Source organism: Python bivittatus, unplaced genomic scaffold (assembly GCF_059951505.1).
Source record: "Python bivittatus isolate LINGU-HERP-01145 unplaced genomic scaffold, Pbiv_v1 ctg000080_np1212, whole genome shotgun sequence".
NCBI lineage: Eukaryota > Metazoa > Chordata > Lepidosauria > Squamata > Pythonidae > Python > Python bivittatus.
The window spans coordinates 55,301,642-55,794,212 of NW_028277035.1; the positions used below are offsets into that span (position 1 = coordinate 55,301,642).

General features: G+C 37.9%; 3 protein-coding genes across 14 annotated transcripts; 1 reads left to right on the forward strand and 2 right to left on the reverse strand.

Moving 5' to 3' along the window:
- Positions 1–7,194: 7,194 nt before the first annotated feature.
- On the forward strand, positions 7,195–63,936 carry CFAP92 (cilia and flagella associated protein 92 (putative)). Its single transcript, XM_088134689.1, is given in 20 exon segments — positions 7,195–7,372; positions 7,597–7,667; positions 11,422–11,687; positions 13,147–13,340; positions 19,698–19,905; positions 21,546–21,674; positions 24,361–24,487; positions 43,133–43,308; positions 45,598–45,777; positions 47,971–48,155; positions 50,332–51,233; positions 54,146–54,340; positions 55,082–55,364; positions 56,389–56,553; positions 57,380–57,589; positions 60,979–61,123; positions 62,143–62,300; positions 62,645–62,808; positions 63,752–63,863; positions 63,865–63,936. Coding segments are annotated over 18 exon segments (3,870 nt in total). The 5' UTR covers positions 7,195–7,372; positions 7,597–7,667; position 11,422.
- On the reverse strand, positions 63,219–95,090 carry ACAD9 (acyl-CoA dehydrogenase family member 9). 2 transcript variants are annotated; one of them, XR_015794865.1, is made up of 19 exons: positions 94,924–95,090; positions 87,463–87,556; positions 86,744–86,845; positions 85,757–85,863; positions 85,040–85,140; positions 82,304–82,382; positions 81,742–81,916; positions 80,674–80,747; positions 79,900–79,975; positions 78,750–78,820; positions 78,357–78,476; positions 77,259–77,387; positions 76,725–76,804; positions 75,460–75,580; positions 72,118–72,195; positions 71,658–71,786; positions 70,684–70,756; positions 68,780–68,979; positions 63,219–65,667 (listed from the first exon to the last, which is right to left on the reverse strand). XR_015794865.1 is itself a non-coding variant. In XM_007433035.4 (18 exons), the coding sequence occupies exons 1-18, from the start codon at positions 95,047–95,049 to the stop codon at positions 68,879–68,881; spliced, it is 1,836 nt and encodes a 611-aa protein (XP_007433097.1). In that variant the 5' UTR covers positions 95,050–95,090; the 3' UTR covers positions 68,639–68,878. The 2 variants fall into 2 exon arrangements, 1 of the variants encoding a protein (XP_007433097.1); XM_007433035.4 differs by lacking the exon at positions 63,219–65,667 and having other exon boundaries at positions 68,639–68,979.
- A 6,102-nt stretch (positions 95,091–101,192) lies between these two features.
- On the reverse strand, positions 101,193–429,521 carry IQSEC1 (IQ motif and Sec7 domain ArfGEF 1). 11 transcript variants are annotated; one of them, XM_088134141.1, is made up of 17 exons: positions 428,288–429,510; positions 374,146–374,175; positions 320,678–320,764; positions 288,579–288,623; positions 153,731–154,013; positions 149,207–150,471; positions 137,508–137,669; positions 133,241–133,363; positions 131,951–132,117; positions 127,639–127,778; positions 123,705–123,734; positions 123,255–123,380; positions 122,357–122,456; positions 116,891–117,064; positions 114,953–115,129; positions 106,802–106,851; positions 101,195–105,537 (listed from the first exon to the last, which is right to left on the reverse strand). In XM_088134141.1, the coding sequence occupies exons 1-17, from the start codon at positions 428,554–428,556 to the stop codon at positions 104,959–104,961; spliced, it is 3,807 nt and encodes a 1,268-aa protein (XP_087990267.1). In that variant the 5' UTR covers positions 428,557–429,510; the 3' UTR covers positions 101,195–104,958. The 11 variants fall into 11 exon arrangements, with proteins under 11 accessions (XP_087990278.1, XP_087990267.1, XP_087990268.1 ...); XM_088134142.1 differs by having other exon boundaries at positions 116,903–117,064; positions 428,288–429,509; XM_088134152.1 differs by lacking the exon at positions 106,802–106,851 and having other exon boundaries at positions 101,193–103,450; positions 428,288–429,521.
- Positions 429,522–492,571: the final 63,050 nt, after the last annotated feature.

Consider the following 492,571-nt stretch of genomic DNA (forward strand, 5'->3'; position numbering starts at 1 on the left):
CTAAATGAATCTTCAGCAAGAAGAATTAAAGCAAAAGGTTCCTGGGGCAGATGTTAAAACAATTATCATTGGTTTTGTCCTAGTTATTTTACATAATTGATTTGAAGTCTAACAAAATCTTTACCAGACTATTAAAATGTCAGCCTATATTTTACCACGCCACCTGCAGTTTCCACATGAGTGGCAATTGAGCTTCTCACTCATTTCTCTCACTGGAATAAAGAGAATAAAGAGACTGAAGTATTGTTGAAGGACACTGAGCCTTTGTTGAACTGTTAACTGCCCATCTGCTCTTCTTCTGATTTAAAGAATAGAGGTTGAATCTTTTGAAAGATAATTCTTTGATTTCACAATCAGGGTGTTAAAAAAAGAAAACACACATCAACACAAAGGCAATTTGTGTTCACATACACTGAAATACAATGATGCTGGGTGTTTGTGGTATAAACACTCTCTTTTTCCCTCTAAATAGGAAATACCATAATTGTTTTCAAGACTGAGGTTCTTCTACAATTAACAGAATTCATTGCAATTCACCCTAAAAGTACGTAACATGTTTAGCTCAGCTCACTGTTTATTTTAAACAAAAGCTTCACTAAGCTGTATAAGGGGGTACAATCTCTTGATCACATAAATGTATAATACTTATTAGTAATCAATTGTCAAGAATTTTCTTAAGACCGCAGGTAATTATCTAGTCAGTGGAGGCAAGAAGGTAAACATAGCACTATTTGCAATTAGGTTAACTCAGTTTAAGCCTACTGTTTACTGCATCTATTTTATTCCTGATAAATTTATCTCAGGTATGAGATATTTCTACTATTTATAGAGTCATAGAAAACATATTAGTTATAAAAACTGTTCATGTTTCAGGTCTCATAGCCACACAATCAATTGAATAGAGATAGGCAACACTCAGTTTGGGTGGCATCTTTTGGTGTTGTTTGGTTTCTGAGAGGGGGGAGTGATGTCACTGGAGGGAATTAGCATTCAAGAACAATGATGGTAACATCCCTGACCCTGGGGGGCCAAACAGGCCCAGCCACTCAGTCTTGTTAGGATTGAGCCGAAGTCTGTTCTGCCCTATCCAGACCTGAACAACCTCCAGATACTGGTTCATTACATTGACAGCTTCACCTGTGCAGCTTGGGGTTAAGATGTAAAGCTGGGTATCATCAGCATACTGATGATACTGAATCTAAACTGGTGGATGACCTCACCCAATGGTTTCACATAGATGGTTGTTCCCTAATAGGGAGCTGACCACTTGAAACACAGCTGCTGGACAACAATACATTGATGTAATCAGAGAGGAGAAGTAATGGTGCTTCGTCTCTCTTATCACCACAGATTGGCCTGAATACAGGCAGCATCCATAGTCAATCAGATTAACTTCTTGTCTTTCTCCAGCAGTGCTCTAGGTGTCCCTTCTGCTGCTTCATCTCACAAAACCTTCAACAAACCAAAGAGCCATCTGATATCAGTCAGGACAGACGAGCCCTCAGGAACAATTACGTCAAAGTCTCAGGTTGCCTCACACATTGCCAACAGTGAATCAGGTTCTCAGTGGATTCACCCACCAGATTGACAGGAAGCTCCCCAAGCACCTGCCAGAAACTACTTGAATCTATAAGGCACCTGAGTCAGACCATTTGAGTAGGTCCAACCCTACAGAGGTCCCAGGTGGCAGTCAATCACATCTGGAGCAGGAAGTGATCTGACTGCTACAAAGTGTTGATGATAATATCCTTCACATCCAGATTATATGGCAAGTGCTTCAAAATGCAGGCAAGATCTAAAGTGTGTATACTCACATGTGTCAGACCTGAGATCACCTGAGATAAGCCCATAGTTGCCATGGAGTCCATAAACTCTTGGTCCCGATCATATCGAGGTTGAAGTCCCCCAGCACCAAAAGGTGAGGGTCTCACCAGTCCAGCAACCAAGTTCAGAAGCCCAGGGAGGGATCCTGCTGGGCAGCAATGTGGCCTGTACACCAACAGGACTCCTTTCTTATCTCTATGGCCCAACTTAACACATAGGCATTCATAACCTGCCACTGCTGGAACAGTAACCGTAGCTACAGATAAAGTCTACCAGTAGATCAATGCCTGCTTCCCCCTTCCCTCCCTAGTCCTGCTCTTGAGGCTGATGTAGGACCCAAAACCTGGCTGGGCAGATTTCAAAGAAAGTGACATTCACTACCTTCACCAGCCAGGTATCAGTAATAGATGCCACGTCCATGTGTTCATCCACCACCAAATCATAGGAATGGATGCAGTCTTATTGGAGACAAAGCTGGTGTTCATCAGCAACACTTTAAGGCTAAATTCACTGACAATCCAGCGAGGCCACCAGGTGGGTTGCCAAATCAGAAGAGGAGATTGCTGACAGGTTGAATATCACCCTGGAACGGTCAACCCACTATGTCTGCCTTGACCTGATACTGTACCTATATGCCTCACTCCCATCTTCCAGACTATACATTCTCCCAAGGTGGGTGGCAATTGCACAACTCAACCACTTTTTACAAACACTCTGTGGTTGAGAGGTCAGCAATCTGGTAAGCCACTCACACCAACTGCCCATCCAGTCACAACCACACATCACATCCCCAACATCATTCCCCACCATCCATCACATCCCCACTGCCTTCAAGCCTTCTTATTGACTTAAGGGGCAGGGGAAGTAACTCAGAACCCTCTCACTATTCCTGGGGCTGTTCATTAAAGATGCTCTATTCCTGGAATGATAAGGATTGCACATATCTAATTTTAATACTCTCATTAAAAAAAAATTAATGCAATTCTCATTATTTGCATTGGCTACATTCAATAAGCCAGTATGATGGCAATAATATTGTGTCTGCCTATATTATGTAGTTATTAAGATAAGGAGCTTAAGAAAAGCAGGTGACAGGCCTTGTTCAGCACCACCAACATGATTGAATATAGAAGGATTCAAGCCCTAATGTTTAAGAATTCTGACTTCATGGCCATCTGCCTTGTTTGATGAATCAGTTACTTTTGCTTTTTCTCGTATTTGCTTTTTTCAGGTTCCTTTAGGAAGTGACCTGTAGATTTCACTAAGTTCTTATGATTAAAAACCTGAATCAAGTTCTCATCCACTCCAAGTTTCAAGTGAAGGAAAAGGCATTTTCTTAATGAACATAGATCTTTGCGTTCTGCTGCTGACTCACTTCCTGGTAATGAACAGCATCTGGCATCACTATTCACTACTCACAAGGAGCAAATCAAGGGACCTTGAACCTCTGTCTACTTATGAAATTTATCTGCTTGCCAGTTTGGTAAGACTCTGTGCAGCTTAATATCATCTGTCTGTTATTGACAGTGGAGACATAGATTTTACTGAGCTCACAGAGAGGTCTGTCAGCTTCAAGAACCAGCATCCCTTGTTTATCCAAGCAGAACTACACCAGAGCCACACATCATTACTGGTAGTAATGTCATTCCATCTCTGAGAACCACCATACTGTCTCTATTGTATACCTGCTCAGCTCTACTCATGTCTTTCAAGTGTGGAACAACCTCATTGATCAATCACTAAGATATTTGTGATTGGCAATGTTTGGATAATGAAGGAGACACAAAAGAAGGACTAGGTCTTATTTTTTAATATACCTCCTTCTCATTTTACTTTAATCCAATGAAAGATGCTTTGGAAAAAGGCTAATGAAAAGATTTCTGTACATCAGTTCAAAGTATGAACAAATTCCTTTCCTAATTAAATGATAATGCAAATCAAGAAAGTTGACACACTGAGAAGTTCACATATTTATTCTTTACAAAATCATAAGATATATAGGCAGTTCATACCCTGAATCCAGAATTCCTGAGACTCTGGGTTAATCCCTGATGCCCCCTAATTTGCTACTTAACTTTAGCAACAAACAACTTGAAAACAGTCTCTAAACTTTGATTTGTAAGGAAATATTGTAGACATATATAAAAATGGCCAATGGAACAGATATAATGCATAAGCACTCAATATATGCTCAACTATGTTACCACAATCTTTGGATATCTCATATATATTTTTAATAAAATGTGTACACAGATGAAATGGAAATAAAATAGAATTTGTGCCAAATCAAAACATTGCTGCGTTTTTTAAATAATTCAAAGTAAATCAGTAGTTCATCTATTGTATAATGCAAACTACCTCACTGCATATCACTTTTCCATTTATAGGTACAAGAAAATTGATTTAGAATTCATCTACTACCAGCTGTGGTTCTTCTCCAGTCTCATAATCCTCTTAAGAAGGATTGGACATATTTTGTAGCTGGATGGGAAATACTTGAAAGAATCAAGAGGTGTGTGTGATGGGTGTTGACTGTTTTCACTAACTCCAACAGATGATATATTTTAGCTGGGATTGCACTAGTAGAAAGTGATCAAAATGTTCCACATAATGAGTTGAAAAAAATTAATTATGGTAACATGCTTGATTTTTCTGAAGAATTGAAAGCAAACTAAATAGAAAGATTAAGAAATACTTCGGAAGTTATCCATATAAATAAAATAACTAGCTATATATTAATACATGAGAGCCAGTTTGGTGTAGTGGTTAAGGCACCAGACTAGAAACCTGGAGACTGTGAGTTCTAGTCCCATCTTAGGAACAAAGCATCTGGGTGACTTTGGGCCACTTTCTCTCTCTCTCAGCCCTAGAAAGGAGGCAATGGCAAACCACTTCCAAAATCTTGCCAAGAAAACAGGGATCCAGGCAGTTGCCAGGAGTCAACACTCACTGGAAGGCACCCCCCCCCCCAAATATTAATATATTGTTATGCACTACCTCCAATGTTTATATGATATATTTGGGGGTGATCCTCCAGTGCTTTGTCTCTTTAGATGAAAACGCTGGAGATTACTGTCTATGTAGTAGCTGTTTTATTTTCAAGTATGCAGGCAAAGCACTTTTGATTCAAATGCACTTTCTGTAGACAGCAGATCCTTAGTCTTCCTGGTAGACAAGAGTCCTTAGGGAAAGATGATTTGAAAAATGTCCAAGATTCAATCCCTACTATCTGTAGTAAGTATTTTCTTCCTGAAACTCCAGAGAGCTGCTGCCAGTTGGTATAGACCACAATAAGCTAGATGGAATTGAATCCAGATTCCATGGCTACACTCACATCTGCTATTCTGTGGTTACTAATACTCCGTCCTTGGATAAGGTACTCAGCCAAGAGGTTGTTGACCAATTTCAAACACTTTTGGGTGAAGCTGACTTTCCATATTGATTTCAATCCAGATATGGTCTAGCTTCAGGACAGAAACTATTGCCTGGTCACATGATCTTCGCTGAGAGCGGATGGGGAATGCAATTCTGTAGTTTCTTTTGGCTCATGCAGTGGCTTTTGATACCATCAATCATGGTATCCTTTCTATGGTTCCTTTCTATGGTTCTGCTCCTACCTGACTGGCTGTTTCTGGAATTTGGTGTTGAGGGCTTATAACAATGTTCCACAGAGTAGTGTCATGGAGTTCCTCAGGACTCAATGTTATCCCCAGGCTATGTCATATATCATCCAAGGAAGTGGGTTGAATTGTCATCAGTATGAAGATGACACCCAGATTTAATTCTACTTTCATCTAATTCATGGAGACAGTAGATGCCCTGAAGTGATGCCTGCATAATGAACTGGAAGAGGATCAATAAATGGAAGTTCAGTCCAGACAACAGTGAGTTATGATCAATCTGTCCTAGGGGGGTTGCATTCAGCACTCCTGGATCCATAACTGTCACTAAAGGCATAGGAAGAGTCAGTGCTTAACAGTCCTTTTAGCAGTTTAAACAAAAATATCAACTATGGTTACCCAGAAAGGGATCATGTGATGGGTATGGATGGATGCATGATTAAAGATTCTCTGGTAATCTTTCTGTTGGATTGCTGAATTGTGCTGAAAAGAGAGTTACCTTTGATGGATAAAAATGCCAACTCCAGTCTAAACATCTGGGTGACTGTGCAACCAACAATATTAATTTTAACGCCATCAAACAACATTTGCCTAACCCAGGTCTTTGGGAAGGACTCGATAGGTGGATAAAAAAAACCAAATCCAGTCTAAACATCTGGCTGACTGCGACCAACAATAACAGTAATAAATATGTCTGCCCAGCAGTGCAATTCCAGGTATATATGTACAATTTCTTAAAAGCCTACTATCCCTTACAAATATTCTAGCAATCTCTGGTTACTGCAATGCACTGGATTATAAAGGGAAGGTTTTCTCAATTATGTCTCCCCTTTTGAGGTTGCTTCTCAGAGATGTGTGCCTGGTCCTCATCTTGATTATCTTCAGTCTCAGTTTGATTTTAAATGCCTCCTCTCCACTAGGACGGTACATTTAATATATTATATACCTAGATTAATTGTATTTTATTGTTTTACTGTTTGGATTTTAATTTATTTTTATTGGGTCACTAAAAAAGTGTAATAAATAATTTTTGTCCCATGTTGCTTTTGCATACAGAGTGAACCCAGCCTTGTAAATCATGGTTTATGGCTCGGCATGTCGGCATGTTGTGTGAACTGTGTGGCTCATTCAACAAGCCAGTTAAGGAAATGTGGTTTAGTGCCCTGGAACATGATGAGGCCCCAAGGCTACCTATGACTTTGAAGCTACTTTCTGTGTTTCTCCTAGTTGGGGAGAAACCTAGATATGGAGAAGTTGGCTGAAGATGATTTGTGGGCTGGGTGAAAGAGTGGGATGAAGTGATTGGCACGCGCACACACACACACACACACACACACAAAGCCTAGTTTTAATTAAATGTCTGCTTTGGTGTAATAGAAAACTGGATTCTAGAGAGCATTTCCCTCTCAGGACTTAGGTCTGCTTTACAGGGCAGGTTACAAGACTTGATCTTCAGCTTCTGAGGTTGGTTATTTGCAAAACGGGTGTTTTGTGATCAGCCTCGTCCATTACAACAGCTATTTTGTGAACTCTTGCTCCAATGGATGGCACCCCACAACGCGTTCAAATCTCCAAAACGGGCCATACGCCGCCAAAGGCTTGAGAAGCCTGCAATAAGGGCAGACAAGGTCCCAGAACACGAATTCGATTATACGTCATAAAGCTAAATACGTTGGGAAGGTTCCATCCGGGTTCCAGTTTTTTCTAGCGGCGTTTGGAACGCGTCCGTTGCGCGTGGGGCTGCCTAGCAAGTCCTTTCACGAAGCGAGGCCACGTACACCGTAGGTGGTACTAGGAGCACGTACAGGCGTGGACAGTTGTATTCTCAGCTGCGAAGCCGGCCTCGTTGCCAACTTTGCTTCCTTTTCTCTGGATCCCTGGCTGGTTATCGCAACAGGACTTCTCGCGGGGTGGGAAGAATAGACGTCGTGAGTTCTCCCCTCTCCTCTTGTCGCTACCGGGTTGTTTGAAAAGTCACTAGCAGGACGGGGGGGACAGCGGCCTTAACAACCGCTGTTCCCGTGACGCCTCGCAGCGCCAAGCCCAACGCACTGGTTGCGAGGGCAACTTCCAGGGCCGAAAGGGGCCGAGCGGGATTCTTTGGCGAGGCGAATGAAGATCGGATCCCGCAAACGTTTGTCTTTGTTGCCAGGTGCTGCGCCGGCTGAGTGAGTTTCCTGTGGAGCTTTGTTGTGTGGCGACGTGCTTGCTCCGCCGATCCAGGTAAATCCCGCGAGTGGCCCTGGAGTTTTTAGAAGGGGAGGTTGCTGGCGTGGTATTGATCAACTTGTGGCGTTGATCAATAGGGCGGTCCAGTCCGTGTGACCCTGTTTACTGCAGGATGACATCTGGGGACTCCATTCATTAAGCTGATTGCCTCTCTCTCCCTGCCCGACTCAACTGGTAGCAGCGCTTGAGCGACCTTGTCTGAATTCGGAAGCTAAGCAGGATCAACTCTGGTGTGATGGAACAGGAGCAGGAAGTGCCTTTGCCAAGAAAACGATGCATGTGATTCCTAGAAGTCTAGCTAGACTCGAGAGCATCTGCCTTTTACTCTGCCTATCTGGAGGGGTAGCCTTATGCTTGATGTGCCTCAGCTGCTGGGACTTGGTTGCCTCAACGCAGCTTTCAGAGGTCCTAGGCCTGGGACACTGCCGAGGGGTGAGGGGATGTTCCTGTTCACATGCTGAACTTGCTTGTTTTCTTTAGGATATGTCGCTCTCCAAGGGGGTCGGTGGTGCCTTTCCTTAGCAGAGAGCAACTATTCATTGGTATGAGGTGTTCCCCTGGGAGGAATCTGGTGTGCTGTACCTAGCCCTGAAACTGCCTCCTGAGCCTGCATAGAAATTGCAGCCTGCAGTCTGAGTGGGTGTAGGCTTCTCCATTTAAATGGATCTTAGCTAGTTGTTACATACTCATTTTTAAAAATATTTCTGTCTGAGTCTAGGATGTGTGTGTGACTCCCTATATGCCCTTGCCAAATAGCTTTATATACTTACTTATACTTTCAAATTAATAAAGTGGTCTCCAGGGGTAACCTTATTCATGTTGGCATATGCTTTACGTTGCAAATGCTACACAACTTCCAGATTATATTTAAATTCCACAATTCCAGCCAAACCTTTTGTTTTGTTTTTATACAAATTGAAAAAAAGCCTTGCTTGTTGGTAATAGTCTGATTTTAATTGATTAATTAATTTTAACTATTTATATGGTATCATTTTTTAATGGTTCTTGGGTCTTTGGTTTTAATTGTGAGGTGCCCAGAGTCACCCGTTGGGGGAGATGGGCGGCATACAAATTTAATAAATAAATAAATAAATAAATAAATAAAATAATTCTAATCAATTATTTTCTTTCTGGTGGCTTTTAACTGCTTTGCTGCTGGAAGCAGTCAGATTGCATAAACTAGTGGCTGTAAATGTGATACAGATCTTCTTAATATCGCAGTTATTAGCTGCAGTACCAAGCAAGAGAATGAGAATCCCTCTTTAGTCTTACTGTTTATTTTATGAAAAACATTTCAGATAAAAGTTTGAAGCAGCTTAAAATCATATTTGAAAACTTAATAAAACAACAGTGTTAAACAGTTAAAGCATACACATTAAAATCAACGGGGAAGAAATAATACTAATTTCTGCCATTCACTTACGGAAGACATCTTATTGCTGGAAATCTTCCTGGGATGCTACACCATCTGTGTATGCTGAAGATGATAGAAACAAATCTGCTTAATTAATGTGGTAGAAATGTCCTTTGGTCTGATGTTTTCAGTAGATAATTAAACTTGATCCAGGATAAACTCTATCATTTTTATTTCTGGACTGTCAGAATCAGATCCTGCAGCAGTAGTCTTTGAATAGACTTTGTTGAAAATAACCAACCTTGGGAAGTTCTTGTAGGCTGCACAATGTATAGCTATCTTGAAAAACTCTAGCAAAGCGTGTAGGTTGAGAAGCTGAAGTCTGATTGGACATTCTAATCCAACTGATTAGAAATACATGCTTTTAAATTACTGTAATATTCTAAAGGCTAATTAAATCCAATTTACCTTGTTTATGCATGCTTATACTTATCAAGACTACCCTGGGCAAGCTTCTGTTTCATCAAGAATTAGTTTTATGTCTGATGTTATGTCCTTTTGCAATCTTAGAGGCCTTTCATCTAAGCAAAAAAAGATTGGTCTTTTACGCAGTCTAGTCTTTATAAATACAAGCCTTAAACAACAGGATAAATAATTTTAGGTACCCTGGCAAAATTGTTCTCTATTGTTCATAGTGAGTTACAGTTTTATGTTGGTAAAGTGGCTACTGATTCCAAAATGACTGTTTATAAATAACAACAGTTTCTGATTTGTTTTTTTTTAAGTAAGAGGAAGAACTTTTCTATGGGCTAAACATGTGTAATACTAAACTGCAGTTTATAATCATACTTACAAACATAATAAAGCAACAGTTCAGCAATTATCTGTTCTCCTTAGCAATGCTTTACCGATTTTTGCAGTATTGTACTCATTTCTCTATGCAACCAGATAGCATTATTTGTCTTTATGGGGAATATAGAGAATGATGGGTAAGTTTGCATATAGATATATATCAGTCCAGGGAAAGAAAACATATGTGTTGCTGCTCATTTAAATTCATGAGACAATTTGCTAATGGTTCATTGTTTTCAAAGTTAATCTCATTTATCTTTCTCTGCATTTTATCCATTATTTGCATTCCCACAGCTTTCTAATTTAATCCATTGGAGCGTAGTTTGGATAATGACAGCTTGGCTTTTTATCGTATTAAAATATGCTTTTCTTCCTTGAACTCACAGTAGAAATCTAAGAATGTGTTTGTAGCAAAGTTGCATATGTGCATCTGCTTGTTCTTATTGCCTAAGAAATTATTTCAAATGAAAGGTTTCAACTCCTAATCCCTGGATAAGATTTGTGTGGTTAAAGCTGTTATTTTTAATCTTCTGTCCACTCATAGCCTTGAATACTGGATGTAACAACATGGCAGCTTTCTGTCTGTCTGGTTTCTGATATATCAGGAATGCTTGAATGGAAGTTTGCTTGCTTATGTGCACTGCCATCGTTGGCTTGGAGTGCTTGATTATAGGTGTCAGTTCACTATAAGTCCCTTTGTGGTTGTTTTCTCTTGTCTTTACCCCTTTTGGCCACCTTGCTTTGTATCGATGGGAAACTTGTTATATAAAGTATATTTCAAGATTGGCATACCTTCATGTGACATTAAAAAATGATAGCTTACAGTTACTCAGGGTTGCCAACCAAGTCTAAATTTATGTATTACATATTGTTTTCAGACTTAGCCTCTATCTCAAAGTGGTTTTCAGGCTGTATCTCAAGACTAGCCCTGGATCTGCATATTGTAGCTCACGATGTTCCTTTATACCCGCTGTGGAGAACCTGCAGCTTTGCAGACTTAATCTTGAATGAGTCCACTCTGCTTCCTATCTTCTGTGGCATTCTGAGGGCCAGGCCTGATCTTAGAGTGTCTGTAAGTATGACTGTTTCCCAGTTGCTGAGTGTCTCCTGGTAAACTTGGCTAAAAGCCAGACAAGGAACTTATAAAGAAAATTTTTTAAAAAGAAGAATTTTGCCAGATTTGTTTGATGTAACAGCCTACAATAAAAACCAATAATGGGGGCTTTGCAGCCAGAGAAGCCACTTTGCCATTTTTAAATTACATTTGTATTACTTATATATGCTAGGAACAAATTCATCTTGTTCAAGGATGATCCAGGCCCAGAATGAAACATCTGTTCATGTTCTGGTTATGTGAATTTACTATGGGCTGTATGTTTGTTGGAAAGGGACATACAAATAAAATTCTTCCATCTTCTCTTTATGATAAGTTTTAATAGGGCATAGGGGTTGCTTACTGCCTTTTTCAAGTAGTTAATTTTAAAAATAAATGTACAGATTAGAAGAAATTAGAATTATTAGTAGTTTGGGTTTCTGTCCCAGGATGGCAAGTAATCTGCTGGATCTTGAGGGACAAAATGAGGATGAGGAGGAAGAGGCAGCCGAGGAAGATTTCAACACACAGTGTTCAGACAGCACCTATGGAACTGATTCCCCAGACATATGTGGTGGTGGTGGTGGTGGTCATCCCACTCCTGAAGATGAAAATATAACATGCAGTCACTCAGAGAGAAGCCAAGAATTTGATTTTCAGCATCTGGTTACCTGCACATTCTCAGTTTCATTGGCTATCCCACTTATTCTTCCAAGTAGGTAAATGGCATTGTAAGTTCTTTTTCTTTTTCTTCTTTTGAACATGTCATATGGGCTTACAGAATACTGCAGAGGAGACTGAACATATAAAGAATTGTATGTGTTTCTCATCATATTTAAATAAAAATCTCTATATCATATCAAATTAACATTATAAATCCTGTCCATTGCTGATCTTTGGGATATAAAGATGTGGAAATTGTAGCAGTTCTGTTTGACACCTAAATTATAATGTCATCTTGGCTATGGATAGATTGTTTTGAATTTTTAAGAATGGCTCAGCTCTATAAGTTCAGCACAATTTAACCTCACGTAAAACATTGATATAGGTTAGGGTGGTACTGTAGATATGGATAAATACCACATGCTGGATTGGTTTTTTGTAGACAAATAGACATTTGTTTGGATGAGGAAATAAGTGTCCAGCTATACCTATAGCTATATCTAATGCAGCACATCTTAGATATCCTGTAACTATTTCCTGGGGAAAATTGAGATGAATGTGGTGGCGCCTGTTCAGCGTCTAATGTTGGTACAGGCTGCTGTTTGGAAGGGTGAATGGAGGCTGAATGTTTATTTGAGCATCTTTCGGTAACCTTATCTAGGATGTATGGATAAATTTACAAATATTTAATCAAAGCTATGAGATAACTTAGTGACTAAATATTACTGTACTATTTTCTTTATAGTGTTTGTGGCCTTGGAATATAAGCTGTACGGGTTAATTCATATAATCAGTCTTGGGGATCCCTGGTGAAACAAAACAATAAGACCAATAGCAATTAAAACATCTTCAAGGAAAACTCCATAACACGGTTGGAGAGAAAGTGCAAAATAGCACATTGTGGACTGAGCACACTCCTTAGGTATCAGATGCTGTTGAGTTTTGAGGAAGTCAGGTGGGAGAGTGGAATTGAGTGAATACAGAAAGATGAAGAGACATGTAGGCATAAAGAGGAAAGTGATAAAAGTTCAGTGCGTAAATATCATATTTTGCAGTTTAGACTAAGACAGTATTTTTAAATATCCTGAAACTAGGAGTTCCCATTTGAAAAGCATTGAAGATCTCAGAAATTTCAATGTGTCATGCCTTTGGACACCACTTTACCTATTCTACCATACCTTACATGATTGTGTAAGAATAAAATAGTGGTAGGGAGAACCATGTATTGTGAAAATGGTAGATATTTGGCATGTTTGTTCCAATTTATTTTGTGGATAAATAAACATATTTAGGAGTTTACCTGCATCACCTCAGAATGATAAACCTGGAGTTCTGGATCATTGAAGGGTGATCTTATGATGTTATTACCTCTCTTATCGGTTCTTTATATGGTAGCATAATCTCTTAGACATGTGCATGTATACATATGGAGTTGTTATATTCTTTCATTCATAGTTGGATTTCTTTCACTCTTCCTACCATTGTTTTGTAATTTATTTATTTATTTTCAGCAAATAAGCCTTGGCAGATCACTAAACAAGAAGTGCAAGTAGCAGGATCTAAATTAAGAGAAGGACATATTCCAAAAATGCATCGTTTCTATCATATGGAGTATTTTCTTCTACCAGATGATGTTGAACCTCGAAAATTAGATTTGGTATTGTTTGGTCCAGTGGCTAAATTATTTCTGGAAACAGAATCTAAGGTAAAAAGGATAATTTTTTTTTTGCTATTCTTAAATAATCATTATAATATATTCCTGAAGTTTGGAGGTACTGCATTGCAGTTTCATATTATACAACTGACCTTGTTAAATATTGGGGAAATGAAATTCAATAGCTGGAAGCCTGAATTAGATCACTATTCTTTGCCGCCTTTGATGTCAGGTCTGCATTCCACCAGAAAATTATGAAGAATACGATAAAAGGGCAGCATTAAAACTTGATAGAAATGTGGTCAGCGTCAAAGGAAACAGGACATTGGAGAATCATTCTGAATATCAGAATGGAGTAAATTCAATAGATGTTGAGTCTTTAGAATGAAAAAATTAAAGTGGATAACCTTCTGGGTTTGGTGGATTTATCAGAGGCTACCTTATTCTTATCAGAAACTCCATGGAGATTCTTCAGGTTTACATTCAGGAATGATCAGTTTCAATTCAGAGCACTCCCTTTCTCCCTAGCATCAGCACTTAAGGTGAGGATGAGTCTTGTGAACCTTTTAAAAACACAGAGGGGGGAGGGCATGTTTTATCCTATTTAGATGATCTGCTTATCAAAGTGTCCTCTGTAGAAAAGCAGTGAAGAAGCTCAGAGTTCAATGTTTCGTGGAACATGGCCTTGGGGTGAACCTTGCCAAGATCATATTGGCATTATGCAAGTAGCTTCTGTGCCTAAGTCACCATTGAGTTATTTTTTTGTTTGTTTGTTTGTTTATTTATTTATTTATTAAATTTGTATGCTGCCCATCTCCCCCAATGGGTTATGCTGTTCTTGTCCCAAGAGTGCATTGTCAAACCATGAAAAAGATCTTGGCGTTCAGAACACTGACCCTTATGAAGCTGGCATGATGATTGTAGAACTGGACTGAGTCCCATGGGCCTGCTTCCACTGCACTCCACTACAGCGGCTATCTCTCCTGTTTCAAAATCAGGTCACTAGCAAAATACACTTGAAAATGCCTCATGGTATGAAACAAGTATTCTAATCCCTGCACTGTTGTCTTATCCCAACCGATTTGGCACATGGAATGTAACTTGGAGGACTAATTAGGTGACCACAGATTCTAGCCTGACTTGGTGGGAAGGCCGTTTCTAAACAGGTTAGGAAAAGAAACATCATCCCATTACAAGTCAATACCCAGTGAGAACTGAGGGGAGTGCAGCTGGCCTTGAGAACTCTATTAGATAGGGTGAGTGGACAGCAGAGACAAGTGTGAACAGAGCTTACAACAAAAGCCCATTTAAATCTTTAGGGCCTTCAGAAAAAGTCCATACATCTTGTCATAAGCAGAGAAAACACCTTCTGTCTCTACCCTTGAAATATACAAAGTGTATTGCTGATCACCATGGGAGACTGCTTAAATTGCTAGCACTTTGTACAGGGTGAATGAGTCTTACATCTGGAGATTTTTCATAAGTTCTTAATAAGATGAGGATGCCCCTCTATTTACCTGTCTCTGAGAGTGGGACAGCAGAGAGGTGAAACACTTCTTCAGATTTCAACATCAGAATAGAGAGGATTTTGCTTGGTGGTGCTGTGGTTGCAAGGACATCTGTATGCATTTCCATGCTTCACAGTGCTATCCAAAGTGATGCACAAGGTAAGGTGCTTAAAGCATGGATGATTCTTGTCATCTCATTTTCACTCAGTAGGCTGTGGTACTCTGCTCTAGTAGAGATGAGACAGGAGCAATCATGGCATCTTCTGAAACTCTCTACATCTTGCATCAGGCTCCAGTGCTGTACCGAGGTCCTTGGGTGTTTGGGTTTGGCAGTAGAGACCATCTTGGCCCCAGGGCAAATGGACACCACTAAGATGAATCATTTGACTTGGAACTCCTTGAATGATGGTACAAAAGACATAAACAATGGCATTGGCAGCAGGGGTCCCTGAACTATTTGGCTATTGCTTTAACAGGCAGTTATTTTAGGGTCTATTCTTGTACATAATTAAGGGGCACCACTTACAGGTCTTCCTCATGTACACCGATTTATTAGTGCACTTGTGATTCACTATTTTCCTTGTCTTTGGTACTTAGGATCTTAGTGACTGTTCCCCTTGAACCCATTACACATTTTTACAGAAGGCAACCATAGCTTGGAGGATTGAGGGATCTCTTTATGTTCCACCAGGACAAGGTGGTTCTAAGACCAGTTTCCTAATTCATGCTCAAGATCTGTTTCCAAGTTCCACTGAGCACAAAAGATTGACCTTTCTAATATCAGTCTGGGCCCAGCCCACTCCAGAGAATGCACTTGGCTTAATCTAAATGTGAACTTTTGAATATGTTTCAAAAGTATATTAGAGAGATGAAGAGATATTTGTCTCTTACAAAAAGGAAATGAAGGAAGAAGTGTTTCTCCTTGCACAATTAATGGATGAGTTCAAGAGGCAAGATATCATTCCCAATCCTGCATCATGGCATCCTTTGTAAGAGGGACAGCTATGTCAGCAGCCTTAACAACAGAAGTATGGTTTTATAGGTTAGCTCTGGAGCAAATCATCTCCCTTTATAGAAGATTGTAAAATAGATGGGTTTGCAGATTTTGCGCTGCAGTGAAACACAAGGAATGCTATAAGTTGTTACAGTAATCTACTCTGGGAATATTGTTGTAGTGTATCCTTTTCCAGTCAGCTCCATCTCCAGTGACTGAGAATGGTAGTTGGACATATCCTGAAGTACTTTTCTGGTCACCCAAAGATGGAGCCAATCCCTGTTTTCCAACAAACTGGCCAATATTTTGGAGGCAGACAAAAACGGTGTGCTTCCTTCCTGCTTCTGCAATTCATATTGTTGTCCAAGAGAACTAATTAGTCTGCTTCTACTTGTGATGATGAAAAAAAAAAGTGATGATGTCACAATGTAAACCCTGCCCTTTCATAGGTGTCCCAATGTCAGATGGAAGTATGCACGTCACAGTGTTTTTGCATCATGATACAGTGCACAAATCATTCTTTGCCCCCACCAATGATAGTGGCTGCAGTTAGTTTACTTTCAGAAGGCACACTGAACTAGACCAAGTGAGCCAAATACAAACTCTGGTTTCTCATTGGAGTTATGACTTTTGATGTTAACTGTAATCTTTATTGTGGTCTGCAGTCACTTGTCACGAAAACCCTGCCAGTAAGTTGACTTACTGTATTATGCACCCATAGTTGCAGTTGGGCTTGGGTGACAAAAAGAGTAGCAAGCTTGTTGGGAAAGGAGAATTGTGAGTTGATCTTGTGTTTTGGATGCTGGGAAAGATTGAAGGCAAAAGGAGAAGAGGATGGCAGAGGATGAGATGGTTAGATAGCATCACTGAAGCAATGAGCATGAAACTGAGCAAACTCAGGGAGGCAGTGAAGGACAGGAAGGCCTGGCGCAGTATGGTTCATGGGGTCACGAAGAGTCGGACACGACTTAATGACTGAACAACAAAATATATGTAGTTCTTGAGAATTTTAACTTCCTGTTGTCTGCTCAAAGCTTTAGAATCAGTGGCTCTAAATTAAAATGCTATAAAATGTGCATAAAATAAAATATTAATTTAAAATATTAGAAAAATAGAATTAATAGCATACTAATGGATAAGATCCTTCTGGAATGTATATGATTGAAATACTCTATTTTACATTTTCCATTGGTCTGTTTTTTTTATCATAGCCTTTTCCCCCTTTTCTTGCTTCTGTTGTCATTTTCATAGCCAGGGACTCCAAAAGACAGTGAACGAGGCAAGTCAAAAAAGCCAACCACGCTGAATATTTCAGTAAGTGCAGATGAGGTTGTGGGAAAAGGATGACGATGAATGATATGCTAAGCCTAGGACATAAATGTTGCTTTTCTTTGCTCATACATTGTGGTATACTAGAGACTTACTTTTGGTTTTCAGCTTGACAGTAGGTAGGCTTTCATCCAGTGGTTTCCCTTAGTGATATTTCCATGGATGCTAAAGTTGAACTAGAACATATGATGGGTGCAGTCTATATTTCAAATAATTTTAGTCTAGAAATTCATTGATGGAGGTAAGAGACAAAAAGGAACCAAGGTGAAAACTATCTATAATGATCACTGCTTGTTAAGTGTTACATATTGTTAATGATGTCTCAATTTACCTTTATTACGGTACCTACTGGCAAGACTTTGCACCAGATACAGTGTTTAGACTTCTCCCTGCTGTACTTTCCACGCAGAGGCAAGAAGGCCAGATAAATAAATATACTGCAGAGAATGAGGAAGCCTTATATATGAGGGTATATTATGAAAGGCTTTGGTAGTCCAATTGTCTTTCAGTCAAAGGTTGAGGACTTCAGTACTTGAGGGATTTTCTTTCTTAGCATGTACCTGTCAGGTTCGGCCCAAGAACCACAGCGAGACAATCCAGGAACAGCTCAGTTACTTTATTAGCTTACACCTATTAGACAGAACCTCACCAGACTAACTCTAACCCCCAATGACAGCAACTATAACCCTGAATCCCTTAGGGAGGGGCCAGTCTCCTCCTCTTCACTTTTACACACTCCAGCTGGGGGCTGAGGAGATGCTTGGAATGTCTCTCCCCCTCCCTGTAACCTTGAAGGTCCATTCCAGGATCCTCCTCGCTCATGCCTTCCATCACAGTACCTGTCTAAACATTAAGATCTATGGGAGAGTTCCTCAGTGCCCCTACATAAAGGGAGGTGCATTATATAAGGAACATCCCAAGCTTACATCAACATTGAGCATTTTGTGGCACCAAGTAAGGGTCTGACTTTTTACACTTGCATTTGGGACATTAAGTCAGCTACAGCCTGGTCATGCCCTGTTGTCCTTGATTTTTTTTAAAACTGCACTACAGGTAGTCCTTGCTTAATGACCACAATAGGGACTGGAAAATTGGTCATTAAGCGAGGCGGTCATTAAGCGAGTCACCATGTGACCTGACCTGATAAGTGATTAGTTTAACGACTGTCATTAAAAAGTCGCAAATTGTGATCACGTGACTGTGGGGGGTGCAACAGTTTGTGACAGTCATAAGCGTGAGTACAGGTTGTAAAGCACTTTTTCCAAGGCTGTCATAACTTTGGACTGTCATTAAATGAACAGTCGTTAAGCGAGGACTACCTGTACTGTATTCTCTGTAGTTGTAGAGAGTGTTATTGTTTTAAAAAATGAAAGTATTTTTTGTTTTATTACATTGTATTGTTTTATTTTTAGTATTTTACGGATTGTAATCTATCTAAACGTGCTTAGGATGGTAAGTGGGCTATAGATATTTTAAATAAATGAAAATGTCTGTATTCTGCATGCAGTTGTGTGCTTCCAGTAAATCACTTGCATTAAGAAGTGGCCTGATGCATTTTTTGTCATAGGAAACTTTGGAATACGTGTAATTAACAACCCATGTAGCATATAACAGGTTAGAGATTGGACAGAGGCCTTCAAATAAGATGCAGAAAGGAGAATGGCAGAATGATCTCTGTGATATTTTGGGTATGAAATGACCAAATAAAGAATATAAAGACTGAATGGAAGGTCCATGAATGACAAGAAAGTCCACAGTTCTAAATCCTGGACAATTTATTTTATTTTCATTCCAGCTTGCCATTAATGTGTTCAAGGTGGCTGACTGACTAGAACCACAAATACACAATATGCATAATTTGGCTTTAGTAACCCTAGCAGCAGTTTTCAACTTTGGATGAGCTTTCTGATGTTCCTACCCTGCTAGTATTTGTCTCCATCCCGTCCCACCACTAAAGCTTGGAGCGAGTGTGTTCATCCTTTGATTCTGTTTGTTGGGTAATGAACCAAGGAACTGAACGTCCATTGGAAAGAGAACATTCACAGGATTTATGTACATCAGGCAAAGTTCAGCTTATATTACATTTTGTGGGAGAGGACCATTGCTCAGTGAAGAGAGAACATTGTTTGAACGTGTAAAGTCTCAGGTTCAACCCTTGGCATCTGCAGCTGAAAGGAATTTCCCAGTACAACAAGAGGAGAGCTGCTGCCAGTCAGATGAGGTGCACTCATATTCTAGCCTGCCGTAAAGCTCTTTCTCTGTCTGTATTGAGTTTAATCATACCAGTTATGGGAATCTGTCTGAATCTGAAGCTTGATCACACTGAATTTATTTGGATAGAGCATAAAGGATTTCAGCTATTACAGCTTGTAATAGGTTTCTTTATACTTACGTGTGTCATAATTTTATGACTTGCAGCTTGATGGCCAGAGGTGAGAAAAATATGTTTAATGCTTCATTAATGTGTCTTTCTAGTGTTTTTAAAAACATGTTCTTTGATTGTATCCTGGAAAATATTTTTTGATAATATATTATTTTAGCAATATTTTTACATTCTTTTTTTTTAAAAAAAAATAGGTAGTGAAACCATGGCTTGAAAATGACCAGATATGGGTTTCATGGAACCACAGTGTTGAAATTAACGTTACCAATGACTTTCTAATAAAGCTAAGAGAACACAGCATAAAGTTAAGGTTGTGGGATCTCAAGGACAAGGTTTGTTCAAAAGCCAGGTTTAGTAAACTAAAGAGTAATCTAACACAATCAGATCAAGGAGAACTTGAAGGTAAGTTTATTTAAGGCATCACTACTCTTGAGTCATTCTCTAGTCAAATAAAACAATTAACATTTTTGATTTTAACCTGAGTACAGTCTTCAGTTATATATCCCTGACTGTGGGAGAAACTAATAAGTGTATTATGCCTTTTAATGGAATTTGTTAGTTGGAAAAGGCACTACCAGGGTCCCGATTTTTTGCCGCCATAGAGTAACACAGTTATCCTCCTACAGTAATAAGTGTATTGTTACTTTATTAAAGCTAACCAGATCTCCATCCAAACCAACTGAGGTCAAATCATCCCCATCAGTTATTATCCAGCTTTCTTTAAAGACTTTCTAAGAAAAAAGAGACTACAGACATAGGGGAATTATTAAAGTATACAACAGAGTTTTTAATATTAATATGTATTTCCTGCTTGGTAGAGTCTCTGGACAGATATCACTATAAAATTGTCAGCATAATTCCTGCTTACTTGCCCATCTTATTTTCTCTGCTTTGCTTTTTGTTCTACAATGCTGCTTTTTCTTTCTATCTGGCGTATTAAAATTAGAGGCATCTGTCAATTAGTTTTGTATCACTGTTTTCAAAATAAAACATGATTCACCTGTGAAACAGGTGATTTTGGAAATCTCTCCAAAGAGTGAACTGTGAAATGAAAAACCTAAATTGAAATAATCTGATAAAATGATTAAAAATGCTGGGCCCTAGGAATCATAAAAGATAAATAAATAAAACTGATTTGTTTAATTATTTCAGCCTTTTGCTGGGGAGCATAAAGTTGATCATTTCTTTCTGGCAGAATTTCCTATGGAAATGTTATATGGAGTCCAGACTATTGTCTGTAGAACTTGGGAAAGTATAGGAATAACATGACATTCACTCTCAAAGTTTTCACTCATCTCATCTCATCTCATCTCATCTCATCTCATCTCATCTCATCTCATCTCATCTCATCTCATCTCAGTCCCTTTGGAATTTGTCATTAGGTCCTTTATTTCTCATACCTTGCAGTTCCTGAGTCTTGTATGCAAACATCTGTCAGGAATTTTATGAGTGTTTGCTGCCTTTTCAGCATTTATTTGCAGCAATACTTTTAAAAGCCTCTGCTCCAATCTCTGCTTTTAGAATTTGTAGGGAAAGAAATCTGACAGCCCTTAGTGTGGAAGGAATTATTTGTACAGGCAGTCCCCAGATTATGAACGAGATCTGTTCTTAAGTCAGTCTTTAAGTCGAATTTGTAGGTAAGTCGGAACAAGTACTTCCTTAACAGATAAAGGGTAATAAAAGAAAAATGTATGTGATCCATCTTAAAATGGCAGACAGTGTTCTCCTTTGAGCTGATGAACCGCTGAAGCCGTGCAATGTTTTCATGAGCATCACAAAGTAGCATGTGCATTCGTTATTACAAACCATTGTATTTAACTCAAAATTTTAATATAATAGGCTTTATGGCAGTCCGTAAGTAGGAACTGTCTACAAGTCAGATGTTCTTCACCTGGGGACTGCCTGTATTATGAACTAAAAGAGCTGAGCTCTCCAAAAATCACCCCAAAATGAGTATCATATGGGAGATAATAGTGTAAGCACACAATAAACAAATTTGTTAGCTTTGAATGTAACTTTGTACTGCTTTTTTCCTATTCAAGGTAACGTCAGGTATATGGTTTTATATCAGAGAGAATTCTTAGAACGTAATCAAGTCAAACCCAGTATCACAAAGGTTAAACCAGTAGTACCCTCTGTGCAAAAGCAGCCAGCAGCCAGTGCTTTGTCAGGTATGATACTGTGAGCCTAGAGCTCCATTCTGTTACACAAACACTTTGCCATATATGAAAACAGGGAGTTCTGGCCATGCTCTTATTGCATCCTCTGTTGTTCCTGTGGTAACAGTTAATATAAAATGCAACAATTAATTGTTTGCCTGTTTTTCATTTCTCTCCTATATAAAAAATAATTTGCTTCAATACTAGTATCATGTTACAATGAGACCTCATTAATTTCTAGTAGTTAGTTGTCAGTTTTGGTAAGATTCTTTAATGCAAAAGTTGTTATATAGATACATGTTTGATGTGTACTAATTAGATGCTGTTGGGTTTTGTCTCCTGTTGTCCAAGCGTAGTTCTGGCAGAGCTATCTAATGAAGTTTATAAACTTACGTGATAAGATGACATTATAGGCTGCTTTTTAATTTGTTCTCATATAGACTTGTATAAGCCATTCTGATTTAAAAAAGGATGTACATAAATTAATTCAAGTACTTTTCTGCCTGACACTAATTTTCAAATTCAGGATATTTATATGTTGTGAAAGAGCAATTTCCTTTTTCTTGCTCCCTTACAGTAAGCTCATCAGGAGAATAGTTGATAAAAATGTGTTTTATTTAAACAGATTTCAGCTTTTTTAACTGGACAAATGTATCTGTTCAGTTGCTGTTTGAAGGATACAGCTTTTGTTCAAGTCCTGACCCAATTTCCACTGGGTCATTGCCTTTCTGTTGAGTGTAGTATCCTCTACTTCCTGCTTAAAATTGTGCTATCATATTGGTGTGATACATGACAAGTGGCTGAATACTTCTTAAATTGATAATCATCTTAGATCTTACATTAAGTTAGAATTTTCCAACCATCCATTATATTCCACCCCTCCTATTTAAGCTGTTCATGGAGCAACAGACTTGCAATAGTGGGTGAAATCCTGTGTCATATGAGTGGATTTTCTGCTCTCCTTTCCCCTGAAAATTTGCTGTGGAAGTTTGAAGTTCTCTGGAGCAGATTTTGAGAGTGTGCACGAGCTGCAAGAAGGAGAGGGCACCCTTCCTTTCAAGATAGGTCAGCAAAACTAGGCTCTGTCCATGAACCCTGAACTCCATGGACTCTATCCATGAAACCCTATCACTGGATTTCAGCCAAAATGCCAAAACGATTCTCAAGAAAACATATTTAACTAAAAGGCACAGATTGTAAAATCTAAGGTAAGCTAAGGTAGATTTCAATAAATATTTGGTGGGCATCAAAAAGACACCAAGGTAGGTAGTAATTGAACCTCTGTGAGGAGACTTTCATACAGCTGGGGTACTGCTGTTGAAAAAGCTGCTTCTTCGGTAGCTACTTGCCACTAGGAGCCTATAGAGAGAGAGGCTTCTGCTCCCAATCCATAAAGAAACCTAACATTAAGAACAGCCCTTTGAATTGGATCTGGAACTCTGTTTTGGGTTCCAGTGCAGACAGTCCCTAGCAAGATCCAGTGAAGATAGAAGATCCCTAGCAACAGTTGCTCATGTTGCTCAGCTCCGATTAGCTGCCTCACAGGCACCTTCTGAATGCCATGAGCCCTCTTCAAAAGTACTGCCTGCAGTGGTTCAGAAAGGAGGTGAATCAACTGTTTTCACCTCTTACTGGGTGTTTCCCAATATTTGGAGCCCATTTTACACATCTTTGAAGTGCTCTGTCTTTAGTTTATTTTTGTTTGCTCATCTGTGATCGTATATCTCCAGTAGAGAAATTCTTTTAACCAGATGAGGCTAATCATTTATCACACTTATTTATTCAAGGGAACTTAAGTCTAGGAAGACAGTTTGATTATGGTACAGGGCTGCGCAGCATTTTGGATTTGAAGCAAAAGTATGCTTCAGAGCATACAGGAAGTGCCGTGCCATACAACTCTACAATCTAAAGTTAAATATATGAATCTTGTGCGTTTGAGTACATGATTGAAAACAGTAGTTTGGCTTCGGTTCCCCAAGAAAGCTTTATTCGAATAGCTCTGACCAGCAGGATTGATGTGGAGGAGCCTATTTCTGTTAATTCACTCTTCTTTCTGCAGCCCCATAATTTTCTAAAGACTCCTCTGTCCCTTTTCTCGCATAACACTTCTCTTTATGCACTGTCACAGGTGCCAAAAAATATAACTGAAAAAAAAAAAGCTGGAGTCTATGAGGCCTCAAATCAATACAAAAAATCCTTAAGATCTGGTTATCTTGTGACATTTTGGCTGTTTCATTTTTTTAAAAAATGGAGGTTGCTGCTTACCATCTATTAGCATCATAGGTTTAATTATATCTGCAGGTGCTGTGCTACTGACTCTGATTTATCCCAATGGTTTTAAAGCAAGGAATATACATTTAATTTTGTGCTAAAGTTGTGCCATTTTATACTGCAGCCCTCTTAGAAGGCTCATTATCTTTGTGAGAGGAAATGGTCCTTTTGGGTGGGTGGTGGTGGTGGAGGGTTACTAGTCATTTCCATATTTTTAGAATGCCTGTAGTATCCATCTAAAATTTTTATACATTCTTTAAAAAAAACACTGCTCATTCATGGGTATTCAAATCTTACCCCAACTTACCTGGGAGCATATCCCACTCAGCTTACTGAGATTTATTCATGAGTAGGCATGATTTGTATTATGCTGCGTTCATTTGCTTAGTTTACTAATCAGTAACCAGCCTCTTACAATATATTACAGGTCTTCCCACTTCAGCTGTGAGCAAGCGCATGGAAAATGAATCCAAGGCTAGTGATCGAAAATACTCTCGGAAATTTAGTTCTCCACAGTCCCCTGTAAAACCTGATGAATTGCTCCGTTCACTGAGGTAAGTCTGCAGGATGTGCAGATATTAGAATAATTTCTGATTTTTGGGATACCCATTTACATATTTAAATAAAATTGAATGGCTCTTTTCTTCCAGTTCTGATGCTATGGTCCTGCTTCGTTTTCAGTTACGTGAAAAAGGTGTCTGAGCATGACGCCTTTTGCACGTCTCTTCCACAAACAAATCGCAACTTGAGTGCTGGTTGATGTGTAACTCTACCTTTCTACAGTATCTGTTCTCTGCTGTCCCTCGGTTTAGAGAGGGTTAAAGCTGAAACCTGTCTTTGACATCATACGGCAGATGGATTTGGGAGCTCTAGCCAACTTTCAGTTTGGAAACCTTTTATACCTGCAAACTACTCATTCAGCCTTATTTGCCCCCCACACTATAGAGACTTTCTTTGGCTTGTTTCAGTGCCTTACCCTCAGCAGTGCTAGATGGAGGTTCAGACCCCATGCACTGAGGGATGCTGTCTCTGCAGTTAGAAGGATGGTGGCAACTTTAAGATGGGTGGACTTCAACTCCCAGAATTCCCCAGCCAGCATTGAGAAACACTGCTCTGTTGCGTGCATTACTTCCTTCTGTCCTGGGTTAAATTTGCTTTTTTTCCCTTAGTACTTATCAAACCACTGTTTGTACTTAAACGTCTTTTAAGTTCTGGGCCTAATTGTGTTGTTTTTACTCCTGTATCTATTAACACTCTATCTAGTGTTAGAAAGGGCCCATTGTTGGTCTTTTCTCAAGTCAAGCAATAGTTTATTGTGCATATTGAATTTTAAAAGGAGAAATGTTATTTTTTCCTTGTTACCTGGGATGGGTAAGGAGGAGGAGGTAATGGGGGTGGGGGGTTATCCCAGAAGCTTCCACATAGTCAGAAAAAAAGATCCTGCCTATTCTTATTTTTTCAAGGGAATGGAATTTAATAAATATCATTAAAAGGTCTAGATGACTACCTATATGAAGAAAAGATAACCTTTTGATTTTATATGTGGCCTGTTTCTGACTGCCTTTCTTTGTGAGAAGACTAGGTGTGTATACCCCTACATGTATACAGTGGTAATAAAACAAGATAAAGTCCCAATGGCCTATAACTTATTTATGCTCTTTTGGCACTTCTTAGTTTGCAAAGTAGGAGAGGCTTGCTGTAGCTGGGGAAGGGCTAGCTGCATTAATTCTGCCTTGCATCTGACTCAGGTTCTTACTCTGCTTTTTTTCCTCAGCACCACCCCCAGCCCCAGCCCTTTTAGTGGGTCATTTTCTATGTTCCAGACTCTAAGCCAGTGTTGTCCAAACTTGGCCACTTTAAGATGAGTGGACTTCAACTCCCAGAATTCCCCATACAGCCATGCTGGCTAGGGAATTCTGGGAGTTGAAGTCCACTCATCTTAAAGTGGCCAAGTTTGGACAACACTGCTCTAAGGCAAACGTCTAGTTTGCTTCAAGATTATTTCTTCAACAGGAGCCGTTCCTTGTGTCAAGGAGCAGCATGGACTTACCCACTTGCATTTCCTTGCTTGCTCAGTTAGTTCTCTGACCACAATTTTGTTTGTGTGAACTTGTCCTGCCTTTGGGTCTGGGCAATTTTGGTGCTATCCCCTAGGTAACCCCACCTATGTCATCAACTTCTCGCATGTTGGCATCTTAGACTGTGTGTTCCAGAAGAGGATGCTCAGTGGTGATTTCTCTCCAAGGGTGGCTGAGATGAGAACAAAGGGAAGGAAGAAATCTGGGACAGGGTGGACTGTACTCAGTCCAAATGCTCAGCAACTGTTTGTCAGTATCTAGATGGAGAAGGACCGAAGCATATGTCATAATAAACTTACTTTTTAATTATTGTTCATTTTTAGATTATAGAACTCCTTAAGTTTTATTAACTCTCTTTCTTTGAAGGTAATTATATAGTATATTCAAGTGACCTTTAATTTGTTTGATAAACTAGGAAACTAGGAAAATTGTTCTCCAAAAGATTATCTATTTCCAGTACATTTCCAAACCTCAGATTATTGCTCTGTAATCATAATTGTTGGCCACCTCACTGATGGAATCTTGTAACTATAGTTTCATAGTGGTCACACAAGTTGCAGTAGAAATTTATGCAAGTAAAATGATTTCTGGATGTTAAGAAACCTCCTTAACATAATTTTGTAAAATCTTTATCAACTGTGGGGGTCTGGATGGGGAACAACAGGCTTCAGTTAAACCCTGGCAAGACCAAGTGGCTTTGGGTTTTGGGCCCTTCTCTGTCTGGGGATTTACCATCTTTGGTGCTGGATGGGGTGACACTGCCTTAGACAGATTCAGTGCACAATCTGGGGGTCTTTCTGACTCATGACTCTTTGAAGAGCAGGTGGCAGTCATGACCAGGAGGGCTTTTGCCCAGCTTTGTGTTGTGCACCAGTTGTGCCCATTCAGGAGGCTCTACTCTCAGTCCCTCATGCCCTAGTCACCTCCCAAATGGATTACTGTAATGTGCTCTACATGGGGCTGCTCTTGAACAGTATCCAGAAGCTTCAGCTGGTGCAAAATGCAGCGGTGAGGGCAGTTATGTGTTCTCCAAGAACGGCATACCTTACATCTCTGCTCCATAAGCTGCATTGGTTGCCAGTGTGCTTCTGGGTCCAATTCAAGCTGCTGGTTATGACCTTTAAAGCTGTACATGGCATGGGAGCAAGTTATTTGAGGGCTGCCACTCTCCAGTTATATCTACCCATCTTACCAGGTCTGGCAGAAGAGACATGTTATGGGTCCTGTCAGGGAGTTCCGTTGGGCGGGACCTAGAAGGAAAGCCTTTTCTGCCGTGGCCCTCACCTTGTGAAACATCGTTCCCCTGAGCTGAGGCTGGCTCTGACCCTGTTGGCCTTCTGGAAGATCCTCAAAACACGGTTTTGTCAACTGGCCTGGGGATCCCATGATAGAGTGGAGCCTGCTAGATGGTTACACAGTGGTTAACTGGAATGCACTCTCTGTATGGTTTTTTTTTTTTTTTTGCCATTTTTAAAAATCTTTTAAATTTATTTTGGTTCTATTTTTAATTGTTTTTTATAAATTTGGATTGTTTTATTGTGTATGCTGCCCAGAGTCATTCCATGAGATGGGCAGCTATATAAATGTAATAAATAAATAAATTTTGGCATTTTCTCTCAGTTTGTTGTCTGCTGTCCTGAAAAGCCAGTCATCTCCATGCAGTAGGTACATGGAACTTGGCATTTATTTAGCATCTGTCTTGCAGAACTGTTGGCTCTGTATTTACTTATTGTACAGATAGTCCCCAGTTTAAGAACGGGTTCTTTTCCCAAGGTCTGTCCTTAAGTCGAATTTGTATGTAAGCCGGAGCAGTATCATTATATAATACTGTATAAATAGTATTGTGTAATTAACTCAAACCATTGTGTATTTAACTTGAATTTTCATACAGTAGGCTCCATTCTTAACTATGGGTTGTCTATAAACCAGGGGACTACCTTTATTTTTAAATTTGCCCAGATTATGGATAGATTGCAGAATTATTAAAGCATTAATAAACAATACAAGGACTAAAATAAAGCAACATAATACATTAATAAGCAGCCTAGAAAAGATATAATAATGGGGACTTCCAGGGGAGGCATGGTGAACTAAAGACATCTCTGCAAAAGTAGAGCCGAGAACCATGACAAAGACCAAAGAACTGGTGAGTAGACTGGTTCTTCGGAACGTCTCCAGATAAGGAGAGGATGGGAGATCACCCACATATGCTCCGGATGACTGCTTCTCACGAGGCGCCTACAGGACAGTGGTCTTCCGCAGGTTTGAATGCTGGGAGATGAAGGGATTAGCCGTCTTGCTCACAACCGTAGTGGAGCCTTTTAAAGGATGCTAAGTTCACAAGCCTCACTTTCTAATCACTTTTGGAAATTGCCTATTAATTACTTTAAAGCTATTAGAGACTTTCAGAATGACAAGTCTGAAAAGTCGCCAGGTGAGTTTAGCCTCAATTTTGAACAAAAGAAAAATTAATTAAAAGCTTAAGAACTTAAAGAGTTTGAAATAAACAGCAAACAGCTAAATAAGATTTTGATCTAAGAAAGTTACAAATGGATTAAGGGTCCAGTTAAATTTGGAATATTGACTTTTACTGTAAGATTTTGGAATTAACTATAAAAAATAAATAGCTTCCCGTGGGAACAAGAGTTATTTTGGCTATATTGGTTCATAACAAAGATAAGTGACTTTATGATTTTAGAAACTGGACACTAGAGGGGATTAAAGATTCTAAGTAGAAGGAAAAATAGGGACGCGGTGGCACAGGGCTTAATGATGCTGGAGTTTGCCGGCCAGAAATGGCACTCCAGTGGTTTGGGCCCGGCTCTGCGGGATGGGGTAAGCTCCTGTCACTCGTCCCAGCTTCTGCTCATCCAGCAGTTCGAAAGCAATTTAATCTGCTAGTAGATAAATGGGGACTCCCGTCTTGATGGGAGGAACCAGCGGTGCTGCGTGGAGGAGCAAAATACCGGTGCTGGACCGAACTCTGAATGCAACTGGCATGAGCGATGAGCGATGCGAGTGGTGAGAAAGATCTACGGAGGAGGAAAAGCCCAGATGACCCCCTAGCGACCACTGCTGGTCACATAGTGTAATATATATATCACTGTAGATTTGTAATTGTAAGAATTGTTAGTCACCGTTAGGATTATATACTTTGTGAGCCACCCAGAGTTCCCCATTGGGGGGAGATGGGCGGAGAATAAACTGAATGTATAAATAAATAAATAAATACAAGCCAGCTTTTGGTGTCGATTAACTGGGACTTAAGAAATGACACAAAATGTCATAACATTGGAAATATTAAAGGGAGGTCTTTGAAGAATGGAGCCAGAAATTAGTAGCTACAATACCAACAGTGTCAGTAAAGTTGTCTGATCTATAGATAGATAATGTCCAAAAGATGTCAACGAGGGAATTACAGATGTGGAACAAATTTTGTCTGACAAGACAGAGAAAGTACCGAAAGTGGAAATACAAATGAAAAACCAAGGGAATGACCTGGAAATTGTTTTCCTATTGGACTTACAAAAGAGGCTTGTTAAAGCCTTGAAGAAATCTATGCGATGAGATAAAGAAGAATTGAAGAGAAATCAAATTCTATGACCATATTTGATTGAATTAAAGATTAAGGCTGTTAGAAGTAAAAGGAAGAGATATAAAGTTGGTTTATTTGATCAAGGTTAAAATAACACATTTATTTGCAAAGTTCTGGCAACCCTTTATGGACTTTTTGCTGACTCCAAGATTGAAAAGTTGATGTTGTATGGATTTGCTTATAGATAAGGGATGGGATATGGGATGAAGAGATATCTGTTTGTAACCTTATGGGGGTGAAGGGTTACTAAATTTGTCTATATTTGTTGTAATGAAGGTTTGAAGTCATTTCTTTATATATTTTCTTTTTCTTTATCATATTTTCCTTTTCTCCTTTTTCTTTTCTCTTGCACTTTTTATTCTTATTCTTATTTCTTTTAGTTGTATTTTTATTATTGTAATCAAAATCCCTAATAAAAGTTATATACTAAAAAAGGAAATATATAATACGATAAAAGTATATAAATACAACCACTTCAAGATAATTTCCTTAAAATCAAAAAGAATTATAAAACTGTCTGAGAAATGTCCTAATCTGAAACTTAAAGAATAGTTATATGGACATCAGGCTTACTTCTGCGGGAAAGCATTACATTAGTAGGCCCTATAATTGAGGTACAATTTCTCCTTTCTACTTAACAACACAGTTTCACCTAGGAACTGAGGCCTAGCCTCCAAGATTGATTAAAATAACTGGGCTCTAGTGGTAGGACAGAACCAGTAGGGTAAGAGGCTGGGGATCTCAAACCTGGATTTCCAGAAGTTCTCTGGATCTACAAACCTTGGCTCACTTACTTACTTTGGGGTAGTTGCTGTTCTGTCTCCAAGAGTGCGTCTCACCTTTTCCTCTAACATTGATGTATGGGAGAGATTGGCCTTTAATCATCTGTCTTGCATTATTGGCAGTAAAAAAGTAAAAGTTAGAAAAAATGAATTGATTTTTATATTGAAACCTCCTGGTCATTTTAAATAGTTTAGAGGTGTGTGGCTAGAGGCTGCAGCTCTTTCTTCCCTTTTTGGGTGATAAACCAACCTCACAAGAGATAACAAAATCAAGCTTTCTTTAAAAAAAATATGTAATACAAAAAATAATGTGCCGTATTTGTAGCAGACCACAAGATAGTGTTGGAACTGCTACAATTACCGAGCTAGGGCAGAATCTGTTTCCAAGTGAAATGTTCAGCTCATATAAAATGAATGCAGAGAAAATAAAACCATCTGAAATTACACAGAATGTCCTACTTGTGCAGAAGAATAAGAACAAGAGTCAATAAAATTTAACTAACACACACAACACAATAAATACAAAGTCTGTTGGCTAAAACAGAAAGAATAGCAGTTTCTACAGAAAGAAACCAGGCTCTTGAAACAGCTGTTCTACCTACTTCCCTTTAACTGGATTTCCCTTTACTCTGGAAATTCCTGTCAATTATTTCTGAAGCTGTGGAAAAGATGCTCAATCTCACTCATTTCATATCTTGGTTCAAGCAGATTCTGCTTCTCATTTTAAAAGAAAGCAGCATTTTTCCCCGTTAGGAGAGCAAGGGGTTGGGGGATCTTGAACTTGCGAGGTACTAAAATTATGTTGAGTTTTTGAGAAAATAACGATGCTTGTTACTGTTTTAAGATTTCTTGATTTGCCACATTTCTTATTTTAAACATAGCTTACTTTCCTACTTTGTAGACCAAATACACGTTTCTTAGTCACATATTTGCATTTTTTCTAATGTATCTATTTCTTTCCACTTTTATTTTCCCAATAGGATAACAACCCAATCCCACATGTTAAAAATGATAACTCTGGTAAAAATACTATAATCCTATAATCCCATTTTTGTAGATACGTTATAAATTAATGGTGCCAAGGAAATAGACTTAGAATATCCTTTGGCAAATAATTTGGATGGGGTGGGTTTGACATTTCTGAAAATCTGACAGTAATACGATTTGTTGCCAAAGAAAACAACTCCTTTTATCACACTAGCATTGCAAATGATACTCTGCCGGTCAGCGTAAGAATGTTCCCTCATTACTGCACACAGATTTTCTGGCACCGTTATTCAGAGCTGAGTGCCAAAAACTAAAATCCCATTTAAAATTATTTAATAGTTCTTGGACTATTAATGATGTTTTTGCAATGTCAGAGAGACTAGTTATATCATTATTAACCGTTATCAAATGGTTGGTATAGATAGAAATCAGAAGAGGCTTAGTGTGAGTTGATTTAACCTGTCATATGTATTTATACATCATATCTATAAAATGGAATAAGCATTCCAAGAATGATTATATCTTGGTGGTCTCTTTTAGAATAAGGAAGCCAGTTACAAAGCAAATTTCATTTTTATTAAGTGAAGGATCTGGATTTTGAGGAGACCTTTCTGCATTGAATAGTCCAAAAGTCGCTAGATTATGAAGCCATTGATGAAAGAGGCTTTTATTTTATTTTATTTTATTTTATTTTATTATTTTATTTTATTTTATTTTATTTATGTCCCACCCTTCCTCCTGGAGCTCAAGGTGCATGCAGAGCACACCCTTCTCCTATTTTTCCCACAAGAGAACTTTGGGGTAAGTTGGCCTGACAGAGACTTGCTGCTCAAAGTCATCTAGTGAACTTCCATGGCTGAGACCTGAGCTTCCTAGACCTGGTCCAACACCCTCATCACTTTAACTGCTACATCACACTAGCTCTGTTAGCATCTCAGATTTCTGCTTTTAACACAAGAAAAACCAGCACCTTTGATTTCTCCAGACTGATTGTGTATTTAGATTTGAGAGAACCACAAATCCATGCCATTTGATTTGGGAACACTGGCAGAGTGGGAATGAATTTGTTAGATATGTAAGTTATTATTTTGTTACATATGTTTAATTGAGTATGGAATTAGTAGAAATGTGTCATTCTCTGGTAACGATTAGGCAGAAATCACATGCAAGTATGGTGATATTAATGTATCTGACACTGCTACTAATGTGACAGATGTTACTTGTGCATATATGAATCTGTTCCTCAGCACTATGGAGTATGAAGAATATTCCCTTGGAGCTTAGAGACATGGGTGAAAGATGGTGCAGAACGTGGTAATTTCAAGAAAGACCAGGAAAAAAAAAAGTGAATTAGGAATTGGAGCTTTAGTTTTATGCAAAAGTAAAGTAAAATCTCCAAGTCAAGCTTGACTCCTAGTAATTTCCTAAACATTTTCATACAGTTTTATTGGCATCACGGAAGTGGTTTGCCATTATCTTGTTCTTGGATCTTTGTCAGTGATACAGTCTAGTGTACGGCTCTGGTATTCTCTAGAGTCTAGTGGAGTTGGGTGGCTATAAAATTTGAATGAATGAATGTCTCCCACCCAAGGAGACCCAAGTGGGAGACATCCTTGCTTAGCTTCCCAGCCCAGCCCACATCACCCACGTGTTGTCTCCTGCTGAGCTGATACAAGCAAAACTTGTGGCAATTTAAAAATTGATTCAGAACTGTTTGGGGTTTTTAATATCTGTGTATAGTATACACACTAAGTGCAACATAAAGGAATTCAAAGTGTGATTTGTTGCACTGGTCCCAAAGAGGAAAAGTAAACTATTTGGCTTGCTCAGTAAAGGCTGACAATGGGGGGGGGGCATCATTTTTATTTTTATTTATTTTATTACTAGATTTATGGTATAAGTTGTGATCTGGATAGAAAAGCAGAGGAGAAATAGGATTTCTGCACAATTATCAAACTGGCATTTCTTGCTGGAGATACAATTTGGAAAAGTGATAGTTAACACAATATGGGAACATTTTAAGCGAGGTTTGCAAATATTTACTTACTTAGCAGTCGATGGTAAAAACAACTCTGTACAATGCAATCAGGCAAAAATGCTTTTATGAACTTGAGGATGATGATTTTCCCCTCAAATCTCTTGATGTGTCACAAATAATGTGGCTGTTTAAAAACAGTCTAAAACATTTATTTGTGCAGGAAAGTATCCAGGATGGTACTGCTTTTCATGAGGAGCTGTTTGATTCATAGAAGCTGTCCAGTGATTGTTTTCTCCTGCTTATTCTGGAATCTTTTTTTCAGAGAGTCCCCCTACTTCAGTCAGCAAACATCTGCTCTCCTGCTTCTAGTCACCAGTGCCCCTGTCAGTGAGCAGGACATTGATATAACCCATAATGTTCTCTTCAGCTACTACTTCTCCAACAGCATTATAATTAAAAACATGCCCAAGGCATGATGGGAAGAACCCCAAGGTTGGCAGAAGTACTAAAATCCCATGAGGTGAAATTGCCTATCCTCCAAGAAGCAGCCCATTGAGAGAGAGGCAGGGATAAAGGAGGCAATGGAAAAGCAAGAGCAAGAATAGAATAGGGTCAGTGGCCTAGATTGAGAAATCTAGGAAGCAGAATGATGAAAGCAGCATTGTGACATCACAAAGTAAGCCCCACCTCTTTTGTATATGCATTATGACATTGCACATGTGTAAGAAAGGGGCAGAGCTTGTGGCAGAATGCCATGATGCTGCTTTCCTCATTGTTCAGATGCCTGTTAATGGTGTGTCCTGAAAAAGGCATTCATGGTTGGCCTCAGAGATGTACTCGTGTGTCTGTCTGTCTCTCTATATTTTACCATAGTGCCTTTTCTACTGAGTGTTGCATTGCTTGTACAAATGATTTCATAGATTAACTTAATTTTTCTTCCAATATATCTTATGTAGTATGACTGATTGCCCAGTAGCCCAAACAGATCAGTTTTTGTAATCCAGATTATATTGAAATGGAAATTAAGAGGAGCTATGGTTTAGGAAAGTGCTTGGAGGGTAAGTAGCTTCAGAATGCTCTAGTGGGAGGTCTAAGATATATGCCATAGGGGAATTTTTTTTTTTTTAATTGAGGATTTCTAACTTATTTTCTTTAGTAGGAACTGGTAGCATTGATCATTCAAACTATTACATTAGCAAATCTCACATACTAAGTTTAGTAAACACAGCTCTCCATTGGACACTGATCCACATTTCAGTGCACCCATTTAGTGTTTATAGTCAGAATTTCCATAGGAAATACTAGGAAAAAAACAAGTTGTATTTGGTAGGGGTTCTTTTGTGTCACTATTGATCCACAACAAAATGCTGTTTAGAAAATGGTTGAACATCTGAATAGCTAGTTGGTGAAATTCCCCAAGCATTGTGAGTTCCTTAGGACATGCGTCATGGCAAGCATGTTGATAAGAAGCTGTTCATTTATCGGTGCCTGCAAGTAGAAGTGATTTGTAGTGTACTGGTTAAGGTGGTAGCTTAGGATGGGGATTTCTTGTCCCCATTCATTGGGTTATTTGGGTCAATTGCTGTATCTCAATCCACTCTGTATTGTTGTGGAGAAAGAAATTAGAGTTAATTCCCCCATGCTTCCCAGCAGAAAGATAAAATATAAATAAATGTGTAGCATGCTCGCTAACTCTTACTGCATGGCTGGCTGGGGAATTCTGAGAGTTGAAGTCCACACATGAGAAACACTGGTCTAATGTATACACTAGGCCTGTTCAAATCATGAGACAAAGATTAGACTACACTCCCGAATGTTCTGTTCTGGAGCTTCTCCTGAGAGCCACAGTCATGCCAAGGCTTGGAGTGGCTGTTTCTGTAGAGAGTAAGGAAGATGTTCTTGACAGACATAGGCCAGATTCTGTTACTATAGCCAATATGGATAAAAGTAGTTTTAGCTTTGTGTGGAGTTGATTTATTGGTTTGGTCTACATAGTGGAGTTGATATCAGTCTTGCAAATCTGACCGTGCCTTACCCGCCCCCCAACATCATACTCATGTGAATTAAGGGGGTGTCTGCCAAGTCTTTTGTGCATTCTTTCTTGTTTTGAACTTAAGCCATGTTTTTTTCCTTGTTGCTTTGGTAACGGATCTGGCCTATCTCTGTCAAGGTCATCTTTCTTACTCTCTACAATTTCAAAGCCCCCTTGAGATCTTTTTGGCACATGTCTGGTAGACTTGGGAGAGCCTCCAGGTCTACTTTGCTGTACTGTGCTGAGTGTGAGCTTGTGGAAGTTGTAGTCTCTACACAGAGGAAAGAGATCAGGTTGGGAAAGGCTGGTCTACACATTTCTCTTAACATATTATGTTCACGAGAATTATCTGGGCTAGTCTGGTCTGCATTAACCTCCATAAATAAGGTAGTTATTAGGGTATAGGATTTGTTTTATCATACATGGAGAAGAACATGGATTTCCAGAAAGGCAATTTTTTCTAACCAGCATATAGCCTTTTTGTTATTATTTTATCATCAATTTTTATAAAAAATACCAAGAGCAATCAAAAGCGAAATAATTATTTTCATGCCAAATCCTTAGCAAAAGTTATATATTTAAAAAGAAAAATATTACAAATTAAAAAAAATAAAAAGGAGAAAAATGTGTGAAATTTTAAGACATCATAAAAGAAAAAAATGCAATTGAATAAAATGTCTCTGTTTCTATGACAGTAAAAATTAGATTGTCATGAATACACAAATCATTATTATTCAATTGATAAACAACAAATTAAACTTAGGTGGTAAAGAATCTTATTGTCTGATGTTGCCTCTCCACCAATGTAGAGCTAGCTTGAAGGCTGAGCGTTGACAGATGTTATTGAGCCAGTCTGTAGCATCTGGTTTGCACACGTCTTTCCAAGAATACATACCTTACTAGCACTCAGCCTTAGAATTCCTGGGGTGAGCTTGGCAGGTAGGGAGGTACAGACCAGTCAGGGCCATCCTATGTCATCTTTTTTTCTTTGGGTTCCAGCAAAGATCTTAATGGGGTTGTAAGTCCTGTGGGTTCCTTTGCCTGCAATAAGTAGCTGACAATGTGTTTTCAAAGAACCTTGCAATACATTTAGAGTTTGCAGCCACAGAACATACAATGATTAATTCTCTGTTTTAATTTGAGCACTTCAAGATTTTTATTATTACTGAATTCATTTTCAGTTACTAATATAAATGAAACCATCAATGGCTTCAGCTTTGGATGGTGCCTATTTTCTTCCTATTCATATCTACCGTTCTATGCAGGTAATGAGATACAGACAACTTAAGCATACCATTTCTATTCTGACTAAAGATTGTCAGAATAGGATTGTATTATCCTTTTGAATTGTTCTGGTACTTTTTATCTAAGAATTTAAAGGACTGTTTATCTCCAAGAAATTAGATTTTGATTTCTAAAACTGGAACCAAGGGTGGGAAAGAGGGCTTCACTGGAACATTCTCTACATTTTTTTCTACAACCAAATACATTTGTGTTTGGGCACTTGCACGCTTACCTTTTGCCCCACTCAAATTCAAAACGCTGTTTTCTCACCACCATGACTGTCCATAAAGTTGCTGGCTTAAGCCAGCCAGCTCACTTTCTGCATTTGTTTTTCATGATGAAGAAATAAATCCAGGAAAGCAGGCAGAATATGGCTTCTGGAATAATTTCTAATCTCTTGAAAATAGCTCTCTTCTTGGTTACATGACTGGGAAGGGAAACGGGGAGGGGCTTAGAACGGAATAGCAGACGAGATCCTGTGCTATGACCCAATCGCCTCTCTCATATGGCTGCATTGGGAGAATTATTTCAGGATTTTTTTCTCTCCATAGCCTCCAGCCAGATTAGGTCCATTCAATGCAACCTTCCTTTTGTCAGCTTCTCTCCCCCTGCCACATTTTATCCAGTTCTGTTTGGTTTTTTGAAGCATTCTCCTGTTGAATGACAGATGGGCTGAAAGAGAGAACCCTTGGCCTCTTCATATCATTTCTTTCCAACATTCCTTTGAGTAGGAGAGAATAAAAAGCAAGCTAGGCACCACCAGAAGAACAGTGGAGAAGGATGGGAGAAGACTCTGCTGTTGATTCTAGTGTGGAAGGGGAGTCCCGGGGCGGGGAGGTGGGATTAGGTAAGAATTCCTTCCAGAAGTAAGTGCTGTGCCCTTCCATGCAGCCCGACAGCAGGTACTGTACTGCAGAAATGTTCTTATGGGTTTCCTTGGGATTGAAAACTGAGCTGATTTACTTCTGCAGTTAATTGGTTTAGCCTTCACTGAGTTCTCAGTGCACCACAATATTGTTAGGAACGTGCAGGGATGGTACAGCCCTTGTGTGACAACCTTCCATATGGCCTTATGCAAGCAGTTGGACATTCACCAACTCTTGGCTTAAGTTTAGCAAATGTTTATTTCACAAATGGTTTTTTAGCTAACAGGCTGTCCTGCAGGCTCTGCTCTGGGTTTTGCATCAGCTGCAAGACTTGACAACATTTGTGTGAGAGGAAGGAGCATTTAAGGTACAGTCTACAGCTCTGAGCAAGTTAGATCAGAAACCATATGAAGAAAAATTATAAAATGGTTGGCAGTCCCATTTCAGTTCTGTTTTCCACTTTGCCGCTCTCTTCTTACTCTGTCCCATAAAGGTTAAAGGCTCCCATGTACTTGTTTCTTAAAAAATCTAGATCTCACCAGGCAAGAACTAAAGCCAGAGTTGGAAGTAAAGCATTCCAGACAGATGGCTGTCCAGCTTCTTCATAAAACTGTCCAGCAAGTGGAGACCCCCTCCCAATATTTAGCCCCACCATTGAACTCCTGCCAATAAGGAATTTTTTTCCTAACATTCAATCAGAATCTGAATTCCTTTATATTTGACAGCCATTTCATGCCCTGCACTCTGGAATGTTCATGGCTTTTCTCTTCTCTGTATGACAGCCTAGCATTATCATATTTCAATCATATTTACTAAATAATAATCACAATAACCAGTTCAGTGAAGATCACCTATCCCAATGTTATACAGTCTGCACCAGCACCATTGCACAAAAATATTTAATCCTTGAAGAAGTCAACATGCAGAGGACTTTTAGGGTTTAACTAGCAGGGTCTGCCCTCTTTCTTCTACATTTTTGCTGTAATTTGCGCAAGAGCTTGGGGGAAGGTAGTCATAAGAAAAAAAAATTATTTATTCTTTCTTGAATAAATTGGAAAGGGATTGATATTGCCATTGCCCTTTTAGAGCATTGTGGGGACCTGTGGAAGGCTTCCTTCCCTGCATAGCAAAATAATGATTACCTTCTATGGATTGAATAAGTGTTTATATAATACTATTCTGTGGCTGTATGTAGATGCTGTTGTGACTAATAAAACACCACATGAGTTAAAAACATTACTCGTGGTTACCAACCTTGTAGCCCCTTTTGTCATTATGTTTTATTTTGGCCAACAAGTATCAAAAGTACGGCTATGGTCCTACAGGGATATAAGAACCAGTAATCTAAATTACAGGCACATGCCCACGGAGATAGATCTTTTAAGTATTGAATCTGGTCATACATTCACTTTGGCACTTCATGACGCTCATACCCTCTGAGCTTCCCCCCCAGATCTGGATGGCCCCCACTCTGCTGTTGTTTAGAAGAGCCGGGAAGATCTGGCTCATCACTCAGGCCTTTGGCGACCGAGAGTGAGATCACCTCAATTCATCATGCTTGCCATCTTTTATCTTTTTTTGGTTTTATTTTAATTTTTTTGTTTGGTTGTGAGCCGCCCAGAGTCACTTGGCATACAAGTTTAATCCATTATTCTTATTTCCTTGTAGCTCGCCAGATTGTATGCATCCTGTGCGGGTGAATAATAGCCTTCCTTCCTGAAAATGGTCTTGAGATTTTGCTTCCATAAACTCCAGCTGGTATGGCCAAAGGAGTTGGGAAGATGGAGAACCAACTCCAAGGCCATTGCCATTGGGTTTCAGTTTAGTTTTCAGTCGATCTGTTTTTCTGTGTGTGCTGTGAAGCATTTTCCCCTTTTTCTATGGCTGCCCCTCATGCTCCTGTATTTTGGCTGCTCTTTTCCTCTCCCCTCCTGGGCAGTGTTTCCTTCCTTCCCTTCCACCCTTCCTCCTCTCTCACACAACATGCTGTTTTTTTCTTCTGCTCCTTCTTGCAGAGCGAGACTTGTTCTTTTTTTCTTTCCCAGCCCCCTCCTGCCACTGGTCCTCCCATCCTCTCTGCTTCAGTCCCAGTTCTCTTTACTCCAAAGAGCAGCTTGTCCTTTGTGTTGGACTGTCAAGCATCACAGCTCCGAAGTGCAGTTGCCCTGGAGGAGGCATGTGAGACTTGAGGCAAGGCAGAAGGAACAGTAGCTGGAGCTCTGCTGTCTGCTGCCCAAGGTTAGAAAACCAGGAAAAGGGCTTGTTTTTAAAATCAATCTTCCCTTCTGAGTGTGTGCAAGTCTGATAAACAAGGTAACTAACGTCATGAAAAGAAAAAGGGAGAAGAAAATACTGTCAACATCTATACTGTGATCGTCCTTAAAACATGTCAGAAACCCAGGTGAAGTTTTGAAAATGGGAATGTTCTTTTTTCTTTTAAGCTGGAGGGGACGAGAGTTTTAACAAGTGCCTAGAGGCTGTTCAGGCCTCATGATGTTGCTGGCTTCATTTGCTGGTATGTTCTCAGCATCCTCCTTCCAGCGTCCCAGCGGTCGTATGTGGTGGTCATTGCAGTGCCAGAAATGCAGGCCTGTTGCATGATCAAAACATACAGTAATCAAATTTGCTGTAAGAGCAGTGTGATTTCACTGAATTGTGTTTATTGTGAAGTCCTCTCTTCACCACAAAGTGTTCCATGTGCCTCAGCCTTTCTCCTTCCTTTCATGAAGGTGCCATGAGGACTCTGCAGCTCCTCTGTGAATTGTGGAAAAGACCTGGGTGCGTGCCACAATGGCTGCTTTTTCTCTCTCTGTCTTTGCTTGGGTTCCCTTTTATTCATGTTTCCTTACTTAGAATCCATCATTTATATTACATTATTTGCAGGAGGTGACCTTTCCAGGGCTTACCTTGAAATCTGGGGACAAGTCTTTTGGCGGTAGTGATTCTGGATCTGCGTGCACGGAATGAATTCAGTTCAATTCAGTGAATTTAATGAACTCGGATAATTTGCCTAGAGAACTTTAATGAGTAGTGAAGAAGTTTTAGAAGTATGTGTGTGTGTGTTTTAAATCAACCAGTAATACACTTAGGGAGTACCTTGTTTCTTAGATTGTTCCTTCATGCTTCAGAAAGCTTTTTAAATAATTTAATTACTCAGGTTTCGGGCCAGTTGAATTTTCATTCATTAGACATGTCCCTCTGTCTCTATAATCATGGGTCTGAAATGGAATTTAAATTTGACAGGTCTAATTATTGCTGGGACATTTTTAAGGAACAGTTTGCTAGGCTCTAGGGCCACTGGTAGTCACCCTAGTAGGCTGTTCATATTGGCTAATTCAGAATCTTGTATAGTGCAAATATTTGCTCGAGCGATATTAATGCAGATCCATTTTATGTGATTTTTTTTTTTTTTTTGTCTGCGCTCAGTCATTGCTGACCCTGCAGTGACTGCTTGGACGAGTCCTTGCAGTTTTCAAGGCAATTGTTTTCGGAAGTGGTTTGCCAGAGCCTCCTTCCTAGGGCAGAGCCCAGCTGGCGAGCGCAGGAGGCGGGGTTTCCGTTGCTTCGCGCCCTTTTCTGGCGTGTGCGGTTTTTCGCGCTTACCGGCAACTGCTCCCGACTCCTTTTTTCCAAGGCGCCACCAGCATTTTTCCTCCCACCGGAGTGAGAGTCCCCATTTATCTACTCACGTAAGTTGATACAATAAGTAATACTGCTTACGACTCATCGTCATAGTTGCAGGAAAATACTGCAAGCCAGTATTTCGAGCTAAGGGCTCATCCCTGCTGCCTTGTTGATGGGCTTTCTCCCCAACCTTGAGAGAGGAGGAAAGTGTGTCATTTTGAAAATTACTCCCTCTCACGGCGGTCTCTTTACCACACCTGCTTGTACTGCAAGTCTGCCTGCACGTACAGCAGTGATTGTTTGGCAGAAAGCAGGAAGGTAGGAACTGCTGATAAACCAAGGAGGTTGACTGGTGGGATGGCAGGACTTACGGTGGAGGTTGGTTTGTCCATGTGGTGGGGGCAGAGAAAAGAGGAAGCCCCAGTGCTGATGGATTTGTGCAGGAAGGAGTCTGTCTGTGGAGGAGGGAGGACACACACATGGACACAGACAACTTGACTATGCTGCCAGATTTCCAGCCCAGCTGCAGGTGCAGAAATGTGTTAGCTCCTGTTCCCCAGTTCCTGTTTCCTCCTCCATGGCCCTCTCATTAGAGCTTTGCCCTGGCAAGGGACCAGCAGCTGTAGGAGCAAGCCAACATTGGCTTGCAAGGCCCTCCTGTATCTCCCACGGTTACAGGTAGAGTGTAGAGGGAATAGGGAATGGCCTTGAAGGACTGTAGGAAGAGCCGTGCCAAGGGAGTGATCAGACAAGTGCAGCTGAGCCCCTTCCAAGAAACTAATTTGAGTAAATGACTCAGACAAGCCCCTCCCTAATTCACACTAAGATAAAGTGGGGGGGGGCGAAGCATATTCAGACTTTCTCTGGTATCCCTTATAGGCTGGCATAGAGTGAAGAAGAGATGAAGCTGGTATTCCCCCTTCTTTCTTCCCCTTTGTTGAATAGACCACATTGTTGCCTACAGTGTTCTCTTCCCCCTTCCCCCCACCAAAGGCACACTTTCTTTTGTGTTAAATATCAAAGGTTCCTCCAATCACAGTAACATTTAATAACTCCTAAAAGCAAAGTAGCCACCGAAAGGTGGCTGAAAAGAAGGTTCAGTCCAAAGGGCCTTGTTTCCCGTGTGCTGCTGCAGAGGTAGGAAAGATGGGAAATGGAGAAGGGTGGGGGATGAATAAAGCCAGGTACTTCTTCACCTCTTGTATCATTCATCAGTACAGAAGGACTCCGTGGAGGATACTCTTGCAATGACTAGAACATCAACCTCATTGAAGCTCTTCCATGAGGTTGTTACACCTCTGAGCCAAACTGAAAGAAAATAAAATGGGGGGTTCCCAGGTGAGATTCTGTTCTCTACAGCAACCAAAGGACCAATGGCCACGGAAGCCCAGAATCCCATGCTTGGATGAGAGGTGCTGGGCCAATTCGGGCCTGGCAGACTGCCAATTCTGGAGGCTCCATGCAACATTCATTTAGGAGGTTTTATCCCACTTCTCATGGAAAACATCACTTTCATTTGCCCAGCAACGGGTTGGTAACATCCAGGAGCTCTGAACATGAGGAAAAGTCCTCAACCAATTTGAGTATGTGTTTTGTTGTTTCACATTGCTATTTTAAATTGTGTTTCTTTCTAATGTGCTGTTTTTATAATTTGCTTTTTATTGTTTTGGAGTTCTGAAAATTATTTTGGTTCTTTGTAGGTAGACAAGTGGGATTAATACTGCATACTGAATTAATACTTAGTTTAAATTTGTAAATCATGAACAATTTATAATGTTTTGCTTTCCACAGTCCAGAGGATGCATAGATCTTCAAGAAACTTTCGAATGCCATCTGCATTTATCCCTACTATTTCTACTTTTTATAAGTGGAATCATTAGCTGATTTTTTTTTCAGCAGCAGCAATACAGATAATATATAATATTTTCTTCTGCATGACACAAGCTTTACTCCTTTCTTTCTTTGTTTTGAAGTGCAGTCAGTTTTTCTGGGAGCATAGCATCTTCTTTTAAAGAAAGAACCCTTCAGGAAGCTAAAATTATAAAACAGAAACGGCGTCACTCACTGCCTGCTAAACTGTCAGCGTTAACAAAACCTGATGGGGGGAAATTACAAAGTTTTTCAGACAGAAAGGAAACAATGTCTGGGGGTGAGTATGTCCTTGAGATTCATGCAACCCTATACATTTACTAGGAAGTAAACGCCACTGAAGATTTTTCTTTCCAAATGAATATATTTATGATTTCAGTTTTAAATAACACACAGAAATCTTTTTAAGGTAATAGGTTTAATAAGCAAGATAATAATGAACGTTGCCAATGTTAATGACAAATTTGTAGGCAGTATGTAGAAGACAAGCAAATTAATACAGTGTATTCACAAGCCAGTATTTCTGACTTTACCCAAAGAAAGAGGATTATGGGTAAATCTTCCAAAATACATATTTGGAATCAAGGTTAGAATTCTTTATTTTGATTTTCTTTCACAATTTACCTGAGGATCTGAGTTGTACAGAGGCATAAAATGAATTAACCACCCTCAGAGTTATACCTGGGGAGCATTCGGTTGAGAAAGTTGAGTTAAATTAATGTGAGCTTGTGATGTCACCCAACATTCACAAGGAATGGCAGCTGATAGGGAATATATATCTTCTCAGTCTCCAGCAGCAGCACATGAGTTTTTGTACATACACAACAGTTTTTCCACAAATGCTCCCTTTCTGCTTGCTGGAGAAAAGATTTGCTGTCCAGATGTTGCTAGAGAGGCTGGAAACAAGTGGGATTTAATCATTTTCCCTCAGCTTTAGATTTAAGCTGAAATTTGCGGGAAGAAAGATTTTCCAGGTAATAATTAAATCTAAGAGGAATTTGATTCAAGGCTAGTCTAGCCTGTAGAGGAATAGGAAAAAAGTTAACTAAGAATTGCAGTAAGTTGATTTATTTTCTGTGTCTGCTAGTTAATGCTTTGTTTCTGATATTTATGTTCTTTATACATGCTTAGTAAACTGCGTTTTTATGCAATTTGGGATCTCTTTACAGCAGAGCTGGTCTAAATTAGGGCAGAACGACAGTTTCTTGTGTCTATCTAGAACCTCAATTTGTCCTTTATTCTTTTAAAGGAGGACATTAAAGGGGCATTCTTTTAAGCTGCTCTTAGTGACTGTAGCAGCTCTGTCTTTTTATCTCCATCACCACTAGATGCTTTGCATGTGCCTCCTTTAAAAGTTTGATTTTATTTACATCGCGTGAGATTGATCTCCCAAGGCATGGGGACGGATGTCCTTAGTCACATGCCTCAATATTACAGGCCAGATGGCGATACTATAGAATTTATTTCATTTTTTCCCCTTTTTATTTGCCAGAAGATACATGGGCTACAGTGACCCTTTGTCTCTCACATGCCTTGATTAGGGAAAAGATGTCAGGTAAAGGCACCTCCTTGGAAGATAGTTGGCTGCAGCAGTCACCACAAAGCTGCTATACCAAGGCAGGGGGAGAGCTGGAATGTGTAATTCCTGAGTGCTTGTAGTGATAAAGTGAAGACTTCTAACCCTTCAGCACTGCCTCTGCAGAACTGTTCTAAACATCTGAATGTGCCTCTTGCCTCCAGAATCTACATTCAGTTTCATAACTTACCTATAATTCTTAATTTTTTTCATAGCCTCATTTATAAGGGGTACTTACATTGTCTGCAGAAAGTTTTATAAATTTGATGGCTGATATTTCTGTTGAAAAAAAACTGAAATATCTGCACAAGATAAGACTTGGAGGAGGAATTGCTTCTCAGAGTAGACGAGATTGGACAAATGGATAACTAGTCTGGTTTGCTATAAGGCAGCTTCCTTATAACACCCTTGTTACTTGGTATGTTTCCTTATTTATGTTATAATTAGATGCCATTCATTAATATGTATGAGTGATAGCCACATGCATCCATTTCCTGTCCTTTGTGACTAACTTAGCATATATTCCATCTAACCATTTTTGTGGGATCTTGTTGTGGTGTCTGTTTCCTGATGTTGTATTTTGGTCCTTTCCTTGAAGCCTGCTAACACTTTAGGGACAGTCATCATTATTTTATCAGAAGCAAAGGCAGGAAGAAAAAGGATAAATTTTGCAGCCTTATTGTCATCACACATACAGATTACAGTAGAAGCAGACACCTCTCCGTGCAGAAAAGGAATGGGTTTGACTGAGGCACTTAACTCCTTGGGACATCTGACATCTTGGTTGTTTTGTGGTCCTCTTTCCCAGGACTCCAAAGTCTGCTACCTTTGAGAACAGTTCTACACATTGCAGCTTAATCTTTAAGTTACTATTTCCTTTACAACTAAGCAGTTGAGCCTGCCCATCCCCGTATTCCCTAAGCATTTAACTACTTCCCTAGGTTTGCATAATGTTCAGTTGTCTTGACATGATTGACTTCTATAACTTTCCAGGTTTCCTCCAATTATCAGAAAAGCAGAGGCCATCACAAAAAAGCAGTGGTTTCACTACCGAAAAGAAAACGAAACAGGCCTCTCAGAAGTCAGCTGGTAAAGAGGCAGCTGCCTTGGCAGCACAGGCAAGGAAGTTTGGAATAGCGCTTTTGCAGCTGGACCTCATGCCCCTTCTAGCAGGTATTTTTCTCCCCAGAGATGAGTAGTGGGGGAAATGGGAATATTATGAAAGGAATGTCGGGGAGGGAGATAAATACTTGCAAGATGGCGGGCGCAGCATCAGGGTCCAAGCCCCACCCTTTGTACACACGTATGACAAGGAAGGGGGCAGGGCTTGGGTTGCAGTGCCACGTCTGCCCTCTGGCAGTTTTTGACCCTCCCCCCTCCCCCCCGATGGACGCTGCTCGCAATCAGATCGTTTTTTCTGGGAGATGAATGATTGCGTGGGTTCCTTTAATGGTGAGACGCAACATTTGAGTTGTGGGGCTGCCAGGACACTTCCATTTTTAGACGAAATGGGCAAAACTAGATTGTCTGAAACAGTTTCATCAGGACTAATGCCAAGCAGTGTTTCTTTGTGGTTGTTGTAAATTAAAATGCAACAGCCTTGACGGTAAATCTCCTGAAGTTGCTAGTCTTAAAAAAAAAAAAAAAATCCAGCCTTTCTGTGTCCATTTGTGTAAGTTACTCATCAACTTACGTAATGTTCTGGGGGAAAAAAAAAGAAGGGACCGATTCTTTTTCACTTCATAAAACTCCCTTGCGTTTTATGGCCAGCTTTCACAGGGCTATTTTCAGGACTGGAAAAGAGGCCAAGGGAGATCTCCATTCCTTAGTGCAAATTATTTTGCAAATTACACAGCCTGGAGTCAGGTGTCAAGTACCTGGTTGATTTTCTGCCTTGGGTGTTGCCCAGCAAACAGTTATTGCATCGTGGGGAAATACATTGAGCTTGCTGAATAAACCCACTGATGAAGTTTGTAAAGTCCCCCCATATTTTATGTGTCTCCTCCAAGTTGCTTGCAATGCTCCTTAAATTCTGCTGCTGATTTGTAGGCTCCCCCTGCTGACGACCCTTGGCGTATCCAAGTCAGAAACCAGCCTTGGACAAATTAAAATGCCTTTCGGAATCTAGGCTGGTGCCTGTCTATCCCAGACTGGCTGTTTAGTGATCTGGAAGCAGTCTAAATTAGAAGTGTGGACAGACCACATCTGTAGCACTCTGCAGCACTCTTTCCCTTTAAAAATTCTACAATAATAAAATAGTATTATAATAATTATATTGGTTATTACGATTCAGTTTTTAGGCAATCAATAAAACCTAGATGATATGGAAGCATATTGTCTAAGCTTGTCTCTTGGTTGATTCAAAACCAGTTTAATGATTTTGATTGTTGCATCCTTCCAAGCAAATAGAATCACTTTTTACAAGAGTCCAAAGCTCTTCCTAAATAGACAATTCTATATTTTGTGGAATATAATTTAACCACACATTTAGTGTACATACTTGAACCTTTATTTCCTTGCAAATGTTCACCATAGTAATATCTAACCAATAAGGAGCTACTTACTAAGGACATAACCCAAACATATATGGGACCAGCATAGGCATTGCTTTCAAAATATGCCTCAGTACAGAAGCCATATTCAGTTTTTTATTACGTATATTCTTCCCCACAGACTGAGAGTATTTCATTCATCTCTCAATATCTCCTTTCATCTGGGCAATACAATTTGAAATATTCATTTCTTCTAAACAAAATATTTGATAAGAAGAATTATTCTTGGTATGTCCCAGCCATGGTATATATCTTACTTGATTAGTCCCAAAGAAAGCTTTTGATTGAAAACACTTTGACCTTCAATTAATGTGTTGCTTCATATGCTTTCCTGGCTCCTCTTTTATTACTTCCTATACAACTTGGACTGGCCAGACCAGAATATCATACTAGGCTATCATAGTTATCTTCTCTTTCCTTTCTACTTCTTGGTATTTCCTAAGTAGCGAAAGTGAAAGCTAGAGTAGTTCACTTGTATTTTAAGCAGCAACAGGAATGTCTTGCTTCTTTAGCGTAGGCCCCTCTACAGTCAGCCCCAGCAGATAGCTGTGCTTGGTTGCACTTGGTGGCTAAGCAGGGTTGGCCCAGGTTAGTAATTGGTTGGGGGATCACTTGAGAATGCCAGAGTAGGAGGCTAAAGAGGAAATTTGGTGGGAAACACATTCTGGAAGAAGACAGTGACAACCCATGTTAGTGTTTGTGCCAGGAAATGTACATGGCCTTGTCCATGTAGACAGCAAGACTACTTGACAGAGACTTTCCCTTTTTTACCTGAATAGTCATAAATTATTCAAGCCCTTCTCTCCATCTGCAGGTGAACGCTATACAGCCAGTCGATTGGGAGAGAAGTCCCCCAAACTTACTGAAGCATACTTAGGTTTTGCTATTGACAGACCTATTATGAGTGAGAAACACAAACATGACTTAAATCCACTGATTATTAGGATTCAGTCTGCAAAATGTCTACCAACTACCCCAGTTACAGTTGAAGAGCTGCAGGTAATTCTTCTTTTCAGTTCTACATATTAAGTGATAATAGAGGACATTCTGGGGGAAAACAACATTTTGAAGAGTTTTTGGTTCCTGAATTTCTGACTTGCCATTTACACTTTTGGAGAGTATTTATAAGATATAAATGTCCTGAAATGAAATTTAGAAAACTTTAATTTTCATAATGCATAGCAGTGAAAAACCAGGTCTCCTTAATCTAGAACTTCAGCAATATGGTGACCACTATGGAAGGTCATTTTTTATTTTATTATTTTTCAGTTTCATTTAAAGGATAGCTTTGAATGAAGCATCTGTATCTTTTTAATGAACCAGCGAAGACTGTCTCACCCTCATTCTCTCGCCTGGCTCTCCTTCTCTAGAGAACTCATTTAAAAAGCATTTACCCTTCATGAACCTTCAGTTCTTCTTTCTACATTTTTTTTCATCAAAAGCCACTTCACTCCTTCCTCATGGTGCCATTATCATTGTTGTTTTGTTTCCACTGTTTTTTTCTGCTCTACACCTCACCTAGGGCTGGGAGAGGGTTCCTCCCTTCCCAGTCCTCTTGGATCCTCTCTGCACAATTCCCACTCCAGTGTGTCCTCAGTAACTGCTAAGTTATGGAACTACTGTATGTCCTATACTTCAAAATAGCATAGACATGATGGCTCTTGCAGCTGGCCTGGCTGATGTTAGACATGTTCTCTGTGACTATTTTAGTGGGTTGTCCTGAATTGGAAGTGCTGTAGAATTTCCTCTTGTTTGCCCTTTACTTAGTTTAGATCTAGAATGTATAGAAATCTGTTCCCACGTTGCAGTTCTGATAATCTGCAGTCTTTTGATCCAATTGTTTTTTCAAGATTCTTGTTGCTGATGAGGATAATAATTTCTGTACCATCCAGTTGCTTAATCTTCTGCTGTTTGTGCTACCTTCCAAACTATTTATGCCTTTCATCCCCAATCATTCCCTCCACTAAAGCAGATGAATCCCTGAAGATAAGAACAAAAATTTCTCTTAATCTAATTCATTATGAATTTACTCTTCTGCTTCGTAAACTTCAGGATTCCTTAGTTATTTTTAAGAATACCCAGCACCACACCTGAATCAGATGAAAAAGAAAAAAAAACCCTGTATATTGTGAACATACCAGTGACATCTCATTTCAATCCCCAGTCTGACATGGGTTTCATAAACAGATACTATATAGTGTGTTAGACAAGACAGCAACAGTCTGCATAGCTTAATATTCTGTCACCACCTGTCATGGCCTTGGACTCAGACAGAGTCCGAAGAAGCTTCTCTAGCTGAACCAGTTGAATGCCAGCCTCAGGAGACACTGAGCCAGGAATCCCTGAGGCTGATCAAACACAGGCAGCATCAGAACAGCCAGATGATGAGGTGCAGCCTCCAAGCCCTTGGACTTGGTGAGTAGAGCAGAGATCAGAGCAAAGATGTTCAGTGAGGCCCCTTGCCAAGCAAGGACAGGTGTCCCTTAAATACAGCTGGCTTCAACCTTATTTAAGAGGCAGTTTTGACTTACGTTTCCTTGTCGGAAACAACTGTCTGATTTCCTGTATCTGGTGTATTGTTGCCTTCTGCTCATGTAAGAAACCTGAAACTCTGACCCTTGGACTAGCTGACGAACCTTGCTTGGCTCTCTGAACTTCGGATTGAAATTTGACTACTCTTCTGCATATTCTTGTGGATAGTGAAACTACACAGGCAAGCCTTAGCTTCAGAGACTCTGATTTATGCTCCTTTGATTGTCTGCTCATCCTTGAGTAAATTACTTACCATTACCTAGCAACTCTGTGTGTGTGTTTGAAACCTGAAACAGGACACTACCTTCAGAAGTTGATCTATCAAGTGTAGCTGCACTATAGCAAAATCTTTCTATTCCCATATGAGATGTGAATGAACACAAGCCTTTCTTAAATTGTGGTATCAGATTAGGGAAAACCTTGCTTAGGGGTGTGTACTTGGAGTGTTCTCCCTGTCACCTTCCCTCTTGGACCATCGGTGCTTTTTTCCTTATTCAATTTCTTTAGATTTTATTTTTGGCTTTAGTTATTACTTTGGAATTGTTTTATTAGATGTCTTGAATTCAACTGTACACTTAATATACTTAGGGTCAACAGATAGTATTTATACTGAATATTCTTACTGTTATTCTCTCTTTTATAGAGAACTTGCATTCCCATTTACTGCAAATACACTTTCTACAATATGTGTCCCTATCAGACACAAGGTCGAGATCATGGAACTGATGTCTTCTTTAAGGATACCAATGTGATTCTTGTAGGAACAATAGAACCTGGAAAATTGAGTGAATACCTGAGAGGTCCACCTTTGGAAATTGAAGTTCATGACCGAGACAGGAAAATGGAAGATAGCAAGATGAAGCCATCTTTGTTTGGAGAGGAACCAGGAGACAGCAAGATAAGTGACTTAAGCACTGTTACTTCGAGATACATGGCCCAGAATCCCATTACAGCCACAGAAGGTGTTTGGAACCCATATGGAGTAGCTAAAATCAACCTGAGTGATTTACTACTAGGTGAAAAGACCTTGAATTTTTATGCACAAATTCACAACTGCTCAATTCAAGATACATCTCTATCCGAAGGAAAAAACACCAGCCCGAAGACTAAGAAAACAGATGAATCTCAAGATGTTCAGTTTCCAATGAGGCATTATGTAAATGCAGAATCATATCTTAAAGTGAGAGTTGAAATAAGCATACCATTAGGTCCCGCAGAGGAAGAAGGGGATGCTGTTGCTGCACATTGTCCATATGGCTGCATCATTTATCTTTTTGATTATAATAATACTTCGCTCTTACATTATTTGATGCAAGAGATTACAGAAATTAATGCAGAGGCTTTTCTGTTTGATTCCTATTCCACAGATGTAACTCAAAAATCTCTTAATACTTTGAAACTGAATCAGAAACTTTCCTTGGAAGAGATTTCTCAGCTAGATATTATTACTGGATTTCACATAATAGATGGGTCCATTCACCTTTTTATCCTGGAAGGTTTCAGGAATAAAGCACTCAAGAGGTTGTGGAATAAAAAGATTGATAGGTAATCAACACCATTTTACTATTTAAATTACTTTTCTCTGTGTTATCTACTTCTGAAGGCAATTTACAAGATGCATCCTAATAGAAAGTAGAAAAAGTAGTTGCTTTTGTTTCCTCTCTCCTCTCTGTCAAGGAGGGAGGGGGAGCAGTCTCTCACATCTCCTGATCATGAGAATCCTGCCTGTGCCACCATCTTCAAACTGAAATAATGATAATTATTATTTATTTTTTATGCCACCCAACTCCCAGTGACTCTATTAATCAATAACAGTGAGAAAATTCAGAATTCGTATCAACAGGCCTGGGGTTCTCCAAATGCCCAGCCTGTGAACATTTAATAGGTGACCATTTCATAGATTTATAAATAGAAGTACTAGATTTTACCTCCTTAGACTGTGGCTGGAATGCACCCTGATATTTTAAAAAAGTAATTGTGCATGCTGAACCAGTACATTGGAATGAAAGCTAAGTCTGAACATTAAAAAAAAAAAACATTAGTGTCATGGAAATTGGTAGCTTTCTTTATATAGCATGCTCATTTGGGTACAAGAGACAGGAATTTTGAATACATGCAGGAAGAACGGATAATTGAGGATGCTGTCACATTTAGAATTCCTGGGATAGATAGATAGATTTGAGTTATTTGGATATTTTGAATATCAAAACCAATTAAGATTACAAAAATAATAAGAGAAATTATTGTAGCACTATTTAGTAGTGGCTCTTTCTCTTTTTTGTGTATTAGGAATCCACTGTAGCCAAATCACATTTTCTTAAGAATGGTGGAATTCTTAAGTTTGACATTGAATTGCAATTGCTGAATCTTGGGTGCAAACTCAGCAAGATGCTATTTTATAGAGTTAGCAATTATATCCATTACTTTTTGAAAGCAAATACTAGGCATCAAGGGACCTGATGTAGTTCAGGATTCAGATGGGGGTGGATAGGGAGCCCACAGTTCTCCCCTGCTCCCCATAGCTTCAGTCGAAACTGGCACCCTTCACTGAGTTGGGATTGCCTGCCAGAATACCCAGCCAGTCGGGAGGAACAAGAGCGTTATAAAGCTGTACTATTTTCTTATCTATAGCACATTGGATTAAAACTTTTGTGTTGCAGTTAAGGGGAAATGCTTCTATTTTACCATTAGTCATCCTCTACCTAAAAGAATATAAAATGTTTAGAACATTTTTTTGACACTGAGTTCTATATTTTGTACTTCTACAGCACACAATGGCTGCTTTTAACCTTTCTCTGCTAATCCACAAAGAAAATAGAAGTATACCAATATGAGTTTAAACTTAGTTGCTTGTATGTATTCCATTATGTCCATCCTTTAGAGCTGACTATAGTGTTTGCCACTTGCTAGTTTGTAAAAATGTTTTTAAAATATTTTAAGTGTATGATATGAATACTTGATGTTTAGATCATTGCCCCCCTTTTGCAGGGGTTACTAATGGTAGTTCATTTGCACAATTCAGAGAAAGATAAATGCATTTAAGTTCCTCAAAGCCAAAGGCAAGCAGTTAGACCAGCCTTTGCTATCCTGTTAGATTAGAACTTTACAGTGGAAGACTGAATTAAGCCACAGAGGAAAAAGCTAGCTTTCTCCTACTGGGGGTATGATGTTCTTATTGTGCAGGGCCAGGAGATATTCAGTGAAGCTGAAATATTTACTTAACTGGGATAGTGTCAGCCCTTCAAGGTAGACCAGACTAGGAAACCAAAGTTATGCATGCCAGTACAGTACTATTTTTATTATAAGGTTACAGTAACAGAATCTTGCAAGTCTGAATGCCCCTCCCCCTTCCTCCCTTTATCTTCTTGAGAACTAGGGTTATGTCTGAGACGCTTTCTCAAATTACATTTCTGCCCCAGACTCAGATTTCTTTTATCTAACTGTTGCCTTGGCTGTGGCTCTTTCTCTTCCTCAAGGTTATTCCTACTGCCTGTTACAGGTCTCTGTTTAAAAAACAACAGAATGTCTCAAAACATACAGTGTATCGTTTAACGGGACCACAGTTATTTTTACTTGAATGTATTAAAGTGGCAAGGGCCATCATGTTCTCATTCATGCCCAAAGCTTCACATCTTACTTGCTTTTTGATGCACAGCTTTTGTTTTCACTCATGTGCAAATTTATGCATATTTACCTACCTAAAAGCCCCTTGAGTTCAGTAATATATGGATGCCAGCTAAATATGTATACAGTAGGAGTGAAAATAGCATTATCAGAAGTGCATAGATAGGAGTACTTTGCTGCATTTGTAGAATTAAAATGCAGTTCATTCCAACATAGCATTAGTGCAGTTCCAAGAAAGAAAGCTGAGCTGTTCAGGCAGGAGCTGAAGGACCTTATTTATAGTCTCACCTTTATTTCTGTAGCATGTTAAATCTGCTGAGTTTGGCAGTAGTTACATGTTAATTATTGCCGCAATCCTTTGCAAGCAGAGATCTAAACCTGCATATGAGTGGTGTGCTTAAAGCAGCTGAAAGGGTTCATAATTCTAAGTTGGCTTCAGTTTCCCCAGCTCAGCACACTGTATTCTCTTTTAGAGTATCTTTCAGAGGCCTGATCTCCCCAAATGAAGAGAAATGCATATTTCAGACCAGCAAACCATTGTTAGTGCTGTTCTTCCTTAGCGATGTTCTTTGAAAATACTGTGATTTATTCTGCTGAAATAACCCTAATAGGCAAATAGCTGGGATTTGCTTTGTCAGGAATGCCATTTGTGTCTTCTTTTGCTGCTTTTGCATGAAGAAGAGTTTTAGTGGAAAAGTTGTAGAAAACTGATATACAATGCAAAGATTTATTATTTATTTTGCAGGATTTGTGTCTGTGTTTTAAAAGTAAAACTCAACGCAAGAAATTAGGGATTTGTGGGTTAATATAGTTCTATTTCCTGTCTGTTACAGGATGCAGGAAACTAAACACGGCAGATTACAGATATTCTATAATTCACATTTGTCTTTTCACAAGCGCCTGTATATAGATCTTGAAGCTGTCCTGCTTCACATCCGTCTCTGCAAGCCACTGTCAAGTATCATGAAGCAGCCTTTGTTATACATCCGGGATATGGTTCCTCAGCCATGCTTTGAAGCTCTTTCCAGGTTACAGCTTTCTTAGATTTTGGCATACGAGTTACGAAGATTTGGAAGTTGAATGTGTTGAGGATAGATCTTGGTGGTAGGGTAGGGTCTGGCAGGGCTCAACATTTGTATCACCTCCCTTGCAGCCATGGGTCTGTCCCAAGTAGTCTGGGGCCTGAGTCACTTAGGTGGACATACAGTGGGCCTCGTTTTGTCTCCAAGTCATTGTCACCTACGATCAGATCACTTCCTGGTCCAGAAGAGATTTGTTGCCACCTGGAAGCTCTGTAGGGCAGAAGAACTGATTAGGATGCAATATTGTTAGTGCTATACCTGAAAAGGGTGGAGCAAGAATTCTGAAGATGATTTGACACATTGAAAAATAAACAGTGGACAATGTTTAATACAAACTTTCCAAAACTCAACTGGAGCTGCAACTTGGAGAAGTTCTAGACCTACCTGCAAAGGCACTAGGTTGAGGAAGGGAGTTTAAATAATCAAGTCTACCATCATGTATTGTTTCATATTCATTGTCAGTTTGAATGGTTTCACTGGTTTGATTGTTGGGCCAAAATAAACGGTTGCTATGTGATTTATTTATTAAGAGATATGCAAGCTGCTTTTCAGGGTGAATCAAATGGTTAAGGTGAAAAATGTAAATCAAACAGTAATAAAAATAAAGTCAAATTAATAGTTCCCTTATTTAAATGATAACACCTCACTTAAGTTGTTCATTCTTTCTCTCCACACTTTATTCTGTAGACTTGATTACATCTGCCACAGTAAGAAATTAAGGGAAGTGGTCCATTGCAGTCTCTTGCCCTCTGCAGAAATGATTACAGTCTTGAGTCAGGAGTTTGGGGTTCCCTTGACTAAAGCTGACCTGTTTGTACAGGAGCCCCCGGAGATCTTGTCATCAGTTGGTACAGTGAAAAAATATTCGCACATGAGGGAATACAGGTCCTCCTGTTTGGATAATTGTAATAAGAAGTATTTACTGAGAAAAATTGAACAAGAAAATCAGGGACCACAAGACTATATCCAGGTGGGTGAAGTGCAATAGTGAAAGGTTGCCTTAGAACAAGGGTAGACAACCTCTGCAGATTTTTTAAATGAACTTTTGGTCATGACGGCTGGGGCTGATCGCCAGATGCCCTTGTGTTTTATACCATACAGTTGCACGTACCACTGCTTCCCCAGTGTGCACGTCAGAGTCTGTGTGAAAGTACTTCCTACATTAAAATATCCACTGTAGGGAGATCTGACACAATAGGATTACACTTAAACACACTTTCCCCAAATGTCTGGAATAAGTTTGTGAATGATCTTTGTATTCAGTGAATCTGCTTTTGTGAGCAAATCCTATTCCAGCCATCAACTGTGTCATCCTATTTGGTCAGATATAAATTCAGAGGGTTGAGTTTCTAGTAATTGAAGGTTAAGCTACTGGTATTTTTGTTTGTATGGAAGCAACTCTGTCCTGAAAACTGTATTTTCTCAGAAAACAGATCATTTTGGGTTTGTGCTCGGCATAATGATGCTAGATCTGAAGATTCATAAAATGCCTGCTTAAAGGGAGAAGGTACATTCCATCACTTAGGCACACAAAGTTGTGTTTTAAAGTACTATCAAATGTTTATTGCAAATGTTTGAAGAATTGCTTTTAGGACTGTTTGTGATTTCTTTAACTTCTACCCATTTACTTCTAAAATGATATCACTAAGGAAATAATCTTGTATGAGGGATACAACTGAATTGCTATCTTTATTAAAACTGATTGGCTGCTAGCAGCCAACAAGACAATGTTAGTTCACAAATGGAATTGAGTTTCTACTTTTCAGTTACCTGCAGAATATTGCCTTTAAGATAGCATCTTAGGAAGTACTTTTTCAGAAAGTGGACAGAGAGGGAGAGGCTTAGTTTTGGTTTACTGTTCTAGTGCTTAATTGAAATATGTGTTATGTATCTGCCAGTCTAATTACTGATCTTCTGCAGAGTAGTTAATGTATGTTTCTTTGGGGGAATACATTCAAGGCTAGAATAATTTTACATGTTTACATGTCTTTCAGTCCAATATTGAGTATGTGAGCTTCCTCAGCGAAATGCTTGAAAGAGAAGTCCCAAGAACTGTCAGAGCTTTCCCTTTGAGTGAAAAAGCTATCTTTAACTATAGTTGTCAGACTCTGAATTCAGCAGAAATGGCAAAGCAGCTACTTCGCGAAGAAATGACACAGGCAAGAAAGCAAGATTTTTCTTTCTTCTTTAAAATATTTTTTCATGTTTTTCCTAGAAATCTAGATGGAACAGTCTAATAATCTAGGCATGTGGTACCAGGGCTGCCAAAATTCCAAATGCTCCTTGGACAGCAGCTGACAGCTGGACATTTATGGGCCTCTGGTGGTCCTCAGGGTTTGGGCAGCCTCAGTTAGCAGAGAGAGCAGAAAAATGTCTTGAGAAAAGGTGTACAGGTCGTTCCTGGGTTAAGAACACCCAGTTTAAGGACGACCCATAGTTAAGAATGGAGCCTATTGTAGCAAAATCCAAGTTAAATACACATTGGTTCAAGTTAAATACACAATGGTTTGAGTTAATTATACAATACTACTTATACAGTATTATGCAGTATTGTTCCGGCTTACATACAAATTTGACTTAAGGACAGACCTTGGGAATGGAACTCGTTCTTAAGCTGGGGACTACCTGTAATGAAAAGTAGTTCTCTGGGTATGAGATAAAAATAAGTAAGACTACCCATGTTAATCCATTAGATGCCTGCGTTTGTTCGTGAATGAAGGTGCTAAGCTTTGTTAACATCCTTTGTATTTATTTCAATGGATACAGAGCTCAGACAAGGGCACCCAAACCTGGTACTCTCCTGATAAGTTGGGACCATTAGTATCTTCTAGACATTTGGACTTTGTTGGTTGAGAAGTTTGGGGATTGTAGTATGAAGGACAGCAGGTTAGAGAAGACTGTTCTCTGCATTGCTCTAAGATGAATTCCATTAGAGTGGGGGGGATGTGATAAATATAATTATATGTATGCATTATTTTTTTTTAGATGCCAGGAAAAAGATTTGCTTATAATGAATATCTATCAGGTATGTTTGACCCAGTGGATGAAGACAGTATATTAAAGGAATCTGTTGAACACTCAAAGAAATTGTGGTTGTATCCTGGAGGGTTTGCAAATCCTGGATTTAAGAGCAGCATAGACTCCAACAAGCATCCCCGTATGCCTGATGAGGCACGACTGATGGAATTAAGAGAGGTAACTATGAATTTTAGGTTCCATCAACTTGTCATGTCTGTAAGCTACTAGGAACAGCATATTTCATCACCACAGCACTGTGAGGAAAATTCAAGAACTGATATTTGTCCCAGGTCAGGTTTATAAGCCGAATGCAGGAATGCAGACTTGAACCTCACTCCAGTGTTATTGGTAGATCTCTTTATTGTCTTGAGGACACCAAGCAAATTCCTGCAGACAGGCTGATCAACAGCATGTGCTTATTAGGTTATGCTTGATTTGTACCGATGCTATTGCTAAATTTAGTGTAGCGTTTTGAAATTTATAGTCCAATGCACATTTAGTAAGTCTGTCCTTGTTTCACTTATTCTTGAGAACAGGTTGCATTTAAAAAAAAATTACGATCTTACTTCTTCTGAATGGAAAGGTGGTATAGAAAAGTTTTAAAATAAACTTACTTCTAAAAGTACTGGTTAATGACTTAATCTTGGGGGCTGTATTATGTTTTGAACAGCTATACTTTGCAATGGATCTGAATCTTTTTTCACTTTAATTACTCCTTTAAGTGCAGGGATGTAGAAAAGGGAGTGACTTGCTGCTTCAATAAGCAAATCAATATTGGAATGAGGCCTAAATTTATAGTATTTCAGGTGTTTCCCTGAATACAGTTGTATGACTGAAGGATACCACTCTGTGCAGTATTGCAGCAGAAAGTGTATACAACAGAAAGGTGCATGGGTGTGTTAATGTAAGTGCTGCATTTCTTCTGGGTCTGAATCCAGGTAGCTCTTTTCATGTTATTTAATTTCAAAGTCTTCTGCAGATAGTAATATCTACAGATCCCATTACAATACAGTTGATATTGGAAATGAGATTTAGACTTGAATACTTTATCCCTTTTCCTAGGAAAAAGAGCCAGCGAACTCAGTATTTACTTCTGGTAAACATACCTAGGGTTATGCTGTTAAACATGTAGGAACAGCAATGAGACATCTCCGCTTCTAATCCATATTTCACTGCATGCATGATTATAGTTGCTCAGGACCAGTGGCTTGGTTTCTGGATCTCTCCATGAAAGATGAAAGATGTGGAAGATGCTGAAGATCCTCAAATTGAGGAGAGTTAGATTGCATTCACTCCTGTCCCCTGGGAGGGCGCAAACTGAACCTGGTAGCTGGAATGAGGCAGAGAATCTATGGGTGAAGAAGAAACAATTGATGTTGTTTTTAAAATTTTGGTTATTTTATCCAGTTTCTAATTGTTAGCTGCCCAGAGTCATGTGTATGAGATGGGCAGCCATATACATTTATTAAATAATGAATAAATATTTTTTCCCTTTTGTTCTTCTTGGACCATGTTACATGGTCCAATGTCTGAGGCACCTACAGGGGCGTCTGCTTGTGCATTTTCTTTCTCATCCCACACCCCAGATAGCAGCCATTCATTCTATTCAAAACTTTGTTTTTATCTTCTACAGAACAAAGAGCTCACTACTTACCACAGGTTTTCTAAAACGTTTCCTGAAAATAAGCACTTTGATCTGCATCAGGGTAATAGTCATTTCAAGGTTCTTTTTAGTATACAGAAATTAGTTATTCTAATTAGTCATTTCTGTTGTCCAAAGCATATTCTGACTTACGTAAATTTGATCAAAATCCATGCTCAGGGTACATGTGTATTAAAATGGTGTACAATTATAAATAGTGATAGAAAGACCTGATGGTATTTGACTGGTGTCCCAAAAAGCTTTGGATAGTACAGTTCAAATAGATTTCAGTGGTTATTTTGTTTTTAAAAGCTTTTTGCATAGTTCTGTCTTATCTGCTGGTTGCACCTGTTCCTGGATTGGCAGGCCCTGCTTACAGTCACTCATGTCCTAATTACCTCCAGATTGGACTACTGGATGGAGATTATCTATCTATCTATCTATCTATCTATCTATCTATCTATCTATCTATCTATCTATCTATCTATCTATCTATCTATCTATCTACCTACCTACCCACCCACCCACCCACCCACCCACCCACCCACCTACCTACCTACCTACTCTCATGTCTACCAAAAAAGGTTCAGGGAAAAGTAGTTAATATTAATTGGTTTTAAACTGCTTCAATTCACCAGACAAACAGCCTCTTCCAAACTTGAAAGGCATCCTAGATTCTTGTAGTCATTGGCACATTTTGCTTATTCCTTTTTTTTTTTTTTTTTTGGTAACAGCTTCTTCTGTTGTTATCAGCAAATATAATCTCCATTTGCAGGTAACAGTCGCTGGCAGTCAGTTATAAAATAATAATAATTTAAAAATTACAGTATTGGCATCGTTTAATACTTGTGCTAGCTGATTCTTTGTAACAAGCTTCAATGCAGGCAACCTTATTCTACTATTTTTGTGCTGTTCTAGATGCTCAGTTACTCTTTGTTTCAGTTCCTCTTGTGCTTTAGTTAGAGGGGTTTGTTCTTTCTGAGGAGAAGGCTCTACCATCTGAGCTACTTCTGGCAAGGCTTCGATTTCTTTCCTCTGGGTAGACCTTTGCAATTCTTCCAATTCTATTTCTGTGAATACTTTCTTTTGTGTTATAAATCAGTGTTGATCTGCTAGCCTCTGTTCTGTTATTTCTGATTCTGGATGTTGTTCTTTCCAGAACTGGTGCATTCTTTTCAGATATCTTCTTCTCATTGAACTTGATTTGTAATAGCAAATCATTATTTCTTTGTTTTCAGTCTTTGTATATTTTCAGCAGGTAAGCAACTTTTCTTCCAGTAGTTCTGCAGCTGCTGGCCCTGGTTGCTCAGCCAACAGTCCTGAGTCCTGTAGCCCACTTCTCACCAGATGTCCAGGAACTAGAACACCTAGTGCGGTCCTTGTTGACCCGGCAACAACCGATTCAGTATGGGTGTCTGTAAATTACGTCTCACCATATTGTTTATGGGAGAGACACTCTCAGTCTGGCTGCTCTGATGAGACCTGTCTGGTATGGTTGAACCCCTGGCATAGCTCTCATCCTCCTTGGAGCACGCAAGCCCCACAACCATGTCAAGGTAGTGCCTCACTGGGGGTGATGATGATGATGATGATAATAATACCACCATCGCCATTGACAAAATCACCAGTCAGTTGCAAAAGGCAGCTTACATCCTGTGACCATACCTTTAATAGTCATAAACAGAATAAAAGTTTTAATTAAAAAAAAATATTCGTAAACAGCAACATCTGCCTATCCCAGGTCCTTGGGAAGGTGGACAAAAATGCCAAATCCAATCTAAACATCTGACTGTGTGACTGACAACAACAATCATAATAATACATTTTGGGGGAAAACACTTCTCATTTTATGGGGTAAATTGGGTAAATTCATATTGCTGTATGCATTTTCAGGACATTTACTATGCTTCCTTCCTTCCTTTAGAAATGGCAGGAGAATTTTTTCAATGCTAACATTATGAAGCCAGTGTTGGATCGGGATAGATGGAGATGGGACAAACGGGATATTGATTTTGAGCTTTACAAAAAACCTGTGTACAGAACCCTGGCTCCTGACACTCGTGGAGAAGGTATGTACTATATTCCATTCCAGGGCAGTTCTAGATACATAAATGGTTATGCTTTCCTACAAATACAAATCAGGTATAAGGATACAGAGAATATTTACCGGTCTGAATTTTACTGAAACTATTCAGTTTGGTCTGCAGCTAATTATATTAATCTAAATTCATTGAATAACCAACTGAGTATCACCAAAGAAACTTACACAGGCATGCTTTTTGAGAAGGGTAGTTTTTACTCACTCACCTCACCTAAAGGGCATTTCAACACCACCAGTTTTGTTGGTTATAAAGTGAAATGCCGTTATATATTACTGTGAGTGAGGGATGTGCTTTTCCAGGGACTCATCCTGTAGCATTGCTGTAGTGTTTGAAGGCGATATGAAGATTGTCATCATAGATCTCATAAAAAACAACTGCACCAGCGGTGCTAAAAGGCACGCAAAGCACTCCTCCGTTGAGGGGAATATTGATACTTTACACATCTGGCTTTACTTATGAGGAAGATAGAAGACTTTGTCTAATTAGTTGTAACGGCTGCATTTCTGACTTTTAAAACATATACTGAATAGGTAGGTAGGTAGGTAGGTAGGTAAAGGTCAGAATCAGTAGGTCTTTTTCCCTAAGGGTCTTGTGTTGTGTTAAACGGGGCCACAGGCTTTTGCATAAAGTAATTTCTTATACTGTATTAGGGTTTCTTACGTTTCTTATCTAACATAAGCAGATTATCGGTTTGTTCACTAAGATTTGGGGGGAAAATATGGGGCTATCAATATTGGAGCACACTCACATTTAATATATTATGTAGCCTTGCTGCTATTAATTTCTAGATCTTTTATAGCATCTCATATTTATGCTAGATCTTCCATAGCATGACAAGCTAATTCCAGAATTAGGCAAGAAATTCTATTAAAAGTTAATCAGAAGTGCATTAGTTAACAGAAACTTTCTTTAAAGTTAAGAATCTGATTGATGTTCTTCTTCCTTCTTTTCTGTGTCATTGTTTAATGGGCACATTTGAACAAAAGAGCCTAAGATACGAATACCTTGCAACACTGCACTGAAAGTTCATAGGTGCTGCCCGGCAACAGAGCTCATTTCTAGTGGACCCAAAGCCAGCTGCCAGCTAGCTCGCCTTCAGGGTCTTCTGAAGGATAAACCTGTCAAGTTATCTCTAAAGATGCAGGTAAAATCTAAAAATTGCAAACCTTTTATAAGCAGCTGTTTCCACTGTGTGTGTGCTTGTGTGTCATTTTAGATAATATGCTATATATGGATTTCATACATTTGACAAAATATTTTGTTTCTATCAGTAGCAGTGAGGTTGTTCAAAATTCTAGTTTAAACATGGCTCTGTTAATCAGGAACCATTATTTTTATCATCATCTGCAGAAATACTCCAAAGATGTTTCAGATAGATTGGGTGGCTATAATCTTATAACGTATTTAACTTTATGTTGAAGCTCTTAAGGAAAACTGTCTATTTAAATCAAGCAGCATTTTTGTAAAACCTGATCTTTCTTACTTTAGCCTCCTCCAGCTCTGGGAATTTTAGATAACATGGAAGAGAGCAGTCCCTGTAAAGGATTTGTTCCTGGGCCTGACGTTCACCACAGCTTGATGTCAAGCCACAATATTCCATGCTATGACAGGGCACACAATGTATTTAAAGCTCTGAAAGGAGCAGATTTCAGGTGCGTCATCCAACAGATAAGTAAATGGCAAAAGAACTTAGAATGTTTACTGAATGCGTATGATCTTGTATAGAATTACAGATGCTTTCTTCTCAATTAGTCCCAGCAGGATTTAGTCATGGGAACATTACAACAGAAGAGAAGAAATTTAAATCTGGCCCCTCCATAGTCCATTTAGCATCTGAGACAAGATGTGCCGGTCTAATGAAGTCCATGTAATCAATGCAAAACAGGCTCACAAGGCCAGGCTTTCGGAGGTCATTCTCTGGTGACCGTGAATCTTGGATATTCCAAGCCGTACAGTTATTAAGCAGGCATCTTTATTCCTTTTCTATTGACACACGTACACGTACACATATACATACATACATACATACATACATACATACATACATTTTTTATTCTAAATCACTGCATTTGTGATGGGAAAAATAAGAAAGCTCCCTTTATGGACTTTTTTCTGAAAATGGAAAAAAAATAACTTGTGATTTATGGATTTGATAATTAGAAAGGGTAGAATATGGAAAGAAGGGAGCCATGATGCAACCTTAAAGAGAGAGGATAAAATATAAATGCAGTTATATCTGCTGTAAAGAAGATTGGAAGCCGCTCCTTTATATCTTCTTTTTTCTTTTCTCTTTCTTTTCTCTCTATTTCTTTCTTATTTACTTATCACTTTTTTCTTTTACTTTTTAAAAATTGTACTGTTTTTATTCTGTAAATATGTCTTTAATAAAATTAATTAAAAAAAAAGAAAGCTTTGATGTATGTAAAAGTTCTCTTCTTTGGGAGAGAATTTACATCATCAATTCTCAAGCCAATACTTCATCTTGATTTTACACCATTCAAGTTAAACTCACATTATAGAAACTTGAATATTTAGCATTTTAATTGTTTTTAGACATATGTTTCTTCTAGTCTAATTGTTGGTGCCTTTTTCCAGACTAATTTGTCAGAAACATTCATATCATTACAAGAGATATCCCCCGCAGGATTCACATTTAAAGAATGTCATCTTAGCAGCGGATAACACAGAGAATGCAGGTAATGTGGGAAATGGTAATTATAGGCAGTGTATCTGTAAAACAGTGGGTAAAAAGGTGCTGTATCCCAGAAATCTACTGGTAATTTATTTACAGGTAGTCCTCAGGTTATGATGATAATTGGGACTGGAATTTCTGTCCCTAAACGATGCAGTTGTAAAGCGTGACGTCACGTGACCGTGCTTAGTGATGGCAATACTGACAGTCCCTGTTGTGGTCGTTAAGTGTGGACCATGAGTCATTAAGTGAGGACCATGAGTCATTGTGAGTTGCATAAGCTGCGACTTGCAACTTCCTGTCAGCTTCCAGCAAGCAAAATCAGTGGGGAAGCCAGCAGGAAGTTGCAAGGTGTGGTCACAAGCCTTTCCTTCTTAGGTGGCTCATAAGCAGGCTGGTGAGTGAGAGCTATGGGCAGGCAGGTGAGCATGTGGGTGGGTGCTATGCATAGGCACGAATATGTGCGGGCCAGTGGATGCTATGAGCAGGTGCAAGTGTGGGTGCGTGCTGCAGGTGGATGCACAGGTAGGTGCTGTGGGTGGGCGCAAGTGCAGGTACAAGATGTACTCTTGCCACCTGGGGGATCCTTGGGAGAAAAAGTAGCAGGAGCGGGAGTGATTTGCAGGAATGACTTGCAGCTTCCTGCTGGCTTCCCCATTGACTTTGGTTGTGGGAAGCCAGCAGGGAAGGCTGCAAATGGCAATCATGTGACCATGGGACACTGCAACCATCATAATGTGAGCTGGTTGCCAAGCGCCCGAATCACAATCACATGACTATGGGGACACTGTGATGGCCACAACTTTGAGGACCAGTCGTAAGTCCCCCTTGTTCAGCACCATCGTATCTTTGAATGGTTGCTGAACAAATGGATGTAAACCAAGGACTACCTATATTTATTTTTGCTTCTGTTTGTATTCTTAGGTATGTAACCACCTATCTTAGAAAACAAACAAATCTGGAAATATGCAGACTTTGCCTGAGTCAGCAGGGAAAGAGTGTCAATGCATTTTCAGTTGTTAAACATCAGAGTAAGAAGGTGTTCTTGAAATTTGAGAACTGATCATATGCTGAGATAACATATAACTGTTGGTTATTGAGGTTGTGAAATTTATCCTGATTAATAGCTCAGATTTTCTTCAAATGTTCACCCATTTACTCTGGACCAGCAGAAACAGGCCCATCAGAACTTTTGCATGGCTAATACCAGCCTCTCATTTGCATGGCCTCTGTTTGTCTGGGAGGTGAAATGTCTGAAGAGCTGGCTAGAATGCCACTGGAGGAACATGAAGAGTGAATCTGCCAAATGCGTGTATAAGCCCACGTTGGGGCCTGTATTGTAGCAATGAGGATGGCATTGCATCTGCGTATCATCCAGTAGCCTTTCTTAAGGTGATCCAGATACCTTTTGGGAAGGAAAGGGAGGAACAATATTGGTAGTGCCACTGTAAGAAATATTTTAGGCATCTCATGGCAAAATTACTCAGACCCATTCAGAGTACACTTCCAGCTGGACAGATCCAACTGAGTTGATTGAGGATAGGTCATCCTTAGTTGTCTATGGAGAGTCTGAGTCTGAGTGTCAAAGAAATGAAGAAGATTCTCTGCACTGTTAGTGCCACCACCTGTATGTTGGATCTTTGTCCCTGTTAAAGATGCCTGGAGGGTGATCTGCACTTAGTTCTCCGATGGTGAATTCACCTTTGAGTCATCTGATAGTTCCACCAGCTTTGAAGGAGGCAGTGGTATATCCTCTCTTCCAGAAACCATTGCTTGACCCTGCAGATGCAAGATAATTTTCCACCAATCTCCAATTCCTCTGTGGGGGGAAGTTGTAGAGAAAGTGGGGGATTACAACTCTATAGAGGGCCCTGGATGAAACAGATTATCTGGACCATGTTTAGTTGGGACTTAGGACTGGGTACAGTGCTAAGACAGTATTGATAGTACTTGTGGATGACATCTGATGAGACAAGGATAAGGGTGGGTCTTTGTCCAACCTGAACTCTCAGTGGCGTCTGATGCCATGAATCATGGTATCCTTCTAAACTATCTCTAAAACCTGGGAGTGCTAGGCACTGGGTTGCAGTGGTTCTCCTCCTTACTTTAAGAGCAGTTTCAGTCAGTGTTGGTAAGGGAGAGTGAGCAAGAGTGAGTGTCCTGATTTATAGGTTTCTTCAGAGCTCTCCCCTTTTGTATCTAACAAGTACATGAGGTTATTGGACAACATTGCCTAGGAGCATGGGGTCAAAGTATCATCAATATGTGGATGAAACTGGTTGTGTATCTTGATCCCAGGCCAAATAAGTGATGCTATTGAGGTCATATCCTGATACTTGGAGATGTCTGATATTAGGATGGGGAGGAATACACTTGGGCTCAATCCTAATAGGACCAAATAGCTGTGGATACAATTACTCCCTGTTTTCAGGGATTTTTCAATATTAGTTATTGATTGGATTGCACTACCCCAGACAGAACTGTGTAATTTTGGGGTCTTCTTGGACTCTCACCCCATGCATGAGGAGCAAGTGGCAACCATAGGCAGGAGGGCCTTTGCACAGATACATCTGTTATGATAATTATGCCCTTTCCTAGTTTGGAAGGCTGTTTCTCACTGTCACTCATATCTTAGCCACCTCACATTTGTATTGCAATTCATTCTATATGGGGCTGCCCTTGAAGACCTTGTTGAAGCTACAGCTGGTCCAGAACACAGTGACATAAGAAGTCATGGATATAGCTCATTTCAGCAACATAACACTACTACTTTACAAGCTGCAGTAGTGCCCACTTGGGTTCCAGATGCAATTCAAGATACTGGCTTCACTTAAAAGTTCACTTCATGGTGTGGGGCCTGGGAACCTGAGACTACCACTCTTTGATGGTTTATGCCCATCTGGTAAACTCTAGCAGAGTCAGCATCCCATTGGCAAAACAGTGGCACCTTGTGAGATCCCAGTGATGGATTTTCTCTGTGGCTCCTATCCCATGGAATGGCATTCCCCCCTGAAATTCACATGGCCCCAACCCTGCTGGCCTTTAGGAAAGCCATTTGGCTCATCTAGCAGGCCCTGGAGTAGGGTAATTGGTAACCCCTGCTTGGTGAGCGTTATATGGTAGTTTGTTTCCCTGTTATATTTCCAATTGCTGTTGTGGATGTTTTCATTTTCTGTTTTAATTCTAATTACTTTCTATGCCATCTAGAGTTGCTTCAGTGATTGAGGTGGCTAATAAACTGATTAAAAGCCAAATACCCAATAGCTCCTCAATGCTTGCTTTGCTCATCAGATTCATCATCATTCTGGTACCATCTAGTTCCCAATCAGGGGTGTGTGTGACAAAATAAACATATGTGATGTGGGAATCTTGTGCGATTCGGAATGTGTGTGTATCTATGTATACACACACATACACGCACTAGAATACTTGAATGAATGAATGAATGAATGAATGAATGAATGAATGGATGAATGAATATTAAAAAAAAGAATCACCTCTCACCCCTGTGGGTGGTATGTGTCTTCCTCAAATCTCAGGTCCTCTACCAGAGGCCTGGGAGTTTGAGGGTTTTGTGCAGTATCTTAGCTGTTCCTAGCACTGTGCTCTTCTGGACAGAGAGCTCTGATGTTGTTCCTGGGATCTGTTGGAATCACTCTTCCAGCTTAGGAGTCACAGCCCTGAGTGCTCCTACCACCACTGGGACCATTTGGCCTTTACTTTCCACATCCTCTCTTAGTTCCTCCTTCAGGCCCTTGTACTTCTCCAGCTTTTCATACTCCTTCTTCCTGATGTTGCTGTCACTTGGCACTGCTACATCTATCACCACCACTGTCTTCTGGTCCTTCTCTACTAGCATGTCTGGCTGATTGGCCGGTACCTGCCTGTCTGTCTGGATCTGGAAGTCCCACAGGATCTTAGCCCTGTTATTTGCCATGATCTTCTGTGGAACCTCCCATCTGGACTTCAGAGGGTCTAGCCCATACACTGTGCAGATGTTCCTGTACACAATGCCAGCTACTTGGTTGTGCTGTTCAGTGTATGGTGTTCCTGCATCTTACACCCTGCCACTATGTGTTGGGCTGTCACTGAGGCCTCTCTGCACAGTCTGCGCCTTGGCTCATGTCTAGTGTGGTAGACCCCTACTTCTGGGAATCTGGTGCTTAGTGCTTGTTCTTGTGCTGCTATGATCAGTGCCTCAGTGCTGTCTTTTAGTCCAGCCCTTTCCAGCCACTGGTAGGATTTCCCAGTGTCAGCCACCTCAGCTATCTGTCAATGATCCCATGCAGGGTCTTGTCTTGCCACGGCATTTCCTCTGTTTGAACTTCCTCCCACGTCTGCTGCTGCCTCAGGCATTGTCTCAGCAGCTCATCTTTGGGTGCCATCTTACAGATATACTCCCTGATGCTCTGGGTTTCATCCAGAACAGTGGCTTTGACACTCACTAGAACCCGCCTGCCCTCTTTCTGGCTGGTATACAGTTTCTGGGTGTTGGACTTGGCATGGAAACCTCTCTACATTGTGAGGAGCTTCTGGGTCTTCACATCGGCACCCTCCATGTCCTCCTTTGGCCAGCTCACTATATTGGCAGGGTATCTGATGACTAACAGAATGAATACATGCATGCATGCATGCATTCATTCATTCATTCCAAAATTTTCTTTCCCGTGAAGGAAAACATTGGGAATCCATATATTAGTATTGTACAGCAGCCATCTTAAAAACATGGCCTCACATCTGACCACAGACTGCACTCTCTAGTGCTGGGGAGGGAGAGAGGAAGAGATAGATAGATGCAGTTTTTCAACTGGAAGCAGGCTTATACAATTTATTACTTTATTTTATTCTATAAAATTGCACTGTAGGATATGAAACCATATTTCATGACAATGTTATTAGTCTTGCATTTTGCCTCAGATCTAAGAATATACCTGAGGATCCAGTTTGTATACGTTCAGATACACTGTGCTCTCTGGCTCCAGCTGTATTGTTAAGTACACCTCAGACTGCAGTTTGTTCTTTTCCAACTTTCAGAATGTTCTGTTAAGTGGGTGTGAACAGATATAGGCTCTTTTTTCCAGCACCTGATTTGCCACTTTTTTAATGCTGTCATCCAGATTTTCAGGAGAATCTAGAGAGAATGGAAACAGAACTGTTCCTTTAAAGATACATCTAAATGAGAAACAAGACAGTAAACACAAGCTGTTCAGCTGGTGGCAACAACTGCACATTCCTAATGAAGGGAAAGAACATATTATGGGAAAAATGAAAAGGCACATGTATTCTTAAGATACACTGAAAGCATGTTTTAGAAAGGATGGCAGTGGTACTGATTCAGCTTTAGCATGTTTGCTTTGACAAATATTTACTATTTTGTTGACACCGCAGAGGGGTGACATTTTATTTATTTATTCATTCAATATATAGAGTCACATACATGACTCTGGGTGGCTCACAAAGTTAAAAGCACACAAAAAAAATAATAAAAAAATAACCAAAAGTATAACAACCAAAAGCATTAAAAAACATTGAAACAATAAAAACTATTAAAAAACATAATCTTTGAAAGTGTAATCCAACTACTAACAATACAGGCAGTCCTTGTTTAGTGACCACAACTGGGACTGGCAACTCGGCTAAGTGAAGTGGTTGCTAAGTGAAACTGTGACTGTGCTTACAATGTTACTTCAACTTTTCTTTGCTTTATAGATCTGCAAAGGTTCTAAATGTGAGGATTGGTTGCAGAGTTACTTTTTCATCACTGTCGTTAACTGCAAATGGTCGCTATACAAAGCAGTTGCTAAACAAAGACTACCTGTATAGCCATTTAGCAGGCTCCATGCCACCACTGCCGATCCCCAGGCCAGATGGCAAAGCAATGTTTTCAAGCCATTCTGGAAGGCCAATAAGGTTGTGGCTAATCTGACCTCAGGGAGGAAGATGTTCCCGAGGGCTGGTGCTGCGGCAGAAAAGCCTCCTGGGTCCCATCAGATGACATTCCTTACTGGATGGGGCCCATAACATGCCCCTTCTGCCAAACCTGATGGGATGGGTAGATGTAATTGGGGAGAGGCAGTTCCTCAAATAACCTGGCCCATGCCATGCAGGGCTTTATAGGTCATTACAGCACCTTGAATTGAACCCGAAAGCAAACTGGTAACCAATGCAGCTTGGAGAGCAGAGGTGTAGCATGCGCTGATCTAGGTGCACACATGAGTGCCTACACCACTGCATTTTGCACAAGCTGAAGCTGCTGGATGCTCTTCAAGTACAGCCCCATATAGAGCATGTTACAGTAATCCATGCAGGAGGTGACCAGGATATGAGTGACTGAGAGTAGAGCCTCCCGATGCAGGAATGGGCATAACTGGCGCACAACCTGAAGCGAAGGGTCTCCTGGCCACAACTGCCACCTGCTCATTCAGCAGGAGTCATGAGTCCAGAAGGACCCCCAGATTGTGCAGTGCTACCCCATCCAGAACCAAAGATGGCAAGTTCCCAGATCCTGATGATCCCAAAATCTAAAAACACTCAGTCTTGTCAGGTCTTGACAGTACTTGGCCAGCTTAGGCTCAGAAGCTGAGCAAGGTCAGATCCGGTTAGTACTTGGATGGAAGATTTTCAGAGGATATCAGGGTTGTAGGCCAGGCTGGGAAGTGGAAAAAACATCTAGAAAGAAGGCAGTGGCAAGCCATCTCCACAGCACTGCCAATAAAATTGCATGGCCTTGTCCATGAAATCACCAGGAATCAACCTTTACTTGAAGGACTTTTAAAGATATTTTGTTACAGCTAAAGCAGCAATACAAAATACTGAAGTCAATTGTAACACTTACTTTTTTGTAATGATACCATTGTGTAATTATTCACAAAACAAGCTTCAGTGCAGAAAATATTTGCAAGCAGCACCTAGAAGTCAAGTCAAGTCATTAGTAGTTTGAAGTAATTCTGTTCCTAAATATGCTTCAAGAATTTTAATCCATATACCATCATTAACTCATGATATACATGGCTTGCACACAAAATTGGCTTATTCAACTCTAGGTACACAAACTATCTGCTTAGTAAGTAGAAACTGACTCTCTCTCTCTTACTTCCTCCCCACTTCACAGTGCCTGTTGCCTCACAGCTGAATAACTCCATGGCTGAAGTCTGAAAGATTAAGAGAAGATTTTTTTTTTATATCGCTGCCTCTACAACAATTAGAACCTAATAATAATTTCAAATCTCCTGAAGAAACTCTTTAATTTCTACATTTCGTTCAGTGTTTGGTTTTGTAATCTGAAAATCAGTTTAAAACATTGGTTTTGTCGTGTCATCTAAGACATACAGGTTTTAATATCTAAACAACTCTAGAGGAAGGAGGGAAGAATGATTTTGCTAATTCATAGTTAAAAGCCTATCCTGGCTCATCAGCTAGTAGAGGTAGGATAATCAAATATAACGTGTTAGGCAGTAGTCACTTTCTACTCATCTCCAACATCCACATGCAAGCTTTGTACACCGGGTTCCATTTAGCTGAAAACCATAAGAAAATTATCACGGATACATTAAATCATTTCAAAATTATACTAACATTATGATGTACTGGAGAAACAAAACAAGAATCTGTGTGTGTGTGTGTGTGTGTGTGTGTGTTACAAAATCATCCTGTCACAGAACATTTTTTCAACCATATGAAATGCTACAATTGGAAATCTACATAAACCTTGCTCTCAGTTAAAGTAAAAAATAATCTGAATTTCTCCCCTTCTGTCTGCTTGACTGTGCTGTTGTTCAAGTTCATCACATCATTAAGACATAAACTCACCTCATGATCATGATTATTCAAGCCAATACAGATAGATCGACTAGCCCTGGATATGACTGCAGTCATTGCATATAGATTAATGACGATGTCTGCCACTTTTTTAAGAGTCATCTGCTCATCCACAATAGTCTAATATCAAAGAAAACATAATGAATCACTAGTCATAATGAATTGTAATGATTTAAATTAATATAGCAATCATCATTTCCCCATACTGACATGTGGTTAGTGAAAAAAATTGTCTTTTGTAGGCTATATTAATCTCAAAGTTGTCAGACTATGGAAAACAATCACTGATTTATGTATATTCCAAGATAGCGTTTTAGTGTCTTAAAACAAAATTGGAATGGCACTTCAGACATTTAATTTGCCTGCGTTAGTAGGATGAGTCAAGAAAAAAGTGAGAAAGACAAATAAATGAAAAGATTCTGTTTTATTATTCTGGTCAAGCTATGTTTACCTTGCCAAACCTCATTAGCAAGGCTTCAACTGTCTTTCCAAAATCACAGATGTTTAGTTCAAGTTTCTCGACACTTTCCTGCAAAGGAAAAAAAAAAAGAATGCTATATTTTTTCATCTCAACTTGAGACATGGACACAAAGTATATATTTGTATGCCTGGATGACTTTTTGCAGTCTTGAGTTTAATGGCTGATGTTCAGTTATGCACAGAGTGTAGATGGCTACTTAAAATCAGTATGTCAAGAAAATAACTGATCAACAACTGTTGATTTGTTGATTTTAATACAAGGAGGCCTTTTATTAAAAAAAGGGGTGGGTGGGCAGAGGGAGAAACTAGAGAATGTTAAAAATAAACAAACCAGTGTTAATGCTTTGACATGGTTTTCAGGATGAAGTTATCTTTAAGTTTCAGAACTCCTTTTTGATGGTTCTTTCTATTTTATTACTAACCCATAAAATATATTCTCTTTCTTAAACACATGTAGGCTGAAGAATAAGGCAAGGGTCAGTAAGAATGAACTTGCTCAGCCAGCAACTTTATCAGCTTTAAACCTGCAGCCAGTTGAAATGCATATTTAAAATAACTAGTCCTTATCCCAGAAAAAAACAGGTCATTTATCTATTTTCTTCACTATTAGGCATAAATATGATACTGGTACCAAAAGCAAGGAAGTGATGTATGACTGGAGCATTACAAGGCAGTTTAGTAAAGCAGTCTAACTGAAATTCAGTTTGTATTTATATAAATTGATACAGAATTTGGTAAATACAAATAATTGTATTTACGCCTAATTTCTCAGTGAAATCATGAACAATTATTTCTCAGTGAAACAGTGGGTATCCAAAGTTATGCAAAAAACCCTAATGTAAATGCCAAATTAGTTTTATCTTACTTATATCATTCCTTTCCTAAAAAGTGAGTTGCAGGGGTAAAAGCATATATTAATCATTTGAAAAAGCTACCACTAACTGAGCAGCAAGAATTAAGCATAAAAAAACTACCATGGAAAAATACATTAAAGCTGGAAACAGACCAAGCCAATTCAGTAAAAATAGCTAGACAAAGAGATATCTTCCTAAGGGGATGACACAAAAGGCTACATGTGCCGTTTATGTGCAAAGTTTCAGGTTCTCCAGGCAAGTTTATAACATGCTTGTCTGAGACCCTGAAAACTGTCTGCAACTAATTTGCAGGATGTGCTTAACCAAATCAACAAAAGACCAAGTGTATTGTGCAAACCCAGCAATCGGCCATTTGCAGATCTTGGCTAAACTAACCCCGAACTACTCAAATTTAACAGTAACGTGACTTAATCTAGCCAGGATCAAAATCACAAGAGTAATCACAACTACTATTACATTTCCTACCTTGCTTAGTTTTTTCCCTCTAAAAAATGTGAAAAAAAACCCCCACCACCAGAAGCTGCCAAGGAGCATTTGTAAAGGCCCTTCACAGCAAAAAGGGCTGCTCCCCCTTTAACAGGGAGCTGCTGGGAGCAGCAGCAGCTAGACTGCATAAAAGGGGGGCAGTGTCACCAATATAGTTGGTCCAGGATTAAATGGACCAACAGTCTAAACCAGTGTTTTTAGCCTTGGCAACTTTAAGATCTGTGGACTTCAACTCCCAGAATTCCCCAGCCACACATTGAAAAGCACTGGTTTAAACTACAGTACTGTGTAAAAGTTTTAGGCAGGTGTGAAAAAATACTGTAAAGTAAGAATGTTTTCAAAAATATATATTGTAATTGTTTATGTTTATCAATGTACAAAATGCAAAGTGAGCGAACAGAAGAAAAATCTCAATCAAATCAATATTTGGTGTGACTACCCTTTGGTTTCAAACCAGCATCGATTCTTACACTTGCACACTTTGTACACTTGCACAAAGTCAGGGATCTTGTAGGATTAGAGTCTAATTATACCAAGCAGGTGCTAATTATCATCAATTTCATATGTAGGGTGAAACACAGTCACTAACCAAAACAGAAACAGCTGTGTAGGAGGCCGAAAACTGGGTGAGGAACAGCCAAACTCTGCTACTAAGGTGGAAGACAGTTTCATGTCACAGGTCATACCCCATGGCAAGACTGAGCACAGCAACAAGACACAAGGGAGTTCTACTGCATCAGCAAGGTCTCTCCCTGGCAGAAATTTCAAAGCAGACTGGGGTTTCAAGATGTGCTGTTCAAGCTCTTTTGAAGAAGCACAAAGAAATGGGCAATGTTGAGGACTGTAGATGCAATGGTCGACCAAGGAAACTTAATGCAGCAGATGGAACATGCTTGCTTCCGTTCAACATCAGAAGATGTCCAGCAGTGCCATCAGCACAGAACTGGCGGAAACCAGTGGAACCCAGGTACACCCATCTACTGTCCGGAGAAGTCTGGCCAGAAGTGGTCTTCATGGAAAAACTGCAGCCAAAAAGCCATACCTCCGACGTGGAAACAAGGCTAAGTGACTCAACTATGCATGAAAACATAGGAACTGGGGTGCAGAAAAATGGCAGCAGGTGCTCTGGACAGATGAATCAAAATCTGAAAGATATGGCTGTAGCAGAAGGCAGTTTGTTCGCCAAAGGGCTGGAGAGCGGTACAATAATGAGTGTCTGCAGGCAACAGTGAAGCATGGTGGAGGTTCCTTGAACGTTTGGGGCTGCATTTCTGTAAATGGAGTTGGAGATTTGGTCAGGATCAATGGTGTCCTCAATGCTGAGAAATACAGGCAGATACTTATCCATCATGCCATACCATCAGGGAGGCGTGTGATTGGCCCCAAATTTATTCTGCAGCAGGACAACGACCGCAAACATACAGCCAATGTCATTAAGAACTATCTTCAACAAAAAGAAGAACAAGGAGTCCTGGAAGTTATGGTTTGGCCCCCACAGAGCCCTGATCTCAACATCATCGAGTCTGTCTGGGATTACATGAAGAGGCAGAAGGATTTGAGGCGGCCTACATCCACAGGAGATCTGTGGTTAGTTCTCCAAGATGTCTGGAAAAACCCACCTGCTGAGTTCCTTCAAAAACTGTGTGCAAGTGTACCTAGAAGAATTGATGCTGTTTTGAAGGCAAAGGGTGGTCACACCAAATATTGATTTGATTTGGATTTCTCTTCTGTTTGCTCACTTTGCATTTTGTAAATTGATAATCACAATATATATGTTTGAGAGCATTCTTACTTTACAGCATTTTTTCACACCTGCCTAAAAGTTTTGCACAGTACTGTATATAAAAGCAAGCATCTTTGTTTCCTATATGAATGGAGGAATTTGATATCGCACTACAAAGCCTGAAGAACTTTGATTTTGTGTATATTATTTTTCTGCATGGAACACTTACTTTGAGACTGGGATGAACTCCTCCTCCTTTTCCAATTAATCCTATGCTTGCAGTCCTGCTGCTAAACAGCCTGCTCATAACTATATTCCACATCACTTTTACATTTTTTTTCTTGAGTTCTCTGCAGAAGAAGAATTAAGTATTAATTTAAATGGTGCGCATGTGTAATGCTGAACATAATTGTCCTTAAACTTTAGGAGAGTTTTTTCCTCACCTAAAGTGGCACTAATTTTACTCAACATTTATCCTCTTGCTTCTCATTCCTCCAAACTAAGTGATGCTTCATTTGGCTGTAGCTTCAGTTCACTGGGGGAAATGGGTATGGGGTAACCCTTGCCAGCTCAGATGCAGCCCTGGACTTGGTATGATGTGACAAGGGCTCTGCTCTGAAAAGGCAGAACCAGGAGTCCTGCTTTTGGGAGTGTTCAATGGCAAGAAGTGAAACTGTACCTTAAGCCTCTGCAAAACTAAAGCACCCCAGATGCAAAGAATTAAAAGGGATCGTTTCGTCTGCTTTGGGGGCCAGTGTCAGGCCACCTGTTGTCTAGAAGCTGTGCTTTCGATATGCCTGGATTTATTTATTTATATCAATCAATCATCTATCTATCTACAAAATTGATATGGCTGCTCAACTTATATATAGTACATTACTCTGGGTGGCTTACAACAATCAACACGCAAACAATATAAGTAAAAGTTTATGGACAAAACAAGAAACAGAAATAATAATAAAATAACTGAGGCACCCTACAACAAATTCACAACACAAATCATGGCTATGTTGGACTCATGGTCTGGATTAGAGAGATTATGGCCTTCATTTCTTAATCGTTGCAATATATTCAGAGCATCATATGGATAAAATTAATTCTGAAACATCATAGCTATTGTGGTATCAGCAGAAACAGTAGAACTAAAGAATGTGAGTTCTTATATCCAGAATCACTGTTATCATATAAGCTACCTTGAGGTTCCCTTCATTACATACCCATTCTACTGAAATGATGCCAAGTCACAGCATCAATAGTTAACTGACCAACATTACAAGCACTTTTTGTAGTTTTAATAAAGTTACAATAGGTTTAACTTTAAAACTGTCCCTCCAGAACAATGCAAATAGAGCATTATTAAAATGGTCTACTAATGCATACTGTAAGAAAAAATACATTTGAACCAATCTTTTCCTTCAGTGCTGCTCCTACCTACCAATTTTCAATCTGTATTCAGTAATTATTAATTTAATATTATTTCAAAACATTACATACTTTATTTGTTCAGTTAAGATTTTGCCTGCATACTGCATGCCTGTCAAAGCAATATACATCCTCAAAACTTCATTTGTTCCCTGAAACAGAAATATTTGAGCAATTTAAATTTGGATTATCATACAGTCAGGCTTGTATTAAGTATTATTTCTGTCAACAACTTGAAAAGATACATTTAAATCATATTCAAGGATTAAAAGTGCCTAATTGTTACAAGACTACTAGAATAGTTGTTACAATGTATTTTCTCTGAAAAACCACAACCATTATTCCTAATACATTCAAATAATACAATCAAATACTTTAGAAAGAGGGAAGAGAAGGTACAGAAAATCATGCAGAAAGGAAAAAAATTATTCTCTTGTATTTGTCTAAAGATACTCAACTTGAAAAAACGTATACACTGGGCTTCATCTATTTCGGCAACTCCTGAGCTATTCCGATGGTTCTTAAAAAGACATGCATCTGTCTCCCAGTTTTATATAAATATTCTTGAGACTGAATGCAATTTATAGGACAAGCATTCTTATTTACCTCAAAAATCATAAGTATCCTACAATCCCGGAGATAGCGCTCATATGGATAATCTTTTATGTAGCCAAGGCCTCCAAGAATTTGCAACGCTTCACTCACGCAAACCCAAGCAGCTTCAGAACTGAACACCTGCAAATAATCATAGAAACATCACCTGTTATTCTTACATAAGCCAGCTTTTTTTAAACTTAGCAATATAAGAAGCACTTAGTTTTGGCTACTATTAAATTTTGTCATGCTATCGGGATGAAGATGTCAAGCCATATTTGGAGTTATGAAAAACAGCATGGGCTTTTTAAGTGGGCACAGATTTATTAGTAACCACTGCTAAACTCTACAGAATATGAAGATTATGAGCCATTAATTTACAAGAACAATTTTGGAATAATAATAATGATGATGATGATGATGCACACATTTTAGACTCATGATCTAAGCAAACAGGATGTACCATCCAGTTATATGTGCCTATGGAATATATTCTGCTCTCCTGTTTTTTTTGTTTTGTTTTGCTTTTTTCTGCTCCTTTCAGATATTTATACCTCTAGAAACTCCAGGATCCTCCAAACCTGATACAGTCATCTTTAGTGCTATTGAAAAGTAACACTCTGACAACCAAAGTTCAGTCAGTGTTCTCACAGAATGAACATACTCTATGTTCCCCCCCCAATACTGAATTTGAGCAAATTTGCATTTGTTTGCTAAATACATTTTCATCAATAATTTCAACAATCCTACCTGCAACTGGGAACCCTTCTAAAACAGATAACTACATAAGAGTATTAAGGATGGTGTTTATGGTCATCCCCAGGTCCTCTTCCTTTATTTACTTCAATGTGTGATGTAGGCAAATCTTAGTGACTGATATTTCAACGACTGTTTTCATTTCAGTCAGATTTACAGAGTCTTACAGATAAACAGGCACATCACGCCGTAAAGGACTGAATTGATACAAGTGCTATCGTTTAAACAAACAAGCTACAGTGTTTAACTGGAATAGTTGAAAACAAAGAAAGGGGAAAATATATTACAGATGTTTTGATTTGAACATTAGAAGAGATACTCATAGCGTTACAACAACATCTCAGGGAAGCTTACTTTAACAATGGCAGCTTCAACCGAGCAATCCGTGATCCCTGGCCTGTCCATCATGCCTGCAGTGAGATAGGCCATGCTTTCCATTACATAAGCTTTCTGAGCCATAAGGGCAAACTTCTCCTGAAAGATTCAATTAAAAAATCAATTCATATTTAAATATTCTGCATAAATTAAAAAATAACATTAGAATTTATTCTCAATTGCAAGAAATCATGAATACGTTATTCTTATTAAACTTGCAGGAATTAATTTTGTTTATAACTGTCATCAAGTATGTAAGCTATATGATTTTAAATCAGTACTGCTACAGACATAATTTGATATTATGAAAGCATTCTAAATTCCTTAACATTTCTTGGAACAATAAATTAAACTGCACAGTGTCTCATTTACCTGAATTAATCCAAATTCAGACAGCTTCTTATTGAATTGTTTTCTCGTACAAGCATACTCTGCTGTCATTTCTTTAAAAAGTGAGAAAAGGAGGCAATTGAATAGGGCTATGTATTAGGATTGACTCTGAAAAGCAACTTCTTGTTTAAATTTGTAAATGAGAAGCAATTTAGAATTAATGCAATGAATTAAACCGACTCATCTGTGAGATGGACAATTCGTACTACATGAAATCCAGATGAAACTTTTGCGTCTATTCGTGGCACTATCAATGCAATTATCAGCTGTATTTATATCACACATTTACATTGAGTTCATGCTTTATTCTCACTGATGCAAAAGATGACAATTATATTCCAGTATATTGTCTTAATGTCTAAAGCATTTATTTCAAATACAAAAAAACAGCGTGAACTTCAGGATATTTAAGGCAAAATCTCATTTTAAACATTCATATTTACCTCCGTTAAAATCAAAACATTTTTTAATGGTTTGCATGTGTTTTTCCCCCAAACTATTGTATAACGTAGCTAAACCAAGAACAACACTCTTTTTAAGCCCAGGACACACACAAGTTTTAAAAAAAAAAAAATGTTGTGTGCTCCATAAAAAAACAAAAAAACAAAAAACTGGCTAATCACAAAAGGCAAATCATTTCCAGGCGATTCAGTAAAAGCAGGTAATGGATGCCAGTCCCCAAATGCTAGGCATTTATGAGTGCCTATAGCACAACACAAACCTGTTTCCTCCACCAAACCTTGTGATTTTCATTAAAAATTATACATACCAAAAGCATGTATCAGAACATCCTCAGAAACTTTAGACAACACTCTCCAAACCACAACCCCCTTACAACATCTCCCCAACACTCTGGGGCTCACCGAACCTACAAAGGCACTAAGAACTTGCCTACCAGCCAACACCCTTCTCAACATTATAACTTGCTGCACTAATGAATAAAAACCTAGGCTGAGATCAAAATAAAGATCAGCATGTAATTCCTAAGAAAATACTATGCTAAAGAGATGCAATAACTAAAACTAATATTTATAAGGATATGGCAGTAGTCTTTGCACAAAAGGTCTTTAACACGACCAAGAACAATATGGAACTTTAATTGAACTTGGCAACCCAGAAAGCTTAGCCTTACCAATAAGTTTCTTAATCATTCCAGCAGAAGCACTGCCCATGCTAAATCTTCCACTGTTTAGAATATTCATAGCAACCTGAAATAAAGATAAGCAAGGAAAGTATATTTATATGGCTTTTCTCTCACAGCTCCCTTTTATTCAAGACCCAAGTGCCAGTTTTATTCATTTAGCTGGAATTCTGCACAACTGATCATGCTATATTATGATGAAGGGCAATTTCATTAACTTCTCTAAAATGTTTCTAATGACCTATTGTGGAATCACCATGATTTAAATTTCTCTTGATGACGTGTCTCTTGATTGGGCCTTGATTTTTCAGCCCTCATTTAGTCCTTTACCATCTTCAACTACACAGCTTTACAACACACAAATATGCCACTTTCAGCTTTATTCAAGACCCAAGTGCCAGTTTTATTCATTTAGCTGGAATTCTGCACAACTGATCATGCTATATTATGATGAAGGGCAATTTCATTAACTTCTCTAAAATGTTTCTAATGACCTATTGTGGAATCACCATGATTTAAATTTCTCTTGATGACGTGTCTCTTGATTGGGCCTTGATTTTTCAGCCCTCATTTAGTCCTTTACCATCTTCAACTACACAGCTTTACAACACACAAATATGCCACTTTCAGCTTCCCATCCAAACCGTTTCCTCTTTTATGACTACCTATTAACATTTCACTTTCCAAATTAATTCTCCTTTCCCATGTGAAATTCATTCTCTAAATGTCACAGTGAAGTGTAAGGAGTTACTCACTACATCTTACCTTAAATCCTCCTCCAACTTCTCCAATAACATTCTCTACAGGAACTGCTGTATTTTCAAAGTGAACTTCACAAGCTGTAAGATAAAAAGTATTCAATTGATTTTGCAATATCCTTGGAAATATAAGCACTCATAAATTAAGTAAAGGGACTTGAAGATTTCAAGGCTGGGAGTGAGGCCCAAGACTAAATATGGAGCCCATCATTTTAATTTCCAACTCTCCCTGTTCCCCAATTTACACATAACCTGTGACTGTTGCTGACAGGACTGTGTGTTATATTTGAAAAATCCAATTAGATGCAGGTTCTCAATGAGGTGAATACCAGATATAAAAAGACTGAGATGGTGAGAAGAAAAGAGGTATGTACAATTCTATAACTCCTGACCCTGTGTCCTGTGTTTAGTACTAATTGATTTAATTTATCAAAATGTGTTATTTTGAGAACTAGAATATAATATTTTGGAGAATATTAATTAACATAGGATGCCATAAAAAAATAGATCCCTGCTTTAGACTCCCGTACAAGAATATATTAATATAAAGTGCGCTAAGAGCTGGTGTGAAATGTGTTGTTCTAAATGTTATTTGTGTGGCATGGTTGCTATGAAAATTCCCATTTCCCATTGTATACTTGCTTATTTTGAACAGTAAGTTTAATTGCATAAATCTTAGTTACACTGAATTTCTAGTACAATGTTACCTTCAGCAGGACAAAGATCACAAAAGGACATAAAAATAAATATGTCATATGAAGTCCCACCATCAACCACTAACTTCTATTAATGGAGGGTACAGCATACAGAAGAGCATAATGGCAGTGGGGTTTTACCTGGAAAATCTTAAGTTGTTATAAATAAATGCAGATATGAAGTAAAGATGGTGAGTGTGATCATGCAACTAAAAACATTCAGAAAACATGTGCATATTAATAACTTTTTTTCCCAATTAAAAAAAAAGTGTCTCAGACATTTTAGAAAAAGTAGTTGACAAAAACACTGGAATTGCTTTTGCAGTCCAGTAAACAATTTACCCTTGTATCTTCCAAAATAATGTTAATATAATTCTTACTATTAGATCCGCGTATACCCAGTTTATCCTCTGGTTTTCCATTAGTGATTCCACCAAAAGATCTTTCTACAATGAAAGCAGTAATTTTGTCTTTTACTGCACCATCTTTATCAACAATCTCAGTTTTTGCAAATACAGTAAAGATATCTGCAATACCACCATTTGATATCCATATCTGCAATTGAAAGAAAAGGATTATTTTATGTTCTACTTGGAAGAAAAATGAAAGTTATTTCACTAAATATATATGAACTGATAGGCAGATTTCTTTGTTTGTTGTATCTTTGGTATGTTCTCTTCAGAAATCATTAGCTAAGACTGAACACAGATCTGACAAACTAGATTCAATACTGGGAAACGAATCCTTTGGAAACCCTAAAGAGTTAGAAAGTTCACACACAGAAAAGCACCTTTAGATACATCTGCTTTCTTATTAGGTTACTTTAGTGTTTGTGCTATTCACTCTTTTCATAACGGGGCTGATCTTATCCAGCTAACTTTCCCTTTAGACATGTAGATGGCATTGGTTAAACTGACACACACAAAGTAGCCCGTTCCGTACCTTTGAACCATTTAATATGTAATGCTTTCCATCTTCACTCAAGGTGGCTCTGGTCTGGATGGATGCAGCATCACTTCCACTGAAATACAGGTAAATCAGGAAAATGGGATTTGGTAGCTGAATTGAGCCAGTGAATGCAATATCCTTTCTCCCTGAGGAATCTAAATCTGAAAAAGCTAGGCATTATTATCATTCCAAACATTTCAAAATAATTCCTTAAAAATGGTTAAGTTGCTTCTGTGAGTAACAACAAATGGAAACCTAATCTGTGCTTAAAGACAGGCAGATAAAATTTGCACAGAATAAGGTGGTAACTGTCAGATACTCTAACCCAGCGTAAGTGGCAGCCGCCTCCCCATCTTGCCTGCTTTCCACCATTCTGAAGCTTCCACCCACTGAAGAAAACCAGCCAGCACTGGAATTTGTACCAGGCCTTCATGACTCACATGAGGGGGTCTCTCAGAATGGGACAGTGTGGATGAGGTGGCCTGTGTTCACTGCCACCTCATTATGCCTTGCTCCGAGTGAAGCTTTCGGGCTTGCCATATGCCTCTGTGACTGGGCTGGCCATTTGAAAAAAAGCAGCTTACGAACTCTCAGAATCATCTATCAGCTAGTTATGGAGGAAGTGACACAGGAAAGAGATCACCAGCTCCCTTTCAGTGGAGCAGAAGCAGGTCCGCATAATTTCTCCTGTCTCCCTTTCAGCCTCTTGCTTTTATCATTCAGCAACAGAGTGTTTCCATTTTGCCCCATCTCCTTGCTTTCAGCAGAGCTTGCCTTTCCTTACTTGTCTGTCCTTTTCCTTTATTCAAACTGAATATAAGATAACCTTCTCATTTTAAAGGCACAATATTTGTGTGCATGTCCTCCAGCTTCTCCCTCAAATGCTTTTTATGTTGGAGACAATTACAGCAAGAAAAATGTAATTACATATACAGATATGGTTCATTCAGATTCTATAAACAGATTAAAAACAAAGCAAGAACTACTTAGTAAAGGCTGGGATATACCATGGTCGATGTATTTACAAATAGCCGGTAGCATAAAATCAGATCTCAAGAAGGAAGGAGTGACATTAAGGAGGGGGGGCAGAATTTGAAACACTCATACAAAACCAACAGCACCTATTAGGGCACATATATAAACTTTTACTTAGATATGAGAGAGAGACAGAAAAAAAAACCCTGTATGATAAAATGGATCAAAACTTTAAAGAAACAGTCACAACACAACAATGAGGAAGAATTATGGACTAAAACTGTAACATTTACATCAAGCTATAACCTAAAGGAAAATTGATACAAACTGTTTTACAAATGGTATACAACTTCATCAATAATATCTAAGATAGACAAATCATCATACAGCAATAAATGTTGGAAATGTCAAGAAACAGAAAGAACATTTTAACCACGTGGTAGATATGTAAAAAACATCAAAAGTACTGGAAAGACATACATAGTACAATGTAGAAAAACTAAGAATTTAAATTTGAAATGGAACTACAACTCTTCTTCTTAGTACAAAAATCAACAAGAAACATAATTTAATGAGATATTGATATAATTTTGCTCAACACTGTGAAGGAAGACACAATTCCAACAATATCTGATTGGGAACTTAAACTTGGGGAATATGCAGCAATGGTAAAACTAACAGTATATTTGCACAATAGAAGTTTAACTGAATTTAAGCAAGAATGGTTCCCATGCATAAAACACATCATATAACATGGGAAATATAATCATTTACAGTCTGGCTTCTAAGGGGGCCTAAATTTCTACAAATATTGCAAATTAGCAGGTGTATAAAAAGGGGAAAGTCTGAAACCCAATAGTTCTTTTTTTAAATTTTCCTTTTTCTTTTTTTCTACTTTTTTGGTATTTTAATTCTTGTTAAATTTACTCCATTTATTTTTTCCTTTCATTAATATGTTACACACACACACACGCACTATGTAACAATACAATGGAGACATTAATATTAATCAGCTTAAGACAGAAACCTTTATGATAAACAAATACTTTGATGTTAGTTGTATCAGTTCCTTTTTCAGTTGAAAAAGCCAAATAATTTTATGCTTGTAATACTGACATCCTAAATTGTAATTAATATTGATATAATACTTTTTTCCTCTATTTTCAATACTGTAAGATATCTAAATAATATAATAATTTTAATCATATTATGTAAACATCACTGTACTGAAAAAATACAATGTATCAAGTTATTTATAATTAATAACTAATTGTGTGTATGTGTATTTGTGTGTGTGTGTGGCAAATTAAATATGGTATGTACTGATTTAGATCATTCAGAGTTTAGCAAGAATTTCTTGCTATTTCTTTGCATTTGTTTTGTAAGATAGGCAAATATCTACAACTCTGAGCTCCTGGCCAAATGAAACAAAATGCTTATCAGTCCCCTTGTCCGTAAACATATCTGTCTGTAGTGAGGGAAAAGTGGAAGCCTGCACTCTTGGATGACTTTTTTCAAGGAACCAGACTTTTCCCATTCTCACAAGGCTTGTCCCACTCACCACAGTGAGCAGGTTTGTGAAATCCCAGAGGTACGTGAGCATTATTCTGATAAGTGCAAATAGGAAGCAGGAAATGGCTTAGCTAAGGCCACAGGGCCAGTTCTTCACAGGAAATCATTCTCACCAGGGATCATTCTCACCAGGGATGTGTAAATAAATTTAGTATTTTAATGAATCCATTAAAAAAATGCTACCTTCCTGGTTCTGTGAGACAAAATGCTGCAATGTGCTCCCCAGAAGCCAGCTTAGGTAGATACTTTTTCTTCTGTTCCTCAGTGCCTGCAATCAGGAGTCCCTGCCAACAGCAAACAAATAAACCAACCATTCACTAATATGCAGTCATGCAGGCAAGCATTTTAGAAGTACAGGTACTAAGATCATAGAAACTAACTACTCCCTAGGGCCCTGTCATTCCAGGAAGTGGTGTTCTGAGTGCCATGGTCTCACTGGTGCGTTGCAAGTCTTCCTAATCTAGCACAGCACCTCTTTCCAGAAAGTGTGACATGAAAGGGGCATTGATGTGATGACCATTCAGTCAGGTAACTGAAGGCAATCTCACAAACAGCTAACATAAATTCTTCTGAAATCTATAAAAATTAGTACATGCTAAATTTGAAAACTTCTCAGAAGTTAAATGTATTTATCTAAACTGAATTAAGTCCATGCTGCTTTTGTTTTGGCCTAGTATTTATTTGCACAGATTCTTCCCAATGTTTCTAAAAATGGAGTTGAGGATCTTGCTCTTTATTGCTCAAATCTAAAATTTCAATCTATTATCAACCTTCAATTTAATCACCTTATACATACAGCATATCCTATGATCTTCTCTGAAATGTATGACCAGCTTTGAAATGTTGATTCTTATGGCCTTACATAAACAGAAATTAATACTTTAATAAAGGAAAAATTACCTTTAGCCCTATAGCCTGATGAGCTGCCAAAGTTACTGTAATAGCTCCGTCTTGAGAAGTTATTTCTCCTAAACGTGCATACATTGTATTTGAAAGACCAAGGCCACCTGAAAAAGATGTAGTCTAACAAAACAAATTGTCTACAACACAAAAATTAAACAAAACTGCTTTGTGATTTTTTTTTTAATCTTTAGAATCAATTGAGGCTTTTTTAAAGAAAACACTATGTTTATAAAAACAGAGAAAAAAATTAAAGCATTGATCCTCCTTTAACCTAAACAGAGATATAGTCAACTTTCTGTCAAGACTTGTTTTCCATAAAATATTTTTTAAAACCTATTCTAATTTTGTCTCACCAATGTAGAACAACTGTACATAGGGTCTCATTTTTCACATATCTGTCATGAAGACTCCAGTGCTGTATTCTATAATCTTGCTTTCATTATCAGCTACAGGGTAGGACTACTGTATTCATCAATGCCTTTTAACTCTAGGTGACCAGGCCAGAGACAGAAGCATGTGGAACATCTTATGACTGTATATGCTAATTTATGTAAAAGTGTATTAAATGGCTTGCTCAAAGAATCCTGCAATTTTAAGCAATGCCAGTAGTAGTAGTAGTAGTAGTGATGATGATGATGATGTTTTGAGGCAATATTAATAATTGTAAGTGAAAACTGAAAATTTCAATTTTTCCCAGCCCCAAAATACTACAGAGAAACAGCATTACCACATCAACTCAACGTTCAGACCCAGATAGAAATTTTAAATCTATAATGAAACAAAGGATTTTCAATTCCCAATAAAAATGCGTCTATGAAATAAATGATTAAAAATCTGTATAGGAGGAAACTAAAATTAAAAAAAATAAAATTAAAACAATTAAAATAAAATAATGTTTAAATAAATGTGTGTCAAAAGGTCAAAGCATCTCTTGCTCCAAAAGAACAAAAACCAACATCCAATTTTCTACATACTTTCACTCACCATATTCCTGTGGTACTTGCATGCCAAAGAGCCCCAGATTCTTTAGCCCATCAAGAGTTTCTTGTGGAATTTTAGCATCTTGATCAATTTTCTTAGAATCCACTAACAAACATGTAGAAAACCATATATTATAACTGATCAATAATTACATGTCTTAACAGTAAGATTCAGACATTACTTTAGCAAACTAACACAACAGAACCAAGCTTGTTCAGTTTATTTTAGTGACTTATCTCATGTTTTTATACTTATTTAGTTATGAAATAAGCACAAGATTTGTGTGAATATCATTTCTTTTGCTTTACAGTTATCTCTCCAGCTGTTTACAGCCATCCTGGCTTCCATAGTTCAGTTAAATTTAGGAGATCATGAAGGAAATTTTCCCTTTGGGAGAAACATACGTCAAATATTTTAAAAAATGACTCAAAATGCCACTAGGAAACATTTGAAATAAATTCTCAAACACTCAGAGAATAAAGGAGAAAAAAAGGTAACCTTTTGAAAAACTGCAACATAAGTTTCAACACAGCATTAGTAAAACTCCTTAGTATGATTCATGCTATTTTTTACTTTTTGCTAAAATACACATGAAAAAAATGCAGATAAGCAACAAGCTACATTTGATCATTTTACTGTTAGTATTATATTTTAGTTTTACACTTGGCATGATAAAAAGCTTTTCATAAAAAAAAAAAGTTTTGAAGAGGGCAAAAGTGTACCTTCTTCAAGGAAGAATTTTTCCACTGGTGCTATAAAGTGATTGATTTCTTCCAATTCTTCATTGCTAATTTCAGGATAAGGCAAAACTTCCTTCTGAAATGACAGATTTTAACGATTTTTGTAAAAACAAATAAATAAAAAGATTGTTTATTGTGTTCAAAGAAATGGCCAGGGCCACTTAGCTGATTCCTGCAAGTCAGCTATCTAACCTCTGCTTGAACGCACTCCCGTGCTGGGAAGCCCACTTTTGCCTTAGGTATTTGGCCTTACTATTAAACTATTCTTAATGTTTTATCACAATTTCATAACTTGGCAGATATTCTTTACCCAGGCATGGACAACACTATTTAAGGAAAAGGAAAATGGTAACTTCTAATGAACTCTCTCTCTTTCAACACTTCAGAGGCTCGTTTGCATTTTCTACAGCTTCGTGTAATTTGAAGCTGAACTGACAGAAGTTCCTTTAACTCAAGTTGTGGTGATCCTTTCCACATAAGTCTCCCTTTAAAATGTTTTTTGTCTCTTTCAGATGTGGGATACTTAAAACAGTCTCAAAATCCTGCTTCCCCATATAGTGACTTTGGGTGGCTTATATATGGTTAAAAACAGAAAAACCAAGAACAAAGCACACAGAACAACTCAAGATAAGATAAAGGCCAAATCGCAGCATATTCCAATTCAAAGTCATTTCAGGACATGTTTATCCAATGCTCTGGCCCAATCAATACCAGGGGGAAAAACAGGTTTTCAGGGTCTTAAGGAAGGCCAACAGGGTTGGGACCATCCAATCTTGGGGAGAAGGCTGTTCCAAATGCAGGCGCCACAAGAGAGAATGTCATAGAGCTTTAGTTTACTGGGCCTTCCCTAATTCATTATTCCAGTCAGGAATTGATGAAGCACTTTCAATAGTTTCAGTTTCGTGTGATGAAAAACAGAGATAGCACTTTGTGTAATCAACATATTGATGGCACAGCACTCTATGGCATCTTCCACATGGCAGCCCTAAACTTCTTTTATCCAGTGTGGGAACTGATTTAAAGTATGGCAGCTTAAATGAATGTCGACTGTACTATGAACTATGTACTATGTACTATTCTGGCACGGCAATGAAGCAGAGGTCTGCCTACAAAGAGATGGCGGTTGGGTGTGGAATGCCTCCTTTGGTGCCAGCTTGCAGAATTTGTTGGGGTAGGCTTGGGCAAATGTGAATGGCCTGACTAGTGTGAGTGGGTGCCTGGGATGGAGGCTTCAGCCTGCTTTCAAACTGGTCAAGCGACAAGTTGTGGGTTCAGAGATGCTCCACAATGGTACCCCCTCACATGGTCCATTTCTGAACACAGCTCTCTTAGTGTCCTGAAAGTGTAACTGACAGGAACAACAGAAGACCTGTCTGCCAGTCCACCAGCCTTCTGTAAGACTGATAAACCTCTGTCCCCAAATAGCCCAGTTGACAGTTTGGTGGGACCGAGGAAAGATGTGGAGTGAAGCTCCTAGTAGTGCTGCAGCCAACCAACCTACAAGCTGGGTTATCTTTGGACAGAGGTATACCAATATTACAAAAGACTGGTACATAGTTTTACTATTCTTCCTGTTGCTTGGGCTAGAAGGGGAATAAGCAGAATTCCATAATATAAGTGCTATGGGGTTTAAATGCCTCCCCCCCACCAACCAGCACTAATTCCTGGTGATGTCCACACAAGGAGGGGTAAAATCACTGCAAATTGGTAGCACCCACACAGAACTCAATCCCCTGCACAATGGTACTACTGTTAGTACCAAAATCTGCTGGATGTTTCAAAAGAATCAACAGATATATACATTCAGTGTTCTCTTCCCAATGAAGGTCATCCAACAGAGTGACCAATATTATTTCAGTGCCAAATCTAGGCCAAAACCCTTACTGAAGCAGATCTTGAGAGTCAATTAAAGCAAGAATGAGCAGGCTTGATCTGTTCCTTCCTTCAGAACGTATATTAACCACTAGCCTATAACTGAGACCTGATATAGTGATGATTCTTTTTCAGGACTGGTTTCTCTACAGTCTCTTTGAAAGAATGTATAATTGCCTAGACCAGTGTTTCTCAACTTTGGCAACTCTAAGATGTATATATATCAACTCCCAGAATTCCAAAGCTGCCAAGGTTGAGAAACACTGGCCTAGACGAAGCTGGCCATCCCTTCCCTACTATATGTGATAAGCTATTTCAGAGAAGGACCAAGCAATCTCTTTGTAGACCCTTGCCTCAAGAGGTGACCTTGTCTGTGCCCAGAAATTAAGCAAAGTCAGCCTTGGTTAGTATTTGAATAGAAGACTACTGGGGAATACCAGGATTGTATACTAGATTGGGAAGGCAAAAAACTTGGTGAAGAAAACAATGGCAAACATTTTGTATTGTTACAAGAAAATTTTCTTAGAGTTTACAAATTTCACTAAGCCAATATTTAGATTTTGGCACAGAAATACCCTTCCAGGAATATATCATTGCCTTTTTCATAACAATCCAAACACCATATATCAAACGTTTTTCAAAAATTGAGAGTCCAGATTTTTGGAAAATAGTTTGATAACACATTAACATATTTGACTTTTAATTTCCTTCCAGGAACCCAGTTCACTATAGTAATAATATCTAGCCCATAAGAAAGTAAACCTGTGCACTAAAATTCCTCCAAATTTATTCATCTCATGCATAGCAAGGAGGACAACATTCCTTAAAACACGAAGCCACCGATTGGGCAATATGGGATACTCTATTTCTCTATTCCAAAGTTCTTATCTTTGAAATTTTTTTTAAACTGTGATACTGTATATATTCACAGATAAGCCCATCCACGGATAAGCCGACCCTCAAATTTTTAACCAAAATCCCATGAAAAATGGGCCACCCATGGATAAGCCGACCCTCAAAGTTTTTATTTTCACAAATGGCTTATCTGCAGGTAGTGGATTTTTCATAATATTTTGGTTAAAAATTCAAGGGTCAGCTTACCACAGATGGGCTTATCCCCAACTATATATAGGTACTGTAAAAAACGATTACCCTATATACTCACAGATAAGCCTAACTGTGGATATGCTGAACTTATTTTTTGGGATGTATTTTGGGACCTAAAATTCTCAGTTTATCCATGAGTATATACATAATAAGAAATTGTCAGTTTAGATTCAATGAAAACTTTCTCCAATATACTCAATGCCTCCAGGTTTTAGAGGCTACAAGGGGATTGGGCCAAAAAGTGAACATGGTAAATGTTTTATATTCTCATTCAGTTGTTTCAGTGCTTTGAAAGCATTTGTTAGTTTTGAAAGCATTGAAAGCACTTGAAAGTTTTGACAGCAGTGTTACTTATTAGCTCCTTAACAGTAATAATTTAATTTTCAATCCATTTTTAAAAAAAATTAAAATAGGAATTACAAAGTATTAATTTTTTATGAGAACTGAAATAAATTTTTAATTTTCTGCCCAGTAAAGTCCAAACATGCCTTCAACACTTGAAAATTAACAAATTCCTATTGTATGAGAATCAAGGGTTTGGCAGTTCACAGGTGCTAATAACTCTCAAGTTGAGCCCACAAAGGTGAATAATCAGCACAGTTAAAAAGTGTACTCCGTAATATTTTTTAAAATTTGTAAAATTAAAACCACCATTAGAGAGTCATAACTTTAACAACAACAACAACAACAATAAAACTCTGGGTATTTGTTCCTTCCAGGGAAGAGGAACCCACTATTAATTTACTAATCCATTTAAAATATTTAGGCAGAACCAGAAGTATCCACAGGACAGGTTAAATGTCAAAAACAGTGCCACACTGTAACACCACCCCTTTTATACATGTGACATGATGTTGCATGTATATGCAAAAGAGGGAGAGTTCATACTGTGATGGCATGATTCATTTTTACAAATGCATCACATCTCTGGCTGGAACCAACACAGGTATTGTTTTCAAAATGTATATCTCTCCTAACACAATATTAATTTTCACCCTACTGATTTTTCCCCACAAACATAGGCATAGTTTCATCTACTTCTTAATTTCCTTTTATCTGGGTAATACAACTTGAAATGTTCTTATCCATTAGATAGAATATATCCCTAGGGATAGGCTGCTGAATGTTAAAGGAACTTGGAGCAGCAGGTTTTTCAACTCTCTCCTGGCTCAGTTCACGCATACCATTGCTGGGAATGTTGTCTAAAGACTGGTAGTCCAAGTTTCACAATAAATGCTACTGCTCTGTGATAATAATTACACTTGCCCTATAATCTATAGCCAATGATTTTCCCCAGTTCTCTTCCATCTTCAAAACTTGGTTGATGTGGATAACTTCATACTTTATGTAGCAAATGAATGGCAAACCTGCACTGATGCTTTCAGCAATAAATATACAAACCATGAATGACACAAGTTCAGGTTCATAACAGGAACCCTAGACTGGCTATTGCCTCCTCATATAAGTGTTTAAAGATTAAAAATTACATTGAGATTTATAAATTTCTGCAGAAATGACTAGTATTAAACTTTATATCATCAGGATGCATATTTTTTTGCATAAAGTTGCCCTGAATCTCTGCATAAAATTTATTTACTCATTCATTTAAATATATTTACAGGTAGTCCTCAGTTAACAACCACTTGGTCAACAACTGTCGAAGTTGCGATGGTGCTGAACGAGGCAGTTACGACTGGTCCTCAAACTTCTGGCCAACCCAGCACCCCTGCAGTCACGTGATTATGTTCTAGGTGCTTGGCAACCAGCTCATACTTACGATGGTTACAGCATCCCACAGTCACATAATCGCCACTTGCAACCTTCCCTGCTGGCTTTCCACAAGTAAAGTCAATGGAAAAATCAGCAGGGAAGGTCACAAGTTGCTCTGGTAAGTCAGTCCTGCTCGCACTGCTTTTTCTTCCAAGGAGACTGGATACAGAGTACGAGATCCCAGGGATTTCGTACTCTGTAGCATGCACACACCTGCAGCACCCCCCTGCCTGCACTCCGTAGCACACGCCCATTTGTGCGGTGCCATGGCAGCCACCTATGCACCCTCTGTCATCCTGCAGGAGCCATCCACAGCCTGGCTGTGTTCACAGAGTGCCACAGCATGCCCTCCCACACTCTGCAGTAGCCACCCCTGCCCTGGCCCCAGCACACCTTCTCCCATCCAGCAGCAGCTACCCCCAGCCCAGCCACACACATGGCACCGCAGTAGCCACTTACTTGCCCGCAGGCCTGCTTGTGAGCTGCCTGGGACTGGTGACTTTCTGTCAGCTTCCACATTGACCTTGCTTGTGGGAAGCCAGCAGGAAATCGTGAGGAGGTCCTCACTTAACAACCCACAATAAAATGGGCATTGCCGGGATTGCTGTTGCTAAGCGATGCAATCACATGATGTCGCGCTTTATGACTGTATTGCTTAACGATGGAAATTCTGGTCCCAATTACTGTTGTTAAGCAAAGACTACCTGTATTTCTTCAATTTATATGGCTGTTAGCTTGGTACACATCTCAGGGCAGTGTATATCATCAGTAAATACCAATTAAATTAATATAAAAACAATACAGTAAACAAATAACAAAAATTTAAGGACATAAATTGCCACGAAAGATTCATCCAACAAGATCATACTACTCCCTGACCCAGGGCCTGGGGAAAGAGCCAGGTCTTTAATGCTTTTCAAAAGGGCAGGAAGGGTTGGGGCCAATTAAATCTCAGGGAAAACGCTGTTCCAAAGGGTGGGGTCAGCAATAGATATTGTCCAAGTGATAGGACCTGGAGTATCTTGGCTCTGTCAGATCTTGGAAGAAATAATTGGAGATGTGTAGTCCAGCAAGTAGCCCAGCCCTGTGCCATAGAGGACGTTTAGAGGTAACAACTAGCATCTTGAATTGCAGCTGGAAGCTAACTGGTAACACTACAGTTCACAAAATAGAGCTGCTACATGGCCATACTGAGGTATGCCCATAACTACCTGCGCCATTACTCTCAAGTGGTCATCAAAGGCAACCCCTTATAGAGTGCACTGCAGTCATCCAATTGCAAAATGACCAAGGCATGAGTGACCATGAGCAGGGCCTCCCAATCCAGAATTGGGTGCACAAGGTGGAGCTGTGCAGACCCTCTAAGTCATAAGTCTAGGAGGACCCCCAAATGGCATACCAGATCTGTTTGGGGCACTGACCTCACTGAGAAACAAAGATGGAAAGTATCTCAATCCAAAATCCACAACCATTTGTTTTTAAAAGGGTTGAGTCTGAAAGAACCTCAACAGCATCAGTTGGAGCCCAGGGTTGAGATGTACCACAGAATATCATCAGTATACTGATGATAACTAATCCCATGCTGACAGGTGACTTCACTCAGTGATCTCATGTAAACATGTAGGAGTAAGGAGAGAATTAAGTCTTTAGGCACCCTACAAAGAAAAGGCCTCTCTCCCCTTACAAACATTGACTGGTACCAGTCCTGGGAGAAGGAGGAGAACTACCACAACACTGTGCCTCTCACTCCCAATCCCTGAGCTAGTCCAGAAGGATACCATGATGAAAGTTATGGAAGTTCACTGAAAAATCAAGGAGGGCCAGGATGGATACACCAAAGCATTATTTCTTCTCCAAAAAAGGTAACATTTTCAATAGGATACTGCGATGCAACAAAAGAGAAAAAATGATTCCATAAACTCCATAAAATGGATGTTAAGTATGACTTCCTCAGATAACAGGCACATGTAACAGAGAGTCATACTGCCAACTTAGATCTTTCCATCATCTTGCAATAGCAAAATTCTGTTTCAAACACACAATCATTAGGGCCCACTTAATAGCCCTGCCAGGAAAAAAGAATCAAAGTGAATGTGCTTGCTGTTTCTGAAATTAAAACAACTAAATAAGCTTGATGCAGATTTCCTCAGGAAAAAAAATTCGTTAAAAGCTAAGATTTTCAGTTCAATGGTAAGTTTGCATTTAAGAAGCTACAACATCTAGTCTTTTAAAAACTAACCAACTCCTGTTCTTCCCTTGTTGTTTGTTGTAAATTGCCCTGGAAAAGTTGAACATTACCACGCTCTGATCTGGCGTCTGAGTGGATTCTAATAAAAACCATCACTAAGTTATAAGCTTGGATCCCTCCCTTCCCATACGGACACTTAGCTTCAGCTTATTCATTTCATGCTTCTAACACCTCCCTCAACTATAGATCTACAGCCTAAAACCGCAGACAAAATTAGTCTGACAAGTGAACTCGCGCTGAAACACAAGAAAGGAGTAAAGGTTTCTCTGAGAAAGGGCAACGGGGAGAAACGAGGCAAACACCACCTGCAGTTATAAAGCAAACCAAGATCATAAGGGGCATCGCCAGGGGCTCCTGAGATGCCGGAAAACTGGGGTCTTCCTCTCCATCCCTTAAGACCCAACGTCGCAGGCCCAGGGAAAGCACGAAGCTCCCGGCAGCCTCACCGTTTGGAAGTTCCCCAAGAAAAGCTCCTTAACAAACGCGGGCCGAGGGCAGCCGGTGCGAAACAGCCTGGCCCTGGGCGGGAGCGCAGTCCGCGCCACTCGCAGAAGCAGACCGAGCCCACTCATGTCTCCGAGCGCTGCTCTCCCGGCGACGGAATGGGCGGCGCGCGCTAGTGACGCAATGCCGAATCGCCTGCTCAAAGTCCGGCGACGCCACCCCGCCCGCAGCCTTGAGTTAGAGGCTGGGGTGGAGGCGCGAGGAAGTCGGGTGTTTGGCACCTGCGTGCAAAGCAATTGTTAAGCACGGAAACTGCTCGGATTGGAAGGCGAACCGAGGCAGATTCAGGCTTACGTGGAAATAAAACCTGGATTTGGACCTGCAGCGGATGATTTGGACTTTCGTTGCCAAACATTTTGGAGGGTTTTCAGCCCCATCTCTTTTTAGCTGTAAGAGTCGCACTCTCCGGGGCGCAATCATCTGTTCAGCCTTCCTTGAGGCATTCTGAGAGTTTGGGCGATCTTGAAGTGTTCTTTTTTTTTTTTTATCACATTTTCCAAACCCTCCAAGGCAACTGAATTGTGATGCTCAGTATTTACTCTCTATTGGCACTCACACGTGCGCTCTCTTCTTCGCGCTATTTGGTTATGCTTTTAGTGATTCGTTTTGTGCTTTTTCCATTTTGATTTATGTACTGTATTCCCTAATAGTAGATTTAAAAAAGAAAGGAGCATCCTGAGTGATTTTTTTTCTCAAAAGCAAGGCTTACGGTAAAATAGGTCTGCTTTGGGCTGAGGACTTGATCGTTTGTTGAACCTAAGTGTGAGTTTGTTAAGAATGCAAGATGACCTTCCGTCTGGGCTGCCTGACTCCACTACAACTCTGGGGAGCTTAGAGTTAAAAAATTAAAAAGAAAACAATATATATGAAAGAAAAAATAGTATAGCTGACCAGAAGACAGAATCAAAAACCAAAAGGGTTCAACCAAGTTCTGAGAGAACCACCAGGTCTTTGACAATTGTCTTTGACATGACATGACATGACATGACAATACTGGATGCTCAACGTTCTTCTCATAGGAAGAATTAGGGGGAGTGACTTTTAGCAGAAAAAGTGCAGAAGGGGGGAGTTATCTTCTACAGGTTTCAGTTAACAAGTTTAGAAGAGGACAATACTTTTCCCCCCTCGCTCCAGGTATTTGAATACTTTAAAACCAGTTAATTTCCTTGCTGATTTCCTCTATATGATTGATTTTAGGTAGTTTCTCAGATGATACTTAATTATCTATCTATGCTTATTTATGAGTAAATTTTGATTTGAACAGCATGAGGGCAGATTGGAAAGCAGATTGACAGAACTGCATCTGATTTTTGAATATTTCTGCTTCCTCCTCCATCCCTTTGATACAACTGAACTAGATAAAGAATTCTAGAGAACTCAAATACTTGCAACTTTTAATTACCATTCCTTGTATGATGGGTCCGATGCAGATAATTAGGTTATGCATACCTTCTCTTACTAATTTATATAAGGCAAACCAGAACTTAATGTTGCAAGATGGACTGCACACCTCTGGCATTTCAGAACATTCGTCCATTTGACTATCATTTTTGTTTTTTGAACTCTTGAATATTTTTCACCTTTCAGATTGTTCTTTTTAAAATGATTTATAAAATTCTATTATTTTACCTAATACACCTAAATTAGATTACCTAGATTAAATTACCTAATTAGAACTGAGGAATTTATTCTATGGAAACATAGAATGAGAAATACCACACTAAATAATCCCTTGAGTTTAAAGTGTTTTGGATGAAGAGAGTTTAACAAACCAGTTAAAACAAATAAATAAAAGAAGCTATGCACAGAAGCTATATTTGTATGGTGAGAGGAGGTTTGTGAACTCCTGAGGATTAATCCTGCAGTACTTTGATGAACAGTGATCTGAATGTCATCAGGTTGTGTTTAGATAAAGTGATTCTGGTTAAACAACACATACCGAACAGGGTTTATTAAACACATGAGCCAATGTGTTCACTATCTTGGTTGGAAAAAAGTATATGAAGCCCAAGTATAAGGTATTTTAAATAGGTGAGTCAGATGTTCCTATCAATGAGATGACGCATAAATTTGTGGGGCTCTCTCCTATAAATTTATATATACACACACACACTTTTGCAACCATCAGTGTCTGCTATTTACAACAAAAACATTGCCAAACACTGCTACCATCAATCAGTGGCCAGGCAAACAGCACACAAATGGAGAAAATGCAACACCATTGTTACTTCTCCCAGGAGTGGTTGTCCAACAAAATTTCCATGAACAAAGTGTACAATATTCAGGGAGGTTGCAAAGAACCTCAGAGTAACAGAAAAGATCTGTAGGCTCCTCTTGCATTGTTGAATAACAATGTACATTAGACAAGTGTATGTTGGAGGGTACCAAGGAGAAATGGTCACCAGAACACTTCTCCCTGTCTCAAGTTTGCCAGAGATTACCTGGATTACATTCCAACTGGCTATTGGAACAATATTCTATGTACAGGATGGAAGTGAAACTTTTTGGCATTATGAGATGTTTGGAGAAAATGAAACATCAATGCCAACAAAAGAAATTAAGCCAGCCATGAAATCAGGGCAGTGGAAGTATCGTGATTCGGAGCTGCTTTACAACCTCAGAATTTGGATGGCTTGCAATCATTGAGAGGACAGTGGATTGTACCAGCAAATTTTACAGGAGAATGTCAGGGTATCCAACTGTGAGCTGAAGCTTAAATCTGGGCCATGCAGCATGACATCAAACACTGAAGGAAATCTACAAGAGAATGGTTGAAGCATAAGACATTTTAAAATGGCTAAGTCAAAGCACTGACCTTAACCTAGTTAAAATATTGTGGCATGACTCGGTGAGCAGCTCATGCAAAAGTATCAGTGAGTTGCAGTTCTGTATGGAGGAATGGGCCAAAATACCTCCAAGCTGGTGTATAGGATTGATCAACAGATAACAAGAAACACTTGGTTGAAGTCACTGCTGCTCAAGGGGATGCTAGCAGTCAATTGACATAGTGAATGTTGGCTTGGTATGTTCAGTTATGATACTGTTTTGTGTATTGTTTCACCAAAATCTCTTATTAAGAGGATTTAAATGGAGCTCAGATCCAATTGTACCACAATTACAATTCATTCAAAGAGTTCATGACCTTTCACTACTGTACTCTTGCTCACTAAATATGTCTCTTAATGCAGATATTTTAGTTTTATATGTTGGTGAAAGGAAATAGTGATTAGTATACCTATTGTCTACATGTGAATTCAGTTTTTAGGTATATAATGCCATATTTTTTTAACCATCTAGAGTTACTTTGGTGATTCAAGCTTATAAAATAAATAATATTTAAGCTATTTCAATAACATTAAGAGATTCTGTTTACCATCCAGAAGAACATGGTGAACTAAAGTTAAATTTATGACTAAATGACTAAAAAACTGTCTTTCAAATTACTGAGTTGTTTTGTGTAATTGTTATGTCTTCAAGCCATTCAATTAACATGTGTGATTTTTTTTTTCATAAAAAATCTCATCTTTGAATGATTTAATAACATTCAAAGATGAGATTTTCAATTTTTGGAGAGAGAGACAGAGTGCATACACTCACACACTCAATTTTATTTATTTATTTATAATTTTACCTGGAAAACTGGGACTCGGGATGTGATAGCACCCTCTAAAAATCTGAATACCTTCAGATTGGCTAAGAATAAGAAAAAGGAAACAAAATATTTGCAGAAATGCATAATTAAAAAGTAGGGTGGGCAGGTATGTTAGGAAAATTGTCTATGGTGTACATTATATAAATGGAAAAATACATTTATATTCATAGGAAAAATAAATTTCACTACAGTTTTTGTATATATTGATGTAATTATTAATAAATTGATCTCAGTGATTTGATGAGTCTCCCTTGTTTCACAGAATGTGATTATGACTTTTTTCCTTCAATTTAAACAACACATTGGAAAATGTAGAAAACAAAGAGCTTTTTAGAAAGTTAGTAAGGGGTTATTACTATGCTGAATATAATTTTGAAAGTGTTGTAGTGCTCTACAGTATTATCTTGTTATGCCATGCTAGACCTAACCCAGCCTCTGTAAGGCTGGAATATTCATTTTTAGCAGTTAATAAATAACTGCTATAGCAATAAACCCCTTTTGACACTAAAATCCACAATTGTTTAGAAGCGCCTTTCAGAATGGAAGCAGAACACAAGCTGAGGGAGACAAATATAATTCTGGTTCATAGATTGTTCACTCTTTCAGAACTTATTGTGCCTTTTCTAGAGACTATTTTCTAACTTAGTTTTTTGCTTCCTGCTTCTCTCCAGTGCAGGTGCAATAGAACACCAATTCATTGGCCAATCTATGCAATAGTGACTAGAAACTGAAGTTCACATTTTCTGCGAAAAACCTCTAACATGAATGCAACACTATTTTTTTATGGAGTTGACAAGATGTACAATGTTTTCTGTAGTTACTTAGTTACTGGATTAAGTAATACTGTACTGACAGTTATAATAAATAATAATGTATTAAATGTATATGCCACCCAACTCCCAGCAACTCTGGGAGGTTATATATGTAACTGATACAAATTAAGAGTGTATACTTCTCCACATCTTAAAACCTGCATCTTAATTGATTTTCTGTGATTTTCTTAACAAAGCTCAATACCTTTGAGTCAATTATTGTCTGGTACAGCAATGTTAGTCTTTAGGAAACTCTATTGCTTGGCAAATGACTATCTGACCTTCAATGTGATATATGCTTTTTAATAGCTTTGGAAAATAATGAAGAATAACACAATTCTTAGTATTATTTTTGTGCACAGGGAGGAGTGGGAAATTATTTGAAAGTGTAGATAAAAGGGGCAGATAGTCTTACCCTTGAACTATTTATCCTATGAATATGCAGAAATTATAAACAATTTTTAAAAACTTAAGACTACAAATTACTCAGTTTTTATGGCAGCCTTTGGAATGTGCTATTCTCACTTAAATGTTCTACTCTTATAAGCATAATCTTATACAGCCTATAGAGCAAAACTACATTAACCGGGGTTTTTTTTAAAAGGATATTTCTGAATTGTAATGCAAAAATTGTATTTTTGCTTACCTGATATCTGGGATAGAGCCAGTTTGGTGTAGTGGTTAAGGCATCAGGCTAGAAACCAGAAGACTGTGAGTTCTAGTCCCACGTTGGGCACAAAGCCAGCTGAGGGTCTTTGGGCCAGTCACTCTCTCTCAGCCCTAGGAAGGAGGCAAGGGCAAACCACTTCTGAAAAACCTTGTCAAGAAAACTGCAAGGATTTGTCCAGGTAGTCACCAGGAGTCAACACTGACTCGTAGACACAACAACAAAAGATATCTGGGATAATTGATTAGCATCTCCAAAAATCAGCCTCCATATTTGAGTTTCCTTTGAAATGTATGTTTCCTTGAAGACCATTTTTGGACCTTAGATTACAAAAAAACGCTCGAGATTAAAATGACTGGAGAAACATGTTCGTACTTATCAATGAATCCCCAATTCTGCTGGATTTCTATCTTCCTACTCTGTGCATAGAAAAAGGAGAAGGGTATTTCCAGATTAATCTTTATAGTGCAATCACCGTGTTCTACTTACATAATTATATGGAAGATGAGATAGTATTGTCTTCTATTTATATCCTTCCTGCAATACCTGTTCCTTTTTCTAGTTTTTCCTAACCACAAATATATCTGTTACAGAAGAAGAGCTACAGGATGCCTTTTGATTGGCATGAAGAATTGTCCACCTGGAAGCACTTCAGAAAACTGGGCATATGTTACTTGTTCTGAATGTTCTCACCTATATACTATTTCTTTACAGATATTAAGATTTAATATATCTAGAGGAAGTTTTTTTTTAGAGAACAGAATGAACTTTCCTTGTATTCCATGTTACTGCTTCTTTAAATATGGAACCCTAATGGCCTGTTTGTACTCCAGTCACATAGCCAATTCTCTGGCCAGAAATCAAAGAGAACACCTTATTTATTTATTTTTATGATTATAAGGGAACAGTAGCTGATGTGAAGCACAGGATCTATAGTGAGCACTACATAATGATAGCAACTAATGCTATGTAGGTTACAGAATCCCATTATCTGAAATGAATGAATAAATGCAGTAATCCTTCTTTCCCTACTTGGAATGTAATTCTTCTCCTTAAAACAATGCAAAATGAATTTCCAAGAATTAAAGTGTCATAAGTAATTTTATTCAGTTAGTATGGAAAAATATACGTTGTTCTACAAAGAATGAGAAACTGAGTGAGTTCAAAGTGATTTATTTGATTTCCCACATACTCACAGTTATAGTTTAACAATGATAAAGTCTGATACTACTTACAAACAAATGCATATTAAAATGAAAGCACTCCTTCCTTTACAAAATGAATCTTGAATCTCCCATTACAGAAGCTTCTCATGAGCATGATGTTCCTTGAAGTCTTTTAACAGTCTGCATTCAACCTAATTCTAACAGTTTAATACAACTCAAAGCTGGGATTAGTTCCTAGCAGGAGACAGGTACTGTATGTAACCTGAAAAGTGACTGCAGACTTATATTAATACTAATTTACACACTATATACAATTTAGAGAATTATTCCTCCTACTTGGTCCTGTTTCCACTACCTTTTTCCCTCCCTCAAAATTGTATCTTATTATTGGTCATTTTTTCTTTGAACTATGTACACAATTACTTTTTTGCAGGCAAGGTGTGATGATATTTTACAATGGAAACAGCGAAACTCATGCTTAAATGCAGAAAACGCACAGCTGTATATGAAACAGCAAGTCAACATGTAGAGTGTTATTGTTTAAGTAGCTGCTGACTGCTTTTCAGCTCATTTAAAAATCAAGAAACAAGAGGCTTCAGCTGCATGCAGTGTTTGATGGGAAAATCATCCTACAAGTTATGCTTTAAGACTTTTAGCAATACAAGACATTTACATTATAATAGGATAACTTTGGTTTTCTTTACATTGATTTACATTTCATTCTTAACTTAAAAGAAATATATAACTGATGGTTGTCCCAGAAAAGATATTTTTTACAAGGTCAGTTAGTTTTCCATTTTCTTCAGACTGATGCTTTATCTAGTTATAGTTTTCACTGAGAGAAAGAGATGTGGTTCAATAGTGCTTTGAACTGAGTTTTAATCAATAAGGAAATCAATGAGGAAAACATAATGAAAACTTTCCAATAACTACTTTTTAAAAATTAAAGCTGTTTTCTCCAGTAACATACAGATGGTAATAATGGTTACTTTTGTTTCCCAAAACAAGGAGAAATAGACTTTTTTTTTTAACTTACTAATCCTAAAGGTATTTCCCTTCCTTGGAAGGTTTCTCTAAATGGCAGTGACACTGGATTTTTATGCATAATATATTGATTTAATGGGTTTATTAAACAATTTGATGTTTACTAATCAAAATTTGTGATGATTACCTTTTCTGTATACTTTTATAAGTCATAACTTGTATCATACTAAATGCATATGAATCTAGAAACTTAAAATCTTTTATTGGGTTTCCTGGACTATCAAAACAATGAGTATAAATAGATGGATAGCATATTTCAAAAATTCATTAGATAATACAGATATTAATGCTTGAAATGTAAAATAATGACCATCCAGTCCATTGTTTTGAGTTTGATATATGCAAGTTATACAATGAGCAACATAAAGGAAAAGCCTATCTTATCTTTTCTGGAACAACTTATAAGTTACAGTTCAACTCTACTATTGGTACAAAGGTCTGAAGAAAAGCCTACATATTTAAATATGTTAACACTTTACTTCAACTAATATCAACAGTAACACTGAAATACTTTGCAAATATACGTTATGGAGAGTGTAGCTTCAATACTTCTAACATTAGATGACATGCATACAGTTGTATTATTCCTTATAAGAACAAAACCCAAATTTAAATGTGAAGAGATCCTTGGGTTGTGATGTTCCCTCTTAGGTAATCTGCACTATCTAGGACAGCTTGGATGATAATCAACGTTATTTTTATTAATGTTTCCTATGAAGTTAAATTAAATGGAGGGAAAACCAAGGACCAGGAAAAGGTACTGTATAATGCATACATAAGAAGTCCAATTTAAACATCAGACTCTAAGGGGTAATTTCTGCTGAATGAAAGTTAACAAAACTACTGAGGTTATTTTTGCTGGTAGTCATGGTATAATCCATATACAGAAGGTGGGGGAACAAAACTGGAGATCAGAAATCACCAATATAGGAAAGTTATCTTCATACATTATGTCTTCTTTCAGAAGCAATAATCAGTTTTTGTTTGGCTTTACCCATCTCTCACTGGAACATTTTTCCTCCTCTTCTTTTAAATCAACATTCACAATTCTGCTGGTGCAGCTCTGTAGTTCCTTGTTTCTGTCTTTTAGATGTAAAGTCGTGATTGAGGTGGCTCAAAATGCTGAAACTACAAAGTATGCTCCATGTATGATTTTATTTTTTTAAAAAAAATAGGATTTAGGTTTACAAAGAAATATAATATGGGCTTGCAAATGACTCAGTACAACACATAAGCAACAACAGCACAGTTGAATTTTACAAGATGTCTTGGACTAACTGGACTATGACAATCCGAGCATAGACTCAGCCTGCTGAGCGCTGGAGAAAACTAACAAATGTGATGAGAAAAATGGTGAGAAAATCCTGCTGCCGGCACATGGCTACATGGAATTACAGTTATAAAAATCTATACTCAATATTAAAATAAACCTTCAAGTTTCTGATTGCTTTCATGTGGAAAAAAAAAAGTCTGAACTTGCAGTCTGTTTTTATTGATTAAAAACTGAGTATCTTATGCTAAAGAGGCAATGTGGCTGAAAGGAATGGATGTGGGTTATTTTGGGGTCTGAGATGAATGTTCATGCAGAGTATGTAAATACCTTCCATGTAAATCTTTATGTGTATTTATTAAAACATACACAAATACAAAAGAAATGTAAACTATGTAAGTTCACAGTTATCACAGCCTTTAAAGTGTCTAAGAACTGGAGGAACCAATATGTGGAGAAAACCTGTAGTAAAGGTTGTCTCATGTTGCTACTGTATAGTTACTGCATCTTAACTAGTTTGCTTACCTGAAATAGCAGAGCAGTTATAATACTGAATAAGTATATTACCATACTAATAAAATACAAAGCATATTTGATTGCAACAGCTATATGCTATGTTATTTGGCACATTTTGCGAAGATTGCTTAAAGATTTTTTTCTTCTCTAGTCCAGAGAACTTTCAATGAGGATACTGAAATGCCTGGAATTTGTTGCCTAGTTTTTTGGTCTACACTTCCATTCACTATTCATCTATTTTACTGCCCTTTATCAGTAAGGGAAATTATGGTAAAGTATATATTGCTAGCTTTGTGGACTGAAAAAGCTTTGTTCTAAGCATAAATGTTAGCTATACAGTGTGTGTATGTCTGTGTGTGTGTGTATATATATATCTATATATCTATATTTATATATTTATATTACATAAAGTTTACTTACGTATTTTCATCAACCATATGAGGTCTACTTTTTTTGCCCATTGAAAATTAAAGAGCAAGAATGCCACATTTGGTTCTATTTCATATTTTTCCATTTATTTTGAGTAGTAATGTTTTCATTATGCATTAAAAATTGCCATGAGGATGAAAAAAGGTAGCTTAACGTTTTCAGCAAGCAGCATATTTTCAAGGCTACTAGAGAAAAAGGAGGGAAAAGGTCACCACCGAATTCAACTGTAAGACCAGCACTGTGAGGTTAATATGCATTGATCCATTGAATCCTTAAGGCAAAGGAGTCAATTAAGTTGCTTCTGGTTTGGATTTTTTAAAATAAATTTAAAAAAATAACCAGATTTATAGGCTGCTTCTGTTTCCTGTAAGTGCCTTTACATCTAGGTCTAGAGCTACAGCTGTGGCAGGGTTGCTTGCTTCTAGACTATTGTGCTGATGCCGCTATGCTTGGGCTTCGTGCTGGCGGAAGTGGAAGGGGGTGCGGGCTGGGCATGGTGATGTGAAGCATGGGAAGAATGTGCCAGATGAGGAGGGGGCAAGGGAGGATGAGGAGCATGAGGATACTGGGAGTGGGGCACGTAAGAATGCTGGGCATGAGCCACGTGCTGTGAATGCGGCACGTGATGGTACTGGTGTGGATGCTGGATGTGCTGAGGCGGATGATAGTGATGGTGATGGTGGTAAGGAGGGGGGTTCTGCATATGGCAGTACTGAGAGTGGTGGCTGTGCACCTGTGCCTGGGTCTGCCCTTCAGCCGGACCTGTGTGGTGCAGGGCAGGAGGATGCTGAGGGTGCTGCTGATGTGACATTACGGGAGGGTGCTGAGGTGGCGGTGGTGGGCCAGATGCTAAGTGGCCTTGGGAAGGCTTTCCTCGTTTACTACCAAATAAGGACCCTAGTAGTGAGGAAGAATTAGGCATAGTCTGGTGAGGGCGAGATGGACACTCTCGGGTTGATGTAGCTCTTCGGCGCATATGAGGACTGCTAATGATGGACCCCTAAAAAGAAATTAATAGAAAATAAAAATTAAAAAAAATCTTAAAAATATGTGTAAAAGAAAAAGTTCACAGTGACCATTATGTTTTCTTTAAAAGCTCATATGGAGAAATAGCTGTATGAACTGCAGGAGAAATTCTGTCTTTTTCTTTTTCTGCCAATTTCTTTTTTCAAGTTGTTAGTGGGCATTACTAAGTATGATCCATTTATAGATACTGGTGGCTTTCTTAAAAAAAAAAAAAAAGAACCCTGAAATTATTAAATAATAAAAGGTAATCAGTTAGCACAAAATCTCTGATTTTGCTTTACATTCTTCAGCTTACTAAAAATATAGTCATGTTATTTATTTTTCTCTTCAAGGACAAAAATATATACAGTTATGCTGAATTAATCTGAAGGTAGTAACACACTATTAGTAGTCAGATTTCATGCTAAAATTTTCAGTAGAATTATAATTAAAATAGCCTGTTTCTCTTTGGCAGTGTAGAAAAGAAGTGCTTTCTTGCAAATGGATTGCTTCTCTTTCAGGAGGCTGACGTGCTGCCTAGTATTTCAACTATTTATCCTTCAGCTATCCAACTTTCTTGTTAGTCTCTGGACGCTTCTGTTTTCTTTACAGACAATTAAATGGTGAGGCTTTGTGTGCTATATGTGGACTGTACTCTATTCAGTTTAAACACACATACGCACATACATACACGCACACATAAATCTGCAGTCTGAATTCAAAGACATGAACAATATATAAATGGTTTGAAGATGAATGAAATCTCATGAAATCCACATTGAATTCACCTGTCTTATTTGTTTTCTTTTCCCATGCCCTATCTATGCAATTCCATGATGTCACGACTGCATACATTTCACAATTTAACTAGAAAGTAAGCAATGTGAATGACTAAGCATGAGTTCAATACTTTGCGTTAAATAATAAACAGCACCATAAGTGTACTGTGTAACAAAGAACTATTGGGCCTTTCCACAGGGACCAGAGTGATAGTGGCAAAAGGGCACATCGTATTCATTTAGTCATGCTTGCAGGAACAGAAGGGGATAACAGCAGCTGAAGTAAAAAATGATGCATGATCTAAACAGACCAGAAACAGTGCTGGTTTTTTAAAGGCTAAAACTATAAAGCCTTGGCATGCATTTTATTTGAGGCAGGCAGGTTGTATGTTAGAAGAAAAAAAGAGCAAAATATGTATATAAAATAAAGGTTTGAAATGCACATCACATCCAGCTAGACATCAGTAACTTCCTACTTACTTCCATATTGCTGTCTAGCGATCCTGCACTGCTGCGACGCCCACGCTTGCCTGCCCAGGACATGCAATACCATAGATTAGAGACCAAGACAAGACCTGGGGAATCAATAGCCACTTTCCCTAATGCATCGTAGGACTTTTTCTGGCAGCCTGAAGGTTAATTCTGCATGTTGTGATAGCCCAGGAATTGTTATTCTAGAAGCACACAGTTAAAATCAAACCCTATGTTCTCTCTTTTTGCACTTTTTTCACTTCTTTCTTCTGTCTTTGCTCTTTTTACTCTTCATTAGTTTGTGTTAATTTTTATGTTCTTTGTAAAACTTTTGATAAAGTTTATTAAAAAAAATCAAACCCTATGCACACTGACCCAAAAGCAATTTCTCTTTTTTTCAGTGGGCCTTACACTCAAGTAAAAATGTACTTTACACTGCCCAGAAGTTGATGGGGAAATTTCTATTTCTTTTAATGAGGCTGAATCCAGACTTAGTGTAGACCCACTGGTAGCAATGGTATCTAATTTAATCATCAATAATTTTACATTCCATGTATTTCAATGATATCTGCTCTAAATATGACCAAGTCTGAACCCAGCTCATGATTTATAATGGAAGGATCAGAAGTTAAAGCCACTAGTTTCATTATAAATTTGTCTTAAATGTATTTTTGTGAATATTCATATTTGGGCATCTTAATAAATGTTTATAATTATACATATGAACAATAGTCTGTGTATATGTGTGTGTATGTGTGTGTTATCCTGAAAAATATTATATTAAATGGCCATACTGGATAGGATTTTAAAGTTTTTAAAATAATGGTTATGCATTTCTCAAAATCTATTTTAACCTTTTTAGTCATACTCAAGGTTTTCAAGGATGGTGAGTGCATTTTGACTTACTACAAATGTGCTACCATTAAATGCTAATTATGTGAAATATGATAATAGATTTCATATAATCAGGATAAAGAAAACTGAACTTAATTTTATATACAAAAAATTAATGTCATGTCCAGATTTGTTTGTTCATTGTGCAGTGCTTATACATTTATATGGATTTCCAGTGTTCTTTAAAGGAGTTTGTTCATCTTTCATAAATGTGGGTGATCAGATCAGATACTTAATGCTACTCACATATTCAAAGAGTTTGTTGGGTGCCCATTCCTGGCATAAAGGAACCCACTTGCACCTGGAAAAACACAGTTGCCAGAACACCTCTATGGTAATTTTACTTTATATGAAGTGTAACATTATGACATAATAATAATAATTTATCCAACTTGTATGCCATCTGACTCTCAGCAACTATGGGTGGCTCTAAATCTAAATCGAAAGGAGATAAATTTAAAAAGGGAAGAAGACCCAAGTTAACTATTAGATTTGGGAATGTGCTGGCTGTGGAAACAGTATGGAAAAGAACAACCAAAAATGCTGTTCCGTGACATTTCTTGTTTTGACCTCAGGAGAAAAGATGCTTTCTGTCTTAAGAAGTTCTGCCTCATTAAATGTGAATGAAGACTTAGAATGAATGGGGTGTGCCAATTAATTAATGATTTTCTGATAATTCTGATTATTTTAATTGTTATGCCTAGTAGCCAAACAATAAAGTAAGATGAATGTATAATATCTGCTTCTTTATTAAATAGTTAACAAAACACAGAAAGTCTAGCTCAAAGGAACAAGGGGGAAGCATTCCACTTCTTACTTTGAAAAGGGCACAGTGGATACCATGATAGTGAACATGATGCATAGTGAGAATATGCTAGTTCAATGATACTAAAGAAAAGAAGTTTCAATAGAAAAAAAGATTCTAAGTTCTGAGATGCTATATAATACCCTTTATTATTTTAAGGTAAAATTAAAACAGAATATTGTATAAATATGGTACCCAATTAAAAATATTAGCTTAAAATAAAAATCTGTCACTCAAGCGATTACTTTCCACAATAATATGCTATTCTGCATTATTCTGTGTAATGTGTTTTCTTGTTTTTACCTAAAACAAGTACTAGTCTGGTATTTATTATCATATTTTCACTTACGAATTAGGGCTGTGCAAATCCTTCCACAGAAGTGCTTTATATCACATGAGAGTACATACAATGCAACTCTCTTCAAATAATTAAAGCAGATAGTTCTTTTCCAGGAAACCAAAGTAATATGTAAAGGGAAGAAGCAGGCATGCAAGCTTGGAAGAAGATGAAGCTGCTTTAATGAATCAAGGAGTGTGCTTTTTAAGCACAATCACGTGTTACAAAGCATCTCTTCAAAGGATTTGCACAACCCTGTTACAGATTTGTGTAATCTTTTAGTCTAGTAAATCTTTTAGTCTAGTAGTCAAGATGATGATGATGATGATGATGATGATGATGATGTCGTCGTCTTGGGTGTAATTCCAAAATATCTGGAGCACCACTTGAACACCATCAGCACTGACAAAATCACCCTCAGTCAATTGCAAAAGGCAGCTTTACTTGGAACAGCTTACATCCTGCAACAATACCTTTAATATTATTAAAAAACAACATCTGCCTATCCTAGGTCCTTGGGAAGGACTCGATAGGTGTACAAAAATGCCAAATCCAGTCTAAACATCTGGCTCACTGTGCAACCATCCATAATAATAATAATAATAATAATAATAATAATAATAATAATAATTTTTAGTTTATTTAAAATATTGTAAAGTTGGGTTTTTTTTCAAATGGGCATCGCTCTCCTTAGAAAATCTCCATTCTAGAGTTATGGTCACTGTAAGACCTATTTCATAGCCAATGTCCTCAAGCTGGAGCTAGGTGATAGTCAGAATGAATTCACATGCTGATCCTACAACAGTTTTACTGAATGTACTTTCATATAAAGGTATTTAGGATACAAAACTTAGTCCAAACTAATATTTCTAAATAAATTCAGGAATGTTTTAAAGTGGCATGTTCAAGCTTCTATTAATGATAGTTTTTATACAATAACCGATGTAGTAAACAATATAAAGGAGTGATAAAAGGACAATGTATATTTGTTATGATGGAAAATTTGATTAGCTTCAAAGAGATCACACATGTATTAAAAATTAATATTTGCGGTACCCTATATAAGTCGTGCAAAGCTTTTTCAACTCTTTACTGAATCTACTGATCTACTCATTAGATTCAATTGGGAATGTAGAATAAAATGTTGCAAAACAGAAGCTTCAGGATTTTTAATCACTTTATTCTACTGTCCAATCTCGCTTCCAATTGTTCTTCAGCATTCTGTACCACTAGCCATGCTCACTCCTCACTGAGACATTAGGGGGTGGGGTGGGGTGGGGTATGCAATTTTTATGAGGATGTCTGTAAAAACTGTTCTTGGCATCAGTTCCATGAACTCCTTAATTATTCCTTGATTTTTAAGCAATTTCTGTTGTCGAAGACATTTTAAAATAGCTTCTTAGTATCAATCAGAAAATGACTGATGCAGAAGGAAACTTGCTATTCTTTTAATATTTATTTCCCATAATCCTCCTTTTCCAGTTTCCCCAGAATTCTGGGAATTGAAGTCCACACATTTTAAGTTGCCAAGGTTGGCAAACACTAATCTATGGTATTCCCCTTCTTTATTCAGTTTTTATTAGGGTTTTTTGTTTTAATTCAAAGGGCCTCAAGAGATTCCCTCCCTAATGTTTTCTTTGCTACAGATTTTTTGGGTAATTCCGCAAACTACAGGGTTACCTCAAGTTTACCCTCTTGTGCATGGATAGTGATGTTCCAGCCCCACAAGTGCAAGCAAGAAAAATGGAATCAGAAAGGAGAGATATGATGCTTGTAACCTAAAAGTATATTTATGGTATTGGGGATATTGCTTATTACTATGATAGGCAAAAAGCCTATATAATGATGGAAAACCAAAAGGAATTCTCATTATTCCAGGTAGAAACCTCAGAGACAATTAATATGACTGGCAAAGAACAAATAAAAAGTTAAACATACTATGCAATAGAAAGCAGATCAGATGATTTTGTATGATATATCTCAACAATTCCATAAAGGGTACTGTTACTATCAAGTTCAACTCCTGGGTGAAGTAGTGTATTTCTAATTTATATTTTTAAAATCTCACATTTTCATTGTTGCAGGCAATCCCAAAGCTCTTTATATAAGCACAGTCTATGGAAAGTGCAGTTGAAAAAGCCATCTTGAGATTTAGGTAAAGAAGAGGAGCTTTCAAAATAAATTAATATATTTCCATGCATATTCAATATTTTTAAGTTTTAGGTTTTCCTCTGCATAAAGTTTATTTCATACCCATTTTGGGGATTTTCAAAAAAATTGAAAGCAATCATAATTTTACTAGCAATTTAGCAACTACCTGTGAGTCAAAGAATTTTCATGACATATATCCTGTGCTGACTGAGTACTATTACAATACATCAATATTGCTGTTTTTTCCAGAAATGCAGAAACTGATAACTTTGGTTCTTTAAACTACTGGAGGGCTTCAAAAAGACACTAGATAGTCATTTGTCAAATATGCTGTAGTAGTTCCTGCATTTAACCTTAAGATTTGATGAATCTCATCTGTGTGTGTATGTGTGTGTGTGTGTATGTGTGTATCTATCTTGTAGCAGACTCATTGTCCTAAAACTAATATTTTGGCACATTTAGTTACCTTCTATGATCCAATGTTTCTAATTCCTTTTTCCAGACTTAAAAAAGATACTTAAACTGGATATTATAGGAAAATTAATACCCATAACTCTAGCTCATGTCAGTATTAGTAACTACCAAAATTACATAACATGCTATCAAGGAATATGACAACTGAAAAGATGCACTTTGTACAGATCGTATATTTCTTCTCAACCTATTTGTTCTCTTGCAGAAAAGAGGGATCTTCTAGATAAACCAATCAAAATAATTTTATCAAAAAACACAAGAAATCATAAAACACTATGTTACTGTTTTTATATACCTACTTTTATACATTATGGTGGTGCTTAAGGGCCATATTTACTGGAGAACACTCAGAAAATCTAACTTAAGTGCTTGGAATAACACTGGGTTTAAAGACACCAGAACAGCCTACATCAATAAAAGTTCTACATAGCTGAGACATTAAAATATGATAGTTACTACCATATGTTTGTACTGCATGCTATTATAACCCCCTAAAATAAATATTAAATAGCGGTAGTGCCCATTGTTTGATTTGGAAAATCAAACTCCAGCCCTGCAGCCTTGTTGTGGCTTCACTGCTTTCCACAACAAGGGGAGCCTTGAAGTGAGTAGGGGAGTTGCTGCTGTTGCTTCTGAGTTTCCCGGCAGTCAAGCTGTTGCTAGCAGCCCCAGCTCCTACAATAGAAGAAGGATGTGGTGGTGACCTCCTTTTCTCTCTCTCCTCTCCCTGAGGGTCAGAACTTTTAATGGTATGTGGGAATGATCTTGGGAGACAGGAGGAAGAGCCTCAGTCTAGACATTGGTCTGATAAAATGAAATTTGAGTCCAAAGGAGAAGGGTTGGCAAAAGCAGCTCAGAAGGGACCCTCCCTAGATTTTGGGAGAGTAAAAGTGAGGGACAGAAGAGGTACTTTCAGACTTCCAAGATGCTATAAATGTAACCTTACAGTAAAGACAGAGCTAGTACTCCTGGGTGTGCTTCTTGTCTGGACTACCTTGGAAAGCTGACACTACTCTAACTCAGTGGCTGAGTGGACAATCAGAACCTCCAGCTTTTCACTCCAGTTGGCCTGGCTCACTCTCCAGAAGCCTTCCTCGCCCGACCTGACTATGTGACTTCCCCTAGGTGGAGCTAAGGAGAAGAAGTTGTGGTATCTGCCTGCCTTTGGGTTCACAATCCCTGCTGACCCCTTTCCCATAGAAAGCCTTCAAGCTTTCTTGGAGGGAAAGGTTGCAAACAAGGTGCTGGGAAGAAGCAAGCAAGCCCATGCCAGCTGTTGGAGGTGGGGTGGGGTAAGCAGATTGAAGGTATGCAGGCTGCAGAAAATGAATAGGGGGCCATGTATGGCCTGCAGGGTTAGGGCCATATGTCTGAGACGCCTATCCTAACTAATCATTGTGGCGAGAACCAGTTCAAGGATAACATTTGGGAATAATTTTTGACAAGTTTTCTCTAAGATCTATACATAAAAAAGACTTTCATACAAGGTGTTATCCACACCTTTGCCACTAAGGTTCCAGGAATGAAATTTATCCATCTAAACACTGGTTCATGGGATCATCTTTGAGCTGATAATCATTACCAATATTCATCACAATTTATTTCATTATTTTAGCTGTCTGATTCAAAACTGCAACAGTGAAATTTCCTGTTGGAAAACGTTTTTATGCTTGAATTCATAACTGTAACTACAAAAGCTGTTTTATTATAACAGAAAAGACCCTGATTCTCTTTCTTGATAACAGCTAAAATAATCTATGATTAATACTCCCAAATTGACTGCATGTGTATTTTTAAATTAACTGCACTGCACAAGTCCAGACATAAAGATTTCATAATTTTAAGTTGATGAAATATTAAAGTTAAGTTTAGCAAATGTTAATATGTTCATCACTTAAGCCCTTCATCCTGACATCTATGTTTGGCTTTGGAGAACAATTGTCACTATTGCCTGTGCCAACAGATGGCATGTGCTGTTGGCATATTATTTTGGGATCATTAAAAATTCATCTTGTTTATTGTAAAGAATCTGGATGAAGCTATCTATCTACATGATAATGTCTGAAATAAGAAAATGAGAAGCTCCTATTAGGATGAAATATATTAATTCAGAATCTTCTCAGGTAATCAGTACAACAGTGGAATTCCTGTTTCTAAAAATGAATGTCATTCTCATGTAAAAAGCAAAAGCAAAAGGTGAAACCATTCTTACATGAAACTATGTAACAATTACTGAGATTTCATCGAAAGCATACAAGTACATTTTAATGCAATCCTTACAAGATTTAGTAAATCTGTTTCAGTGAAACTAAAAAATTTAAAAGTCACTGAATTGCCCTGTTTAAAATAAATAAAAAACTATGAAACAGAATATAACCTGTAAAGATTAAAAAATGCATATGCATATATTCTGATGATCAAATAGATGTGTGCATGTAATGATTCATACTGCATACTTAAAATTTATAGATAAAATATTGGCTGTAACCCTTTCATTGTACATTAAATCCAGAACTAGTACTAGTAAAATGAACATACAATATTTAAAAGAAAGCTGCATCTTACTTTATGTAGTAATAAAAACAAGAAATAGGAAAAATATTGATTAAATTTTATAATCATTTATTTACTACTGATATATTTAATTCAGAATGATGTGCATGATGTTAACTTGCAGGGCAATACTATTAGCAACAGTAGGAATCATTTCTGTGTCTAATATTATGCACGCATGGCTGAAATGTACTGCTCGACATGCAAAATACACCACTGATTTCCAAACGTAATAATAGAGGTATTTATCTAATTCCTGCATACATAGAAAAATGTATATAATCCAAAACCAGATATGTAACATATATATATTTCAATATATGTTAAACTGCTGTCACAATCCATTTTAAGCCACAAAGCAGTAGTGCAAAACTGGAGTTACTACTTTGCCATGATGGTTCCCCACCATCATACTGGTAAATAGCAGTACAATATATAGATAAGCCACATTTGGCAAAATCTAGAATCTGTTTTGTGAGCAATGCAATTAAATAGCATCAGTCACACAGGGATGTCTGATCTGTATTTCTCTATAGAATTTAACAGGGCTTCACTCAATTTCATTCATCAGTATTCTACATGGATACAAACAACCACAAAAAAGCATAAGCAGCAGCCAGTACACAGTGATTTTGGTGGATCATTTTTCCCTAATGACTTTAATAAGCAGAGGAAAGTGAAGATAAAAAGCAAAACTAATTATTCCTAGTAACAAATCTAATATGACTTAGTGATTGCATTATAAAATACACACTTCCTCTTATTCCTCTTTAAAAATACGTATAGAAAACCACCTACAGCAGTTTAATATTTTCAAATGCAAAGGAAAAACAGAAAAAAAATGACTACATAATTTTCCCACACTGATTTCTAGATTTTCATATTCACAAAAGCATTCTTCTAATACCCATACATTAATCTAAGAAGGAAGAAATGCAAAGCTTACCTGCTTCAGAAAGATCTCTAAGGGAGCTGCTAAGAGCACTCCTTTTAAGCCCTTCTCCAGTGGCGTAACTGTCATCAAGGCAGGCCCGGTTCAACGTTCCATTGCCAGACTCTTTTTTCAGGCTAGAGCACTGAGACATGCTTGGTCGCACTACACCTTTCTGCTTTTCTAATTCAGCTGAAAAAGGGTAAAAGAGAGTTCTGTCATGAATCAAAAACTTCTGTGCAATTTTAGGATCTTTCACATTCCATTGGCTCTTTCAGCTTGTAGCTGAAATGCGTGGAATCTTTTCAGTGTGGTGCTGTAATTAACATGTTGGACTTAGTCTGAGCTTCTCAGTGTGTATTTAACTCCTTTGTATGCTTCAAATCTGGGCTAGCTCCTCTTGTGGTTCACATGAGGCCAGGTTGTCTTAGATTCTGGTCCTGCTGATCTTTAAGCCAGGATCTCTCACTTCCTTGACAGTATTGGATAGTTATTAATTAGCAGTTATCAATCAGCTTGGAAGAATGGAGCTAAATTAGACTTAAATAGTATGGTTATAAATTCAGTGTTTTGTTTCATTGAGGGTGGAAGGAGCCAATTTGGAACTGAATTAAATGATCAGAAGTCCACTGCCCCCCATCGTTATAATTGGGGATGAGGCTGAAGACCCTTCACTGCAGCTAATTATCTAACTTTTTATGGTTGCTGCACGGGAGATCTTTCTTCCTGGCCTTCAATGTTACTGGAAGGGAGATACAAGAACATCCCAATTTAGACTGAAGATGCCCTTGTCAGCTGTGTGGCACTAAGATGGTTACGCATGTGTTATTGTGCTGCACTTTCTATATGGGCTGGTGCTCAGATATAACCGCCCACCTACTGTTAAACTGTTCTAGTAGGTCAGAAGTGCAGAAAGTATTATTATTTTGGGCACATAAACAGAACCTCTAGAAAAGTATCTTAAGTTCTGTGCTATTGTTACGGCTCAACATATATCAATATATAACTCCCCAAATATATATATAAGTACTCCTCCCATACCATGGACATGCTTACTCTGTTTATTTGTGAATTATATCTTTTACTTTTTTGTTTTATATTGTTTATTTACATACTCCTTTTGGACATGTTTCTTCATTTTATGATATTGGTCTATGATAATAGCAGACTTTAATTAACCAACTTATGCATTGCATTAGGGCCACTTTGGGCCCATTACTCTTACTCAGCCCAATCTATGTCCAGAGAAGAAGTTGGAGGAGGGAGTGCTAGATACACTGCCATTTCCTCCTGGAAGGAAGGCAGATATAAATCTAATAAATAAATAAAATTGGAAAACACCAAACAGACTATTTTTAACATTTGGCACTTGGACAAATAAACACTGTACTGCAATCCAGCAAATGTACATGACAGGACAAACTTCAATGCAGAGACCTCTATATGGTCACAGTATAATCCCCACTCAGTTCAATGTAGGGAAATGTCTGTGTGCTTCAAAGGTTATTTTCCTCTTAAACAGACATACTTGGGGAAGTATTACTACAATTTACAAAAACAGCTCAAAGTCAATGGTGGGCAGACATAAAATCCTAGCCCAGCACCTGTGAAAAGAGCTCAGTCTTTAAGGCCTGCAGGGTTGGGGCTGTACAGCCTCAGAGGGAATGTTATTTCTTACGGCAGCTGCACAACAGAGAAGTCATGTCTTCTGGGTCCTGCAAAATGACACTGTTTAATAGACGGAGCCTAAGCATACTAATCCTAACATATCTTTCTGGATAGGGATCCACAATTCTAGATAACTGGTTCTGCAAATATCCAAGCCTTATGCGATGTAGAGCTTTATATAAATGTGTGTATGTGTTATGTACAGTATGTATGTATGTATGTTTGCATTTCTATTAGAGCTGTGAAAAGCACTTGGAAGAATTATAAGTACTCTACTATATGTACCTTTGTACTTACACTCTATTCTGTGTTTTTCCATTTCTTGTACTTCTGCAACAGATTCCCTCAGATCATCTGTAAATTTCTTTCTGTCCTGGGGATTTGGAGCATTGAAATTTATTAAAACTTTTATATCTGCTCCTGGAACAGCTGATGTCAATCGTATGCCATTTGGATAATCTAAGAGGTAGCAAAAACAAAAACAAAAACACCAACATTTGTATTAATTTCATTTCAAGATTTCTCCACATCTTCATGTAGAAAATATAGTTCAGTAAATCAAAGATTTCTATTCCCATGTTAACACTCTTTTTTCCTATTGTCTTCTAAAGAAGACCTTCAGAGATGTTCACAAACTGCACTATAAATTTTTAACAAACTAAATCACAATTTCTTTTGAGATAAAATGGTGGTCCCCAACCACTCTGAGGAGCACCATTACAACAACAGTAGTGATAGTTCTAATGAAGAAACAGTGGGCCTTCTTTCTTCTGTCCCCATTCTCTTTGGGGCATATATCAATTGTAGTTGATCTAGTCATAATCAGGCTTGTGGCTTTCTGCTGGTCTACTAACTCCAAAGAAGACATTTAGAAGGCTTGTTTATAGCATTTACTGCATTAGAACTGATCAAGAAATTAGACATGATGGATGTATGCTGAACTGAGTAAATTTCACCAGGATTTCCTCCTGTCTATGAAACCAACAAACAAAAATCCATTGAATGACCCAGTTTTAAAGACAACCTGAATTCTTCCTTGGTAGCGACTGTTTTGGAACAACATCTCGATGTAGTAACATTGAGCAAATAAAAGTGAATTTTGTATAGTGTTTATACAGTACCCAAGTTTCCGAGAGCTTTCTGTATATGCCTTGAGGAAATAAAGATCAATACAATACAGTAAATGATAGTCCTCACTTAACGACCATTCACTTAATGACCGGTCAGAGTTATGACAGTCCTGGGAAAAGTGCTTTACCATCCCCACGGTCATGCGATCACGATTTGCGACATTTTTATGACAGTCGTTAAGCGAACCACTGTGGTCATTAAGTGAATCGTGGTCATTATGCAAATTCCGGCAAAGAAGTCCATTGGGGAAGCTGGATTCGCTTAATGACCTTCGTAAAAAATATCATAAAATCAGTTCTGATTTGCTTAATGATCAAATCGTTTAGCGGCCTAAATTCCAGTTCCTATTGTGGTCAGATAGCAAGGACTACCTGTATTTCTGACACTACATATCCAAAATTCAACTACTGGACAACATAAGTTCATGGCCACCATGACCACATCCCAAGTCATTCAGGACCCAACATGGGGTAGTGGTCATACCCCGATTTGGTTTTCTTGTCAGTGCAGTGACAACATGTTTTGGAGTTGGGGGAGTTCTTGGTGTCTCCCCATCATGGTCAGATCACATTTTGGTGCTGCCCCCTGCCACAGGGAGGCAGGACCTATTAGATTGGTCTGCCCCCAGTGACTGATGGACTCTGATGGGTTCCAGAGGGAGCTGGGGGTTATTCCTGATCATCTGCTGCACAGTCCAACTGAAGCCTTGGCCATCGCTTGGCATGAGAGGGCAGCTGAGGCCTTGGATTGGATCACACCCATGTGACCTCTCTTCTCTTGTGGATCCCGCTGGTCCCTGTGGTTTACAAAGGAGCTGAGAGAAATGAAATGAGAGAAGAGAGCGCTGCTGGAGGACAACAAGGGACAAAGTTGACCAAACATGGGCAATACTTCTCCAACCTTACTGCGTCCAGAGATAGCTAACCAGCAGCCTTATTTAAGGTGACCCAAGTCCTCCTGGGGAAGGGATACTCAGAGGTCTACCTACAAGGCTGTGTGGAGGAATCTGCAGAGCATCTGTTGGACAAAATCACTCTCATTCATTCTAAGTTGAATGCCAGCTTTGGTACAGGTCCAGGGGAGAAGATTGGGCTACAGTCTTGCCCAGTTATCTGGGAACAGTTTGATCCCATTGGGCCTGAGGAAGTGGACAGGGTCTTTATGACTGTGAGCTCAGCCACCTGCTCCTTAGATCCATGACCCTTCCTGGCTAGTTAAGGCTGCCCAGGGGGTGTTGTGTGGTTGAATCTTAGCAGTAGTTAATTCTTCTTTGAGAGAGGGGGTCGTTCTACCCTCACTTAAGGAAGCATTGGTTTACCCCCTCCTCAAGAAGTCATCGCTGGATCATTTCATACTGGACAATTTTCATACAGTATCGAACCTCCCTTTTTTAGGAAAGGTTGTGGAGAAGGTGATTGCACAGCAGCTTCAGTGGGCCCTGGATGAAGCAGATTATCTGGACTCGTTTCAGTTGGGATTCAGGCCTGGACATGGGATGGAGACAGCACTGGTCACACTTTTAGATGATCTCTGATGGGAGCAGGACAGGGGTAGTGCATCTGTCCTTGTTCTTCTTGACCTCTTGGCAGCCTTTGATACTATCGACCATGGTATCCTTCTGGATTGGCTCTGTGGACTGGAAGTGGGTGGCATAGTATTGTGCTGGTTCACTTCCAGCCCACTGCGGGGCTGGTTCCAGTCGCTGTTAACTGAGAGTGAGAGGTCCTGTCCTCAGCTCTTATCATGTGAGATCATCCATTGCCATGGGGTGAGGTATCAGCAGTATGCTGATGATTATAGTTATATATCTTTTATCAGTTATATACCTGTGCCCCTGGCAAGCTAAGTGATATGGCTGATATCTTGTCCCAGTGCCTGGAGGCTGTAGGGGTTTGGATGGGGAACAACAGACTTTGCTGAACTCTGACAAGACTGAGTGGCTCTGGGTTTTTGGGCCTTCTGGTTCTGGGACTTTACCATTTTTGGTACCAGATGGGGTGATACTACCCCCAGACAGACCTGATGCACAATCTGGGGGTCCTTATAGACTCATGACTCTGGCTCAAGGAGCAGGTGGTAGCCATGGCTAGGCAGGTCTTTGCAGAGATTTGTGTTGTGCACCAGTTGCACCCCTTCCTGGACCGTGTCACTCATGCCCTGGTCACCTCCAGAATGGATTACTGTAACACACTCTGCATGGGGCTGCCCTTGAAGAGCATCTGAAAACTTCAGCTGGTGCAGAATGCAGCTGTGAAGATAGCTATGTGTGCCCCTAGGAGGGTACATGTTACACCTCTGTTCCGTGAGCTGCACTGGTTGCCAGTATGCTTCCAGGTGCAATTCAAGGTGCTGGTTTTGACCTTTACAGCCCTATATGTCATGGGACCAGGTTATTTGAGGGATTGCCTCTTCCCCATTAATCTACCCATCCCACCAAGTCAGGAAGGAGGGGTATGCTGCGGGTCCCATCCCTAGAGGAGCTCTGCTTGGCAGGACCCAGATGGTGTGCCTTTTCTGCTGTGGCTCCCTCTCTCTGGAACATCATTACCCTTGAGGTGAGGTTAGCCCCATCTCTGTTAGCCTTCTGGAAGGTCCTTAAAGCATGTTTTTTTCACCAGCCTTGGGGATCCCAGGGAGAGCCTGCAAGGTGGCTGTATCAGATTAAGTGATGCTTTCAAAAATATATATTGTCATTGTTTATGTTTATCAATTTACAAAATGCAAAGTGAGCGAACAGAAAAAAAATCTAAATCAAATCAATATTTGGTGAGAGTACCCTTTGGCTTCAAACCAGAATCAATTTTTACACTTGCACACTTTGTACGCTTGCACAAAGTCAGGGATCATATAGGATTAGAATCCAATTATACCAAGCAGGTGCTAATGATCCTCAATTTCATATGTAGGCTGAAACACAGTCATTAACTGAAAGAGAAACAGCTGTGTAGGAGGCTTAAAACTGGGTGAGGAACAGCCAAACTCTGCTACTAAGGTGAGGTTGTGGAAGACAGTTTCATGTCACAGGCAAGATGGCAAGATGGAACACAGCAACAAGACACAAGGGAGTTATACTGCATCAGCAAGGTCTCTCCCAGGCAAAAGTTACAAAGCAGACTGGGGTTTCAAGATGTGCTGTTCAAGCTCTTTTGAAGAAGCACAAAGAAACGGGCAACATTGAGGACCGTAGACGCAGTGGTTGGCCAAGGAAACTTAATGTAGCTGATGGAAGACACATCATGCTTATTTCCCTTCGACATTGGAAGATGTCCAGCAGTGCCATCAACACAGAACTGGCGGAAACCACTGGGACCCAGGTACACCCATCTACTTTCTGAAGAAGTCTGGTCAGAAATGGAAGAATTGCAGCCCAAAAGCCATACCTCCCACGTGGAAACAAGGCTAAATGACTCAACTATACATGAAAACATAGGAACTGGGGTGCAGAAAAATGGCAGCAGGTGCTCTGGACTGATGAGTCCAAATCTGAACTATCTGGCTGTAGGAAGAGGCAGTTTGTTCGCAGAAGGGCTGGAGAGCCGTACAATAATGAATGTCTGCAGGCAACAGTGAAGCATGGTGGAGGTTCCTTGAACGTTTGGGGCTGCATTTCTGCAAATGGAGTTGGAGATTTGGTCAGGATCAATGGTGTCCTCAATGCTGAGAAATACAGGCAGATACTTATCCATCATGCCATACCATCAGGGAGGTGTGTGATTGGCCCCAAGTTTATTCTGCAGCAGGACAATGACCTCAAACATACAGCCAATGTCATTAAGAACTATCTTCAGCATAAAGAAGAACAAGGAGTCCTGGAAGTGATGGTTTGGCCCCCACAGAGCCCTGATCTCAACATCATCGAGTCTGTCTGGGATTACATGAAGAGGCAGAAGGATTTGAGGCAGCCTACATCCACAGGAGATCTGTGGTTAGTTCTACAAGACGTTTGGAACAACCTACTTGCTGAGTTCCTTCAAAAACTGTGTGCAAGTGTACCTAGAAAAATTGATGCTGTTTTGAAGGCAAAAGGTGGTCACACGAAATATTGATTTGATTTGGGTTTTTCTTCTGTTCGTTCACTTTGCATTTTATAAATTGATAAATATAAACAATTACAATATATATTTTTGAAAGCATTCTTACTTTGCAGCATTTTTTCACACCTGCCTAAAACCTTTGCACAGTACTGTATATTTTAAGCATAGCCTGTATGTATTATCTTCCTTCAGTTCAAAGTCTGTATTGTTTCTAACTATGCTGTAATTTACCATCTGGAAAAGTTACTACAGACTACTGTATAAATTCTAAATGTTAATTTTAGAAGCCACAGCAGCCAAGCAATATCTTAACATAGTGAGATAAAGATGTTGCATTTATCACATTTTCAATTTATATGAATCAGTTCCATTTCTATGATTAGCTAAGATTCCATTATAAAAAAATCTATTCCTATATATTTTCTCTATTCCTCTTGTTACTTTTATTTTACTGTAGCCTCTTCTCATTTCCCATGTTTTACTCATGGCCATCTTGAGAGTTAGAAAGATACAACTGAAAGATACAATTATTTTTCAAAATTACAATATAATACAATTAATTCTCAAATCAGATAAATGGACTTACACTGATTTTCAAAAAGGAGAACTTGCATTCCATAGAGGGTAAAGGACTGTCGAAAACTATACGTGACTGAATTTTTCTTCTTTTGAAAGATTTTAGTGACCTAAAAATATTAACAAATAAATAAAAATAACTATATTGTCTAACTAGAATATGAGTGTTCTAGTTTTACTTAGTATTACACAGCTTTACAATCTTAAATGATGTATATCAAATTTTGGTAGTTCACATCAGCAAGCATCCTGAAGATTAATTCTGCCTCAATGCAATACCTATATAATCAAGGAAAGAGTTGGAAAAGATACTCTTGGCAGAGTACAGCCAGGGAGGGAAGCCTTGAACAACAACAACAGCTATAATACCACTAAGAATGCATAGAATTGGGCCAATTTTAAACAGCAAAAGTTTCTAGGACCCTATTACCCTTGTACTGCTACCACTGTTTTAAACTGTAGTAAAGCTTTACTTTTTTAAATAAAAAAATGCAGCATTTGAGAATCCTGTTTCATACTATTTTCTTCCATAAGAAATCGAAATATAATTTATTGAACCCAGAAAACTCAATTCATTCCTTTTTGTGGAAGATTAATGCTCTTGCACCATTGATGAGTATACACCATGGTGAATGTGTGAGGAGGACAATGTTAGCTCAACACTAATGTGCACACAGCTTTTAATAGGTAAAATCTTGACAAATAAGTCCTGTGAAGATTTCAGTAGTTTGTTTTTTGTTTAATTAAGGGCTCAATGTGTGCAGCCCTGGATTACAGATTACAGACTGGAACTCTGAGATCCAATTTAATCCTATGTTTGTTCCTTATCTGCCAGGGCTACAGAAAGCTTCCTTACTTAATAATGGTTCTCCCTTAAAATAAAATAATCTAAAATATGTGGCACATACCACAAGGAGATCATTAAATAAAAATATTTCTCGCTGGTGTAATCCAAGCTTCTGAGGTTTATTTGGATCTGGAACCTCAAAGAGTCTACAGTAACAAACAAGTCGCCGATGTGGGAGAGACAGAACCTATAGATCAGAAACAGAAATGCAACATATTATAATTGATTTCACTGAAATTTATAAGGCTGATCCTTATAAATAATACCAACGATTTATTTTCCCCTCTCTTTCTTGAACTGAATCCTATGCAGAAAGTACAGATCAACTCCATTTATATAATAGAAATATTTTATTAGATGAGTGATTCACATTTTTCTATATACTAACTAGATTTAAAATTACTGTACCAAATAGCCAATACATAATGTTTAAATTTAGAAAGGGCTGATTTCTAAAACTATGGTGAGATCTGCTTACTGAATATACATAAATTTGATAGGAAATACTTACACAACCAAGCCCATGATGTAGAGATCCAATCTATGTTAAAAAGACACAGAAATTGTCATTAAACCTCAAAGAAACACATTATCAAGCAAAGATTTCACTGTCTCACTGTTAGAATTATATATATGTACTTTGTGAGCCGCCCAGAGTTCCCCACTGGGGGGAGATGGGCAGACAATAAATCGAATGTATAATCATCATCATCATCATCATCATCATCATCATCATCATCATCACCATCATCATCATCATCACTGCTATAATATTGAAAAGCAATTCTTTCCAAATTCTTTTGTATATTTCCAACAATCATTTGGTGATGATTGTACAAATCATCACCAAGTGAAACTGTTAGAAATACAGGATAATTGAAAAAACTGAATTATAAAGCTTGCATATTTATTTATTTATTCAATTTCTATGGCCACCCATCTCAGACAAGTGACAGGTGAATAATGAAAAAATCAATTAAAAACCAGATACAAACACAATACAAAGAATAAATATATATAGCAGCTGAGAAAATCATAACCATAGATGTTAATATAACCAGGAAATGGGGCCCTTGACACACTCGGGATCCCAGGCCTGGGCACACAACCAGGTCTTCAAGGCCTTATGAAAGGCCAACAAGGTTGGAGACATCCTAACCTCTGGAGGGAGAATGTTCCAGACCACAGGGACTATGGCAGAGAAGGCATTCCTCCTAGTCCTCACCAGCCGACATTCCTGGGCTGACGGGACCCGTAATATGCCCATCCCGCTGGACTGAATTGGATGGGTAGAAACAATGGGAGAAGACAGTCCCTCAGGTAACCCAGTCCCAAGCCGTGAAGGGCTTTAAAGGTGACAACCAGCACCCTGAATTGCACCTGGAAACACACTGGCAACCAATGCAGCTCCCAAAGCAGTGGTGTTACATATGTTGAATATCCGACACCATTTACATGCAGCTGCATTCTGTATCAGTTGAAACTTCTGAATGTTCTTCAAGGGCAGTCGCATGTACAGTGCACTGCAGTAATCCAGACATGAGGGCATGAGTGACTGTGAGCAGTGCCTTCCAGTCCAGGAATGGGCGCAACTGGCACACAACCCAAAGATGTGCAAATGCCCTCCTAGCCATGGCTGCCACGTGCTCTTCCAGCAGGAGCCATGAGTCCAAGAGGAGCCCCAGACTGTGCACTGGGTCCATCTGGGGCAGTGCCACCCATCCAGGACCAAAGGTGGAAAAGCCTTGACATCGGAAGGCCAAAATACCCAAAGCCACTCCATCTTGCTTGGGTTGAGTTGAAGCCCATTGTGCCCCATCCAGGCCCCCACAGCCTCAAGACACTGGGACAGGACATCCATGACATCATGCAGTTGTGGAGATATAAAGCTATCTCATCCCAAGCTGTTGGATCACCTCACCCAGTGGCCTCATGTAGATGTTAAATAATGCAGGGGAAAGGACTGAGCCCTGCAACACCCCACAAAGTAGGGGATGCAGGATAGACCTCTCCCCCCATTATCACCAACTGGAACCGACCCCAAAGGAAGGAGGAGAATCAGCACCACACAGTGCCACCCACCCCCCAACTTCTGAAGCTGGTCCAGAAAGATACCATGATTAATGGTATTGAAGGCCGTTGAGAGGTCAAGAAGAGCAAGGATGGATGCACTACCCCCATCCTGCTCCTGCCAGAAGTCATCCAAGAGTGTGACCAATACTGTCTCAGTCCCATAACCCAGCCTGAATTCTGACTGAAAGGGGTTCAGATAATCTGCTTCATCCAAGGTACTTTGAAGCTGCCATGTGACCACTTTCTCCACAACTTTCCCTAAGAAGGGAAGGTTGGAGACTGGATGAAAACTGTCCAGACTAGTTGGGTCAAGCAATGGTCCCTTGGGGAGAGGGCGCAGCACTGGCTCCTTAAGAACTGGCGGGATCACTTCCTCCCTCAAGGATTCCTTGACCCAATCATGCATCCTCTTCCTGGCAGCCTTGACCAGCCAAGAGGGACACAGATCTAATACAGAAGTGGCTGAACCTTGTCAGAAGCTACAAGAACCCTGTCCACTTCCTCAGGTCCAACAGGATTGAACTCCTCCCAGACAACCATGCAAGACTCAGCCCCTATAACCTCCACTGGTTCTGTCCTAAGGCTGGAGTCCGACGCAGAGCAAATCCAAGTGACTTTATCCGCGAGATGTGCAGCATATTCCTCACAGTGACCCTGTAGGTGAATACCAGTATTACCCACTCCAAGGAAGGACCAGGTCACCTGAAACAGGGCCACTGAGCGGCTATCTGTGGATGCAATAAGGGCAGAGAAATAATTACGTTTCGCTGCCCTTACTACCACAAGGTAGGCTCTGATAGCGATTCTAGCTTGTGTTCGGTCATCTTTGCTCTTTGTCATTTGCCAGTGGCACTCTAGGCATCTCTATTTGCAAAGTTTATATTTGTTCTGCTTTTGAAATGACAGTTTTAGCTTTATGACGATAGCCTGTTGACAGTATCATCTTAGCTTGAAAAAAAATGATATGCTAATACATGATAAGCTTGTTGTTCATCTGATATAGACCGAGGCTAGACAAATAGCCTTATAGGCATGTGGGCATGTAGAAAGATATTCTTTGCGTCTGCCTTACAACTCTGGAATTAATTTTTCTTTCTTTAATTTAATTTTCCTTATGTTCTAAAAGTATAGGATAAATTTCTTCTTATTACTATCTTTTGATTGCTCAGGTAAAGTTTGTGAATGGAGGAGAAAGAATTTGTATTGCCTTCTTCCCTACATGTTGAGGAGCTAAAACTATTCTGTGCTTCACAGTGGAACAGAATGGAATCCCAAAAAGAAAACTAATACAAATAGTTGAGAGAGCCCCCAACTCAGCAGAGAAGGTGTTATTGCAGAGGACCAATTATATATCCTCAAAAGCAAAGTATAGCATGCATTTGCATGCAGGATGTTTCAAGTTCAGTCCCTTATAGTCAGTGTTAAGTTACATGGGCAATGGACTGATAGCAGAAGGGAGTTCTAACCATCTCAAAGGCATACATTTGTATTCTTCGTCTTTCTTGATATAATTAATGACATTCCATAGAGCTTCAATAGAAGCACCAGATATGCCATCCAGAAATTCCCTGAAGATGAGGTAGACAACTTTTCTAGGACTGGGGATACATTTTTTTGCACTGGTGCTGCATTGTGGATCTCAATTAATGCAGTGGAAAGAGAACCATTCCTCTCATTTTGTTAGGCAGGTTTTCAAAGCAGAAACCAGGACCCTCACTCTCTACTTCCCTTAGCTCTTCCTGACTAATTTTTCTCCCTGTACCCATGTACAGGGAATGGAATGATGTAACATTTTAGAATAACTGGAATTTGCCATAATATCTTCAGAACACAGGCAAATGCTAGTTAATTTTAACTATGGCTTGCTGAAACAAACTAATTTCAAATCACTATTTAGATGAACCGAGGGAAAGTTAAAGTAAGATTTAAAAGGCCAGGGTGAAGTCAGATAATCCTAGAAAAAAAAATCTCTCTGTCGTTAATAACAGTTGACACCGACTTGACGGCACTTAATCATCAATCAATCAAATCTAAAGTTGAAGTGAGAGCTTCCCTCAAAGGCAAGTCAGAGGAGAAAGGAGCATACAACCCTAAGGCTTACTCTGGCTCTTTCTTATAATGCTGGATTACTTTTGGCCATTCCATTCAGACACAGCAATGCTTTTAAAAGCTATGAAATCCAAATCCTGCTATTTGTAAAAGTAATACACTACCAGTAATAGGTAATTCAATTTTCTTCAATTTTTAGACTTTCTGATTATAAATATACTATGATTTTTTAGAATAATTTCATTGTCCTGAAATATTCTGGCAATATTCTGAGACAATCTGCTCTAACTTTATGCATAGGATTATCCATAAAAGTAACTTACAGGTTTCTTTCCTACTATGAGTTTTTCAACCTTTTGGACCTGCGACACATGATCCTCGTTTGTCTTGAGTTCCCGTTTTCGGATTCTCTCATAAATCCCAATGAGCATCTCTCGTGGGATATCTTCACCATCATCTACACCTGGAAAAGCCATAGTGATCACTGCTGATTAATACATAGTACCATCTTTGCACTTCAATTACATTGTCTTTTCATATAACTCAAAACCAAGGATAGTATCTGATTTGTCTAGAATATCAACCCCAAAGCAGGTTTTGGCTGCTAATACTACTATCATGCCAATTAAAGCCTAGATTTCTCCATATCATGCTCCAAACAGCCATTTTGCAATTAAAAAAAATAATACATCTAAGGATCTTTGATATGGTAACATTTCCAGTGTTAAATACAGACAGACAAATAAGGTCTTCCATTCACACATAATTGTTGGCTGTGAACCTACAGCAATCAGAAATTGTAAGAACTTAAAAACCTTGCTGTGTTAGACCAAAGGTGCATCTAGTCCAGTAACCTGATCCTCTGCAAAAACCAGAAGAAGTTATGCAGACAACAGCCCCCTCTCAACCGTCTGCTTTTAAAAGTAGCTATTCTTTAGAGTTATATTTGGTCCGATCCTGGAAATGATATAAAACAGAAACAAGTACTTTGTAGACCTCAAGCCTGTTTCTGTAGTTTCTAGAATACTGTTACATCAGTATAAAATACTGGAATGTTGAAACAAAACTGCTAATTTCCATTAACACGATTTTAAAAAGTTTAGACCAAAAGAGGGGCCTCCTTAAACTTCTCCCTTCTTCTGGCCATTCCAATGATAATACCATATAATTTCCACAAAGTCCTGTCTAGGTCTACTTGGCATAGAGCCATCATAACTCAATATCAGTGACAGGTAACTTCATAAAATAAATCTAATTCTTGGTCCTCTGATTGCTTAATTTAATATGCATTTCTATTCTGCAACTCATAGGGATAGCTATCGTTAAAAGTATAGTTTATGGAATGCAAAAATATTAAATAAACAATAGTAGACTACTACTGTTGAATACTGATTTGCAGCTGTATAGTTTAATAGTAGTATACTGATTACTGCACTGAGCCCTGATCACATTGACAATATTTCTTCTATAAATCACTGCATTAATACATTGTTCACACTAACAGACCACCTGGAATAGGTATGTACAAATAATAGTATACAGGAAGTAGTTTACAGACGCTATCGCTATGGAATTATCCACACATTCATCACCATGTTGCTTAAGGGTGAGGTAAGGAAAATGTGCTTGGGGCTATAACCAGATTTCCTAGGGAGAAATTACTTCATGTTGGTGGTGGCAAACATTATTTTAAGCAAGAATCTGTTTGTACCTATCTTGTCTGTTTTGTTCTGTTTATTCTTTATAATATGGTTTCATTTTTGCAATTTGGTTTCTTATGGCATAAATGTTGCACAAATAACATTTGAACTGGAACTAAGAAACTATTATATAAGGGCTATAACATATATTTCTCTTCTACAGCCCTGTTAGTAAAATGCACATATACCAATTATTCTACTCTAAAGCAGGGGTAGGGAAATGTTTGGGGCCACCTGGAATTTTAAGAGCACTTTGCTCTCCTGAAGTGGTTGCTGGTTGTGGTTACAAACCACCAATTTACTAGAATACAAACTGGAGAAATTCATTCCCTTCACCTGTCTAAATCCTCAGGAAATTTGCTACCATCTCAGACTATTCTTGCTTCCCTCCCCCCCCCCCCCGCAGCTAGACACACTCCTAAACAAAGCACAGGGTTAAAATTACCTTTTAACTACCATACAATGTTATTTTGTAAGAAAGCCTATGGGGCCTATGTGAGGCCAGAGGCATCCTAGTTAAAAAAAGAAGATGCAACTGACTGAAGTTTTGTAGCATGCCAGCTGCCTGATTGTTTATTTTAAATTAAACAATTCTTAAAACAACAACAACAACAAAAAACCAACCACAGACTTCCAGATGAGAAATGGCGAGCTAGCACATCTCCGAATGAACGGAGGCGATGTCATGGCTATGACTGAAGGACCAGAGAGTAAACCAGTCCCACGGAACCTCTCCAGATAAGGAGACAATGGGAGATCACCTGCTTGTGCTCTGGACAGCTGCTGTTTGTGAAGATACTGCAGGACTGGGGTTTCCTGCAGGTCTGAGCACTGGGAAATGAAGGAAAGCCATCATACTCTCAACCATGGCAGAGCCTTTTTAAGGACATCGGGTTTGCTAATCTCATTTTCTAATCACTTTCAGAAATTATCTATTTATCTATCTTAAAACTAGTAGAGATCTTCAAAATGACAAGTTTGCAAAGCCACCTGGTGAGTTTGCCTTCATTCCAGAATAAAAGAAAAATTAGCTGTAAGTTTAAGAATTTAAAGAATTTGAAATAAATGGCAAAAAGCTAAATAGGCTTTAATTCAAGAAAGTTATAAACAAATTAAGGGACCAGAAAAATTTGGAATATTAGGAGTTTTGCTGTAAGATTTTAGAAATGATTCTATAATTAAACAGCACCTTCATGGGAACTAAATTGTTTAGTCTATCTTAAGTCATAACAGAAATTCAAGACTTTCAGAAATTGGACACTAGAGGGGACTACGTTTCCAGGCATAAAAGGAAAAAAAAATAAAATAAGAGAGACAAGCTTGCTTTTTGCCTTTGATCAGCTTTGGGACAAAATGACAGAAAATGGTATGACATTTGAAATACTCTGGGAGTTACTTGAAGAATGGGGGCAGAAACTAGCAGCTATAATGGCAGTGATGATGTCTCCTTCTATGGACAGACTATGTCCAAAATATGTTAAAGAAGACATGACTGATGTGAAAGAGAATACCTTGGCAGATCTACAGGATAAACAGATGAAACAAACCACATCTGATGCAGAAAAATTAGAATATAAAGAAATTGCTGAAATACTAGAAAATAAAAAAAAAAAGTGTATTATAAAACAGAGATGACAGTTAAAGTGGAAATACAAATGATAAGCCAAGATAAGCCTGGATAATGATGCCTTACTGGATTTACAAAAGAGGTCAGCCAAAGCCTCGAAGAAGCATTTGAGATGTAAAACTGAAAAATTGAAGAGAGGTCAAATCCTACAACATTGGAATGCATTAAAGATCAAGATTGCTAAAAGCAAAGGGAAGGAGTACAAATTGATTTGTTTGATCAAGGTTAAAATAAGATATGTTTCTATAAAATTCTAGAAACCCTTTATGGACTTTTTGCTGACACCAGGACTGAAATGTTAATGATTTATGGATTTGTATATGGATAAGGTATGGGTTATGGGAAGAAGAGAAACTTGCATAAGGGTGAAGAATTACTATGTTTGTACCTGTGATGAAGATTGGAAGATACTTCTTTAAATATTTTTCTCTTTTTTTTACTTTTCTCTCTTTCTTCTTTCCTTTTTTTCCTCTCTTCTTGAACTTTCTAGTTTCTCTTTTTTTTACTTTTCTTCCCCTTTCTGAGTTTAGTTTGTATTGTCTTTTATTATTGTTTTTTAAAAAATTCAATAAAAAAATTTAAAAAAATAAAAAAAATTAAGTAAGATATATTAGTGAATCTGGATCGTACTAAGAGAGATATCTACAGGCAAACTGGTATCCCTGGGCTATTCACTGTCACCTCCTGATTTAAATGCAGATAAGCATTTTGACACTCTGCCCTGACAGAGGACTTTTTTATATTTGAATGTTTACCTATATCTACCTGCATACATATACACACACAGACACAGACATGCACACTGTCCTTCACATAGATCCCCAAGCCACCTTACAATGTCAAAAGTACATTCAAAGCATTTGCAAATCATTGGACATAAAATTTGTCTTTTTATTATCTTGGATCCAGATATGGAAGGAAGCCAAGTAAAGGTATGATGCAGATTTTGAAATGATCAAATCTATCAATACTGTTCAGTCAAGCAGTAAAACTCATCAAAGAGTAATTTTATTTAGGAACTTCCCACACACTGTTTACTGGATCATTCACTTTAATGGAGGGAAAAAAAGTCTATATTGACACAGAAAGCAGTGCCAAAAGGTAGAGTAGGAGGAGCTAAGAGGAACATTCTTAGCCTGTTGATAGAAAGACAGAAACATAGGCAGCAGGTATGGTGGATTAGCTCCTTCAAAGCTTTTGAAGAAGAATGGCTAAGCTCTCAGCACTTGTTCCACAGTGTTCAGTACTGGAAGACAATATAATATACCCAGGTCTCTAGATACTGATAAATCTCCAAATTATGCTTACCTCTCAGATTTTTGACAAAATCTTCAAGCTTCATTTTACGTTCTGGTTTTACATTTGGACTATACATATCTGTGTTTAATAATATGATTGCAAAAGCAAGGATGAAGATGGTGTCAGGATTTCTGAACTGCCTTACAACACCTGGATTGCAGATGCAGTATCTCTGGCTAGAAAAGACATTGAAGAAAAATACTAGGTCAGATTCAAGGATAAGTCAATATGGCATTTAGAAAAAAACCAATACACTCATTCAGGATGCCGAATTATATTCCTATCATTATCCATTTGGCTCTATAAAATTATTTACTGTTTTATTCTATTCTCTCACCTAATAATAAGAGTCTATACTGCAGGATACTTTAAAGTAAATGCTCTCAGTCCCTCAAACTTCATGTATTAAATAGAAGCACCCAGGTATAACAATATGATAACTATATCATTTTATGAAATTAATTTCCTAAATTTGCACATTTCACCAACCCAACTGGAGTTTGAACATATATTCTTTATACTAAGTGATTTGAAGGCTATTGCAAAAGTGTAATATGACTTACATTTGCCAACTGGGTATGTAATACTGATTTTTGTGGATTGAACACTAGAATTCATATATAGTGTGCCATGACACTTGTAAAATATCCTTGCTTCAGACCAAGCTTACACAGCCTAAGTGAGTCATTTAAAAAAGTGTAACTATTCATTGATATATAAAACAGCTGTAATCCATAGAGATTCCTATTATATACCATATGCACAGGATTGCAAACTGACTTTAGTGGGCATAGAAGCCTTTTCCTTTTTCTGCTTAATGACTGCCATTGATTTGACAGCTAAAAATCAATGCCTGAGAGTGTATTCCTTTATTTTAGGAACACTGGATGACTTTTACATTTCTTCTCACATCTCCACCAGGATAAAGAACATTTGAATAGGCTTTAATGAGCTAATGTCTTTGCTCAGCTAAGCTAAACTGCTTAATTCAAGGTTATCACAGTAACTGTATAGGCCAATGCATTTTAACATGAGAGCATATATTTAACTTCTTTTTTAAAGCTTAAACTGAAATAGTACCATTCTTTTGTTTCAGTTTAAAATGGATGACAAAAGAATGAACAAATTAAGCTACCAGGATCTACAATATGTATACATAATTTTAGCTCATCAGGTTATCTGAATGACGACTTGTGCAAATTTTAAAAAGTAAGTACATTCAACCAAACTCTCATTCCTGAGTGTTAATGGATGAGAGGATAAGTATTTGATCAGCTTCTGTAACCTGTTATGCCATACCTAAAAGCTTCAATGAGTCGTTCTACTTTCTGAGCTTCTCCCTGGACACGGATATGAGCTTGAAATTTCCTGAGAGCTTCATCCAGTTCCATAGCTGAGAAGTCCATCTCATCCACAACACAGCTGAGACAAAGAAAGCATTCATGTGTTTTGGTTCAGCACCAACCAGTTTTCTTTTTGTAAATCCAGCCATTCTCCAATATATTCCCATTATAATAAAATGCAGACAAATCTTGCTAGATATGCTTTCTACTTTTTTCTCCATAATGTCAGGCCAAGGAGTGGCAAATAAAGAATAGGTAATTGTAAGAAAGGTTCAGTTATGATGTTGATGACAGGTTTGTCACACAAAATGTCAGCAACAAATTCAGAGACTTCTCTAACATGAGCAGATGTCCCTTCATTCGTGTTCCTCTGGATTCACGACTTCATTTCAAATCCTGCTCAGTCTTATTTTATTGATTTGTGTCTAGCATGTGTTATTGGATTTTTGTTCTAAATATAAACAAAAAGGATTGTAATAATAATAATAATAATAATGATAATAATAATAATGTTTAAAATTTGTATGCCATCTGATTCCCAATAAGACTGAGTGGCTCACAGCAATCAAATAAAGAAATTACAATAAAATCAATAAAGGATAAAAGATGACAGGAACGACAGACTAGACGGAATGAAGCAAGGGGCCTCACTCTCCTACATCAAAGGCTTGGGTAAAGAGCCAGGTCTTTATGGCTCTTCTGAAAAACAGCAGAGTGGGGGCCATCTGGATCTTGCGGGCAGCTTCATTCCAGAAGTCAGGTGCTGCTACAGAGAAGGTGTACTCCTGGGGTCCTGATAGATGACATTGTTTAATTGAAGGAACCCAAAGTGCGCCAACTGCAGGCATTATGGAACATTACAATTTATTATCAGTCCCAAAATAATTACTAAATATCATCAGGCTACAGAGAATTGTAGGGACTGTATTGTCCTGTCTCAGCCATCGGACTCAGCAGAGCAGACATAGTCACATAAGTTAAAATGTCTCCAATACACAGAGCTATGGGCAGAAAATATAGTGTAGAGGCAGCCAAAGAGTCAACAAAGACAAGTAATCAAAGCTCCAATCTAAAGATACATGATAAGACAAATTGCAAATCTGGTCAGAATTTAAGTAGTCAGCTGATTCAAGAGAGCAGATCTCATTAATATGCAAAGCATGATTATTTTCAACACTGGCTCCCTTTCAAACAGAAAGCCTTATATAAAAAGATTCACCCACTGGCACATCTCTAACGCAGCTCAGAATGCAAGTCTGTTGAGGACCAATAGAGTTTTCTGAGTAGATCAATACCCCCCAATAACTTTTTCTTGTAAATCTTGCAGTTTTGAATCTGCCAGTCTTTTGATTCTCTGCATGGTGATGCCACTGTTCCTGCAGGCTTTGAGTCTAAATCAGAATTTGGGCTGTACATCCTGCACTTATGGGGCCCAATTTTTCCCTGACAAACAAGTTTTAGTCCTCATTCAACATATTGTTGTTTTCTAAGGTCTCCCTGTTCATTCTCTTCTGAGATGGAATCTTCCTAGAAAGCTATGATTTGTATGAACCCACAACCAAGATAAGGCAAATAGGAACTAGTTTTTGAATGAAGGGTTACTTCTCCATCCATAAAATGTCACTAAAGAGAATGTATACATTGAATTTGTCCTGATTTTATCCTTTAGCATGGTGGAGTTCACCAATTAAACAGTTAATGGAATGCCTGAGTGTCAAATTAGATTCAAATCTATTTCTGATTTATTATTTTGCATTTTAATTATTGGACAATATATACCCATTTGAAAATCTTCCCTACAGCCTAATTAGCTATGGTACCAATGTATAAAATACAGATGGTTAACAAATGAAAACCCGTCTATGTTGTAGCTATCATACTGCAATGAAACTTAGCATTTTGAGTGGCATTTAATACCGAATTAATTTAAAAAAAAAAGTTGTTCTGACATTTACATGTAGGAAGAAAATATGAACTGCTTTGGCATGTAAATAGTATGTTTCTGCTTTCTTGCTCTATATAAATTCCACAGCACAGAGCAACATACTAAAATATAAGCTAATTAATACTGATTGATTTAAGTGCAGATTGTGATGGTATATTTAATTTAATGTTTTGGCTGTATTCCAGTGCTGCGTTAAGTGACTGAATCTCTACTGCATGGCTTAAAAGAAGAATAAAGTAATGAATGTTTAATCCATAAGAGTTTTAATCACTTGAGCAAATATAAAGAAGTGGCAGTAAGAAACAACTTTCCTAATTTGTATGCAGAGTTTTGGCAACATAAAATGTATCAGTATTCTTATACAGAACAATTCCTGCAAAAAATGTTTCATTTGATAGTTTTAAGTTTCCCACATTAGCACTTGAAACTATAGGACCGCTTTTACAAATACATAGCTTTGGAACTGAACTTCCATGTAGATTTTTTTCAGGAAAGATTGAGGACCAGGTAGGATTTTTTAAGTACAGTTAGCTTCAGTTTGCATTCAATTTAAGTACAGTTTGCATTCATGTGTGGTAATTAAACATAGGCCATATCAGTTCAGGAAGAGCCCACAAGGCACTTGTAATTAATTAATTAATTAATTGTTTGATTTCAAATTTAGTCATCGCCCATCTCACTTTACAATAATATAGATTGTGTTTCCCAATTACTGCATAAGAAAGTAAAGTCTACTTAAATCAACTCGTGATGACTACACAGACACCTCCATGCAAGTTTCTTGGCAAGAATATGCAAGTGGGTTTGTCACTGCCTTCTTCTGGAATGGTTTTAAATTATCTAGCCTACCCTACCCTACCCTGGTGGTCTCTTATCAGTGAACCAACTAGATTTGACCATTCATAGCTTCATAGCCCAGAAAATTATCTAATTGAAGTAAACTAGTACATTGTATACTTCTAAGATTTCAGATGCCAATTAAATGGTTCATTGGCTACACAAAAACCACAAGAGAGGACTGCTCATATCCCATCAACATCAGATGATCTTTTATTTTCCACAGTGATGCTTCATTAAATACTTGGCATATTCATGCAGTCCTACTGGACTTGTCTGATCTTGTGATGTCAATGGGAGCTTAATCTATTTCTGGCTCTGTGTTAATGTATTTGAAACTAAGGCAAAGCTTGATCTTTCTTTTGAATCGCTGTAGTTCCACAAAACTTGTGGGAGGTCTATTTTTCCACTGGTGGGAATTCTTGCTTTACATCAATTTCCAGCCTCAAGGAAACCATTATTATACATCCCCACAACACATTATAAGTGTCTTATTTCTGTGCTTATCCACAGTCATTCCTTTAAAGACGCCATTCTGTTTGTTTTTGAACAACCAGGCAAAAGAATACAACATTACTGAAAAGGTGGAGGGAATGTATGCTAGAATTGTGTGTGTATGTGTGTGTGTGCACGTAACTGTTGTTACAAAACTGGAGCACCTTGGATCAGGGCACTGACTGAATTATGTTCTCTGCGCTTTCCCATTGATCAACGGGAGGGAGTACTGATTGGTTCATTGTGCTCTTAGTATTTTCAGAGTGGCAGCAAACACTATGGCTGGTCAGCTTCAAATTATATGTGAGGGGTTATAATTAGAAATGATTGTGTGATCAGTTGTGTGGTTCTACTATTCACTGTTTCATTGACTGTTCTATTTCTATTTACTCCCTTAACTTTTTGTTTGATTGATTTTTCAGAAGGGAGAACACTGACATTTCTGAATAACGGGGGAGTCAGATGAATAGTTCAGTTTGCAATATTAGTTCTTGCTTCTATAAATCAACACTACCTTATATACAGTAATCAAAAATGTCACCTTTGAAAAGAAAACTGTATTTTGTTTCAAAAAATGAATATACCATTTTGCAACTGGATGAACTTATTCCTATCTATTTTAAATAATCATGAATTGCAATACAGCAAAACAAAACAAAAAAATAAAATAAACCACTTTATATACTTTCATCTCCATTAGTCCTGCTGATCTGGATGCATGGACGAAATAGTAAATGAAATGATTTCTTCACCTTGATTGTGTTGTTTAATTCTCATGAATTAAGGAAGAACTAATATTGCAATTTCAGTTTTGGCATTTTGGCAATTTTTCCTCCCTTCAATCGCTTTTGACTTAAACACAAGACACTCAGAAGCATCAGCTTTTTTTAAAAAAAATGTAGCATATACTTAAATGTGTAACAAGGGTTTCATATATGGTACTTACTCTAAAACATCCCTGTTGAACTGCTTTTGTCGATTTCCCAGGAACTCTCCAATCATTTGTCTGCTGAGTCCTTTTCTCTGTAAAAGGAAATGGGCAACTCCAACAGGCGTATCTGGCACAAAGCCTCTCTCAATCAGGTACTGGATTCCTTTTTCAGGTTTTCTAAAGAAAAAAACACCACAAGTCCAACATCCCCCATTTTGCTTTTTTCCCAATGTCAGAGGCCCTGGATTTTTCTAAAAGGGTTATAATCTGTACATTTCTAGCACCAAGATGTATAATCCAGATTACTTTGAGAATTGCTTTTATATTTGACAACCACAGGAGTATCACAATGCCAAATTTACTATGAAAGCTCACAGAACCCATTTTTATCCAAACATTTCTTTTTAAACCTATACATTGCGAGAAAGGATTTCTTGTTTTTTGTTTGAGCTAAACCAAAGCAGCATAGAGATTGGGTGTGATAAAAAACTAAATAGGACTCAGCTTTCCTTACTTGGATACAGCTTTTACTGTAAATCAGAGTATTTCATCTTATACATAAACAAATGCAACTACTTCAACTTACATAACCATATATCCCTGCCAACCTCACAGACCTTTGTAATAGTCAGAGTAAAGGTCACAATTATTCCTTACGTTGTGGAAGCCTATTCATAGAAATGTACAAAGTATTTTGAATACTGAATGTTTTGAGCTTTCAAAATTGTTTTGAACTTGAAATTTTCTGCATCTTTCTATCTATTTAGAAAGCAGAAAACTAAAGTCAAATGAATATTTTAGCCAAAGTAATTCTTCCATTGGGATTTCTATTCGTCTGAAAGGACCGTAGTGCGCTTTAAATTGTATCTGTATAGAGAGTCGTCTGGTATGATACTAGATGCATGCTTCACCTTGAAATTATTATAATAACTTCAGCAGTCAATATTCTGTCATGAAAAAAGCTAGTGGGGTAATCTCATGTAAAATTTTAAAAAGAAATTCATATCCCATAAAATACATAAAAAACAAAAAAAGCTAAATTGTTTACATCAACTCTTGCCTGTGCATTACTATTTAATTAACATGAGTAATTAAATTAAAAATCTGTTTTGTACATAAGCAGCAATTAAAGCAGTAAACAATAAAGAAAACTTTTATACAAATTTAAGATAGTCTAATTTTTTTTTTTTTGCTACAAAATAAACACTTTTCTCCCCTATTTTCCCCTTTAACAGCTTCGTGAATGTAGAAATACCCTTTATAGTAGAGACAGTGAACAAGAAGAATTATCCAAAGGGAGCCTCTGGGTATCCTGGTTTGAACTCAGGTTTCTCCTATCAGGTTCTATCCTTTTATTTTTGCAATATTATTTTTGGAATAAGACCATTTTTAGTAGTATACCAAAATCCATCAGTCAGAAGGAATGGAAAAATAGTGCCTCAAGGAGAAAGACTTAAGGAACAGTACACATGCTAAGCACAAGTATTTAATTTCTATTCAAATGTTTTCCTCAACAAATTCCATTTTAGCACCCGCAGCAAGAAGAGTTTTCCACCATTATAGCATCTAAACAATTGAAAATCAAAATTGGATTATGCCTACCCTGCATACCAGTTTGTGTTTTGATTCAGTGCTAGAAATGTAGACATTTGATTGATAAGCTCCAAGATTTCAAGATCTGGGGGACTCTATAAGTAGCTAAATGTATCAGTATTTTAAAAAACTATTTTTAAAAAGTTTATCTTTCCTTTTCTGAATGTCACAAGTTTGTGAGATGGGTTGCTATATAAATTAAATAAATAAATAAATGTTATAAAGTAGCATGTGACTCAAAGATTAAGGGATATGAAATAGATACTGATTTTTTTCAGAAAAGAATTATTTGATCAAGTAGAGAGGAACAGGCAAAAAACAAAGATTATATTTATTAGCATAATGGTAGACTTTCAAAAATAGTGATTAAAAATGCCATTTAAACATAATAGCATATTAATAATACATAAAAACAAAAGATCAAATAATTGCTACAGGAAAAAGAAGATTCACAGCCCTGTAGTTTGCTGGGTGCCAGTCTTAGTTAACGTAAATGAGACTCAGGCTGTGGTCCCATGAAGGAAGGTAAAAAGGATGGGTACATCTGTAAGGCAAGGCAAAGACTTTCATTTCACAGTGTCATACACTTTGAAAACAAATTAATATGTTGCAACAAAACAGTTTATGTGTGAAAGCACCTAATAGTCCTTGTCAGACTTATACAAGTATTATGCTATCAAGGGGTGAAGATAATCTTACTATATACATGCATCTGATCCAATTTCAAATGACATAGAGAAGCAGTGCGATTTGCATCATCATTGATAAGATAAAAAGTACCTTTATGAAATAAATATATGCACATCCTGGCAGATTATCACTCAAATGAACTATTATCCATTCTATTTTAAGAAGACACAGAGCATAATTTGCTAACCCTGTCATAAATGAACAATTCAGGATCAAAAGTACATAATCCTGTTCCCCCCGCCCCCAAAAAACTAAAAGCTTTATTTAAAAAAAAATAGATTTAAGACATTATTTTTGCTATTACTAGCCTCTACGTCACAGCAGGCGGCACTACCTAGTCAATCTTGGCTAATCTCAACAGTTAAGCAGGGATGGAACAGAGGGTGGGGTGGGGGTACCAGAAGGCGGCTATGGCAAATCATATCTACTTTGTTGCAGAGACAATATGGTTGTTCCATGTAGTCACCAGGAATTGAGCATGACGAGACTATTTTTATCTACTGCTGCAAATAATATTGATTATGTGCCATCAAGTTGTTGACTCAGTGACCACATATATTTTCTCCATGATGTTCTGTCCCTAACCTGGTCCTTCTAATGACACACCCACTGCCACCGTAACTAAGTCTATCCACCTCATTACTGGCCATCATCTTCTTCACTTTCCTTCCACCTTTCCCAGCATTAGAACCTTCTTCATGGAGCTACCTCTTTGCATAATGTGTCCAAAGTAGGATAATTTGAGCTTAGTCATTTGTACCTTGAGTGAGAACTCTGGGTTGATTTGTTTGATGATCCATTGGTTTGTTTTCTTGGCTGTCCATGGTATTCTCAGGAGTCTTCTCCAATGCCAAAGTTTAAAAGCATCAATACTCTTGCTTCTTCAAAGTCCAACTTTCACTTTCATAGAGTGTCATAGGGAATACCATGGCTTGCACAATTCTGATCTTTGTAGGTATAGACACATCATGGCATTTGAATATCTTTTTCAAGATCTTCACGGCTGCTCTACCAAGTGCTAGTCTGCAGTGTATTTCTTGACTGCTTGTTCCTTTACTGTTGATGGTTGATCCTAAAAGGCAGAAGCTAGCACCACTTCGATATCTTGTCAATTCTACGGCTGCTTATTCTACCTGTTGTCATTAGTTTGGTCTTTTACATTTAATTTTAGACCCATTTTTTCACTGCACTCCTTGATTTTTATTACTAGGGCTTGCAGATCCTTTGCATTTTTTGCTATCAAGGTAGTGTCATATCTTAGTACAGTGTTGATATTTCTTTGTCTAATTTTAAAACCATGCTCATCTTCTTCCAATCCAGCTTCCCTTAATATATATTTAGCATGTAGGTTGAATAAATAAGGGGAGAGTATATAGCCTTGTCCCACTTCTTTGCCAACCTGGAACCAATCTGTTTCACCATGTTCTATCCATACTGTGGCTTCCTGACCTGTATATAAATTTCTGATGAGGACAATGAGATGTTTTGGAATTCCCATTTTTCTGAGCACTGAGTTGCAAATAATAAGGCCAGCTTATAAAATTGTAGGGAACCTCAGCAAAAAGCCATTTGCTTTTTGAGCCCCCTCCAATGTCTATGAGTAGTGCCAGTTAGCATCAGCAGTCAGCAGCTGGGAATCTAAACTTAATAGAGGGCTTAAAGTGTTGTGGTTCCATAGTACTGTGAGAAATTTAAAATAATAGTTTCTCAGCAGTCTTCTGGGGATGTCAGATGCTGAATGATATGGAAGTCACAGAGAGGAAAGAGGCCTGAAGGCTATTTGTAAACTTTTAAAATAGAATACCAGATATGTAGGTAGCCTGTATTGAACTTTATTCCACTTGACAAAACAAGGGTTATTTTTCTATCCTGGAATGTAGAGATGTCCAAACTCTGGAAAAAGCAAAGTTTGTAGAGGGAAGAAGGGGAAACATTATTTTTCTTCCTGCTGCCTCTCAGCTGAAAATGTAGTCTCTGCATTATTATTCAATGTTATTCAGCTGAAGATACCATTTAATTGAAGCAATATATAGCTAAGTCCAACATCAGTTCAGTTTCACACCCCTCCTTTTTCCTTTTGGGATGGGTGTGTGTGTTTTAAATGAAAACTGATCTATTGAACTGAAGCTTGACAACCCCAAAATCTTGCTACTAATAATCAACATTGTGCTGATAGTAACATGTTACCCACAATGGTATCTATAACTCCCTAGAACTGAATTAGAACTAATAATAAAAATACAGTTTTTAAAATTGCTAAAATCTCGTAACAGCCATCAGTTCTCAGGAAGACTTGAACAAGGATGCCAAAATCTTGTTAGAGGTTTTGGCAGACTTGTATGAGATCCTGAGAGGTTTCTAGGTCCTTGCATAAGATTCAAGCGATTTCTGGGTATGATGGCTGAAATCTCATGATATATATATATATATATATATATATATATATATATATATATTACAGGTTTCAGATAATTTGGGAGGGAAATCTGAGCCATGTAAAAAGTTGCATAAGGGTCTATCTGGATTAGACTTTTCAAAGCATAAAATAATACATAAGCTAGTAACTACAATACCATACTGGTATATGTTATTACTATAATGAAATAGGGAAAACTACAAGCAGAACATGAGTACAACAACCCTATTCCACCAATGATACTGAAAGGCACACTAGCTCTGATACTGGAATTAATACATAGTCATTACGACCAGTACCATAAACAGCTTTATCTGAAGCTTCTCAAATATGGATGGTCTCCACATGTGTAGATTTCAGCTCCCAGAATTGCCCTGCCAGAATAGCCATTGTTAAAAATTCTGGGAGGCAAATTCAGTTTTGGAGAGTGCCCAAATTGGGGAAGATGGCCTTATATAATCCTCCTTATCAAGATCTGCACGGGCAAAGAAATGAAAGAGAATGATCACCATCCCGTTCTTTCTAAAATCAGATAGGAAGATTGGCACCCCCTGAACATGGAACTGGCAAAATCTGTTTTAGGAATTTGTAATCATGAGTTATTATAATACAGAGTCAGGTAAGTTGACACAACCTGTTACACAAAGCACTGTAAATAGTTTTTTGCACTCAGTTTGATGCATCTTTAGGAGCTGATTATGGTTATAAACTGTTTACTCTGATTATAAGAATAGCGATTTGGGTTAATATATTGACTATATTCCTGTAATTTTTGTTTGTTATTTATCTAATTGTGACAATATTCCTCTTTGCCTCTTGCTTTGTGTTTATCATTTTTAAACAGTGATTTTCTAAATAGCTGAAAAAGCATCTGTCTCTATTTTTCCTTTGGAAGCCCAGCTATCCTGAATTCCAAAGAACAAGAAATGCATTGGCACATTCTATCTTGTGTTAATCTAACAATTGCATAACTGCGCCAACCATCAAACCCTTCTTTTACTGGTTAGCATTTCACAAACCTGATCACTGGTCTAGGCAATGAGATGGCAACATCTTGCTGAATTCTAACATAGATATCTCTTTGAGCAAATAATTTGCCTAAAAAGTTTAATATGAGAAAGGGATGGGCCTGATAGGCTAGGAATGATATAATAATTCCAGTTTCTATGGGCTTTCCCAATGAAATAAGGTAGCCTTCTTCAACATTTGGGAACATTTATATACTGTCTTTATATGGTTGTAAAAGAAACCCTAACTTTGGCACCTTATTTTTAAAAAGAGCCAGTCCTTCCATTAAACTATAACTTGAATCCATACATGGCCTAAAAAACCTTATTCCTTTTTAGAGAGTTTTGAATATTTAAAAATGAAAGGAAATGTTACTTATACTTCTGTTGTGGAATAATATGTATTGCAGATGTTATAAATAAGAGAATTTTATTTATTTGGTTTATATGCTGACCTTGAGTGTCTTACAAGTAACATGTAATTAAAGTATAAAAATCAAAAACATGAACAGCAAGGCCCTTAATGTGTTGCCATTTGGGCAGTAGTATCTTCAAATATCCCAGATGCCTTTCTGAACAGCCATATTTTCATAGCTCTTTGAAAATGGGATGGTCTGGATGTCTGTGGGTATTTGTCATAGATTTTACTGAAATTGTCAGCCTGGCTACTGAGAAAGTGTTAATTTACTTTTCTCAAGTAAACATCTTAAGAGATTAACTTCTCTTAATATATGTTATTCAAGAAAAGTTAAGTGAAAAACAATAAAAATGCTACTATTAGGAGGCATAAGAAGTAAAAAACAAAAACAAAAAACAAAAAGACAAGAAGATTTATAGTGAATTCTGATTAACTTTGTGTGTGTGTGTGTATTCCTATTGTCCAGACTACTAAAAGGTCTGTGCAGCACTTCAGAAATAATTAGAAAAAGGTGCTTCAGAATATGGAGAAGCATAAATGTAGAATGTGTTGGTGATCCTTTAAAATACCTCCATTTTGTCCTAGGATCACATGGCTGTCTGCTCTAATAACAGCTGTACCATTTTGGAAAAGATACAGCTGCTTTAAAGAGTTGGAGATGGATGCTACATTTGTGCTCCACATGCTCTGAAGAACATTTTTGGATATGAATCTGAAATACTGCACAGCCTTGCTATTGAAAAAAAACAATACTGGAATGCACAAGAATAAAAATACTCAGCTCAAGATGAACAGGTTATGACGCCTCAAATTCGTAACCATATTATTCAAGGTCAAAGTTATAAAGTTTTTGTTTATCAATTAATGAGCAAAAATATTTTATGGAAGGTATTATAATTGTTTACTTTCCTCATTCCCTAATTAATAAGTATTCATTCCTGGACACCAACTAAAAAGTAGTATAGAATGCAATCCTGGGATTTGGAGCTCATTACTTTAACAAACTATGTAAAGTGTTTCTTTCTGTACCATTTCTTTGTGGGAATATTCAAGTAACATTAGAGAAAGGTGCAGGCTGCTCAATTTGCCTATGCAAGATTCTACTTCAATTTTGTGAAACATGGGTCAAACTGAAATTACATTAATATCAAAAGTATCTAAGTCAGCAGTGGTTGGTTTTTTTTGTTTTGAGATCTGGCTGCTATAGAATACAAATTATTAGTTCATTACTTTAAAACATATTTCATAAGGTAAGGGGTATAAATAAATATATGATGTCCAAACTTTCCAATGTGATTCACCAAACTGCATGTTTTGAATTCATACTTGTCTGCCCCATTCCTGGAATATATATTATTCAGCATTTGTCTGAAGAATGAGGAAATCAACTAGACAAGAAAGCTGAATTGGAAAAAGTGAACTAAAATGTCTCATGAAGCCAGCAGACTACGTTATTGCAAAGAATTCCAAGTCTAGTTTTTCAAAACCTCCCACGTCATTAACAAAAATGTGTTTTCTTCTGCCTATCGAGTAAAACAATTCTAATAGTTTACGAAGATCAACCCTCCCTTGAAGGAATGTTATTTTAGGATCTAATTTTCATTAATAACCTCACCCTGACAAGCCATCAAATGACAGAACACCTGATGATTCCTCATAGGTCCTTGTTATTTACCTGTGCAACCTTTTTCTTGTGAAACTACAAAATGCATGTACTGATGTCAAAACAAGACAAATCAGCAAGCAGAGAGAATCATATAAAGATCTCTATGAATTTAAGATAGAGAAGGAGAATCTTATATTAGAACTGTTCAAAACAATATAATCATATTGAACCAAGTTGTGAATCTTAAATGAAACTGAATATTCTGAATATTTGCTTTGCTATAAGTAAGTTATATAACAGTTTTAACTGAAGGTAACAAACACATAAAATATCATAGCAAACCATGAAATTGGGCAAACCCCCAAGACCAAATGGGTTTCCTGTTGATTAGTATACAACATTTATTGACCTATTGGCTCCTATAGTATTGGATGTCTATAATTACAGATAGTCCTAGTTTAGCAACTGCCTCGTTTAGTCACCATTTGCAGTTATGACGATGATGAAAAAGTAACTTTATGACCAATCCTCACTTTTACGACCTTTGCAAGTCTGTAAAGCAAAGGAAAGCTGAAGTGAGATCATAAGCACAGTCACGGTTTCATTAGTGACCACTTCACTTAATGATCAAGTTGCCGATCCCAATTGTGGTCACTAAATGAGGACTACCTGTAATCATTTAATCTCTGTATTTCCTCCATTGTATTATGAAACTTACGTCACAGTAATATTAAAGCCTGAGAAAGATTCTACAAGATGTGCTAACTACAGACCAATATCTCTGCTTAATGTGGATTCTAAAATATTAACAGCAACATTAGCTAGGAGGCTATAAAAAGTAATACCATCTACAATACACCCATTTCAGTATGGATTTATAAAAAATAGACAAGCATCTGATATCATTCTCCTGGTGGTTGATATTATGGATATAGCCATGGGTAAACTTGAAGCAGCTGTTCTAATTTTGTTAGGCTGAAAAGTTCTTTGAAATAGTCCAGAATTAATTTATGAAATGTGTTTTGAAGATATGGGTTTCCATTATTTTTGTTATAGTTTGATATCTTCATCCTGTGGCTAAAATTATTACCAATGGGTTCATCTGTTAACTCTTTAAATTACATTGTGGGACCCAACAAGGATATTTTTTGTCTCCTTTAATTTTCAATTTGGTTCTTCAACCACTGGCTTCTTCCACTAGACAGTATCAAGATATTAAAGGTGTGGTGCCACTTCACACTGAATATAAATGGTTCATATATGCTGATATAAAATTATGGTTATCTTTGACAATCCTTAACAATTATATAATATCATTAACCAAGATTGTTGAAGTTATATAGCAAAATGGTTTATTTTCTGGCCATACTATTAATTGGAACAAGTCTAATGTATTGCCTTTGGGATCTACTGTATCTACAGATTTTTGTAGGAGATTAAGAATTACAATTTGTATAGATTCTACAACATACTTGTTTATCAGAGTCTGGTGCATTAAGTATATCTAAATGAATAGATGTAATTTCAGTGGATATAACTTGATGGACAAAACTCCCACTAAATCTTTGGGATAAGATTATTATTAAAATGAGTATTACATCAAGATTAATGTATATCCTAATAGAAATTCCAGTGTTAAATCCCATCAGATACTTGATACAGATGAATAAATTAATGTGAATTTTTAATGGAAATTCAATTTAGGATTTTATTTAAACTACAAAACACGTTAAATAGGCAAGAAGAGCAAGAAGAATTCCCACAAATATCTTATTGTTCTATAGAGAATTTTAAAGCTTGGCAATATTCTGCAGAATATATATATAAAATTCTATAGAGAATTTTAAAGCTTGGTAATATATACAATATTTCACATTTTACAGATTTTTTTAAAAATTAGATATTAAAGTCTTTGCCATTACTTTACTCGCCTTCCAAAGCAGAATACAGAACCACTTTAAATTAGACTGCTTTGAAAAGCAAGTATAAACAATAGCTTGCAATATTATGTAATTTCCTTTTGCAGGGCAGAAAAAATGAATCCTGCATTTACATTCTGAAGATGCACTCATATAATGCTATGCCCTGTTTTCATATTGTATGTGAACCACTTTTATACATCTCACAGAAAATATTTCAGTGTTTAATTATTCTGATTCTCAATGCTAATTTATATAACATTAAACTATGATTTAGAGTTGCATGTGAAATATTTCTGTAACTCACAGAAAATATATTAGCATCCTAATTATAATGAGCTTGAGCCAAACAACTATGCTGATATTTCCCTCCAACTGTGCAAGCCACATTACCTCAATAAATTTCAGAAACTGTGCAGCAACTACTGATACTGCTGTGATTGCAGAAACAGTTGCAACAGCTCCTGGGCATGTAACAGTGTGTCATAGCTTCAATTCTTAATCAGCATGTATTGCTGTTTTCCTCTCCCCCAACTCACAACTGTTCCAAGTTTTTCATGGTCACTAGGTCACACAGCTTCCATATTGTAGGCAGTCTTACAGTTTAGTACAGGTAGTCCTCAATTAACAACAGTAATTGGGACTGGAATTTCCATCACTGAGTGATGTGGTCATAAAGTGCAATGTCATGTGACTTCCTTGCTTAGTGATGGCAATCCTGGTAGTCTCAGTTGCTGCTATTAACCAAATCCCACCCAGTCTTTAGGCGAGGACCCACCCCAATCTAAGCCATTCTGGCTTGGTCCTTCCCAGCCCCGAGCCTCAGTAAGGTAAGGGACTGCCTCCTCTTCAACTCCCCCCACCTGCCTGTCTCCCCCCGCATCTCTACCCTTTTAGCAGCCCTGCACGCCTCCTTGTGCTTCCCTGGCCCTGCCACCCTTGCTGCTCCCAGCTGACCTTCGCCGTCTTCTTCCTCCTGCTGATGAGGCGTGCCCAGCCTGGCCTTTTGCAAGGCAGCTGCTGGTCATGTGAAGGGCCACGCTGGATGTGCCTCGTCAGCAGCAGGAGGAAGAAGATGGTAAAAGTCAGCTGGGGCTGCAGGGCCAGTGGAGCGTAGAGCAGCAGGGATGGCAGAGGTAGCGGAGTGCAAGGTGGCCAAAAGGGCAGAGATGGGGGAGGGAAGATAGGCAGGTGTGGGGAATTGAAGTGCCCCTGCGGTCTTAAGTGCAGGTGGGCTGCCAAGTGCCTGAACTTTGATTGTTAACCGAGGACTACCTGTACAGAGAACACTGAATACATTCACTGGCACACTTAGTGTTAAAAACATTGATTAAAATGGAGACGGACAGTTTTATTATATTTGTACTGCAATTAAGACAATAGTACTGAGAAACAAACCTTACTGAGTTCAATATGACTTACTCCCAGCTGCATAGGATCACAGTCTTAGCTATGAAAACAACACTATAAAAAAATACTGCAGCTATTTATAAAAGCATATCGTACGTTGAAGGCATCCCTTGGAAAACATGTTTGTTTAATCCTAGTCTTTGGCCAGCACAAATAATTGTAATAACTGTTCATTACTATTATGAATGATCAGTTCTAATTATGACTGTTCTTTAGATGGCATATGGAACATCACAGCTGGATGAGAATGGTAAAATGATGCAAATGGAGAATGTGACCGCTTCCTTAATTGATTTTCTATTTTTGCATTGTCTACTTATATGAATTCTTGAAATACGCCTTCAACAATTTAATTTCTTTTGAAATTGATACGAAGGAAAACGAAGGGTATTTAAAAGTTAAAAAAGACCACCTACTAAAAATGCACGCCATGAAATTATGAAGAACAATGCAATTTTAGCAGGGCAGAAATGAAACATGCTGAACTAGGTAAAAGACAGGTCTGCAATCAGTATCTAGATGTACTTTTATAGTCACAATGGGATTGTAGTCAGTTTTAGCCTTCACTGTGGAGATAAATTACTTCTTGGTATATATCAAAACCCCAAGGCATCAAGTAAATATTTCATAAAAAAGGAAAAAGCACTGTACTCACTTATTAAAAAGGTTCAGTCCAATCCTATAATGACGTTTCCTGATGATATCATTACTGAAGGCAGGGGAATCCCAGCTATTACGAGTTTCTTTGTGGTATGTTTGCTTGCTCAAAGTTTGTTCCCTTAAGCTGTCTCGAGAAGAGGATTCTGAACTGCAGTTTATTGTGTCGTTAGAATTGGAAGTGCTATTGATGCTATCATTATCTCCATCAGAATAATCAGATTCAGATTTGCTTTGCCTGTTTGCTGTACCATTAATAGCTAAGTGGCTATCAATAGGCCTCGGTCTATGCCTAGTTTCTTGATCTTCTCGGGATATTACTTTGCTAGGGAGGCCATGTGATATGTGTTTTGGGCTACCTTGCTGACTACTAATTCCCCGATCATATGCATTTTGCCTCTTTAATGATCCTCTTTCAGAACGGTCACTTAAGTCAACTGAACTGTCACTTGGTGGTTCTATGGTTAGCAAAGGAAGATGATCCATCCTCATTCTCTGTTCTTGAGATTCCAATGAAGGGGTACTCCTACAACTTGTATCAGTGTCTATTTTATGATCTTTGTGTGTCATAGACCAGTATTCTTGAGAAGGGTTTATTGATCGAAGTCTTAAGTCAGACTCTGTGCTTGATGGTCTTTCTACAGAATGAGAAAGGGGAAGTGGTGGGGATAATTCTTCCTCATCAATATATAATGTAACATCACTATATGAGGCAGTCATTTCATCAAGTTTCCTATGATCAACGTTATGGCTTGTGGATTTAGTTGGACCACAACTATCTCTCTCTATTTCACGACTTCTGACTTGGTCAGGTATCTGTACCTCATCAGAGTGCAAACTACGACAATTTAATGCATCATCAATGGATTCTGCAAGAGATTTTACTTGTCTTGAAAAAGCATCCTCCAATTCTGTTATGGCATCAGCAAAGTCTGTGGAAGCTGCTGGAGATTTCATTGTAGCTGATTCACCAAGATCATTACATCCAGATTGGACTAGGGCTCCTATTTTTGATCCATCATTTGTAACAGAAACTTGCTTCCCCTCAAAGTAGGAACTGTGAACTTTCTCAGGTCCTTCAAATGAAAACTGCATTCTCATATTGGACAGCACAATGCGTCTTGACATACGATTTTCAGACATAGAACTTCTAAGCCGCTCAAAGTTTTTGTTCATCTGATACTGGCGGAAAGCAGTCTGTATAGTACGAGCAGCATGTCTAGTTATGAGACGGCCTCCATATTTTCGTTCTAGCATTTCAACCTAAAAAAGAATGTATTTTATAATATGTAAGGTCTAAAGCAATGGTTTCAAACTCAAATCATCATAAGAGCTGCATAAGAAGGAGTTCATTAGCCTGAGAACTGCCACAGAGAAGCTTTTCATATAGTGATACAAAAATCTCGAGTGAGTCAAAAAGGAAGAAAATCATTATATGCCATTAAACACAAATTTATTAAATAAAAAAGCTTCACTATGAAATAGAGGTACTTTTTTACCATCTCACTGTGGTTACTTATATGGCATTGCTTTTTAATTAGCCATATCACCATTATTTCACAAACAACATAAATCCTCTGAATTGAATCCTATCATTTGAAACTTGAATGTAATCCCCTTAAGAAGCAACTACAGATAGTCCTCAACTTACAACCATTTGTTTAACGACTGTTTAAAGTTACAACGGTGCTGAAAAAAGTGACTTACAACTGGTCCTCACACTTATGATCGTCACAGCATCCCTGCAATCTAAATTTGGGTGCTTGGCAACTGGCGTGTATTTATGATGATTGCAGCATCCTAAGGTCACGTGATCACCATTTGCGACCTTTCCAGAGGGCTTCTGACAAGCAAAGTCAATGGAGGAAGCTGGATTCACCTAACCACCATATGATTCACTTAATGACTGCAGCAAAAAAGGTCGTAAAATTGGGCACGACTCACTTAACAACCACATCACTCAGTGATGGGAGTTCCAGCCTCAATTGTGGTCATAAGTCAAGGACTACCTGTATGCCTGAAAATTATTTCCAGTTCTGCTAAGAAACAAATATTGGCAGTTGTTCGATGAAAAAATGTTTTGTTTTCAATTTGGTATGTGTCACCCTCTGTTGAAGTTATAATTCCTACAACTATAGCTTACTTTCTCATTATTTTTAATGGAAAGCAGGCTAAAAAATGATCAAATACATTCCATCACAGAAAAAAAGAAAACCAATTGCTATTTGGTATTTTCCAGTTATAATTAATTGGGAAGCATGGAATTTTGGGGTTTCCAATCAGTTAAGATTTCAGCTTATGGCTCATCTCCCTCATAAGGCTGTTGCAGATGGAAAATAGCCACCTTGAAGCATAAACAGGGACCTTTGGGATAACTTATTCTTTCTATAGGGTAATAGTGCCAGGAAGGATATAGGTCAGTGCTATCTGTGGGGCCAGTTCCTAGACCACTGCTGAGGAAAATTCTGGAAGGAGAGCTCAGTGGAGAAGGTATCTGTTTCTTCCCCTCATCTCCAAATGGCAGAGTACTGTGGCAGAGGCCGCACCAGAAGCACATATTTGTTCCTGTTGCTTGGCCAGGGATGGTGGTTCACCCTCCTACTGTCAGGAGCTCTTTTCCTAGTAAAGTCTGCTGAACGTTTCCACCTGGGGTGAGCAGAACTACTGGGAGGAACTTTAAAAGAGTGGGAAGCAAGTAAGTGGAGATCCCTGCTTTTCTTCCTCTCCACTCCACTGCCACACCTCCTTGCTACAAGCAGCTTCTTCCCTCCTGGCAGCTTCCCTCCAACCACCTTACTGGGAACAGCTGGGCAGGTGAAATAGTGCTGGAGTCACTCAGGTCTTCCTTATGCTCCACAGCCATTAGTTGTGTTATGAAAGGAAGTTCAGAAAAGAGAGAAGAGGAGGGTACAGCAATGGTGTGGCATCTTTCAGCAAACACCAGAGAAACTGGCCAGGAGGGAGGTGCCTTCAGCAAAGGGAGGGCAGAATACCATTCTTGTCCAAGTGTCAGGAACAAAGATACTCTCCTAGTGCTGCCTCTGCCACCTGCAAGTGGAGAGGCCCCAGTCTGAGCTAAGACAACTCTTTGATGAGGGATGCAGGCTGCACAAAATGACCCAGAGGGCTACATTTAGCCCATGAGTTGACACTCCTGTTCCAAAGCAATGCTTTTTTTTTTTTCAATTTAAAACCACACAAAAACATACTTTTAAAATGAGGAATAGACAGTTGTTTCTTTTAAAAAAGGAAGATAAATAAAAGGTATATTGAATTAAAATATTATTTTCTTTTATATGTAATACTTCAATTACAAAGCTAAATAGGAGACAGGAGCACGCATCATCTAGTAATGGTACAAGTGAAAGTATGGTAAAAAGAAAAATATCGCCCCTCTTTCCACAAATGGTTGGCATTTGCTATTGTGCCTGCTGTTCCTGTGGGCCTTATCAAACAGAGCTGTGGGTACTATACAAGAACAGTGGCAGCAGAGCAGGATTAGTTTGGGGATACTGATACAAAACAAATGGAGCAATGTAAACAAATATGTGAAAGAAGCTTTAAACAGGCCTTTTAATCTAAGCAGTACAAACCTGTTGTAAGGACTGAGAGTGTAAAGATAGTGTGGGCAATGTGGGGGGCAGCAGTTTCTACACTAAAGAAAGCCATTTGGTCAACTTATACAAACTGTTTCCCAAGGCCACCTAGAGACTGTACTAATTATTAAGTCCGAAGGATGGAAGGAAAATCCCATGGGTTTAAACTCTGGGCATGGATATATAAATCCATATATATGGATTTATAATATACCTTCTTTGCACTACAGTGGGCAATCAGCTGTTTTGTTTAAGACTCCAGTCTCATCTGTAGTGAAGATTCTAACTTTTCTATAAAAAGATTTAAATTAGTAAATCCCCTGGAGTCTTGGGAACTTGGTTATTCTTAATATGCTTAAAAATTGAAGCTTTTTAAAAAAATATTATTCCATTTAAACATGTCTTCAACTCTCAAAATAACATAGCCTTTCCAATATTATAAGGGTCTGCTTTCTAAAAGGCTTTAAGTTATTTTCACAAACCCAGCTAGGAATAGGCAGAATGCTTGGTCTTGCTACTTCAGAATTTGACCCATTTGCTATTTCAGATTTGACCCCTTTGCTTTGATTAGTATAAACCAGTATCAGAGGCCAATCAAATAATTTGTTTTATACTAATGAAATCATCCTGGTTTCACAAGCCACATTCTCTTACTAAAATTGGACAAAGCTTCACAAGTTAAGTAACAAGTGACTTGTATACAAACTCACTAGATAAATGTTACAAGGTATTAATCCTTTCTTTGAAAAAAGTATTTCTGGGTCAATTTGCAATGGGAAAAGACAACAGATGGAAACCACTACACAGAAATGCTAAATTCTAGAGGCTTATGAAAAAAAGGAAAAACACCTCAAGAAAGCTGATAATTAGTACACTTTTTTTAATAACAACTTGGCTTGATTAATACAGCACCACAGCTCAAATACCTGTTTATCCTGCAAGTCAGATGAGAGTTCATAGCTTTCTGAAAGGGACCGTGACCTTTTAATAGCTTCTTCTTCTGCTTGTTTTCTTAATATTGAGGTTGAGTGCTGAAGCTTCGGCCTCCGGGGCCTTTGCTGTCCAGGGGAGACAGAATATAGACCATATGGAGAATGGTCATAATGATCTGGACTTAGAGCTGAACTGTGAGTTATAGTTCCTTGATGATAAGTAGATGGACTATCCAGGGATGTGCCAGTTTCACTTCCAGGAGCTTCACCCTCAACACTGAAAAAAGACAGAAGAGTAAAGTGCAGTATGGTTAAGAAGTATACCTTTTTACTGCTGTAACTCCATATATAACAAATGCTTTATGAACTATTAATCATTTCTAAATTATTCACTTTCAAATATACATTTTGGGAAGCTATAAATGATGTTTACAAATTTCTGAGACTTTCTGAAATCTTTTGTGTGTTTCTAGTGTGCAAAATAGATAAAATGGAAGATTTAGAAATTTCAAACACTACTATCATTTCCTTGGCAACTCTAAACTTTGTCTCATGTAATTTTTAGTAAGAATTTCTGAATAAAAATATCAATGTGATATGTATTACATTATTTGCAACAAAAGCAATAAACTAATCATTCATTTCTGGAAGCCTATGAAACCACAGGAACTAGCATCCAGTAATGCAAGAGAGAGCAAAGTAGTGCCCACTGGAATCCCTAGAGGAAATTCAGCTTTTCCCCATAAAGCACAATAAAAGGTCAATCAAATTTCACAGATCTTATACTGGAACACTGCAATTATGCAATATATTATTTGCAGATACCAAAATCTCATGAGATTTGGGATTTCTCATGAAAGATCAAGCATGATTTTAACAACCACTGCTTGAGATTTCAGTAAATGCTGAGCAAGAACCGAAATGCTCCAATTCATGCAATAATGCAATGAATTCCCACATTACACAAAGAGGAATACTGTACAGGTTTCAAACTACTTATCTCATTTTAAGTACCTTCTCCATTCCACTCTTACTCAGTCTTACTCTTACAACTTTATAACGTAAGAATACGTATTAAACTTGCTTTTCTCTTTGCCAAAATATAAATAGTTCAGTGGCTCTAGAATGCCTCATCAAGAAGATAGGATTTAGAAATATGCCAAACCCACAAGAAAAGTAAGTTTCTGCCAAATCTCCATGGAGATGAATGAACACAGTACCCAGCAAGTATATGAAAGTTACTGTTAGATGAATGCTAAGCTAAACCATAATCATCATGCTCCTTATACAGAAAAAAAGGAATTTTAAGAGGAAGAGGACTTTATTTATTAGTTTTATGTAAATGTTAAACAGGTAAGGTAATCCTCAGAATTTATTTATTTAGTTATTCAATTTGTATAGTTGCCCATCTCACATATGTGACTCTGGGCAGCTCACAACAATTAAAAACAAGAATAAAAAATATAAATAAAAAACAACAAACACACAACCATATTAAAACCACAATAAAAAACTAAAAACACAATCAGTGTCAGCAGGTGAATGCACAATACATTTCATTCAGTATAAGCATTGAAAAGGCTCACCATAACTGTTGGACCCCCAAGCCCAGTGACAGAGTCATGTCTTCAGACCTCTCCTAAAGGCCAAAAGGATAGGGGCCAATTTAACTCCCAAGGGTTCCAAAGGGTGGGTACCATGGCAGGAAAGACCTTCTTCCTGGGTCCCATCAGATGGTATTCCTTAGTAGATGGGACCTGTAACATGCCTCTCCTGCCAGATATGAATCCCATAAGTTACTGACCAAAGATCAGTAATAAATGCACTGAGTGAGGTAAAGTGAGGATTCTTATGCCAGCGATAGGCAACTGGTAAACAAGTAGCCTAGAAAGAACCATGATCAATGGAATATTGCAATCTCTTTGTTTGCAGACATTATGCAAAGACCTAATTCTCCGCAGAAGGCTCTAATGCTGGGAAAGAAGGAAGGAAAGAGAAGAGGACGACCAGCAGCAAGGTAGATTGACTCAGTTATAGTGGCAATAAGTGCATCATTGGAAGACCTGAAAGACCAGGGTAGGGACAGATTGTCATGGAGAAAATCTATTGATATGGTTGTTAACTTGTTAACTCCTTGACACATGATCTCACATAATCAATCAAAAATCAAAATATCTTTGTCCATTTTCCTGTGCAAATTATCAATGTACAGTGGAACCTTGGGTTACGAACGCTTCTGTTAACAAACTTTTTGGGTTACGACCAGCTCCAGCCACAAAATTTTGCCTCGGTTTGCGAACTCTGCCTCGGGGTACGAACAGGATACATGGCCATTTTTCCTCCTGTGACACGGTCCGCGGCCATTTTTCCGCCCCTGACACGGTCCGCGGCCATTTTTCCGCCCCTGACACGTGGTCCGCGGCCATTTTCCCGCCCCGACACGTGGTCCGCGGCCATTTTCCCGCCCCGACACGTGGTCCGCGGCCATTTTCCCGCCCCTGACACGTGGTCCGCGGCCATTTTCCCGCCCCTGACACGTGGTCCGTGGCCATTTTCCCGCCCCTGACATGTGGTCCGCGGCCATTTTCCTGCCCGACACGTGGTCCGCGGCCATTTCCCGCCCCTGACACGTGGTCCGTGGCCATTTTCCTGCCCCTGACATGTGGTCCATGGCCATTTTCCGCCTGACACGTGGTCCGTGGCCATTTTCCCGCCCGACACGTGATCCGCGGCCATTTCCCGCCCCTGACACATGGTCCGTGGCCATTTTCCGCCCCTGACATGTGATCCATAGCCATTTTTCCGCCCCTGACACGTGGTCCGCGGCCATTTTCCGCCCCGACACGTGGTCCGTGGCCATTTTTCCACCCTGACACGTGGTCGTAGGGAGTGGGACTCTCCCTCCAAGCAATAGCCGCCTCCCTGTCCTCCATGCCAGAATGGATTAACGGTAATTACATTGAACCTTATGGGGAAATTTGCTTCGGGTTGCGACCAATTCGGGCTGCGACCAGAGTCACGGAACGAATTAAGTTCGTAACCCGAGGTACCACTGTAGTGTTGGCTTCCACCTAGAAGCAGCCCAAAGGTAGATTGAAAAGGGTCTTTATAATTACTATCATCCAGAAAACCAGAAGAATTGAATCATCAACAGATGCTAACACCTTGCCTTCCTCAAACAAATATTTGAATTTATACATTCAAATTGGATGAGTCTTTTAAAAAAACACAAACACACTTCCACCTCCTTCACTGACACAGGTGCATGCATACACACACTATCAAAAGGAAAACTGGTACTGGATTTTAAATTCTCTGAGATGATTGCTCTTTTCTGACTACACAGAATCATCAATATTTCAACAATAGCTGATTAAAAATAAATGTCACTTGATATTCTAGCATGTGGATTCAGAATGGATATGAATACCATAAATCCAGACTATAATAGCTAAACTACCTATTTCATATAACATAGAGACTTTATTATTTACTTTTAAAAATAGCTTCAAGTTGATGACTGAGTTAATATGGATAAAAATTTCCAACAAAGTTGGCATTCATACAAGTGTTTTCTAGATTTTTCACAGGAATCTAGATTTGACTTCCTGATTAAGTTCATGGCTTCTTCAAAGAAAGTTTAATAAGTCAAAGGCTGAGTTCACACCACACACTAAACCAAAATGGAATAAAATATATGATAACTTATGATGTGTGACACTGTTCTATTTTCTCTTCAATTACTTTATAGCTTTTGGGTTCCCTCAACTATAAATATTTATGTAAGACTAGCAGTTTGAGGGACAAATATACCAACAAATCAGAGGAACACCCATGGGATCACCACTCTCAGGACTCATAGCAGAGATTGTAATGCAGTGTCTAGAAACTATAGCACTTCTACGCATACAACCAAAAGTATAGATCTGGAATGTAGATGACACCTTTGTTAAAACAAAAAAGGAGCAACTAGAGAAAACACATGAAACAATCAACATCTTCAAAGGAATAAAATTCTCTAGGGAAGAAGAAAACAACTATCCTTCCTGGATATCCACATCAGCAAAGGAAATGACAGCAAATTAGAAACACAAGTCTATTGAAAAACAACCCACACTAACCAAGTGCTCCATTACCAAAGTAACAACCCCACCTCCCACAAGAGGAGCTGTGTAAGAACATTATTCAGATGAGCACCAATGCATTGCAGCAACCCAGAACAGCAGAAAAAGGAAACAGACCACCTATACATATCTTCCAACAAAATGGATACCCATACAACTTTATCAAAAAGTGCCTGACCACTCAACCTACTACAACACAACCAACCTACTACAACACAACCAACACAAGCTATGAAAAGAATAACACTGCCATACATCAGAAACATCTCAGAAACAACCAACAGACTATTACAACCACATGGCACCACAGTGACACACAAACCAACTAAAGCCCTACAAAACATCTTAAGCAAACTAAAAGACCCAGTGCCCCAAGAAGAAAAAACAGGAATCATCTATGACATACAGTGTAAACTCTTGTTCTAGTGGTTGCATCTGAGCATATTCAGTGGCAATCTAGATAAGGAATGTTAAGGCAATCTAGATAAGGAATGTCCTACTATGTAAGACAGACGGGCAAAAGACTAGCAGAGCACATCCATGAACACAAACTAGCAGTCAGAAGACATGATGAAAACTCCTTAATCTCACAACACATGGACAGACTTAACCATAGTTTCAACTGGGAAACTATCAGACTCTTAGACCAAGCTAAATCCAGAAATGCCAGGGAATTCCTGGAAGCTTGTATTCAGACAAGGTAGCCATCAGCAGGCACACAGAGATAAATAACATTTACACTCTATTCAAAAGAGACAATAAAAAGGAAACAAAAAGACCAGAACACCTCCTCGCCAGCAATCAACACCCAGATAAGCAGGGATTAACACCAGGATCAACACCAGACAAACTATCAAGCAGTAAACAACAGCCTAATCAAGGAACTACCAAGGGAAAAACCACACCCCCACCAACACTGGCAGGGCAAGCTACTATATATAAATAGAGAGCAAACCCCACTCCCTCTTAGCACTGAAGATGTTACCTAGCCGGGTAACGAAATGTCTGCAAGAAAACAACCAAGCTCAGAGAACCCCAATTTTTAAAAAGGGCAAGCAGCTTTTTAACATATCACTGATATTTTAACATAGTTTATATTTGGTAACACCACATCATTCTCTAAAAATATCCTTAAATGCTATGATAAAAACATAAATACACAACCATTTAAAATAATATGAGATCTATTTTGAATACATTTAAACCTAAACACACATAACAAAGAAATGCATATAAATATAAAAGAATAATGGATTTGAGTTTTTATGAAAAATTGAGAGAATTAGCAAAGATACTTGGGTGGTGATGTAGATTGCTAGTCATAATACAGCAGGTAGTGCCAAAGGATATAAACTCTTGTTCTAGTGGTTGCATCTGAGCATATTCAGTGGCAATCTAGATAAGGAATGTTAAGGAGCTGTCCTTCCACCAGGTTCGAGGATTAGGGCACTGAACCTGATGTAAAAGCACTTAAAAAGGTAGCTTGGAATAGTAAAAGGGTTGTGATAAAAGTTTCCTGAAGCCTAATTTGAAACTTTAGATCTGTCCACTTGTAAGTCAAGGCTAAAGACATGTTGTTTGACCTCACAGATAGCTTTCTCCAAACCCATAACTGCTAATGCTTAAACTGAGAGCTTGCAGTTTGCAGATTAAGAAGTCACTGGTTATGGGGTGTTTCCCATGAGGAATTAAATTTATCTATATCAACAAACTGCTTCCATAGTTTGAGCCAGTATATGTATAAAATGGTATATTCTTAGCCAGGCAGTTATGGATGGAGATCCTAATTCAAGCCCCATTAGGACACCAGGGATAAACTGAGTATTGGGAATGGTTTTCATAAATATGGACTGCCTTACTTTTTGTGTTATTAACTGCTCTGGTCTATAGAGCAGAAGTGAAATCACATTAGCTCTGAAAATTTTAATTGACAACAGTAACAATGTTGTTAGCATTACAACTTACACATCTAATCATCTTAGTGCACAAGATGAAGTTTCATGACTTTATTAATTCCATGTGGAGGATGAGTGCAAGGTGATACCTAATGTTTAAATCACTCAAGTTTTCTCCATATGAAAGCTGTTAATTTGCCATTTATATTGACAGAGTCACTTTTTATAACTAGGGCCACACATAATCACATAATTCAAGGTTTTGGTTTTTTTTTAGCAGCAGAAGCTAACTAGTTTGTGCAGGCGCCTCCAAAGACCTACCTGGGATAAGGAAAAAATAGTGGCATCATTGCAGTATAAAATATGAGCTTATGTACTAATGCTGTGTGTGTGTGTGAAACTCACAGCTGATAAAGATTGTACTATGCAAATATAAAGCCCAAATAACAGGGAAGCAAGAATACATCCTAGTTTGATATCCAATGTGATGGAAACAGGGTTGGTGAGATACATTATAAAAAATGATGCACATGTATTTATATATGTAGTATCAATGCAACATTTTTCTAAATGCTACTAATTTAAACTAATTAGTATTCATTTACAGGTAGTCCCCAGTTTAAGAAAGAGTTCCGTTCCCAAGATTTGTCCTTAAGTCAAATTTGTATGTAAGCCGGAACAGTATTATTGTATAATACTGTATAAGTAGTGTTGTGTAATTAATTCAAACCATTGTGTATTTAACTTGAATTTTGCTATAATAGGCTCCATTCTTAACTATGGGTTGTTCTTAAACCAGGTGTTCTTAACCTGGTGATTACCTGTAAATGCAGAAACAAGATATTTTTATATAACAAGAATATCTTTTTTAAAGACATAATATTAATTTTATCAGAAATGGATTGAGGGAACATTGACCTTTTACACATCTGTTGATTTTTGTTTAATGGAATTCTCAACTTTAGAGATACAAAAACTGGGGGGTTTTGACCAAGGGACATCAAAAGCATGCAACTCCAACTCCAATGCATGGTATCCAAAAGTCTATTTGGGTTGACTGACCATACAAATAAAATGTGGCACCAAAAAATGTTAGTGTCAGAGGGAGAAATATAAACTATATTATAATCTACATAAATTAGTATTACCAGTTAAATAGTGGTTTTGTCACTAAATAAAATATTGTAGTGAATCCAACTTCTATTCTCAGTAGAGCTGGTGAACCTACCCTTTGAATTGGACTAAATTACGTAAAATAACAAATAAATACATGAATTGTTTTTTAGTTGAGAGGTCTGTCAACTTTTGGAAGATGTTAAAAGGTAATGTATTGAGTGCATTCAGATGGTAAAATGCAGCACATTTTGTCAAAAGACAGTATTCACAGCCTATTCCATAAGAATGAGACCATTTAAAGCATGGCTGTGGTTTAATCTCAATTGCCAGAAATGGAATCCAAGACTCCGAGCAGTCTGCAAACTATGGAAGAACAAACAAAATCTTCTAAATCCTCTATGTGCCAAAATACTTGCTTTCTAAAATGCTTTACGCTATTCTTAATGTGATACTGCTAATTAAAAGCATTTTCAATCATTTAAACTTTAATACCCCATGCAAGATAAAAAAAAATATTTTGAAAGAAAAATCAAACAAGGCTAAACATCAAGAATATTTTGCAGTGAATTACAATATTTTTGCCTATTGTGTCTGCCAACTAAAATAAGTAAATTCTCCTTTGAGTTGAACTCAATTCCTGGTGACTTCAGGAATACACCCTTGTAGCTTTATTAACAGGGATACAAAAATGCTTTGCTACTGTGTTCTTTTCTTCTTCCAATACTTTTCTTTCTACTTTCCAGTCTAGCTCACCGCCCCAGTAGTCTCCCATCCAAGTGCTGTGAGAGCCTTTCTTTTATTATTCAACAGAGTGTGTCCATCCTTTCCAATTACTATCTTCAATATTATTGCGTGCAATATTGCATGCACACTGCTCTTCAGCCCTTTGAATCAGTAAGGATCTTCCTCATGGTCTACAGTATGTTCAAGCATTTTTCAGATGGCTGGAGAAAGAAGTTTAAATTAAGTAATTTAAGCCTTAAGTAATCACGATACATGTTTTGAGGAGTAAGCAGACTGGAAGCTCAGTAAGCTCAGTGAAATTATCTCGAGAGACTGTTCTTCTAATAATTAGTTTGTGGGTTTTAGCACAAAGCTTCTCAAACAGTATTGCCACCATGGTTTACTCTGATATTTCCTGAGATCCATACACAAACAAATAAAATGTTAATACTGACTTTTATATCAAAGTAGACAGAATACTGACTTTTATATCAAAGACAGTCATATACTCAATGGACATTTGTGCTGGTACATTTGCCTAATATCATATCTAACTACACTTCATAGTGAGCTTAAGTCTTCTCAGTGTTATTATGTGCTCTATGCTCAGCACTTCTGTGCTAGTACAGTGAGTTTTAGGACTAAACATCATAAGTCAACTTCTTAAATTCTAAGATAATGATAATTTAACTCTTATTTAATTTCATCTATCATAAATCACTTTAAACATCATCTTAAGGTGTTGTAAATATCTAATGGGCTTGTTTTTCATCAGAGCCAAGTTTCTCATCTGAATTAACCTGCATGCATTGCACAACAATGACAACTAAGTGAACACAAACCTAATAGTAAAACTCTGCCTATTTGGACTAAAGATGTTCCAGTCAACAAGTGTCAATATTTAGTTAAGCACATACTGAACATTTGTTCTGGCATGTATCTGCCTGCAATGATGATGCAGAAGTATTACAATGCTGAAAGCTAAGTTTTACTTCAACATTATAGGCTCTGAACATGCTAGAAGATCCAGAACAGTTTTCTACTCTTCAAAATATCCTATTGTTTCTAAATTTTACTTTTTGAAATAGAGTCAAGACCTCTTTCCTAGTATAGTTCATGAAAAATAATACAGTATCAGTGATCAGCAATGAAACACATTTGAAGAAACTCAGAACAAGTAAATGGCAGCTGTCACTATATTTAGAAGATTGTAAACTGAATCTAGGGAACAATAGCATGAGTATCAAAAGAGAAAAGAAGCTATATAAAAAGTAAATGAATTTTTACATATTATATGGTGCTAACTCATTTTGATATGGTTCTTTAGCTGGTCACTCCTGTAATGCCCACTTATCCTATGAATCATTCTTAAGTGTATTTATGGAGCCTTCTACACACACTGAAGTTCATTCCAAGACAGATGAACATACTTAAATTCTAAGTACTTATGAATCTCTTTGGCCAGCACTCCAACACATGGTGTATTTCCTCTTTCTAATCAGTAGGAACAAGCTTGCCATAATTATGACAATGGAGCAAAGGACCAGCTCTTAAAACTACCTCCAGTTGATTATTTCGTTCACTGAAGTATGAATGCTATTTATACATTAGCTTCTATTTATAACCAAATACGTGAGCTGTTTCTTATAGGAGGAGCCCTAATTTTTATGGGTTGATAAGGCACATCTGGGATTTTAAGAACATGCTAGGGTGCTCTCACAAGTTGTTGCTGGGGAGTTTTCTCACGCACAAAATGGGGACATAGGCAGTTATAAAATGCCAATTTTCCACCAATAATTCCCTCTCCTCCAGAATGAAATAAAAATTATCCGTTTGTGCTTTTTCTGAGCAGGTGAGCACACTTCCAAACAAACCACTGGACCATAGCCACCCACTATTTTTATCTAGGAGTAAAGTTTCTGCGGTTTATTCAATAATTTTCAATAATATTATTGAAAGTGAAGAAGATTATGGAGGCTGCCATTTGCTTTGCAACATGCTGTTTCCTATTTTTTTAAATTAAAATTATGGTTTAAAAATCAGATAAGGCAAAGGATTTGGAGAATGCTAAGTGAAGTATCTGTAAACACACCAATGCCAATGCATTTTACACATTACTTGACCACCAGGAGGCAGGGTATGATTTCGTCCTTACTGGAACTCATTCAGATACATACAGCTACTATAGTTAGTACTAGACAAACTGTGACCTGTTGGGTCATAGTTTCAGAGATATTTCTTTATCTAAACAGAGAAACAGAATGACCAAGGGCAAAAAACCAGTGGGAGTGTGAGCAACTTATAACTTGCTGCTGGATTCCCCACTGACTTTGCTTGTGGGAAGCTGGCAGGGAGCATCAGAAAACTTCCTCCCTTGTCAAAAATCTTCCTTCCTTCCTCTCTTTCTTTCAACATATAATATAGGCTTGCACCATTTGCCTTCCCCTCACAACCCTCAGGAGAGCTCCTCCTCGACTGACCTGTGGAACTGCCTGCCACTTTGCTGGAGGGAGGTGAACAAAGGAAGTTGCAGACCATGAGGGCCCCCTCCCTTGAGGGAAGAAGTGGGCTCACATGTCAACCACCAGCACCCCCCAGCCAGCCCTACTTTGCCAGCAGGCATCCAAGTTGCTCCCTCATCCTTCCCTCAATGCCACCACTGTTAAGAGATTTCAAATTTCTGCCTCGTTTCCAAAGCAGTCAATTGCTGCTCACCTGTTGGGCCTTGCTGCCAGCTGATTGGACACAGGGGACAGAGAGAGGGGGGGAAAGAGGTCAGGAATACACCCATGATGTTCACGTGACCTGGGCTGACCCCACTGTGCTGAAGCGGTCACAAATTTCTCAATTTTCAATAGTCATGGATCCCAGATTTTGGACACATTCTGTAAGTTAGCCCATTTGAGGTACCTTGGTTCAAAAATTGTTGCCCTGTGACTCACCATTTAGCCCAGATGAAGGTTACAGACATGAGAGTTTTAGTAGTATATAGATTAGATCTTATGTGGTTTTAACCCTTCTACTGGGAATTTAACTCTTTATACAGTGCACTTAACTTTATGAGCTACAGTGACCCTGGTTGTCAAAGATCTGACAAAGTGCTGATGGTGCCATTTTGGAGACCAGATTCTATGGCAAGCATGTAAGTAACAAGATTACAAATGAAGATAATTTATAGAAGGAAAAACTCATAAAGAGGATGGACTTCCTGAAATGTGATCAGCGAAAAATCTAATGTTTATTGGGATGTACTTTCAAAGATCCTGTTTTCTTTATTTCTATGTTATACCTCAGGGCATAATTTAAACCAACGCTCACTTTGGAATATATTATGAGTTGTGAGCCTGTTTTCAATGCTGAGATTCTATACTAAAAACTGGAAATGATGTGTGCTTATTGTGTTTATTTTGATACATATATTAACCATGATTTATTGAGGACACAGTAACATAAATGAAATAATAAACCACGTAATAATACTATATATATTCTGATCAACAACTGAGGAAATTATTTCAGATGCAGATAATTTCTTACTCAAAATTACCTAGAATATAGCCTATTAGGTATCTTGTTGTCCATAAGCAGAAACAAGTAAGACTGGAATCACTATTTAAGTTTTCATGAGAACGGTAAAGAAATTTCTGCAAGAATTATTTTGGATGGATAGCCTTATAGAAAAAACTCCAAGGATTCTTCTTTTTCTTAACTATTTTGAACAAGTGTTAGGAAAGACGTGAGTGTGTAGTAACATCTAAATAAACAGTGAAAATATTTAAACAAAATATTGCTTTAAAGCAGCAATTTTATCCATTAACTATTCTGTTTGTGGGTATTTAGTTCAGAGTTCATAGGATGACTACATGTGATTGCTATGTATTACCAAAAACACTTGTCAGCAAAAAGAACACTGGTCTGTTTTTCCTTAGAAATCCAAAAGTCTAACTGTGCCAAAACCAAAGAAAGAAAATCTTCAAAGCCACAACACAATAGAACTGTGTATCAGCTAGTTTTTAAAAATAAAATTGTTTAAGACTAAATCTCAACAAAATGCAGTATTTCAAGGACATGAAATGGTAAGAAAATCAAAGGTTGCCAGATGGGTTTATGCTAATTATAAATCAAAGGTCTATATAGTTGTGCAAACTAGTTGCACAGGAATTGCTTTCTAAGCTCAAAGACAAGAAGAATTCCAGTGCAGAATACCCACATGTGGATTGCAAATCACTTTTCAGCCACATGCACAGATTTCATGTAAACATAAGCTTCAGGCAACAACTATTCAACAGAAAGAACCAAGGATTAAAAAAAAATTACTAACTGGACTACAAGAAGGAGAGAATGCCTAGCAGTGTTAGCCTTAAACAGTCCCCGTCCCCACCTTCCAAGCACCCTCTTCCCATAATTTTTCACTTTTTAGATGCCATGGCTCTTAGTTTTAAGTACTAATAATATTAATCTAAAAAGAATTTTGTTAACATTACACTCAAATTCCAGGTGAATCAGCAAGCTTAATTAATTTAAAACTCTGCCTTCATCTACCTCAACCCATGAAGTCCTACTGTTGTTTAATGGACCTTTTCAAACCAAACACACAATTAAAAAGAAAAACAAATCCCAGAGATATTCTATTATTTTTAACATAATGGAAGGGCTCAGTAGCTCCAATGACCCTGAGCATGATGTTGATGACAATGTGAACTCCTGGTAAGGTGATCCTCACTGATAAGGTGTGAGGGAGGACCGTGGCAAGCCACATACACTGTGTTGCCAAGAAAACTTGAATATGAACTGAGAGAATATGGAAGTAGGAAAAAGGGAAAGACAACAGATAATGTCACTGAATGGAAACAAAGATATTAATAGAATGGCCTTGAAGAGGTGTTAGTTGTTCCTAAAAACTGGTGAAAATGGCAATCACTTGTCCATCCAGTCACCAGGAATCAAACTTAATTCAATGATACCAACTGTAGTAATATCCCAAAGTTATATTACTAAAGGCAAGACTTATAAGGCTATTTTATTATTTGGTTAATACTGTAGTTAAAATGTTATTAACTCAGGAACCGCCAATTTCACTGACTCTTGATTTTCTCAAAACATTTTGACTCATTATTGGTAGAAACAGATTAGGTGAACTTTTGGTGTAATTCAGTAAGCCTGTCTGTCTCAGCACATTGGAATACCAACACTGGAGATGGGTAGAAACTGAGTAAAGGTAAATGATGTAACATAAAACAAACTGACTTCTGGCTATTTGTTTATCCCAGAAATATCATCTAAAACTAAGGGGATTTTAATTTTTTAAGATGAAGGATAAAAATAGGTTGTTTGTCTTATTTGTCATGCATAGTATGCAACTTTAGTACTGCTGCCCTAATTATGGAAGTTGATTCCTAGAGCAGTTTCCCAGCCTTAAAAAAGGTTGGAAAGAAAAATATTTATGTCAATAGTGCCTTGTAACAAGTAAGTATAACACTGACAAAGATTTAAAACAATGCATTTTTAATTTAGAGATGTTATGTGAATTATTTATCTGTAGGTATCTTAAAGACTGAACTACAAGAATATAAAATTCATCAGCATAAATGATGAATCCTTCACCATAAAGAAAAAGAAAAAATGACATTTGATGGTATCTGCCTACCAATGGAACAAATATGAGAATCTGCCACTGCAGTTACTGTGGCTGATTATTTTCTACACTGAAGATGGAGATACAGGTATTAAGCTAAGAAAGTTTGCTTAAATCTATTCAATTAATTCATAGAAGAGACAAGATTAGAACCAGGGACATCCTGATTTTCATTCTTTTAAACTGTATCTCCAGTACTATTCCTATATTCACTTTCTTGAGAGTACTTAATGGTGTTTATTTCCAAGGAGATATATACAGTACTGAGGTTTTAGTTATCGTGTTTATATCTCAGCAATAAAGTCACTATGTTGTCTTATATAACCTAGATTTTTCCTCAGATTTCTTTTCTCCCTCCTTCACCATATCAGAAAATAAACTCTAGCAAGGAAGCTGAGGTTATTACTGGGAATCACACTGAATATTCATGGGCTAAAACTACTATTTACTAATATTTAGCATTTAAAAGCAAAGACTTACCAATTAATTCTAAACATAAGTTTTGTCTTACAGAGCTTATTTGCATTTTGCAAGGTAGAAGTCTATTTTATTAGTCCATACAACTTATGCTCAAGTTTTGTGTACAACACTTTTCTATTATTGGGCTCATTCAAACAAGGATTTGGGGTCAGTCTGAAAGCAACTCTGGACCTCTGAAATCCTATAGCATTCACCAGTGGAGCTGATTTACTTCTGGCTCAGTTTTTATGTATTTGAAATCTCAGTGAATCCATTATTTTATTTTAAAAGACACTGTTGAGTCAAGTTTGATTCCTGATGACTTTAGACACATCCATGTAGTTTTATTGGCAACACTTTGGAAGTGGCTTGCCACTGTCTCCTTCTGGGAAGTTTTCTTGATTTCCATTCATGGCACAAGATCTGCAAAAATCCAGAAAACCACTAGATATTAGCTAAGATATATAGAAAATTAACTGTAGTGGTCAACTGGATTTTTGCAGTACAGATCAGCTAGCCCTATTTAAAACATGGTGGTCTCCTATTCAATACAAATAGGGTCCAACCCTGCTCACTTCTAAGCCCAGAAAAAGTTGGCCAACTGCTGCCACCTGGTATGACCACTTTCTTTGGCAACACTTTGAAATGCTGCTTGGGAGCAATCTGCTTTCCTCATCAGAAGGAAGCTGTTGCCTCATCACAAGGCAACCATTTTTCTCCTGTCCCCTGCACAAAGCTTCAGTTTGCAATGTATCTAAGCAGCTGCCTAGTGCTTTGAAGCCAGTCCGTTCCCTGTCAAATAGGAAGGGAAAAAAGATTATTCTTGTCAATTTCAAACTTGCTTAGTTTGCACGAAAGTAATGAAAGGGCACCTGGGAAGAACTGCAAGGATCTGCAAATAATCAACACAGTAAAGATCTGTCCTGTTTGCTTTCCTCCATCCCTGCTGTTGCTATAAGAAAGAACCATGGTTCAAGCTAGGATGAAGAGCACCTGCTATCTTTCTGGCTTCACTGCTGGCACTGGCTTTTAAACAGAAGCAGAAAGAATAGTGCCTTTGTAGTTGGTTGGCTCAGGTTTTTTTGTGGCAAAAGGACCAACAAATGCATTGAACATGTATTGAGAATGTCCATATAGGATGGTACAGTTTCCTAACTTTTTGTGTGTGTGGAGGGGGGGAGGGAGTAGGGGGGAGGGAATTTTTGTGCCCAGTCTTTCTGTCTCTTGCATATACATGCACACAGTATTTTTCTCTGAACAAAGGGACAAAAATTTGGTTTCTTTGGATGCTAGAAGGTAATTAGCTGCATGCACACCTGAGATAGCACCTGCTTCAATGGAATAATCCTTTCCCTCTTACCAGCCAACATTATTTCCACTTGATTATGTATTCAGCTGTCTGCTGAGCCATCTAGAATGAGAGGCAACTTTGGATATCATCCTCAATCACAAAATATTCAATTTAGAATCTTTGGGAGGCAAATAATAAACTTCCTGCTTTGTGCCAGCCTCTTCATATTTTAAGACTAGACTCATTTAGTGCCCTTCAGAGAAGCCTTTAAGCATCAATTAAATTTCATTTAAACTTTCATGTATTAAGGTACTGTTAAACAATGTAATTATCCAAGATATAAATCAAATCAAGTTGATGAAATCTGCTACTTGATTCATTCTGGAAGTATTCTCCTTTGCTATTTGAAAGAAATGCTAATAAGAGATAGCAGAAACAGCCGGGAACAATTTTGACCAAATTGTACTCCCTTTTCAAATAATCTTTATATTCATAGGCTGAAGGAAGTATAAAGAACAAAATCAGCAGATTAAGAACATAACAGAAGCCTCAAGAAACAATAAACTTTAAAGCCACTTTGCACAATAAAAATCTTCACAAAAATACTGCAGTACAATGCTTGTAATATAGACATGCTGATCCAAAACATTATGGACCATACATAATTTACTGGGACTCACTTCAAAATTCCTTCCTTCCTTCCTTCCTTCCTTCCTTCCTTCCTTCCTTCCTTCCTTCCTTCCTTCCTTCCTTCCTTCCTTCCTTCCTCCCACCCATTCATTCATTCATTCATTCATTCATTCATTCTAAAAAATAAAATAAAAACAATTACAATAATACAAAAATTAAAATACAGAGCAGCTGAGAATAAATCACACATCATAATAACTAAAATAACCAAGAAACGGGGCCCAGCACACACTTGGGGCCCCAGGCCAGGGCACACAGCCAGGATTTATGAAAAGCCAGCAGGGTGGGGACCATCCTGATCTCCTGAGGAAGAATGCTCCATAGGGCAGGCTGTATAGTAGAAAAGGCACATCTTCTAGGCCCCGCCAAGCCGCATTCCTTAGCCAATGGGACACAAAGCATGCCCATTTTTAAAAGTTAATGCCATAGCCATGAGTGTTTAAAAAATTGATCATTTTTCTAAAAAATGTACATAATCATGTAAAGTTAATTGTTTAATCTATTGTCCAAAGCTTCTTAAACTATTCAAATGATCAATTTCATGAACTATAACAGCATTCCACCATGGATCACATCTCAGGAGAACAAACAAAAAACCAGGTTAGCAAAGCAAAGCTTCTTCACAGTACATTTTAGAAACAGCAGCTTGCTCTAGTCTTTATCTTTTGACATCAAAGAAAAGAACTCCAGTCTAGAACAGGTGTTGAAATTTACATTTTCAAATGTAAAAAAGTTGAAGGGTAACAATGCCAGTAATATATATGGCATAGGGAAGGGGTTCCTAAACATTTTGCCATCACACCTCCATTTAGTGTAATCTTAATGTATGCATGTTCCCTAAAAATCCAAACACCAAAATAAACACAAATGAACAATGAAAACAATACAATGAAGCTGGGAAAGGTGGATTTATTATAGCAATGTAACTAAAAGGTTCTTCATACATCCCCTGGCCTCACAGTTTCCCTCGCAGTTTGGAAAACCCTGGCATAGGGGCTAAGGTTTTGGACTAGGACTGGGGAGACACAGATTCAAGTCTATTCTGAACCATGGAAAGTCAGTGTGTAACTTGGGGCCAGTAACTCCCTCTACCCAACCTATCTCACAAATTTTTATGGAGAAAAACTAGAAAAAGGAGTGCTATGTATACAGGTAGTGCTCGACTTATGACCAGAATTGGAACTGAAACGTCCATCGCTAAGCAATGTGGTCATTAAGTGAGTCACACACGATTTTATGACTTTTTTGCCATGGTTGTTAAGTGAATCACATGGTCATTAAGCAAATCTGGCTTCCCCCATTGACTTTGCTTGTTGGAAGCCCTGGGAAGGTTGCAAGTGGCAATCACGTGACCCTGGGACACTGCAACCATCGTAAATACATGCCGGTTGCCAAGCACCCGAATTTTGATCACGTGACCGTGGGGATGCTGCAATGGTCATAAGCGTGAAGACTTTTTTTTCAGCCCCATTGTAACTTCAAATGGTCATTAAATGAATGGTTGTAAGTCTATGACTATCTGTACCACCTCAGACTCTGGGAGGAAAGGCAGAATATAAATCAATATGGTAAGCAAGGTACATATATGTTGCAAGAAGAGTCTCTAAATTAGGCTGTGTATGCAATCCCTTTGTGCTGCGGGACATCCTTAAGCACAGTTTAATCAGACTACAAGCACAAGCAATTTATCAGGGAGACCACACAGAAATTGCAGTAAGAGTTTAACTATGAGAAATACTTCATTCCACATTGAAGGCATAAGGACAGGTGAAGTCTGCAGAAAAAACGTTTCCCCTGGGACAATCTAAAATTTAACATGCTGATTGCTCTTTTGTTAGACGCTATTACCACAATTCCTCTGAAACTGATGTCATGCTATTTTACAGTCATGATCTTCTCTACCCCCACACCAAAAGGTACAATAGCACAGTAACAGTAATATATAATAAAGATTTCTGTATTATACAAAATTATTTTGTGGAATTCAATAATATTGAAAGAATATGTTGTGTTAATGAGTGCTATAAGATTTCTTCAGTAGAATGCCATAAGGTAGTTTAAACAAACTCTTTTCAGTACGATACATGAAATACATGAATAATTTCTTTGGGTGACATCTGATCAGAATTAAGGTTCTTAACTTTTATACAAAGAGATGTCAAGTCTTGAGCAACAACAGATGTTCTGGGACAATATAAATGATAAGCCCTTCCAGAAACATTCCTAGCACAATTTACTTAAAGCAAGATTATTGCTAACTGAATAACTGCACAGCTTATGACAGTTATGTCTTGCAGTATTCCTTTGCATGTGTTTTGCCCTCTTGTAATCCAACTTATCTCTACAATCATCACAATTTATCTATTATGGTTATACGTTTGGGCACATTTTAACACAACTTCCATATATTTCTCTAAAGAGATTACCCATCTTTACTCAGCTCAGAGAATCAAGTGAACTTTTGAAATATTTAGATATGGTACATGGATGTGAAACTTAATGTAGAGAAGACCAAGATAGGTGGGTTTTACAGAGAACACTTATGAACAATTGCAAGTTATAAGTAAATGGTGAAAAATCATTTTAAGTAGACGAATACCTATATTTTAGAACAGGGGTCGGGAACCTTTTTGTCTGAGAGAGCCATGAATGCCACATATTTTAAAATGTAATTCCGTGAGAGCCATACAATATGTTTAAAACTAAATACAAGTAAATGTGTGCATTTTATGTAAGACCAACACTTTTAAAGTACAATAAGTCTCTGAATTCTTTTTAATAACGTTGTTATGCTGTTGCTAACCAATGGTGAATAAAGTACTTCTTACCATTAATGCGACTTCTGGTGCTGCATGGTTTTGCTGATGGCTTTGTAGTCTGGTTGATACGTGGTGAGGTTAAGCTTCATGCAGGCGTTGAGACTTCCATCCGTTAAACGTGATCGTAGGTTGATCTTAATGTTCTTTAGATGTGAGAAAGACTGCTCACATGCATACGTGGAGCCAAACATTGTCAGTACAGCAATACTCACACGATGCAGTGTGTGGTATGTGACGGGAAGCGCGTTCCAAGTTTTGACAATCAGCTGGTCCGCGGGTTGAAGTTTTTTCATTTCTCCCCACTTGTGTTTGCTCGCCAACTCTGCTTGCTGTCATGCAAGTCTTTCCAAATCTTCATTCAGTGACTTGAACTTATTCACCCACATGTCTGAGGCCTTCAGGTCAGCAGCTTGTAGCTCAAAATCTCTGACGGAGACACCGGGGATGTAACTCAGGTCGGCGCTGTCCACTGCACACTCGTGTGGATGGGTGATGAACTTAAAAAGACGAGTGTGCTCACGAAATTCTCCAAAGTGCACCTTGAATGACTGCAGGAGATTAGATATGAAGCCCGCTAGCTACTGAAGATCAAGATGTTGAGCAGGGTCACTTGCTGTGCATGCATGTTTAAACTCTCCCAGTTTTTCAAAGTGTAGTAAACGACCTGTTTCAATGTTGGCGATGAAGACTTCTAGCTTGTTTTCAAATGCAAACACTGCTTGTTGAAGGGATAAGACTGTATTTCCAACGCCTTGCATTTTCACATTGAGTTGGTTCAGATGTTCAGTCACGTCCACGAGATAGTAGAACTTCAAGAGCCACTCAGTGTTAGCTAACTCAGGATGCTCGATGTTTTTCATTTCAAGAAAAGTCCGGATTTCGCTCAGACAAGCCGCGAAACGGCTGAGCACCTTCCCTCTTGACAACCAATGCACATTGCTGTGCAGAAGCAGACCAGGATAATTATTCCCACCTTCATCCAGCAGTGTTTTAAACTGGTGATCATTTAAAGCTCGGGCAACAATAAAGTTGACCACCTGAATGACCAGCGACATCACCTCACCAAGCTGCTCGCCACACATCTGAGCACAAAGCGCCTCCTGATGTAGGATGCAGTGAAAACTTAGGATGGGTCTCTTTTCATGTTCACGAAGAAGCGCTACGAATCCTCTGTTTTTCCCCACCATGCACGGAGCACCATCAGTACACACCGAAATAAGTTTATCCATCGGTAGATCTTGTTCTTCAGCGAACTCAGTGAAAGACTTGAATAAATCCTCCCCTCTTGTTGTCCCTTTCATAGGGAAAACAGCAAGGCTTTCCTCGCGTAGTGTGTCACCGACAGCATATCTTGCAATCACGCTGAACTGGGATAAATGGCTTACGTCTGTTGACTCATCCAAAGCGAGAGAAAAGAATGGTGCTGCATTTATGTCCTTCACTTGTGTTGCCTCAATTTGATTTGCCATCATGATGGTACGATCGTGAACAGTTCTTGCCAACAGAGGCATGTCTTTTATTCGTTTGATTATCTTGTCTTTATCCGAAAGTCGTCAAAAAGTTCATTGGCAACATCAAGCATGAATGTTTTGGCATACTCTCCATCTGTGAATGGCTTTCCGTTTCTCACAATTGCTAAAGCGCCAGCAAAGCTAGCCGAATTCCACTCACCTTGTTGGGTCCAAACACGGAGTTGCTGCTGACTAGCTTGCACTCTGCACAGTAGCTCTTGACATGCTTTCTTCCTGCTGTCCCCCGCAGGATATTTCGATGCAAATGTAGTATGGCGTGTGTCGAAGTGCCGCTTTATATTTGACCGTTTCATCGATGCAATTTTATCATTGCATATTAGACACACTGCAGAACCTGCTCTCTCCACAAAGGCGAATTCCTCTGTCCATTCCTGCTGAAAATACTCCTCATCTTTTTTTCTTTTAGGCATCTTCTTCAATAAAAGGGTTTCTGCAATTAGCTAGCTGACTGAGGTGAGGAGGATACCACCCCAGGTAGTGGTCCGTGGGGCAGGGCAGAGGTAATGAAGGCAGGGTAGCCAATTGCGGGTGTAGCTGGTGGGATGGACCCTTACAGGCCATCAAGGAGGTTAGGCCCAAGCCGGGGGCTCGATTTTCGGCCACTGGTGGAAAGTGGCACCGTGCCTGAAATATGTCTCGTACCTCGTTGGGGCCACAAACGAGGGGCCAGCCCAAGATGAGGACTCACCCAACAGAGCAGGGGCAGCGGAAGCAGGATGCAAAGCGGTGCACCCGGATCGCATTCGCATGGGCCGCTGACAGGAGCTAGGCCGAAGCCGGGGCTTCCATTTGTGGCTGCCTGTGGAGGACGATGTGGCTCCAGGCCCGTTCAGCCGCAGATGCTGCGGGGCAAGGTAGGGTGAGTCCCAAGGATGCCGGATGCAGATGCTATGCGGAGGAGGGCGTGGCCTGCGCTCGGCGGATAGAAGACGTGTTCTAAGCCTTACCCCGTTATTTTTTTTATTAAAGATTTGGCAGCGAGCCAGATGCAGCCATCAAAAGAGCCACATCTGGCTCGCGAGCCATAGGTTCCCGACCCCTGTTTTAGAAGAATGTTTACTAAAGAAGGGGAACTAGGTGGAAAAATTTAAGACATATTAATGTTGACAGTAAAATAGCATGTATACTACCTCTATAAAATTTTATACAATTTTCTATAGAAAGGTAGTGTGTGGACTTTTGTGAGGAATCAGTATTTGCCAAAAATAAAAATGGCTACATATAATACCATACTTCCTGCCCACTTTGTAATAGGGAAATGAGAATTGGGTGTATCAGAAAAAATATAAAAGTAAGTTGAATATAGTGGGAATGGGGTACCTAAGAAATGGGTTTGGTAAAACAAGAGGATAATAGGTAATGAATGAATGTGGACTGAATGCAAAAGTAAATGACCAGTCTGAAAGAAGTACATTGAGGAGGTTTGGTTATAAGAGGAAAAAGTGAATAGGGGAAGACTCTTTTGCAAAGGGAAAGACTAAGAAAAATGTAGTTAGATGGAATTGATGAGATCCTGAAAAAGAGAGCAGCGAGAAATTTTAAGAAAAAAAGGCAATATATGAATTAGTGAACTGAAACCGGGACAGTTTGCAAGGATACAATGCAATGAAGAAATATAGTGAAAGGTATTAGGGTAAACTAGATTTAGCCATATTTCCTTTTGTTTTTCTTATGTCATACCTTTAACTTCTTTGGCTTGTTTTTCTGATTCCTTTTTTGCTGTTTGCATAATGTTGCTTACGTTGAAAGGGTAAGCATGACAGGTATGCATGTATGATGTAAGCTACTTCTTACCGTACTGGAGAAAAATAAACTCCAACTTGTACTCATGCCTGTCAAATGATGAGGACAAAGCTCAACAAGTAGCTGCTCTTAGAATCAACAAAGGAATAATCAGCTCAGACAAGTTATTTACAAGTTTATTTTACACAAACAAAACAGCATGAGGAAATAATCCTTCATTTATAAACATAAAGCTTGGTTAGCTCCTTAAAGCCAATTAATTCTAAATATTCTAATCCTAATTTAGAGAAGGTTATTTATGTGGTTGCTAACAGCTAACACTATATTGATGGTATATAATCTATCAATCAGGTTTGAAAAGAGAAAATAAACAGCATTTTACATTTCATTTATGAAACACAAATGGAAAAGTGGGGCATAGGTTGGATGGCTATGTAGCCCAAGGATGGTTGGTTGCTGGGGAAATCAGAGATCACGGCAGAGAATGTTTTATGAAAAAGTGCAAGAAATAGAACAAAAACAGTTTTAAAATTATTCTTCCTAGAAAGAAAAAAGGACTTCATTATTAGGAAATCTAGAGCCCCAAAGAGTTTCATTAAAAAGAAAATTTAAAATAAACAAGTTATAAAAATGAAAGGTTCTTGAGACACTTTAAGGACTCACTAATATATGTCTTTGTGGATTACATTTCAGGAAATACCAGGAGTACAGTCCTGAGAAAAGAGTAATGTATATACACACAGCTGTTGTTGGGAGAGATATCAGCAGGAGAAGGGAATGGCAGGGATTCCTGTACCTTAAGTTTTGTTTTATGCTTTAAGTCTGATTCCTTAACTGAGCAGAGTTAGACATGACTCCTTCCAATTTATGTTTCTATTAATATTCTCCAACAAATATATTTTTTATTTAATAAAAAATTGCTGCAAAAAAATCTTTTTAGTGTAATGTAAATATAAGACGACATATCAGTGAATAAAGCCAGCTTGTTTAAGATGAGTGTTGAAAAAAATATACAGTTTAGTAAACCCAAATTGCATTTGATTTCATATGCTAGTCAATAAACCAGTACTTATATGAAGAGTAGACTGAACCAGCCATATATGTTCTTCATTACTGAATATGAATCTTAGTCCATTTTTTCTGTGAATTCAAACATGTCCATACATTGATCTATCATTAATCCAGTTCCAATTCTAAAAGCCCTAAATTAAATAATCAGGATAGCAAGATATTATTTGTCAGATTTGCTATCAAATTCATACTCACGCACATGATCTTTACAGTCATTAACAACATTTGTATCTTTAGGGTCAAAATATAGCTTATGCAAGATTAATGTTGCCATTTTTGAACTATTAAAGGGAACTTTCTAAAAACAGGGGAGTTTGCATGTCACACACATTTATTAATTTATATTCCTCTCCCTCCCCCTTCCCACCATGCATCTTGCCTCTGAAATCCTAAATCCAAAAGAAGAAGACACTAATAACAGACTGAAGCAGTACCTACTACTATTAGAACAATCTTTCCCAGTAGTGGCATAAGCAAAACTTTCTTCTTCCCACCTCTGTAAATAACTGACATAGGAGGAAAGGTCCCACTCACAATTATGTTAATTTTCAGGTTTCAAGGAAGCCAAAGGGATTGTTTTGGTTAGAATTTTGACAACAGAATGCCTAGATTTTGGTTGCATCCTTCACTCCCAATTCTGAATGCCAGTCTCATTTCTGGTATGTATGTATGTATGTATGTATGTATGTATGTATGTATGTATGTATTTTAATCAGCACAAGAGATGTTTATACCACTATGTAAAATTTATCCTTATCCAAAAATGCCAGTCTTGAGAAAGCCACAACCTTATCAAAAGAAAATTATGTTTTTACATTGCTTTTTATTTGTTTATTAGATTTCTATTATACTTTTTTTTTCCAAAAGCAAAAGGTGGCTATGCATAGCATTCCCTCTTCCCATTTTTCCTCACAACAATAACCTGGGGTGGGTTGAGAGTGAATGACTGGGTCAAATTCATCCAGTGAGCTTCCACACCTAAGGGTGGACTTCAACCTGGATCTCCACAGTCCTAGTCCAACACCTTAACTACTACACCACTCTATCAAAACAAGAACAAGAACGACAGAGACTGTGCATGTTTGTTTAATTATTAAACCCCACATAGGTTCGCCTCCCCCAATTTGATACTCTTCAGATGCTGTCTATGAAAAAGCTATCATGAATCTGTTACATGATTGATATTATTTAGCTGAGTGTATATTTAAAACATTCAGATGAGTTTCAGTGTCAGATTATGAGACTTTCCTAGGTTAGAAGGCCTCCTCTAATTTCTGGGAAAGAGCACAGTACTTTCATAAGTAGATATAGGAAGTGATAACATTGTCAAACTAAAGCTTCAGGTACTGGTTGTTGATGATGCCTGTACAGGTAGTCCTCGGATTATGACGGCAATTGGGACCAAGACTGCCGTTGATAGTGATGTTGTCATAAAGCACAATGTCATGTGACCACATCGCTTAGCGATGACAATCTCAGAAGTACCAGTTGCTGTCGTAACCCCAAGACACATGGGTTGTTAAGTGGGAAGTGGTGGGAGTCCCTGGTAAGGAGTGTGGGGATGCCGCAGGGAGTGGGGGAGGCCAGGGGAGGCTCTGAGAGGGCTGTTGCAGGCTGCATGTGAGTTGGGGGAACCCAGGGGAGGGGTTTTGGGAGGCCTGGTGCAGGCCGCACATGAACACAGGAAGGCCAAGGAGTGGATGGCACAGCAGGACATGAGTGCAGGAAGGCCGGGGTGGTGGTGGATGGTGCAGCATGAACACAGGAAGGCCAAGGAGTGGATGGCCAGCAGGACATGAGCGCAGGAAGGCCAAGGAATGGATGGCATGGTGCTGTGTGAGCACAAGAAGGCCGAGAGGACTTACCAGAGTAACTTCCAACCTTCCCTGCTGGCTTCCCCGTTGACTTTACTTGTGGGAAGCCAGTAGGGAAGGTCACAAATGGAGATCACGTGACCATGGGATGCTGCAGCTGTCATAAGTGCAAGCTGGTTCCCAAGCACTCAAATCATGATCAACTGATTGCGGGGGCACAGTGGTAGCTGGAAGTTTGAGGACTGGTCATAAATACCACTCATTCAGTGCCATTCCATCTTCGGTCGCTGAACGAGTGGTAGGTAAGCGAGGATACCTGTAATGAAAGGGTTCCTTCTTTTACAAGGGATGTAAATTGGAACATTAGAAGCATGAATGAAGGAAAGCTTGACATTGTTAAAATGGAAATAAAACATATTAATTTGGATGTTTTAGAAAGAAGTGAATTTAGGTAAATTAGAATGAGCTACTTGAAATTAGATGATTACATGATATACATATGAGGAAATAAAGAGAGAATAATACTAAAAAAATGCATTGCTAAGTATATGCTCAAATATAAATATGTAATAAAAATTAAGACTTGAACCTCAACCCCACATAGCCACATGTTCAGTAAGTTGGATGGTGGCTGGTTTTCTCACTGGGAGGTGATGATGGGTGGAAGGAAAAAGGATGGTAGGGAATGCAGTGAATTTCACTGTTCTGAAATTATGCTGCTTTAACTTGTGTGAGGGCAGCAACACCGACTGGCCTTTTTGTTGAAGTGTGTATTTGAATGGTCAATGCAATTTATCTTGCTATCTTTTCCTCCCAACTTAAGGATGTGTGGAAAGCCCAGTAACATGATTGTCAAGAGTCCTATGATAACAAATATGGAACAAAGCTATGTGACTTAATGAAGAAGAGAGAGGAAAGAGAATTCCTAGATCAATGATCCATTGCAGTAATTCCTTACACAAAGGAAGTTTTATTAAGACCTTAAAACAGAGCCATACTTAGAGAAAGAAATGCTAAAAGGACAAGCAGATTTTAGAAGAGGCAGAATGACATAAGATTGGATAGTATATTTATTTATTTACCTGGGCTTATATACCAATCGTCAACCAAGACTGAATGGCTTAGTTAACAAAAGAAGGGTAGCACAGAGACAAAAGAATACAAGATGAGAATTTAATTTTGTTTTGTTGACTATAGCAAGGCCTTTGATATTATATAAATCTGATACTATACAAATAATATCAGAAGATGAACATATTAAGGTTAATGAGTGCCATACATCTGATTGTTCTTCTGAGGAACCTTTACAAGAAGAAGCAACAGCTACTGTAAAGACTGCATTTAGACAATTTGTTCAGAATGAGAAAGGAAGTAGGACAAAAGTTAATATTTTCCTCATAATTTAGCACAACAAATATAAAAATGGCAGGATTAGAAGGGATGACAGTTGGGTTGGGGTTAGAAAAGTGGGTGTTAATGTTAACTATTAAGAAGACAAAGATTATGTCAACAAGTATGCCTACTGAGATTACTATTGATGGGGATGAATCAAGAAATAAATTTTGTTTTCTTGGATTTAATAACAGATAAAAACAGCGAGCTGGAACAGTAAAGAGGAGACTAATCCCAGGGAGGGAGGCAATACAAATTTAGACAAGATCATGAAAGATAAGGATATTTCTTTGATAACAAGGATCAGAATAGTTAGAACAATGATCTCTCCAGTGGTAATGTATGACCATTAAAGCTGGACACTCAGAAATAGGGAAGGAAAGAAGATCAATGCCTTCAAATTATGCATTTGGATATTGTTACTAATAGTACCATGGGCTGCAAGAATAGTCAATCAATTACATGTTCAAATAGAGTCTGCTCACTTGGGGCAATGATCAACAGGCAGAAACTCACATATTTAGGGCATGTAATATGAGTGGAGGTGAACTGAAAAAAAAAATCATACTTAACAAGACTGAGAGAAGTAGAAGTGAAATATAACTCATAAAATGGTTTCAAGAGTTTGCCCTTGAAAGAGCTACAAGTTATTATCAAAAAGAGGTTGAAACAGCAAGCATTTACTCATATAGTCACCAGGAATTGAGCCCAACTCTATAATACCTAATTAACTGTAAGCTTATTTTTAGTTACAGCTATTCAAAAGGATGGTAAACCTAATATATAAAGATAGTATAGGGTATTAGGTTTTCTTTTATCCAGCAACAAATATCCTGAGGGTATTTAGATGGGGAATGACCTTCCCCAGTGATCCAATATCAATCAAATTCAGTTGTAATTTGCTTTTAACTATCCAATAACCATGAATCTTCCAATGTCATGTCTAATTTGACTAACACTATGAATTTGGCCTGATCCAAGTGCACCCAATGTTTACTGCATTCCTTTTTTTAAAATAATAATTTTATTAAAGTTTGCAATTACAAAAATAAAAGACTACTGTAATACAAAGTAAAAAAGTAAAAAAGAATGAAAAAGGGGGATAGAAAGTACAGAAAAGAAAATATAAAGAAAAATAGAAAAGAAAGAAAAAATAAGAATATAGTAAAGAAAAAGAAAAGAAATATATAAAGAAGTGATTTCCCCCTTCATCATAACAAGTACAAACAATTTCAGCAACTTATCATCTTCTCTGAAAATACAACAAAAGGTCTTTTCTTCCCATATCTCATCTCTTATCTATAAATAAATTCTTAAAGCCTTGTCATTCAATCCTGGTCAGCAAAAATCCATTATGGATTACCAGAAACAACATATATATATTTTAACCTTGATCAAATAAACTAACTTTGTGCTCCTTCCCTTTGATTTTAACAATCTTGATCTTTAAATAATGTCCCAGAGCTTGATTTCTTTTAGTTTTTTCTTTGTCCCTTCTCACAAAATTTTTCAAAGCTTTAACAAGTCTCTTTTGTCACTCTTCTGGTTTGTTATTTGTATATCCCTTTTAATTATTAAGACATCAGCCAGTTTCATTTGAATATTCAGTGTAATATCTTTTTCCATACCATTCTTATAACTCATCATTTTTAAATCCACATTCAAATTGGCCTCAGTCTTATCCAGTAAATCTTGTTCCTCTTCTACAACCCCTTTTAAATCCAATTTGTCCATGATAGCAGACAATCTTAAAGTTAATCTTATATTAATTTTAACTTCTGAGTCCATTGTTTTCAAATATCCTTGAATTCATCCAAAGTTAAAATATTTTGCTCCATTCTATATTAGTGAGTTGAATTTAAGTGCTCTTCTCCTTTAATTATAATCTTTAGTTCTTTCTTGTTCCTTCTAGTATCCAACCTTTAAAATCCCATCTTATCATGGTTTTTATAAGCAACAGCATTTTCCCAAGGGAAGGTTTCTTCTAATTGATTTCAAAATAATTTCAAACCCCTCTAGAACCTTAATCCATTCATAACTTTATGAAATCAAGGTTCTAAACACTCATTTGCTGCTTATCCACCCCCCCCCCAATTTTTGTTAAAGTCCTTAATCTTGCACTTAAAACTATTCTCTCCAAGGATTGAAGGAGACTCAATGTTGTAAAAACTTGCTGATCCAAAGATTCTTAATAGTTGAAAAACAATTAAAAAGCAATTCCAGAAGTGACTAAGAAATGAGGCTTGACTGAGCTTTTTGTCCATACAGGCATTAATAGATGTGAGCTTGATGGACTCCCTCAACTCCCAGCCACTCCACTCATGAGCCAATCACAAAAATTTTGGTTCCTGCAGTCTACTCATGAGAAGCAGCTGTCCAGAGTACATGTGGGCAATCTCATGATCTCCTTTTCCTGGAGAGATTAAAAGCAGCCAGAATTTGCCTTCTGGTTACCAATCTCTGCCGCAATGCCACCCCACTCCCTTGAGGGCGTTCAGCTCTCCATGTCCTCATTGGAAGTTCCAGTGTTTACTGCATTTCTAACTTTCAGTGGATAATGAGCCCATGTTTGTTTTATAGCTCCAAGAATTTCTGATGTTCTACTTCTTACTGTTGGGGAGTCCTTGAAAATAGAATGAGATATGATACACTGATGGAAAAGAAGCTATTGGGAACAACTCTCCTCTGTCTCCTGAAAAGAAGAGCAATTTAGGATCCAAGTAAACTGCTTGCTGCTGTTAAACTAATCTTGAGAAGTATTAAATGACACAAGGGAAATAGAAGATAAAGCTAGACTGCAAGTTATGCTCTCAACTGTAACCTGAGGAATGATGGAGCAACCTGGCTTAACTATGCCTGTGATATAATGTCAGTGACAAAGGGGCTTTGAGTCATTTGGATCAGATTTCTAAGTAATGATTATGGAGCAATAACACAGTATTTCTATTTAAAAGATTATGTACTTTCAAAAAAGTTTGATCTTTCCTAGTGGTCAGTTAAGCTACTTACCAATAAAATTTCAATATTACTCTGCAGAAACAGATGTGGCCAATTTTTTTTTTTTTTTTGCTTTATGGATTACAATATACTATAATTCAATGCAAGCAATTAGTGGCATTTAAGAAAAAACAAGACACAAGATCCACTTGGGAACAGCTTGTTGAGGCCATAAAGAAAAAGGACTCATCTCTATTTTGGTGCTTAATAGCTTGCCAATCTGCTAGAACTTATACCCCATTAAGACTCCCATATATCATCTACAGTTTGGGAGCTACACTTTTGGAGGATGTTTGAAGATCCCTCCAGCAAGATAAAAATGCAACCAACGAAGGATTTACCTGAGTGGCCCCCAGTCTCAGTGCTTGAAATTAAATCTCTCATTGATCAACTTAGGACAGGGAAGGCCCCAGGAGCCGACTTCATTCCTGCAGAATTGCTGAAGAACAATAAGGAGTGGTGGATCCCAGTCCTGGCGTCGTTATTTACTTACATCGACAATACGGGATACATCCTGGATGACTGGGGGCTGGTGATTGTTGTCCCAATCTTTAAGAAGGGAAACAGAGATGACTCTGCAAACTATAGACCTATAAGTCTGCTAAATGTAATTAGCAAAGTTTATGCTAAACACCTACAAGACAAACTCAAGGACTGGCTAGACTGTGAGAACTTGACAGCAGAAGAACAAGCCAGGTTTAGAGAAGGGAGAGGCACCATTGATCAGTTTTTGGTCCTGCAGCATCTGATCGAAAAATATGCGATGAATTGATCAGTATCATCATATGCAGCCTTCATAGATCATAAGGCAGCTTTTGATTCTGTTACCAGGACCAAGCTATGGGAGAAGCTGGAAGCTGCTTCAATTGATCACAGGCTTCTCCACTTATTACATGCCTTACATACCAACACGACCCTCAAGGTTAGGTGTAGTAAGCAAGGGTCTCTCTTGATGCTGGTTCAAGTTCAAAAGGGGGTAAAACAAGGGCTCATTCTGGCCCCGTTTTTTAATTTTTACATCAATGATATGGTAAAATGGATAAATAAACCAAATCACCACCCCCCAAAAATAGGAGATTGCAGCATCGCCCTGCTGCTCTATGGAGACGACGTAGTAATACGCTCTAGGACAGGGGTCCTCAAACTTTTTAAACAGGGGGCCAGTTCACAGACCCTCAGAATGTTGGGGGGCCAGACTATTTGCTTGTTTGTTTATTTATTATTAAGCTTGTATGCTGCCTATCTGCCTCAACAGGTGACTCTGGGACGCTCACAATAATAGTCTGAAAAAAACATGAATGAATTCTTATGCACACTGCACATATTTTATTTGTAGTACAAAAAAAAAAAAAAAACCCAGGAAAAAAACAATACAATAATTAAAATAAAGAACAATTTTAACCAACATAAACCCCACCCTGCATTGGTGGTCAGTGTAATTAAATGTTATCCTCCCCCCATCCCATCCCCCTGCCCCCCACATTATTGGTCAGTGCCAGTGGCCATTCTCCTACTTGAGGGGCAACCACACAGCCCAAATGGAGAAAGTAATAGGGTGCCCTGGACCCCACCGATCACCCTGCACAGAGGATCCCTCCCGCAGAGTATGAGGAAGTATGAGTTGAAGTGCCCCTGTGGTTGTAAGTGTGGACGGGCTGCCAAGTGCCCGAATTTTGATCATGTGACTGCAGGGGTGCTGCAACAGCTGTAACTTTGGGGACTGAGCATAACTACTAAATGAATGGTTGTTAAGCGATGACTGCCTGTACAAAGAATTTGAGATGATGAAACAGGTCTGGGCAAGGAAAAGGAGTTTCGATATACTGTAAATGCAAGGAACAGAAGAGAAGAGAAAGTGAAACAGAAACTGAGTACAATACTTTCTGCAGTCCTGATAATTTGCAAAGAAGTAGGCTGACCTGATTTCCAAAAATAAAAACTTGGATATACGAATATTAAAAAATGCATACATGTATACAAATCTACAAGTCAATTTCCCCAAAGTCACAGGCAAAAATTACCAGAAAAAAAAGGACACAAAGACGTTTAGAAGAGCTTCTCTGGAATGAAGCAACTTTAAGTAGTTCCAAACATTCCTGTTCCCTGTTGTGCTTTTACACTCTGTGAAAAATTATTTCCAGGCCAAATTAATTTAATAAATGATTAACAATCAATTGACCACTCTCTCCATCATAAGGCTATCAGACCTGATCTGCAAAAATCCATTAGTTATCAGCAAAGAGATCCAGGAAACACTAACTTTGCTTCTTATTCTGAATTTCTGCAGACTAGTGCTAATCAATCAGCCAGTAAAATGGATAATGGAATAGCTTCATTCCCATGTTCCCTTCCACCAAAAGGTACCCCGAGTCTTGATGAGTAATGGAAAGACATCATTTCTTTGGCTACTTGTTCCCATAGTGTTCTGCCTGCTCTACCTTGAGCCCTCCCATTAGTTCGAGGATGCCTTCCCCAAAATCAGGAGTGTCCCTGTAAAACTGGAATTTAATCTTGGAAATAAGTTTCAGGCACTGCTAGTGCCTTCTGTTGACTAAACCCTAGTCATGGCAGCAGGTTATTGGTAATATTTTAATGACATTCCCAATGAAATCCATTGTGTGGGTAAAAGAGGAAGGAACATAAAATGCAAACGTGAAGCCCCATGAGAACGGGGCTCCTGCTGTTCTCCAAATAGGGCGCCTGTACTCATGAGAGCTGGGGAAGCCCAGATGGTTTTGGAGGGATTGCAAGAACGGGGTGGGCAATTGGGGGAAAGAATGAGACAAGCAGCTTGGAGAACGACACACCAATCACCCTGCACGGAGGATCCCTCCCGCAGATGACCCGGTATACCTGTAATGTAGAAGAGTCCAGCTCTGCGATCTCCCTCCTCGTGCCTTGCCTGCAACTCCCGATACAGCCCCGACACTTCCACTTCTGAGAGACAGCAGCGGCGGCCAATCGGGCAGGCAGGCCAGATAAATGACCCTGGTGGGCCGTATGCGGCCCGCGGGCCGTAGTTTGAGAACCCCTGCTCTAGGACATCAGTAGGCCTAAAAAGAGCCTTGCGAGCCCTGGTTCAATACTGTAATAATGATGAATTGGAAATAAATTACCAGAAAACCAAGCTTTTGCTAAAAGGACAAGACTTTGTTCATGGTATCTTAATGGTCACAATATAGAACAAATGACCACCTTTAAGTTTCTAGGTGTGGTCATACATGCCACCAGCTCAAGGAAAGCTCATTGTGAATATGCAGTTGCTACTGGTCAAAGATCAGCCAATGCCATTCTCAATTTTTTCCGTTCACAGGGAGGACGTTATGTTCCTGCTCCAATTAAGCTTTTTCAGGCCAAGTCTCTAGCACAGCTTTTTTATGGGACCTAGCTCGGACCCCCAGTTTCTTGTTTTACATATCTGGAAAGAGTACAAAATTTATTAGAGCAATTCTCCAGATGCCTCATTGTGTTTCAAACGCACACCTACATCTGGACACTGGGTTGACAAAAGTTGAATCAAGAATCTGTATAGCTTCCTTAAACCTTTGGCTAAAGCTACATTTTTTTCTTCAAGGCCTTGCACCATTAATCCTCCAAGATAAATTTTCCTTTTCATGGATCAAGGCTGTTGAGTCCAACCTTGCAAAACTAGGCTTTTCTCCCTCCTCAGTACCTGAATTGGACTATAACCAGGCAAAACAAAATCTGAGACAAAGGATAGAGGACATAGAGAGGTAAGTGGACTTAGAGAAAGTCCCATCGTTCTTGTCTCCAGATTATACCAGATACACTGTTAATCCTGCCAGATATCTTAGCCAGTTAGAGTCAGTGAATCATTGGAAAGCCTTCTTGCTTGCACGATGCCGTGCACTCCCCTCAGCTGTTTTGGATGGCAAATATAAAAAGATACCATTGGCAGAAAGGCTCTGTCCCTGTGATTCTGGAGAGGTAGAAACCACTGGACATGTTCTTCTTTGATGCTCATTCTATAGAGACGTTGAACAAAATTTATTTATCTGATGATTAATACGTATCCAGGGCGCTCTGACACCAACTATCTACAGTTTCTGCTTAAAGACGAATGGATTATAGTCACAGTGCAGGCAGCTAGATTCTGCATAGCAGCACTAAAGATCTGTCAGAATCGGATGAATAACTTATTGTAAACATTTTACATAATCCACACATTTCAATTTTAGATATTACCATTCTGTTGTAATTTTAGTAGATAACAATTAATAACTTTAGGATGTCATAATTTTAGGAGTAATAATATACTACAGTAGAGGCTGCTTGATTTCATGTATAAATGATAGCCAGGCTGCCAAATTATAATTATGATATGGATTTTATTTGCTATTATTATATCTAAGAATTTTTTAATTAGATACAGTGGGGCAAAAAAGTATTTAGTCAGCCACCAATTGTGCAAGTTCTCCCACTTAAAAAGATGAGAGAGGCCTGTAATTTTCATCATAGGTATACCTCAACTATGAGAGACAAAATGGGGAAAAAAATCCAGAAAATCACATTGTCTCATTTTTAAAGAATTTATTTGCAAATCATGGTGGAAAATAAGTATTTGGTCAATATCAAAAGTTCATCTCAATACTTTGTTATATATCCTTTGTTGGCAATGACAGAGGTCAAACGTTTTCTGTAAGTCTTCACAAGGTTTTCACAAACTGTTGCTGGTATTTTGGCCCATTCCTCCATGCAGATCTCCTCTAGAGCAGTGATGTTTTGGGGCTGTCGCTGGGCAACACGGACTTTCAACTCCCTCCAAAGGTTTTCCATGGGGTTGAGATCTGGAGACTGGCTAGGCCACTCCAGGACCTTGAAATGCTTCTTACGAAGCCACTCCTTCGTTGCCCGGGCAGTGTGTTTGGGATCATTGTCATGCTGAAAGACCCAACCACGTTTCATCTTCAATGCCCTTGCTGATGGAAGGAGGTGTTCACTCAAAATCTCATGATACATGGCCCCATTCATTCTTTCCTTTACACAGATCAGTCGTCCTGGTCCCTTTGCAGAAAAACAGCCCCAAAGCATGATGTTTCCACCTCCATGCTTCACAATAGGTATGGTGTTCTTTGGATGCAACTCAGCATTCTCTCTCCTCCAAACACGACAAGTTGAGTTTAGACCAAAACGTTCTACTTTGGTTTCATCTGACCATATGACATTCTCCCAATCCTCTTCTGGATCATCCAAATGCTCTCTAGCAAACTTCAGACGGGCCCGGACATGTACTGGCTTAAGCAGGGGGACACGTCTAGCACTGCAGGATTTGAGTCCCTGGCAGCGTAGTGTGTTACTGATGGTAGCCTTTGTTACTTTGGCCCCAGCTCTCTGCAGGTCATTCACTAGGTCCCCCCATGTGGTTCTGGGATTTTTGCTCACCATTCTTGTGATCATTTTGACCCCACAGGGTGAGATCTTGGGTGGAGCCCCAGATCAAGGGAGATTATCAGTGGTGTTGTATGTCTTCCATTTTCTAATTATTGCTCCCACAGTTGATTTCTTCACACCAAGCTGCTTGCCTATTGCAGATTTAGTCTTCCCAGCCTGGTGCAGGTCTACAATTTTGTTTCTGGTGTCCTTCAACAGCTCTTTGCTCTTGGCCATAGTGGAGTTTGGAGTGTGACTGTTTGAGGTTGTGGACAGGTGTCTTTTATACTGATAACAAGGTCAAACAGGTGCCATTACTACAGGTAATGAGTGGAGGACAGAGGAGCCTCTTAAAGAAGTAGTTACAGGTCTGGGAGAGCCAGACATCTTGCTTGTTTGTAGGTGACCAAATACTTATTTTCCACCATGATTTGCAAATAAATTCTTTAAAAATCAGACAATGTGATTTTCTGGATTTTCCCCCCCCATTTTGTCTCTCATAGTTGAGGTATACCTATGATGAAAATTACAGGCCTCTCTCATCTTTTTAAGTGGAAGAACTTGCACAATTGGTGGCTGACTAAATACTTTTTTGCCCCGCTGTATGTTTTGTTGCATTTTCAATTGTACTGCTCTTTGACTGTAATAAAGTAAAGTATAATTCAATGCATTTCAATGGTACCTCTTTTACAAAAAACATTCCATTCTTGCAATCATAGTTTCAATTAAAGTATTTTTAATTTTGATCTATGTTATTGGTTTTACTGGAGAATAAAACAATACTCACAGAAACAATGTTGAATATAAGGAATAAAGTTTGTGAGGCGAGAACCAGCAGTTCCCAGGCAAGACAGAACTACTATATAAACACTGAATCTCAAGGCCAGGTATAGTGAGGCCAAATTTCTACTGACTTGAAAGAACAGGAAGAAAAGGCCTAGAATTTGAATCTTGGATCCAAAACACATATATAGGCTTTGACTTCTGTATATTGTAAAAGGCAGATCTTCTTGATGCATATGGCTTCTTGTCTGAAAAAGGTAACTAATTTAACTGTTGTTTTTGTGATGTTCTGCTGTAAGCAAGTTCTAGAATACAGAGTAAAACCTCTAGAAAGTTGAGATTTATTGTCACGTCTAGCAAGACATCCAACAACAAGATCTACTTTCTCCTATTTTTAGCTGTGTGGGAGGAAAGCCTATACCTTAAGATCCAAACTGAACAGTGGATATGACACTCTTGCAATTCTGCTCACTGTTGATAAGTTGCCACTGCTTTACCCCAATATCAGAGCAAGTTGCAATCTAGATGGACCAGATAGCCCAAATAGTGAATCAAGAAGCCTCAGAGGTGGGAAAAATGTACCACAGCCACCACCCCCTGTATCAGTATTAATCTAAGTCTCAGCAGCTGTTGCTGGAGCAACTGCAGCAGTTGCAGCCCTCTAACACCAAATACCTGCCTCCCTACCAGACAAACGTGATGGGATTCCAACCAAATCTACTACCTTTATCCATCAGTATGAATTATACATTTCCTTAAGGTCCAAGGATTTTCTGCTAACTGATATTAGTGGGATTTATAAATGGCCTAAGAACAGAGGCAAAATAAACAACCCTTCTTCTTCTGCAAAACAGACTTTACTTGGACAATTATGTTAATTCTATGACTTGCCTGAGGGCTAACTTCGATGATTTAGTCAAGCAAGTAATCACCAACTGTGAACTCTGTTACCTTTTACATAGTAAGCACGTGATGCAGGAATATACTTCTGACCTCCTGTTGCTAGCTCAGGATGTGGCTAAGACTTTCAGGATGAAGGAAAAAAAACATAATTGCCCAATTTAAAGAGGGACAATCAATGAAATATGAGACAAACTAATTCATCAGGGCACTCCAGAGGCTTTGTTTGCATTTATCCAGGTCTCCTTGGGTATTCATAGAAGACTCAAGGAACTACGGCAGAGTGTGGGTGGGAAGGGAAGACACCATTATTCTCTTTGGCACCTTCCTCCTACCCTTCTACCTACAAATCTGAGAATTCAGAAGCTGAATCAATGCAGTTGAGAGCTAGCACAGTTCTGTTCTCTGCCCAAGAAAAGATGTTATAATCTGGAAAACATGACAACTCTGCATATATTGCCCTAAGATTTTCCTTCTGAAGCATCAACTAAATACTTGTACAGTTTGCAAGTAGATGCCCCAAACACTCCCAGTGTGGCCTGCCACAAAATCAGTCTGTTTCAGCCTCCAGGGACTTGGTAGATGGGGCAACCAAAAATTAAGTGAAGCCCAGAGATGGGAAGCTATCCATCAATATTTAGTCATTTCTGTTACTCTACACACAAGACTCTGAAACACAACTGCAGGTCCTAGGCATTATAGGCAATTTTCTTGAAATCTCCATTACATGCAAATATGCTCTACACACTCAGACTGTTTGACTCTGTTACAATGTAGAGACTATTGATGGTTAATTCAAAATGTGCTGTATTCTGCAACCCACATTAGCAAACATCAGAAGCACTCGCACCTTTATTTAGCCTCCTGTTATGTTTTCCTATAATTTGGAAAGTGGATTGGCTTTGGGCTTACGTATTTGCTGGCCATGATAACATAATCTTTGATTTTACAACATGCAAAATTCATAGCCTGCAGAACTTCAAACCCCCACCACTACCAACCCTCAGCTGAAGCCCCCTCCTACCTTGCCTCACAAATATGTGGGCTAAACTGGTATGTTTGGAAAGAGGGAAGTGCAGACCCTGCTCTAATTCTGTAACTATACTATCAGTCTCATTCCTGGAGCTCAGGTCCTGCAAAACACCATTATCTAATATTAATACAGAGTAGGCCTACTTTGAAGTGTTTATTGATAATTTGTAGAAAGCCTTTCTCAGCTCCTCATCCTCCCCTGTTAGTGCTTCTACTTTTGTTTAAAAAAAGATGGTTCTCTCTGTAGTAATGGTAATCATTAGGGATCATATTTTCTTCCTCTCATTTCTGTACTCTTGGGAATTGTTGCAGAAAGCATACATTTTTACAATTGGGTCTTACAATCTGATTTGCATGAGAGAAGGTCATGATTTGGTTTTCAACACAGGAAGTCTAAATATACAGTAATGGCTTCTGGACCGATCCAATGCCCCAATGGTCTCCATGCAATTTATAAATAATATTTTTCATGATTTTTGGAGAAATTTGTAGTTACTATATCTACTAATTTACTCAGTAGAAGTTACTTTCCACAATGATCAAGTTCAAGCAATTCTTCAACACTTTCATTATTACAACCTGTTACATTAAGCCAGAGATATAAGCCTTTGACTGGCCTGTGTTGGACTACTTGGGTCACTGTATTTTTTTGACAATAAACACACCGCTGGCTTGCCTTACCAAGAAGGGAGTTTCCTATAAATGGGATTCTGATGCTCAACAAATCTTTCTGCAAGTCAAACAGGCATTCACTTGTCAGCCCATTCCCTTTATCAAAATCCCAGCAAACCATGTGATATAGGCCAATGCATCTGACTTTCCTTGGGAGCTGTGGTTTTGCAATCCACTCCACAGTTTAACAATAAGGAACTGATATCTTTAATAAGAGCTTTTAGCCATCAAAGAAGCTTTTCAGCATTTGTGCCATTCCTAAAAGGTGTAGAATACACTACTAAGGTATAAAATGACAAGAATTTGGAATACTTTCAAACTTCTCACAAGCTTACACAAACGAGACCCATTGGGCACAAAACTTTTCTTACTTTAACTTTCATATGTCTTAATTTCTAGTTTTCAGAACAAGTATATGGGTGCTGTTCTGATGGCATTTGATTTCCTATCTAAGATGGCTTTTTTATTCTCTCCTATAGTCTCCATCTGCCCTGTAACTTCATGTTATTCAATTTTTCTAAAAGAATGAGACTGCTGACAGAGATCCATAATTCTCAGTACTTTTTTTGGAGAGTTCTGTTTCACCTATTGGATGTAAAATTCCACCTGTCCTCTGTCCATCGCCACTAAAGTCCAACCTATACATTAGTCATACAAGGGGTTGAGAGAGACATACTATAGGGATGCATACTACGTTTGTAATATCTGCCCCGTTAATATAGTGTACACCATAAATCATACAACTGTGTGGTGGATTCATACATTTTTGATAGTCCACATCAGTGCAACCATAAAGTAACAACAAATCCAGTTTACTCTGGGTGTCTTATATTAAAAAAAGTAAGAACAATAAAAAGTAATAGATTATAAGTATCCAGAAGGCAAACACAACATAACAATAAAACATCCTACAAGGGTTCAACCACCATTCTGTCCCAAGGCTTGGGAGAATAGCCATATTTTCAATTACTTTTTTAATATCATCAGAGTGGGAGCTGTACAAATCTCTGGTGAGATGCTGTTCCAAGGGGCAGGGGCTGAAAGAGAGAAGACACACTTCTTAGATCCCAATAAATAACACTGTTTTATCAAAGGGTCTGAAGCGCACCCATCCAATCTCACTGGCCAGGCAGAAACAATTGGAGATACATTGTCTCTCAAACAGCCAACCCCTATGCCATGAAGAGTGCATTACAGTAGTCCATTTGTGAGGTAACTAGGGCATGAGTGAAGGGCCTTATGTCTGAAGGGCCTTCCAATCCAGGAATAGGCAGAAGTGGTGCACTAGATGAGTCTGTGTGAAGGCCCTCATAGCCACAGCTGCCACCTGCTCTTCAAACAGCAGCTGTGAGTCCAAAATAACCTCCAGGTTGCACATCAGTCTTGAGTGGGAGAGTGCAACCTCATCCAAGATTAAAGATGGGAAGTTCCCAGAACTGGGGGGCCCAAATATCCACAGCTACTCAAACTTGGCAGGATTGAGATTGAGTCTGTTCCTTCCCATCCAGACCTGCCCAGCCTCCAAACACTACGATGGGATCTCAAAAACATCACTTGGTCAGTGTGGGGTCGAGATATTCAATTGAGTATCATCAGCATACCGATGATACCTGACCCTGAACCAATGGATAACCTTAACCAGTTGTTTCATGTGGATGTTAAATAAAAGGAGTGACAGCATTGAGCCCTGAAGCACCTGCAAATGAGGGACTGCAGGCTCTGTCCTGTCCTCTGCTGTCAGCAAGAACTGGGACTGACCACAAAGAAACAAGGGGAACTGTACAACATGGTCCCCCCTCCCATTCCCCACAGTCAGGCCAGAAGGATACTGTGATTGATGGTATCAAAAGCCACTGAGATATCAAGATGCACTAGGATGGATGCACCATACACACATTTCATCCTAAAGCCAGGATAAAACGAGTCTAGATTATCTGTTTCCTTCAGGATCCTCTGGAATTGTTGCCTGACCAAAAAGGGAAGGTTAGAGACTGGACAGAAATTCTCCAAAATTGTTGTGTCCAGTCCTAGCTTGGAGGGGAGGTGCACCACTGCATCCTTCAAGGTCAAAGGAATCACCCTTCTCTCAAATAAGCTGACACCACTACATTGACCCAACCACAGGTCACTGCCTATGCAGCCTTAATAACCCAGGAATCTAATAAACAGATGACCAAATTTACAGACTAAAGGACCCTGTCCACTTCATGAAATGTCAAAGCTCAAACTCACTCCATGTAATCCCACAATGCCATGCCCTGGGTACTTCAACTGGACCTGTCCAGTTGGATTGCCATTGTGAGCAGTCTGAGTTACTTTATCTGTCAGACAACAAGAATATTCTTCACAGTTGCTCTATAGATGTTCCTGTAGTTCATCCCTCCCCAGCAAGGAATGGGTCATCCTAAACAGAGCTGCCAAAAAACTATTGGCAGACACAATAAGGGTAGAGAAATAACATTGCTACAATGTAGTCTGGAATATGGGATCTTACATGTATTTGATCAGACTCACTTTTTGTCTCTTCTGACACTTCATTTCCTGGATATCCTCAAAAAAGCAAAGTGTGCCCTGGGATTGGTACACAGGGGGAGGCTGAATAGCGGCAATACAGTCCAAGGCTTCTGTCACCCACCCAGTCCAGGCTGTGACTAAGACCTCAGGTGAACTGTATACCAGAACCTCATAGAAAACCCCAAGTTCTCTCTAGAACCCAAATAGGGTCCATAAGTTGCTGATCTAACAGCCCTATTCCAATTTAGGTTGACACTAGCAAGCCTAAAAGCTTGTGATCTGTCTGTGGCAACAGACTGATGCTAATGTTCGCCAATGCCAGATCATGTTGCAGTTGCCCTGAGACAAAGACATCTAAAGTGTAATCTCCAATATGCTTCAGGCCTTCAATGACTTGGAACAGGTTCATGGTTTCCATGGAGGCCACAAACTCCTGGACTGCCCCAAACTCAATCTTGCCTGATAGACTAATAGCCTCAGGGTCTTTAAAGCCAGCCCAGCAATGGAAGCAGTTCAAGCAGGGATGATGCTGTGCAGTAGGGAAGGCAGTAAAGGAACAGCAACCCCAGATGTTCCCTAGACTCCAAATTCAACCAAGTCTCACATCTGGTTATTTGTGGCACAGAGCCTCTGAGAACCCTCAATGACTCATGGATAACAATAGCCCTCTCCCTCCACCCTCCCCAAAGTCTTGACTGATACCAAACCCCAAACCCAGATGGGCACATTTTCTGAGAGGGGAACTCCCCCTTCTGGTCCTTTCCAGGTCTTGATTATACATGCCAGGTTAGTGACCTCATCCATGTTTTTTCTTACTCTATCTTTCTTATACAGTACCAATTCAGGCATGCAGAATTAACATAATGCATTTGGAATCAGAGCATTTATTATTTTCATTGGGCCATATCAAAAAAGGCTAAGGTGCAGCTCTGCCAGTGACAAAAGGGGCCACAGTGGTTTTTCCAGTAAAACCAAAATTCAAACATTTACCACCTTGCAGATTTATCTATTTATTTAAACTATTATATGGCTGCCCATTTTGCAAATGCAATTCAAGGAGGCTAATGGTAAGTTAAAAACAAAAGCAATAGTAACTCCAATATTAAAAAACAATTGTAATAACAATTAAATACAATGTGCCTGAGTCCAAAAAAGTCCCCTCCATCTTGTGAACCTAACAAAAAATAATTGGGCTCATGTAACATTGTGGCCTGGTGTTTGAGGGAAAAGACAGGTCCTTAAAACCTTGTGAAAGACTAACAGGGTTGGAACCAGCCAGATCTCGGGGGTGGGGTGGGGTGCTATTCATATAGCAGGTGCTATGACAGAGAAGGCACTTCTTCTAATTCTGCTAGGTGGCACCACCTCATGGAAACAACCTGGAGTATACCCAATGTGTTGGATCTAGAGGGGTGAGCAGAAGCAAAGATAGGCAATCCCACAAATATCACAGAAAATATGATACGTGCAAACTTTCCTCAACTTTGTCTAGTATTAATCTCAAGCCTGAACTTAATTAAACATGCTTAGTTTAACTGAAGTCTCTGGCCTTCAGTATTTGTGTCTGAGTGCAGGATTGTGGTCACTATATGTGAGGTTAAGAGTGTGTTTTAAAAGAACAATTAATACTGGCATTTCTATTTTGAATGAAAAGCAGCCAAACTCTGCCAAGGATAAACAAACAGAAAACACCAATCTTTCCTTTCCCCTGCCCTGGAAGAAAACCTAGTAAGAGAACAGGTAAATCAGTAAATGGGGTGGTTGATCCTCCATACAGCAGCAGTATTTATTATCTGGACATTATCTCCTTTTGCTCCCTGGGTGAAGAATGGCAGCCATCATTTATTCAACCCTTAGAGTGGGAAAAGCTGAGTAACTGTAGGCAATCACTGGCTGGCAAGAAGCAGTCATCCCTTCTCTGAATTGTTTTTTCTTTCACTGGATAACTTGCTTCCAGAGCTAAGTGGGAAGTGTGCAAGCAAGCAAAAGAAGCAGTATATCGTAGGGCAGTGCAGAACTTTGCATTTGATTCTTAAAAGGTGCCCACTTCAAAGTGTGCAGGAACATGAGCACACACCTATCTCCCACTCTTTAATATGTGTGTCTTTTCCTGGGCTCCACAACTGTCCTCTGCAGCTGCTACATAATCTCAGGAAAAGACACGATTGCTTTGAAAAACCACAGACAGGTGCTATGTTCATGTTCCCATACACTCTGAAACATCTTTATGGAACTCAGTCCAAAACACTGCACAGTCCCACTACAGTATGCTTGATCATCTGCTTGATCATTCCTTCTCTCTTTCTGAAAGTGCAGTATATAGTCTTGCTCACAGAAGCAGCAGGCACTTTATCTTATTATTTGCTCACCAGAATTCTCCTTCTGAGTAGCCCAGTACTGAGATTCAAATTCTCTCTACTGTGCCCACTTTTCCTTCAAAATAAACATATAAGCATTAAACAACCTTTTTCCCCCCAAATAGGTGATTAATGTCATAAATAGTAGCTTTTTCTAAAGATCCTATCACAAATTCTAAGTGCTTACGCAGCTGTAAGTCCAACTGGTTTCAACACTTACTGTTTCAAATTGTAGCCTTTGAAGTGAAGAGGTTTGCATTTACGTTCAGAATACTATTTTTAAAAAAAAGAATAATGAAAATGCATAAAGAAAGTACTGAATTAAAGTAAATTGGAGAAGGTGATGATATAACTATAGACGTATAAAATATAAACTGCTGCCCTGTTATATTGAAGTAATAGTATCACTATAGAGTTAAACAACTTTTGCCTCTGTGTTCAAATGACTAAGCTATACATCTTAATCCGTAAGGATAGATGCAAATGCAGTACTGTTGTTTCTGAAAACCAAAGGAGTGTGCTACTGAGTATAAAAGTACCGCAAATGATAGGATATATATAAAAGCTACAGTTCCTTATAGTCAAGACACCTTTACAAAACATTTAAAACTTTGTGACAGTCTGTTCAACATTATATAATATTCAGAATGAATCTTTGCCTAGATATAATGCTGTCTAGAAAAGGCAAGAGGGTACACACTATGCATTCTCTATGTGCTTACACAGTTTCTGTCTATGGGTAGGTTTATGTCAAAAAAGAGCTGTAATTTATAAATTGGTATTTGTGCTATTTCTTATATTTGTTAGAATATATTTCTGCCAAGAATGCTGTAACTCTTACAATTAAAAAAAAAGCAAAAGTCAGTGAGACCAAACACTGTGAAACCCTTTGTGTCACCAGAATAGTATTTAGATGTGCAGCCGATCATTTTCTTAACCACACTCAGTCTCAGCCGCTCCCCCCCCCCCCACTAATCTCACAAAACCAGCGTTCAGAACTAAACAAAGCTGTTCTGAAATCTGAAACTAAGGAAAGGAAAAAAAATCCTTCCCCTCTAGACTGGCTGTTTCGCTTTAGGAAAACCCACGCTGCTTCCAATAGGCGGTAATGGCTTACCAGCTGTCAAGCTCCAGCTCCAGCAATGACTGAGTCCTCTCCGAGTTACAGTGCAAGCACCACATGGCTGGAGAGAAGTAAGCAGGCCCCCTCAAGCTTATAGCATATTTTTCCCCCGGGCTCGCCCACCACCTTCGCGTTGCCCTGAGACTGCAGAAAGAGTAACTAGAGGGCACACACCAAGCGGCGTCCCGCTAGTCTCCAGGGCGAGTGGGAACTGCTGAGCAAGGGGAGGGGGTCCGGAAAGGCACGAGCGCCCGGAGGTCCACCCTTTCCAGCCACAGCGCGCGCTTGTGCACGCGCATGCCCTCACTCAGTTACCCTCTCACATACATCCATTCCGCTAACAGAGCGAGCTGAGAATACAAATGCCAGAGGTTGGGGGGGGGGGTTATCTTATGAAGCAGATGTTGATTTTCAGAGCAAATGCAAAGGAAGAAAGCGGGTGCTAGTGGAGGGACAGAAAAGCGGGCGGTAGTCACCCCAAGAACAGAGCATTGTCGGGATGAAATAAAAAGCGCAAGCTTTCCTTGTCCTCTCTGGGCAGTGCAGGCATGTGACATCGTAGAGGAGGAGAATGCACAAGCAGCGGCAGCCGCCTCCTCCTCCTCCTCCTCCTCCCCCCCACTTTTCTCTCCGCTTCTTTTCACGTGAGGGAAACAGTGGAGGTTCTGGCAGTACTATTAATAGTTGCATTCAGACTGGGAAAAGCAGACCTCTTTGCTATTCAGCAGCTTTGGTGACTCGAAGCGGCTGTTTCCTCCGGTCGGCGGGGAGGCGCGCGCGCACGCACGCACGCACGCACACAACTTCACTTTGGTAGCAACAAATGTTTGTGCTGGCTTGAAGCTGCTTTGAAAAGGAGACCATCCCCCTTCTTTTTCTTCTTCCCCTTTTCTCGAGTTCTCTTTTCAGTATAATTCTTATCTTTCATAAGGACATTTTATGCACATAACTGCCCTCCAAAGTTAATTAGAACTAAAAACTCAAGATAAAAGACTATGAACATTTATTAACCGCAAAATGACTACCTTAAATAAGTGCTACTGGAATAGATTCAAATTGGTTTTAGCAGTTCTAAATCCGCTTATGTAAAAATGAATGAATAAAATGAATGTATCTCGTTTTAAAGATGAGGTAGGTAGGAGCCTTTTTTATGCCGATCCATATAGCTCATGAGCAGCCTTCCCTGATACAGTACTGTACTCTTCAGAAGTGCTGGACTGCAAGTCCCAGAATTCCCCTCATGCATATTTTGACTGAGAAATATGGGAGCTGTAATCCAACACCTCTGGAGGACACTAAGATGCAGCCCAAAGCCATATTAATTTCTTGGAAGATAATTTACAATCAAGATTTGGAATGGATTTCAAATTAATTTGTCCCATACACCTGTTGATGCAGAAAATTTACTATTACAGCATTTGCTTAAAATCTCCTATGAAGGAGATTCCACTACCTTGTCTGTTCACCTATTCCTGGCCAGTAAAGACATACACACTCTCATAAAATGCCTATACTTGAATGCATATCAAATGAAAAAATACCAATTTTCCTGATTGCTCCCTGAAACCTTTTCTTTATCTCCATGGAAACTCTGTATCTGGGGTTTCTGTGGGGCTCAGAGGCATAACATCAATAAATGTTGCAGAAGGCTGGGATGCTAACTTTATTTATTTTCATGAAAAGAGTATTTTTAAAAAAATATAATCAAATGGGTATAGAGTTTGATGAGTGCCAAGAGAGGTGGTGAGCAAGGACCAGGCCTCTAACCTTCATCTTAATATTTATCAATAGTTTTCCTCGTAGCTTGAACCCATTCATTCATAGAAAACACATTTGTTCCAGCATATATTTATCAAACTTTCAAATCCTTTATCCCTTAAAGATGACTGCCTTTTCATCTTTCAGGTTTATCTTTTTCATGGTGTACGTAACTCATTTTTATTTTTTTCCCCCCTTATATGACTTTGACACCTGTATTGTTTTTCCTATCCTCCTATGCACATGTGCCAGTTTCTTGGTAACTTTAATCTATGGTGCCTAAAATTAGACATGGTTAAAGTGGAGGAAAGGAAACAGTGGTATTGTTCTTTCATAAAGATGTTATACAACACTAAGTCCAGAACAGTAGTTCAGTAGCATCCCATGTGTACATCTCTCCAACTTGATGAATCATTAATGAGTATTTTGGGATGTGATGGTCCATCAACAAATATACATCTAACTAAAAGTAGCATCATTAGCCCATATTTTACCAGATATCCAGCAAGAATATGCAGGAAACTTGTTGAAAGCCAAGCTATAATACAAATTTGTAAACTGCTTCTTTGATTGGAAACCACAATCCTGACTCTACTGTAGGATTGGGAGGGATGGCAACAGATGCAGCGTAGAAATACATGTTTGCCTTTTGTTGTCACTTGGCAGAAGAGTTGAGTACCTGTGTCAAATAATACTCACTCATAACTTTAAAAACTTTGGATTCTATTATACCAATAACATTTCATACAACTGCTCAATTTTTTATGGGCAGCTCCCTTTTTTCTTTCATCCTTTCATGTCACTTATTGGCTGCTAGTAGAAGCAGCAATGAACTTGGCAGAAATGTAATACAAAAGATGCCATAAGTAGCTAATGGATACCACAAAAACATGCCACAAAAATAGGCACTGAAAGTTTGATAGTAGGTTACTCCCTCTAAATAATTAACATTATAATATAATGTATTAAGCCTTATTAAATATGCTGATTATTGGTCTTGCCTGTCTATGTCACATATCATGATTCCTGTTCACCACATCCTGGAAAAGTAACTGTTATGCCTGGATGAGAAAAGATGTGATTCTGAGTCATGACAAATATTTACCATGTCAGTTACAAGTCTGCCCATTCCAGTAAGAAACAGATTAACATGCCTTCTAAACAATCAGGCTTGTATCTTTATAAATTCTCAGTGAGGCTCATTCAAAATACTACATCACAATTTTCCACAGTTTGAAATTATTTTGAAAGAAACTAAAATAATCTATATACTTTCATGTTCACTTTGAATATTGCTTTAACTCATTTTAAATTTGTTCAATTAAGTTTTTACTCCTTTTGGCTACTTCTTTTAAAGAGTAGTTATATGAATGTATACATGACCTCTAAAACTAACTTCTCTGACTATCCACTTTTAGGGGGAAGGCTGAATTATATTAACATTAATGAAAAATGTTACTGAAGAATAAACCAAATTATAGAAAGAAAATATTTATTTTCAGCCACCCCTTTAAAAGAGGGGGGGAAGCTACAGATAAAAGGTTGCTCACATAAATTCACCTTAGTCAGCTATCGTGCAAAGGCTGGTAATAAAAAAATTCCTGTCTTCCTCCACACATTTGTTCCAGGCATGTGGCTTTGAAAATATAATTTGACTTAAATGGTAATATTAAAAATAATTATATCAAGTTCCAAGTAATTATTCAGGGCATTGTTACATTCTATGTTCAAAGTAAAGACATCAGGATTTTAAAAATAGAAAAAAAAGTTCTCTACATTTTTTACTCACCATGCTAACATTAAAATGTTAGTACTTTACAGAACAAAAGTATTTTTAGCCTACTATAGGGATAGCAATACACACACACACGCATACACACAATAACACAAGGAAGGATAGTGCTGATCATGAAAGACCCTCGCAAGGGAACAGCACCATCCAACTACCAGCCAATAACCTGCCTCCCCACAACATGGAAAGTCCTATCAGACATCATAGCCACCAAGCTGCAAGTCCATATGGGCCAGTACATAAGCACATCTCAGAAGGGCATTGGGAACAACACCAGAGGCTCAAAACACCAGTTACTCATAGATAGAGCAGTTGCCTGAGGCTCAGGGTCTAGGCAGACCAATCTGAGCACAGCCTGGACTGACTACAGGAAAGCCTATGACTCAATGCCACACACATGGATCTGCGAATGCCTGGCGCTATGCAAAGTCAACAGGACACTAAGGACCTTCCTCAATAACTCAATGGAACTGTGGAAGACAACATTGGAAGTCAACTCAAAGTGGTCCCAGCACTCAGGGCTGTGACTCCTAAGCTGGGAGAGTGGCTCCAACAGATCCCAGGAACAACATCAGAGCTCTCTGTCCAGAAGAGTGCAGTGGTAGGAACAGCTAAGATACTGTGCAGAACCCTCAACCTCCTAGGCCTCTGGTAGAGGACCCAAGATTGAGGAAGACACATACCCCCCATAGGGGTGAGAGGGGAATTTTTACTATATTGCTATCCCTAGAGTATGTTAAATATATATATATATATAATTTATTTATCAAATTTGTCACCGCCTGTCTCATGAAATGACTCTGGGCAGTTTACAAGAAGATAAAAATTCATTAAAATACAACATAAAAACAATCCTAAAAATAAATAGGTCCCAAGAAGATGGAGAATTGGTGGGTAATTCCAGGGAGCATCATCAGGGGGCTAGCCACCCCCAGGTAGAGTCCATATCACCCCATGCACAATGACAGTGCCAGGTCTTTAAACCTTTTTGGAAAGCTGGGAGGGTAGGGGCTCGCCACACCTCTGGGGGGAGAATATTCCAAAGGGTGGGGGCAATGGCAGACAAGGCTCTCTTCCTGGACCCCACCAGCCAACATTCCCTCAGTGACGGGATCCGCAACATGCCCTCTCTGCCTGACTGGGTGGGACGGGTTGATGTAATGGGAATAAGATGGTCCCTCAGGTAACCTGGACCCATGCCATGTAGGGCTTTAAAGGTAATAACCAACACCTTGAATTGGACCTGGAAGCAAACTGACACCCAATGCAGCTCCCGTAGCAAAAGTGTTACATGTGCCATCCTAAGGGCACCTAATATCATCCGCGTGGCTGCATTTTGAACCAGCTGTAGCTTCCGGATACTCTTCAAAGGTAGCCCCATGTAGAGCACATTGCAACAGTCTAACCGAGAGATGACCAGGGCGTGAGTGACTGACCGGAGAGCCTCCTGATCCAAGAAAGGGCATAACTGGTGCACCACCCGAAGGTGAACAAAGGCCCTCCTGGCCACGACTGCCACCTGCTCTTTGAGCAGTAGTCACAAGTCCAGGAGGACCCCCAGATTATTCACCGCATCTGTTTGGGGCAGTGCAACCTTGCCCAAAACCAAAGATAGTAAGTTCTTGGATACAGAAGGGCCTCCAATCCACAGTCACTCCATCTTACCAGGAGCCTGTTGTTCCCCATCTAGACCCCCACATCCCACATTCCGGATACTCTTCAAAGGTAGCCCCATGTAGAGCACATTGCAATAGTCTAACCGAGAGATGACCAGGGCGTGAGTGACTGACCGGAGACCCCCACATCCAAGAAAGGGCGTAACTGGTCCACCACCCGAAGGTGAGCAGAGGCCCTCCTGGCCACGACTGCCACCTGCTCTTTGAGCAGTAGTCACAAGTCCTGGCACTGCGAAAGGGTGGTCACAGAATCACTCAAGTCACCCAGAATGGAGATGTATAACAGTATCATCTGCATATCGATGATACCTCATCCCATGGTGGTGCGTGTACTCACCCAGTAGTTTCATGTAGATGTTAAAAAGGAGCGGAGAGAGCATTTTACCCTGTGGCACCCCACAATGGAGGGGCCGTGGGCTGGATCTCTTGCTCCGAATCAACACCAATTGGGATCGACCTTGGAGGAAGGAAGAGAACCAGTGCAGAATGCCATCTCCCTAAGTGAACCCAAAAGGATACCATGGTCGATGGTATCGAAAGCTGCTGAGAGGTCAAGAAGAGCAAGGATGGATACACTACCTCCATCCTGCTCCCGCCAGAGATCATCCATGAGTGCGACCAATGCTGTTTCCGTTCCAAATCCAGGCCTGAAACCTGACTGGAAGGGGTCCAGATAATCCATTTCCTCCAGGATCCTCTGGAACTGCAACGCCACCACCTTCTCAACCACCTTCCCTAAAAAGGGGAGGTGGGAGACTGGACAAAAATTGTCCAGTATGGTGGGATCCAGTGATGGCTTCTTGAGGAGGGGAAGCACCAGCACCTCTTTAAAGGCCGCTGGAAACACTCCCTCCCTCAAGCATGAATTCACCATTGCCTGGACCCACCCACTTGTCACCTCCCGAGTAGCCTTAACCAGCCAGGAGGGACATGGATCTAGTTGGCAAATGGTGGCATTTGGGTTCGGTTCCCAACCCAATGTTGGGTTCAACAGGATCAAACTGTTCCCAGAAAACAGGGTAAGTCTGTACCCTGTTAAAAAATGTTTGTAGAGACAAGTACTTTCTCAAGGTAAATCAGTGGCTTAGTATGTGTTTTTAGTCCCCTGTCCAGGTATACACAACTGGTTTGATTCACCATTGAACTAAGGCATAAATTATGATTTTCAAACTGTAATGAGTTCACATAACATATGAAGCCAAAACCATACACACTACATATTATGTAGTACCAATGTGTAATGGTTAATGTGTTGGATTAGGATGGGGGAATCTCAAGTTCAAGCCACCCTCAGCTATAGAAATCAATTAAAATTGTTCCCACAATCTATTAGGTCTCTCAGCTGTTATATTTCCAAAGTAGAGAAAACAGCTGTTTCATGGAAAGAGATTTCTATTAAAGATTTCTATTATTATTTGTATTTCTATTAAATATGGAGAAAAGTTTGTCTACCCTTTGCTATGAACCGCTGTGTCTATTGCTTGTGAATATGTTTGCTAAGTTTTGTCATTTTTAATCAAGAGATCTGACATAGATCTCCCTATTTGTCCTTTAAATATAGTGCTTGTTCTGTAAATGCTTTCGTTCATGATACAAGTCAACCTCAGGCAAGAACTTCATAGGCTTATTGGGAGAATAGTTAAGAATAATTTAGAGTCTTCTGAAGCTTATGTCTCTATGTTTTGATATACAGCACAAGGAGTTCCACTTTGGGACTGAATGCCAGATCTGAACTTAAGCATGTGATGTGATTGTTATATTAGGTTGGGATGCTACCACTCTATGCTTTCAGTAATTCAAATAATTACTAAAGCAAAACAGAAACAGGAAAGTAGGTTTGCTTGCTGATATATACAGTGAATGTGATTCACTTGAATTATAATATGGTTATTTTTCCTGAAAATCACACTACACTGAATGTTGTGGCAAGGCTCCAAAGAACTACAGTGGGGCAAAAAAGTATTTAGTCAGCCACCAATTGTGCAAGTTCTCCCACTTAAAAAGATGAGAGAGGCCTGTAATTTTCATCATAGGTATACCTCAACTATGAGAGACAAAATGGGGAAAAAAATCCAGAAAATCACATTGTCTGATTTTTAAAGAATTTATTTGCAAATCATGGTGGAAAATAAGTATTTGGTTACCTACAAACAAGCAAGATGTCTGGCTCTCACAGACCTGTAACTACTTCTTTAAGAGGCTCCTCTGTCCTCCACTCGTTGCCTGTAGTAATGGCACCTGTTTGACCTTGTTATCAGTATAAAAGACACCTGTCCACAACCTCAAACAGTCACATTCCAAACTCCACTATGGTCAAGACCAAAGAGTTGTTGAAGGACACCAGAAACAAAATTGTAGACCTGCACCAGGCTGGGAAGACTGAATCTGCAATAGGCAAGCATCTTGGTGTGAAGAAATCAACTGTGGGAGCAATAATTAGAAAATGGAAGACATACAAGACCACTGATAATCTCCCTTGATCTGGGGTTCCATGCAAGATCTCACCCCATGGGGTCAAAATGATCACAAGAATGGTGAGCAAAAATCCCAGAACCACACGGGGGGACCTAGTGAATGACCTGCAGAGAGCTGGGACCAAAGTAACAAAGGCTACCATCAGTAACACACTACGCTGCCAGGGACTCAAATCCTGCAGTGCCAGATGTGTTCCCCTGCTTAAGCCAGTACATGTCTGGGCCCATCTGAAGTTTGCTAGAGAGCATTTGGATGATCCAGAAGAGGATTAGGAGAATGTCATATGGTCAGATGAAACCAAAGTAGAATGTTTTGGTCTAAACTCAACTCGTGTTTGGAGGAGAGAGAATGCTGAATTGCATCCAAAGAACACCATACCTACTGTGAAGGATGGGAGTGGAAACATCATGCTTTGGGGCTGTTTTTCTGCAAAGGGACCAGGATGACTGATCCGTGTAAAGGAAAGAATGAATGGGGCCATGTATCGTGAGATTTTGAGTGAACACCTCCTTCCATCAGCAAGGGCATTGAAGATGAAACGTGGCTGGGTCTTTCAGCATGACAATGATCCCAAACACCCCCCCCGGGCAATGAAGGAGTGGCTTCGTAAGAAGTATTTCAAGGTCCTGGAGTGGCCTAGCCAGTCTCCAGATCTCAACCCATGGAAAACCTTTGGAGGGGTTGAAAGTCCGTGTTGCCCAGCGACAGCCCCAAAACATCACTGCTCTAGAGGAGATCTGCATGGAGGAATGGGCCAAAATACCAGCAACAGTGTGTGAAAACCTTGTGAAGACTTACAAAAAACGTTTGACCTCTGTCATTGCCAACAAAGGATACTGTATATAACAAAGTATTGAGATGAACTTTTGATATTGACCAAATACTTATTTTCCACCATGATTTGCAAATAAATTCTTTAAAAATCAGACAATGTGATTTTCTGGATTTTTTTCCCCATTTTGTCTCTCATAGTTGAGGTATACCTATGATGAAAATTACAGGCCTCTCTCATCTTTTTAAGTGGGAGAACTTGCACAATTGGTGGCTGACTAAATACTTTTTTGCCCCACTGTACATTTGATCTCCCACAGAGCTTCTACATAGATAAGGGAAATGTGATTCCCTTCCCTTTGACTTTCATATTATATGATAAATGAACTAGTATATGATACAACTGCAGCTGCTTTTCAAAGACAAAAAAATCCCCCAAACTTGGATTATTTAACTACCTGTATTTTTTAAAAGTACATCTTTCTATGTTTAAATCTAGATAGCAGCTTTATAAACAAACATTTTTCAGCATAGAGCCATGGCTTTTGTTTGTGTGCTGCTGGAATGTGGCTGGGGCCAAATGCTTTATTTGTGGCTTAAGGCACTCATTCTACTATGGGAAAAACTGGCCTTATTATTATTATACTGATTTTTGTTATCAAGTGATACAGTGGTTACCTTAGACCTCTGAAAGGAGTAACACTTCCATTTTTGACCTATAACTGAAAAAATTGTTCCAATTATTTCATCTTTGGCTATTCCAGGAAGGCTGCAAATAGGATGCTGGGGACTATATATGGGCAATGTTCTAGTACTGCACTGCACATAACCCAGATTTTAAAGAGTAAAATGTTCCATAGGTTTCTGCTATGTGGATCAGATTCATTCAGAATATATTTGCAGATAGCTATTTTTGTAACATGTGTGCCAAAGACAGTAAGTGTGTTTAATCATATGCAGACTTTAATGCAATAATCATTATATACGCACACACACAAACACACACATGCATATATACGTATATACATACATACACATGCACAGGCACCTATATTCATTCATTCATTCATTCGTAGGATTTTATAAGAGTTGAGTACCAAGAATTTTCTAAAGGAAAGCTGTATTATATGTAGCAAAAACAACCCACGTATACTAGACTGGATTAAAAACACTTATATGCATAATTGGGCAGGCTGGCAGAAGTGGACCTCTGCCCTCTTTTGATAGCTACCACATCCTCCCCAACGTTCATATACAAACTAACATTAAAAAAAAAAAAAGACAGAGAAGAGGTAAAATAATATGTATATGTACATTTAAAATTTCTTCAATCTTTTTTTTTTCCCCTGTGACCTCAAAATACCCAGAAACAATCAAAGCTGTGTTTTGTTAAATCTCACTTGGGCATCTGATAACTAAGCCACCCAACAATTTCAAGCAGTGTAACAAAACTATAATCTACATAGTTTGATTATGGATGTCACAATCAATAATGCTTTAATGAAAATATATTCATTCAGATTTGCTATTCCATGAAAATTACCATATTTGGTACAATCTAGACAAAGTTAAATCCATAAAAAAATTCATTGATTTCAAGGGCTTAATATGCTAAAGATTGAATATATAGATTTAAACTAGCACAGCACACAAAGCTTGTCAGATTTTAAATAATTTATTTGATTACTATTAGCAAAGTAAGATCAATATAATAATGTTAAAAATATTTCAAAATTATGTTACAATGCCTAGGGAAACTAAAAGGAAATTGTCCTTTTTGAGGAAGGGCAATTGATAATCACAGCACCACAGCTAAAGAAATCCTTTGGTAGCCATCCATCATATTAGTAAAAATGGAACCAACACTTTATTATGATTATGATACTGACAATGACTGGGAAGTGAAAGAGTGCATTGTCCTTTTCCCAGAATAAATTATCCCACAAGAAGTCCAAGACAATTCATATTCCAAAATGAACTCTAAATCTTAATAATCTAAAATGAAATTCTTTTTAATCCAAGAGTGGCTGGAACTGACCACTTTTAGCGAAAATCCTAAATACCTCAGCAACAGACTGTCCAGTGTCCATGAGTCTATTCTGGTGCAGAATGTTTCAATTCCCTCATCTAAGTCGTAAGAAAGCAGTTCATGCCAACTTCTTAAAATGTAATTGAACCTTCAATAAGGACCACATTCCAGATAAACTACGAGCAAGCTGACAGACCTTCTGACTGAGATAGAGAACGGAAAAGGGAAAATACTATCTAGGCGTTCAGCCATTAAATGGCTTAACATTAAATAAATGTGTCAAACCCTCAGTGACGTATTTCTTTGATTCTCGTAGGAGCATCTTCATGTTACCATTCACAGAGATTCTGAGGCGTATACCTTAATAGCTCATATAGCGAAACAGAGACTTTTTTTTTTAAAGAGGAGCAATAAACAAATCAAAATTAGCCTATGTTTATCATGTCACATCCCTTCCTGTATCACAACTGTCAGCAATCTGAAGGTTTTCTAATTCCTGAAAGGATATTGTCCATTTTCCCTTGCAGACCTTGTTGCATGGAATTTTCTTCTCAACATGAGCACCTCTCTTATTTAAGTTTTTTCAAAATTCAATTGTTCCCGGGAAGCCTCTAGATCATTTCCTTAATCCCTATATTATAAGTAAGGAAATTTGTGTAATGTAAGCAGTCACATATTCTGTCTCTGCTTACTCACATAATGCTACAATTGGTGCATCCTTCTTTCCCTCAGCTTATTCACAATGCAGCAAGTAAACTGAACTAGAACTAGGTGCTAATAATTTAGTAATCCACTCTTGAGTCTTCCTGGTTATTGTGTACTCCATGTGCCATCTGCCAAAGCTGTAATGAGCCCAGGAAAAATACAATCAACCATTGACAGCCACCCTTCCAGTCAGAAGTGAACATTCAGTCAAGCACTGGGCTGTTCTGGCAGGCAATGGTGATCTGCTAGTGTCACTGTCTTCCTCTCTATCTGCAGAATTGAAATTAAAAAAGAAGCCGGGGCTGGTATCTTGAAGTCCTCATCTGCTCATTGCATTACACATAACTGTTATTCTCAGTGCTATCTCTTGTTAAGTTTATATTTGAGCTCCCCCAATTGAGTATGAAACAGCACCTTTTCTATTCATCCCCCATAGGAAATAAATGAAGAGTACCTTCTTTTGAAGTAATATAATTAAGTAAAAAAACAGACAAAGAGTAAATTAATTATCTCAGTCAAATTAACCCATCAGCCAAAATAAGATTAATTTACTGTAACTATAACAACCTTAATGCTATTCCAAACAGTGCCTTTTTATGTTGCTCATGGAATCATTAATAACCCGAGGCCATAGTAATATAAATTAATTTTTTAAAGTGTCATTTCTATTATTTTTTGTAATATCTTTCCTAAATTGTATTGAAAATATAAATGTCTATTTTAACATGTTAGGAATATGCCAGTTCAAATATGTTCAACTCTTTAGCTTGAATTATTCCTAGCCAGGAATAATAATTACTGTTGATCTAGATGACATGTAATACAAACTATGTGCTTGTAATTACAAATTGCATTTATTGCACTCTAGGGGACTGATAAACATTGATATCTTGCCTATTAACTCATGAAATTACAATGATTTATTTGAAGTGCTGAAAAATCCAAAATCTAATTATGTGCCTCAGTATATGAGTCCTCATACACTTCTAGAAGAAAACTACATGTTTTTGCTTTTCTGAAATGTGTACTGTCTGTAATTTTAAGTTTGTTTGGAAGAACAATCCTACTTTTATTTAAAGTAGTTCCATGCAGACATGTTTAGAACAAGGATAGGTTATTTTTAGCATGTATGTAAATGCAATTCATTTTTTTTCAAGAAAGTTCCAAGTTGAGACACCATCAAGTTTAAGCTTTTAACAGGTGCCACCAAATTAAAAGCTAAAATACTGAAATTTAGCTCCAGAACAATATTGTAAACAGAAATGTAACTGAGAAATTTCATGAGACATGTTTAATGATACACAGCAGATGAAGAAAATAATATGGCTGTAATTCTACATATCATTTATGTATAAAATGAGTAAGTTTCTTCAGTTACAAGTGATCATTCTGCAGATCAAGAATAGCTTTTGTGAAATGCTATATTGTATAATATTTTAGAATCATAATGCCCTTAGAAGTGGTCATATGTTTGACACCTAACTATTACTGTATGGGGAATTATTATTTTGCAAAAATATGAAACTATATTTTTTATGTATTATGGCTTTTATGTATATTATTCAATTTGGAAATGTCCATATACTCAATTTAAATTGGGGAGACATTTGCATTAAAAATTGTCATTTTTCATACTTCAATAACAACCTAACCACCAGTGTATCAGCAGCTCTGTAACTCTGTAACTCAGAGAGGACTCAGTCATTGCTCTGAAAAAGAAAATCTAATGCAAGAGATTATTAGAAAAGGGATTGAAATAGAACTGCCAATATTGTAATGACCCTTATACAAATCTATGGCATGTTCACTAGAATATTGTGTACACTTCTGGTTATCATATTTGAAAACAGATATAATAGAACTAGGAACAATGGAGAAGAGGCAGCCAAAATGATTGGGGGATCAAATACAGTATCTTCCTTATAAGAAAAAGCTAGAAGGTTTGAAACTCTTTCTTTTATATCTTTATGCCTCTGGAGTAACCTGATTAGCTGGAACATAGTCATTTGGTTAATATTTTAATAAAGAAACTCTGACCATAAGTAAGTAAAACCATAGTTCCTATCTGCTAATAACAATAGGATAGTTGAATGGATAGATGGGATAATTCTAATCAATTGCATTGAATATAATCCAATTTTGGTTTGATAAATTATCCTAAAAGCTTTTTGTAAGGCAATGAGATATTTCACATAATAATTTCACTAACTGTACCTAAAATTACTTGCTTCACTGCTTTTGCTTAAACACATCTTTGGAATTACATCAATGCTTTGGAAAATAACATAAAGATAATAGAAATGGAAATGGAAATTGTGTGACTTTTATGATTGCACAGAAATTGATGGCACCCATCTACATCAATTATACAAAAGTCTCTGTGTGTATTTGATCAAGAACAAACATCACACACAAATGCACATACACACGCATACACTTAGTTTTGTTCAGTGCTAAGATGATGCATTTTGTGTTTTTTCTTTATTTATAACATTATGTACAGAATACATTTCATACTTACATTATATCTACTTTTCTGGTAGATCTTTCCTCCATTGGAGGAATTCTATTAACAGTACTAGCACTTACGGATTAATTCTATTAACACTACTAGCACTTACGGATAGCTGTTCTAAATTTGTCACAAGACCAATATATATATATATATATATATAAATAACTTCATTTGAAAGAATTCAGTTATTTTAATTCAAAATAATTGATTGAATATAAGGAGGATTAACTAGAAAAAACACCATTCTATACAACTCTTTTCACTTTCAAATGTCATAGTAATAAAGTTTATAATCACATTCTATTAATTATACAGAAATTACTAAATTGACAGTGCTAAGACTGATTTTCCTGAACATACTAATTATTTCATGTCCACTGCAAATCCAAAATAAAGAAGTCAGACAAACATTATATTAATTAGAAAGACAGTATTTGGAGTGATAAGTAAAACTATTTGTTTACAGAAAGAGAGTTTTCTTTCAATCCCACCAGAATGGGCAAATCAAAAGTATACAATATTCCTGTTAGCAACAATCCAGAAAAATCTATTTTTTATATTCTTCTAAAGACCATATACTGTTGAAAAATCGCTGTTACATGATTATACAGTTATATTTATTCAGATGGATGCACACCTGAGAACTCTCAAGGTTGCTCTATAGAAAGAGTAGCACCAGATCATTTTTCTATTCATTTGAAGTATGAATACTATTTGTTATTATCCTGCAAGGTTACAGTAAATGGAGGCTAATTAAATAGGTGCAAGTGAAATTACTGTTATTCTTGATAATATATCTTGTACTCACTGTATACCTATTATCATTATTGACTTCTATTTTAATACATTATATAGCTAGTTATAGCTTCAAAAAGACCTGATTTGCCATATTTAAAGAATTTGAAGACTTTTGGGGGACTGATATAAGCTGTCGGTTCCCCCTGCAATTAGTCTCTGTTTAAATGATTTTGGTATGCTATTCTTCAGCACGGTGTGATTTGAATTATATTATTAATAATATCCTATTATTGTTGTATCTTGTTATTTTAACCTGTTTACTGAATGAGTGTATACTGCTTAAAGTTGATTGTGACTGAAACAGCATGTAAGACTGAATAATAAAATGAATGACATTTATAAATATGACAGTTCTGCTTTTTTTAATGCCATTAACTTCATTCTCAACACTAAATTAATCCCTTTATAGATTTTTAATTTCATCATGTATTGAGATAAATAAAGTAAGACCTGACCATTTACTTCCTGGCAAATACCATGAAAATCTGATCCTAGGATCTTAAAACAGATGTAAAAGAGCAAGCCTCATTATATCAGTACTGAGCTGTGCTGAATTGGTAGCCAAAGCTGTAATTATACATTATTTTTAAAAGCATTTCCAGTTATATTTAACCAAAGTTTAATCTGCTCTTGTTTTTAATATCAACACTTTATTGATTTTGGTGGACTTTTAAACTTCAAATGTAGTTTTATAATTTTACTGTACTGTTATGTATATATTTTGCAACCATAATCATTTATCAAAACTGTTAGATCAAAGCAGGATAATACCCAATTTAAATCTATGGTGTATCCATAGTGTTTTGCTGGACAAATTTCCTTTTCAAATTTGCTAAGAAATGGCTGTAATGACTTGCCAAATCTCCTACCTAGGATTCCCATTTACTTGGGAAGAGGTAGCAAGAAAAAAGGCTTCCTAGTGATGCAGTTGGAACAGAAATAAAAACTGGAGAATGAAAATTATCCCCTAACAAGAGTACCTTTTGTTCCTTAGGAACATTTTGACATGTTCTCTGATCCTTCACTGTCCTTTACAATATTACCCTTCACAAGATGCCAGATAAGGTTTGTTGCGGCTGTCCAGCTTTATGGAGCCAGAAAACAGCAGCCAGCACTACCTGAGGTAGGTTACCCATATAATGCTTTGCAATGGCTGAACTCCTCTGCTTCAAATGCTTCTTTACAACCCCATCAGCCAACTGACTTGTTAGTCTTCCTAATCAGCAGATATGCACAAATTAAAAGAAACATTTCCAAAGAATAAAAAATGCCTCACTAGGAACATTGGGATAAACACTAGGAGAAACAAGCTGATTTTGTCTCCTAGCATTTGTAGGAAGAAAGCCAGGTTAGTCTGCAGCATCCTAAAATCAGAAGGAATCTGGTAGCATAACCATTTGCTGAATACATGTTAACAGAGTGTGTATGTATGTGCATGTGCGTGTCTACAGATGCATTCTGGGAGACAATTTTTTTTTTTCCCTGTCAGTGTAATACTGGAACTCTGTAAACATTCATCTCTCCCTTAATATATTTTTAGAGATTACTAAAGTGATTTATGTTGAGGTTTCCACTTTTCCAATATCTCCTCATTTGCTCCCATATGTACTTTCATCCATCTCCTCTTTTGTTAGTACATCAAATTTTTTAATCCATGAGCAACAACAGAATAGTGAAGTTCTATTAATTTTTCATGACATCTCACAAAAAAATACAAAATTTAAAATACTGCTTGACAATCATTTAAATTTTAGCTTTTGTAAGTCTTTATCCTTATATAAAAAAAAGTTTTGATCTTTGTCTCTGACTGAAATCTAATTTTCAAAGGAAATTGTAGTAAATATATATAACTTGTCCAAATGAAATAACATGCTTCTGTCCTTCTATGATTGTATTTGATTTGCTTGCTTTGAAGGAAACTATAAGGCTAATAATAAATACCAAATACCCTTAGCCTAGGCATGCTTGAAATGCCTGCCACCTTTTGTTTAAATTGTGAACTGCACTAGCTGAAGAACAAATAATTAAAATATATACGGTGATCAGTTCAAATTCAGTCACAGATTAACATCTCCAATCAGGTTTTATGCTATGTTTACCAAGTCAAAAACTGAAAGGTAGCACCACCTTTCTATTCTGCATATTTATTACATGTCATTTAATGATGGGCCTTTACATCAGACAAATACATGGAGGAGAGATTTTATTTATATCCCACTTTTTGTACAGAAGCTCATGGTGGCATACATCTTGCATCCTCCTCCTATTTTACAACAAGAAGGGCTGAGAGGGAGTGTTTGGCCTAAAATCACCCAGTGAGCTTCTGTGGTTGAGAGCGGACTAAAACCTGAGTCTCCTCACTCTTAGTTCACCACTTTAATCACCACATCAAAATGGCTATATAGGGTTACTGGTTGCTAATAGCCTTGATATCTATACACTACCTCTTGAATCACAGAAAGTATATTTTAAATACTGGGGAGTTTCTGCCTCCTGCCTATATTTATCAGCTTCCTGAATTACTACCAGGATTGGTAATTGTATCACATCATTCTAGCACAGGGGTTGGGAACCTATGGCTCGCGAGCCAAATGTGGCTCTTTTGATGGCTGCATCTGACTCACTGCCAAATCTTTAATAAAAAAAATAACAGGGTAAGGCTTAGAACACGTCTTCTATCCGCCGAGCGCAGGCCACGCCCTCCTCCGCATCGCATCCAGCATCCTTGGGACTCACCCTACCTTGCCCCACAGCCGAACGGGCCTGGAGCCACATCGTCCTCCACAGGCAGCCGCAAATCGAGGCCCCAGCTTCGGCTTAGCTCCTGTCGGTGGCCCACGCGAATGTGATCCGGGTGCACCGCTTTGCATCCTGCTTCCGCTGCCCCTGCTCTGTTGGGTGAGTCCTCATCTTGGGCTGGCCCCTCGTTTGTGGCCCCAACGAGGTACATGACATATTTCAGGCACGGTGCCACTTTCCACCAGTGGCCGAAAATCGAGCCCCCGGCTTGGGCCTAACCTCCTTGACGGCCTGTAAGGGTCCATCCCACCAGCTACACCCGCAATTGGCTACCCTGCCTTCATTACCTCTGCCCTGCCCCACGGACCACTACCTGGGGTGGTATCCTCCTCACCTCAGTCAGCTAGCTAATTGCAGAAACCCTTTTATTGAAGAAGATGCCTAAAAGAAAAAAAGATGAGGAGTATTTTCAGCAGGAATGGACAGAGGAATTCGCCTTTGTGGAGAGAGCAGGTTCTGCAGTGTGTCTAATATGCAATGATAAAATTGCATCGATGAAACGGTCAAATATAAAGCGGCACTTCGACACACGCCATACTACATTTGCATCGAAATATCCTGCGGGGGACAGCAGGAAGAAAGCATGTCAAGAGCTACTGTGCAGAGTGCAAGCTAGTCAGCAGCAACTCCGTGTTTGGACCCAACAAGGTGAGTGGAATTCGGCTAGCTTTGCTGGCGCTTTAGCAATTGTGAGAAACGGAAAGCCATTCACAGATGGAGAGTATGCCAAAACATTCATGCTTGATGTTGCCAATGAACTTTTTGACGACTTTCGGATAAAGACAAGATAATCAAACGAATAAAAGACATGCCTCTGTTGGCAAGAACTGTTCACGATCGTACCATCATGATGGCAAATCAAATTGAGGCAACACAAGTGAAGGGCATGGTGGGGAAAAACAGAGGATTCGTAGCGCTTCTTCGTGAACATGAAAAGAGACCCATCCTAAGTTTTCACTGCATCCTACATCAGGAGGCGCTTTGTGCTCAGATGTGTGGCGAGCAGCTTGGTGAGGTGATGTCGCTGGTCATTCAGGTGGTCAACTTTATTGTTGCCCGAGCTTTAAATGATCACCAGTTTAAAACACTGCTGGATGAAGGTGGGAATAATTATCCTGGTCTGCTTCTGCACAGCAATGTGCATTGGTTGTCAAGAGGGAAGGTGCTCAGCCGTTTCGCGGCTTGTCTGAGCGAAATCCGGACTTTTCTTGAAATGAAAAACATCGAGCATCTTGAGTTAGCTAACACTGAGTGGCTCCTGAAGTTCTACTATCTCGTGGACATGACTGAACATCTGAACCAGCTCAATGTGAAAATGCAAGGCGTTGGAAATACAATCTTATCCCTTCAACAAGCAGTGTTTGCATTTGAAAACAAGCTAGAAGTCTTCATCGCCGACATTGAAACAGGTCGTTTACTACACTTTGAAAAACTGGGAGAGTTTAAAGATGCATGCACAGCAAGTGACCCTGCTCAACATCTTGATCTTCAGCAGCTAGCGGGCTTCACATCTAATCTCCTGCAGTCATTCAAAGCGCGCTTTGGAGAATTTCGTGAGTGCACTCGTCTTTTTAAGTTCATCACCCATCCACACGAGTGTGCAGTGGACAGCGCCGACCTGAGTTACATCCCCAGTGTCTCCGTCAGAGATTTTGAGCTACAAGCTGATGACCCTCAGACATGTGGGTGAATAAGTTCAAGTCACTGAATGAAGATTTGGAAAGACTTGCATGACAGCAAGCAGAGTTGGCGAGCAAACACAAGTGGGGAGAAATGAAAAAACTTCAACCCGCGGACCAGCTGATTGTCAAAACTTGGAACGTGCTTCCCGTCACATACCACACACTGCATCGTGTGAGTATTGCTGTACTGACAATGTTTGGCTCTACGTATGCATGTGAGCAGTCTTTCTCACATCTAAAGAACATTAAGATCAACCTACGATCACGTTTAACGGATGGAAGTCTCAATGCCTGCATGAAGCTTAACCTCACCACGAATCAACCAGACTACAAAGCCATCAGCAAAACCATGCAGCACCAGAAGTCGCATTAATGATAAGAAGTACTTTATTCATCATTGGTTAGCAACAGCATAACAACGTTATTAAAAAGAATTCAGAGACTTATTGTACTTTAAAAGTGTTGGTCTTACATAAAATGCACACATTTACTTGTATTTAGTTTTAAACATATTGTATGGCTCTCACGGAATTACATTTTAAAATATGTGGCGTTCATGGCTCTCTCAGACAAAAAGGTTCCCGACCCCTGTTCTAGCATGAGTGAGGAAAATAATGAATTGGGTAACCTAGCATATTGTACAAAATATGAGATTTCAGACAGGAGCAGTTCTCTCTGTGCCCAGGGTGAAGTGACCCTTCTGTGGGTATTACCTTCACCCTGGGCACAGAGAGAACTGCTCCTGTCTGTGCTCCTGCACTCTGAAGATGCCGGTCACAGGTGCTGGCGAAACGTTAGGAAACAAGACTTCAAGACCACGGCCACACAGCCCGGAAGACCCACACCAGCCAACATATAACTATACTTCTCATACAGAGAAATTCTGCCCATTCCCTTTCTGAGCATGCAGATCTGTTCTAGAATATTCCCCAATCCTTTCCAACAACAGACACCATTTTGCAAGGAAAATTATGTTACAGCTGCTGTTTTTCCCAATTTATATTTTGTACTGTACTTATGATTGGTGTGAAGTAGGTTATTATTAGGCAAGCACCTCTGATTACAGTATTATCCTATGGAAATCTACTGAGAAGTAAGCCTCACAGAACTGGGTGGACCTTGCTCTCAGATAATAATGTCTAGGATTCCTGGCTAAATCAAGTGGCTTTCAAATAAAGTAACCTCTAATTTTCACTATTACTTTCAATAAGAGTGACATGATTTGATTTTGCCCTGTCTTTAAATGCAGGGATAATAATGATAGTAATAGAAAGTATTTCCAGATTAAAATGAGAGAAAACCTCCCTTTTAAGATTGAATTAACAGCTGGAATACCTCTGAGGACAATGGTTTAATCCTTCAAAATATATACCAAACCAATGCAGTATTTATAGTAAATGTTTATGTTACTTTTTTGTAAGTATTCATGGTGATGTAGATCTACATGCTACTTTCAAAACAAAATTGATTTTGAAAAACCATTTTAATTCTCTCTTTTTATATAACTGTAATGTTTTTGTTTGAAGAGCAACATGTTAAAAATAGAATAGACTAAATACTGTTTTATGTGGCACTGTCGAAGAACATATGAGCCTGTCTGCCTAAAGAATCAAAGGAAGACTGCTCAGAGTTTTCCTGGTATCAACAATTTGGCACTTCATATGTCCCAAACAGTTTTTTCCTTCTGCTCTTTCTTTTAGTAAGCTGTCGTTTTTCACATTGGAGAGAACTAAAAATGGAAATCCTCAGCATTTATGTTAATGTGGAATGGAAGCAAAAATAAAATAAAATCGTATCAGACAAAGAACATACTTATCTTCCTTCTTTTAATGACATTGCTAGTTTGCATACTTACAGCTTGACAAATGAAAGAGGAACTGAAATACAGGGACCACAGTACAATCTGGTAAAAATCATGTGTTAGATATCTCTCTTTGAAAATGAATGAATAACATAGATAGGTGTAGCAATTTACTAGTGAGATGACAAATAAACAGCAAATTCTAGCTAAAACTCAGATAGACACCAGTAATATCTTTTCGAAATGTTATGAAAAGGCACAAGCTTTCATGATGAAGTAAACTCACTTCATCAGTTTACTTCATCAGATGAAAGCTTATGCCATTACATAAAATTTGTTAGTCAGAAAAGACGCTAAAAGACTCCTTCTGATTTTGGCTACCATAGACTAATATGGCTCTCTTTCTACCATGTCAGTAAATTCTAAATGAACAACAACTGAAAAGTTTAAATGTAAACCATGATCTCACTGATAACGGAACTTGGCAAAATACAGTACAGATTGGGTCTGAAAATACAACGTAACATAGGAAAGAAAGGAGGAGGTTGTGACAGTGAAAAAATATTATATGCATTAAGATACATATGTTTCAGATTCAGCAATTGCAGAAACTAGATGTGATTTAGTGGACAGCAATGGGATATAGTTGAAATTTTTGAGTAACTAATATGGAAACCACAAAGATTTTTTGAACAATTAGTAATTTATATCCTATTCTTCCACACCTCAGAGATGTTAATGAGGGATATCTCTCTGTATCTTCAAAATATTCCTGTGAAGCAGCTTATATAGCAGTATAACAACTGAATCGAGGATGCTCAGAGAGCTTCATTATTACCTGGAAGTTTGAACTTGCATTTCTCTAGTCAAGATTAAACATTAATTACACTGATTGCACTGATTCAGCACTAATTACACTAATGTGATTGAACGTCAGAAGAATGTAGAACTATTATAGAAAATATATTTGAATCGTGGGAAAGATATTGTGAGAAAGAAACTCAAAACAACTCTGTGTTAGTTGTGTTAGGTATACCTGAAGTAGAAATGGCTTTGACAACCCTTTAAGGTAGGCAAGATCAGGAGTCTCGGAAAGTACTTTAGTGCAGTTAGGGTACTGTAAAAGAACCTGGAAAACCTGTCAAAGCCCCTTTCTACCTCGAATTACATCTTACACAATCAAGGTAGAGTTTTCTTTATTCTTAGCATAACAAGGCATTGATTCCCAAGTCAGATAGCAAAGCAAGTGGAATGTAGCTAATGCCTACAGACCTACAGTTCTCCTTCCTACCTCTGTCTTTAAAGGAGGCTAATATGTAACAAATTGCTTTATGATCTAATTGCTCCATAATTCAGATCAACTCGCTCTCTGTTGGCAATATTATTGCTACTGATAAAATGACAATGTGCCTATCCTAAAATGTAGTTGCTATTAAATTCCCCAAAGGTTAATCAAGGGCTTTAGTTAAAATAACTATAGCTAGCTATACTTAGATCTTCTTTTGGGGCTCTTCAATTCCTATTCTCCCTCTGCATAACTCTGCAGGATTGGATCCTCTTCTTCCCCTGGATATCTCTACAGAGTACACAGATCTCATGTTCTTCCTTGCGTGGCAAATCTAATGCTGAATCCTATTAGGCAGTCTTGAATCCCCTGGAACCTGCATCTCTTTAGCAGCCTAAGACTGCCTAATTAAATATTTCTTGGTAGTCATTTTCCCCCTTCTCCTCTCCCTATCTCCTGTTCAACTCTTTGCCATCTTGTTAGCCAGTTTCAACTTCCCTGCTGGCATGAGATACTCTCTCGGTGGAAAATCTCTTATCTATTCTTCTCTCAGTTCTTTCCTAGACTCAGATTATCAGCCAGAAATAGTAAGTTTGGCTGGTCATTTGAAAGGATGGCAGTCTGTCACAAGGACATTTTTATGATAACACAGATTAGAAAAATTAAAGCAATGGTCTTTCCAGATGATATTGGTGGCTATGAAAGAGTCTGAAAAAGAACGAGAGAAATAACACAGACATTTCTGAATTATGGATCTGGAGATGGTCAGTAGGAGTATAATAGATTGTAAAAAGAACCAGTGAAACAGTCCTGGACCAAATAAAGGTTAACTGTCTATCAAGGCAATGATCAGCAAGCAGACACTACATATTTTGGGCATATGATGCAAGTGGGTGACGAACTAGAAAAAAAAATCATTATGCTTGGCAAGGTTGAGGGAACGAGAAAGGAAAACAAGGGATAAGGAAGGTAGATGGGATCAAAGCCGCAATGCTCTTGGAAAAGCTGTAAGACAAGTCAAGATGGCAAGGTTCTGTCTATGTAATTACCAGAGATGTACCAGATTTGATGGCACTCTATTAACTGTTAAATAAACATGCGATGTCTGATTATTAAATAATTCAAACAAGTATGGACAAATAATGCTAACAGAGTAATCTTAAAAACAGCACTTGTGATAAACTGTTTGGAGATAATCTAAAGAAGAGAGCATTTAAAGGAGATTGAAACAATATTCTGCCATTAACATACTATTCAGAACCCAGAAGCACATTGCAACTTTTCTCTCAACGTTGATGTTTGCATGTTTAAGAAATTCACATATAGTACAGGTTATAGGAAGTGTATTTTTTCCACTTCTGAGCTTTGTATAGGTGGAAAGTCTGCAGGAAAATTCTAACTATGTTCAGCTAGATATAAATAGAATTGAGAATCATGATGCATATCACTGTGATTACAGTCAGCTGCCAATTTGCCACCAACTTGCGGAGGTTGGGGCAGAGCATATTCTTTGCTTCCTTGCATGTATATGTATTTTGAATACTTTAAGGGAATGACTGTCAGAGAAGACTGACAACAATACTCTCATAACCTAATTTTTAGCTGTTCACACTAGATATTGTAGGCGAAGTGTATAACCTCTAAGAAACAGGCTTTCCTTTCCTGTTGGAAAGGAAAATGGACACCATGGAATAGGTGACAGGACAGTGGATCCCTGGAAGCAAATGGGAGACAAGTGTACCTTGCAAGAAGATGAAGAGTAAATTTGTGATAGTTGGCAATTTGTTGCCACAAAAAAAAAAAAAAACCTATGCTGACCAAACTTACCAGTTCACAAAGTGTGCTATCTGCTAGGAATACAGATTATTGATGTGATAGAAGAGCTCTCAAGATTTATGATGCCCACAAACAGTTATTCCTTAGATATAACTAAACATTCAGTACTAAAACAGTATACACATTGTGACATAATTATCCCACTGTGTCTAATTTAAATTTGGCATGGTAGCTTTTCTGAATCGTTTTATTTTATGTAGCTGAAGGACTCATTCAGCACCTTCAACACTCTGTAAGAAGAGTAATTTTAAGGAAAGTACTTTGAAAGAATTCCTCAATCTAAAAAAAATTGACTTCCTTATGTAACAGTTTCATAAATAGTTCATTCAGTTTCCTTCTGAAATTTAGATACTTTAATTTAATCTGTGCCAAGCTTCAGCATGCGGTAGACATTCTTCAGATTTGCCAAGAAAGACATGCTGCCAAAAATCAACCAAATATGAAAACTTTCTGAACACACGTTTTCATCACATTTTGGAAACTTGCTGCTTGTTTTTGCATATATTTATAAAAATACATAAATTGAAGAGTTTGTCACAGAATAGTAAGTATATGGATGACCAATTCTGAACTTTCATTTGATACTTTCAAAAAGCAGGTGAGGTCAGATTATCACAACCCATAATAAGTCCAAGTAAAGTGCTTTGAGAACCCAATCTTTTTTTCCCCTTATATTGTGTAGTGCTTTTGGAAATTTTATATGTGTAACTAATGTAAAAATGTATAGTTCCTTTTAAATTATTACTGCTGATATATTTGAAACTTCAATTAATAGCTTAAAAAATTCTGGTGTAAAAAATGAACAAGTAAGATTATTCTTTCAATTATATGCTATTCTGTAAATATAAGTTGGTAAATCTAAAATGTAGCTACTGAAATCTGTTAAAATTTACTACTATTTACAAATCAACTGTTTGCATTATAAAAAATAATAGAAGACAGATTGGTAAGTATTAACAGCAATTACACGCACCACAGACACACACGTACCAGTTTCATTTTACCAGATTCTGGCTTGCTATGCATGAAGCAAAAATTCATGGTTTAAAATAATCTTTACTTGGTTGCAAAATAAGCCCATTACAAAATCTGGATTGCTTTGCTAGCATATTCAATCATTTTTTAAAAAGCTAGATTTAGAAGCAATATGGTGTTGCTGAGCCTCCGAATGGGGATCATATTGGCTTAGTTGGCCTGGGGAGCATATAAAGTGAGCTAGTAAGGGTAGAGTGGCAGTTGGGATGAAAAAAAGGTAAGTAAACTCAAAAAGTGTGGCAGTTAAGGTGGATGATGGGGAACTGAAAGGGATGAGATAAACAGAGGATTGGAAGGAAGAAGACTGGAAGAAATTGAGATGGTAAATGCCAGGTTCATCTGCAATAAGATTATGTTAATCCATGATCTGGTAGTGAATGAACAAGCAGACCTGAGGTACATTACCAAAACCTGGCTGGGTAAGGGTGGACATAGCAACCTGTCAGGGATTTGCCCTTCTGGGTGCACACAAATATATAGCTTTTGGATCACTTTCCTCAATAAATAAATGAACAAGTACAATGTTTTTCACTCATTTGTTTAACTGGGTTCTCTTTATCTAGTTTTAGGACTTGTGTGGAGAAAGATCGTGTTTTAGGTCATATTTATGCAGAAATATTGAACATTCAAAGGATTCCAAAACTTTTAAGCACCACTGTACGTATGAAATACAAAAACTCAGAAGACATGCCAGAGCTGGATCTTGAAGATGATTTCCAGGGCCTGCTGTCTTTCTCTACCCCAAGCCCAATTGGTAGCATGGCTAGGTAAACAAGAAAGAGCAGCTGATAGGGAAACTTGCAGTAACAACAACAGCAATGAGAGGAGATAGTCAAGGAAGAGCCACACCCAGTAGCCTTAAATGCCTGGGCTGCCTGAAACTTGGAAGTTTTGTTTGTAGTCCTCATCAGAACAAGGCAATATAACAGAAAGTCCTTTGGGATTGTGGTGGGGTATGTGATAGATAAATAAATAAATGCCTGGATTACATGTGCTTTGAAATGTATGATTTCCCTGACTCATAAATTGTCAGAGAAATCCCATTCAAATAAATGTATGATCTCCTGAATCATCTGGTTGACTCTTTCATAGTGACAGAATACATTTATTTTTTCCATTGTTTTTATTGAACTGTGATTAATGAATATTATCAAATGGCCAAATTAACATAAATCCAAGATGCACAGAGGAAAAAGAAAATAATAAAAAAAAACTACTAAAAAGCAAGTAAAGAGACAGGTACTCTACATCTACAAATTTATCATACAGGTAGTCCTCGCTTAGCGACTGCCTCGGACAGCAACTGTTTGCAGTTATGGTGGTGATGAAAAAGTAACTTTGTGACCTATCCTCATGGTTACAACCTTCGCTGGTCTGTAAAGCAAAGGAAAGCTGAAGTAAGATAGTAAGCACAGTTGCGGCTGCACTTAGCAATCGCTTCACTTAATGACTGAGTTGCGGGTACCAACTAGTCACTAAACAAGGACTACTTGTAAATGTAAAGTATTACCAATACATGAATAGGAGGCCTGTTCCTGCTTTCAAACTATATAGAACCATTATCTCAATAACTTTACAGAGAAAGATGGTTAGCAAGTGCTAGGAATACCCAGCGCTTGTTGACAAGTTGCTTTTTCTATTTTACATCAAGTTTTGAGGCAAACCTTATGCAAATAATTCATGAGCAAGATTCTGTGAATTTTTCCTTACTGGCAATTTCATCAATTACTTCATGTCTAGGAAAAATAATAAGTTGCCCACTAACTTTCTCTTAAATAAATCTCTGCTTTTGAAATTGGAAAATGCTCCGATAGCAAGGCTCCATTAAATTGCAAAGTGCAGAGGCACTCTATCCATTTAACTCTGCTTGTTCACTTTAGATCTTTACAGTTATAGGAGGACATGTCCTTGCAATGAAAATCAACAATCTTGAATTACATACCATACTGACTAGTTGACAACTAATCAATGCATTGCCCTACATATCTGTACAGTATCTAAAACGTGAACTTGCTCATCTTTTCTGCTTTTTCCCAATCCAGTACTGTATCGTCATGCAATGTATCAATAAAATCAATGCTATAATGTATTCTATTTGGAGCATGAGATCCTTTCTCAGTTGGTTTACTTATTGTTTTTAATGATTTTAAGTCACTGGTTAGCTTTTACATTCTGTTGTTGATACATTGTGTTTATGGTTTCTTTTTAAAGTTGCCTAAAAGGATTTGTTTTAAAAAGGTAGAACACAAATTCATTAAATAAATTAGACAACAACCTAATTTTGACAAGGCTTGAGAAAATTACAGAGTTTTGTTTTGTTTGATAGCAATCTATAGAATTTACTGTAGTATTACAACCTGATTATCCCACAGATTTAGTGTTTAATGTTCTCTCTCCCTCAGAGATACATGCAGAAAGAAAGAAAACACCACTGATTATTCGCTGTGTACAAAAATTATTTATGTCTTTCGAATAGACAACAGGGAAGAAAGTGTTTATAGCTTATAGTAATATGTAGCAACACATATATTTTAAAATATAGTGAATAACTTTTAAATTGGGTCTTATTTTTGGGTAATAATTAAAATGCACAAATGATAGGAGGATTTTTTTTGCTTATTTACTCTGAGCTTTTTCAGTCTCCGTGTGCTCTACATGGACATACAAAGGCAGAATATAACTGATTAGCATGCGTATATAAAAAATAATGTTATTTTCACAGGAGGACTTTCCACTGAAGTGACTAAGCTTCTAAACTTAATTCATTCTTTTAAAAGATTAATAAGCTGCCTTTTAGAATAGCCATTCAAGGCAGTATACACTAAAACTTTAAAATATAAGAAACTGACTTGAGTAGTTGGCAGTATATTAAGTTTCATAAAGTTCAATATATTAATAAATTATAAAATACTAAGTATGTTTTAAAAACCTAATAATAATGTCATAATAGTATTACAATAAAGCTAGCAAATGTGTTTTATACACAGATGGTCAAAAGAGGTAACTTACACAAAATTATTAAAAATTCTCTGAGTGGGTTAAACCACATTAAAGCATTGAAAGTGTTTACAAACTTTTAAAAAGAAGAAAAATAGATGCAATAAATAAATACATAAATAACACAGAAAACATAAAACCCACTGTTCTTTACTACAGTGGATACCTGAACTAAACTGAATATAAGACTATAAAAGTGACTAAGGAAAGAGGAATAGATGCCAAAGAGGCCCTTTGGGAAGGCATTCCATAAGATGGGCCCACAACTGAGAAGCCCTCTCCTATGGAGCCATCCATCTCGCTTCATTTGACAGGGCTGCCTGCAAAGAAGATGAAAGCAGTTGGTAAATTCATATGGAAGGAGGCATTCTGGTCCAAAGATATTCAGGGGCTTTAAAAAAACAGCATCAAAACAGGTCTGTGGAAAACAACTGAAAAGAATATTGGCAAGTGTGTTGGCATGAATGTCAAAGCAGCCATACCCTTTTAAAAGCTTGGACGACTGTTTTGAAGTCCTTTTCTAGTTGTCCTCATGCCTACGCCCATCTTCTTCACCAGCAGTCCCACAAAAATCAACTATGCTCTGTGAAACATCACTTTTGGAGGCTTAGCACAGCTCTAACCAAAACCTTGAATTAGGCCCAGAAAAAGACTGGCAGCCAATTTGTGCAAGGGAAGCATAGCTAGCTTCAGAAAAGGCTGAATAATACTCACCTGGGCCGAGAGTTCACCCACTAACAGTAATACTTTCTTGTCTGGACTGAGCTTTATTTACTACCCCTCCCTTCTTTTGGAATGCTCAAATCTCTGCAGGCTGTTGGTATATAAAAAATAATTGGTTCTGCTTTAGGATGAGAGCCTGATTGCATAACCTTTGGCTGTTTCATTCCTATGTTCTAAAAAGATTTTATGCTATGTGTTAAGAGAATTGCAAGGGGAAATTCCCAAAGCAATATACAAACCAAAACAGTTATCTTTCAGGTAGATTTTTAAAGTTTTGATATTTATATGATGATTTATATACCATCCTGCTCCCAAGATTTCACATAGTTTATAATACAGAATTAAAAACAAAACTTGTGTAATTCCAATATAAATACAACTAAAACCAAATCTAATACAAAAGGCAGACTGGATACCATAAACATTAAGAAAAAAAGCACTGAAAATCAACCACCAAGAGTCTACATAAACACAACCATATTTACAGCTATGGCTTTATGGAAAGAAAGGAGGGGGCTGCCTGTACCTCTGTGGCAAAGTATTCCATAATTGGGGGGGGGCATCATACAAAATGAATGTCTTCAAGGTCATTTGATTTCTTGTAGGGATGGGGCCCTTATCACGCCCTCACTGCCTGCACACAATGGATATACAGTCTGAATGTTCTCCGCATGCATTAAAAAAAAAGAGTTGTTTCAATGATTCTCGGTTTAAGAACAAAGCAGACATATAAAGAAAGCTTCAATCTCTCTTTGCAATTTCCACTGAAAAAGAGAACAAATGTAATGATTTTGTGTCTTGCTAAAAATAGTTTATAAATGTTTGTGTGTGTGTGTGTGTGTGTGTGTGTGTTTCTGACAATTCTAAGTAATCAAGGCCTAAATTCCTTTGCTTCCAATCCCTACCCCTCTCTCCCAACTGACCTCAATGCAACAGGTTCTAGCTCTGGAAAAGGGCAATGTAGATTCATGGAGTCTGCCCATGCTATTGTATTGGCCAGAGGTTTTATAAGCATTTGCTTTGCATTCTTGCTTCATTTCACTTATATAGTGTTCTGGCTTTCTGGTGGACCAGAGTCTTTCCAAAAGAGAACTACTGGTAAAAAACAGATGCAGTAAGGTCCATCTATAGGCTCTTCCTCATTAGTTCCAGTAAACACATGTCATCCAGTGATTTTGTACTTACCAGGAAATGTTCTCTCTTCTTCTGGGCTGTTAAAGAATCAGTCCAGCCCAGGGGGAGAGGGGGAGAGAGAGAAAGAGAGAAAGAGAAAGAAAGAAAGAAAGAAAGAAAGAAAGAAAGAAAGAAAGAAAGAAAGAAAGAAAGAAAGAAAGAAAGAAAGAAAGAAAGATCTCAAAAAACATTTCTTTTCTAAGAGAGTCGTATAAGAATCTTAGATGAAGCAGAATGGGGCTTGCAGCTGAACTAACACCCTCTATTATGCTCTCTAAAAAACATAATAAAGGCACAGTGTCATGATGGGCCATTTCTCAGACTGGGTCCCTTTTGATTCTTGCCGACTGTTGGCTTGAGGATTGTATAAAGCTAAGTCATTTGAAGCTTAAAGCGTAGAAAAATACAGCTGGAATGCATAATTGCATTTCAGGCAGCAAATGTAGCGATAGAAAAGCTTGCTATTTGTAACACTTCTGTGCATTAAAAGCATGATTTATTGTATGCTACAAGTGACACTCTCTTTGTACAAAAGAGCAATCAGAATTTAAAACGGAAAAGAATGATTAAAACAGAACACACCCTGCAAGCCCATCTGCTAAACATAACTGAATTAAAATGCAGCTTATTCTGTGTGGCTGCGCTTGACCCCACTCTTCTCTGGACATAGCAAGGGGTCCTCTGGAACAGTGTGAGAAGTGCTGCTGTGGTCTAGAGGGAGCAAGTGGGAACAGGGTCTAGCAGGAGCTTTGAGTGGACTCAGCCCATTCCCGAATGTCAGAAGCTCTGCAGAACAGGCGGCCTAATAGGGACATCACTGTTTTCAGGCTGACAGATAGTACTGTACTACAGTTTATGGCCGTTTTTTGCTCTGTGCTGTGTACCGCTAACTGTAGTCAACACAGTTTCTCCAAGTTGTGGCAGGCTGCTCCAGAGCCATGATTCTCGTTACTTTCTCCCAACATTAGACTAAACCTCAATAGAGTTCCACATAGCTAATCTTTTTAAAATATTTCTTGATCTTTAAAATAATTACTAGCAATTTAAATAACGTTAGACTGAAAGTGAAAATTGCACATAGTAACATGCATAAAATCCTTTAAAGAGGTCTTTTTCTTTTCCAGTAGCTAAGGCTGCATTTTGACCTGAAAGATAAGAATGTTCTGAACTCTGAAAAGTATTTTTATCTACTTTTACCACTGTGAGGAAAAAACCAACAACTTTTCTCTGGTTGTGTGTTTGAGCATATACAGTACAAGCACATTGTTTTCACTGCACATGTTACAGGGAAAAAGGATGAAGGACCTTACATATTTTTAGTTATCTTTTTCAAATTGTACCTTTACAACTTCATTGCATATGAAGTATACCAGGATTTTTATTCTGATGGTGCACATTGCACAAAAAGCTTTACTCGTTTATTTATAGTACTTGCCTTTGATGATCTAAGTTCCAAAACTGAACATGTGGCGATTTTATTAGTGACTTTTCTTTCATCTTTTATAAGAATTCCTTAGTAAGATAGGTATAACTACTTTCTCAAGTAGAAAGATTGCCAGATGTCCTCTCAGTTCAAACACTGAAGAACAGCTCAAAACATTCTACTTCTGAACTGTAAAAGAGCCTTAAAAGTTTTCAGTAGTTTCTGCCCAGCATTTGCATATGTAGTACTAAAAGGTGGCCTTTATAAAATCTTCTGTAAGCTACTCACAGCTGCCAAAGATAAAAGCAGTATTATAAAGAACACACAGTTATTGCAGAAGGCAATGGAATACTAAGTTTGTTGTTAAAGGATACCATGCTAAACATGAATATATTTTGACAGCTATTACAAAAATTTCACACACATACAGATATGCAGTGTAACTGCTTATGCACATTTTGCTGCTTATGAGATTTTTTCCTTCCATAAGGAGAGCAAATTTACCAAGTGAAAGAATTACATGGCAATCCATATACATGATAGAACCCTGAGTTACTAAAGAAAATGAGTATTCAGTTATTCATAAGATCTATCCGTTTACTGATACACAGCGAACCAAATTAGAAAGGGAGAAAAGTTAAATTTGGGCTGTTTAAAGGACAAAATACAGTCAATAGTTATTTTGCATTATGAATCTCACTCATACAGAAGCATCTATATGAACTACAAAATAAAGGTATCATTCACCTCTTTTTAATTTGCTAAGCATACAACCATATTTCATTGCAAGAATAATTGACAATAACAATATTGTACAATCTGAATAAATATTTCAAACATATACATTAAAATGGTAGGAACAATCTGATCTCCCATAGAAAAATGCTTTAACATACAATTGCCTAAAATCTAGAGTTATAAGTAGTATGTTGTAGCTATTCACATCTACAATAGGCCACATTTTATTCTGTTTGCATGGTTTCTCATAAAGCTTGTACTGGGTCATGAATTTTATTTACACCTATTTTGAAACCACTGACTATTTAAATATATTTAGTTTTTCTCACTTTTAGAAATACATTTCTAAGTATGCAGTATAATCCAATCCATGTTTACCCAGAGATAAATCCCACTATGGTAACTGAGGCTACTTTGTAGTAATTGTGTGCAGGATTGCAACCTTTAGAATGTAAAAGCTGTGAAAAATAAATCCCAGTCATTAATATAGTGCTTTCTTATCTTGGTGATTTTCATGTATTACTGTATGCTTTTTCCATTCACCTAATAAGAAATTGTTTTCTTTCACAATATTATGTAAAATAGTAGTTGGGGAAACATTGATTCTAAATCAAAGTATAGTGAACGCAACTAGCAAAACTAAATAATTCATTTTAATAGGGAATTCTATCAGAGTTTAAACATTAGAACATACCTGATGATATTGTTAGATCTTAGCAAGACATTTTATCTTACTGGCATACAAATACAAGCACATTTAAAAAACAACAACCTTGTAATATATTATTATTACCTTTCAGCTACACATATGGTCTGTAATCCATCACTTAACTATAAAAACATCTTGATATCTTAACCAACCAATAGCTAAAATGCATTTTGAAAGCTATATTGAAGATTCATCCTCAAATAGCCAGACTTGGGCATAAAGAGAATTTGTTCACAGAAGATTATAAACTAGAAGATAAGCTCCTCCTGTAAAATGGGCAGGAATCAAGAGATTTTTGAAAACAATCCTGATTTGCTTTTGTTATTAGATACAGCATCACACTTTCTCATATTAATTGGCTGAATAGCTTTGCTGATACCAACTGTTTTACTGTACAATAATGTTTTTAAAGGACACAGAAGGGGCAAACAACCTCCTATCTTTTAAACTACTGGTAAAAAAAAACTCACCAAAAGTGTTTCAGGATAAACAAATATATATAATTGATCAAATGCACAGAACGTGAGCACAGAAGCAAAAGGAATCAGTGTGGTGACTATAATTACAATAAGCATGTTTATTTCTAGGCAGGAACTGACACAGTATAGAGCAACAAAAAACTCTATTAATCTGTTTTGCTGAGAAATACACTGCTCTCTAGAAAATGCAGCCCTCTGTTTTCTCTTCAAGGAAAAAGAGAAGGAATTCATTTTCTACAGTTCCATTCTGAACACAATTCACGTACAACAGGAACAAGAGGGAAAACAGCTACAGCTCCAGTCCAATGCATGCAAAAGAAATAGAAGGTAAGTACGTAATCTTCCACAGCTATATGGGTTCGTTTAATTACATCCCTAGCAAAAGCTAGTGCTGCAGTAACTTCCTGCACTGCATCATTCACCTACCTCTGATTTCACTGTTCCAGAGGCCATGAAAAAATAAGCCCAAATAACCAGGTGGAGTTCTGTCAGTTCCCCTTTGCAGTGATGATCAAAGCAACTGGGGTGTGTGGGGATGGGGGGGGGCAGGAGCGAGGGAAAGAGAAGCTCTATTATGTCCAATAGGAGGATGAAGCTGGGTCAGTGCCTCAGCTGGAACAGAGTGCAGGATTCTTTGCTGAGAGATGTTCTGTGCTGATCAGCAAATTTGCCAGATGCTGTCATGTTGTGCTAGACCTCTGCCTTTTCTATCTCTACTCAGCAGCTTTCAAAGCAACTGTAATTCAACCAATACCCACTCTCTTTAGTGCTTCTGACAATCTCATTGGATGGATAATGGCCTTTATCAGTTTATAAAATGAGAAGGTGAATGTGTAGGTGTGTTTGTGTATTATACATGGAATGACAAATAGGAATATAAATATATGCATTTAATTACAGATGAATAAAGTCTCTTCATGCATCACTTTTAATATTAAGAGTGATGCAGGCTTAAATATCTTAGGCAAAAGGTTAAATATCTAACATATTAAACTTCTGCTTCTCCTCATAGTCCTATTCTCCCAACACCCATGCAACTAAAACCTGTATAATTTAGGAACACTGAACAGAAATTTAAGATGTACAGTATCAGAGCACTACAAGCATAAGCCTGCTTTAACATGCTAAAAGTACACCTGAACATCTCTTATACTGTGCCATGCATGTTAATTTACAGTAACAATGAATCAGATTAGATGTTAAATATAATATAAACTTAGGCAAGTAATAAAGTATTTCTTCAGAGGTGATTTAAACTATTAAAAAGCAAGGTTCAGTAACACCTTTACTAGGATCAACCACAATGACAGAAAAGAGCATACAAGCTTTACATCACTGTCCCATCTACTGTGACTCTTGGTCTCCCAAAAACCATTAAATGTAATCTCTCACATATCAAAAGATTTTACTCTTTGGCTACTGAAACCACTAAATATCAATTTAGGAAGCTTTCCATACTAGTGACTCCCTCACAGTTGGATTCTCAGCACTATAAAGTCACTCAATATAGTATGTAAAAAGACCTTGATGTTATAATCTGTAGTTAGTTTGCTGTTACAAGACCTGGATACATAAATGACGATGGAGTTGATTCTTGGGACAAACAAGCAATTAATTTAATGCTAGTTTAATTTCAAAGTTCTCAGTAGGTATTCCATATTCCAAAGAACACATGCACCTGCATTTGATACTTCTACCAAAAGCTCCAGTATTTGCCAAATCTTTGCAATGTGGAACATGTGACTAACTAGCACAAAGTAATAGGATATGTTTGTGCCCAACAGCTGTAACAGAATGCCTCAACTGACATGCTGGAGATACTGCACATGTACTGTAGGTACCTGTCATACTATTCTCTTTCAGAGTAAGCTACTCTGTACTGCCTTTGAGTAAACTGATTGAGAAGCTTACAAATATTCTTTGTAAAAATCCACTAGCATCAACCCCGTGTTTAGCATACACTGGGGCAGAAAATCAGTGAATAGTGGTTATTTGTATCTCACAGGTGTAGTTTCCCAATGTGGGATAATTACAGCAATGCCTTCTTTTTTGAAAATATGGTAGAAATCTACATTCCTGGTATAAATGAACTTGCACTCCAAGTTCATTAATAGACTTAGGACTGAAATTAGCAACAGTGATAGAGTTTCTCCACAGAGTTATAGATAGCCCCTACTCTACAGGTATTTAAAAAACAAGCCAGTGGACATTCGGCCCTTAGGTTAGTTGAATGGCACCTTTGATGTATTAGTTTATTTACTGTTGATTTATGACCAACATATGTTTTTAGTGCACTTCTTTGAACTTTCTTGTATTCTGCCCAGAGTCAGTTTCAATTGGGACAGGCTATGCATATTTTAAAATAAATGAAGAAATAGTGGACCCACAGTAGTAGGATTCTCTTATTATAGGAAGCCATGGCTGGTACTGAGAAGAGAGGCAGTTTAGCTCACCTATATGGTGGAAATTGGTTAGGCAAAGGGTAGAGAGGCAGCTAAATCTCTCTCGTCCTCTGCCCACGCTGGGAGGAAGCCATGAAGCAACCTAATCTTTTCTCCAGAAAATAACTGCTACAAGACTAGTGATAGTGACAGCCATTGGGGAGGTGGATGAACAATGAAGCTGGACAGGAATCAGTGAAGTGGGTGCTGCACTGTAGGATTAGACAGAAGGGGGCTTTTGGAAGGGAGGGTGATGCTGCACCAACTGAGAAGTTGTAAGATTTATGTGTCCCTGTCCGTGAATTAGGACTTGCAACATTGCTGGTTTTCCCATCTTTTCCTTTCTTTTTTCACACCCACTGCTGACCAATAGGGGAGATAATGGTGATGTTACGAACTCCCGCCAGGGCAATTCTAGTACAGGGGCTCATGAGATCTAGGAAGCTACTCAAGAAAATGAGCAGAGAATCTGATTCCCAAAATGCCAAGTTTTGACCCAGTTAATATGGCTAGATGGTTTGAACTACAGTCCTGGTAAGGAGAGTGGACTGGGTTACTAGACAATTGGTTTAAACCGATGTAAGCAGAGCCTATGCATGTTACTATCCGATATAAGACATGAGATAACTGAATGAATATGGGCAAAAAGGAACGAAGTAGCTGACACTGCTTCACACAGGCCTCTGGCAAGGACAACTGATGCCCCTTTCTTCTTTTTTGTTCCCCTCCGGGCTTGTTTTCTTTGCCATCATTGTTCGTTTGTCTGAAGCTGTTTTTGTGTTTTTTGTATTGTTTTTTGCTCTTAAATGTTTTTAACAATTGTAAACCTCCCAGAGTTGCTGGGAGTTAGGTAGAATATAAATTTAATAAATTAGTGTGTTTAAATTTTTATCCTTATGAAGCCTAAGCAACTAACAACTGAAAAATCAAATGATTGTTTTAAAAATTAGGGAAAAATGGAATTTGTTGTGAAATGATAGGAGAAAAAGAATGGATGAGAAATTAGTGGAATATAAATTGGGTAAAGAATTTTCAAGAAAGAATGGGTCAAGGGAGGATGGGAAGAGAATGCCAAAACACATGCTGTGTGCTAGAATGCCACCACACACATACTGTACATTCACACAACTGAGCTCTTTATCCATACATTTAAGGGGCTCAAATTAGAAGAAAATAACTAGAGGTCTGTTGATGTGATGGACTGGAATGGTGGGAGGGGAGTAAAGAATGTGCTCTCATCTCCAGAGGAGCGAGGAAGAGATAAGCGGAGGAAACTGGCACCTCCCTGAGAAATACCATCGGTATGAACTGGCTGAGCCTGGGAACTGGGCTCCAGTCTGGGAAGATTCCTGTAAATAGGCTGTAGCTAATAAACCTTGCTGGATAATTTCTGTATGGTCTCCTGGATTTCCTTGGGCTAGGCCTGACAGTTGATCTCTGATCCCAATATTTCACCATCCTCACACACTAGCAAGTGCTAAAAGATTGTTTTTTTTAACAGACTTTCTAGCATTCACTGCAACATTCTGCTCTTTTTATTGTGTGTTGAACTCTTGATTTACATATTGAAAGCAGAGCTGTGAAGGCTACTGAATTAGAAACAGAACAAGTTGTCAGTCCTGACTGGGATGAACTTAAAAACCTGGTGAATTTCCCCATTCTCCTCTGGGTTAAAGTCCAAAACTTAGTTGCAGCACAGCCCTAATGAACATACAGTCAGGTCCAGAAATATTGGGACATCGACACAATTCTAACATCTTTGGCTCTATACACCACCACAATGGATTTGGAATGAAACAAACACAATGTGCCTTAACTGCAGACTGTCAGCTTTAATTTGAGGGTATGTACATCCAACTCAGGTGAACGGTGTAGGAATTACAACAGTTTGCATATGTGCCTCCCACTTGTTAAGGGACCAAAAGTAATGGGACAATTGGTTTCTCAGCTGTTCCATGGCCAGGTGTGTGATATTCCCTCAGTACCCCAATTACAATGTGCAGATAAAAGGCCCAGAGTTCATTTCAAGTGTGCTATTTGCATTTGGAATCTGTTGCTGTCAACTCTCAAGATGAGATCCAAAGAGCTGTCACTATCAGTGAAGCAAGCCATCATTAGGCTGAAGAAACAAAACAAACCCATCAGAGAGATAGCAAGAACATTAGGCGTGGCCAAAACAACTGTTTGGAACATTCTCAAAAAGAAGGAACGCACCGGTGAGCTCAGCAACACCAAAAGACCCGGGAGACAATGGAAAACAACTGTGGTGGATGACCGAAGAATCCTTTCCCTGGTGAAGAAAACACCCTTCACAACAGTTGGCCAGATCAAGAACACTCTCCAGGAAGTAGGTGTATGTGTGTCAAAGTCAACAATCAAAAGAAGACTTCACCAGAGTGAATACAGAGGGTTCACCACAAGATGTAAACCATTGGTGAGCCTCAAAAACAGGAAGGCCAGATTAGAGTTTGCCAAATGACATCTTAAAAAGCCTTCACGGTTCTGGAACAACATCCTATGGACAGATGAGACCAAGATCAACTTGTACCAGAGTGATGGGAAGAGAAGAGTATGGAGAAGGAAAGGAACTGCTATGATCCTAAGCATACCACCTCATCAGTGAAGCATGGTGGTGGTAGTGTCATGGCGTGGGCATGTATGGCTGCCAATGGAACTGGTTCTCTTGTATTTATTGATGATGTGACTGCTGACAAAAGCAGCAGGATGAATTCTGCAGTGTTTCGGGCAATATTATCTGCTCACATTCAGCCAAATGCTGCAGAATTCATTGGACGGCGCTTCACAGTACAGATGGACAGTGACCCAAAGCATACTGCAAAAGCAACCAAAGAGTTTTTGAAGGGACAGAAGTGGAATGTTATGCAATGGCCAAGTCAGTCACCTGACCTGAATCCCATTGAGCATGCATTTCACTTGCTGAAGACAAAACTGAAGGGAAAATGCCCCAAGAACAAGCAGGAACTGAAGACAGTTGCAGTAGAGGCCTGGCAGAGCATCACCAGGGATGAAACCCAGCATCTGGTGATGTCTATGCGTTCCAGGCTTCAGGCTGTGATTGACTGAAACGGATTTGCAACCAAGTATTAAAAAGGGAAAGTTTGATTTATGATTATTATTCTGTCCCATTACTTTTGGTCCCTTAACAAGTGGGAGGCACATAGGCAAACTGTTGTAATTCCTACACCGTTCACCTGAGTTGGATGTACATACCCTCAAATTAAAGCTGACAGTCTGCAGTTAAAGCACATTGTGTTTGTTTCATTCCAAATCCATTGTGGTGGTGTATAGAGCCAAAGATGTTAGAATTGTGTCGATGTCCCAATATTTCTGGACCTGACTGTATATATCTCATTCAGCACTGCCCCTTTCACAGCCAAGATTTCCAAAGAATGTAACCTGATGTATTCTGTATTATTCATGTATTATAGCCATAACAGACTTTTCCTCCTTAATCACTGAGCCTATTTGCATTAAAAAGACATAATTATTCTTAATTTGTTCTTGCTACTTATTGCTCCATCAGAGCTTGCCAAAAGTCATGATGTAGATCACCTCAGCATTTATCATCTGAGATGTCACAGTGAAGATTTTGACCTCCAGGTGAGAAAGAATGTCCATACAGATAGTCCTCAACTTATGACCACAATTGGGACTGGAACTTTGGTTGTTAAGCAATGCACTTATTAAATGAGTCATGTCCAATTTTACAACCTTTTTTGCTGTGATCATTAAGCAAATCTGGCTTCCCCCATTGACTTTTCTTGTTGGAAACCCCCTGGGAAGGTTGTTCATGACCCCAGGATGCTGCAACCATTGTAAATATATGCCAGTTGCCAAGTGCCCAAATTTTGATCATGTGACTGGGGGGATGCTGTGATGGCCATAAGTGCAAGGACTGGTCATAAATCACCTTTTTCAGGGCTGTTGTAACATTGAACAGTCATTAAATGAACGGTCGTAAGTTGAGGACTACCTGTGATTTTATATTCTAGTAACAAACACTAGCGATCAAAAACATGTACATGTGTAGAATACCAGTTCAGCTAACTGGGAACTTGAGCATTTAATGACAGCCCTGAAACAAGAATTTTAACAGAAGTGAAAACAGTGCCATGAATTCATTGTTAAAACTAATTTCTAGTACAAAGCATCCTATCTATCTATCTATCTATCTATCTATCTATCTATCTATCTATCTATCTATCTATCTAGCTAGCTAGCTATCTAGCTAGCTAGCTAGCTAGCTATCTAGCTATCTAGCTATCTAGCTATCTATCATATTTATATAGCCGCCCATCTCACACAAAGTGACTCTGGGCAGCGTACCACAATTAAAAAGAATAAATAAAAACAATTACAAATAAAAAAACTATAAAAGCACACAAAACAGTAGGGGATAAAATTAATAAGGGAGCCATTGCAAAATCTCCCCAGTCCCCTGAAAGCCCCAGGCCTGATCACATAGCCAGGTCTTGAGGGACTTGTGGAATGTTAAGAGGGATGGAGCTAATCTCACTTCCACAAGGAGGGAGAAGATTCCACAAGGCAGGTGCCATGACAGAGAAGGCCCGCCTCCTGGGACCTGCCAAATGTAATTCTCTGGCAGACAGGACTCACAGCATGCCTTCTCTGCCAGACCTGATGGGACAGGCAGATGTAATCGGGGAGAAGCAGTCCCTCAGGTAACCTGGCCCCATGCCATGAAAGGCTTTAAAGATCCAAATCAGCACCCTGAATTGGACCCAGAAGCAAACTGGCAACCAGTACAGCTCGTGGAGCAGAAGTGTTCACATGTACCACCCTAGGGGCACATGCCTGCGCCGCTGCATTCTGCACCAGCTGAAGTTTCCAGATACTCTTCAAGGGCAGCCCCATGTAGAGTGTATTACAGAAATCCAAACGGGAGGTGACTAGGGCATGAGTGACACTGATTAGGTCGCTCTGATCTAGGAATGGGCACAACTGGCGCACAGCATGAAGCTGTGCAAAGGCCTTCATAGCCACGACTGCCACCTGCTCTTAGAACAGGAGTTGTGAGTCCAGGAGGACCCCAGATTGCACACAGGGTCTGTTTGGGGCAGTGCCACCCCATTCGGTACCAAAAATGTCCTATCCCTAGCACCAGAAGACCTCAAATCCAAAGCCATTCAATCTTGCCAGGGTTCAGCTGAAGCCTGTTGTTCCCCATCCAGAGCCTCACAGCTGCAGGCACCAGGATAAGACATTCACAGCATCACTTAATTCTCCAGGGGCAGAGATGTATAATTGGGTATCATCAGCATACTGATGATACCTCACCCCATGTGACAAATGAGCTCACCCAGCAGCCTCATGGAGATGTTTAATAGGAGGGGGAAGAGCACTGAACCCTGCAGTACCCCACATAACAGGGGCTCAGGGCGGGATCTCTCCTCCCCAACCACCACTGACTAGAATTGGCCCCGAGGAAGGAGGTGAACCAGCACAACACAGTGCTGCCCACCCCCAATCCTCTGACCTCATCCAGAAGGATACCATGGTTGATGATATTGAAAGCCACAGAGAAGTCAAGTAGGGCAAGGATGGATGCACAACCCCCATCCCGCCCTTGCCAGAGATCATCCAAAAGCACAACCAATGCTGTTTCTGTCCTATACCCAGGCCTGAATCCCGACTGAAAGGGATCCAGATAATCTGCTTCATCCAAGGTCCTCTGAAGCTGTTGCGAAACCACCTTCTCAATCACTTTCCCCCAAAAGGGGAGGTTAGATACTAGATGAAAACTGTCCAGTACAGTGAGGCCTAGAGATGGCCTCTTGAGGAGAGGGTGAACCAAGGCCTCCTTAAGAGTTGAGGGAACAACCCCCTCACTCAAAGATGCATTAACCATTGCTGGAACCCACTCACATGACACCCCCTGGGTCGCTTTCACAAGCCAGGAGGGGCATGGATCTAAAGAGCAGATGACTGAGCTCACAGCCCCAAGTATCCTGTCCACTTCCTCAGGTCCAACAGGTTCAAACCATTCCAGATAACAGGGCAAGACTCCTCCCTAGGCATCTCCACCAGACCTGCAGTAAAGCCAATGTCCAACTGAGAACAAATCCAAGCAATTTTATCTGACAGATGCTGGGAAAATTCCTCCGCACGTCCCTGCAGAAGGTTCTCCGAGCCATCCTTACTTAGGAGGGTTCGTGTCACCTGAAGCTGCAGGGTGGCTATCTGAGGATGCAGTAAGAGCAGAGGAGTATTGATGCTTCACCGCCCTTATCGCCATTAAGTAGGCATGAGTAGCAGCTCTAACCCATGTTCAGTTGAGTTTGTCCCTCTTCGAGTGCCAGCAATGCTCTAGACGTCTCTTCTCTCATTTCCTCTCCCTTAGCTCTTCCATAAACCACAGAGAGTGCCAGGAGAGAGGTCACATGGGCGTGATCTGATCTAAAGCCTCAGCTGCCCCTTTATTCCAAGTGGTGATCAAAGCTTCAGATGGACCATGCAGCAGACCAGCACAAACAACCCCAGCTCCCTCTGGTACACATCTGGGTTCATTAGTCACTGGGGCAGACTGATCTAATGGGTCCAGCCTTCCTGCAGTGGATAGTGGCACTAGGAAATCCCACTGTAATCAGGGCATGATCTGACCATGACAAGGGGGACACCAAAAGCTCCCCCAATTTCAGATCACATAGCCACTGCTCTGACAGGAACACCAGATCCAGTGTATGACCACTGTTCTGTGTCCGGGTCTGGATGATTTGGGATAGGCCCATGGCTGTCATGGTGGCCATGAACTCCTGAGCCACCTCAGACCCCACCCCTAGAGAAGGCAGACTGGAGTCCCCCAAGACCATAAGCCTGGGGAACTCCACTACCAACCCAGAAATGGCATCAAGAAGCTCCGGCAGGGAAGCTGCTGTGCAGCAGGGAGGATGGTACAACAGCACCAGTCCCAACTGATCCCTATTATTATCCAACTATCCTAAAGCTAGCTCAAATAAAAAATTCCTGTCAGTTGAAAAGAAATAGTTTTTTTTTTTAATGATGTAAATAAAGCAAACTTTTTGCCCATTGAAATATTCACTGAAAGTATTTTGTAGTTAATTTAAATGTTATATGATATAGAGACTTGCAGTTACAACTAGGATTCTTTCAGATTCTGATTTCTTATTAATGTATTTGTCCTTTACTAGCTAATGCAATGTAATTGTGTCTTCTACAGTTAAACATTTTACTTAACCATTCTCCAAAGACATTACATTTTTCTTCAGTACAAACTCATTTGCTCATCAAAACTGTGCCAGGTATGAATGCAATGACTCTTCTGATAATTCAGTGATACATTAGTAATAAAACAGATTATAGTAATCTGGTATAGCAAAATACTCAGATAAAGCAAATAAAAAATTGTGCTAATTCACCAATCAATATAAAAAGAGTGATTCATAAAATTAAGAACCAAACATGCCAAATTTACATAGATGATGTTCTCCAACGTTCACAAGGAAATGCTGTAATAACAGAAATTATTGTACCCTCCTCTACCAATTGCTCTGCAGGTTCATAAGAAATAATTCTCAAATACTGTCCACACAAGATCACTAACAAGTGTACAAAGTGGTCCTATAGATACACAATTAATTCATTATAAATTAGTAAAGATAAACTAAATATGCACCATTAAAGAAAAAACACAAATAAACAAAGCAGCTATAGACTAAATCATATTCTTCGAAATAAGGTGTCCTGGTAGGAACAGAAGGCACTGCAATTCATGCCACAGGAGCTTCCCTCACTTTTTGTAGTTCCTATGATAATACCTGCTGTATCCTGTGCTATCCTGGATGCTTTCTAATCTTCAAGCAACTTTCAGATGGCACAAGGGGAGGAATGCAGCAAAGGAAAGGCAACAAAACTGTGAACAGAAGTCACAGCACTTTAAAGATAGGCATGTGTTGGTATTCTTTTAATTATTTCAATAATTAATGCTTAATAGTAAATCTGAGATAATATATGTTTAACAATTTTTCAGTGCTGATTCAGACAACACAGAACTGAGAATTCTCAAAAAGGAGCGGACACACTACGTCTTTACCTGCATATACTACTATGGACTTGTTTTATCCATTGAAGTGAATGCTTCTTTAAACTGTGCCCTATCAACTCAGAATTCAGGGTATATAATCACAGCAGATTATTGTATTATTAATGGTATTATTACTGTCATTGCCAAGAACCAATTCCCAATAGTTAAACTTGAAGTTTAACTTGATAAACTTCAAGACACCATAAATTTATTAGCGCATGAGCATGAATAGCACTTACCAGAGGTTCCACATTACTCCCATGGTGATTACTGGATGATGTCTGGACCCAATTAAGCGGCTTATTACTTATACAGTTTAGGTCTAGGTTATTTGCAGTACTGCCTACTTCCATACTGTCTGTCTCATGTGCTTAGATCCTTGCATGTCCTGCCATAGAGACATCTAACATCAATAGCTAACATTTCTTTCTAGGCAGTGGAGTCTATGCTTTGGAATGACATGTCATTAGAATTGAGGCTATGTACATTCTTCTATAACATACCACTTACTAAACAAGTCAAAAAAATGTTTTTGGGGGGGGGGCTGGGCAGGAGAGTTAAACTAGAAAAATAAGAAATGAAAGGATTATTCATATAACTGCTCCAAACAAACTTAGAGTTCTCAGAAGCTGTGCTAGTTTTCTGATCAAATCTCCCATATATTTATTTTGGTCCTCTAACTGATACTGTATATGTATGTTTGCTGTCTTGTAAAAAATCAGATTTTCTTCAAGCATATTTCTATGTATTTCATATACATTTTATCTAATTTATTATTTTTCCTTCTGCTGAATACACAATGCACTACTATTTCATCTCTTTCCTTCTACATACTGAAACTCCCCAGGTTCTTCATCTTATCCTGTCAAGCTTCAGTTTTCCTACAATCTATAAAAATACAGCTGTCAATTTACTTACTTTTTCCACTTAGTGCTTTTTTCATTCACAGCTGAAACAAATGCCTATGTGGAAATTTATTTTCTCCTTGTCAGATTCTATTCATTTCCCACATACTCAATTATTTACCTAGAACAGGCAAGTACTAGGAAAGTATAAAGCTTCAAAGGGATGGTTTGCTGTGACAAAGCTTTAAACAAAGCACTCAATCCACCTTCCATGCTGTAAGATTTTTCACAAAGCAATATGTAGTTCACTTTGAAGAATGAAATGACCATTTTGCTTTACCTTGATCTGCTTCAGAGCCCTGTTCAGCTTTTACTCATGAGCCCAAAGACTTCCACGCTTCAGCAAATGTAGTGTTCGAATGCTATGGGCAATCTTGCAATGTGTGTCAAACTGCCCGACCGAAAGTCCTCTTGTTGAGCACTGAAGGTCTTCCAGGCTGGGCAGCTCATGTTTACTATGGGCAATCCCAAAGCCAACCCTCCTGGAAGCACTTCAACCAGGGCTGAGGGAAGCCTTCTTCTATAACATTGACTCAAAATGTTTTGTCAAGGTGAAACAAATCATGTTACCAAAATGTTTTGTCAAGGTGAAACAAATCAAAGCTGAAATTACATTGTCAGAGCAAATCTGTGTCACTCCCCCAGGCCTAGCAAGTTTCACACATTTATTTCTTAACCATGTTGATAAAACTCAATTTGATTTTACTAGTAAAACTTTAATTTAAAACTTTTTAAAATCAACCAATACTGTTCTTTAATAAAAAATAACAGAAATTACACAGAAGGAACACACTGACTCAAACAGAATAAATTAAACTAACATTTTACAACAGGTTCATTCCAGAAATTGTGCTTTACATATTAGCACAATTTTTTTAAAAAATGGGCCAAGTAGTTTATTTTAAAAGTACAAAAAATTGTTTTACTATACTATTATTTTAAATTTTTATAGTGTTTTATAGAAAATTTATTGTAGCAGTAGAATAAACTTTCTACTGATACAGTGTTCTCTTTAGCTTGCTGGACTAAACCTCAAGAACATCTCATCCATGCAAATGTCCTTAAATATGAACACAGAAAACTCTAACATGCTATAGTTCAGTATGGATTGGTTGTGATCCACCTTGATGCGACATCACACTTTTAACTGAAATGTTTATCATTCCAATTAAAGCAGGCAGGCATTTTGTTCCATTGTTTAAAATGAGGTGTCACTTCATTGGGAGTTTTGATCCAACAAAGCAAAGCACCTCATAAAACGCCTTCCCCAGGAGACCAAAGAAACTCTCTTGGCATATAAATGTGAACCAAACCAAGTAAGTCCCATGTTTTATATATGTGAGGGTGATCCTCTATTCCTCTGGCTCTAAGAAGGCTGTGGCACTTGAAACATTCTAAAATTCTTCCAGTCAAAAGGAGGTCTCACATACCTCAACCACTGAACCAGCTGAAGCAGTCACTGCAACTTCTTTACAGTGCTCAGCTGGGCCCCTTTTTCAATTTTACCTCTCTGGAACTTTTCTAATCCAAATTCCTAACAGCATTATTCCAGATATTCCACTGTCTCTAACACCATTCGATGACTGGAGGCTGGCCTGGTAAAAGGTATAGTTTTCAGGGTATAGTTGTCCATACTTAATTTTTGGTTAAGACCACCTTAACCCAGGTGCCAACCTACTTAGAAACTACACTAGCAATACTTAGGCTCTTCCATCCCATCCCTAGATTATGAGCTGACCAGTATACGTCTCAAACACATACTGTATAATAGATACAGAGTGCCAAGCCAACCTTGGCAAGACTCCACACCTCATTTCTAAAGGCCTATGGTACATAGTAATACTGGCTGCATATCTTATGCAGGTAAAACCCCCTAACTTTAGAAGGGTGTTGTAATGATATGTAGGAATTACCTTGAGACTGGGCCCAGAGACGCTGCCTAGGGAATGGTCAGATAAGAGACAGCATAGTCTGTAGCTGGATAGTCAGCAGGGCAAGAGGCTCAGAAGAGACCCACCCTAATTTCTCAGGGTGTAAAGGAGACAGGGGAGAGAACTGTACTTTCAGACTTGCAAGATTCTGTTAATGTAGCCTTACAATAAAGTAGAATTAGCTCATCTGGTCATGTTTCCAGTCTGGTCTATCTGGTAAGGCTGACATCAATCTTATAAAGGCGATGAGTGAACATTGGAAGACCTGAACAACCTGGTCAAGAACAGTTTGTCCTGGAGAAAATCTATCTATGTGGTCACTAAGAGTTGATACCGAGTCATTATGGCACATAATGAATCAAAATTCATACTACAGCATTTAGCAAATTATTTTAGACTGAAAATACTCTGCTTTGCAGAAATTCATATTTTAAATTCATCTAGAGTTTTTTAGTCTAAGAAATTGCTGACAGGTGCTATAGGCATAACCATGCGTGTTTTGAATCACTTTTTTTCCCACTGAATACAGATGTAACTGGTATGCATGTAACTGGTATGCATGATGTTTGCATGTTTTATTGAGCTGTTCTTCACTAGTTTCTTGAGCATTCCATTTTTTTAACTGAATGTTAAGTGGGTGGCAACTTGCTTAAATATAGGGTAGCATAAGCTTTTTGTTTAAGATCTTCTTACCGCCAAAGTGAATTAACTAAGTAGGCAAAAGTTTATAGTTACAAGATATAGCAATATAGTATTTTTGTAAACAATATTGTTTGTTTTTGTGCAATCTGTTATTATATGCTTAATTGCTCCTGGTTTCATCAGCACATTTGTGGTATCTTATGCTTAGGTCTCTGAATAGAAAGGGACATGTGTGTTATAACATTCGCTACAGATAAAACTCCGCACAATACAGAGAAAAGAACTGCATTTCTTCTAAAAGTAAATAAATATAGAATTTCTTCTTTGTGGACCAAAAGACTATTATCAAATATAACAACTTTCCAGAAGAGGAAGCTCTTGCCAACAAGACTCATTAAGAGGAAAATTCCTGAGTCAAAAGAGAATGTTCTGCAAAAGTATCCTGTAATTTACTGAAAGAGGATCATCACTGTAATATTATTTTTAAATGTCTAGGGCTTCTTCTTTTTATGGACTTCCAATTTTAAATGTTTTAAACATTTTATTTATTTATTTGGTAAATTTATATAGAAGCTTATCTCATATATGTGACTCTGAGTGATGTACGAAGTTAAAAACACAAAAACAATACAACAAAATAACCAAAAACATAACAAAAATAATTAAAATTTTTTTTAAAAACAATAAAAACCATTGAAAAAACACTTCATAATCTGTGAGACAGTGCACTCAATTTCTCTAGCAATACAGCCACTTTGCAGGATCCATACCCATGTTACTGAATCCCTAGGCCAGATGGCAAAGCCATATTTTCATGTCCTTCCAGGAGGCCAGCAAGGTCAGGGCCATTATGACCTCAGGGGGAATAAAAGGGCAAATGTTGCAGCAGAAAAGGCTCTTCTGGGTCCTATCAGATGACATTCCTTTGTGGATGGGACCCACAACATGCCCTTTTTGCCAGACGTGATGGGATAGGTAGCTGTGATTGGGGAGAAGCGGTGCCTCAAACAATCCAGCCCCATGCCATGTATGGCTTTATAGGTCACTACCAGCACCCTGAATTGAATCCGGAAGCAAACTGATAATCAGTGTAGCTCATGGAGCAGAGGTGTAACATGTGCTGATCTAGGTGTACACATAACTGCCCAGGCTGCCACATTTTGTACCAGCTGAAGCTTCCGTACACTTTTCAAGGGGAGCCCCATGTAGACCATATTACAGTAATCGATGTGGGAGGCAAGCAGGGCATGAGTGACTGAGCATAGGGCCTCCTGGTCTAGGAATGGGTGCAACAGACACACAACCCAAAGTTGCGCAAAGGCCCTATTAGCCACAACTGCCACATGCTCATCAATCAGGAGTCATGAGTCCAGAAGGACCCCCAGATTGCGCACTGGGTCTGTCTGGGCCAGTGCCACCCCATCCAAAACTAAAGTTAATAAATTCCTAACCCTGGTGGCCCCCAAATCCAAAGCCACTCAGTCTTGCCAGCATTGAGCTGAAGCCTGTTGTTCCCCATCCAAACTTCCACAGCCTCCAAGCACCAAGCCAGGATGTCAACAGTATTGCTTACTTCACCGGGGGTGGAGATATACAGCTATGGATGACCTCACCCAGTGGCTTCATGTAGATGTTAAATGTGAGCAAATTCTGTGCCACCTCACAATGTAGGGGTCGAGGATGAGACCTCTCACATGGTTAATAGTACTGAAGGCCGCCATGAAGTCAAGCATTCCTAGACTGTTCCACAAAAATTCATTAGAGGGCAAGAAATCTCCAGCTTACTTCTTCCAAGAAGCCATCCTCCTTGAGTTAACATTTTTAGCAATGTGCAGAAGCAGAATTAATACCTGAATTCTCCAGAAGTGATATTTTGGAACCTTAGTATTTATATCTTGACTTTAGATTCCCAACTAAATTTTAATGGGCTTTTTTCCTGTATGCAAGCAGGAGTCTTCCCCAAGCAAGTTGAATCTGTGACACTGTACTTCCAGCTTATGTTATGTTACAGAATCAGAATGTGTTCAGGCCTAAGGAAGTTAAACAAATATGGAAATTTTACAATGTAGATGTATTTTGTCACTCACAAGTGACAGGAGAATTAATTGGAATATTGTTCCTCTGGTGCAATTTTTACAAAATATATTGATTCTTGGTGAGAAATTGTTAGGAGTTTTCTTAATATGGTACAGAGCACAGACACAAAAGCTGCATTTGTTTTTCCCACAAAAACGGTTTTATTGTACAAAATTAAACTCCTATTCCTTACTTCTAAACTTTAATGCTAATTTTATGCTTTTTCCATTTTCCTACCTATCTTATTCCACAGTCTTCCTATTACTATAAGTTTACAACTATTTCTATCTTATTTAATCTATAAATTGCTGTCTTTATGTTCCATGTCTATGGTCCTATGCCTGTGTTTGTAGCACCATGTTTCCTTATCTTAACTATTTCTTAGCTCTTTAAATCTTTCCTTTTCCCACAGGCCTTCAGCTCTTTTGGCCAATCGCAGTCCATTTGCTTTTATATATAATTTTTTATTAAGGATTTTGATTACAATAGTAAAAATTAATACAAACTAAACTTAAAGAAAAGAGAATAGAAAGAATAAAAAGTATAAGAAAAAAGAAAAAGAAAGAATAAAGAAAAAGAAAAGAAATATATAAAGAAGTGCCTTCCAACCTTCATCCCAGGTATAAACAAATTTAGTAATTCTTCACCCCCTCTAAGGTTACAAACAGAGAACTCTTCATCCCATATCCCATCCCTTATCTATAAGCAAATCCATGAAACATCAACTTTTCAATGCTGGTCTCAGCAAAAAGTCCATAAATGGTTGCCAGAATTTGGCCAAAAAAGTCTTATTTTAACCTTGATCAAATAAACCAACTTTATATTCCTTCCTTTTACTTCTAACAGTCAATCTTTAATTCATTCAAATATTGTCGTAGGATTTCTCTTCAATTCTTCTTTATCCCATTGCACAGATTTCTTCAAGGGTTTAACAAGACTCTTTTGTAAATCCAATAAGAAAACATTTTCCAGGTCATTCTCTTGATATGTCATTTGTATTTCCCCTTTAATTTTTAAAACTTCAGCTAGTTTCTTTTGTATATTCAATAAAGTATCCTTTTCCAAACCATTCTCTTGGCCTGTCATTTGTAGTTCCACTTTCAGTTCTTTCTCTGTCTTGTCAGACAAAATTTGCTTCAAATCTGTCATTTCCTCAATAACATCTTTTGGACACAGTTGATCCATAGAGTCAAACATCATTAGTGACATTGTTAATATTGTAGCTACTAATTTCTGGCTCCATTCTTCAAAGATCTCCTTCAATATTTCCAATATTATGACTTTTGTGTCATTTTGTAAGTCCTAGTACTAACCAACACTAAAAGCAGGCTTGTATTTTTTCTCCCTTCTACTTAAAAACTTTAGACCCTTCTAATGCCCAGTTTCTGAAATCATAAAGTCACTTTGTTATGACTTACAATAACCTAAGATAGCCAAAATAAGTCTGGTTCCCATGAGAAGCTATTCATTTTTATAGTTAATTCCAAAATCTTATAGTAAAGTTAATATTCCAAATTTAACTGGACCCTTAATCCATTTATAACTTTCTTAGATCAACATCTTATTTAGTTTTTTGTTGTTTACTTCAAATCCTTAAGCTTATAATTAATTTTTCTTTGGTTCAGAGTTGAAGATAAACTCACCCAGCAACTTTTCAAACTTATCGTTCTGAAGATCTCTAATAGCTTTAAGATGATTAATAGGCAATTTCCAAAAGTGATTAGAAAGTGAGGCTTATGAACTTAGTGTCCTTTAAAAGGCTCCGCTGCAGTTGTGAGCAAGATGACTAATCCCTTTGTCTCCCAGCACTCAAACCCACAGGGGAGTGCTGTTTTGCAGTCTTCTCACAAGGAGCAGCCATCCGGAGCACATGTGGGTGATCTCCTGTCCTCTCTTTGTCCGGAGAGGTTCGGAAGAATCAGTCTACTCAACAGTTCTTTGGTCTTTGCTGTGGTCATCGGCTCCGCTTTTGCAGAGATGTCTTCAGTTCACATGCAAATGAACTGAGATTGGGGACTTCTGGGGGAGGCAGGGTGAAAACTCTTTTCACTCCTCTATAGACTTGCAAATGGGATTTTCTCTCTACCCCCCTCCCCCATTACTCACAGTCTTCTATTTCTGGAGCTTGGCACCTGGGCTGCCGCACACAGTGGGCTTGCTTGGGTTTTCAGGCTTGCTGGTCAAGAGTCTTTTCCTCCCCCATCTCTTAGTTCTGCTTCTCAGCTGGTCTTGCAGCTCCAAGAACTGCAGTTTTCTCTCACTGTCTGAAGTGCTTGTCTTTGGGATAGAGGTTTCTCTTTCCCACGACTCTGCTGTCTTCCTGGCTTGACTCCTTTCTTGACACACCCACACACATGCTTGCTTTCAGTTGCCTTTTATGAAACAAACTCTCCAACTAAGGAGGGGGTGGGGCTGTTTTAACCCTCCTTCCCAGGCAGCGCCAAAACTCTGGATCCTAGGAGACAAAAATGCCTACTCACTCTTGGGGGTGGAGTTCACTCTTCCACAGAAATATAATGCAATATAATAGCATATGCATATCTGTCTATCTGCTAATGTGTTTTCTTCTGTGTACTGCCTCATACTAATTATAGGCTAAGCCCTTTTTCATTCAGTCCTTTCATTCAAAGATACGTTGTTGTATAGGAAATCCCAGAGTGAATAAACGGACCTATAAACTGCCTATTTAGCTTGACAGTACCCTCTAGTATAACAAAAAACATTACAATTGTAAATACATAAATTATTGGGCTTTTGTTTCTATGTGAAAAGTTTAAATTAATTTAAAAGTTTAAATCTAATTGTTGTACGCCACCAAGAGTCAATTTGTGTGAGATGGGTGGCCACATAAATGTGACAAATAAATAAATAAATAAAACATACCTTAATTTTACAAGAAAAATGTTTTGACAAATATAATAGTAATATTGAAATGGTGATAAATAACTTTTAAAGGTCAAAGTGATTTCAACAAAATCTTATTTATTCAATGAAACCTACAGAATAAATGAAGCTATTGAAGCAATTAATAGTACATTTGTTACTCTTTGAAGCTGGAAAAAGCTTAACAAAAAGAGAAATTTTGATACATGTTTATTTTGTAGTTGAAAAGTTGAATTGCTTTCCTCTACTCAGACTTTTATTTTATTTCTTTACATTGTTTTTTTATATATAAGATGGCTTATATCCTAAAGATGGAATCCTGGTGGGGTGCTTTAATACAGTGCAGCAAATCACTTCAGAATAGCCATGATATCCACATTTAAAGTGTAGGATACAATTACTATAAGGGGTATTTTGCTGAGGCACCAAGCTGCTCAGGAATGACACTGAACAGGGTAGGACTTGGTAGCAGATCACAAGAAAATTGCAGGGTAATAGGATAGACTGGAAAATGACGAGCAAATGACTTTTGTGTAGAAAACTACACCTATGCTTTTAAATAAATATGTATAACATCAAAAATATAGTCTGTCAGTTATACAATCATTAACTTATTCACTATAGCTCAAGGTTATACTGAATAGCGGTGTAATTATGTTTCTCGGAAACACTCATGCCTGAATTTTGCCAGATCTCAAAACAGAAGGAAAGTTTGTAACTTCAGAGGTGAATACAATCAGTTTTTTCACAGAGGGGCTTATTTATTTATTTATTTTACTTATTCATTATTAAATTTTTATGCCGCCCATCTCCCCCAGAGGGTGACTCTGGGCAGCTTATAAACATGATACAGAGATACTACCAGGTTAAGGAAAAGAGAAAAGAGAGCATTGTCAGTCATACTCTCACATACTCATGTGTGTAATACTCTCACATACTCAGAAAACCCATGACAAAACAAATAAGATAAATTAAAGCCAGAAGGAATGCAAAATGAGACTCAGAGTAAGGACTTTTCTCAACATACGCTTCTATAATGCTTGGTATTTTATAGGCCAGAGTCACACATTACAGGTAGTCTTGCATGTGATGTTTAGTAATTTCAAACAATATACCACTGGAAATTAGGAAATAAATACTGTAGCATTAAATGCACATGAAAAATAACTTTTAATATGTCCCTAAGATATTTTTATGTATTTTCTTTAGCACAAAATATTACTTGGCAAGAATCATTCTCTTAAAATGCTGGAACACTTGGATTAGGAAAGAAAAGTTACAAATTAAAAACTAAAGCCCTATTCAGAACCTTTAAAAGGATCAAACATAGGAAGAGTTCACCTTCATTCTGGCACATGGCTGACTTTGTCTTGGCTTGGAAGTTAGGCAGGGCCAGGTTTGGTTAGTACATAGGTGGGAAACTATCAGGGAAAACTAGGTGAGGTTTGGAAGTCAAAGACTGGTAAGAAGATAGTTAGCAAATAGCTTCCTTGCTGTTGCCAAAAACCCCTGCATGATTGTCTCTATGTACTATGTACAAGCCTGGAATGGAATATGACTTGAAGGAATCTTTACCTTTACTTTATTCACTTTACTGAGTATTTCTCTCTGGTATACAGGGACGAATACACAGCTTAAAGTAACACTTGATAAAAAAAATGCTTGTTTTTATTTTCAATTTAATATTGCTTCTAAAATTAAGTTAGGAGCTTACTTTTAATTACCTTCCAGAGTTTAGCACTTTGGGAATTCTTCAAGCTCCTTGGAAACTAATACTTTAATAAAAAAATGAAATGAAATACAGATGGGGAAAAATAACTTGTTAAGACTTGTTTAGCTTATGCTTTTAATTTCAAAATATCTAATAAAATGAATATGGGTAGTAGAGAAAAAGTTCTGTCCTTGAGAAGCTTAATATAGCTTGCATGAAGGAAACTCTGTAATAAGATACTACATAATAAATATTTAAAATCAAACTGCCTAGAGGCAGATCACAACACTGCTATAGCAGAATTAAATTTCAATTTCACCCAATTCCTAAGCATCTTTTCATTTCGATTGAGGTTTATTTTAAAGATGCTTCTTATTGATGACATTATAGAATGTGTCATAAAATTAAATACATTTTACTGTTTTACAACACTGAGTACTTTTTTATGCATGGTGCTTTGGAGTAAGACAAATATCTGAATTAATGCTAATTACTGTTTGTATCAACTGGGCTTTTACCAAATATAATTAGTATTATATGAAATACATTCAGCTATAATGACCTTCAATCACTAATGTTAAACATTACAGGAGCACAAGTCTAAAATAACTGTATTTTCCATTAAAATGTGGAAAGACTAAACCTTGCATGATGTGCCCTCATCACATTTTTCTTCCAGACTTACTTTCTTCTCACAGCTGATTGGAAGAAAGCTATGGGAAGTAATTGTGTATAGCAGTGAAATAAATTGGGAATAGCTTTACACCTCTCATGCATGCAATTGATTCTACACACAACATATACTCTTACCCCTATTTTAATAAACGTTATAAATGAAATAATTAGTTTGGCTGATTTTTCATAGTGTTATAGCAATAAATTGACTAGGCTTTGTGCTATGAATGCTTATTTATTAATATGGTCTTTCAAACACCCCCAGACTTTAAGGGAATGCTAGAATTTTTCTCTCATTCAGTTTCACATATACATGAAAATCTATCAAAGTACTATTCAGCATAGCTGAATTTATCCAAGTGACAGCTTTAAGACTCATAAATATTTGACCAACACTGTAACAAACTGGCTTAACACTGGGAAAAAATACATAATGATGGGGACTCATCTGGTAGATAGGTTATATGCAGATAGAGACCATCTGTGATTTGAACTTTTTACCTGACCCATGGCTGGACTGTATGTGTTGTCCAAATTGTTTAATTAGCAAAATCTGTGCTTCAAAGAGAGAGAAAACCATACTAAAAAGGAAAAAAACCAAACAAACCTTAAGCTATCCTTGAGATTGTGTCATATGTTTTGCTCATTTTCATTTTCAAGAGCTGTACACACAATCCAGAATGCCACAAAAATAAGGTGAATTTAGAACTGAATTGTACAAGTCTTTCCAAGAAATGAAATGCATTGATTCAAAATGCCTGCCACCAGAAAATTCCCTGATATGAAATTCACTGGAAAGATAAGCATTATTTGTCCAAATCTTTGTGCATTCTAATATCATGAGGAAAATTATTTGTAATTTATTAATATTAGGAAATAACACAACTTAAGAACATTCTAAATGCTGTTTGAACTTCAAGTGATAAGATGTGTCATTTAAGAAAGATTAACTGCGCCGATAAACTTCCTTTTTTTTTTAAACTTATCTGTGTTAATATAACACAGTTATTAACTGTGTTAATATAATCATACATACATATATGTGGTCCAAGGAATGCTAAAGTTAATGATACTTAAAGTCTAAAATGAAGAACAATCATAGCATACTGGTATGTTGCCATATTAACTTTATAGCCCTATAACTATCAGACCCATGTTCATAAACATGAGTGCCTACATATTGCCAAACTAATTTTAGATATGAAAATTACTCTGTATATTAAAGTACATGTACTAAAAAAAGTAGTACATAATTTAAAACTTGAGCATGAAAGTCTCTTAGCAAGGGAGAATCTGGAGATCTTTGGATAACATGCAAAAGGAATACAATAATTCAACTTAATTTTAGTTTAAACAGATAAATATACTCTACATATATAAATTCAGGACATCAAGATAGCTTAGTCAGTGTGAATTCTAGATTTGGGAATACGATTTGCTTCTCATACACTATCTCCTAATTCACTTCCAATTACATATCAAAGTATTTACTGAGTACCTGAAAGAATTAATACTTCTTTATTAATTATCACTAAACTTCCTTAAAAAAAAATAGAGCCTTTTTTAGATGATAAAGCTGTTGTTAATGGTATAAAAGTATAAATTAATGACACAATATGACAGGATAAAATAAATTATTTAAAGGTACATCACCATGCAATAATTTTTAAAGGATTAGACCATACTGCAATTAATTCAAACCTATTTTGATTCAATAATCCATGGCACATACATTTTCAGAAAGCATAATGAAATATTCCTATTAGGAATGTCAAGAGGGAGACACATACAACATTTACATCTAAAGTTTGTAAAAAGCAAGCCATTTGAAGGGAATAAAGATTATTATGCAATATAATAAGTAGCAAATATTTGCCAGATTTTTTCCCCATAGGTAGAACTTTATATATTTAAATACTGTAAAACATATATCTGATAAAAATCTCAGTTTGCTTTGGTATTAAGACAAAAATAGAGGTTAGTATCACAATTCTGTTCCAGATATAAACAATAATACATTGGATTGCAATTATCTATTAAAACATTGTCATTATTTATTATTAAAAACATACTGAATGTAAATTTTTTGATTTAGAAAACATCCTTGTCATATAAAATATTGTAAGCGAGGTACTCCTATACTTACCCACTATTCAAAAGCCAGTTTTCTTAAGAATGCCACTTCATCAAGATGTCTAACACACTAAATCTGCATACATTCTCCTATTCTTGACTGAATCACAGCAACTTTAGCATCATTAATTGTTACCAATACCAGTCATACAATATGTGCAGTTTGGTTTCATTAAGTAATAGCTCAAAATTATAACAGTCTTGTGTCAGCACAAATACTGACCCTTGTATTCTGGAAGTACAAAAGAGGAGGAAAAACAATAAAACAAGCCAAAGTTTGATACACAGAGAACATCACAAAATATTGTTAAAATAACTCTCTTGTCTCAGTACTGTTTTACCAGTCTCTTGGTACTTTTGCTTCTACATTAAGAAACATTTTGTGAAACCACTGTGCAAATAAATAATAAAACTGTTTTGGTAACTTCTCCAGCTAGATTAGGTTTCTAACATCTAGTGTTACACAGTATAATGCCAGTTTCGGTTGCACGAAAGTGCGGATCTTCAGCATAGTTTAAGATTAAAGGCCATTGGAATCCATTAAAAAGTTTGAGAAAACCGCAGAAAAACAGGAATCAAGTTGAGTTAAACATACATATGTTGGCATATCATTTTGAGTTCAATCAGATTTGAGCATGGTCCAGAAATAAATACTTCAAATATCACTGTTGGCAATATGTTAACAGTGTTAAAATATGCTTAATCAGACCATCAAAGTTAGAACAAAAGATTTTCTGCCTGAGACAAAAGACAACATGGTAGCCTTCTACACTGTACATAGACAAATGCCAATTTGGCTGGTAACATTCATTATGGCTGACTGTCTGCTACCATACATGGCAACAGCAGACTAATTTAAGCCTTCCTCAGGTTGTGGCCTCACTTTTTTTTAAAACTCTCTAAGGCCTGCAGGGCAACTATAGGATTGTGGCTATGTTGGCTGCTGGATAAGAGGTTAGTGTTCTCTTAATCTTTCTGTTCTTATTCGCATAGCGCACAGGATCAGGGAAAATTAGTTTAGCTCCAAATGCCATTGGGCTGTTTTGTGCTACAACTCCTTTTAACACAAGTGCTAACACTGCTTTTATTGATTGAGTTATGCAGATCATATGAACACCACCTCTATATTTTTCTGCTTTTGTACTTGGTTATAAAAACACAGGTATCCGAGAGATACATTTGGCACATGCTAAAAAGCAATACAGAACTCAGTATGGGATTATTTCATTCCACTTTACATTAAAACATGACAAAGTTGACCGAAAATGGGTTAGAGTCATATTAAGGCCTACCTTGTGGTGGTAAGGGCAGCAAAGCTGCAGTACTTCTCCGCCCTTATTGAATCCACAGATTGCCATTCTGAAGCCCTGTTTCAGGTGACACGAGCCCTCTTGCATAAAGGAGGCCCAGGGAACCTTTTGCAGGGACGTGCGGAGGAATTTGCTCAGCATCTCTGGGACAAAATTGCTCAGATTTGCTCACAGTTGGACACTGGCCTTGTTGTAGGTCTGGAAGAAGTGCCTAGGGTGGAGTCTTGCCCAGTTATTTGGGAACAGTTTGAACCTGTTGGACCTGAGGATGTGGACAGAGACCTTAGGACTGTGAGGTCAGCCACCTGCTCTTTAGATCCATGCCCCTCCTGGCTTGTGAAAGCAGCCTGGGGGGTGTTGTGTGAGTGGGTTCTAGCGGTGGTTAATTCTTGAGTGAGAAGGTTATTCCTTTAGCTCTTAAAAAGGCCTTGGTTCGCCCCCTCCTCAAAAAGCCATCACTGGACCACACCATACTGGACAATTTTCATCCAGTATCTAACCGCCCCTTTTGGGGGAAGGTGGTTGAGAAGGTGATTGTGCAACAGCTTCAGAGGGCCTTGGATGAAGTGGATTATCTGGATCCATTTCAGTCAAGATTCAGACCCAGCATCTCTGGCATGGGGGGAATGGGGGTTATGCATCCATTCTTGCCCTACCTGACCTCTCTGCGGCTTTCGAAACCATTGGTCATGGTACCCTTCTGGATTGGCTCAGAGGATTGGTGGTGGGCAGCATGGTGTTGTGCCAGTTTTCCTCCTTTCTCCAGGGTCGATTCCAGTTGGTGGTGATTGAGGAGGAGAGGTCTTGCCTTCAGCCCTACTATGTGGGTGCCATAGGGTTCGGTGCTCTCCCCTCTCCTATTTAATATCTACATGAGGCCACTGAGTGAGCTCATCCGTCGCCATGGGGTAGGGTATTATCAGTACATTGATGATACCCAACTACACATTTCTGACCCTGGCGAATTAAGTGATGCCGTGAACATCTTGTCCCGATGTCTGGAGGCTGTGACGGTCTGGATGGGTAACAACAGGTTTCAGCTAAACTCTGGTAAGACTGAGTTGCTTTGGGTTTGGGGGCCTACTGGTTCTAGGACTATGCCACCTTTGATGTTGGATGGATGACACTGCCCCAGAGAGACCTAGTGTGCAATCTGGGAGTTCTCCTAGACTCACAACTCCTGTTCGAAAGGCAGGTAGCAATCCTGGCTGGGAGGGCCTTTGTACAGCTTCACATTGTGTGCCAGTTATGCCCCTTCCTGGAGCAGGAGGCTCTGCTCACAGTCACTCATACTCTAGTCACCTCCAGATTGGACTACTGTAATGCGCTGTACATGGGGCTGCCCTTGAAGAGTATCTGGAAACTTCAACTGGTGCAGAATGCAGTGGCGCAAGCAGTTATGAATGCTCATAGAAGATCATAAATTACACCTCTGCTCCCCGAGCTGCACTGGCTGCCAGTCTGCTTCTGGGTTCAATTCAAGGTGCTGGTTTTGACCTTTAAAGTCCTTCATAGCATGGGACTGGGCTATCTGAGGACTGCCTCTCCCTGATTACATTAGCCCATCCCATTATATCTGGCAGAGAAGGCAAGTTACTGGTACCAGCTGCCAGGGATTTACATTTGGTGGGTCCCAGGAGGCGGGCCTTCTCTGCCATAGCACCTGCCTTATGGGACATAAGTTAGGTTAGCTCCATCCCTGCTATTGTTCTGGAAGTCCCTCAAGTCCTAATTATGTCAGGGAACTGGAGACATTCTTATATGCCTCCACTGTGGTCGATATCTTTACTCTCTCTGTGTGGTTTGTATATTTTAAATTTTGGATAATATTTTTTATTTTTAATAATGACTTTTTATATTTTTATAATGATTGTTTTTCATGTATTTGTTGTTTTATTTGATTGCTGTGTGCCACTCAGAGTTGCTTTTTGTGAGACAGGCAGCTATATAAATGTAATCAATCAATCAATCAATACAATTCAACCCTGTGGAACTGGTCAGTTTCTTCAGTAAAAGTTGCCAGAGCCTTTCCTCCCTCCCTCCCTCCTTCCCTCCCTCCCTCATTCTCCTCCAATGGAGATCTACAAATTATGTATTTTGACTTCTGACACAATTTGAATCCAGTGCTATTTAGAAAGCTGCTGGTGTATTGTTTGCAACAGAAATGCAGCATAACTAATAGAAAGGAAGATCATTGAAACAAGATGGAAAAAGTCTGTACATGACAAAAGTACCATGACATCTCACAATGAAAGAACAATGTTTTACTTCTTCCAGATGTGTGAAGCTTTGAAAGCAAACCATCAAATCTTTTCTTTCATTCCTTGAAAATTGAACTTTAAGATGCAAGCATAAAGCTATGCATTACTCTCTTGTAAACCCTGCAATTTATTCCCTGTGGGTAGTGAGTATGCTGACTAAGAAAGTTCCAGTCTACTTTTCCAACCACTAAACCAAATCTTGGGAACAAACTACTTCATCTAATTGATTTTATCCCTTCCCTGGCAGTGTCTATTACTCTGTTTTTGTACTTGCATGATTCTGTAAATCTGAAATGCCCAGCACCACTAGGATATACAACAGAAGTGCTGTGAAGAATTTGATTTTTTAAATTTGCAGTACTTAATGTAGTCCTGGATGCCATTTATATACATCATGTATTTATTTATTTATTTATTTATTTTATTTATTCAATTTATATAGCTGCCCATCTCAGACCAGTGACTCTGGGCATCTAACAACAATAAAAACAATCAACAAAAAATAAATATAATATATATGCAGCCAAGAGATCTTAAAAAACTGTTGATGTCAACACAACCAACGGGGCCCTTCACACACTTGGGGCCCCAGGCCTGGGCACGAAGCCAGGTCTTCAAGGCCTTCCAAAAAGCCAAAAGGGTCAGGGCCATCCTAATCTCAGGAAGGAGGATGTTCCAGAGGGCAGGCACCACAGCAGAAAAGGCACGTCTCCTGGTCCCCGCCAGCTGACATTCCTTGGCTGATGGGACCATGCCCAACCTGCTGGACCGGATTGGACGGGTAGAAATAACTGGGAAAAGACAGTCCCTAAGGTAACCCGGTCCCAAGCCATGAAGGGCTTTATAGATGACAACCAGTACCTTGAATTGCACCCAAAAACACACCGGCAACCAGTGTAGCTCCCAAAGTGTTTATTACCAATGGTGTCACAGGTGCCAAGTAGCCGACACTATTTACAATCCAGGCAGCTGCATTCTGTACCAGCTGAAGCTTCAGAATGCTCTTCAAGGGCAGCCCCATGTAGAGTGCATTGCAGTAGTCCAAAATAGTATTATTTTGTGCACGACAGTAACTTTAAGAATCATAATCCTAAGAATGAAATGCATACCTCTAGATACTAAATCCATTCCATTTGACAAACTCTGGAGGCTCACTAGTTCTTCTGACATTTTAAAAAGCCCAGGCAAACACACTGAGCGTCTCTAGAGACTTTATCATTAGCTACTCTAGTTTAAGCAAATCATTTAAGACAATATTTTGATTATTTTGTTGCAATAATAGGTGAAAGGGATTTTTCAATACATTCTCCTTATCAGTGGAAGGAACAATGGAATGTCAGTTGGCAAGCATATGATACATAGGTAAACAGAAGTGTTGACTGAAATTCAGCAAGTACATGGATTAATTAATTTGATCAAGATCTGGTGCTTCTTGAGAAGCATGAAGAACTCCAATATAGTTGAAAGAATCAGTAGGATAAAGTAAGTTAAATAAAGCAAGGAGACCCTGCAGGCCAAGGAGATCTGGAATAGTATGGCTGGGCAAAGGAGTATATCAATATTTTAGTCTAACTTTTTAAGTGACTAAAATAATCCAGTTCTAATAGAAACACTACATGTCAGATGACAAAAATGGGATTCTTTTACATCCTAGAGATGAAGGAACTTCATTTTTATAATTGTATACTTGTTCCTGTAATTGATAATATCTCTGCTTGATGAAAGTTTGGGAATCCTTCTAGACAGAAAAATGTTGCTGAAAATGAAAGTGGCCACAGCAATGGACAGTTAATTTCCCAGTTGTATCCTTTTCTGAAATGTGGTAATCTGGCAGTTATGGCCTCTTGAAATGATTTAAATACTCAACCTTTTGGAAATCTCTTGACCTGGACCCAGCCAGAAAGGGACGTCTGTCTCTAATACTAAACTGACTATACTAGCTCATTTCTTTGTTTTGATTAGATCTAAAAACAAGATTTCAAAGCTTTTGATGGAAAGCATGCACATTAGAAAGAAAGAAACGAAAGACCAATGTATGAAGAGCTTACCCCTGGGTTGGGTAATGTGGGTGGGCAGTTCAGGGCTGCAGTAGGCTAGGTGATGAATATATTGATGTCCTACAAATGGGCAGGACTGGGATTTCTGAAGGTGGGAGGAAGAAAGGGAGTTAGATACCATGTGCAGCCTACTGGTAGCCCATCTGTGGTTTATCTTATCTTTCAAGTGTGTGTGTGTGTGTGTGTGTACACAGAAAAGAAGAGAATTAACAAATTTGACTGGTAAGCTGCTTTAAGAGACTGTGATTCTTATCAAAAGGGGGAATTGTGAATGCATTTGTATAAGCAAAAGCTAATTTCAGTGCTGCTTCACAGAAGATGCATGATTTCTAACTAACATCTCACACTAACACTTTATTCCAAACATCCAAAGGACTGTATTAAGATTATTAATTTAAAATGCAGTAACTGGGGCACGCTAACACATGACCATACTTGAAAACACAGTAAATCTAAGTTTAGTCCTCATGCTTAAAGAATTTCTTTTCTGTAGCAAAGATAGAAGTAATTATTTGTCAGCTATATAAACAAATACCAATCCCCTTTCCATGCTCTAAATTTGCAGTGCTTTTACTTATTTGTATATGACACACTACTTCTGCCTTACTGTTTATTTTTTGTGCATACATTTAAAGTTATTTTTTAAATGTCTTTAAGGTCAGGGTTAATATTCTTAATAAGATAATGGAAACTATTTCTGTATAAATTTTGTTAACATCACATAGCCACTCCAGTAGTGGCCCTAAACCTGACCCCAAACTATTCGTTACATTTATGGAAAACTCAAGCAATCCATTTATTTATTTATACATCACACTTATATAGCCGCCCATCTCACACAAAGCAACTCTGGGCGGCGTAATCCTTTGCCCTTTGGACCTCTTGGGATCTACAGCTACAACAGTTTCCCCCCACCCCCAGGACTGAAAGTGAAGTCCTAAGGTAAATGCTTAGCCTCTTTTGTTTGTTTAAATGTGAAAAGTCATGCAAATATCTAGACTAGACTATTTCTTTAGCACAGTTAATAATTACACAGTGTGAAATATAGTGATTATTTAGATATGTATTTCCTTGAGAGTGCTTAGCTACAAAAATCCCATTCAAAACATACGCCACAGATTAAAGAAATCATAGCGTGAAATAAATAAGGAAGAAACTCCCAAGCCATTGCAAGTACTTGCTTAATGGTATGCTTCACCACATCAGCTTCTTTCAAAGTTACAGTATCAGAGCTTGGAAAAACATTCAGTATAACGAACAAGAAAGGTCCAAAGAAAAAGGAACAGATTGTTGCACAGCAGCCGTAAGGTGCTGTACTGAAACAGATGGCCTTTTTTAAACATATAGAACATCAGGTAAGACTCTGACAATACTACAAAAAGGAATAGATTAAGTTATCCTTGTGGTTTTACTTGTATCCTACCAAGTTCACTTGCGGTGCCTGTAAACAAAAAAAAAATTAATGGTGGAATATATGTCACATGTATTATAAGTGTTATCATTCAAAGGAGTTACACATAAACGCAGTTTGACATCCAGCACAACTGAAGGAGAATAATACTCGTTTTCAGTCAGCATTTGCTGTACTGTACAAAAAGCCAACAGAATGGAACACTGTCCTAGACAAACACCCTGAGCCCACAGGACGGGCTGTAAATTTCAAACGGTACCTGATTGTCCTGACTGAAATGCAGTATTTCCACATTAGATTCCACATTGCATTGCCATCTCCCGTCATGACCACCTCAGAAGTGTTGCAAAAAGCACACTTCTTCTGAAGAACCTAATAAAGTAGCACATTTAGCAGTCACAGAGCAAAAGTTAGCCAAGTTTCAGGAGGCAGCCAAGCTCTGATTCATGATCTTACAATGATTCCCTAACGTCCGCTGGCTTAAACTCTGCAACTCACAGAGGGAAGCCAGTTTTCCCGTCTGAGGTCTCAAATTACTGCCTTCTTCGGTATTTACATTATTCACTAACTAGGAAAGATTGTTCAGCTCTGTTTGGAAAGTAACAAATCCTTGGTACAGATTACTAAGGAAGTAACTTTTATGGGTTTTAAAAACATCTATCTCTACGTCTCCAGAACATTATTTGCTAGAACCACAAGTGTTTAGAAGTAGGAAACACAATTAATTCATGTAATGGCAAGTTGTGTAAACACCCCAACACCTTTACCTAATATAATGAAATTCTGAGTGCCAGAAAAAGTATAAATAATATTCCAATGCTGGATATGAAGGAATGACTATCTAACTCCCACTACTATATAACGTTATATCAGTCAGTAAGGACAGTCTGTTATTGAAAAGCCATTCAAGTGGAAAAGCTTAAATGAAAAGAAAGAGATAAACTAGAGATAAACCCTGTATGGTAATTCATTGATTTCACCAGGCTAAAATAGTGAAAGGTATGTATGCATTTTAACCATTATTTTTACTCATTATGCATCCACAGTATATGTAATAGTAGCCATCTTTGCTTTACTGCTAAATACTCATTGGGCTTTCAAGAACCATTCTGCCTGTACCACCATCGTGTATGGTTAGAAATCTAATGAAAGAGGTTCTTCTGTTCTTGCTGCCTGTGGATTTCATGGAACACTTTTCATGCAAAGTGAAATGGAAAACTCATCCAGATTCTTATGGATAGTAGGAACAAAGATAAGTATTTGTAATATTGCGGTACTGAGAAACAAAGAGACAAATTCAAGGCACTTTCAGAACAAGAAAGCCTTTATGTTGTAATCCTTGTTTTGTTTTTCTGATAAACAAAGCTTTATAGTTGGAGGAACGTCAGGACTCTGTGTGAATATTTGTGAGGTTTTTTCTATTACCACTGGTCATGTAAATTATTTTGTAAAGAGAACAATAATCTCAATCATACTCATGAAAATATGACAATTTTCAAGACCCTAAACAATTACTTTATAAACTCTCTTACACATATTCAGTATTCTGCTCATTCTGAACTGTTGCTGTTGCAAATTGAAGCTATAGAATCTGTAGTGGCAAACTCTAGGCTTTCCATTCCAGTCTATCTCAAATGTAACTCTTTTCTACCCAAGAGATCCAAGGAGTTTCCTGCTCTATTCTACTGGACTACTACTCTAACTGGGTACTGCAGATCTCACACAAGAGGAGCAGCGAGTACATCAGCAAGACAGCCGACAACTGCAGACTTTTGGTCCTCCCCCCCCCCCATTATACCTATGGTACATCCCTCCCTTCTTGTACATCTACTTGTTTAAAGCACTGAAGAATTCAAAACTTTACCCATTGTGTTATGACAATTTTGCTGATCCTAATAAAGTTAAATTCCCTACTTGTCTTTTTTATTTTTCTGATGCATGCAAAAATTAACATAAGCTACATATTTTGTCAGCCATCTTTCATTTTCTTTCCTGGAATAATTTATATTTAATATATAGGAAAACTTCGATAAGCAGAGTATCATTGTTGTGTGGTGAAAGTGACAAGCTGACAATTTCAAAGAGTAACTTTGGCCACTGGAACAAAGAACGAAGGAAATATTTTCTTGCTGTTTTGATAAAGACATGTGTTCTAGGTGAATGTCTAGGTTTCCACTGACTAAGGCATGAACCACCATGAGCAGGACCCCAGAAATGGGTGCAATTGGCACACAAGATGAACCCTCCTAGCCATGACTGCCATCTGCTCTTTGAGCAGGAGCTGTAAGTCCAGGTAGACCCCCCACATTGCACACCAGCTCTATTGATTCAGAGTCAAGGATATCTCTGGATTGCGGGTAATTTCTTGATGGGGAAGGCTCAAAACCTACAGCCACTCAGTCTTTCCAGGGTTGAGCTGAAGCCTGATGTTCCACATCCAAACTCCCACAGTCTCCAGGGTCTAGGAGAGAACTTTGGTGGCATCACTTAGTTGATCTGGGGTAGAGATGTATCATTGGATATCATCAGCATACTGATAACTCACCCTATGTTGATGGATGATCTCACCCAGCAGCTTCATGGAGCAGGGAGAGGGTAGAGCCCTGAGGACACTGAGAAAGCAGGGGTCTCAGGCTCAATCTCTTCCCCTCTATCAATACTGACTGGAACCAGACCCAAAGAAAGGAGAACCACTGCAATATCATGCCTCCCACTCCCAATTCTCTGTGCTGGTCCAGAAGGATACCAGGAGTGATGATTTTGAAAGCTGCTGAGAGATCCAGGCAGGCCACAATGGAGGCACTACTGCCATCCTGAACCCACCAGAGGTCATCAGCATGTGTGATAAATGCCATCTCAATGTTATAACCAGACTTGAATCCCAACTGAAGAGGGTCCAGACAATCTGCCTCCTCCAGAGCGCTCTGGATCATCTTCTCAACAATCTTCCCTAAAAAAGGAAATGTTGGAGACTGAATGAAAATTGTCCAGTTCCACTAGGTCCAACAATGGCTTCTTAAAGAGAAGCCAGATAACTACCTGTTTCAATATTTTCCCCACAACAACTCTGTGAGGTGGGTTGGGCTGAGAGAGAGTGACTGGTCCAAAGTCACTCTGGAATGTAATAGGGTCCATCAGATGCCAGGGATATGGGGGGACAACTGAATAGGTCCTACAGTGGGGTGCAGCCTCAGAGAACTCCATCAACAGGGTGTGATCTGTCCATGATGGTAATATCCCCCCAAGTTCAGATCACATTGCTACTGCCCCAAGATAAAAAAACAGGTCTAATGTGCCTTCTCCCCTTATTGAGGTGGGCCAGAGAAAATTTGGGTCAGGTCCATGGTTGCCATAGTGTCTGCATTCAGGGATGGCAGGCTAAGATCCCCCAGAACTATAAGGAGTTCAGGTAGGGAGGCTGCTGTGTATCAGGGAGGCTGGTACACAAGCCATAATCCCCTCTGAGCCCTACAGCTTAAATAGGGCCTCACAACTGGATATCTCTGGAATAGTGACCCTAGAAGTCATCAGAGTTTCTCAGATGATAATGGCTATACTCCTATCCTGTCCTCAGGTTAACGTCTGGTGCCACACACAAAGCTTGGCAGAACACATCTCTAAGGGGGGAAACTCCCCTTCATGCCCAACCAGCTTTCAGCAATGCAAGGAAAGTAAGTCCACAATTACATCATGGATGAGAAAGCTGACTGTGCATTAAGTAGAAGAAGCTGAAAGCCAGGACAATGGAGCTCTGATTACCAAGCCTTGGGGTAGAGAACAGGGAGCTGGAAGGTGGTATCAGTAATAAACACAAAGGTTGCCTTCCATGGGATGGCCCACCCTGTGACCTTTACCATATTTCTCTCCATCAGTCACTATCAGAATAACTTTGACTGCCCTCTTTCCCCCAATCACTACAACCTCCTGCTTCCAGACTAAAGTCCCCATCTGACCACTTAAACCTGCCAAACCACTTGGCAGCTGATGCCAGTTTGGGGATGCTTCTGACTAGCGCTCAGCATCCCCTTAGTTAGCAATACCAACCTCTCCAAACCCCTAATCAAATCCAACCTATGCCACACTCCACCACCCCACCCCACCCCACCCCACTCCATCTACTAACTACTCCAGTCTCACAGTGGGGAAGGGAAGAACTAAGCTCTCTTATAAGGTGATCTGGGTTGCACCCCTATGCCTCTGTCTCACCCAAGGAAAAGTAAACTAGGGCCACGCCAGTTAACATCCGCTCACCAACAATTCCCACCAAAAAACCTTCTGGTCCAGAGCAAAAAAGTCCAATGCCTTTTAAGACAACTATTTAAATAATGAAAGTAGGAAGAGACTTAAGTCTGGTCTTGATAGAGGTCCAAAATGACAGATGAAATTGATAAGATGGCAACTAATGGATACAGGTTGGTTCTCTCTCAAGATCACCAGCCCACTCAACTCCTGCTACTACTCCATATTCATCCCAAACTTCAGTATCCACCAGTAAGTAGGAGTCAGACCTTCTGTGGTTGCGCCCTTAATTGTTCCATAGCTTAAAAGTCTGTCTAAGACACAAGCCTGGATACTATTGTCACTGCTGCCATCTATACAAACGGCACCAAGATTGCTGCCGCCATCATATTGTTGAAAGATCTTTAGCAGCTGATCTTTAGCACCTCAGAAGTGAAGTCAGGTACTACTGAACAGATGATATGTGACACGGCTGCAAAACTTAATCAGATCTGGGCTCTGCTATTATTTTGGTTTCTCCATTGCAACTTCAGGCATCTTGACAAATCCCTAGTGTAGCTAGCCCTTAACTTCCTCCAGACCACTGGATAGCTCTGTCTCCCTAATCCTCTCAGCAGCTACCTTGGAGGCCTTGCATTTCACTGGAGTCCAGAGCTAGTGATCGAGGCTCCAGTCTGCCACACCTGACACAGCTGAAGCGTTTGAGCTCAACATCCAGATTCTAATCCTCAACAAGATTCTAAAACTTCTCAAACTCCTGTAAGCCCTGCACACATATGTTTGACCCCAGTGCCGTTACCAATAAATAAATAAATAAATAAATTGAGGAGGTTCCTAGCAGAAATCTCAAGAAAATCTGAGATGTGCAGATATACATCTTGTACAATGGTATCATGTAGCATTGCTGTTAGGAGTTAAACTACTATGCTGCATTTTTAGTTCAAACATTTAAGGCCTGGTCTGGTCAAGTCTAGTTTTGCACAAGTTTATTCCATTTAGGGTTGAAATTATTTATTTATTTACTTTTATTTATTCAATTTGTATAGCCTCCCATTTCAAACCAGTGACTCTGGGTGGCGAGCAATCATAAAAACAAACAATTAAAACACACTACAAAAAAGAAATTAAATACAAATAGCAGCCAAGAGATATTATAATCGGTTGGTACCAACATAACCAGGAAACGGGGCCCTTCACACACTCAGGCCTGGGCACACAGCCAGGTCTTCAAGGCCTTCCAAAAGGCCAACAGGGTCAGGGCCATCCTAATCTCAGGAGGGAGGATGTTCTACGGGGCAGGTGCTACAGCAGAAAAGGCACGTCTCCTGGTACCCACAAGCCGAAATTCCTTAGCTGATGGGACCCAGAGCATGCCCATCCTGCCGGACCAGATTGGACAGGTAGAAACAACTGGAAGAAGATGGTCTCTCTATTTCAAAAAGATTACGCAAATGGTTAAAAATATTTCTGCCTTTTTAAGTTTATTTTGGGGTTTAGAAAGTAATTTATCTTCCCAACATAAGAAACTAAAACCCTTATAAAAAGTGTATGTTTTAAGTATAAAATTGTTTCCTCTCATACATGAAGTTAGGTCTTTTGTGAAGCTTATGGAATAAAATCTCGACATTACCTCAACTATTCAAACTGGCAATTGAAATATTTCCAAATCAATATACATTTAAGATATATTTATATCACAATCTTTCACTTGTTAAAAGCAACCTGGTTGGGTCCCCAATATAATAAAATGAATGTATTTATTCTTCTGGTGATAATGGATGCAACATAATCTTTTAGCAAGATTATAGCTCCCATATAACACTGCTGCTCTGAGAGTTGCACTGACTCTCAATAGGCTTCATGAAGCCCTGCATGGGATAGGGCCAGACTACTGAGGGACCACATTTCTCCCACTGTTTTTGCTCACCCCACCAGAACTAGTAGAGAAGGCATACTCTGGGTCCCTTCTATTAAACAATGTCATCTTATTGGACCCCAGAGTTGTGCCTTCTCAATGGCAATGCCTGCTTTATGGAACAGCATCCCCCCAGAGATTTGAATGGCCACAACCCTATTAGCCTTTGATAAGGCACTGAAGACCTGGCTGGTTCCCTGGCATTTGGGTCAGGTGGCTAGATAAGCTCTGTTGTTGATAATGTGCTTTTTTCCCCTGTGAGTGGGTTATTATCTTTGCATACCTGAAGTTATATGTTGTAGGGTGGGTGTATATATTTTTTTAATCCCTGTACACTGTCCAGAATCACTTGTATAAGATGGGTGGCTATATAAATCAAATAAATAAATGAGAAAATCAGAACAAATACCATTTAACTGGACAGAACTATGACCTTAAATTTTGCCTGATTTACCATCCATCTCTCAATCTCCTAGACTGGCTGGACAATCAAGCACTTTGTCCATGTCTTCAGAGATCAACAGTCAACATTCATCCAATCAATGAGATCACTATGTGGAATCTAAGTTAACGTAATTTTGAACATTTAACATCCCACTGGTGGTACAATCAACTCTTCTCCTCTTTCGTTAGGCTAGACTGCAATAGGCTCTAAGAGATGTATAGGTTTTATTATGTATTAGAACCTCAATCAGTTTTCTTTCACTTGTATTCTAGCCATACCACCACGTAGTTTTATTGTCTTCAGCTTGGATAAATACGCAGAAGCTGTATGAACTCTGGAAAGAGGAAAAGAGCACTTAAATACAGAGGTGTCAATTGCCCAGGACAGTTCTGTATCCCTTAGTGCAGAGTTTCTCAACCTTGGCAACTCTAAAATGTGTGGACTTCCACTCCCAGAATTCCCCATTGCCTTAGAGTGACAGGATATCAATAGCAGCATCAGTTCTATCAACAGGAATATCCCTATGGGCCCTCTGAAATCCATCAGATCCTGTTAGCCTCTTGGAGGAAACAATTTTAATAAATTCCTAAAGCTTTGGGGTGGGGGGAATCACTGAAAGTTCAAATCTCAGTAGGAAATGATCTGACCATGAGATCATATATATGTAAAATACTCCACCCTTAGATTCTCCTTCCCCTGAAAAGATAAAATCCAGAATGTGTCTTGTCATATGTATTGGGTTTTAATGACATAATGAGACAAAAACAGTTACAGTGGGACAAAAAGGTATTTAGTCAGCCACCAATTGTGCAAGTTCTCCCACTTAAAAAGATGAGAGAGGCCTGTAATTTTCATCATAGGTATACCTCAACTATGAGAGACAAAATGGGGGGGGAAATCCAGAAAATCACATTGTCTGATTTTTAAAGAATTTATTTGCAAATCATGGTGGAAAATAAGTATTTGGTTACCTACAAACAAGCTCTCCCAGACCTGTAACTACTTCTTTAAGAGGCTCCTCTGTCCTCCACTCGTTACCTGTAGTAATGGCACCTGTTTGACCTTGTTATCAGTATAAAAGACACCTGTCCACAACCTCAAACAGTCACACTCCAAACTCCACTATGGCCAAGACCAAAGAGCTGTCGAAGGGCACCAGAAACAAAATTGTAGACCTGCACCAGGCTGGGAAGACTGAATCTGCAATAGGCAAGCAGCTTGGTGTGAAGAAATCAACTGTGGGAGCAATAATTAGAAAATGGAAGACATACAACACCACTGATAATCTCCCTCGATCTGGGGCTCCACGCAAGATCTCACCCTGTGGGGTCAAAATGATCACAAGAACGGTGAGCAAAAATCCCAGAACCACATGGGGGGACCTAGTGAATGACCTGCAGAGAGCTGGGACCAAAGTAACAAAGGCTACCATCAGTAACACACTACACCGCCAGGGACTCAAATCCTGCAGTGCCAGACGTGTCCCCCTGCTTAAGCCAGTACCTGTCTGGGCCCGTCTGAAGTTTGCTAGAGAGCATTTGGATGATCCAGAAGAGGATTGGGAGAATGTCAGATGAAACCAAAGTAGAACGTTTTGGTCTAAGCTCAACTCATCGTGTTTGGAGGAGAGAGAATGCTGAGTTGCATCCAAAGAACACCATACCTACTGTGAAGCATGGGGGTGGAAACATCATGCTTTGGGGCTGTTTTTCTGCAAAGGGACCAGGACGACTGATCCATGTAAAGGAAAGAATGAATGGGGCCATGTATCATGAGATTTTGAGTGAACACCTCCTTCCATCAGCAAGGGCATTGAAGATGAAACGTGGCTGGGTCTTTCAGCATGACAGTGATCCGAAACACACCACCCGGGCAATGAAGGAGTGGCTTCGTAAGAAGCATTTCAAGGTCCTGGAGTGGGCTAGCCAGTCTCCAGATCTCAACCCCATGGAAAGGAACCCCTTTGGAGGGAGTTGAAAGTCCGTGTTGCCCAGCGACAGCCCCAAAACATCACTGCTCTAGAGGAGATCTGCATGGAGGAATGGGCCAAAATACCAGCAACAGTGTGTGAAAACCTTGTGAAGACTTACAGAAAATGTTTGACCTCTGTCATTGCCAACAAAGGATATATAACAAAGTATTGAGATGAACTTTTGATATTGACCAAATACTTATTTTCCACCATGATTTGCAAATAAATTCTTTAAAAATGAGACAATGTGATTTTCTGGATTTTTTCCCCCATTTTGTCTCTCATAGTTGAGGTATACCTTTGATGAAAATTACAGGCCTCTCTCATCTTTTTAAGTGGGAGAACTTGCACAATTGGTGGCTGACTAAATACTTTTTTGCCCCACTGTATCTTGCTAGCAAGGGATGAAGATCCTCACTTCATTATATTACATTATTTTTCAGAGACGGAGAAAGTTGTAGTCCAAACTTAGCTCTTTATGTGACAATATAAAGACATTAGTGTTTTGCCTTTTTCCTATATTGGCAGTAGATTGAGGAAAGAACTGTATAATCATGCAACTGTTCACAGACACCCCAAATCAGATGCTTGCAATAATCATGATTACCACGTACTGCTGGAAGAGGAAGATAGCATTCTGGATTAGATCATCCTTGCCTGATCCAAAGAGTTGTTTTTGTGACACAATTAGGCTGCAGAGTAATAGTGAATTGCATCTTCTTCAATTAGAATAAATAAAATGATATTGTTAGAGTAGAATAGTCAATTGAAAAAAACCCACACTAACCAAGTGCTCCATTACCAAAGTAACAACCCCACCTCCCACAAGAGGAGCTGTGTAAGAACATTATTCAGATGAGCACAAACGCATTGCAGCAACCCAGAACAGCAGAAAAAGAAAACAGACCACCTATACAACATCTTCCAACAAAATGGATACCCACACAACTTTATCAAAAAGTGCCTGACCACTCAACCCACTACAATACATCCAACACAAGCTATGAAAAGGATCCCACTGCCATTCATCAGAAACGTCTCAGAAATAACCAACAGACTATTACAACCACATGACATCTCTGTAGCACACAAACCAACTAAAGCCCTCCAAAAGATCTTAAGCAAACTAAAAGACCCAGTAGCCCAAGAAGAAAAAACAGGAGTCATCTATAACATACAGTGTAAGGACTGTTACAGCCACTATGTACGACAGGCAAAAGACTAGCAGAGCACATCCATGAACACGAACTAGCAGTCAGAAAACATGATGAAAACTCCTTAATCTTACAACACATGGACAGACTTAACCATCGTTTCAACTGGGAAACTGTCAGACTCTTAGACCAAGATAAATCCAGAAATGTCAAGGAATTCCTGGAAGCTTGGTATTCAGACAAGGCAGCCATCAACAGGCACACAGACGTAAACAACATTTACACTCTATTCAAGAAGGAAACAAAAAAGGAAACAAAAAGACTAGAACACCTCCTCGCCAGCAATTAACACCCAGATAAGCAGGGATTAACACCAGGATTAACACCAGACAAACAATCAAGCAGTAAACAACAGCCTAATCAAGGAACTACCAAAGAAAAAACAACACCCCCACCACACTGACATGGCAAGGTACTGTATATAAACAGAGAGCAAACCCCACTCCCTTCTAGCACTGAAGATGTTACCTAGTCAGGTAATGAAACATCTGCAAGAAAACAACCAAGCTCAGAGAACACCAAGGACTCCAAGTTCAACCCTGAGCTACATATATTCTCTTCTATTGGAAGAATTATGTGGTTTGGGGCCTGGTTACCTGTCAGATAGTAAATTCTCAAAATAATTTACCCACAGAGTACCCGCAGAGAGTAGCAAGAGATTCAGAGGCAAGCATTTTCTGTAGGAGCTCACCTCCTATGGAATGTCTTCCCACCACATGTAAGATCTGCATCCTTGCTTCTAATATTCAGAACACTTCTGAAAATATGGCTTGTCCAACGAGCGTTCGGGAACAAGGTTTTAGAGGCACCTGGATATGTGATGAGAATCTAATGATACACAATGATATTTTATGATGTAGATATTGGGACTGTTATAATTAAATTATTATGGTTATATATTTGACAATTTATTTTATGATTATATTATGGTAGTATCTGCATTTTGCTGCTTGTGAATTACTTTAAGACAAAATGACTTAGGTGGCATAAAAACATTCACACATAAAAGAAAATAAACTCCAGGGAGATAAAACCAGACAATTCTGAAATGAAGATGCCAGCATATTACTAACTGTCATGTATCTCCATCTTGAATTGATTGATTGAATTGATTCTCTCCTCTGCTCATCCCTTCTTATTTATGTTCTGAGACTGAGCATAGGAACTGTCTGTCAATTTTAAATAATGTGAGCTGTTTTGGGGAACAATTATTGTCTGTAAAATGGGATAAAAATGCAATAATCATGTAAGTAAGTAAGTAAGTAAGTAAATAGATGGATAAATAAATAAGGAACCACATCTTGCTTTACATTCAGCAGTGTGTTTGTTCCCCAGTGATTCAGAATTGGCAATAGAATATTAGAAATTTTCTACTTAGAAAAAAGACTAGCATTCAAAATTGCAAAGAAAATAAAATTTTAATTTTTCTATTTTAGAAAATTAGAGGATCCAGAATATACGTAGTCATTCCAACTGCACTTTTTAATGCTATTAAGATGGCAGATATTCACTGTGCATTTTATCACAATATAGGCAGTAGATTGTAGTTACAAATGGAAGACTACATGTACTGGTATGCATGGAAAGAGGCTAAAAGCCTTTACATTATTTATGGATTTGCTCTATACATGCTATTTAGAAGTTTGTTTTGATTGGCTGTCTCCATCCATAATAAAGTATTATTATGACACACACTTTTTGCAGAATGTAGACCACATATAAAAATAACATGGAACTATGGTCTGTGCTAGAAGGGAAAGAAAGGAGGATATGTATGCTCAGCTGCTTTGCAGCTACAGTAAATTTATCCAACACTAGCTTCCTTGGAGAGATGTACTGCAGATGCTATGACTCACAAGCTTGCTCTCAAGTGAAAGGAAATCATTTGTTCCTAACAATCTCACCAGTAAACTAAATATATAAGTTCATAACAGATTCACTGCCCTTTTGATTTATAGCACTCCACTGTCTCATTCAAAATACATAGATGCCCCAAAGAGGACAACATAGTTGTAAGTCAGTTTTGATTGTGATCTAGTTGATATTAATCTCTCCGGAGGTACTCCTAAGCAGATTTATTTGGGAAAAAAATCTACTGAACTCAGCAATACACACATAGAAGCTGTCTGCAAGAAAGGAGGAAGATGGCCTCAAAGTCTATAAATAGATGTAGCCATTAAGAGTATTAACTCTTTTCCACCTCCTGTTGTCAGTAGACTCTTTAAGTGTAATCATTCCAAATTCATAATGTATAGTATTCCAGATGATCTCTAACAGCTCTTTATTTCACAGAACATATATAAAAACAAGATGACCTTAATATTAAGCCATGCTGTTCTTTAACTCAAAAACATAACTACAAAAGAATCTGAAATAAGGAATCATGCTTACCATTCAGTTTGATAAAATATGTATTTTAATAATCACTTCTATAATAAATAGGAAATATGTTTGAATCTTACTAATGTCCAAACAGAAGGATATACAACTCAGTACAATATAACCTCTGAGTTCCTTTTTTTTTTTTTTAAATGTTCAGAAACCCTATCAGGTTATCAATGCAGTAGGTATTACTGATTATATTATTAGAAGTTCAAGTAACGTACCTCATTTAAAATTAGCTAACCTCTCTATACTATTACATCACTTCCTTATATGATAAGGAATCTAAACAAACATCAGTGATTTAAATGAAACAAAATAGATTACAATGAAACCAAATTAAATCTAAATTAAGGCTAATTACTACCTTTGTAGCCTCCATTGTGCAAATACAGCATGAATGTAATGTAATGAAGGTGGAGTGGAAGTTAGACCTTCAAGGGAGACAAAGGCAGAGAAATGATGAGGTGATTCTGCCAGTGATATGACTTACATACTTTCTGTAGAATGTGCATGTCATCTTTTGCCATCATGGTGGTTTGTTTGACACTTTTGGGAAGTTAGATAAGCATTTCAGTGTCTTGGGACATTGAAAAGTGTCAGGGAAGGATATGATCCAGACTTATTTTTATGATTAAAAATAAGCATTAAGCTAAAATGCCTCAAATATAACTAGATACATTAATAATCTGGATCTTTATGCCAAAATCAAGGCACACTGGAAGAGGGAAGTAGCAAGATAAGACCATGGTTTATGAAACCTCAAGGAATTATCTGAACCAGGCCTACAGTGCAATTGCATTATATAATGCAGATTCATTCTACATACGAAAATTAAAATAAGTGTATATGGATTTCAACAAAATGCAGGGATAAAGCGTCTGTTGCATTCATCAGTGTTGGAGAAAATTGCCTCTGCATTGTGATGGTTGCTGTTGCAAACATAGTTTCCACGGGGATTGCTGCCATCATGTCATGAGTTTCTATTGATTTGCACCATATTTCTGGAACAGGCTGTGGTATAAACTCTATTAAAATGGTATCATTCCTTTTAGTAACTAATTCTGGGTTACAGCAGGAATGGTCATTCTTTGTCATGGAAAGTTTTTGTTAATAACATTCTTGTGTAGAATGCAAAGCATCCTTTAATCCACCCATCTTGAAAGAAAGTGAAGGATTTGGTATTTCCAATATTTCGTGATATTCCCTTTATTTTTAATATGGCATTAATTATAAAATTTTCACTTGGATTATTACAACTAAACTGTTTTTTACACATTATAGCCACAAAAAAAAATATAGTTGACTAAGTGGTTCTTTACATATGCTGCAGCAAAGTGGTATCCATCAGTTTAAATGAATATCTGGCTCCTTTAAATTACAGAAAAATAAATAAGTGATCTGTTAACTTGGTTTAGTCTCCAGTAGAGAATAATACATTCCAAACAAAACAAAATAAAAATAAGCTTTATCACCAATTGTAGAAAATGGGAGCATTTTACCAAAATTATTTTTAAAAGAATGATAATTCTGTGTCCATAAATGTTATGAAATTGCAGGGAGGATTTTTTTTTTTTAAACTCATTATGTTGGCTACATAGTTCTAATAAGTTTCATATTTCTGGGCTTCAAAATAAAATCTTGGTGTCACAACAGTCAAATTATTATCTGCTTGTAATTTAAAATCATGCCAGAGAACAATTTTATGCCTTCACCTCTCCAAACTGTCTTCCCATCCATGTATTTGTTTAGAGTTGCTACTCAGTCAGCAACGGCATGTAAGGAAATGAAAGAAAGAGACCAAAAAAAAAAAAAATCTACTGTATGTGGGAGCAATCCTGAAAACATATAGTTTTCCCAAGTATGTCAGATTATTGGAGAAGATGAAGGGCTAACAGTCAGTTTCTATGACATTCCCTAAAGAAGAATTGATAGAACTCAATAGATGGGAGGGGGGGAAGCATTTGAACCTTCTCACCATTTCTTCTAAAAACTGGCAATACCATTTGAAAATGGTCATCTATATAAATAGATTTAACAGTAAGTTACAGTAAGAAAAACAGTAACAAACAGTCCTAGTCTCATCCACATGCATGATGGTCTTGCCAGTTTCCATCACTACCTTACTATCCACTAGGATTCTTTCTATACTTTTTCCCACAACCCACTGCCTACTTATTTCTGGTTTATGCTTTACTCTTAGTTTTACTTTGTTTTTAAATAAAGTTATGTTAATTAAGCCAATATATGCAGAGTACATCATGAGAAATGCCAGGCTGGAAGAATCACAAGCCGGAATTAAGATTGCAGGGAGAATCATCAACAACCTCAGATATGCGGACGATACCACCCTAATGGCAGAAAGTGAAGAAGAACTAAAGAGCCTCTTGATGAGGGTGAAAGAGGAGAGTGCAAAAGCTGGCTTGAAACTCAACATTAAAAAAACTAAGATCATGGCATCTGGACCCATCAATTCCTGACAAATAGAAGGGGTAGAAATGGGAGCAGTAACAGACTTCATTTATTTGGGCTCCAAGATCACTGCAGATGGAGACTGCAGCCATGAAATTAAAAGACGCTTGCTCCTTGGGAGGAAAGCTATGGCAAGCCTAGATAGCATATTAAAAAGCAGAGACGTCACCTTGCCGACAAAGATCCGAATAGTCAAAGCTATGGTTTTTCCAGTAGTAATGTATGGCTGTGAGAGCTGGACCATAAAAAAGGCCGAGCGCCGAAGAATTGATGCCTTTGAACTGTGGTGCTGGAGAAGACTCTTGAGAGTCCCCTGGACTGCTAGGAGGTCAAACCAGTCAATCTTAAAGGAAATCAACCCTGATTGCTCATTGGAAGGATCGATAATGAAGCTCAAGCTCAGATACTTTGGTCACCTAATGCGAAGAGAGATCTCTTTGGAGAAGACCCTGATGCTGGGAAAGATTGAAGGCAAAAGGAGAAGAGGACGGCAGAGGATGAGATGGTTAGATAGCATCACTGAAGCAATGAGCATGAAACTGAGCAAACTCAGGGAGGCAGTGAAGGACAGGAAGGCCTGGCGCAATATGGTTCATGGGGTCACGAAGAGTCGGACACGACTTAACGACTAAACAACAACAACAATTAAGCCAATCTGATGAAATCTAATGAATCTTTTTCCCTCACTAGTTTACATGCATGTTTTGTATGACAACAAGGATTTTGTTTATGGTAAAACAATTATTGCAATCTATACGGATATGATAACTTCTCCTTGGATAACAATGGAAAGATCTGCCAGATGTCCTTGCTGTCACCAATATTCTCATTGTCTTCTGGTTGATCCAACCTTTACTTCTGTCTTTGAATTAATCAGAGGTTATTCAAGTACACACTACATCCCTAAATTTAATCAATCATGAAACTCATTTAAAATGAATAACATAAAAGGGTGCTCAGAGAAATCATTAAACTGTCTTTCTCATTTTATATAATTTTTCACTGCACTTCAAATGGCAATGTCTATGCTTAATTGAAATCAATCTTGTGTCTTTCTAGCATGTCTTAAAAACCCATAGGTTACATTTCACATAAACTTGATTTTAGATTTAGGAGCAGCAATATCAGCGTACTCAGAAAAAGATACTGTTATGTCCAAATTCATAATTTCATTGTCATTACAGCACTGTTATCATTGTACTTGACTATATTTATCTAGTTGTCTTATATCCCTTTCCATCAATGTTTTCTTTTACTTGATTCATGATGTGATAGTATAATACAGTAGACAGAGGCTGCATTGACCCATGTTCAACTTGATCAGTGTGCTAACCAATTTTCTAGATTTGTACAATATATTAAACCATAAACTAGCTAAAGAGACTGGGCTTGTATAATACACTCAGTTGCCCAAAAAATCTAACCAAACTTGACCATAACAAAACAGTCTGTTGTGTTAATGTATTTGCTAGATTTTTACCTATGATTTCATTAAGCATGCTTTCTGAACACATCAGATTGTTAAATTATTTTCTATGACTTCTAACTGTTCTAAGTGCACTTAATCTAACAACTTCAACTATTAGATCATACCGTTTTAAGTCAAACATTTACCCACTCACAAGACAGCAAGAATCCTAAACCTCTTATTACACATCTCTCCATAAATAATGTGTAAATGAAAGAGTAATCTAATTTCCAATTCAGATCATATAATTCACACACACATACTCATTCCTCCCTCCCCCTTCCTCTCTCTCTCTCTCTCTCTCTCACACACACACACACACACATTTTAAATGGCCTTCAGGCACATTCCCAAGAGCATTTAAGTCAAAGATTTAAAAATTCAAATGAGGAACTGTAAGTGTCTAGAAATTAGCTAATATATTTTTAAACTAATTATACATTTTCTGTCATCTGGTATTCACACTTTTTGTTACTTTGTTTTAAGAAACAAAAGGTTTTACTTAAATATTCTATTACCTAATGATCACATTTCAAAACTTTAAGATTTTATACCATCATTTATTTCTTTATCTTTGTCATGTGCATTCTTAATTTTGTATGTAAATCCAGCCTATTTCATTTGCAGGATATGCTCTAAATATAAAGAAAAAAAATGATTATGAGCAGAACAAAAGGAAATCTCATTCATTTAAGATAATGTTAATTAGACAGGAATTAGCCATGAATGAAGAATGCATATAAATAGTACAATTGTTTATAGAGCTCATGATATGTAAAGATTTGATGCTGAAGTATTTCTAGCTAAAATAATAAATATAAAAATGAACTGCCTATGTGGATCAAAAGTGATGTCAGATTTCTTGCAACACAAGCTTTAAAACTTCAAATAGGAGTTTAAATATTTCTTATGTCCTCAACAATGAAAGAGTTGTAAATTCAGAACGATATCTGTTTATGTAAGCGAGATTATTTTAAAAGGCATAATTTCTTAAAAATAACTGGAAATTTCCCTTGCAATATTGATATCATAAAATTGAAATTAGCAATCTTACACAGCTCTTACTCTGTGATGGAAAATTAATGTATTAATGTATTATGAGATTTTATTAAAAATCGCTTTCAAGTGTTATGAATATTGAACTATGTGTTACTCTAATTAAGAAGCTATTCTCAATAGTGAGACCTCTATTGGATTAAAAAAAGCCATCAGTGTAGCATACATGTCAAATTAAATTGCTTATTTTGCTGTTCCATGACTTTGGCAAGAACAATGCACTCAACACTCAGTCTCATTACTTTCGACCATCCCTCCAATTTATCACCTCTGCCTTCTGTCAGAACAACTGTGGACCGCATTTGATTTTGTACCATATGAAATGAACTGTTCTATTAAAACTTTTTCCTTGTAGCAACATTAATCTGTATTACATTAATCCCCACCTTTCAAATAGCCAAGCACAATTTGTAATGGGTAAAATTTAGCATTAACAAATATTCTGCCTGTGGCCAAGGTAATTCATGGTGAATTAAAACAACCAATTACTGTTTAGCAGATTTCTGATTTAAATTAAATGTGTATGAACACAACACAGCATCACAGCATCTGGGCATAGCAAGAGCAATCGTCACCACAGTTAAAAGGAACAACAAACAGATTTTCAACCATTGTAATAAGCCTGCATTAATTTTCTCACCACACCCCTTTCTTCTCCATGCCTTACACCAAGTGAAGCGAACAGCCTGGAGACATTCAGTTTTGACAAGATTTTAGATTCGTTTCCTTACCTTTTATAGAAACCATGAAGAGGCTGAAGACAGAGAAACTGCCAATAATCCAAACAGAAGGCCTTTAACTTCAGCATTTTAAAACAATTGAACCGCAGCAAGTGAAACCTTGCTTGTAATCTTTAGTAAGAGACTATCCCACTTCTTAATGGAGAAAAAGGCCAAAGAGTATTACAGTTAATAACCCTCCCCTCTTCTAACAGGAGAGCCGTGTGTTTTCTTGTTGCTACCAACGTATGCCAGCTCTTCATCCACATGGCACTGCACCTGCACAGCTACAGTGCTGTCCTTTAATACAAAGAGACAATAGTACAAAGGCTACAAATTCATTTTCTGATCCGTGTTTCTTTTGATTTCAGTTAATTTTCCCACTGCTCTTTCAAACAACCAGTGATTGGTATTACAAACACAAAAAGAAGAAAAATATTGCCAGTCTAAACCATTCCAAAAATCTTAAGTAATTAGTAAATATTCCAGTCAGGTTTCTTGAGGGCCCCTCCATAAGCATCAGGATAATTCACAATTCTTGAATAAGAGGCAAGCAAATATTCCAGTCTGCTGAGTACAAAAGCAGATTTAGGAGAACATCATATAAAACTCCTCAGTTCTGCAACTAAGCTGAATATAACTTTTTTTAAGCCTGCTCCTCTGGTGTGAATCACATCTGCTCCATTGTCTGCCAGTACATAGGAAAAATGTTGCTTTCTTTATGATTAGGAAGAGAAGAGGTGGGAAGTGACACACAGAAGTGTGGACCCTCCCCACTCACAAAATAAATTATGCTTATCTTAATCCCAACACACTTTGCCAGTTAGGTCTCTCTGAAGAAAAACTAATCATCTGAACCACATGGTGCACAGTGGGGCACGCTCCCAGCTATAAAAGCCAGTAGGATAAAGCCTCCCTGAGATAGGTTGATTCTGGTTGTTATGGCAACAGGAACACATTGATAAAATCTAAAATGGAAGCCTGATGACAGTTTTTCATTGGCTTCCAGAGATATAATGCATGTATAACAAGCAATACTCAGGCACTCTTCGCAATCTCATCAGTGAAGAATGAATTTGGGGCTAGGCTAATTAACAGCACTGGGAAACAGCAGCTAGTCCTCATTTAGTTACAGTGGAATTTTATTCTAAGGGGAGCACAGAAGCAATTAGCAAAGAGATGCTTTGAGAAAAAGGAACTTTAATATTAGAAGCGTTTGCTATTTGAATCTTTTGAGTGAAACAGGAAAGATAAAAGCAGCTTTCATTTGCTGTTCTTTGAAACCTCAAGCTAGTTGGGTCCTTTATCTTTGAAGAAGAGACCATGCAACACATTTCTGCATTTTTTAAAAAAAATAATGTTCAGCTTCATTTGCTTATGTGGCAGTTGCTTACTATGAAAATATGCAATGAATAAATGTCCCAAAAATATATTCTGGAGAAGATGAATTATACTGTACCCAATAACAAGGGAATAATATTTCAGGGAAAACCTGACCTCATAATCATAGCCAGAAGAAATGAAAAACAATTATGAATTGCTGCAATGCCAATTCGTATTACAATATCCCCACCAATGAAACCTGGCAATTATTGGGGAGGGGGGGTTGAATGTTGCAAAATAACATAAACTCATTCACAAATTATATAATAGCCCAGGTCAACAAAACAAAACAAAAAAAGTAAAAAGAGAATGTAACCATAGTGGTGTCGTAAGGGGTAACATAAAGAAATGTTCTTCAGCTTTCAAAAAACAATGTAGCTGTTGTATTGCCTCATCTCTATGTGTATATGTGTGGTCATCTTTTCTCCCATTATGCATTTGTACCCTACCAAACTTTATGTAGTTGAATTTTGGGGAATGCTTTGTTAAAAATAACAAGTGTTATGAGGAGGTAACTTGTTCCAACTTTGACACAGTGCCTTCACCTTGGAGATAAAGGATAGACATCTGACCCTGTCTTTATGATTAAATTATGTTAAACCATGGTTTCTTTTAACCACAAATTATTGAACAGAGTATACTCCAAAGTTATAATTCAAGTATTAGGTTTGTGCAACATGATAAACAAAACCAAGTTGTTAAAGACTAAGATACACCCTAAATTATGTTACTCTTACACATCTGAATGACTGGGATAATCTGACATAGATTCTAAAGTTATTGGGCAACGCAAACAGTACATAAAAGGAAGCAATAGGTTGGAGAACAGCTAATCAAGACTGAATATCATTGATCTGGTTTGCTAAGTATTCCGATTAATCTCACTGAACTAAATATTACAAAAAGGCCAGTACTGAGAATGGACTGATCAGTGTGAAAAGGCTTCTTTAGAGATAAAAATGTTCATAATTTCAGAGCAAATGGTAATAAATTGCAATTCAAGGTTGGAACTGTCATTGGTATATTAATATTAGTGTGAACCTGGGATTATTCGTACAGAATCTGGTGGAGGAAAAACAAGCAGTTTTTGCTTACAGATTTTTATGACATGCAGATACCAAACATACTCAGAGACTAGAAAGGGTTAAGCTTGGTCTGGAGAGTTGGGAAGCTTGAACATTTTTTGCTTGGCAAGAAATTTACATTAGTTGTAGACCAGGGGCAGTGACAATTTCTGACTTCCTAATGATGGGCATGACTGGGTGATCCTAGTCCCACCTCTATTAATGTGCAATCTGAGGCGGGGCTTTGATCATTCAGTCATGTCCACTATTTTGAAGCCAGTGACCATTGCTACAGATGCCTGTTGGCTCTTGGATACTTGACTCTCTGTTTTTAATTCCTCAAAAAAGGGTTCTAGATATGGTTGTAGTCCATATTAAAAAATGGAGTTCCTTCTTAGTGACTGATCATTATGACCTTAATAGAGCATACCAATGCTATAATTAAAAATAGAATCTAGATCAGCTGTGGAGAAGTAGATACTGTACATCTGTAAACTACTATTGTTCAAAATGTTGGCTGAAGTATTAGGAATACAGATTTTTCCCCCCTCCTTAACTAAGAAATGTTAAACAAAATTCTTCATGGGTTTGCCTCTATTCTTTTTTGAAATATGTTTAAAAGGCAATTGTTAGCTGTATCTTTCATATTCATCCACTCTCAGAATGACAATTAGTAAAGATACATTTTTAAAAAAGCATGAAGTTTTTTAGAGTGGTTTTTTTTTTGCCTATTCACATGCTTTTCAGAATTTGGTTAGAACTGTTCCTTGAGAAGATGCTACATGCTGAGGTAATACTACATTTTTTCCCCACAGGGAAATAATAATAATAGTTTGAACTCACTTTCTTATATGCTATTTCATCTAAACATTTGGGCATCCCAATTCTGCAAATGTTTTTTGCTCCCAAAAGTAATCCTCAAGAGTTGAAGTCAGAGATTTGAGAATAGCCATATTTTACCTGTTTTTCTGAGCAAGGAAAAAAGAGTTTATCAGACTGTATTTCAAATATAAGTACTCAGTGGCTAAAAAACTACTCATCTTATAAATTAGCTTCTAATACATATTATATTGTATATATTTAAAGAAAATGCTAATAGTGGACTTTTGTGAATGATGCATGCAACCAACTTAACATATAGTCTCTTTGTTCCTTTGCAATATAAACAAGTAAAATGCATCAAGTTTCATCTCACACTCAATCTGAATGTAAAACCAATTCTCTGAAAAGGCATTTCCAGCTACTTTCTTTGTCTTCAAATTCACAGCCTAAAAAGCGTAGTAACTTTTGGATGTGGTTCAGCTTCTGCATTGTGATGCTCGGTGAGCCTCATTCAACTGTTGCATATTCATTTGCAGAATTCAGTGGCTGACAGCAAACGAGGGTAGAGTGCTCTAACAAGCCATTAAAACGCAGCTCTAATGAATAGGCTCAAAAGTATGGTACATCTCTTCTAAAAGAATGGTTGCCTTAGCAATCGGTGATGCAGAGGCAAAGCTTCAGTGACATATACTGGTAGGGAGAGAATATTCTATGAATTAAGACAGCACAACCTCCAAGTTGTCTTACTTCCTATAATAGGGAAAGACATTTGAAAACAACAAGGATAGGTAAAAACCTCTTAATAATTTTTTACATGAAAAGAATAATAAAATTTGGTTAAACCTTGTCTAATTATTTTGAGCTTTTTGTATACGTCATACTCAGGAAGTTTTAATAGAATTTTCATGGAAACAGAAATGAAAAATGGTTACTCTCATAAGATAACGATAATTTCAACAAGAAAGACAGAGTAGTTATACATTGTTCTATATTGCATGTAGGTTGGCTCCAGACTTTTTATAAATGGAACTTTGCAATGGATTGCTTCTGTTGGTAATGTGATTTTCACTGATTTCTCAGGAAACAAGAGGGTGGTGAGACATAAGGAGAAGGGAATGTTTTCAAGCCAAGAGAATGGTGGAAAATTGGTGAATCTTTAATATTTAATCTTGAAAAGCTACAGGACTGCTTTGTGCTACATTTGGAAATGATCCAATAAACTTGACATCTGCTTTCGTAAATGGTTGTCTACAATGGAATAGTTGCTAGAAAGTCAGTCATGATCACCAACACTGATGGGGCAGGGTATGTGTGTCTTTCTGATAATGATAGTCAGCAAAGCTTTTGTAGAAGGACTGGTGTGGTCTAGCTGCCCCTTAAAGAAGAGTGGAGCTGCCTGAAGCTCCTAGAAAAATTGGAAGACTTCTGGGATGGATGAGGGCTGGGAGACATTAGGAAAAAGGCAAGAAGAGCAGCTCAAGAGCAGCCTCAAAGTTTGGCAATTGATCAGAGGCATAGATTGAAATTAACAAACTCCTCCATGAGTAAAAGGACTATCTAATTGTCTTATTGGTAGCTAACAAAGCAATGGAGGCATTGTTTTGCTGTGACAGTTGTCCTCTCCATTTATCCATTCAAATGTGGATGATGGGCTGAGGAGAGATGAACCTTTCTATTTAACAACTGAAATAGGACTTTTCAGAAATGTGCCATGAAGTGTAAGCCTCTATCTGAAATCAGATTATTTCAGGCATGGAAAGGAGGCACCAACAGAGAATTAACACAGAATGAAGAAGACCATATTTTTCTAACATCTTAAAAAAGAGATTGATTATTATCAAGACAAAAATGAGAAGACTGACATGTGGTAGATCAATTATAAAGTCCATGGAAACTGTATCCCAAGGCCCTTGAAGAGTAGGGAATAGTTACAGCAGGCCAGTAGACTTCCTGTTCTGAGGCCTGGCATAGCAACAAATGTCACACAATGTCAGCCTTGTGAGGTAGTCCAGATAAGAAGCACATCTAGAAGTACTAGCTCTCCATTTCTCCCATTGCCTTTACAGCTCAAGAAACTAGGGAGGGTCCCTTCTGAAACATTTGCCATACCCCTCATTCCTGCTATGGACTAAGTTGCCTCTTATCCGACCATTGCCCTGGCTGTTGCTCTTCCCCATCTCCCAGATCATTCCCACATACAGTACCATTACATACAATGAGGTAATTCTTGACATCTATTCCAACATAAAGTCATAATGAAGATGGGTAGTTTTAAATACTCCCAAAAGAGTCGGTCAATTCTAAATTTGATGGGGTAACAAGCACACTCTAGGAGATGATGCCAGGATGGAGGGCATCTTTGGTGGCCCAAAGTTCCTCATTAAAGACATAGTGTCATTCAGCTTGTACTAGCTGTCGAGAAAAGATGGCACAAGGCAGGAAATAGCTTCAAAACTTCAGAGGAGATTGGATAAATACAGATCCCAAGATGAAATCAAAGGCAACAGCTTGTACAACAAAAGAGGCAGGCAGAATCTGGACAATGGAAGATGAATTGAGAAGTCAATGTCTGACTGAGGTGAAAACTGAACTTAAAATATGAAGTTAAAAGCAGCACCCATTGTGTGACCAGAATTGCAAATTTAGGAATAATTCTATGGTAAAAATAGGCAATCCCAAGAAACACTGTAAGTCTTTCATAATGCAGGGGTTCTCCCAAGACAATGGATTGTTAATTTAATAAAAAAAGTTTTTATGAAAAAATAACCCCCTATATTTACAGTATCTAAATCACAGGCATCATACAATGATAGGAGGTTATAATTTTCCCAACTTTCAACTGTATGATGAGTCACATATTTTTATTTCTACTAATACTTTAGATTAGCTTTTTTTTAAAAAATGTTTCACTTATTACAAGAGGAATTTGGATTGTTTAAACTTGCAGGATGGTAGAATATTCAATGAAAACATTTTTTTGGCCCAGATGCATTAGCAGTGTCTAAAAATCCTGAATCAGTAGTAAAGACTACTTTGGACAATTCCAAAATTGTAGTATTTTTAAAATAAATAATTGAATGGTATTGGTAATGTGGACATTCGTTATTTTCAGGGGTTTTGTAATAAAGAGCTGTAATGCCCAGTAAGGGCATCTGCTGAAGAAATGCCACTCTTTTCCACAAATATTGAACTTTACTGGCCTTTCAAAAGTGGGGGCCTCATAAGTAGTGGCCATGTGCCACAATATAAATATTGGCCTAGTGCATGATGGTATAACTTCTCTTGGGCAGTAATCAGAACTCTGTTGCATTCCACTCATTTTAAATTCCCAAAGGCTCTAATATGCAGATTAAGGGGGAAGCAGAAGAGAGAATAATGGCACCGATGCTCACCTACAATTCCTTGAGTCTTCCATCAATGCCTAAAGAGATCTGGATTAATGGCAGTCATTGTGCTGGGGTGCCTTTACTATTAGCTCATCTCAAATTTCATCAGACAATCCCCACCCCCACCCCCACCCCCTGAACTGGCCAATTAAGCCTCTCTTATTATCTATGGGCTCACAATAGCATATAGAAGACTGGGGCTTACAGTGTAAGAGGAATAAATGATAAAAGGCATAAATAATGAATGAGTTGAAGGAAATAAAAATAGATGTGTGTCTGTGAAGTTGGGAGAAAGGAGTAAGGATGTAAAAGATCTGAATGAAGGTGGTCTTATTTTGGGGAGTAGAGTTGATGAATACATCAGGAAGTGAAATGTAGGGTTAATTATGAAAGTAAGGGCTAAAATATCTATCAGAAAGTATGAATTGGTGTCATCCAGGTTGCTGTGTGTGAATATGTAAATAAAAATCTATAGACTGCTGATAATTGCATGTTATGCTCCAGTAATAATTGAAGAACCAGGGATAAGTTCTGAGAAAAGATATGCAACACTTTGAATGTGATCCTGGAGCAAAATTACTCTGTTGGGTGACATGAATGGTTGGTTGCAAACAAAATGATAGAGTATAGAAAACATGACTGGTTTTCTACAGATATGGACAGAATGAGAATTGAGATTGTTTCAAGAGTATCTAATTAGAAAAAGGTCTGTTTCAAATACATGGTTTTAGCATATATCCATACAAACATAGGGAAAAGGAATGAATATAAATCTAATAGTAAGATTTATCTGAAAGTTTATGATAGAATGGTATCATGAATGATCTAGTATAAATTAAATTTACCTATATTTCCTTTCATTGTTCTTATTACATGCACTAATTCCTTTGGTTTACTATTTGTAAGTATTTTGAAAAGTATAATAACCATTTTATTTGAACTGCTAGGTGTTTTAACTTTGATGGAATATCATATTTTATACCATAAAAAATACCATACATATTTTATAAAATAGAAGACTATCATAATGAGACTTCTTACAAAAAGATATATTAAAAGTTTGCAGTGATATGGGTATAGGAGACTGGGCTTATTCTTTTATGGGATGCCCATTAATCACAAATATAACTCAATCTTGGTCAGTTTATAGATAAGAAGTCCAGTGCAAGTTTCCCCGACTCCACTTCTGTTCTTTTTACTACAAAGAAATATGTATTTTTTTTAAGCTGGCAGTCAGCAAAACCTGATTTCCACTAGACTGCAGATGAACCAGTATTCAAAAGTACTATAACAGTATTGGACTAGTTTAGAACTCACACGTTTTACAGGAAATTCTGTTTTACCATCTGGAAACATTCACAGATTTTTAAAATGTCATAGTTTTCTTCTTCTAAAACATATCTACCATTCATCCATACGCTGTACCTCATTAATAGCTACAAAAGCTAATTGTAATTAGATAAGCAATTTGACTTCAAAATGCAGCATAAACATCTAGAGGAATGCTAGCATTTCAAGGGACAACTCATTCAGTTCCTGTTTTTTCAAACCTTCCATACAGATAGATGAAGAGGCTTCGTTATACCAAAAATAGCCTGACTATTAAGAAGACAGTGTGATATACTGTATAACCTATACTGTAATGGAGTACTATCAGGGTAAACCTACAAAAAGACTTAAAAAGGTAAATATAGAGACAAGTAGATGAAGAAGGCGAATTGCTTGGACAAAGATAAGCTATTTAATGGGTCAATGGATTATGGGATTTTATTGACAATGACTGCACAGAGACCCTCTTCTAAAACTGTCAAACACAATCTATCTCCTCCATTCCTTTATCTGCAGAAAGTCCAAGAGATTATTTGTCACAATGACTAACCACTTCAATCAACTCTATTGAAATATACTGTTTCAATTGATTTCTCCAGTATAGTTTGCAATAACACAAATCATTTTAAACATACTGCTTGCTAATTTGTTTGATTTTATGAAACATAGCTTCAGCAGAACATTTTTCAAATAGAATTTTATTAAATCATTATTTTCTTTTTAAAATAAGCATGGGCTGTATTTCATGTTGCATGAGAGCTACTTTCTCTTCTAAGCTGAATTTCCTATTGCAGTTATTTGTCATAACAGCCTGTAAATTATTTGTGGGGAGATTCCTTTTCTACAGGGCAATCTCCTACGCTACTTCTCAAGCATTTCTTAAGAATGTCTTAGGATTACTCAGTAAAAACTATTTGAGGGTGCTGTAGTGGTGAAAAAACCACGAAAGCTGTCTTATATGAGTAAACTCATAACGATACGCTCACCTTCTCATTAGAGTCCACAGTATCCTATCCAGTTCTAGAGTATACAGAATGACTCTACTGAGAGCTGTAGGTTTGGTTTTGGTTTTGTTGGTGACCCTGAGGTTAATTTTCAATATTATACTGGACTTATATGATGCTCATGATGTACTGAAATTAATTCTTCTACTCTATTTTTCTAAAAATATTCAATATATTTTACCTGCGTGGATCAGTTGAAAGGTTCTTTCTTGTTTCCAAGGAAGTCCTGAGATAGTCGTAAAAAAATACAATTAAAATATTAAACATACAATATTAGATAATATGAAAAAAAAATTCCTACACAAATTACCCAACAAGTTACTTAACATTTATGGATTTTATTTTTGAAAATGGCTAGCTTTGTGCTATGTTTAAAAGCTCATAAACAGAGTCTATATGTTGTAACATATATTTTAAAATCTTTAAATTAGTTTTTAAATGAAAGCTTTGACTGACTGCCATATGAAGAAAAGCTACAAAAAGTTTTATCGTTAAACATCATTTTTACAAATCTTTGAAATCTGAAGTATAAATACTCATTAATGAATCTATATTGTCATTCTATAATGGCATGCAAATATATACCTGCATTATTGTTATATATTATACAGTCTGTTTGCACTGATACTTAGCATACTTCTCTTTATTTACATGTTGCTCCCCAAATCTTCAAAAGTATGTAATTCCAGTACAACCAATTAGCATGTCCTAACATAAAGATCTGTACTAATTAAAGCAATATAAACAAATTGAAAACACAAAGAACAGAAAGTAATTTATACATAATCCACTGTTCATCTAACCCTTACATGAGTAAAGATGCCTTACGGAGTAATTTTTATCTGTATGCTACAGCTACAGATTATGGTTTTACTATAATACTACAATTTGGAGATTTCTATTATGTTATGCTATAATTTCACATATACCAAGGGTTAACTCTAATCATACGGAAATTTATTTTAGAGAAGAAGTCTTATATACATAAACCAAACATTATATTATTATTCTTTTTATTAATATATTGCTATAGCATTGTATTAATTTATATCTTTCTCCTTCTCTCTTGACATTTCTATGAAATGGCTAAAAATGCAATTATCTTCCCTTTCATCATAGGAACAGATGGATCTTTGTAGATCAACTGCTTTAACGCATGGTTGGAGTCACTGTGGTCTGACATGGCAGGTGGGATGTGTAGTTAGTTGTGGAATGAAGTGTAAAGTAAGAGGAGCCCTATGGACTTGGAGGGAGTGGGCAGGGAAGGGTTGAGATGGAGGGAAAGGGCAAGCGATAACATCAGGATGATTGGGAGAGGGATATTTGCAGGAATTGGAGGGTAGGCTGCTCACAAGGAAGATGGTTTCAATGTCTACAGATCTCACCTTCTGGCCCCCAGTATTCATCCCCGATACTAGATCCTCAGAGGTTCTGGGCTCCATCTGTTGTTATTAAATGCCTGGTTGGTATTAAATAAGGCTATCCCCACTATGACTTGATTGTGGATGAGGAGCTGGCCTGGCATGTACAGTACTGTGCAAAAGTTTTAGGCAGGTGTGAAAAAATGCTGTAAAGTAAGAATACTTTCAAAAATATATATTGTAATTGTTTATGTTTATCAATTTACAAAATGCAAAGTGAGTGAACAGAAGAAAAACCCATATCAAATCAATATTTGGTGTGACCACCTTTTGCCTTCAAAGCAGCATCAATTCTTCGAGGTACACTTGCACAGAGTTTTTGAAGGAACTTGGCAGGTAGGTTGTTTCAAACATCTTGGAGAACTAACCACAGGTCTCCTGTGGATGTAGGCTGCCTCAGATCCTTCTGTCTCTTCATGTAATCCCAGACAGACTCGATGATGTTGAGATCAGGGCTCTGTGGGGGCAAAACCATCAGTTCCAGGACTCCTTGTTCTTCTTTACGTTGAGGATAGTTCTTAATGACATTGGCTGTATGTTTGGGGTTGTTGTCCTGCTGCAGAATAAATTTGGGGCCAATCACATGCCTCCCTGATGGTATGGCATGGTGGATAAATATCTGCCTGTATTTCTCAGCATTGAGGACACCACTGATCCTGACCAAATCTCCAACTCCATTTGCATAAATGCAGCCCCAAACATGCAAGGAACCTCCACCATGTTTCACTGTTGCCTGCAGACACTCATTATTGTACTGCTCTCCAGCCCTTCGGTGAACAAACTGCCTCCTGCTACAGCCAAATCTTTCCAATTTTGACTCATCAGTCCAGAGCACCTGCTGCCATTTTTCTGCACCCCAGTTCCTATGTTTTCATGCATAGCTGAGTTGCTTAGCCCTGTTTCCATGTGGGAGGTATGGCTTTTTGGCTGCAGTTCTTCCATGAAGACCACTTCTGCCAGACCTCTCCAGACAGTAGATGGGTGTACCTGGGTCCCACTGGTTTCCATCAGTTCTGTGCTGACGGCACTGCTGGACATCTTCCAATGTCAAAGGGAAGTAAGCATGATGTGTCTTTCATCTGCTGCATTAAGTTTCCTTGGCTGACCACTGCATCTACAGTCCACAATGTTGCCCATTTCTTTGTGCTTCTGCAAAAGAGCTTGAATGGCACATCTTGAAACCCCAGTCTGCTTTGCAATTTTTGCCTGGGAGAGACCTTGCTGATGCAGTAGAACTCCCTTGTGTCTTGCTGCTGTGCTCAGTCTTGCCATGGTGTATGACCTGTGACATGAAACTGTCTTCCACCTTAGTAGCAGAGTTTGGCTGTTCCTCACCCAGTTTTAAGCCTCCTACACAGCTGTTTCTCTTTCAGTTAATGACTGTGTTTCAGCCTACATATGAAATTGATGATCATTAGCACCTGCTTGGTATAATTGGTTAAGCATACACCTGACTCTAATCCTACAAGATCCCTGACTTTGTGCAAGTGTACAAAGTTTGCAAGTGTAAGTATTGATGCTGATTTGAAGCCAAAGCGTAGTCACACCAAATATTGATTTGATTTAGATTTCTCTTCTGTTCGCCCACTTTGCATTTTGTAAATTGGTAAACATAAACAATTACAATATATATTTTTGAAAGCATTCTTACTTTACAGCATTTTTTCACACCTGCCTAAAACATTTGCACAGTACTGTATACAGTATCTGAGACAGAGATTGTCCCAGAGGGGGTATTCCACTCTCTCAAATAGTCCTTATTAGGCTGGTGTAGCTGGGTGACTAATGGACCTGGATGATTTCAGAGGGAGTTTGGGGTTTTTTCCTGAGGATCTATTTGGCAGTATGCCTGAGGCCCTAGTTTCTACCATTTGGTAGCAACTTTCTCTTTAAAGGAAGAGGTAGTTCCATTTGCCTTAAAGGAGGTGGTGGTGTACTTCCACTTCCTCAAGAGGCCATTGCTGGACCCAACACATCTGAACAACTTTTGTCCAGTCTCAGACCTCCCCTTTTTGGGAGAAGATCATTGAGAAGGTAGTCAAGCTGCAGCTTCAGAAGGCCATGGAGGAAGCAGATTATCTGGACCCTTTTCAGTTAAGATTCAGGCCAGGGCATAGTAATGAGACAGCATTGATTTCAGGCCTCATTGGGATGGGGGTGGTGCAACCATCCTAGCTCTCCTTGCCTCTCAATGGCACTCTCTTCTATTGGACTATAGGGACTGAGAGTAGGGGCACAGAGTTGCAGTGGTTGTCCTTTCTCTGTGGCTGGTTCCAGTCAGTGTTGATTAAGGGTGGAGAAATCAGGCCCAAAGCCCTGGATTTACAGGGTGCCACAGGACTCGGTGTTCTTCCTGCTGAGTGAGATCATCTATTAGCAGGGGGTCAGATATCATCAGTACTCAAATGATACTTGGCTATACAGCTCAACTGCAGGTTGACCAAATTATGCTATGAAGTCTTGTCCCAGTGCCTGGAAAATGTTGAGATCTGAATGGGGAGGAACAAACTTAAGCTTAGCCCTAGATAGACTGAGTGGCTGTCGATGTATAGACCATCTAGATCCAGAGATTCTCCAACTTTAGTTTCATATGAGGTTGCACTTCCTCAGAAAGAACTAGTACACAATATGAAGGTGTTTCCTGGACTCTCACCTTCAATGAAAAAGTAGGTGACAGCTGGGTCCAGGAAGGCCTTAGCACAGATTTGTTTCATGTGTCAACTGACCTGATCATGGATCAGGATGCCCTTTCCATAATCACTTATGCCCTGATCATCTTGCATGTGGGCTACTAGAATGCACTGTATATGGGACTGTCCTTGAAGACACTTGGAAGCTTCAGCTGGTGGAGAATGCAGAGGCAGAACCAGTTATGGGTATGGCATGGTACATCCATATAACACTTTTTCAATGCAAGCTGCACTGGTACCAGTAGGCTTTTGGGTATAATTCAAGATGCTGATTGTCACCTACAGAACTCTACATGGCCTAAGGCCTAGTTATTTGAGAGACTATTTTTCTTCCAGTGTTTCTGCCCATCTCGTAAGATCAGGCAGAGTGAGCATGCTTCAAGTCCCATCTATTAAGTAATGCCATCTGATAGGACCTGGAAGGTGCACCTTCTTTGTTACAGCACATGCCCTCTGGAAAATTATCCCACAGAGATTCAAACACCCCCACAATGCTCTCTTTTAAACATCCCTTGACAACCTGACTCCTTCCCCAGGCTCTGGGGAAGGCAGATGCAGGCTCCCTGTATGAGGGTTGATATGTTTTTAGTGGTTGTCTTTTGGCAAGGATGACCATCTTCCTTCTCTTTTGATACATGTTATTTTACATCTGTTTTTAATTTGTACATTGCCTAGAGTCACCAACCAGCTGGATGGCCTTAAATGTAAACTATAAATTAAAAAAGAAGTAAATATCCAGTCCAGCTGCATGTTTTCCCTCATGGAAGCATAAGGTCTACTCCAATATGGAGAATCACCTTGTGAACAAAGCCATATCTTTACAAATAAATAATTTCCAATTAGTTAGTTTTGGTTCTTTTAATTTCTGGTAATGTGGCACTATATTTCCTTTTTGTTATTTGAAAATATCATTATTTTAAAATGAGAGAAATTAAAGCTCTTTCTGAAAAAACCAAGGATGTCTACAATAAAAGTCAGTAATGCAACATGCCTATAAAAGAGGTTGAAAGAGAAGGAAGACTATCTCTAGACACAAACAATGGGAGTGGTTGTTACAGGCTTATCAAGGAAATGGATTCTTAATCTGTCATGCAAACTATCTGGGAAAAAGGAAATCAAAAGCTTTCAAGAGACCCTGTTTTAATGAAGGAGAGCAAGCATGAACCTTACTTCCCTGATCTGGCTCTACAGGTAAGGTTTTATAATGCCCTGGCTTAGGAAACAAATATAGGACCACAAGCACTAAGAAGGAAGCTTTCACTTAAAGGCAAAAGAGACCTCCATCAGTCAGGCTGGTGCTTCAATTGCATTTTCATTGAAACGCACAACCCCACCTCACCTCCAAAGTCAGGTTATCTTATTTCATTTCCAGATAACATTTAATGTAATAGCTCCAGTGTAATTTGAATTCTAAAAAAACAATGAATGAACCAAAAGTGAACAATTCTGAACTAAATGGATAATGCAGAAATAACTAAAGTTTTTATAATGATTCTGGAAACTAATAAAAAACCCTATAAAACTTAAATACTGAGCTATTTTTGGATCTATAATTTGCCTATAAAAGGGACTTTTTAAATTGGTAGGAGTTTAAAAGTCTGAAAAATATTTAATCTTATTTTAGGAAAAACATTTCCAAAATACCTTGTAGCTTACAAAATAAAAATATAATTTTAAATGCATGCTCAAGGATTTTTACTTCTTTTTGTTTGCTTTCGGTATGATCCAGGAGAAGCTAATAATGATGATCTTGCAACTCTTTGTTAACTTGAGAATTGGGAATTGAAAAGGATGAACTTAGTTTACTTGCAAATATGTCTTGCCTGCAATATAATATAAAACTATTAATGAAACTATATTAAGAATATTCTAGATTGTCTCTACAGTATTTTAGCATCTTTCTGCCATCTTCATTAAGTGGCAATTTATTGTATATAATGAAGACATGCAAATGAGATACTAAGTTGCACTGATTAGCTGATCACCTCAGCAGAACCTTGACTATGTCAAGTGACACTACACATTTTTTTACCTGTGAAAATTAGAACACAGATATAAAATAGCATATGCTCTTTTATAAGCAAAAGAAGATGAAAAGTATAAGTAGGCTGTGTAAATGATTGCAGTCTTCCAAACAACAGCTGAATGTCAGCACTTAATTGATCCTGGCTCAAATACTGAGTCAGTCAATTATGAGCTGATTTTGTTTTTGGAAGGGAGACCACAAAGAAATCCTAGGGCTGTAGATTAGTCTAGGATATTATAAACCATCCCAGAAGAAGGCAGTATCAAATTACTTTTATATTTTTGCCAAGAAAACTAAGTGGACATATCCACAAAGTCACCATGAGTTGAGCTTTACTCAAAGGAGACCTTAGCTTATTTATATAACTGAAGTTTCTCTTTTAAGAACAGCTTTTTTGATAGACCATTCATCTTCAAACTAGACTATTATCTGTGTGAAGCATAACCCAGTAGCCTAAACCCTCTCTGCAGAAAGTATACTTTCACATCATAAAAGTGCGCTTTTGCCAAAGTCTGATGTTGGCTGTATAAGTTAATGACATAAGAAGTTACAATAACCAGAACAAAGGAAGGACATCTGCTTGAAATATTACAGCAAGTAGTGTTTTAAGTCAAAACAGCTAGAATCTCAGTGGAAAATGACTTCACAAGCACATTTTAGCCAAAATTTCCCATGTCACATGGGATTAACTGTCTACAGATGTGTTTAAAGAACCAGGTCTGCTACAAGAATATAAACAAGACCAAATTACAGCATTCCCTACAAAATAAGCTCAAAATAGTATTCCTATTAATATTGTGGTTTTCATTACAAATGATGGCATTCTAGCCATCATTTGTAATGAAAACAAATGATGGCAATAGCATAATTTATGCATTTTGCAATGTATCTACTTGTTGACTCATTTATGGAAAAATATGGAAACTGATATGTGTATCACCTTTTTATATGCTATTTTATAGTTCTACTTCAAGCTTTTGAAAAATTATTGGCAAAGCTTAATATAAACAAAGCTAAGGACAAAAACCACAGGTGTCCCATTAATCCCATACTCAAATTAAGCCTGAATCATAGCATTTTCTAGCTTCTCTTTAGTCAACTATTAGTCACAACTATTTGGATCAAAAAAAACCAAGGTATATAAATAGCATCCAAGGCTATTAATAGCACCCCATGATACTATCTTCCTTTGCCTGTGTAACATAAGTGTGCATTGCTGTGCTGAATCACTGAATGAATAAAGCTATTGTCCATGTAACTCAATCAGACAGATCTGTATCTGTATTTCCAAAGCCAGTGCAGCTACCATGTGAGCTCCAGAAAAAAACATGGTTTCTTTGAAGAACAGTTGACAGGTACAAGTACAGGTCCATGCCTGTTTTGGATCCAAATACTGCACACATCTATTCCAGAGACAGTTCTGGATGGTTCTCTAGATCCAGAGTTAGATTCAGAAAAAGAGAGTTCAGTTCTCCCCCAATCTAGCTAAGAAACACACAAATGGATATATCCTTTTCATTTTTCAGCAGAATGGGATACAATTTGTAGGAACTTTAAAGCTTCTGTGGGGAAGGTGCAAGTTAAATTTTATAGAAACTGATAAGAGGTTTTCGGCTATACGTCTTTTCAATTTATTTTTTTAAAGGAAGTACAGTGGTACCTCTAGTTACGAACGCCCCTCCTTACGAATTTTTCAAGATACGAGCAGCTCCGGCCCCAAAAATTTGCCTCTACTTGCGAACCAGATCCGTGGCCATTTTCCCTGCTGCCACGCGGTCGCGGCTTCCTGTGGGCGAGATCGCAGTAGCAAGGAGACATTCGGTGAGGCTTGTGGTGTGTTTTGTGGCATTTGGAAGGTTTTTGTGGCGTTTGGAAGGTTTTTGAGGTTTAAAAATAAAATGCATATGTTTCAGAACTGTTTAGGCATATTTACATTGAACCTCATGGGGGAAATTTACCTCGTGGTGCGACCAAATTCGGAGGGCGGAACGGATTAACCGTATTTACATTGAACCTTATGGGAAACTTTACCTCGACTTGAGACCAACTTGAGTTGCAACCAGAGTCACGGAATGGATTAAGTTCGTAACTAGAGGTACCACTGTATCTATAGTTTTGGCCTTTTGGAGGAACATATGATTTGCATTGACAATACCTCTTATGGCATGAATAGTTGAACCAATAGTTGAGAGTGATTTTGTGCAAAGGGAAGGGATACTCTTCCTATTATGTTAGAAATAAATGAGGAGTAAAATATTTATAAGGAATAAACATGCTGATGTTTTTCACAGAATTAGCCTAGATGCCAATATGCTGTAGTGGTGAAGTTGTTGGACTAAGACTGGGAGTTCCAAGTTCAAGTTCATCATCAGCCCAGCCTCCCCCTTTGACTAACCTGCTCAACAGGGCTGTAACTGTGGAGGTTAAATGAAGTGAGATCTCAGTACAAGCTGCCTTGAGCTCCTGGAGAAAAGCCAGTATATAAATCTAACACAGGCACAAATAAATAAAATGAAGATGAGCCAAAACCACACTGAGGAGTCTATAGTGAGAATGAGAATATTTCTGCATCCCAGGAGCTCTCTGTCTGTCTGGATACTATTATTTGGGCTTACTAATTATTGCCTCATTAGAAGGATCCCTCTGATTTCAGGGGAGCATTGTCATTGTTTCTACTATTCCTCCCTCTTCCCACAGTGGTGTTTTATGTAAATAATGTATTTTTACTATTTTTTCTTCTTTTTCACTGGCTAATATGTTGCCACCCTTTGCATCACCGTTGAATGAGTAGTTTAGGAAGACTCAGAACATGAGAGCATATTAACCCATCAGAAGGAAATGGATATCTGTAACCCAGTTCAGGCTAGGTCCAATGTATACTGTTCCTAAAAACCAAACAGTTCAGAAGTTGCAGTCTAGTAGACTGATTTTTCTATTTTTGTGTGTGTGACTTTGAGTAAATGTTAACTCCTGGAAACTGCCTGGACCAGTCTGCAGTTTTCTTGGCAAGAATTTTGGAAGTGGCTTGCCAGTACCTCCTTCCCAGGGCTGAGAGAGCACGACTGGCCCAAGATCACCCAGCTGGCTTCATGCCTAAGGCAGGACTAGAACTCAGTTTCCTGGTTCAAGTCTGGTGCCTTAACCACTACACCAAACTGGCTCTCTTAACAAAAATAATTAAATATTTGATGAAATCCTGTTTCCCTGAAATGCTAATTGGGGAAGCATATGAATACACAGCAAATGGTTATCTTGTGTCTAACTAGAAGCAGAACAGCTTCTTTTGAAAAGATTACAGTTTTTCTAAAAGTAACAAGATAAGGATTAACTAATTAATTATAAATCAAAATGACATGTACAGTAACTTGCAAATTGCTTTTCAAGAAAGCTAATGCAAAGAACTGTTAAATATCATATTTCATACAAAAGCTTTACTGAGAGCATCAAAAAAAAAGAATGCAGGATGCAAAAATCAAGATAAAAAACCCGTATTGCTGTTCTTTGGTGAAAATCAAACAACACACACAATCCAGGGAAGGATGCTGTCTTTTATCTTAGAGCAGCGGTCTTCAAATTTGAGATATCTGAGGAACCCTTCTCAGTGTGAAAAATCAGTGCAGAACCCATTTATAAATACGTTTTATGTAATACATTTTATTTGAACAAAATGTTATAATTAATGTTGCAATAATACATTTCATACAATGTAAATAGAAACTGTCACATTGAACCCTGGATGATTCTCATGGAACCCTGGAGTTCCAAGAGACACAGTTGAATACCACAGCCTTACAGCAAACAATAACTGAAATTATACTTGTACTCCTAAGATTTTTACAGCTTTCTGCTTGATTTGATTGTTCAACTCCCCCATGCAGCAGGATGAGGGAAGGGAACACTATGTAATAAATTCTGAGAATTAGAGAAGTCTGATCAGAGTTTGTTTGATCTGAAATTATAAGAATTCTTTAATACAGATCAAGAGCCAGTTTAGTGTCGTGGTTAGGGCACCAGGCTAGAAACCAGGAGACTGTGAGTTCTAGTCCTGCTTTAGGCATGAAGCCAGCTGGGTGACTTTGGGCCACTCATTCTCTCTCAGCTGTAGGAAGAAGGAATTGGCAAGACACTTCTGAAAATCTTATTAAGAAAACTGCAGGGACTTGTCCAGGCAGTCGCCAGGAGTCAACACTGCCTTGAAGGCCCACATGCATGCGTGCACATGTTGCACACTCACACACACATTATCATGGGGAGAAATTAAATACATCTGCATTTTTCAAATACATGAAATTTAAAGAAAAAGTAAAGGAAGATCTCAGGATGACAGAGAGACACAAAACCCTCTCTTGCCAACAACTTGGATCTTGTAGAAGATTTTCATAACAATGAATATAGTTTCTTCTGTTTTCTATTTCAAAACTGCAACAATAAGTATATTTATGTAGTGAACACAATTTAGGAATAAAATTGTCTGGAAAGGGTTTTGCCATCAAATGTACGAAATCCAGCCACAGCAGTTCAGACATTCCAATCAGTTTGACTTGATTTCCTCAGCAGAGCTTTTAAATCTGCCACAATAATGGGGGATGCAGAAAAGGTGGGGGGGGGGATGGGAGTCAGGAGAATTCAGTTGGTTTAGAAATGAAGTCTTTTCCAGGGGTTGATACCACATGGAAGTGGAATAATTTACCCTATATAATTTGGAAATAATTGTTACAAAGCAGCTTGCTTACATACAGCATTTACATTATAGAATTATTACTCATACAACTATATTACACTTCATAAGTGTTCCATAGCAAAATCAGTGCAACAATATTTTGCAATATAATTAGAACAAGAACCTCCAAAGTATCAAAACATAAAACTACAGAAGATGAATAAGTAGGCTGCATGCTGTCCTCCAGTATTTTGCTAAAGAGCTACTTAGGTATATATGATACCTCCCAGTGCTTCTACTCAGTTCAAGTGATGGTTTTTAAAACATCTGTCATATCTGCTGACTCAGTGCCCCAGAGCCCTCCCAACTTTTCTTACAGGAAAATTGGGAACAGTGGAAGTAGGATTCAGCTCCTTGTAGAGTTTCTCTTCCGCTGAGGACCGCAGTGGGATGATATCCTATTAGTACCAGCAGGGGGGGGGGGAGCGAAGGACTGGTTTCTACTGAAGCATTTTCACACTGCAGTATTGGTAACACTTCTAGTGTTCAGACTGGGCTTTTTGCTCAACAGCAAATCTTTTGAACAGTGTCTATTAAATGCTAATGTGTGTGTGCAGGTGTGTGCATGCACACACTATGAATTTCACAGTTCATAATGGGAAGTATAAAGCACTGAAACTGCTCATTAAGATGAGCAATTTGTAATTTCTGTAAGTTGTTTCCTTAGAATATATGATAAACTATATATACAGTGAAACTAAAATTATTTTACTTTTTATAATATTACAGAACTTGTATTGTAGGTATGAAAGTTGCACTGAAGATTGAGATGGTTGTAGGTGGGAGACATTAATTCAAACAGTATTTGGAGACCTATTTGAGCTCGATGCTCAGACCAAATGACCTTTCCTGGCCTGTCTAATTGGTTCAGACATCAATAAAGAACACAAGTTTCTTCTTTTTGATGCAACATGTTTTCATGGGTGGAAGGGACAGGGACATTATTTTTCATTCTCCTTGCATTCTATAGCCAACGATCCCTCCATATATAATATTCTGGAAGATTTCCCAGCTCTCTAGAGTATCCTATGAGCAAAACTCTGCAAGACTGCCTTGGAGATATTGCCTTAGATCCAAAGACCTGCAAAAACATAATTAGTAATCCTTTGATGCAAGTGCCACAAGATGACCACCACAATTCAGAATCACAATGCATCTTGTTTTTCTTTCCCCAATTTTTTTGGAGAAGACTATGCTAGGTGTTTCACATGGATGTCACATTCCAAAAGCTCGCCATACTAGGGCAAAAAATAAATTTGATTTAAGTTTAAACTGATCGTTATCTTTATTACGGTAATTAACCAGCACAAAGCAAATCGTGAGGTACATATAACCATAGATGTATAGGCCTAAATCAATACTAATGTAATTTAATGAAATACAATGAATAAGATTTCTGTCCCTGGTGTTAAATAATTTCCTGCTTTTGTCACATTAAGACATTTCAATTTTGCAGCAAAACCTTGAAAGATGCTCAGAACCACGCCCATAGGAGGGTTCTCCTGCTCTGCAGTGTGAGAAACGCAATGCTTATGGAAAGGAAATGCCCAGCCCTCATGCTGGAGATTTATTTATATGATCTCTAAGAGCTGATCCCAACTTGATGGTACATAATCAACCAATCAGCTGTCTAGAATATAGTCTACTGAAGTATCATAAAAAATAACAGAGTTTGCACAGGCTGTTGCATAAAAGTATCCAGGTCTATCCAGAATAGCAGCAAACTGGGCCTGTCTATAAACCCTGTTTGTGATTCACATATTGAGAATATTGTCTAGTTCTCCATGAATTTCCTCCATGAATATTCTCTGAAATATGCTTTTTCTAAATATTACAAAAAGCATTACATGTACAAATATAACAGTATAGAAAGGAAGACAAGAATAATATAAAACTAATAGGCTAAGATGCTGCTTTGAATGCTTTTGACTGCATAATTACTTGTATAGGAAAATAGCATTTCTGCATACCTATTAAACTTAAAAGGAGCACTTTTTAGTATTTTTCTATGCTAGGTAACTTACATGATAACTGTCCCCTTGTAATTTCTAAAAAAACAAAAAACAAAAAACAAGCCCTTGGAAAATTACTATGTGAGTAATCTTTGTCACCATACGGAATGGAAATAAGCTAGTGAGCACGTGCCTGTCCGGTCTTATCTCTGTCTGTGTATTCCTGAAAGTGTAAGAATAGGAGAAACATGGCATGATTAAAGGAGGTACTGTAGTCTTTGTTCTTTGTTTGTTTTAAAACAAATGAAAACAGTGAGGGCCAATAAGAATGAGTTTCTTTTTCAGTGTTGAACTTTAAAATGTACATTAAAAAAAAAAACCACCTAAGCAATCTCAGTCACAAAATTCTTGTTACGCATCTCCGTAAAACGCCCAAACCTTGCTGTATCAGGGCTCCCCCTAGCATTCATATGATGGCACTGTATCACCTTAAGCTGAAAGCTGTCTTTGGTTTTTCAATGCTGGCTGCTCTAGATTAGCCTATTCATAGCCCCTTCATATCCAACTACAGAAAGAGGCACATTTTACATTATTATGTTTCATATATGCCTGCATTTTTACAGTTTACAGCACTGCTATTTGATAAAAGCCAGAATTTATTATAACTCATCATATATTATTCATAAATGTAAAGCATAAGCAGCATTGGATTAGGAAAATCCTGAAAGAAAGTACTTTAGTGAATCCAGAGGCAAAATCATCTTGTGAGGATGCAATCACCAGGCAAAAACTGAATTTGTCTTTGGCAAATTCAATTCTGGCCAAAGGAGGAAAAGCAGGATGGTCAACCAGATTTAACAGCCTTGTTGATAAACTACAGCAAGCCAAATGAGGTGCTCTGATTCTTGTAAAGGCTTGGGTAGGCTTTAGAAACTTTACTACTAATAACTGTAGCCCGTTTTTTGTTGAGGCCTGTTTTTTTTTTCTTTTTTCAGTAACATCTGAAACAACTTAGCTATCAGCTATTTCACAATTTCACACAGACCCTTGCCACCATGAACCTGACCTTCCAGCCCTTCTTGTATCTTCCCTGTTTCTCTAAGTCACAGATTCTTCAATTACGCTCACAAGCACAAATTTTATTTTTACTGAATTATTTAATTATTTACCAGCATTTGTGCGCTGCCTACTAACCAGGATTCTGGGTTTTTTTTCTTTTCTTTTAATGACAAGATGGAAAGGCTTCATGTCCATCAAATAAAATATTTTAAAGACTGTCCTTGTGATTCTGAAGATACCAAAAAATATAATTTCATATGCAGTTTTTAAAATAATGTTTTAAGGGAGTTAAATAAAAACTGATTGATGCTGATATCTAGTAGCTCAGGTGTATTATTATTAACAGCTATATCTGGAGAGAGATATTGCTAATAATAATCAGACAGTTCCAATTTTTAAAAACTGTTGCAGAAAAATCACTGTGATTATGTTTACCAACTCTGACCTCTAATTGCTGTCACTCATAATGATAAACCAAATGTGCTTTCCCTATTTTTGGTTTAGTGTGATATTGAACCCACCTGTTATGCCTTGGCACTGTTCAAAGCCTAGGCTTGTTTGCTCAATAACTTATGGCTATCAAATTATTAGTATGGTATTATGTATGAGCATGGGCATTTGCAAGGGGAGCAAATAAGGTTATGTCACATAATTTTTGTTATCTGTAATATGTAATGACATGACACAGCGACATCATCATAATGCCTGGGAGGGCACTCAAAATATTATCATGTGCATATGGTGTAAATGGTCTATGAATTAAATTTTAAATATTCAGTGCAATTGGAAAAAAATAAACCTGTGCTAGATCAGAATAAGGCCTATCTAATCCACTATTATGTTTATTATGTCCCTTGGAAGTCTTTAAAGTTACAAACATGACATGAAAGTGAGCCTTTTCAGCTATTGTACCACAGCTACAGACATATTGCCTCTGATTCTGAATACAACTATTAAGACTAGTTCTGATTGGTAACAGTATACTCCATTGAAAGTAGACATTAAAAGGGGAGTTTTGGACTTTTCCTTTGAAACTATTTGAATTGAAGGTCATTACCATATCTGGTGGCAGTGTCAAGCTACAGCTCCCACTAGTCTACTTTTTATTGCAACCTAAATCAATCAAATGGTATAACAATGCCCCTATCTAAAGTACAATATTTGAGGTGTTATCATCTTAACTCCTGAGAGACATATTTGATTGTGATGGGATATAAATTCAGTAAATAAATACCTAGGAAAAAAGTGGGCAAGAGTTTTTTCTCCCCATCTATGAATCCAGTCACCCAACAAAGCTGAAAGATAAAAAAAGTGGCATTGTAAAGGAATGCTTTCTTTTATCTGAACATTTTCTAGTTTTTTTCCCCTAAGTATTTATTTAGTGATATTTGTATTTTTAGACAAGAACTGTGATATATCAGAATAATAGGACTGATGTCTTACTTTCAAAATTGCATTAAAGAAAATGTTATTCCTAAAATTAGATTATGGGTTTAAACATCCCTGGAATCTAATTCTTAACATTACAAAACACTACCTTTTAATCCTAGATGCAAGGAAGACGATTCATCAGTGACTGATTATGTACCATGAAGTCAATGTTATCTGTTAGCAACCACACAGATGATCTTCCCTAACTTGGCTCTTCAATACACCCAGTGAGTCCATCTACCTTGCTCCTGGTTGTCCTCTTCTCTTTCCTCCTACATTTCCCAACATTATGACTTCTCAAGGGAGCTGGGTCTTTGGATAATGTCTCTATAATATAGTAATTTGTGTCTTGAAGGATTTTTTTTCTGTACAGTATCAGAAGGATTGTCTTTTTTATTAATAATCTACATGTTCCAGGATTAGCCCAGCTTTTGCATTTGAGTCCTGGTAGAAATCAGTTAATGGTCAGTTAATTAAATGTTCCCAGTAAGTCATAAATTAAGTGTGCTATCCACAGTAAACTGTGCAGCAGGTGCTATCTATACTATCTTTATACTGGTGAATTAAGAAAGAGGCCAACAATAGCAGAACTACCTTAAATCAGAGTATGTTAAGCCCCATTTGTTATTAGATATATTCTGAAGGTTGAAGGCTTGGTTTGTGCTGCTAAATAAGGAACTTTAAGCAACATTGGAAGACAAGATGGATTTTTTCCTTTCTTCCTCGCTTTTCACTAGAACTTTCCTTTTCTGTTTTATAAAGCAATTATTTTAGCTGCTTAAACAAGTTAATGAATGTTTTTTAAAATGTTATTGTAATTATTGTGAAGAATTCCACATGCCGATAGAGTAATGGCCCAATGACTGGCAACTAGGTTGGAAAATAGAAAAAAAGAGAGAGAGAAAATAGTATTCTTTCTACAACAGATAGCAGAACTCCAACACCACCTTTTATTTAAAAACAACAACAACAAAGGAATAATAATTATGGACAGATGAATAAAACTTGCATAGTGACTCCTAAAGTTAATGCTCTGAATTTGTTTCCATGATACTAGACCTTTTTTATTACACATATAAAGAATTATAATTAGATTAAAAGATCACAGAGATCTATGTGAAAAGAAGTAATTATACACTCCCACTTTGCTACATTGAGGGTGGTAGTAATTATTGTTTATGTTTCTTGAAAATATACAAAGATACAACATAAATTCTTAGCCCTCTTTAGTAAGCAAATTAAAAGACTCAGGTAATGCCAAGAAGATACATATATCTACCCATAATATCTACATCAGAGGATACGAAATTAATTACAGTTTGTTGTTGCTTAACATCTTACTGTAGGAACAGCTGTAGGAATATTGAAAATACTGTTCTGTGAACACAGCAATTCATCTCTGGGCACATACATGTTAGGTATAACATTTGGATAAATATACCTGCTTTTTGCTCCTTAAAATGCTTCCCTTACAATGCATGAAACTACTGGAATAATACAAAAAAGTACAAAGAAGAGACTATGGTGATGCTGCATTGTGCTAGATAAAAAAGAAGCAATAAAAAACTGTAAATTAGAAGTATCTTGAGCTATTTATTAGTCATTATAGAGTAATACTTGTTTTTTCCGAGTGGACAAATGTCTATTTTACTTTGCATCTAACGGCAGAGGATGAGATGGTTAATAGCATCACTGAAGCAATGAGCATGCAACTGAGCAAACTCAGGGAGGCAGTGAAGGACAGGAAGGTCTGGTGCGATATGGTTCATGCGGTCACGGAGAGTCGGACACGACTTAACGACTGAACAACAACAAAAATCTTTCCTCACTTTTATCTTGAAATAATTTTCATGTTTGTCAGCTAATCATATGAAATTTTATACTGCATAGAAAAATAATTTAGCACCCTGAATTTAGGTTGAATCATGACATTCAGATAGGAGATTTCACATAGAAAATGTACATTTCAGAAATTCATTTAACAGATACAATTTTTTGGTGGAAGCTAAAGTGTTCTTTGTGTGTATGTCAGCATTCCTGGAAGTGGGTTCTAACCAGAGCAAGTTTAGGTGAAACATGCTTTATAACTATTACAGAAAAGAGATGTATTTAGAATAGAAGAATAGAATAGAATTCTTTATTGGCCAAGTATGATTAGACATACAAGGAATTTGACTTCGGTGCAAACAGCTCTCAGTGTATTTGCAGAGCATCAGGAAATAAAGAATAATAGAAAAGTAATAACATTAAGCAACGGAAACCCCGCCTCCTGTGCTCGCCACCTGGGCTCTGCTCTAGGAAGGAGGCACTGGCAAATCACTTCCGAAACACTTGCCTTGAAAACTCCAAGGACTCGTCCAAGCAGTCACTGCAGAGTCGGTAACGACTGAGCGCAGATAAAAAAAAAATAATGTTATATACTAAAACTATGCAGTCAAAAGAGGAGAATTGGAGGAAGAATAATACTGTAGCTATTGACTAACATATATTCATTTTTTAAAAAGAGAAGCTATTATCCAACATATATTCACATTTAACAGAGCATTATCAGTCACGTCTTAGCAGCCATATTTTATCATACAATGTCAATCAATATGTCATACTGCATTAATTAGGTGTTCCGCAGATCAATGCCATGAGGGAAAAAACTGTTCCGATGTCTAGATGTTTTAACATATGGTGCTCTGTAGCGCCATCCTGAGGGAAGAAGTTGAAACAATTTATGTCCAGGATGAGAGGGATCTGCAGATATCTTCTCCACCCTCCTTTTGACCCTCACAGTATACAGATCTTCTATAGAAGGCAAGCGGATTGCAGTTATTCTTTCTAAAGACTTAACTATCGGTTGGAGTCTGTCCTGTTTGGTTACAGAGTCAGATCAGACAGTTACAGAGGAACAGATAACAGACTCAATGGTTCCGCTATAAAACTGTGCCAAAAGCTCCTGAGGTAATTTAAACTTCCTAAGTTGATGCAGGAAGAACATCCTTTGTTGTGCCTTTTTGATGATGGTTCTGATGTTAAGTGTCCATTTAAGGTCTTGGGAGTTTATAGAACCCAAGAACTTAAAGGACTCTACTACTGATCCTGGGCTGTCGAGTATAGTAAGGAGAGGGGAATTAGAAGAATTTACAAAAAATACATCATAGCGATAGGCAAACCTAGTGTCTAGCTAGCTACAACCTACCAGGAGAAGAGTCAAAAGAACATGGTCTCTGTGCATGTACTGTATGTCTGGAAAGAAAAACAGAAGGAAGTGACCTCAGATTAGCAAACTTTCTGGCAAAGAGCATGCAGAGTGACAAAGAGGGGACTCACAGTAAATTCTTAATTCTCTGTCTGTTCTCTACTGCTCCCTAGGTTATGAGGTGCTGAAGGGTCAGTACAATTGGCTCTGCAGCTTAGTGCAAAGGCTGAATGACAGCATTTATTTGGATGAGCAGCATTTCAGCTCAATGAATTCTCTTCTTGAGCATCTTGCACATAGCGATACTTGGTGTCTATGTGCTTTGTTGTGCACGCAATTCTCTCCATTTGGGCAACTGAATATATCTTTGTCCTCATACAGGAATACTGGCTTGGGCTCAACTATCTCAAAGTCTGTTCATTAAAAGCTTATGTAGCCACAGAGCCGCTTTGCATATTTGTACTGCAAATACATACTGTGCTTTGGTGGATGATAGGGCAACAACTGACTGATTTTTGCTTGCCCAGATGATAAATCCAACTTCACCGAGGAACGCTTGTCTGTTTGTGGATTTATGAGCTGTCCTGTCTTCTGTCCAATCTGTGTCCATGTAGCCAGGTTACTGCTGTCTGACAGTCTAAGATTTAAGAATGTAGTGTCCTTAAGACATATGCTCACCCTCTTGACTCCAGTACAATCTCCTTTGGTTGCTGCATTTACCAATTGATACACAGGACTTTTACTGCTATAGCAATGTCTGGTCTTATCACTATGGCTGAGTATAGAAGCTTTGCAAATGCACTCCTGAATCTGTCAATCTTGACAGGGGCTCATTATTTGCTGTTTGTTTTAGGAAGCCGGTTTCCATAGGTGCACGGCTTTGTTGGCTTCAGTGAACCTAGGAACTCAGGATGATATTTTGTCTTCTATCTTTGGCTGGGGAAGTAACTTCCATCCTTTTCTCTTTCTATCTAGATGCTAAGATAGTAGGAGCTATTTCCCAGCTCTTTCACCTCTGTTTTCTTGTTGAGGTTCTTTACAAACTTTTAGCCATCCTTCTTATCTTGGCAACAAATAACTAAATCATCCACATAGGTGAGAATGAAAGTCTATCTGTAATTTATGCATCTGGAATAAAGACAAGGATCTTTTGTGAAGCCTTGCTTGACCAGCATCTTGTTCAACTTCTCATTCCAGGTTCCAGCTGTTTGTTTTAGGCAGTAGAAGCTGTAGAAACTTGCATACTAGATTTTTTTTCCTGGTCCCTTAAATCCAGGTGGATGCTGCATGTAAATGTCTTCCTTGATTTCTCCATACAGAAATATAGTATTTACATCAAGGTGATTGACTTGACATGTCTTGCTGCTGCTATATTGAGCAGTATCCTTATAGAAGTGTGTTTGACTACTGGTGACAATGTCTCATCATAGCCTTCACCATACTTCTGAGCGTATCATTTGGCCATCAGTCTGGTTTTATGGTGTGGACTCCCTCTTTTGCATTATCTGCAGAGTCTTGAAAACAACTTCACCCCATGGTTGTATTCCTTGCAGGCAGCTCAATAAGTTTCCAAGTGTAATTCTTGTGGAGTACTTCATTCACTTTTCTGTAGCCTTTCTCCATTTCTCTCCTTCAGAGGCTCTCATCCCTTCAATGTCCTTCTATATGCAGGGTTCCTTCCATTTATTCCATCTTGCCATGTGGGACAGCCTTGGAACTCCCTTGTTGGACCTCTTAGAGCATCTGGTTGCAATGCCTTACTTTCCTCATGTGGTTCTGCCACAAAGTCAACTTCTGGGCATGCAAGGATGTCTTATGAAGCTTGTAATCTCTGCTTGCCTGGATATAGAAACAAAAACTGATACCTTTTTTTCTCTCTAGGGCATAGACTATTGTAGTTTCATGCAGAATACCCTGCTGTTTCAATACTTTACATGTTGCCTGCTGCATATTGGCCCAATTGTCTGGGCAAAATATTTGAGGCTTTTCCCCAAATTGGTTGCTTGCTAAAGCCACATATTATTTATATTTCTCCAGACCTAACTCTTTTCACTAATCAAATAACAAAATGAGTATCTTGTGGGATGCAAGAATATATTTGTTTCCATCTAGTGTAGTAATATACATTGGCCCACAAACATCACCATGCACCAACTTTTTTCTCTTCATTTATAGGCTTAGTGACTTTGGCCTTTACACAGCATCCACATCAGGACTGATCTGTGCATGGATTTAACTTAACTGCTTGAGCTAAGCCCTCCAATTTACGAACAGAATCTGGGTCCATTTTGCTGGAAAAATACCTTTCATAAGCAATTGTGCACTCCCAGTTACATAACAATAATTGTCTTCGTCTTACACCACATCCTTTCTCTGTGATACACTTTACTGGAAGGAAACTTGCTCCAGATTTCGGACATATAAAGCCTCTTTCATTGTTAAATCAAGCACCTCTCCTTTACCTAATGCACAGTGGAAATTTTCAGAGTCTCTCCCAGCTGAGGTGATCTTTTGTCCATTTGCCAAATAAATGGTAAATTTATGCTCATTAAGTTCAATTAACCTCTTTTTCTCTTTAATGAAATTAGAACTTGTGGCACAATCAAAACAGATGCTATCTGGTAGTCCATTTGTTCTTGCTTTCATTGCTTGATCTCCTTCTGGCCTTTTTTAATACTGGGCTGAGATGAATCATTCTATGGAATGCAGTCTAATGGGTCTGTCATTTCTCACTTTCCTAGGACAAATGACTTGCAGATGATTCAAGCCATTGCAAATGAAAAATTCCTTTCTTTTCTTCTGGCCTTACAAGCAGATTCTTCACTGAGAACTGCATTTTGTACTTGAGATTTATACAGATTACAATCTTGCAAACAATGCATTACAGAATTAATATCAGTTTCCTCTTTCATTTCTATTGCATGTACCACAGCTTGGTAACTTCTAGCAAATGAACTTAAAATGAAGGCAACAAGCATTTCTTTTCCTTCTAGTTGCTCAAGGTGGGTGCTCTCTCTCTGCAGTTTTAGATTGAACTGTACTCCAGACACTTGTTGTATAGCCTTCTGTAAAAAAATCACCTTACAGGCTGTGGATTTTTTCTCAAATAAATCTGAGCAGATTTCTCAGTTATCTTTGGTCTGATTTAAATTTCTTAAATGCACAATAATGGAGTCACTCACCACCAGGCATATTATTCCAGATGCTTTGTGATCTGCTGCATCCCAGGTTCCTCATGACTGCCCTGATTTACTGAGCCTCTCTTTGTCAAGCAAAACGATGATTCCTTGAGACTTAAAGACCATTTCCTCTTGAAGAGCCAGAAGGAGAATTTTGGTCCTTCCAGCTTCTCCCTGGGCTGAAATTTTTCTGACTCTATTTCTGAAAGTTGTCTGTTTCCTTTTCTAAACTTTCCCTTCAGGAGAGAGGTTCACCTCTTTCTTTTATGGAACCTGTTTAATACCTTAACTGTGGTCATTGGAGACTAGGATTTTGTTCAAGGTTGAAGTGTTCTCCCTGTGTGAGAGAGAGATTTCTTGAGAATGGGAATCTAATCTGAGCAATGATCAGTGAAACAGGTTTTATAACTGTAACAGGAGATTTATGTACAGGAAATATATAATAGAAATAGTCAGTGTAGTACCAAGCTAGCTATATTATTCCCAGGCATGCACACCCAAAGCATGTGTTCTTTTGACTCTCCTCCTGAAGAGATGTAGCTTAACAGATGCTAGGCTTTGCTGAGCTCTATAATGTACTTCTTGTTATGTAATCTTCTTAATGTTATAGTTATAAAATCTGTTTTACTAATCCTTACAGGTACACTGATATGCACACCCAGAACACTTCAACCTCCAATAAACAGTTTATCTGTTAAACGAATTTCTGAAAATTCTGAAACAGTGCCATTTATATTTTGTAAAATATAAATGTAAAACCTGCTTCATGAATCATTACTCAGGTTAGATTCTTGCTTTCAGGAGCAAGATTTAATACTGTAATGTAATTACTAAGGGTAATTAAGACAAGAACTAATAAAAATAATCAGAATGTTATACAAAAAGAAATAACACAGGATGCAATTTTGTGCAACTTTTTATTTTAGTTCAAAATATGTGAATTGAACTTATTAGATTACATTCTATATGCATTCCAAATTGCATGAGGAAAAAGCAAGAATAGTGAGAATATGGAGTAGAAAATGCAAAGGGGGAAGCACCAGATGACCATATTCCACTTTGTGTATGTTTGACTTTGAAATAAGCCAGAATCTTTATTGCATTCATGGACGATAGTGTCAGCTGTAAACACACCAACTAGTGAAAACAGTGGAAGGAACAGATATGGTACTCTGACTATATAAAACATTAAGACAGGACTTCTCTATTATCTTGAAGATAGACTTCTAGATTGAGAAGATGGGCAGTAGAATTGATATATAACATTATTTTCCCTGCCAAGGAGGTGAAAAAAGAGTTAGAGGAAGAGAATGTTATGAGAATAAACATTTAATAGTAATATGGTCTATTTGTAAGTAATCATGTGCTAGGGATTTTACACAACTTTTCACTTGGATTCATAAGTAACTTCGTGGGAAGTCCTATTTGATTGGAAAATTATTACATTTATTTTGGCCCACCTCATAACTTCCATTCAATTAGATGAAAAATAAATTGGAACTTTTTAATTGCAGGAATGGCCTCCATCCAAAGCTATTTCTTACAGGTATGGCTATACTTTTTAAAAGAACTGTTCTTCCAGTGTCTCCTGAGTTCCCAGCATCATGAATAACACTACAATCCATAAATTAAACTCTCAAATTACAAGAGGAATGTGGAATACCTATATCTGTAAAGCTGCAGCATAAACACACCAACTAGTAAAAACAGTGGAAGGAACAGATATGGTACTCTGACTATATAGAACATTGAGACAGAACTTCTCTATTATCTTGAAGATAGACTTCTAGATTCAAAATGTATTTATATATCTCAAATATATTATTTATATATTTTAAATATATTTATATAATTCGAATATATTATTTGAAACAAATAAATAAATACGTAAATAAGTAAATAAGTGCTCAGTATTGGGAGGCCCCATCAGCAGTTTTAGACAGGAGATATAAGGGCACTGCATTCAAATCTAGACTACACCCATGTGGAGAAGGAGCCACTGAAACCATTAGACATATCTTACTATACTGCTTGTTATATGTTGACATCCACCTTGAGCTGATTACCCCACACCTAACCAAATTCCCTGGTATTTTTATCAGTTTTATTGATAACTATTACTATCAGACTCAAATGACTCTATTTCTTTAAGTCGGCCCAAATTTGTCATGTATTATGTAAAATGTATAGCAATTTGATTGGCACGCTTATCTAATTTCATAACTAATATTAGTTTCACGTATGTAAAGTGTTTTATGGCCTGGTCATTGACCATGACTGGTCTCTCTTTCCCTCTGCACTGGAAAGAAATAATGCCAATTAAGCAGAAAGTTTGCATATCATTCTTTATCAGCACCACCACTGGTGGCTATTTTCTTTAATTAAATAGCAGGTTAAAGAATGGAAAGAAATATGACAAAGAAAAGAAAATATAAAAATCTAGAAACAAATACCACTCTTCTTGCATCACTATGAAAAAAAATTGTTCCAAAGACTGCTAATTTATTTTGTATTCAATTGCAGTAACTAGAGACAACCAAGATAGAGTAATTTAGGTTTGTCTATCTTTCATAGGAATGTTTCTTTTCCTTCATTTTATAATAACAAAAAAAGAAAAAAACAAAAAGGAAGAAAACAAAAAGATACATACATTATCAAAAAGAACCAATTACATAACAAGTGCTTAAAGAAATAAGTGGAAAAAATATAACAGAAAAAATAATAATAAAAAAGAAAATATAAAGTATAATATGTTGTTACAATAAACAGTTACAATTATATATATATAATGCAAATAGTACGCAAGTATGTGTGTGTGTGTATACACACACACACACACACATACAGTTGCATACTATAATATGTAGTATTAATAATACAATTATATAGCTATCGTGCTTTTTCCTAACCTACTGTATTTTGTATAAATGAGTCCCATATTTCATTATACGTGTCCACACAATGTCTGTGTCTACAGGCAATCTGCTCATAGGTGGCAAGTATAACATCAGCCTTATAAGGTGGACCAGATGAAGAAACAGACACCATGTAAGCCTAAAACTACTTTTATTAGAGCAGAATCTTGCAAGTTCCCCTCCTCCCTCTTATATTTTCATGTGAATTAGGGGAGCACCTGACTTAGGTATTTTCATAAATCTCTATCTTTGTATGAGCTGAAGTCACATTTATGTGTTTGCTGCCTTGGTAACAGATCTTCCCCCTCTCTCTACACTTCTCAGAACAGCCTACTCCTCTCCATTATTATATTTGAAACTACTTTTAAAATTTGTCTTGGTTGGTAGCCTAACTCTGAGTAGGGGATTTTGCTGTTTGAGTACCTCAGAACTACCTGTATCTCCCTAATCTGTGATATATTGGAAAGAATGCACAGTTATTCTACTGAGGTAAATGAAGTCTATTAATGCATGTTATGTAATATTATCTGATCATAGATAGAAAGGATCCTTGCAATCTATCCAATTTCAAAATCTAACAGTTAAGATGTTATTTATAGTTCAGTCTCTCTTCTCTAAGTTGAGAATTACTGTTGAGTCTATTATTAAAACTTATATTTAGGATCCTCAAAGTTCCATTCTTATCATTATTCCTTTCTTTCTGCAGTTAAGCCTTTAAAAAGCTTACCCTCCATGGGAAAATACATTATTGTAATAAAGTAGCAACACAAATAAAACTATGCAGTATAGGAATAAGCAAAAGATAATCTTGTACATAAAACATTGCTACTGGATTTTAATAAAATATGTTACATGCTTCAGTCATTGCCCATCACATCCAGGTTTTGTGATTATAGAATATGTATAAAAATCTTGTTCCTTATGAATGATTTCTGTCCTTATTAATAATTTTACAGTGAAAAACCTTATCAAGGTATTAAAACAATAAATATGGACACATATTTAGAGCTGTGTCTTCCTGCAATCGTCTAGCACAATTCTCCCAGGCCAATTTCTGCTTACTATTATACAAGAGACTATGAATTCTAAACAACAGCCTTCTTTCTCATCAGGATAATCAGTGCAGTTGACTAATATCTTTCTGATGCTTCAGAAGCCATCATATCGTTAGGACAATAATAACAACAAACATTATTTTGAAAGAAAAATATCTCAGAATTTTTTTTACCTCATAGAGGTGTTGAACAAATTTTATGCAGATAGGTAGTACAAGAAAATGATGGTATTTCTTTGGCACTATAACGTCCTTTGCAATATATTTTTGCTTTCACGGGTGCTGCTGGGGGGGAAAAAGAAGAGAAACAGTCTCCAGTTTCAAGATTTTTAGACCACAGTTTTTAGATAACATGTGTTGAAGAATGGATACAAAAATTTGAACTATCAGGCAAATAATGTAAATGGAAACCAATCAGCATGGTTATAAAGGAAGATGTCACATGAATGTATGTATAGGAAAATAAAACAAATCTACAAATACTAAATAAAAAATCATTTCAAACAAAACAATATTTTGGGGAATTTTATTTGTCAGATGCCCAGTGGCATTCGTGAATATGTTTCTTTAGTTTCAGTTATACATGGAAGCAAAATTTAAATAGGTATTGCCTGGATGAAGGAGTGCGAAAACTCAGTGGAAACCCAGGCTTTTTGGGATACTTTAAAAATGTCTGGAATGAAAAAAGAAGGGTGGAGTTGATCAAGGCATTTCAAGATGACTGTACAGAAAGATGACTGTACTGAAATGGACTAAACCCATTTTTTGGTTTCATAGAGAAAAAAATCTACAGTACTGTGCAAATGTCTTAGACAGGTGTGAAAAAATACTGTAAAGTAAGAATGCTTTCAAAAATACATATTGTAATTGTTTATGTTTACCAATTTACAAAATGCAAAGTGAGCGAACAGAAGAGAAATCTAAATCAAATCAATATTTGGTGTGACTACCCTTTGGCCTCAAAACAGCATCAGTTCTTACACTTGCACACTTTGTACACTTGCACAAAGTCAGGGATCTTGTAGGATTAGAGTCAGGTGTATGATGTGCTGTTCAAGCTCTTTTGAAGAAGTGCAAAGAAACGGGCAACGCTGAGGACCATAGACGCAGTGGTCGGCCAAGGAAATTTAACGCAGCAGATGAAAAGACACATCATGCTTACTTCCCTTCAACATCGGAAGATGTCCAGCAGTGCCATCAGCACAGAACTGGCAGAAACCAGTGGGACCCAGGTACACCCATCTACTGTCCAGAGAGGTCTGGTCAGAAGTGGTCTTCATGGAAGAATTGCAGCCAAAAAGCCATACCTCCCACGTCGAAACAAGGCTAAGCAACTCAACTATGCACTCAAAAATGGCAGCAGGTGCTCTGGACTGATGAGTCAAAGTTGGAAAGATTTGGCTGTAGCAGGAGGCAGTTTGTTCGCCGAAGGGCTGGAGAGCAGTACAATAATGAGTGTCTGCAGGCAACAGTGAAACATGGTGGAGGTTCCTTGCATGTTTGGGGCTGCATTTCTGCAAATGGAGTTGGAGATTTGGTCAGGATCGATGGTGTCCTCAATGCTGAGAAATACAGGCAGATACTTATCCACCATGCCATACCATCAGGGAGGCATGTGATTGGCCCCAAATTTATTCTGCAGCAGGATAACAACCCCAAACATACAGCCAATGTCATTAAGAACTATCCTCAACGTAAAGAAGAACAAGGAGTCCTGGAACTGATGGTTTTGCCCCCACAGAGCCCTGATCTCAACATCATGGAGTCTGTCTGGGATTACATGAAGAGACAGAAGGATCTGAGGCAGCCTACATCCACAGGAGACCTGTGGTTAGTTCTCCAAGATGTTTGAAACAACCTACCTGCCAAGTTCCTTCAACAACTCTGTGCAAGTGTACCTCGAAGAATTGATGCTGCTTTGAAGGCAAAAGGTGGTCACACCAAATATTGATTTGATATGGGTTTTTCTTCTGTTCACTCACTTTGCATTTTGTAAATTGATAAACATAAACAATTACAATATATATTTTTGAAAGTATTCTTACTTTACAGCATTTTTTCACACCTCCCTAAAACCTTTGCACAGTACTGTATATCTGCTAAAAACAAATTATTTCAAATTATATCTTATACACGAATGATCATTTTCTTTGCTTCAGGTAGTCCATAAATTGTCAAAAGCAAGAAGAAAAGCAGTATAAAAAGTATTAATGATTCCAAAGTTCTTATTTCAGGGAAAATAGTTGCAACAGTGAATACAAATCAACCAATTAACTAATAGTAAAATTAGTCAGATTTTAAAGTGGTGCTATTAATCTCAAGACTCATGAATGCATTTATCATGAACAGTTCAAATGAACTATTTAGGCCATCAAGTCCAACCCCTATTCAATGAGTAATTCAGTTTAAAATATCCCCAAACAAATGGCTGTCCAGCTTCTGTTTAAAATTGTTCAGAGAAGAGAAGTTCACCACCATCTTTTGTAACTGTTTCTAGTAGTGAACTGTTTTTAGTGGTAGAATGTTTTTCCTAACATTCAAGTGGCATCTGCCTTCCTCTAACATAAGACCATTAATCTATTTCTCTTTTCATTCTTGCATGCAATATTAATTACTCTGGATTATTTTACAAATTAATCTTGCAACCTAATGTTAGAATTAACCAACTGTTCTTGCTGTTTGTTCTGTTTGGGGAGCACCAAAAATATAAATACAGTTAACATGTATATTCTTCCCTCAGAGGAAGACTGATCTACAAATATAACAGCTAAATATGAGCTGTACATGTGTACTGAAAAATGAAGCATCTTCAGAATTAGCTAAACAAGAGGCCTGATTTAGAGACTGGGGAAGAGTTATCTTTCCATAAGATCTTGAACAAACACATAAGTGGCAGAGGAAACAAATCCAGAATTCAAGTGCAAACTCCCATATAGCCTGAGATACTACTATTATCACTAAGCATGAATAATCCTGGACTCTTATCCAATTTCTAATCTTGGTATCATTTGCCTATGTAAGTAAAGAAATATAAAATAGCAGGAATTGTAGGGTTTTATCCTAAGTTAGCAAAAATCAGATGTACAGGTAGGCAGTACCTGGCTTAACAGTAGTACTTGTGAGAAGGATCTCGATATCTTGGTAGACTACAGATTAAGCCTGAGCCATCAGTGTGCTGCAACTGCCAAAAGAGCCAATGCAGTCTTGAGCTAAATCAACAGAAGAATAGTACTGAGATCACAGGAAGTTATAGTTCCACTCTGCACTGCACTGGCCAGACTGCATCTGGAAATCTGTCTCCAGTTCTGGTTACCACAATACAAGAAGGATGCTAAAGAACGGAAAAAGACTGCAGAGAAGTGCAACAAGATGGTAAAAGGCTTAGAGGCTAAATCCTATGAAGAATGGTTAAAAGAACTGGGTATGTTTAGCTTAAAGAAATAAGACTAAGAGTGATAGCAGTCTTCAATACTTGAAGGACTGTTATAGGGAAGAGGACATGGCTTTATTCTTCATAGTGCCTGCAGGCAGGACAAGAACCAACAGGGAGAAGCTTTATAGAGAGCAATCCAAACTGAAATAAGAAATAATTTCCTGACCATGAAACTATGAAGCAGTGGAACAGCCTGCCTCCTGGAGTTGTGAGTGCCTTAGTCACTGGCAATTTTTGAACAAAGGTTGGAATGTGATTTGTTTGGGATAGTCTGAGGATTTCTGCTTTGGGCAGGGTGATGGACTAGAAACAAGATCCTTTCAACCCTATGATTCTATGGTTTGGAAGTATTATATCCAGAGAAGGACTTGGGTGTAATCTTTGACAACAAAAATTAAATATAAAACAGCAGTGTGAGATGGCTGCTAGAACAGCCAATGCAGTTAGAATTTTTTTTTTAATGTGAAGTCCTTATTTCCCTTTACTTTGCATTTGTGAGACCACACCTAGAATACTGTTTACAATTCTGAGCACTGCATTTCCAGAAAGACATTGACAGATTAGAACAGCTCCAGAGGAGGGCAACAAAGATGAAACAGGGATCTGAGGACATGCTTTATGAGGACAAGCTGAAGGAAGTTGGAATGTTTAGTCTGCAGAAGACTTAAGAGAGATACCCACGTTCAGGTACTTAAAGGCTGTACAGGAAAGACAATCATTCTGTGGCTACAGAAATTAGAACCAGAAAGAATAGATATAAGTTGCAGCTACCTAGGTTTAATTTAAATATATGGAAAAACTTCCTGAGTAAGATCTGTAAAACAGAACAGTCTACTTATGTGGTTGTACGCTCTCTTTTATGGTCTGTTTCAGCTCCACAGTTCTATGACTTCTCTTATTCTGGGGTGAAGCTGAAGTCTCATTCAAATCAAGCTATATTTCAGGTGACTTCATAAATAAATCCATATAGTTTTCTTGGGGGCAGTATGGAAGAGGTTTGCCATTGCTTCCTCTGAACAAACAAATACAGGACTGAGTGAGTCACATGCACAATAACTTTAATCAGTTAATGATTCAAAACAGCAATTAGCACTTATGCTATACGGGAACAGAAGAGAGTATCATGGGATGTTATTTATATACCCAAATAGTTGCAGTTAATAGTTGATGATACAGGGATTTCAGGACATGGATGAAATCTGGATGAAAAACGACTGAACGGAAATAGGCTATCAGTATTAAGGTACATAAAAGCGTGCTATAAGAATGATGATCAGAAGCTATTTTCCCTTGTCACAGAAACTAGGACTAGAAATAATGGGTATAATAATTAGATTTCATTCAAATATAAGGAAAACCTTCCTGATGGTAAGATAGGTACAAAAATTGAACAGTATCCTTATGGTGGTTATGGGTTCTCCATCTCTGGAGATATTTAAGAAGAGCCTGGTCAGCCACATCTCAAGGATTGTTTGATTGGTCTTCTTATACAGTATATCACAGAGTTGCACAAGATGGTCTTTGTGGTCCCTCCCTTTCCGCTTCATAGTTCCATGACTGCATGATGTTATGAAGTGCTTCGGATTCCGAGGCAGAAAGGTGCTTTGGAGTTCTTAAATGTAACACCTGATTGCAGCTCCTTAAGCATGTCCAGCTATCTTCTACAACTTCCGCACAATCCAGAGAAAATAAGGATTTGGTTTAAGGAGTTATAGACAGGTGCTACATGGTACTCCTACAAGCTCAAAAATATCTCTTTACCTTTAAATCCAAGTATTGTACAGCTGTAATAGTAAGCTCTAATGAAAATTCAAGTCCAAGGTAATTTATAAGTTTGCTATGGATTTTTTAAAAAAATCTGTTTGAATGCATACATGTTTAGAATTGAAAGTACATTCATTTTGCAGAGATTTCTTCTTGTCAAATCAACAATGTTATTTATTACAAGAAGACAGTAACATACTTTCCATGTTTTTAGTAAAACTACTAACTGTATGTTCTATTTTTATGTATTAAATAAGAAAATGAATTAATTTTAATTTGATTAGGAAATATGCTTTCAAGGGACCATGAGATCGTAAGACTGCAACCTAACAGACCATCTCAGATGCAAATGAAGTATTAATTAAACAAAAATAGTAGGAAAAAGGTTCCTTAATGGGTATTTTTTTACATTTCCTTCAAACAGGTATGTTATCCCCATATAATAAAGAACCATCATGTGCTGGAGGTACAATAATGCTGCAATTTGTGATCCACTGAACAGTGAATGAATCCACCATTCATTAATTCTAAGCTGCCATCTCTATGACCGCCTTCTCTTTTTGTAGTCTTCACCAATGGTAAAACCAGCTCATGTAGTTCGTTTCTAGTCAGTTGCTTTGCATGGCTTAGGCTTTGCCTTTGCCTTGGTGCATCACAAAGCATGTAAACATGCTATATAGCAAAGATCAAGATATACTTAAAAACGAAAAAAGAAAAAACCCTATTCCAAATGACAATGGTTTGGGCAAACTGGCTTTTATTGTACTGAGAGTGTCTACAAGGGCATAACACATTCACTCTTTCCAAATTGCTTATATTTATAAGGGAGAAAACCTAACAACAAAGAGAAACAGAGGATAATGCTGAATATGGAATTAATAAATTATATGGACATACATCTTGTATGACAAACTATGTTTCAGCATTTACAGATCTAGGATTTACTGCTGATTCTTTCCTAAAGAAGGAAAATGCCATGATTTTTCAACATACTATTAATATTTAATATAAATATTTAGCCATGAAATGGCAAATTGACACTAACTTTTACTGATTAAAAAACAAAACTAGATATCCATTTTATATGTAGTCTTCATGTATAATTTTTAAAGCAATCTTGAATACTTGCTAGACTAGAAAGGTGGGTGTAAATAAGATAAATATATTTTTATCTTATGCCTTTGTTAATCCATGTATATCCCCATATGTCCTTTGTTTATTTAGTGAATAAAAACAGGAATAATTAGACCCACTATGCTAATTCTCTCTGGAATTTCTACAAAAACTTACAGTCTGCAAATCTATTTACATTTTTTTAAAAAATGATTTCAATGGGTAATGACTTTCATAGCAAACTCTTTTTATCACACAGGGCTCCCAAAATTAAATAAATGTATGGTCAGATCTCTCTATGAAAGGAAGAAGTGGGTGGTCCATCACTACTCTTACCTGTACTCTGAGTGTGTGGCAGGGAGAGTTAGCAGAGTATGGTACAATGGAGCTGGACAGCAAAACTGGTGCAGAGTATTTATAGACCTACGACACAAGGAAAAACAAAGTCAACACACTGAGTGTTTAGTATGGGGCTTTCTAATGGAAAAGTAGGTGCTGCTGGTTACATCTGAGTTGTTTCACTCAGTTTTCATTTGATAAAAAGTAAAAATAAACTAAATCCTTAATTCCAACTTCTAGAAAATAAAGGGGATTTTCCCACCCCCACCCACAATTTATATCTATGTCAGAATGAGAATGACAAATGATAGCAATTAAACTTTAAAAAGTCTCAATGTGCACTAAATTTTAAAGCAGCTCTCTTTGCTAGCTTAAATGGGATAGTAGTAGCAAAGAAAAATGAGTAGGGCTGGCAAGGAATTCTGAAAAAGTATGAAAAATAGATCTTTGGATTACTCTGCACCAGTCTAGCTGTTCATCTGATCTACTTCAAATTCCATTGTGCATTCAGGCATTAAGAAATGTAATTGGATACTGAATAGTTACATAATTTTTAAATGCTTGTGAAACAATCTCTTAAAATAAACTATATGTGATTATGCAATATTCTATTTTCTTAATATATATGGATAGTATGAATTCATTTTCAATAAGCCTTTAACTAGGAAAAATAAACTTTTTCCAGTACAAATCTACAATTAAATCAGTTATACAAAATGTAAGAAAATTACTACAATGTTCCAGAACAAACAAAGTTAATATATGTAGTTCATTAAACATAAAACCTGAAACTACTTATGACAAGATTAAAATATTATATATAATCACATTCTATTTTGCTCTCTCCTGTTCTTTTGCTTGCAGCCATTTCCCTAGGAGCTTTAAAATAAAATGTCCTTTAAGGTCATCCTCTTATGAGATCAAAAAGAGGAATTAAGCAGGAATATGTTATGCTGTGAGTCTCTAGTAAAGGGAATCACATCAAGCTAATCTTTTTAATATAAAAGTCAGATTGCTGTGATTTTATCTAACCAAAGTTACATATATACCATCACAGCAAGGTAAAACTATTCAGTGTCCATAAAACTGAAAACAAATGGCTACATATAAACATAATTTATTCTTTCGGGTTTGGCAATAAGGCAGGTCTATCGGTGAGCAAAAATATGAAATCCAACAGGAAAATTGATTTCTTATGTATTACTATTCAGGAACAGTATAAATGTCTCATGAAGGGAAGATAAAATTCAAAATCCAGATATCATCCCATGAAAAGCAACAATTTTTGTTCCTCTATCTCCTTTGAAAATACTCACAAAGGTTGGCGAGAACATTCCCACTAATTGGGGAAGAAAGTTTGCAGGAGGCTGGACAAAGAAACTCCCTGTGGATACCAAAGTTTCAAAACAGTTTGTGATATTAACGAAAAATATATTTTGAAACGTTAGTAACCATAGAATAATATTTACTGTAAATACTCAGATAGAGAAACATAGATTTATAGAGCATCCATGCTGGAAGCAGCCTTACAGGTCTTCTTGTCCAAAGCCTTGTCCAGTGTAAGATTCTAGTAAATCACCCCTGAGAGATGGTCATCCAGCCCACACTGGAAAGCCACCAGCAAGAGGGTCCCATCATGTTCTAAATAGTCTGTTTTACTCTTTAAGAGTATTCACCATCAGGAAATTCCTTCAACTATTCAGCAAGATCTTTTTTTCTTTTAATTTAAACCAGTTGTCATGTTCTTGGTTTTAACAGAGAACAAATCCATCCCCTCTGACACATGGCATTTGTAGACCACTCTCGTGTCTTTCCTCAGTTTTTTCTTTTGCAAGCAAACGTGCTCCAGCTCCTTTAACCTCAGGATTAGAGTTTCCAGATCTCTTATCACCCAGTAGCTCTCTCTGAATGCTCTACTTCTCAGTGTCCCTCTTAAGACTGTTCTAGGTTACAGACAACAATAGAAAAACCCATGGTTTAACCGGTTGCTTTACTAATAATTTCAGTTTTAAAATACTTCCTTTTTTTTAGAATGGTCAAAGTGTTTATTTTTAAAAAATCATTTCAGCCTGAATTCCCTTCAAGTATCTATTAATTCCTACAATTATTTAAACATCTTTCATTTTGAGGTAGCTTCAATGATACAATAAAGCAACAAAGCTGAGAAAACAGAAATTGAAGTGGAAATTTTGGTCAAAATGTACTAATACGCTATCTAGAAAGGAGCTATCATCAGAAGAACTTCACATTTACAACATTTGGTATTTATCTCCATCATTGACTATCATCTGCTTAGATGCACCTTAAGTTCTCATTGCTTGCCTTCACATGAAATGTAACAAGGAAATGTTAATGGTGTAAAACTTGACACAAAGACTCTGGAAAAATACTTAGATCATTCCTTTATACTTACACTGAAATATCCAGCTTTTTTTAAAAGCTTTTCTAAAAACAATATCTCCATTGTAATGGTTCTTATTTTACTATATTTATCTCCTGCATTTTGTTTATAAATATTTCTACCATGCAAAATCACAAATTATTGAAATATATATTTATAATCTTACTAATTAAATCATAAAATAATTTCCCAGAACCAAGTTCCATGAACACTGAAGTATATTAATAATTTGTTCGTAATAAAAGCAGAACTAATGCAAATTAAATATAAAATTATATTCTACATAATTTAGTCTCTGTGAATGCTTTATTTTTGCATTTAGCCATTCCTCTGAACTAAAGTCAGCTTTTAATCAAGCAAGGAATTCTAATTGTAAAGCAAAATTTGGCATAATTCTGGTTCTTATTTTATGTCTTTTATTTATGTATGCATAATTTGTTTAAATGATCTGAATTTTTCATTTAAAATGCATCAAGGCTGTCCCGAAAGCTGATGTAATTGGCACCTAAATTACTAAAATAGTTTTATATTCTGAAATCATACATTAGTAACACAAGTTAATTTCTGCAGATAAATTTATATATTATAGCTGCAATCCTTTCTGTAATAACTTATACACATTTAACTGAAATGAATTCGTCATAGTGGGGCAGTTTCCTAAATATAAATATTATTTGTAACAAAGCACTGACTTTGCTTCATATTTAGACAGAAGCAAGACCATATTTTTTTCCCCTTCGTACAAGGTATCAGGGTACTACACCATAGTTATGTAGTTCCATCAAGCTTCAATTTCACAGTCACAGTTAAGGAACCAAAATGTTATCTGTGGAATCACATGCTCCCTGCTCCCTGCAAGTTTGATTAAGGCTAAGCTAAGAACAGATCTTGGCTCTCCTTAAAGTTAATGAGGATCTGAAGCTAATTTCAAAACCCTGGTTATCTGAGAGAACTCTGGTTTTCTATAAATATAATTAAGGCTAATGTAGTTGAAGCAAGCAGACAAAATCAAAGCAGGAGAACCAAGAGAACTCTCCTCTTATAATTTCATATAAGCAGAATGGTTAAACTGAGATGTTTTCATAGACTGCCTTTATTAAGCAAATCAAAATGCAAATCATACACATAAGAGACAAATCATATTCCTAGTAACTGCCATAATAGTCCTGCCTAATTATTTGTAGATTCTATTCTTAGAAATTGATAATGTAGACAAAATTAGCATGATGAAAATGAATACAGAGGGCACACAACAGAAGCTACATTTACCCCACAGTTCATTAAGATTAGAAAGAATTATACCCCAAATTCAAACTGCAGTAAATCGAGATAATATGCAACGGGATGCCCAATTTGACATGAAGCGGTATGGACAATATATCAACCAGTCTATATTTTTGCATGCAGTCTCCTACTTCTTGACTTATACAAAGAATAAGAAAAAAGCCTTCGTCAGCCCTAAATTTTATTACCACCTAGATACTGCTTCCTGAATAATTTAATTGGAACATACTAGCTCTTTACTGTCACCAGTACCTGGTATTCAACATACAGTAGCATCGTCTTGAACATGGATATACTCAGTGGAATTTTTCATCTGTGTATGTGAATGTAAGGGGAGGCAGAATGTAAGCATCCTAAAATAATTTCAACTGGAATTTTCCACATTCTGGACATAAGGCGGATAGATTATTTATGCAGTGTCTCATTAGACCTGCAAATTAACGTGAGTTTCTAGAATAAAGTGGCCACTGCTATAGAGGAGGACAATACTTGGTGGCCTCATTCAAACAAACATATTTATTTGACTTGAACAATGCCTCTGCATGCAATCTGTTTATTAAATCAGGTCCACATAAGGTCCAACAGATGTTAACTTGTCTATACTCCACCCCCCATGCATTGACTATAGACATAATGTTTAGGTAAAAAAGGCTACCATAGTGTGCTGTGTTCTTCAAAGACAGTGCTATTGGTACCCATATATTTGTCACATATCATATATATATGATAGAAAGTGGATTGTATCTCTTGATTGTCTTGCATACTCTAAGATTAGAAAACATACATAATAATAACGTGTCTACACAAACTTTATGTACCTGTTTTGGCTTATATGCCCTATTAGAAACAATCACCTATCCTAACTGGGTTGCTATCAGATATAAAAGTTCTGTGTCAGAAATCTTTATTTAATTCACAACTACCAATATGCTTTATGAATCATTACTACATAGCACACCACTTGGATTTCTAAATGTGAAATCCTATACTGTCTTTTCTTGAAAAAAGGTAAATATCCCAAAGTAAAAATATCTATTCATGGGATTTAAATAGAATCTATTATTTTAGTTGTTTCTATCACCAACAGGCATAAAACAGGCACTAACCCTTAACATTACCTTATTAGTTTATTTTTATGAGACATATTTACAATGGTTATTTTTATCTGCCAGTTTTAAATAGATCATAGCCAGAGGTAAAATGAGAAGCATCCTGAACAGACATGAAATTCATGATTTTAGATTAAAAACTGTTTAGATGCTACATCTGAAAATGAATCACAGCAACAGAAACTGGGTTTCTCATTATATTTCCCTACAAGCGCATACTCTGAATATATTACTCTTATTTTCTATGTATCCTCTTCCTTTCTGTTATTTCAAACTAGCCATTTTTTGTAGCAAGAGGCAACAGCATAATATGCAAGTTATAGAAAATAACTCAACCTATTTCAGGTGAAATTAAATTATTATTTGCTTATTCTCTGAAGATTTAAATCCCATAAGATAACTAAATGTAATATTAAAGACCAGCACTTAAATATTTTTTCAGTCTAAAAGCATGTGCAAAGAAATAAACAAAGAAATAAAAGTACACAAGAAAAGTAAGGAAAAGAAACAGCACTCACAAAATATTTTAAACTGAGCAGAATTATTGTGAAAACTGCACTTATACACCTTTAAAATAATTAAGAATGCAATCATAAATTATAATGTTTAGAAAATATATCACAAATAGAAGAAAAGATGCTGAAGACTGCAAACTTGTTTCTTCAGAGCAGTAATACACTGAAATTATTCTCAAAGGAAAAAAAGTTACCCTAAAACAAATGAAAGGAAAATATTCATCTGAAAGCAGAGTTACTACCCAGTACAATTGTATATAATGTGTTCCATTCAACTGGGGTAGTGGGGGGGAGGCGGCTGCTAAATCACAAAATTCATTCATATTTCTTGTACTGAACTGAAAATTAGATTTTCCCTGCCATTATCTATGTGAATTATTGCTAGTGCATAAATTAAAGCAGATCTACACACTATTAAAATTTTAATAGGCATTACTTGAAATATCAAGATACAGTCTGTGTAATCTTCATTTAATCTATGTATGATTGTTAATTACCAAATACTATGTCCTACAGAACATTTTTGTAAAAAAAACAGCACATACCTATTAAAGAGACAAATATTTTGTCAGTCTTCATTAGAAAGCTTTTTCATCACAAAGGTAAATATGTATATATGTATTTACTACCTAACTTATACTCTGCTATATTCAATAAACTCTAAGCAGCCCACATTATAAAAAAAGTCACTTGATGGAAATGAATAATATTTCAGTCAAACAAACCAAAAGATAACAAACACTTCAGATGAAATGAAACGAAGACTTCTCTTGTACAAAAAATATGGCCTGGCCCTTTTACAAAAGGCAACATGCATTTAAATTATTCTTAAAAATTAAGAACTGACGTTATTATCAGAGGAAGCAACCTGTAAATGTAAACATCTCAAAGAGATCCTCAAGCAATCTACTATAACATAGTAGATAAGGAACACATCAAGGAATCAAACAGGATCTGAAAAACTATTACCCACCTCCCGTGTCGTATTAAACTGTTACATTTTTGATTACATATTTATGAAGACAATTACCATAATATTACAATAGTTCTGTACTTGAATACCAGGTTTGCATAAATCATGTAGCAAATCTATGTATAGATGAAATTGAATAGACGCTGACTCCAATAAAAATCAAACTAAGCATACAAACTAAGTTAGTCACAGTTAATCTTACAAACAAATGCAAGTAGAATCCAGGTAGAATTTCTTTTTATACGACAGTGTAGCATATGGCAAAATATGTTAACTAAGGTCATCTCTGAATCTCAACAAAGTAAACCTGACATAAAATGTCAATGTTCATTCAGGTAATAGTAAATTTAAAGACATCTTCATACTTTCATCCAAAGGGTATAATTCTCATCACACCCATTACTGTGGAATAAGCAGTTCAAGGCTAAATCCTGCAGAACAACCCCATTAAAGGTAAATGAAATGAGCTGCAGCCTAAAAGCTTGATTCACAAGTCAATGAAACTAAAGTTCTAGGATTAAAGCCAATTTAGTCACACTGAAACCAGGGCTTGACCTGCTTTTTCATTTGAGTAATGAAAAACTATCAATGAGTATCAAACCTTGAAATTGTTCACTTCTTAAAATAGAATTTATATTGGTTTAAATTTAACTTCAGCTGAGATATGCCAATTAGGCTTCAATAAAGGTGAATTATAGCAGAAACCATGCTGAATAGCCACTCTCACATAAGTGGTTAATTTCAAGACATCTGCCTGTGGGATGAGCATTGTTCCCTTTGCATTAAAGGGTAAAATTATGCAGACATGCAAGTTATAATAATAGATCTGAACATTAACCACATTCATGCACTTCTATTGACATCAATGCAGAGGAAAAGTTTGCATATATGGGATAAATATTAATGTAGAAGCAATGAGTTTAGAGTTGTAAACTTCTTGATTTCTATGCTTCAAACAAAATGGTGGAATTAACAAGTTACAGTGAAGGTACTATCATACATTCATCACATGTTTGCTTTCATTTTGATTAAAGTGATATGACACACTAATTTAACTGATTGTAATCATGAATTCAAGTATTAAAGCCATTGGGGTCATTTCAAAAATTGCAGTCCGATATAAACCAAATCTGATTAAATCATTGGCACACAAAAAACCAAACCTTTACTCTGAATACTATATTCCTGCAGTGTTCATATTATGAGTACTGGCTCACAAAATACATAAACACCATGACAAAATGTGTAACAATTATATATTGCTGTGCCACAAACAATATCAAAGAGTGTCCAGAAATATCAAAACCCATATCCTAAACATGCCTTCACAAAAGAATTTCCTAATAATTGAACAGTGCAATATTAATAACCAAATTCTTAAGAAAATTTCTTAAGAAATAAAATTTCTTTCCATTTCATTTTTTAAAGTTATAGGATTTGACATAATCACGAACAGATCTTCTTGCCTTTTCTACTATGCTTAATTATTTCTACTTTTAAAGCTTTGAAATCTTCAAACTGTAGATTTCTAAAATGCACATCAGTAAAGTACTAAGAGGAAACACCCATAAAATGGTTCATGAAGAGAAAGCTGCTGCACAGTGAATTAATTGTTATTCCTATTATCACCTTGAGTAATGTAGATTCTTTGTCCCATTCAGCAAATATCAGTTCTTTTGAGTTTTAACAAAGGAAGAAAATACTTACAAATGACACCTTCTGCAAGCCATCCTCGGTTTTTCATAAAAATTCTTCAGCTCTGTATAGCTGTCTAAGGATCTCTCTCTCAAGAATCAGAATTCACATTCACGGTTTTCACATGCTCATTCAACTCTCGGCCACAGAGGAACACCACAGATTAAGAAGCCTGTGATGTAACCAGCATCAAATACTGCATCAGATGAACCCAAACACTCTAAGGGGTTATATTTTGCAAAGCAAAAGGTTTTTCTAAAGAGGAGGATTAGCAGATGTATAAACCACAAGCTCAGGATTCACACTGATTTGCCTTTATACTTTCTGTCTCATGCCATATCAAATGTTTATGGTTAGATTAGTAATAACATCTTAATTCAAGTCTGTTATGACATTCAGTTTCAAAGCTTTTTTAAGCAAGCTAGTGATACAGTTTTAGAATTCACCATCTATCTAACAGCATAGTACAGTCCAAGCTAGAAAAAGGCCATTGGTCCTTTTATCTCCATGGTAACAGCAGCATCTGTGGAGCCAAATTCTACTGCAAAGTCAATATATAGTGATATATGATCATACAAACAGATAAAATGGAAACAAATAAATAAAAATCAGTACCGAAAATGAATATTAGTAATTTTAGTAAAAGGCTGAATTTTACATAACATTATTTTTAAAACAGAAAGTAATTTATATTACTTCAGCACGACTACCACCCCATAATTTTGGATCACTTCAACATATTTATGATGTAGATATAAAGGTTTATTTGTATATGTGCTTAATTATGGAAAGTCAGGCTATCCTTTATTAGTTTCCACAACCATTATAAAAATACAATACATTAAATACAGAAAATTCCAAATACACATTTAAACATAAATGTCAGTACAACATTCATACAACAGAAACCGATATAGATGCTGGGAATATCATCACTGTTTTAGTAATACTGTACCGTATTACATTATCAGCTCTATTGGAACAAAAAACAGTAAGACTAATTTGTTGCCTTCTTTCAGTAAACATCTCCAAATTGCTTCTTATTTACAACAGTACAACTAGCCAGAGATCTGAGGAATCATTCACTCCCAACAATCTTCTCACTACACAGAGAGAAATGTATATCCTCATCTCAATTTAAGAATGATTCAGCATTCTTTCAAAATAATTCACATAGCCAATCTGTCTCACCTGATTAATCAGTCACTCATGGTGACCCTCTGCTTTCATTACTAAGTTAAAATTATTACGTGGACAGCTCATGTACATGTATAAGTAATAAGTTCAAGGCTAACCAAGAGGTAGGACATATTTCAGCTAGCAAGAAGGCTTTCAAAGAAATGCTTGCTATTGCACAATACCGAAAATGATATTTAAATAACACAAATACTGGAGATCCTGCAACCAATTCCAGTCTGAAATTAGTTATGTTATCATGGGTGACAATCAGGGCAGTGCCAGTTTCATCTGAATCTGCAGAAGCAGTTGAGCTGTATTTCAGTCTGAGAGAAAGCACCTTCCACTTCAGAGGTGGGTGGGAGCAGACAGGCCACGTGTAACTCTCCACAATGTCCTCTTTAACTGAGGGAATAATCAGAGACCTAGAGCTGCTTTTCCATCGTTTTTTACCTGCTGCCTGAGATGACCGCTTTACTGTACTCTGTCTACTCCTTGTTTAATTTATTTTGATGAACACCGCAAGGATACCATTTTTCTTTCTTTTTAATTTGCCTTTGGCACCTCTTTCTTTAGAAATTCTGAAAACGTAATAGTATGTTTTTATAGTACTGGATGGAGCATAAGAGTACTATATGGAGCTGGTATACAATGCTATATAGACAGGCAGAAATTTCTATTCCAAATCTCATTTCCTTAATTTGGGATCCTGTCTGGTTACTTGTATTTGTAAATACTTGTATGTAAATTGAAATAAATCAGACTTGATGGCACAGGCTGAGAGCAACAATTTTAACAAGAATGGGTTTAGGTTATGTTCTGATTCCTTTGGTATAACCATTCTCTGAACTGGTCAGTTTGAACTCACTTTCCTTTGTGAGGCAAATTAAAGATCTAGACAGATGGCTTAGAATTACATTCAATAATTGGAGTATGATACCTGTGATTAAGGTGACGTTAACTTTAATGCTGATTTATGTTTTGAGAGGCTTTCCAATGTTTAATTAACTCATATACACATGTCCCTCTGTGTGTATGTACATGTGTATGCACACACACTGACAAATTGCAGATATAAGTCTGACCTTTTTACCCGTGAAAAGTTTACCTTACAGGATAATCCCAGATTAAAAATAATATGTCCACGTCTGGATTCAACTAAGTTAGGAAGCTGTTTTTAAAACTTTCACTGAATTAAAAAATGCATCTGATTTACTACAGAGTGCTTTTTCATTTAATTCAATTAAATCATTTCTTACTGAATTGGTTTGGTAATATGTCTCTGGATCAATCAATGTGTTCAAGATGTATATGTTCCTCTTGGCTTTATCCCCAGTATTGAAATCTATCAAGAATTATGAATTTGTGGGGTATAGGAGCTGGCTAAAATAATTACTGTACTACACAAGAAACAGAAATCTACACATGATACACAGCAATTGCTGATGTATGTTATTTTGTCAACATTTGAATTCAGGGGAGGGATTCGACAAAGAGGAAGAAAGAAACCTTTTGGTTAATTCTTTTCAGAGTTGGCCTGCTTTCCCAGGCCTATTTTTCCTTCTTTTTTTCCTTTCCTGTTATGATGATTATTATGGTTGTATTATATTATTAAATTCTGTTGTATGTATTCTTTGTTTTGGTCATTATATTGATATAATAATAATAATAATAATAATAATAATAATAATAATAATAATAATAGTGCTGTGCCTAATGGTAAGCTATCCCTCATGGTATTAGATGGTATGTTTAACCACAGACATAAGCTCATCTTTAAACAATGGTTTTCTAATTTTGTGATTTCATGTGCAGAGTTTTAATTTTAGTTTTAACTTGACACATGCAATCGGAACTTATGCAATGCCTTTTGGACTTCTTTCATTTTACATGAAGGTTTGCATCTGGCAGAAACACACAGGTATTTAAAGAAATTGATTATGAGGTTTTACCCCTCTGATTTGAAAAAACATAGTCCAAGTATTCTTGGACTATGATAATAAGAAACTAAAATGATTAACTTTCAATCTCTCACTATACCAAAGATTAATTTTCTGGGGAAAGAATGACATGTTCTTGTTATTCATGCTGCCCATGCCCAGGTATGGGCATGGCCTTAAAATATAGTGCTGCATTATCATTAATTATCTAACTCAATTGTTAAGAAAATTTAATTTCATTAAATAAAATAGTATAAACCTCACTTAGAGACCCATTTAAAAATGGAATATTGTGGCAAGAAGCCCTTTGTAAAACTAATTGATTGTTCTGTGAGAGTGAATGGAAAGAGCAAATTAAGACAGTTAAAATGGTTTCCTGTTAAAATATTTTGCAAAGAATTACTGTGAAGATGTACAATTAAATTAAAATCTCTTGCTGCCAAGATATGCTTTTTCTAAGCTTTCTGTAGTCTTGTCTTCCTATTCTGCTAAAGTGTATACTGTTATTTGGGGTGGCAGAAGATTAAGAATGTACTCCCCCATGTTCTTAATCTTCTGCCACCTTAGGGTTATATACATCCCTCAACATAGCAACCCTTTCATAGCTTCTGAGAAACTATTCAGATCTACTGAAAATAGATTGTCTCTTCATGCTTTGTGAATGCCCTGTCCCACTTTATTCCTCACGGCATTTGCTCATTGGACCAAGTCCTTTCTATTGCATACTCCTACAGGAAGGCAATGCTTGATTTGAAAAAAACAGGTACAAGGAAATGTAATATAAGCCAATTTACTCCCAGTGAAGGTCCATTAATGGCAAGGAAGCAGTCCCTCACACATTTGAAAGGTTTATTGCTGATCAGATGTTTATCCTACCTAACTTTCAGAAGCTAAAAGCAGTGTACATAGAACTCTCTCCTCCATTTTTTTCTCCACAACAAGGAGGAAAGGGTGAGTTAGGCTGAGAGATAGTGTCTCTATGTCAGCCAATGAGGTTTCATAACTAAGGGTGGACTTGAACCTGGGTCTCCATACTATCCAAATTATCAAGCACTTAGAATCTTCTATATTTTTAAAGCCAGTCATCAACAAAACAGAGTGCCTAAGAATTCTCATTCCAAACAGGCATTTTACTTCAAGGATGGGCAACTCTCTAGCATCAAACTCTATAGAAGTGCATCCGAGCCTATTTTATCTGGGCTGAGAAAGTCTTCAAGGCCTGGCTCTTCTCCCAGACACGGGGACTGAAAAAGTACAGTACTGTGCACAGGTTTTAGGCAGGCGTGAAAAAATGCTGTAAAGTAAGAATGCTTTCAAAAATATGCATTGTAATTGTTTATGTTTACCAATTTACAAAATGCAAAGTGAGCGAACAGAAGAGAAATCTAAATCAAATCAATATTTGGTGGGACTACCCTTTGGCTTCAAAACAGCATCAGTTCTTATACTTGCACACTTTGTACACTTGCACAAAGTTAGGGCTCTTGCAGGATTAGAGTCAGGTGTGTGATTAACCAATGATACCAAGCAGGTGGTAATGATCATTAATTTCATATGTAAGTTGAAACACAGTCATTAACTGAAACAAACAGCTGTGTAGGAGGCTTAAAACTGGGTGAGGAACAGCCAAACTCTTCTACTAAGGTGAGGTTCTGGAAGACAGTTTCATGTCACAGGTCATACACCATGGCAAGACTGAGCACAGCAACCAGGTGTAGTTCTAATGCATCACCAAGGTCTCTCCCAGGCAAAAATTGCAAAGCAGACTGGGGTTTCAAGATGTGCCATTCAAGCTCTTTTGCAGAAGCACAAAGAAATGGGCAACATTGTGGACTGTAGATGCAGTGGTCAGCCAAGGAAACTTAATGCAGCAGATGAAAGACACATCATGCTTACTTCCCTTTGACATTGGAAGATGTCCAGCAGTGCCGTCAGCACAGAACTGGTGGAAACCAGTGGGACCCAGGTACACCCATCTACTGTCTGGAGAGGTCTGGCAGAAGTGGTCTTCATGGAAGAACTGCAGCCAAAAAGCCATACCTCCCACATGGAAACAGGGCTAAGCAACTCAGCTATGCATGAAAACATAGGAACTGGGGTGCAGAAAAATGGCAGCAGGTGCTCTGGACTGATGAGTCAAAATTGGAAAGATTTGGCTGTAGCAGGAGGCAGTTTGTTCGCCGAAGGGCTGGAGAGCAGTACAATAATGAGTGTCTGCAGGCAACAGTGAAGCATGGTGGAGGTGCCTTGCAGGTTTGGGGCTGCATTTCTACAAATGGAGTTGGAGATTTGGTCAGGATCGATGGTGTCCTCAATGCTGAGAAATACAGGCAGATACTTATCCATCATGCCATACCATCAGGGAGGCGTGTGATTGGCCCCAAATTTATTGTGCGACCGCAAATATACAGCCAATGTCATTAAGAACCATCTTCAGCATGAAGAAGAACAAGGAAGTGATGGTTTTACCCCCACAGAGCCCTGATCTCAACATCATGGAGTCTGTCTGGGATTACATGAAGAGGCAGAAGGATTTGAGGCAGCCTACATCCACAGGAGATCTGTGGTTAGTTCTCCAAGATGTTTGGAACAACCTACCTGCCGAGTTCCTTCAAAAACTGTGTGCAAGTGTACCTCGAAGAATTGATGCTGTTTTGAAGGCAAAGGGTGGTCACACCAAATATTGATTTGATTTGGGTTTTTCTTCTGTTCACTCACTTTGCATTTTGTAAATTGATAAACAATTACAATATATATTTTTGAAAGCATTCGTACTTTACAGCATTTTTTCACACCTGCCTAAAACTTTAGCACAGTACTGTAACTGAGTCTACATTGTTGATGTATGGCATCTTTGGTAGTCACTTTGTGCTTTAATTGGTCTAAACATGTTTTTTATATTGTTTATATATTGTATTTTAATTTTTTTGTTAATTACATAAGCCCAGAATTGCATTAGTGAGATGGGGGGTGCCATATAAATCTATTTAAATAAATAAATCTCTAGTCCCCATCCCACCCCATTACTCAAAGACTGCAATACTGAAATTCAGGTGCAAAACTGGTGCTGCTTCTGTTCAAACGTACAGGTAGAAACAGGAGTGGCAGGCCTCTGAAAGGCAAATACTGAAATCCCATCCTTAATTGTATCTAAATAGCTTGAAACTAGTTCTCAAAATGGCCCTCTGGGATGTTTGGGAGCTTCAAAGATAGATATGGGAGGTTATTGCTGTCATCCCCCTGTAAGCCCTACTCCTCCTGGAAAGTGAGAGCTGAATTGCAGCAGCCAACTCAACAACATTTACCACTGTCTTCAGGGAATGTTATCTACAACGATCCTGGGGCAGGCTTTTCTGCTGTTCTCTCCCTTCTAAGGAACAGTATCCCCCTGCAGGTCAGATGGTTTCCTACATTTCTGGGATTCCATAAAGCCATCAAGTCTGGCTTCAGGAAGTCTTTTGAGCCTGAAGGACTGGATGTTTCCTGCTGGTTACGTGATTTTTCCCAGTGCCAAATTTTTCTGTTTTTTTCTGTTGGATGATTATTGTTGCTTTGTTATGGTTTTATATTTTTCATTTAATACATGAAGATGATATGTGAGTTGCTTGGAGTCACTGGTTGACTGGAGCAACTTATATACCTAGTACACAAACAAATGTTATGCATGTTTTGTTAATTTAAGATACATTTTAACTTTTATTTTGTTTGTAATTTTTTTCAGCAGTGTTAATAACTCCAAGTAAAATCACTTGCTATAACTGATCTCAAAGATATTAGGTGAGCGCTCTTATTGTAATACTCTGTATATATGCTTGTCAATTAATCTCTTTAATTCAAAGATATTGGACTATTTTAGTAATGGAGTAAATTTACCAAGATGCATTTTTGCCTTTGTTTAAATATTTCCAAATTCATATTCATCAGGAAGTGGCTGAAGTTTGAATCACATTACCAGGCATATTCAGTAATCAATGCACGCTCTCATCCAACTCTCAGAAATATAATTTTGCACATTCTTGCTCTTCTGTAATGAAGGCAACTGAAAAGTCATTTTACGTATATCAAGAGTGATTATATTTTGCATTATATTTTACATTTAACACATTTGCAGGATTAATTTCATCCTTTCTATGAGGCCTTTCTTGCTTGCTTGCTTGCTTTTGATGGTGAGGGAAAGGGACATAGGCAAACTGAAACATCTCTGCCAGATTCTTAGAGAAAACACTATTATGATGAAGGTTACAGCTAGAAGTATTCACAACATGGAAAACATATTTTGTTTTGAGCTCAGAGAAAATATCCTCTTTGATGAATTTGACTGGATCAGTCCGAGTTGCTGGTAACCCATGAGATAGTTTGAGTGTTCTGCCTATACGAAAATAGGAACTTGGAACCAGCTGCTGTTTTCTTGTTTTTCATGCAACAGCAACAAAAGAAGGGGGATAATTCAGGCAGAAAGCTACCTAGCATTCAAATTGCAAATAACTTGATTGCAGGGGATAATTTAAAAAATATTTTAAAAAAACAATCAATTCCCATAGAAAACAATCATCTCTCACCAACTGAAAAGTCTGTTTAGCTTAGGATCAATTATACCCACCTCACACCCACCTTCTGCAAATTTTATAAATGAGAAGGTATTCAAAACTTTTCACTTTCTTTAAGTAAACCCTCTATGTCACTCATCCAACATTTATTTATTTATTTATTTATTTATTTATTTATTTATTTATTTATGTAAAATATTTATATGGCCACCCATCTTAAAACCAAACTCTGGGTGGTTCACAATCAAAGGGTAAAACAGTAAACACAAACATGAAAATAAAAACAGTAAAACCAAAAAGAGAGAAATCTGGTGCCACAGCCAACTTCCACAATGCAGCCCACAACACTCTCCCCCAAATCTGACCACGTGTTATCCCTACACTAGGGGAAAAGCCAGTTCTTAAGTACTTTCCAGAAGTTTAAAAGGGTAGAGGCTTACCAGATCTCAAGGGGAAGGGTGTTCCACAAGGCAGGGACTGTGACAGAAAAGGCACACTTCCTAGGTCTTGCAAGATGGCAACACTGGAAGGGACTTGGAGCATGCCTACTTCATCTGATCTGGTGGGATGGGCAAATACCCTCAAAGAGAGGCAAATAACCTGGCCCTGGACCATGTACGGCTTTAAAGGTGATAATCAGCACCGTGAATTGCAAGACAAAGAGACAAGCTACTCCTGTCAAGGTTTCTTTCAATTAGCACATATCCTTTATTTTATTTTTACTTATTTATAATTTCAGTTTCTACGGCCATTCATTCACCAACAATTCTAGGTGTCTTATAGAAGTTTAAAACAAATAAAACAATAGTAAAACCTTACTGGGGATGGGGGGGTGGCAACCATTACAATCAACTCAAATGGAGGATTCACACAATGTCCTGGCCCGGTGCCTGTGTGAAGAGCCAGGTTTCCAAGGTGCTCATAAGGGACAGAAGGGTTGGGATCATACAAACCTTGGGGAAATGCTGTTCCAAACGGCTGGAATGATGACACAGAAAGCACTGCTTCTTGGTCCTATAGGATGACATATTTTGATAAATGGGACCTGAATAATGCCAACCCTGTCAGATATTACCAGACAAGGAGACATAATTGGAGAAAGGTAGTCCTGCAAATAGCCAGGTCATATGGCATGTAGGACTTTAAAGATGATGACTACCACCTTGAATTTCACTTGGAAGCCCACTGGTAACCAGTGCAGCTCACACAGTATAGAAAGTTAGGGAGATGGTCTTGAAGTAAATATTCAGAATCTGTTATGTAAACAAAAATATATATAAATATTCCTTAAATACTGAAAAGGAACATAATATTAAGAAGAGACTCAGGCTGATTCCTTCCTACTCACTGGGTATGGGGGTGGGGGGAGAAAAACACAAGCGGACTTGCAAATTCTGTTACTATAGTTTATTGCAATCAAATATATTCTTGTATTCTTGTGGAAGTTTTCCTGGTTTGGCTGGCATATAACAGAGTTGTTTCATGGACATGCCAAGGCACACCAATAACTACTTGTGTTGCTTCATACTGGATCATCTATAATGCATGCTACTGGGCAGTTCCCTATAGAGTGCATTGCAGTAATCCACATACAAAGTGATTAAGGTGTGAGTGACCTGGAAAGGGTCTCCTGATCCAGGAAAGGGAATAATTGGGACAAGACAAATCTGGGCAAAGACTCTCTGGCCATAGCTGCCACCTGTTCTTCAAGCAGGAGCTGTGAGTCCAGAATAACCCTTCAATTGCATACAAGTCATGTCTGGGTAACCCCATCTAGAACTAAAGTTGGTAAATGCTTGGAACTGGTTGCTAAGGTGGAGAATAAGCTTGTTCTTCCCTGTCACAGGCAAGCAATGTGACAGAACTTTCACAGCATCACTTGGTTGGCCCAGGGATGAGGTATACAACTGGATATATACAGTGCCATTAGATGACCTTACCCAAAGGCTTAATGTAGGTGTTAAGTAGGACAGATGAGCCCTGCAGGATCCCATAAAGCAGGTGCCTTTGGTTCTAGTGCTTCCCCTCCACATGCATCATACCAGTTGGAACTGACCACAAAAAAAGGAGAATTACTGCAACTCTGAGTCCCCCACTGCCAACCTTTATAGCCTGTCCAGAAGGATACCATGACCCATTACATGAAAAATTGTTTGGAGATCAAGAAGAACTAGGGTAGATAAACCACTTCCATCCTAGTTGTGCCAAGTATGATCAATGCTGGTTCCATACTGTACTCAGGCCTGGAAGCTGGCTGAAAAGGGTCTAGATAATTTATTTTATTTGTACAGTTGCTCATCTTGTCGTAATAATGCTAGGCAGCTAGTAACAGATAAAAACACAATTAAACACAATTAAAACGACATCAAAGAGCTTTCTGAAGCTGTAGCTGTGTGATGGAATGGAATTATGAAGGCCAGGCTCAGGGAGATAAGCATTTTCTTAGCTCGCTGCAAGAGCGTGGGAACTACAAGAGGATGAGGCTGGCACCTCCCTGAGGAATTCACAGTGTTGTGGCTGGCTGACTTAGGAGCTGGGGTTTCAGTCTGGGAAGATTCTTGCTAGAGGTTGTAGCTAATAAACAAAGCTGAACTGATTTCGCATTGTCTCTTGGAGTTCTTTGGGCTAAACCTGACAAGCTGCAACCCAAACACCTTTTCAATCACCTTCCCTCCCCCCCAAAAAAGGGGGAAATTTGGAGACTGTTTGGGCATTATCCAATGCTATTGGGTTCACTAATGTCTTTTTGAGGAAAGGCATACCACCACCTTTAAGGTGGTGGAACCACTCCTTCACTCAGGATGAATTTACCAGTGCTTGGACCAACCATATTTTCCATCCCATAAGGCTTAACCAGCCAAGAATGGCATGAAACTAACAAACAGGTGGCTGGTTTCACAGTCCTGAGAACTCTCTTCATTTCCACAAGAGCTAGGCGTTCATATAGGGCAAAATCAACCCTCAGTCAACTTGACAGGTCCTGTTCAGCCAGAATCTAGCTCACTGGATCCAAGCAATGTTATTTATCAGATGTCTAGAGTAACCCTCACAGCTGACCTCTATGAGATATTCTTAATGATTTTATATATTTTTAAATAATTTCCTTGGCCAAACTTTTTATTGGTACTATCACCTCACACAGGCAGAAAAATCAAGCAACAGATTTGGTCTCCCTTCCCTTCCCTTCCCTTCCCTTCCCTTCCCTTCCCTTCCCTTCCCTTCCCTTCCCTTCCCTTCCCTTCCCTTCCCTTCCCTTCCCTTCCCTTCCCGCCTGCCTACAAGGCACAAGCCCAGCAAAAGCAACTGTGTTATCAATGTTTTTGATTACCCACCGAGAATGGGAAAATAAATAGCTGGTGGTGCTTTTTTTAATTGCCTAAATAATATTAACATTAAAACAATAATGGCATGTACAGCATGTACACAAATATCAAAGCTCAACAAATCAACCAAATCTAATATAGAATGGTTGCATTTTAAAATACCCATTGAATCAAAAAATGCAAGTGTTTATACAGAGTACCCATGCACACAAAGCTTTGCAAACCCTCTAAACCAACACAGTCTTTACAGATACATCTCAGAAGCATTAACAACACTTGTTTGTTGTAGTAGCCACAGAGAGGCATACGAACTCTAATTTTCCTGAAGACATTTTAAAGGGGGGGGGGGGACAGCAACTTATTTGGCAGATGCGCAGGTAAAAATAATCTTCTGTCTGACCACGTACTTAAGTGCTACATCACCTCTTACCATTGCACTACACGCATCAACCTATCCTGTCTAAACCAATAGCATCAGGGATAATGTTAATTCCTGTTGCTATACATTATTAGTCCCTGTTGGGATGTGCAAAATATTCTGATCTCACAATCAATTCAGTATTCTTAGTGAAACAAAACACAAGTTTTGAGTTTTGCTCCCAGTATGAAATAAAGTTGCCTGTTTCAAGGGGCGTGATTTTGAGTGTTCCTGACTATTCCGAGCCTTGTAATTGTGCCTGTTGTTCTGTGATTTGTGCTGATCTCTTTGGATGAATGGTTCCACTGTAGAACTGCTCTTATCCATACAAAGTTTTTTTTCCTAACATTCAGCTAGAACCCCCCTATCTTAAATCCAGTATTTATGCAACGCACTATGCAACACTACAGAATCGCTTTAGATCTTATCCTGTGTAAGATATCTGATTAGTGCTCTATTATCTCCCTGCAGTCTTCTCTTTTCAACTCAAAGTATTTCCAATTCCTTCAAATTTGCTTTCAAAGAAATTAGATTCTACCCCCTTCATAATCTTCATTACTGTTCTCTGAACCTGTTCCAATTTCTCTGAATCCTTCGTAAACGGCACAGAATAACAGAGAACTATTCCTTCCCATGATTTGGAAACACTGTTTCTGTTGGATGCAGCTTACGGTTGCATCTCTCTTAGTCATATCACACTTTATAAACATCAGTCTGTGATCAAGTAGTATTCCACACTTTTTTTCACACATGCTATTATCAAGCCAAGTATTGTATATACCCATGTATAAGCCCATCCACATATAAGCTGACCCTTGAATTTTAACCAGAATACTGTGAAAATGTACCACCTGCAGATAAGCCTATCGCCCACAAAAGATTTTCCTTGAGAAATGCATGCTGTCCTGCTAATTATCTCATTATTTTCAAGATACTTACAAATCACCCTCTTTGTAATCTGCTCTAGAAACTTTCTCTATATCCATATCAGACTGATTGTTCTGTAATTCCTGGATCCTCCTTTCCCCCACTTTTCAAGATAGGGACAACATTTGTTCTCACATAGTCACAAAGTATTTCTTAAGTTTTACAAGACTTTTTTGAAGATAACAAATAAAGGATTAGCCAGACCAAGTTCCTTCAGGGCCAGAGAATGCAGTTCATTTGGTCCTTATTCAAATAAAATGTTCTCTAATAATTTCAAGCTTCAATCCTGCCCTTTTATCCTGGTCTTCAGAATTACCTGGAGATCACACACCCTTTTCTTAGACAAGTGTGAGGAAATTAAGAATTGTTGGATTGTTTCTATCTTTTCTTGTTATTTGTTAGCATTTGCCATCTTCTCTGGTCTTTTACTCTGGATATGTATGAAAAAGCTCATTATATTGTTCTTTACATCCTTTGTCAATCATTGTTCATATCTTATGAAAAGTTGCTTCTTCTGTCAATCAATCAATCAATCAATCAATCAATCAATCAATCAAATCTTTATTATGGTCATAGACTAGCATATCTGCTATCAGTGCCTGTTGTAGCATCACCTTTTTTGAATTGACAGATTTATCTTCTTCATACAGGTCTTTCTGCTGTATGTATATGCCAAGCTGTGCTTCTCATGGATATATGCCAGGTGGTTTTCAGGCAAGAATGTGAACCTACCAAAAGCAACAATCGTAGATTCCTGTCCATCATTTATGCTTTTTGCTTCTTAAGACATCAGCAGTAACAGGCTTTTCCTGTATTTCTTCTTTTTCCAGATTCTTGACTTGTAAGAAAAAAATGTTAGGGACTCCTCTTTCAAATTCTGTTTGCAAAACCCTGTTTGATCTCCCTGTTCACATGACCACTGAACTCCTGCCCTGAAAACGGGATCCCTTATATTTCTCCTAATCTTTGTTACTCAGCAGGAAGCTGTCACTCAGTCACCCACAATGGGCAATTAGCAGTTATTCAGGAAATGACCTTTCACTTCTCCCAGCTGAGTACAGCACCTCTCAGAACATACCATTCCTCTAGCCACTGTCACTGACATCTCCTTATTCCTGTTAAATTCCACAGGCAAACTTTCGTTTGCTCTGCCTGTTCACTCCCACTTACTAGCTAACAGCAACAACCACAAAGTGCATTAAGTAGGTTTCCGAGGAAACCTATTGCTGGGCCAAAGCATTTTTCCAAAACATTATTCTGAATCGATAACTTGTTTAAATGCTTCATACTGAATTCTGAGCATTCTTATAAACAATGGAAAGTTGTAGAAAAAACACCTGCAAAATATTCAAATCACAAGTTGTCAGCTTGATGAATGACTCAATTTGTTCTGATTCACAGGACGTATTATACATATAAAGCAAATAATTGGCCACTTTCCTCATCTGCCAGTAAGCTCTCTAGGGCATAATGTTCCATTATATACTTGAAAATCATTAACATTACAACTGAAGTGTTTGCTCAGAAAAGTGCAATATCATAATTTTGTTTCATTAAACTTTATTTCTCTTTTTCTGCATTACTGCTACTAGAATATACTTATATATTTTATTCACCTATCACTGTAAAGGTCCAAAAGTAGAGATTTAGATCTTTCCCAGCCAATATTATAGTGATGAATATCCTGATAATCACTCTGTAGTTGTCCAACCAAAATGGCTATGCAAAAAGAATCAGTTGCTCTTAATTTTAAAGAAAATATTATCCCAGCTAAAATATATTTGTCAACCAAGGAGAAAGGAAGAAACACAGGCAATGACTAAGGTAATTTGGTTTCCTTAATCATTCTTCTCCTTTTCCTCCTCCTCCTCCTCAAATGCATGCCCAACGTTATTTATGTATTTCCTCAAACATTTTCATATTATGAATATTTTACAGCAGCCTGGGATTGTCAGATCAAGACAATTACTACTGTTTTTTAAATCAACAATTAAAGGCTTAAAATAGTTAAGTTTGCTCACTTCCTGGACATATAACCCTCACCCCTACCCCAGAACACTTAGAATGGTTTGGGGTAGGGACATCAAGACATTCTGGAAAAAGGTCATCTGCTTTGCACACAACTGGCCACGATCCATCTATTTTGTGGACTATATGAATGTTATCATTGTAAACATCCAACTACTGAGCCTAGAGATTATACCATGGGAGCACAAGATCTTTCACTGATCAAAGGACATGCTGTTTAGTATTTCAGAAAATGAATATGGAAAGTATTATCAAACTAGCACCAACTGTGGAACACTGTTATGATGTGCTTACCATTTTGTCAATTAATAAAAATGTAATAAGGTAAGGAAAATATTTTCCACCTTTATTACACACACACTTACACACACACACATATCTCAGTACAGTACAGCAAATAATAAAAAGATCCAGTTTGATGTAGTGGTTAAGGCATCAGACTAGAAATTGGGAAACTGTGAGTTCTAGTCGTGCCTTAGGCACAAAGCCAGTTGGGTGACCCTGGGCCAGTCACTCTCAGCCCAAGGATGGAGGCAATGGCAAACCACTTCTGAAATCTTACCAAAAAAACTGCAGGGACCTATCCAGACAGTCGCCAGGAGACAACACCAACTCAAAGGCATGCAGACATACACACACACACACATGCACACACACAGACTGCAAATAATAACTCCATTACTTCTTCACTTGCAATACACCATTTCATCCTAACATAAGATATTATCCTATTATGGTAGAATACAATAATGTAGACTGGAACTGAAGAATGCAATCTTCCTAGGATTTCTGTATACAAGGAACAGACAATTTGCAAACATAGTTTTTGATCTACTAATTCAACTTAATTATTTGCAGGTTCCTGCAATAAATAATGAACGTAACACACCTCTCTATGTTATGGGAAGGAGAAAAGTGTAAGATAAACTAGCTTAAGTTTCAGTGATCAGTGCTTCTCCCTTTCTTATTCAACATCTATATGATGCCACTGGGAGAAATCATCTATTGTTTCAGGGCGAGGTATGGATGGAGATGACACCCCGTTACACATCTCTATCCTGGTCCCATTGGGATAGTCCATGGAAGTCATGACCTGATGTCTGGAGGCTGTCAAAATCTGGATGGGGCCCTGGGCATGTGATAGAACCCATCTATGTGCCTTATTCTTATTTTTAATGTTTTGTATTTTATTTATTTTATTATAAGCCGCCTAGAGTCACATATGTGAGATGGATGGCTATATAAATCAAATCAATCAATCAATCAATCAATCAAGGCTCAGACTCAGTCAAAACATGTCAGACTGGCTGTTGATTTGGAGGCTGTCTGATTCTAGGATTCTACCATCTTTGATTTTTGATGAGGTTGTTCTTCCCCAGAAAGAGCAGGCTTGCAATTCCAGGGTCTCCCTGGACTCACAGCTCCTGATCAAAGAGCAGGTACAGACTGTGGCCAGGAAGGTTTTTGTACAGCTTTGGTTGATGTGCCAGTTATGTCCTTACTTGGAACAGGATGAACTGAAGACAGATATTGAAGACAGCCCAGGTAGTGTGAGTTACAGCAATGTACTCTACATATGACCAGGGTAACCTTGGCCCGTCATACCCTCTGAGTCCTAGGGAGCAGGCAATAGCAAACCACTTCTGAAAAACATTGCCAAGAAAACTGCAGGGACTAGTCCAGGCAGTCACCAGGAGTCAACAATAACAAAAATCTGCTGAAACCTGATTTTACATTTTCAGTAAGTTAGAGCAGATGTAAACTAAGTGTACCCATACCACAAAAAACATTCCCTGGTAAATACCAGTCAGGTTTGGCATATTTTGGCCAATATGTCACAACTGCAACAAAAGCCCACTTTTACTCCAAGTATGTTCCCATTAATATCCCATTAACACCTAGAGACTATCTTGCAAGCCTATATTTGTTGCTTATATCCCATCAACTAAAAGTTATATGGAATGTACTAACATACACTCAGATTAATCCTGTTTAAACTCTAGTACAACTAAAAGAATTGTTATCATCCATAAAAACATCTTGATGAAATGGTGTAGCCCATCTGTATCTAAACTTTCTGTTGTGGAGAGTCATAGTCAGAAATCTCAGATTTATTCTTTACGTCTAGAGGAAAATGTGTAGAAGACCAAGTTTTGAATGAATGTTGCTCCTTTTTAATTCCACTATTACTTCTTTTCTTTCGTGATATCTGAATTTTACCTAACCTGTGGAAGATTACTCCTTCATGCTGCCCAGAAGTTTATTTTGTAAATTTTCTGAATTCCAAGATTTCATCCATATCCAGTTCAAGACAGATTTTAAGTAACTTTGTATGAAATCATCAGGTCTTAGCTATTGCTGGAAAATCCTAACCAAATTTGATGGATATCTGAATAGGCAAGCAGGAATTCAGTTACAGGTAGACCTCGTTTAATGACCATTCATTTAGCAGCTGTTCAAAGTTGCAACGGCACTAAAAAAAGTGACTTATGACCAGTCCTCACATTTATGACCATCGGAGCATCCCTGCAGTAATGTGATTGCAATTCGGGCACTTGGCAACTGTCACACATTTAACAGAGTTGCAGTGTCCCATGGTCACATGATTGCCTGCGACATTCCCAGCTGGCTTCTGACAAGCAAAGTCAATGGGGAAGCCAGCAGGAGCTTGCAAGTCACGGTCACGTGATGTTTTGCTTAACGACATTTCACTTAGTGATGGAGTTGCCAGTCCCAGTTAGGGTCATTAAACAAGGATTACCTGTAATGTAAATGAGCATTCCTCATCAATGGACACAACGAGGGATAGAGAATTCAAGACCTTTTTCAAAAAGGTGGTGCTGAAAAAGCATGCAAAAAGTTGCAAGAATACTAAATGCTTCTTACTGGAAAGTCACCTAAATCCTTTAACAGAAGAACAGCTAATCAAATTGTGGGAGTATGCTTTGATGTTCAGAATAACTTTGAACTTTAAAAGTAAATCTGGCACAGATTTCAACTCAAACCGGAAACCATTCTTAGACCATAATTTAATACACTGATTGGTACCACACCCAAAATTTGGATTTCTCTATGCACAGAATGTAATAGAGAGCTTTTTTAGTAATATAGATTGAACTTATTATAACATATTATTTTATTTGGTGATTTCTACTGTGTTAACTATGATACATTTTTAGTTTATGTTTAATAATGATTCTTTAATATATGATACACACACACATGAACACACATATAATTAACTCTTTACAACTAATTAATAGTACATTAGAAAGTTATAACCTCCATGACACATTTAAATCCTTGGTTTATTCATTTGCATTATATTTTTATTCTTTGTCATATCATTTTTTGTATTTGTTTATATATTTTCTTTAAAGTGTTCAACAATACTAAATTATGTACAGAATACTAAATTATTCCAGGAAATGGCAACTCACCCATGTCTGCAGGATCTTGCTGACTTCATCATTTTGATGGAAACAACAGGGCTTTGAGTGCAATGCTGTAAAACGTTTGTCATTCTGACCCTCTTTGTCCCCCCTGGATACCGCGGCCATAGGGAAAAAAAGAGTTGTAACCATTCTGTCCCCAAGAGCCTCCTCCATGAATTCGATTCTTTTATCAGTGATTAGCAAAGCATTTCACCAACGATCCCATGGTGTTCTAATCAGTGGGCTAGTTAAAGCATGAGTTGGATGACATGTCAATTAAGATCTTGGGCGGAATGCTGCAGTGTTCAGTCCTAACCTTTACTCATCAATATTTTTATGACTTGGATGAAGAGGTGGGGAGAAAGGTTATCAAAATTTCAGATGACACACAATTGGATGGGATAGCTAATACCTAGAAGGTAGAAGTGACACTGAAAATGATCCTGACTGGTTAGAGAAATAGGTTGAAAGTACAAAATAAAATTGAATATAGACAAGTTCAGGATTATTCACTTGGGAAACAAAAAACAAGGGCACAAGTATAGGATGGGGTATGTTTGACTAGATTAATAATAGTATTGTGAAAAAGATCTTGTAGTAATAGTTGACTAAAAATTAATCTTGAGTCAGCAGGATGATGGGCCTATGAAAAATGCAAATGCAGTTTTACATTGTCAACAAAAGTATAGTTTCCAAATCAGAAGAAGTAAAACTGTTCTGCGTTGGTCAGACTCCATCTGAAGTTCTGTGCTCAATTCTGGGCACCACACTTAATTAAAAATTCAAGAAATTGGAACAGGTTCAGAATAGAATCTGTTCTCTATCATTGCAGAGGCAATACACTAAATGATGAATTTAAGTTACTGGAAGACATTTTCTGATTTTAGGAAATACCACCTAGCAGTAAGAGCAGTTTAACAGTGGAACCACGTGGGAGGTTCCCCTTTACTAGATGCGTTCAGGTACAGTCTGAACAGCTATCTGTTGGAGACACTTTAATATAGATTCCTGCACTAAGAAGAGTAACTAATACAAAGCAGGCAAAACCTAATTCATAAGGGACCTGATTAGAGATGGATCACAGGAGTCTGGCTAGGTGGGAATGAATGGCTGGAATCCAACTAAAATGAGGAAGGAAGGAAGGAAGGAAGGAAGGAAGGAAGGAAGGAAGGAAGGAAGGAAGGAAGGAAGGAAGGAAGGAAGGAAGGAAGGCAGGCAGGCAGGCAGGCAGGCAGGCAGGCAGGCAGGCAGGCAGGCAGGCAGACACGAGAAGGATTGAGCATGAAAAAAAGTTGGTGCTTATTTTAGAAGTAGGAGATCATCTAGAAATTACAGGAGGAAGATATAGATGGATTTTAAAAATCCCATTTGATAATCTAGCACGTAGTTTGGAAGTGATGAGCAACCAAGGGAGGACCTGGGAAGTCCAAGTACAGGTCAGAGTAATAATTGTTATTATACTCAGGTTGGGCTAAGTAATCTCCATAGTCATGGCAGGACTTTAACCTAAATCTCCCAGGTTCAGTCCAACACTTTAAGCATTAAGTTAGACTGCAAGCACGCTGTGAGTAGTCGAAGAAAGTTCTTCTCACCATTTGAGGAAAGAATGATTTGTCATGAATGGATCAAGAGCAGATGATTTTTTAGAAATTATCTCTCTGGTTGAAGGCCTTGGGTTTTCTCTGTAGAACAGATCTAAACTGGGCAGCAGTCTGGTTGTCTCTAGTTCAGGCTAAAGAAAAAAAAAATGACCTGGTTTGGGCCAAGCTTTAGGTTTGCTAGTTAAAATGAATGCAATAAAGGGCTAGGCAGAGGAATCTTTGCTACATTCATTTGTCATTCAGGAGACCTTGAGCAATTTTCAGCTGGAAAATAGTGCTACAGAGTTATCATTCGCTGATCCTCCTGACAGGAAATTCTGGCAATATATTTGATTTTTCTATGATGAATTTTGCATTATTTGACTGTTTTTCAGAAAGTTTCCCAGGGCCATAGGAAAGCCAATCAGCAGGCGTTTTCCTAGAGGTATGACTGTCATTGACTTAAGCACTTAACTAGATAGATGCACTCAGAGAAGGAAAATTTGACATATTTTAATATCCTAAAAACAAAACAATATATGAAAAAACTTAAACTACATTTCTTCCATATGTCAGTGTAGACCAGTGCTTCTCAACCTCAGCAACTTTAAGATGTGTGGACTTCAACTCCCAGAATTCCCATAGCAGCTGGCTGGGGGAAATCTGGGAGTTGAAGTCCACATATGTTAATGTTGCTGAAGTTGAGAAACACTGATGTAGACTAAAATGAGATTAAACAGAAAATCCAAATCAAGCACTTTTATGAAATGCATATAACATCCACCAGAGGGCAATGTTTTGCTATGGAAGATAACAAAATTTTCACACTTGATGCTGAATGAAAACAAGCAGAAACAGCAAGCAGTTATTGTTGGGGAAATCATGCAGGACAGTTTGATTACAAAACCAAAATACATCACTTACTGTGTTATAGCTTCCAAAGTCCAATTTATACTTTTTATCAGTAATTTAAAAATCATCTCTATTAAAAATCATCTCTATAAACACAAGCGCTAATTGCAAAATGTAATTCAGAGGTCTGAAAAATACATTACCATGATCTAAAAATACTAGTGTCAAGATCTAAATACATACAAATACTTGCAATATAATCCGTGCTTCACACAAACAGAAGTTAACAGTTAAGTTAAAATCTGATGACTTAAGCTGCTTATTCTTCACACGTTAGAAATAGTAAGTTTATAAAGATTCTGCTTCAGATTTTTTGAAAGAAAGATTGTGATAGACTTGTCAATGGAGATTGCTAAAAATATGTTGTAATAAGGCAAATTAGACTACAGGAATCATGCAAAATGGTCATCAAAGCTGGTACAACAACAGCAGGGTAAATATCAAAGCAATTTTTTACACACACTTTCTCTTTTTCTTTCAGGTGTATCATTTCCCAGATGTGGCAGATTTATATGAGATTTGCTGGGCTGCACCTGAGAAAAACTGCTTCAGGGCAAATGTAATTCCTGCAGGATGGACAGAAGGGGAAAATGTCAGGCTTCCTGCCTGCTCCTGTACTTTAATAAAAACAAGTCATGAATTTATATACATTTGAGAAGGACATTTGCAAGGAAATCAAGATGTAGCTGGCAATAAATATTCATTATGCACCTCATCCATATTCCACTCAAACTGATATTGCCATGAATTGCCTAATTCAGGTGAACTTCGATGAGAACACATTAGAAATAGATGAAATCCATTTATAATTTATTATGGTAACAATACCAATTAGAAAATTCTGTTAAGATTGCAATTTCTACTTTGGGTCTGAAAATACACTGAAAATGAACTGAATTGCACCAGTTTTCTAATAAATGTCCTGAACAAGTTTGTTTCTTCCTCTTTTTATAGAGGCAAGAATTATTTTCATTATTTCTTGAAGCATAGAATTTGCCTGCTTGAGCAAGCATAACATGCAATGAAAAAGAAAAAGAACAGCAATCCTTATAGTACCAAGTTAAGATCTTGCTCATATAATGGAACTAATTTTAATATGAATTTTCATTCTATAGGACAATATTAGCAACTTGGCTACTATAAAAATCACCTTGGACATCTAATGAGGCCATTCAAGACACTAATGGGTCAATTTAGTTTTCCCTCTTTAGAAGCTTTTCTTTCTAGAAAGCTTCCTGTTGGGTGAGTGTGCTTTGTCTCCAAGAGGATGGCAGAGAGTAAATGCCAGCTACAGAATTCCAGAAAAATCATTTTATAAGTATAGTCAAAGATACCCCTGAAAGGTAGCTAATCTGATAGATTTTAATTAATAAAGTCTATCTTTTGGTTTATGTTAAATCTGAATAGGACAAGCCACTCAATGGGAATCCTTCAACAATACTTTCTGGAACTGATCCTTGAAGGAGGATTATATAAATTAATCAAAATACCATGATTTATTAATTAGCAGGATCAACAGCAACATGCTTCCTCAATATATTAGCAAAGATGATCAAAGCTGTCTCAGTCTCAAAACCAAGTCAGGTGTTGCCTATTCTTCAGCATCCGATTCCTTTGACTTACATGAAGAACTTTGCATTTGTCTTTGAAATTTCATTCTGTTTTTAGCTCTAATTTATCAATATCATTTTGAGTTTTATTCCTGTTTTCCACTGTGCCAGCTTTCTTGCCTAACTCTGTAGTGTTGGCAAAGCTGATAAGCATTCCCTGCACTACTTAATTCAAGTCATTAATGAAAATATTGTAAAAAGTACCACATCAGCATATAATCCTGTGAAACCAACTTAATACCTCACTCCAATATAACAAGAGGTTATTGATGTTCAGTATCAATCACTAATATTCTGAGTATGGTTTTCAAGCCAACTCTGAATCCATGTAATTGATATGCCATCCAGGCCCTTAAGTGAGCATTTCCATTTTGTCTCCTATTTCTTCAGTTCTCATATTGGGCATGCTGTCTGTGTTGTTCTATCCTTTTCTCACATTTCTTAAGTACAACTTACTTCTTTCATAAGTACAAATGCAAACTAGGCTTTCTGTTAACTATCTGAAAAGTCATCATGTTATAAAGCAAGATAGAAATTGAATCTTCTTTCCATGTAAGATTTTTCTCAGAAATTTTCTCATCAGTGAAATATACAGTGGCTTCCTGATTAATAGTTCAAACTGGAACTTTAGAGATAAGTACTCTGTGTGAAGAATTCAATTTACTCACAACGTGCTCTGGCAAATGGATTAGGAGAAAAAAATAGTGAATTTAGATATAATGATGTTCTACTAGCAGGGACTTTGAAGAAGCAGGGTAGAAAGAGTATTGAAACTTTTGAAAATTGGTGTTGGGAAAAACTCCTGGTAATATCACAAACAGCCAAGAAAAGAAACAAATGGATCATTGAACAAATCAACCCAGAGTTTTCACTTGAGGCATGGATGATTAAGGTCAAATCATCCTACTTTAGACACATTATGTAAAGACCCAGTTCTCTAGAGAAGGTTTTAATGCTGGGGAAAATGGAGAGAAAGAAAAGAAGATGACGACTAGCAACAAGGTGGATGGACTCAATTATAGCAGCAATGGATGCACCTTGGAAGACCTGAAGGACCATGTTAGAGATCATCATGGAGAAAATCTATCTATGTGGTCACTAAGAGCTAACATCAACTTGATGGCATGTAATCACTCACTCACTAGCAAGAAGTCTTTTATTCACAGAATACCCCACTCCAGGAATGGGGCAATACCAACTTGCAAAAGCTAAGTGGCTGTAAATTATTTTACAAGCTTGTAAAATAAGTTGTAAGTATAATTTAATCAGAAACAAAATAAACACTATTGCATGAACCATTAACCATGCTTACCATTAAGTAAACAATTTCAATTTGATGCAATCATTTTAAAATTTATTTTTACAATTTAAAAAAATGTATTCATTGGTTCAAAGAGTATAGGCAATTATGCATCTTTAAGGAATCTTTTATAATTAAAAGTCTGGATATAGATTTCATTTATAGTACCAATTTGCATAAAAACATAATGTGGAAACACAAAACAGCTGATTACATAACAGAATGTACAATCAGTTACCATGTCATATCCATTAGAAAATTTCAACTACAAAAGCATTTGGTTTTATTGCTAGAAATAAAATATAACTAAACACACAACTCTGGAAAGGAATGCTAGAGAACATACAGAAGAATGAAAGTTAGTTAATTACCACTGAATTGTGCTCCACCCCTGGTAACCAGATGAATAATGTTTGCCATCTTGACTGATCTTTTAAAGAGAGAATCTAATCCAAATAATTAATTAATGGTACATAGTCAATATATACTTTATTATATTCCAATATGTAATGTTTTAATGGTAAAGTTCACAGTCCACTAATGCCCATTCTCCATCCTACAATAGAAGTTAACTGATATCTTCCCAGTATTAGAAGGACTGTTTGTTCACACCCAGAAGAGCAGGAGAAAAGGTCTAACTACTTGGCCTGGACCTCGATGTGCCTGCCAACGTGTTTTTTGGTGCCTGCCAAGCTCCCTGCCTGACCTAATGTTTTAAAAAGATGCTTTTATTTAATTTAAAAAAAATGAATGGAAAGCAAACATGCTGTAAAACCTACCACCAGCCTCAAGCATGTTTGCTTTCTGGTATGTGAATGTTTTATTATTGACAGTGCTAATCATGGTAATATTTGCAAGAACACCCATAACTTATTTGAACTGGTGTTTGTGTACAAGGTCTTTGTTACTCATGAAATTTAAACCACATGCCAGTGGGAAACATATCTGTTTATCAAGCCAGAATACGCCCAAATCCGGGATATTTTTCACTTTCTTAGTATGTCTAACAGAAAAAGATTCAGTTTCAGATTAGAATTTAATCTACCTTTTAGGTAACTATCATTTCCTGATATTGACACAATGATAAACTGTGGCCAATTAACTGAGGAATTCTGCAGCTGCATCACAGCAAAAGGTAGGAGAGAACAGACACAATGCCTGGTGTGGTTGAGTCCTCCCTGCCAATGGAAGAGCTGGCTTCTAAAGTTGCAAGTGCCAGGAGTCTCAAGAAACACCACCAAAAAGCTGCAGGGCTAAAGTTTGGCACTGTCTGATGGAGGGGACCCAGAGCATGCCTTCCCTGGTAGACCTGATGGAGAGGGCAGAAACAGTGGGGGACAGGCAGTCCTGCAAATAGCCTGGTCCTAAGGCTGTAGGGCTTTATACATACTAATGGAATTGGTAATTGGATTGGAAGCCTAGTGGGAGCCAGTGCAGCTCGCAGAACAGTAGTGTTATATAATTGTATCAAGGGACACCAAAATCTACCCTTATCACTGCATTCTAGGGCAGCTACAGCATCTGAATAGTCTTCAGGGGCAGCCCCGTGTACAGCGTGTTACAGTAATCCAAGCAGGAGGTGACCTAAGGCATGAGTCACCATGAGCAAGGCCTCCTGGTCCAGGAATGGGCCCAACTGGTACACAAGGCTAACCTGTGCAAAGACACACCCCCCCACCCGGTCATGTCTGCCACCTGCCCTTTGTGCAGGAGACATGCATCTAACTGTGTACCAGCTTTGACTGGGGAAAATCAATTTCTTGTACAGTCAGGACCAGAAATATTGGAACAAGGATAACTGTTTTGGCATTTGGCCTCTGTACATCACCACACTGAAGTTGAAAGGAAACACACCCACTTGAGAGCGAAGTCCGGACTTTCAGCTGTAATTCAAGGGATTTGACAAAAGTGGAGAACTAACCTTTCAGAAAGTGCAGCCAGTGGCATACACACACACCCATCATTGGTGGCTCATAAGTAATGGAACGAATGGCTGACAAGCAGCTGCATGGCAGGTGTGGCCTGCTTCCTGGGTACCTCATGACCTATCAAGCAGATAAAAGGCCTGGAGGTGGTTCTGAGTGTTACATTTGCATTTGGTAGCTGTTCACTGGAACTCTCAACATGAGGTCCAAAGAGGTGTCCATACGAGTGAAGGAGGCTATCATTAGGCTGAGAAGACAAAATAAACCCATCACATAGATAGCAAGAACACTGGGAGTGGCCAATACAAGAGTTTGGAACATCCTGAAAAAGAAGGAATTAACTGGCAAGCTCAGCAACAGCAAAAGGCCTGGAAGACCATGGAAGACAACTAAAGTGGATGACTGCAGAATTCTGCTCATGGTGAAGAAGAACCCTTTCACAACATCTAGCCAGGTCAAGAATGCTCTTGAGGAGGTAGGCATGTCATTGTCAACATCTACAGTCAAGAGACAGCTTTATTAATGTAAATACAGAGGTTTCACAACAAGGTGCAAACCACTGGTAATGCTCAAGAACAGAAAGGCCAGATTAGACTTTGCCAGCAAACACCTAAAAAAGCCTGCCCAGTTCTGGAATTAGATTCTTTGGACTGATGAAACCAAGATTAACTTGCACCAGAATGATGGGAAGAGAAAAGTATGGAGAAGGAAAGGAACAGCTCATGATCCAAAGCATACCACATCATCTGTCAAACATGGTGGAGGCAGTGTTATGGCATGGGCATGTATAGCTGCCAATGGAACTGGGTCACTGGTGTTTATTGATGATCTGACTGCTGATAAAAGCAGCAGGATGAATTCTGAAGAGTATAGGACTATACTTTCTGCTCAAATTCAGCCAAATGCTGCCAAACTGATAGGACGCTGCTTCATATTGCAGACGGGTAATGACCCAAAACATACAGCAAAAGCTACCCAAGAGTTCCTCAAGGCAAAGAAGTGGGATGTTCTTCAATGGCCAAGTCAGTCATCTGATCTCAACCCAATAGAGCATGCTTTTCACTTACTGAAGACAAGACTGAAGGCAGAAAGACCCATGAACAAGCAGCAACTGAAGGCAGCTGCAGTAAAGGCCTGGTAAAGTGCCACGAGGGAGGAAACTCAGCATTTGGTCATGTCCATGGGTTCCAGACTTCAGGCAGTCATTGACTGCAAAGGATTTTCATCCAGGTATTAAAGGCAATCCTTATGTTTGTCATGATGTTGGTTTGTTCCATTACTTATGAGCCACCAACAATGGGGGTGTGTGCATGAGGGTGATACATACATACAGACCAGTGCTTCTCAACTCTCAGAGCCCCAGCCAGCATCTTAAAGTTGCTGAGGTTGAAAAACACTGATGTAGACATACATGCACATACACACACACTTAGTAAAAATCATCAATAATCAGTAGCTGTTTTAATAAAATCCATGGTACACCAATAAGCCTGGACACAGCATTCCATGAAAGAGGGTTCTTCACAATATAACATAATTATATCATGCCTTTTATTAGATTATAATGACAGATAAACAGTTGTATATGAGCTTATATTTTTCTATCCTGTCTTAGAGAGACCCCATGAAAATCCAACCCCAGCTCTTAAATGAAGGAGCATTTGGACACACACGTACAAAGTTAGATTATTTATAAGTGGGGGCAATTTGGAAACTGTTTCTACTGGTTTTCATCTTGCTTTCAATTAATACTAAAAATTAGTAAAATGTTTACAGGAAAATGTCTCTTAAGCCAGTTTAAAAAATATTTAAATCTAATATATATAAAAAGAGTATATGCTGATAGCAATATATAAATATAATGATTCAAATTCCAGAGTCTAAAATTGTAACAAAACAAAATTTCTGGAAAGCAAAATGCCTCAAGGAAAAATACTTTATCTGCAGTGATAAAAATCATATTATCTACTACAAGCTTCATATTCTACTTTATTAAAGCAAAATTTAATTATATTAAACATTTTATAGTGATGGTTTGCATTTAACCACTTAAATATAATAACTTAATATAACAGTATAATATAATGAAGTAGAATGGCTATTCAGAAATTCATTCTAAGTAGCATTTTTAATGTATCTGCCAGCAGATGGCAGTGATCATTCACAAAAATGATCACAGCGCTGATCATAAATGTGTTGAAAGGAACAACAAGCAGATTTCATTTATCACTCATTACTTTCTATAAATATCCAGTTTTGAAAGATGGCAGATCTGAATCCTACTTACGTACATGAATCAAAAGCTGTGCTTCTGGGCTCTGGGATTTTTTTTTTTCTATGAGGCAACTACTGGGACTCTCACTGTGACTGAAGTGTGCAACCTGGTGAAGGGGTGCATAATATTCTTCACCTCCTTCCACAATTTAAACAAGACTTTTTAAGGCATTATTTGTTGTCTCAGAGAGCAGTTTTCTAAGGTTTAACGGCCTGTTACAGTTTGGCTGGCAAGAATGAAACCCAGATGGGGAAAGGATTCCACAAATTAGGCTGCTACCTAGTGTCTCCCTCTGGCTTATAAAAGTGGCTTTCGTGGTTAAATGAGTAAAAGGTAACAGTAGCCTCTCTTTAATAACAGAATGCAAAAGAAATTGTGGTTAGCCTTTTGCTGTCCCTACCCTTGGAATCTAATCTCTTTCCCCAGTAGATAATAGAAAGTAGAAAGCGTTCCTTAAGCTATATCAAAATTCCCTTAACCACACCGTATGGGATTACCTCTAGCCAGTTGTAATACTTCACTCTTTGGAAAAATGGTAGCCATATCTCAACTTCAGAGATGATGGAAATGATTTAGATACATTTCAATTTGGCTTCAGGCCTGATTTTGCTTTGGTCACCTTAGTGGATGAATGTTGCTTGGGGAAAAGCAAAGGGAAATTTTATCCCTATTGGTTTTGCTGAACCTCTTTTAATACTCTTTATAAAAGAAGAATGAAAACCTTTTGGTGGCTGGGATGGCATAATTGGAGAAATGTTACAGTACAAGGATGAGGATTGCTTATGGAGCAGCTATATGACTTGTTTTATGTATCTGTGAATCGTTCTCTGTGTCTGATGACTGGGAAGATACTGTTACTGTTCTCCTGTACAGAGGGAAAGATAACAAGAGTGAATACAAAACTACTAGTTTGTTAAGAGTGCCTGGGAAAGAGATGACAGACCAATTTTTTGTCGCCTAGCAAGTCACTGAGACATGCATGCATGTGAGAAATAAAGTTTACTGTACATCTGCTGATTTTGAGAAAGCAAATGATAAAGTTAATTGGCTAGAATTTTGGAAAGTTCTGCATGCCTATGGCACTGAAGATTGGTTGGTGAGTGTGATAAGAGCAGTATATTTGTCAATATTATAGTGACGTATGCAGCACTTACATTACACCCTTGCTAGTAGATTTTCCAGGTTGATCCAGGCGTTTACATGTGCTACTTCTATTGTCTGATAAGACTCCTACTATAACATACAATGTGGCAAAATTCTATATGGCAGCATGTAAAATCAGAAAGATCTTGGTGCCCACAACAAGTTAGCAAAATTATTTTTCTCCTCCGTTTTTGTTCTTCATTTCCTTATGCGTTTGCTTCCTTCTGTCTTCAATAACTGCTTTTATACTTATTTGTTTTATGTATTATATTTACTTGCTTTCTGTAGCACTTTATTTATTTATATGGAATGTTTGTAAAAATATAAATATTAACCATATTTTAATCTTATTTTTACTCAAGTTTGCGTTCCCTATGATGGGTCCTGTGTACCTATTTTCCCACATTGTATCATCCTTTGCTTTTTATATTATACTTTTATATTATACTTTTATACTTCAATATCTTCTTATATTGTATTGTTTTAGGCTGGTCTTTGGACATAATAATGTTTTTGTGTTTGCAGTATATAATAGAAGTAAAGCAGGCATACAATAAGTGGAATGCTTAGTGAATGGTCTGACACAGAGCAGGGGTAAGGATAGAATGTGTAATATAACTTTGATTGTTTAATGCATTTATGGATAAATGTATGTGGAAAGTTTTTGGTGGCATTGTGGTATGTTGGCTGGGGACAGGAGTGTGTGTGTATATTTTTGTATAAAGATGACACTATGTTGGATAGGACCTATAATATTTGTAGCCAATATTGCACTGTATGATGCAATGAAGAGAATGAATTTGAAAATTAATGTACCAAAGTCCAAAATAGTTGTATTTTGGAAATGCAGATGATTTGAAGGTATACATAAATGTTGGAAGTTGCAAAACAAATATATCAAGAGCTAGTGTTCTGAGAAAGTCATGGGTGGATCAGTTGATAAGATCTCCTAAAAGAGATTGATGAGAAATTTAAAGAAGATAATGTATGAACTAGTGAATGGATATGGTGGAAGTAAAGATGGTTTACAAAAACAGAAGGGAATGGAGAGAGATTTAAGTTATTTAATGTGGGGGAAGAAACAAATGAACTGTGATAAACTCTAAAGGGATCTATCTCAAACATGGAGACTGGATCACTAAACTGCAAATGCAATTCAATGTACATTGAAGCTTGGAATCCACGGTTCATGTAAAAAGTGGTGGTGACTGATCAGTGGCCAACTGAGAAAAAGATGTTGGAGTAAATAATTCAGACAAACAATGCAATAGTGTACAGTGGCAAGAGCCATGCTTGGTATAATTAGAAAAGGGATAGTCAATAAATGAACTTATAATATCACTATATTAATTTATGGTTCAGTCACATCTAGATTACTGCATACAGTTTTGATCACTATACGTCAAAAGGAATACAGCCACTCCTTGTTTAGTGACTACCTCATTTAGTGACCATTCGCAAATGTATATTCTGACCAATGCATGCATTTACACCAAGTTTACAACAAAAGCCTTCAGTGTGAAACTGATTTAAGGTCTGGTCAGTTTCAGGCAGCAGTGCCAGCCAGCAGTAAGGTTCTAATCAACTAATTAAGGTCAGAGCTGAGCTTGTTAACACTTTTTAGGGTCACACTGTGCTAGGGAGAAAAGCAGCTCAGGAAGAGATAGCTTGTTTAAGGAATCTCTCCACCCTGCGAGGTGGCAAAAAAAGGGAAAAAATGAGTCAGGCACTGAGAGAACTTTATCTAAATGAGACGACAGCAACCAGAGATCTTTGCAGTCTCTCTCTCTCTCACTCACATGCTTGCTTAGTGGCCATTTTGCTTAGCGACCATTTCACTGGAATGGATTGTGATGGCTAAATGAGGAAAGGGTATATTGTGGTGCTGGAAAAGGTGCAGGAAAGGGCAATGAAGATGATCATATGGAACACTTTTTATAGGAGGAGAGAATGCAATGGTTGGAGCTATTTAGGTTAAGTAAAAGAGATTAAAATCCTGCTCTTTTGAACATTCTGCCGCCGGAGGTGCGATTGGCCCCTTCACTCCTGCCCTTCCAAAGGGCCTTGAAGACCTGGCTCTGTCACTTGGCCTGGGGTGGGGAGGGAATACTTCAAGCAGGGGGATGGCTAGTCCCATAGTGGCCAGGTGTCCTCAGCCCGATTTTCCATCTTCTTGGATTTTCCTTTTTTAGTACTGTTTTTAAATTTTAGATGTATTATGTATTTTATATATATTTATGGTTTTAATGCTTTTTGTAAGTTGCCCAGGGTCCCCCATTTGGGGGAGATGGCGGGGGAGATATTTAATAAATAATAATAAATAATAATAATAATCTGACAAAAGTATGCATGGGAAAGGAAAAGAAGTAAACCATCACCCAGAACTAAAGGCCACTCAATGAAACTGACTTTTAGAAGAGTTGAAATTGATAAAAGAAAATGTTTCTTCATGCATTGTGTAGAAATATTCTGCTACAAACTGTGATGTTGGCCTTTAGTTTAGAAGTCTTCAAAGGGGGGACTAGACAAATTACCAGAGAACAAGCCTATCAGTGGCTACAGCCTGATGACTTGGTGCTCTCTGCATGAAAGGAGGTGGGGCATGAGTCCAACAATGGGAGAGGAGGGTTGCCTTGATCTCCTGTTGGTAGATTTCTTAGATGCATTGGGACCTGGAGAGAGCCAGTTTGGTCTAATGGTTAACGCTCCAGGCTAGAAACCGGGAGGCTGTGAGTTCTAGTCCCACCTTAGGCATGAAAGCCGGCTGGGGGACTTTGGGCCGGTTACTTTCTCTCAGCCCTAGGAAGGAGGCAAAAGCAAACCACTTCTGCAAAACCTTGCTGAGAAAACTGCAGGGCTTATCTAGGCAGGGGTCAAAACTGACGGCACCAAAATAATAATTAAAAAAAAGTATCTGAAAGGCCACCATGTGAGACAGAATGATGAGTCCAGGCCTGATTCAGCAGATGTTCTCAAACTGAATATTGCGAGAATTAGATTTAGGGAGATTTCCTTTTCTTCTTCTTAATTCTTTTTCTGGACTTTGAATAATGCTACTATTCAATATTATTAAATATGAAAGCTATAGAAATCATTCAAACATACATTCTGTGAAATACTTGGATGTGAGCAAACCATTAAAGCAGCTGCACCCCCTGGATGGCTCAGAGACTTCCACTTGTTATCTCTGCAGCTGCTTTATTAGTAGTTCCAGTGGAAGTGTTGCCCCATTATTTATGAAGAAATAAATCATTAGCTCCTCATTTGAACTCTGAGGTGGCAAGTAAAGCCTGGCCAACTTGAGGCAGGTTGAATATATTAATTTCAAAATGTCATTGTAGCTATTTTTGAGAGTGGGTTGAAGTGTGCTTCCAGGATAAATGACCTATTATTTTGACAAAGTTTTTTTAGATTTTTAAAACTATAGTATTATAAAATAGATAGAAGTACGCAAAAACTCTAAGTAAAAACTCCTCACAAAGGTTTTCAATATGTGCATTTCTGAAAGTGTTAATAAGTAATATCAGCAACCTTTCATTTTATAATATGCTGTCCTTAATGTTAATGAAGAGAGTAAGAATCCATTGGCACTTGTATATATTCTAGTAGGTGCTTATTGTAGGTTTACATTAGGCTGCACGCTGCTTTTGCTTGCCCTACATTTTCCTTTTTTAAAAAAAAAACCAACCTTTTTATTAAAGTTTTACAATATTATATGATAACACAAACTAAAATCAGAAAAAAGAAAATTGAGAAAAAAAAAGAAAATCAAAGTGCAGAAGAAAAAGAAAAAAGAAAAAGAGAAGAAAATTGAAAAAAGTAATATTTAACTAAGTGACTCCTGTTCTTCCTTGCAACAAGTATAAGCAAATTAATATTTTTCCACCCTCTATAAAATTACATACATAGCTCACTCCTTCCCATAACCCCCCATTCATTCACAAATCCAAAAAAATGGTCATTTCTGTCCCCAAGTGTCACCAAAAAGTCCATAAAGGGTTTCCAGAATTTTATAAAAATATTTCTTATTTTATCCCTGATCATTAAATTCCTTTCTTTTGCTTCTGACAATCTTAATCTTTAATTCATCAAGTTGTTGTCATAGGATTGAATCTCCATTTAAACTTTCTTTCTCCCCTCTCAATGATTTTTCAAGGTTTTAGAAACCTTGATTTGCAGATCCAAAGATAAGTCCTTGCCAGGTCCTTTTTCATCTCCTGGTTTGTCATGTGTGTTACCACTCCAACTGTCATCTCTATTTATCACCCTCAATTTCTTTATTTTCCAATATTTCTACATCAGGTAGATTTTGTATCTCCTCATCTTGTCTATCCATAAATTCTTCCATATTGTTGTCTGGTGTGTCTTTCTCTCCTTTATAATCTTTTTCAAAAAGTACATTTACAGGTACAGAAATTATTGCTGTCAGTTTAATCATAGGTTTCTCTCCCAGTTCTTCAAAAATCCTTTGAAATGTCTCAAGAGTCATCTTCGTCATTTTGCAAATTCTACTTTTCTTCTCCTTCCCTGGAACGTTAGTGCCCTCTAGTGTCCCATTTCTATATTCACAACGTATTAAGTTTCCTTGCTGCTTTGTTTTCAACTTTCAGCCAATGATCTCTTTTCTAATAGGCTAAACAATTTGTATTCCCATGGAAATATTGTTTTGTTTACTCAATTTTTCAAAAGTCTTAGCAAAAGTCCTAATATTCCAAATTCATCTGTTCCCTTAATCTGTTTAAAACTTTCTTAGATTAAATTCTCATTTAGCTTTTTGCCATTTGTATTATATTCTTTAAATACTTTAAACTGTTAGCTTTTCTTCTATTTTGGGATGCAGTTTTACTCACCAGGTAGTTTTTCAAACTGGTTGTTTGGAAGACCTCTTTTAACTGTAAAATAATTGTAAATCCAAGAGTGATTAGAAAGTGGCTTGCATTTTCCATAGTCTTCCCTATCTCTTCTAGGTCTGTGCATCTTATCTCCTATTCCAGAAAATTCTCATTCCTCAGAAGCAAATCTTCAAGGGCACAAAGGCCAATGGAGAAAACTGCAAAAATCAGAATCTCTATCTTATATAGATGGAAGTGCTTTCTGTTGGTGCTAGCTCCTAGCTCATTACATCTTGATCTCTCTCAATGGATTCTGCTTAAAGAACGTTCCCATAAGTAATGCATTGCCATACTAGAAGAGTTCAAGGAACCTCAATCTAAAGTCCTAATACCATTGCTGCTGTGTAACTCAAGCACTGAATTAGACAGTTGCCTGTGATAAACCTGTTTTTCCATGTTATATAACAGACACCCTTCCTTGTTATAAACCTTCATGGTCACTAAGACTACTTAAGGACATGAGTTGTACATTTTCTTCTCTTGTTGGTGTTTTCTGCTCTTTGGAAAACCCAGTTTTACAGGGCGTTTAGTTTAGGCAGCTTGTCTTTTCCACCCAGCCCTTAACTATTTGAAAGACAGAGTCAGATTTTTCTAAATATTTTCTCTTCATTTTAATGTACATGTTTTATATCATTTTTAATTTATTGGTGTTTCAGTTTGAAACACTGCCTTGATATACTATATACAATGTATTATATAAATATTTCAATCATTCTTGTTAAACTATCCACTATTTTCTCTGCTTCTGTGAGTATACCTCTGTGCTTGGTTTATACCAATGCTCTTTATAATATGGACATAGGGATATAAATTTATTCAAGGCCTATTACTTGAATAAAACAAATATTAAAGCCTCTATGGAAATCTGAGTGAGCCTGAATCTGCAGGTTTACATCCTTGATGTATCTTTAAGTTGTACTGTGTGAGAGAAACTGAGCAAATATATATATATTCTATTTTAGCAAACATAACGACCTGTATCTATTTATTCCACATTCACCACAGTTTTAATGAATTGGTTAAGAACATATCTTGTTCCTATTCTGTTTCTCCATGACTTCTGCTGAAAATATGCTCCATGCCTAAGTCTTCTTTACACTGCTTTTACCTACATGAATACAAGCGGCATTGTATTGCCACTTAATTTGCATCAGAACAAATTAAGCCCACTTTTAGTGCATTTGGGCCTCCTGGGAAGGAGAAGTAACAATTAGTGCTGTACAGAAATCATTGCTTATCATTTCTCATACTTTTCCTGTTTTCAACTGGACGGTAAGCACCTGCACTGAAAGCAGTGAATTCTAAAAATTGTTAACTTTATATACATGGGCAGGCAGCTAATACTCCCATGTTCTCTGCACATTTATATTTAGCAACAGAGAGTGAATCATATCACTATTAATTTAAAAGGCAAGCCCTAAGGGCCCTATTTTACAGAACATAAATCTATTTTGTGTACAACATAAATACTTCACTGTGTTTCTTGTTTATTATTCTTTTGAGGCATACTGGTTGCAGTACCTTTGGTAATCTGTACACATTTATAATTGCCTTTTCAGGAATTCTGGACACAAATATGTGGATCAAATTAACTGAGTAACAGGTAAAACAGCACTCTCTCTCTCTTTTTTTTTTTTAACTGAAGCCTCATAAATCTCACAACTGACCCAGGGCAGTTTGCTTACTCCATGTTTCTATATTCTAAGTTTTAGATGAAGCAACCAACCATACTAAATTTGTATGCGTTTATTTGCTTCAAAAACAGAAAGAAAAGAAAAGCAATTTATTTCTGTACTTACATCAACAAAGCACTGCTATATTGTTCCCTGTGCTGAGATACAGTGCTAAACCTACATTAAAGAGATCTGAATTTAATTCTGTCCTCTCATCCCAAGCCTGATACTTTTGTGTTGATGTGTTATCAGCCAGAATCAAGAATTTGGCTAGGATAGGATGTGCGGACTCATATTCATCTCCCCAGAGCTCCCTGAAGAAATGGACAGAGACAAGAGAGAGACAGCTAGATGTCAGTCCATATTAGTCCAGTGTGGGTGAAGGCCTCTTCTTTAAAGGTTATGGATTGTAATCTACCACATAGCTCCAGTGCACTGTGACAGAAGTTTATTGAGTTCCTGGTCTAGGGCTGAGAGAGAGTTACTGGCCCAAATTCACCCAACCAGCTTCTGTACCTAAGGAAGAACTAGAACCTAAGTCTCTCTCCTCCTGTTCCAACACCACACTAGCTGCAGTATTACATAAGAACAGAGTACAGGAAAAACTATAATTGCACCTCATTTCAAAACACTTGTTATTTTGCAATTAACAATTCCAGAAAGCCAATTTTAATGTTATTTTACTCCAGTAGCTCTAATGGATTTTTGCAAAGATATCAGATTAACCATGCATATTTATCATAGCATGTGTCTCATAGCCTCATCTTCCTTCATGGCTCTAGGATAAATATATATATATATATACACACACACATACACACACACACACACACACACACACTGGTAGAGTTATCCTCAAAGTTGGAACCTGAGGATAGGGCACATGAAAAGAATGATAGGGAATAGAGACATTATTGTGTAAGACACAGTGATTCCATGGTGTGACTGCTTGGTGTGGCATGGCTTCTTCAGTGTTAGCAAAAGCCACTCTGATTTTCTTGTAGAGATAATACTGTGACTATCCTTATCACTATACACAAAAAGCCAGTCATTAGGCATATTGCTCCATGTGAACATGAAGTAGTAAGACTTAAAAGTAACATTGGAGATATGAGATGCTACAGCTGAGGGTTGCATTAGAATTCTCATCCAAGCCTTTGTTTAAGGTGTCCTAGCTTTTGTCACTGGTACCAGAAGGACTATCAGATATAAAACCGCTCTAGATATTCCCAAGCAATCTGGTAAGATGACTAAGGAATTCCCACTCTTCCATGTTATTTATTCAATTAAGTAGAAATGTGAAATCAATCAATCAATCTTGGTAAATGGGTTGTGAAAAAATGACATGATTATTTGCTAGAAAAAAGTAAATCATAGCAAGGAATATTCAGTGATCAGGTTCCCATAAGTACTCAACTCATGGCCAAAACGATACAATATATCTGGAGGGATACGATGGGGAAGGTTGTCCTAGATTGATTGAAAAGGAAGTACTTACGGAAATGCCTTGCAATGTTCTTGTTCTTGTCATTTGCTGGGAACTAAAGTGTTGAATCTGAACTACAATGAAATGGTATCTTCTTTTACAGATTCCAAATCTCACTGTTGCAATAAACTTTTTCACTATGAATATCAAACAATATATTTGGAAGATGTTTGTGATGCATCAGCACTTCTATTGAAATTATGGTACTTCCATATATGAAATCAGGACTTTGTTCTCAGATCTCAGTACACTGAATGAGAATGCCATATGCAACAAGGGGACCCCGCAGTGCAAAGAGAGAAAACTCTGAAGAAATTATTGAAACAACTCTCTGTTCCAGAGTAAGAAGGATTTCCTTTGATAATATTTTATTTGGCCTCAAATAATTGCCTTATCTTATAATCCACAAGCAACAGAAAAATCTCTGAAGCATTTATTTGTTCACAACTCTGAATAACTTGTGGAGAACTTCAAACAAACAGCATGGAGTTGTTTGTTTATTATCAGCACTCCTGATTATCATCCTTCTAGATGAAAAGGATGCATTCTGGGGTGCTATACAGAACCCACATTCTAAAGTGCCTACTTTTAAATATATTTATTATAACAGGTACTGCATGCCCTTTGATCACATTAACAAGCAGTTTCTTAATTCCTCTCCCAGTGACTTATTACCCACATTTACAAAGAACAATGCAATATATAATCCTGAAAGGCTGCCAAATCATTCAGACATTTTTTCTTTAAAAAGAAAAATATGAGGGATGGGATAGAAAATTGCTAGAACTGCTGCTAGTGGACAAGGGCAATTAATGAAGGAAGAAGTCAAGGCTGCTTTGGCATCTCGAGGGTAGTATGAGTGTGCATCCTTTTATAGCGTGTCAGTAGCATGACATCCTCACTACTCTAGAAGGTTTCTTTATAAAGAGATACCAAATTACTATTTCAACAGTTTCCCTGTCAAGTCTCAAGTGGAATACAAAGAACCTTGGTATTTCTTACAAAGTTGTTATTCTCCCTGCTTTTTCAATTCCAGCTCAGACTTTCTGCTACACACATACACTTCATTCACTGCTTTCCCTGGACTCTTGTTAAAGAAGAAAGTTGAGTAATCTCCATCCATCAGTGGCCATTCCAGTTCCTATTGCAAACACTTTACCAGAGCAATAGCAGCCACCAGATGCCTTCCTGGGTCACTAAACCACAATCACAGCTATCAACCACTGCTTGGTCAAGATTTACGAAGCACTGCCTCAAGGCACTCATAAAATCAATAGCGCTTAAAAGTTACAGAGTAGGAAAGGATCCTTGAAAGGTAATTCAGACTCAACTTAATTCATATACTATGTTACAAATTACATTTCTATTGTTTAAACACACACTATTGGTGTTGCAGCCAGTAAGATTGGTGTGTGTGTGGGGGGGGGGGGAACGGGACAGAAAACCTTTGATCAAATGAAAATATTTTAGACAACATTAGGCCTTTGGTTCATCTAGACCAGTACTGTCTATGTATACATAGACAATAATCTGAAGGTCCTTTATAGTCATAGATCACAACAAAATTTTACCTACATGAAGGCATGCTCCTGCTCATTTTGACATATTCGTTTATTTAGTTTATTCATTTATTTCAGTTTATTTATTTAGCGTGTTTGTTTATTTAGCAGTGGAACTTCCAATACGGAAGTTAAAGGTGGGTATGGCCTTAAATAAACACTGAGCAAATGTCAACCAGTCTCAAGGCCAGGAAGAGAATGACCAATTATCCACTGACCTAAAAAGGGAAGGAAATGGCTTAGAATTTAAATGCTAGACCAGACGTACATATAGGGCTCAATAGCTGCATTTTGCACTGGGCAATATATGCAGGTAGTCCTCATTAGCAACTGTCTCAGATAGTGACCATTCACAAATACAACAGTAATAAACAGTAATAAAAAAATTCATTTTCTAACCAATGTGCACATTTACAACAACAAAAGCCTTCAGTGTGAAACTGATCAAGGTCTGGTCAGTTTCAGGCAGCAGCTGCCAGCTGGCCAGAGGAATCCAATCAACTACCCTAGTTAGCCGCCTATAACACACACTTTTTTCCTTAAAATTTGGGGCTGAAATCCTAGCGGCATGTTATACGCCAATATTCAAGCGGCAGGGCTGGGAGAGTAGAATCTTCATTTGAGCCAGGGCTGTAACCAGGGCAGCTCCACAGAGCAGGAGGTGAGCGGCGGGCGAGCGAGCAAAAACTGGTGCTCCCCATCACTTGCGCTAGTGCCTGAGCTCCACATGGGCGAGTGAGTGAAAAACGCCGCTGCCCCACTGCTCACCTCCTGCTCTGCGGCTCTCAGGCACTAGCAGGAGCGATGGGGAATGCCGGTTTTTGCTCACTCGCTCCCCTGCTGCTCGCCTCCTACTCTTCGGAGCTCAGGCACCAGTTTTCGCTCGCTCGCCTGCCCGCCACTCACCTCCTGTTCTGTGGAGCTCAGGCACTAGTGCGAGCGATGGCGAGCACCAGTTTTCATCATTCAAAGAGGTGCTTTTTCTTTCACATTACGTATTTACCATATAAGTGGTATAAATATTAATAAACAAAAAGTTCAGAGCTCCCTCTATTTTGCTTCCAAGTCATTTATTTTAAATTTAAGGTTTTTTTACTCAAACCTCCTTCTTAAAATTAAGGTGCGCGTTATACGCCTGTGCGTGTTATACGCCGATAAATACGGTAATTAAGATCACAGAGCTGAGCTTGTTAATTTGTAGTTAGCACTTTTTAGGGACCCCTGAGCTGCACAGAAAAGCAACTCAGGAAGAGATGTTTTGTTTAAGCAATCTCTCTGCCCTGCGAGGGGGCAAAAAAAGGGAAAAGAAAAAAAACAGGTCAGGCACAGGACACTGTAGGAGAGAACTTTATCTGAATGAGACAGCAGCAACCAGCAATCTTCGCAACGTCTCTCTTTCAGCCACATGGTTTTCTTACCAACCGTGTTGCTTAGTGACCATTTTGCTTAAACCAGTTGCAGTTACTAAACAAGGATTACCTGTATCTGCAAGAAAGCATAAGGTCACTTCACTGGTGGCTTCCAACAAACAAAATCAATGGCTTAATAATGGCGCGGGATTTGCTAACAACAGCAACTAGAAGTGCCGGAACTGCCATCACTAAACGTCGCGGTCATGTGACATTGCGCTTTATGACCATGTCACTTAGCGATGGAAATCCCAGTTCCAATTAACATTGTTAACCAAGGACTATCTATACTACAGATTTATCTACCAAACTGACTGTGAATACTTGGTCAATCCCCTAATTCCATACTGCACTCTAACACCGCCTATAACTACTTACCATACAACTGAAAAGATGACTGATAAACATTTGAGCAGCATGACGGCCCTCTGCTAAGTTCCCTTGCCTCAACTGAGAAATCCTGTGACATCCAAATCCCAGAAACAGTATGAAGAGCAAAAAAACCAAGTGAATGAATCCTGCTTTCTTGTTCCTTCTTTTACAAATCTGGAGACTTTCTCATCTCCTCCCCAGGAACCGAGCCATAAAAAACTCATTATAGTTCTGTTACGTGCTCCTCCTTCTCCTAATCCTTTATTAAAATGGAGCATTACCATTTCTTATGCTGATACAGTTGAAATATAATTCTTACAGTACTTGGCATTTCTTTTCCATTCAATGTTGGTTCAGGACATGTTCTACTTTCTTTAGTGGAGTTCATGACAATTTAACACAGCTAAATACCACGGTCTGCAATCAGCACTGTTCTGCCTCTGGTCAGAAACCACAGCATGATCTTTGTCTTTAATAAGCAACTTAATAATCAGTCTATTAAACTTCACACTTATTAAATGCCTCTAGTAAAATTGCAAGACTTTATTAGCTGCAGTGAGAAAAACAATTATTGTAGACAAATTAACTGTATTGCAAAATTAAAACTATTAAGTAACTATGTGAGATGTAAACTTTGAAATAAAAATTGCATTTAACATGCATAAGAACTTAAACAGTTATAAAGCAAATAATCTTCAAAATGCCAAAAATACCCATTGTTTGTAGCAAAATGTAATATAAAGAATATTTAGCTATAACTAAAAAAATATAGTAAGTCTGCATAAAATATGAACATTGAATCTCACTGACCTTTGTGCTACTTTCAAGCAATTTGCTCATTTAAACTGTTAGTAACTACGACATCAAAGGATGTACAAGAATATTGTTCCATTCGTTTTTATTTTTGAGATGACATAGTCATGTGTTCATTAGCCACACACACATTTATGTTGTTAATACTTTGATACTTATTGTTATGTTTTCTATTAACCACTTTTTTTTTTAACTTCCTGTAACAGAGCAATTCTGTGTCCTGTCCTTTGCGGTGATACAGATGTATTCCAGAAGACTCAGGCAAAGCCGTGTTGGTTGGGAAATTGATGGAGTTGAAGTAAATACACCTAAAAGACATCCAGGTTAGAAATGGCTGATCAAGAGCAAGTAGTAAAAAGGCTATCACTACAAAAACAATGGTAATTTCTTCCTCTGAGAAGTAGCTTTTAGGTATGTGGACACCACTTATATCAATATGACCTAGAACAATGTTATATCTGAACCTTGTAGAAATCCTGATCTATGATTGTAATAAAAGTATTGGATTTGACCATTGGATTTGACTGGATTTGTAGAGACACAGAACATTTGTACATGTAGCTCAGAGATATCTATATTTATAAAATCTTTCCACAACTTCAGACAGAATTTTTTCAAGGTCTATCTGGAGAGCCAGCAGCTTGAACTCAGATTCTTCATAGTGGAAAACTATTCTACACTGTACTGTGATTTGTGAATAAATTAAATGATAGTTCCTAAGAAATAGAAAAAGCTTTCTGTTTTTACCAGAGCAGATGTTCTTCCTCAGCAATGAATAAGGAGGAAATCCCAATATTTGTACCTCTTAATACTTATTCTTAGTATTTTTAAAATTCAGTATGTAGTTGCTATTGCACTGATACTGGGACAAATATGGGTGGTTTCCTCTCATGTAAAGCCCCATGTAGCTGGCAAGACCAAGGAAGCAAGACCAACATGGTTTCAGTAAGACAGCTCTAATTCTAATCTGGGGTAATACAGAATCTTGGAAACTGTAATAGGAATTTCTTAGCCATATTTAGAGTGAGTTAAGTAAGCCAGGGTCTCTTTGAAGCATCTTCTCAAGTCTCTCAGCAACTGGCATGAGTTACTATTTCAACTGGCTTGCCCCCACTTTCCTACAATCTCTCATGCCTCATTTCATCTTCAGAACAACATTCCTGTCAGCTAGGTTAGGCTGAAAGACATTTAATAACCTAAAGTCACCAAATTTGCTCCGTGATTGAATGATTTTTCCTCTCATCAACAAAGGCATCCACTAATGGGATAGGAGGTGAACAATATTGGTGACTCCTCCTTTCCCTGCAGACTGTATACTGGGCACAGGAGACCACAAAGAGGAAGGAATGTTGCTCTCCCTATTTCACTGATAGTTATCTTCCATCAAGCCCAATGTTCAGCTAGCGGGATTAATCCTATCTTGTTTCCATAACCCTTATTATATCACACCTACTTTGTGTGCCTCATGACATCCAGCTCATTTTGCTTGTTACCTATTCCTAATACATTAATGTAGAGGCATTTAAGGCAGAGTTAGACTCCTTGTGTTCACTTTCCCTTTTTGCTGATATTTATTCCCCCTTTGTTAAACTAGTAATTTCCAAAACACTTCACTTTGCTGCTGTCTAAAGGCCTACTGTTCAGATTAATCAGCCATAGCTACAAATCTATTTTCTCTCCTTAGTGAGATGAATTCCATCTCTGCAAAGCAGCCGTTCCTCCCTGAGGTTTATACCATTACTGAAATACTGAAACGTCTGTTGCAACCAGGAATTAACATGACACATGGTTCTTTCTCTTGCTGGACTTTGATGGGAATTAACTGATGAAAACCGACATGGGTTTGCCCACATGGGTGAGTCTTGTCAGTCTTTCCATCACCCCTCAGATTCAGATACCTAAGAGATAATACACATGTTGAGATGAAATACCTAGATTACAAATGGGAGCTTCTGTACCTCTCAAGAGGGAGTAGCCTATTAACTTCTTCTTCTATGTGATTGGTGATGAATCAATCTATATGGATCAGATGGCACAGCTTCGATTGTAGGAGTCTTCTATAGCTCACTCATGTTTCTAGAAGCTTCTTTGAAGTCTGGATTTTTAAAAAAATGTTTAAATATTTTATTTTAATAAGTTTTTGAAGCCTAGATATAAGAATTAGGTGCCAAGATGTAGGGCAATGTTTTGCTTTGTGGTCCTTTTGCCAGGTGCCTTCATTCTCATCCTTAGAAGTTGTAAACATCACATTGCTCTTCTGCTTTTGGAAAGCAATAGAATCCACAAGTCTTTATCTTGACAAGTGAGGTATACATGTAATATTCTGGCCTCCAGTTTATCAATCTTTGTTTTAAGGACTTCCACAAGTTGATATTTAACAGCCTTCTTTCTCCTCTGCGAACAAAGCAAACATGGCACATCTGTTGTAGGCAACTGCCAGAACCTCATTTCTGACCATGATGTCTCCTACACTTGCTAGACTAAGAAAGAAAAGGGGAAAAAGCAAATAAAATTCTTTTTTCCCAGAATACACCGAGGCTGTGCAATTGATCATCTGGTGAGTCAGATGCTGGGCAGCTAGCTTGAGGTGGTCAGATGAATTCCAATTCCTCTGTTGCTCACAGTGACTTCTACTCTATTTCCAGAATACACCAGGAATATGCAAATTATCTCCTGAAAAAAACTTCAATGAGGAAATGACACAAAAACATATCTAATAAGTACTGAGATGACATGCCATTTATTGAGCATTCCTAGTTGGCATAAATGACATTTTTGTAAACACCTAAATCAATGTGTGAAATATAAGCATGATTCAAAGTGCCAACCTAATTGGTCTGAAATGTGCTTTGTTTATCTCCATTTGAGTCCACTTCTACACTGAACTTGCATACTGAACAGCAACCAAAAGGAACAGCATTTTCTATAAATATTTTCAATGGTTAACCAAAAGGAACAAATAGCTGCACACATTTTATCACTCAGCCAATTCACTTTAAAATATTGGCTTTCTTACATTTTTCAGTGTAAAATCATAAATTTCTTCCTCATATTTTTTGGTGTTGCAAGTATACATTCAATAGAGAAAAATATTTATTTATTTTATTAAATATGTTACTCTGCCAATTACTGAAGTTTCTTTGTGGTTAGTAACATAAACCCCAAACCAGAATTAAAAGCAGAAGGAATAAAATTGAAATAAAATAATAAATAAAAAGCCTATTTAAAATGGGTGCTTTTTATATCGTGTCTATCTTCCAAAAGGGTTTCTTTTTAATTTTAATTTAAAAAAAACTCAATTAAGAAAAGAGGCTCTTCAATTCAGCACAGAGTATATTCCAGAAATCCAGAAAAACTATAGAGAAGGCTTAATTCCAAGTTATTGTGAGTTGACATCAAAGCAACTGTAGGCAAGCTTCCTCAAATAAACTCAATAAGTGGGATCAGGGAAGAAGACATTGTCAGAAGTAACCTGGACCCCAGTTGTATGCAGCTTGAATAATAATGATCAGTACTTTGCATTTTGAGAACCAGTTTAGTATAGTGGTTAAGGCATCAGGCTAGAAACTGGGAGACCATGAGTTCTAGTCTCTAACACAAAGCCAGCTGGATAACTTTGGGCCAGTCACGTTCTCTCAACCCTAGGAAGAAGGCAAACTCAACCCACTTCTGAAATTACTGCCAAGAAAACTGCAGGGACTAATCCTGGCAGTTGACAGAAATAAACACTGACTCGAACATACAGAAAACAAAACACAAAAAAAACCCTTGCATTTTACCTAGAAACAAATTAGTAATCAATGCAATTCAGTGCCTTCAGCATAAATGTGATACTGTTTCTGAGTTCTTCCAGAAATCAGCTTATCAGCTGAGTTTTATGCTAATTGAAGTTTCTAGAGTAAATACAAAACCTAATGTAGAAAGAACTGCAACAGTCAGACCTGGAAACACCAGCATGAGTATCACAGATAAATGTTTTGCACTTATGAAAGAAGTATCAGCTCAGATCTTTGATTACAGGTAGAGAGGCATTCAAACCTCTCAAGCATCTGTATTATGAACATACAGAAATATATTTAAAGAAATATATATATATATATAATTCCCCTCTCACCCCTATGAGTGGTATGTGTCTTCCTCAATCTCGGGTCCTCTACCAGAGGCCTGGGAGTTTGAGGGTTCTGAGCAGTATATGAGCTGTTCTCAGAAGCTGCACTCTTCTGGACAGAGAGCCCTGATGTTGTTCCTGGGATCTGCTGGTGCCACTCTCCCAGCTTAGGAGTCACAGCCCCGAGCGCTCTTACCACCAATCACTTTGGCCCAGTGATTGATTGATTGATTGATAGACAGACAGATAGATAGATAGATAGATCAAATGCTGTTGCATAGTATGACACAGAATAAAATAAAGAGCACTTTTCTAAAATATTTTTTTGAATCTCAACTTTGCTTAAACACAGAAAATATTTTATTATTCTTAACTAAAGTCCAATACTTTGGCATGTATGATTAAATCTGCAAGTAAAATATAAGAACCTTGGCCTTGCAAAATGCTGCTAAATATATCTTTCCTGTAAGCATGAATGTTCTCTGTTGAAAAGAAAGGAAAAAAAATACAAAAAGAAGAAAGGAAAAAGTAGAATAAGTAGCTGTCACAATTAATTCAATATCAAAAGAACTCCAACACTTGATCTTAGCCAGAAGGCTGAAAAGCAGGATCAGAAGAAAGAAATCTGAGAATCATACCTGATGTTTCTTGCATTTTCACCTTCAGACCTGTAAAATAAATACATAATTTAATAGTTATTAAAAATTTGCAGCAGATTCGTATTTACATACTTATTTGCAACAATGGTATTTTATTCAAAAAATTACTATTTTTTTTTACTGTAGTAATGTTATAGTATTAAGAATGAACAATTAAAAATAGATGCTCATTGTAAAAAGCTTTAAATATATGCATTAAAATTAAACATTACAATTAAACATTGGGATGAGTACAGTTGAAGTAATGCATCTGTTCTGGGATACTTTTCTCATTTAAGTAATACATATTCAACAAGCCTCTTTTAGCACCTGACTCTTTACATATTGCTGTCCAACTCAGGTTTCTTGAGTAAAAGCATAATTCCAGTTGGAGTATATAAATAGCATATTATATTATATTATATCTCTCTCTCTTTTTCCAGTTTTTAATATGAATGGTTCATACTACAAAAAAAGGATACATGATGTAGTCTAATGAGCCTTGACTTCTTAAAAATGACACAGTTTCTTAAAAGCTGATTAAATACCAATAGTCAATGAATGCAATTAATTTTTACCTTTTCCTTCACAGATACCAGACTATGTACAAGAGATATAAAATGAATATATGCCACAGTACAGAACAATACTTTATGAAATGCCATAATTAAAACAATTGCAAGCAGTCTTCCTTGGTCTAATGCTCTCCAGATAAAAGGACTGAAATTCCAAGACTGTCCAGCCAGAATTCTAGGAATCTGAAGAGCATCAAGTAGGGAAAGGTAAAATTACAATTTTCAAAATGACTGAATATAGATGAATATAACAATATTTAAGAGGAAGGAAACAATAGTATATTTTCTACAAAAATAAGCTCTCAGAAAATGCCTTGCGTCACAGCTCCAAACAATCACAATTACAAAACCACACAAGAACCTATGTAACATCTCCTAAAGGTTTTCAGTTCCCATTTCAATAGAAAAGAGTACGTGTAGCTCAGGGATGAACTGTGGAATCCTTGGTGCTCTCTGAGCTTGGTTGTTTGCTTGCAGACATTTCACTACATAGCTAGGTAACCATCAGTGCTAGTGAGTGTGGGGTTTTTCCCTGTTTATATACAGTGGCTTCCCCTGCCAGTGTTGGTGGGGGTGTGGTTTTCTCCTTGGCAGTACCTTGATTAGGGTATTGTTTTCTGCTTGATTGTTTGTCAGGTGTTAATCCCTGCTTATCTGGGTGTAGGCTGCTGGAGAGGATGTGTTTTGATCTTTTTTCTTCCTTCTTAATTTTTTACTGTCTCTTTTGGATGGTGTGTAAATGTGTAAATGCGGTTTATCTCTATACAACCCAGAACACCAGAAAAAGGAAACAGACCACCTATACAACATCTTCCAACAAAATGGATAACCATGCAACTTTATCAAAAAGTGTCTGACCACTCAACCCACTACAGCACAACCAACACAAACTATGAAAAGGATAATACTATCATACATCAAAAACATTGCAGAAACAACATACAGATTATTACAACCACATTGTATCACCACAGCACACAAACCAACTAAAGCTCTCCAAAACATCTTAAGTAAACCAAAAGACCCAGTAGCCCAAGAAGAAAAACCAGGAATCATCTACAACATACAGTGTAAGGACTGTAACAGCCACTATGTAGAATAGACAGGCAGAAGACTAGCAGAGCACATTCATGAACACCAACTAGCAGTCAGAAGACACAATGAAAACTCCTTAATCTCACAACACATGGACAGACTCAACCACAGTTTCAACTGGGAAACTGTTAGCATCTTAGACCAAGATAAATCCAAAAATGCTAGGGAATTCCTGGAAGCTTAGTACTCAGGCAAATCAGCCATCAATAGACACACAGATATAAACCACATTTACACACCATTCAAAAGAGATTTAAAAAAAGCTAAGAAGGAAACAAAAAGATCAAAATACATTCCCATTTCCTTAACAGCAACTTCCCAAGATTGACCCAAAGTTTATTTACAAAAATGATATATTGTGTAACACAAAGAAAGTAAGGTAAGAGGATGCTTTTGAATAAAACAGCATGCTTAGAAGGTAGCCACAGGTTATTCTGAATCTGAAAATGTGCTTTTTCCTTTTATGTTCATAATGTTTCATACAGTATATAAACACCATTCAAACTAACAGATCTTCCGATGCAAAGCATTATATGGCATGGTGCCAGGTTACCCATGGACTACCTTTCCCTGAGGACAATAAAATTTCATTTTATTCTTCAGTCTTCTAGTTGGGAAGAGATTTCATATTTCCTCCCTAGTTCTATTAGGCACTAACAGTCTAAGAATTTCAATTTTCCCACATTTTTCTTTCCTAATTTTTGTTTTCTTTTGCAACTACTTATTGCTTAATTTACAGATGTATGCAATATATTCTTTCAGGCTTAATGTTTCTTGAATTCTGCTCCCTTACAAAATACTCCCAATTCCTTTTAAGCATGTTACCAAATAAATCACAGGGGATGCTCTGAAAGCATATAATACAGCTGTCTTAGTAGATGTCGTTATGAATGTGATGCCACCTGAATAAAACACTACCTGAACATCATTTGTTTGATATCTGAATTAGTCTATTTAGTGAAATCATTCTTCAGTAAAGGAGGCTAAACCTGCAGCAGGATTTAGTGGAGTTCTATGTGCTGAAACAAACTGCCAGTGTCTCATAGCTGTCCGTGGTCCTGCTGACACCAATTCAAGCAGATTACAGTCGACTATCTGAGCAATGGCTGTTTTCTAAAATTTACTCCTATTTCCTTTGTGTCACTTCTGGCAAAACCTTAAGGGGTTATGCTCAGCTCACCAACTCTCTACCTCTCCAGAATAATGCAACTGTTAGATAGAATGATATGCAATTTGAATCATACCTTTCCTATTTTTTATTATCCAATTTTGAAACAGCCCAGCAACTTAGCAAATAAAAAAGAAATCTAGTTCATATAAAAAGAAATGATACCCAACCAGAACAAAATTTAATTATTACTGGCATTTTATTGCATATTTTTAAAGAAAATATTGCTTAACAAAATAAACAAAAGATAACAAATCATTTTTTCCTTTAAGATTATTTTGATTTCAATATAATGATCTATATGAGTTTTGTTCTTCATTGTTCTTGTGGTTGACAACACAGAGACCTAATAACAAAGCTACACAAGCCTCATGTGTTCTTGCTTTAAAAGCTCATACCTTGAGTACATCCTGGTTGTATTTTGGAGTCAGTTGCCTTATATATTCCACTTGATGAGTTTAGGGTTCTAGTTTTATTTGGATTTTATTAAAATGTGTGCTAACCAACATTTTATCTAGAAAAATGTAATTTTCTCATTTTACTACTGAAGCAATATAAAAGCACATGAAAATAAGACAAACAAACCAAATATCTTTTTGGTCTTCCTGGTGCTAGCAGTAGTGTTCCTATATGGCAGCAGCTTGACTTCATTGTCACAGAGCAATCACCATCTGAGATGGCCAAAATGGTAGTTGTATATTTTGGAAAGTCCAAATGGAAACTAATCAGATATAATAACAACAACAACAACAACAACAAGTCTGATAGACTTGACAGAAGAGGATGAGAGTAGTAATGTGACTTGGAGACACCCTTTTCAAGGTGTCCAGGTCAAGAAACAAACACTGAAGGGATTCTAGGAATGGTACTTTATTATTTTAGGATATAATAACAGAACTTTGAAAGCCTGTCCAAGTTTGTCTCTGTCCCATCTTACGCTAAACAAAATCAAGGCTGGATTATTTTGAGTTTCTCTCTCATGCTTGCTTCACCTTCTGGACTATGTAATCCCTTCTCCAAGTCCCTTCTTAATGGTTTGTTCCTTCTTTTCATACTTCCCCAAAGTTAGCTCTAAATTCCTTTACACCTAGGTAGCATGCTAGAAATCTGCACTGCTGTGATCCCAAGGAGACCCGAACATTTGATGTCTGGCATGCTTGACACCTGGAATTGACATCAAAGAATACATGGAGACAAACTGAATTGCTGACTCTAACCAACACCTTCCTCTCTTATACCAAGAGTTGCATGTGTGTAAGGATGGCATCAACTAAAAAAAACCACAGTGTCATAGAGAAACTAATCAGTACCTGTCCCAGAAGGCTTCAGAGGAAGTGCAAACTGATAATCACAGCCTTGGCAGAGGTGTAATGGAAAAATACTAGACTGTTCTAGAATGAAAAGAAATGAGTGGAGTTGAAGGGAGAAAAACAATGATAGAAAAGGAGAGAGCAGCTTTGGATTTTTTTTTTTCACTTTCTTGCTTGGAAGTACCTTAATGGCTGATTAAAATTGAACTTTTTAAATAACTTATGGGGAAAGTATTCTTTGTTCATTAATTCTATTTCTTTTCATCCTCACAACATATATTTATTGTAAATAAATAAGTTACTTTGAATTTTGTAACAGAAAAAGAAAGGAAAAGGAGTCACATCAATAAATATTTCAGATGAGTATCTCTATTCTGGCAGAATGATTTGTCATTGCAACTAAGATGAATTTAAAACATTGCTCACAATAAATAAACAAACAAACAGAAAAACACCTCCACTTGGGGGTATACCAAAATCTTCATTCAGATCATCTCACTGTTGGCCAGTCTGCTATTCTGAGTGGTTGTGTGGCATATGCTGTCAGCTGCCCTTGTTAATATGGTTAACAGCTGTGCAGCACTTCAGATCTGATTCAGAAGAAGTGCTTCAGAACTCATAGGAATGTCAACGTCTTTCTGCAATTCATGAAAGCAGCGGTGTCTGATTCCTGAAGCATCTCTTCCAAATGGGATTGGAAACACTGTACAACACTGATTTTTAACATTTTAGAATATTAAGTATGACTAGTGTTATCCAATAAGCTCAGTCATCATACTTGTTCAGTAAGACCATAGTTAGCATTTTGCAATAATCCAAAATAAATTCTATTAAACTACAGTTGGGAATTAATATAGCATTTAAATGCCCATTAACTGGCATCACCTAAAACTAATAATTATGTTAGAATCTGTTTAGACTCAATATATGGATTTATTAACCAAGCCTTTAAAGCAGCCATGTCCTTTGCAAACTTCATGTGGCAGTTCTGAAAGCTGCCCTCAACTGTCAGTATGTGCATACATGCACAAATAACACTTCTGTTGGGATCACAACTGAAGCAAAGTGGCTGTACATGCAGACACATATAGAGATAGCCACAGGCAACTTTTAAAGCAACTTCATGAGCCTCATAAAGGACACCACTGCTCTGACGTCTCAAAGGGAGGTGCTTCATACACATACTTCATACACATACACACACAATTCATGTGAAATAGAATGACAGGTTTCATTGTTACATTATTGAATTTATAACTCAAGCAAATAAAATAGTGACTGATCAGCCAGTGTACCCCATAAAAATCAAACAATGTTTGAAATGCCATGTTCCATGCAAGCTATTTAGAATTTCAGTGTGGGCTTTTATGACTGGCATCAATGAAGCAGTGATGAGGTTTTGGGCGGTAGTCTAGCTTTCCTTTATCCTGATGTTTTGCTGGCAGCTGTGGCTGCCTTCAGAGCCCACCTGAAGCTCTTTCCCACCTTCAGAGGCAGAAAGAGTTGCACTGTGGTAAACTTGTGAGCTGCTGACAAGTGCACCACAAAGCAACTCACTCTGCCTCTGAAGATATCAGCCACAACTGCTAGTGAAATGTTAGGATAAAAAAACTAGACCGTGGCCATTCAGCCCAAAAGCTCATCACTGCTTTATCTAGTATTTCCATTGTAGAATAAATGTGAACGCTATCATTGGCTATTCTCTCACATTAGAACTGAGTTATGATGAAAATAATGTTAAAGAACCCTATCTAAACTCACAAAAATCATGACCATCAACCCTCTAGCCTCCCTTTATACCTTAAAACATTTCTAAAAATCAATAACTGAAATAAGCATCTGGGAAACTTTCAGACATTTACTCCCTTTCAGCTCAGTGGGAATGTATCTCAAGTCATTTGATATGCTGGGACAGCATGGGTGTAAATGGCTTGCATTAGGGACAATTCACCATGATTACTCAAACTGCTCCCTTTCTATAGAACTGACTTTTCACATTTTCAATATCCATATTTCCAGAAAGGACACCAATTTTATTTGCTGGCCTATGTTCACAATTCACTGCAAGCCAGCTATCATGGAACCACAAGGCAAGCGGAGTATACTGGTTTTCTTTTTACAAAAATGTATCAGTGATAAATTCAGTACAACATGATTAGCGTCAACATGCTGTTTTCCATTATCATAGAATCTATTTCTGAATATTTCTTGACCCACTCTTGCCCAATTTTCTAGCACCCAAACCACTGTCTACTGTCCTTTCTCCCACTTTTTTGTAGATTCCTCCTCAGTCTTCAGCTGCTTCAGGCTTCTCCCATTCCCCCCCCCCCCTCCCAGTCATGGATCATCTGGTTCCTGGGTCTCTCAGCCATGGCTTCCTCTGGTCCACATCCTGTCCAGTTGCGTCTCACTCCAATAGCATCTTCTTCTAAATGAACAAGGATTCTTTTTATAATTTATTCCTACAAAGCCTATATGGCAGTTTGCAGGTGATTCTAATTAGATTAGACTTTTTCCCCCTTTTTTTATTTGTAACTGCCTCTCTGCCTACAATGTGCACCTGGCATTCAGACCAGCAAAGAGAGAGAGAGGGAGAAAGAAAGGGAGGGAGAGAGAGAGAAAGAAATCTTTGATCTTGACTTTTGCATAGAACAATCTCTTGTTTCAGGGCGGTTCATCCTTCCACAGACATAATGACATAATGCACTGATAATCCATGGATAATGGATCCGTAGCTGAATATTAAACAGTACTTAACAATTCATTCTCCAAATCTCTTAATTGTCAAAGAATTTTTAGGCTTAAGCAAACAGTAGTTTATTTTGCTAAAAGAATTACCAGACAGAAAACAGTAGTAAAGAGAACATTCATTCTAGCTAAACAAACATTCTAGCTAAAACTAGAATATTTAACTATATAGAATAAGTAAAGATATTTAAAGATATATATTTTGAGTTGCAATATAGATTAATACAATAAAATGCATTTTATTGTATTATTATAATATATATTTGTTGTGAAAACCGTAAGATTGAACAGTCTATGTAAGTATATGCCAAAATTATTTTATAATTTTATAAACTTCATGTCAGCACATCTGGTTGGTGATGAAAGAAAGGCAGGCAGGCAGGCAGGCAGGCAGGCAGGCTAGCTTGGCCAAAAGACTTGTTTACTGAACTTCTATCACATATATCTTCAAAGAATGTCCTTATTTATTTTGCAAATGTAACAAAACTCCCGAAGTAACCTTCCAATTCAGACGCCTATAAAACTATGTGGTTACATAATGGCATCAATAGCAATTTACCGTGCTATGCTCCCTAGGAGACTAAGCTATGAATCAGAAAGAAAGCTTCCAGTTCAAAACTCACCGCTGCCATGAATTCACTAGGTAAACTAGGGCTAAATTCAGCTGTTGTAAGTAACACAGCAAAATGATTGATATCAAACATTTTAAAGTGCAACATAAACGTATTAGCATTTTTCATATGCTACTACTACTTAAGGACAGAGTACCACTAAAGATTCCCTGTCCCCCATTTGAAACCACAAATTATTACCAGTACATTGGATACATTAAAATTTGCTGTCTATGGAATCTCCTCGCAATACCTATTAGAAGAATCATTATATTATTGCATTATATTTCTAACTATAATTTTTAAAATAGATTTTAAAATATTAAAATAACTATTAATCTGATAATTCTGATGACCTATGGGGATCAGGACAGGAATAGAGAGGAGAACTGAATATGTAAAAAACCCTATTCTGTTTTAAATATCAGAAGGCAATATATGAGGTGGAAATGGATGTGGTAGCAGCAAGGATGGTTTACACAGATATAATGGTATGAAGAGATAATAGCAAATGACATTGGTGTAAAATTGATTATCTCCTGCCATCAATTTCTTTGGCTTATTAATTCTTACTCTTTTTAAGATTTGCATGAGATGAAATGGAATAGTGGGATGGTATGTATGATGTACTGTACATATATATTCCCCAAATTATTTCCTTTCAGAATGAGCAACATTATGCAGAAGACAAAAACTAATTTGGGGTTAATTTTTCACATCTACATGAGGCTTCTGGGTGAGCTCATCCATCACCATGGGGTGAGGTATCATCCGTATGCTGAAGATACTCAATGATATCTCTGCCCCTGGCGAACTAAGCAATGCTGTGGATGTCTTGTCCTGGTGTCTGGAGGCTGTGAGGGTCTGGGTGGGGAACAGCAGGCTTCAGCTGAACCCTGGCAAGACTGAGTGGCTGTGGCCCTGGATGGGCTTGCACTACCCCAGACAGACCCAGTGCACAATCTGGGGGTCTTCCTAAACTCACAACTCCTGTTGATAAGCAGGTGGCAGTCGTGGCTAGGAGGGCCTTTGGACAGCTCCATCTTATGTGCTAGTTGCGCCCATTCCTGGATCGGCAGGCCCTGCTCACAGTCACTCATGCCCTAGTCACCTCCAGATAGGATACTGCAATGCACTCTACATGGGCCTGCCCTTGAAGAGTATCTGGAAGCTTTAGCTGGTTCAGAATGCAGCAGTACAGGCAGTTATGTGCGCTTTGAGAACAGCGCATGTTGCACCTCTGCTCTGCGAGCTGCACTGGTTGCCAGTTTTCTTCCAGGTCCAATTCAAGGTGCTGGTTTTAACCTTTAAAGCCCTTCATGGCATCGAACTGGGCTATCTGAAGGACCGCCTCCCCCCAGTTACATCAGTCCACCCCATCAGATCTCGCAGAGAAGGCATGTTGCAGGTACCATTGGCTCGGGACCTGCATTTGGTGGGTCCCAGGAGACATGCCGTCCCTGCTGTGGTGCCTGCCTTATGGAATATCCTTCCTCCCGAGATTAGATTAGCACTATCCCTTTTGCTTTTCCAGAAGGCCCTCAAGACCTGGTTATGTGATCACGCCTGGGGCTCCCAGGGAACTGGACACTTACTTAGATGGCTCCATTGCTGCGGGAGCCATTTCTATTCTCCTTTCCCATGGTTTGTATTTCTGGTTTTTTACAGTATTTATTAATGTGTTTTTAAAATATTTCTTCTGTTGTTTTTATCTGTCTTTTTATCTGATTGTTGCATGCCACCCAGAGTTGCTTCGGTGAGATGGGTGGCTATATAAATTTGCTTAATAAATAAATAAATGTCAGGAAGCAAGCTCTTCCATTGCTTAATTTCTCTCATAGTCAGGAAATGCCTCCTTAGTGCAAGTTTGCTTCTCTCACTGTAAAGCTTCCACACACTCCTTCTGAGTTTAGAAAACATTTGGAAGACTTTCCTTGTTTTTTTATGTCTGTTTCCATTTTCAGTGTTTTTACAGATGTCGTTACTGCTTCTTGTCTCTTCTAGCAACTCTCTGAAGTTCTTTGTTAGGTTCCTTCCTGGGATCTTTCTCTTTCTTGGCTTTAACTTCTCATCTCTTCTTGGCAATTTCCAATTGTTCTCAATTGTTGTGACATCCAGTTTGTTTGTTTTCCTGTTCCTTGGTCTTTGGCAGTCTCTTTTCACATTTATCTTTGACAACTGCTTTAATTTCATTCCACAGTTCTTCTAGTTGCCTGTCAATGAGGTTCAGGACTTCAAAGCAATTCCTTATGTTCTCCTTGAAAATAGTGGGTATATGCTTGGTGCTCAAGATCATATTGTGGAAATTGATTTCTTCTTCCATTTTAACTTGTTCGTGATTTGTTCCACAGTCAGCCCCAGGCCCATCTTTGTGGTTATAACTGTGAGGGAATGAAGTTGGGGTTGCTGTTTCTGCTTGGGAAAAGTAGCTGCGGCCAGGCAGAAATGCTTCTCACCCCATTTCCGTAACTCAAACTTTACTCATAAGCATCCAAGTCGTCGTTCCAGCTACCTCTGATCATTGAGCCACACCCTGGCATTTTCAAGGACATGCCAATATCCAGAGGCAGTCTTCACTTCCACCTAGGCTCTTAGCTTTGAAAAGCAAATGCTAAGACAGAATAGAGAGGGGTGTTTGTGTGTAAGAGAAAAGGTGATAAGCAAACAGCATACAGACGGGGAAGTGGAGGTGACGTCTGAAGACTGGCAGCTATTACAAGCAGGCAAGAGGACAATCATTTAACTACCAGGACCACAAGTTATGGTGAACAGCATATCCTGGTAGGAGTCCTGCTTGGAGCTTTGCCATGAGCTCAGCAGCAACTAGAAAAGGAACAACCCCACTGAGGCAGTACCTCATCCCAACTAGTGCAAGAACATTTGGAAAAAGATAAAGGTTGTATGCTACTCTGAGACTTTTGTTTGAACTGAGTATTAAAAGACTGAATATTAAAGGACTGAGTATTAAAGACATATTTACATGGCAACATCACCTTGCAAGTCTTAGAGGGGTGGAGAGTAATAGTTGTTGTTGGGGAAGGTGTGTGCTGCAATAAAGCATTTTGTACAGAGTTGCTATGCTGTGGTGTGTCCAGTCCTTGGAAAGTAAAGAACCCTCACAATAACTGAGCTCTTCCACCTCCTTTTAGTAATAATAATGCCAGTTTGGTTTCTGTGTACTCCATCTTGTAATATCTATGTATAGAGGCATGATTTGGTTGTTGGAAGACTGTACTAGCAATGAAGAAATCATTCGAGTGGCAGAAATGGTAAGTCATTCTCCTGCTTCATTGCTGTTTCCTAAGGTATACAGTACCATTATATTCCCCTCCTCAATATTTCAGTATTTACAGCTTTGTCATTCCAGTTCCCAGTCATAAGCACAGTCTTGCTTGTATGTTCTGTTAAATTCAGATTGCAGTTGACCATAACATTAATCAACCTCCTTTTCTTATGCATTGGTGTTTGGAACAAAAACTTGGATATTTATGATATTCCAGAGTGTAGAAGTTTGGGCAAGAATCCTGTTCTTTTTAGTGTGTAGCCTACAAGGATGGAGTTCTTGCCACAGGTGCCTGAAACCGAAGTGGACTTCCCTCAAATCCAAGGAGTATGAATTCATAAAATTGCATATTTCAAATACATAATCAGTTTTCCTGATTAGTGAGAATGATGGGTGGAACACTACCATATCTGGAAGCAGCCAGGCAGTTAGGAGAAAAATGAGAGTAGAGTAACTCTCCCAAATGCTGCTTCCTAAAGGGATCAATGGTTCAACCAGTAGTTTATAGTATATAAACTTATATACTTTATATACTTTATATACTTTATATACTTATATACTTTATAGTTTATAGTTTATAGTAGCAGTAGTTCAAACAAAGGTCAAATCAATTGTGTCATCCAATGTCAAAACATACAACCCTCACTAAAAGGCTGGCAAAGAAGCCTAACTCTTTGTAGAAGGACCCCAAATGCCAGTAGGATATACTGTAGCTGCTTGGCTAAGTCATAACAGTGATCAGTGTTGTGTTCCACTTGCTTAGATGTTAAGAGTTAGCTTTATTGCCCATCCTACACCCAAAGTAAAACACAAATAACAATATAAAGATAGAGCAAAACGATCCACAAAATATTAAATGCATACAAGGTCTTTTCCAAACTAGATTTAGGCTCCAAGAAAAATGTAAGGAGGATCAACTTTTACTGAAAGTGAATATCAGATACTGTCTTAAGCAAGAAAGAAATATCTGGAGGGAAGATTATTTTTCCCTATGGAAATTAGATAAGACTCATCTAAACGTAGACACAGAGCTCACTGGCCCACTTGGCTGATGCAGCAGCAACGAAAAAGCCTATATTCTGAAAGAGCTTTATTAGAGTGGACAGATCCTATCATTTCAAAGGGTATCAATATAAACAGGGAAGGGTTCCAAGATAGGGAAATAAGCTATTAAAAGAAAAGGAGTTTGAAAAATTGTTTCATAAGACCCCTGACAGAGTAGGATTTTTACTTGGCAGTTGCTAACTCATCCTTGCCAAACAAAAAGGAAAAGATTTGGTTGCACAGTCTCCACTTCATTTAATCTGCATAGCTCTGTGACAATGTCCAATTCCCTTGTCTGTACTGTCCTGATTACTGGTGAAGCTATACCAAGCCTATATTCTTAGCAGTTGGAGTTCTTAGACATGATCCATGGCAGAGCTGTTTCTGAACGTACAATGTAGCAGAGTCTTGTCACAGGTAATACATCATATTTATATAGGTTACTCAGGCTGCTTGATTTCCAAACCAAGAAAGAAAGCTATTTGGATTATATAACCCCCCTCATCAGGAAACTTGGTGCCATGACCAGCTCCACAGCTATTCTGGATGTCAGAGGCTATGATCCAGGCTTTGTGGTAGTACAGCAGCATTATAAAAGGTCATCTTGAAGATATGGGTTGCAAAACGTACCATCATCATACCCCATGCAACACTTAGCTCCACACGCAACGTGAGGATTGGAGAGGTTGCCACTTGAGGCAGTTGTAGGATGGGGTAGCTGGCACCTGTGTTACTAATGGAGCCAAAACAACAACAACACAACTACTTCCTCCTCCTCCTCCTCCTCCTCTTCTTCCTAGTGTTCTCTCACAGGTGCAGGGTCTGCTTTTCAGATCAACAAATGCCGTTTCACATGATTGAACACAGCAACCGGGTCCAATTGTATAATTTTCATGTCTGCACTGTATCCTGCTACCTTTGCTTTGTTCTTCTGCATGGGTGTTTGCCATCAGTGTTAAACTGGTAGGTGATGCAGGTGATGGTGTGGGGTGCTGTGTATAAAATGTGCCCATACCACTGTAGATGTTTTTCCCACATTTTTTCTGTTATTGGTGCAACACCCATCTGCTGCCAGACTGTATCATTGCTGACATGGTTGAGAAGGGAAATGCCTAATGACCAACAGAGCATGCACATCTCCATGGCATGTAAAGGGTACTCAACACTTTTGGTGGTTGGCCAGCATTCAGCGCCATACAATGCTACAGGGCAGACCATCATTCTGTACACTTTTGATTTTAGATGGATTGGCATGTGCTTATCACAGAGCAGTCCAGTGATCTCCTTTCACCGTAGCCATGTTATATTCACTCTTATGTGCACTTCATTAATGTCACCATCACTTTGCAGATGGGATCCTAAGTAATGGAAGGAGTTTGTGTTCACCAGATCTTCGCCACTGACCTGGATGGTGGAGGTGCTTGGGCTAGTCTCTAGATGCTGAGTCTTCTTGATATTGAGGTGTAAACCAAATGGGCTACAGTGGTCATTCCGTGTCTGGACACAGTGCTGTAGTTCTTCCCTGGTGGTAGCTGCAAGCTGGACATCGTCAGCATACAGCAAGGCCCAGGGGGCACTGGGATACAGGTCTCGTGTGATGGTATCCATGACAAGAATGAACAGCAATGGCAATAATACCAAGCCTTGGTGCACACCAACTTTCACAGGAAAGCTGTCAAAAAAGCCAGCAGCACATCTCACTCAGCTGCTGGTATTAACATAGAGCATCTGGACCCATTTCATGAGTAGCTCGAGCACACCATGGTCATGTTGTGCATACCATATCAGCTGATGTGGGACACAGTCTAGGTCAAGGAAAGCCAGGTGTAACGACTTCTTTTCTCTATGCTTCTCAATGAGTACACGAGCCAAGAAAATGGCATCAGTGGTACTCAAGCCTTTGACAAAACCGCACTGGTTGATGCTAATTTCAATGATGTTACGGAGGCGCTGGTTAAGGATCTGCTCAAAAATTTTCATTGTGTGTGACAGGAGGCTAACTGAATGGACCCAAAACTAATGTAGTATAATGATCCCCCAGAATAAAAACAAATTAACTCTCTCTCCCAGCAATAGCCACTGAATAGTGGAAACTTGTTGCCACTATTCCAGCACTTCCTAAAAATCGCTCTAAGGACCATGCAGGATGAGCAACACTGAGGGATCCCATCTGAAAGATTAAGACAAACTTAATGAAGAATAAACAGTAGACATGGTGATCAGAAGACAAGTGGGAGGAATAGTGGAAGATCGCTCATACTCTGCATGATACTAAGAGGGGAGGGGTTTCTCAATAGCCTATTATGCAAGGGTAGAGCTCCTGTGTAAATCACAGACACCATACTGAAGAACAATGGTCCTCCATTATTCATGGATTTTTCAGGAGTAGAAGAAATAGAAAACTTTCCCTTTTTCTAATTTCTGTAGCCATCAGCTCCCCCCCCCCACTCTATTATTTTTAAATGGTGAGGTTTGCAATTATTGTTACAGTAAATGTTTAAAATACTTGCTTCTTTCAAAAGAATGTTAGAATGCCACTTGATACCTCTCAATTAACTCTTTATGAATAACCTGTTTTGCCCACTTTGTTAGTGAGACATCATAACCTGAAACTTTTGAGATATGCAGCAGTATAAATTTGCATGCTACAAATGCATTTTTGGAACCCATGCTAAATGTAGTTACTAAATCATACATAGCCAATTTGTTCTTTGCATTTTATTAATGGCCTTCTCCAAAACCTAAAGCCCAGTATATGGTTATAGATGTCAAATCCAGCAAATCATTGCTGATCGGGAAATGGTCAATCGATACTATAATAAACCATGAACACAACAGGAAGAAAGTAATTATCTTTTGATGGACTGAGAAGTCAAAAGGTAAACAAGTTGCTCTGGATACAAATTATCTGTTTATATTACTGATCTATCCCAGCAACAGTGTAGGCAAGCAGCATGTAAATAACACTTTGTGTAAAAGAACAATTTGATCCTTACCACATGATATGATTCTTCTATACAGTATCACAGAGTTATATCTAGGGGACACACACACACACACAGACAATTATCCAGGATGTAATGTATACAACATTATTTAAATAATTAGTAAACAACTACTTCCTAATTTGTGTTCTGCCATGGATGTAACTTCATCCATCATCCATCTAATCAACCCAGAGTTGTCACTCAAACCACAAATGACCAGGCTCAAATTATTGTTGTTATTATTATTAATCAAATTTGTCACTGCCCATCTCATTCAACCACTCTGGGCAAATTATCCTACTTCGGATACATTATGCAAGGACCCAGCTCTCTGGAAAAGGCTCTAATGCTGGGAAAGGTGGAAGGAAAGAGAAGAAGAGGATGACCAGCAGCAAGGTGGACAGACTCAGTCACAATAGTGATGAGTGTACAGCTGGGAGACCTGAAAGAACAGGTTAGGGTTAGTTCTTCATGGAGAAAACCTATGTGGTTGCTAGGAGTTGAAAATGACTTGATGGCACATAGTTGTCATCATCATATACTCTGAATTCTTGTTTTCTAAAGGTAATTTATTAATTGGAGAATGATGTGGTTATATCAAATGGAGTTTTATAATCTATATATACAGTGGTGCTTAAAAGTTTGTGTACCCTTTTGAATTTTTAATATTTCTGCATAAATATGACCTAAAATGTGACCTGTTCTCTACACAAGTCTTAAAACAAGATAAAGAGAACTCAATTAAATGAATTTCAAAGTGTGAAGAATTTAAAAGTGAGTCTGCATAAATAAATGTAATGATGAGATCCTTTAGAGTACTCTTGCCTATGTGGGATATTTTGATTCTTCTGTGTCATTATCATCTTATGTATTTGTTACTTTTTTCTGTTTTTACTACCATAGCAATCAAAAGCTGTTCTGAATTGGGCAGCCTTACAAATCCAATAAAATAAATAAAGAAAACATGCTATGAATTTGCACTTAAATACTCTTATTTGCGATCAGAGCTAGTTGAATCCATATTATTCACTAGAAACAGTAAAAGTGTCAAAAACAGCAAATATTACTATATATTTTACTTCCTTATTTATTACAAATCTAGTCAAAACTATTTGAAGAAGGAAATTTTATAAGGAAGACTGCTGTAACTTACATATTGTCACCAATGCATAGCTAAGATAACTGAAGCTAATGCAAGTTTTCAGTTAGATAACTGAATATGAAAAATAGATAAAAATCACATTTTTGTCTTTATGTCTATTAAAATAAAACTTGCTTCTTTTGATTGGAATGCTACATTATAAAAGGCATGTGAGGGAAGTAATACAATCACAGATGCATTTAATTTTGTGTAATAATAAATTGTGTAATAATAGTGCATTATTTAACATTATTTCTGTTAAATTTAGATCTTCCAATAAGTTCTAACAAATTCTCTATTCTTCCACAGTCAAATGGAGTGCTATAAATCAAGCTACACTTCATAGTTTTAATTGTTCATTTTTATTTTGATGAACTGCAGTTACATTATCTTCAGTCCTTCAGACTTGAGTATCTCACGGTGTCGAACAACAGTGATTTATTGTCTACCTTTTCATAAACTTAACTTACATGCTAAGTTTTATTCTTGCAGCAGCTCTGCATGTCTTAGCTGAATAAAGAGAGAAATACAATACAGATTTCCTAAGGCAACCTTCGATTCAGACCAGGGATCCTGAAAGCAAGACTTTCTATTTAAAGGGTCCTTAAGTCCAAGCAGCCCTTTCAAGGTTCTATTTTCTAGTAGTCCCGTTTCCTTGTACACAGCAACCTGAAAGTATGAACTGGGCCAGGTTACATTCATTAGTCCTCAATAGGACCTATTGTGTCCTGTGAGCTTTATTCACAGTATCAAAAGTATGTAACTATGTATAGCTGACAGTTGGTTTCCTACATCAAGTGGCACGTATAGGTCTACTGTTAGTTTCACAGTAGTGTTCACAAGGTAAAGGTAGGCTCATGGTGGAATGGAAGTTATTAAATCCTGACATAAAGTTGCCACGCCTCTTGTCCTTGAGTCATAAATTAATATCATGTAGGGGATTTAGGATGCAAGGGCTGAAAGTCCATTTTTCTAAGTAAGTCATAAACATGTTTGGAAGACCTACAAGTACCCATCCCTGTGCCATCGATCTGGATACCTGCTTTTCTCTAGCCTAAAGAAATAGCAAGTTAGTACTAAGCAGTGGATGTGCGGTAACCAATTCTTGTCGTGATATCTGTGCACAAGTCCATAAAATGGATAGTGGATAGTTGTTGGTAACATTAGGTTTTGTAGCAGATATGCCCAAATAAATAGGGTAACAGAGATGGAATTTGCTATTTTCACAATATGGTCTGTTTTGACAAGTAGATAAGGTAGTTAACTGTTTATGGTAATCAACTATACAGGCCTACCTGTAATTCCTTGAAAGGTACATGATGTTGTCTAAGATAGGCCACGTGTTTCTGATACGTTTGGGTCATTTAAACTTGGAATTGTAGGTAACTTTAAGTTGCATTATATTGGGTTTTTTTTCTTTTAGGCCTTTCTTTTTTAAAAATTGTTGTTCATCAAGGTCTTGCTGATAGAGTATTCTGGGACTTATAGTTCCAAACACCAGGGAGGATCCAGATGGAGGAAAGCCATATTAAATGATGTCCATTAGCAATGATTTGCAACCTAAATAATTTTTCACTGAATGTAATGTGTTAATGCTAGAATGAAGTTTCTTGCCTCCCAATCTGTTCTTCTATCTTTCTATCTGTCAATTATCTTTGAAGAGTCCTGAGAAACTAGAGAGATATCAGACATCTGAAGAGGAAATGTGGTGCCCTGGTTCAAGAAAGGCCAAAAAAAATGGGGGGGGGGGGTCCCAGTAATTATTGACCAATGACTCTGACATCATTTCGTGGAATAGGTTAGAGCAGGAAATAAACAGATTGTTCATAAGTAACTTGAAACAATGCTGTGATTGCTTAAAGATAAACTTTTAAAATGCAATTTGCATGGCAATATAGAAAGTAGGTCTACAACTGGCTGGCTAACTGCATTCAGAGAGTCAGCTTAATAGCTGTACACCAAACTGAAAAGCAATAACTTAGTGGAGTTCCATAGGTATAAGTCATGGAGTCGGTATTATTAAACATCTTAATTAATGACCTGGATAAAGGGATTGATGGGTTGCTTATCAAAACTGGGGGGGGGGGCAGATCTGGGCAACATCTGGGAAAACAGAGTGAGATTGCAGTCTAATCAGGATAAGTTGGAAGACTGGGCTGAGAGGAACAAGATGTCTTTTAAAAGGAAGAAATACAAGGTATATTTAGGGAAGAAAAACATGTAGAACATGCATACAAGATGCAAATTCATGGCTTGGAAGTACTATATCAGAGAAGGACTTGGATGTAGTCATTAAAAGGAGTCATTAACACTGCTGAACAGGAGTTAGCAATGCGGTCAGCTGTTAGAATGGTTAATGCAGTTCTGAACTGCATTAGAAGAAGCATCAAATTTTCTGCATGGAATCTGCACACATCTGAGAAATTTGTCTAATTCTGGGCACATTTCCAGAAGGATACTGACAGATTAGAATAGGTCTATAAAGATATTACAGGGACTTGAGGACACTCCCTATGAAGACAAGCTGAAGGAACTTGCAATTTTCAGTTTGAAGACAAAAGCACTTAGCCATTTTCAGAACATCAAGGGAAAGTACGGGGAAAATTACAATGAATTATTTTCCATTGGCATGGAACTAGGCACAGAAATAACAGATATAAGTTGCATTTACTACATTTCATTCAAACATAAGGAAACCTTCCTGATGGTAAGATCTGTACAATAGTGGAAAATCTACCTATGGAGGTTGTAGGTTCTCCATCTTTGGAGGTTTTTAAGAAGGTGCTGGATAGTCCACATTACAGAGGGTTGGACTAGATGATCCTTGTGACATCTAGTGACTAGATGACAAAGTGTCTCATAGGAAAATAGGGCTGGTGCTGTAGAGGCAGGGAGGAGAAGAAAATGGGAGACTTAAAGAATGTTTGAAGAATGAAAAAGAAATTGGCTAGTGAACTGGGCAGCTCTGTAATGCTGAAAAATTGTGGGTTTCCAGGGCAGATTCCAAAGGAGACCACTGGAGACTGCAGATCTGAGAGTGGCTCAACAAACCAGAAAAAGGAGGATGGACACCAATTCATATTTGTACCCAGTGTAGATGGCTTCTATGGGAAGCTGAAGAGAGAGAGAAGACCATGTCTTGCCAGCCCAAGAAAGATGATAGCCAGCATAATTATTCCCTTTATTTAACTCTAAGGAGGAATCTAGAAGCAGCATTGCACACATTTAATCAACCTTATAGGCTGCACGTATATCTAGTGAAGGAATAGCTTATTTTAAAATTCTTGTTCAGATGTAAATCAAGCCTGTTTTATGGCCAGTTATCAAAAATATTGGAGGGAAGAAGAAGAATTTGAAAAAGAATCCTGCTTGTTTAGCTCCTTTAACAAAATACTGCCTAAATTGTTTGATTTGCCTGAAAATGAAAACAGAGAACTTGTCTCATCATACCACTAAAGAGAGAAAATTCACAAGTTTGCTCTGTGTGCTGTCTGTTGGGTCAACTCCCATATCCTAAAGGCCCTCATGACAATGCATGTTTGAAAGTGAAGCTAACTCTAATACGAATCATTATGCTATATAATTTAAGAAAGCATTTTAAATGAGAGTTTTTAAATCAATGCACCACACACAAAAAAATTATTACACTGGATTCAATACAGCACTGATGATGTTATCTAGTTGGGTAACGAAATGTCTGCAAGCAAACAACCAAGCTCAGAAAGCACCAAGGACTCCACAGTTCAACCATGAACTACATATATTCTCTTCTATTCAACAGTTTCACTTAGCATATTATAGCAAATAATTACTGAAAATAGTATAAATATTGATGAATCTGTACAGTATGTTTCATATGCAACAGGGAACTTAACAAATATTACTATTTTAGATGTACCTCTTTTTTGTAGATATGTCAAACAAAATTTTAGAAGTCCCAATGTCCATATCTGGGAGAAGTTTTGATTTGTTTTTTCAAAGTTATTGATTCCCAGCTATGTACCAAATGCAAAAAAATGAGCAAAATGTTTTGAGTTTGAATGTTACAAGCTTGAAGAAGACTGTTCCTATCTAACTAGGAGTGTTTCAGTGCTGTTCTGACCTTACCAGAAGGGGTATCTCATGGTCAGAACACTTCCAGTAAGGTCAGAACAACCTGTTTTAAGTTTGAAATGGTTCAAACTCAAGATACTTTTAAAATAATATTCTACTCTTATACCCTTTATAATTTTAGCAGGCTTGAATTAGTTGCCAGCTGTGAAATTGAATGATTGAAGTACTTTGTATTTTATGCATCATCCCCATATTTTTTCCAGAACATTACAGTATAAGAAACTCAATCCCCTCAGTGTTCTGTTAATGTTAAAGAGATACTTTCGGCATTCCACATGGCTCTATGCATTCAGGAATAGATTCAATTACTATATGCAGGAATGTGAAATGGAAATGAAATTGTTTTGTTTTTAATTTTCATTTTAAAAAGCATACCTTTATCATTTCTAGAAGGATAAAGATTAATGAAAATTAATTCACAGTGTTCTATTGTCTGTAACTTTGATGTTTTCTATACCAATGCTAAATAATTTGCAGGAATGTCATTATTTCCTTCAGATGCTACTTTTTTCTATTTCACACTGGCTCATCATTTCATAATGAAATATATAAGCTGCAAGTATATTAATTCATCTCTTTTACAAAATAGAGAAATAGCATAAAAGTGAATATTTTACAATTATTTTTTACATTCATTCTGCATTTTTCCTCTTTTTCATTTTATATTTTTTTCATTCCTTTCTATAAAACTTGTTAAGGAATATCATCATCATCATCATCATCATCATCTTGAATTTATTTTGGGGAAAATTTAAAAGAATTAAGATTACCATTATATTTGTACTGTTAAAAAACAATATGTGCCAGGTCTTCTATCTTTTAATAAATTTTAAAAACTTTAAAAAATGTTCGCGTACTTAGTTTATTCACTTTATTTATCTATCAAATTACAAAAGTCTCATATTTATTGTTGTATTGATCTTTCATTTTTTATGTTCCTTCTGTGGTTCTTAAAAAACACTCAATATATGATACTTTATATTTCTTGCATCATTGTGAGCACAGGTTTCAGATGATGGGCTGAAACCACCTTAAAACAAAACAAAACAAAGAACAAGTAGCCATCCAGGGCCTTAACTGTAACATCCAAAGACTGGGACTTGTTACCGTGTACCATACATGGCCATGAGAGCCAGTTTGGTAAAACGGTTAAAGGCACCAGGCTAGAACCCAAGAGACCATGAATTCTAGTCCTGCCTTAGGTACAAAGCCAACTGGGTGTCTTTAGGCCAGTCACTCTCTCAGCCCTAGGAAGAAGGCAAAGGCAAGCCACTTTTAAAAATGTTGCCAAGAAAACTGTATGGACTTCTCCAGTCAAGACCTACTTGAAGGCATTAACAAGTATGAAATCCTCAGTGTGATGTGATATATGAAATGTCATATCTTAATTTACTGGAAAACAGCTATCCAAAAGAAACTGAGTCTCTATGGGTTTTCCAACGATGCCATTTTGACTTTGGAGTTTGACCGAGCCAGGTCACTACTAAGGCAAAGGCTCTTAGATACAGAAGGCCAAGCAGAAACTGCTGTTTTTACCCACAATATAATTGCAAATAACCAAATTCTAGTGAGCAAACCAGTCTCATACTTGTATCATATTACAGTCCCAAAATTCAGGAGAGCTTTATCCTTAGCTCGATTTAACGCTCTCCCTACAGTTGTTTTAGAAGGAAAATACAGGAAAATCCCTTATGATATTCGATACTGCCCCTGTGGTACAGGTGCCATTGAAACCACAGTCCATGTTCTTTTGTATTGTTAGTATTATAGGGACATTCGCTTTCAGCTGATTGCCCCTCTTTTATTTAAATCCCCTGGGCATTCCGATAATTTTTACTTGCATTATTTGTTAAATAATCAAGACAGATCTATTTCTTTAAAAGTTGCAAAATTTTGCTACATAATGTGTAAGCTTCACCCACAAATGGTTGTTAGTAGTTATTGATGAAAAGGGTAATATTGTTGTCTGTTTTATTGTATCTATTTTTATGGTCAATGACCGAAATAAATATGATGATGATATCTTAATTTATGAGCAAACTGTTAAGAACCAAGACTTATTAAGAGAGGCCAGACCCAACAAAAATACTGTCCTTATATATCTGTTCCCTGGAATCTCTATAGGGACCATTTCTAGGAAAACCTACAATAGGAGCAAATTAATCTTCTCATTTTCACTGGATCCATCAGAAAGCTATGTGATGATACTACAATATCCATTATCCAAGCAATTAACTCCTAGAATGCCTATAGATTAGGATCTACTAAGAAGAAAAAAATATGGCTGCATCCAGCTAACAAGACTATGTACCAAATATTCCTACTATCACCACTGAAATTTTGCTTGGTAGAATAAAATAAAAGCCAAGGGGACGCTTTTATTAAATTTAACATCTGCTGGACCCACAGATGTTAAAAGAGGTGTACATACTTAGAAATGAGCTATAAGCAGTTTTAGTTACTATTATTATCCCCATATCACATATACTTTGATCCAACTTAATATTGCCACGCATATACTTCATGGATGAGAATTCACTGGACTAATAAAAGATAACTAGTTTCCTCGGTTTTAATGTAACTATATGATGTATGATATTTTGCTGCACCTTTTTAGAGTAATTCTATTTGTTCACATTTTGGCATAATTGCATGTCCATACAATTGATACCAGTAAAACAATACTCTAATTGTTCTTTAAAAAGAACCTGATAGGGCTGTGTGAAGAATGAAGATTCTTAAATCACTGACAGCAGTATAAAATGAATGCTACTTCTAACTTTAGGCAGTAATCCAATACACGCAATGGGTTATAAGCTCTAGTTAAAACAGAGGAACTTATTTCTGAGTAAAAATGCATAGGATTTTTGCTGTGCAACACTTTAAAATGGAAATAGCCTGCATAGTGAGTTGCAATCTATCAAAATAATGAGTCATTCTACTTGTTTCAGAAGGCCATCCAACAAGAAACTATTTACTATATTCAGGCTTAGAGGCTGAAATGTTCAAGGTCAGTACTAGGATTTTTCCCCAATACATAAGCAGATACACACTGAAGAAAACAATTGCACAGGATGAAGCTTTAAACAGAAGAGCTAGCATGTAATTTAACACCCTTTTCTCTAAAAGGTCATCACTAGATTTTGTTCCCTTATAACAAAGTAATGTGCTTAATACAAAAAAGGTGATGTACTATTCATCCTTCTGCCAAAAAACTTTCCAGGGTGGTATTAAGTGTGGTGCTGAACTGGAACTTCTTCTTTCATGCTTGAGAAATTCCAGTTCAACCTATGTAATGAAATTGTCCTTTCTGCAACAGCTCAAGCCGTTGTGGCTACCAGGAATGTGTTGCATACATGCTAGGTCCCAATAATTTATATATGATCTGGTTTTCTGTGCCAGATGCAATTACGGAACAATTAGTTTTAACTACTGCTGAGACAACATCCTCTTACATTCGTTGTAACAGGAGCCTTTTAGGCAAAAAGACTCGGTCGGAGCTGTCTAGCATGCTGCTTTCTTCTTGATTTTTGCTTTTACTTAACTGCTTTGCCCTGCCTCATCTTACCTTATCAGACTTTATGTCTCTTTATTAAATTGCTACCAGCATTATTGTGAATGTCAAAGTCCCAAAGATGGAACACCAGTAGTTCTTTTCAAATGCTTTTTTCCTAGCTGAGGCCACCACTCATACCCAAAGTCAAGTACTAATAGATGAGCAATTGTTTAATATATATTAAACAATTAAGATATGGAAGTTGTTGATCTTTTTCTAAGTATAAAAATGTTCTTTGTTTAACATATGCATCTGTTGCTTCCTCAAATTATAAACGTTGTAATGTCCGGTCAAATAATGATAATAAAATCAACAACAAAATTATGTTCAGAATAAAGTAAAAGAAAATAAAACTAGTAGTAACACTGCAAACAACACTAGTGATAATAATCTTGAGAATGACAGTCAAAATTAAAAATACAAGTACAAACTGAAATGCTTTCATTTCTTTTGCTCTGAATGGAACTATAGCTGCACGACTCAAAACTTGCTATAAACATACTGTAGCGTTTTGATTTGAAAGGCTGTTAAAATACTAAATCCTCTTATAACATTTTCATCCAGGGCCTATACATGTCTTAATTAAAAATATTCTTTGTATATATTTTTGAAGATTAACATGCTAATAATTGTAACAAGGAACTATACATATATGGTTATAATATTTTGGGGTGGGGTTCAATTTTAGGAAAGCTGTTTTCACTTGGAGTTTACTAAGAGTTAAACTATAAAGGAATGAAAAGCCTCTGCTCTTTCGCCTCTCACCACACTTTATAGTGCTATTACGAAGCTTTGTTCTAATGAGCTCCTCAGAAGATGGTACGTAAAAATATATTGTTCTCTGAGCAGCTCAGAAGATGGTATGCCAAAATAGAATGTAGTTTGAACTTTAAATTATTTACATGGGCATTAGCTCAGGCAATGGCCATGCTGGTCATGATGATGGAAATTATAGTCCAATATACCTAGAGGACACCAGGTTGGGACTAGGGTATTTCTAAGATAAATGGAACACCTCAACAAAAAAATGTATGCATGGAATTGTTGCAGTTCTGGGCAGACACTTCACTTGAGGAAAAGCCAAAACACAGATTGGGTCAACTTTCAAGAACTCATATGAAAATAAATAGTGCAAGTACTCTCTATTAATAGGCCCTTATCTCCCCCACCCCCCAATTTCTGTCTTGAGCAGCAGTAGATTGAAAGCAAACACTGAAAGTGACAGTGATAAGAGAAAGATATACTCTTATTTATAATAGCACCAATTTTTTTTTATTCCTGTTTACTGTAAATTCAGTACCTTGTTGGACCAGTTGACCAAATAATTTAGATTTAGGAAAAGTTAGATGAGAGAGGAGGTTGGAATCTAGTTTGCATATTTAGAAGGAATAAAGAAGAATAGGAAAAAGAGAATCTGTGAGAAGGATGCTAGAAAGATTATGTATCTCCCCTCATCAAGTCAACGTCCTATTTATCACCTCCCATTCCATCAATTCTCCCCCATTCCACTCCTTTCTGTTTCAGCTTCCTCTCCTAATCAGCTTACTTTGCCATTCAATTCCTTTACCATGTGTCCATACAGACACACAGATATTTTTTCTCCTTATTTTAATAACCTATTACAATAACTTCTTGTGTATGTGTAAATGTCAAGAATCCTTGATCTCACAAAATATTTGTTGTGTGACTGCCATGATTTGGCTATATCTGCTTGAAGATCAGAAATAGAATATATACTATTTTTAGTTTATCCAGTGCATTAAGCTAACTGGTAATAAAAATTATGTTTTTGTACCAAGTCAGTTTGGCTTCCAACTTCTTGAAAACAAGAACATAGACTTTATTGAAATGAACTAAAATTATTGAATTGAACTAAAATTTTGGTATCATCAAATTAGTATCCTAATTTGATTTATTAACTTCTCAGTAATCTTGAAGAAATATATTTCAACAATTAACTAAAGCACCTCAACTGCCTTACTGCCTTCATAACTCCAAAACTATAAATAGTCATCACTATTTATCATTATGAATTCTGAAAAAATCAGAGGTATCTTCAAAATAACTGAATACTGATAATGAACCAGCAGAGGGAGCATGAATCACTAATTCATGAAAGTGATACAGCATGTACAGTACTATTAGCTGGGGCTTTAAACTGTCAAATTCAGCTACAATCCAACATTTAGGCATACAACTCCTAGTTATTTCTGTGAGGTCTAAATTAACCCTGTGCAAATTAAATACATGATTTAAGCCTAAAATGCACATTTGTTTTCAGAATGTAAACTCTGCAGAATACACCTTGCAGAATCTTTATGGAAGGACCGCGTTATTAAGATTTCTGCAGAGGCCAACAACTCTCCAGTTTGAGCCAACTGTACTCTCCCTTTGGAAAAGCAACACTACAAGTGTTGGAGTGCAGGCAATGACAGGAAAACATTATATTCTAAATAGACTGAGTTATCTTACGGATGATAAATAATCAATATAAAATAAGAAAAAAATGCTATTCTAAGTATGGATCAAGTATAAACTAGATAGCAGCCTTTCCTAAACTAGGCAATGCCGTAAGAGAGCACCAGTTTAGGAAAAGCTGGGTAAAACTTTTGACTTTATTCCTGATTTATGGCAAAACAAGCTATGCCCTATTTCCTCTATAAGTGCAAGTAAGTCATCATCAACTGAATACTATTGAGCAACTTTATTCTATTTACTACAATGGGATTTAAGTAATGTGCAGACAATTTTTCATCGTTAACAATACAGAGATTAGAAACTATGTATGTTAATTTAGATCAAGACTTTTGGCAAGACGTGTTCACTTCTATGTCCACTGCAAATGCTACTGTAATTCTTCTAGGAATGCTTTCTTGGCAGCAATATCGAAGTGCTTTGCCACGAGTTTCTTCTGGGATTATTTTTTTTTTAATTTGCGAAGGGCAACCCTGGGATTTTACAATCCTCCCATCCAAGTACTAACCAGGCCCAGCCATGTTTAGCCTGCAAGCAGAAATAGGTCAGCCAGGTGCTGCTATCTGCAGTCTAATCCCATCATAAAACCATGCAGCCATTATGTTAACAATGTCCAATTTCAAATCTATTAGGTACACATTTTTGTAATGCATGACTGCAATAATTAATCACATGTTCAATGTAATAACGTACTTCCCCTGGCTGTATCTAAGAAGTAACTTGAAAAATAAATTTCTCTGCTCTGCTTTCACCCATTAAATAAAAATCCCTAACGATGGATTCCTTGGAGTCGGACATATTTTGTTTTATCCAAATACAGAGGCCTGATTTTTTTGCTATAAGGTCTGTCTCTCTCAGCTAGAATTCCAATTATATACAACTATCGAAACAAGGAATTAAGTCTCAAACGTTCTTTTATTTACCCTTCACAGATAAATGCTTTTTATTTTTATTTTTAGCTAACATTTGACAGGCAATCATTTGCAAATCTATATTTTATACATTTCATCTGTGCCATAGGCTGCTACCATAAATCTGTTCTCCAATGGCTGGTTCTCCTATCGTACCAGAATTATGCTTGTTTGCAAATTCACCTGATATGTTTTATATGTGTGGTACAGTGTTAAAATCAGTAGCAAAAAGAGAGAGCAAAGTAAGAAGGCACACATTGGCTCAGGGAAAACAATGGAATAACTGCAGCTGGAATTTCAGGATTACATTTCTATTAAATTTTTTAAAGACTCATAGCGTACTCATTCTTTGACACTGGGAAAACCATTACTCAGTATTATGTATTATATGAGCTTCTAGCCAAACTTCCTTATCTTTAAAGTGAATTTACAGAACAGCACATCACAGAAAGTTAAACTAGATAAATTAAAAGATATCACATTTTCTCTCTTCCTTTTTAATAAATTCAGTTTCAGTCGTGAGTTACCTGACATTGAAAACAAATGGATTTTGAAGTGTTGCATACAGAAAAAAAACTAAATATTATTTAGTATCTTTTTCCAATAATTATTTTTCTAAAATTGTCATGAAAATACTCGTTTATGAAGTGTAATTAGCCCTTTTTATCATGTCATCATGTACCATGATATCAATATTCCATAGCTACAGTAGTTTGCCCATTAGTAAAAAAAATGGTCTTCTAGTATTTTACAAGATGTAAATTTAAACACTGGAGAAACTATTTTGATTACTTCAGGCATATTTAATTATAATGATACATAGATATCAGAGTATATATTTATAATACTTAAATATGGCATTTTGCTGCATTGTCTTGATGCCTTTATGGACATAAACACAGCCAAGAACAGCATACAGTGATTGATCCAGTGTTACATTAACAATTCTGCTTTTATCAGCCCCAAATGTGACAATAACAGAAGCCCAAACCATACAGTTTAATATCTCAATTCCTGAATCGTATTTCCAACAGCAAAGTAATTGCAACCAATCCTTCTTAAACATATTCTGAGATGTCCAATATACATAAACCAAACTTTTTTGTTTTACTAACCTTATTTTAAAATTATAGGAAACTAATTGCATTTTGTTTGACACTCCTATCCACTGATTAATTAATTTTATTCATATGTGCACCTCTAGAATAATGTGCTTGAATGATCCATCCTGATGGGAGAGTCAAGTTTGTTACTGTAGAGGGTGTGTGCAAAAATAATATCGATGTCATCAATATTCTGTTAAAAAGGTTTTTTGGTTTAGGAACTACGCTCAAAATTCTTCCAAAATCTCCAACAACTGTCAAACGTCACAAGCAGCAATAGCATCTGGTCAAATAATGTGAAAAACATACACCTGTTGAATAAACTGCTAAACTGGGATTATCTCATGTTAGATTTCCATTGCTAAATGGGTCAACTCTATATTATGACACATGTCCTGCAGCGTTAAATGCAAATATTGAAACTGATTTTTACAAAACCAAGAATCCCTATACTCATCAGGATTTCAATGGTATCAGACAGTAACTCTCAAACTAAGCTCCCAAAAGAGTTGAACTCCTTTCTCTTTGAAGAATGCTTGTATTCCAAACACTAAATGTTGGCTTAATGAGATTTGTCAGCTCTCAGCCTTTGAATCAGCTTTCAACTAACTGAGAGGCAAAGCCAGACAATATGATCCCATATTGAATCACTACATTCAAAAAAAAATAAAGAAAATTACATAATTTCAATAGTATCTTTCTTTCTTTCCTCCCCCCACCCCCAATATATAATTTAGGTATTTGGGTATTTTATGTTGTTATTTAGACTTCTTACTTTAGTGTTTCTGTTTGTTTTTTCCCATTTCCTTGGGCTTTTTAAAAATATACCTTGAACAAGGGATAAATTCAAATTATCAGTTGAGCTTCCCTGAAATTCTTATATGAAAATAAACAAAGGAGTCAGAGCATAACCTTAAGCCACAATTCTTACAACTGTCTAAACTATTATTACAATCTAATGACATTAAGTTGGATTTACTTCAGTTTACAGAATAACCAGACAGGATATCAAATTCATGTATTAACAAAAAGAGCTTAAGGATAGGAAATTTTAATAATTGATTATGTACAATTAAGTCAGTATCACACTGACCACATATATAGATTTTCTCCAGGATGATGTCCCTAACCTGGTCTTTCTGGTCTTCCAACAGTATACCCATCAGCAGTATCATTGAGTCTGACCACCTTGCTGCTGGTTGTCCTTTTTTTTTTCATTTCATTCCACCTTTCCCAGCATTATAGACTTCTCAAGAAAGCTAGGTCCTTGCATAAGTATCTAAAATATAATAATTTGAGCCTCATCTTTTGTGCCTCAAATGAGAATTCTGATTTGTTCTATCATCTATTTGTTTTCTTGGCTATCCTGGTATTCTCAGGAGTCTTCTTCAACACCAAAGTTCAAAAGCAACAATACACTTTCTATCCTGCTTCTTCAAAGTCCAACTTTTGTTTCCATATAATGTCACAGGGAAAATAATTAACTGCATGATCATGATCTTTAAAGCTCTAGGCTTGTTACAGCATTTGAGTATCTCTTCCAAGGTCTTCACTGTTACTTTACCAAGTGCTAATCTACAGCATACTTGATTGCAGCTTCCTTTATTGGTAACAGTATATCCAAAAAGAGAGAAGTTCCACCACTACTTCAATATCTTATTGTCAGTTCTAAGGCTGGTTGTCATACCTGTTGTCATTTGTTTGGTGGTCTTTATATTTATATTTATTCTTAGTTCCTTTTTTTTCACTGTGCTCCACGGATTTCATTACTACACCTTGCAGATCATTTGCATTTTCAGCTATGAGAGCACAACGCAAGTTACGGTACCACCTCGGGTCACAAACGCTTCTGTTCACGACCAATTCGGGTCACGAACAGCACTGTTTGCAAAATTTTGCTTCCGTTCGCGAACTCCGCATCGGGTGACAAACAGGATCCGCGGCCATTTTCCCTGCTGACACACGTGGTCGTGGCTTCCTGTAGGGAGGGGGACTCTCCCTCTAAACAATAACTGCCTCCCCACCCGCCTTCCTGTCCTCCATGCCTCAAGCAAGGTTAGCGTTCTCTCTCTTCATAGTGTACTGTACTGTACTTTGTGTCATATTTCTGTGGTTTTAAAAAAAAATACATATGGTTCAGAACGGATTAACCGTATTTACATTGAATCTTATGGGAAAATTTGATTCGGGTCGCGACCAAAATCGGTTGGCGACCAAATTCGTAGGGGTCAGAACAGATTAACCGTATTTACATTGAACCTTATGGGAAAATTTGATTTGGGTTGTGACCAATTCGGGTTGCGACCAGAGTTGCGGAACGAATTAAGTTCGTGACCCGAGGTACCACTGTATTGATTTTTTTCTTCCAATTTTAAAACCACACTCATCTTTTTCAAATTTAATATTCTCTCAAAATATATTTGACATATAGGCTGAACAAACAACATATACAGCATTGTCTCACTCCTTTGCCAACCTGGAACCAGTCTATTTCACCATGTTCCATCTGGACTGTGCTTCCTGACCTGTATATAGATTTTTCATGAGGACAAGATTTTCTGGTATTCCCATTTCACTAAGCACTTGGTTATTACAATTGAAGGCCTTTTTGTAATAAAGCACATGTTGACTTATTTTTAGTAATCTTTGGCTTTCTCAATTATCTAGCATGTATCAGCAAGAATGGTTCTTTTTCCTCGGCCTTTTCTAAAGCCAGCCTGAACATCTCCCATTTCTCTTTCCATGTATGGCTCTAATCTGCACTGGATGATTTTAAACATTATTTTGCTAGCATGTGAAATTAAGGATATTGTCTCACAGTTGGCACACTCTATAAAGTCTCATTTCTTTGGCATTTCTCTTTCAATCTGTTGGCCACTAAGGAGCTTTCCAGATTGCCTGGCAGATGGTTAGAACCTTTACTGATTCTATTTCTGTCACTTGCTACATTTATGTAGATATTCTATCAATTACTATAGCTTTCCAACTTAGTATTGATCACAGTGCTGATCTCACTTCATATTCTAGTACTAGAGTTTTTTGTAACTAGGGAATATTTTCTATGGGATCTTGGATGTTAACAACTCTACTGGAGTTTAGAAAATTTCTGGAAGACTTTCCTTATATTTCTATATCTGTTTCCATCCTTGATGTTTTTACAGATATTGTAATACTGCTTCCTGTCTCTTCTAGCAACTTTCTAAAACTCTTGTTAAATTCCTTCCCGGGGTGTTTCCCCCCTCCCCGGCTTTGTCTTCTCTTTTTAGCAATTTCCAAGATTGTTCTCGACTGTTGGGACATCCAGTTTGGTTTTTTTTCCCCTTTAATTTCATTTCATTGTTCCTCTGGTTTCCTATCAATAAGGTTCAGAACTTCAAAGTGATTCCTTATGCTCTCCTTGAAAATGGTGGATATATACACAAGATCACATTGTGGAAACCGGTTGGCTTTCTTCTTCTGCTTTAGCTTGACTTGGAACCTGGTTATGAGCAGTCTGTATTCTGTTCCATAGTTGTCCCTGGTCACATGCTTGCTGTTCTACTACTTTGTACCAATAATATAGTCAGTTTGATTTCTGTGTATTCCATCTGGTGATGTCCATGCATATATGTGCCATTTTGGTTGTAGAAAGACTGTGTAGCGATGAAGAAATCATTGAATTAGCAGAAATTGCTAAATCATTCTCCTGCTTCACTTCTGTTTCCTAAGCCATACATCCCAACTATGTTTTCCTCCTTTATAATTCCAACTTTTGCATTCCAGTCTCAGACAACAAGCAGAACATCTTACTCGCATGTTCTGTTAATTTCAGGCTGAGCTTGAACTTAAAACTCTTCTTCTGCATTGCTAACAGAGTCTTCAAATAACCAAAACAATGCATGTATGCGTGTGCATCATCAGATGGAGTACTTAAACATGTCTTGGGAGCTCAATATGGACCAGATGCTTCAGATGCTTAAAATAAATCTGAGATGCTTTTTCTTCTGCTGTATCCATTTCTGAAAACTTTTAATAAAAAATTAGTCCTAGTCTTTTTATAAAAAAAAATTAAAAATTGAAGTTGTAATCATTTACATTTATAAGACGTAATTGTAATATTCAATAATGGAACATCAAAGGTTGCAAGTTTTAAAGAATGTTAAATTGGTTTCATTGGATTTGAGACTGAAATTGATTCAGCAAAAGATTCTGTTTGAAGTTTATTGGAGCCCCAAAGAAAGTATTTGAAAGGATGGCCATAAGATTTTCTCTGTTGGTGATGTAAAAAAACTTGAGGGGTTGTTAACTGCTATTATTTGGTCTTGTGAGTTATTCATATCTTATTAAAACCATATTTCAATATATATAAATAGATTTGTGAGGAAAGCTCTTAATATTATATGCAATGCCCTATAATTATGTATGTTATACTATATTTGTTATGTATTATGTTGAAGCATGTTCTAAAAATATGGACCTTTGGTTATATTGAGTATTGGGAATTGTTCAGAAAATTTTAAGAAATTGGAAAAACACTATTATTCCAGACAAAAAAGGACTGGATTCAAGATATTTGTAATTTATCCATTTTTGAAAAGACAATTTTTCACATCCGAAAATGATGCAATATGTTTCTCTTTGGCTCAGAATAGATTTTTCATAATTTGAAATTTTCATATATTGTTTGATTTATATATATATGCGTGTGTGTGTGTGTGTGTGTAAATGATATTTTTTTCCTTTTTTAATTTTTTTGTTATTATTCTTCTGTTTTTTTATTTTTGTTTATAGTTCCTTTTTTGGTTTTTTTTTTTAACTTGCAATAAAAGAAAAAAAGACAAAAATCTCAGGAAGTAACTTATGGATAGCCAAGAAGACAAATAAATATTTTTATAGTAATTTTATTAAGAATTATAATTACAACAGTAAAAACTAATACAAACTGAAAAAAACTAAAAGAATAAAAAGAAAAAATAGAAGGTGTAGAAAAGAAAAAATAAAAAAAATAAAAATAAAAAATAATATAGTAAAGAAAAAAAAATATAAAGAAGTGACTTCCCATCTTCATCACAAGTATAAACAATTTTAGTAACTTATCACCTCTACTTAAAATACAACAAACGATTTCTTCTTCCCGTATTCCATCTCTTATCCTTAAACAAATCCATAAAGTATTGTCATTTCAGTCCTGATGTCAGCAAAAGTCCATTAAGGGTTTCCAGTGATAACAACATATCTATTTTAGCCTTGATCAAATAACTTTATATTCCTTCCTTATACTTCTAACAATCTTGACTTTTAGTCTTCAAATAATGTCCTAGAACATGATTTCTTTTCATTTTTTTCTTTGTCCTTTCTCACAAAATTCCCAAAACTTTAATGATCCTCTTTTGTAAACCCAATTTAAGAAAATTATCCAGGTCATTCTCTTGGTTTGTTGTTTGTATATCCCTTTTAATTATTAAGACATCAACTGGTTTCTTTTTTATGTCCTGTATAACATCTTTTTCCAAGTCATTCTTATAGCCTGTCATTTTTAAATCCATTTAAACTCAGTCTTGATGTTGTCAGGCAGAACTGGTTCCTCTTTCATAACATCTTTTAGGCATAGACTATCTATAGAGGTAGACACTATTAAAATTAACTTCTGGGTCCACTGTTCAAAAATATCCTTCACTATGTCAAATGTTAAAATATTTTGCTTCATTCTGTAAGTCAAGCTTGAGTGTTCTCCTTTAATTGTAATATTTATTTCCTTCTAGTTCCCTCTAGTGTCCAATTTTTAAAGTCTTATTTTTTTATTTAAATTAAAAACAAAAGCATTTTCTCAGGAAAAGGATTCTTTATAATTAATTCCAAAATATTATTTCAAATTTATCTGGACCTTTAGTCCATTTGTAACTTTCTAAAATCAAAGTTTTAATACACTTTTGCTGTTTATTCCAAAAAAAAAATTTTTTTTTAAGTTCTTGAACTTGTTAAAACTTCTTTTGCTAAGGATTGAAGGGAAACTCACCCAGTGTAAAACCTGTTGATCCAATGGTTCCTAATAGCTGAAAAGCAGTTAACAAGCTATTTCCAAAAGCGATTAGAAAGGAAGTATGCAAACGTAGTGTCCTTTCAAAGATGCTGACTGTGGTTTGAGCAAGATGGCTATTCTCTCATCTCCCAGAACTCTAAACACGCTGGAGACCAGTCTTGCAGTCTTCTTGTGAGGACCAGCTGTCTGGAGCACTTGTGGGCGATCTCAAGTCCTCTCCTTGTCTGGAGAGGAATTATCAAAGAGCCAGTCTACTCACCGGCTCTTCATTCCACTGAGGTCATCAGCTCCACTTTTCATCAAGATAAACAAATCATAGAACAAAAAAATCCAGAATTTTCACTCATGACCAAGCTCCAGTTAACTTCTCTGGAGAAGTCTGTAATGCTGGGAAATATGAAAGGAAAGAGAAAAAGAGGACAACCTAAAGCAAGTTGGATAGACTTGATTTCAGTGGTGATGGGTGAACTGCTGGAAGGCCTGAAGAATCCTGTTGAGGACAGATTAGTCTGGAGAAGGTCTATCTATGTGGTTGCTAAAAGTTGACACCAAGTTGATGGCATATCATTAAACTAGAAAACTACTAAAGTCAGAATTCCCCCGGTTTCATAGATTGAATTGTAATGACGTATGTTTGGTAATACAAGAGATAAATTCAAGAATAAATGGGTGCTGAATGAATGTTAATTGAGTACACAGATAAGTACCCAGTATGAAGATGTATATTGAGATGGATTGGTCATAACAGAGAGAAAGCGCTTATTCAATAAATGATGTCTAAGCAAACAATGAATGAAATGCAAATGTGTAACATTTTGTTTTGATTAGACTGATTAGATTTAGACTTTGAATCTTAAGTCTACAACACTTTAAATCACTTTTGGGGTTTTCTCTCCTAAAGTATTTATTTATTTATTAAACCACCCAATAGCTGAAGCTCTCTGAGCAGTTTACAATCAAACACACTAAAAATACTATTTGAATAAATGGGTATATAATAAAATACAAAATAGAAACACCATATATATTAGGCAGTTGCAAGGTGGTCATTCAAAAACTAAAACAGTACGAATTAAAATGCAATCAAATGCAATTAGAAGTTTGCATTTGCAACCTCCTGCAAAGGCCCTCCTGGCCACAGCTGCCACCTGCTCTTTGAGCAGGAGCCGTGAGTCCAGGAGGAGCCCCAGATTATGCACCGAGTCTGTCTGGGGCAGTGCTACCCCATCCAGCAACAAAGATGACAAAGTCCCGGATACAGAGGAGCCATTAACCCCCAGCCACTCCGTCTTACCAGGGTTCAGCTGAAGCTTGTTGTTCCCCATCCAGACCCTTACAACCTCCAGGCACCACGAGAGGGCGGTCACAGCATCACTTACCTCACCTGGGATGGGGATGTATAACTGAGTATCATCAGCATACTGATGATACCTCATCCCATGATGGTGGATGATCTCAGCCAGCAGTTTCATGTAGATGTTGAAAAGGAGCAGAGAGAGAACCAAACCCTGCAGCACCCCACAAAGGAGGGGCCAAAGATGGGACCTCTCCCTATCACCACCAATTGGGATCGGCCCTGAAGAAAGGAGGTGAACCAGCACAAGACTGTGCCGCCCACCCCCAATTCCCTGAGTCATCCCAACAGGATACCATGGTCAACTGAGAGATCAAGGAGAGCAAGGATGGTCGCACTTCCACCATCCCGCTCCTGCCAGAGATCATCCATAAGTGTGACCAATGCGTTTCCATTCCTTAACCGGGCCTGAAACCTGACTGAAAAAGGTCCAGATAATCTGTTTCATCCAGAACCCTTTGGAGCTGTGATGCCACCACTTTCTCAACCACCTTCCCCAAAAAGGGGAGGTGGGAGACTGGACAAAAATTGTCCAGTACAGTAGGATCCAGGGAGGGTTTCTTGAGGAGGGGGTGCACCAACACCTCCTTAAAGGCAGCTGGGAACACTCCCTCCGGCAAAGATGTATTAACCAATGCCTGGATCCAACCACGCCACCTCCTGAGCTGCTTTCACCAGCCAGGAGGGGCATGGGTCCAGAAGACAAGTGGTGGCCTTCACAGTCTGGAGGATCCTGTCCACTTCCTCAGGAACAACAGGATCAAACTGTTCCCAGATAACTGGGTAAGAACGATCCCCTGGTATCTCCCCAGACCCTGCACCATGCTCGGAGTCTAACTTGGAAGGAATCTGAGCAATTTTATCCTGCAGACGCTCTGAAAATTCCTCCATTACCAAGGAGGGATCTAGTGATCCCAAACAGGGCCGCTGGGCAGCACTCTGCAGACGCAATAAGGGCAGAGAAGTATTGGCACTTTGCCGCTCTTATTGCCACAATGTAGGCCTTGATAGCGGCTCTAATGTGTTATTTATTATTTATTTATGTATTTAATTTTAAATATTAATTAAAATACACTACAAGAAGATTCCTATATAATACTTCCAAGAGACTGATGTTAATTAGGAGCAATTAGACTCAGGGAGCTCTTCAAGGCCTCAGCCACCCCAAGGGTTGGTTGTACCTCTTCTCACCCCACATAAGTTGGCAGAGCCAAGTCTTCCATTTCTTCTGGAAAACTGGGAGGGTAGGGACCCGCTTCACCTCTGGGGGCAGAATATTCCATAGGGTGGGCAACAGCAGAGAAGGCTCTCCTCCTGGGACCCACCAGTCGATATTCTCTCACTGACGGGATCCGCAACATGCCTCCTCTGCCTGACCTGGTGGGATGGGCTGATGTAATGGGTGTGAGACGGTGTCTCAGGTAACCTGGACCCATGCCATGTAGGGCTTTAAAGGTGATAACCAACGCCTTGAATTAAACCCAGAAGCAAACTGGAACCCAATGCAGCTCCTGCAGCAGAGGTATTACATGTGCCATCCTTGGGGCACCCAAGATTGCCCGCGCAGCCTCATTTTGGCACCAGCTGTAGTTTCCAGACACTTTTCAAGGGTTGTCCCATGTAGAGTGCATTGCAATAGTCTAAATTAGAGATGACTGGGGGTGAGTGACTGACCGGAGGGCTTCCTGATCCAGGAAGGGGCATAACTGGCGCACACATGAAGTTCAGCAAAGGCCCTCCTGGCCACAACCACCACCTGCTCCTTGAGCAGGAGTCATGAGTCCAGGAGGACCCCCAAATTATGCACCGGGTCTGTCTGGGGCAGCGCAACCCCATCAAGAACCAAATATGGTAAACTTCCAGATATAGAAGGAACCTCCATTCCATCTTACCAGGGTTGAGCTGAAGCCTGTTGTTCCCCATCCAGATCCCCACAGCCTCCAGGCACCATGAAAGGATACCATAGTTGATGGTACTGAAAGTTGCTGAGAGGTCAAGAAGAGCAAGGATTGATGTACTACCCCATCCCACTTCCACCAGAGATCATCCATGAGTGCGACCAATGCTGTTTCCATCCCATATCCGGGCCTGAAACCTGACTGAAAAGGCTCCAGATAATTCGTTTCATCCAGGATCCCCTGGAGCTGCAATGCCACCACTTTCTCAACCACCTTCTGTAAAAGGGGAGGTGGGAGATTGGATGAAAATTGTCCTATGTGGTAGGATCCAGTGATGGTTTCTTGAGGAAGGGATACACCAGCATCTCTTTAAAGATGGCTGGAAACCCTCCCTCAAGGATGAATTCACGATAGCCTGGATCCACCTACACGTCACTATCCGAGCAGCCTTGACCAGCCAGGAGGGACATGGGTCTAGTTGATAAGTGGTGGCACTGACAATCCGGAGGACCCTGTCCACCTCCATGGGTTCAACAGGATCAAACTGTTCCCAGATAACAGGGCATCTCTGTAGGCCATGCCCCATGCTTGGTATCCAACTGGGAATGGATGCAAGAGATTTTATCCTCCAGATGCCCAGAAAACTCCTCAGTAATGTTACTGCAATTACAAAAATACACATTTTACAACTGATTAATACTTATACAGTATATATTTTACTGTATGATTACTGTACACAATAACAAAAAACTGAATAACATTTCCAGTTTTGTTAATAATAGTTTCATCTGATGTACTGCTGAGTTACATGACAATACCAAGACCTGTGTCAGCTGATTCATGCTACTAAAATCATCTCTAAAAGTTGCAGGCATCAAATAAACATGCATGTTAGTCAATTCTTAGAGACCAAGTTATTTATTTTAGAATGTACAATCTACTTATAATGAAGTAGTCTGCTGACTCCAAAAGCTCATTTCATAGTAAATCATGTGTTAAAAGACTACCATGCTATTGCTCTTTCCCTGCACATATATACATACACACCATATGTATCTGCATGCAATTTAATAAGTCTAATCTAATGTGTCATTAGATTTTAGATGTGTTCAGTTTCATTCTGTCATTTAAACTGAATAAAATTGAGAAGCAGAAAACACCCACTTTTGACAAACCAAGTTTCATTTAGCTAGAGTATCATAGTATGTTGTGATGAACAGTCCTATGCAGTGATAATAATTTATCTTAATTTCTACCATTTCAACTTCTATGTTGCTTTATAGCTATTTGAAATAAATAGGTTGTGTTAAATGAACAACTTTATATGTAAGTTTTCAACCTCAAGTAACTTTTTGAATTCAATATGCTATATTTCAGGTCAGTGAAATCTTGACTATAACTGTATTGGACCTGATATCATATTAGGGAATATTTAATCTCTTCATTTCTTTAATTTGGGAATATCACCAACAAAATGAGAGCCCTTTCAACTGGAATTCCAACAGAAAGAAACAGGGAAAACATGTACAGAATTTAGAATATCCATAGCCCTTAGCTATGGACCATTGTTAAATCAATCCTCTTAATATTAGATGTTAATGGCATAACATTCGTCCTTTTAATTTATAATTGATTCTGCTAAAATTTTAAGAGTTCTTCAAGACTTTTTAGATTTTGGGATGGTCTAGTACAGATGTGTTACAAATGAAGAGGGGGAGATTATAGTGGGAATTATAAAGGTCCAGTATACTTTTCACAACTTGTGTCATTATATAAATGGGATAAATGAGGCTAAACTAGAAAACCAGACAGGAGCTTACATAATACTATAGCAATGAATATCTCCCCTGCTTCATTGTGGTGAGGGCTGTACTTGGGGAGGGATGAGCAAAGAACGCTGGCAGCGTATGCCAAGGGTATATATCCCAGGAGGGTTACCTAAGATGTGAAGGCCAACCCGGCTACCCAGGTAAAGCAAGCAGGTACCAATATAAGGCAGCAGTGATATAGGAAAATGCTGGAGGCAGATAATCACTGTAGTGGCAACAGCAAAGGCGAAATTTCATACTGCATGGGAGAAGGCAATGGTAAACACTCCTGTATTTTACCAAGAAAAGCACATGGATAGACAAGATATAGTGACTGATGATATAGTGCCAGATTATGGGCTCCTTGCATCAGATGGCACTGTGATGGAATGTGAGGGTGACCTTGGAAGACGGGGGAAAGAGATGCCGTCTAGGGAACTATCAGATAAAAGAGAAAGGAGCCTGCAACAGAGTAATGGTCAGAGAAAGAAACTTAGGAAGGACCTGTCTTAACTACTCAGATGGTAAATAGGGAGGGTGGGAGATTTGTACTTTATTGTAAGGCTACATTAACAGTATCTTGCAATTCTGAAAGTACAAATCTCCCACCCTCCCTATTTACCATCTGAGTAGTTAAGACAGGTCCTTCCTAAGTTTCTTTCTCTGGCTGTTACTCCTTTCTCTTTTATGTGATAGTTCCCCAGATGGCATCTCTTTCCCTGGTCTTCCAAGGTCACCCTCACATTCCATCACAGGCACTCAACATGCTACTGAGAAAGAGCTGAGGATCTTTTGGAGTACTAATAGTGTTTATGATGTGGTTAGATTCAAGCCTTCAGAATGTCTTGTTGCTGACTTCTGGAAGAAGAAATGGTGGACTGAAGATGGCTCCACAAAAAGGGACCCGACAACCACAGGGAAGAACGAAGAACAGGTGAGTAGACTGGCTTTTCAAACCACTCCAGACAAGGAGGGGACTTGAGATTGTCCACAGGTACTCCAGACAGGTGCTCCTCATGAGGAGACCACAAGACAGTGGTCTCCAGCAGGTTTAGAGCTCTGAGAGATGAGGGGATAGCCATCTTCCTCAAACCATGGTTGGCACCTTTGAAAGAACACTAAATTTGCATACTTCCTTTTCTAATCACTTTAGAAAATTGCTTGTTAACTGCTTTTCAGCTATTAGAAACCTTTGGATCAACAAGTCTGACAGCACCAGGTGAGTTTCCCTTCAATCCTTAGCAAAAGAAAAATTTAACTATAAGTTTAAGAACTTAAAAAAAACAACTTTTTTTGAATGAACAGCAAAAGTATGATTAAAACTTTGATTTTAGAAAGTTACAAACAGACTAAGGGTCCAGATAAATTTGATATAAGTTTTTGCTATTAATTATAAAGAACCCTTCCTTTGGGAAAGTACTTTTGTTTTGATGTTTTTAAAAAAACATAAGATTTTAAAAATTGGACACTAGAGGGAACTAAAGATTACAATTAAAGGAGAAGAACACATAAACTCAACTTATAATTAAAGAATGGAGCAAAATATTCTCACCAACAGACAACACCAACAACCACTATACCAGGCTATACCGGGAAGCCATTGAGATTCACAAACACCAGCACAGTTTCAATAAAAAAGAGGAGAGTCTAAAAATCAACAAAACCTGGCTACCAATCCTGAAAAATACAGCCTGCAAAAGGTCAATGAACTCAGCTCAACCACCAGGACATGTGAACAGTTCACACAATGAACTTGCTAATCACCCCCAGCAGCCCCTCGTTAACAATTCAATAGAAGAAAAAACCCTGCCTAATCCCCAGGAAAATACACACAGATGCTGACTCCAAAACAAGCAGCCACTCAGTAACCCAACCCCCCCACACACCCCCCAAGATCTCTATAAATACCCACAGAAGGGTCACTTCACCCTGGGCACAGAGAGAACTGCTCCTGTCTGTGCTCCTGCACTCTGAAGATGCTGGTCACAGGTGCTGGTGAAACGTTAGGAAACAAAACTTCCAGAACACGGCCACACAGCCCAGAAGACCCACACCAGTCAAAATATTCTAACACTGAACATACTGAAGGGATATTTTTGAAAAACAGACTCAATGTTAACTTCTGAGTGGTAATAGACATCTGCCTCTGGAAAGACTGTGTCTAAGAGATGCTATGAAGAGAAACAAGTTTTACCTGACAAGATTGAGATTGAGTTGAAAGTGGATTTACAAATCACAGGCTACAAGACTGGCATGGAAAAAGATGTTACATTGGACATACAAAAAGAAACTGGCTGATGTTTCAGTAATTAAAAGGGATATACAGACAATAAACCAAGAGAGTGACTTGGATAATTTTCCTATACTTTCCAAAAGAGGCATGTTAAAGTTTTGAAGAATCTTGTGAGAAGGGACAAAGAAAAAATGAAGAAAAAAAATCAAGTTCTATGTCATTATTTGAATGGATCAAAGATTAAGATTGTTAGAAGTAAAAGGAAGGAATATAAAGTTATACGTGATCATGGTTAACACAGATATGTTCTTATTTCTGTTAATCCTTAACAGACTTTTGCTGACCACAGGACTGAAATGACAATGCTTTATGGATTTGTTTATAGATAAGAGATGGGATATGCAAAGAAGAGATTGTTGTTTTTTAAGAGGAGGTGATAAGTTACTAAAATTGTTTATACTTGTGATGAAGGTGGGAAGTAACTTCTTCATATATTTTTCTTGTTTTTACTATATCATTTTTCTTTCTTCTCTATTTCTCTTTTTTTCTTTCTGCACCTTCTACTCTTTCTTCCTATTATTCTTTTAGTTTGTAATATTTTTACTATTGTAATTATAAATTAATATTAAAAAACCAGAATGTCTTATTGCTGATGTTGCCATATGGAAGAGAAAATCTGAACCCACAAAGACAAAAGTACAATAGGAATGTGGAACATAACCATTAACACGGGAAAGTTCAACACATGAAAGATGAAATGAATCAACTATATATTGACATATTAGGCATCAATGAATTAAGATGGACTGGAATTGGACACTTTCAGATGGAGATCAATAAACAATATGACTACTCAGGACACAAAAAACCAAAGAAGAAATGGCACTGTTTTCATAGTAAGGAAAGATATAGCAAGAACATTACTTGATACAATGCAGTCAATGACTGAATAATATTAGACTTCATGGGCAACCCTTTAATATGACAATTGCCCAACTGTATGTTCCAGCAACTGATACAGAAGAGGAGAAGGTCAGTGAGTGTCATGGCCAAGCTCAATCTAAAATTGACAGAACACGCAAGCAAGATTTGCTGCTCGGTATTGGAAACTGGAATGCAAAAGTTGGAAATACAGAGAAGGAAAACATAGTTGGACTGTACGAACTAGAAATCAGAAATGAAGCAGCACAGTAAATTTCTGCCAATCTAATTATTTCTTCATTACTAACACAATCTTCCAACAATCAAAACAAAACCTACATACATGGATATCACCACACAAAATATACAGAAATTGACTATATTACAGTACAAGGAGGTGAAAGAGCTCAGTTACTGGTAGTCCTCAGTTAACAACTGGGATTGGGACTGGAATTTCCATCACTAAGTGATGCGGTCATAAAGCATGATGTCACATGACTGCATCACTTAGTGACAGCAATCCTGGCACATCCTGTTGCCATCGATAAGCAAGGATTGCAGGTCATTAAGTGAGGACATCCTTGCAACTTTCTGCCAACTTCCAACAAGTGAAGTCAGTGGGGAAGCAAGCAGCTTGCAAGTAGGCTGGTGGGCAGGTAAGTGGCTGCTAGGTGCAGGAGGGTGTGCAAGGGGCTGGTATGGCACGGTGTGACCACAAGGCTTGGGGTGGCTGTTGCAGGGTGCGGGGGAATGTGTGTGGTGCTGGTGTGATGGGGTGCAAGTGCAGTGGGGCTCAGGATTGTTGTTGCAGGGTGCATGAGGGTGCACAAGGGGCCAGCATGTGTGTGGCAGGGCTTGAGGTGGCTGTTGCAGGCTGCACAAGGGGCCAGCAAGGTGCGGCGCTAGTGTGGCGAGGCTGGGAGTGGCTGCTGCAGGGTGGGGGAGACTTATTCGAGTGACTTGTGACCTTCCTTGCCAGCTTCCCCATTGACTTTGCTTGTGGGAAGCCACAGGGAAGGCTGCACATGGTGATTACATGACCACAATGCTGCAACTGTCATAAGTGCAAGCCTGTTGCCAAGTACCCAGATTGCCATCATGTGACTGCAGGGGTGCTGAGACAGCTGGAACTTTGTGGACTGGTCATAAGTACCACTCATTTAGCACCATCATAACTTTGAACAGTTGCTAAACAAGTGGTCATTAACTGATGAATGCCTGTATAATGAGAAAGATGTGGCCAGGGGCTGACTGGAACACAAGGAACAACAACAACCATATATCATCAAATCATGTAATAACAAATTAATAGTAGTATTGGTGCCCTCATTCATGCTATGTACATCCAACTGCTCAATCCCCATATGCTCTTTGAAGAAGTTAGATCTTTAAGAGCTTTCTAAACATCAGGATGCAGGTTTTATTTCTGGTGGTAGGGTATGCCACAAAGGGAGCTCCTACAGAGGATGCTCTGCCTTCTCTCTGTGTATCGTCCTGCCACATCCCAGGGTAGACGTGGGGTGACGTCTTGCACATGATCTCAGCAGGAATACTTGGGCAGTCCGATTCTCTCTGGAGTAAGTAACCTTGTAGATAACCAGGCCACAAGCCATACAGTATATTGGTATATAATAATAGTTTGTGTTCAGCCATTATATTCAACATGTCTTCCATTTTGTCTTATAAAGTGGTTCATGTTTCCAATATTAAATTAAAAATAAAACACATTATTAACAAGATCTAGGAGACAATTGGACAAATATAGAGATAATTATGTTTTTAATATCCCTAACAAGGAGAGCAGAATATCATATACTGATCCATTTAATCAAAGAGGAAGAAATCTATATTTGGGCAAAACTTGTTTCAATATTTTCTAGTGAATTATATCAAAGGCCTTTTCTTCACCCAATAAAATGACCACCTCTGCTTTCAAGTTTTCAGCATGTGTATCTACAATGCCAGTTAGTTATCTAATATTATCAGATAACTAAACAACCTTATATAAAGGTATCAAAGGTAATATCATCTGCATTTTACATGCCAGAGTCACTGTCAATATTTTTGCATCTGTGTTGAACAAGAGAATTGGACAACAGCTTGCATGGTCAGCAGACTTTCACCAGCCTTCAAAATCACAGTTATATAAGTCTTCCTGAAGAAGACTGGAAAAATCTTACTAAAAAGCCTTTGTTATGGACCTCCATTAGTGCTGGAGCCAAGAACTTAACCGCATATCATTTAATAAGGTAAATATCAGAACCAGGAGTTTTTTTCCTGCTTTCATTGATTTAACCATTTCTATTATTTCATGGCCTTTCCATGGACTGTTGCCTTATAGTGACGAATGGACTTATGAATCCCGATGGGCTATGCAACTAAGAATGTACACTCTCAGAATAGTCATGTATGACAGGAGATCACAGATGAGGTATCGAGACTAAATATGATCTATTAGAGAAGGAAATTGCAACCCAGTCCAATATTCTGCCCCCTCCCCAAAAAAGACACTCACAACCACAACAGTGTTAAAATGATATTGAAAATTACCTCCCCAATTGGAAGTTATCCAACAAGCAACTGGGGAAAATAGAGGACAAGTATAAGTACTTGTACTGCATATAATGTGGCTGGATTAAGGCCAAAAAGATATCTAGCTGCTGATGTGGCCAGAGGCAAAAAGAAAGCTCAGTGATGCAAAAGTACATATATTGTTGATACATGGAATATTGGCAAAGCAAAAGCAAACTTGACATTGTCAAAGCAGAACTTAAAAGACTGAAAGCCAACATTATGGGAATCAGCAACTCAAATGAACTAGATTGGATCTTGTCACATCAGATAATCTCTGCAGATAATCTACTGACGATTAGAATCATAGAAGAAATGGAGTAGTCATCATTATTAACAAAGGGGTGTCAAAGCTAGTAGTTGAATATAATCCTCCAAAATGACAGAAAGATTTCAATTTAAGTTCAAAGTATGTCAATGAATATAACAGTGATCCAAGTTAATGCTCCAACACTAATGCAAAAGAAGTTGAACAATTCTATGACAACTTGACACACTCAAAAAAGAAAGGAGACTAGAATGCTGGTGTAAGTAAAAGAGCATCTGAAATAATCGGAAAATTTGATGTCAGAAGCAGAAAAGAAAATAAAGAAGTCTTCCAAGAAAATCCAGTACTTATAGGACATACCTCCTTTCAGCAATGTAAAAGACAATTGTATGCATGGACATCCCTAGATGGACAGCTTGGCAATTAAATTGACATTACAGGTAGTCCCCAGTTTAAGAACGAGTTTTGGTCCCAAGGTCTGCCTTTAAGTCGTATGTAAGCCGGAACAGTATTATTATATAATGTTGTATAAGTAGTATTGTGTAATTAACTCAAACCATTGTGTATTTAAGTTGAATCATTGCGCATTTAACTGGAATTTTGCTACAATAGGCTCCATTCTTAACTATGGGTCATCCATAAACTGGACATTCTTAACCTGGGGACTACCTGGATACTCTGAAGCAAACATGGTGAATGTATATTTAGTTAGTAAAAATATCAATAACCTCTGATATGCTGGTGATAATATTTTGATTACTGGAAGCAAACTAGACTTCCAGTAAGACTATGACAAATATAATCAAAGTATTTAAGTGCAGAGACATTACACTGAAAACAACAGTACATTGTATCAAGGCTAAGGTTTTCCCAGCTGTAACATTTGGCAATGAAAACTGGATCATCAGAAAGGCTGAACAAAGAAAAATGGATGCCTTTGAATTGTGAAGCTGGAGAAGATTCTTGAGAATGCCTTGGACTGAAAGAACAAATAATTCAATACTACATAAAACTAGAAGCACCAATAACAAAAACTAAAACTTATTTTGGATACACAATGTGAAGCAAATCACTGGAGAAGACCTTGATGCCTGGAATAATTGAATGCAATTGAAAAAGAGGCTCAAAGAAGACAAGACAGCTAATTACCATCACTGATTATACAATCATAAGCTTGCAAGAAATCAACAAAATAGTTATTGCCAAATATTGCCTTGCCAAAATGTTATTCTTTGGGTCATAAGAATTGGAATCAGGTTATTTCCTGAAAGAATATTTTGCTATCTTTTTCAATCAGATACCTCTTTATACCTCAACAGGGATTACAAATTGTAATGTAGTTGGTATGCAACTTAACCAATAATGGAGAACCTTGAAACAGAAGTAGTAGTGAAATAATGTATGATAACGTGGGCTAAAAAATTTGGTTATAATATAGAGATGGAACAATGAGAAAATATGTGGCTGAAAGGACTGAAATTTACACTATGTTATAATCTTAAAGAGAACTTTTATAAAATGATGTACCATTGGTATATGACACCAGAAAAATTATCTAGAATTTATAAAGGTAATTCAATTCTATACTGGAATTGTTAACAAGAAGAAAGTTCATTTTACCATGCTTGGTGGATGTGCAAAAAAGCTACAAGATTTTGGGTTCAAATGCATATACTGATTCAGAGGATTTTAAAGATTAACATACAGCTGAAACCAGAACTTTTCCTCTTGGGACTGATGGATAAACAGTTGGAAAAAAGTTATGGAACTTTGTTTTTATATATGATAACCGCAGCGAGATTATTGTACACCGAAAGATGGAACAATCTGGTAAAACCTACAATGGAGGAATGGTTGGTGAAGATGATAAAACTTGCTGAGATGGCAAAATTGACCTGTTTGATTAGAGAAAAGACAGTATCTGCGGTTATTGTTGACTGGAAATCCCTTATGGCCTTTCTGTGTAAAACAGAAAAAATATGAACTTATGATCTATGGTTTTGACAATTAGATAGGATAGATTATAGAAAGAAGACAGTCACGATGTAACTTTCAAGATGAGGTACATCTACAATTGTACTTATAACTGCTGTAAAGAAGATTGGAAGCTACTTCTCTATGACTTTTTTTCTTTTTCTATTTTTCTTCTACTTTTTTTCTTTTTGCACATTAGCTTTGTTTTATTTCTTCCATTTTCTTTTTTCCTTCTTACTTTATTTTAGTTTATATTCATTTTTAACCCTTGTTTTTAAAACTTTCAATAAAATTATATTTAAAAAAACAATAAGGGAGAACCTGTCTTGCTCTGGCTACATCATGTCTGCCATAATTATAATCTCCTTATCAATTAAATCTCCAAGAACAGAAAGGAAGAACATTTTATCTTTTGACTCACTGGTATGCCATGATACACAGGTGTGGCTTCTGAGAGAAGGTGCTGAATTCTTAGTCTTGGATGCAGGATTAAGAGTACATTCAGTTGTTTTAGAGTGAAATATTTTGTCTATTTTACCTTGACTTCATGAGTTAACACTGCATGAGGGTAAGGATGTGTTTAGATGTCATATTAAGGCATAAGGCATGGAGGTTTTCTTCCAGTGCCTGTAGACTGTGGGGGCCTGTATGGCTTCAGTTGAACCCTAGCAAGATTGAGCGGCTTTGGGTTTTTGGACCTCCTGGTTTTGGGGGCCTTCCATCTTTGGTTCTGGAAGGGGTTGCACTACCTCAGATAGAACTGGTGTGCAATCTGGGGGTTCCTCCTGCATTCGTGGGTCCTGTATGGGGGGCAGGTGGCAGCCATGGCTAAGAGGGCTTGTGCACAGCTTTGGGTTGTGCTTCAGTTGTCCCCATTCCTGGATCAGGAGGCCCTCCTCATTTATTCCCCAATGACCTCCAGATTGGATTATTGTGAACACGCTGTACATGGGGTTGCTTTTGAAGAGCATTCAGAAGCTTCATCTGGTATAAAATGCAGCAGTGCAGGCACTCAGTAGTGCCTATTTTCCGGCACATGTGACACCACTGCTGCGCGAGCTGCATGGGCTCCCAGTGTGCTTCTGGGTGCAGTTCAAGTTGCTGGTAGTCACTTTTAAAGCTTTTCATGGCCTTGTGTTAGGTTATTTATGGCTGAGTGCTCAAGCCGGGGGCCTCAGGTATGGGATGAGACCATGTCTTGGTTATGTAGAATGTCTGATCATGGTTTTTATAATTTTTTTTTTGACTGCTATAGGTTTTATGTTTTTTGTATATATTTAAATCACATTTAATATTGTTAGCTGCCCAGAGTAATCTATTTCAGATGAGTGGCCATATAAATCAAATAAATAAATAAATAAACAAAGTAGTTTATTTGCTTGTGGCATGGTATGTAAAGTCAGCCACTGCAGTTTATAAACCAGGGTTTATATCTTAGCTTGTTGTGTACACCCAGGCTCTTTTGATTCATTCAATAATCCATGGTTAAATAAACCATGTCCTAGCATGTGCATACCCAGACAGAAAGTTGTAACTCAATAAGGAGTCACATGCAGATAAATATTGCAGATAATTTTTACATTAAGAACAGAACTACATTTACTTTGCTTTATATACAGTAGCTTTCACTTCTGGTCTTGGTTGAGATGTGGTATCTTCCTTCTCTACTCCTGGAAAAAAATATATTGCCATGTTTTAAACTGAAGCTTCTGGAACATGGATAATTGTGGGCATCTATGAGCACCTCTGATTGAAAGCTTGATTTTTTTAGTTCAGGAATAAACAATCCTAACCAGCATGACCAATAATAAGGGTGACTGGAGCTGCAATTTAACACACTGGAAGAGCCATATATTGTCCACTACTATTTAAGGTGCATTTAAGTACATCTAGTATACAGGATAGTTTTGTTTTGGGTTTTTTTGCATACGACAACTGCTAGTTTTGTGATTCATCAGAAGTCAGTGCTGATCTGTGGACTAAGTAGAATCTATTTTTAATGAATATGAGTAACAATCAGATAGTACTATTCCTGACAGCAGCCATTCCAAACTACCTTGTTCTCCTAACTGAACAAGCTGTTACCATCTCCACAACTTCTGCAATAACCATCCCACTATATTTAAAACTGTAATTTCAGTATCAGTATGTTAGTACCAACATTTATTTACTCTTCTCTTCTCTCCACTCCCTCATTCTCTTACATAATTACGTATTACTTTATTATTTGTTTGCAAACTACTGCTGTAAGCTACAAAAATCTTTTCATATTGCAAAATGGCAATAAAAATATAAGCTGGAAATATTCATATGACCACTGAATATAAAATGTTTGTATGTGTTTCATTGTATGCAATAGCTCATTTACATGTCCTACTTGGTCAAAAGAGTGACCAAGAGATGCAGCTAAGGTTTCTTCCCAGTGTCTGGAGGCTGTGAAGGTCTGGATAGGGAAGAACAGCTCAATCCGGGCAAGACCAGGTTGCTATGGGTTCTGAAGTCCCCAGATCCAGAGAGCTCCCATCTTTATCTCTGCATGGGGTTATACTTCCTCAGACCCCATTGGTGTGGAGCTGCTGTGTAATTTGGGCTCCTCTTGGATTCACGGCTCCTGCTCAAGGAGCAGGTTGCAGCTATGGCAGCTATGGCCTTCCTATAAATCCATCTGGTACATCAATGATACACATTTCTGGATTGGGAGACCCTGTTCATGGCCATTCATGCCTTAGACACCTCCTGGTTGGACTACTGCAATGGAGCTGCCCATGAAGAGCATTCAGAAGTTGCAACTGGTCCAGAATGCAGTGGCATGGACACCCACATAATGCTTCTACTCTGTGAGTTGTACTGACTTCCAGTGGTTTTCCAGATGCAATTAAAATTGAAGGTTGTCCCAATAAAGCCTTACACAGCATGGGGCAAATTATTTTCAGAACTGCACGTATACATCCATTTCTGCTTGTCCCACCAGGGCATGCTCCTGGTCTCTTCTCTGAAGCGTTGCCTTTTCGGTGGCTGCCCCTGTTCTCTGAAACAATATTCCCCCAATATACAACAAGCCCCAACTCTGCTCCCCTTTTAGGATCTGGCTTTTCCCCCAGGCATTTGGAGCCAGTTGAGTGGAGTCCCTTTTTGGTTGCTTTTATTATGGTGCTTCGTTGCCATTTTATAGTCTGTATTTCATATTCATATTTATATATTGTGTATGTTTTAATGTTACATGGCTGTTTTTCAGTTCATTGTTTTTTGTTGTTGTATACCACCCAGAGTCACACTGTTTGAGTTGGGTGGCCTTAAAAAACCAGTAAATAAATTTAATGGGACTCCAGAGGCACGCCTTCTCTGTGGCAGTGCCTGCCTTATCCTAGGCAGCACTAGTCCCTTGAGATTCAGATGGCCCCTGCCCTGTTGGTGTTACAAAAAGTTTTAAAAACATGGTTGTTGCCTAAGGCCAGGACATTAGGTGAGACTGGTTAGCTGAAGTGTGTATGCTTTTGAGGACTTCAGCTATATTGTACTACATTATTCTTGTGATACTTGTAATTGACTGTTGAGGTTTGATCATTATGGTTTTAATTATTGTTAATTATTGTTAGGAGAGCCAGTTTGGTGTAGTGGTTAAGGCATCCAGCAAGAAACTGGGACACCATAAGTTCTGGTCCTGCCTTAGGCATGAAGCCAGCTGGGTGACCTTGGGCCAGTCGCTCTCTCTCAGCCCTAGGAAGGAGGCAAAGGAAAACCACTTCTGAAATCTTGCCAAGAAAATTGTAGGGACTTGTCCAGGCAGTTGCCAGGAGTCAAGACTGACTCAAGGGCACCCCTCCCCAAATATTGTTAGCCACTCAGAATCGTGGAAGCTAGATGGACAGCCGTATAAATCATTTAAACAAATGAACATTTTAAAAAGCAATCATTCAGAAGGAAAATTACATGAACAAACTACACATATGCCAATTCCAAGATCAGCAATTCTGCCTGAAGGGCAGTGGAAGCAGAACAATTACAAGCAGAGCAACTCACAGAACAATAGAATTAAATTTGGCAATTCCACTTAACTCTGATTATTTCTGATCTAGAAGAACTTCCAATGAAATTAATCACAAGGGGACAACGAGCCTGAAACAAATTGCCCAAGAATGTCAGAAAGAAGACAATGGGCAATTTTGTCATTTGTACCTTAGGATGGCACAAAGGTGCCTTAGCAATATCTTTTTTTTTTATGCTGCAGCCCATGACATTGCCTTCATCTTATCCCTAGCCCATGTCTGAGCCAGGCTTAAAGCATTCTTAGTTGTACATTAATGCAATGTTTTCATGCCTGTTTCATCACCATCCAGGGGTACCTCAAGGTCTATAAAATCTGTTAGACTTTGTCCCCTGTTACCTTACAGTATGGTAGAGAATTTGTCATTATGGTTTTTGGGAGGATATGGAGATACTTATTTCAGATATCTTAACAACATTGCACTATGTAACATACCAGTAGAAAGCTGCATTAATTTTTGCAGGTTCCCTTAACAGAGTCAAAGTGGGGGGGGGGGCACAATCTCTAGTACTGTAGCTTCTAACTACAAAGCCCCAGAAAGGAGCCAGCATTTTTCTGCAGTGTGTAGTCAATATTGATATTACACAAAATAACTCCTCTTAGCTCAGCTTCTGTGTAAGAAGCCTGGTAACTTTAAACTTTTTCCCTGAGCTATTCAGACTACACCTCAGAAAGATTATAAGCACTCCATAAATACCCCAGATTAATTCTGATCCCAACATCAAATCCACTTAAAGAGACTTTAAAAATACTGTAGTTCTCAAGGCTGTAACTCAGAGACTGCTCTCTTGGAAAATCAAAAGAAACAATTAATGAAAACATGACAAATAATATTTCTGGTATGTTACTTGGTAAGAAAATGTCGAAAATATGAAGGAAGATCCATCAATATAACCCATTCTCAGAATTTATACAAACATACATAGGTTTAAGGTTTCTTTTTAAAATCAACCCTCTTATTGCAAAAGCAGGAGTTCTGGTTCCTAAAAGCAGCATATGTTATTCTAAACTACAGTATAGGCTTAAGGAACTGTTCCCCACTCTTCTTACAGACTCAAACATTTATTCTATCGGTTTATATAGTGATTTGTTATTAGACAGCATTTAGCCTCAGTATGCTTCAAATCAATTGCACATTTCTAGCATGTAAAAAAAAAAAAAGTGTCTACTTACTAAAATAAACAGTGTCCCAGACAATAAGGAGAAAAATCACAGGAAGCCAGCAATATTTGGTGGACAGAAAACAAAAAAACATAAAACTCACTTATACACATCTCTACACTGGACAGGTAACAAACATTTAAGCCCATTTCCTGGGACTTCACACTGAGTAACTACGTTAACAAGTACAGGAGTATAGTTCTTAATAATTAAATATAACACAACTTTCCTAGATGGAAATCACTTCTGCATATAAGCAGCTGATTATATTCTTCTAAGTTCATGCTTTGTGAATATTATCTGTATATGTTTAAAATTGCAAAACTCTGCAATACAGATGCAAATGTTGCAATACAGACAGCAACTCAGTTTTAATTTTTTTTAAAAGCCCACATGCAGCAGAAATAAGGTAAAGACTCTAATGTTGGTCAAAAGTTGAGATCGGTGTTTTGCATTGTAAGATAATACTCTTATTTGTATACATTTTAAAATACATCCATCTTAAGTGTACAATCTGAACAAAAGTTTGTTTTTTAAATGATGCAGTCTAGTAATAACATGCATCATTTTAAGAGTCATTCCCCTTTTCCTATGGAAGGGAATGGCTCTTCTAAGCCAGTTGTAAAAACTTTCATACAACTGCTAACCAACGTTTAGCAATGAACACTTTTTGAACAATTTATTTAAACCAATTAACTGAATAGTCCCCAAAGAGAAATATTTTTTCTTAACTATATCACAACAGTTAATTATAAAGTTTAATAAGACATATTGCTCTTCTCAAAGAACTTTTACACTGATGGGGGTGGGGGAATGGGACACACAAACAATGTAACAAAATCCAAGAAACAAAGTACCTTAACATTTTGCACCAGGAACTCTAGTTAATAAATAGGTTTGCCATATCTACTTAAAGATATGTGCTAATTGCAATTTCAATCATTTGTAAAAGAATCAGAGATGTTGTTCTGCTCTTGAAATGGCCTTACTTTAAGCAGTAATACAGCTAAACGCCTTTCCATATGCAGCAAGCATTGCATTATGAAAGCTTAAAGCCATCTGAAAATAGACCCAGGGATTGAGAGCAAACAGGTTCCTGACGATCAACAAGTTTAGATGGGAAGGAGTCACAGTTTAGAAGGGTGGCCACCTGCCAATGTTTACAGACTCTCATTTGTTAGGCACTAACTCCACCTCCAAGTCTCCAAACGCCACTCACCACACTGCCTTGCACTAGAAGACCAATTCTTTCTCCAGGACTAGAAGGCACAAACAGCATCCTTTACACCCTTTCCCCAACGTCTCTTCTTGAAGCCTTCTCGATCCCTTAGCAGTAGCACAGTTCTGTCCACAGGCAAACTGCGGGGTTCAAACCCTTCTCCCAGAAACAAGCCATTTGGGATCAGGGCAAGAATTAGGAATGAATTCCTCGAAGGATACAACTTCGCCAGCCGAGGACGGTTGCCACATAACATCTCAGCTCTTTTTATTCGCCTTTGCACATTGGCCCACAAGAGAAGAGGCAAACTAGGAAGAACATCAATCAGAGCATGAAAGAAACCAGCGGGGAATGGAGAGGGTGAAGGAGAAAACTCGTCTTTGTCTGAGATCATCCATAACCTCATAACTACCCAGCAAAGACCCCCGAGACAGGGAAAGCATCGGCTAAAAGCCTCGCGTCGCTCGCTAATGCTTCATGGTCACCTTTAAAGCGTTACGTGTGCCCCCCTCCATACGTCGATTAAAACGCTCCCCGTCCCCGTTCCTTACTTTTCATCCTGGGCGATTTCTTGCCCCTTCCCCGGCGGTGCGGACAGGGCGCCCTGCCGCTGCAGGAGCAGCAGCCTGCAAGCGGCCAGGTGCCGCCGGTGTTCCTCCTGGAGCCGGGCGTTCTCGCGGTACAGCGTGGCCAGCTGCTGCTCCAGCTCATCTATCCGGAGCTTCTGCTTCTCCAGCAGCTCCTGCTGCGCCTCGATGATCTTGTTGAGCTCCTTGAGATACTCCGCTGCCTTGCTCGGGTTCTCCGCCGGCGCCTCCATGGCCCGGCCAGCCCTGCTGCCTGCCACGCACCTCGGCGGTCGGGGGCGGTCTGGCCAGAGCTCCGGGGAAGGGAGGCGGCGGCGGCAGCAGCAGCGTCTGGACGCTCGGCTCGACCGCGGCGGTCGACAGTTGGCGACCCCAGCGCCAGTCCGGCTGCCCCCACAGTTGGGAGTCTGCTTCTCGGCTAGGGAGAGCCAACGGAGCTGCTCCTACTCCGGGCCGCCATTGCCCACGGGCCCTCTACTGCTTTTGACCGAGCCGGCCGGGCGTGTTGTTCCTCCAACGAGGCGTCCCGCGACTGTGGCGCGCAGGTTTCTTCTCCGCCAGCTTCTCCTCTTCTTCAGCCACCCCGGGGAAAAGTCTCCACGTCCAGCTCGCAGCCAGTTCCCTCACCTCAGCCGCCCCTCGCGTTGACTCCTCCCGCTTCCCTTCTTGTTTCTTTCTTTTCCCCTCTTCTGCTCACGCAGGCGCTTTGCCCCCCTCCCGCCGCTTCTGTTACTGGTCTGGTTAAGCCGCAACAGTCCCTTGGTTCCGCACGTCGACGACGCGCAAAGACCCGCGCAGAGTTTGGAAAGTGTCTGCTCTCCACTGGATGTCGCGCTGCTTCCCCGGATCGGGGGAAGAGTTGGTGCTGAGCAGCTGCGCGGCTGACTGATTAAGCCGCCGTTGTTTGTGGCTGTCACCGCGGCGGCGTCCTCTTGGCCGCTGATTGCCGGACGGCCAGACGACTCACGGCACCTCACTCCTCAGACTCCAACACGCATAAATCCCAGTCCGCTGGGAAGCAGAGGCGGAGGAAGAACGGCGTGTGACGGCAGCTGCAGGACCGCTGCGAAGGCCCCCGGGGAGTGACCACCACGCGGAAGCGAGCGAGCAGCCCCGTCACCCCAGCACGGCTTCTCTTTCGGGTGGAAACCTACGCGGAGCGCCTCCGAACAACACCGTTATCGGCAGAAAGATGGGAATATCGGCTGCTGAAAAGGACGCCGCCCTCTTCCTCCTCCTCCTCCTCCTCCTCCCTATCTCACACCCAGCTCCAAACAAGGAATAGCGAGGAACGCTTGAGAGCCAGTATGCTCCGCCAGGTAAGGGGAGGTTAAGCGCACCAGTGTGGAGGAAACGAAGTCGATTCGGAGCCGTCCTTGCTGCTGTCTTTTTAAAACGGTGGGTCGCGCCTCCTTTCGCTTGTAGCCTCCAGCAATCTGACCCATAACAAATCCGACCAGCGGCCGGAATTTAGACACTCAACTCTCCTCTCCATATTAACGACGCTTGTGGCAAGCTCGCAGAGTACCTTCCTTTCAGTTCTCTGAAACGCTTAGAACACACATACACACCCCGCTGAATTTGCTCCAGGATTTCATCAGAGAATATTGAATTTCTAGGGAAAGAGGAGAGAGGAGTTGGATGACAGAAAGTAGAGCCCGGCTGGGACTGCCCCAGCTTCTCTCCCCTCCCTTTCCCCCCGGGAAAGGAGGACAGACGGGGGTCTTCTGAAGAGCACTGAGCAGAAGGCCACTCCTGCCGAGAGCCGAAGCTGTTTGGAAACATCGCCACCCGGGCGCTCCAAACGGCAGCTTTCTAGCCATATGCCTACAGCCACGCTTCTTCTCTGGCTGGTGAAGCAGCAGCCGGTCTCTTCTCGGGCAGCCCTCTGGCAGCGGGGAGAGCGAGCTGCGTCCTCCCTCAAGAGGGCCTCAGCGCGAGGGGGGGGGGCGTGGAACCTTTTGGAAGTGATCCAGCGGCTGACCAAAGAGATGATCTAAGCAAGGGGGCTAGAGAAATAAGGAAACCTGTAAGTTGGGGAAATAGGGGGCGGGAGAGGAAGTGGGATTTGGTTTCCTCTTTCTTGATCACTTCCCAGTCTTATTTCTCTATTTTCCTTCCCTCTACATTCTTAAACGTGCATTGATACTCAAAATACTGCAGTAGCATTTGCTGCTTCGCTAATTTTACTGGCCCCTCGTTTGCAAAGTCAGCTGCTGTAAAACCCATCTAGGCTGCAGTTCTTGCTAATACTTGACTGAAAAGGCAGCTTGAGGGAAGAAGGTGCTTCAGAAAAGGAGGCCTTCTGATACCAGAGGTAATAATGGTAAGGGTTTTCCCTTCCCTCTTTCTGCAGCATCGAATATACTCATAGTAGAGTGGACCCATTTATGAATAGAGTTGTTCTGAAACAAAATGCTGCAAAAATGCATTCAGTATATCTGTGATTAATAACCTTTCAAATTAGCTTTCCTATTTCACTAATAGTCCAGAAAGGTGGTATCGTCATCATTTTTTAAAAAGTAAAGATAGTTAGGAACTTGACCATCTAATTTTAGAATTGCTATACTTATTATTTCCAAAAACCAGGAACAAATGTTAGAAGTTTAAACAAATGCATCTTACTAAAGACAACTATCATATTTGAGGTATCCTGATAGATCTATGTATCCAGCTTAACAGCTAACCAAATAAGCCTGAAATATTAAAACAATTCCATTATTAGGCCAGCCAAGAGCAACTATTCTTCACCAACTATATGAAAACAGGGGAAGAAAAGGGGGAGGGGGGAAGGGGTATCTAGCAAATGTTAAAACCATGTTGGCTGCATTTATTTATGACCTTAGAGTGGAATATGGGAGGACTTTCTACAGCAGATAGGATCTGTTTCTTCCAGTTGCACATAGGACTTTGAAATGAAGGAAAGTGCAAACAGTGATAAATGACCCATGCTTGTCAAAGTACCTAATTTGAATGTTATCTTCTCCCACATTTCTATTTTAAGGCTATGAATAAATGCAGACACAGTGGATTCAGTATTGTTCCGCTTTCCTTAACTATTTGCTTCCTTTACTGTCCAGCCTGATTAGGAGTTCTGGAGAACCTGGCACTTAAAGAATATTTTGTGACATTTTCTTTTGCTTAATATGGATTTTGAAACTAACCATACCTACTATGTATGTGGTTGGCTAGTTTGTGGTTCAGGTGTGTCATGCAAACTCAGTCAGTATCTGAGAAGGAAACCTACAATCCTTTGGTAGTAAACTTCACATTTTTGTCCAAAGACCCTCTTTGTCCTTGAGACCCATAGCAAATCAACATATGTGCTGCCTGTTGTATGAATCCTTTAAAAAAGTAAATATGTAGGAGGTGTTTCTTTCTTAGTTAAATCAGCTTCAGAAGAAATCCAGAAGAGATTATTCTCACTCAAAGCCCTAACCTACTTCATTGGCTCATTAATGGTAGCTGACAGCAAGGTCCTTGTTGCAGGTCCCAAGGAAGGGTGCCTCATCTGATTGGCTGGAATCCTCTTTCTTACCCAGGCTCTTGTCAGAACTTCCAGAGGACTTGTTTTAAAATAAGTTTTCTCCAATAATTTTTAGCTATCAAAAGAGCATCTTCTAGGAATTTTATGAGGTGATGCATAATTTTTAAATCGCTAAGTGTAGATAGTGATTTTATCAAAATTAAAAAAAAAAAGTTTACAACTAGTCCTCATTTAGCAACTGCCTAATTTAACAACCATTCGCAGTTACGACAATGATGAAAAAGTAACTTTACAACCAATCTTCACATTTATGAACTTTGCAGGTCTGTAAAACAAAAGAAAGCTAAAGTAAGATTGTAAGCACAGTTGTGATTTCACTTAGCAACCACTTCACTTAATGACCAAGTTGCCAGTCCCAATTATGGTCGCTAAATGAGGACTACCTGTAATAATTGCTGCTCCTCTTCCTGCCCCCCTTTCTTTTTCTTCTCCTTCTTTAAATCCAGAGAGACAGATGTATAGAAACAAGTGCAGGTTTACAACATTTATAGTATACACTTTTGGAACAAAAAGCTCCACTCGTTCATATACTCATGCATACCTATCCAATTCAGGTTTGAGTTTCAAAAGAATCAAGGCACCTTTTCTGTCATCCACTTTGTTCTATGATGGCTTCAAAGAAGTAAAGGTTTGATCAGTCTGTCAAAGTTTCCTTGCCTTACCCAGTTCAAATGGGAATCATCTGTTGCTTTGAGAACTATAGCTTGTATCTTCTTCAAAGTCTACATTCTGGTACTTTTTTCAAGAGGTGTAAATTGAAAGCTTCCTGAGCAAACCTCTCTGCTTCCATGGCCTGCTCTGAGTGGATCTCATGTACTCTTATCTTTCACATACATCTGTTTACACAAATACATGGTATAACACTGTATGTCACTATATCATGGCATTATTATCATGCTTATATATGATTATATGCTAGTGACAGTATACTAGCATTGACATAGTAATTCATGTTTCATTCATTAATTGGGTTATATGTGGTTAAATTCTAACACTATAGAGGTCTCTTGGAGTTTCCTTTTGTAGATTTTGTTGTATAAGTCTGATGCTGGATTAATTCTAGTTCATAAATATATTATTTATAATTTTGCCTCAATGTAAAATGGCTTGGAAGCTCTTATGCCTAGCTGAAAGATGATTTATAATTGTAGCAAATAGATATTGATGAAATGATGCCTTGTTTTAAAAATGCTACTTTTTGGCAAGTTTCCTATGCCTTTTACAACCTTGTCCATTTGTAAGAAAATGGCTGCAGATTCAAATACAACACCTTTGTTCTTCAGTACTAAGGTTTTCTTTGTTATTATAAAGGAATTCAACAGCAGATATATGTTAAGAGCTTTCTTCTATGACTGCCTCCCTTTTTTCTCCCTGAAGATATCAGTAATTGTATTTATAATTTGTGTATGTGTTTGTGTGTGTATATAAAAAAATGTAATTTATTACCCGAGTACAGACATTTTATTTTTGCCAACATAAATTTTATTTCTTAAAAATTAAAGTTTCTGCAAAGTGGAGGGAAAGAGAATATTGAAAATATTGGCTTGAAGATTCTCTAAGAATAGCCATTACTTTTCTGGCTGCTGCTGCTGGGCCCTGCCTACCGTGCTTAGAGAGAGAAATCACAATTCTTCCCAGGAGCTTTAAACAGTCTATTCACTTTGTTGCACCAGATGAATTAAAAAAGCTTGCCAACTAGGAGGGAAAGAAAGCATATTTATGGCATCAATATCACATTCAGGTTCTGTACACCTAAAGCCAGTTGCAAGTTCTTTATGAGTGGAGTTATAGGGAGCTGACTTTATCCAGTTAGACCAACAGGGAAATTTTAGCCAAAGCCTGCTATAGAAGAAAGCTTAAAATGTTGTATCTGATTACTTCTAATAGGTACACCTTACTAGACCTGTTAGTTCTCTGAAAATGCAGAGATTAATTCTTGAATAAACAGTTGTTTACAAATATTCAGAATGGTAGTTTTCCTTTATATTAGGAGAGTAGTATCAAAGAAAGCATGCAACAAATGTGTGGCTTGCCCAGCAGTACACAAGAAAAAGTGAAAAGCTGTCACCATGGTGCGTATTGGATGACATAATCGGAGAGAACTAAGAATTCTCCTGCACAACTTTTGGATTCCTTGAAGGAATATTGTATACTTTGAAACTATAATCATTCTCAGTTTGATCAGTCCAAATCATCTATCTGTCAGCCCCACTAGGTAGACCAGACCATGAAATCAATTACAGGCTAAAACTACTTTTATTGAGATTAGCTATAATAACAGAACCTTGCAAGTCTGACTATGCTGTATAGGTTGTTCCTGGGTTAAGAACAACTCATTTAAGGATGACCCATAGTTAAATATGGAGCCTATTGTAGCAAAATTTGAGTTAAATACATATTGGTTCAAGTTCATTACACAATACTACTTATACTGTATTGTACAATAATACTGTTCCAGCTCACATACAAATTTGACTTAAGGACAGACCATGGGAACAGAACTTGTTCTTAAACTGGGGACTGCCTGTATCTATTCCTCCTTTTCAGTGAATTAGGAAGGTGTCTGCCTGAGCTGCTTCTGAACATTATCTGGCCATTCTGGGCTTTAAAAAATGCTTCAGCTTCCTTTCCTCAGGCAACAGCTTTTGCATATCTCCATTAAGGTCATCTTCCTTACTCTCTACACTATCCTGGATGGTGCTAGACTTTCATAATCAAAGGTTGGAAGCTTTTCTCATTCTTATTTGTCCAAAACATTTTGTATAGATATATACATCATCCCCAAATCAGAATGTCACATTTTAATTTCATGGGGCATTTTTCTGAGGAAGCGGATACAGTATTGATCTGGACATTATCAAGTATAATAACAGCTGATAGACCACCAATCTTCTAGTGGTATAATTGTGTGGGGTTTTTAAAAACTTTCTAAGATAGTGGCTACCACTACTGGCATAAGTTTATTAGACATTATGTGAAGAATAGTTTCCTTTGAAACTATTCCCAACTGTTCCTTTGGAACTGATGCCCATTAATTCCATTAGAAGATCTTTAGTTCTAATATGATGATATGGGAAAAATTCATTGCTGCCATATTTTTTTAAAATGTCATATTCTGTAATTTTCATCATTTATATCTTCCATGATAGAAATATTATATACATTTCATTAATAAATAAAGTTTTTTGTTGCAGGAAATACAATTTCAGCTGCTTGATTATACCACTTTGATGTAAACTGTATGGCTAGAATTGTCAATCCCAAGATAAAGATGGCTGTACTATAGTCTTACAATATATTCAGTGTTATACTTTATCCCATTGGTGCATCAAAGTTCTACTTGGAATGCTCCAATGGCAGAAATGGGACAGATGATTTTCTTTCTCACTTTTTCCTCTTGTAGCTCCCAGCAATAGCTCCCAGAAGAGTTGAACAGGTTTCCAGCAGGGGAGTGCAGGGAGAGATGAGGAAGAAATGAACAAAAAATGATTGCCAATGAAAATACTGTTAGGTTAGAAGCTGGATCCAATCCATAATGTCATACTTGTTGTTTTATTTTTAACCCTTCTCTAAAATTGGCTTCATACAACATGCTAGGAGATAATATGGTTTGTTGGTTTAACCCAATGTTATGTGAACCCAGGAATTCCAATCTGTAAATCATGGCTTTTGGCTTAGCATGGAATGGGAAATCTATATCACAAAAGTTTGTGGCTTATTCAACACACCCTGGTTAAACAGCCCACAGTCAAGCACAATGTATAGCTCAGTCTAATAGTTCATAATAGCAAGTTTGTTTATTTTTTACTATTATAAGACAAATGCCAACTTATTGCAGAGTTTAAGGAAAAAATAAGTAGAATAGAAGACAGGGTCCACATTTCAGCTGATAAAAGTGCTCCAAACAAAAGGGGCACTGTACCAAGAGCTGATACAGGAGGTATTTTTCTAGAAGAAAATTACAGGAGGACTCTGCTCACTGACAATGAGAACAAGAGAGTAAGAAGATACTTCACCATGCTAGAACTCAGGCCACCATAGAGCCAAATAAAGATGCTGAAAAAAAAGACAAGCCAGAGTATTGAATGGCAGAGGAGGTGCAATTGCTACCTACAGGGGGATAAGGAAGAGAGTGGAAGACAGTGGCCTTACTGCTATCATCAGAGTGACAAAAACAAGGAGAAAATATGGATCATGCCTTCCATGATCCAAACTGCAGATCTTTCAAAGGTCAATTGTAATAAAGCTGCCCTTGTCTATGATCCTATCATAGATGAGGATACTAACCTGGCTGGACTGAGAAGGAGGTGTCTGATCTGTGACCACCTAGGTTTCAGGTTATGTACCAGCTGAGACTCCAGGAGGGGGCAGGGAGTGGCTGTTGTTATCTACACGTCCTTGAAGGCTCTCAGATATCCTGCGGTAAGATGCTTTGGTTGAAGTTGGACTCTAGGAAATAGTTGGGATTACTGCTGGTGTACTGTCTTCCCTGCTGCTCAGCATCACTCCTGCCTGAGCTGCTGGATTCCATTGCCAGGCTGGCTATAGAGTCTCTGAGGCTATTGATGCTCAGAGAATTCAATTTGCCACCTGGTCACATTGAGTCCAGGGCAGCTCAGAAGTCTGTGGCCTCCATGACAACCATGACAGGAAGACCTCGAGAGGAAACTGTTTCTGCTGCTGAGATTCTTGGTATTAAAGATGAAATGCCTCCTGTGTCTTCTGACATAATTCAGCCTGGGGCTGAGAGTATTTCCAAGAAAAAATTAATTCCTCTTATGATGGATAAATTGCAATCAGTGTGCAATCCTACCAAGATCAGTCATGGTAAATTATATTCTGAGATATATTATGAGTTAATATTTGTAAAGACATTGTCATATCGGGTAAGAGTATTACTACTTTGAACTGCAACATGAAATTACTAAGTGAGGACATGAAAGCTATACAGGCACAACCCAGGAAATTTCAACAAGAGCTGGAGAATTTAAAAACAGTAATTGCTTGTTGCCATGAACCCTGGCTGAAGGCTAAAGAGTCTATAATTCAAAAGCAAGTAAAAGACATGGATTTCCATGACAAAGCCCTGATTAAACTACAAGGAGAGTTGACTCACAGACACTTAAAAATACAGGGTCTTCCTGTAGATATTGAAGGTTTAAATACTTTGCACAAGTTTTTGGGAAAATGTTTACAAAAGCCACTCTCATTACCATTGAAGATGGATTTGGAAATTCTATCTATCTATCTATCTATCTATCTATCTATCTATCTATCTATCTATTTATTTTCAGACTTGTATGCCGCCAATCTCCCCCAACGGGTGACTCTGGGCGGCTCACAATAATAAAGAAGAAAAAACACAGGTCTCTCCAGACATGGATACAATCTATAAATAATTAAAAAACATATATTAAAAATGCCCTAAAACTTTCAATGATTTTAGCCCTAAAAAACCTGTAAGATGCTGGGGGGGGGACAACCCATCACCCCACCAGCCATCTCCACAGATGCGGGCCCCCCTCTGGCCCCCAGGCCTTCTGGCAGAGCCAGGATTTGATCCCTTTCCTGAAGGCCGTGAGGGAGGGGGCACACCGCACCTCAGGAGGCAGGATGTTCCATAGGGCGGGTGCTGCAGCAGAAAAGGCGCTCTCCCTAGACCTAAATTGATGGCATGTATACAGCTAGAACCAGTCTGAGGATTCCTAAGAGTAATTATTGTCAAATTACACAGGGTTGCATTTCATGATATGGTTTTGAGAAAGGCATGTGAGATCTCTTCAAATTCAAAGACTATAGAATCCAAATCTTCCCTGATCTCCCATCTGCTATGATCTCTCAAGAAAGGAATTTTCCTTGGCTTGAGGAAATTAATTTTTTTCCCTTGTTTTCTGCCATTTTCTGTCCATCCCCGACCAGATAGAGCATTTTATGGATCCTAATGCAGCATTGGCATTTTTAGCTGCACAATGACTGACCGTCACCATCTTGAAATGCCTACATTTTCTTGGTAGAGTTTCTTAGATTTGTTTTTGGTTGGTCAGCATTTAAACTGACCAACCAAAAATTTAAGCTGGGTTTGTTATGATCTGATCAGGTTCTTCTACGAAGGAAGGAAGGAAGGATGGACTGATTCTTTCCTATTTGCAAATAACAACAACAACTATAAAAGATAGATAGATGTAAAGACAAATAGTATAGAGAAGGACATCCTATCACATTTATTCTACACTTGTGACTTTGAATGAATTTGAGCCAAGTTTTTTTTTAATATAACAATCTATTTCTCAACCTTTCTCTGGTGTCTTAAGCTGTTTTGTTCCCCATACACACTTGTGTACTTTCGTTACTCTTATGTGAAGTAGACTTGTATTTGTAAAGGCTCCAACATAGCTAAAGAAATTTGATTATTAGAAATAGATCAGGATCTCTGCCTAAAAGAGAAAAAGTATGTTAAATAAAAAGTTGTTGTGCAGCAAGCCTGCTGCATGTCTCCATTCTCTGAGATAGGCAGAAGAGACAGAAATTTTATCTTCTCCATCCTCTGAATGGAGCTATAAATAATATGAAAAGAATGTCACTGTGGACTGCACCAATGTCTACAAAAAGATTCAAACTTTTCCTAAAGCTATGGAAAGGAGAGGAAAAGTAGTTGAAAATCTCTATGCTCTTATCTGGGAATAAGTCACACTGAATTTATTTATTTATTTATTTATTTATTTATTTATTTATTTATTTCAATCCATTTATGTGGCCACCCATCCTGCAACATCCTCTGTGTGTGGGTAACATAAAATTAATATTCAATAGAAAAACAACAGTAACATACGTATTCAGTGAGGACCACAACAATCACTACAACAGCATCTGTCTCATGGGCCCAATTAACCTCTCTACCGCCATGCCCAGGAAAGCAACCAGGTTTTTAAGGCTTCCTGAAATGCCAGCCGAGCTGGGGCCGGCTGTATCTTGGGGGGTATGGTGTTCCAGAGGGCAGGCGCTGCAACAAAGTACTACTGCAATCCATGCTGTTAGATCTAATTTCTACTTCAAGACGTTCTTCAGTCTAAAGTATGTATCAGTTTGTGAAGGTATTCTTAAATGCCTTTTTCTTTGCTTTCATGAATGCTACAACTTACGAGAAAAAGGATTGCTACGGCAATTACAATGCCGATCTGAAAAACACTTTCTGTGCTGTCTGTGGCTTATGGTATAGAAGTCAAATTAATGTACTACTACTTCAGAAATAACAGGGAGAAATGTTTACACTTACTTGGTTCCAAATACCTGTGTATCCCCTTGGAGGCAGTAATGTGTATTAATTTGCGTTTTGTGTCTGCCTGCTTAATACTTTTTAAATGGAAAATTGAATATCTACTTGGCATGGAAGTTTGAATGCAGAAGCATAGCAAAAAGTCAACACATGCATGCACAATCTTGCTGGAAGCAGTGTGGGTAAAACTGCAGTGTATACATTACTAAATGTATTGTTACTTTCATGGCATATCTGCACATCAGGGGTGTTCATGAAAACTCTCCCTTAGTTGGTTATAAGGCTTGGTTCTATAAAAATGAGTGAGAGGGGTAATTAATCCCTCTTTCATCTCCTCATGCTGTTTTCTGTCTCTGTAAAAAGTCTGTATGTGCAGAGTTCTGTGCCTATGATTACACGTGATGATGGCTGCGTTTCCACATTAGCAGCAGCAGTATTTGCACTTTGAATTGTAATTCAGTTTATCTCAGCAGGGATAGATTAAAATAACTATATATCCGCTTTAGCAGAGCCAGTGTGGTATAGTAGATAAAATGCTGGACTAGGAGCAGGGAGACCCCAGTTCCTGCCTTAGCACAGAAACTGGCTGGGTAACTAAGTCAGTCACCCTCTCTCAATTCTAGACTGAGAAGTTAAAAAAAATATATACTATCAAGCTACACAGGATGAGCATGGTAGATTATGGTCCATAACCTTCAATGAAGAAGCCTTCATCCTGTAACGGATTGATTCAGGCTGATGATAATATCCTGTTTAAATAATTATTTGTAATTATTTCCAGCTTCCTGTTAGATGTCTTTGTATCTGTTGAAGAACGGTAGATAAGATTTGATTGTTATAACAAAACCGAGATCCAGGAACTTAATTAAAAAACCTCTGAACTTGCTGCTCATGGTATTTGGATTCTACCCTGTTTGAGCTGGAACAGATAAATCATTATGATATTAGAGTTTTTATTGTTTGGCCCTCTCTGTATTCATGGGCAACTAATGTAACAGAGTTAGTTCTACAAGATAAGATACAGACTATGAGAAGATGATATCTTGCAGCAAATATTACACTGCAGATTGCTTTCATATAAAAATCTAATGAGTATAAAAATCTGGCCATGGTATTCTATTCTCCTTTACCTTAATTTTTCATTTTATCTCATACCCCCCAAAGTCAAACACCATTCTGTGGTTGCTGGGCATGCTGCATCATCACTAATTCTTTTTTGTGCCTCCTGTTTGTTTGATAGGGAGTGATCTGATTATGCCCAATTACCTTAAAATATTTGATTTCTCTATCAGTATCTATGAGTAGCCCTCACTTTCATCCTTCATAGAATTTTGTGGAAGCTTCTTTGTGCAAACCAGGAAATGGCTCAGTCATTGAATCCACCAAAGGACCATGTGGTGGCAGTACTAAATTGAATAATCAAAGATTGTGCATTAAGGAAATTTGATGCAACACATTTCTAGCATAATGCACTGGGATTTAATTATATGATTCTGTTAAAAGTAATAGCGCTGTTATGGCTAGTATTTTCCAGTATGTCAAAAAAAATTATTCTGTGACTATATAATACGCTACTCAAACAGAAAATAGAACGTAAATTGGTCCTTTGATAAGGAATGACCTAGATGGTGTCCACATGACATTAGGTGTCAGTGTCCCTTACTTGTAAATAGTCATGTTTCAAGACAAAAAGGATATGTATTAAGTACCTAGGCGAGGCAATATGGTTGATGCAGTTACATTCCATTTTAAAATTGTAAAGTTCTATTTGTGGAACTCTCTTCATTGTTAAGAAACTTTGTAGTCTCCACACGATTAAATTTTTGAGGTCATGCCGTCAAGATAAATCCTCCATTTCTTTACAGAAATATTATATCATGGATTCTTTCGCATGGCCATGGTATCGACACCATCTCCAGAGACAAGATGGGCAAAATATTTCTTAAGGGAGTTGTTCATGAGGAGTACGAATTCTTTGCACCTGGAAATATGAAATGAATGTATGCTTATATAAGAGTGCCTTGACCTTTATTCCAACGAATGTCTCACAATCTGAAATTGATGTTTACAGTAATCTTATGCTGCTGCTCCTGGCTTCTTGGTTGGCATTCAGTTGCTTCAAGGACTATTTCCCTCTTCCTCTTAATGTCTTCTGGTGCTGTCTGCTTAAAACATCAATGTCTGCTTTGCAACATAATGCTTCTTGTTTCCCTTTGACAGCCTTCAGGTTTATTACCAACAAGATTCTCACTTTGGAGCTCTACTCCCTTCTTAACGTACTGCCATTTGTCTTTTCCCTATCCATTTTTAAAAACTGTCGGTCTGAAGTCTCTCCCCATAGCAACCAAAACTTAAAGCAGTGGCCACAGACTTAAACCCAATATCATTATATAAAAAGAAAAAAAGGCTAAAAAAGGCAAACGTTTTGCCCATTTTGCTACATTATAACCTGGGATAGATTATACAGAAAATACTATGAAATGTAAAGTGTCAGCTATAAAGGTTGCGTTCTTTCAGAGTTTTGTTTTTGAATCACTGTAATGATCTGAATCTTATATTATGAAAGAAGTTCCTATTTGTTTAAGCCATTTAATTGGTCCCACTGGAATTCATTACATAGACTTGCCAAAATAAATTAATTCAGACGAAAAAAATTGCAGAGAGGAAAGAAGAAATGAAATTTTAACATCAGGCATTATAACATAAACAAGTCAGCTTAATGTCTCATACATGCATAACCATATAAACTTCAGGCATTTCTTGAGTTTAGTACACAGATGCAAATTGAATGAAAGGCTGATTCAGAGCAAAAGTTAGAGCTGGATATTCTGTGACCCAAAGTTTCATGCCACCCACTGACTAGCGTTGGAAACTCAGAAATGGCTGTAATTTGTTCAACCAAATAGATTAAAATTTGTAGGCCAGAAGCATGCAGACATTCAAAGACAGAAGTTTTCAAACTCTGATTCTTAAAAAAATCAAAAAGTGACCACAATTTTGTTTGGATAAAATTAGATGGCATTGATAGGAAATATTCTTCTCTGAAAGTCCTGTGATTTGATCCTATTATGTGCAGACCTTCAAAGGGTAGGTCTTCTTCAAGAAAAATACTTCAGTGAAGCAAAATTATGAACTGAAGTGTCCCTATAGAACAAAGAGCAGAACAGCTGGGTTCTTTGCTTAGGTTGTGAAAAGTGGCTTATGCTCACGTGCAGATACAGTTTCCTTACAAGGTTAAAGCATATTTTCTCCATGTTGGATCCATCAGCATTTGTGGCGGGTGAGGGGGGTGTTAAAAAAGGCAGGATGACCATAGAGCATGATTGAAGTCCCATCTCTTCTATATGCGTATAAGTCTCATGTAAAAAGGGAGTTTTAATCACACTGTCACAACTGTTGTCTTGCCTTTTTTGACACACACCCCTGGGATGCTAGTGGTTGCATCCAGATACAGGGTTGAGATATGCCCATAAGTTATAATGTGGCTGGTTTGAGTTTGGCTTTGAACCTGGGGCAAATGTAGCTATTCTGGTTTATAAACCATAATTTATGGTGAGGATAGGCAGCCTGCAGCCCTATCATACCTCCCCCCCCCTCCCCCAGTTTCTGGTTCCCCAATGCACATCTAGATTTAGATGCCGAGACTCATCAGTACAATTTTCCACTTCTTTAATTTTAAATTAAAATGTGTAAAATAAGTGTGTTAGACACAAACTGAAAATTTTCAGTTCAAGTACATCTCAATGGGCACACATCCCTGTGGTCCTCAGAGGAAAAGATGGTGATGGTGGCGATAATGATGATAACAGTGATAAAATGCTGGCCCTAGTTTACAGCTTGTGATGTGTGAACCTTGTCAATGTTGCTCTAATTAACAAACCATCAAAACGTGATACAGTGCAATATGCAAATCTAGCAACCATCATACTTAGACTAAAGCTATTGGATTCATCATTTCACCACTCAATAATTGAATTCTCAGTTGTTATGAAAACCCACTGTGTCTGCTGAAAATAAAAGCACTTTCAGATAGTTTCAACAGATGCTCAAGCACTGACAGATTAAACAATAAGTTTGTACTCATTAAACAGATATAATTAGTTACATATTAAACAGAAACACTTTTTAAAGAAATAATTATTACTAAACATTGTACCATATTTCTTCAGTTGTATTTGAAACTGTATTTTAGTACTACTACATCATGGGTTTTTAAAAACTGCTTAGTACTCTGTTGCACTAGAATACAAGTACTGACATTTCCAATGTAACTAGCTGCCTCCTTGTAGATGATTAATGACAGTAATAATATAAATTATGTCTGTATTGTCTTAGCTGGATATGAAAATAATATTCGGTGATTAATATCTTTATGATTTTTTAGAAAAAGTGGTCAGTAATTTCCTGTGGTAACTCTACAGACATGATGGGAAGTCTGATTTACCATAAGCAGCAACTTCCCCCTTGGGCTTGACTCAGTTCCTGCCCCATCTCTACTGAGGTCTTTCAGATGCAACAGAGAGCAATTTGGCAGCTTTGAATCTCCTCCCATAGCAACCATTCTTTTTTTCCTTCACGTTTTTAATCATGAGACAACCTGAAGAAAAGGGATGGGATGGCACACTGATTGAATGCCCTCCCTTGCCATCTCTCATTGGACAGCTGTTAAGAACAACTGGCTGGCTGTGGTGTTCTCAGTTTTCCAAGGATGGCAGCAGTGAAGATAAGCATAGTCTGGATGGCCTTCAGACTGCTTTTGAGAGACTGGACAGGGGAAATTATGGCAGTGTGGAGGTGCTGCAGGATATAATATAAGAAATGCATGTTATTGAGGAGCTCTGCTCTGGTTGTCATCTTAAAATCTGATATTGGAGCAAGCATAAAAGCAAATGCTTTACTAAACCTTGGATATAAGACATCCATCCTAGATGAAGTAGGCAAATGATACACCAGTAACATGCGGAGATGAGATCACACCATGCTCTTCAGTAGATGCCAACAATTGCCTTTTATAGAATACTGTGAATCACTGTATTGTATAGTATTCACCCACTACAATTTTCATATGCAGAATACCCACTTGGGATGCAGAAGGATAAAATAAAAGCAGTAAAATACTTTTTCCAAACTGCAGTTGTTTCAGTGTATATAGTCAAATATAAAGGACACGTGGCATCAGTGTGACAATGTTACCCGAGAAGAGTTTCTTTCTAACAAGGAAAAGTATACTGGCGTTGCTAGTGGCACTGCTAATTTAAATCCATTTAATGTTGGCATTATTGAATTGGTTAAAATAGACCAATTAGTTGGAAGCCAGACAAATATATGGAGCCAGATTGGTTTAGTGGTTAAGGAGCTGGACTAGAAACAGAAGATTGTGAGTCCTAGGTCTTCCTTAGGCACAAAAACCAGCTGTCTCTCAGCCCAGGCAACTCTACAGGGAACACAGGAGGCAGGACCATTTTGCATGTCGCCTTCAGTTGTACAACACAAGAACGGGAAGTAAACCTAATTATAAACAAAACATATGCTGTCTAAGAAGCATTCAGAGTGGCAATAAGAGTACAGTTCTAAAAACCCTTTCCCCTATTTAAGATATATTCTTTAGGACGTTAGATGCTCTAGCTTAAGCCCTTGTACTGTTAAGCTTGGTCCTCCAAGAGTGGTCATGGAAATTGACCCAATGGGTAGATCCAAATCTTTTTCTATGTCTCCAAGTAGGAGTGTATTAAGGGAGTTAGGTGTAATGTTTAGAGTGGTGTACAACATACAATATAATGTGAGAATGGGGAATGGCAAAGGAGAGCGATATCACTCAAAATTCAAATAAATATAAGAAAACACTTATCAATTCAATTCATCAGTTTACTGAATCCAAGATTTGGTTCTGGATTTTGGCCATCTATGTTCCGAAGTAATATTAACTACCCTATCTCTTACTTTAAGATGTAAGACCAATGTCAGCCTGCCCCGTCTAGTGACTTTTTTCCTAGATTTGTAAATAAAAACCTGGAGGGGGGAAAAAAAACAGAAAATGAAAAGCAAGCAATAAAACAGATTGGATTTACATTGATCTGCCCTAATATGAAGTAATAGAGAAGGCTGGATTTCCTTTGACATCCTGCCCTGGCTGAGCTGTGCCCTTCCTTTTTCCCTCTCACCCTCTCATATGTAAGAAGAGGATCCAGAATAACACAATGCCTTTATGTGTACACATATCCATTGTTATGCAGAATTGTTCTTATTGCATTTCAGAAGAAATGTAATTGATCTGTAAAAGTACCAAACAACAATCAAAACAATGAGGGGCATGCAGAAATCTGGCATAATTACAGCTTTGTGAAGGTGAAATAGAGGTGGATAAAAGGGTTTATGTAATTATGGATGGTGTAGAGCACTGGTTCTCAATGGGGGCGGTTGGAGGATGCTGAGGGGCGGTGAACTTGTTTTGGGTGGTAGGGGGGCAGTGGGCATGTTTTGGGCGGTAGAGGGGCGATGAGCATGTTTTGGCATTCAAACTTAATTTTAAAACTCCCAAAAAATTTATTAAATCGATTATACGGTTTACACCATTTGTACCAGCAATAAAACGAACTTACGCGAAGGCTGCCCTCACGCACTTCTAAGAATGGTGAGACGAATTTGTATTCTAGGTAGGATGACCTTGAAGAACTCGACACTACAATTCTTCTCCGATCCCAACCAGCACAGCACATGCGTCAGCTGTTTTCCCGCGTGATTAATCGCAGCATATGCGTCACCTGTCTTCCCGCGCGATTAATCGCAGCGCATGCGTCACCTGTCTTCCTGCGCGATTAATCACGGTGTGTGCGTTGAGCGTCCTTTCAATATGAATGTTTGATTTGACCCGTGTTTCTTGAGTTGCTTTTCGTTCACTTCATTTCTGTTTTTACAATTTTACAAAAAAGAGAAGTCGACTCCAAATCGTGGAAAGAGGGGACTTGCGCCTTCATCTCTCTAACAATATTGAACCGAACGTTCAGAAACTGGCTCTGAACCATCAAGCACAACCATCCCACTGACATAATCAAGCATGTTTCATTGATATTACTCTTTTAGCGTATTTTTTGCTGTTTTTTTTAATTATCTAATTAAGAATAAAGAATTTTTAAACATTAAAAAAGCATTTGCAAAAAAAATAAAATTAATAAAATTAATAAAATTAAAAATTAAAATTTTTTTTAAAAGCATCAAAAAAATAAACAAACATATTTACAGCATTTTGAAATAAACTTATTTACATAAAACAGCATTTAAGCATTTTTTTTGCATTAGTCATTTTAATTTTAATAAAAGGAATGCAGTTACCTTCCAGGGCAAAAGTATCCAGTTAAATCGAACAAATTTGGTGTGTAAGTCTACTGAAAAAAATTACTTAAAATTTTTGCCTTTTATAATTCAGTAACCCCCCCCCCCCATACCCTAAATTACAGGATTTTCACAAAGGGTGGTGTTGAAAAATTTTCCGCTCCTTAGGGGGGCGGCAGCTTCAAAAAGGTTGAGAATCACTGGTGTAGAGGAAGCAGATGAGGAAAAGTATGCCTCTGGATAGCATTTTCTCAGAGTAAAACCAACAGAGGACTATTTCACTTCTGGGCATCCCGTAGACAACTGCTCAGCCACGATGAGAAACCATGCTTGGTCTGATTTCCTTTCCCGGCATATTTAATAATTTATTTGAAAGTAATGAGATTAAGAGATGGGATACAGAGCAGCATAAAAGTAGGTGGAAAATTACTATTCAGCTGATTAAATGGATGGGGTAAGGAAGGTCTTCTCGTTTTCACAGAAAAATCACATTTGGAAGGCTTCTGTAATTGAAAGCTTTTATGCTTTATCCCATCTTGAATAAATATTAATTGCTAACTTAATCACTAACAAGTGTTTTAATTTTAATGGACATTTGAAATATTTTTAACAATTTTGAATAACAGGGAAGCTTTCACTGAAATGCTACAATTGAAATGCAGGGACAATATATTGTGCTCTTTAACTTTCTGTGGGGACTAGATAATTAAAGAACTATTATGATTACAGGAAATTGTATGCTGTTTCCCAAGGCTAATGAATTAGATAAATTGCAGATTACAGGTAGTCCTCAAGTTATGACCTCAAGTTATGGACTTATGACTGATCCCCAAAGTTACAGCTGTTGCAATGCCCCATGGTCACATGATCATGATCTGGGTGGTTGGCAACCCATTCACACTTATAACCAATTGCCGAGCACCCCATGTTCACATGATTGCCATTTGTAACCCTCCCTGCTGGCTTGCCACAAGCAAAGTCAATGAGGAAGCTGGCAGGGGAAGTCACAAGTCACTTGGGTAAGTGTCCCCTACCCACCCCAGTCTTTCTTCACTTGCATGCACCACACCCTGCTCCCCCCTTCACTCACACACATGCACGGTGCCCTCCTTCCCCCCTTCACTTGCTTGCACACACCAGCACCCTCCTTCCCCCTTCACTTGCTTGCATGGATGCACTGCACCCTCCTTCCATCCTTTGTGTGAACGAGGAAGAAGGGTGCTGGTGCATGCAAGCGAGGGAAGGAGGGCATGGTGTGTATGAATGAGCAAAGGAGGGAAGGAGGGTGCGGTCCGTGCGAACAAGCAAAGGGGGAAGGAGGAGCAAGAAGGCCCTGAGCCTTAGGCAGCTGCAGGCTCTGAGGCTGCTTGCCGCCCCACAAGGCAGGATGCAGTGTGGCCAAAGGGGCAGAGATGGGGGGGAGATGGGTGGGGGGAGTTAGAGGCAGTCCCTTACCTTACTGCAGCTCAAGGCTGGGAGGGACCAAGCCTGGAATGGCTTGGATTGGGGTAGGTCCTCAGCTAACAACCAGTGAAATTCTCTTAATGATGGCAGTGGGAAGTGCCAGGATGCTTTACAACCGCTTTGCTTAGTGATGGAAATTTTGGTCCCAATTGTGGTTGTAAATCGAGAACTACCTGTATTCTTCATAATAATTCTTAAGCAGATAGTAACTGAATTTACTGCCATCTAAACTTTTAGATTACATACACAGAATTTTTCAGTCTGATTGGTAATATTAACATACCACTATATTGAAGATAACAAGGTGTACCAATAAGATGGGAATGATTCTTTACTTGCTAACCAAAGATAGTTAGAGGATATGTAACCACTTGCTTAATACTATATGTAACAATGGCAGGTACAGCCTACTGACATGAGTATGCATGTTCATAATGCTTTTTATCTGTTTTTGGATGTTAACTTTATTTCTGAAAATTAACTTGTGGCTAGTGCAGAATCTAATTCTCTTAAGCTAAATATTTTTTTTAAAATTTAATATAAACTACTGCTTGACTTTAGTCTCCTGTTCTCACTAATATATAGTCCAAACTTATTCTGTTTTTAAAAATTAATTCTTGACAAGTTTTTAACTTTATTTATAGGTCCTCAGTTGCTTTTGTTTACTGCAGTATAACTCTTTCATCTCAGATAAACAGTGAAGTACTCAAAAGTCCAAATGTTTTATGCAGACATCTGAAAAAGCAGATTTTGCAATTTATTAAAATGTTTCTTTCCCTATGACTGTAACTGGATCCAATTTAGTTCTGCACCTGAATAGAACTGCAGTGACAGCAGAAGAGTCTGCTGTATTGTTTAGTTTAACATAATGTACATTTTTCTCTCCCTAAAATTGTTGTTTTAAAACAAGACTGAATAACTTATATATATTTTATACATAAAAAGAAGCTCATGTTTCAGAATGAAAAATCTGCTAACACCACAATATACATTTCATCTTTTGGGGACTAATATAGATATATTCAAATAGTACACACACTCAGAAATAAATGTAATTTGTATTTAGAATGAGTACATTGTAAATTATATGTCTCCAACTATAGAATATGAGAACTTTAAACAGAATTTTAAAATGGAAAATGAAACTTGGCATTCACCTGCTCATAGAAGTGTTAACTAGTATAATACATGAAATAACCTAATCAGTGCAGTATCCTGATTCACATTACAGAATAGGCTTAACATAATGTGCTTAACATATATGAACATAAATTCAAACCATGAATTTAACTGTGGTTAAAAATTGGTGTCAAGGCTATGTATACAGTGGGGCAAAAAAGTATTTAGTCAGCCACCAATTGTGCAAGTTCTCCCACTTAAAAAGATGAGAGAGGCCTGTAATTTTCATCATAGGAATACTATGATTCTTTAAAAATCAGACAATGTGATTTTCTGGATTTTTTTTCTCATTTTGTCTCTCATAGTTGAGGTATACCTATGATGAAAATTACAGGCCTCTCTCATCTTTTTAAGTGGGAGAACTTGCACAATTGGTGGCTGACTAAATACTTTTTTGCCCCACTGTATTATCTGAACTCTGACTGGGGAATTGTTGTGTAATTAACTCCTTTGGGCCTCCTGGTATAGATCAGGAAAGAAGTGGTCACAACATTCCATTTTCACTCTCTCTCTCATGTTTCCATGGGGTAATATTAGGATACCAAAGGATTCCACCAGAAAAGCAGCAAAGCCTGGTGAAGGAAGGAGAGAATTATTAAAGCAACCAACCAAAGGGGGGGATTACTCCAGAAACATTGCAAAAAATGTTTGATTTGGCAGAATTTGAAAGGAGAATGGAAGAAAGATTTGTAAAGATGAAAGAAGAAATGAGAGAAGTTAAAACAACTGAAGAGTCTGTAGGACAATTGACCAGAGAAGTCAAACAAGTTAAAGACAAAGTGGACATTTTAGAAAGCAAGGCAGAAATAATAAAGAGATGGAAAAGGACTTAGACAATCTGGCTCTATAGGAACTGAGAGAAAAAGAATATTGTCTGAGATTTAGAGCAGTCCCAGAAGGTCCTGGTGAAGTTACCAGAGAAAAGCTTGTTCAATCCTTAACACATTTCTGGCATAGAATGAAGACAATATGGATGCAGAGATTGACAAGGTGTATAGGGTTAATACATGATTTATAAAATTAAGAAATGTGCCAAGGGATATTCTTGTGCACTTTGTCAGGAAAAGAACTAGAGACCAGGTTCTGCAGCAGTATTTCACTACTAATTGAAGATTAATCATACAGATGTAATTGTACTTAAATAAATTCTGACAAGAATACTGTGCACGAGGAAAGAATCTCTTTTTTGATTGACAAACTCAAACAGAAAGATATACCATTTCAATGGCATAAATTGGAAGGAGTGATTTTTGCTTTTAAACAGCAGAGGTTCCTTTTGAATTCAGTGCAAAAAGAGAGAGATTTTTAAAGAAAAATTTAAAGAGGAAATGAAAGAAATGTAAATTGAGGTGACAGAAGGGACTATGCAACAACCACAAGAAGAAACTGAGGAAGAGTTTACTATGTTAGGTGCTACAGGTATTGACTTTTCCAAATTTCTAGTGTACTTATGGAATTCAAAGGCTAATGTGGAATATAAATGGAGCAAATGCTCCTCAAAAAAGAAGAAAATTACTTCATTTAAAGAAACTGAAATAAAATGTAATCTGTCTACCAGAAACGCATATTAGAAAAAAGGATATAAAATGTTTGATTTACAAGAATTTAGGTGAACAGTTTATTTCAGTGGGCACTAAAAAGAGAAATGGAGTTGTTTTGTATATAAATCCCCAACTACAGCAGAACTGATATTTACCAATGATCATGGAAGGTATGTGGGGGTGCAAGTTAATCTACATGAGGCAAAGACTCTCATATTAGGAATTTATGCCCCAAATGAAGACAAAGTAACAAAGGACTTGTGGACAAATTAATGGACTTACTATATGAAAATTGATCCTTAATGGGAGACTGGAATGGAGTGGTCAGTCCACAAAAGATAGAACCTCTGAGAGCAATATTAAGGTAACACCAGGTAAACTGCCAAAAGTCTTTTTTGATATGATGGACAATTTAGAGCTTGTAGATATATGGAAATACAAAAATGATTACTTAAAAGAATATACTTACTTTTCTGAAAGACACAGATCTTTTTCAATAATCAGTATGTTTTGGATTTCTAAGGACTAATGGGTAGACAATTAGAAAAGAGTTCTGGAACATTGTTTTTGAATATGATAACTGCTGTGAGGTTATGTGCACAAAAAGGGGAAGATTGAAATATCCACAATGGAGGAATGGCTGGTGAAGATGACAGAATTAACAGAGATGGCAAAATTGACTTGTTTGATTAGAGAAAGGACAATAACTACATTTATTATTGAATAGAAACCCCTTATGGACTTTCTGCTGAAAATAAAAGGAAATGAACTTGTGATTTATGAGGTTGATGATTAGAAAAAGTAGACTATGGAAGGAAGGAAATTATGATGTAACCTTAGAGAGAGAGGGTAAAATATAAATGCATTTATAATCACTGCTTCTTTACAATTTTTTCTTTTCTTATATTCTTTCTTTTTCTTATTTCCTTTCTTACCTATTCTCTGTTTTTCTCTATTTCTTTTCTTAAATTTGTATTGGTTTTATCTTGTTAAAAATCTCTTTAATAAAAATTATAAAAAGAAAGAAGGATACCAAAGGATTGGGGAGAGATTCAGGCTTTCTCACCCCATGTACAGTGTCTGTGACACTGATTATATCATCATTTTTCCCCAGATGAAACACACAGACACACAGGAAAGGTCAGCCAGCCCCTAGAATGATGACAACATACTTACCAAGGGAAAAAACAGACCAAGAAACTACTGCTATGAACAGGATGAACATCTGTGATCCATAACATTGGGAAGCCTCTGATCCATGATTACCAGTATGGCTGACTTAGAATATACAGTAGGGTGAAAATGCCCAGTTTTAGTTCATACAGGAAAAATAAAAACCTAATTCAGAGTAATTTGGGAATGTGTCACTTTCCTTCTGACCACCTGTCTCCAGGGAATAAACTTTAATGTGAGTTTACTAGTGGATTAGCAAGCCAGGGCTCCAAGATCTGTAGATATTTAAAGTAGGGACTAACTGTAAACCTTACATTCCTAAAAAAGAATACAGAGTTACCAACAACAAAGGTAGAAAAGAGCAGGGGATGGGGTGTTTTCCAGTTCACAGCATAGGGTCAATAGTACAACTAACTGCCTGTTGGGCATAAGTCATGGAACTGTGCTCAGTGCAATGAACTCCTGGCTCTTGGGGAGCACATCTGTTCCCTAAAACCAGAGTGCCTGAACTAGAGATGTTTGAGCAAGCAGAGACTTTCTTGGATGTGATAGTTTCATCCCACTCCCAGGATGATAGCTCCCTTGCTGTCAAGGAGAATGAGAGTCTTAGGGAAGGAGCACATCATTTCATTGACAAGGAAGGACCCTACCCTTGAGTGAAAAAAATCCATACCCTCTTGTGCCAAGGATTCTCTTGGGGGAGATGTGAGGGACCTTAGTTGTGGGTAATTCAGTTATTAGAAATACAGAGAGATGGGTAAGAAGTGTGTTGATTGATGGTGACTTTCCTGCCTGCAGATGTCACGTGCTTTCTAGATAAGCTGCTAGAAAGCACTGAGGAAGAGCCAGCAGTCATAGTCCATGTTGATACCAGTAACATTGGGAAGCCAATTGAACCTGCAAAGCTTGGAGGTTGTTGTTATTATTTATATTTATATGCCACCCAGTGATTCTGGGTTTTAATGCATGGATAGGACAGTGGGGTCAGGGAGAGCATTCCAGATTTGTTAGGCAATGGGGAGCTTTTGAAACAAGCTGAACCTATATAAAAGAAATGGGCTCCACTTGAACCAAAATGGGATCAGGCTACTAGCACATAACATCAAGAAGGTGGTAGAGCAGCTTTTAAATTGATTCTTGAGAGAAAGTTGGTAAGTGCTGTGCAGCATCTGGTTTGGAAAAGTTTTGATATTTCAGGAAATATTTTGAAGGATAGGACCAAAGTTGGAAGTGGTTTAATTAGTTATCAAGTCAATCAAGGAGGCAAAGGGGAGAGATAATGGCTAGCACAATCAAGATATCATTTCAGTAGGTAGTTATGTGAAGAAGGTGAATTCCAAAAATAAGCCAATATTGTAATGCCTCTATATAAATCAATGGCACATGTACAGCAGACTATTGTATACAGTTTTGGCCACCACATTTTAAAAAAAGTTATAATGAAGCTGGAAAGCCTGCCAAAGAGGGCAACCAAAATCATCAGGGGGCTTGAACATCTTTCATGTGAGAAAAAGGATGGTTGGGACTCTTTATCTTAGAGAAAAAAGGGGGGAACATAACACGATTGAGGTGTATAAAATCATATATGGCATGGAGAACCTGTGCAGAGAAAAGATTTTCTTCCTTTCAAAACAGGATCAGGGACCAATCAATGAAGTTTATTGGAAGATTTAAAACAGACAGAAGGAAGCATTTCTTCACACAGCACACTATTAATTATGCGGTGTATTACCACAAGTGGTGATGATGGACATGTACTTGGCTCACTTCAAAAGGGGATATGGAGGACAAGTGTATCAGAGGGGTACTGGTCTTTAAGATTCAGTGCTGCCTCCATGTTGGATGCAACATGTGTCTGAATAGCAGTTACAGTACATGTGAACAACAGTGGGAGAAGATTACATCTCTTTCCTGTTTGTGCACACTTCAAAGGTAGTTGGCCACTGTGAGAAGCAAAATGCTGAACTAAGATAAACTTGGGCTGATCCAGCAGGGTTAGGGTTATGTCTGGTTAGAGTTGGATACCTGGAATAATAATCTTGATTTTTATTATGAGTTTATGAAGAGTACAAATGAATTGGACTGCCAAGTAGAAAGTGCATAAATCAACTTGCTGTATGGTAAGTTTAGTAGCTGAATCATCAGTGTTAAATGCTGGCATGGAGGAATATGATGTAGATTAGAAAAACATCAGATATTAATACACTGTGGTGACTGTGAAATTGAAACTGGGAAAGAACTACCAGAACTGAAAAAAAAATTTCCACGCTACCTGTCAAAAGCTGGTCTAGATTAAAGATACTGGAAATCCTCTATAAATCTAAAGCAAAATGAAGTTTTAATCACTTAACTTTTAGCAGAGTTAATTTATTGCTCAAGTTTAAACAAACATATGCATGTTCTCCAAATCCTTTTATCCAAGAAGACATTATAGTTTTGAGCAATACTGAAAGCTTGCAAGGAAAGTCTTGTTCTCAATGTGAGAATATGTGAGAATGTGAGAATATGACCGATCAATCCCTGAAAAGAAAAATTAAGATAGTGCTTTCCATAGGCTTTTTTACCACACCATCCACATGCTGTATTTACTAGGGCTCTGCAGTGCTTTGGATTCATTCTGCAGAAGGCCCTTCAGAGTGTGCAGGAGTGTGAATGTAGGATCTGTCTTTTCCTGGAACCATAAAACTGCAACAATGTTTTCTCTGTCCTCTCAAGTTTTTCCTCTTGCTTCTTCCTTGCCATTTCATTTCCTCCATGGAGTTAGTTCATTCAAGGACTCACTTTACTTCTCTTCCCATTCTTCTTTCTTCTCAGTCTCAGATCAGCAATAAAACGCCCCACTGGTTTTTAAAGGATCTTTTTCACCCATTTAAATGCATTTCCTTCCCTTTCTATCAGCCAGTTCTGAAGACTGCTCACTTCTATGCATGTGTTCAGATCCTAATTCAAGATAATTTCCAAAGGATCTGTGTTTACAGGAGTCAAACAGATTGATTGTGGAGTATCTGAGAATGAAGACGTAGCAAGATCTTTCTGACATTTGTTCTGGCAGAGACAAAGTTTTTTTTTTTTTTGTTCCAGGATGATTTTAGGTTCAGATGAATGTGGGAGGAACCCACAGATAGACAATGAGACCAAAAATGGATTGGTCAGTTTGAAAGCAACCAGATGGTAATTGATTAGTTTGCATAATCAGCAAACTTTCTGGTATTTTCTGCCACAAAACTGGACCAAACATATTGATATGAGCTTTAGAATAATCACAAAAGGAGTGGGTAATGCTGTGTTAATTTGGATGTGTATTACACTACAGGCTCTGTTTATCTGTATATTATCTGCATTACAGAGAGATAATGGCATGAGTGAATCTTCTGAAAAGACTATCCAAGGGCACAAGAAATAATTAGTAGCACTTATACAACACTTCAAGTTTTAAAGTAATTTCGGTACACAATTGAGCTAATCTATTCAACAAACCTGTAAAAAAGAGAAGTATGATCTGCACATAAGCACAGGGAACACACAGTATCCCTGGGAGTATTGGTGCATCATTATAATTGTTTTAGGTGACATTTATAGCCACATTTGGTATGTTGTAGGAGCAGCTGAGATTACTAACCACTTGCAATAGCTCTTACTTGCACAAAAGGTAAGGAGAAGAAAGATGTATTATATGGCAGTCCTTGAACCATCTTGCAACTGCAAGCTATCGTGTACAACCTTGAAATGTTTGCACTAAAATTCAGAGTTCATCATAAGACTTCCATGAGCTTTTAAAGGAATATAGTAATATTTTGGAAAAAGTGCAAAAACTATGGTCTAATTTGCATATTAGTGCAGGGAATATTTACTAGCTTACTATTTATTTGTTTGTTTGTTTATTTAAACAATTTCTATTGCCACCCAACTCACAATGATCCGAGTGGCTTACAAAAATAAAAATCCCAATACAAAACCCACTCCATCCCCCACCCCCCTGGTGATGACAATACATTTACAATAGCCATTTGATGGGCTCCGGGTAGACCTGGGATCCCCAGGCAGGCTGGCACAACCATGTCTTCAGGGCCTTGCAGAAGAGCATCAAGGTGGGGGCCAGTCTTACCTCTGCAGGATGATGTTCCACAGGGAGGGAGCCAGCATGGAGAAGGCCCTTCTTCTTGGTCCCCCTAGATGGACTTCCTTAATAGAGGGGACCTGTAACATACCCTGCATCCTCGATCTGGTGGGTCAGGCAGATGAAACTGGGAAAAGACAGTCCTTCAAATAACCTGGCCTCAAGCCATGTAGGGCTTTAAAGGTGACAACCAGCACCTTGAATTGGACCCAGAAGCAAATCAGCAGCCAGTGCAGCTCCTGCAAGAGAGGGGACACGTGCAAATCTAGGCTTGCACAAAACTATGCAGGTTGCCACATTCTGAACCAACTGAAGCTTCTGGATACTTTTCAAGGGCAGCCCCACGTAGAGCACATTACAATAGTTAATATCAATAGGATTCATTGATATCAATTCTTAGAGCATCTGTAATACTATACTCTAGGGTTATACAAATCTCCAAGTGGGTCCTTTGCTACAACAATAATTTGAACGAGCCCCCCTGTCAAAACTGTTGAACAAAAGAAATGCAACCTTATTGTTCCTAAGAATGAAAAAAAGATGATGTTGCTTCACTTTACTTTCTCCATAGCTTCTACCACCTCATGAAATAACTAGAAGAGGCTGCAAAGTGATGAGCAATTCCTTGTTGAAGGAAATCACAGTTTCTCTGACTCAAGAAAGTGAATTTCAGGGCTCCATTAGGCAGGCCTACCAAACACACATTCAGTAGTGCAGTTAAGTATTTTTAGTAGGTTAAGTAGACCTATGGAAAGCATTATCGATAGATAGTAGTATGTGTTATTTCATTTGCTTTCAAAAGCCAGGCAGCCTGCAAGAAGTCTTCTCGCTTAGTCTGCAGAATGGCTCCTTAAATTTATTCTATTTATTACAACTTTTGTATATTGTCCCAATCAAAAAGATTCCAAAAGTTCTGATCCAGTGGTATCACTTTATAACCATCCAGTGGTCTACTTCTGTAGATGTTCTACAGAAGATAGTCTGAACATCTACATTTGTTACGTTATCCTGGAAAACTGTTTTCAGCACTAACAAACCCTGAATTGAATGTTCTTTTTGACAGCAATCCTGGAAAACTCTGGTCTGTGGATCAAATATATCTTATGGGGATTACCTATTTGGACAACTGAAACCAAAGTGGAGACTCTCCCTCTCCCTTTCACTGAAATTTCTCACTGCAAAATAATGAAATTCATGGAGGAAAGAATGCCAGCAAGAGAGACATTTAATGGAGAATGAAGAGTTCTGTCCCTGTATGAGAGGTGCTGATACCTACCTCAATGTCAAACAAGGATAACTTTTTATTTTATCTAAACACAGAAGTACTATATTTTATTACATATTTATATAAGCATGTACATCCTGGCCTTTTTGATGTTTTAAATGGTGTAGAATTTAGTTTTCTAGACTTGAAAAAATAGAGAAAACAAATATCAACAATACATTACATTTACTCTATATTTCTAGGCATAGAGTACAAAACCAACAGCAGATGCCTCTTATCTCAATGACAACCAAAGAGTTCATTCATTCTAATGGAAGAAAATTGCACCTTACTGCCCTGAACTATAACTTATAATGACAAAGTCTTGGGTTTAGGTCAGTTTAGTCTTACTGATTCAGTAGGGCATAAATGTTCACCTGAATTTATCTGCATATAGGTGACAGATTGGCTCTAACTTAGTTAGTGTCCTTTAAAAAGGCTCTGTTTGCATCTGGAGCAATTATGGCAAATTCCCTCGTCTCCCAATTCTCCCATCCTCCAGAGACCGCCATCATAAGGAAAACAACTTGGGTGATCTCACATCCTCTCTTTGTCCAGAGAGGGTTGAAGGAGCTGATCTATTTGTTGGCTCCCTGTTTGTGGTGCCATCTTCGGTCAGCTCCACTTTTCAACGAGCCATCTTCAGTCTGCCATCTTCTCCAGAAGTGTGAGTGATCAGATTCCAAAGGACTTTTTCCAAAACTCATTCCTGCTTCTTTCATTACCACTGTTCATTGGAGTATAATATGCAGTTGTCACCAGAATCTACTCTGATTTCTCTTCAGATCATATAAATCTTTTGAGTGAAGCTTGACTCATAGCAACCACACGGACAAGTCCATGCAGTTTTATTGGCAATATTTTTGGAAGCAATTTGCCATTGCCTTCTTCCTAGGGCTAAGAGATTGTGACTGGCTCAAAATCTCCCAGCAGGCAGCACAAGAACTCACTGTCTCCCAGTTTCTAGGCTAGTATTTTTAACCTCTACACCAAACTGGTTCTAGCAATACTATATCAAAATAACCAACTTTTATTATTAAAAAGAATTTTTAAAAATTCAATGTTATGCAGTTGAGAAGTGCAGGCTGTGAAAATAGATTGTAGATTGTGCTTCTTTTGCATGACAAATAAAGGATTCTGTTCATAGTGTGTGCAACATCCCTTTCCTTCTCATTCCAAACACACACATATTCATATTTAAGGCTAGCATAAGCCACCATCCTTCTTCAGAGCTTTTCAGGCTTATCTTGTTATTGCTCAGACACTTATCCATAAATAGGAAAGTGAGAGTGAGTATTTGTTTCTTTAGAGCATGGCATCTCTGCCGTTTAGTCATTCTCTGAAGCTGCAATCATCTGGGTCAGCATAATCATTTCCATGGCAACCACTGATGAAGATACGTATCTTTTATCTTTCTGAAAATACCAAAAAATATCCATGGAAGAAAAATGTTCTTACTCTGTTTTAAAGTTTGTTATCCAATTGTCAGACAAAAAAGGAGATGAAGAAGCTATAGCACATTTAGGAGATAAATTATGCAGTTTGTGAGTATAGCACGATTAATTCAGCATGTGGGTGGAGGCTCCTTTTTAATATCTAATGCACAACACCCCCCAGAAAAAAATGGCATGGTTTAATAAATTAGGAGCAGTTGGGGTATAAGTTTATATTATTAATTTTTTCCACACCTACTATCACCTATTTGTTCTAACTGCATATTTTTAAATTGATCTCAAGCTCCCCAACATTTTTGTTTGCACTATCAGTCAAAAGCTAATATTACTTTTCCTTGGTAACAATTGAAGGAAGCTGGGAGGGGATTTGGAAAATTCTGTAATGATAGACCAACAACATTTTGGAAACTCATGTCTGCCTAAAAATGAAGATAAATTTGTTTTGTTATTGTTGAAGTGTATATTTTCCTTTCATTTGTCATCATTTTAAAAATTAACAAATGCTTTATCTGAAGAGGTTGATGGTCATACTTTTACTTTTATTTGCTGCTGCTGATGAGAAAAGAACAGTTGGAAAATGAGATTGAGTAGTTTTGTTCATCTTGAAAAGATCAAGGCTGACATACAGAACTTCAGATAATTCCAAAAACAAACCTGAATTATGTTATTATTTTGTGGCATCTTCACTGTCCTTCCTGAATCACATCTGAGTACTGTGACATGAGCAATGATGTTCTGTATAAGGTAATCTTGATGGTTATAGGCAGTTCAATTCTGTTTATTTGGAAGTTACAGGATTCAGAGGAACTTACTTACTCCCATAGAAATATGAATGGAATTGGTTGCGGGTTTATTAACCCTTGCTCTGTCCACTGCACATAGAAGGAAAGTAACTTTCCTCCAAACTCCTTTGGAAGAGATGTTTCAATCATATCCTGACAGAAAATGCAACAAAAATCCTTTTCTTTTAATGTGAAAAGCTTCTAAAAAATTAAAATCTTAGTGCCAAACTATAGGACATAAATAAACCAGTTAAAATTAATTTAATAGATAAAATGTTTTTAAAATCAATTACACTATGTTGATTATATTGCCAGTGTCTATTATAATTGAATGGATATTTGGGGAATGATATTAAGTAGGATTTTAGTAGCAAAGCTTTAAAGGAGTGTTTTCATTTGATGAAGCATTGGTTGAATCACCTCACTGAAACAGATTCACAAATCAAGTTACATCAGACGAAACTTCACAAACACATTGTATGGCTTTCTCCGGTTCTGGAGTTGTTACAGATAATATAGAATGTTGCAACTCCTGTATATGTGAGAACATTGGGTAAGGGTTGAATGGCATGATAGGTTCTCTGAGACTGACCTGAGGAAATGACAGATAGGCAGATAACAAGGTGGTAAAACTATCAGAGTTTGTGGGGTGGCCACACTAACATTGCTCTGGGCTTCATTTGCTTCCTCACCTCTCATTTTATTTCCTGTAGCCAAACACAAGTTTTCACTTTAGCATTCCATCAGCACATGAGAAGGTACATTTCTGTGCTAGCTTTGTCAATACAACTTATAGTTCAGCTCAGCTCTCAGCATTCTGAATACAAGCTCAGTGGTAATTAGTCCACTCCAGACTCCTGAACCAAATCTTATTTCCAAAGGTTTAAGGGGTTTCAGTCTCTCAACGAAGGAGTGGCTATCAGGGTAAAACTTAGAGGCAGTGGTCCAAATATTTACTGCCTTTAAGAGTAGCAATGTGGAGATTATATTTAATTCTCCATGTCAGCTTTTGGTGGCTTGCTTAACCTCTGTGGCTTTCCTTCTACTGCTTCTATTGACTAACAGAGTATTGCCATCTAGTCTGATATAACAGTCTCCTGCCTGAAGAAGCCAGGCTTTGCCAATGTGTCTTGTCAATATCCAGGACATGTTGATCAGAAGCAACAAAGGCATACCATCTGACCAAGATAAGTCAGTGAGCATTCTTCCAAGCCTTGCCTAGATTGTGTTCTATCTAACTTAGTGCCCCCAAAAGCCAGTGATTGAGAGGTCCTTCCCTGAATGGGCCATGCTCACAACCAGCTATGCCAACCCTCCAAACAACCCACAAATCTCTTTGATCAAAGGAAGGAGACAGGAATGAGTATTATTCACTGTCATGCCAAGCCTGGCAGCCCAGAAAAGCAAGTGGAAAAGTAAGCCCCTTTTAGAGTTGCTATTTTTAAGTTTGAGTAGAACATTTTCTACATTGATTCATTCAGCACAATTCAGGGAGAGGGGTGTTGCTGTCCTGTCCTTTCCACATCCCTCTTTTTTTCCTGCTTTTAAGGAGGTTATGACTATTTCTTGTGCTCAGTCAGCTGCACTTTTCATCTTCCTCCCATGGTGCTCCAGCCATCTCATCTGGCATTTCATCTCCTGCAGTTCTTCAGAAAACCAAGGTGCACCTCAGGATTGATACAGTGAGAGGCTACATAGCAGCAATCTGATCCAAGGCTCTTGTCACATACTTATTCCAGGCAGCACCCATCAGATCCTCAGGGGAAAACCCAAGCTCTGATAGGGTCCATTAGTCACCTGGGGCAGACTGATCTAATAGGTCCTACCTCCCTGTATTTGGGGGGGGGGGGCAGCACCTGTGAGCCAAAAAGCACTGATCTGAACATGGCAAAGGACTGATGGTAATATCCTTCACTTCCAGATCATATCACAAGTGCCTGGAGACACTAGTGTGTGACCCTGGGTATCTGTTGGGCTCCAATGACTTGGGTCAGGTCCACAGTTGCTGTAGTGGCCATGAACTCCTGGGCTGTCCCAGACTTCACACCATGGGACAGACTGAAGACCCCAAGAAATAAAAACCTTGTATACAGTACTACCAACCCTGTGATGGAATCTAGGAGCTCAAGCAAGAAGTTACTGCATGGCAGGGAGACCAATACAGCAACAACAAACCCAACTGCTCCCTAGAACCCAACTCCAACTAAAGGGATTCAAACTTGGTTATCTGCAGAGCAGAGCCTTTGAAAGCTGTTGAATTCTCCTCTGTTTGTCTATCTTCCTTATAGAGGATTGCAGCCTCTTGACTTTAAACTCATAATTGCACTGCTACCAATTTGCATGATTTTAGTATTTTTTTTTTAATGACGTGTTTGGCATTGAAATAATGTCTGACTTTCAAAAGTGTGTAGGTGCTTCCAACTATAACAAAAGCTATAAAAGGTGCTCTTTCTTTTTGAACAACTGCTTCACAAACTTTTTCCTCGATATTGCAGCATCTTGCTAGAGAAAACATAGAGCCTTTAAAAGAAGCAAAGTGCTGCTATTTTATAGGAATATAAGAAAATAATAAAAGCTTGTTGGAATACAGATAAGAGAATATGATACTTTGGACTTGTAATATTACAGAAAATTCAGGTGCCGGGTAAGATGGCATCTTGAATTTTTCTTTCATGAAAAATTATGAAAAAAATATATGTTGAGCCCTATTATGAAAAATAATGACAATAATAATAGTATCTTTATTACTTTACCAAGGTGTGATATAGATCAAAAGATTAATAGTTACACAATTTCATCCTATAATATTAGGTCACAACTTAACATCCAACACAGTAAAATCTCAGTTTACAGTTAGAAGCATCCACAACAGCCATATATATTTTAAGGAACATCCTACAATATTGCAGAGCACACATCCATCCATAATTAACATTGAAAAATACTTACTGAAAAATACCAGCCTTAATGAGAATAGAGTAAAATAACCAGGCCTGCACTAATCCCACTCATCCAAAAGGTCTTTAAACATCTTTTCAGTATCATCAAGCTTTCACAGAAATGAACAGGGAAGCTGACTCCAAAGTCACAGGGCCAAGTCCCTGAAAGCCCAGAGGCATTCTGCTCCTGGAATGAGGAACAGAAGGATGACCCTGCTCAGAGGAACAAAATGGTTGTAAAGAGAAAGCAGGGCAGACAATTACTGGAGGGCTCTTAACACAAGGACCAAGTGTTTGAAGACTCTAGCTCAAATCAGGAGCCAGCGAAGAGCCCTGTGATGTAATGGAACATAGGAATAGCATGGAAGCTCCAGAACAGCCTAAATATTATTGTTCTTAACTAGGATCAGGAGACAGAGAAATCAGGAATACCCACCAGAAGACAAATGTAGTAATGTAAGCATGAAACAGCCAGAGCTCGCACCAATAAAGCCACAGTCTCCATCAAAAACACCTAGATCCTATGAATATGCTTCACATGAATATTTGCAATCTTTGCTGGAATATCAGTAAACGGTGCAAAGTCAACTGATGATCAGTCAAGACCCCAGACTGTGGGCAGAGAAAACCAGGATGATTCAGGAGCACCAGAGATGAATGGAGGAAGCACAACAGATAATGAGACACAATCAGTCTGAAACAAGACAAACTCCATCATATGTAGCACAATCTTTGTTTTGGCAAGTATGTTTTTGAACTCTATGGCAAAGCTGATTTACAACTTTATTAATAAATTAGGAAAATACATTACTTCAATTGTAGAAAGAACAACTTGTCTAATTCCTGTTGTTTCAAGATCATTTCTAGATATGACCATTATAGTCTTGTCTTGAGGATAGGTGGAAAGCTCATTGCCTTTAGCCTGATTCTAAGGTGAAATAAATAAGGTATAAATGGATGGCAAGGAATATGCATTGTTTGTTTTCTAACAGAGCAGTTCTGTCGGTGCATGAAATACTGTTCCATAAGTGAATGCTCTATAAAATTTTCATTTTGTGGCCATAACTTATCTGTAAAAGTTTGCTTCAGTCAACTAAAGTTATCAAGACACAGATGAATTCCCTCCCAAGCATATTTCCAACATGAGAAAAAAAATCATTGTAATATAATACACTATTCAATATAAGATTGGAGTGTGTCGTAATTCTTGTCTTTTTATTTACTTTTTTCTGAGCATAAGAAGAAAAGTAGGAAACACAGAATTACAATGTTATTCCTGCTGAGATAGAAAAGATTGCATTCAGCTATGAGGATATTTCAGTTGTCATCACTGCCGCTAGTTTTTAATATATCCTATCAAAAAGAAGCTAATTGAGCATTGCTGTAGGTGGAGGTAGAAGTACCTACATACTTCCACGACATCAAAATATTTGTTTTCTGCTGTTTCCCTAAATGTTTACACCATCAGTTGTCAATAATGTTCCAATGGATTTGAAATTAGAATAGTTTTAAGAATGTTCACTTCTGCTTCTTTGTTGTGTTGTGATTTAAATAACATGCCACAATGAATCTCAGGGAAGAGGTTGCACATTCCATTAAAATCCTTAATACCATCCATTCTGTGTACTTGTTTTAAAACGTAATAACTATGTATAAATTATCCTTTTATTATTTTGGTATGGATTTTAAAAACTGTAAATGGAAAAGCTCACAAAGGGTTATCTGTTTCCATACAACTACTTGCACTTTCTGAAAATCCTTTCCAGGGATTAGGGGACCACCTGGAACCAGGTTGATTTGGACATGATGGAGGAGCAGGGGGCTGCTCAAAATTGGTTAGAGTAGCAATGATGAGTCAAGCTCCTCTCATGCGTTATGTCTTCACATGGGGAAATAGGGACCACAAACCCTTCACAGTTCTAAGAATGCAGCCTCACATATTCTTATATTTTAAAATAATGTCACATTTTAAAATATTATGCCTCAGGTTTAGCTGGCTTGTCCTGGACTTTATTTGAAGTCATAGGAGAGACATAATTTTGGAGAGTGATAACCTTGTTTAGGATAAGATTTAAGGAAATAGTTCCTAAATATCAAAGGGAAAAAAAAATCCCACATACATTAATGTTTTTTTAATTTTTTCCCTTTAATTGTTTATGCAGCAGGAAGATCTGCTGGAAGTTATTCAGGCCTCCCTGGATTTTCCTTCTGCTTTGCTGATTTTGCTTAAGCTTAGACCAGTGGCCCTTAAACTGGGGGTAATTACTGCCAAAAAAGTAATTAGAGCATATCCTGAGGGTAATGGAGCAATTTGTAATTGCTTTTTTGTGAGTCAAGGATCCAGTTTGGGGGATGCTTGTGTAAAACAACAGTCTGTTTTTTTTGTAGGATAATGATGTTATTCAAAACCGGGAAAAGGGGTAATTGGGTAAAATAGTTTAAGAACCACTGGCTTAGACTGATGTTAGAATTAGTTATGCCCATACAGCCAAAGGAAGATTCTGAACTTTTTGCTGTATAAAAGTCAGCCTTTCACTAGGGCCTGCTCCTGTGAACCTGGGCTCCATACAAGTAGTCCTCAGTTTACAACAGCAATTGGGACCAAAATTGCTGTTGCTAAGTGATGCAGTTGTAAAGTGAGATATCATGTGACCATACCGCTTAGCGACAGCAATTCCAACACTCACAATTGCTGTCATTAAGTGAATCACTGTGGGTCATTAAGTGAGGACATTGTGGTCACCATTTGCAACCTCCTACCAGCTTTCCCACTGACTTTGCTTGTCAGAAGCCAGCAAAGAAGGTTGCAAATGGCAACCACATAACCACAGGATGCTGCAATGTTATAATTGCAAGCCAGGCGCTGAGTGCCCAGATTGTGATCACATGACCACGGGGATGCTGCAACGGCTGGAACTCTGAGGAGCAGTTGTAAGTACCACTTGTTCAGGCGAATGCTTGGACAAGTCCCTGCAATTTTCCTGGCAAGATTTTGGGTTTTTTCCAATAATTTTATTAAAAATTATAAATGAAAAGAATAAAGGCCAATACAAAGTACAAAAAATGCAAACAGAAAAATACCCCCCCCCAAAAAAGAGGGGGTGGAAAAGAAAAAAAGAAAGAAAAGAGAAAAAGAAAAAAGAAGTAACTTCCCCCTTCATTTTAGCAAATTAAAAAGACAATTTTAATCGCTTATCACCATCTCTAAGTACAAAATAATCTCTCTTCTCCCCATGGCTCCCCTCTTAAGTAAAAAAAACAAAATCCAAATGCTTCATCAATCATTCTTTGTCAGCAAAAGTCCAGTAAGGGTAACCAGATATAACTATTTTCCTCTTTTAGCCCTGATTGAACAAATCAACCTTGTATTCCTTCCCTGAGTTTTTAAAAATATTCTTTAACCCCTTCAAAGAGAGTCCCAGAGGTAGTTTGCTGGTCATCTGCATTTCAAGGCAAAATTTTTTCAAAACTTTATCAAATTTCTTTTTTATATCCAACAAGTAAAGTTTATCCTTTTGCTTGTCACTTATAATAAAATCCTTCAAAACCTTAACAGAGCTCTTCTGTATATCCAGCAAGAAAAAATTATCCAAATCAGTTTCCTGGTTTGGTATCTGTATATCTCCTTTAGGAAATCAGTCATCCATCAGATCCATTTGTGTTACATTTAAGTCCCCCTTCAGAGTAATTTCATAAACATCCATTGCAATTTGTTCTATAACTTCATTATAACATGATCTGTCCATTTTGTCAAGCAATTGGTCCATTCTATCAAGAAGCTTGGTAGAGAGAGATTCAAAAACTTGCAGTATATATTTCTGCTCCATATTCTTTATCTGCTCCATAGTCTTTATCCTCTAGCTCTCTCTAGTGTCCAACCTTCAAGGTATCCTTATCGTGAAAAAGCCAAAACAATCGAAAGCAATTGCCATTTTCCCATGAGAAAATATCTTCTTATTAATTCAGAGCTATAATTCCAAATTCCTCTAGCCCCTAAATCCATTGTTAACTTTCCAAAATCCATATACTAAGCATCCTTTTGCTGCATAGTCCAAAAAATCATACATTTTCAATGTTTTTAAAATCAAATTTACACCGTCGTCCTTCAGAAACTTTCATTAATACAAAATGTTGCAGCAAAGAATACCTACCAGAACTGGGTGGTATATAATTTTCACTGGGTCCCAGTTCATTATGGGGCCCAATTCAAGGAGCTGATTTTAATCTGTAAAGCTTCTTACATCTTGAATCACAGAATCTGAAGGTATATTTGTTCCCATATGTTCCTTCTCATACCCCAAGGTTCCCTTTGAAGGATCTACTGCAGGTATCCTTCTATGGTGAGGTCCAGCAAGTGGTTTCCCAGGAGTGGGCTTTTTTAGTGGCAGGCCCTTATTTTGGAATGCGATAGGCTTGGTGCCATTCTTATTATCATTTCAGGGCCAGGCAAAGATATTTTTATTATCCTAAGTCTTCTAATAATATGTTAATTCTGTTTTGTTTTTTAATTTTGTTCCTGTTTTTACTTACTGTTATTGTTTTAATGTTTATCTTATTGACATTACTTTGCATTTTGCACTGCATTTTTATAAAATATCTTAATGGAAGTTTTTTATTGTTTTATCCAATTGTTTTAATTCTCAGTAATTAATTTTAAATGTAAACTGCTTCAAGATTGCTTTTCATGGGAAGTGATGTCGAAATATTTTAAATAAATTTAAAAAATACAACTACAAGTCATGAATTCTAACGGTTTTATAACAAAGAATTTAAAAACATCAGTTAACCAATCAGGCTGTTGAGCCCCTCTGCAGCTGGGCAAGTCCAACCAAGCAAGGACAACATGGATTTCAGTGTGAGGTCTTTAAGGCTAGTATGGGGTAAATACAGAATCTTGGAACTTTTAAGAGGAATTTTGCAGCCTCACTTAGAATAAATTAATTAAGGTAAGTCCTTTTGAATGCTCTGAGTTGTTCTCCCCAACTTTCTCCACACCTGGGCCAAGGTGTCATTTCTAAAATAAGCTGTCAACTGACTTGTCCACTACTGTTTCCCCTCCCCACAATCTCTCACAGAGGTTTTCACTTTAATATTTTTCTGCAATTGCATAAGCTAGAATCTTCCAGAAAAAAACTTTGCCCCTTTTATGACTGCCATGAATCATTCTCATTTGCTCTAACTTTCATTCATTCCTATTCATACCTTCTCACAAATACAAGTTATGAACCAAACAACTGCAAATCGAAGCAGTGGCACAGCCTGCCTCCTGGAGTCATGGGTGCTCCATACCAGAGGTTTTCAAACAAAGGTTGGACAACCATTTGTCTGAGATGATCTGAAGAGTCCTACCCTGGGCAGAGAATTGGACTAGAAGGTCACTCCAAGGTCTCTTCCAACCCTCTGATTCCATGATTCTATAAATTAATATATAACACTGGTAACAAGTCAGAGGCATTCAGTATATGCTGTATGTATTAGTATTCCTACCATCTGTAATTTTTTTCAGCCTGAGTTTTAATGTATGTATTTCTTTTTTTGACAAATGCACTTCCATCTGGTGCTGTCATAGAGATTAACTGCCTATGAAAAAGGATTTTTGGAATAAAGGGTGACAAGTGCCACTCCTAACTCAGCAATCTTTAATAACTAGCAAATGTGTTAAGGAAAATTTGAAAAGCTGATGGTAAGGTGAATGACTTTTTCTTAAATGAATTGCATTTAAGGATTTTTCCCCCACATATGTCTTTAAAAACAAGTTATGACAAATAGCAATCTGTTGTACATGACTCATTTAAAGACCAAACTAGATTGTGCAGTAGCCACAGTAAAATGGTAATTGCAAAATTATTTCTCCCTAAGCAGTATCTAACGAATTGGACATGGTGTTATGTACTTTTTCTTTCTTCCTCCTCTTCTGTCATTGGTGCTCACATGTCAGGTATCTTTTCCTAAGAACTATGAGAAAATAGGAGTAAATTTTTTGGTGATATTCTTAGTTTAAAAGTCTTATCAGGTATATTTCATGCCTTGGAACTGTGGTGCTGGAGAAGACTCTTGAGAGTCCCCTGGACTGCTAGGAGGTCAAACCAGTCAATCTTAAAGGAAATCAACCCTGATTGCTCATTGGAAGGATCGATAATGAAGCTCAAGCTCAGATACTTTGGTCACCTAATGCGAAGAGAGATCTCTTTGGAGAAGACCCTGATGCTGGGAAAGATTGAAGGCAAAAGGAGAAGAGGACGGCAGAGGATGAGATGGTTAGATAGCATCACTGAAGCAATGAGCATGAAACTGAGCAAACTCAGGGAGGCAGTGAAGGACAGGAAGGCCTGGCGCAATATGGTTCATGGGGTCACGAAGAGTCGGACACGACTTAACGACTAAACAACAACAAGGTATATTTCTGTAGCCAAATGCTATAAGTTAACTCACTTCTTTACCTATACAAGCAGTAGATCCTAGTAGTTCTATCTAAACATGTTTCCACTTTTTTTCTGAACCTATTAAACCATCAAGGCTAGGTTCAGGTTGGACATCAGGAAGAACTTCTTGACTGTACAGACTGTCAGCTTAGGAACAAGCTGCCACATGACATGGTGAGTTCTACCTGTATTTCATAGGAGTTCTTCAAACAAAGGCTAAATGGTTATCTGTCAGAGATGCTCTAGTGCAGTGTTTCTCAACCTTGGCAACTTGCTGGCTGAGGAATTCTGGAAGTTGAAGTCCACATGTCTTCAAGTTGCCAAGGTTGAGAAACACTGCTCTAGTGGATCTTGCAGTAACCAAGTTTTGGAACTAGTGAGCTCTAAGATCTCAATTATCTGTGATCACAAAAAGGACAAATGTATTCAGGATTAGTGGAAAGCAACTTGCAGGATAGCATTCTGATACTTTGAGACTTGTTATATCGGCTATGGTAGCCCATCCCTTAAAGGCAAGCCCTTCTCCCAGCATTCTGTGAGAGTATTCATAACATGTTCTTAAGTGTGTGCAACACCTCAAAAAAGTTAGGAACTCATGATTCAATGCCTGAAAACAAGATCATGATCTCACAAACTGTAGTGTAGGAAAATTTCTAATATGCAGAGTCCTTAATTCTTGAAGCTTCTGTCAGTATAACTTGGCTTCAATTAATTATTTGCAATACTCTGTGGCAAGGATCGGTATATTTAATGTTAAAAATAGATGTGATTTCTGTGATTGATCACACATGTAATTTAAAATTATATATTTTGCAGGAGGAGGTTTCACTATCAGTGGGGCTTCACCTGTCGAGAAAAACTGATGTCCTAAACACGTTTCTGATTTGTGTAGGAATTGCTGTGAGCGCTGAAGGAAGGGGAACTAGAAGATGGCAAATGAAGCTACACTTTTTTTCTCAGATAATTGAATATTCAAGCTTTCATCATTGGTAGCTTTCATCATTTCCTTTGGCTCCTCGCCAAAAAAAAGAGAGGGAAACTGAGCATCTGCTAAGTTAATTTTTAAAACGTTTTCCCATTGAGAGGAATACATTCAGAAGTATCACTGAAAACAAGTAAAAAATATTTTTTTCAGACTTACAGATATTTCTCCTGGTGCTTAAAAGATTGATATTTACCAGAAATCTAAAAAATAATTAAAATCACTATATCATATTTTTATGTTTGTGAAACAAGATCGTATAGAAAAATGATTGCTTATGTGAAGCAGAATTAATTCAAGAGCAAAAGGATGACACAGCTAAGAAGCCAAAGCTTTTCAAAGCCAGTTGCCTGGTCATATTGCTTAACAAGTTTCTAATGTGAAAAGACTTCAGACTCTGAAAGAAGATGATAGGAGAAAACTAACTGAGGAAATAGCAAAAAGAAAAAAAAAAAGGATCTGGTGAGCAGGACATGTCATGTTTTCTATAGAACTTCTCTCAAAAGAAAATGGTGATTCCAAAAGAACTCTGAAAGTTTTCTCAGAATCTCTTTGTTTTTATGCTTTTAAACCTTAAATGACCATATTCTACTTTTCTGAAAGAACACCCCCACTGTGTTTTATATATGAAATTGTCCAATACATTTTCATTGTCTCTGCCAATTGGAGCATAGTAGAAAGTGGGGGGGGGTGTCTTATTCTTCCCTGTCCTGAGAAATTTCCTTGATGGCTACTTTAATGGGCTTTTAAATGGTATAGAAAAGCTGTTTTCTTTCAGTGGGATTGCCATCTAATTAGGTTTAATATCACCTTTTAAAAAGTATGTTATATTCTTGGTATTGTATTTATTCAGTTTTTTAATTTTATTACTTGCTTTGTTTTTGCATATCATTATAAACATCTTGGAAGACCTTGATGTACAGGTTGGGGAGGGTTGGGGAGGGTGCGTGAGAGGCACCACACAGATCAGGGAGTGGGTGCGAGGGGATGCACAAGAGGCACGGGCCAGGAAGGGGGTGTGAGGGGGTGTGCAGGGAAGCTGGCAGGGAAGGTTGCAAATGACAATTATGTGATTGCGGAGCACTGCAACCATCATAAGTGCAAATCAGTTGCCAAATGCCCAGATTGCGATCACATGACTGCAGGGGTGCTGCAACTGCCAAAACTCCAAGGACTGGTTCAGCACTATCATAACTTCGAACAGTCGCTGAACGAATGGTCATAGGTCGAGGACTACCTGTATGCTGTTTGATCCTATACTCCTTCGTTCTGAGCTGTGCAAGGTTAAGGATCTGACTGTAAGTAATATTTATCCTGTCCCATGTGAAATATGAAAATATACATACAATACTCTTTTGCAGGGTAAGCATCATTATGCAAAGTGTAGAAATAAGAGGTGGTAACCAAAATAAATGAAAGGGAGGAAATGAGAAAAGAATGAAAGGACAACTAACTATGGCTACTTTATAGCAGCACCATTCATTATGCCTCTCTCTCTATCCTTCTATCCTTGTAAAATATCTAATGTTCATACATGGATTCATACATCAGCTTTTGTTTTTAAAACTTCTTTCTTTTTGCAGGTCTTGTCAACTCCATCCAAGCATAACTTCTTTATCTCTCCTGTTCTCTTAGCCCATTCACAATAACCATACATGCCAGCCCCAACATATATAGCAGCAGTCATTATCCTTTGAAGGCCCTATGGATGGCCTTCCAGCATAAAGCCAAGGTGGGTCCCAACTGGATCTAGGAGAGGAAGCTGTTCAAAAACTTCTTTTGCAATTCAATTCTCATGACCAATCCACCTTAACATATTTGTATTGTGCTAATTTATTCATCTCCCAGTCATTCTTCTCCCTATCTTTCTGTTTGTTTTAATAAACACACTTTTAAAGAATCTCATTCCCACTGCATACAGCTTATGGTTTCTTCTAACATGTTCAGCTCTCACTTCCCTATAACACAGATAGAAGCATACTCTTACATGCAACTGAACGATTGTTTCTTTCTACAAACATTTGTTCTTTGCTCCAGATCGCATACTACCCACTATATTTCTATCACCACTCCCACATCTTAACATTCCTGATTTCACTTCCTCACCTTTAGTAAATATTCTAACAAGATATACAGGCTCCTATACTTGCGGTGGGGGTGGGGGGTTGCACTTATGTATTACCTGCAATCATTCATTCCATTTTCTGTATGAAACACAACTACTTTGGTCTTTGTTATATCATCATTTCGCAATGTTATATCACACTCTATATCAAACACTCACTGCAAACCATTCAGGTTCTCAGCCATCAATATGTTGTCTATAATCAAAAGTGCGTACACGTTTCCATCCCCATCCCACAAATCTCTAACATCACTACAGTGGTACCTCGGGTTATGAATGCCTCTGTTAACGAACTTTTCGGGTTACGACCAGCTCCGGCCGCAAAAATTTACCTCGGTTTGCGAACTCCGCCTCGGGGTACAAACAGGATACGCGGCCATTTTCCCTCCCGTGACACGGTCCGCGGCCATTTTTCCGCCCTTGACACGTGGTCCGCAGCCATTTTCTGCCCCTGACACGTGGTCGTAGGGAGGGGGACTCTCCCTCCAAGCAATAGCCGCCTCCCTGTCCTCCACGCCAGAACAGATTAACAGTAATTACATTGAACCTTATGGGGAAATTTGCTTCGGGTTGCGACCAATTTGGGGTGCGACCAGAGTCACGGAACGAATTAAGTTCGTAAACCGAGGTTCCACTGTATAAGCTTTCTTTATATATTTATCCACAAATACATTAAACAACCAAGGGAACATCACATAGTCTTCCACTACTACCTACTCAGTGATGAACCATTCGCTACGCATCCATTCATTCTCATGTGGGCTTTATTTTCATCAAGTATTGCTCTTATAGCATTCAGCAACCAATTTTCAATTCCATATTTGTGCAAGATGTTCCACAATGTAAGCCAATTATTTTTATCATAGAGTTCTCTAAATCAAGAAATATATAGGAAACTTACTTTTCCACATCATACATTTCTCAGTGATATGCTTAGCAGCAAATACCTGGTCTGAATTGTCCTTGTTCAGCCTAAAGCCACTTCACAAATTATGTTTGTTATGTCTTACACCCTTTTCAATCAGATTTCTTCTAAATATCTTCTCAACTAATTAAATTAATCTCCCTGTAGTTTTTGCATTCACTGTTGTTACATTTCCTTTTGCATAAAGCAACAATAGTGCTTACCAACCAAGTGCAGATGCAGTTTTCAGATTCATTAAATAAGTAAGCAAGCCTCATCCATATTTAACATTTCTTCAGTTTTACTATTTACACCTGCAGTCTTACTGTATTTGAACATACAGCATTTATCCTTTCCTTTTAATTTTTTTTGGGGGGGCGGGAGCAACACGCTAACAGTTGTAACATTCATTTCAATGCAACTCTTCAACATGCCATTAACATTTCTATACAAATCTGTTGAGTACCTCTTCTAGCATTTTCTCACTTCAGTTTCATCTCAAGTCATTTCATCGCTTTTAATTCATGTCACAGGAGCTTCTCAAGATTTAGTGAAAGACAGTGTAAGAACCTCTCTTGTTTTTTTTTCTTTTTTTAAAGAAAAAACAATATTATTTATTTTCTTTTTTTTCAGTCTAGCTTTGCAAATGTAAATGCATTCTATTACCCACTCCCTCCCCACTGATAACCCAGTGACTTGACTTTTTAAACTGCTTGGCAAAGAGAGATGTGTAAATTGTCTAGATGCAACTTCGTTGCTAACATCACACCTCCTCCATTAGAGTCACATTGTACAAGACTCCGTCTGGCCTTGCCAGCTTACCAGTCCCCTTTTCTCTCTCCTATGGGAAAATCTTCCTATGAAACCTACTCTCAGGACCTGCTTAGTAGCTTACTATAACAAGGTATGGTTTGGGTCTCTGAGCTGCCTTGATGCCTGTGGGGGAGATTCACAGAGCAGTACGGCCCCAGTGGCCCATTACAATTCCGTTCACTTGGCTGAGGTTCCTTATTTAATTCCAGAAAAGTTCTTTATTTCCATCAAAATTTGCCTGCATTTTTCTCAGCGTCTTAATCTTAATGGATTTTAGCCCTCTTTGATGGCATTCTTTGCAATTTCTATATCTTTTCCCTCTAAACATATTATACAATAATTTTTAATCTCATGTTTTGTAGCAATAATTCCCTTATGCATCTTTCTATCCACAGAGTTTTTCATTTCTTTGTTCCACCAACTACCCTTTTTCATACTTTTCATTAGCATAAATCCACACACTTCTGTGACACTCTGAAACACAATTCTTTTCACTCTTTTCCTAGCTTTATTCATACCTTCTTTCCTTATGTTCACCTTCTGTAAGGAGAATCATTTATCAAGATTTTTTAATACGTGTCTTGTACTTTCCCTTTCTGCAGTTCTACTACTATTCTATTTTCTTTCCGTTCTGTCCTTTTCTTCCATGTCCAAATTTCCCCAAGATCCACTATTGACGCTATCAAATAATGAACTGTATCATACACAAAAGCTCTCCCTACCACGTGTCCTTCACTAATTACCTCAGTAATAGTTTTTGATTAATTCCTTAGCCATATATATGCACAAACAGGCTTATGCCTAAACCATGTATTCAAAAGAGACCTTTTTCAAAGCAGATATTCACCAGTCACCCTTCTTACTCATTCTCCGGTCTCCAAATAACTTCTTTTACAGCTTCTCTTATCATTCCTAGACATCCATTCATGTCATCTAACAGAATTATTTTTCTCCTGCATTGCCTTGACACAGTTACATATTATTATTATTTGGGGGTGGGGGGAGGAGGTAACATGCAACTGTCACTAACCTATGATTATTTTGCAATTCACCAGCAACAATATAGATGACACCAGTGCATACTTTCTGATGTTCATTTTAGTCCTTCACTCATAATTAAACCCATACCTTCACTTACATGCATGTATTCATCAAGCCCACTCCACAAAATCAGACTACCTTCATTCACAGCTATTTCATCCTTCCCCTTTGGGGTTAATTCTACAGACTGCAAGATGGTTGTTTTTCTTGCTTTATAATCATTCATTTATGCTTTTTACCATATACTCTTCATATTTCTATTTGCAATTTCTGGTACACCATGGTTACCGATAAATGGGCCCATGAATATTGATCTCTACCACATACCATAGTGTTGGTCAACCTTTCACATAACTCTTTTTAGTAAGAGAAAGAAAAAAAATTAGAGTATTCTTAATTGTATTTATATCACACACAGCATTCTATATTATTGATAAAGATATAATACTAGTCAGTATAGGCCCATTTTGGCCAGTATGCCACAAATGTAACTAAAGCCCAGATTTACTCCAAGCACAGTCATGCTAGTCTATACAAACTAGGACATCTAATTTAAAGAGAATTTTGCATGTCAACATACTGTTACCTATAGCCCACCAACTAGGAAGTACGTGTAATCTACTGACATACTCAAGATAGCTGGAAAAAAAATGATTTCTTAAGAACATGAAGCAAATTGCTAAGTAAATGCTTTTAGAATAATTGTGTTGGCAGAATTATGGTGTTTGTGCTATGGTGTTGCATATATACCCAGCATTGGCCACAGAACAACATTCCATCTAGATCAGGTAATAGGATACAATCAGAGTAGAAGACTGAAGTTGAAAATTGGGGGAAACGGGCTCTAATCATATATTATTATCATCACAAATAGGGGAGCAAAAACAGTTTCCTAGCATAACAAGCTGGTCACCTCTAACTTCATATCCAGAAAAACATTAGCCTGACACAATATTGTAAATCTCCACAGCTCCTGTCAGTAATTACTGGGAGTATTGAATGAGATCCTCCAATGGGAATGTCATATTTTTCTCTCCTCAGGTCACTGTAAAATGTGTCTTAATCTAAAGTCTTTTGCAGTTTCACAAGGAGGATGATTTTGGTAAAGTTAATGCTTGACATTTCACCTTGGAGGTGACAAACACATTAACTTTATTGTTAAAGAAATTATCTTTCTTCTTTCTAAAGTTCTAGTACAATGAAGCAAGTAATATAAATAATTTTAGGAGAACTAGCACTATATCAAGCACACCATGTCAAAATAACACAAGAAGAAAAGAATCTGTTCTTGACAGCTGGATTTATTTATAGCTTCTGGTCATTTAAATTATCAGCACAGCCTGAAATCCCCAGTTTTATTGCACCTCACAGCCATATTGAATTTCATCTGGGTGTGATGCACTGAAGTCTAAGTGGAATAATAACTTTCTAATCATTTGCAGAATAACATTGCAGCAAAGCTGCAATCCTACTGTGTGGTATTGCCTTTTTGTCTTTTCAGTTGTGTTCTCCTTAAAAAACCCCTTTAGATACTTTTTGCCATTACTTTTTCAAATGGTCCTTGCAAAAGTATATATATACAAATGGGGCAGGGCGGGGGGGGGGGGAGAAATGCAGCTAGTCAATAATAGGATACATGGCTGGTTTTATACGTGTTTGCTTCTTATATTACTTCGTCTTATTTTATGGCCCAGCGGGTACCAGAGGTGTTATTTAAATTGGGCAACAAAGAGTTTGCTCATATCCTCGAAGTGATTGAACTGAGGTTCAGAAATGGGTGTAGTGGTCATGTTGCTTACCTGAGTAGAGGTGGTGGTGGCCTTAGCAGCAGCAGCCTCAGCAAAGCAATGGTCTCTGTGCTCTTGCATGACTAGGCTGCCCAGGGGCAAAAGGAGGAGGAGGTGCCGGCAACTGCTAGAGTTTTCAGGGGTGAATGCCAGCATTAGAAAAAAGGCTATGGGGGAAAGAAGAGCCCATGCCAGTCTCTCCTGGGGCTGCTGGAGGAGACCTGAAGGAAAAGAAAGAGGAGGAGGAAGAACAGGTGCTGACTGCCATGGCAGCCGCTACAGTGGCAGCAGGCCCTATCTGGGTACCTGTGATGGTATGTGGGAATGACCTTGGGAAACAGGAGGAAGATCCCACAGCCAGGGCAACAGTCTGATAAAAGGCAGCTCAGTCTGCAGGTGGGGGAAAACCAGGGAAGTCTTTCAGAAGAGACCCTCTCTAGTTTTCTGGAGACTAAAAAGAGAGCAGGGGAGAAATACTTCAGTCTTGCAAGATTCTGTTTAATATAACCTTACAATAAAGATGGTGCTGATGCTCCTGGTTGTGCTTCTTGTCGGGACCATCTCAAAGAGCTAACAGTACCCTGGCACTTCCTCTACATCAAGGCGATGACTCACCCAGAAGCACTCAGGGAGCCAAGCTCTGGTGGTAGAGTAGAACTGGGTGCACCCCAGCTCCAGCCAGGTGGAAGTCATAGGAAAAAAGTAACCACCAGTTCTGGAGAGCAGGACTGCACTGGGTAGATAATACCTACCCGTGTGGGTACACTACTGTCAAACCTCTGGCTGCAGCAAGTCATCAGTTTCATTTTTTCATTTTATTATAAAGAACGGGGCTGGTTCTTTGCTTTGTGACAAGTAAACTTCCCATTTAACTTTTCTTTAATTGAAAGAAGTTTGTCTTAAAGATCATAAGATGAGTGGGGATGTCTTAACCACTTCCATATGGTCCCAGCCCTTACTCAATTTCTAACTTTCAAAATAAAGTTCAATATAGTGACAATTGTGTGGAAGTGTTCTAGGAAGATGTCTGTTTTAAAGAATCCAAAGATCTGCCTTTGCTGAGGCCAACTTGATGTTTTTTTTACCTCCTCCCTGCGGATACCCCTGACAGTACTACAAGTATAGTTCCTGGAAACTTATAAGAAGGCCTTTTCTGTTGCAGCACTCCAGTTCTAAAATTCTATTTCGAAAATTAGACCCTCGCCATTATTTACAGATTTTAGGCAGGCAATAGCATCATTTTTTATTTTATCTGGCTTTCAAAGTTTCTTAAATATGGTACTGAACGTTTAATTGTATCATGGTCTCTAGCCTTCTAATCTAGCTTAGTGCAAGTGCAAGTGAAGGCTGGATGGCATGACAATTAAGTTGATTCAGAGCTGGCTTGAAAATCCTACTCATCAATAATTGCTCATCAAATTGGAGAGAGGTATCAGGTGGGATGCCTTAACAATCAATTTTGGGTCTTCTACTTTCAACATTTTGATTAATGATTTTGAATAATATAATTCAAAATGATGATAGATAGATCAGTAGATTGGATAAATGGCTGAAAGTAATTGAATGCAGTGCAGAGTTAATCACTTAGGAAGCCAAAATCAGATACACAGATATAGGATGGGGATATCAGGCTTGGTAATGATTGGTAATGATTTGAATAAGAGATGGAGAGAATGTTTATCAAATCTGCAGATGATACAAAGTTAGGTGGGATAGCTAATACCATAGAAGCAGAAATATAATTCAAAATGATGATCAGATAAATGGTGGAAAGTAACTGAACGCAGTACAGAATTATTCACTTAGAAAGCAAAAATCAGAGAGGTATTGGATGGGGATATAGGGCTTGGTAATGGTTTATGTGATTGTGAAGTGAATATGAGCCATGCTGTGATGTGGCTGCAAAAAAGGCAAATGCAATATTAGGCTACATCAACACAAATATAATTTTCAAGTAATGGGAAGTAATTGTTCCACTCTATTCTGCATTTGTAAGGCCCCATTTCACATACTATGTCTAGTTCTTGGCACCATGCTAGAAGTTTATTCTTTCTTTATTCAGAAAAAATGGAATATATTCAGAGAAGGGCAACAAAGATTACTAACAGACTAGGAACTTAGACCTATGAGAGATTGAAAGAGCTGGGTATGTTTGGCCTTGAGAAAAGATGAGTGGAAGAGAGAATATGATGGCATTCTTCAAATACCTGAAAGGATATCATGTAGAATAGTGGAGTCCTTGGGGTTCTCTGAGCTTGGTTCTTTTCTTGCAAATGAAGGAGCTTCATCATGTCTTCTGACTGCTAGTTGGTGCTCTGTAGCACACAAACGAACAAAATCACTCCAAAATACCCTAAGCAAACGGAAAGACCCAGTAGCCCAAGAAGAAAAAACAGGAGTCATCTACAACATACAGTGTAAGGACCGTAACAAACACTATGTAGGACAGACAGGCAGAAGACTAGCAGAGTGCATCCACGAACACCAACTAGCAGTCAGAAGACATGATGAAAATTCCTTAATCTCACAACACATGGAAAGACTCAACCACAGTTTTACATGGGAAACTGTCAGCATTTTAGACCAAGCTAAATTGAAAAATGTAAGAGAATTCTTGGAAGCTTGGTATTCAGACAAGGCAGCAATTAACAGACACACAGAGATAAACAGCATCTACATACTATTCAAAAGAGACAAAAGACCAGAAGATCGCCTCACCAGCAATCATCGCCCAGATAAGCAAAGGTTACCACCAGGCACACAATCAAGCAGCAAACATATGCCAATCAAAGAACTACCAGAGGAGCAAAACAAAAAAAAAAACCCACCCTTACCAGCACTGGCAAGGCAGGCCACAGCACATAAATAGAGAGCAAACCCCAGCCCATTTTAGCACTGAAGATGTTACCTAGCCGGGTAATGAAATGTTTGCAAGAAAAGAACCAAGCTCAGAGAACCCCAAGGACTCCACAGTTCAACCCTGAGCTACACATATTCACCTCTAATGTAGAATAGTCTCAAAACCTCATTCCAGCATACAGGACATGGTATCATTAATTGGTTACTGGAAAGCAGGAGTGGTAACCTACCTTTGTTGGATGAATTCAGATGATAAACAGCTATCTGTCTGGGATGCTTCAATCTGGATTCCTGCATTGAGCGGGGGCTTGGACTTGTGGCCAAAATGACCTTTTCCAATACGCTGACCCTATGATTGTGTAGGAATTACAGTATTGTGGAAAAGTATAAAAGCAGACAAAAGGAAAATTTGCGCTATGAATCAGAAGTAACCATTTCAAAAAGTACTTTGTACAGAAGGAAGCTTACATGGAACAGTTTGGAAAATGTGAATTCGTCCTTTACATGTAGGTGCAAAGTGAAGCACTGCTGTAATAGACTGGAAAAGTACAGTCCCCCCCCCCCCGGGGGGTCTGGTGTTTTGGAGAGAAGCCAAGCCTCTGGAACATGCAAGATCTTGCTTATACAGTAGATTCACAACTGTTTAGAAGACAGGAATCTCTGTATGTTGTCCACCTGCTTGCAAGCTGCTAACTGATCAGCCAAATTCAGCCAGAGGCCAGGAGAACAAGAGTGCTCATGGAGAGAGGGAGAGAGGGAGAGAGATGTTTTAAGAGCAATAATAAATACTAATACTAACTAAATTAGAATAGAGAACATGAAAAAGAAAGAGAGAAATAACAGAAAAAGCTGAAAGTGCAATAAGGATTTCTGCAGAACTGGTGGTGCTGGACTGTGGAATGGGCTGGAGAAGGAGCTGCTGTATTTGAGCCAAGAGTATATCAGTTCCTCCAAAGACGATGAATGATTTGAGCCTGGGGGAGAATAATGTGGGACAGCAGGATGAGAGCTGAAGGGATCCTGGGACTGAGAGAAAGAAGTAGAGTCAGCTGATAGCTATACATGAGCAAGGGAGAATCAGTCTGAGATAAAAGGTAAAGTTTACTTCCAAATTATTCTTCAAGAATGTAAAATCTCTGAGAGAAACAGATCTACAACTATGTACTACAATCTACTACAAATACTGGACAACGGGATTGTGAAGATAAAAGCCATTTAGAAAGAATGGGGAAAAAATCTACAAAACTTGAAGTAGTACAGTCAGGAACAAAAATAGAAAGTGTATGTTATCAGAACTCAGGCTACCAAGCAAATAGAAAACACTGAAAACTGTAAAACAAAGTTTAGAGGTTTATAGGAACTATCTGGGGCACAGGTTAAGCTAGGGAGAAGAGTGGGATTGACAGTTTAGATTAGTAAAACATAAGAGTGACCTACAGTATATGTATCTGTGAAGCAGTACATAGAACCCACTGAGGGTGAAGCTTCTACCTACGCTTTTGACCTGTCGGTGTCTGAATCAACCTGTGATTCTTCCGATGCTTTAATCATCTCCATTAGAGGTTTGCTGTAGCTGCTTCCTGTCTGAATAGTAGAAATGATTCATTGATTTTTTACATAGCAAACTCACTTGTATGATTCTGTAACTATGGTAAACTGTTCCTCTATTTTATTCCAAGTGGAAAGAGAATACAAAGCATTCATTGTTCTGCTTTCCTCATTCTATAAAGACAAAGCTTTTCCTTTTTCTTAAACAAGAATTTATATAAGCTCGTACAAATACTTACCTTGACACTGAAGACTCCTCTAATGGTTCTCTTTATACTATGTGAAATCATTTTGGTTGCTTCAAAGGGAGTCTAATGTTCAGACCTGCTAGCAATCTGGGTAACATTTCTTGACCTGGAAAGGCTACTGGGTTTGCATATCCCTTATTATGGAAGCAATTATGCATTTTGATAATGTAATCCTCAGCCAAATCAATAGAGCAGGACTTGGTTCTGATCCCAAGGGTAGTTCTAATGCCACCATTTAAGCCTATCTCACCCAAGGTGGGGGGGGGGGGAGAGGAGAAACACATGGCAGAATTGAATGTCATGCAGATGGAAATAGGATATCCTCTCTCTCCCCCACCTCTTTTAAGCCTCTGCATGCCCTGACAGTCTGCTCTGGATCTTTGTGGACTATGGGGAAGAGAAATCAATCATTTCCTGTTTCATCAGCAGAAATTTCTTCCACTGACAGGATATACCATTTGATTTGGCTCTTTAGTTTTTCAGAAGGAGATATGGGTTACACTGTAGGGGCCAATTTTGTCTTAAAGATCTAAATCTATGGAATCAGAAAAGAAAAAAAATAGTGATTAGGCAATTTTGGTGTCTCAAAACCACAGCAGAACTAGTCTACTAATAACTTACCATACCTATTACTAACTAATCATTTTGAAGGAACAGTGTTTCCACCAAGTACAGGTATAAAACAGTGACATTTTGTGATGTGGTATTAGCAACTGAACAAAGAAGGGGGTCTTGCTAGCCCTCTGCTTTACTCTACTTGGCGGTTAGCACCAATATCTTGCATTAGGATGAGTCGATTTGGACACAGAGCAGCAGAACTATTCTTCTTACCTCTGGGAAAATCCTAGAGTCACTTGGATTGAGATGGGCGGCTATAGAAATTGAATAAATAAATAAATAAAATAAAAACAAAACAGATAGCAATACCTGAGGATGAAGCAATCAAGTAACAGCTGCATAAAAATATTTCAGAGATGCTGTCTGCTTTGAGAATTGATAGAATGATCAATTTTACCAATTGCAAGTCATGCAAAATACAACTTGTCCTATTTTAGTAATATGCAGAATAACAGATTTTTCCCGTGTTCACTCTTTCTATCATCTGTTACCCACAGAGAAACCTCTAGAGCAGATTTCTGGATGGTGCAAGGGAAGGGAAAGGAAGACAATAAGTGTTAGATTTAGCCCTTTATCAGCAAAACTGACACTTGGACTTGTAACAGTAGCCATCTAGCCCTTCTCTTACTGTGGCTTAAGCTGCCTTTCGTTGATCCCTTTTAGTGTCTTCTGCATACAGTAAGAATGGGTGGAACCCAGTATTTTAGAGATGGATATTTGGCATATACCTGTTTGCTAAAATAACTTTTTATATTATTTATTTACATATGTAACAACAACCTTCAGGATTATAATAAAGAGGAGCCACTGAAATAAGTAAATTTTGAGTTAAAACACCTTTAAAGCAATGTTTTTTTCAAACTTGGCAACTGGACTTCAACTCTGGCTGGGGAATTCTGGGAGTTGAAGTCCACACCTCTTAAAGTTGCCAAGCTTGAAAAACACTGCTTTAAAGTGCCTAAGGAAAATTAAAGGGTTCAAACCAACCAACCAGACTTGGGGCATTTCAATATACAATATCTGTAATGTTCCCAAATCTCCACTGAGCCACTTGTAAACTAGAAATGCTGGAGATTTGTAGAATTTGAGGGAAGTCCTTTTTCCGCTGGTGGGAGCTCTTACCTCACGTAGTTTTTTGGCTCCTGGCTCCCCCCCCCCCAGAAGTACCTTCACAATTTTGTTAACCAGTATCTGGAAGTACCCCTAAAAGAAGTAAAACTGGAGCATATCAGGAGCTTCACAGATCCTCATAATCAAGACCATTCTGTGTTTTTTATAAAGTGCCGAATACCAGCCCCTACCTGGATGGGAGAGGAGTTAGTGGTTGGATGCCACTTTTAGTGCTCCCCTTTTGATCTGCTGGATTTACTGTACTGGTTTCAAGGAAAATGCTGTGTAACAACATGGCTTGTGTGGCTGGAATAATAGGTGGTAATCAAAACTCTCCCCATTTTTTCTATGATTCCTAATGGCTTCACATTTGGGCCAGTGTGAGAAATCATGTCTGAGCCGAAGGGGTAAGGACTCTCCTCACAAATCCACAAGCCTTCTCATGCTCCTGTCTATACATGTTGGTCCATGGAAAGTAAATTCAATAGGTTTTACAACTGAACTTGATTCTCATGGCATATTACTGGTTGTGATAGACTTCTTCTCCAAGATGGTCCACTTGTTCTACGCTCAGTATTGCTGTCACAAATGAAATTGCACCGCTGCTATTCTTGAAACACATCAATTGCCTGAAAGTGTCATCTCAGACCATGAAATTAATTCATAGTACAATGAAACCCTTTTACCTCAAGTGACTGGGGAAACAATGAAATGATGCAACCCTGCACTTAAAAAAAAGCCCTCAGCAAACTTTGAAAATCTAGCTAGATGAGGAAAAGAAAATAGAAACAAAGAAAAATGTTTTTGCAACTTCTTACATATTAGTCAGAATTCTTAATCACTCTGCTATTTTAATACTGTTAGTAAAGGAAAGATCTTAGAAGCTCTTAGAGATCAGGCCACCTATCACCTCAGCTGAGGGGGCATTCCTTCCTCTGCAAAGTAGCCGATGAAGTACTGCAGTCAGCCTGTGAGGAAGGAGAATGATCCAGCTGAAACAGGGTGCTTGCCGGAAAGGCTGCTTTCAGACCAGAGCAGGAAAACATGCCTGGAAGTTGAAGTTGTGATGGGAAGGAGATGAGTAAGAGACTGACATTGTCACTTTCTGCTCTCAAGAAAGGATGGGACATCTAGGTAGTGCAGATAAGTTAGTTCTACTTCAAATGAATTCTGACTATTTTAAGTAAGGCTGCATTTCAAGTTACTGCCCACTAGATTTCACAAAGGGTTCCTCTTATTTTTGACTTTATTTATGACTTTCTTTCATATCAAGTCCACACCTTGATCTGCATCTTTACTGGCAAGCTTCTTTTCTGTGTATCCATTCCTTTTCAGAACACGCTACTTCTAACATTTTATTTTAATTTTTTCCTAAAAGCCTTACGGGGGATGCGGTGGCGCAGCGGCTTAATGACGCTGAAAGTTGCTGGCCAGAAATGGTCAACGCTTCAGCGGTTCGAGTCCAGCCTTCACGTTAGCAGGGTGAACTCCTGTTTCCTCCCCAGTTCCTGTAAACCCAACAGTTCGAAAACTCATGTGAGTAGATAAATGGGTACTCTCACTCCGGTGGGAGGAAAAATGCTGGCGGTGCCTTGCAAAAAGGAGTCGGGAGCAGTTGCTGGTAAGCCCGAAAAGGGCGCGAAGCAACGGAAACCCCGCCTCCTGTGCTTGCCAGCTGGGCTCTGCTCTAGGAAGGAGGCTCTGGCAAACCACTTCTGAAACACCTTGCCTTGAAAACTGCAAAGGACTCGTCCAAGCAGTCACTGCAGAGTCGGTAATGACTGAGCGCAGATTAAAAAAAAAAAGCCTTACATCAATAGGAATAACGTATTAAGTAAGCAAGAACAATGTGCTGAATGTTCACAGTATCTTAATATGGTCTAGGAATTAAATTAGCGTGTAAGAAAAGCCTTCCAGACCTTTTCCCCTTGTAAACTTTCCAGAAAGACATGCATGTCAGCTGTTTTAATTTTCACTGCAATGAAGAATGACAGTCCAGAACATTTAGCATTACTTTTAAATATTCCCCATTAGTTGACTTCTTGTATTGTTGACCAGGAAATTTTCATTGAATTGCTTCCTGAGCTGAATTCCATCATTTTTAGCACTATTATTTTGTTATTTTTATCCTCACTCCCAAATAATCTGAATTAAGACATCATTATAAGTATTTACAGAGTTGCAATGGCAGAGAAAATTCTAACATGAAATATTCATATGGAAAAAAATGAAGTACATGATAAGATTGAGTTTATTTTTACTATTTTATCCCATGAAATCTCTTCATGTACAATTAAAACCCCAATAAACCAAGATAACTGAGCTCTATAAAATGTAACATTTAATACCCAGGAATAAAATTTTATACGAAATCTTTTAAAGATAAGAATGCATTTGCTTCATAACAGAGCTTTCCCAGTGAGGTACCACCTCCATAAGGATAATGTATAAACAAGAAAATATATTTCTGCATTCAAAGGCTGTTGTGAGAGTCCTTGACAGCTATAATTACTTAAACAAGCCATTATGACTTTGGTTTTCTGTAAGTCTGGCTTTGGTATGTTTGACCAGCTTTTATTATAGCAAATCCCTGCTAACATGATGTATAAAGGCAGCCTGAATCTCAGCAACTGCTGAGTAATGTATTTTTGCATTACTATTACATCCAGAGTTGTTGAGAGTTGGGTGGCATACAAGTTAAATAAATTATTATTATTAATCTGTGCAAAATGCTGAGTGTTCTGTGTCAGTGACTAGTTGCTTCTGATATAAGCAAAGTTGCTTCTGATATTGAACATAATGTATAGTCATCATGACTATTCATTTTATCATCCATGAATCTGTAAAGCTATCGAATGCCCAGTGTTCTAGCAAACGAGGGGGAAGTGTCTCTTATCTTTATTTATTGACCTATAATCTCTCCTTTCTTTAGCTAAAAAAACTCAAAATTTTCCCTCATAAGGAGCTGGTCTAGGTTCTTACTCTCTTTGGTTTATGAACTGATTCTAGCTCTACAGTATCTTTCTGAGGCATGGTGACCAGAAGCGCCAATGGGATGCTACATTGTTGGGTTCCTGATGTTATCTGAGCTTGGTTTTCTTGTTAAAGGCATTTCATTACCAGACTAGATAACATCAGTGCTCTAATATGGGGAAGTGAGGTTTGTCGGCACTTTGTATACAGGAGCTTGTTTTACCAACTGTGTGGATTTGGACAGGATGAATTGATTAGCCTTTCTGTTCTTTGACACTATTGCCTGGTGTTAACTATGGTGATTAGGTGCTGGTTCCTGCTTATCTGGATCTTGGCTAATAGCTGTGTGATGATTGACGATTTATCTTGGGCTGTTTACCCCTTTCTTTGATTGTTCCTACTGAATGGTTCATAACTGGAATTTATTCCTGTACGTCTACTGATAGCTAGTCAGTCAGAATGGCCAGCTTCTAGGAACTGTCTTGCATTGTTAGACTTGGCTTCATCTAAAATAGTGCTTCCTAACCTCAGCAGCTTTGATGTGTGTGTACTCCTAGAATTTTTAGTGATGGCCATGGTGGCTAAGGAATTCTGGGAATTGAAGTCCACACACCTTAAAAGTTGCCATGGTTGGGAAACACTGTTTCCAATTGAAATTGTGGTGTCTGCGTTTTGTGAAATTAATGTATGTTCATAATGTCTTCTGTCAACTGATGTTCTTGGATGTGTTCTGCTAATTTTTGACCTATTTGCCCTGCATAGTAGTTTTTCCAGTCCTTATATTGTAACAAATGACTCCTGTTTTATCTTTGGCTACTGGATCTTTGGGTTTGATTAGGATGCTTTGGAGGTATTTTGGTGGTTTGTGGGGTAAAGTGATGTTGAGAGGTTGCAGTGATCTGTTACTGGTTTCTGAGATGTTTCTGATGCATGGGCGGATGTCCTTTTTGTGGGCTGTAACAGTTAGGCTGTGACTGGTTGTGTGTATAGACGCATTTTTTATGAAGTTGTAGGGGTATCCGTTGCATTGGAAGACATCATATGGGTAATCTGTTTCTGCTTTCTGGAGCTCTGGCTGACTCCAATGCACTTTTGCTCTTCTTATGCAACTTCTCTTGTGTGCTTTTGGATTGTTGCTGTAGTAGATGAATACTTGGTCAATGTGGGTTTACTTAAAATGTTTTGCCATTGTTTTCTCTGCTGGAGATAATGTCCAGGAAGGGCTGTAATTTTTGCTTCTACTAATTAACAACTTTTTGCTGAACCTACTCAGAATATGAACGTAGGTACATCTCATCTGTGGAAGCTATGAAATAACTTTTGGAATGATTGTGCATTTAGATTCAATCTGTAAGTAGCATACAGTACGAAGCCTTAAACAGTGTGTGGTCATCCCATAGTAAAATCTAATCCTCACTGCCCTTGTAAGCCAAGGCTAGGAGATACTGAAGGCTCTGGTGCAGTCTAGAGATTTGGCAAAATGAATCCATGACTTTCCAGGTTAGAAGCAAGTTCTGCTCATCCAACCCTGATATTCTGCAGGACAGAAAAATACCTGAATGAAATTGAGATTTTCACTTTGCTACTGAGTTGAAGCAGGTTTCATTCCATTCCATTTAGTAATGCCAAGCAGAACTATCCAGTTTGGGGATGAAAGATTATCAAGAATTTCAGGACTCTTTCTGCTCAGTTTGCAGTCCTGGACATGACACAGAACAGGAAAATAGCTGAAAGGCAAGAAATAGCATCAAGCTGTTCCTCTGCTTGAAATGGTTTTAGTAAATGCTTGTTGCCTTGACTAAGCTTTATCATTTAGTTCAGGCTATAAATCCTTCTTGACAGTTATGAAATATTTGCCAAAGGGTTAGAATGAAATCATCTACACCAATTCAACCATTCTATGTGCATGAAAACATAAATCCAAGGGGAACTTTAATTAGGTAATTTAAGGATTTCAGAACTCCACTGATCCTGGATGAATTTAGATTGGGAAAGGCTACAAGAAGTTCTCTCTATTAATTTGTCTCAGATAACTCTTCCATTGTTACCTTTCTAAAGATCATGAATTAATTCCAGTCCAGCATTGTTTTTGATTCCACACTGGCTGTAACTCAGGAAATACTTTCAGTTTTATTACCATGGCATTCTCAGGCCTTTGAGGAAGGAGTTCTTCAAAGACAGATGTTACAATTTGACTGTGATAATATCACACTTATTTTGAGATAATCCAGGCCAATATATCTTTTGTAATTCTTACTAGTGATAAGCACTGAGTAAATACCTTAACCATGGAAGAGCTGTTCTTCCGCCTGGTGTTACTTTCACACTTCAATATCTTTTTTTAAAAGTGTGACAGGATGATGTTTTGCTATACAAACCATTGCAGGGGAAAATTATTCATTTATACTTTGCTATAGCTTATCTATGTCAAATGTACTTTCTAGCTGGAGTTCCACTCACCTGGAATTATGAATGTTCTTGGAATAGGTGCTCCACAAGGCATTACTTTAGGCACTGGTAAACTTTAAAATTGAGACACTATAGTGATCCAGTTGGATTAGTTTAGAATTAAAATAAGCATGAGTATTCTGGCAAATTTATCAACATTACAGGAATTCTTGCTACAAGGAAGAGAATCACTTGGCAACATATGGAAAAGGATAGATATTAGAGATCTGTGCTGAATATGGTTTCTGTAAAAGCCCTTTACACTGGACTTGTTAAACAATTGAACTTAATATCTGGATTTTAGCTTCTTATAACTACTATGCCAGCACGAATGAACATTCAGAGGAAGTATATTGTACTCATTACATTACTGAATCCCTTTTGGAATTATTTTTAATGAAAAGGAACAATTTTATAGAAAATTAAAAAAAAAAAAGACAAAGGCCATACTTGTTAACAATTATGGTAAGACATCTGGAAGGCACCATGCAGGGGTGAGGAAGGTGTTCAGTAGTACAGTTACATATTCATATATTCAGTATTAGATTTTACTATTATAACCAAAATTCTTAATAAAATTTATATATATATTTTATTAAGAATTTTGATTATAATAGTAAAATCTAATACAAACTAAACTTAAAGAAAAGCGAATAGAGAGGAGTACAAAAAGCAAGGAAAAAGAAAAGAAGAAAAAGAAAAGTAAGAATAAAGAGAAAAGAAATATATAAAGAAGTGACTTCCAGCCTTTATCACAAGTATAAACAAATTTAGTAACTCTTCACCCTTCTCTAAAGTTACGAACATTTATCTCTTCATTCTGTATCCCCTCTCTTATCTATAAATAAATCCATAAAACATATTTTCAGTCCTGGTGTCAGTAGAAAGTCCATAAAGGATAGCTAGAAATAACAACATACCTTCTTTTAACCTTGATCAAATAAAGCAATTTTATATTTTCCTTTTACTTCTAACAGTATTAATCTTTAGTTCATTCAAATCTTGTCATAGGATTTGATTTTTCTTTATTTCTTCTTTGTCCCATTGCACAAAGTGCTTCAAGGCTTTAACAAGCCTCTTTTGTAAATCCGGTAAGAAAAAATGATCCAGGACACTCTTGGTTTGGCATTTGTATTTCCCTTTTAAATTTTAAAACCTCATCCAGTTTCTTTTGTAGATCCAGTGAAACAGCCTTTTTGAAGTCATCCTCTTGGCCTGTCTGTTGTAAATCCACTTTTGATATCATCTCTATCTTGTCAGATAAAATTTGGTCTACATCTGACATTCCTTCAGTAACATCTTTTGGACACAGTCTATCCATAGAAGCAGGCATCATTACTTACATTGTTGATATTGTGGCTACTACTTTCTGATTCTATTCTTCCAGTCTCTTTCAGTATTTTTATTGTCGTAACGTTTTGCACCATCTTACAGGCCTGTATATCTTTCCTCTACCTAATATCTTTAGTCCCCTCTAGTGTGGTTTTTGAAATCATGAAATAATTTATCTATGTTATGTCTCGTAAAAATCAAAACAGGATCTATTTCCCATGAGAAGCTATTTGTACTTTATAATGAATTCCAAAATCTTATTGTAAGAGTTTGAATATTGCAATTTAGTCGGTTTGTAACTTTCTAAGATCAAAATATTATTTAGCTTTTTGCTTTTTATTTCAGATTCTTTACATTCTTAAGCTTATGATTAAAATTTTATTTCATTCAGGACTGAAGGCAGACTCACCCAGTGTTTTTGAACTTTCATTCTGAAGGTCTCTAATAAATAGCTTAGAAGTAGTTAATGAGCAATTTCCAAAAGTGATTAGAAAGTGAAGTTTGCGAACTTAATGTCCTTTAAAAGTCTCTGCTGCAGTTGTGAGCAAGATGGCTAATCCTGTCATCTCCCGGTGCTCAAACCACTGTCCTGTGGTCTCCGCATGAGGACCAGCTGTCCAGAGCACATGTGGGCAATCTCCCATCCTTTCCTTATTCAGAGAGGTTGCAAGGAACTGGTCTACTTCCTTGTTCCTTGGTCTTTGCTGCGATCATCAGCTCCGCTTTCGCAGAGCTTTCTTCAGTTCATCATACCTCCCCTGGAAGTCCAATATAGTTGCAATTGTGTCTATTTAATTTTACTGCAAGGCTTTGTTTATACTGAGCATTAATCTCCCTAACAAATATGAAAAGAATCACTAGGATGCAGTGTTTAAGATGCTGACATAGGACGGGGGAGATCTAGGTTCAAGTCCACCCTTAGATATGGAAATATACTGGGAAACTTCTGTCTCAGCTCAATTTACTTCACAGGGTTACTGCTGTGGGAATAAAATGAACTGATGCACCCATGTAAGTTACTTTGGTATCCTGCTTTTTCTCCAGGAACTCAGTCTAAGAAGTAAATTTAAAATATGAATTGGAATTCTTGAAAGTCAATTGTAGAAATAAGAAAAACAGGAGTGAATTAGTGCTAGTGGAGCTGAAGATAGAAAGCTTGATCTTTAGGGAGTTTGAGTTTTGTGTGTGGTATAACCTTACCACAAACTTATTTCAGGTTACTCTGACCTGAACATATGTCAGTTTTTCAGAGCCAATCACCACCTTTTCATACCTATCCCATTTATTACACATTATTAAAATTTGTTAATATAAATGACTAGGTATTGTAATTCCTCAAGGAAATTAGTTCCCCAGAAATTAGTGCCCTTATATGTCAGACATTATGATAGTTGGGGATAATGAAGATTGATATCTAATATCTCTGGCACAAAGGCTACACCAAAAGTCAAATCAGAATGTGTGATCAGATACATTGTATCTTGAAATCTGTTAAGGCAACTTATGTTGTACAGCATGACATTTCTCTCCTGTCATCTATTAGAGTGTGTTTTTAACTAGTAATAATATATTATTGCTCAATTGTATTTTTCTAATATCGTTGCCAAAGTTGGCTTTTAAATCAGAGAATGACTACAGAATAAATGAATACTACAATATATAATGCTTGGTGTTCATGAAGTCTGCATAAAATGTTACAAGAATGCTTCTTGTATCATGAAATATCATCCTTTGTGGATCAAATCAAATCAAATTGAAATTTATTGATTAGCCCTTAGGCCATATCAAAATACAAAATATTAATAAAACCCTATGTAAAACCTGATGTAAAAACAAATTAAATACTAATTAAGTAAAATGAGACTAAAATACAATGATTAAATATATTAAATGAGAGCACAAATCATATTTTCATGTCACCCCTACAATTTATCCCAAGCAACCCCACATATGCAGATCTCAACTGTATTGTTTTACTCAAGTACTTAGCTGTATTATATGTTATTTTTGAATTGTGACCACACATAAAATATGTTGTTTTAATATGTGGTTCCTTTGTGGATATATTCATTCATGTCAAAGAAACAAATTCTAATAACCATGTACCATGAAGTGCAAGGTTTGTGTGGGAAGAGTAAGAGAAAAATAAGTGACAAATTGCAGAAAGTAAGGCGTTAGTTCCATGATCACTAAAATGATTGGGATGTAGTTATTATGAAGTTAAATACCACTGATTTAGTGGATCTGTCTTATGACTAGATTTAGATCCAAAAGGAAAGAAGAATATCAAGAGAAAACTGTATCTTGTAAGCTGTGTTTTATCAAGTAGATATATTTTTCTTGAGTTTGTCAGAGCCCTTCAGAGGTACTTATCTTATACTGTCATTGGAATTATAGCTGACCACAGCTCAAGAGCACTTATGTGCAATTCTTTATTGAATTTATTGTGAAAACAGCTGAAATTGAAAGAGTACATGTGTTTTACATCAACCACCCACAACACCAATGCTGTGTATGCCTCATTTTGTAACATATGTACAAAATCCAAACTCTACAGATTCACCTCAGGAATCTTGATAAAGCAGCTTTTGCATCCCAAAATACCAAAGACAAGCAAGACAAGTTTAAGATATTATACAATTGAGGAACACTACAGGTGAAACTCGAAAAATTAGAATATCGTGCAAATGTTCATTTATGTCAGTAAGGCAACTCAAAAGGTGAAACCAATATATGAGATAGACGCATTACATGCAAAACGAGATATGTCAAGCCTTACTTTGGTATAATTGTGATGATTATGGCGTACAGCTTATGAAAACCCCAAATTCACAATCTCAGAAAATTAGAATATTACATGACATCAATAACACAAGGATTGGAAATAGAACAATATCGGACCTCTGCAAAGTATAAGCATGCATATGTACTCAGTACTTGGTTTGGGCCCCTTTTGTAGCAATGACTGCCGCAATG

Coding starts and splice junctions, on each gene's coding strand:
- ACAD9 (XM_007433035.4), bottom strand. CDS start 95,049: ATGAGTGGGCTCGGTCTGCTTCTGCGAGTGGCGCGGACTGCGCTCCCG. Junction 81,917..82,303: donor ACATATTAAATGGTTCAAAG/GTACGGAACGGG, acceptor TTTCAATTGCAG/ATATGGATATCAAATGGTGG. Junction 80,748..81,741: donor GGGTATACGCGGATCTAATA/GTAAGAATTATA, acceptor TTTATCTTACAG/CTTGTGAAGTTCACTTTGAA.
- IQSEC1 (XM_088134141.1), bottom strand. CDS start 428,556: ATGGAGGCGCCGGCGGAGAACCCGAGCAAGGCAGCGGAGTATCTCAAG. Junction 154,014..288,578: donor CTTTCAACTGATCCACGCAG/GTAAAATATATT, acceptor GTCTTTTTTCAG/TGTTGAGGGTGAAGCTCCTG. Junction 105,538..106,801: donor CGCTAGACAGCAATATGGAA/GTAAGTAGGAAG, acceptor ATTTCTTTTTAG/GGGTCCATCATTAGCAGTCC.